Source organism: Homo sapiens, chromosome 1, assembly GCF_000001405.40.
Source record: "Homo sapiens chromosome 1, GRCh38.p14 Primary Assembly".
In the NCBI taxonomy this organism is placed as follows: domain Eukaryota; kingdom Metazoa; phylum Chordata; class Mammalia; order Primates; family Hominidae; genus Homo; species Homo sapiens.
Window position 1 is genome coordinate 25,073,825 of NC_000001.11, and position 449,369 is coordinate 25,523,193.

Genomic DNA, 449,369 nt, shown 5'->3' on the forward strand with positions numbered 1-449,369 from the left:
CGCCGAAGCAGGGCTTTGGTCTCGAGGTGATCCAGCCAGAGACTCATCCCTGGGTCCTGGCTCTCCCCATCGCCCCACTAGGAGAGCTTGAGCAAGTCCCGTTCCCTCTCTGGGCCTCAGTTGCCCATCAGAATAATGAGGGTTGGGGTCAGGTATTTTCTGAGGACTCTTCTTATTCTGTTATTTGTCAAGTAAGGGATTCTGAGTTGGATCGGCAGGGCTGCAGCTCTGGCCACCTGGGTGACTTATCTAAGAAGTCAGCTGATGGCTCCCCTCGTCCCAGGCTGGGTCACACCTCCCTGCCTGTGACCGTGTGACTCTCTCCTCCTCCACTGGTGAGTCCCTTCGTTCACACCACAGGTATTGATCTCACGCCACTGTCACCTCTGATAGGAAGTGTTTTCTGACCTCTAGCCGCCAGGTAAAACAAACCTCTCTCTTCTTCATGCCTCCCAGGCCCCAAGCACACTCTCAGTGTCAAACACGGAGCACTCTATTGTCTTTGCGTGTTTGTTTGTGTGTCCTGGGAGCTTCTTGAGGACTGTGTCTGGGCCTGATCCAGGCCTGTATCCAGCATTGGGCCTGGGGCACAGTTGGCAGAGTAAGAATCTATTGAGGAAGAAAGGAGGAAAGGAGGGAAGGAGGGAAGGATAGAAGGAAGGAAGGAAGGAAGGAAGGAAGGAAGGAAGGAAGGAAGGAAGGAAGGAAGGAAGTCAGGCAGGCTAAGCTCCAGTCCAAGGCAAATGGCAGCCAACAGGCCTCGCCCTTGTCTCTTGCTGAGAGCCTGTCCCTTGCCCAGCAAGCAGCCCAGGCCCACCTGGCCACTGGAGTCACTAATGAGCATTGATTCCAATCGGACACATCCATCGTGCCGCTCGAGCTCCTTTCCTTAAAGAACATTAGGGAGCAAATGTATCATCGGTGACTGGAGGCCCAATAAAGCAGGCACCTCGAGAAATTTAGTATTCAACTCATAAAGGCCTTAAAAGCATTTTTCAATTATGAATGGCCTGGGGGGAGTCATTCTTTCTTCGCCAGGGGATGAATAAAGATGGAAAATAATAGCATATCAATATTGTTGCAACTTAGAAGGATTAATCTGGAAGAGTTAAAGGCGTTGCGTCTCCCTGCTGCCTGCGTGCTCAGGTGCATGGAGAAGGACTTGGTCAAGGTGACCTTCACCAGGACCCCCGGAGAGAGGCGAACCTCCCAGTGGGTCAGCACCTCAGATGCCTTGACCCTCTCTTTACCTCCCCTGCAGTCTCACCCCAGAACATCCCCTGGCTCTGAGCCATATGAGGCCTCAGGGGCTGGCCTTGTCATGACAATCACTAAGATTTGTACCATGATTAGGGTCTGAAGGGGTCTTTATCCTGACTGTGGTGATAGTTACTGTAGTCTGCAGGTGATCAAATATCATAAAACTACACACTCTCCAAAAAAATAAAGTGCACGTAAAAGCCGGGTGAAGGGGACATTTCTGTACTATTTCTGCAACTTCATGTGAATCTTACTATCTCAAAATAAAGACATTATAATCAAAACTATTAGGCCGGGTGCGGTGGCTCACGCCTGTAATCCCAGCACTTTGGGAGGCTGAGGCGGGTGGATCACCTGAGGTTGGGAGTTCGAGACCAGACTGGCCAACATGGAGAAACCCTGTCTCTACTGAAAATACAAAAATTAGGACGTGGTGATGCACGCCTGTAGTCCCCGTCACTCAGGAGGCTGAGGGAGGAGAATCGCTTGAACCCAGGAAGTGGAGGTTGCAGTGAGCCAAGATTGTGCCACTGCACTCCAGCCTGGGCAACAGAGGGAGACTCTGTCTCAATAATAATAATAATAATAATAGTTAAAAGTATAAGTAAACTTAAAATTTGAAAAGCTGTTTTTGCAGGAGCAAAGTACTGGGCCTCCCCTGGCAGAAGCATAAAAAGGCTCAACAGCTTTAGGAAAAGATTTTGAACTGCCTGCTGTAGCAGGTAGAATAAAACTCCACCCCACCCCCAAATGTGCACATATTCGAATCCCCAGAACCTATGACTATCTTAGGTTACACGGCCAAAGGGAATCAATGTTGCACATGAAATTAAGGTTGCTTAACAGTTGACCTTGAGATGGGGAGATTGGATTATCTGGTGGGCCTAATGTATTCACGAGGGTTTTGTAAGGGGAAGAGAGAAAAAGAAGAGTCAGAGAGAGATTCGAAGATGCTACACTGATGGCTTTGAAGATGGAGGAAGGGGTTATAAGCCAAGGCGTGCAGGCAGCCTCTAGACATTTAAAAGGGCCGAGAAACATTCTCCTCCAGAGCCTCCAGAGGAACTCAGCCCTGCTGACTCCTGGATTGGCCCAGTGAGTTCCAATTAGGACTTCTGTCTCTGAAACTGTAAGATAATAAGTGTATTCTTTAAAAACCACTAAGTTTGTAGTAATTTATTACAGCAGGAATAGGAAACTAATGCACCTAGTAAATAATATTTTTGAGTTAAATATGTACCCACCCTAAGACTCAGCAATTTCACTCCTAAAGAAAATCTTTGGTCTGCATTAGGCTACAGCTGAGGTGTGGAGACACATACAAGAATATGTGTTGTAGCATTTTTTGAAGCAATTCAACTAGAAACAATCCAAAGGTCCATCAATAAGGATGATACTCCATCCTGTTATATTCCTACAACAGAATATTATACAGCAGTGAAAATGAATGAATTATAGCTATACACAAACACACGAATGGATTCTGAAACACAATGTCAAATGAAAGAAGCAAATCACACCAAAAGACATAGAGTGAGATTTACTTATATAAAGCTCAAAAATCGGCAAAACTTAAAAAGCAGATTGTTAAGGGCTTTTTAAGAAGTAAAACTATGAGGAGAAAAAAGAGATGATTAATACAAAATTGAATATGTCGGCCATCTCTCGGGAGAAACATAATAAGGGATGAAGATGCACGTGGAGCTTCTAGAGTACAGTGATTTCTTAAGCTGAGTGATGTGGGCGCAGGCATCTGTTTTATCATTATTATTATTATAGAGATTTCTTATATTAATAATTATGTACCATTATAATTATTGCTTAAACCACACATGTATATTTACACATCCTTTTGAGTGGTTTGTATAGTTCATAATAAAATAAACATTCTTTAAGCGTCCTTGCTTTTGAGCATTTATTTAATCCTCTGTCATTACACTGTGAGCAAGACAAGATAAAGTCCTTTACCTTCATTTTATAACTGGGGAAATTGAGGCTCTGAGGGGTTAAGTGATGGACTGAAGCCCACCTGCCTACTTCCCAAGCCTCATCTCTACCCACTCACCCCATTTCTCTGTGCTCTGACCTGACTCAGTTCAAGGAAGCAATGAGACAGCCAAGAGAGAAAATAGGAATTTCTTCCTGGTTTTCAATTTCAAAAAAGGTAGTCAAAACCTCAGGTCATGGAGAAATTTTGGCGATTGTATGAAGAGTGAGAGCAAACTCCCCCACCCCTCAGATTATGTACTGATCCCTGGACTGATGTAAGTAGAAATGTATGCAGTGGGCATACAGGGCTTGTGAGGAGTTGGAAGCAGTGGTGTGGTGTAGAGATTGTAGCTCCCTGGAAAGGTGGACCCTATGTTATATTTCCCCTAGACCAAGTACTGGGGAAGACAATAGAATGCAGATAGTCTCGTGGGATCTGAAAAAAATCTAGAATTCTCATTCCCAGGTAGAATCCAGGGAAGCTGCAAAATCCCAGAGCATAAATGGTGGATGGTTTATGGGCTGGTAATATGGATAGCTTCATCGAGGTTCCCAAAGCTGGTTTTGTGTGGAAGGTACAAATAACCAAAATCTGAAGTGAAAAGAAGGAGACATCACTACAGAGCTTACAGATATTAAAAATATTTTAGGCCAGGTATGGTGACTCACGCCTGTAATCCCAGCACTTCGGGAGGCTGAGGTGAGATTACTTGAGGTCAGGAGTTCAAGACAAGCCTGGCCAACATGGTGATACTCCGTCTCTATTGAAAATACAAAAATTAGCAGGACGTGGTGGTGGGCACATGTAATCCCAGCTACTCGGGAGGCTGAGGCATGAGAACTGCTTGAACCCAGGAGGCGGAGGTTGCAGTGAGTCAAGATCGCACCACTGCACTTCAGCTTGAGCAACAAAGCAAGACTCCATCTCAAAAAAAAAATAAAAATAAAAATAAAAATATAATATTTTAAAATTAATAAGTTATTGTGCAAAGTTTTACAATAATAAATTTGGTAATTTAGATGAACTGAAAAAATTCATATGTACAAAGATTGTTATAGTCACAACTATACTGGATATTTCCCCCAGTAATGAGAGGTTTGGTTTAACGTTTTAAGATCAATTATTGTAATTGATCATATTAATAGAATAAGAAAAATAAAAGATAAAATCATACAATCAGTAGATTTTTTTAAATCATCTGATGAGTCAACACCCATTCATGATTTTTAAACTTTTAAAAATGTAAAAAAGAAGGAAATTTTCTTAACCTGATAAACCTGATCTACGTGAAACCCCAGCATACATTATACCTAAAGGGTAAAATACTGAGAATCTTCACCTGAGAGTGCTAATGAGGCAGTTGTGTCTACTATCACTTCTATTCAACATAGTACTGAAAATTCTAGCCAGAACGCTAAGGTAAGGAAAAGAAGTAGGCTGGTTATGGTGGCTTGTGCCTGTAATCCCAACTACTACTTGGGAGGCTGGGACAGGAGAATCACTTGAGCCAAGGAGTTCAAGACTAGTCTTGGCAACATAGCAAGACCTCCATCTCTTAAAAAAAAAAATTAACAATTTTTTTAAATTAAAAAAGAAAAAGATATAAAGAGATCTAAGGATTATAAAGGAAGAAGGAGACATTGTGGTTGTGTCCATAAAAATTCTAAAGTAGGCCAGGCATGGTGGCTAATGCCTATAATGCACTTTGGGAGGCTGAGGCTGGTGGATCACATGAGTTTGGGAGCTCGAGACCAGCCTGACCAACATGGAGAAACCCTGTCTCTACTAAAAATACAAAATTAGCCAGACATGGTGGTGCATGTCTGTAATCCCAGCTACTCAGGAGGCTGAGGCAGGAGAATCACTTGAACCTGGGAGGCGGAGGTTGTGGTGAGCTGAGATCGCACCATTGCACTCTAGCCTGGGCAATAAGAGCGAAACTCTGTCTCAAAAAAAAAAATTCTAAAGTAATTTATAAGTAATTAAAATTAATTGGCAGATTTAGCAAACAATTGTATTTCTATATATCCAATAGAACATAAAATGTAAAATATATAATTTATAACAGAACCAAAAGTATCAAATAATTAAAAATAAATTTCAAAGGAGATTTATAAGATCTATAAACAGAAAACTATGAAACAGTATTCAAAGAAAGGACCTACATCAATGGAAGAGTATACCATATTCATGGATTAGGAGACTCAATATTGTAAAAACCATCCATTCTCCATAAATTAGTCTGCAATCTAAATCCAAATCTCAGCAGGCTTTTTTTGTTGTTGGAAATAGACAAGTTAATTTTAAAAGTTTTTATAAAAAAATGCAAGGTTCAAGAATAGACAAGATGATCTTGAAGAAGAGAAAAGTTAAAGAACTTAACACACAATAAATCAAGACTTATTATAAATTAATCAAGACAGTGTGGTATTAATGTAAGGAAAGAAAAATAGACCAATGGAATATATTCCACATATGGTACACCTGTTTGTGACTGAGGTTTTCATCCATTGCACAGCCATAAGTGACATAAGGGCATCTAATGAGTGGCCTTTGACTTTGTCATGGGATCAGTAATGCTTCCTTGATGAAATGATGATAGACCTGAGACCTGAATTTAAAACAGAGCATGTGCAAAGATCCTGTGGTTGTAGGAAACCACCTCCCAGGTTCAAATGATTCTCCTGCTTCAGCCTCCCGAGTAGCTGGGACTACAGGCACCCGCCACCATGCCTGGCTTATTTTTTGTATTTTTAGTAGAGATGGGGTTTCACCATGTTGGCCAGGATGGTCTCGATCTCCTGACCTTGTGATCCACCCGCCTCATCCTCCCAAAGTGCAGGGATTACAGGCGTGAGCCACTGCGCCCGACCCAGCAGGTGACTTTTTAGAGACATTCAGGGGTTCCCTGGCTAGTGCAAAAGGCACAGAGACCCTTCCACCACCATGTTCTGTGCTACCTTCTCCCCTCACTTTCTCAATGGAGCATTTCTTCCTGAAGTCCCCAGCCTGCCCCTCCAGGATACAAAGCTCACCAAAATTTGGTGGCTCTATCTAGGCTCTTGGCCATCAAGCCAAAAAAAAAAAAAAGTAGCTTCAGTCCTAATGCCACATACAAGCTGGCCTTAATATCAGAGGGAGATATCTTTCTCTTTAAGCAGAGCAGACTCTTTGGGAATGCATCTCTGGGTGGCAGAGAGAGCCCAGAGGAGCCAGAAAGGCCAAGGCCTATGAATCCCAGGAAATAAGCTCTGTTGTTCCTGCGGACTCACAGGGAGAGAGGAGAACACTCAGCCTCTTCCTCCCTGACAAGTGAACACACTTCACAAAGACTTAATCATGGGTGGAAAGTCCTCACTCCTCCACCTCTTCGGTCATAGGCCACTTTAACTCTCACCTCGACCAGAGAGACAGTCTTCCCACTGGTCTCTCCAGTTTCACTTTTAGCCCCTGTATTAGGCCAGGCTGGGCTGTGCTGACTCAGTGGCTGGCTTGAAGGAACAAAGATTTCTTTCTGTCCATTGCTGGTCAGGTGCAGCTCTGATCCGTGTCATCCTCACTCTGAAACCAGGGTGGATGGAGCCTCCTTCTAGAACACTACAAGTTGTTTTGGAAGAGGGGAAGGAGATGTTGCAAAATCATGCAATGCCCTAAAGCTTCTGCCCAAAAGTAGCACATGGCACTTCTACTCAAATTTCATTGGCCACAGCAAGTCATATGACTAAACCTGATGTCAATGAGGTAAGAAAGCAGGATCCTCCCACAGGGAAGAGAAGCAAATAGCTGAGAACAAACGAAATCATCATGTCCCCTGCTTCAAACCTCCACTTTTCACTCATGCTTAGGATAAAACCCCAGCTCCTGCCAGGCCTGGCCCTGCCTCCTGCACTCCTCATTCTCAGTTCCTCTCCTGCTTCCCGCTTGCTCCAGCAGCCTGCCAAATATGCAAGCTGGTTCCCGCCACAGGGCCTTTGTACAGGCTGCTCCTCAGGCCCAGGTCAATGCTTTAACCCAACTCTCCCCAGGCCTGCCTTTTCCCATAGTTTAGAGTTCAGCTTAAACGTCACAGAAGAGAGGCTTCCTTGACCATCCCATTATTCTCTCCCATATTACTCTGTTTATGCCCTTTCTAACACTAATCAAGCTGGAATTCACTTGTTTCTGTAACAGTTTTATTATGTATTGTGTGTTACACTCACACACCAGAACACAAGCTTCTTAGGAGTGCATGTATCTGTCCTGTTTGCCACGGTACAGCTCTCTCAGCAGGAGCTCAGCAAATGTTGGTGGCACAAATGAAAGAATTGGGTTGAGACAGGAGGAGCCAAGCCTGGTCCCGAGAGCCCAGTGCATTTCAGCATCATGAACCCTTCCCACACCCAGGTGGCATTGCAGGGTGTGCAGTGTGGAGCCCAAGCCTCCCTGTCCTTGCCCACCCACGTCACTTCACTCACAACCAGAAGGTACATTATGTGCTGGCAAAAAAACTACAAGCAGATGTGATCATTTTATCAGATGGCCACTCTGGACTGGGAGCTGTGGTCTGCATCCTAACCACAGTGCCTGGAAGCCTGTGAGGTGGGTGTCATGATCCTGATTTACAGGTAGGGGAACAGGTTCAGAGCAGTTGGCAGATTTGCCTACCCTGGCTGTGAGGCTCTCAGCCAGAAAAACTGGAATTTTTGAACCTGAGACTGGTTCTAAGCAATGCCTGGGTGGATCTTCTGTGCCACCTGACAGTTTTGGAAGCAGGGGCTGTCTGCATAGCTGTGGGACACAGAATAATGGCCTCCAAAGAGCCCCATGTCTTGATCCCCGAAACCTGTGAATACATTACTTCCATGGCAAAAGGACTTCACACATGTGAGTGAGTTGAGGCCCAAGATAGGCAGAGAATCCTGGGTTATTCCTTGAGATACATGGGGCCCGCCTGGATGAGGGAGGCAGGTGTACGGAGTCAGCGAGAACAGGAGACACTAGGCTGGTGGCCTTAGGTACAGAGGAATGAGGTCATGAGCCAAGAAAGATGGGTGGCCTCTGGAAGCTGGAGAAAGCAAGGACACAGATTCTCCTCCAGAGCCTGCAGAGGGAATATGGCCCTGCTGGTCCCTGGATTTTAGTTCAGTGACACTTCTGACCTACAGACCTAGACAATAAGAGATTCGCACCGTTCGAAGACAGTAAGCCAGTGGTGACTTGTTTTGTTACGGCAGCGGTAGGAGAGTATACAACCCCTCATTGTACTGGGGATGTATCCTGTCTCCCTAGTATCCGCAATTGAACCGCGGGTTCCCTGATCACAGGCACCCAGCAAACGGTGACGTGGCACACACAGGCATTTAATAATGACTCAGGGGCTGCGCTTCAACGGCAGGGGCGAGAGGGATTCAGTGAATCCAAGAGGAGGAAGCTTGAGAGGACATGTGGGTGAAACCAGACAAATAAGGTGGAGGGAGCAGGATGCTGGCTGGAGAGGCCCCCCAACACCCGCCCCTGCAGCACTGCAGAGAACCCAAACCCACTGCTGGAAGGAGCCCCCAGCTCGGCCAATGGCTCCCATTTTACACACGCAAATGCTGAGACCCAGCGTGAGCAAATGGCTCCACCAAGGTCACTCAGCAAGCCGGTGGCCAAGACGGGATTCGAAATTCCATCACGTGACTCCTGGCCCATCTTGTTCCCATGCCTGCAGCCAGCCCTGACCCACCTTAGGTGGTGAAGACCTCCCTCATCGAGGTACGCAGGGGCTGGGGGCCAGGAGCAGGTGGGGGTGGGGGCGTCGTTGAGAATCCAAGCAAGCTCCTCACCCCAGAGCACCCCTGGATCAGGGAATGTGATGTGACAGGGAATAGAGCCCCGGCTCTAGCGCCAGACCTGCTGAGGTGTGACTTACAGCAAGCTCCTCTCTCTGAGCCTCAGTTTCCCCATCAAGGGATTGGACTTGATCTGCAGGGCCTTTTCTGGCTCTCGTGTGGCATGCTCTGCCATCAGGCCGGCCGTGCTCTCAGCCCCTGTCCCTGACACCCCTCTGGGCCCCTGCAACTTCTCAGCCAGCTCAGCTCCTCTCCCAGCTCTGGCCTGCACCAGCGGGGCTACAGTGGCCCAATCCCCAACCCAGAGCTGACAGACTGGTGTTTCCCACCCTGTCCTGACTTTGCCCCACCCCTCCCTTTTACCTACCAGCACAGTCAACCTTCCAGCCTAGCTTCCCTGGGGCTTCAGCCCCAAAAATTGGGATTCTCAACCCAGAGGGTAGTGGGTGGGCTCAAATTACTCAATGTCAAGTAGAATCTGGCCACGATGCCTGAGTCTCTCCTGCCCCCAACTCCCCATCACTGGGCCATCCTTGCCCCCATCTCAGACCCTCTATGACCATCGCCCACCTGGGCCCCAGCATTTGGCTCTTGTTCCCTACAGCCTGGCCTAGGCTGTCTCCTAAGGCCTCAGAAGACTTCAAGTTCCTCCCAACCCCAACAGCTTGGTATCCTTCAACCACAGAGACTGTCCAGCTCCCTGAACCTCTCAACTCCCATCCCTGTAGAGAAGCCTACAAAGAAGTGAGTCCTACTTCAAAAATCAATGCACAGAGAGGGTTGGCAACTGCCTGGAGGTCACACAGCAAAGTCATGGAGCTCCAAAATTCAATGTCTTCACCTGAGACCATTCCTGAGCCCCGCTACCCCTGCCCAGGAACTTCCTCCAACAGCCTGAAGGACAGGGAGAGCAGCCAGCCCCGCTGACCGATGTCCAAGACCGCAGTGATGCTATTCCTTCCTCGAGTGAGCTCTGCCCACCCTGTGCCAGATTTAGCCATTTAATGCAACCAGACCTGCTCCGTCCCTGCCTCTGAGATTAGCTCTGGACCGGGGCTTTGAATGCCTGCCCAGAGACACTCAGCTTAAAACACCAGGAACCAAAAAAAAAAAAAAATCGACCACATTTAATGGAGCCGTCAGCGGGCGGGTCTGAATTGTCCATTATGTGACCCTACCCGCCTAGGGAGCCGAGCCATGTGGCCACCTGACCACAGCATTAAGGCGACATCAGCCCGCAGGCCAGGCGGGGGTGGAGCTACCAGAGTCTTTGGCCTGGGGCGCCTGCCTCTCCATCCTCAAGGCCCAGGGCCCCAGGGATTCTTGGTGCCACTCAACAGGCAGGAAGGCAGCAGCTCTCATTGGCTAAATCTACCCCTTCTGGTCTCAGGGCCCCACTCCTAGATACGCCCTGCGTATGTCTCTATGGCCTGAGACTCCCTCTGTTGCAGAAGTCGAGAGAGCATCAGTGTCTGTCCCTCAAATAGTGCCCTGGCTAATGCCTGATGTGCCACTATTGTTGCCATTTCCTTTTGCTATTTAAAAATTGCCATTGTTAACATCCAAGTTGCTCTAGACACTATCTCCCAAAATGTGTTCCAGGAAACATTAATCTCTCAAGATGCATAGAAAACAAAAAGAAGAGGGAGGGCTCCACAGTCAAGCAAGTTTAGGAAGCACTGCAAATGCTAGTCCTCTTTTGGAGAGTTACAAGTCTAGCAAAGGCTCTGAGGAATCCTGCAATCGAGTTGGAGTTTCTTTAATCCACTCCCCAGACTTACTTCATTACAGAACCCTCCCCTTATCTTGGCAGAGCATCCATTAATATGCTGAAAGCCTAGTATACCAGGGAAAACCCTTTGGGAAATGACATTTTAGGGGTTTGAGTCCCTCTCCTTCCCCCAAGCCTCAACTGTGGTCAGAAGCTCCAATTATGAGGCTGGTCAAAGCCAGTGAAGAGAGGAAGGGTGACTCCAGCCTTCAGTGACAGGTGAATGTAAGGGTCACAGTCACAGTCTCACCCAGAATTGAGGAAGGGAACATGGATCCATCCACGCCTAGATGCAAGGAGGGCGTCATGCCACATGGTGAGAAGAGCATGTGGGGTGCCCTCTAGCCCCCATCCCACCCAACTCTGGTAGAGCAGCAACTTAGCCATGGAAGAAAGTTCTAACACCCTTGTTAGAGCTGGCTCTCAGAAGCCCGAACACTGAAACCTCTGCTCCCTGAAGATTTCTTCTGCAAATTCACAGGCTGCCTAGTGTTCTGGCAGAAGCCCCAAGCAAGACAATGCAGGCCTGGATTCTGCTCCTGCTTTTCCTAGTGGCCTGCTATGTGACCCACGGAAGGCCTTCAATCTGTCTGTGCTGGTACCCACAGGTCCGAGCCCCAGGGACCTCACTGCATGGACACGCATCTTCTGCTGCTCTCCCAGGAATATTGGGCTGATTGTGTGAGGTGTCCTGAGCTCCCACCACCCAAGGTTTATGAAGCACCTTCTCTGTGTCAGCCCTGTGCAAGGTGCTAGATCCTCAGTTTACCCCCTTCTGCAAAGCCATGATTGTCTTACTGAAGGCCAGTCTGTAGCTCCAGTCGCTCCAGTCTTCAATGAAGATAAGCAATTTGGTAAACGTGGATCTCCTGTGAGAGAAGAAAGCAACTGGGGCATCAAAGCTCCTTTTAGGTAAATTTTCCAGGGCCACAGAACTCATGCAGAGTGACAGATTGTATTTCCAAAGATGGCCACCACAACAATTTCCAACCCATGTGCTCTTCTCACACTGTGACATGACCTCTGTTCCCTCCCTGGATCCTGAGACAACGGTGGAAGACACACTACTTGACTTTGGAGGCTAGGTCATAAAAAGCAACACAGCCTTCCCTTGGCCCTGTTGGGATGCTCCATTTTAGAACCCAGACACCATGGTATTAGGAAGCCCAGGCCACCTGGAGAGACTGCATGTAACAGGCTGAGCTGAGGTCCAGGAGATGCCAGCCTCAGACATGAATTTGAGAAAGGCTTCAAAATGACAATGACTCCAGCCCCAGCCGTAATCTGACCACAACTGCAGGAGAAACCTGAGCAAGAACTGACTGGCTGAGCCCCGCCAACACCCAGAAAAGAGAGATAATAATAAAATGATTGTCATTGCCTTAATTTGCCTGAATGGGGGAGTGATATTTTGTGAGCAGTAGACACTAGGAATATGTGGCAAGAAGCTTCTTGCAAATCACCTTTGCAGGATTGAGGAGGGCCTGTCACACCCTGGAGTGTCCCTCCCTCTATTCTATCCTTTGCTGAACCAAAGGATGCACACAGCTCTCTGTAACATGATAACAGTCCACACCAACTGGCTGAAACATTGGAAAGCCCGTGTCCCTATGAGGTCTGGGCTACGAGGAGTGCTGTTGGCCTCAGCCCCTACAACTCCTGTTAAAACTTATTTCCTGAAAACAGGAAATCTGAATCAAGTATGGACTTCAGTTAATACCAATACATCAATGCTGATTAAGTAATCATGACAAATGTACCATACCAAGAGATATTAATAATAAAGGAAACTAGGTGGGGGATATACAGGAACTCTGAACAATCTTCAGAATAATTCTGTAAATCTAAAACTCTTCTAAAACAAGAAGTTTAGAAAAATCATCGATTTCTGGCTGATTAGAATAATTCCCCATATTGAGGGCATGTCAGCCTCATGCCAGTGCTTGACATACATCCCTATGATGTCCAAAACATCTTGCCGGTTGGAGATCATGAGCCCTACTCCACAAATGAGGAAATGAAGACTCAGAGAGGTTGAGTGCCTTGCTCAAGGCTGCACAGCTGGCATGGGATGGGAAGGGCCATGATTGGAGGCAGATCTCACTGACTTCCCCTCCCCAGGCCACCTCTCTCTTCTGGGGAGGCTGAAGCAGGGAAGAGAGTAGCCCATGGAGAGCACCCAGGCCTAGACCCCATCTTGGTTCTGTCCTTCACTGGCTGTGTTTCTATGGGCAGCTTTCTTTACCTCTCTGAGCCTCAGTTTCCTCATCTGAGAAATGGGATGCAGATGCAGGGTTCCTATGGGGAGTAAAGAATGTACAGGTACTGTGTTTCCATCACAAAATGATCCGTGCCTGCATTTCCAGGAGGGTTTCCAGAGTGGATCAGTGACCAGTCTGACATCCTTCCAGCTTCACAGCCTGGGATGCTGTGAATCTGTCTCTGTAATTGTTCAATGCCTAGCCAGTGGTCTGGAGTCCAGACAAGGCCAAGGACCACAGAGTGGCCAAACTCAGCCTCTGGGTGCCCTGAGCAAACCATCCCCACTGCATCCGGATGGAGCCCTCTCCCCAGGCACACAAAGCCTTGGCTAAGCTGCCTCCACTGAAGGCACCTGATGGAGGATTCTAGAGGAAAACTCCTTCCCTTCCTCCTTTTCAATTCACTTCCAAATTTACCACCAGAATGCGCTGTCCCTCCCGCTTGCCCCTCAGGGTCCAGTTTCTACCTTTCTCCACCCCTCTCTGAGCCTGGGAGGCTGACCTACAAGGGCGACATCAATATACCCCACACCCTGAGGCTTCCCATTGGGTTCGGCTGCTGGAGTCACAGGCAGAGAGAGGAGCTCACAGAGACAGACTCGACATCCCAGACTGGGAAAGCTGGAAGGGCACTTGAGAGCTTGTGTCCACCCCACCAATGAGGCTTCTGGGGCCCAGAGAGGGAAGGGGGCCCTGCCCAGGGTCACACAGGGAGCAGGTGGCTGGCTAATTCTCAGTCGAGTCAACATTTGTGGGTGGGGAGGATGGAGAGGCAGCAAGAAATATGCCACCCTGGGCACCCAGGGAGCTGGAGCTCCAGGAGAGAGAAGCAGGCTGAAGGGCACTTATTCCAGCTCCCTCTGTATCTGAAGTCACCCTCCCCAGCCCCTCCATTTGGGATACTCCTCAACAAAGATTCAGACCAAACACTCACCCCTACCCCAACCCCAGGCTGATATCTGTAGACAAACCTCAGCTATCAGGCAGGACAATGGTGTTGGGTGTCTAACTCTAGAGCTAGTTCAATTCCTGACTCTACTGCAGACCCATTGTATGTGAGCTCCGGCAAGTGACTTAGCCTTTGGTGCCTCAGTTTCCTCTTCTGTAAAGTGGGGATAACAACAGTGCCTGCCTCATGGGGCTGTGAGGATGACATGAGTTGAGACTTATAAAATTCCAAAGCTGTGTCTGGTCCTCAGCAAACACCCATTACTCCCAGGACCCATCGTCACCCCTAGGTCACAGCCAAGCTGGAAGGGCTTTGGGGTGGGCCAGTCCAACCTGCCAGAGCACAGATGGGGAAACAGAGCCCCTCAGCTGGGCCCCTCCCAGCTCCCTGCCCAACCCTGTGCACTTGAGATGTGCTGGGGAGGGTGGGAAAAGGGGGGGCTCTACTTCCTGTTCCCTCCCCCTGCCTCTTCACTGGGGCCACCTCCAGAGCCAGCCTTAGCGGCTCCTAGAAGTCCCCACAGCCTAGAGTTTGGCGCTGGAGCCAGATCGCTCTCTGTTCCTGTCTACTTCCTGAGCCAAGAGGCCCACCATCATGCAACAAGTCCATGGCCCAGGACATGCGGGCATCTATCCAGCATTCATTTACTGAGCACCTACTGTATGCAGATCCTGCAGTGGGCATTGAGGAGACCTCAGAGACTAGAACATGGGTCAAGGAGACAGACAAGAAAATAGACAGATGTAACCCCCGTGATCAGTGCCAGGATATGGCCTGCGGGTGCTGAGGAAACACCTGGCTCAGCTTGGGGGGCAGGGGTGAGAGGGGGCTGGTCAGCCTTCCCTGGGCTGGGGGGTGGTATTTGGTGCAAAGACATAAAAGATGTCTTTGAGCTAATCAGATTCCTTTATTCTTTTAGTCAACAAATATTAATTGAGCACATGCTATGAGCCTAGCGCTGGAGATGATGTCAAAATGGCAGTGAACAAAATGGATGAGGTTCCTGGAGACAGTCAATAAACCCACAAGTAGATGAAACGGCAAGTGTTGATGGGCTCAAGAAGGAAGATGATGCAGGAACAGATGGATGGGAGGGAGAAGGGAGGACAGGCAGGGGCTGTTTGGGATCAAGTGGTCAGGGTAAGCCTCTGTGGGAAAGAGCACTGGGCGGAGGCCTGAGGGAGTGAGGGAGCGCCATGTGGCATCTGAGGGCAGGGTGTCCTAGGCAGCGGGAACAGCCAGGCCACAGGCCTGGGAGTGTGCAAGCATGGCCCACAGGAGGCAGTGCAGGGCGTGTGGCACAGCTGGGGTCGACGTGTGTGTCAGAGCAAGTGGGGAGGGGAAAACGGGAGGAAGGGCTGAGTGGGAGCAGGATGGGGAGGGGCTTTGGAAGGTAAGAAGACTGGGTTTTCTCCTGGGGCCAGTGGGAGCTTTGGAAGGGTTTAGTGAGCACTTGTGCTTCTCTTGCTCATGCCAAACAGCGACCCAGATCTCCTGTCCCACATGGCAGGGGGGCGTGGGGTAAGGGTGGTCGTCCCTGCCTACCCATCCCCCAATACCACCACACGCTGGTTGTATTCAAACCTCCACCTGGGAAGACCAAGTCTCCCTACCCCAACCCCCAGCCATGGCCGAATGGTTCCCAGATCCACACAGGACAGAGGCAGGTGCCAGACCACACCAGGGCCAGTGTGTTTGAGGGACACACTCCGAGGTCTGGGCTGATGATGCCCCCACTCACAGGCCAGAGCACACCTGACAAAGGGAAGGAACCGGGAACCTTGGGTCCTATTCTGACCCTGCCCCCGAGTCCCCGTGAGCCTGGGGGAGCCCTGTCCCCTCCCTGGATATCAGTTTCCCCATGAGGACACCGCCAGGTCTTCAATGCCACAACCCCACCTTGTCCTTCTGTCTCCACAGCAGACTTGCTTCTGGGTTTGACCTTCCCAAGCTCCAGGGCTGCCCTCCCAGAGCATCCAGAAGCATCCACTCCATTTGGGCCACTCACTCCAGGGAGGCTTGAGGCCTCTGTTAAAGAGCCACACTCCGGAGACCTGCATCTCCCTAAGGCTCCCGGAACCCAGTCTCCCCTCCTACCCCGCTGCCCAGTGCTCCTCCCCTGCCCTTCTATCATCAGCTCCAGCTGCAGGAGGGGCGCCTCTGCTCATTCCACTGGAGGCTCGACCCCATGCTCATTTATTTCAGACATGACCTTTGATTTCTCGGGTAGAGTGTAAATTACATGTCGCCAGCATAAAATATTAAATCCAATTTATACTTAATTATTGATGCTATTATGTATTCTATAGTAATGGCAACAGAAATCTCAGCCCCCGTCCATGCCCAGTAAATAGCTTTTTTGCATTAGAGGCTCCTTGAGGTAAGAAATCTTGCTCCATTCCTTCTTAACCGTATGATTGATGATTATGGGGAAGTTCGTAAATAGTCTTCCAGAAATATTTCTCTGGTCGTCCGTAGCTCCGAAGGAAGGGGGCGGCGGGGGGGGGGGGGCTGTGCTAATTATCGGGGCGGTCGGGCGGATGCAGCGCGCCCCACCGCCATTTAGATGGGTGGGTTGAGGGTTGGCGAGATGGGGATGGTTTAAGCGAAACCATGCTGAGTGGTTTAAGGCAGAGCGGAGGAGCACAGAGGTTTTCTGAAGGCTTTAAGTCACATGTAATCTTCGCATGGACATTGGGGTTTTGTTTTTTATTGAAACATTAATAATTCTGGTTTCTTGTAAAATATTCATGGTTCCTGTTGCTGCATTCAACCCCACTCTCGGCCGCTGCTTTTAATTTCCAACTCAGCCCGTGAAGGCCTCTGCCGTCGACCACCCATTGCTCCAGTGCAATTTATTAAGTGGAGGTAACGGTGGCCATTGGGTGGTCAGAAAAATCGAGCTCAGGGTTTCTCTGAAGCAACTAGTCGCAAGCCAGAAAGGCCCAGGAGCAGGCAAGGCTGCTGCTGGGCAGGCAGATTGAGCACTTCAGGGCTGAGCACTTCAGGACTGAGCTGGGGAAGGCAGAGGCAGGGTGGAGGAGGCAAAGGGGGATGACGAGGGAGGAAAAAAGCTGCCCAGATGGTGGGAGAGCATCGTGACAGCTCAGGGCAGGGAACAGCAGAGCAGAGCCACAAAGAGCGCAGGCTCTGAGGAGAAATGACCAGGCTCCACTCTACCTCCAACTCGCTGTGTGACCTTGGCAAGTGGCTTCACCTCTCTGAGCCTCAGATTCTCCTCTGGAAAACGGGCTCTGCTCGGCCGATGGCAGCCTCGACAGTTGCTGTCGTGTTGCATCAGTGTTGTATGTTTGGAGAGATCTTAAGAGACCTAGAAGTTTAGCCCCTTCTTTGAACAGCTGAGGAACAAAGCCCAGAGAGTGGAAGTGACTCACTCATGGTCCTGCCTTTATCACCTTGTGAATAAGATTCCATGCCCTTTTCAACCTGAGCTCTGCAATTCAGATTCTTTAAAACCAGTCAACATTCTGAGAACATTGCCTGAGTTCATCCATGGAGCCCTGCCCAACCACATCCCACGCCACCCCAAAAGAGCTATTAAAAGGCCTGGCTGCCATTGCAGCTGGGGTCCTGTCCCTCCCCCACCTCCCATCAGGGTCCGTCCACCAGGGTGGATGCAGTTCCCTGGGGCCCTGGCTACTGGTGCAGCGCAGCAGAGGCTTAATATTAATAGAATCCCAGAATGTCAGCCCTGGAAGTGACCTCAGCAGTCAGCTTCCTCTGCTCCATGGCTTTGTGGGTGAGGAAACTGAGGCCCAGAGGAGTTAAATGATTTGCCAAATATTGTGCAGACACAGACAGAACCACAGCCCCCAACCCCTTAACCTACGGATCTCTATGTTGACTCTGCCTGTGGTGTGGTGGGATGAGGAGAATTAGCCCCGAGACTTTCAGCAGGAGTGACCATAAGGCCACAGACGTCTGGGCTCCAGCCAGAGGTGGCCACCACTTGCATGTGTTTCCCAAGCCAGATCCAGCTCTCTGTGCATCTGTCTGTAATCAGAAATCTGTCTATCCACAGCCAGGCATGCTCGGATTCAAATGGCCAGATGGTCTGTGCATAGATCCTACAAGCCAAACCCCTGTAGCCCCAGTCCAGGTGTCAACACATTGAACTGAGGGGCCAGGAGGTACCAGTGTCCCCAGAGGAGTGGGAGTCCTTGTTGCCCCAGGAGACAGGTGGGGATGTGACTCTCTGGCCCACCTGCCCCAGAGGCAGAAAGGTAGCCCACAGAGCCAGCCACAAAGCCAGGAAAGGGGCACACAATCCCTGAAGCATGAGTTCCCCAAGTTCCCAGTTATCCCTGGCACTTACAGCTTTCCTCCCTTTGGTCCTAAATTCAAATATATCTTGTTATTAGTAATACAGACAACTTAGGGAAAAAAGTAAAAACTACTCCAACTCCACCAGCAGAGATAAGCCCTAACCATTTTGTTAGGTTCTTTTTTTTTTTTTTTTTTTTTTTTTTTTTTGAGAAGGAGTCTTGCTCTGTCGCCCAGGCTGGAGTGCAATGGCATGATTTTGTCCACTGCATCGTCCGCCTCCTGGGTTCAAGCGATTTCCTGCCTCAGCATCCTAAATAGCTGGGATTACAGGCATGTGCCAGCATGCCTGGCTAATTTTTTTGTACCTTTAGTAGAGACAGGATTTCACCATGTTGGCCTGGCTGGTCTCAAACTCCTGACCTTGTGATCTGCCCGCCTCGGCCTCCCAAAGTGCTGGGATTACAGGCGTGAGCCACCGCACCTGGCCCCAGTTTCCATTTTAAGTGCACTTCCATTATTTTCTTCTGTGCACTTAGCCTGAACTTTCCCTTTTTTTTTTTGTTTCCTCATGTGAACAGAAACAGTAACAGAACATACTCTCCCTCTGGTTTGCACAGCTTCTGGCAGCTGCAGCACTGCCTTTTCCATATGAAGCACACTGCCAAATAACAAAGCTTGTCTCTCTCTCTTTGGGCCTCAGTTTCCCCTCTGGGCCAAGGGTGATCTCCACACACCCTACATCTCCACAGGGCCTGTAGCAGGGAGGCTTCCAGAACTGTGAGGACATCCAGAGGGACTCCTGGGTTTCTCTTTGATGTTCCCAGCCTAAAGTTCAAAGGGATGTGTCCCTTCTGTGGGGACAAGCCAGCAAGCCTTGACTCTTGCAGAAGCAGATGAGGGAGCCTGGGATCTGGGTGGCTGACAGACCTATACTGGGATCTCACAGGGAAGACCCAGAGTCCAGACTGTGGCCTCGATTCGTTTAAGCGTGTTGGAAGAGGCATCAGTAGATCCAAGATCTGTTCCCCAAGGCCACCCCGGGCCTCACCTGGGAAACTCATTAACAAAAGAGATCACTGGACCTCACCTGGGGGATTCTGATTCTGTAGGTCTGAAAAGAGCCCCCAGCCCACCAGTCCCAGAGTTTGCTTTCGTCAGGGGGAATAGGCCCTACCCAAGAATTTGATCCAAGATAAATTAAAGAATAAGTATAATTTCATGTAATGCTATACATGAATGAAGACTGGGAGCGAGTGGCTCTGTACAAAGGAGGCCCAGGGCCCACCTGCTCTGCATAGGAAAGGAACTGGAATTGGGGGAACATTGGCTGCAGCAGAGTGAGAGAAACAGGAGAAACAGGGTCTTTGACAGAGTCAAAGAAGGGACAGTGCAAACAAGAAATCTCTGCTGCCAGCCCAGGCCACATGGGAAGACCCTCTTTTTACTAAAAATACAAAAATTAATTGGGTGTGCTGGCACATGTCTGTAGTCTCTGCCACTCGGGAGGCTGAGGTGGGAGAATCTCTTGAGCCCGGAAGGCAAAGGATGCAGTGGGCTGAGATCATGCCACTGCACTTCAGCCTGGGCAACAGAGCGAGACTCTGTCTCAAAAAAAAAAAAAAATGGATGGTGAATATAGAAACACTATCCAAATGTGTGGTTGTCTCATTTCAAAAAAAGAAAAGAAATCTCTGCTTGTGGGTCATGGCTGAGACATTTCCAGAAGCATGATGTCTAGCATCAACTTTGAAATTGGTCACTGCCCTGTACTGACATTACCCCCTGCTACTCTCCAATTTTCAGGAAATGCCTGCTGCATACAATATCTTGTGTTGGGGGAGCTTTGGGAGTATAGAGGCAGAGAGGGGGTGTCCAGTATGGAGCAAAGAGGGTGGCAAGAGAGGAAGCCATCTAGGAAATCTAAGGTGTGTCCAGAGTAAGTGGCAGTAGGAATGTCTAAGGCCACAGCACAGAAATCATTCTGCAGGATGAGTGAGGGCAAATGGCGTTTTCCCTAAATGCACCAGAGGATGGAGACCCTCAAAAAGGGAGGAGGAAATACTTGGTGTATCAGTTAAGAGTGTTTGATTGCATACTGAAAAAAACAGTAACAGTGACTTAAACAAGGTAAAGGTTTATTTTTCACATAAGTCAGGAAGTAGGAGTCCACGTATGGTGGTTCTGCAATGTCCTCAATATCCTCAGCCCCTTGTATCTTTCTCCCTCACCATCCTTTGCACACAGCTTCCATCCTCGTGGTTGCCTCATGTTCCAAAATGGTTGCTGATGCATCAGCCATCAGATATGCATTCCAGGTAGAAAGAAGCACAAAAGAGCAAAAATGTCAAGTGCCAGCTGTCTGAATCCCCTTTCAGAGCTTTCCAAATAGTCCCCCCAAACCCCCAACAACTTCCACTGGGCCACAAATCTAGTCATACGGTTACATCAAGCTACAAGATAAACTGGAAAATGTGTTCTTTTAACAGACACAGGGCTGCCCTGGGTAAAACTGAGGTTCTGGTACTAAGAAGGAGCAGGCAATCACCAGTCTCTGGCAGAGACAGGTTTCACTTAGAGTAAGCAAAAATCTGTTGCCCTCTGGCTTCTACCTGTGGGTCCTGGTTCTGCCCTTTGGAAAAGTCTTTATAATTTCTAGTCTGTCTTCTAAATGACAGCCTTCCTCTGAACATTATCTTTTCTGGTTATTTCAGGCCCTTAACCACTTTTTAGGACACAGGCTGAGATAAGATGTAAAGCTTTCCTTATATCATTTCACAGATACTCTCCTTATATCATTTCACAGATACTCTTCAGTGTGCCCCCCACCTGCCCTCAACACACAGACACACACAAAACAGACACTCGAGCTCACAGTTGGATGGCCATGGAACAAACCCTTGGCAGGGTGCTGAATCTGAACACGGGAGGAAGGAGGACGTGCAGGCAGTGGGAGCCTCCCTGGAGGAGTGAAGTTTCAGCTGAGTCTGGAGGCGCGAGGAGTCAGCTAGGAAATGAGTGTGGGGAAGAGCATTCCAGGCAGAAGGAACAACAGGAAGGAAGGCCCAGAGTCACCGGAAGTGAGAGGAATAAGAGAGTACTCAGGGAACTAAAACAAACGGGGGTATGGCAGCGCTTCAGGACCTAGGAAGAGAGGAGCTCGAGGCGAGGACCTACCCACTGGGCATAATCTTTAGGAAGGTTGTTCAATCAGCAATGCTCCACCTGTTCTTGCCAACACCTAGCCTGGGCATTGTATCAAAAAGACAATGGAGTTAGTTCGGCAAGACTTTATTCCCAGGAGTCATCACTTTCAGTTGTTTTTCACTCTTCTAGAATGTTCCAGTAGTGCAAGGCTATGCCTCGTGGTTGGTCAGTAATTGCTCAGAATCTGAATATTCCTCTTTTTTGAAAATGATACAAGGCCCAGCACCACCCCCCCACCACCTCCCCACTCTCGCCAGCCTTCTAATGCCACGCTGGTTTTCATTCCTTAGGGATGGACATTATGGGGTCACTTCAGAGGTTCTTGCAGGGCTTGAAGATCTGAAGTCATGTAAAGGACCCTAGTATTCTCCTGTGGTGTTCTCACCTATCTTGGGCTGCCATTTATTTTTAACCATATTTGGTCTGCAAGTTGCCAAGAAACCATGTAGAGAAAACCAGTGTGGTTTGGGTTAAGCCCCAACAGGGTGCAGACAGCAGCCAAACTATTTCCTTCTTCCTCTAAGATTTCTTCTGCCGTCTTAGCCCAGAGCAGACCTGAAGAAAGCTCTCTCTGCAACCCTCTACTGCACCAGCTCCCCCAAGCTCTCCAGAGAGCCCAGCCCCAGCCCTCACCTGGAACCACTCCCTGACACTGGGGCGTGGGTTCTTCCGGTGGGAAATTGGCCAAGCACTGACCATAGAGACTATAAGGACGAAGGGAGGAATAGAGAGGCCTCCTCAGAAAGGCAGCAAGAAACAGCTCCGTGGAACATGGGGGGAAATGGATCAGGGAGATCATGGAGAGCACACACACTGAGCCTCACAGAGGGCAAGTGGAGCCCCCATCTCTTCCATCTTGGAAGGCTGATCATATTAAAAAGTGGGAGGAAATACTGACACAAAGTGCAAATATCAAGATCTATTTCAAATATTCACATGTAGCTAATTTAACACCCTAAAGATTACAGGGCAATTTAGTTGTGATATTCTCAAGATTGCTCCAGGACTGATGCTAACGCATGTAAATTTGTAGTGTCCTCCACAGTGAGGGGAAGTAATGGAACAGATTCTTCTCTCAGCTGAGTGGAAGGCCCTGTGTGATGGGTGTGTAACCTCATTTCAGGAGATTATCAAAAGTTAATGAGAGGCTCTTCCCAAATATCTCCAAGGAAGGACCATACACTAGAGCAATGGTTCTTAATAAGGAATGATTCTGGCCCTCTGAAGACATTTGGCAAAGTCTGGAGACATTTTTGGTTGTCATAACTGTGAGGGTTGCTACTGGCATCTGTTAGGTAGAGGCCAGGGATGCGGCTAAACATTCTACAACGCACAGGACAGCCCCCACCACGGAGAACTGCCCTGGCCCAAATGCCAATCATTCCAAGGTTGAGAAACCCTGGCCTTGAATGAGGCTACTCTAGATCCTCTCTACCAAAGCTGAAAGCCAAGCCTTGGCGATGACCACAGGGAAGAAGGAATGCAGAGACTGAGTCCCGCCAAGTTAAAAGGGCTTGGAAGAAAGCTTGGGCTTCACACAGGTCTGCCCTAACAAAGTGTAAAACCAAACCCACACACACACACTTAAGGTGATCGGCCAGTGATTAATTATCTAACTGAACACAAATCAACAACCTTCAGAGAAAGATAAGAGAATCCAGAATCTTTACAATGAGTCATGCATGGTTTACAGGCAAAAAGTAACACATGCAAAAATAGGAAAATGCAACCCCATCTCAGCAGAGAAATGGAAACTATTTTTAACAGAACCACATGAGCGTCCTGGAACTGAAAAATACAATGAGTAAAATTTAAAAATTCACTAGGCTGGGCACAGAGCCTCATGCCTATAATCCCAGCACTTTGGGAGGCTGAGGCAGGCGGATCACTTGAGCTCAGGAGTTCAAGGCCAGCCTGGGCAACATGGTGAAACCTTATTTCTACAAAAAACACACACAAAAATTAGCTGGGCACAGTGATGTGCGCCTGTAGTCCCAGCTACTCGGGAGGCCAAGGCAGGAGAATAGCTTGAGCCCAGGAGGCGGAGGTTGCAGTAAGCGGAGATCGCACCACTGCGCTCCAGCCTGGGCAATGGTAGTGAAACGCTGTCTCAAAAAATAAATAAATAAATAATAAATAAATCACTAGATGGGCTTAACAAGCAGATTGGAGATGGAAGAAGAAAGGGTCAGTGAACCTGAAGGCAAATCAATGGAAATTACCCAATGTGAAGAACCAAGAGACAAACAAAAATTGAAGAAAGGTGAACAGAGCCTCAGGAACCTTTGGGACAAGATCACAATGTCTAACGTATGTGTGATTGGAGTCTCAGAAGGAGAGGTGAGCGAGAGTGGGACAGGAAAGAAATGTTAAGACATAATGGCTTGAGATTTTTCCCAAATTTAAGGAAATGTGTCCAAGGTTCTACAAAGAGAAGAGCTGGGCTTGGAATCTGGTTCCTGTGGTTCAACGATAGGCTATGTCCTCTGTCACATGCTCCACAGGGGACCATGAAGGTACCTGTCCAAACCCAAAAGCCAGTGATCCTGTGGGTCTCTTGGTGAAGGAGCAGCTCAGAGACACGTTTGGGCACAGCCCGATTTTCTGGTACCACCATCCTGGTTCCATTTCCTGCTCTTGTTCTTCTAGCCTTGAATCACTGTTTCTAGCATCAGCACATCATCATCCTTTCTGGAATCAGGGTGAGTAAAATTTGGTGATAAATGTGGACAACCCAACAAAGAACATTCTCTTCCCAACTCAAATGGGGAGGGATCTGGGACTTACAGACTGCTTCAGCCCTATCAGGAGTGGGCTGTGGCAGGACTGTCACTCTCCTGCTGCCTTGTCTGGACCTGGTTTGAGCCTGGCACAACTCTGGGCTCTGTAGGGAGTACAGAGAAACCCCAACTCCAACACACACACACACACACACACACACACACACACACACAGCTCAGGGCACAGGTAGACACGGAGCCACATAGCCACAGGAGGACATCAACACACATACACTGAGTACGTACTGTAGACCAGGCGCTGAGGCACTAGCAGAATTTGGATAAGTAGAGAAGAAGGTGGCAGAAACACATAACCTGCATTTCAAGGGTAATACAAGATCTAGCTGCCTAGCTGGAGGGGGACATCTTCATTCATTCATTCGTTGTACCAATATTTATCAGGCACTCTTCTAAGGGATACAGCTGAAGAGATCTGGGGCCATAGAAAGGTGGGCTTCCACCCCAGGTGAGCACTTTAATGGGCCTGTGGAGCCCCAGCAAGTTGCTGAGCCGTGGACTGGCAGGAGCAGTGCCCAAGTCTGGGCTGCACCTGAGCAGGGCCCCAGCCAGCTCTTCCCAGTCACAGGCAGGGGCTGGCTTCACCTTGGGCTTCAGGGCAGTTCCCACCCAAAAGTGCAGCCCCTCTGCAGTGCCCTGGGCTCAGCTAAGACTGGCTCCTGGCTGTAAGAACATCGGCCTCTTCCCCTCCATTGGGGTTGAGTGGGCAGAGCGGTTGGCCTCAGCACATGATCATTCCTTGCCTATTCACTCATCATCCCAATTAGTGAGCTGGTGGGAGCTGCCCCCTCATTTCCACAATGATCTATCTGCACGTGCCTAATCCCAGGAGCTGAGCCAAGAGAAAAAGTGATAGCAAGGTCTTGAGACTTCTCTGAAGGGGCTGGGCTGGGGTGTTTTGGGGTAGAGCCACTGAAATTGACGGGTCCAGGGAGGACCTATGGAGACCCAAATTTGAAATCTGGTGCCTATGTCAGGAAACAGGACAAAAGCTGGTGGATTAATGACAGCATTTCACATCAAGGCTCACAGAGTTGAGCATTCTCAGACCAAAGAGTCCATCTTTTCTCCATACACAAGGCGAGGGGAAGCAGGGAGAAATACAAGAAAACAATCACAAACCAAAGCTGAGGCCAGCAGGGACAAGGCACCGCAGCGTGTTTTTGGCTGCTTCTTTCTTCTCTGTCTTCTCCTGGCAGAGTGCAGCTTCCCCTTTGCTGACCAGACAGCACTGACCATCGGCCTCGAGAGATCTGGACTCCTTTAGCCCAAGTCGCTTCTAGTTGCTGTTGACACATTCACCACCTGCTTCCTGCTCTGCCAGAGCCACTCCAGGGAGGGCGTGATGGGGAAGAAGAGCTCTGGTCCCTCCTGTCTGCACGCAGTCCCAGGTCAGAGACAGCTGCGGTCACAGCCTCTTCCCCTCCTCTCTCTGCATGCAGCCACCCCCTGCCTCCTGTCACTAGCTCAGCTCAAAGGGCACCTCACAAAACAAGCCCCGGTGTGCACAGGGACATACGTGCACCCAAGATGTTCACCACAGCATTGCTTTAGCAGAATTCATCAGGTCAGTACAACAAAAGATCACACATTAAACATAAGACAGTCAGAGAGTGGGAAGTTGTTTATAATACACTAAGTCAGTGGTTCACGAATTTGCAGAGCAGCAGAACAATCTGGAGGGTTTGTTAAAACACAGACCACTGGACCCCACCCCCAGAGTCTCTGAGGTTTGGGGTTGAGAGGGAAAGCAAGAATTTGCACTTCTGACAAGCTCCCGGGTGATACGGATGTTGCTGTCAAGGGTCACACTTTGAGAGCCACTACATTAAGTAATAAAGAAAATTCAAAAATATATGCAACCTGATATCATTGTGGTTATGTGTAAATAAATGATTAAGATACTGGTGGGGCACAGTGACTCACACCTGTAATCCCAGTACTTTGGGAAACTGAGGCAGATGGATCACCTGAGATCAGGAATTAAAGACCAGCCTGGTCAACATGGTGAAACCCTGTCTCTACTAAAAATATAAAAATTAGCTGGGTGTGGTGGCACACGCCTGTAGTCCCAGCTACTCTGGAGGCTGAGGCAGGAGAATCGCTTTAACCAGGGAGGTGGAGGTGGCAGTGAGCTGAGGTCACACCACTGCACTCCAGCCTGGGCGACAGAGCAAGACAATGTCTCAAAAAAAGAAAAAAAAGATACTATCAGTCACTGTCTCTGTGTAATGACATCGATTCGAGGCTTTTTATCATTTTATTTTTTTTTCTGAAAAAAAGTTGTCTGCAGTAAACACAGTTATTTTTGTAATGAGAGAAAAATATTTAGGCACTTCCTTCATGACACCTCCCCAGGCATCCCCAGAGAGAAGTAACTGCCCCTCCCATCTCCCCCTTTCTGCTGGTGTCCTGCGGAGCTCTCCCTTCTGCCTTGTGTGGGTTAAGCTGTCCCCACACCTGTCCCCATCAATAGGCAGGAAATGCCTTACACAGGAACTCTAGCTCAGGCACCTCCCTGTCCCCACACAGGGCCTGGCATAGCGCATCTTTCTCCATCCAAAGCCAGTGGGAACTCACAAAGTGGGGTGGAGGTCATAAAACGAACGTGGACTCCCCAGTCCAGTGGCCTGGGACAAGCCTGAATTCTGCCACTGCTTGGCTTTGAGCTGTTTGGTCCCAACTATGGGTTCTGGGTTCTGGAATGGCCTAGCCTGCCCCCACTGGCCACCAGCTTGGCCTTCATAGCACCCAAAACCATAGCACCACCCCAGTTGGCTCCACATCAAAGGCCCTCCCCCACCAGGAAGCATTCTGGTTACCAAAATGGTCATTGGTGATGGCACCATTGTCCAGAGAGTCCCTGCAGGCCTGGAGATGCATTCCTTCAGGCCCAAAGACATGACTAGAAAACTGCACAATTGTCCTAACTCCAACACTTACCAGTAGCATGACCCTATATAAATAAACTTGCTATCTCTGCATCTTTATTTACCCACTTGTCCCATAATAAGGTTGCATTAGAGAAGTGACACTCACACTGCCCCCTCCTCAACCTCCCCCTGACAGACATGATTAATCAATCACATTATCCTATCTCCCTGAGCCAGGAAGCAGCCTCAGAATTTTCTTAACGCTAATTTCCAAGCATAGTTCTCCAATGCAAGCAAACCTTCAAGATAAAAGTTATTAAAATTAATTAATTGATTTTTTAAAAATATAAAAGCCATTTGCCATTGCTGACCTATATTATTCCCTGTTTCCCTGAAACCTAGAACAATGCTCAGCAGAGTAGCCATAGTCAATCTTCGTTCAATGAATCTACATGGATACACACCAGCTGTCACCGGTTATTATGAAAGGGAAATCTTTGGTAGCCACCAACCATCCTGTGCAAACTCCAGACCAACTACTTCCTCCTTCCAGGATCCCTGACCATTGAGTTGGCGCCCTCTGCTGTCCGTTGGCTGGTACTGCAAAGGACTGTCCATTCTCAGCCCTAAGGAACTGTGAAAATTGAGCAGAGAACGATGCCAGCCATTGACCTCGTAGTAAACAGACCCAAACTTCCTCATCATGATGACCTCCTGGGGTGGCTTTGGATGCAGTCGGCTGCAAGCCCCGCCAGACACCATGCACGTGAGTATCATTTAGTCTCTTTGAGCTTTGTTTTATCCTCCTCCCCTCTCCTTCCTGTGTCATCCGCAGAACTGAGGGCCCTCTGTTCCAATTCTCTCACTCCACAGCTGATAGGATTGAGGCCAAGTGAGGAGAGGGGATCAGTTCAAGGTCTCACACACCACTCAAACCAGAACTCGGGTCCCCATACTCCCAGCTCTGGGCTCATTGACACACCAGGTTGCCTTCCTCTTCTCTAACAGGTGGGACAGGACAGGCACAGTGGCTCACGCCTGTAATCCCAGCACTATGGGAGGCCGAGGTGGGTGGATCATGAGGTCAGGAGTTTGACACCAGCCTGGCCAACATGGTGAAACCCTGTCTCTACTAAAAATACAAAAATTAGCCAGGCATGGTGGCACACACCTGTAATTCCAGCTGCTCAGGAGGCTGAGGCAGGAGAATTGCTTGAACCTGGGAGGTGGAGATTGCAGCGAGCTGAGATCACGCTATTGCACTTCAGCCTGGGCGACAGAGCAAGACTCTGTCCCCCAAAAGAATCAGATAGGAAAGAAACTGCCCTGGGCTTGGAGTCCTTGCGTTCTCCAAGGGCTTCACCCACTTGCCGCGGGGTGGGGGACGGGGGGTGAGTTCTGCCTGGAGCTAAGGAGTTAGAGGGCCCCAGTTCAAACTCTCTGGCATCTTCTCGACATCTCTTTACCAAGATCTGCCTCATTTGGCCTCTACCCATCTCTCTGATGTCATCTCCCCACCCTTGCCCCCCATTCACTCTGCTCCAGCCATAACGGATGGCCTCGTTCCAACCTCAGGGCTCTTGCACTTGCTGTGGCCTTTTGTGGAACCTCCTGTCCCCAGATCTTCGCATGACTGAGTCCATCCTGTTTTTCCTCAAATGTCGTCTCTGCTGAGAAGCCTTCCTCCACCACCTGAAGGAAGTCCTCCCTCCCACCCCCACAGAGGTTTTGTCTGTGTCCTAGCCCCCAGCACTTGCATGGGCACTCAGCAGGCACTCAACTAACAGTTGTTGATTAGATGAGTAAATTAGGGGCTTGAAAGGGAGACACGAGGAGAGTCCTAGAAAGGGAGTCAGGGGTGAAAGACGTGAGTTGAAGGCCACCTCCACTGCTGGGTGACCCCAGGCAAGTCACAACCTCTCTGAGCCTCAAATTTTCCAATTCCATGGTCTGTTCATGCCTGGACAGCCTGAGACTCTCTGATCAGGGAGACTTCAGAGCCTACCCCAGAATGCAGGCCCCTCAGACCTAGTGAGGGGGGATGGTGGGCTTCTCCTTCCTCCCCTCTCTATGGTCCCCTCCACTAGTTTCAGGTCCAAACCCCTCAGGGAAGGGACAGAGGAAGCCAAGACGAATGGGCATCCCCACTCCCCAAGGGCAGGCAGCCCACATGAGGCCTCTAGGATAATTACAGCCAGCTGGGCTGCCTCTACCCCCTACCCCAGCTCCCTGCTCCCTGGAAGCTGGAGAAGCTCAGCAGCTGCCCACATGTGGTTATTTGAACAGGGAGTGGGAGAGGGAGCTGGCAGGTCCACTGCTGGGCCATGGTGCCAGCTGGGGCCAGCCCTGCCTGACAGCCTTGCTTGAGAACCCACGTGTACAGGCAGGGCCAGGAACGCTGAAGTGCTGGGGCTCAGCAACTTCCCTCCCAGGCTGAGGGGAGCAAGAGGCCACAGGCCTCAGGTCAGAGCCACATGTGGCTGTGGGCTGTTGTCAGCAGATCCCTGCACAGTGTAAAGCCACGCTGCAAGCTGGGAGTGAGCTGCTGACAGACGCAGGCCCACATGCCCTGAGGCTGAAAGGCAGGGATAGGAGCCAGGGCCAGACCCCCGAGGGGACTCTAGGGAGTTCAGATGGGGCTTCGCCATCAGGCCTGGGAGCCAGAGCCACGGCCAGCTGCTCTCTGCTCACGGGGAACGGGACGTCAAGATGAGCCAGGGTGGTCCCCCTCCCTGCATGAGGGGCTTCTCAATGATGGGGCATGTTGGATACCATGTTCCCAGCTTACCCCAGTAGAAACTGCCTTCAGGCAGGGAACCAACCTGGAAGGACTGAGTCACTGATTCATGCTGGGATGTCAATGACCAAGGGTAGATCTGAAGAGCTCTAGGTGTGAAGCTTCTGGGGTTCAGAGCCCTCCAACACATTATCCTAGGAAAACCTGGCAGAAAATGGAATGACTTGGTTTTGTGTTAAGTTCTGTGCGTGTGTGTGCGTGTGTGTGTGTGTGTCTGTGTCTGTGTAGATTAAGACAGAATTGTCTGACATCTTTTAAATGTCCCAAGAGATCCTCAGTCTCAACAAGTGCAAAACCAACTCAGAATCTACCCTTCATCCAAGCCAGTCTTCTCTACGGGGTCTCTCAGCACCCCCAGGTCAGCAGGCAGAAGCCCACGCCTCAGCCCCATCTCCATCTCCCATCCTTTGCTGATTCCCAGAGGTTTCCCCTCCTGAACACCTCTCGAGTTGACCACTTCTCTCCTAAATAGTGGCAACTGTGGGTTTCCCCATACAGACCTGCCCCCAGCATGCGTGTTGGGCCCCTAACTGAGCCACATGAGATGAAGACATTGACCAAGGTCACTTCTTTTTTTTTTTGAGATGGAGTTTTGCTCTGTCACCCTACCAAGGCAGCCCCTGCCCTCCTCTTTCTCTTGCTATTCCTGCTCCATCACTCTTAAGGGTAGGGTGTGGACACCACAGCCTGCACTTTCAAGCTCCAGCCGCATTCTTGCAAATGACAACTTCTTCACCACCCTCAGACCCAGGGGTCTATACCCCAGAAGCAGATCCTCCCCTAGGGGAATCGGAATGAGGAAGAGGCTCCTGAAGGAAGAGGGGTTGTGGGTAGAGGCCCCAAGAGGCAAATGCCCTTAGCCCATAGACTCTTCTTTCCATGGGGAGAGGCATGAGCCAAGGAGAGCCAGAGCAGGGCCCTCTAAAGTACAAAGCCCAGGGAAGGGTTCAAGGACAGGAATGTCCTCATCTCTGCTCGGACCTCCCCTGCCAATTTCGTCCCTATTAGAGGCAACCAAAGAGATCTTTTTAAAATCCAAGAGGATCATGTTACACTCCCCTGCTTTATTCCCTCAATGGCTCTCCATTGCTTTTAGGATAGCTGCAAAGTTTCTCAAGCAGCACCTATGAGACCCTCAGGGTCCAGCCCCTGCCAGCCTCTCCATTCTTATTTCTAGCCCTGCTTCCCCTCTCTCTCCACTCCAGTCACATAAGCCTTCCTTCAGATCCCTGTGCTGTCCATGGTGCCCACCCACAGACCTTTGCACATGCTGTTCCCTCTGCCTGGAATGCTCTTCCCTCTCCACCTGGCCTAGCACACTCCTCCACAACCTGCAAGTCTTGGTTCTAGTGTTACCTCCACAGGGAAGCCTTCCAGGATTTTTCTGCCTAGAGTGATGTCCCTCCCCAGTACAGATTCTCATAGCTCCATTGCCCTCACTCACCACTGTGGCACTTGGGAGACAACTTGACACTTGCTTGTGTGATTATTTGATTCGTGGCTTTCTCCCTCTGCCTAAGGGTTCCATGCAATCAGAGTCCAGTCTATTTTTGCATTGCATCCTGGCACAAATATTAACAGCTGACATTTGCTGAGTGCTAACCATGTCAGGCATTGTGCTAAATATTTTCCAAGCATTATTTTGTTGAATCTTCTTGACAACCCTATGAGGTAGACACTGCTATCATTCCATTTGGCAAATGGAGAAACTGAGCCACATGGGATGAAGACATTGACCAAGGTCACTTTTTCTTTTTTTTTTTTGAGATGGAGTTTTGCTCTGTCACCCAGGCTGGAGTACAGTGGCATGATCTCGGCTCACTGCAACCTCCACCTCCCGGGTTCAAGCAATCCTCCCACCTCAGCCTCCCAAACAGCTAGGATTACAGGCATGCACCACCATACCTAGCTAATTTTTTTTTTTTTTTTTTTTTGGTAGAGATGGGGTTTCACCATGTTAGCCAAGCTGGTCTCGAACTCCTGACCTTAAGTGATCCGCCCACCTTGGCCTCTCAAAGTGCTGGGATTACAGGCATGAGCCACGGTGCCCGGCCCAAGGTCACATTTAATAAGTGGCAGGGTGGGACCCAACCAAGGCAGTGTCAGTGTCAGATGAGAGTCCGCAGGCAGCACTGCACCTCTCTTGTTTCTCCCATAGCATTGCAGTCTCTCCATGGCACATGCTGCAAGAACGTTTTCAAATGGACAGAAAGAAACACACACACACACACACACACACACAATCTGGAAGAACATGCACCAGAATGAGAACAGATGTGGTTTCTGGTTGGTTTGTTTTCATCTTTCACTTATTGTGTGTTCCAATTTTTCTATACTAAACAAGTATTGTTGATGCCTTTAAATTGAGAAAGAAAAACTTAAAATCTCTTTAACTTTGAGAAAGAAGAAAGAATGGAACGAAATCAAGATGTCCAGAGAAATGGTACACCATTCCTTCCATTCCACCCAAAGCCCCACCTTGGTAGAAGATGCAAAGCACTTTCCAGATATAAAGTCCTGGTGAGGTGGCAGGAAGAATGTAGGCGCTGGCTTCAAACAGACCCAGATCTGACTCTCAGCTTCACTGTGTGGCTTTCAGCCAGTGACTTAACCCCTCCTCTGACCTCAGGGACCTCCTCTGTAAAGTAAGGTCCTACTGTCTCTCCTCCAGGACTGCCATGAAGACTAGAGAGAAAGTACATAAATGACTCAGCATGGGATGTGGCACATAATAGATGCTCAGTGAATGGTGGTCATCAGCTTCAGCCCGCCCTCGTGAACAGACAAGAGGCAGCGTGGGCACCTCACAGAACCCAGGTTCCCACACACCATCTGGCCCCTTGGCTGGGCCTCTTGTGAGCCACGTTCCTGCCCTCTGGCTCCAGCTGTCTTCTCTCTGGGTTTCACTGCTTGGCTGGCTGGCTTAGGACACTGGACAGCCTGAGATGACCCCAGGGCAAGCTAGGGGTGGCAACCCCAGGACACAGGCCACCCAGACAGCTGTTTTCATGCCTCCAGGCATCCCATGGTGGGTAGAGAATATGATCCCCCACTACCACATCCCCACCATCTCCCAAGGAGGACAGAAGGAGCATTTTTTTCACCCAGGTGGAAATGCCAAATCGGCTTCTGGGGGCTGTGGTTTGGAGATCCTCTAAGGGGACACTCTTCTGAGACCTCGGGGAGCAACACAGAGGGAGGCAGAGAGAAAGCGGGAGAGCGAGGTGGGGAACGGGCCACCTGGAGGCCCCGTGGCATGGCTCGCCTGGTATTTACTTTCTGCCACAGCCTTGAATACCATCGGGCTCAGAAGGAATTTCCAAGAAGATCGAAATTTGAGGAAATCAAAGTTTAATTAGTCACAGCTGCCGTAATGTATTCCAGGTGATGGCTGGCACGGCTGTCTCCCCTCCAGCCCCTGACGCCTTTCACCCTCTACAGGGGCAAGTAAACACTGGGGTGTTTGCGGTGGGAGCCCTTCTCCCGGGTCAGCTGAGCAGGAATGGGGGGGTGAGGAGAGGGCCACGTGCGGCCTCTGGCCACCTAGGCTGCGGTCTGAGAGAGAGGACTGAGGGAGCCCTCCACGCAGCCATCTTCGCTCCTCTCCACTCCCTGCTCCACTCCCATTTGGCATCTTTGCAAGTGAGAGCAAAGGCCACGTGGAACGCTAGGGATGGGCTCAGAGTCATGGGATTAGGTCTCAGCTCACTCCTCAGTGACAGTGTGAGCTTGGACAAGTCATTTAACTGGGAGACTGGCAAAACAGGCAGGAGTCAGAGGGCCTGGGTTTGAATCCAGCTCTGCCACTCAGCTGTGTGGCCTTGGGAGAGTTCGTGAAACTCTCTGAGCCTTCATTGCTCCATGTATAAAATGGAGTCAGGCAGAGACTCATGGGATTCCTGAAAGAGTCAAACAAAGTAATATGAGAATGACGTTAGTGCAGAGCTGAGACACCACAAGAATTCAATGAGTAACTGCAGTGGGCCTCAGTTTTCCTATCGTCAAACTAGAACGGGGATCCTATGCTACAACAGATGAATAAGTGCTTTCAGCTCCTAACAAAAGCCCACGCTACAGGCATGCATGGATTAGCCTATCCGAGCAGTGGTCCGCAGAGAGAAGTGTGCTGAGGCACCCGCGGTGTGGGAGGGTTGCACCAGGCATCCTGGTGTAGAGTCCAGCTGCAGGGCTATGATTGGGGCATGGACTGATAAGGTGTGAAACGGGTTCAGGTGATGGGACTTGTCTTTGGTTCACCCTACTCTGGGTCTATGCTAAACTGAACCACGTCAGACGTCACTTCAGCCAACTGAAGTGTATGACCCCCTTGCTAGAGCCATGCCAGTGGGTGCCACCAGCACTCCTCCCACTCTGTCATCAGATCAGAAGGAGTTTCCATGCTCCCAGCTTAGCAGCTCATCAGAAGCTGGTTCTGTTCAGTTCCAACCAAGTCTGGGGACAGGGACAGTGGCTGGGGCTTGCCTTTCACCTTGCTCCTGCCTCCACTAAGCCCTAGCTCTACCCCATGCCTGGGGATCTGAGTGTCCAGGGATATAAAAAGAGACTGTCTCCACCAGGCACAGTGGCTCACGCCTGTAATCCCAGCACTTTGAGAGGTCGAGGCAGGCAGATTACTTGAGCCCAGGAGTTCAAGACCAGCCTGGGCAAATGGTGAAACCCCACCTCTCCAAAAAATTAAAAAATTAGCCGGGCCTGGTGGCACATGCCTGTAGTCCCAGTTATTAGGGAGGCTGAGGTGGGAGGATTGCTTGGGCCTGGGAGGTGGAGGTTGCAGTGAGCAGAAATTGCACCACTGCACTGTAGCCTGGGCGACAGAGCGAGATGAAAAGAAAGAAGAAAGGAAGAGAGAAAGAGAGAAGGTAGGAAGGAAGGAAGGGAAGGGAAGGGAAGGGAGAGAGACAAAGAAAGAAAGAGAAGAAAGGAAAAGGAAGGACGGAAGGAAAGATGGAAGGAAGGAGGGAAGGGAAGGGAAGGGAGAGAGACAAAGAAAGAAAGAGAAGAAAGGAAAAGGAAGGACGGAAGGAAGGGAGAGAGGGAGGGAGGGAGGGAACTGTCCCCAAGGACACAGAAAGCACCATGCCAGGTGGCTGGTCAGTGGGCAATGCTTCTGCTGCCATGAATGGGAAGACCCACATGTGCGCTCACAGAGACTGGGTCATCGGTAGGCACGAGCTCAGCTCCACTCGGCTTTCTGAGGTCTGCTGCAGACAGTTCCTTTGGGATTGGAGTCTGCCATGAGGTGGACTTGACTCCTCTCACATCCACGTGATCTCTCCAGGGCCCACTCCTTGTCCTCTTCCCTGCCAGCCACTCTCCCTCTGTCTCTCTCCTTTTCCCCCATCACTGAGAGTCATTTCTAGTCTGTTTTTGAAACTCAAAGCCAAGAATTTTTTCCTTTTCTCTCTTCATTTCCCCTTCCCTGAGTCAATGAACTGAAAAGCCCAGCCAACTGAAGGGAAGGGTCAAGGAGAGGAAGAAAACACCAGAAACCAAAACCTCCCAGCCAACAGTTCAAAACCAGTATCTCACTACACAGTAGAGGCAGCCCATGTGTAGCCCCAAGTACACCACCACCAGGTATGCCTAGGCAACCATGTTAGGTGGAATATTTTCCTTGGATAAATGTGTTATTCATGAAGACTGTCATTTGGGCAGTATTTATCTTCCTCTTACTCTGCAGCGGTGATTGAGAAGTAACGGTGTGGCAGGCACCATTTGTTGCCTGTGTGCAGCCAACCTGCCTCTACCACAGAGGCTGAAAATGGCAGCTGGTCACTTTCCCAGCCTCTCTTGCAGCTATAGATGGTCACGTGACCCAATTCTGGCCAGTGGGAGCTGGGAGGAAGTTGGCTGAAATGACTTCTGGGAAAAGTTTTTCTCTCTGGTTTAAAAAAAAGAAAAGATAGGTGAGGAGGAGACACCCTTCCTGCTCATAGAGGATGTGTGAGGTGAGAAGAAGACATCCCTCCTGCTCACAGAGGGTGTGTGAGGACTGTTGCTGTGGCAGCCATCTTGTGACCACAAGAGAACAAGCCTGAGAACAAAAGCCCATAATTGGAAAGCCCCTGGTTCTCTGAGGATATAATTGTGTCTTGTATAATCAACCTGCAGACTTCCTGTTAAATGAGAGAAGGAGTGGGAAACCTCTTAAGTGAATTAAATTTTAATTCACTTACTTGCAGCCAAAAGCAGCCCAACTGACTCTTAGAAAGCGTTTCAGAATTCTTTCAGGTCTGTGCTACTTAGGGCTCTTTTTAGTTGCAAGCAGCCACAGCAAACCAAACCAATTTAAACTTGCTCAGCCAAAAAGGGCAATTTTAAACATTAATATATGTGAGTGTCTTACGAAACTCAGCGGAAATATGACTGGGCCTCAGAACACTTGGAACCAGGAACCAAACCAAAGACTGTCGAGATTTTCTCTCTGACTCTCATGTTGTGTCTCACTGTGTGAGGTAATAAATTCCTGATAGTCTTTTTATTGCAATAAGTCTGATTGTCCAGAATTGACTTTTTAAATTTAATTTTAATATGCCTTGAGAAGAAAAATGAACATATTTCTTAGCTTTAAAACCGTTAAAACTGCATTTATATTGCAGAAGTACTTTTAACCCATTTAGACTGCGAATGATTTTCCTTTAATGCACTAAGCGTGTGTCTAGAAGGATCTGGAAACACTGTTTCCTTTTCTGCAGACCCACCATGTCCCATTCTGGGTGCGCTGAGAGAGTCTAATGATGAGAAATCTTCAGATGACAATGTGGAAGAAGGCTCCCTCTCTGGTGTCTCAGTGAGGAAGCCAGCGCCCCAGCGGCCAGACTCGCTTCACTTGGGGGAACTCCATTTCTGCTATGCAGAGACCATCTCTCTCCAGAGAACCTGCTGCTTCACTTTCCTAACATGAGTTCAGCATTCGGTTTCAAATCCTCTGTCAGATGCCAACACAGGAAGAATTTTCAGTGTCACCATGACTCCATTAACCTATAAACGCAACATTTTGAGTATGTTGTGTCTGTAAGAAGTAAAGTTTGTGAGGTTTTTTTTTTAAGTCTACCTTTTACATTTTTTTTTTAAGATCAAGTTTTGAGGCCGGGTGCAGTGGCTCACGCCCGTAATCCCAGCACTTTGGGAGGCCGAGGCAGGAGGATCACCTGAGGTCAGGAGTTCAAGACCAGCCTGGCCAACATGGTGAAACCCCGTCTCTACCAAAAACACAAAAATTAGCCGGGCGTGGTGGTGCATGCCTGTAATCCCAGCTACTCTGGAGGCTGAGGCAGGAGAATCACTTGAACCCAAGATGCCGAGGTTGCAGTGAGCCGAGATCGCGCCACTGCACTCCAGCCTGGGCAACAGAGCGAGACTCCATCTCAAAAAAAAAAATCAGATTTTGAAATATAAAAATTTGATAATAACACAATCAAAGGTGAGTATGAGAGAAGGTGAATGGGCATGAGTGAACGTCCAATGTCACACGTGTGTGGATGGTTTGGGGATTTGTGTGTTTTCAAAGCTTCTCCAGTGATCCTGGGGCAGGAGGAACCACTGTACAGCGTGAGTCCCTTGAGGACAAGAGCCCAGGTCTTATGCATCATTGAGTCTCTGCCCTTAGGACATATGTGACTGGCACATAGTAGGTGTTTAATCAACGTCCTCTGAATCAATGAATGAGGAAGAGAAAAGGTAGCAGTGCAGAAGTCAAGAAAGGATTTTCTGTAGGCTCTTTTCCAATCATAAAATATCAGAGAAGCTGCTTCTACTTTGGGAACTAGCCTCTCAAGAAAAGGGCTGGGGACCAGGAGGTAGGGGTGGGTCTGCCAGGAGTTCAAAGGGAGCCAGGGCCCTGCTGGGGATGCTGAACTGCAGCCAGGGCTGGGCTCAGACAAAGCGGCTTCTCAGAAGCCCCCTGCCCACGGGGAGGCTCACTGCCCTGCTCTAGGCCACAAGGAGAAAACGCGTTTGTTTACTTGACCTGAATGACATGTTTATTGAGCCCCCCTCCTGGGGATGCCAAGGGCCTTTTAACAAGCTCCCCAGAGGGTGAGTTCTGAAAATGAGTCGCTGATGAGCCAGAAATGGAATTTGCGAGTTTGCCTTCCCAGTCTGGTCCTACTGGCCCAAAGCTGCTGAGCAGCTGGGCAGAAGGTGCTGTCTTGTGAATCAGGGGCCTTGGCCTGTCCCAGCAGGCAGGGCACTGCGGGCAGGGCAGAACTGGGATGACCCAGCTGTGTCACACTCAACAGCATCTAGACAATCAAGGCAAAAGTGGTTTGTCACTCTAGTTGTCTGGATCAATCTTCCACTGCAGTTAGCTTGAGTAGATGGCAGCAAATGTGATGGGGAAAATGGACTGAGGGAGTTTTTTGTTTTTGAGATGGAGTCTTGCTCTGTCACCCAGGCTGGAGTGTAGTGGCACGATCTTGGCTCATTGCAACCCCCAACTCCCAGATTCAAGTGATTCTCCTGCCTCAGCCTCCAGAGTAGCTGGGATTACAGGCACGAACCACCACACCCAGCTAATTTTTGTATTTTTAGTAGAGACGGGATTTTGCCATGTTGGCCAGGCTGGTGTTGAACTCCTGACCTCAGGTGATCCGCCCACCTCGGGCTCCCAAAGTGCTGGAATTATAGGTGTGAGCCACCGCACCCGGCCAAGTTTCTTGAACAGAAACACAGTTTTCTTTCTCTTTGGTCCCACCAATTTCAGTTCTTGCCCAACACCAGCTACTCAAAGAACGCTGTTCCTCCTTTGATTCAACCCTCTCATTTTGCAGCTGAGGAAACAGAGGCCCAGAGAGGAGAAGTAACCTGCCTGAGTAGTAACCAGCTAGGTGCCTTCCATCAGGATTTATAGTTTACAAACTGGCATATCTACATACTTACTCTTGCTCAGTCCTTACAATAAACATGAGCTAGGTATTAGTACCCCATCGTTGTATTTTATCATAAAATTACTTTCCATTATTTTTAAACTTGCCTCTTGTTTTCCTCAGCATTCTATTTTAGGAAATACGTTCTTTTCTTGGATCTTACCGGATGCTGCTGCTGTTGCTGGTCCTCAGATGGCATTTGGGATCCACCGCTCTAGAGAACGCTGGTTGAGGCCCTGCGCAGTGGCTCACGCCTGTAGTCCCAGCCCTTTGGGAGGTTGAGGCAGGAGGATCACTCGCGGTCAGGAGTTAGAGAATGCTTGCTGCCTTTACTCTGATTGTTCATTTTTTTCTCTCTGTCCTTTCTTTCTTCTCCCTTATCCTTTTCTTTCTCCTTCATGTCTACCTTTTTCTCCCCTTCCTTCTCTACTTTTATCCTTAAGGGGCAGCCCAGAGTCTGTCTTGAGAGTGAAGAAATATGAGTTCCAGTTCCTGTGTTGTCACCACCTTGCTGGGTGACCTCAGACAAATTACTTCTCTCTGGGCTTCAGTTTCCCCATCTGTAAATGAGAGGAGAGGCTGCGCCTTTGCTCTTTGAAATTGCTTCCAGCTTGGAAAGCCTGATATGGCTACAAGTCTCTGGAATTCTGCCGACTCACTACTGAGGCAAATGCATTTTCTGCGTTCTGATCTGTTGGCTGAAGTCTTTTTTTTTTTTTTTCTTTTTTAGATGGAGGTTTCCTCTGTTACCCAGGCTGGAGTACAGTGGTGTGATCTCGGCTCACTGCAACCTCTGCCTCCTGGGTTCAAGGGATTCTCCTGCCTCAGCCTCCCAAGTAGCTGGGATTACAGGTGCCCACCACTATGCCTAGCTAATTTTTGTGTTTTTAATAGAGACAGGGTTTCGCCATGTTGGCCAGGCTGGTCTCGAACTCCTGGCCTCAAGTGATCCACCCACCTCGGCCTCCCAAAGTGCTGGGATTACAGGTGTGAGCCACCATGCCCAGCTAAGCTGGCTGAAGTCTTAACCAGAGAAATTGGGGTACATCAGTAAGAAGTCAGACCAAAGGGGACAGGCTGGTATTCATTCCCGCTAGAGAGAGTCCCCCTCAATGTCTCACTGCTGAATTTACCAGTGCCTCCTCACTGGTGACAGGGGCGCTTCCATGCACTCTGCTCCAAGATTATGGGCCATCCTACTTTGTTCTCTGTTATTGAGTGTGACGTGGCTGTCACTATTGATTCAGCATTATTGAGAGAGAAGCTTCTTATTTCCTCTTAGGGATTTTGACGGCAATCAAGATATGCTGGCAGCAGGGGACCAATGGAAACTTGGTAATGGTCTGAACCTTTTATACTCCATTATATTCCTTTGAAAAAAATTAAAATTGCTCTTAAAATGGTTAAATAAATATTTAAAAGTTAAGTAGCCTTAAAAGATCAAGATCTTTAAGGAAAGCAGCTCATGAACATAACACGATACCTTTCTTACAACGTTCATTCAACTCTACTCATTCTAACCATGGTTTTGTCTGCAGTGTTGTCAAAATACTTCTTCCAATTTCCTCTCAAATTGATTTTAAGAAGACAGTATTCCCAGTGGGCCTTCCCACTGAGCGTTGATGTTCTAGGGTTTGAGGACTTTCAGGAGTGGGTACTTAAAAGCCCTTATCTTTGTTCCTTCTAATAAAAGAGATGTGATTGCCTGCTTTTGAGTAATCACAAAGCAGGTTATTACTGGTCTTGAGAAAAGGTCACATGGCTGAAGGTGTTGTATTTACATCCTATTGATGCTGTAGCAAATTACCACAAACATAGTGGCATAAACAACACCAATTTTTTACCTTACCATTCTGGAGGTCAGAAGTGTCACTGGACTAAAATCAAGGTGTGAGCAGGGCTGTGCTCCTTCTGGAGGCTCCAGGGAAGAACTTGTTCCTTGCTTCTTCCAGCTTCCAGAGGCTGCCTGCATTCCATGGCTCATGGCTGTCTTCTCTCTTCAAAGCCAGTAGTGGCATCACTTTGACCTCTGCTTCCATTGCCACCTCTCCCCGTTGATTGGGACTCTCCTGCTGCCTCTTTCCCTTTAACGACCCCTGCGATTACATTGAATACACCCAGATAGTCCAGGAGAATCTCCCCATCTAAAGATCCTTGACTTCATTACATCTGCAAAGTCCCTTTTGCTGTGTAAGGTAATGTGTTCACAGGTTACAGGATTAGAATGCTGACATCTTTGGGGTGCCATTATTCTGCTTGCCACAGGTGTCTTTTGACTTCAGGGAAATTAATGTGATAGAGTGCAGAAGTAAGCCAGATTCTTCCCATCCCTATACTCATGCCCCTTCTCAACATGACTTCGCAACCCCTTCCATCAAGAGGTTGAGTCTATCTCTTTACTTTTGGAAACTGGGCTTGACCACATGACTTTCTTTGGCCAATGGGACATAAGCAAATATGGCACAAGCAAAGGCATTGCCTCCTTTTGCTACTCCCGGGAGCCCTGTGACCATACCCATGCGGAAGAGCCCTTGGTAACCTACTGATAGTAAGAGACATAGCCCAGTCACCCCAGGAAACAGCCAACCACGTACTAAATGTGAGACCGTTGTCTGTCAGCTGACTGTGGACACATGAAAGAGCTCAGCCGAGACTAAGAGAAGAACAGCCCAGCTGATCCCATCCCAAATTGCCAAACCATAGAATCCTGAGTAAATACCTTCCTGTTTCAAGCCACTATATTTCTGTGTGGTTGATTATGCAGCAAATGCTAACTGACACAACTAGGGACCCTCTTTTGTGCAATTAGATAGAGATTTTTCCATTCTGATCTCATGTCAAACATTTCCTCTTGATTCTGATGGGTAATTCAGGAGAAATTCAAATGAAATGAAATGAATTTCTGGTGAAATGAAATTTACACCTTACCATTATTACAGAGAGGTAGATAACTTTCCACTGACCATTTAAAAATAACAGAATTGCTTCCTAAACAAATGTCTAAGACTCTTAGACAAGAGTCTTATTTTCTTTACTAGACTCAATTTCCTGGAAGGCAGAAACAATGTCTTTTGGCTCAGGTCCCTCACAGAGCAGGGACTCAGGGTGGCGAGGGGTAAAGAACATGGGCTCTGGAGTCAGAAATACCTGAGTTCAAATCCTCAGGTATTTGAACTTTGTTTGCTAATTACATGAACTTAAGCAATCAGATAGAGGAGCTTAGGCAAGTTACTTTTTTTTTTTTTTGGCTTGTTTTCAGATTTATTTTCTTTCTTTTTTTTATTATACTTTAAGTTTTAGGGTACATGTGCATAACGTGCAGGTTAGTTACATATGTATACATGTGCCATGTTGGTGTGCTGCACCCATTAACTCATCATTTAACATTAGGTATATCTCCTAATGCTATCCCTCCCCGCTCCCCCCACCCCACAACAGGCCCCGGTATGTGATGTTCCCCTTCCTGTGTCCGTGTGTTCTCATTGTTCAGTTCCCACCTATGAGTGAGAACATGCGGTATTTGGTTTTTTGTCCTTATGATAGTTTTATGAGAATGATGGTTTCCAGCTTCATCCATGTCCCTACAAAGGACATGAACTCATCATTTTTTATGGCTGCATAGTATTCCATGGTATATCTTTGATGAGTTGAGAGAAGAAGGCTTCAGACGATCAAACTACTCTGAGCTAAAGGAGGAAGTTCGAACCCATGGCAAAGAAGTTAAAAACCTTGAAAAAAAATTAGACGAATGGCTAACTAGAATAACCAATGCAGAGAAGTCCTTAAAGGACCTGATGGAGCTGAAAACCAAGGCACGAAAACTACGTGACGAATGCACAAGCTTCGGTAGCCGATTCGATCAATAGGCAAGTTACTTAACCTCTCCCGAAGGCTTGAGTGGGAGGTGGGAAATGGTGATCCAATCAGGATCACCCACCTTCTCTGTTTTAGCCAACAGAAGCCGTCCAAGGAGGATTTGGGGGGATTGAGAGTTGATGGCCAGATTTTAAAAGTGGATCTATAAGGAGAGAAGTGGCAGGTGCTGAGGAAGGGGTTGGTTGGCATGCAAACCCAGGCCCTCCAGGAGCCCACGTGCAGACTGGCTTAGGTGGAGCTTAGGCAAGTTACTTAACATCCCTGTGACTTGTTTTTCTGACCCGTAAAATGGGAATAACGAAAGTACCTAACAAATAGAATGGTTCTGAGAATTACATACAATATGGGTAAGCACTTAGAAGAATGTCAGGCACAAACACTCAAAAGCATTAGGGATTATTTAAAAATAATAATCCCAGGGGAGGGCACATAGTAGGTGCTCAAGAAAGGCTTTTCCATTTGACTTGGATTTAGAGGATTTGGGTCTGGAAGGAATAGGAAGCAAAATTTCCAGCGCCCCAATTTAGGCAAACTTCTGTTCTTTGGGAGAGGCTGAGACATTATGGGTGTCAGCTCTCCTCATTTAGAAGTTTACCCTCACATCAACACTCGACCCTCAGTTCCTGATTAGATCCTGATTCGCAGTCACGCCAGAGTAACAGAAACCTTGGGACCTTCACGATTCAGTGCTACTCCCATAGTAACTAGTCTCTAAATATGTCCTCTCCCCAAACCAATGAACCATGCCTCCCAGTACTCAATGCAACAAAAGGATGGCATGTGACTTGAGAGACTAGGTCATATGACTTCCAAGGTTTTGGCCAGGGCCTCTTGGAATGCCTGCCTTGGGTAAAACCAGACACCATGGAAGAATTCCAACTAGCTTGAGTCCACCATGCTGTAAGGAACCTCAACTAGCCACACGGAGAGTCCATGTGGCAAGAGAGATGCCAACCAGCTTCCAGCTGTTCTAGCCACCCAGCTGAGGTGCCAGACACAGGAGGGAAGAAACCGTCTTGGACGTCATGTCCAGGTGAGCCACCAGGTGGCTCCAGCTCTAGTTGCCACCTGACTGTAACCCCAGGAGAGGCCTCAGGCCAGAACCACTCGGCCGAGCCATGTCAATCTACAGAACCAATCTCATTATCATGAGATAATACAGTTATTTGAAGCCACTTGGTTTGAGTGGTTTGTTATGCAGCAGTAAATAACTAGAAAAACTTGCAAAACTTAACCATGTGTTCGTTCCGTTAGCCATTTTTTTCATTGATTCAACCAACAAATTTTGGAAACAAGCAAATACAAAGTCCAATATGGGGCCCTGTGAGGAGTTTGCATTCAAGCAACATTAAGAATCTGTTTCTAGTCTGGCGTGGTGGCTCACGCCTTTAATCCCAGCACTCTGGGAGGCTGAGGTGGGCAGATCACTTGAAGTCAGGAGTTCGAGACCAGCCTAGCCAACATGGTGAAACCCCGTCTCTACTAAAAATACAAAATTTAGCCAGACATAGTAGTACCTGCCTGTAATCCCAGCTACTCGGGAGGCTGAGACTGGAGAATCGCTTGAACTCAAGAGGTGGAGGTTGCAGTAAGCCAAGATTGTGCCACTGCACTCCAGCCTGGGCAACAGAGCAAGACTCCATCTCAAAAAAAATAATAAATAAATAAATCTGTTTCTACTGGCCAGGCACTATGCAGGCACTTCCACAAGTTCTACAGACATTAAACTAGCTGTTACAAGTTTAGACTCTGGTATCAGACTGACTGGATTGAGTTCTGGCTTTACCACTTACTAGACTTTGGACAATTTGCTTAACCTCTTTTGCCTCAGTTCCTTCATCAATAAAATATGGAGGATGAACATGAACCTTATAGGGTTTTGTGAAGATTAAAAGATCCACATAAAATGCTTACATGCTGGTAACAGAGTCATCACTAAACAAAGGGAAATATTGTTCATAACTGCAACCAGCTTCTGCTTTCGAGGAACTTAGAGGTATGTCACAGACAAAATAATATGCCAGAAATGAAGCAAGCACCCATGAGTGTTTCAAATGAATGAGTGACTCCGTGCAAGATGAAAAGTACCCTGGTCATGAGAAAGGGGGAGATGGGTGCTCAAAGGCAGAAGGATGTTGTGGGTGTTCAAACGTAGGAGAATTACTTCTGGCTGAGATGCTCGTGGGAGGCCTCCTGGAGGAGGTAGCTTTTGGGCCAGCCAGTGAGGGGTGGAGAGGACTTTAGCGTCTGTGATAGGGAAACCACCCTTCTGGGAAGTGGGTGTGGAACAGCATGAGCACACAAACCCAGGCCCTCAGGAGCCCACGTGCACACCGGCTTAGTTGGAGCATTGAGTTTGGGAGGGGAGAGGAGAGACAGAGGTATGGGGCCAGATCATGATTTGACGACTTCCTATGTTTATGTACTTGGTGGAGCCTCCAACACAGAGCCAGGCATGTAGGCCAGGGAGGCTGTCCAAAAAGGGCCTTCCTGAGGGAGAGGGAATGGCAGAAATCAGGCCCTGGCCCCAACCCTGGCTCAGCACCCAGGGGACCAGAGGCCCAGCCAGCCAGGACTGTGGTTCCTTCTTTGTGCTCTTGGTTCGTGGTGCTGTGGAGACTGTGTATTGGAGGCAGCCTGGGTATCCATTCCGTCTAGCCCCTAGGAGGGCTGGGAACTTGCTGGAGAACCAACCTGGGCTCCACACACTCATTCCTCCACCTTCCTCAGCACCTACCACTTCTCTCCTTTTGAGGCCACTTTTTAAATATGGCCATCGCCTCTCAACCCCCAAATCCTCCTTGGAAGACTTCTTTTTTTTTTTTTTTTTTATACAGAGCCTTGCTCTGTAGCTCAGACTGGAGTGCAGTGGTGCAATCTCAGCTCACTGCAACCTCCACCTCCTGGGTTCTAAGGGATTCTCCTGCCTCAGCCTCCCCAGTAGCTAGGATTATAGGCGCCCACCATCACACCCAGCTAATTTTTGTATTTTTAGTAGATGCAGGGTTTCACCATGTTGGCCATACTGGTCTTGAACTCCTGACCTCAAGTGATCTACCCGCCTCAGCCTCCCAAAGTGCTGGGATTACAGGCGTGAGCCACCACACCCAGCCCCTCCTTGGAAGACTTCTGTCAGCTAAAACAGAGACAGTGGGTGATCCTGATTGAGAGGGACGCCCTCCCTACCTCCCACCCAGGCCATGGGGAGACATGGAAGGCACCAGTCCTCCATCCTTCAGTGAGCTGGTTCACCATCCTCTGCCTCTCTCGACTCACAGAGCCTAGGTTCAGATCCCAGCTCCACCACCTTCTAGCTGTGTGATTCTGGGCAAATCACACCATTTCTCTGGGTCTGTTTCCTGATCTGGAAAATGAGGAGTACAACTCCAATTCTTCTGTAGGGATTGAATGGAAAAATAAAGGTGAAAGCTCAGGACATAATAAATGCACAATAAACACAAGGGATTAGGACCTTCCATAGAGGCTTCCCTCTTCCCTCCTTCTTCCCTCCTGAGCCCCCTGCCTCACACCTGGAGCCCATCTCGCGGTTCTGTCCAGGATCCCTGAGCACACCCTCCCTGATCTCCTGGCCCTGCCTGGCCAGCCCATTGCCCTGGGGGCTGCCTGGCCAGGGGGCCCACTTCTTGCTGGGCTGCCAGAGGGGCCTTGAGTGTTGAAATCCTTCCATTCCACAAGGCCAGAAACTTGATTATGGTATTAATTAAAGCAAGATGCCAAGTCTGGGAGATTTATTTTCTTTTCCATATCTGTGGCTGTAAATGCCACTCAGGGAGCTCAAAGGCCCGTGTCAGCCTGCATCAGGCTCCTGAACAGACGTTCTGTTCCCAGTTTGGTCTCCTCAGCCCCTCCTTCTCAGCACCAGGAAGGAAGTGTGTGTCGTGATACCCACGCCTCACCCCAATTTCCCCTCCTCCTTCTGCACAAGGCGAAAAGGGGGAAATACCTGGGCAATGTGGGGTGGGGATGAAATTTTCCAAGAAATTTGTTTTAAGTTTCTGCCTCATCATTATAGGACTTTCACGTTTCTATTTTTAGCTGCGCAAACGAGCCAGGCCCACATTCCCCTCATCTCCCCCTGCCCCAACCTTTATTTATACAAAGCACATGCTGGAATCATTATTTAAAAACCTCCAAACCCATAATTGCTCAGGTAGGTGAAGAATGCAGCCTTTATGGCTGTCGCTTGCGGAGAGGGCTGCAGTGTTAGTGGGGAACTATGGCTTATTCATATGTGTACCACCCTGTACCTCACCCACCCTGAACCCCTGGAATGCCCAGAAGAATCAAGTAACTTAGAAGCATTTGTGATAATAGAGTTTGAGCATTTTATAAGAGGAAACGGCCCTACAGTACAGACGAAACTTGTCCCAAGACCCCTCCAAGATATTGTTGTCGTCACTGGGATTCGAACCCAGAGATGTCTCAACTTCCAGCATGGTACTAGTCATTCTACCCTACCATGAAAATTAGTGGAAAGCTGGACTGCCTGAGTTTGAACCTCAGAGTGCCACTTTATTTTTATTTATTTATTTATTTATTTTGAGGAGTCTTGCTGTTTCCCAGGCTGGAGTGCAGTGGTGTGATCTCGGCTCACTGCAACCTCCGCCTCCCAGGTTCTAGCAATTCTCCTGCCTCAGTCTCCCAAGCAGCTGGGATTACAGGCATGCCACCACACCCAGCAATTTTTTTTTTTTTTTTGAGACGGAGTCTCACACTGTCACCCAGGCTGGAGTGGTACAATGGCGTGATCTCAGCTCACTGCAACCTCTGCCTCCCGGGTTCAAGCGATTCTCCTGCCTCAGCCTCCCGACTAGCTGGGATCACAGGTGCCTGCCACCACGCCTGGCTAATTGTTTGTACTTTTAGTAGAGACAGGGTTTCACTATGTTGGCCAGGCTGGTCTCGAACTCCTGACCTCGTGATCCGCCCACCTCGGCCTCCCAAAGTGCTGGGATTACAGGCGTGAGCCACCACACCCGGCCAGAGTGCCACTTATTAACTGTGAGACTTTGAGCAACTTTTATCAAACCCTTCTGTATCTCAGTTTCCTTATCTATCAAGTGTGGATTACAAAAATACCCACCTGATAAAATTGCGTAAGGATTTAATGAGTGCCTGAAAGAGAGTAAGCCTGAGGTCCTAGCTCGGATTTCCCCAGAAAGCAGAGCCAAGCCATTAGCCACGCCGAGGAGTCATGCGTTCCCACGTAGGGAGTCGCTTTTCTCTCTGTGCAGTGGGGACCGTGGAGTATAGTTACCACTGCTGTGTTCTTCTAGGAGGATTTCTCTTCACCATTGTCTTCCAGGGTCACCCCAGGGGGTGGTAACTGTCCATGTTTTGCCAGTGCTATATATGGCTCCAACCTACCTGTGAACCAGCCGAGTTCTTTTCTTCAGTTGATCCTAAAGAACCCTCTGAGGCCATACTTGTGAGCTGAGTCAGAGCTATCAGTTTGGCCAGGTGCAGTGGCTCATGTCCGTAATCCCAGCACTTTGGGAGGCCAAGGCAGGAGGATTGCTTGAGCCAGAAGTTCAAGACCAGCCTGGGCAACATAACAATACCTGGTCTCTACAAAAAATAATAATAATAAAAATTAGCTGGGCGTGGTGGCAAACACCTGTGGTCCCAGCTACTCAGGAGACTGAGGTGGGAGGATCTCTTGAGCCCGGGAGTTTGAGCCCAGGAGTTTGAACATAGACCCTGGCCGGGCGCAGTGGCTCACACCTGTAATCCCAGCACTTTGGGAGGCTTAGGCAGGCGGATCACCTGAGGTCAGGAGTTTGAGACCAGCCTGGCCAACATGGCAAAACCCTGTCTCAACTAAAAATACAAAAATTAGCATGGTAGTGCATGCCTGTAATCCCAGCTACTCGGGAGGCTGAGGCAGGATAATTGCTTGAACCCGGGAGATGGAGGTTGCGGTGACCCGAGATCATGCCACTGCACTCCAGCCTGGGTGAAGAGCAAGACTCTGTCTCAGAAAAACAAAACAAACAACAACAACAACAACAAAAAAAAAAAACCATAGTGAGACCCATCTCTATTGAAAAAAAAATAGAGAAGTGTCAGTTTGGAAAAGGTAGTTATATGGGTTCTGCCCTGCTATCTGTTCATATAATTTATTTGTGCCTGCTGAACCTGCTTGGACCCAACCCCAAATAAACCATTTCCATCATATAACTCGAAGCATTATAACTAGCATTTTTATTTGGAAGCTCTGACAATACACAGCTCACAACAGACAGGCAGCTCTGCCACATGGTCACCTGCATTCCACAGTGAAGTACTCCATATCTACCATTGTTCGGTGTCATGCCAGGAGCTGCTTTTGCAATGGAGAGTCCTCTCTGCCAGAGAGGCCTGGCCTTGATACAGAACTCCAGGGATCTGTGCTCTGACCCTCCCCGTGGATCTCACAAGATGCTCTGCATGGTGTGCCGATCTAGCAGCGACACCTCTGACACTTTCAGATCAGCTGGATCAGATGGTCTAAGGGGCACAGCAGCTTGTACCTAGGGCTGCATTATGACTTTCATGGACACTAGGCATTCCTGCCTTAGCGGACCTCGTCTTTCATCTAAAAAAAAAAAAATGTAAGGCCAGGTGCAGTAGCACGCCTGTAATCCCAGCACTTTGGGAGGCCAAAGTGTGGATCACCTGAGGTCAGGAGTTCAAGACCAGCTTGGCCAACATGGTGAAACCCCATCTCTACTAAAAATACAAAAATTAGCCGGGCGTGGTGGCGCACACCTGTAATCCCAGCTACTCGTAAGGCTGAGCAGGAGAATGGCTTGAACCCAGGAGTCAGAGGTTGCAGTAAGCCAAGATGGCACCACTGCACTCCAGCCTGAATGACTCAGTGAGACTCCATCTCAAAAAAAAAAAAAATTAAAATTCTCTTTTGTGACTCCATTGGTGGTATAAAAATGAACATAATCTAGAATGGATCATTATTATTATATTCATTTTTCTTTTGATTTTAAAATAAATTAAAATCTTTTTGTGGGCTCATGAAAATATTAGGAGCCCTCCTCCCTGTGGATAAGCAGGCCCCACTCGCACTGCAGTCTGGACACACTGCAGAACCCTCTCTTGCTGTCTGCCTACTCAAAACTGGCAGCTTTCTAAGTCATCTAAGGAATGAGTCAGAGCAGTATTAGCAAGTATGCTAAAAGCTGCCTCCAAACTCCAAAGGGACCCACCAGGCATTGTGTCTATTTCTTAGCAGTAAGATGTGTAAGGTACAACAACTTGTCCTTTACTTTAGAGGAAATGTACTAGCACGCCCCAGACCACTATATCCCCGCAAACTTCACCAATGTGGCAGGTCTGCAAATCTTTGTAGGGCTTATATGTCTTTCCAGGGTATTTAAGGTACTCACTGCAGCCTCTGACTCCTGGGTTCAAGCAATTCTCCTGCCTCAGCCTCCCAAGTAGCTGGGACTACAGGTGCATGCCACCACGCCTGGCTAATTTTTGTACTTTTAGTACAGACAGAGTTTCACCATGTTGGCCAGGCTGGTCTCTAACTCTTGAGCTCAGGTGATCCACCTGCCTTGGCCTCCAAAAGTGCTGGGATTACAGGCATGAGCCACTGCACCTGGCGAGATTGTTTTAATCTTCAGTATATGAGGGAAAAGACCCACTATCATTTACCATCTAGGACTAATGGAACACTCTTTTTTTTTTTTTTTTTTTTTTTGAGATGGAGTCTCGCTCTGTCGCCCTGGCTGTAGTGCAGTGGCACGATCTCTGCTCACTGCAAGCTCTGCCTCCCAGGTTCACACCATTCTCCTGCCTCAGCCTCCCAAGTAGCTGGGACTACGGGTATCTGCCACCACGCCTGGCTAATTTTTGTATTTTTAGTAGAGGCAGGGTTTCACCTTGTTAGCCAAGATGGTCTTGATCTCCTGACCTCGTGATATGGAACACTCTTAAATATTTTAAATCTTTTTTTAAAAAAAACTTACAAAAATAAAAACAAAGGGAGAGTGAAGAACAACTTTATTATATATTCTAAAAAGAATTTAAACATAACAAACCTAAATTTTTATTTCTTATTTTCCTGGTTTGGAAGGTACATACTTTAAATGGACAACAGTCTCTGAATACACCTAAATTCTCATCAACTGCTATGCACGGACCAGGAACACATGCATCTTATAAATACAGATTTCAGATTCAAAATGCATCTCTATTGGATTCTAGCTTCTCATCATTTCTGATTTTCCTTCTTGCACTTGCAAACTCAAAGTGCAATACTTTAAGAATTTTTTTAAGCAGGAACACGTGTACTTTATTGAATGCCATTGTAGAAAAGTGTGTGAGGTTAAAGGGCTGATACAGGACTCGGCTCCAGGGGCAGGTCGAGGAATGGAAGGTGGAGTGTGTGTGCGACAGGTCGTGGGCAGAGCTCCTGGCCTGGATGCTGCCTCCTGTTCTATTGATAGACTTGAAAGATCAACACTGGGATGAAGATGAGCAGAATGCTCATGAGGATGCCCAGAACCAGGGCCCAGACGTTCAGGCACTTGGCGGTGGAGGCACAGGCCTGGCCCCCGGTTAGGTCGCCAACCATCTTCCTGTCCCTAGACTTCATGGAGTAGGTGACTGCTATGAAGCCCAGGCAGCAGGAGTTCATGAAGAGGGTGTTGAACAGGGACCAGACAACATGGTTGGGCACAGAGGTCTCGCTGTGGATGTGGATCACGGTGGACCTCGGGGGAGCAGAGTTGTGGGGTGCCCCCAGCACAGCCACCTCATGCTCCTACTTGAGCATCTGATAGTCTAGGGGGCAGCCGGTGTTGGCGGGAGTGAAGAAGGTTTGGGCAGTGTGGTTCATGGTTACTCAAAGACATTTTTGAAATTGTTAATGGCTTATAATTTTGTTGAAGACAACACAATAAGAAAACTGTAGACTGGGTTGGGCATGGTGGCTCACACCTGTAATTCCAGAACTTTGGGAGGCCAAGGTGGACAGATTACTTGAGCCCAGGAGTTTGAGACTAGCCTGGACAACATAGTGAGACCCCATCTATGCAAATAATAAAAAAAATTAGCTGGCCATGGTGGTATGCGCCTGTAGTCCAAGCTACCCAAAAGGCTGAAGCAGGAGGATCACCTGAGCCCAGGAGGTTGAGGCTGCAGCAAGCTGTGATCACACCACCACACTCCAGCCTGGGTGACAGAGTGAGACCTTGTCTCAGAAAGAGAAAAAAAAGAAGAAGAAAGAAAACTATAGGGTGATACTACACTGATGATTTATAATATTTTTCCATCATCCTCCTAGGCAATTCCATCATCATTCCATTTTCTTATTATTTTAGTCTTTTCCGCATAGCTTAGAATAGTTAATAAGTGATGATGAAGTAATTTCTAGGCTGAGGAAATGGCAAAATTTTTCAAGAGATAGGAAAAATGAGATCATACAATTCCATAATATATCTTAGATTTAAGAAGGTGTCCAATGGGCCCGTGTGGTAATTGCAAGATAAAGCAATATTTTTCTATTTAAAAATAACATACAATTTCTCTTTTTTTCTTTGGAAGATCTCTAAGGAAGAATAAGAGCCATGAAATGTCAATCCTTACAACAGAACTGCTCAAAAAAGAAACTAACTAGAACCCTGATTCCATCCTAAGAATTAGGATACACTAAGCAAAAGCTCTACTCTCAAATAAGAGACTTAGTGCAGTGGCATAAAGCTAAGTCTTGAATTCTGAACCTTGAGGTAAAATGTATTAGGAGAAAGTGACTGGGACTGTTGGTACCATATTAGTTGGGGTAAGATAAGCTGCTATAATATGAGAAGACCCTAAAATGCAGTGTCTTTAAGAGCAAAAAAGGCAAACATATTCCTGCTCTCGTTCATATCCAAGGTGAAAGTTTACAATTGGCAGGTATCTCGACTCCATGTAGAGATTCAGGGATTCAGGTTTCTTCCATCTGGAGGCTCTGACATCCCTTGGGAACATGTTATCACTCTCATGGTTGAGGACTCAGCTGGAGGGAATGGGCAGAGCTCACAGAGAAGACCCAGCCACTTTCTCAAGGCTTGGCCTAGAGAGATATGCATCACATTCTATTAGTAAGAACAAGGTCACATGAACACTCTCAGCCCCAAGGGAGGCTGGGACTTGTGGTCGGGCTATATGCCCATGAAGGGGAGGAGAATGAACTTTGGTGCACAGCAAGCAGTCTCTGCCACAGGGAATGACACGATCCTTTGATCATAGCAAACAAGTCCATTTCATCTCCTAAAGGTAATAAATAATTGGACTACATTACAAAGCAGTAACTCTGGCTGGGCGCGTTAGCTCACGCATGTGGTCCCAGCATTTTGGGAGGCCGAGGCGGGCAGATCACTTGAGGCCAGGAGTTCAAGACCAGCCCAGCCAACGTGGTAAAACCCCATCTCTACTAAAAATACAAAAAAATTAGCCAGATGTGGTGGTTCATGCCTGTAATCCCAGCTATTTGGGAGGCTGAGACATGAGAATTGCTTGAAACCGGGAAGCAGAGGTTACAGTGAGCCGAGATCGTGCCATTGCACTCCAGCCTGGGCGACAGAGCAAGATTCTGTCTCAAAAAAGTAAAAAATAAGGCCAGGCGCAGTGGCTCACACCTGTAATCCCAGCAGTTTGGGAGGCTGAGGCGGGCGGATCACCTGAGGTCGGGAGTTCAAGACCAGCCTGAACAACATGGTGAAACCCATTCTCTACTAAAAATACAAAATTAGCCAGGCATGGTGGCACATGCCTATAATTCCAGCTACTTGGGAGGCTGAGGCAGGAGAATCGCTTGAACCCAGGAAGGAGACAGAGGTTGCAGTGAGCCGAGATCACACCATTGCACTCCAGCCTGGCGACAGAGCGAGACTCCATCTCAAAAAAAAAATTAATTAATTAATTTAATTTAATTACAAATCAGAAATAAATAGAAAGCAGTAATTCTTAGTGGGTCAAAGTTGAGAATCAAAATCACCATGGAAGCTCTTTCTCATTTAGTTTTACTGAATCAGATGCTCTGGGAGATGACCTAGGCAAATACATTTGGTTTTTTTTTAGACGGAGCCTTGCTCTGTTGCCCAGGTTGGAGTGCAGTGGCGAGATCTCGGCTCACTGCAACCTCTGCCTCCTGGGTTCAAGCAATTCTGCCTCAGCCTCCCAAATAGCTGGGATTACAGACACCTGCCACCACGCCTGGCTAATTTTTTTGTATTTTTAGTAGAGACAGGGTTTCACCATGTTGGCCAGGCTGGTTTCGAACTCTTGACCTCAAGTGATCCACCCGCCTCAGCCTCCCAAAGTGCTAGGATTACAAGGCATGAGCCACCATGCCTGGCTGGCAAATACATTTTGAATAAATTCTCTAGGCAATTCCTCTATGATTAAGATCTTCTGTTCATTAGAGTAAGAAAGGTAAATCCAGTGTCTAAGGAGTCCCTTTCTGTAGTTAGAGGCCTTGTGTGGGGATTTGCCTGGCTATGGTTTGTGTCCTCATGGGATTCCTGAGATTGTATCATATCCCAGCCTGCGATCCCCTCCCCAAGCCCAGATCTGGCCCTTAGCAGGCTCTGAGTAATTGTTTAACGTATTATTTTTACTCTCACAACCGTAAGAGTGGGGAAGTCCTCTGAAATGCCATTAAACTAACAGATAGAAACTCTGTATGTCCCTTGACTCAATCTGGTTTCAAAAATAAGCATAAATAAACCATCTCAGAGAAAAGGCATTTCAAAAGTGTCCCCTCCCATGAAGTGAAACCATCACTGTGAGGCCGGAGACTCCTGAATGAGCTGAATGATGCAAAACTGTAACACCACTCTCTGCAACAGCCCTGGGCACAGCAACTACTTCCACCCCGTCCCCAGTGGGTGGGACTCTCTGGAGCAGAGCTCCCCCAGCTTGAATGTGAAATTGCAGATCCTGCTTCAGTAGATGTGGGGGCGGGTGCTGAGATGCTGCACTTCTAACAGATTCCCAGACATGGCCAATGTCACTGGTCCACAGACCAGGCTTTGAGTACTGAAGTTCTAGAATGCAAATGAGCAGGCAAAGGTAAGCTGTCTTAGAGCAAATGCAGAGACTCCCACCTGGCAGCTGAATCCATAGTTTACTCCTTCCCATCGGGTCCTCTTTCCTCCCTATTTCCAGCCTCTTGTCTTTGGGGACTGGACAGATATCTGTTCCAAACTTGAGGGTCTTATAGCACCCAGAGATGTGACCTAAGGTGAAAGGTGAAATCCGGAGCTTGGAGTCCTTTTCTCTAAGGGAATTATCTTCAAGCATCCTCTGGATGGAACAGAGACCTAATGAAGTATTTTCTCAATGACCCCAAGGCCAAGAACCTCAGAACAGGCAGAAGGAGGTTGTTCTCTCCAGCATAAAGAAAGGAACTGTGGTAGATTTCCTGGGTCCTATTCATTTGCGACATTTAACAGACTTTATGTCTGGACCATATGTATTCCCAAGTTCAAGCCGAATGCACTGAATCTCTCAGCTGGGAAGAACCGTGGTGTCCTGGTTCAAGGATCTATTTTCCTGATTGAGACAGACAGGCAAAAAATAACCTAAGGCCACAAAGTTAATACTATTTCCATGTTTCTGGGCTTCTAGCCTAGGCCTAGAGGTTTTCCCAAGAAGTCACACTGCCTACCAGACTTGTAGGAATGGAGGACAAGCTGCATGCCCAGCCATCTCCCTGCCTGGCAGCTAGGCAGAAGGGACTATTGGCCACGGGCCATCCTGGGTCCCCTGACTTGACCCCCAAGCTGCTTGCCTTGCAGAACGCCCTGTTTAATGCTTTATTCCTCCCAGTGTTTCATTATTGATTCAGCCCCTCGCTGCCGGGTCTGACCAAGTAAGCTGTGAGCGTTTGTCTAATGTCAATTTCATCAAAAATGCAGGAGTTGGGGTTTTACTCGTCTGTGCGCTACCTAGACGGTTTAAGTCGATGATTAGTGGTTTCTGTGAGCCAAAGAGGGCGCTGGCAGCCCACAGGCTGGTTTCTGGCTTCTCTGAAGCGATGCTGGGTCCCCAAAGCTCTGGAGAACCCAACAGCCTCCATCTCGTTAAGGTGGGGATGAGGCTTGGGATGAGGGGATTGACTGACGTGGAGAGTTAGGAGGTTGGGAGTGGTTTTTTCAAACAATTACCAGCCAAGTTTAAAAACAAATTCAGCAATGCATTATTATGTTGTCATTAAATATTACAGATGCAAATCTAATGAGAAAGAAAAATGTTTATTCTTTCATCTATTTAAAAATGTTTATTGAGCACCTATTATGTGCTAAGCGCTAGACTAACAGAGGTTAATGAGGCTTACAAGGTTCTAATTCTCATGGAGCTGAAATTCCATTTAAGAGAGAAAAATCAGGCTATAAAATAGAAATAATAATAGTAACAGTAAAGGTTTACTGAGTACTCACTATGTGCTAGGTAATATGCTAAGCACTTCACATAGAGAATGCTTCTATTTTCAAGGTATATTTTTAAAGCCTGTATGTATATCTGCTCATAGAAAAAAGACAGGAAGGAAAAAGCATTAAAAGACATTATCCTCAGATTATAAGTTTATGGAAGACTTTTATTTTCTTCTTTTTACTAATCTGAATTCTCTAAATTTTCTTGGAGGAAAGGCATGTTCATGTGTTGCAACCTTAAGGAATCGGTCATGAGAACTTGAACCAGAGGTAAGAAAAATTTTTAAATTAAAAAATTAATGAACTAATTAATTAATTAAAAAAGAAAATAGTCAGAGAACCTTAAAATGCTTCTCATTTGCTGCCTGATGTCTCCAGGCTCCAAGTATATGAGGCGAGGTGCTGGCCTGCTCCAGCCACTCTGGGTTCTGTCCCAGCTCGGAAATTCACCACCTCTTCCTCCCTGGAGGATGGAGTCGCTGGAGAACCCTGATACTGTGGTCCAGCGCCATTTGGCTTGTGGTCAGGGCTCGGGGAGGGCTGAGGCATCTGAAGATTGAGCCTGTGGAAAGGAACCCTTTAATGCAATGTCCCCAGATGGGCATTGGGAGCCCCACTCCCTCCTGGAGGTGTGCAGGTGCCAGGATCCAGCCTTTCCTACTAATGAAACTCCAATCAGATCGTGACAGCAGGGGCTGCTGGCCAGCCCCACTGGACCCCTGCCCTGGTCAGGGAAATGGAGGATGACAGCTATGCCACTGTCTGAAAATCCTGGTGCCCCTGAAGGCCCTGCTGGGCTGCTCTCTGGCTCTGGTGTACCCGGAGGGGAGACAGGGGATGGCTGCCCCACAGTGATCACGGTAACCCTAACAACAATGTTACACTTGAGGAAATCCAGCTCTGAGTTCTTGACACACAGGGAGGCCTGACACCAAACACTTGACATTTCTTCATTCATTCATTCAATCTTCAGTATTATCATTATCATCCTCCTTTTACCTATATGGAAACAGAGACCCAGAGAGGTCAAGTCACTTGCCCAAAGTCACACAGCCAGGGAGCGTAAGGCTGGAAGGTGGACTCCAGATCCCACACCCTAACCATTCAGCAACACTGTCTCCCATTACCTGTCTGAGATCTCTGGGGACAGCGCCGTAGAAGGCTGTCCCACCAGGACTGGACACATGAGGAGGAGAGCAGCTCTGGTCCCCGAGGAGGCAGCAGAACACTTGAGTAAAGGGTAACAGGCAATGGGTGTCAGGCAGTCCTGGCTTTGAATCCTAGCCTAGACACCTACTCACTGTGTGACCTTAGACAAGTCATTTTACCTCTCTGGGGCTCTGTTCTCTCATCTCTGCAATGGAGATGTAATGCCTAACTTTTCAGATGGCAGGCAGGTTATTTTCAACACAGAAAATTACTAGTATTGATTGAACACCTGCTACATATGCCAGAAGCTGTGCAAAGCACATCACATGTGCTAGTTAACCTTTTTAATACCCTAGGACACTGTGATTATCTCCACTTTACAGATGAGAAATCTGAGGCTTAAATAGGTTAAGTACTTCAGAAGGTTACCAGAAAGAAGCGAAGCCAAGATGTGAACCCATGTCCTCTAAGGGCACAAGCCCTAGGCTCAGCCCATCTGCCATATGTGCCACCTGTGCATCAAATGAAATGATGCTTGCCAAGGACTCACGTCAAGTAACCAGAGCTGTCATTGCATGGCCACAATGTGGACAGAGAAAATGCATTTGCACCTAGCCCAGCGCCTGGCACTTTGGGAGCCCCAATAACTGTGTGTATTAATGGTTCCAGTTGTCTCAGGCATGGCAAGGCTACCTGTAGCAGCCAAGACCTCTTCGCCTCTTTGTTCAGCCCAGTGAGGGCTCCTGGGGAAGCAAGCAGGTCCCATCTCCCCAAAACTCTACAGTTGACTAGGGAAGTGAAGAAAGACACAGCTGCAGCAGTTACATAACTGCTTCCTCCTCCACAAACCAATGAGAGCAGATAGGAGCCCCTTGAACCCCTTCCAGCCCTAATGCACCTCTAATCCTGCACAGGATTGGCATGAGGTGAAACAAAAAGAATGTGGTTCAAGTGCTGTTTTATCAAAAATGTTCCTAGGCCCGGGCTGCCCACGGAACTTTTTCTGTACAAGCATCACCGGGGGGCCCAACATCCCTCTCAGGACAGCAGTAGATCTTTAGGAGGCTCTAGATCCTGGTGTCCCAGGGTGCAAGAAGTGCGTGTTTGTGTTCTCCATTCATCCTGCATTGACCCTACATTTAAAGGCCAGTTGCTTCCCTGTGTCCATCAGAGGCTTCCAGAGCTCCTACCTGATTCCAGGTGGACTAAATCCATTGTCAAGTTCTCCCGGCCCCCTAGACCTGCATAAAAGACAGATTTGTTACAATTGGAAGAGACCCTACCAACATCCCATTGTGATCTATTCACTTTACAGATGACCAAACCAAAGCCCAGGGAAGTTAAGTGACTTGGCCAAGGCCACACAGCTAGTGAATGATGTCACTGGAATTAGAACCCATATCTCTTGGCACCTAATTCAATACTGCTTCTGTCACTGACCTGTTTCCTGAGCACCCAGTAAATGGTAATTATGTATTGCCTGATAAATGATGACTCCAGACTTTGGGTCTTGGTGATGTTTCTTGACCCTGAATCCGAGAGGTCTTGCACAGGCCACAGAGGATTCTTGGGTGGTAGCACTGCACAAAGCAGAAGGGAAACTTCTGGAGGAAGGCCATACCTCTTACCTCCACCCTCAGGATAGAGCCACATGCTCAATGCATTCCAATCCAGGATCCAGTTCTTGCTCTGCCATCTTAGGCTAGTCATTTCCTATGTGAGCCCCCAGTTCATCTGCAAAATGAAGAGGAAAATTCTTTATGGGCTCATTGAGAGGTGATATAGTTTGGATGTTTGCCCTCCACATCTCATGTTGAAATTTGATCCCCCATGTTGGAGATGGGGCCTAGTGGGAAGGGTTTGGGTCATGGGGATGGATCCTTCATGAACGGCTTCATGCCATCCTGCAGAAATGAGTGAATTTTTGCTCTACTAGTTCACAGGAAAACTGATTGTTAAAAATAACCTGGCACCTTCCTCCCCTTTCTCTTTTGCTCCCTTCCTCACTCATTATGGGACACTCTATCTCCCCTTCCCCTTCTGCCATGATTAGAAGCTTCTGAGGTCCTCACCAGAAGCAAACATTGGTGCCATGCTTCTTGTACAGCCTGCAGAATTGTGAGCCAAATAAACCTCTTTTCTTGGCAAATTACCCAGTCTCAGGTATTCCTTTATAGCAATCCAAATGGACTAAGACAGGAGGAATAAGTGAAATACCACGTAAAATGTAGGGTGCAGTGCCAGGCTCAGGACATGCTCAGAACAGGCAGGGCCAACATCCTCTTGGTCCCAATGTAGACAGGTTTGTGTGAGAAGATGAAAAATAGGATCAAAAGTAAGTCATCAGATCTAAGACAACATTGATCATAAAACACACCATGAATGTATGCACCACTCAGAATGGAAAACACTGCAAAATAAACTATGACTCCATGCTTTCTCATCACTTAGAATTTTGATTACATGCTTAGAGAAAGCTTTTTCAACTTACACGCGGATTTTCATCTATCCCGCTTGCACATACATAAAATGAAATAAGGCACCTAAATTTGTTACCATCTCCCTAAAACCGCTTCACATTCAAAGCCAGGCTCTTCTGAATTCCTTTCAACTTAGAGTCATTGGAGTTCCTGTTTTCCCACACAATATTGTCCTCTTACCTTCAAGAGCACTGGTGATGTGGCATTTTCCAAATGATTCCATGAAAGAAGAAAAAGCGAGGAGTACTGGGTTCTTACCCCAGCTTTGTCATTGTGTGGCGCTGGCTCACTTTTGTGTTTTGTTGGTTTGGGGGGTAATTTTTTGTTTGTTTGTGGGGAGTTTTTTGTTTTATCTTTTTTTTTTTTTTAAATAATAGAGATGGGATCTTGCCAAGTTGCCCAGGCAGGCTGGTCTTGAACTCCGGGGCTTAAGCGATCCATTGGCTCACTTTTGACTCCTGTGTTGGGCAACGCTGCTAAACATGTCAGAGTCACCATTTTCCCACATCCCTCCCACAACCATTTTGTTACTAATTTCCCCTCGGATTTTCTACCAAGCCACTCCCTCCCATTCTGCAAGTGTTGATACGAAAGCTTTTCATGTTTGCCCAGGCAACTATAAGACACCACTAATCGTAAGACGCGTGAAACTCCAGAGGTGTAAATACATGGAAATATTTGTTTTATAGAATGACTGATTTTGAAAACAACATTTATTAAGGCTCCACTATGAGCCAGGCCCCATGCAACATTTCGTTTGTTTGAGTTTATTATCATTCCTTTATAGATGAAGACACAGAAGCTCAGAGAGGTAAAGCAATTTGTCCAACGTCACACAGCTAATAAGTGACAAGGCCAGGATTGGAGCTGAGGTCTCTTTGGCCTTGTCACCATAGAAGAGATGGATCCTTTCCCAGGTATTTCCTCCAACCTGACTTCTGAGTCCAAGGGGTTCCTGCAAAATTAAATCAGTCCTGACTTTGGGAAGCCCTTCCCATCTTTTGATTTCCTTGTTTTAGAGAGTAATAACAATAGTTCTCTGTGCCAGGTGTTATTCTAGCCACTTTATGTGCCCTAGCACACATAATGTTCCCAAGTCCCTAATGGAGTGGGTTCTATCCTTAGCCCCATTTCACAGATTAAGAAACTGAGGGGGTGCGGAGAGGTAATGCCAGGTACACAGCTAGGAAAGGGAAGGGCTGGGATTCAAACACAGGCAGTTTGGCTCCAGACCTCCCTCTCCTAGCCCACCCCACCCACCATGTCCCCAGACTAGCACAGGAAACCCTCTGCAACCCCAAGCCCCCTCCCCATCCCCATTGCCCTGAATCCTGTTGACTTTCGTGGTGGCCAGGCCCCACTCCCACTGTGCTGTCAGGCTCAAGGCAGATGGATGGCCTTCCCTGGCTAGGCTTGGCTTCCCAGTTTCTTCACACTGGACCCAAACACAACACAATCTAGCGGCCCTGGCTGCTCTTCAGAAAAATACGCAAGGCGGGTGTGGAAAGAAATCTAATTAGAATTCCTTAGAGCCCCAGCAATTCCTCTTATTAAATTAGTTCCCTTTGAAGTGGAACTCAGCTCATTATAATAATTTGAATGCTGAGGAATTGTCTTATATGTTCCTGTCTGAGAAAAATTGCTTTTACAATTGCATTTATGCATGTCCTGGTCTCTGTCCATTGGGACAAAGGACAGCTGTCGATGCTAAGTGGTTCCTGCTTTGGAGAAGAGCTGGGGGAGGGTCCGGGGGATCTGCTGCCCTGTGGGCTGGAGCTGCTGAGGTGCAAGTGGTAGGAGCTCCACATACATGAGGGGGACAGGCTGCGTAGGTTTCCTCCAACATCTCAGCCATGGCCCACATCAGAAAGCTATACCAGGACATGGAGGCTGGTGGGGAACTTTAGAAAGTCCAGGTCAACATTTTCGCATGGACTGAATGACCCAGAAAAAGAGATGTTCAAATACAGACCTCCTGGCCTGCATCAGCCTCTCCTAGCTACAGATACCAGTGCCCCACCCCCGGAGATTCTGATTCTTCAGGTCAGCAGAGGGGTACTAGAATCTGTGCTTTTTTAAGCTCCCCAGGGTAATTCTGAGATGCAGCCAGGTTTGGGCCCCACTAGCCTGGGGTGATTGGGGACCCTGCTGCAGTGCCTTAGCCCTGATGTTACAATTGGAAGGGACCCTACCAACATCCCATTGTGATCTATTCACTTTACAGATGACCAAACCAAGGCCCAGGGAAGTTAAGTGCCCCAAAGGGAGCCACTGGACAAAACAGCATTCTCTACTGTTATAGAAGGGGATTCAAGGACTCCCCGTGTTACAGAAGGGGATTGAAGGACCCCCCCCCCAACTCCGCCGGCCCCCGTTACAAACGGGGATTCAAGGACCCATGAGCCGGCAAAATGCTGCAGGGTCTGTTTGGCGGCTGATTGTCTTTGTTGCCCTGGAGTCTGGGAGAACCGTCCCTACAGAGTCCCTGGGGACTCCTGTCTCATACTGGCCTGCTTCCAGACACCTCTGGTTCAGTGATCACATTTTTGTGCCCTTTATTGAGGACATAAACAGCAGGTAATATTTGCCCTGAAAGTCCTAAAAGAAATGTGGTTTTTGGGATTCTGACATCTGCCCATCCTTTTTGACGTAGTTCAAGTCTCACCTCCTATTAAAAAAAAAAAAAAAAAAAAAAGGCCGGGTGTGATGGCTCATGCCTGTAATCCCAGCACTTTGGGAGGCCAAGACGGGTGGATCACTTGAGGTCAGGAGTTCAAGACCAGCCTGGCCACATGGTGAAACCCCATCTCTACTAAAAATACAAAAATTAGCCAGGCATGGTGGCGGATGCCTGTAGTCCCAGCTACTTGGGAGGCTGAGGCAGGAGAATCACTTGAACTTGGGAGGCAGAGGTGCAGTGAGCCAAGATTGCACCACTGCACTCCAGCCTGGGTGACAGAGGGGGATTCCGTCTCAAAAAAAATTTAAAAATCCTTTGCCAAATACCCCAGCCCCATACCTGCCCCACGCCTGCCCCATGGCTGCTATCCCTTTTCTGGCCCCTACAACCCCTATTCTCCATATTGACCCCCAGGCCACCACCTGACCATGTCCCTGGCTCCCTGTGGCTTCTCACTCTCCCTGACCTCTACACATTATTGGTGCTATGGGGATTCGAAGCCAGCAGTTCAATTTTATTGCGTGCTGTCTATAGTAAATGGAGCCCCAAAATGGATCTTCACAAAAGCCAGCCTGGACCAGGGTCTTCATCGGAGATCTGATCTGTTGTCCCTTAGGAGATCCCGGTGGGCCACTGGAAGCTCAAGGACCAGGGCCCATCATTCCCTCTGTATAGATGAGGAGCCTGAGCCCCAACCAAGGTCACACATGCCAGAGTCCCTACTCTTGTCCTCATCCTTCATCCACCCATGTGGCTTCTTGTTCCCTCTGAGTAAGCAGATTACTGCAGGGGTGTTCTTGCCTCCTGAGCAACTATTTCCCACCCAACAGATCTTCTGAGAAGATTCCACATGTGCCCCCCACCCCACCCTCTTCCTGCAGAGGAAGGAGCTGTGGAGTCAGAGGCAGCTCCAACCCCCTGGGCTGGTCCCAGAGAGTGTGGCCTGGACAAGGCTCTGTGCAGTGGCAGATCATAAGAAGAAGGGGACACGATGTTCTTGAAAAGAATCATGTCAGAAAAATGACTTAGTCTCAAGGGTCCTTTGTGCTCAATACAGCTTCTCTCCAAGTCACACCCACTTCCCTTCCTGACCCAGGCAGGGACTCCACAGCTTGGGGTGTAATGAGCTACCAACAACAGTGTTTTTCCAGTGACTCTTGTTCCTACATCCCCTTGAATATGAGACCCTAAAAAGAACAGATCCAAATATCCAATTTCTGAAGATGTTTTCACCAATGATCATTAGTCTAACCCTGACATGGAATAAATCCAACCCTTGCACTAGTTTGCAAAGAATACTCCTGCTGTGACATTCCAGATGATGTCAAAGGCTAGCAAACCCAACAGCTTGCAGCAGAACAACCACAGGGTGCAGCCTTTCAGACTACTCTGCTTCCTTCTTCTGGTCTCTCATCCAAACCCTTAATTACTGTCTATCCACACTGCACTCTACTGTGAGACACACATACTGCAAAACCAGAGACTCAAGACTCAGAAGGCATTTTCCAAAGCCTTCTGAATCCCTTCCATTACCTTTAACTGTGAGGTTGCCAAAGCACATTTGATCACTTGTGACCCCTTAATCCTTGCAACAACCCTAGGGCAGATTTCATGTGAGCTTGGCATCACATAGGCTTGGGTTCCGGTCTTGGCTCTGCTACTCTATGACTTTGGACAAGTCATATACTCTCTAAGCCTCAGTTTCTGTATCTGTAAAATGGGAATGATAATGCCAGCAGGTTTACTCTAAGGGTTTACTGAGATTGATATGTAAATGTCTTATCTCAGTGCCTGGTAGAGATTGACTACAATGAATGTTAAGCATTATTATTAACCATCATCATCATCATCATCAATCATCATCATCATCATCATTATCTTCCATTTTACAGATGAGAAAACTGAGGCTCAGAGGGAAAGTGGTTTCCCAAGAGACACACAAGTACATGAGGAGTCCCAGAGGCAAATATATCTCTCTGATTCTACCTTCTGAGCCCTTTTTATTCAATGATGCTGCGGAGTTCAGCCTTTAGGGTGAATTTAGGAACAAAGGCCCCTAACAAAACAAAGGCTCAGAAAAGATCAAGATCGAATAAGATAAAGTGACAAGGGGACACCACAAAGGATCCAGATGAAGAGGGAGATCTCCATGGATTCCTGCCATAGCTCCTTATTGACACAAAACACAAAGGAACATTAGGAAAAAAAAAAAAAAAAGATTGGACAGGAGTGGAGGTAGAAGAACAGGAACCTCAGAGACTGAGGAAGGGAGCTGGAACATTAAACACCAAACCCGTCCCAAATCCACGGTCCCGCTCAATGCTCCCTAAGTTAGGTAGACCCTCAGCGCCAGCCCCTTTGTGGATGGAGAAATAGCTGATGATCAACGCAAAGGACTAAGCACTGCTGCCAAAAGCCACCAGCCCCAGAGACAACAGAGGCTCCCAAATTTCTAGCCTCTGATCTCTGCCTCGGAACATTCTTGGGTCAAAATAAATGTGGGAACCCTATGGTGGAGTCTTGAAGCTGGAAAAAAAATCCAACATGTCGCCCAATGCAGCCCAGTCCTTCCAGGCAAAACCACACCAGAACTATTCCCGACAGATGCTAATTAGATGAATGGTTTTAAATTAAATAATAGGGAATGGGCAGAGCGAAGGGTGCCAAGGATCATTGAAACAGAAATGTTGTCCAGGGAAAATAGTGGTAAAGACCAGAATTCCTTATGCACACACAAAGGAAGCGCAACACAGGTCGGGACTTGTTTAGACCCCAAGGACTGATGATGGAGCAGAAGCTACTCGTCCCCAGGCAACCAGGGGAGAGCTTTGGCCTGGGCCCCTCCGATTTTCAGCCAAGCTGCTGGTGTCTTCCTCCCCTGAAGGTTCACCAACTACAGGAGAAGGAAGAGGCCTTAAAGCCCTGCAAAGGCCATCTCTCCAGCTTCATCTCCTCCCCTCCAGCCTCCCTCTCCTCTAAGGCCAACACATAGTACTGCTTTCCGTTCTTAGAATGCGTCACACTTTCCCTCCTTTGCAAGTGCAGTTCCCTTTGCCTGGAACATCATTCCCTCAGTCACCTCTCACTCCCGGTCCTCTTGCTAACTCCTACCCTTCCTGCACGCCTAGGCTTAATCCTGGGAAACCATTTGCCACCCCCTTCCGCAAAAAGGCACAGGCTCCTGCTGCCAGTGCCTGGAGAGCTCCTTGTGTCCCACCCCAGCCCAGAGCATGTCAAAAAGAAGAGATGAATGCCAATTTCCCATAGTGTGGTCCACTGCTTCCATTTTTGAGGCAGAAAGTAATGAGCAGTGGGTATCTAATGTGCCCTTAAATATCTTTTTTTGTTTTTTTTGTTTTTTTTGTTTGTTTGTTTGTTTGTTTTGAGACAGGATCTAGCTCCATTACCCAGCCCAGATCTAGCTCTGTCCGCCGAATGGTGTGATCACAGCTCACTGCAGCCTCAGCTTCAACTGCCTGGACTTAAGCGATCCTCCCACCTCAGCCTCCTGAGAAGCTAGGACCAGAGCCATCCACCCATGCCAAGCTAATTTTTAAATTTTTTTGCAGAAACGAGGTCTCACTATGTTGCCCAGGCTAGTCTTGAACTCCTGGGCTCAAGCGATCGTCCCACCTCAGCCTCCCAGAGTGTTGGGATTACAGGCATGAGCCACCGTGCCTGACCAAGATCTTTAAATAGTAATAAAACAGACATTTATTAAGTGCATCTCATGTGCTGTGCGCTGTTCCAAGTGCCTACACTCCCCATCTCAGTTAAGCACACACCACCCCACGGGCAGGCAGCTGCTATCATTATCCCTTTCTCATGGTGGGGAAGTGAAGATCAGAAAGGCTGAATAACTTGCTCAAGATCACAAGTCTGGACTTGACTGCAGGCCTGGCTGATCCCAGAGCCCAGATCAAGAGTCTCCCCTGGTGCCTCTCCCCTAAAACCACCTCAGAAACCCCCTGGTGTGTAACTCTAAACCATGCCTGCGGCAAACTCAGCCCATTTCCTCTTCTCGCATCTTAAGCCCAGATGGGGTCTGAGTGACACTTATCTCATACCCTGTCATAGAGCTGGAGCCCCACAGGAATGTGGAACTCCCCATGGACAGAGGGCAGGAGGAAGTGACCGCCGGCCCGAAGGGGGCTTGGTCCACTGGGTCCAAAGGTGCCGTCTGGCCCTGGCTGCCACATGCCTCGTGTCCACAAAGCAGAAGTCACAGGGACAGGGAAGGAAGCCCGGCAGGCAGACTGTCATCACAGGTGGTGTGTCCTCCTATCCAGGGACAAGCAGAACTAGCCAAGATTGCCTTCTCCACGCAGCCTCTCCTGATTCCACACTTGTGACTTCATGTTCCCAGAGCGCTGTGCTGGCACGTGTGCTATGATCTTGACTCTGTATGCACCCCGACGCCCAGCTACAAGCAGCTCTACCCTTACCTAACCTTTAAATTGCTCGATTGCCTCATCTGTAAAAACAGGGATGTTAATAGCACCTGTTTCACGGGGTTATTGGAAGGTGTGTGTACATACACACACACACACACACTCATCAATATAGATGAGTATAGATTGTGTGTATGTATACATGCTTAGAACAATTCCTGGCATATAGTAAGTGCTTAATGAACATTACCTATTCTTATTCATGTTAAGTGGCTATGACAATGTGCCAGGGAAGGACATCACTTGTAATGACGGGGGATAACACCTCTTACAAAATCAAGTTGAGGTTCCCCAAAACTGGTCTGTGAAACAGCCTCCAGGGGGCTGTTTGTTAAAGAGACAGATTCTGTGGTCCCACTCCTAGATCTAATGATTTTAAGTCTCTGAGATGGAGCCCAAGAATTAATATTCTTACAACCTGTCCAGGTGATTAGAACAATCAGCCAGGGGCTGGGCACGGTGGCTCACGCCTGTAATCCCAGCACTTTGGGAGGCCGAGGCGGGCGGATCACGAGGTCAGGAGATTGAGACCATCCTGGTTAACAAGGTGAAACCCCGTCTCTACTAAAAGTACAAAAAATTAGCCAGGCGCGGTGGCGGGCACCTGTAGTCCCAGCTACTCGGGAGGCTGAGGCAGGAGAATGGCGTGAACCCGGGAGGCAGAGCTTGCAGTGAGCGGAGATCACACCACTGCACTCCAGGCTGGGCAAGAGCCAGACTCCGCCTCAAAAAAAAAAAAAAAAAAAAAAAAAAAAAAAAAAAAAAGAACTATCAGCCAGGTTTGGGACCCCCTAGGCTAGACCAAGTGTTTCCCCAGCAAATGAGGGTGTGGACTCTGCTGCCATTCTAAAGCCAAGAGGGGTGCTTTCTTTCCTATCATCCATCTCTCCTTTCTTCCTCCCTTGCTTCCTTTTTTCATCAGCATCTTGAACTTCTCTCTGCGGCTGTTCTTTTGCTACAAGAACTCCAAGTGGACCCTGTCCTGACCACGTGCATCCTAAGTACACGGAGTCTTGTTTTCCATCCACTAAATGTCGTTGACCAGTTTACTTTTCATTCCCTGCACAAATAAACGTTTGCTACAAACGTGACTTGTGCATGGCCCCTTGACGGCAGGGGCCAAGTCTGTTCTACTAGAAAGATGCCTTGGAGACCATGTATTCCAACCTCTCTCTTTACCCCTGAAGAACCTAAGGTCCACAGAGGATAAGTGATTTTTACAAGGTCACACAGCAAGCAACCAGAGCGGAGATGACAGCTCAGGTCTCTGGCTTCTTAGCTGCTGCCCTTTCCATTGTCACAGGCTCCTGTTCAAAATACCCCAGAACCACTCATTTATATATCGATTGTGAGTATATGCATTACAAAGTTTTATTTATTGAATACTCTATGTACTAGGCATGGTGCCAACTGCTTTACCTGCATTCTGTCATTTCAGTTTCATAAACAGTTCAGAAATGAGAACATTATTATCCTCATTTCATCTCTGGGACAACTGAGCCTCCAGGAGGTGAAGTGACCTGCTCCAAACCACAGAGCTGGAAAGAGCCAGGATTGCAACCCAGGCCTGTCTGATTGCAGAGCCCGAACTCCTGGCTGTTATGCTGGTCCTTGAGCTCTTGCTTCTCACCTCAAAACCTGCCCTTCCATGTCTACTCTGTGATGCTGGGGCAGGGACCCCACAAACCAGTTTCCGTTAACCAGCTAGTTTGTTTCTGCCTACAGGGGACTAATGGGAGGCTGGAAAGGCTGGAGGAGGAAGGGACTCACTCCCTTCGCTTCCTGTTCCTGAAAGGGTCACCCTCGCAATGCTCCTTCACCCTGGCAGGAGCAAGTCCTTCCTAAGCAGCAGCTGAATCTGCTTACAGTTTTTCCAGCAATTGCAGAAGCAGCTTCATTGCCTGTCTTCCTTAAAAGTTTGGGTCCAGGGACCACGGGGCCTCTCCTGTGAGATTAGGAATACCAGCCCCAGCTGCGCAGTACCCTCTCCTCAGAAGGCCGAGTTTCTCTAATTCCCACTTCTTCCTTTTCTTCTCCCAGCTCTAGGGGCTATTACTTCTATAATACCTCAGCGTTCTATTTTGACCCTTTTGGTTACTTAATTAACAACATCAGAGGCCCGGCCTGGTGGCTCACGCCTGTAATCTCAGCACTTTGAGAGGCCGAGGCGGGCGGATCACGAGGTCAGGAGTTCGAGACCAGCCTGGCCAACATGATGAAACCCCGTCTCTACTAAAAATACAAAAATTAGTCGGGCATGGTGACACGCACCTGTAATCCCAGCTACTCAGGAGGCTGAGGCAGGAGAATCGCTTGAACCAGGGAGGCGGAGGTTGCAGTGAGCCAAGATCCCGCTACTGCACTCCAGCCTGAGCAACAGAGCGAGACTCCGTCTCAAAACAAAACAAACAAACAAACAAAAAACAACCTCATACCTAATTAACAATATATTAAATTCTGTCTCCTTCACCTTGGCAGCCACAGGTCTTTCTGGGAGTGGCAGCTGAATCCACTTTATAGTTTTTCCAACAATTGCAGAACAGCTTTATTGCCCCCACCCTCACTCACCCAGATCCCCACACTAGCCTGCCAGTGCCTCCTCCTCAGAGGTCTGGGTTCCAGTCCGATGGGCCTGTGGACCCAGAGATATGGGCACCAGCCAAGTGCACCTGATGGATGTGACCAATACATTACATGGCACAGTTTAAGTCACTAAAGATGTTTCAAATAACAAGAGGACCTGTGTTAATGGGCAGAGGGCTCAGCAGGAAGCACTTTTTTTTTTTTTTGAGGTGGAGTCTCACTCTGTCACTCAGGCTGGAGTGCAGTGGCACAATCTCGGCTCACTGCAATCTCTGACTCCCGGGTTCAAGCAATTCTCCCTGCCTCAGCCTCCTGAGTAGCTGGGATTACAAGTGCCTGCCACCATGCCTGGCTAATTTTTGTATTTTTTAGTAGAGACAGGGTTTCACCATGTTGGCCAGGCTGGTCTTGAACTCCTGACCTCAAGTGATCTGCCTGCCTCAGCCTCCCAAAGTGCTGGGATTACTGGTGTGAGCCACCATGCCCGGCCAAGAAGCATCTACTGACAAGCAGGACTGTCTAGAAGGAGAGAGTCTGCTCCTTGCTACAGAAAGGGCTTGGGCAGCAAACTAAGTCCAGTGGGGTAGACCAGACCTGGTGTGTGACCAACACTGCCTGTTAACACTGCCTGGGATTTCACCAAAGCGGACATACAAATGGCAAATCAGCACATGAAAAGGTGTCCAATGAAACTTCAATAAAATCACATGGTCCCAACACAAAGAAATAATCCGTGTTTGTGGTGATAGATATACTGATGACCCTGATTTTTTTCATTACACATTCTATGCATGTATCCAAAAAAATCACATGTACACCATCAATTAGTATAATTGTATGTATCAATTTTTTAAAAATTAAAAAAGCAATGAAATGTTACTACATACCTATCAGAATGGCTGAAATAAAAAATAGTGACAACATTAAATGCTGGTGAAGATGCAGAGAAACTGGATCGTTCAGATGTTGCTGGTGGAAATGTAAAATTGAACAGCCATTGGAGTTTGGCAGTTTCTTTGAGAACTAAACATGCAACTATCATATGACAATTGCAATCCTGGGCCTTTGTCCTAGAGAAATGAAAACTCATGTTCACCACACACAAAGCTGTAAAGAATGTTTATAGCAATTTTATTTCTAACAGCCAAAAACTGGAAACAATCCAGATGTCCTTCAACGGGTAAGTGGTGAACAAACTATGGTATGTCCACACCACAGAGCACAACTCAGCCATAGACAGCAACGAACCCTTGCTACGCACAACCTGGATTAATCTTCGGAGAATTATGCTGAATGAAACAACTGAATCCCAAACGGTTGGATACTGCACAATTCCATTTATACAAGCTTCTTGAAATGGCAAAACTAGACATAGAAATGGAAAACAGATTAGGGGTTGCCAGGAGTAAAGGAGGAGTGGGGGCAGAGGGAAGTCAGTGCATGAGGGATCTTTGTGGAGATGAGACTGTTCTGTATCTTGACTGTATCAACGGCAGCATCCTTGTTCTGATGCCTACGATCAAGAGGTAGATAGATAGATGATAGATGATAGATAGATAGATAGATAGATAGATAGATAGATAGATAGATAGATTTTTTTTTTTGAGACAGTCTCACTCTGTCACCCAAGGCTGGAGTGCAGTGGCGCGATATTGGCTCACTGCAACCTCTGCCTCCTGGGTTCAGGTGATTCTCCTGCCTCAGCCTCCCAAGTAGCTGGGATTACAGGTGTGTGCCACCACGCCCAGCTAATTTTTTGTATTTTTTTTTAAGTAGAGATGGGATTTCATCATGTTAGCCAGGATGGTCTCAATCTCCTGACCTTGTGATCCGCCCACCTCAGCCTCCCAAAGTGCTGGGATTGCAGGTGTGAGCTCTCTCTCTCTGTCTCTCTCTCTCTCTCTCTCTCTCTCTATATATATATATATATATCTGTCTCTCTCTATATATATATATATGTGTGTGTGTGTGTGTATATATATATATATACATATATATATGTGTGTGTATACATATATATATGGGATTCACCCACCTCAGCCTCTCAAAGTTCAGGGATTACGGGAGTAAGCCACACCGGCCAGCCAATACCCTACTATAGTTTTGCAAGATGTTACCATTGGTAGAAACGAGGCAAAGAGAACAAAGGATTTTTCTGTATTATTTCTTACAACTACATGTGAATTTACAATTGTTTCAAAATTAGAAGTTTAATTAAAAAGGAAAACCCACCTGAGAGCCCTTTCAAAATACCACTTGCGTTGGGAGACTGGGGTGGGGCCCAGATACGTGGTTTTTTTTTTTTAAGTCTCCCCAAGAGTTGAAAACCACACAATGAAATTATTTCTAAAGCTCCTTCCACTAAAAAGTTGACATTTTTATGTGAAAATATATCAAAATTCGAACGTCTTGTGGATTCAGGCTAGAACTGTTCCCTCCCAGGCTTCCCGGCAGAAGGAGAGAGAAAGGCCCGAGAGACAGAATCAGGATGTGACAGGGGTGGCGCGAGGCGGAGGTGCAGCTCTCTCCTTCACGGTCCAAGGACTTCCAACCGTAGGACTCTTAGTGAAGCATAGCTAATAGCCACAGTGGCCGAGGGTGGGATTAGAACCCACTTTCTGGCTCTGCCTTCCGCAGCTTGGTCAGGGCTCTGGGCAGGACCCCTACGAACACTCCCGCTGTAAGTGTCAGAACAGGTAGAAATGGTTCTAATTATAACCAGTTTTCAAGCATGTGGGTGGAAAGGAATGCCTATTCATGTAAGAGCCGTTCCTGCAGCACAATAACCCCTCACCAAGTGTTCCTGGGCCAGTTTTTGAGAGTGACAAATGGTGCACGCCCAGGCACAGATATCACAAGGGTGAGAAACCCCAAGTTTCTGGAGCGAGAACAATATGACAAAGGTCTTGAGGAGGCAGCGTTTTATGTTACAGGGTAGCTGGGGGTTTTGTTGTCTTTTTTCCTTCCCCCTTCATAATTAGCCAACTCAGCCTCTTCTCCATGCTAAGGAATCACTGAAGACTATGTAAGGGAGAGGAGTCATCAGAGAAGATGCTTTACTGCTCAGGGGCCCCACAGCCTCCCACTCTCTCCCTCCCTTGGCTCTGGCCACCAGACGAGGTTCCTTTTGCCACCCTGAACAGAGAGTGGTGAACTTGTGATCCGGAGCCAGTGAACTTGTGATCCGGAGCCAGTGAACTTGTGATCCGGAGCCAGTTAACTTCACAGCTAATGTGCTGAGCAGCATTCCAGCCAGCGTCTGAAGCCAGAGCAGGGAGGCGGACGGGCCCCAGGAGTTCGAGGTCCGGGAAGCCGAAGCACCACCAAACTGAGCGAGGTTCCAACTCTCCCTCCCAGGAGGTCCGGCTGCCTCCCACCAGCAGCCCAACCACAGGGTCCTGCTCCAGACGTTACTATTTTCTCTTTTTCAGTGTGTCCAGCAGCAACCTCGACTGCCAACAACAACGTGAAAAATAACTGCAGGGCCGGGCGCGGTGGCTCACGCCTGTAATCTCAGCACTTTTGGAGGCCGAGGCAGGCAGATCACCTGAGGTCAAGAGATCGAGACCAGCCTGGCCAATATGGTGAAACCCCGTCTCTACTAAAAATACAAAAATTAGCTGGGCGTGGTGGCACATGTCTGTAATCCCAGCTACTCAGGAGGCTGAGGCAGGGAGAATTGCTTGAACCCGGGAGGCGGAGGTTGCAGTGAGCCAATATCACGTCATTGCACTCCAGCCTGGCGACAGAGCAAGACTCCGTCTTAATAAATAAATAAATAAATAAATAAATAAATAAATAAATAAATAACTGCAGGAGGCTTGGGAATAGGCATCTTCCTCTACTGTGTGTGCTGGCCACTTCCAGTGAGTCACTTCGTCTCTCTGAGCCTTCCAGAGGCTCTGTCTCTGTAGAGCCTTCCTTGTCGTCGTTTAGGAGGGTTAGAGGAGATACCGCACAGTTCCTGAGAACAGAGTGGGAGTTCTGAGAGCAGAGGTGATGGAGATGGTCTATTTCCAGCCTCCAAGGACACCACAAGCCTCTCACTACTGAGCTCAGGTCCTCTGGGCAGCTGAGCTCTTCACAGCTCCGACCTTAATAGGTGTGAAACACCCGACAGCCATTAAATATCATGTTCTCAAAGAACATTTAAGGCTATGAGAAAAGGCTCCCAACTCCTGAGTAATAAGCACAGAGAAGCAAACTCTATATGTAGTAAGTGGCCAGGACTGTTATATGTAGAAAAAAGACTGGAATGAAATCCAACAAAACATTAGCAATGGCATTCCCTGGGTGATCAGAGGATGGGAGAGGGGGTGCATGGGGATGGTTATTTTCATCATTACATTTTTTTTAACATTTATTAAATTTCCACCATGAACATTTATAATCCATAGAAATACTATTTTATGTTTTTGTGCTATATAAAATGTGTTTAATATATATATATATATATATATATATATATATATATATATATATATAGAATATAGAAGAGCTACCTATTTTTAAATCTGGGCCTACCCATAGACTTGTTTGGGAAAAAAAAGCTGGATCTTCTTGCGTTCATGCACTTACCTGGCATTGCTCTGGATGCTGTGGGGGGTGTGGGGGTGCAAGAGACCCAGACCTGACCCTCAAGAAGCTCAACAGTCTAGCAAGAAAGGAAAGACAGGTGTTACGGAAGAAATCTGGCCAAAGTGTTCTAGGAATCCCAAAACGGGAGGATCAAGGAGGACCTCTAGAAGAGATGTCATTGAGGCTGGTTTGGGAAGGAGTTGTAGGAATTCCAGGAATTGCAAGATTGGGACATGTGGCACTATTTCACTTCACTGTAGCCAAACTGGGACAGTGCTTGGGGGCAGGAAAAGCTAGGGCTCCTGCTCCCTAACTTTCTACTCCCTGCTGTTCCCTGGACACAGAATAGAAAATGGTCCCTCTCTTGGCATCACACAAAATCACAGAAGCACAGAGTGTCAGAGGCGGAAGCGTCCTTTAGAGAACATAGAGTCCAATGTCCTTGTTATATATATGAGGAAACGGAGTTCTACTGAGGGGAAGGACCTTGCCACCAAGATCTCCTGATTTTTCATCCAGGAAACCAGCTAGCCTCATATTCAAGGACAGGGTTGGCTTCTGACACTTGCTCTGCAGGTTGCATATTCTAGAAGTAAGCAGCAACGACAGCACCATGACCCCACGGTACTGCTCTGGATGCTACTGAGTCCTCCTTCCTGGTTGTCTTCCATGAGCACAGGCAAGTATCTAGGAATGTTGTTATGGTGTCATGCAAATAGCTACTGACTTCTGGAAAATGAGCCGTCATCTGCCTCAGTCCTGTACCTTGGAGCTCTACACTCTGATGGTGTGTTGGCCTGACATGTCACTGAAATTTATCCTAAGAAAATTAACAATGGCTTCTACAGGCAAATTCCTTCACACATATAAAAAAGAAAGCACCCTCTCTTCCTGGCATACTCAACAGTGCCCTCTCTTGGCACAACCAAGAGCATAACTGTTAAGGACAAAGACTGTAGAGCAGAGCAATGTGAGTTTGAGTTCCTGATCTGCCTCTTGCAAGTTGTCTGATCGTGGGTAATTTACATAGTCTTTCTGTGCCTTCTCTTCCTAATCTATAAAGGATTGTACCTAACCCATAGGGCTGTAATGAGGATTAAATTAAACAAGGATGTAAAGTGCTTAGCACTGTACTGTAAATTCAAGTCATTAGACTGTGAGCCTCAGGAGGGCAGATAGGAGTTGAGTCTGCCTTGTCCATCCTGAATCCCCAGGACCCAACAAAAAGCCTGGCCTTTAACAGAGGCTTGATAAAATTTGATGAATGAATGAATTTGCTAGCCCAAATTAAAGATTCACTGCTGTGATTGACATATCTTACAGTGTCCTCTACTTGGATTCCAAAAACAAATTAAGAACACTCAGAAGCTGATCTTACAGGTTTTCACTAAAGAATTACTAGCAGGAGAAAAGGAGGTCTTATTTCCAGCAGGATGGTGTACTAGATATTCTTTAGACACTCCCACCAGAAACAACCAAATATGCCAGCTAGAAGGGAAAAAAAGCTTTAATTGCATCAATTAATTCTCAAAAACATAAGGCATATTCAGAACCAAAAACTAAGTGAAGACTGGAACTCAGAGATGTTAATGATGCCCTTAAGCTACGTGGAGTGGAGATCGGAGACAAAGCCCAGAGCCCACCCAAGGTGAGGACTGCAACAGAAAATCCCCTCTGCAGAAAACCAAGACCCCAAAAAGTTATACATTGGTGTCAAGGTGAACTAGAACGAAACCACCCTACTCTGTACTCCCTAGGGACTACAAGGCAAATTGCTTATACTGAGCCTTGGCAATGATCGTAGAGGGGAAACCTCTCCCTTAGAATTTGTAGCTACAAGCCAATCCCAATAAGAGGATTTACAGCCTGAATTCACTCTACTTGGGTGGTCCAAAAATACCAAACCAAGAATTAATTTAAAGTGGTCTCAAATTGGTAACGACCACAGGCTTCTGGCAGAAGTCAATGCAAATCCCCTGTAGGAATCCACCTTCAACACAGTCTCAAAGATTGCCCAGAGATAACATTCCGATAGATGAACCCACTGTCACAATTCCATAACACACAAGGTAACCAGGAATCAGCAGAAACAACAGGTAGTAGATTTAGACCCATGAAGACCTCAAACACTGGAATCATTAGACATAGGATTTTAAAAGATTTCAACATGTTTAATGATGTTTTCAAAGGGTATTCGCAATTATGAGTAAAGAGTGGGCATTGGCTGGGTGCAGTGGCTCACGCCTGTAATCCCAGCACTTTGGGAGGCTGAGACAGGCAGATCACTTGAAGTCAGGAGTTCGAGACCAGCCTGGCCAATGTGGTAAAACCCCGTCTCTACTAAAAAATACAAAAATTAGCTGGGCATGGTGGTAGGCACCTGTAATCCCAGCTACTTTGGAGGCTGAGGCAGGAGAATCGCTTGAACCCAAGAGGTTGAGGCTGCAGTGAGCCAAGTGCCACTGCACTCCAGCCTGGGCAACAGAGTATGACTCCATCTCAAAAACGCAAAATAAAAAAACAGTGAGCATCTAGAAAAGTGACTTCATAGATTTTTTAAAAAGAACTTCTAGAAATGAAAAAACAGAATGACTGAAATTTATAACTCGGTAGATTAGTTTAACAGTAAATTAGACACAGTTGAAGAAGAATGAAACACAGAAATCACAGAAGTAGAAAATAAAGAAGAGAGAGTAAGATACATGGAGAATAGTGTGAAAAGTTGTTACATATACCTAATCATGATTACAAAAGGAAAGGAGAAAAAGAATGGGGCGGAGGCAATATTTGAAGAGACAATGGTCACAAAATCACCCAGCATCTCTAGAAATGTTCATGAATTTCATAAATATTGCATAAATAATGAAAGTAAATAGCCACACATTTAAGAATCCAAAAAAAAGCCCAAGCAGATAAATAATCAGAAATCAATACCTAATAGGGTTATGATATTTAGCAAATAAAAATACAAAACTCCCAGTTAAATCTGAATTTCAGATAAGCAATGAAGAATGTTTCTTAGTATAAATATGCCTTATGCAATAACTAGAACATACTGATACTAAAAATGTATTTGTTGTTTGTCTGAAATTCAAAGTTAGCTGAGCATTCTGTATTTTTTCTGGTAACTCTAACACCTAGACATAGCACAGTAAAGCTGCAAAACACCAAAGAAAAAAGAGAAATTTATAAAAGCAGCCAAGGAGATGAGACAGATGGCCTCTAAGTCAATGACAATTAGATTAACAGCTGACTTCTCAACAGCAATAAGAGTTGCCAAAACACAGTGGAATAATGTCTTCAATATGTTGGAAAAAACATAACTAGTATTCTATAGCTAGAGAAAATAGATTTTTAAATGGGACTGAAACAAAGACATTTTCAAACAAATAAAAACTGAGCCAAGTCTGCCATAAACAGATCTCCCCCGCCATTTTTTTTTAATGCTGAAGTACTCCTTCAGCAGGAGAAAAGTGATCCCAGATGGAAGTCAAAGATGCAAAAAGAACAGACAGCAAGGAAGATGGTGACTATGTAAGTAGATCCAAGCAATAGATTGACCAAACCATTAATATTATAAGGATTAAAAACCCAAGGTGGTGGCCAGGCACAGCAGCTCACACCTATAATCCCAACACTTTAGGAGGCCAAGGCAGGAGAATCACTTGAGCCCAGGAGTTCATAACCAGAAGCAACACAGAGAGACCCCCGCCTCTGCAAAAAAAAACTTTTTAAAAAATTAGCCAGGCATAGTGGGGCATGCCTGTGATCCCAGCTACTCAGGAGGCTGAGGCAGGAGGATTGCTTGAGCCCAGGAGATAGAGGCCGCAGTGAACCATGATTACACCACTGCACTCTAGCCTGGGTGACAGAGTGAGACCCTGTCTATTAAAATAAAATTTTTAAAAAGTGGAATTTAAATACATGACAACAATAGAATGGAAGAGGGATGATGGAGTTTTAGAAGATGCTTGTATTTGTGGGGAGAGGATAATGGTGATTAATTTTAGAATCTGATTAAGTAAGTGAGTATAGAATAATGACTAAAAGAACTACAGTAAAGTATATAACTTTTAAGGCAATAATTATGATGGAATTAGAAAAATAATCACTCTCCCCAAAATGGCTAGAAAAGGCAGTAGGAAAAAAACAGAAGCAGCAAAATACAAAGAAAAAAATACAAATAAATTGTAGACTACCTAAAATCTCAGTTATCAGGGTAGGTTTTTTAAAAACGAGGTAAGTACCATTTATGAGAGTGACAATGAAAACATAAATACCCGGAAAGGCTAAAAGGGAAAGAATAGAAAAATATACTCTAGGCAAATACTAACAAGATGAGAAAAGATTGGGTAGTTATATTAACATCAATTAATTTAACACAAAAGGTGTCTTTAAGGATAGAGAAGGTCACTAACTAATAATAAAAGGTTCATTTTACCAGGAAGATATAATAATTCTAAACCTATATGCAAGTGATAATATAACCTAAAAACATTTAGGGGAAATTTGACAGAAATTGACAAATCCACCATCATAGTAGAGATTTTAACACATTTTTTTCAGTAATTGAAAAACTAAAAACACAAACCAAAAGTAATCAGTTAAGCATGTAAAAAATTTGACTGAAATAATTAAGAAGCTTGATGTGATGAATATGTATATAGACTATTGCACTCAGCATACTTTCAAGCATAAATGAAACAATTTTCATAAATATTTCAAAGATTTGGTGTCATGCAGATCAGATTCTCTAAGCACAGTACAAATGAATTAGAAAATCAATGACAAAAACCTAACTGAAGGCCGGGCGCAGTGGCTCACGCCTGTAATCCCAGCACTTTGGGAGGTGGGCAAATCACGGGGTCAGGAGATCGAGACCATCCCGGCTAACACAGTGAAACCCCGTCTCTACTAAAAATACAAAAAATTAGCTGGGTGTGGTGGGGGGTGCCTGTAGTCCCAGCTTCTCGGGATGCTGAGACAAGAGAATCGCTTGAACCCGGGAGGCGGAGGTTGCAGTGAGCCAAGGTCATGCCACTGCACTCCAGCCTGGGTGACAGAGAGAGACTCCGTCTTGAAAAAAAAAAAAAAAAAAACTAACTGGAGAAGCTCCATATGTTTCCTAATTTATAATAAAAAAAATTTCTAATTGACTCCTGGACCAAAAACAAAATCAGAGTAGAAATTAAAAGATATTTAGAATGAAAATATATAAAAAACTTGTAAGATGCAGGCCAGGCACAGTGGCTCACACCAGTAATCCCAGCTCTTAGGGAGATAGAGGCGAGGGCATAGCTTGAGCCCAGAAGTTCGAGTCCTGCCTGGGCAATATAGCGAGACCTGGTTCTCCACAAAAAGGGAAAAAAAGAAAAAAACAAAAACAAAAAAACTTGTAGGATGAGCTATAGCAACACTTAGAAGAAAATGTATAGCCTTACGTGGTTATATCACAAAGAATGAAGGATGAAAACTGAGTTAAATATCTACTTAAATAACTCCAAAGAAAGTGGAATGAAGGAAATGATAGAGTAGAAATTAATGAAATCGAGAACATACATTTTAGATGATTAATATATCTAAAAACGAATTAGTTGAAAAAAACCAATAAACCTGAATCTAAATCATGAAGAAGCAATCAGACAAATTCGAATTTAAGGATGCATTAATTTTCTATTGCTGCTTTAACAAATTACCGCAAATTTAGTGGATGAAAACAACATGAATGTATTATTTTACAGTTCTGTAGGTCAGTAGTCTGAGATGGATCTCACCAGGCTAAAGTCAAGGTGTCAGCAGGGCTGTATGCCTTTCTGTGGGCCCTAGGGGAGGATCCGTTTTCTTCCTCATTCTGGTTATTGGCGGAAATCAGCTCCTTGTGGTTGCAAGACTGAAATCCCCATTTCCTTACTGGCTGTCAGCTTAGGGCCATTTCCAGCTTCAAGGGGCCACCTCCATTTCTTGGCTCACATCCCCTCTTCCATCTTCAAAGCCAGCAACAGCAGGTTGAGTCCCTCTCACGCTTTGAATCTCTCCTCCTTCCACCTCATCTCTCTGACCCAGCCCATAAAGGTTCTCTACTTTGAAGGACCCATGTGATTAGATGGAGCCCACCTTGATAATCTAGAATTCTCTTACTATCTCAAGGGCCCTTAATCACATCTCCAAAGTCTCTTTTGCCATATAAGGTAACATAACCACAGGTTCCTGAGATTAGGGCATGGATATCTTTGCAAGTCCATTTTTCTGTCTATAGAGGGACATTCTGTTAACTGTTCTGAACCTTTCAAAAATGCCAATGTTATAAAAGACTTAAAAAAAAAAAAGGCTGGTAACCTGTTGTAGATTAAAGGAGAGCAAAGAAGCATGACAGTTGAATGCAATATGCAATACCTGATTAAATCCTGGATTAAAAGAGATAAAACAGCTATAAAGTTCATTATTTTGACACTGGAGAAATTTGATTTTGGACTATATATTAGATCATAGTATTTTACCAATGTTAAAGTTCCCACGTGTGATCATCGTATTGTGTTATGTAGGAGAATGTCTTTTCTTTTAGGAAATATATGATTAATTGTTTCTGGGTAGAGTGTCATGAGATCTCTAACTTACCCTAAAATAACTCTGAAATCAATGAGAGAAAGAGAGAGGGCAGAGGGAGAGAGAAGAGAGAAAGAGGAGAGAGAGAAAAAAAAGAGAAGAGAGAGAAAGTGGGCATAGATGTAGCAAAATGTTAACATTTGGTGAATCTACGTAAATAATGAATAAGTCTTGCAACTTTTGATAGGTTTCAAACTTTTCAAAATATGTTGTGTCAGAATTTATGCTGAAAGAGACAAGATTAACAAAACTGAAAGATGTTCTGACAAAACTGATTTTTAAAACTGAAAATTCAAATAATAATAGAAATGAAAAAGAGGTCATAACTGCAGATGCTATGGAGAATGAAAAGATAAGGAGCAGATATTACAAACAATTTGAATGCTTAGACAAATTAGACGAATTCCAAGGAAGAAGTATAAATTACCAAAACTGACTCAGGAAGAAATAGAAACTCTGAATAACCCTAAAACTATTTAAAATTTTTGCTTCCATATAAACCTCACAAAGAAAAGATCAACAAAGATGATTTTATCCAAAAAAACTGGGAGTAAATATTTCCAAATTCACACAAACTATTTCAGAATCATAGAAAAGACAGAACACTCCCCAGCTCATTTCATTATGCTTAACCTTGATTCTAAAACCTATTAAGGGCAGTATGATGAAGAAAAATTACATGCCAAGCTCACTCACGAACATAGATGTAAAAATCCTAAGTAAAATACTAGAAAACCAACCCCAATCTCACTCATGAACATAGATGCAAAAATTCTAAGTAAAATACTAGAAAACCAACCCTAGCAATAGGTAACAAAAAGGGTAATAAATACACCATAACCAAGTTGTGGTTATTATTTCAGAACCCAAGATTGGCTTATCATTACAAAACCACTTAATATACTTCACCACATTAACAAATTAAAGAAGAAAAATAGTCTGGGCGAAGTGGCTCACGCCTGTAATCCCAACACTTTGAGAGGTCGAGGTAGGCGGATCACGAAGTCAGGAGTTCGAGGCCAGCCTGGTCAACACAGTGAAACCCCATCTCTACTAAAAATACAAAAAAATTAGCCAGGCATGGTGATGGGTGCCTATAATCCCAGCTACTCAGGAAGCCGAGGCAGGAGAATCACTTCAACCCGGGAGGCGGAGGTTGCAGTGAGCCAAGATTGTGCCATTGCACTCCAGCCTGGGTAACAAGAGCAAAATTCCATCTCAAAAAAAAGAAAAATAGGCCAGGAATTGTGGCTCATGCCTATAATCTCAGCACTTTGGGAGGCTGAGGCGGGCGGATCCCTTGAGTCCAGGAGTTCCTGGGCAACATGGTGAAACACAGTCTCTACAAAAAATACAAAACTTAGCCAGGCCATGGTGGTGCGTGCTTGTGATCCCATTTACTTGGGAGTCTGAGGTAGGAGGATTTCTTGAGCCCAGGAGGAGGAAGTCAAGGCTCCAGTGAGCTGAGATTGCACCACTGCACTCCAGCCTGGGCGACAGAGTAAGACCCTGTTTCAAAAAAAAAAACAAAAGACGAAGAAGAAGAAAAATGATGTGATCATTTCAGTTACACAGAAAAATCATTTGGTATAATTCAATACCCATTCATGATAACAAAAATAAAAGTTTGCAAAGTAGAAGTAAAAGGGTGATTCTGCTGAAAGCATTTGAGAAAAAAAAGTAAAAAGGAAATCTCTTAACTTGTTGAAGGGTACCTGAGAGAAAGAGAAGAAATAAATCTACCTTAATCAAACATCATACTCAATTATGAACACTGAAAGCATTCTCTTTAAGATCATGAGCTGGTTAGGGGTCTCATTATGGAGACCCTATCAATGGCTCTACTTCTCACTATACTGAAGTTCCTAGCTAATGTAGCTACAGAATACTTACAAACAAGAGGTATATACATGAAAAACGAAGAAAAATAATGCCATTATTATGTATAGAAACAAAATTTACACACAAATTATTAGAATTAATAAAAATATGAAGAATGATTACAGAATACAGAATAAGTCTATAGGAATCCATTGCATTTCTTTTTTAAAATTTCTTGTTTTAACTTTTTTTGTTATTTGTTTCGTTTTTTTTGTTAGTTTTTTTTGAGACAGTCTCACTGTCGCCCAGGCTGGAGTGCAGTGGTGCGATCTCGGCCCACTGCAACCTCCGCCTCCCAGGTTCAGGCGATTCTCCTGCCTCAGCCGCCTGAGCAGCTGGAACTACAGGGGCCCACCACCAAGCCCAGCTAATTTTTATGTTTTTAGTAGAGACGGGGTTTCACCAGGTTGGCCAGGCTGGTCTCGAACTCCTGACCTCAAGTGATCCCCCTGCCTCCACCTCCCAAAGTGCTGGGATTACAGGTGTGAGCCACCGCCCCCAGCCTGTTTTAACTTTTGTATTTTAATCTTTAAAAAAAAAAAAATTGTAAATATTTTCTTGTCATTATTTTAATCTACAAACCCTTGTGTCGAAAGCTGACTTTCAATAGATTGCAGCGAGGGAGCTGCTCTGCTAAGTACAAAACCCCGACCCAGAAGCAGGTCGTCTCCAAGTAGTTTAGCTCCAGGAATCCATTGCATTTCTAAACACCAGCAATAAAATTTGAAAATGACAGTTTAAAAATACAATGTAGTATAAACAAAATTTGCAGTAACATCAAAAAAATATAAAGTACCCAGGATCAAATCAAACAAAAATTGTGCAAGGCCTTTGTAGCGAAAATAAACATCTCTCTTTAAATAAATGCAGAAAGATACCATCAATCAAAAGACACAACAAAATAAACACAACAGTTTTCCCTCCACTGCTCTATAAATTCAGTTTAATTCCATTCAATTCCAATAAAACCCCAAGCAGTATTTATTTTGTAGAACATTCAGCCTAATTGTACAATATATGCCACAGTACAAAACACAAAAATACTTCAAAAGAGAAACAAAATGGGATTTGTCTTTAAAAATATCAAAGATTATTTTAAAGCTGTTAATTATTAAGACAATGAAATACTGTCATGGGATAGAAAAATTGATCAATAGAAAGAATAGAGGCTAGAAAGAGAAATATATCAACATAAGAGTTATGACCTGGCTGGGCACGGTGGCTCACGCCTGTAATCCCAGCACTTGGGGAAGCCAAGGCGGGCAGATTACCTGAGGTCAGGAGTTCCAGACCACCCTGGCCAACATGGCAAAACCCTGTCTCTACTAAAAATACAAAAATTAGCCGGGCATGGTGGCAGGCACCTGTAATCCCAGCTACTCAGGAGGCTGAGGCAGGAGAATCATTTGAACCTGGGACGCAGAGGTTGCAGTGAGCCGAGATCACACCACTGCACTTCAGCCTGGGTGACAGAGCGAGACTCTGTCTCAAAAAACAAACAAACAAAAAAAGTTATGACCAACTTGGCATTAAAGATAAATGAGAAAAGGATGGGTTCCTCAAAGATGGCTGCAAGACAATTGGTTATATGTAGGGGAAAGAGGTGACATTAGATCCTTACCTCACACCATACACTGAAATGAGTCAAAGGTAGATTAAGGACTTAAAAAACTTTTTAGTAGACAAAAGAGAATAATTTTTTATGACTTTGGGGTAGGAGAAGGACTTCTTAAACAAGAGATAAAAGAACTTACCACAAATGAAAAGAATGATAAAATTGATTCATTAAAATGTGAACTCCTTTTTTAAAAAATTTTTATTTCCATAGGTTATTGGGGAACAGGTGGTGTTTGCTTACATGAGTAAGTTTTCAGTGGTGATTTGTGAGATTTTGGTGCACCTATCACGCAAGCAGTATACATTGCACCCAGTTTTTAGTCTTTTATCTCTCACCCCATTCCCACCCTTTCCCCCTAAGTCCCCAAAGTCCACTGTGTCATTCTTATGCCTTTGCATCCTCATAGCTTAGCTCTTACTTATGAGTGAGAACATGCAATGTTTGGTTTTCCATTCCTGAGTTACTTCACTTAAAATAATAGTCTCCAATCTCATCCAGGTTGCTGCAAATGCCATTAATTCATTCCTTTTTATGGCTGAGTAGTATTCCATCGTATATATATATACCGCATAAAATGTGAATTTCTTTTATCAAAATGCATTATAAACAAAATGAGCAAACAAGCCACAAACTGGGGAAAGACATTTACCACCCGTAATCAGATTAACATCTGATATAGAACTCTTATAAACCAAGAAGTAAAAAATAAAACAATCTAATAGAAGACTTAAAGCAAGCAGTTCACAGAAGAGAAAACCCAAATAACTAATAGACATGTAAAGACATCCAACCTCATTAGTATTCAGAAAATGCAAATTAAAACTGTAATGTGTTACCACATTTGCAGAATCACAAAGTCTAATCATATTGAGTATAATCAAGGATCGTGGAACAGTACATTGTTGAACAAAGTCGGTCATAGTGCTTGATTCTGATCTTACAGGGAATATATATACTGCTGGTGGGAGTGTAAATTGAATCAAGCCCCTTAGAAAACAATTTTATGTTATATGGAAAAGCTGACAATGTACCTTCTCTTCCCCTCCTAGGTACCTACTCTGGAGAAATTCTGTACACACGCACTAGAAAATGTAGACAAAATGCTCATAGTAGCACTGTTTGTAACAGCAAAAACTGGAAACAATCAGAAAGTCAACCAACTAGAGAATGCATAAAACAAATGGGGAGCATAAATAAATACATGTAGAATGTGAGATAATATGACAGAGAAAATAAATAATGAATTACAACTATGTACAGCAACATGGATGTATCTCAGAAACAAAATGCTGACTATTAAAAGCAAGTCGTGGAAGAATATAAGATTATATGCTTATGAACTTCAAAAATGCAAAAACTAGACAATATTTATTCTCAGAAATATAGTCATACAGTTAAAATACCTCTGAGGTGGGAAGGTTAGGGGATAAGATTGAAAAGGAGGCACACAAAGGACCTCAAATGTAATGGTAAAGTTGTTTTCTTACAAAAGGTGGTGAGTGATGGGGAGGAAGAGAGGAGTCAATGTTAATTCATTGAGGGAGGTTTTCCAAGTCAGTTTTCACTGAAAGGAGGGAAGATGGGCCCCGTGTACCCTTTACTGAGTGTGTTGGAAAGCAGAGATGAGGAAAATTGGGAGAGACAAGCAAGTAGGAGAGATCGGACAGTCTGGTGGGGACAATGGAAAGGGCAGACCACAAGTTGGGGGAGGATGGAAAGGTCCCCATTAAGGCCTTTACTATGTGTCAACTCATTAATCCTTACAATCCAATGAGAGAGGTATTATACTCATTTTACAGATGAGGAAACTGACATACTCAGGACACTTGGCTGACTCCTCTTCTAACTCTCAAGTACCCCAAGGTTCATCTCTTAGGCTTCTAGGAACTCACCCAATCCACAGCTTTAAATGTCACCTGTCCACCGAAGACCCTCACATTGATTATCTCTAACCGAACCTCCCCTGTTAGCTCTAGCAGCCTGCTCAACTTCCACACTTGGATGTCTAATCAGCATCCCAAATCTAACACATCGAATGGAAATGCTTGCTTTTTCTCAGGGGCAAAGCATCAGGACCCAAGCATAGTGAGGAAGACATGTGTACAGGAGGTCAGCCCTCAGTAGGGTGAAATAAATAGAAAAGTAATGAGATACCTGGGAGCAGCTGCCACCACCCCCACCCACAATAGCAACCAGCACACCTAGTGCCCAGATCTTGGTTTCTAAATACATTCTTTCCTGAAAAGAACCACACATCCTTAGAGAATTGGTTTGTTCCAGGGCTAGGGCATGGAAAGTACAAGATGGGCCTGGAACATCTTGTTGTACCAGAAAGAAAGGAAGCACTGTCCTTTCAAAATGACAGAAAGCAGCCTAAAAGGGCTCCCACTGGCTAAATCAGGGACGATTTGAGTCTTAAAAATAATATAATAATTTAAATGTAATCCATCACATCAACAGGCTAAAGAAGAAAAATCACATGATCATATCAATAGATGCAGAAAAAGCATTAGACAAAATCCAATACCAATTCATGATTTAAAAAAATAAGTAAAAACTCTCAGCAAACTAGGAATAGAGAGGAACTGCCTCAACTTCACAAAAAGCATCTACCAAATAAACCCACAGGTAACATCATACTTCACTTGATCTTAGCCAAAAGGCCGTGAGGCTATAGATAACATCATACTTAATGGTGAGAAACTAGAAGCTTTTCTAAGATCAGGAAAAAGGCAAGGATGTCCCTTCACACAACTCCTTTTCAACATACTGGAAGTCCTAGCTAATGCAATAAGAAAAGAAAAGACATACAGGTTGGGATGGAAGAAATAAAACTGTCTTTGTTCACAGATGACAGGAATATCTATGTAGAAAATCTGAAAGAATCAAGAAAAAAGAAACTTCTGGAATGAATAGCAATTACAGCAATGCCACAGAATACAAGGTTAATATACAAAAGTCAATCACTTTCCTACGTACCAGCAATGAACAAGTGGAATGTGACATTAGAAACACAATACCGGCCAGGCACAGTGGCCCACTCCTGTAATCCCAGCACTTTGGGATGCCAAGGTGGGTGGATCATTTGAGGTCAGAAGTTCAAAACCAGCCTGGCCGACATAGTGAAACCCCATCTCTACTAAAAATACAAAAATTAGCTGGGCGTGGTGGTGGGCACCTGTAATCCAAGTTACTTGAGAGTCTGAGGCAGGAGAATCACTTGAGCTCCGGAGGCAGAGGCTGCAGTGAGCCAAGATCATACCCCTGCACTCCAGCCTGGGAGACAGAGCGAGACTCCATCTCAAAAAACAAAACAACGAAACAAAAAAATGCCATTAGCACCCCAAAAATGAAATACCTAATTATAAATCTAACAAAATATAAGTACAAGATCTATATAAGGAAAACTACAAAACTCTGATGAATTAAATCAAAAACTAAATAAATGGAGAGATAGTCCATGTTCATGGAATATGAACTGGAGAGATGCCAGTTCTCAACTTGATCTATAGATTCAATACAATCTCAATCAAAATCCTGACAATTATTTTGTAGATAGTGACAAACTGATTTTATATGGAGTGGCATATAACCCAGAATACCCAACACAACAATGAAAGAGAGCAAAGTTAGAGGACTAACACTATTCAACTTCAATACTCACTATAGAGCTACAGTAATCAAGACAGTGTTGCACTGGCAAAAGGGGAAGCAAATAGATCAATAGAGCATAATAGATAATCCAGAAATAGACCCACATAAATATAGTCAACTGATCTTTGACAAAGGACCATGGGCAATACAGTGGACCAAAAATAGTTTTTTAATCAACAGAAACTATTTTGTTGATTAAAAATGGTGTAAGAATAGCTGGACATTCACATACGAAAAAAATGAATCTAGACACAGACTTTACACCTTTCACAAAAATTAACTCAAAATGAATCAGAGACCTAAATGTAAACCACAACATTATAAGATTCCTGGAAGATAATATAGGAGAAAAACTAGTTAGCCCTGTGTGAGGCAATGATATTTTAGATACAACATCAAAGGCAAAATCCATGAAAGAAATAATTCATAAGCTGGACTTCACTAAAATTAAAACCATCTGCTCTGGGAAAAACGTTGCCAAGAGAATGAGAAAACAAGCCACAGAATGGGAGAAAGTATTTGCAAAAGTCATATCCAATAAAATACTGTTATCCAAAATATACAGCCAGGCACCATGGCACACACCGGTGGTCCCAACTACTCAGGAGCCTGGGGCAGGAGAATTACTTGAGGCTAGGAGTTTAAGGCTGTAGTATGCTATGATCATTCCTGTGAATAGCCACTGCACTCCAGCCTGGGCAACATAGCAAGACTCCAACTCAGGAAGAAAAAAATACAAATAACTCATAAAATTCAACAATAAGAAAATGAACAACCTGATTAAAAAATGGGCAAAAGACCTGAACAGACCCTTCCTTCACTAAAGATGATATACAGATGGCAAATAAGTATATGAAAAGATGCTCAATATCATATATCATTATGGAATTGCAAATTAAAACAAAAATGAGATATCACTACATACCTGTTAGAATGTCCAAAATCCAACAGGAACTCTCATTCATTGCTGATGGGAGTGCCAAATGGTACAGCCACTTTGGAAAACAGTTTAACAGTTTCTTACTAAACATAATATACTAAAAACTAAACATATGATCAAGCAATCGTGTTCCTTGGTATTTATCCAAATCAGTTGAAAACATGTCCACAAAAAACCCTACACACAATGTTTATAACATTTTTGTTGCCAAAACTTGGAAGCAACCAAGTTGTCTTTCGGTAGGTGAATGAATAACTAAACTGTGGCACATCCAGACAATGGAATATTATTCAGCACTATAAACAAACTACCAAGCTATGAACATTTGAATGCACACTATTAAGTGAAAGAAGCCAATCTGAAAGGTCTACATACTTATAATTCCAATTCTATGACATTCCAGAAAAGGCAAAAATATGGATGGGGAGGGATGAATAGGAAGGGCGCAGAGGATTTTTAGGACAAGCGAAACTATCCTATATGATACTATAATGGTGGATACATGTCATCGTACATTTTTCAAAACCCATAGAACGTACAGCACCAAGAGTGAATCCTAATGTAAACTATAGACTTTGGGTGGTTCACTAATTATAAAAAATGGACCACTCTTTCATGGAACATTGATAGTGGAGAGGCTCTGTATATGTAGGGTGAGGTGGTAGATGGCAAATCTGTGTAACTCCCACTCAATTTTTCTGTGAACCAAAAACTGTCCTGAAAAATAAAGCCTATTAAAAAAAAAAACAGGCCAGGTGCGGTGGCTCACACCTGTAATCCCAGCACTTTGGGAGGCCAAGATAGGTGGATTGTTTGAGCTCAGGAGGCAAACTGCAAAAACACTAGCCTGTAATCTTCAAAAGCATCAAGCTCATGGAAATCAAAGAAAGGCTGAGGAGCTGTTCCAGAGTGAAGGGAAGTAAAGAGACATGACAGCTGTCTGATTCTGAATCATGTCTTTTGCTATAAAGCACATTATAGGGACAACTGGAGGACCTTGAATGGGGTCTGAAGATTAGACAGCAGTGACAAATCCATGCTCATGTCCTGATTTCGACGGTTCTGTAGACCTACCTTGATTGTGAGAAATGCACGTTCAAGTTTCAATGGTGCCTGATACTAAAGTATCAGATGGCTTCACTATTTTCATCCGAATGCCATCCTGGGTCAGAAACAGCCCAAGAGGGACAGACCAGAGCCCTGTCACAGCAAAGGTGTGGTAAGGACATCAATGGGCTTGGTGGCTGGAAAAAATTCATCCAGCCTACTGACCCAGCCATGATCCGCCCATTGCCCATTAAGTCCAAGGCCAAGGTTAAGCAGAGAGCAACCACATTCCTCTAACTTGTAGGCCAAGGGCTGGCTAGGCAGGGGGTTTTGAGGGGATAACCCCTCTTCTAGGACCACCTTGAGGAGTAAGGGCAGACAAGCAGGTGAGGGTAAGTGTGACACACAGAGACTGTGCTCTTCCTGCCCTCACCCTGCCCCACTCCCACAACATTGGGCCTACCCTTGGGAGCTGGCATTCACCGATCCTCTGTCGGCAGGGCCTGCTACCTGTGCTAGACTCCTATTTACAGCCATGATCAGATATGACCAGGCTCCTTCTGCTCCTGGAGACCAGAGTCATTTGTTGACTGTCTCTATGGACCAAAGTGTTTGAGGCATCTCAGGCAGACTAAACCTGAGTTTCTACCTGCCTCTGACTTGCTGTTAGGCATGTCCTGGGCCAAGCAGGGTGGGGAATGAGGGATGGAGGTGTGGAGAGGATGAAATATTTTCATGTAAAACTTTTTTAAAAAGAACTTCTTTAAAAAAAAATGGTAGGTTGCACCATGTTGACAACCTGCTGTCAAATGATATGAGAAAAAAAGATTTTTTGTACTATTCTTGCAACTTTGAGATTGCTTCAAATTTTTTTAATTTTTTAAAGTTTATTTTATGGGATATTCACATGCTAAAAAATGAATTTGGACCCCAACCTCACACCATATAAATAAATTAACTCAAAATGGATCAACAACTTAAATATAAGAGCTAAAACCATAAAACTCTTAAAAGAAAACATAAGGGTAAATCTCATGTCCTCGAATTTAGAAATGAAATCTTAAATATGACACCAAAAGTACAAGCAGCAAAAGAAAAAATGGATAAGTAGGACTTCATCAAATTAAAAACTTTTGTGCAGCAAAAAAGTGAAAAGACAACCTACAGAATATGATAAAATATTTGCAAATCACATATCTTATAAAGGTCTAGTAGCCAGGATACATAAGGAACTCTTGCATCCAACAACAGAAAGACAAATAGCTCAATTAAAAATGGGCAAAGGATTTGAATAAACATTTATCAAAAGAAGATACACAAATGGCCAACAAGCATAGGGAAATAAAAGTCAAATCCACAGGGAGGGGTGGAGAGGTGGCCGGTGTTGGTTAAAATATATAAAATTTCAGTTAGACGGGAGGAATAAGTTCAAGAGATCTATTGTACAATATGGCACTGTAATTAATAACAATGTATATGTACTTGAAAATGGTGAAAAGACTAGATTTTAAGTGTTCTTGCCAGAAAAAATAAGTATGCGAGATAACAATACATGCTAGTTAGCCCAACTGAGCTACAATGTATACATATTTCAAAACATCATATTGTACACATAAATATGTACAATTTTTATTTGTCAATTAAAGAATATTTTTTTAAATTCACAATGAGATACCACTTCACACCCCTGGCATGACTATAATTTAAAAAATAAATAAATAAGATAATAAGTGTTGACAAGGGTGAGGGAGATTGGAAACTTCATATGTTGCTGGTGGGGATGTAAAATGGTGCAGCCACTTTTTCTTCTTTTTTTGAGACAAAGTCTCGCTCTGTCACCCAGGCTCTCTCGGCTCACTGCAGCCTCTGCCTCTTGGCTTCAATTGATTCTCCTGCCTCAGCTTCCCAAGTAGCTGGGATTATAGGCATGTGCCACCACACCCAGCTAATTTTCTTTTTTTTTTTTTTTTTGTATTTTTTTTTAGTAGAGATAGGGCTTCACCATATTGGCCAGGCTGATCTCAAACTCCTGTCCCCAAGTGATCCGCCCACCTCTGTCTCCCAAAGTGCTGGGATTACAGGCGTGAGCCACCGTACCCAGCCAGTGCAGCCACTTTGGAAAGCGGTATGGCAGTTCTTCAAAATGATACCATATGGCCCAGCAATTCCACTCCTAGATATATACCCAAAAAAAATTGCAGCTACTCAAACAAATACATGTATGTTCATAGCAGCATTATACAAAACAGCCAAAAGACATTGGGAAACAATGGTCCAGCAATGGATGAATGGATAAACAAATTGTGATATATACCTACAACGGAACATTCTTCAACTATAAAAAGGAATAAAGTGCTTGAGACATGCTACAACATGGGTGAACCTCAAAAATATCATGCTAAGTGAAGAAAATAAGACACAAAATGTCACATATTGTATGGTTTCATTTACATGAAATATCTGGAATAGGCAAATTCACAGAGACAGAAAGCAGATTGTGGGGGAAAGGGGTGGTGGAGAGGAAGAATGAGTAGTAACTGCCTAATGGGATGATGAAAACGTCCTGGTACTAGGCGAAAGCAGTAGTTGCATAACACCATAAATGGACTAAATCCCACTGAATTGTCCACTTTAAATTGGTTAACTCTATATTCTGTGAATTTTACCTTAATTTTAAAAAAACAAACTACCAGTTCCTTCCCTGACTTAATCTACTCCCTATATTAAAAAGTCCCTATAGATCGAGACCATCCTGGCTAACACAGTGAAACCCTGTCTCTACTAAAAATACAAAAAAAAAAATTTTACTGGGCGTGGTGGTGGGCACCTGTAGTCCCAGCTACTCGGGAGGCTGAGGCTGGAGAATGGCATAAACCCGGGAGGCGGAGCTTGCAGTGAGAAGAGATCGCGCCACTGCACTCCAGCCTGGGCAACAGAGCAAGACTCCGTCTCAAAAAAAAAAAAAAAAAAGTCCCTATAAACTTTTAGATTACAACCCAAAGTACAAAATAAATACCACGTGTCCATACTGACACAAATAGATGATGGAAGGAAGACGGAAGGAAGGAAGGAAGGAAGGAAGGAAGGAAGGAAGGAAGGAAGGAGGGAGGGAGGGAGGGAGGGAGGGAGGGAGGGAGGAAGGAAGGAAGGAAGGAAGGAAGGAAGGAAGGAAGGAAGAAAGGAAGGAAGGAAGGAAGGAGGGAAGGGAGGGAGGGAGGGAGGGAGGAAGGAAGGACGGAAGGGAGGGAGGGAGGGAGGGAGGAAGGAAGGAGGGAAGGGAGGGAGGGAGGGAGGGAGGAAGTATGCACAGAATATCTCAGAAAGCGCACTCTAGAACGATGGCATCAGAGGCCTCTGAGAGGGACTAGGTGCTTGCAGGTCCATGGAGGGAGGACGTGGCATATCCTTTTCTACACTGTGAATTTTGAACAAAAATAATTTAAAAAGCAGTATTCTGAAGCAAAAGTGACAAAAGGTTCATATCTGCCCAGATATAGGCACCCAGATGTATATGGATAATTATGTTCTGTAATTTTCTGCATATTTGAAAGATTAAAATCTCAAGAAAAGGCCCTATAGGCACCAAGGCCCTGAGGCAGGATGAAGTGCCGCCACTGTGGGCTGGAGAGTGGGGCCAAGGGACAAGGTGGCACAGGATGAGAGAAGTAGGTGGGGACTCGATCCTGGAGCCACAGAAGACCACACCCTTCCCACACATTCCAGAGGCTCCCATCCCTGCCAGCCTAATGCCATGTCTTTCTGAAGTGCTAACAGGGCCCCAGAGTCTGCCTCCTAAATCACCCAGTACCAGCCCTGGCCCGGGCTCTGCTGGCTCCTCGACATGACAAGTTCATTGTTCCCCTTCTTCCGAAGGCTGCTTTTCCCCAAGAGGCAGCTCTGAGCGGGCAGGTTTCTGTGGGCAGATGCCCTGAGGCAGGGTTCACAAAGGCAGTATTGTGTGGCTCCACAGAGCAGGATCCTCGCCCCATCCTCCAGCCCCCACATCAAAGAGGAAAGAAATCAAAGCTGCAGCGGCAGGAGAACACAGCCCATCCCTGGTCCCAGAGGGAGCTCTCGTGTGGTACATTTCATCCCTGGCAGATGAGGAGGTAGATGGAGGCAGGATACTAGCAGTATGTGGCCAGCACCGGCTGAACAGAATGACCACCAGGACAAGAGCCAAGTCGAGGGACAGCATCATCTCCAGGGAGCACAGCACTTTACCATTTGCAGCACAGCACGTGAAGGCAGGGCTGGAACTGAGAGGCTCACGGCAGATGAGAAAATCAAATCAGAGCGTACCAAGGTCACAGAGCTAGCTAGAGAGCCGAGGCTCTCAGGTCCCCTGCCCAGTGTGTTTCCCGGGAGTACAAGGTGGTTTCCACACCAGCAGCTGCAGACGGACTAATGAAGACACAAGGGCTAGACCTCCCACCTGCACCACTTAGTAGCTGGGATCTCTGGGTAGTCAATGACCTCCCTGACCTTGACCCCTCAAGGGTGCCAAGTGCAGTGTGTGGTGCATGGTAAATATTCAACAAATGGTAGCTCTTCTTACCCTGATGCCCTAGAAAAAACCCACTGGAGAGGTGTCACCTAACAGCAAACTCACCTACGCCAGGTGGCCTGGACTGAAACACTAGGAGGTGAGGGCAGCAGCGGGCAGGGTGTTGGGGTTCAATCAGGCTGGTGGGAAAAATATTAAAGATAGTTACAGTAATAGCCAAAAACTATCTTGGAAGACCTGAGAGTTTGCATAGCTTCAGATTGCTTGGCTGAAGGCAGCCAGGGTCTCTTTGCAGGAGCCAGAAAGATTAAGGTGCAAGTACAAAGGAATGTGGGAAGTCTATCTTACTAACCTGTTTATTTATATGGGCTTTAGACTGACCTTTGTCCTACCGGGTACTTTACTGCCTCCTACTCAGGGAGGTCTGCAAAAGTGTATTACTCACAAACGGTGTTTGCTTTAGGCCTCAGAAACTGGCCTTTAATCTTTACCCTCTAGTGGTGTTTACTTGCAACTTTTGTTAATTAGTGTTGCTGAATAAATGCGAGCCTCACTAGCTGATCAGGGCCGAGTCTCAACTGTTTACAGAACTCAGCTTGGAGCCTGTAAGTGGACCCTCAGCTGGACCGGCAGAGCAGAATATCTGTGTGCCAGTGTACTTTATTCATCTGTCACCGAATCAGGGGTCTGCAGGAACAGACTCCCTGCAGCTAACGCCCCCCGCAAAAGGAGCGCTGCCTCAGCAGGGCCCCTTAGGGGTAGCCCCAGATATGGCAGGCTGCCCCAGGCCTCAGAGAGGATCCTTGCAGGGAGACCTCCAGCCTCACCCCAAGGCTTGCCAGCTGTGTGGTGACTGAATGCAATCAGAGCCGCAGGACGGGTGAGGGGATTCGGGAGACCTGGGGGCTAATCCCTACTCTGCCACAGGAGACATGTGTTACTCTGGGAAAGTCACTTTGCTCTCTGAGCAGTAAAATGAAGAGTCTGGATTCCATGAAATTGAAGGCCCCTTCAAAACGAAGTCCCCGTGAATGTATTTTATCCCCAAAATCCTCCTGAAAGGAATAGATAGGTAGATAGAGATGGTTGGATGGTTGGATGGATGGATGGATGGATGGATGGATGGATGGATGGATGATGGTGATATAGATAGAAAGATGATAGAGGCAGATATACATACACACATACATATACATAAAAATTGGTTAGTTATTATCTTCTTTTAAGGCTAACAGAAAAGAAGAGAAGGAGGAGAAAAGGAAGGAAGGAAGGAGAGAGGGAGGGAAGGAAGATTGTCCTTTGGGCATCCAGGGACCAGCTGTTGGAAAAGTAAGTCCAGCTCCCTATGGAGCTGGTGCTCCAGGAATCACAACAAGGCTCAGAGACTCAGACCTCCAAAAAGCATAGAATAGAGGCCCCAGAAGGAAGGCCTGTCTCTTGCCTCTCCCAACAAGGACAAGCCCCGCCCTGTGACTCCCTAAGAAGAGCGTTACTCCTGCCAGACCATGGGCAGCCTGTCCTCGAATCCTGGCCTTGTACTGTGTTTGCATTGGAATCTTCTAGAAGCCCCAGGCCTAAGGGAGAAAGCTAGGCCTAGAGAGTGAGGAGATTTCCTGCTAACTAAAGAGACTACTGTTTATGAGACCAAATACACGACAGGTGAAACACAATACAACTTAGTGAACTAAGGATTCTGCAGGTTCAAGTGAGCAAAGTAACATCTCCCTGTTGGTGTTCAGCCTCCGCCGTGAGCCGCTAACTGGTACACCGAACTCCTGAGCACCTCCACCTATGTGACAATAGGCATCTCAAACTCATCTAAAATTCACCTCCATGATTCCTCCAGATATTAGATCTAAAACTTTGAAACCATCTTTGACCCTCTTTCTCTATCCCATTTAACTGCTAGCAAGACTCGCTGGTTCCACGTCTGCATATTAGCTAGCACGTGTAAGACATGCTGCATGCCACGTGCTGTTCTAAACACTTTCTGTATTAAATTATTCATTCTTTGGCTGGGCGGGTGGCTCATACCTGTAATCCCAGCACTTTGGAAGCCTGAGGCTGGAGGATCGCTTGAGGCCAGGAGTTCGAAACCAGCCTGCGCAACAGAGCAAGATCCTGCCTCTATAAAAAATAAATTTAAAAATTAGCCAGGTGTAGTGGCATGCACCTATGGTCCCAGATACCTGGGAGGCTAAGATGGAGGATTGCTTGAGACTGAGAAGACTGCAGTGAGCCACAGTAGTCCCACTGCACTCCAGCCTGGGCAACAGAGAGAGACCCTGTCTCAGAAAAAAAAAAAAAAAAAAAAAGCCGTTCAGTCTTCATGGTGGCTCTATGGAGTAGGTACTCGCATCCCCATTTTACAGATAAGGAAGCTAAGTCACACAGAGGTTAAGTAGCTGTGAAGCGATGGGGCCGAGGTCGAAGGCAGGACAGGTGGCTCCAGTGCCTGTGTGCTTCACCACTCCACAAACTGCCCTCCAGGGATTTCCAATCACCCCCATCTCCATGGCTCCAGCCCCCGCACCTCCCTCTCTCACCAGCCTCCTCACTAGACACCCTGCTGCCCCCTCCCTGCACACCTTACAATATTTTCCTCAACAGAAAGCAGCAGAGAGAGCTTTAAAAGGAAAGGCAGCTCAAAAAAAAAAAAAAAAAAAGGCCAGGCGCAGTGGCTCATGCCTGTAATCCCAGCACTTTGGGAGGCCGAGGCGGGCGGATCACCTGAGGTTGGGAATTTGCAACCAGCCTGGCCAAAATGGCAAAACCTGTCTCTACTAAAAATACAAAAAAATTAGCTGGGCATGGTGGCAGTCACCTGTAGTCCCAGCTACTCAGGAGGCTGATTCAGGAGAATCGCTTGAATCCGGGAGGCAGAGATTGCAGTGAGCCAAGATCGTACCACTGCACTCCAGCCTGGGCAACAGTGCAAGACTCTGTCTCTAAAATAAAACAAAATAAAATAAAATAAGATAAAATAAAATAAAATAAAACAAAACAAAACAAAACAAAATAAAACAAAACAAAACAAAATAAAATAAAATAAAATGGAAGGCAGTTCAGATAACACCTTTGTTCAAAGACTCCTGTAGTTCCCATGTCACTCAGAGCCTACACCAAAATACTCACCTTGGCCTACAAGATCCTGCATGGTCCGACTTCATCTTCTCCCAGGGTCCCTTTGCTCACTCTGCATCAGACTCATTGTTCAATATTCCCAGAGGCCTCTGTGCTTGCCGTTCCGTCCCCACAGCCTGAAACACCCTTCCCCCCAGCTACCTACCAGGCTCATGCCACCGCTTATCATTGAAGTCTTCCTGAAAACCCTATTGAAAGTATTGACTGCCCATCCCTCACTCTTCCTATTCCCCATACGGGTGTCTCTCCACAGCATGGCCATCATCAGATATGTGACCTATCTACTCTACCTCCCTACCTGACAAAAACCTCCATGAGGGCAGGACCTGGGCGCGTTTTATTCCCTGCTATATCCCCTATGCTTAGAATAGTTACTTGGACCAGGCACTTAACAAATACTTGTTGAATAGATGAATGAAGGCATGACTAAATAAAGTTCTTCCAGGTACAACTGCAGTCTGGTGGGAGTTCAGAGGTAACAGATTAGTCACAGCTGAAAATGGGGGCATTGTGGGGTTAGAGGGGACATCTGGGAAGGCTTCTTGGGGAAGTTAGGGTGTGAACGGGGCCGGTTGGCTTTGCTGAGAGAGATGAGCACAGCCACGCAAAACGCCAGCACCACCATGAGTAAGGAGCAAAGTCACGATGGGCCCCAGGCCGGGCACAAGGGCTCACGCCTATAATCCCAGCACTTTGGGAGGCCCAGGCAGGAGGATCGTTTGAGCCCAGGGTTCAAGACCAGCCTGAGCAACAGAGCAAGACGCTGTCTCTACAAAATATTAAAAACTTAGCCAGGTATGGTAGCACGCACCTGTAGTCCCAGCTACTCAGGAAGCTGAGGCAGGAGGATCACTTGAGCTCAGGAGTTTGGGGCCGCAGTGAGCTAGAATGGCACCTCAGCAGTCCAGCCTGGGGGGCAGAGTAAGACCTTGTCTCTAAAAACTAAAAATAAACATATGAATAAATAAATAAAAATAAGAAACATGGATAAATAAATTGGGGTGTGTTTACAAAATGGAAAGCTCACAGCAATTTAAAAAAGAATGAAGCATTGCTACCATTAACAACATAAATGACTCTCACAGTCATAATGTTCAGCAAAAGAAGCACAAATGAAGACTATGAGTGATTTCATTTATATAAAGTTCAGGAGCAAACAAACTAATCTATGGTGATAAAAGGTTAGCGGCATTTAGAAGAATGATTACCTCTGGTAGGAGCTATTGACCAGGATGGGGCAGGAGGGAGCCTTCTGGGGTGCTGGAAATGACTTACACCTTGATCTGGGTAGCATATATGCATGGCCATAATGGTTACTTGGGTATACATACATGCAAAAACTCATTGAGATGTGTGCATTTCATCCAAATTTTATTTTAAATCAAAGATCCAGAAGAGAGAAACAGGAAGAACAGTGCATTTGCTACCTGAGCCTCTCCTATCAGGCCAAACATGTTCCCAAATGCCCCAGCAACTTTCCCCAAACATCTCTTGGGCCACAGCTGGATCACATACCCACCAGAGACCCATCACCAGCAAAGAGAGGTAGAAGTACTATGACTGGCCAAGACCAGTCATGACCCAGCCCCTGTAGCTGAGCACTCTATTGCTGGAACAAAACCAAGGTTCAACTTATTTATTTATAAGAAGAAAGGTGAAGGCTCAGTGGGGAGCCAACAGTGTCTACCACAACTGCAGAGAGCTCGAAAGAAACTGAAAGGTCATCCCAGGTAGGGAGCAATAAGAGTAGAACTGGCTAATGCTCACTGGGCACTCACCATGTGCCAGGCTGTGTGCAAGGTGCTGACATGGGGCTCTCCCATTCAAGATGGTGGCCAGTGAAAAAGGACGCTGAGAAATTATGAGGGAAAGAGGTCCAAAAATTATTGCCAGGAGCCAGCTGTATTAGTCAGCGTGCTCCGGAGAAACAGAACCAATAGGATGGATAGGTGGATGAATGAATGAATGGGTGGGTGGGTGGGTGGATGGATGGATGGATGGATGGATGGATGGATGGACAGGTAGATGCATGGATGAATAGATGGATGGATGAGTGGATAAATGGGTGGATGGGTGGGTGGATGGATGGTTGGATGGGCGGGCAAATGATTGGATGGGTGGATGGATTTTTAAGGAAGTGACTTAGGATTCTGGAGACCAGCAAGTCCAAAATCTGCAGAGCAGGCCAGCAGTCTGGAAATTCAGGCAGGGGTTGATGCTGAAGTCTTAAGCAGAATTTCTTCTACTCTAGGAAACTTGAGTTTCTGTTCTTAAGGCCTTCAACTGACTGGATGAAACCCACCCATATTATCTAGGATAATCTCCTTAAAATTAACTGATTGCAGATGTAAGCCACGTCAACAAAATACCTTCACAGCAACATCTAGGTCAGTGTTTGGTTGAATAACTGGGTCCTATGGCCTAGCCAAGTTGACACATAAAACAAACCATCAAACCAGCTGACCCAACCTTAATGTACTTCCATTACTATCTCTCTCATTTCCCTAATTAACCCTACCCCAACCAATTCCCCATCCCCAGCTCCCCAGGATTAACCTCCAGACATGGTCATTTCCACCGTCAAGTCTTCTAGGGCCCTCACCGGGTAGGGCTCCACATTGAAGTGGGAGCAAAAGGAACCAGAAAGGTGTTTCTAGCAGGAACCTGGAACAAGAGTCCTGGACTGGGCCAAGTAAGCCACAAAAACCTGAGAAAGAAAAACAAAAGCCTACTCCCCAGACCAGCTGAGCTTTCCCTGAGTTCTTGGCTTGTTCTGCTCCATGGATTCCTTGGTATTTGCTGTCTCTCAGAAACATATTTCTGTGATATATACTGTAAATCTGCTTCATTTGAAATTCATAGTTAATGACCTATTCCCTTGTATTCAGGAAACAGAGTAAGGTTCCGGCTTTTAAAGGCCAGGAGTTTACTAGCCAGAATATGACAAGTATTACAAAGTATAGGCCTACTCTAAAAGCACTTAAGAAACAGTCTCCATCAGAAATTTCAAGAATACCTTCAAATAACATCATTTATCTGCCAAGAGGCCAAGGGGATGGGGAGTGGTGGTGGGCAGAGAGTAAATGAGTATTTGATCAAATCCATACTTTCGACTCCCAGTGGGAGGGGAGGTAAATATTTACTAACCCTTCTCACCCTGGAAAGGTTTGTTTGCATGCTTATATGGACAAGGGGACGTGTGCATGGGTGCAAGCGTGTGCAAGCGTATGTGTGCACCAAAACCCCCTCTCCTCCATCCACCAGCCCCCAAGGCTAACATAAAAACAAACTCTGCCATACTCTGAACTCTGTAATCAAAGAGGTAATTTAATAAAACGAGTATCCCTGTTTTCGGGTGGACCCACTTAACTGAAACCCAAAGCCAGCCCTGGAGTAAATTGGGCTGTGGACGAATCGATTAGGCCCATCCACACTTTCTCATTTTCTATAGAGTCAGGGCTTAACCAGGTTAATTTTTGTTAAACACATTACCCAGGTACTCTCCTCTTACCAGCCCAGTGATTTTGTGTCGGGCCTGAAGGATTGTAATTGCAATCCAGCAAGACGCCAACTGAGTGCTGTGATTTACTGAGGGCCACAGAGCACAGGCCGCCTCCTACCTGCCAGCTGCTGGATGGTAACTTTCTTCCTTGAATCTTGGCATGGCTAATGGATGAGGGTCCAGAGCAAGGCGCCATGCGAGAGTTCTTCCCCAGGGAGAACAGGCTGCTGCCTCTTTTGGGCACCCAACTCTGTGGTTCTCTCTAGGCTTATGAGGGAGAACAAAGGCCTCTTTGTTCCATGGAACAGAAACTCAGGAGGGCCTGGGCTCCCGGGCACTGGCCTTGGGAATTGCTGGTCATTCCCAGTCATGCCCGTTCACTGGGAAGTATGACCTTCCTAACTGTTGTCCAGGGAACATTTCCTGGCCTCATTTTCCCATCTCCTCCAGGCCCCAGACCTCAGACTTCTCCGAGACAGGCCCAGTGCCTCTCTGCTCCACTTCAGATGCACCTTCTGCTGCACTCTGCTCTCGTTGGGCCTGATGCGCACACACTCAGCTTTTCATCCTGCTTTGCAGACACCTCACATCTCCACACCCCAGTCCCCTTGTCTGCTGAATGGGCGTATGAGGGCACCTTCTCATAGGACTGTGAGGACAAAGCCTGAGGAACAGCTACCTGTGCCTGACACACAGTAAGTCTTCAACAAGTGTCAACTGTATAGCCAACATGATGGCACATGTCTGTGGTCCCCACTACTTGGGAGGCTGAGGTAGGAGGATCGCTTGAGCTGGGGAGGTAGAGGCTGCAGTGAGCTGTGATCATGCCCACTGCACTCCAGCCTGGGTGACAAAGTGAGACCCCGTCTCAAAAAAAAAATAAAAATAAAAAATAAAACAAAATCACCTGTAGTCATTTACCTTAAGAAGAGAAACTGGCAAGGACAGAGAAGAACCAATGCTAGCGAGGATGGGGAGAAACGGAGACCCTTATATGATGCTGGCATGCTGGCAGGGATGTAAGGATGGGGCAGACACTTTGGAAACAGTTTGGCAGTTTCCTAAAAAGTTAAATATGCATCTGCCATACGACCCAGCAATTTCACTCCTATGTATTTACCCAAGAGAAATGAAAGCATGTGCCCACACAAAGACTTGTACACGAATGTTCCTAGCTGTTTTATCTTAATACTTGAAAACTAGAAACAACCCAGATGGCTGTGGGCAGGTGAATGGATAAAGTATGGCATGTCCATGCAATGGAATATTAGGTAGCAATAAAAAAAGAATGAAACACTGAGACCTGCTACAATGTGGATGAATCTCAAACCATTATGCTAAGTGAAAGAAGGCAGACACAAAAAGCCATGATTCCAAAACAAAAAATACATGATTCCATGTATATGAAATGTCCAGAACAGGCAAATCTATAGAGTTAGAATGTAGATCTGTGGTTACCTTGGGCTGAGAATTGAATCAAGGATGATAAATAGGCATAAGGGATCTTATTGGTGTGGTAAATATGTTCTAAACTGGATTGTGATGATGGTTGCACGATTCAGTAAATTTACTAAAAAGCATTGAAGTGTAATGAGTAAATTTTATGGAATATAAATTTTGCCTCAATAAAGTTGCTTAAAAAAAAGAAAAGAGAGGCTGGAACCTACCACTTACAGAGACGGTGACTACCTGACATGGTTTGGCTCTGTGTCCCCACCCAAATCTCATCTTGTAGCCCCATAATTCCCACATGTTGTGGGAGGGACCCAGTGGGAAATAATTGAATCATGGGGGTGGGTCTTTCCCATGCTATTCTCATAATAGTGAATAAGTCTCGCAAGATCTGATGGTTTTAAGAATGGGAGTTTCCCTGCACACGCTCTCTCTTTGCCTGCTGCCATCCACATAAGATGTGACTTGCGCCTCCTTACCTTCCACCATGATTGTGAGGCCTCCCCAGCCATGGGGAACTGTAAGCCCAATAAACCTCTTCCTTTTGTAAATTACCCAGTCTCAGGTATGTCTTTATCAGCAGCATGAAAATGGACTGATACACTACCTTAGTGGATTTGGGTTTGTTAGTTTTGCCAATGTAGGGTTACAAGTTGTATTAGTCCATTCTCAAATCACTATAAAGAACTACCTTAGACTGAGTAATTTATAAAGAAAAGAGGTTTAATTTGACTCCCAGTTCCACAGATGGTACAGGAAGCATGGCTGGGGAGGCCTCAGGAAACTTACAATCACGGCAGAAGACAAAGGGGAAGCAGGCACATCTTACATGGCCAGAGAAGGAGGAAGAGAGCAAAGTGGGAGGTGCTACACACTTTTCTTTCTTCTTTCTTTCTTTTTTTTTTTTTTTTAGAGATGGAGTCGCGCTCTGTTGCCAGGCTGGAGTGCAGTGGTGCCATCTTGGCTCACTGCAACCTCTGCCTCCCAGGTTCAAGCGATTCTCCTGCCTCAGCCTCCGGAGTAGCTAGGACTACAGGCATGTGCCACTATGCCCAGATAATTTTTGTATTTCTAGTAGTTGGAGTTTCACCATGTTGGCCAGGATGGTCTCAATCTCTTGACCTCATGATCTGCCCACCTCAGCTTCCCAATGTGCTGGGATTACAGGCATGAGCCACCACGCCTGGCCAGTGCTACACATTTTTAAACAACCAGATCTCATGAGAACTCTATCCTGAGACAGCAACAGGGGGATGGGGTTAAACTGTTAGAAACCACCTCCATGATCCAATCACCTTCCACCAGACCCCACCTCCAACACTGGGGATTAAATTTCAACACGAGATTTTGGGGGGGACCACAGAGCCAAACCATATCACAAGTTTTTGTTGAGACTGAAAATTCATGTAATACACATGTCTGTGTCATTGTATGAGATACTGGTATAAATTACCTAGTACAGGGCCCAGTATGAAGTTGGGAATGACAGCAGGCATAGTTTCATTCGTTTTCTTTCATTGGGAAAGTTCTCCTGGAAGAGGAAAGACATCAGAGGTGTGTTAGTCCATTTTGCATCACTATAAAGGAATACTCAGGGCTGGGTAATCTATGAAGAAAAGAGGTTCAATTGGCTCATGGTTCTGCAGGCTGTATAGAAAGCATGGTGATGGCTGGGCACGGTGGCTCATGTCTATAATCCCAGCACTTTGGGAGGCTGAGGCGGGCAGATCACCTTGAGGTCAGGAGTTCGAGACCAGCCTGGCCAACATGGTGAAACCTCGTCTCTACTAAAAATACAAAAATTAGCCGGGCATGGTGGTGTGCACCTGCAGTCCCAGCTACTCGGGATACTGAGGCAGGAGAATCACTTGAATCCAGGAGGCCAGAGGTTGCAGTGAGCTGAGATTGCGCCACTGCACTCCAGCGTGGATGACAGCACGAGACTCCATCTCAAAAAAATAATAATAAAATAAAAAGAAAGCATGGTGCTGGCATCTGCTTGGCTCCTGGTGAGGCTTCAGGGAGCTTTTACTCATGGTAGAAGGTGAAGCAGGAGCAGGCATGTGACCAGCAAGAAAGGGAGCAAGAGAGAGAGGAGGTTCCAAGCCCTTTTAATTAACAACCAGCTCTTACGTGAACTACCAGAGGGAGAACTCGTTCATTACCATGGAGACAGCACCAAGGCATTCCTGAGGGATCCACCCTCATGACCCAGCTACCTCCCACCAGGCCCCACCTGCAACACTGGGATCGTCTTTCAACATGAGATTTGGAGAGGACAAACATCCAAACTACATCATGGGGGTTACAATGGACCTTTTACAATCACCACCTGCTCTCAGGATGTTCAGCACATGAAATACCTATAAAATCCTATTGTCAGTGGGAACTGATTGGAAATTCAACTACACATCGTTTTTTGAGTATCTTCCATGTGAATGACATTTGCTAGGTGAGGAGGGAGAGAGAAAGGCCTAGAAAACACTGCCTCTGCCTTCAAGGCGCTTACAGGCTCCAACCCAGGAAGGAGTGAGGGTTCCACTCCAGGCCTTCCTGGAATTATACAATGTGCTCAGTATTCTCTCTGGCTGACAGCCACCCTCCCACTTCTGCCTGCATAGCTACACTTTATAGCATCCTCACTCTGGAATCTCACCTTTCTCCATCACCAACCCACCCCCAACTCTGGGTGTGAAATCTACAGGCAGGAGGCAGCCTACGTAGTAGTCACAAGCACTGACCCTGGCACTCTCATAAGTGTGTTTGCCTCTGAGCTCTGCTATTGGCTGGCTGTGAGAATAAGTTGCTGAATGTGGGCCTCAGTTTCTTCACCTGTAAAATGGGCATGATAATCTCAAGAATCTCATAAGCTTGATATAAGGACTACATAAGTTAATATACAGAAACTGCTTAGTTAATATACAGAGCTGGGAACATGGCCAAGGGCCAGCTCTGATCATTGCTCTGTAAGCCAGGCCTTCTCCCCAGCATAGCCTCCAGCATGGCCTGGCTGTTGCTGCCAGCTTCCAAGCTGTACGCCTCACCCCTTTGGTAAGCAGAGAACTGGCGGGGAGGGAACTCTCACCATCCCCCACGTGTGTCATTGACGGCAGCCCTGCATCTGTGATGTCACTACTGTTGTGTGATTGTTAAAACAATGTCACTGCCGTTGTGTGATTGTTAAAACAATCCTGGCTGGGAGCAGTGGCTCACACCTATAATCCCAGCACTTTGGGAGGCTGAGGCACGAGGTCAGGAGTTCAAGACCAGCTTGGCCAAGATGGTGAAACCCCGTCTCTACTAAAAATACAAAAATTAGCTGGGCGTGGTGGCAGGCACCTGTAATCCCAGCTACTTGGGAGACTGAGGCAGGAGAATTGCTTGAACCCGGGAGGTGGAGGTTGCAGTGAGCCAAGATCGCACCACTGCACTCCAGCCTGGGTGACAGAGTGAGACTCCATCTCAGAAAAAAAAAGTCTCTCCCTCCTGCAGGAATGCAAGCTCCTTCAGCCAGGCTTCACTGCTGCGTACCCAGCTCCTTACGCAGGGCCTAACAAGCACTCACTAAATTTTTATGGCAAGAAGAAAAAGAGGAATAGCTGGGTGCAGTGGCTCAGGCCTGTAATCCCAGCACTTTGGGAGGCTGAGGTGGGCAGATCACCTGAGGTCAGGAATTCGAGACCAGTCTGGCCAACATGGTGAAACCTTGTCTCTATTAAAAATACAAAAATTAGCCGGGCGTGGTGTCACACGTCTGTAATCCCAGCTACTCGAGAGGATGAGGCAGGAGAGTTGCTTGAACCCAGGAGGCAGAGGTTGCAGTGAGCTGAGATCACACCATTGCACTCCAGCCTGGATGACAGAGCGAGACTTTGTCTCAAAAAAAAAAAAAAAAGGGAAAAGAGAAAGATGAAGATGGGAGGATGGGAAGGGAGAGGGAGGCACTGGCAAGAAGCACCCTCCCAAGATAAATGTTACTGCGACCAAGCAGACCTCTAATCCTGAGACCAGAGCTCAAGTCTGAAAGCGTTGGGATAAAAATAGGAATTTTAATTATGATAGGGCAAATGACCCGCAAACTGGCACCATATTTCTCTGTGTTTCAGCTTATGCAGAGAGTGTAATTATAAGCCACCATGTATTACTCTGAATACTGCGAGGTCTTTCTCTAAGCACTTTATACATATTTTTAAATCTTCACAGCAACCCTCAAAGGAAGGTACTATTATTATCCCCATTTTACAGATAAGAAAACTGGGGCACAGAGGGTTTTAATAACTTGTCTGAAGCCACACAGCTAGTAAATGGCAGAGCCAGGTTTGGACCCACATACTTTGATTCTATTTTTTTTATTTTATTTTTTTATTTTTTATTTTTTTTGAGACAGAGTCTCGGTCTGTCACCCAGGCTGGAGTGCAGTGGTGAGATCTCGGCTCACTGCAAGCTCTGCCTCCCGGGTTCATGCCATTCTCCTGCCTCAGCCTCCGGAGTAACTGGAACTACAGGCGCCCGCCACCACACCCGGCTAATTTTTTCTATTTTTAGTGGAGACAGGGTTTCATTGTGTTAGCCAGGATGGTCTCTATCTCCCGACCTCGTGATCCGCCCGCCTCGGCCTCCCAAAGTGCTGGGATTACAAGCATGAGCCACCGCGCCCGGCCATACTTTGATTCTAGAAACTGTGCCCTTAACTCTTACATGATGCTTCCAGAAGAGAGGGAACTGTTTAAGGAATCAATAAGCAGCATTTCTTTTCTGACATTACGGAGCTTGGAAACTCATGCTAGGGAAAAGGGTCATCTCAAACAATTGCCACTAGTACTATAAGGCTAGCAGATCCCTCCGAGACTCTGTCATTCACTCAACAAACGTTTATTGAGCACCTAACCTCTCTGCACCTTAGTTTTCTCATCTGTACAGTGGGAATAATAATAACGGAACATGCCTTTTAGGATAAAGCACTTGGACTACAGCCTGGCACACAGCAGGGGCTCAGTAGGTGTTTTTGTTTTGTTTTGTTTTTGAGATGGAGGTTCGCTCTTGTCACCCAGTCTGGAGTGCAATGGCGAGGTCTTGGCTCCCTGCAACCTCCGCCTCCCAAGTTCAAGTGGTTCTCCTGCCTCAGCCTCCCGAGTAGCTGGGATTACAGGCACCTGCCATCATGCCTGGCTAATTTAGGTATTTTTAGTAGAGACAGGGTTTCACCATGTTGGCCAGGATGGCCTCCAACTCCTGACCTCAGGTGATTCATCCACCTTGGCCTCCCAAAGTGCTGGGATTACAGGCGTGAGCCACCGTGCCTGGCCAATAGGTGTTTTTCGTATTATCGTGGATTTGCGGTAGGCCCTAGCTAACTTGTGGGAATGAAAGGAGGCAGAAGACAGAAACTTTCCCCGAAGGAGCTGGCCGGCTAGTAGGAAAAATGGACAAATAAACCATCACAACCTAGTAATTCTTTAAAAAATTAAAAAGTGCCAACTTGACCAAAATGTAAGATTTAAGCACCATTATTTACAATACAAAATACTGTTGAAATTAAATACATTTGCTAAAAGGCAGCAATGTTCTGTGGACTAAAACACAGTCCTTCCCTCCACTTGCATGAGAGCAAGGTTCTCATTACTTGCTTTGTAAAAGCAACTTCCAGGGTAAAGCACTGGTACAATATACCAAACCTCCCAGCTGCTCACCACCTTCCATCCAAATCAAGATTCAGGGTGACACTTAAATGCTATCAAGGAGAGAATCGGTCCTTTTCCATCAAGGATATCCATACTGAGCCTGGAAAGGAAATCTGCATCTCTTAGAAATATTTAGGAATATTAGAAACAAATTTTTGAAATATCTGGAAACTACACTTTTCTAAATTATATTTGAATTAGAATTATACCAGCCTTTTGGGAAGCAGAGGCAGGCAGATCATTTGACCCCAGGAGTTTGAGACCAGCCTGAGCAACATGGTGAAACCCCATCTCCACCAAAAAAATATATATATACACAAAAATTAGCCTGATGTGGTGGTGCATGCCTGTAGTCCCAGCTACCCCGGAGGCTGAGGTGGGAGGATCACTTGAGCCCAGGAGGTCAAGGCTGCAGTGAGCTGTGATTGTGCCACTGCCCACTGCACTCCAGCCTGTCCAGCCTGGGTGACAGAGTAAGACTCTGTCTCAAAAATAATAATAATTATTATTATATTAGAATGTATAATTCTAAATTATAATTTAGAATGTAATACTATTAGGGTATTCCATTCATGGCCTAAAACATCATTTCAGAAAAGAGAGACTTCACTACATCACTGCTGTCCTTTGGTAACTGTGCAGGAGAAAGGCCGGTAACTCTCACTGATATCTGCAGGAGAGGCTCCGAGGCGAGGTGCGAGTCATCTATAGGAACTCGAATCCTCCACCACTCAGGGCTGGACCCACTGCAGCATTCCAGCTAGGGCTGCTTCTTTACTGGTCTTGGGAATTCTAGGGAAGATTTTTTCCCCGCCTGTGGCATGAAAGCATGAGTCATTTTTGCGAACCACACTAGTGCGGTGTCTAGTGAAGGAATGTGCCATTGGTGGAAAGATCTGGATGGGAACGTTATAAATTTTTAAGCACAAGTGAGGTCAACCCACTATCACCTGGTGTAAAATACGGTCGTCTGCCAACCCTTCCCGCTGAGGGCCGAGCTCACTGGCAGAAGGAAACAGGACCTCAGGCCCTCACCGCATTTCCGGAAGGCGGTAGAATACGCCATCTAATGAGAATGTGACATGAGGAAAATATATGGACACCTACTGAAGCCAGAGAACAGATTCCAGCTGATCCTCCATCTCTCGCCTTTGCAAAAACAACAATAGTTTCATCCTTCAACCACTTACCAGGGAGGCAGAGCAGCAGGGGACAATGGTCAGGAGCCCATCTCTGGCCTCACGTGACCCTGAGCCAGTAACCTGTGCCTCAGTTTCCTTATGTATAAAACATAGTCGGTGATAATTCCACGTTCCTCCCTGGGCGGCTGTGAGGATTTAATGCGACTACACAGGTTTCGGTTCTTAGCGGAGGACTTGGCACATGCAAAGTCTCCACATGCAGAGCTGATTTAGTATGGCGTTCCCTCCCTCCAGGCACCATGCTAAGTCTTGGCCTGCACCATTTCGTGAACCCTCACAACACCTCATGAGGTGGATATTTTATTTCTTGTTTTACAGAAGAGGAAACTGAGGCCCAGCAAGGTGAAGTGCCTTTGGCCATTGGCATGTAGTCTCAAAGCCTGGCAGGACCCTAAGGGCCACCCCAGCTGCCTGCACAATGCCCTCCCACGGTCCTCACCGTCCTCACCACCCTCACCGCCCTGCCTCACATGCAAAGGCCTTCCCGAGCCTTGCTGCACCCGTCCTTCATCTCTCCACCCTTTCTTGCCGCAGAGTCAGCTTGCTCTCCTGAGACCGGGTTCCAGTTATCTTAACACAAAAGCAGCCCTATTGGAGGCAGCTTCTGGGCCAGGGCTCTCCACGAGGGGTCTTCACGTGGTCAGGGCTGCCCTCACCCAAGGTGCAGCCTCCTCACAGGCAGTCCAGCCCCGCGGACCTGCCCATGGGCCTCCTGCTCCAGCCCAGGCCTGTCCTGCCTCTCTGCCCAGATCCAGGCTCTGCTGTGCCTTTTCTCATCCATAGCCCAGCTACTAATTACTGCCCAGCAAGCATGCTGCCCTCACTCCAGAACCAGCCAGCAGAGGAAAAGCTTTAGGCTCTCAAGCAGCCTCCTCAAGCCTCCTAGCCATGAGGGTGAGCCATGTCCCTTTCCCTGGCAGGTTCCCTTAGGGAGGCAGACCCAGGGATGGAGCCACACACCCTCGGCCGACCGTGCCATTAGAGATGTGTTTCATGGGAACCAGAAAGGGGGAAGTGTGTGCGTGCATGCGCGTGTGTTTCCCAAGGCCTCCTGGTGCTGTGCCCAGAGCAATTCAAGAAGAGGGATATGATAGGGGTAGGCTCCTGTACTGCTGCTTCTGGAAGGGTCCAGGGCCACCTGGAGGGCCCCTAAACATGAAAACATCTGCTTTCCCACCTGAGCAGGCAACAGTGTTTGCCCCAGGGTCAGGGGTGGTCATGGACCATTGTCTTCATGTGGTAAATGGAGAAACTGAAGAAAGGTGTGTGCGCTACATCCTGGCCTCTCCCACATCCACCCTCTCGAGCACATGGTGCACAGCCCCAGGCCTCCAGTGCCTGGGCGCCATGGACTGGCTGCCCTAGGCTCATGACGTAGCAGCTTTGCTGTGTGACCTGGAGCAAGGCCTCAGCCTCTCTGGGACTCAGTTTGTCCTTAGTCTTAGTATCAATGATGACTAAAAGGTGACAGAGGCCAGACGCGGTGGTTTACACCTGTAATTCCAGCACTTTGGGAGGCTGAGGCAGGCAGATCACGAGGTCAGGGGTTAGAGACCAGTCTGGCCAACATGGTGAAACCCCATCTCTACTAAAAATACAAAAATTAGCTGGGCATGGTGGTGCGCGCCTGTAGTCCCAGCTACTCGGGAGGCTGAGGCAGGAGAATCACTTGAACCCGAGAGGCGGAGATTGCAGTGAGCCATGATCGCGCCACTGCACTCCAGCCTGGTGACAGAGCGAGACTCCATCTCAAAAAAAAAAAAAAAAAAAGGTGACAGAGTGCTGACTGGGTGCCAAGTACTGTTACCCTCATGTCAACCTTTTGCCGAAGGGAACTGAGAAATGATGCCGTGCACAGTGGCTCACGCCTGTAATCCCAGCACTTTGGGAGGCAAAGGCAGATGAATCACCTGAGGTCAGGAGTTCGAGACCAGCCTGGCCAACATGGCAAAACCCCGTCTCTATTAAAAATACAAAAATTAGCCAGGCGTGGTGGTGGGCGCCTGTAATCCCAGCTACTCAGGAGGCAGAGGCAGGAGAATCACTTGAACCTGGGAGGCGGAGGTTGCAATGAGCCAAGATCGCACCACTGCACTCCAGCCTGGGTGACAGAGTGAGACTGTCTCAAAAAAAAAAAAGAAAGAAAGAAAGCTGGACTGAAATCCAAATACATAGGTCAGTACTGATAGACACCAAACATCTTTGAGATCATAGAGGGGAGGGGAAGGGCCCCCTGAAGGATGGAATGGGTGGGGTTTTAATCAGGTAAGAGAAGGGGGGCAGAGGCTGCTAGTTCCTTCCAATTCAACTTTATAAAATAACTCATCCAATTGAAAGCTAGAGAGCCCCCACCTCTCGCTCCACAGAAGCAAGATGCTGTCCAGTTCCCATCTCAGCACCTCCCAGACAGCCTTTCCAGCTGGAGCAGCTCCGCGAAACATTTTCCAAACTCATTAAGCCCTGCAACAATCTAATTTTGCTTGCAAAATTTCCCCTGGCCCTACCAACACTCTCTAAAATTGCTCCCCCTTTCATTCCATCCATCCCCCAGGTTTCACCAACCTCTTCCCACATCACCTGGCAAAGAGAAGGCTCAAGCATTTACTGCCTACAGCAAAGAACTTGAACTTGAGTTTGGATTTGGTGTGAGAGGGAACTACCCTAGTTTTAGCAAACAGCTTTGCCCTGCACCGCAACCCCCACCCCACCCACCCACCTCCGGCCTGATTTTCTTTAGCCAGTTTCTGTTTTCTTTCAAGGCTTGTACGTGGGACAGTTTTCACATCTACAGCTCAGTGCCAGGGCAGACCCTGCGTGGCTCTGAATCCCACCTAAGTCCCAGCCCCCCAGAGCAAACACAGAGCCGACAGCAGCCTGGAACAGACACCTTGATTTACAGTCAAGCGTAAGCTCTGCGAATTCTATTTCCCCAGAAACACATGAAAAACTTGGCTCTGTCATTTTGCTGACACAAATCTTTTTCTTTTTTTTTTTTCTGTTATTCCTCCCTCCATGGTCCCTTCCTTCCCCACCCCTCCTTCCACCCCAATCACCAGTACAAACTGAAAAGTTGCAGTTGTACAGGCAAAGAGATTGGACAAACTGACTCAACTTGAACATAATCTTCTTTCTGAAGCTGCAGCTCCGGTGGTGGGTACATTGCTTATCATACGTCAAGGGCAGGAGGAGGCATTTCCTAGCTCCCCGGCTTGCCTTTGCCCGGCACACAGCAAGACCACTCACTCCAAGAGGCTCAGCAGAGTGGAACAAAATCTGCAGGCTCTGTGCCCTTCTTAAGGAGTGAAAGCCTGCTATGAAATCCCCTACAACCCGCGGGGCCATGGAGCCTCCCCACTCCTTCCCTGACGCATTCTCCCCAAATCCCACTAAGGCCCGAGTCAGATGCATTTGCTGCACATCAAATGGGAAGGCTCCCCCTTCTCCTTCCGCCCACACAGACTCACTGAGGACAGTCCCACCATCATCCAGGGCACAGAAACGTCAGAAGCAGCAAAACCTCAGAGCAAAGCCATGGGGCCACAGAGTCCTCCCCAAGCAAGAAAGTCCCCATCCCATGTCTCAAGTCCTCTGCAAAATGCTCACTCTAGGGGCCGGGCATGGTGGCTCACCCCTGTAATCCCAGCACTTTGGGAGGCCAAGGCGGGTAGACCACTTCAGGTCAGGAATTCAAGACCAGCCTGGCAACATGGCGAAACCCATTCTCTACTAAAAAGAGACAAAAATTAGCCGGGCACAGTGGCACACACCTGTAATCCCAGCTACTAGGGAGGCTGAGACAGGAGAATCACTTGAACCCAGGAGGCAGAGGTTGCAGTGAGCCAAGATCGTGCCACTGCATTCTAGCCTGGGTGACAGAGCAAGACTCCATCTCAAAAAAAAAAAAAAAAAAAAAAAAAAACTCACATCTAAGCAAGTTGTTTAGATGTTGGAGGGTTTTGCTGTGTTGAAGGGGGGTGCTGGGTGGTTTTTGCCATTTCACATTGCCTGTTGCTTTTGGGTCAGGGACAGGGGTCACCAGCTGACTTGGGGGTATAGAAACCTGATTCGGACATTTCACACACCACAGGAGGAAAGCATCCACTTAGCAAGGGCTGCGCCAACTGGCAGGTGTTCACATCTGTCTTCAAAGGCCTTATGACCTATGACAGCATCAGCACCATTCAGAGGCCAGGGAGGGTTGGGCAGCACAAAATCTGGAGGGAATCTACAGTAGCCCCCGCCCCGCTCCCCCCCCAGCACCCTCAGGTCCACAGGGGAGATGAGCGATCTAATTAAAAGGGTGTGAGGGTGCGATGACGGCGGCAATAAGAACCTCCTGGCTCTCTGGAGGTCTCTGTCCTTCCTGAGAGCCCTAAGCGTCTTCTCAAAGACAAGGCTTATTTGTCCTGCAACAGTTCTGTGAAGGTAGAATCCCACAGAAGCTGTATCATTGAGTTCTAAGCAAAGTTGAGGCCCAGAGAGGTTAAAGGTCATGCTCGGTGGCTTTTGTCCAAGGTCATACTGTATGATAAAAAAATAAACTGAAATTGGCAGTTTCTTAAAAGTTAAACACACATCTAACATGCAACCCAGGCAGCCCACTCCTAGATACCAACCCAAGAAAAATGAAAGCATATGTGCACATGAAGACTTGTACCCAAATATTTACAGTTTTATTCATAACAGCCAAAAACTAAAAACAGCTGAACTATCCATCAAAAGGTGAATGGATAAGCAAATTGGGATATACCCTTATGCTGGAATGCTATTCAGCTATAAAAAGAAATAAATTAGGTCAGATGTGGTGGCTCGCACCAGTAATCCCAGCATTTTGGGAGGCTGAGGTGGGGGATTGCTTGAGCCTAGGAGTTCAAGAGCAGCCTGGGCAACATAGTGAGACCCCATCTCTCAAAAAATAAAAATAAAAATAAGGGCCGGGCGCAGTGGTTCACACTTGTAGTCCCAGCACTTTGGGAGGCTGTGGCAGGAGGATCACTTGAGCCCAGGAGTTTGAGACCAGCCTGGGCAACATAGTGAGACCCCATCTCTCAAAAAAAATAATAATAAAAATGAAGAGCTGGGTGCAGTGGCCACACTGGTAATCCTAGCACTTTGGGAGGCCAAGGCAGGCGGATCGCCTGAGCTCAGGAGTTTGACACCAGCCCGGGCAACATGTTGAAACCTCGTCACCACTAAAAATACAAAATATTAGTCGGGCATGGCGACGTGCACCTGTAGTCCCAGCTACTCGGGAGGCTGAGGCAGGAGAATGGCGTGAACCCGGGAGGCGGAGCTTGCAGTGAGCCAAGATAGCTCCACTGCACTCCAGCCTGGGCGACAGAGCGAGACTCCATCTCAAAAAACAAAAAAGAAATCAGACTGAAAAAGAAAAAAAACAAAGAGTACATACTATAGACTCTATTCATACAAAATTCCAGAAGATGCAAACTAATGTATCTTAGTAGAAAGCAAATCAAGATCACCTGGGGACAGGAGGAATGGATTACTAAGCACGTGAGGAAACCTTTAGGGGTGATGGAGCCGTTCACTATCTTGATTGTGGTGATAGTTTAACAGGTACATACATATGTTAAAATTTATCAAATGGAGCACTTTAAATATGTGCAGTTTATTATCTGTCAATTATACCTCAACAAAGCTGTAATAAAAGTTGTTGTAATTTTTTTGTATCTTCCTATATAAAAGCAATTTTTTTTACTTTTTTAATATAAAAAGGGAAGCCAAGCATGGCAGCATGTGCCTGTAGTCCCAGCTACTTGGGAGACTAAGGTGGGAGGATTGCTTGAGCCCAGGAGTTTGAGAACAGCATAGGCAACATCCCAAGACCCCATCTCTTAAAATAATGTTAATAATAGGCTGGGCATGGTGGCTCACACCTGTAACCTCAGCACTTTGGGAGGCCGAGGTGGGCGGATTGCTTGAGGTCAGTAGTTCAAGACCAGCCTGACCAACATGGCGAAACCCCACCTCTACTAAAAATACAAAAATTAGCCAGACATGGTGGCATGCGCCTGTAATCCCAGCTACTCAGGAGGCTGAGGAAGGAAAATCACTTACCAGGGAGGCAGAGGTTGCAGGAAGCAGAGACTGCACCACTGCACTCCAGCCTGGGCGACAGAGTGAGACTCCATCTCAAAAATAAATAAATAAATAAATAAATAAATAAATAATATGGCGTGGGGTTTTTGTTTGTTTGTTTGTTTTGAGACGGAGTTTTGCTCTCGTTGCCCAGGCTGGAGTGCAATGGCACAATCTCGGCTCACCACAACCTCCGCCTCCCAGATTCAAGTGATTCTCCTGCCTCAGCCTCCCGAGTAGCTGAGATTACAGGCATGCGCCACCACGCCCGGCTAATTTTTGTACTATTAGTAGAGACGGGGTTTCACCATGTTGGCCAGGCTGGTCTCAAACTCCTGACCTCATGATCTGCCCACCGTGGCCTCCCAAAGTGCTGGAATCACAGGCATGAGCCACCGCGCCCGGCCATAAATAAATAAATAACATGTTTTAAATGTTCTCTTAGCCTTAGTGCCACCTTCTTAGAAACCTACTTGCCATGAGAGCCAAACACAGGCTAAAACGCAAAAGAAGAAAGATGGGGCAGAGGTGGAAGCCTGTGTACCCATGGAGGCAGAGGGAGTGCCAGAGGCTGAGGACACTGGTACAACCGTTGGACTGCATGCTACTGTCTACAACTTGTCTTTCAATGGATCCAGAACATCCATCGCCATCTGATCACCAAGAGCACCTCTAAGAGATCCCCCTTGGTCACCAAAGCAGTCCCTTTTGTCCTCTGCCCTGGACCTGGGACAGCCTGGACTAGTTCTGTTCTCAGTGGTGGCTGAGTGTAACACATATACACTAAATCATCTCTTCCGTTGTCGCAGCCAAAGAATCGAAAAAAATTTAAAAAGGGGAGGGGATGACAAGTAAAAGAAGAAACACAAGGAGGAAAATAAGGTACTAGAAATGGTGTCAGGATGCAGAATATAAGCCATGCTACCTGCTAGAGGTGGGACTCAAATTTGTTTCTAAGTTTTCTAGCAGTGAAGGCAAAGAAGAGGAGGGATATTAACATGATTCCAAGTCCAGGAGCTAGAAATGAAATCAGTTGTTTAGGAAGACCCACTCCTGAGCACATGAGGCTGTTGGTCTCATAATTTCTCTGAAATAGTACATACCCATTGTCAACGAGATTCTTAATAGTGCAGGCAGAAGCTGTGGTGTGCTAGTAAATGTCTAACAACAAGCTCATGGGGTGGATTGGGTGATGTGTAGTGTTTGCCAGTTTCTGTGGTGTAAATACTCCCACCACAGCCAATTTCAAGCTACTTAAGTGAAGTCACTGAACACCAGGTAAAATAACCTCAAGAGTATAATAATAGCAAAATGTAGAAAAATCATTAGGCCGTGGGGAGTTTTGAATACTTATTGTCTTTTTAAATATAATCCAATTGTAAGCTCATATAATTTGATTTTGTTTTGTTTTGTTTTGTTTTAGACAGGGTCTCACTCTGTCACCCAGGCTGGAGCACAATGTTGCTGTCACAGCTCACTGCATCCTCAACCTCCTGGGTTCAAGCGATCCTCCCACCTCAGCCTCCTGAGTAGCTGGGACCCCAGGCCTGTGCCACCACGACTGGCTAATTTTTGTATTTTTTTGTAGACACAGGGTTTTGCCATGTTGCCCAAGCTGGTCCCAAACTCCTGGACTCAAGCCATCTGCCCACTTCAGCCTCCCAAAGTGCTGGGATGACAGGTGTGAGCCACCGCACCTGGCCTATAATTTGATTTTTAATGCTGCTGGCTCATGAAATGCCTGAAGATTGAATGAAGTTGAGCACACCAACTTAGACGCTGTGGCCAAATCCGAAGTTCCCACGTGTCCCAAGTCCCGTGGTTGGATGTGGCGATCCCAGCTGGGTGGCAAGGGAGGTGACAGAAGCCACCTGTCAGACACAGATGGAGATGGTGCTGTACGTGGTACTAAGGCTGTGCATAACAAGGAACTAGTTGGCTGCCCCGTGGGCCCTCAGGGAGCGACAGACCAGCAACCTCTGAGGATTAAGTCAGGGGCTCCCAGCTGAACACATGCTTCAGAAATGCCCTCAGCCACGGGAAGTTTCTCTGTGTGTCTGGATACAGACTCACAGGATCCAGGGCAGACAGGGCCTTCCGAGGGTAGCCCAGTGAGTCCCTAATGCATGTGTGCCGTCTATGGTAGCTCTTTGCTTGAAAACTTCCACTGCCAGGGACCTCACTGCTTCCCATCATTCATTCTCCGAGCGCATTTCTCGAGTGCCCTCTTGCGCCAAGCACTGTGTTGGCACTGACTGGACAGTGGTGATCCTCCATACAGGGAAACTTAAAGTCTCATCCAGCTGTTACAGAATGCCACTGGGGGCTGTAGAGTCCGACCCCCCACCAGGTTTTCTCTCAGCTCCACCTCCTCCCAGCTATGCAACCCTGGGAAATTGCTCACCTTCTGAGTCTGTTTCTTCCCTTGTGGAAGGAGGCTGATAGACCTTGCTGCAAAGTAATGTTTGAAATATCTGGTACAGGACAGGTGCGGTGGCTCACACCTGCAATCCCAGCACTTTGGGAGGCCAAGGCAGGCCGATCACCTGAGATCAGGAGTTCGAGACCAGCCTGGCCAACACGGTGAATCCCCGTCTCTACTAAAGAGACAAAAAATTAGCCGGGCTTGGTGGCGCCTATAGTTCCAGCTATTCGGGAAGCTGAGGCAGGAGAATCACTTGAACCCAGGAGGTGGAGGTTGCGGTGAGCCGAGATGGCACCATCAACTCCAGCCTGGGCAACACAGCAAGACTCCGTCTAAAAAAAAAAATGAAATGTCTGGTACAGGGCCTGGCTCACAGTGAATGTTTGCAGGGGCCTTGCTCTGCCCTTCAAAGCCACACAAAGTGTGATTCCTTCTGTACATGAGATCCCTCCAAAAAGTGGAAGCAGCCCTCTTAATAATAATAGTAAAAATAATAACACAGAGAGATCGAATTCTGTGTGCCAGGGGCTGTTCTTGAGGCTCTGTGTTAAAACACTGAATGATTTCATCGACCATGGAAGATGGCTACTATCATTACGCAAATGAAAAAATGAAGGGCCAGAGAGGTTGAGTAACTTCTCAAAGTCACACAGCAAGGAATTAAGTGGTGGCCTCAGGACTTATATGCAGGGGAAGCAGCAGACTCCAGCCAGACATCCCCTCCTCCTGAAGCAGGGTCAGGTACCGCACCCACCCAGTTTCTCTCCCCTTCCCACTGCCCCAGAACAGGACTCACTGCTCCACACAGGGTTCCACCACCCCAGTGTGGAAGGCGCAGGGCTGGTGGTCCCTGCCCATTGCTGGGCTCACCCCACCGTGGCTCCCAACCCCTAGGTCCTGGAAAGATGTCTCCCCTCTCTCCGCCTTGAGGACATTTTCACTGGCTGAAGGCATAAAATGTTCTAGTAAAGTTATCGACTTTTCTTTGTTGGAAAATACTGCTTTTTAACCTGGCATATGTTGCTTGCTTTTTTTTTTTAAGGTCCTTTCTTTTATGACATGATGCCTCAACTGGCAAAATAAAAAAGCTGTCACCTCAAGTTGTCCTGAGATTGGAGAAAGGTGGATTTTTACAAATCCGTGAAAGCCCAAAGCCAGGGACTCGGCTGTCCCCCTTGGGCTGGGACTCTCCTCGAAAGGCCACTAGGGTCCCGGCGCCACGCCAGTGGGATGGTCTCGTGGAGGACCCCTGCCTCTTCAGTGTCTACTTCGGGGTGGCTCAGCCTCACCTCCCTCCCAAGAATTCCAGAGAAAATTACTCCCATCCACCACTACTGGCCCATTTGCAAAAAGGCTCTGGTAGCTCCACTGACCCACTGAGGACAGAACCCTTGCTCCCCAGGTTGCGCCCTGAGGGTCTAGTTGACAGGTTGGCTCAGAGGAGCCCTACTGTCCCTGGCAGGGGGAGCAGAAGTAGGGCTTCACCCTGGAAGGAGGGTAGCGTGAGGGTGGTCCTGAGAGCTTGGCCTAAAAACCTGTATGCCCAGAGCTGGGGGCAAGGGAGGGAGGAGGAGACTGAAGGAGGTGCTGCTGCCAGGACCCAGGCAGCGGGGCCGGGGGATGGGCATGAGGACAGCTCCGGGGCTCTCAGGAGTCGGGGATAAAGTCCACAGAGGAGCTTTCCTTCCGCCCCAACTGGGGGATCCAACAGAATTCCTCTCTCTCCCTCTCATACCAGCCCCCCAGACACCCTCAGACGTGTGCACACACACTGCTTCTCACACACACACATTCTTACTCATATTCACTCTCACACTCACACAGACACACACCCACTCTCATCCACGCACTCTCATAACACACCCTCACGCATATAGTCACACACTCACACTGACATGCTCGTACACCCACAGAACACACACGTTCATGCTCACACGGTCACTGACACACTCACACTGACACACAGTCTCACATTCTGACACTCAGTTACTTTTTTTCTTTTCTTTTTTAAATGATCTTTGGGAAATCTTTTTTTTTTTTTTTTAGATGGAGTCTCACTCTGTCACCCAGGCTGGAGTGTAGTGACGCCGTCTCGGCTCACTGCAACCTCTTTTTCCCAGGCTCAAGTGATTCTCCTCCCTCAGCCTCCCGGGTAGCTGGGATTACAGGCACCCACCGCCATGCCAGGGTAATTTTTGTATTTTTTAGTAGAGATGGGGTTTCAGCATGTTGGCCAGGCTGGTCTCGAACTCCTGACCTCAAGTCATCCGCCCACCTTGGCCTCCCAAAGTGCTGGAATCACAGGTGTGAGCCACAGCACCAGGCCAACACTGTCATTTAGTCACACACACTGACACATTCTTACACTCATATAATCACACATTCTCACTCATATGCACACTCTCGTGCTAACACACAGCCATATTCATTCACCCACTCTCATAACATTCTCACGCATATATTCACACACTCTCCACACTCATACTGACACACACTGACACCCACGGCACACACCTCCATGCTCACACACACTCCCACCCACACCCTCACACCCACAATCATGTACGCACTCTCCACACTCACACTGACACACTCACACTCACCCACAGCACACACACCCATGCTCACACACACTCCCACCCACATCCTCGCACCCACAATCATGTATACACTCTCCACACTCACATTCACACGCACACACACACACTCTACTCCAAAATCTTTCCACCAAGACGTCCCGGGCACATCCCCACAGCTATGCCAGCCACGCCCCAAAGTCCCCCCACCCAGGTCTAATCTGGCTCAGGGAGCTGGCTTTCCTGTGGCTCAGACTCAGCCCTGCTGGGGTAACACTGAACCCTGATTTGACATTTCAGTCACTGCCTGCGTCAGGTCTGGCGGGGGAACAAAGGGACGTCAACAGGGAATGGAGCTGCACCGTCAGCCAGGGCCCTGTCCCTGCATGTCCATAGATGCCTTCCCCCAGGGCTGCGGCAGCCGCGTGACAGCTCAAGCTGCTGCAGTCAGTGAGAAACGCAGGAGCGACAGGCCGGCTCCTTCTTGCACAGGGGGAAACGCCAAGGCCACTTGGCAAATGCCACGTCAGCTCTACACAAATGCCAGTGTCATGAGATGGTGGAAGGTCATGCCTACTCAGGCCTCTAGAGAAACAGCACCAGCAAAACTTCCGTTCCACAGAAGGAGACACCGAGGCTGGGCTGTGACCTGGTACCCTGCCAGCTACCTGTCCTCGCTCAGCTCCAGAGCAGGTGCTGCTGCAGCCTCTGCACCTGGCCGAGGAGCCGAGGGAAGAACCAAGTCTCAGAGCTCAGCTGCATCCTCCCATCCCATCCTGGCAACACCCCCTCCCATCCCATTCCGGCAGCACCCCCCAGAATAGGGATTGGGAACGCTCCCATTTTGCAGATAAGGAAACTGAGACTCAGCGAGGTGGGGTCAGTTGTCAGTAATCAGCCTGCAGGTGGTAGAGCCCGGAGCTGAGCGTGGGCCAGGCCAGCCCAGCCCAGTGCCTGAGCAGCTCAACACCATGCCTATGGATGAGAGAGTAGACACTCAATTAATATTTGGGGGATGAATTTTTTGAAGTTCCCTGGGTGATTCAGAAGAAATTTCCATCACAGATGGCGAATGGTCCCACCCAAGCTCCCAGTGGACACTGGACTTTCCCACAAAAATGGGGCCCATCCACCCCGCCCCTGTCCTGATTCCTAATAAAACAACAAACATTCAGTACTGGCTTCCTCCACGCCAGGCACGGTCCTGGATGCTTTCTGTGACAGAACTCGCTGAATCCTCCATTACAGCCCTGTAGTGCAGGAATTGTTATTATCCCCATTTGACAGATGAGGAAACTGAGGCACGGCATGATTAGGTAGTACAGCCAATAGGAGGCAGGGCTGGGCTTTAGAGCCAGGCAGAGCAGCTCCGCCCTCCACCCTGGGTGGTGACCCTTGGCACTGCCCCCCGGCACATCCCTGAGGCTGTCAGCAGCCAGGGCAGCAGCATTGTTGAGCAGTGTGATTTTTATCTTGACAAGTGGCCCTCTCACAATTGCTATTTCCCCTCCACAGCCCAGGGCGGAAATGAGAAGGGGAGAAAAAGAAAGAGGGGGCAGCGGAGCCTGATGGATGTGCCGGGCAGGATCACACCTTGAAACCAAAAATCCATTCTCTTTTGTCTACATGAACAATGCGTGCAAGCAGTGGGCCGGAAGCAAAGGCACACCCCAGCCACCCCCAACCAGAGAGCTTGGCACACCTCTGGTGCCCACGCAGCCACCCTCCTTCCTAGGGACAGTGGGGGCAGGGGAGGGGCAGGTGCACACAGGTTCTAAGCAGATGGTAATGTCAGGGAGGAGTGGAGCAGGTAGCGTGACAGCCCAGAGGACAGGCCTCAGGGAAGATGCCCAAGTGCCCCAGAAGGACAAGCTGGAGAGACACCTTTCAAACCACCAGGCCACAGCCCTCCCACCTGCAAACAACCAGGAAAGAGTATCAGGAAAAACCTTTCCTATGTGGCCTCAAGTCCCCAAGAAACCCAGCCTGCCCCTCCCAGGCTACAAGACTCAGGGAACCTGGGGACCTGGGAGTGTGGGGACCAACACCCGGGTCAATTTGACACTGAAGCCTTGTCTGTGCTCCTTCTACATGCAATGCCTAAGGAACACAGAGGTCTTTAAGGGCTCCCAGAAATGAGCTAGATGGCTGGGCATGGTGGCTCACGCCTGCAATCCCAGCACTTTGGGAAGCTGAGGCGGGTGGATCACTTGAGGCCAGGAGTTCGAGACCAACCTGGCCAACCTGACAAAGCCCCATCTCTATAGATATTACAAAAATTAACTAGGCATAGTGGGGGGGGCGCTTATAATCCCAGCTTACTCAGGAGGCTGAGGCAGGAGAATTGCTTGAACCCGGAGGTGGAGGTTGCAGTGAGCCGAGATCACATCACTGCACTCAAGCCTGGGCAACAGAGCGAGACTCCATCTCAAAAAAAAAAAAAAGAGCTAGACACACACATTAAGTGTGACACCAGGCAGGCCGTCTCACCGAAAGGACTGGCAGGTAGTGTCTGACGAGCTGGCACAATGATGATAATAACATAAATAAAAAGTTCACATTTATCAACCATTTGCTACGGGCCAGGCACTTACATGGGTTATCGCATGCAATCCTACAACAACCCTACAACCACGTAGGCACTTCTGTAAAAACCTGCCTCTTACAGATGAGAGAATGAGGCCCAGCGTGGTTAAGTGATGTGTCCAAGAGCACACAGCAGTGAGTGACAGAGCAGGAAGCTGAATGGGCAGCCTGGCTCCAGAGGATGAATGAATACCAGCAGGGACGGGGATTTGGAGGGCTGGTGGTGGGGACGAGCCAGGGCATGGAGCAGGTGGAATCTGGGTGGAGAGGCAGTGTCCCTGCCCCGGCCCTGAGACCTGCCATTTAGGAACACTAAGGATCCATGTCTCTGCTAATACAACCAAGCCAGAGGTTGTTCTAAGTGTGCAAAGCCACCCCGGGCCAGGGTGGGTTGGAGGGGTGGGAGGTGGAGGCAGCCTGGGAATGGAATAGCTGGGAAGAGCTGTGGGGCAGTGAGGACTCGCTCCACCCCACTGGCCAGCCTGGGAGTCAGGATCCCGGCTCAGCCCCCTGCCTGAGTGTTGAGGGCAGGAAAACAGTGCATAGAGCGCTCCTAGCCCCACGGCTGGGTAAACAGCAGCGGCCACCAGTCCCATTAAGGGACCACACGCCCTCTCTCATGCTGACTAAGCCTTGCTGTCTTTGAGCCACCCGTGTGGCCATCATTTGCTGTGTTGGGCAACTCCGTATCTTTTAATGCCTGCGCTGGTAACCTGTGGCTCCCCCAAAACTATGGCTGGGCCCATAAATCCTCACCCGGCACCTCCAAGATGTCAGCCAGCCCCTGGGACACCCCGCTGAATTTACGAGCTCTAAAGTCCAGATTTGCTCTGATGAGGGAAGCAAAGGATCATGTTGCCCATCTGGGACCTGGTGCTCAGAAGCCATAAACCACGCTGGTGACAGCGCCATGACAGGTCGAGGGCCCTCGGCGGGTCATTTGCACGCTGGTTAATGGCCATGATGATGAGGCAGTAGCTGCTTGAGAACCCCTTGTGGGCCACTAATGAAGCTTTAAATCTGTCACGGGAGGTTAAGGGAGGAGGTGCCTATTTTATCTTCTTTTTGGGGTGTTTAATCCCAGCTTTTGTCTTTTTTCTCTCTTACTCCTTTTTGTTTGTTCTACCTTGGCAGGCGCAATCTCACCACGGCCCTCTGAACACACACGTCGAATTCTAACTTGAAGGCACTGGGGAGTGACAGCCACTACATTTCCCAATCTTTTTTTATTGTCTTTGGAACAATAGTCTGCTGTGTTCCAAAGCACACAGGCTCATCTCAGATGGGGCAAAACAGAAGGAATGAGGAAGTCTGCGGGGAGCAGCAGCTGAGCGGGCAGAGGAGAGAAAGCTGCCTGGGGGCAGTGCCCACCTGGAAACAACGATGGGGAAGTCAGGGGCACTAACGTCCCCACCGGTCCAGCCAGCCTTAGCATGGCCTCAGCCACCACTCCCTTGACTCCTCTCTCCCTGGACCCAAACCTCAAGCCCACAGGACTAAATAGCCATTGGAGAAAAGAGCCGGGACTAACTCTCTTGCCTTGTCCTGGGGCAAAAACTATCAAGAGTCTTAACCAAGGAAATTACTAACAACTAGTACTCTTATTTGATCTAAGACTCTGTGGGCGTGGGTGTGGATGTGGGTCTGTGAGAGAGGAAGAGAGAAACAGACAGAGACACAGATAGACAAAAAGAGAGAGGCAGAATTGAGGGCAAAAGAGGGGTATAAGAGGAACTATTTGTTGGCACAGGAAAGAAAGATCTAGCATCTCTTGGCAGGCTGTGAATACCCTTTAATTAAGTAATAAATTTGGAACCAGGGAAATAAGTATCAGTAGGGAAACACTCGGTTTAATTACCCATTCATCTGCTTGGCTCTGCCAGGGCGCTGCTGGGCCACTGTTGCCAAGACACACCAGCTCGTGGGCACTCGGGACTGAGGCTGCCCAAGCACACATTCCAGTTTGGTTCCAGCTCCTTCCGTGTTGACAGAGAGAAAGAGAAACAGAGGTTGAGCGAGACAGAGGCAGAGAGACAGCGACGGCACAGAGGAGCAGCTGTAATTCCATCAAAGGGCTCTGGGGACCCTGTAAGCCACCAGACACAACCAGAGTGGTTTGTCACCAGAGCCCCAGTGGAATTGACTCAGAAGGCATTGTTGCAGATTTTTCCAACGTGAAGCCAAAATACAGAGGCCGAGTGTGTTCTCGGAGCCGTGCGTCACTGCGAAGGAGCAAACCCGGCAGGGTTGATCCCGTGTTCACCTCCTATAGCCATTGCAGTGAGCAGTGTAGCCAGCCACACACTGTGGGCGCCTCCACCAGGAACTCAGAGCCCCGCAGAGGGCGAGGCAGTGTCCGGGGAGACAGCCTAGAAACCAGAAGCAAAAAGCCTTCAGGATTCTATTTCCACGTCCAGGGTAGAGCTGAAAGACCTGAGGCTCTGGGCCTAATTACAGAGCTTGGGGTCCTGGGTCAGTGCCACAGAAGCCACTCACAAGGCCCTCCCAAGGTGTCGTGCAGAAGGAGAAGGTGGGAGGAGCCGAGAGGAAGGGAAGACCCCCCTGAGCAACGTGAGACCAAGGCTCGTGAGACCTACACTGCCTTGTAGGTCTCTGGGGTCTGTGGCTTTGAGTTCGGCAGCATTTCTAGAATCCAAGAGAAGAGAAAAGTGAGGAGGCTTTGGGAGACAACTCTAAGGTGCCCAGGGGTGACGGAGGAGGTACTTCCTGACCTCCACCAGGGATCCCAAGCCTCAGTCCCTTGTTTCCAGGGCTTTCTCCCCACGTGGAGGATGGGGGGAGGTGTGCTTAATGGGATGGACCAAACCTTTCTTGCTTTAGCCTCTGATTCCTAAAATCTGCTCCTATAAACAGCTCTCGCCCAGCAGGCCCCTTGTGATGTGTCAAGAGTAAACGAATCTGAAACAGCAAAGGAGATCGCCTTCCAAATAGTCTTGACTTTAAGAATTAAGGCAAAGAAAGCATTTGCCGAAGGACGTTTCCAATTTGGCCAAATCCAGGGCTTTGGAAAAATATCTTAAGACATTTCACCAAACCCAGAGCAAAGCCGGCAGGGCCCCACTCTGGTCATTATGAGTTATTTGCAGCTTGTTTCTTGCTGAAATCATTTTCTTCTCTCTGCAGGCTGAGCTCTTCTGAGCCAGCTTGATTTCTGCAGCTGTTATGCACAACTCTTCGCCTTTACAACCTGACAGGCATTTGGAGACAGTGCTGGCAGGCAGCAGGAATGTGAGGGCCCCCGCTCCAGCCCGAGCCCTCAAGGACCCTGGCCCAGTCTCTTTGTGCTACAGAGGCATCCACCATAGTGCCCTGGGATGGCGTGCTCACAGGACGACACGAGTCGACATTCGCCCAAGCCAGGCATGGCCAGGCTGGCAAAGGCCTGCCTATCTGGGCCAGGTCTGTAGGGGAGAAGCATCTACGGGAGAAGGCCAAGTACCACGTGGTATCCAAGCTCTGACAGGCAGGGAGTCAGGACAGATGGCAGGGGCACTGGGAGAGGGTATGCGGGCACCTGGAGCTTCCGAGAAGAGCCTTAATGAACAGGCAGGGCTGAGAGGAAGTGTGGCTTGGTGGATGAGCAATGCGGCTTTGGCAGCCGATAGGGCTGGATTCGAAGCCCCACCTTGCCACTCACAGCAGTGTGGTCTGGAACCGGTAGCGTAAACCTCTGAGCCTTTGCTCCCTTGTCTGGAGGGCAAGGACCACCACAGTGCCCAGCCATAGGGCTCTCACGCTCCGAAAATCAGCTCCTGTGTGTGAAGTTTTCTCTACGTGAGTGGAGTGGCTCTTTAGGCTCCTGCTTGGTGTGTGTTTGTTTGTCTGTTTGCTTTTTGAGACAGGGTCTCTCTCTATCATCCAGGCCAAGGCTGGAGTGCAGTGACGTGATCATGGCTCACTGCAGCCTCAACCTCCCAGGCTCAAGTGTTCCTCCCACCTCAGCCTCCCAAGTAGCTAGAACTACAGGCAGGCGCCACCACACCTGGCTAATTTTTTTTACTTTTTATAGAGATGAGGTCTCACTATGTTGCCCAGGCTGGTCTCAAAATCCCAGCCTCAAGCCATCCTCCTGCCTTATCCTCCCAAAGCACGAGGATTACAGGTATGAGCCACCATATCTGACCCCTCTGCATCTTTTCTGCATTTCTTGATCCTCCCACCTCATCATATTTAGTCCCTCCTCTGTTACAGTTGTTTCTGGACTTGCCACTCCCCTGAGCCTCATTCCATCCCACACGGGCCTGCCCATCCAGTAGACCCCACTGCAGCTCCTCTGACAGTCATGGCCATCAGCTTCCATGTTCACCCTTCACCCACAGCGCTGGAGGTCGCCTGTCGGGAACAGGCTCTCTGGAGCCCTCCACAAGATCCGGTCAACAGGTAAACAAATCCCCGGGAATGTGTCCTCTGAAACTGCCTCCTCTCCCTCAGTAATGTGATCCTAAAGGCCTGTCCCACACCTTTTTCTCCAACAGCGTGGCCAATTGAGAAATAGGGAGGACTTGAGGCCAAGGAAGGATCTAATTACCAACAGCTTATGCTCATAAGCCACCTACCCATTTCACCTTCCGCACCTCCTGCAAAAAATGAGAGTGGGGGCTGTTGAGAACCAGGGGATGTCTTTCTATATGGTTTGGATGTTTGTTTGTTCCCCCCAAATCTCACACTGAAATATGATTCCTAATGTCGGGGGTGGGGCCTGGTGGGAGATGACTGGACCACCAGGGCAGATCCTTCATGAATGGGTTAACGACATCCCCTTGGTGATAAGTGAGTTCTTGCTCCGTGAGTTCACATGAGTTCCGGTTCTTTAAAAGTCTGGAACCGCCCCCCAACCCCACTCTTTTGCTCCCACTCTCGTGCCTGCTCCCCCTTTACCTTCCACCATGATTGTAAGCTTCCTGAGGTCCTCACCAGAAGCCGAGCAGATGTTGGCACCATGCTTCTCATACAGCCTGCAGAACCGTGAGCCAATTAAACCTCTTTTTATAAATGACCCAGCCTCAGGTATTCATTTACAGCAATGCAAAAACAGCTGGCCGGATGCGGTGGATCACACCTGTAATCCTGGCACTTTGGAGGGCCAAGGCAGACAGATTGCCTGAGCCACAGGAGTTCGAGACCAGCTTGGGTAACATGGCAAAACCCCGTCTCTACTAAAAATACAAAAAAAAAAAATTAGCTGGGCATGGTGGCGGGCACCTGTAATCTCAGTTACTCAGGAGGCTGAGGCAGGAGAATCACTTGAACCTGGGAGGCAGAGGTTGCAGTGAGCTAAGATCGCACCACGACACTCCAGCCCGAGCGACAGATCAAGAGTCTGTCTCAAAAAAAAAAAAAAAAAAAACAGCCTAGCACACCTTTTCTCAAGAGCACCCACAAACACTTTTGTTATTACTTCTGCCTTGTGCACCTGTCAACACTTCCCAAGACAACAAACATAGAACGCTGGGGAATAAAACACCAACATGCCCCAGCACATTTATTTCCAGATGCCCTAGTGTGACTCTGCTTACAAAAGGGACCTTTTTCCAGCAGTCAAAGTCAGTCTCTGGGTGGGATCATGAGCCCACTCCTAGGCAGGGTAATGTGTTTACAGGCCAACACTGAGAGTTAAAAACTAGCCCTGGATCTAACAAATTGTCCTGACCATGCATTTGTTTTTTGCCTCGTTTCCTTCCCATGGCCCGACGATGGCAAGCTGCAGGTACATCTGTTCTGAAGAGCAGCCTCCCGCCCTTGGTCACTCTGTCCCGTGTCTCTCAGATGTTTAGTCCCGCGGACTGGGACCTGCTACACTTGGGCCAAGGCTTCTGGCTCCTCTCACTAAAGGCCTCAATTTAACTTAACGGACTAAATAAGGAACCATTTCTATATGATTAATTAATTAGGGTTCTGCTAGGAAGGATAATAATATAATAATGTAAGTAAGACTGCAAGGCCTAGCTACCAGCCTATAAAAAGAACACCAAGCACAGCACAATTAGGAAGACATTCAAGACGGAGGAAGCTCGGAGCCGTGGACTCAGCTCTGACTAATGCCAAGATTGGTTCATGGGGTTCAAATTCAGGGTCCAGCTGGCCTGCCTTAGAGAGTTACCTGACTTTTTTTTTTTTTTTGACAGAATTTTGCTCTTACTGCCCAGGCTGGAGTGTAATGGCATGATCTCGGCTCACTGCAACCTCCGCCTCCCAGGTTCAAGTGATTCTCCTGCCTCAGCCTCCCAAGTAGCTGGGATTACAGACATGAGCCACCACACCCAGCTAATTTTGTATTCTTAATAGAGATGGGTTTCCTCCATGTTGGTCAAGCTGGTCTTGAACTCCCGACCTCAGGCAATCCACCTGCCTCAGCCTCCCAAAGTGCTGGGATTACAGGTGTGAGCCACCGCGCCCAGCTGAGAATTACGTGACTTCTCTGAGCTGTTGCCTTCTTCTGAAAGATAGAAGAATTGATGTGTATTTGTCAGAGTATTGTGGAAATTCAATAAATGCAATATATGAAAATTACCCAGCACAAAATAGGCTCAAAACACCTGGAAAATATTGCTTAAGAAATTCCAGACCGGGCGCAGTAGCTCACACCTGTAATCCCAGCACTTTGGGAGGCTAAGGCACGCAGATCATCTGATGTCAGAAGTTCGAGACCAGCCTTACTAACAAGGCAAAACCCTGTCTCTACTAAAAATACAGAAATGGTGATGCATGCCTGTAGTCCTAGCTACTGAGGAGACTGAGGCAGGAGAATCACTTGAAGCCAGGAGGCAGAGGTTGCAGTGAGCCGAGATCACATCACTGCACTCCAGCCTGGGCAACAGAGTGAGACTCTGTCTTAAAAAAAAAAAAAAGAAAGGAAAGAAAGAAAAAGAAAAAAAAAAGAAAGAAATTCCAGTGCAGTAGCTGGTACTAAAGATGGAAATAAATGCAAAGAGTTTTGTGTAATGTGGTCCATTCTGTTTTATTGGCAAATGTCTTCTTTTTCTCTGCACTTTAATATGCACATTCACAAGTCCTTTGAAAGAAAGTGCATGAAAATTTAAAACAGATGTAAATTAAAATCCCAACAGGAATCATCTTCATTGATTACAGATGGATAAATAGTTGTTATTTACAGATGAGTCAAGGTGATCCTAATTGGTAGGTTTTCTGGTTGGTATTTGTATTTGAGGGCATTAGCATAGCAATTGAAAGCCTCTCGATGTCCCCTCTCCACGCCTCACCCAAGCCTCTTATCTCCTCCATGCTGCTCCTACTCTCTCCCCACCCCCCAAAAACATTCTTGGCCACTTCAGTACTCAAGGTCTCCCACCTTGGGTCCCTCAACTCTCCTGGAGCTAATGACCCAATTCCTCAAGGCCTTGCTAAATAACCTCTGCATCTATCTAACCCTTTTTCTGTAAAGAGCCAGATAGTAAATATTTTAGGCCATCTGTCAACTCTGCCACTGTAAGCTGAAAGTAGCCACAGACAATATGCAAATAAGTGAGGCTGTATTCCAATAAAATGTTATTTACAGGCCGGGCTTGGTGGCTCACGCCTGTAATCCCAGCACTTTGGGAGGCCGAGGCAGGCAGATCACGAGGTCAAAAGATCGAAACCATCCTGACCAACATGGTGAAACCCCGTCTCTACTAAAAATACAAAAATTATCTGGGTGTGGTGGCGTGAACCTGGCTGAGACAGGAGAATCACTTGAACCTGGGAGGTGGAGGTTGCAGTGAGCCAAGATCGTGCCACTGCACTCCAGCCTGGGCGACAGAGCAAGACTCCGTAAAAAAAAAAAAAATAATAAATAAAAAATAAAAAATTAACCGGGCGTGGTGGTGCACACCTGTAATCCCAGCTACTCGGGAGGCTGAGGCAGGAGAATCACTCGAACCAGGGAGGCAGATGTTGAAAGTGAGCCGAGATCGCGCCACTGCACTCCTGCCTGGGCGGCAGAGTGAGACCTTGTCTCAAAAAAATAAAAATAAAAATAAAAAGCAGATTGCTGGGCCCCACTGCCAGAGCTTCTGATTCAGTAGGTCTGGGTGGAGGCCAGAGAATTCACATTTTTAACAAATTCCTGGGTGCTGCTGTTCCAGGGACGACACTATGGGAACCACTGGCTGCATGTTAAAAAAAAACCTGAAAGTACACTGCCCCCTAGTGGGAAGTTCCTAGAAGTACCCCATACCAAATATTGCTTTGATTTTAGAATATACAAAAAATTGCGTTATCTTTTGCCATGGAGAAGAATCAAATTCACAAAGCCAATTTGTCATTCATATACTTGGGATTCCATAACCACATTCCAAGCTTCTCTCAAGAAATGAGGTGTCACATTATTTACAATAACATGGCAGTGATTTAAAATCAAGTTAAACCAGAAACATATTATTTTCCACCAGGGGAAAAACACTTTAAATAATCTAAATAGAATAAAACTGCTGCTGGCTCTGTTCTCTGGCCACTCTCCCATTGCCAGACGCACAGACCTCTCCTGAGAAGCAAAATCTACACCCGATCCAAGCTGAGGCAGCTGATGAAATTCAGCAGGAGATGGGTCAAAATCAGCTCGTGTCAGACCCCAGAGTCTGTGATCTTTGGACACACAGAACTGTATCAGTGGTGAAGGACCCCATTAATAGGCAACTGTTAAATATTTGCTACACATGGTAGAAAACAATGAAAGCCTCTTGTTAAAGCTGAGAGCTCCTGCTCACCTCTGGTTTTCATTTCTCACATCATATTTACATTAACCCAAATTTGTCACTGGTTTCCACCGTGCATTCAAAATTTCCACAAAAGCACTTCTGTTTTCCCCATGAAAACTGCATTCCGACATGCCGGAAGTGAAATTACCCACTCCTACCTATCTGTCCCAGCAAAAGACCTGGGTCTCTAACTCTACCTCTCACAAAGTAAAAGGGTGTTACAGTCACCAATGGCAGATGACTTGGGAGTCCATGCTTAGCAAGCTGCAGGGTTTTGGCAGCATAGAGAAACATATTAGAGCCATGCTACAAAAGATGGCCTGGTACCAGGAGAACGGAAATGACAGGGACCGGAATGGTTTTTGAGGCCAAAAATTTATATTTGATCTCCAGATGTGATGCAGCTGACAGCTAATTAGTTTGACTTAGATCTACACAAATCCAACCCCCCTTTCTTCCACACATGCTGTGGGGATGCTGGTGTGAAAATGTGTCTGCCTGGGGTCGCGCTTTGATTGAGAATTCTCTGGAATGAACACACTTGGAATCCCTGAGAACACTGAAGCCCCGGCACATGGGACATCTGGTGAGATGCTCTTTCTCCTTTCAGCTTGACCCAAGAGCAGGTAATGAAGTGGTGTTCTTTATTCAAGTGGCTGATTCCAACCTAACAAGGCTGGAGTAAACTGTTCAGCTTCATGTTTCAGTGTGCGAGGCCACCATTAACTGCAAACCTCAGTGGTCAAGAGCTACCGGATGTGAATGCTGCGGCTACTAATGAAAAAGCAATTGTGGTACATTCGCTGCAGAGCTGTTTGTGAGCAATGAGAAAGACACACAGAGCAAGATGGGGGCCCTCCCTGGCAGGACACACTGAGGCAGACACAGGTCCTGCTTGTCCAGCTGCCATTCCTCCCTGCTTCCTTGCTGGTTAGGATGTTATAGCTATCGAGGACAGCAGAAGTACCAAGACCTTAGCTACCCCAGAGGATCAGAGCTAACACTTATGGCACCTTACTATGTGCAAGGCAATTTTAGAAGCACATTTTTTTTTTTTTTTTTTGAGACGGAGTCTCGCTCTGTGGCCCAGGCTGGAGTGCAGTGGTACAGTCTCGGCTCACTGCAACCTCTGCCCCCTGGGTTCAAGCGATTCTCTTGCTTCAGCCTCTCAAGTAGCTGGGATTGCAGGCGCCCGCCATCACGCCCACTAATTTTTGTATTTTTAGTAGACACGGGGTTTCACCACGTTGGTCAGGCTGGTCTCAAACCCCTGACCTCAGGTGATCCACCCACCTTGGCCTCCCAAAATGCTGGGATTACAGGCATGAGCCACCGCGCTGGGCCTAGAAGCACATATTAATATAATCATCGCAACAACCCTAAGAGGTAGTACCGTAACTACCCTCATTTTACAGATGAGGAACCCGAGGCTCAGAGACATAAACAAATTGCTCGAGGACAAATAGCTAGCAGGAGGAGAAGCTGGGATTTGATCCTGGAAGTTCAACTCTACAGCCCATGCTCTTAACCACTACACCATATAACTTCATAAGTTGTGCTTGGACTAAGCTGTTCATGGCAATCCCAAATCCTGTTGACTGGTCTCGGGAAAGGCAGGATGTTTGGCCTTGAGTCCCCAGTAGGGGAATTATACCTGTACCCCTTATCATGTCTTCATGGAAGACTAAGTGGATTTCCTGCCCCTTTGAGTTTGGTCTTGGCCATATGACTTGCTCCAGCCAATGGGACATTTCATAATATCAAGCAGGGGTTTGAAATGTGCTTGTGGCTGGGCGCGGTAGCTCATGCCTGTAATCCCAGCACTTCTGGAGGCTGAGGTTGGTGGATCACTTGAGGTCAGGAGTTCAAGGCCAGCCTGGTCAACATGGTGAAACCCCGTCTCTGCCAAAAAAATATAAAAAATTAGCCAGGTGTGCTGGTGCGTGCCTGTAATCCCAGCCACTTGGAAGCCTGAGGCAGGAGAATCGCTTGAACCCAGGAGGTGGAGGTTGCAGCGAGCCAAGATCGTGCCGCTGTACTCCAGCCTGGGCCACAGAGCGAGACTCCATCGCAAAAAAAAAAAAAAAGAAAGAAATGGCTTGTGCCATTGGTGTGTCCTCCTTGCGCTAATGGGCCCCAGAACGAGACCCATGGAGCCCACCCAAACCAGACCTGAAGCCTAGAGCCACACGCAACTGAGCCCAGCCTGAATCAGCAAACCCCAACCAACCCAATGAGTGTTCACTGCACACCAGCATGGGGCTGATACACCTCATGATCCTGTTCTAGTCAATGACACCAGGAAAGATTTCCAGAATAAGCAGAGCCTCCAGAGGAGAAACATTTTTGCCCCTGCCCCTCTGCTCCCTACTGGGCACTGCTATGAGGACATAATGGTTAGTGCCTGGTGACCACAGGCAACCAGGACAAAGGCAACAGGCCAATACGCTGAGGATCCCCAAGCAGAAAAGACTGAGCCTAGGGCCGTGATGATCTTGTCCAGCCACTGAGCAATCACTCATCTCTATATTTTTGTGAAAAAAACAATCTCCTCTGTTTCCAAGCCTTTGTTAGTTGAGATTTCTGCTGCTAACGGCCAAAGCCATTCCTCACTGCTATTGACTTTCCCAGGTATGGCAAAATCTTTTACAGATGCTAGATCTTTATATATCCTGCTTTTTTCTTTGGATTGGCTTGTTCCCCCACACCTTAGAATAGCAGGAAGGAAGTCACAAATTCTTTTTTTTTTTTTTCAGACTATTAGACTTTATAGGAGTTACCTGCTTTTGTTCTTTGAGAGGGTAATAATGTAGAAAAGATAATAAAACACCAGCCTGAATTATTACAAGTACATTAAATGGACTCTGAACTTAAAGGTACAGTTGGGAGCCAGGAAAACTGTAAAAACTGTTATAATTTTCTTTTTTTTTTTTTTTTTTTAGTATTTATTGATCATTCTTGGGTGTTTCTCAGAGAAGTCACAAATTCTTGCTAATATCATTCAATCAATACCTGCTACTACTTGCCCCGGAGGGAGCAATTTACAGTTGACCATGTGAGAAGCTGCATCTCCACCAACCTAAAAACATCACCCCTTGAATTCAGAGCTGCTGCATTTCTACTTGAAGCTCAAGCTCAAGTTCTGTTTTCTCTGTTCATCTGGATCCACTCCAGCCACACTGGCCTCCTTGCTGCTTCTCAAAACACACCAGCCTCATTCCTGTATCTAGTTCTATGTTTTTGTTTTGCCATAGCACTTAAAACCTTTGGACATAGTATATCATTTACTTATTCATTATGTTTCTTTTTAATTTGTTTGTCTTCCCCTGCTAGAAAGTAAGCCAAAGACAGGAATCTTTGTTCTGTTCATTGATATAGCCAAGGTTCTAAAGTACTTCCTAGCATATAATGGGTGCTCAAAATGAATGATTTAATTGATTTATTGATCTTTCTCTGCATGGGCAATCACATGTGTCTCTTGGGAATCTGTTTTGGCTGCTTTGTCTTTGTCTTCTCAAGGCGCCCCCTAGAAATCATAGCCAAGTGAATTCTGCAGAGACCACACAGCCTACATATCAAGCAGACCTTCCAAACTCAGTGGAAGTCTTTTCACAGTATGGTTACAAACAGAAACCATAGCAGCTTTATTGAGATATAATTCACTTACCTTAAAACTTACCCTTCTAGGGGCCGGGCACAGTGGCTCACGCCTGTAATCCCAGCACTTTGGGAGGCCAAGGCGGGCAGATCACGAGGTCAGGAGATCGAGACTATCCTGGCTAACACAGTGAAACCCCATCTCTACTAAAAATACAAAAAAATTAGCCGGGCGTGGTGGTGGGCGCCTGTAGTTCCAGCTACTCGGGAGGCTGAGGCAGGGGAATGGCGTGAACCCGGGAGGTGGAGCTTGCAGTGAGCCGAGATCGCGTCACTGTACTCCAGCCTGGGTGACAGAGCAAGACTCCATCTCAAAAAAAAAAAAAAAAAAGCTTACCCTTCTAGAATGCACAGTTCCGTGATTTTTACATATTCACAGGGTTACACAACCATCACCACAATATAATTCTAGAACATTTTCATTACCCCAAAAGGAAACCCCATATCCATAAGCAGTCACTACCCTACCTCATCCAACCCCTGGCAACCACTAATGGACTTTTTGTCTTTTATGGATTTGCCTATTCTGGACATTTCATACAAATTGAATCATACAGTATGTAGTCTTTTGTGTCTGACTTCTTTCACTTATCAAAATGTTTTAAAAGTTCATGCGTATTGTATCATGAGTCAGTACTTCATTCTGTTTCTTTGTTTGTTTGTTTGTTTGTCTGTTTTGAGATGGAGTTTCTCTCTTGTTGCCCAGGCTGGAGTGCAATGGCGCAATCTCAGCTCACCGCAACCTCCACCTCCCGGGTTCAAGCGATTCTCCTGCCTCAGCCTCCCGAGTAGCTGGGATTACAGGCATGCACCACCATGCCTGGCTAATTTTGTATTTTTAGTAGAGACAGGGTTTCTTCATGTTGGTCAGGCTGGTCTCTAACTGCTGACCTCAGGTGATCCGCCCGCCGCAGCCTCCCAAAGTGCTAGGATTACAGGTGTCAGCCACCGTGCCCGGCCAGTACCTCATTCTTTTTTATGGCTAAATAATATTCTGTGACCCTGGTCACCAAAATCTGTGGAGATTTCTCCCCACCAACCACCAATCAATTCTGTGGCCACGCCAGCTGGATGTCCTAGAATGTAACCCAGTTCTGACAGTATCTACCTGGAGACAGCATCAGATCCCATAGGTAAGGGCTCAGTCCCACAAGACTGCCCCCACTCCACATACCAATTGCAAGTAATAGATTGTCACCTACACTTCTGACCAACTGGCTGTAAATTGGAGTTCCTACTACCCCCTCCCTGGGTTCAATTTCATTTGCCAGGACAAGTCACAGAACTCAGGGGAACACATTTGCCAGTTTATTATAACCGATGTGACAAAGGATAGAGATTAATGGCCAAATGGGCAAGGTAATGGAAGGGGCACAGAGTTGCCATGCCCTCTCTCGGGCGCCACCCTCCAGGAGCCTCCATGTGTTCAGCTGTTGGGAAGCTCTCTGAACCCTGTCCTTCTGGGATTTTATGAAAGCTTCACTATGTAGGCATGACTGATTAAATCATTGGCCTCTGATGATCAGCTCAATCTCAGCCCTTCGCCCCCCTCCCCTCCCTGAGGTCTGGGGGTGGGAGGAAGGAGAGACTGTGGGGAGGAGTTGAAAGTTCTAACCTTCTAATCAATCACTTGTTTAGTTCCCCTGGGAACCAGCCCCCATCTGAGGCTCTCCAGGAGCCCAGCAAGTCACCTCACTAAAACAAAAGATACTCCTATCACCCAGGAAATTCCAAAGGATTTAGGAGCTTTGTGTCAGATGCTCGTATCACTCAGAAAATTACAAAGGCGTTAGCAACTCTGTGGCAGGAACTGGGGTCAAAGACCAAATATTAAAACAAAAGATTCTCCTAGTGCCTCTTCTACATGGGTGTTAGTACCTCTGTCTCAGGAACCAGGGGCAGACACCAAATATATATTTTACAATATCAGCCAGGCACAGTGGCTCACACCTGTAACCCCAGCACTTTGGGAGGCCAAAGAAGGAGGATTGCTTGAGGCCAGGAGTTCAAGACCAGCCTGGGCAACATGGTGAGACCCAGTCTCCAGCAAAAAATACAAAAATTAGCCGGGTATGATGGTGTGCACCTGTAGTCTCAGCTACTCGGGAGGCTGAGGTGGGAGGATCACCTGAGCCCCAGAGGTTGAGGCTACAGTGAGCTGTGATCATGCCACTGCACTCCAGCCTGAGTAACAGAGCAAGATTCTGTCAAGCAAGCAAGCAAGAAAGAGAGAGAGAAAGAAAAAAGAAAAGAAAAGAAAAGAAAAAGGGAAGAAAGAAAAGGAAAGAGAAGAAAGAAAAGGAAAGAAAAGAAAAGAAAAATCAACCCTACCAGCATCTTGGTTTAGGGCTTTTGCCCTCCAGAACAGTGAGACAATAAGTTTGTTATTTGGTCCACTAGTTTATTGTACTTTTTTTTCACATCTTAAGACCCCTTTTTTTTTTTAAGACAAGGTCTCACTCCAGTGCCCAGGCTGGAGTGCAGTAGTGTGATTAGGGCTCACTGCAGCCTCAACCTCCCGGGCTCAAGTCATCTTCCCACCTCAACCTCCTGAGTAGCTGGAACTACAGGTGCATGCCACCATGCCCAGCTAATTTTTGTATTTTTGTAGAGATAGGGTTTTGCTTTGTTGCCCAGGCTGGTCTCGAACTCCTGAACTCAAGCGATCCTCCCACATCAGCCTCCCAAATTGCTGGGATTACAGGCATGAGCCACTGTGCCCAGCCTTGGTACCTTTTTACAGCAGTCCCAGGAAACTCGTATGTCACTTCCTGATGGAGGACCATCAGCGCCATATTGCAAGAAGGGCACAGATGTTGGTGTGGCCATCCTCAGAAACTACAATCCTCCGCAGCCTGTCCTCTGGCCACAAACATTTATAGTCCTCCTACACGCAAAATACATTCGCCCCCCTCATTCAAAATCACCAGTCTCATCCCTTTCAGCATCAGCTCAAAGTCCGGAATCTTTTTTTCTTTTTTTTTTTTGAGACAGAGTTTCACTCTTGTCAGCCAGGCTGGAGTGCAATGGTGTGATCTCAGCTCACTACAACTTCTGCCTCCCAGGTTCAAGCGATTCTCCTGCCTCAGCCTCCCGAGTAACTGGGATTACAGACGCCCACCACTGTGCCCAGCTAATTTTTGCATTTTTAGTAGAGACAGGGTTTCGCCATGTTGGCCAGGCTGGTCTGGAACTCCTGACCTCAGGTGATCCATCCGCCTCGGCCTCCCAAAGTGCTGGGATTACAGGCGTGAGCCACCACGCCCAGCCCGGAACGTTGTCCTCTAAATCGAGTCCACCTGAAGTTGCGGCTTCAAAGAACAGTTAAAGAAGACGGCTCCTCTCAATCTGAAGAGTTGTCAGTTAAAGAGACAAGTTATCTGAACCGCCCCCCACCTCCCGACAAGCCACACACAATCGTGGGACAAGTCATTGAAGACTTCGCCTTTCAAAGTAATCATTATTCTCCTGAAGAGCTTGAAGCCATCTACTCTAAAACGACATCAAGGACCTCTCTCCAATTTTATTCTTCCCTCATTTCCTCCCTTCTTACAGAATCAGACAGTCTCAAAGTTGGAAAGCAATTTAAAGTTGAAGCTAGTCCTACACACAGCCTGGACAAACTTCACAAAATGCTGAGCAAAGAAAGTCAGACTCGAAAGAGTAAATACTGTAGGATTCCATTCGTAGGAAGTTCAAAAACTGGCCAACAAATCCAAGGTGATAGAAGTCAGAACATACTTCTGGAATTTTCCACTTAAAAAAACGCCTGTAGTCTCAGCTACTCAGGAGGCTGAGGTGGGTGGATCACTTGAGCCCAGGAATTCAAGGCGTTTGGCAACATATTGAGACCCCATCTCTATGAAAAATAAGAATTTAAAAAATGCTTATAAAAGAAGTCAGGGCCAGGTGCAGTAGCACACGCCCATAATCCCAGCACTTTGGGAGGCCAAGGTGAGTGGATCACCTGAGGTCAGGAGTTTGAGACCAGCCTGGCCAAGATGGCAAAACCTCATCTCTACTAAAAATACAAAAAATTAGCCAAGCGTGGTGGTGTGCACCTATAGAGGCAGGAGAATCACTTGAACCCGGGAGATGGAAGTTGCAGTGAGCCCAGATTGCACCACTACACTCCAGCCCAGGCAACAGAGCAAGACTCTGTTTCAAAAAAAAAAAAAAAGTCAGAATAATGGTTACCTTTGAGGGATGGTTTGACTGGGAGATGTTATGAGGGATCCCTCTACAGTTTGAGCTAGTTGATGGTTGCACAGATTCACAAGTATGTAAAATTGTATCCAAATATACACTCAAGAGTGTGTAGTTTATGGTTTGTAAATTTTATCTTAGTATTTTTCAAAGAGGTATAAGTAGTCCTGTGGTTCCCATACTTCAGTATTTCATAAACCAATAAGACTTCACGCTTCCCTCAATCCCTCTCTTCAAAATCAGAGGAAGTAACTGTATACAATGACTATGGATTAATATTATAACTCAAAAAAATGCCTTTTTTTTTAAGGCTCTCCCATAACAACGCCTCTAGTGGAATGCTTGCTGCTTGGGTTTTAAAAATACAGAACTGGGGCCAGGCGCAGTGGCTCATGCCTGTAGTCCTAGCACTTTGGGAGGCTGAGGGAGGCGGATCACCTGAAGTCAGGGATTCGAGACCACCTTGGCCAACATGAAGAAACCCCGTCTCTACTAAAATTACAAAAATTAGCCAGGCATGGTAGCACATGCCTGTAATCCCAGCTACTCGGGAGGCTGAGGCAGGAGAATTGCTTGAACTAAGGAGGCAGAGGTTGCAGTGAGCTGAGATCGTGTCACTGCACTCCAGCCTGAGTGACAGACTGAGACTCCATCTCAAAAAAAGAAAAAAGCAGAACTGGGCCAGGCAAGGTGGCTCAAGCTTGTAATCCCAGCACTTTGGGAGGCCAAGGTGGGAGGATGGCCTGAGACCAGGAGTTCAAGACCAGCAAGACCGCATCTCTAAGAAAAAAAAAAAAAAACTTTGCTGGGCATGATGGTGCGTGCGTGCCTGCAGTCCAATCTGCTCGGGAGGATGAAGTGGAAGGGTCACTTGCGCCCAGAAGTTCAAGGTTATGGTGAGCCATGATTGTGCCAATGAACTCCAGCCTGAGTGACAGAGTGAGATCCTGTCTCTAAAAAAAAAAAGAAAAAAAAATTTGGGCCGGGCGCGGTGGCTCACGCCTGTAATCCCAGCACTTTGGGAGGCCGAGGCAGGCGGATCACGAGGTCAGGAGATCGAGACCATCCCGGCTAAAACCGGTGAAACCCCGTCTCTACTAAAAATACAAAAAATTAGCCGGGCGTAGTGGCGGGCGCCTGTAGTCCCAGCTACTTGGGAGGCTGAGGCAGGAGAATGGCGTGAACCCGGGAGGCGGAGCTTGCAGTGAGCCGAGATCCCGCCACTGCACTCCAGCCTGGGCGACAGAGCGAGACTCCATCTCAAAAAAAAAAAAAAAAAAAAAAAAATTGATTTTGAAACTATGCTTCTCCAATCATCCCATAAAAGGGCGATAAACCGTTGCTGTGCTCACTTGGAGGAGCTGTTTAATTTTTCCCAGATTCCCAAAGGGGAATGCTCCGTCACTAAACACACGGGCCTCTGAGCAACAGGAAAGGACTAAGCTCGTCTTTATTCAAAGGCTCCTATTATAGTAATAAGAATGAGAAATGGCTCATGCCTGTAATCGCAGCAATTTGGGAGGCTGAGGCAGGCGGATCACCTGAAGTCACGAGTTCGAGACCAGCCTGGCCGTCAAGGTGAAATATTGGCTGTCTCCCGTCTCTACTAAAAGTACAAAAAATTAGCCAGGCATGGTGGGGCATGCCTGTAGTCCCAGCTACTCAGGAGGCTGAGGCAGGAGAATGCTTGAGCCCAGGAGGTGGAGGATACAGTGAGCCAAGATCGGGCCACTGCACTCCAGCCTGGGCCACAGAGCAAGACTCCATCTCAAAAAAAAAAAAAAAAAAAAAAAAAAAAGAATGAGAAATGCCAAGACAGGATTTTCTAAAAATTGTGGTATATTTTAAATGTTTTACTTTAACCTTTACATATATGTGGTGAATACCTTCCACACATTCTAGGGTGTATTTCTGCAATTACTGGGTATTTTCTGCATCTCTCCCCAGTGGACCATTTCCAGCTGAAGAAACACGCACATCTGCCCTCTGACTCTCACATACACTCGTGCACCAGACAGGCGAGACGTCAGTATCTCCCAATTTCTTGTGGTCCCTCCAGCCTGTAGAGCTCCCAACAACCTGTAGGTTTCCAAACAAAAACCCAACAACCCCATCCACAGGGACAAGACTGAATCCAAAGCTAGATGATTCATCCAAAATGGGACTTTTTTTTTTTTGAGACAGTCTCACTCTGTCGCCCAGGCTAGAGTGCAGAGGCACAGTATCAGCTCACTGCAACCCCCGCCTCCTGGGTTTAAGTGATCCTCCCACCTCAGCCTCCTGAGTAGCTGAGACTACAGCCATGCACCAATAGGCCCAACTAATTTTTATATTTTTAGTAGAGACGGGGTTTCACCATGTTGGCCAGGCTGGTCTCAAACTCCCGACCTCTAGTGATCCACCCACCTCGCCTCCCAAAGAGCCAGGATTACAGGCATGAGCCACCATGCCCGGCCTTAAAATGTGAACATTTTTAAAAGATATTTTGGATTGTTGTTTTTAACAAATTTACCTGAAGTGCTGCTTCTGTTCCAGCAAAAAGCCAAGGAGAACCTCCGGCCCTCAGATCCCTGGGTTCTGCAAAGAGTCGCCATTTCTCAGAAACTAGATTTTGACTCTAACTGCTTTGGATTGGAGAAGCTGACCAGCGAGCGTGTAAAATTAATCTTGCATAAGTGATGAGCTTATAAAGAGAGCCCCAGGGGAATGAGGCTAGCACACTGCAAAGCATCACTTACCTATTGCTACCTGGCCGAGTGTTGCAGGAGAAGAGATTCTGGGGAAGGGAGGCTTCAAAGCTCCCGGATGTCCTATCGTTTCAAACCATCAGATTGGCAGAAAGAGGAAGTCTCTGCTAGTTCTTCTTGAGAAAACGGCCAACACCTTCATGAGCAGGGAGCAAGTCACATGGGAATTCTACCCCCCTTGATGATTTCTGAAAGTTCAGTTTGGCATTATCTTGATTTGGAGGTGAGGAAAGAAGAGCAGATGGAATGCAGGAAATGTCCATGAGGATGATACTACTTATTGATTATATTATTACTATAAATGGCTTCTTAGCCATTTGGCTAAGATCAGGCGATGTATTATTACTATAATGACTCAAACTGCCGGGCCCAGTGGCTCACACCTGTAATCCTAGAACTTTGGGAGGCCAAAGCGAGCAGATCACAAGGTCAGGAATTCAAGACCAGCCTGGCCAACATGGTGAAAACCCCGTCTCTACTAAAAATACAAAAAAAAATTAGCCAGGCATGGTGGCAGGCACCTGTAGTCCCAGCTACTTGGGAGGCTGAGGCAGGAGAATCACTTGAACCCAGGAGGCAGAGGCTGCAGTGAGCAGAGATCGCACCACTGCACTCCAGCCTGGATGACAGAGTGAGACTCTGTCTCAAAAAAATAATAATTAAAAAAAAAATAAACAACTCATACCATGCCCACTTTGAAGCAGGCACTGCTCTGTACATGTCACACTCATCTGATGCTCACAATAACCCTCTGAGGTAGGTATTAATAACACTTTTTAAATCCGGGGAAAATGAGGCACAAAGTGGTTGGGTGATGATATGCACTGAATTGTGTCCCCTTAATGTATTTGTTGAAGCTTTAACCCCCAATGCGACTGTATTTGGAAACAGGGACTTTCAGGAGGTAATAATTAAGGTCAAATGAGGTCATGAGGGTGGAGCCCTAATCTAATAGGACTGATGTCCTTATAAGAGGAGGAAGAGACACCAGGAGTGTGAAGGCAGAGGACAGGTCATGTGAGGACACAGGGAGGAGGCAGCCATCTGCAAAACAGGGAGAGGGACCTCACCAGAAGCCAACCCTGCCGGCACCTTGGTCTTGAACTTCCTGTTTTCCAGAACCATGAAAACATGAATTTCTGTTGTTTGAGCCACTCAGTCTGTGGTATTCTGTTATGGCAGCCCAAGTGGACTAACAGAGTGAGTTGCCGGAGATCTTTCACCCGGCAAATGGAAGAGCTGGCATTTGAATCCAGGCCGTTTGGCACCTGAGTCTGTGCTTTTTATCAGCTACTGGAGTGCTCTGGAGAAAGGAGAGAGTAAGAGCGAGAACTATTGGAGAACATGACAATGATCATAGGAGCCGCCAACACTCGTGGGCATTGACTCTGCACCAGCCCACCTCGAGAAGCACTTCCCATGGATTAGCCACTTAATCCCAACAACAATCCCATGAGGTTAGTATTATCATCGCCCCCACGTCATCAAGGCCTAAAGAGAATTCCAGTGGGGCACACCCCCTCCAGAGCCATCCCAGAATACGATGCTCTACTGTAAGCCATTCTAAGGATGAGACCATTTTGTTGTGCTCAGCTCCACCACCTGGCCAAAAGCTGTGCAACTGTGCCTCCGACGGAGAGAACAGTGTTGAGTCAAGTCATAATGAAGCCCACATCTCTGAGGAGGTCTTTGAAATAAATGGGCTAATGAGGAAGGCATCTTCACCAAGATGTCACACCCTTGGAGAAAAAGGGCCCATGGGGAGGCAACCCTTCCCTGATGGGCAGGAGCAGGGCAGAGGGGAGCACCATGAGAGGAGCAGAATTAGCCAGGACTGTTGCAGCTGGGGGTGAACACAGCCGCCCTTCTTCCCTTGAAATAAGCAATGGCTGACAAGGATTCAGCAGCAGTCAGGTGAGAGTCAAGGGTGGCTTAACATCATCCCTGTCCCCAGCCACATCCACCTAGAGAGAGAGAACACCCCATTTCCATTTCCACCACTCTCCTGTATCTCCCCGCAAATAGGCCTTGTTTCCTTGTTTAGGTGCCCAATTTTGTCAGTCCCATGGATAGGTTAGGAAGGACTGAAATGAAAGCTCTCCATTCTGTGGGCACAGCATTTTCCAAAGGGTTAGATGTGTCTCACAGGTAGGCACACCTGAGACAGGCCCTTTGCAATTCTTCCTCACTCTTGCCTAGTCAGTGCCCAGGAGAAAGCCTCAACTTGGTGCTAACATATCTTTCGTACACCTCTCATATTTGCTCATATTTGAACAGAGAACAGATTTGAGATCCAGAGCCTTCCACGGGGGGCAGCGTCTGCCCTTCTACCTTTGAGGAACTCCAGATCACACGTACAGGGTCCCACAATTCACGGAGGCTTTGTTCCTATTTCTTCATTCTTTTTACTCTCTGTGCTTCACGTTGGATGGTTTCTGTTGCTATATCTTCAAGTTCACTAATCTCTTCTGTGATATGTCAACTGCAGTCAAATCCATGCTATACATTTCCCATCTCAGAAATTGTTGTGTGCATGTCAAGAATCTCAGTGTGAGTCTTTTTATATCCCGTGTCTCTTTTTAACTTTTCCATGATATAGAGTACAGTGATAACTTTTAATTTCCTTGCCTCTAACATTTGTGTCAGTTCTTGGTTAGATGGATTGATTTTTCTTCTCCTTATGGGTCCTATTTTCCTGTTTCTCTTTTGAGACACTGGGCATTGTGAATGTGATGTTCTTGGGTACTGAAGGTTTCTGTGTTTCTTTATAATTATTCTTGGTCTTTGTTCTGGAATGCAGCTAAATTATTTGCGAACAGTTGGATTATTTCAGGTCTTTGAAGACTTGTTGGGCAAGACTCAAGCAGTGTTTAGCCTAGGGCTAATTATTTTCCACTGCTGAGGCAAGAACCTTCTAAGTATTCTACCCAATGCCTCGTGAATTATGATGATCATAGGAGCCGCCAACACTCGTGGGTATTGACTGCACCAGCCCACCTCAAGAAGCACTTCCCATGGATTAGCCACTTACTCCCAACAACAATCCCATGAGGTTAGTATTATCATCACCGTATTTTCCATTCTGGCTGGTGGGAAAAGCACTATTCCTGGCCGTGAGTGCCAAGTACTGTCTGTCCCCTCTAATCTTTCCAGGTGGTTCTTTCCCTCACCTCTAGGAGTTCCTTGCATACACATGCTGATCAGTACTCTGCCTGGTATTTGAGGGGACCCTCTACAGACATTGTAGCTCTCTTCTCCCCAGTGCTCTGTACTACAAGCTCTTGCCTTGGTCCCTCTAGACTTTCAGCTCTAGCTCCTAAACTAAGGGAGTCTTCTGGGCTCCTCTGGGTTCTCTCTCCACACACCACAGCCTACACAGCCTGAAAGTTCTCCAAAGACAGTAAGCTGGGGCGAACATAGCTGGCTTTCCCTTGGGCATCACTCTTCTATGTCTCATTTCCAGTATCTTGAAAACTGCTGTTTTATATATGCCATCCTTTTTTCTTTTTTTTTGGTTGTTCCACTGGGAAGGTAAACCCATTCTTTGTTAGTCCATCTTGGTTTGATGCAGAAGTCTCCTATTTACTCTGTTTTTGTTTTTGTTCTTGAGCCGAGTCTCACTGTCACCCAGGCTAGAGCGCAGTGGCGCAATCTCAACTCACTGCAATCTCTGCCTCCCGGCAGAGTTCAAGCGATTCTCCTGCCTCAGCCTCTCGAGTAGCTGGGATTACAGGTGTGTGTCACCACACCTGGCTAATTTTTGTATTTTTAGTAGATACAGGGTTTCGCCATGTTGGCCAGGCTGGTCTTGAACTCCTGACCTCAGGTGATCCGCCCACATCAGCCTCCCAGTGTGCTGGGATTACAGGTGTGAGTCACTGCGCCCAGCCCTGTTTACTCTCTCAATCAGATTTTATAATCTTCTTCACATAGATCCTGTGGTTTCTCACTAAATTTGTGCCTAAATATCATTTTTGTTGCTATTATAACTGGACTATTTATTTCCTCCCCTTCTCCATTTCTAGGTACTTACTTCTAGAGTGGAGAAAAACTATTGATGTTTGCTTTCATTTACATTTAATTTGTTGACATTTGCCCTGAAATTGAACCACCCATGGGTAGGCTACCACAAAAGTAACTGCTGTTTTTGCTATTGAAAGTAATGGCAAACGCCGGGCACGGTGGCTCACACCTGTAATCCCAGCACTTTGGGAGGCTGAGCTGGTGGATAACATGAGGTCAGGAGTTTGAGACCAGCCTGGTCAACACGGGGAAACCCCATCCCTACTAAAAATACAAAAATTAGCCAGGTATGGTGGCAGGTGCCTGCAATCCCAGCTACTTGGGAGGCTGAAACGGGAGAACTGCCAGAACCCGGGAGGCGGAGGTTGCAGTGAGCCGAGATCGTGCCACTGCACTCCAGCCTAGGTGACACAGCAAGACTCCACCTCAAAAAAAAAAAAAAAAAAATAGTAATGGCAAAAACTGCAATTACTTTTGCACCAACCTAATAAATTTATTCAACAGCAAGTAAGGGTAAAAGAGGTGAGCATCTAGGTGCAGATGCTCAGCACTGCAACACAAGCTTTACTCCACTCTCCTCTTCATGCTGACTTTCGCCCTCATGCTTGCTACTTCATGACACAAAAGGGCTTCTGCAACTCCAGGCCTCCTGGATGTGATCCAACAAGGAAGGCAGGAGAAAGGGAGGAGCAGCACCTCCTCCCATATCAGGAAAGAAAAGGTTTCTCAAGATAAATTTAGCGTGTGTCCTATTAGCCAGAATTATAACATCTGACCACCTATAATAGTAAGTCAGCCTGGGGAACTAAGCGTTTACCTGGAAATATTACAACAAATTCACAAAAAAAATCTGCGTGCTGGTTGGTAATAAAGAATTAAATTAGGCCGAGGCAGGTAGATGACAAGGTCAGGAGTTCAAGACCAGCCTGACCAACATGGTGAAACCCCGTCTCTACTAAAAATAGAAAAATTAGCCAGGCGTGGTGGTGCAAGCCTGTAGTCCCAGCTACTCAGGAGGCTGAGGCAGGAGAATCACTTGAATCTGGGAGGCGGAGGTTGCAGTGAGCTGAGATCCTGCCACTGCATTGCAGCCTGGGCAACAGTGCGAGACTCTCTCAAAAAAAATTAAATTAAACCAGGCAATTCATAGTCTAAAACACTATTCTTGCATTCTTAGAACAAACCCTGCTGAGTCACAGTGAATTGTTCCTTTAAATACATTGCCATATTCTATTCAACAATATTTTTAAGGTGTTTTTTAAGGCTATTGCGATATTCAGGATCAAAGACCTAAGGTAATGGAAATGGGAATAAAAAGATTGAAACATAGTCAAAGTATTTTCAGAGGCATCAGTGCTTTGTGATAGATCTGTGATTAAATGCACATAGAAATGCCAGGAGAGGAGCTGGGCTCAGTGGCTCATACCTGTAATCCCAGCACTTTGGGGAGGCCAAGGCAGGAAGACAGCTCGAGCCCAAGTTTGAGACCAGCCTGGGCAACATGGTGAGACCCCGTCTCTACAGAAAAATAAATTACCTTCTGTTATGTCCTTTTTCACGTTGCAGGTGGGTATGAAAAAAAAAAAAAGAAAAGAAATGCCAGGAGAGGAAACAAAAGGAGAACAGAAATTTTTTCTGAAGTGCTACTAATTTAAAAAGAGAATAATTAATCACCAGTGGCATCATACTAAAGTTGAAGTATTTGAATTTTTTTTCGAGACAGAGTCTTGCTCTGTTACCCAGTCTGGAGTATAGTGGCGTGATCTCGGCTTAGTGCAACCTCTGCCTCCCAGGTTCAAGCAATTCTCCTGCCTCAGCCTCCCAAAGTGCAGGGATTACAGGCACCCACCACCATGCCCAGCTAATTTTTGTATTTTTAGTAGAGATGGGACTTCACCATGTTGATCAGACTGGTCTCAAACTCCTGATCTTAAGTGATCCACCTGACTCAGCCTCGCAAAGTGCTGGGATTACAGGCGTTGAGCCACCACACCCGGCCAATATTTGAAATTTTCTGAGCTTCAGATTTCTTTGAATTTAAAATATCCCAATTAGATATTTAGCATTTAATTCAACATAGAGAAAAAATAACAACCTTTCCCTCTGGAGTTTTATAAAAATAAATCTATTGCAGTGATAATAGTATTGTGGTCATTTAAGTCTTTATCTTTCAGAGATACATACTAAAATAATTATAGATGAAATTATATATCTAGTATATGCGTCAAAATAAGAGTCATGAAGAAAGTAAATGGAAATAAAGATGAAGCAGGACTGGCCATGAGTTAATGATTGTTGAACAGGGTACTGGGTATATGGGACTCACCAGGGGTATTGGGTGTATGGAATTTCCCATAATAAAATATTCTTTCAGTGTTTGTAGAATGGAAGCATGTATGTATATAAACAAATGTATATATACAAATGTTTGTTTTAAATGATAGACTAAAAATGTTAGAAATTCTAATCCCAAGCATTTATTGCTTTTTAAAAAGGGAACTGTACATGATCAGATCATGGAAGGATAGCTCCACTCCTCCCCGACCTTGGTCACAGGCCGCCATGAGGAGGGACTGCTCCAGTCCTCCGGTGGCCACTGCCATCTTCCTCATCACTGTCCTTAGCTTTGGAGTACACAACTCCAAGTGGCCCGAGTCTAGACTCTATCAAATTCCACACTGATAGCAACAATGACTGCATCTGATGTGTGCTGCTGGCAATCTTAAGCCCAAAATGCTTCAAAGATTAAACAGCCATATACATTTAAAATACATAGAAAAATAATATAATTAGAATGTATACAAAGTAGATTACAAAACAACTTCACTACAAGAAATACATCTTATATCCAAGCACAAAAATGTGGAAATATACATGAAAGGATATACGTTTAAGAAACCACATTTTTATTTCTAAATGCTGAGTGAGAAGGCATGGACTACTAAATTCTGGATTACTGATAAAATTTCAAAAAGAACTTGATTTTGCTAGCAGAAATTTTTACCCCATTCTCAAGCTTCTATAAACAGTTCTTGAAGGGATTAGACAGCTGTTCCTCTTTCCAAATTCTGTTTAATTTCAGCTGTGTATTTCCCATAGAATCTTTCAGCTTTCTTGTTGAATTTGGCATTCCTTTCATTAATGTAGTCGATATCTGCATCATCATTATAAGGACGTCTCCGGCTATATTTGTCTCGTTTTTCAATCCTGGGGAAAGAAGAAAATTTACAAAATTCAAAATTGCCTTCTCTTTTGATCTTAATAAAACACAACCAAACAGGAATATAATCACGTTTAGAATAGCACATGTTGTGAGGGCTAGAGGAAGCCAGGAGAGTTTTCATCAAGTTAAAGTTGAAACTGAATTAATGGCACAACTCAGAATATGAACTGTGAAATCCAGTAAATACAAATTCATCTTCAGAATGCTAGAGCGATGACTCATTGTTGGGAACTTGACTGTACTGAAGAAGATAACTATTGGCTGGGCATGGCGGCTGTAATCCCATGCCTGTAATCCCACTACTTTTGGAGGACAAGGCCTCCCAAAAGGTCCTCTGGGAGGATCACTTGAGCCCAGGAGTTCCAGACCAGGGCCTGGACAACATAGGAAGACTCCATCACTATAAAAAAAATTTTTTTGAATACATTTTCTAAAAAAGAAGATAACTATAACAATATTAAATAGGCCAGGCGCAGTGGCTCATGCCTGTAACCCCAGCACTTTGGGAGGCCAAGGCAGGTAGATCACCTGAGGCCAGGAGTTTGAGACCAGCCTGGTCAACATGACGAAACCCCGTCTCTACTAAAAATACAAAAATTAGCCAGGAGTGGTGGTACACGCCTGTGGTCCCATTTACTCAGGAGGCTGAGGCAAGAGAATCGCTTGAAACTGGCAGGTGGAGGTTGTGGTGAGCCAAGATCGTGACACTGCGCTCCAGCCTGGGCAATAGAGTGAGACTCCGTCTCAAAAAAAAAAAATTATATTAAATAATAACCACAGCTAATACTGAGCACATAATATGTGCCAGACACTTTTTTTTTTTCCTGAGACAGGGTCTCGCTCTGTCGCCCAAGCTGGAGTGCAGTGATGCAATCACAGTTCACTGCACCCTCCACTTCTTGGACTCAAGTGATCCTCCTGACTGAGTCTCCCAAGTAGCTAGGACTACAGGCACGTACCACCATGCCCAGCTAATTCCTGTATATTTTTTGTAGAGAAAGGGTTTTGCCATGTTGCCCAGGCTGTTCTCAAAGTCCTGGGCTCAAGCAATCCTTCTGCCTCAGCCTCCCAAAGTGCTAGGATTATAGGCAGGAGCCACCACGCCCAGCCCAGACACTATTCTTAATACTTTTCATGTATTAACTCCTAAAATATATTTTCATTCTGCTCTACCTAATAGTCGCCTCTATCAGTATTAAGAAACACAAACCTAAGCGAGGAACATTTACTACAACATTCTTGCTTCTTCAAATCAAACAGGGGAGTGGTTAAAGTAAAATCCTTAAAGAAGGATCATTTTTTTTAGACCTTTCCCCTTCAATATTAACAATTCAGTTTCATCAACATTCTTCATCTCCATTCCAAATCAGATATATTCAACCCACACTTGCTATCCATCCCCAAGCCACTATAGACAGGTCAAAAATTAGCAAGTATAACTGTACAATTTCTATCTTTTGAATTCATTCTAAGCACGTCAGATATAGGTGCATATTCTAAGTGCATTTTGTCATGAAGTATTTACAACGTCAAGCTGCTCTACTGAATACTTACTGTTTTTCCAGATCTATGACCATCCTGTCAATTTCCTCTGTGGAAGGCACATGTGTTCCATGAAGAAGACTATTGGATGTTGGGAAAAACTCTTCTCCACTGAAAAGGCAGCAAAATGAACTTACAGTAACACTATAAATGCTCCATTTTCAAATTTCAAACTAAAGTACCATACATGATAAGAAAGTATACACATACATTTACTGTGAGATCCTACTTTAATTTTTTTTTAAAAAAACATACAGGCTGGGTGCAGTGGCTCACATCTGTAATCCCAGCACTTTGGGAGGCCAAGGCAGGCGGATCGTTTGAGGTCAGGAGTTCAAGACCAGCCTGGCCAACATGGCAAAACCCAGTAGAGACTGAAAATATAAAAATTAGCCGGGCGTGGTGACACACACCTGTAGTCCCAGCTACTTGGGAGGCTGAGGCAGGAGAAGCACTTGAACCCGGGAGGTGGAGGCTGCAGCGAGCCAAGATCGCCCCACTGTGCTCCAGCTTGGGCGACAAAGTAAGACTCCGTCTCAAAAAAAAAAATTTTTTTTAATTAAAAGAATTAAAATAGGACCATGTGGAGGCCAGGCGCAGTGGCTCACGCCTGTAATCCCAGCACTTTGGGAGGCTGAGGTGGGCGGATCACAAGGTCAGGAGTTTGAGACCAGCCTGGCCAACATGGTGATACCCCATCTCTACTAAAAATACAAAAATTAGCTGGGCGTGGTGGCAGATGCCTGTAATCCCAGCTACTTGGGAGGCTGAGGCAGGAGAATTGCTTGAACCCGGGAGGCGGAGGTTGCAGTGAGCCGAGATCACGCCACTGCACTCTAGCCCAGGCGACAGTGCAAGACTCTGTCTCAAAAAAAAAAAAATAGGGCCATGTGCAGTGGCTCACACCAATAATCCCAGCACTTTGGGAGGCCAAGGTGGGCACATCACCTGAGGTCAGGAGTTCAAGACCAGCCTGGCCAACATGGTGAAACCCCATCTCTACTAAAAATACAAAAAAATTAGCCAGGCGTGGTGGCGGGCACCTGTAGTCCCAGCTACTTGGCAGAAGAATCACTTGAACCCAGGAGGCGGAGGCTGCAGTGAGTCAAGATTGCACCACTGCACTCCAGCCTGGGCGACAGAGCGAGATTCTATCTCAAAAAAAAAATAAAAATAAAAATAAAAAATAAAAAATTACAGAATTGAAAGGAACCTAAGACATCATCTACGCCAACACCTTCACTGTACAGATCAAAGAGCCAACAGGCAGAGAGGCTCCAGGACTTATCAGAGGTCACAAAGTGCTAGGAACAGAGCTGGGATTAGAGCTCCATCCTGAGGTTATTTCCTTTTCCACTAAAACAAGCTGCCAAACTACAGCAGCCCACCACCTGTTTATGAAAAGAGGCTTCATTTATGAATTCTCTGCAGCTGCTTTTGCACTGCAGCAGCACAGCTGAATAGCTGTGACAGAGACTATATGGCCCACAAAGCTAAAATATTTACTATCTGGTCCTTCACAGAAAAAGTTCACCAACCCCAGCACTAAAGCATTCTGCCTCCTAAAATAATATCTAAGTAACTACGACAATCAGGGTGTTAACCAATCAACAACCAGTCTTAGAATGCCCAGTTAAGAACAAAACAAAAAACATGTGATTAATTTAATAGCTGTGAAGTAAGCAATAAACAGTGCTGTCAAAACAGAGACTAGGCCTGGCACAGTGGCTCACACCTGTAATCTCAACCATGTGGGAGGCCAAGGATGGAGGATCACTTGAGGCCAGGAGTTTGAGACAGCCTGAGCAACACAGTGAGACCCCGTCTCCACAAAAAAATTAATTAGCCAGGAATCGTGGCACATGTCTGTAATCCTAGCTACTGGGGAGGCTGATGTGGGAGGATCCCTTGAGGCCACAAGTTTGAGGTTACAGTGAGTTATGACAGTGTCAATGCACTCCAGCTTAAGCAACAGAGCGAGACACCGTCTCTTAAAAAAAAAAAAAGGAAGGGCCGGGCGCAGTAGCTCACGCCTGTAATCCCAGCACTTTGGGAGGCTGAGGTGGACGGATCACTTGAGGTCAGGAGTTCAAGACCAGCCTGGCCAACGTGGTGAAACCCCATCTCAGCTAAAACTACAAAAATTAGTTGGGCGTGGTGGCGGGCGCCTGTAATCCCAGCTACTCAGGAGGCTGAGGCAGAAGAATTGCTTGAACCCAGGTGGCGGAGGTTGCAGTGAGCTGAGACCGCACCATTCACTGCACTCCAGCCTGGGTGAGAAAGCAAGACTCCATCTCAAAGGAAAAAAATATCCAGAAAAAACAGAGACCATCCTTAGACAACTATTAATAACCCATACCTTAGCATTAAAGCATGTTTCTATTTATGTACATGTATACACACACACACACACAAATACATCCACATCACCTCAGGTTGAAAAAGGACTTACTGTTTTTCTCTCAGTCTCTCATATGTTTCCATGTCAGGTTTGATCTGCTTGGTCAACCGATGATACTGGCGTAACTGGGCAGCAGCATAATCTAAAAATATAAAATGAGAATCAGCGATAATATATTTCCTTGTTTGGACCTTCCTATTGAGAGAAAAATCTAAATTATCACAGGTGAGTATCTTTTATCCAAAACGCTTGGAATCGGAAGTGTTTCTGATTTTTTTCAGATTTTGGAATATCTTTATTATACTTAAATTCAAAATCTGAAATGCTCCAATCAGCATTTCCTTTGAGCATCATAGCACCATGTTGGCATTCAAACAGTTTTGGATTTTGCAACATTTGGGATTTCAGATTTTCATACTAGGGATACTCAATCTGTGTGAAGTAATATATGCCCATAACACTATTCTAAGCATAGCTTCTATCCTGAAGATGCTGACAAACAGACTTTGATAAATTTTATCATCAAGTATTTAAAAACCTGGCTAACTGAAGTACAGCCTTTTTTTTTAACTTCTCTCCTAAGAGACATATTTGTACTTTTCTTGGTCTTAAGCCTCATCAAGAATATCCCACGAAGCACAAGAGGCACATCCTTTCTTGAAACCAGAAACAATGAAGGAAATGACTAACAGCCCAGTCAATAAGGTTCAATAAAGGTCAATCTGACCTGAAAATCCCAGATCAGGGTTTTTCCTCTTCTTTTTCCTCTCCCATCTTTCTGCATCTTCTGCACTGATCTCCAGCAACTTCACTTTCTCATAGTCTTCTCCTCTTGCCGCACATTCCTAAAAAGAAGAAAAAAGCTGACACCTACAATTATGATACATGCAATAATTTGATCTACTTTACATCAAGAAAGATCCAATAAATATCAACCAATACTTTAATAGTATTTTTTTAGTTGGAGTTTCACTCACTCTGTCACGCAGGCTGGAGTGCAGTGGCGCGATCTCAGCTCACTGCAACCTCCACCTCCCAGGTTCAAGGGATTCTCATCTCTTAGCCTCCCAAGTAGCTGGGACTACAGGCACATGCCACCATGCCCGGCTAATTTTTGTATTTTTAGTAGAGATGGGGTTTCACCATGTTGGCCATGCTGGTCTCAAATTCCTGACCTCAAATGATCTGCCAGCCTCGGCCTCCCAAAAGTGCTGGGATTACAGGCATGAGCCACTGCACCCGGCCACTTTAATAGCATTTAAAGGAAATTTGGGAATATACTATGGTATATAAGTGAGCACATGATACTTATTGAGTGTTTATCAGGTGTCAGACCTTGTTTTAAATGTTTTACATGCATTAACTCACTTAATTCATAATGAACTCAAATAATTATTGTTACAGTCCCTGTTTTATTGATGAGAAAACAGAGGTACAGAGAAGTTAAATAAACTCACCCAACGTGTTGCAGTTGGTACTGAGCAGAGCCAGAATTTCAATTCTGGCAGCTTGGCCTAAGAGCCAGTGTATACAACCACCATGTTGTAGTGTCTTGATACAACAGAATGATTGACTAAATCACTTATGAAGATAGAATAGTTCCTAACCTTTTTCTTTTCCTCTTCCTTTAGTTCCCACTCCAAACGAGCTTTTTTGGCTTCCCAATTTGCAGGTAATTTTAGTCTTTTATCTTCTTCCACAACTTCCTGGTGATTTAATTTACGAGCTTCATTCTAAAACCGTAACACAAGAAGTCTGTCAGCTAAAACATGAAAATAAATCCAGATACACCTTGCCTTCTTTGAGGAGGGTCAGGCAGGACATATTAATAAGCTGACCCCATTTTATCCTAAAAGCAATAGAGAGCCATCACAGGATTTTAAGCCAGGGAATAGCCTAATAGGGTCTACGTTTTTATGCAGTCAAGAAAAATGTGTTGAGTTGCACTGGTTTGCTGTTCCAGAGCCCTGGAGGTTAAAATCAGCTTTGCCTCTATTGAGTTGTGTGGTCCCTTTTTATTGGATCAGAACAAGGTTTTGCAGTATTGGAGACCATACTATAGTGGCACTTAAGTAGACTTTATTTGGCATTACTATTAAATTGGCCAGGTGCAGTGGATCACGCTTGTAATCCTAGCACTTTGGGAGGCTGAGGCAGGTGGATCACCTGAGGTCAGAAGTTCAAGACCAGGCTGGCCAACATGGTGAAACCCCGTCTCTACTAAAAATACAAAAATTAGCGAGGCATGGTGGTGCACACCTGTAATCCTAGCTACTCGGGAGGCTGAGGCAGGAGATTCACTTGAACCCAGGAGGCAGAGGTTGCAGTCAGCTGAGATTGCACTACTGCACTACAGCCTGGGTGACAGAGCGAGACTCCATCTCAAAAAAAAAAAAAAAAATTACGTCACATGATGTGAAAGACACTCTTTCTTTTTTTTTTTTGAGACAGAGTCTCACTCTGTCACCCAAGCTGGAGTACAGTGGAGCCATCTCAGCTCATTTCAACTTTCGCCTCTGGGGTTCAAACAATTCTCATGCCTCAGCCTCCCGAGTAGCTGGGGTTACAAGCGTGTGCCACAATGCCTGGCTTATTTTTTTGTATTTTTGGTAGAAACGTGGTTTTGCAGTTTGGCCAGGCTGGTCTCAAACTCCTGGCCTCAAGTGATCTGCCCGCCTGGACCTCCCAAAGTGCTGGGATTACAGGCATGTGCCACCACACCAGGCCTCAATTATCTTTTAATCCTAATTCAAGAAAAAAGCCTCAATTTGGGTTAGAGGATTTAAAACCTATCTTAATGCCTCTAATGCTTTCCAAGTTCCCCTCCTTTTAAATATTTTCACAGTTTGCATTGACAAATGAAAAATGAAAGGAATTTTCCATTTGAAGTATCATTGAAGAGTCTTTTTTTTTTTTTGGAGCTGGGGTAGCAGGGAGAAGAGTCTATTTTTAAATAAACTTAATTGCATAAAGCAAAATGAGTGTATCGTCTTAAGGAAAACTTGAGTTAGACATTCCTTAGGTCATAAGCTGGTGGCAGTTTGTCCAGGAAGCCCCGCCTCCTAATTTCCAGACATGTGTTCCTTACACAATCACTCTAAATATTTAAGCATGTCTTTTTAATTGTTTATTAGATTAACTTTCCCTCGGCAAAGAGAGATACTCCTCCCAACTACCATCCCTAGTATATTCTTGGCCCTGGAAAAGCCCTGCAATTAAAGACGCCAAGAACATACCTACGGTCAACAAAGTTGAGTCTGTTGCACAGAAGAGAGCAAACCACGGGGAACCGTGGGCATTTGAGTGACAGGGTGTTAGGAAGGGCTTGTTCCAGGATTTGGGTTTGTATCAGGTGACTGAGGGGAGGGTTAAGGATGTGGATTGGGTACTGTCAGAAAGCAGGGGCTTTCTACAATTAGGTATCTTAGATTTTTTTTTTTTTTTTTTTTGAGATGGAGTCTCGCTCTGTCGCCCAGGCTGGAGTGCAGTGGTGTGATCTCGACTCACTGTAAGCTCCGACTCTCGGGCTCATGCCATTCTCCTGCCTCAGCCTCCCGTGTAGCCCGCCAGCACGCCCGGCTAATTTTTTCTATTTTTAGTAGAGACGGGGTTTCACCGTGTTAGCCAGGATGGTCTTGATCTCCTGACCTTGTGATCCGCCCTCCTCGGCCTCCCAAAGTGCTGGGATTACAGGCGTGAGCCACCGCACCCGGCCCAGTATCTTACATTTTTATATAGGAGGCAGAAGTAACGGAGTGAGACTAATGCTGTATTTGTTAATAACAGTCACTGGTGTTAGTCAGAAGAAAGAAATATGTGGTCATTCTTGTAATTTGAAAAGTCTTCTTTGTTTTGTCTCACTACAACAGTCAGAGTGATTTTGGGATTTTGTGAAACCATGGCCTAGCTGTCAGGTCACTCCATGGTGAAACAGGGGCTGCTTTTCTCTTTCTCTGCTCCAACTGCAGCAAGCTATTTGCTGGACTCTTATCCCTAATACAAATTCTCTTTCTTTGAATTTGTTCCCTTTGCTTGGATATCTCTTTCTCTAACTCCTTTAGTTGTCTGGCTTTCAAACAGTAGTTTAGGTGTCACCTACTACATGAGGCACCCCCTGGAGACCCACAAACTGCATTCCTCTCTCCTCCTCTGCACCTCCAGGGCACTTAAACATCAGATTCCCTATCAACTGGCTGAACTACCACACTGTAGACTTTCAAAAGTTTGCCATTTTTTTTATTTTCTTTTTATTCTTTTCCCCCAGAAGTCCCAAAAACAGATGATTATTTTCTTTTCACTCAAACAGATTCTGACAGAAGATTATTATTTTTTAAAGTGAACCAGGTCTCTTACTGACACTAGACAAGTTTCTTCCTGTCTCTAGCTCTACATATTTCCCTAGGTAAAATGAAGAATTTGTTGGAATCACGGAGCAGGGAGGTTGTTAGTAATGGAGACTCCCAAACCTAACCCAGATACATTAAATTGGATGTGGGTGGGAGAGGGGCTGGAGTGAACAGTTATATTTTCAAATGTTCTCAGAATGATCCCAATGTGCTGCCAGGGTTGAGTACCACCGAACAGAGCTTTCCTCTCAGATGATCCTGCTCTGTTGGTCTGTCAGACGCAGTGGTGTGGCTTCCTCGTCCCCTCTACAAAAGCGCACAGGCTTGGCCAGATGACGGATCTAAGCCGGCCTCCAAGACTACTCACCCGCATCAGGTGCAGCTCCCGGAATTTGCGCAGTCTCTGTTCGCGCTTCTGAGCGGCCAGCTCCGCCGCCGCAGCGAGGGACCCCTCCTCCGCGCTGTCCACCAGCACCTGCGACAAGGAGAACTGGCTTCAGGCAGAGCCGGCTCAGCTTCTCCCAGGACTGCCCAGGCCGAGTCCCCGCCGGTCCCCACAGGCTGGGCCTAGGGCCTCCACCGCCGACTTGACCCCACAGTGTCTGAGCCTCCCTGAAGCGAAACTAGACTTCGCCTCCACCTCTCTCCAGGCCGCTCCCCGGAACCCTCACCAACAAAACCCCCGGTGTACGGTGGGTGGAACTCACCTCGGATGCAGCTATAGCCGCCATCACAACCTTTCTCTCTTCCCACTTCCGGCAACAAGATAGAGCACTTCCGTCAACCTTCAGACAAACGGGCCGATACGTACGAATGGGCTACCATAAGCCCCGCCCCTTCCGGGAGGTCTCCGGAAGTTGGGACCCTTTTAGCTATGAAATATTTTGGATTGCGTAGGGTCTTGCGCAGCCGCGAAAAGTAGCGTGGGCCAGGACAGCGGGAGGTAAGTCGCCAAGAAAAGGGTTGGGAAGAGCTCAGAATCGGACGGCTAGGAAGAAATGACCAAAAGGAGCCTGATAGCCCCCTATTCTGCACGCTGTTCCTGGAAACCGCCTTTGCAAAGACAGTGAGAGAAATCTAACATGGCTCACTCCATCTTGCTTCTAGCCTCGCAGGCCGGCTGTCTTCGCTCATTCCTGGGCATAAACCAAGCTAACCATGGGAGAATTTATAGTTTAACTTTTAAGCAAGGATGATCATAGTCCCTTCCTTAAACAGGGCCCCTCCTTGTTTGGGGGCTGAAACTGCCTTTATAAAACTAATGAAAGACCGGGAGGTTAGGATTATGAGGGGAGAATTCTGCTAAAATGTAGTAAACGATAACCAGCCATTGTTTCGGAGGACATCGGATGTGTAACTTCCCCAATTATTCCTGTAGATAACGTTATCGTAGCACCTAAGATTGGTCTTTTGAGGCATTTTTCAGACTTTCGCATTCTGGCAACTAACTGACCCCACCCAGACTCGTGACCCATGACCCAACCGCTTCTTCTGTCCCACTCCTCCCCCAAGAGGCGGACTCAGCTGTTGAGGAGTGTAGTCCACACCCCTGTGATTGCATCTCCAACCAATCAGCAGCATCCATTCCCTAGTGCCCTGCCCACACCAAACTATGAAATACCCTAACCTCTGAGCTGACCCTTCAGGAAAACTTACTTGAGTGGTAACCCTTCTTCCCTGAGGCCAGCCTCAGGTTAATACAACTGTATACTGCAGTAGCACTTTTCAGTGAATTGGTTTTGTCTGCAGTAAGCAGGAAAAACCTGCAGTGCCATTCATTCCCATGAGTGGAAAGTTCTTTCCATTTAGAGCTTAAGGTGTTGTCACTTTCTCCAAGAAGCAGGTCTTGCCCTTGGCCTGGTGTGGTGGTTCATGGCTGCAATCCCAGCACATTGCGGGGCGGAGGCGGGAGGATTGCTTGAGCCCAGGAGTTCAAGACCAGCCTGGACAACAAAGTAAGAATCAGTCTCTAAATTAAAAAATAAAAGTAATTTTTTTTTGTTTTTTTGTTTTGAGACAGAGTCTTGCACTATCACCCAGGCTGGAGTGCAGTGGCACCGATCTCGGCTTACTGCAACGTCCGGCTCCCGGGTTCAGACGATTCTCCTGCCTCAGCTTCCCGAGTAGCTGGGATTACGGGTGCCTGCCACCATGCCCAGCTAATTTTTGTATTTTTAGTAGAGATAGGGTTTCACCATGTTGGCCAGGCTGGTCTCGAACTCCTGACCTCATGATCTGCCCACCTCAGCCTCCCAAAGTGCCGGGATTACAGGCATGAGCCACTGTGCCTGGCCATAAAAATAAATTTTTAAAAATAGAAGCAGGTCTTCCCTGACTACCCTGTCTCACTTTTAGTACTGTCATTTGACACTATTTTAATTCTCTCCAATTGCATAAGTTTTATTTTTGTCTGTTGATTTTCTATTTTTCTCATCAGCGTTATTACTGGAGAACAGCAGAGTCCACCCATCTTGTTTACTCTTACATGCTCAGCAGAGAGGCAATGCCAGAATTACTAACAGTGCTAAAGTTACTAAGATAAGTAAGGTGCTGGATATAAGAGGAATATATGAAAATTATTTTTTTCTGCACTAACAACTACTAGTTAGATACAGAAATGAAAAAGTAGGCCAGGTGCAGTGGCTCATGCCTGTAATCTCAGTACTTTGGGAGGCCGAGGCGGGCAGATCACGAGGTCAGGAGATCAAGACCATCCTGGCTAACACGGTGAAACCCCATCTCTACTAAAAATACAAAAAATTAGCCGGGCGTGGTGGCGAGCGCCTGTAGTCCCAGCTACTCAGGAGGCTGAGGCAGGAGAATGGCGGGAATCCGGCAGGCAGAGCTTGCAGTGAGCCGAGATTGCGCCACTGCACTCCAGCCTGGGCAACAGAGCGAGACTCTGTCTCAAAAAACCAAAAAAAAAAAGAAAAGTAATCCCTAAAATGAAAAGATACCTAGGTACAAAATTTAAATGGTAACATAAAAATAAAAGATAATTTGAAGTAAATTAAATCTGAATAAATGGTGGATAACCTATTTTCTGGTTGGAAGACTTAATATTATAAAAACAATATCACAAAGGAGTATCGCAAATGAGTTTATAAATGTCATGTTATTCCCATCAGAACCTCAGTGGGTCATTGTTTTTGTTTTTTGGAACTGGAAAATAATGTGGCAAAAATCTTAGAAGTTCAATAACACATTGTGTTGATGAGACCGAAGAAAAATGAATCCTACACATATTGCTGGTAGGACTAAAAATTGATTGAACCCCTAGGGAAGACAATTTGGCAATATCTGTAAAAATTAAGGCATTTACTCTTTGACTCAGCTATCATAATTCTGGGAATTTATGTTACAGATACAATTACACATTGAAAGGAAAATAAATCTTGGGGCCCCAAAATCACTAAGCCAAAGGGAAAAGTCAAGCTGGGAACTGCTTAGGGCAAACCTATCTCCCATTCTATACCTGAAAAAGCCACTAAGATAAAAAAGCTACCTACCTTCCTCACAGGGAATGTCCTTGTGGACAAAGGACAGAGAGAGGCAGGCGGATCACCTGAGGTCAGGAATTCAAGACCAGCCTGGCCTACACGGTGAAACCCCGTCTCTACTAAAAATACAAAAATTAGCCGGGCATGGTGGTGCGCAGCTGTATTCCCAGCTACTAAGGAGGCTGAGGTGGGAGAACTGCTAGAACCTGGGAGGCAGAGGTTGCAGTGAGCCAAGATCGCTCCACTGCACTCCAGCCTGGGCAACAAAGGGAGACTCCATCTCAAAAAAAAAAAGCCATCATCTGTTTTGGGGGTGTAATAAGATATATGTACTTCTGAACCATGTAAGTATTTCGGCCGGGCGCCTTGGCTCACACATGTAATCCCAGCACTTTGTAAGGCCGAGGCAGGCAGATCACCTGAGGTCAGGAGTTCGAGGCCAGCCTGGTCAACATGGCAAAACCCCGTCTCTACAAAAAATAAAAAAATAAAAAAATTTAGCCTGGCGTGGTGGCGGGCACCTGTAATTCCAGCTACTCTGGAGGCTGAGGCAGGAGAATTGCTTGAACCGGGGAGGTGGAGGTTGCAGTAAGCCGAGATCACGCCATTGCACTCCAGCCTGGGCAACAAGAGTGAAACTCCGTCTCAAAAAATAAATAAAAAATAAGTGTGTCAATTCTAAAATTAAAAAAAATTTAAAAGTTTGCATGGAAAAACTAAGAATAGTCAACAGTATTTCTGAATAAAAAATAGAATCGCGGCTGGGCGCGGTGGTTCACACCTGTAATCCCAGCACTTTGGGAGGCCAAGGCGGGTGGATCACGAGGTCAGGAGATCAAGACTATCCTGGCTAACATGGTGAAACCTCGTCTCTACTAAAAAATTAGCTGGGCATGGTGGCGGGCGCCTGTAGTCCCAGCTACTCAGGAGGCTGAGGCAGGAGAATGGCGTGAACCCGGGAGGCGGAGCTTGCAGTGAGCCCAGATTGTGCCACTGCACTCCTGGGAGACACAGATTCCGTCTCAAAAAAAAAAAAAAAAAAACCACACAATTACATGTGGTTTTGTGCCTCTTGGATTTCAGTTATTGGGGAAGAGTAGTGCTTACATCCTTCTTATTTTACTGTTATTAAGAATCCTGGCTGGCACGGTGGCTCAAGCCTGTAATCCCAGCACTTTGGGAGGCCAAGGCAGGAGAATCCTTTGAGCGCAGGAGTCCAAGACCAGCCCTGGCAACATAGCGAGACCTCATCTCTACGCATGGTAGCCTGCCCCCGTAGTCCCAGCTACTCGAGAGGCTGAGGTGAGAGGATTGCTTGAGCCTGGGAGGTCAAGGCTGCAGTGAGCCCTGATCACACCACTGCACTTCAGCCTGGGTGACAGAGCGAGACCCTGTCTTGAAAAAAAAAAAAAAAAATCCTATTCCTGCCAGTAAAATTGGGCTCTATATTACCAATTTGTTTATATTGCAAATTAAAATCTGCAAGTCTGGACTTAAAAAAATGGAAATGTTTGTAATTAACTAAAGTTTCTGGAAGTGATAAGCAGTATAGAAAGGAAAGATGTGTGGTAAAAATTGCTCAACTGATTTTGTAAGGATTTATTAAGAGTATTCACAGGATTTTCAACATTGCTTTTCTGTGCAATATGATAATTTGTGTGATTTTTAAAAACTGGGCTGGCTACAGTGGCTCACGCCTGTAATCCCAGCACTTTGGGAGGCCGAGGTGGGTGATTTGCCTGAGCTCAGGAGTTTCACACCAGCCTGGTCAACACAGTGAAACCCCGTCTCTACTAAAAATACAAAAAATTAGCCAGGCGTGACTGCGTGCGCCTGTAGTCCCAGCTACTCGGGAGGGTGAGGCAGGAGAATCACTTGAATCCAGAAGGCGGAGGTTGCAGTGAGCTCAGATGGCGCCACTGCACTCCAGCCTGGGCGACACAGCAAGAGTCCGGCTCAAAATAAAACAAACAAACAAAAAAAAAACTGTTATGAACTGTATCATTTCTCTATTGTGGCATAACAAATCATCCCAAAACTTGGTACCTTAGCACAAATATTATTTTATTATTATCTCTCATAGGTCTGAGAATTGGTGTGGTTCTCACACAGGGTCTCTCATGCAGTTGCAGTCAGATTAGGGGCTGGGGCTGGAATCATTGTAAAGGTTTCCTCACTCAGAAGTCTTGTGGTTGATGTTGGCTGTAGGCCTGAACGCCCACACCTGGCCTCTCCATTGGCCTGGACTTCCTCAAAGCATGGGGGCTGGGTTTTAAGAACAAGTATCCCAAGAGAACTAGGTGGAATCTGTTTCACTTTTTATGACTTAGTCTCAGAATTCACAGTGTCACTCCCTCCATAGTCACAGATTCAAGGATTAGGGATACAGACTCTACTTCTAGATAGAAGGAGTGCCAATGTTACATTGTAAGACTAGCACATAGAATGGAAGATCTTCCAGCATCTAGAAAAATTCAATTAGACACATCACTTGTTCTGTTCTTTGTTAATAAATATGTATAAATATAATTTGAACAGACTTCTTATAAGACTCCAATTTTTTAAATTGTTGCCATGTCCTGTTGAAAAAGAATTTGTGCTACATATTTTCTGTCTGCCCTGTTAGAACTACTCTCCATTGGTCTCCATGTTCTGTGTCCCTGAGTGCTAGCCTGAATGAACTGCATCAGTAAACTCTCTTGCCCTCTACCTTCTTGGGTCCTGCCAATGCACAGTACCTACATAAGATCAGAGGTTTGGAAGAAATGAGGTCAAGGTATTTATTCCCTGGCTGGATTACGGATTTGGTATATTTCCGTAGTCACCGCTTATGTCTGAAGACTATCTTCTATCCCTCCTGTCTCAGCCTCCCGAGTAGCTGGGACTACAGGCACCTGCCAACATGCCCGGCTCATTTTTGTATTTTTAGTAGAGACAGTTTCACCTTGTTGATCAGGCTGGTCTCAAACACCTGACCTCAGGTGATCCACCCGCCTCGGTCTCCTAAAGTGTTGAGATTACAGGCGTGAGCCACCGCGCCCGGCCTAACCCTATACTTTCTGGATTCCCATTGCTGCTCCCTTCTTTTGCCTCTTTTGGGGTAGTAGTAGTGAGGGATCCCCCTGTTGATAGCGCTGGTATGCTTCACTCTGGTTGGTTTTTCTTACCCAGTCTACAACTTTGTAAACAGTCCCTTTATTAAGCTCTCCTTAATTACTTAGCATATGTAAGCCTAGTAACATAACTTTCAAAACCTGTAATTCTGATAAGTGATCTTACTGAAAATAATTTTATAATTGACTTTATTTTTAAAAGACAGGGTCTCATTATGTTATTTAGGCTGGTTTTGAAATCCCAGCCTCAAGTGATCCTCCATCCTCAGACTCTTCCTCTGAGTAGTTGGGATTACAGGCATGAGCCACCATGCCTGGTTTATAATTGACATTTTTGTATTCTTAAAGAATGTAAATACCTGTAATATTGCTCTATCAAATCATCTATAACATAGAGAAAATTCCTGTTACTCTGCTATATTTGCTTTTTTTTTTTTTTTTTTTTTTTTTTTTGAGACAAGGTCTTGCTCTGTTGGCTAGGCTGGAGGGCAGTGGCACAATCTTGGCTCACTGCAACCTCTGCCTCCTAGAGGATACTCCCATCTCAGCCTCCCGAGTAGCTGCGACTACAGGCACCTGCAACTATGTCCGGCTAATACTTCAATTTTGAGGGGCTGGCAGGGTCAGAGGTAGGGGACGGGGTCTTGCTCTGTTGCCCAGGCTGGTCTTGAACTCCTGGGCTCAGGTAATCCTCCCACCTCAGCCTCCCAAAGTGCTGGGATTACAGGAGTAAGCCACAGTGCCTGGCCAAATATTTGCTATTTTAATAGAGGTTAAGAAATGTCTCATTTAAATTAACTACATTAGGCCGGGCTCAGTGGCTTATGCCTGTAATCCCAGCACTTTGTAAGGCCTAGGTGGGCGGATCACTTGAGGTCAGGAATTCCAGGCCAGCCTGACCAACATGGTGAAACCCCGTCTCTACTAAAAATACAAAATTTAGCCGGGCGTGGTGGCGGGCGCCTGTAATTCTAGCTGCTCGGGAGGCTGAGACAGGAGAATCACTTGAACCCAAGCGGCAGAGGTTGCCGTGAGCTGAGATCGCGCCACTGCACTCCAACCTGGGCGATAGAGCGAGATCCGTTCAAAATTTGGGGTTCAAAAAAACCCCAAATTAACTACATTAAACAAGCAACTCCACACTTATGTAATTACATGTATGTAAGTGCTGCAAAGAAGAAAATGTAAAAATGTATGAAGAGCTGTAACAGAGGAAACTGACTTTTAAAGTGGTGAGCTGGCTTCCCTAAAGAAAGGCATTTAAGGAAATCTGAGGAAGGAGAGGGATAGTCTGCCTTCAGAGTTTTGTTTTTGAGATAGGTCTCACTGTCACCCAGGCTGAGAGGCTGAGATCATAGCTCACTTCGTCCTCGCGTCTCCAGCACAGGTCCGGGTTTCTCCACCCAATGCGCCTGCGCACAGGCCTAGCCCAGTCGGACGCAGCCCAGGACTGCCAGGGGTGGGGATTGCCTGGGTCCCCCAGGAAGGGCCGGGTTACGTCCGGAAAAGTGAGGCCCGGGGTTCCAGTTAATTGTTACCGGAAGTGGAGGGAAGCGTTGCCAGGGGAGGGCGGAGACTGTGGCTGACAAGATGGGTGGCAGGCCCTTCCCTGGGGGTATCGAGGTAGGGACGTTTGTGGCTACGTCTGTCCTAGAGGAGGAGACGATGCCAGGGGAGAGGGAGACGCAGACACTGGGACTGGGTCGCCAGCAGAGGGCCTCGGAAGCCAAGCCACCCCGTCTGAAGACGCTTCTCCTTACGGAGCCCAGAAGCGCGAACGGAGACTGCGCAGATCCCGTGCGCTGCGCCGGAAACGGATGCATAGTCTCGGACACCAGCTCAGACCTGCCGCCTGGCCAGGTCCGTGCGCGTTTGTAGTTTGTAAAGAAATGTTCTAATGTGTATATTTCCACGTTTATCTGTATATTATTCACTTGGGTTGTCTTCTGTTTGTGTTTAATGTGAAGCCTAGAGTTGACCTTGGGAGCTTCAGAGGTAGGGTGCTAATTTTTCTTGCAAGCTATGTAGGTAGTGAAAGGAAGGTGACAATGACTACAGGAAATTCACCCTAGTCCCTCTTCTTCCCCAGAAGTGGTCACAATTACAGGTGCTTTCCTGTTCCACGCTCTATTGCATAGCCCAGGTGCATTTATGGGAACAAAACCATGGAGATAGACACTGATCTTTAATAACATTCTGTAAAATGCCATCCTTCAAAAACCAAATATCCTTGTAAGAAAGTTAAAACATTTGGTGAAACTATTATTTTAGGCCAGGCACAGTGGCTCACGCCTGTAATGCCTACACTTTGGGGGCGCCGAAGCAGGAGGACTGCTTGAAGACCAGCCTAGGGTAACAGAAATCCCACTCATCTTTACCCCCAAAAAATTAGCCAGGTGCGATGGCATAAGCCTGTATGGTAGAGGCTGTGGCAGGATTCCCTGAGCCCTGGAGTTCAAGGTTGCAGCAAGCTGTGACTGTGCACTACAGCCTGGGTGATGGAGCAAGAAACCCCTTCTCTAAAAAATAAAGTGTCTATAAAAATCAGTCTTACTTAGACCAGCTGTCAAGATTCTCCAGTTCATAAAGTGTAATACCCACTTAAAATTTTATGTGCTTAACGGTCAGGCGCAGTGGCTCACGCCTGTAATCCCAGCACTTTCGGAGGCCGAGGCTGGTGAATCCCCTGAAGTCAGGAGTTCCAGACCAGCCTGACCAACATGGACAAACCCCATCTCTACTAAAAATACAAGCCTGTAATCCCAGCTACTTGGGAGGCTGAGGCAGGATAATCGCTTGAACCCAGGAGGTGGAGGTTGCGATGAGCCAGGATTGTGCCATTGCACTGCAGCCTGGGCAACAAGAGCAAAACTCCGTCTCAAAAAAAAAAAAAAAAAAAAAAACGTGCTTCATATTCTTCCCAGCCGGGTGCAGTGGCTCACACCTGTAATCCCAGCACTTCGGGAGGCTGAGCAGGGTGGATCACCCGAGGTCAGGAGTTCTAGACCAGCCAGGCCAAGATGGCAAAACCCCGTCTCTACTAAAAATACAAAAACTAGCTGGGTATGGGGGCACATGCCTGTAGTCCCAGCTACTCAGGAGGCTGAGGCAGGAGAATCGCTTGAACCCGGGAGGTGGAAGTTGCAGTGAGTGGAGACTGTGCCACTGCACTCCAGCCTGGGTGACAGAGAGAGACTCGGTCTCCAAAAAAAAATCATTCCCAGTTACAGTAGCACCAATACATTTCAAATTAAGAGTTTATTTAGAATACTTTGGCCGGGTGCAGTGGCTCACACGTGTAATCCCAGCTCTTTGGGAGGCCAAGGCGGGTGGATCACAAGGTCAGGAGATCGAGACCATCCTAACACGGTGAAACCCCATCTCTACTAAAAATACAAAAAAATTAGCCAGGCATGGTGGCAGGCGCCTGTAGTCCCAGCTACTCGGGAGGCTGAGGCAGGAGAATGGCGTGAACCCAGGAGGTGGAGCTTGCAGTGAGCCCAGATCGCACCACTGCACTCCATCTCAAAAAAAAAGTTTACTTAGAATGCTTTTTTAAAAGCATAATAATTTTAACTATACCTCAGATTTTACAGCTTAATGAGGCATTCTATTCCTCCTCTTTCTGGCTTAGTTTCTTGCCTTGAAGCCCAGTATTCCATAAATTTTTTAGGGCAATTTTTCAAGTTGAAGTATTGACCTCAGTTGGGAATATTGTTAAAATTCAGTTTCTAATTCAGCAGGTCTAGGGTAGGGACTTGAGATTCAGCATTTCTCAAAATCTCAGGTAGGGCCAGTCAGCCTTGGACTTGGGATTAACAGGGCTTTAATCAACACACACCACCTTATATCTCTACATTAAATAAAGATCCATTAGGTTATATATATACAATAAAGACTAAGAATGAAAACAAGAAATTTATTAAATATACAAAACAGGAATACAGTTCAATTACTGTGTCTAAAAAATTTCATTTTTACATAACCAAGACAATATTTACAACTATATACAAAAGACTCCCACCTGTGCATAACCTTTGGTCCATCTGTGCTATCTCTCATATCTGCAAGAGAAACCTAAAATGTTAATATTTGAGTGTTAAGTATTTACATCTTTTTGTGTTGGTTTTTAAATGCACAAGTACCCCTGAATGGCTCAAAGGGATGGGATAATGCTAGAAACACTAACTTGCAATAAAGTGCAGTTTTCATGCAAACTTAGCCATCAGTTTTCTTCTTTTAGATAGGTATCCACAGTCCATATGGACTTTTTTTCTGATCTATTTTTGGTGATCTTGAAGATGCCTCTTCTGTGGCAGCTTTAGCTGATTTTTGTATTGGCTTTGCTACAGAATTCTGTAAAAGAACAAATTCAGTCAGCTTCCCAAACATACATTGTACACTTTTTTCACAAAAAAAAGTACATTAAATAATCCCATGTATGAGCCTTAGAGATATTATCAATTGCTGGGCGCGGTGGCTCACGCCTGTAATCCCAGCACTTTGGAAGGCTGACACGGGCGGATCACGAGGTCAGATGTAGACCATCCTGGCCAACATGGTGAAACCCTGTCTCCTAAAAATACAAAAATTAGCCGGGCGTGGTGGCATGCGCCAGTAGTCTCAGCTACTCGGGAGGCTGAGGCAGGAGAATCGCTTGAACCCAGGAGGCAGGCAGAAGCTGCAGTGAGCCAAGATTGCACCACTACACTCCAGCCTGGGCAACAGAGCAAGACTCTGTCTCAAAACAAAAAAAAAAGGATTATCAACCAAACACATAGTGTGAACCTTAATTGTAGCTTGATTCAAAAAGTGAAGTGAAGATACTGGGGCAGCAGGGAGACACTGGACATACACAAGATACACAAGGTATAATGATTTTGAGGCTTCGTTTTTGAAACTCTTATTTTAAAACATTGTGATTAAGGAGTATTCTAAAGATTTCCCTTTAAAATATTTCAATAAAAAAGGGGGGACACTTAAAAGAATGGCAAAATATCGGAACTAACGTGAATGTTATATATATTACAAACCCATTATAATGGCCACTTATAAAAGTGGCTCAAAAACAAATGATTTTAATTCTATTTAAAAAGTGTGTCAGTAGGCCCCCAACTATCACCACAAAGATAAAAACACAAAGATGCAAAAATACATCCTAAATCCAATTTTTGAGTGTTCAATGCCTGGATATACTTACATTAGAGCTAAAAGCTATGCTTCTTTGCTGGGTAGGTTTTTCATTGGGATTTCGAGTTCCATCTTCTGTTACCTTTTCCGACAGCTAGACAGGTTAAGAAAAAGTGTAATTTTAAAACACATACCCTTGGTTTCTAAATCCTATATTAAAAAATAGCCTAATTGTAAACAAAATTTAGCTGTAGACACAAAAATCAACTTGGATCTAACAGCCTAAGTAACAGAACTATTGAGTTTTCCCCTTAACAAAACTGATTTAATATTAGGCTTAAGACACTCTTCCCATAATTATTTTACTTCCCTGCTGGCAAATTTAAACTAATTTTTTAATCAGTTTTCTCAGGTTGAATCAAGTTCACTTTTGAAATGTAAAGCCACATCAGAAAATACGTTTTAAGAAACTAAGGCATTTGCCAGTTAGGCACCTAATCGTCTGAACAAAGACCTTGTCTACTAATACTGAGCAAACCCACATCTGGGCCCAATTACACAGATTCATTTAGATACAGCATTTTTTTTTTTTAAGCCCCCGAGACGGGAGTCTTGCTCTGTCACCCAGGCTGGAGTGAAAAGTACAGTGCAATTTGCTAATGCACATCCTGCACATTTCTGGAGAATTATAATAAACTTATCTGCAAGTGAAGCAGGCCTCCTCTTCTGTAATCTCTCAAAACATCTGGAATATATTGCATATATTATGAAAGGGACATCTTTTTCACAGATGCCCCACCGTTACAACGTGTACCTTTGCTTAGTTTAAAAATTGACTTTAATACTTTATGCAAATAGTGCCTGTCCCAAATTCTAGCATGCACATGGATCTACCAACAAAAAAACTAAGTTTTCAGTGTGTGAACATAAACTTCAAATTAAACCTCTGATGCTTTAGCCCATGTATCAATTACCAACAGATTTTCTTCATCAATGTCTGCAGACCACATTCATGATTTCTATAAGACAGAAATAGAGCAGATAAACTATACTGTATATGCTGAGTACAGAATTTGTGGGAACATAATGCTGCAAATGAAAGCTACAAACACTCTGTAAATAGCTTAGAAAAACTAGTAATAGAAATCACCAAAGTACCAGCTAATAACGGTGTTATAAGAGTACACTGTTAACTGAAAATGAAAAAAATAAATGTATTTTTTGAGACAGGGTCTCGCTCTGCTGCCCAGGCTAGAGTGCAATGGTGCCATCTTGGCTCACTGCAACCTTAGCATCCTAGGCTCAAAGATCCTCCTGCCTCAGCCTCCCAAACAGCTGGGACTACAGGCATGCACCACCATGCCTGGCTAATTTTTGTATTTTTTGTAAACACGCGGTTTTGCCACATTGCCCAGGCTAGTCTTGAACTCCTGGACTCAAGCCATCTGCCTCATTACAGGCATGAGGCACCATGCACGGCCAAATAAAGCTCATTAATCTCCCATTTTCATGGGTTTGACATTGCCTATCTTCAGATTTGCTACTTTGAATTTAGCACATTATATACATCTCTAGACTTCCCAAAAAGTATAGTCTAAGATATAAGTGGCTAATCAGATTTGACAGTTGGCTTTCTGAAAGTTTTGTTCCGACAAACCTAGAATACTTACTTCAGGCTTTGCACCATTACTTGATACACCTATTCCACGGCTTGTTTCTTTGGCTGAAGGAACAGTTCTGAGACTAGCTGGCAAGTCAATGTTGGTTGTTCCTAGAGCTTTCGCTGCATTGGTTTTTGCTATTTCTAACAGCTCCATTCGATCTAAAAAAAAAAGAGAGAGATTTTAAAATACTCATTAATCTGGTAGTTATTTCCCAAGAGAACTCAGAATTACACAATAAATATGTTATTTTGTGGTATTAAATATATTAAGTCACTTGTTTTATAATAGGTAAACTAAGGTTGCCCTTGAACACTAGTAGCTGCGCTGGTCCACTTTATACTTGTTTTTTCTCCCCCTTACTAAATGCAGATAGAAAGTACCACAGTGTTTGAGAGACTGTAAACCCCAAGTGTGCGCGAGGGTTCCATATGCATCCTGGCACCAATCCCCCGAGTGAACAGAGGGACAACTGTGTAACTTTATTCACTGAAAATTCTATTCTCCAGCTCATTTCTTGCTGAAAAGAATAAAATTCTTAAATTATCTCAACAATTAGTTTTGTTTTCTTGACTAAAGGCCTGAGCGTCCTATTATTTTGTCTTTTTGTTGTACTTAATTTTCTCTAGCTAATAGTGATATTATTTTGCTTTCTCTTCAAAGATGTATTTCTGAAAACCAGGTTTTTCTGCTGTAGATTCTTTATATAATTATCACAACCACTGAACCAATACTGATACACTACTAAAGTGTATTTCTACCACCACCCCCGGCTAATTTTTGTACTTTTACTAGATAGTGAGCTATGTTGGCCAGGCTGGTATGGAACGCCTGGCCTCAAGTGACCCACCCGCCTCCGCCTCCGCCTCCCCAAGTGCTGGGATTACAGAGGTGAGCCGCCGCGCCCGGCCTCCTAGGTCACTTAGGATACTCGACAATCCAATTTTATTCAGTAATAATGTCAACTAAAAGAAGGCGTGTTTTGATATTGTTCTTCCCAATCACGTTAACTTAGAACCTTTAACTTAATCATAACATTTAAAAGGCTCCACCCACTAAGAACAGTCAGCCAATAGGAAAAAAAGTTCCCTACATCCTGAGCCATTTAACATCCAGTTGACCTTTAACCCTAAAGAGAATGCTGTCCACTTAAATACAGGTAATGTCCTCCCTCTTTCCTCCAAAAAGATTTCGGGCACTAAAGGAACTAATATTGAAACTACACAGCAACGTTGGTTCCCTAGCCTACTCATATACTGCCACCATACATTACCACAAATGGAAAGGTAAATGACCCACCCACCTTTTTCACTTAAGCGAAAGGGGGTTCTGCTCCGCGACCTCGTCCTGGATCTGTCCCTCCATCTGCTGTGCTCCTCCGGGTACACTGTGCGACCAAAGCCGTAGTAGCGCTGTCCCCGCGCGATCGCGTACGCCCTTCCGCAGTACGACCTTCCCCGAGAGCGCGACCTGCTACGGGACCGGGACCGGTACCGCGAAGGAGACCGGTAGTATCTCCTGGTGAACCCGTAGCGCCTCTCTCGGTAACGGCGGCTGCGGGATCGCGACCGGCTCCGCGAGTATGACCGCGAGTAGCGCCTGTACTTCCGCTGGTGGCGCCTTCGGGAACGGGACCTGGACTTGCTCCTCCGACTCCTGGACGAAAACCGGCTCGAGACGCGGGAATGGGACCGAGAGCTTCTGGAAAAAGAGCGGCTCCTAGACCGCGACGACAGCCGGCTGGACCCGCCCGACCGCGAGGTCGAGGGCGAATCCTTCTCCTGCGGCGAGCCCGGCCACATGTCGTTCACGTAGTTGGACATCTTCACCTGCGGCTTTAGCCTGCGCTTTCTCCGGAAAGGATCCCGCAAGCCTCAACTCAGGACTTCCTAAAAAACCAAGAGAGAAAAAACAAGTCGAGTCGCGGAAGCCGGCGCCTGGCCACCCGGAAGCCACAGTCGGGGAACCTCCGGGAGGCGGAGCCACGGCGCGGGCGGCGACCGCCGCGACAGGAACCGAGCCCTAGAAACCCCGCTCGGCGCCCTGAGGCCGCGGCCTTGAAGCGAAACGCTGCGTTCCCCAAACGCGGGGCCCGGCACGTTTCCCGTCCCTCACTCCTGAGAGACCACTGCGGTGGTCCTGAGAGACCCCGTCAGCAGAAAACTTACCGCACGCCGTCGACGCCTCCCTCACGACTGAGAGAAAGGCTCAACAGACGCCTTCCTTTCGGAACGTAAGACGAAGTGGGGCTTTTAGTCCCTGCTTTCGAACGGCGAATTCCACAACCTCCACCTCCTACGTCCGGATGCGCACTGAGGGACTACGTTAGCAGACGCGTCAAAAGTACCAGAAGCTGGCCCCCGGCGCATGCGCAGAGATGTTCCGTGGTGGGCGCGGCTCTTCTCTTGCCCAACCACCGCCCTGCCTCCTCCCTCCCCAAGCCGCGCCCTGTGCCTCGAGCGCTTGCCTCCAGGGTGCGCATGCGCGATGGGGCTCCAGGGGGAGGTGTTTGATACATCAGGGTGTCCCGTTGCCCTTGGCTTCCCCCCTGATCTGAGATAATTGCGGGACCGACCCAGTCACCAGAAAACTTCGAAGATGGAACGGCCCCGCGTGGGGCTACACCAGGCTCTGGCCTCACTGCACGGGCGGGGCTGGACGTCAGTGCCGGGCGGGGAGTAGGGCCGGGAGAGGAGCGGCTGCAGGCTGGAGAGGGCTCGCAGCCGGGCTCGGAGCTGGGGCCGTCTGACGGGCTGGTGCCCACAGGGTCGTTGCCGCCACCCACCGGCAAGTCGCAGACCCGGCCTGAGCCTCCCTGGACCCTTCCTGGCCTCTTCCTCCTGTCCTAGGTACCGCGGCGCCAGGAGAAGGCGACCGCGTCCACACCCCGCCATGACAGAGAGGGGACCTCACCCTCCCCCGGAACACCCCAAGACCCCTGGAAATGCAGTATTAACGTAGAAAAGATGTTTTACTTCCATGTTTTGGCTAGGAAGGTAATAAGGTCGAGACAAAATAAAAAGACTCAAAACTGACCTTTAATCTGGGGATAATAATGAAGTCTGCGATATCTCTTCCAAAAACTGTGTTTGGTGTGAGTGTAAACAAAGGTGACTATTTTACTTCTAGGGATCTACAAATGGGATGCATTTCAAACACTTCTTGTAATAAAGCATAACAATTGCCTTGAAAATTGTGGGTTAATTGCCTTTTTTTTTTTTTTTTTTTTTGAGACAGGGTCTCACTCGCCCAGGCTGGAGTGTGGTGGGGCCATCACGGCTCACTGCAGCCCAGGCTCCCGAAGAGCTGGAACTACAGGCATGCACCACCATGCTAATTTTTGCACTTTTTTACCCACGGGATCTAACTGTGTTGCCCAGGCTGGTCTCCAACTCCTGGGCTCAAGCGATTCTTCCGCCTCAGCCTCCTGAAGTTTTGGGATTACAGGCGTGAGCCACTTTGCCCAGCCTATACACTTCTTTACAAGTACATTTTGACAAAAGCCACTTTCTTTAGAGGGAGACACAAACTCACTCATCTCTTGTTCATCTTCACCCCACATCTCCGCAGTTCATCCACATCTCCTGAGGATGCATCATGATGGAAGTAGTTCTTAAACAGTTTCTTCTCTAAATCTCAAGACAGTGAAGATACAATGCCCATCCATCAGAAACCTTTGCCGAAAGTTCTCATAAAGCTGTGTGAGTGGACAGAAAAATAACACGAGGCCAGTCGCGGTGGCTCACGCTTGTAATTCCAGCACTTTGGGAGGCCGAAGCGGGAAGATCACCTAAGATCAGGAGTTCGAGATCAGCCTGGCCAACATGGCAAAACCCCATCTCTACTAAAAATGCAAAAATTAGCTTGACATGGTGGCGGGCGCCTGTAATCCCAGCTACTCGGGAGGCTGAGGCAGGAGAATTGCTTGAACCTGAGAGGCGGAGGTTGCAGTGAGCTGAGATTGCAACACTGCAACCCAACCTGGGCAACAGGAGCAAAACTCCGTCTGGAAACAAATAATAATAATAACAACACGAGTTTCACATTTGACAAGTATAAAAATGATGTGTTGGGGAACTAAAGTATACTTACGATACAGTTTTGAGCTCTTGGTTATGAATAGGAAAGGATGGAACAAGTCTCCGTAGACAGTTCAAAGTATCAGTCAATGTGTGCCTAAAAAATGGTGACCAGAAAAATCCTAATTTTTTTTTTTTAAGACAGTCTCGCTTTGGCGCCCAGGCTGGAATGCAGTGGTGTGATCTTGGGCTCACTGCAACCTCTGCGTACTGGGTTCACACAATTCTTGTGCCTCAGTCTCCCGAGCATCTGGGTTTACAGACGTGCACCATCATGCCCAGCTAATTTTTTTTGTATTTTTAGTAGAGATGGGTTTTCACCATGTTGGCCAGGCTGGTCTTGAACTCCTGACCTCAAGTGATCTGCCTGCCTCGGCCTCCCAAAGTGCTGGGATTACAGGCGTGAGCCACTGTGCCCAGCAAATCCTGGATATTAACAGGATTTTGGAAACAGTGGGAAACATTACTTTGCCCTCGTGCAGAATGCTGGTGTATTTGTCTCAAAAACATACGCGGTCTACCTGAGTTAAAGTCTGCAAAGTCACCTTCCTTTATTTCTCTAAACAGTATATATTCTCTGAGCATCTATCCACTCACCTAATGAAAAAAATTCAACTTTAGTTATTAGAACATCTAGCACCGAATTTGTAGGCTAATGTAGGCAGAAATAACATCTTTACAATAGCAAATCTTCCCATCTAAGAATGTGACAATGTTGTAACCAAGCGAGATAGAGAAACGCCACACTTGGAGACAAATTGTGGAGTCCTTTATTAGCCGGCAACCGGGAGACAGCTAGCGCTCAAAATTCTCTCGGCCCTGAAGAAGGGGCTAGATTTTCTTTTATACTAAGGTCTAAATAGGGGAGGGGGGTTTAACTGAAGCAGTTTTACAGAAGCAGAATAGGCAAAAAGTTAAAAAAGTTAATTGGTTATAGAAGCAGTTACAAAAAATAAACAGTTCCAGGTACAGGGGCTTAAACTATCACTAAGAGATAAATGCGGGGGCTTTAGGTACCTTCCACCGAGCACATTCCCAGGAGCTGCTGGTACAGCTTGCCTCAATATCTTATCAGCAGGTGAATTCCTGGATGTGCTTGGAGTCAGCTTGCACTAGTTACTCCCTTAGGGGGATAAAGAGGGCTGCAAGCAAAGAAACTAAAATGGAGTCTGTCCGGCTCTGTCTGCTAGGAGAGAGTCACTCAGGTTTAAACAAGGTAGGGTATCACAACAAGTTTTAAATGTGCCATTTAAGTTGGTTTTTTGTTTATGTCCTTCATTATGGTTGGCAAACCAATCGCCTCCCAAACATGTCCATTCCCTAATTTCCTGGAACCTGTGAATATGTTACCTTAAGGTGACAAAAGGAATTATGCAGATGTAATTAAGGTTAAGGATCTGGAGATGAGATTATTCTGAAGTATCTGGGTAGGCCCAATCTAATCTCAGGAGAGAGTCAAAGCATGAGAAGAATTCCATGCCCTGTTGCTGCTTCTGAAATGTAGGGGCGGGCCAGGCGCGGTGGCTCACGCCTGTAATCCCAGCACTTTGGGAGGCCAAGGCAGGCGGATCACCAGGTCAGGCATTTGAGACCAGCCTGGTCAACTTGGTGAAACCCCATCTCTACTAAAAACACAAAAATTAGCCGGGCGAGGTGGCGTCCGCCTGTAATCCCAGCTACTCAGGAGGCTGAGGCAAGAGAATCACTTGAATCCAGGAGGCGGAGGTTGCAGTGAGCTGAGATCACACCACTGCACTTCAGCCTGGGCAACACAGCGAGACTCCAACTCAAAGAAAAAAATAATTAAAAAAAAAAAAGAAAGAAAGAAATGTAGGGGCTTATGTGCAAGGGCAGGGAAAGAACTCTAGGGGCTAATGGTGGCTTCCAGCTGACAGCCAGGAAACAGACCTCAATCCCACATCATAGAACTGAATTCGGCCAACACATGGATGAGCTAGTGTTGGGGATCTTCCCCTAGAGCCTCCAAAAAGAAACAAAATGTGACTGACACCTTGACTTTAATCTGGTGAGACTCCTCACCTATAGAACTATGAGATATTAAATTTAGGTTGTTTTAAGCCACTAACATTATGGTTATTTATTACCACAGCAATAGGAAAATAAAACATTCAGTATAATTTATAGTTTTCCTTTTTTTTTTCTTTTTTGAGACGGAGTTTCACTCTGTTGCCCAGGCTGCAGTGCAATGGCTTGATCTTGGCTTACTGCAACCTCTGCCTCCCGGATTCAAGCAATTCTCCTGCCTCAGCCTCCTGAGTAGCTGGGATTACAGGCTTGTGCCATCATGCCTGGCTTATTTTGTATTTTTAGTAGAGACGGGGTTTCTCCATGTTGGTCAGGCTGATCTCCAACTCCCAACCTCAGGTGATCCGCCCACCTCAACCTCCCAAAGTGCTGGGATTACAGGCGTGAGCCACTGCGCCCGGCTCAAAGTTAATATTTTTGTTAATTTTAATGACAAAACTAATTTTTTATCAGGTAAAGGAATCCAAAGATGTATACAAGCTAACGATCATTCCCTAGAGGTATAGAATCCTCTAAAAGAGGTCTCCATCCTTCTTCCTCATATCTTAGAGATAACCAATGTTAACAGTTTAACGAGTGCCCTTCCACAGTTTTCTTCAAGACATGTCAAATATACCCACATATAGATTTTTTTTTTTTTTTTGAGACAGAGTCTCGCTCTCTTGCCCAGACTGAAGTGCAGTGGTGCAATCTCGACTTACTGCCACCTCTGCCTCCCTGGTTCAAGTGATTCCCATGCCCCAGCCTCCCAAGCAGCTGGGAGTACAGGTGCACGCCACCACGCCTGGCTAATTTTTGTTGCTGTTGTTGTTTTGTGAGACAGAGTCTCACTCTCTCACTCAGGCTGGAGTGCAGTGGCATGATCTCGGTTCACTGCAACCTCCCTCTCCCAGGTTCAAGTGATTCTCGTGCCTCAGCCTCCCAAGTAGCAGGGATTACAGGCACATGCACCACAGCTGGCTAATTTTTTTTTTTTTAGTAGAGACATGTTCTGTGTGGGGAGTGCACAGGTACAAGCAAACACACAGCACTCACACATAAGTGCAGATTGTAAACTACTTTAGGTTCATTTAAGTATAAAATAGAAGGTGCATTGAGCAAATAGCAGTGAGGAAAAAAAAACAATCAGCATATATACACTCACCAGACAATGGAGGATTCATCACCAGACCGGGAAGCAACAGCCTAGGCTCCAGAGTCAGCCACTGGTCCATGCACAGAGAAGGAGAGGTCTCGTGGAGCTTCAGCGTAGTCTGGGACCCTGACCTTTTTTTTTTTTTTTTTTGAGACGGAGTTTCACTCTTGTTGCCCAGGCTGGAGTGCAATGGCACGATCTCGGCTCACTGCAACCTCCGCCTCCTGGGTTCAAGGGATTCTCCTGTCTGAGTCTCCTGAGTAGCTGGGATTACAGGCGCCAGCAACTACGCCCAGCTAATTTTTGGTATTTTTAGTAGGATGGGGGTTTCACCATGTTGGCCAGGCTGGTCTCGAACCTCTGACCTCAGGTGATCCGCCCACCTTGGCCTCCCAAAGTGCTGGGATTACAGGCATGAGCCATCGCACCTGGCCTGACCTTTTTATAGTATTCTTTTTGGCATGAGGCCTAGGCACAAGGGCCTTTTGTCATTGGACTCAAGGAACACGGAAAGGTCAGCCTATTTTCAAGGTTTTGTTTATTGCCTCGAGGCAGATGATGTATTTATCAAGAACAATCAGTATGTCCATCCGTTCCTGAGCAAGTGCCCAGGGACAGATTTCTGGCACGTAACCATTCCTTGTGTTCAAGTCCAATTGAGTTCAAATTTAATATTTAACTTTTACTCCACAAGAAGGGGTTTCACCATGTTGGCCAGGCTGGTCTCGACCTCTTGACTTCAGGGGATCTGTCCACTTTGGCTTCCCAAACTGCTGGGATTACAGGCATGAGCCACCACATCGGTGCATACAGAATTTTTGATGAATATGGGCTCGTTCTAAACAAGTTGAAACTTATAATCAACATCCTTTAAGAGAAATCACATAGATCTAATGTGTTTTGGTTTATCAGCTGTATCGTATTCCATAGTTTAGAAGTACTAGAAATTGGTCTATCCCATTGTTTTGTTTTTTTGTTTGTTTGTTTTTGAGATGGAGTTTCGCTCTTATTGCCCAGGCTGCACGGTCTCGGCTCACTGCAACCTCCGCCTCCCGGGTTCAAGCGATTTTCCTGACTCAGCCTCCCGAGTAGCTGGGATTACTGACATGCGCGACCACGTCCAGCTAATTTTGTATTTTTAGTAGAGATGGGGTTTCTCCATGTTGGTCAGGCTGGTCTCGAACTCCCGACCTCAGGTGATCCGCCCACCTCGCCTCCCAAAGTGCTGGGATTACAGGTGTGAGCCACGGCGCCCGGCCTATGCCCCATTTTTTATTCATGGACATGCATATGGTTTCCAGTTTTTTCACTAAATACAATGCCTCAGAACCATCCACAGATATCAGAGCAGTCACAGAGCTCCTCCACAGGCCCCTAATCCACAAGCCCAAGGTCAAAGAGCCATGTACAAGACAAAGTTGGAGCAGCTGATTGCAGTGAAAACCCCAGCACTGCTCCAGGAGTTTCCTCCAACGGTGGTGGGGGTCAGCTTAGCTCTTTCAGACAGGATTAGAGGAGCGTATCCAAAGTGTGAGAGCTACAAAGAGGAAAAAGGAGCTCTGAGTGATTTTGACACAGATGATACATTTGTTGATCTTAGATCAGAGATTAGTTGAGATTAGACATCTCCGTTGTTAGGGCTGCTATAGAATCATAGCTACAGTCACCAGTAAAGCATTCAAGGCAATTAACACATCAACAAACATGGCCTTTTTTAGGATGTCCCAAGGAATTCCTGCTGCTGGGTGAACCATCACCCCATAGGAGCTCACTCCACTGTTTGCAATTACTGAGCCTTGGTGTAAGTCAGCTGATCTTCCTACTGCTCCTCTTAGTGATGGTTTCCTGGGTTGATAGCTGTAGTGTGGAAATATCAGGCTTGCAGTGCTATACAGGAGGCACCCTTGATAAATTTAACACATCTGTTCCCTGCCATGAATACCTAGTATGTGAAGATGCTATCTGTAATATTCACCAGGGAAGCCGATGACTCTGTCCAATTACAGCCACCATATAGAGATGTTATGAATAGGTTTTTGTTTTGTTTTGTTTTGAGACAGAGTCTCACTCTGTCGCCCCGGCTGGAGTGCGGTGGTGTGGTCTCAGCTCACTGCAACTTCCACCTCCCCAGTTCAAGCGATTCTCCTGCCTCAGCCTCCTGAGTAGCTGGGATTATAGGCGCCTGCCACCATGCCAAGTAATTTTTTGTATTTTTAGTAGGGACGGGGTTTCACCATGTTGACCAGGCTGGTCTCGAACTCCTGATCTCGTGATCTGCCCACCTCAGCCTCCCAGAGCACTGGGATTACAGGCGTGAGCCACCAGGCCCAGCCGAATAGTTCTGTATCACATCATTCAGCTTTGGGGGGTGTCTACTGAAACCAGGGCAAGCAAAAGGACAACACACAAATCCAGATATGTATTTGTCAATATTATTCTTGATAAGTCATACAGGTGCAATTACTGGTAGTGTCACTACAACGGAAGAACCGATTGGTGCCTCTGTGTAACTGAGAATGAGACAGTCACGTCCGTGCCTAATGGCCATCTGTATTGCTTGAGGACTGGTCTGCTTTGCACAAAATATAACTCTTCCACGCACACTTTTGCTCACTACGGTGTTGCTACTCAGTCAGAAGAGCCATCTCAACCATACCCACCTTAACATCAGAGAAACCATTATTAACCATATATGGATTATGTTACACAAACTTCACAGGGAATTTAACTTCGGTGATGGCACAGTCATGGGCAATGGAATAACTGGAGAATGTCAACTGGGTCCAGAACAGAAAAACGAGAAATACTATAGAAGGCTAAGTTACTGATGCTATAAGAGGCTTCCTTTTTGAAGGTTATATGCAGTCTACTTTGTGTCCTGCTCCCCCCAAATCCTTTCACGGCCTCTACTTGATCATACTTAATTTTTGCAACTTTGACTCAACAACCAAATGATCACAGGTAATGTCTTAGGAGATTTAGCACTTGTCTGGCCCTGTGTAAAGATGAACTGTTCGATCCTCATGCTGACAACAAATAACCTTTACTTCAAGGTACAATGCAATGAAGCCATTATTTTTACAACCAGTGAAATGGGATCTTATAGAGCAGCAGTCCCCAACCCTTTCGGCAACAGGGACCAGTTTCGTAGAAGACCATTTTTCCACAGCTGGGGGTGGGGGGTTGTTCTGGGATGATTCAAGTGCATTACATTTATTGTGCACTTTATATTATTATTACATTGTAATATATAATAAAATAGTTATACAACTTGCCATAATGTAGAATCAGTGGGAGCCCTGAGCTTGTTTTCCTGCAACTAGACAGTCCCATCTGAGGGGATGGGAGACAGTGACAGATCATTAAGCACTAGATTGTCATAAGGAGTGGCAATCTAGATTCCTCGCATGCACAGAGTTCGCTCCTGTGGGAATCTAATGCTGCGGCTGATCTGACGAGAGGTGGAGCTCAGGCAGTAATGCAAGTGATAGGGAGTGGCTGTGAATACAGATGAAGCTTCACTCGCCCACCGCCTGCCTCCTGCTGTGCGGCCTGGTTCCTAACAGGCCACAAATGGGGGGTTGGAGACCACCTTCCATTGGCAAAGGGTGATACATATCAACCATTCGGGCCAATAAAACAAATGTGCTCAGAGAACCAGCTCTGAACGTTGTTCCCATGTTCAGCAACTGTTTCGTTAAACGCTATTAATGGATAAGTTTTTCCTGGAAGTCTTCTATCCGGATCTTTTTTTTTTTTTTTTTTTAAGAGACAGAGTCTCACTAGCTCTGTTGTCCAGGCCGGAGTGCAGTGGCGCCATCCTAGCTCACTGCAGCCTCAACTTCCTGGGCTCAAACGATCCTCCCGCCTCAGCCTACTGAGTAGCTAGGACTACAGGCATGCGCCACTACACCTGACTAATTTTTAAAAAGAGTGTTTGGTAAAGTCCATGTAGCCCAGGCTGTTCTCACACTCCTGGCCTCAGGCAAGATCTTCCATCCCAGTCAGCTAAAGCACTGCGATTACAGGCATGAGCCACCATGCTGGGTCCCATTGAGATTTTGTTGCTGTTATTAGACAGAGTCTCACTCAGTCACCCAGGATGGAGTGCAGTGGTGTGATCATGGCTCACTACAGCCTCAACCTTCCAGGCTCAGGTGATCCTCCTACCTCAGCTCCCACCAGTAGCTGGTACTACAGGCACACACCACCACCATACCCAGCTAATTTTTTTTGTATTTTTTTGTAGAAATGGGGTTTCACCATATTGCCCAGGCTAATCTTGAACTCCTGGGCTCAAATGATCCTCCAGCCTTGGCCTCCCAGAATGCTGAGATTACAGGCGTGAGTCACCGTGCCTGGCTGCCCCATCGAGATCTCACAGGAGGCCCTCACGTGCTTGACTTCTTGTATTATGCTATTGGACCTAAATCTGATTTCTCTGGAGTGCATCAGGCATCTCACAATGAGTCCACTCACTTGAACAGTTCTTTATGGCGTGTCAAGTTACCTTCACTTGCTTTCCTCAGTCTATTAGACTGGTTTCTGGATTTGACCTTTTGGGCAGCCTGGCTTGGAGGCATATTATGCTTTGTAACACCTGCAACTTCACTGGGAGCCAAAGCCACATGCTGCTTTAAGTAGTATTACTTTTATTGCTATATTACTTTTATTCCTAAAGTGGAACAGCTAGGTCGAAGGAGCTGTGTCATTTAATACACTTCAGTATTGCCTTCCAAAAAAGGTTGTCACGACAATGTATGGGAATGCCTTCTTGATCTCCCAGACAGGTTTTCCTCCAATTATAGGTTATCCTGCTTTCCTGTGCCTCCTATTTTTAGCATTTATCACGCTTGTAATTAAATAATTAAGGTTTTAATTTATTTTTAATGTGTGTTTCCTCCCAGAATATAAATTACATAAGGAGAGAAACTTGTTCTTACTCTACCCCAGCATTCCAGACAGTGTATTTCATTTGGCATTCAATTGGTGTTTACTGAATGAACAAATGAAAAAGAATCTCAAATAGGTCTGAAGGGAACAGGCAGAGGGAAAATAATATTTTAGAAACAAAAGTCTTAGCAAACTTGGAGTTAGAAATGCCCATTTTAGAATTTGGGGATAGAAGAAAAACTAGCTTGACTAGAGCAAAGGGTTTATTGTGGGGAATTTTGGAAAATAAGGCTGGAGATGCAGATTTTTTTTTTTTTTTTTTTTTGAGTCAGAGTCTCGCCCTGTTGCCCAGGTTGAGTGCACTGGTGCAGTCATGGCTCACTGCAGCCTCAACCTCCCAGTCTCAAGTGATCCTCCCACCTCAGCCTCCCAAGTAGCTGGGGCTACAGGCACACGTCTCCATGCCCAGCTAATTTTTTGTTGGTGATGGTATTTTTTGTAGACATAGGGTTTCTCCACATTGCCCAGGCTGGTCTCAAACTCCTAGGTTCAAGTGATCTGCCCACCTCAGTCTCCCAAAGTACTGGGATTACAGGCGTGAGCCACCATACCTGGCCCACAGAAATAGATTTGAGGCAGACTTTGGGGAGCCATGAGTGTCAACATCTACTTGTGAAGCAGCAGGATCCTCATTCATCAGAAATAATCTATTTCCTAAAAGCTGACTGAATACACTGAGATGGCAAGTAGCTTTACCTAACTGGATGGGAGGAAAGAAAACGCTTCCAGGATGTGGGGGCAGAGTGTTCCAAAGGCTTTTAACCTTAACATATGCTTTGCTTAAACAAATACCTGAAACACCTACACTACAAAAATGCATAATCTCATTATTTATTTATTTATTTGAGACAGAGTCTCGATCTGTTGCCCAAGCTGGAGTGCAGTGGCACAATCTCGGCTCGCTGCAACATCCGCCTCCCAGGTTCTAGTGATTCTCCTGCCTCAGTCTCCTGAGTAGCTGGGATTACAGATGTGCACCACCATGCCGGCTAATTTTTGTATTTTTTGTAGAGATTGGGTTTCATCATGTTGGCCAGGCTGGTCTTGAACTCCTGACGCTGTGATCCACCTGCCTGGGTCTCCCAAAGTGCTAGGATTACAGGTGTGAGCTACCGTGCCCAGCCGGCAACTGGTGTTCTCATGGGAGAAGAAGACTTTTTGGAAGACCCTGTCATTGCGTTTGTGAGACTGGCTCCTGCTGTCCTCCTCTCAAAGCTATCTGAGGTTTCTGTTGCTATGACATAAATAATTAGTTCCAATTATTCTCTCAGTAGGTTCAAAACCAAAAATTTTTATCTACTGAATGAACAAGAATACTGCTTTATGTAATAAAAACTCATTTAAATTTTTAATATTCAGTCATTATACCAAATACTTTGAGTATTAAAGCATAAAGAATTATCTTTCTTTCTGGAACCAAACAATGAAATAAATATCTCTTAAAAAAAAACTGCATTTGTACTCTTATAAGAAGTTTGGCATCATAGGAGATTTGGCCTAGAAAACACTTTGTCATTTTAGAGGTGTTATCCAATGTTCGCGCAGGCACTGGAGTCAGAGAAAATGGAGTTGAATCCTTTCTCTGCCACTCTTTGAGGAGAATCTCACCATTTATTATGCACTGTAGAATACAACAATAAAATACAGCCATGTACCACATAACAACATCTTGGTAAACAACAGACTGCATATATGATGGTGGTCATCCAGTAAGCTAAGGTTAATTTATTATTATTCCCTTTTTTTTTTCTTTTTTTTGAGATGTAGTCTTACTCTGTCACCCAGGCTAGAGTGCAATGGCACCATCTTGGCTCACTGCAACCTCTGCCTCCTGGGTTCAAGCGAATCTCCTGCCTCAGCCTCCGAAGTAGCTGGGAATTACAGGCACCCACCACATCTGGCTAATTTTTTGTATTTTTAGTAAAGATGGGGTTTCACCATGTTGGCCAGGCTGATCTCAAACTCCTGACCTCAAGTGATCTGCCTGCCTCGGCCTCCCAAAGTGCTGGGACCATAGGCCTGAGCCACTGTGCCCGGCCTTGTTTGCTTTTTTAACAGTTAACAGTGTGCTCATAGAAACTGCTTTGACATGACTGCAATCATGTGCTTCATAGAAACTTAATTAGATTATACCACTAGAGTCTTCAGATTTTTATACTTTTTTTTTTGAAACGGAGTCTCACTCTGTCACCAGGCTGGAGTGCAGTGCCGCAATCTCAGCTCGCCGCAACCTCCGCCTCCCAGGTTCAAGTGATTCTCCTGCCTCAGCCTCCCGAGTAGCTGGGATTACAAGTGCACACTACCACGCCCAGCTAATTTTTGCATTTTTACTAGACAGGGTTTCACCATGTTGGCTAGGATAGTTTCACCAGGATCTCTTGGCCTCATGATCAGCCTGCCTCGGCCTCCCAAAGTGCTGGGATTACAGGTGTGAGCCACCGTGCCCAGCCTATACTTCCCTTTTTGAATACCATTTGGCGTTTTGAAGAATTAACAGCTTTGTGAACGTGGCAGTGCTTGTGATTCAGGCTTCCACTGAGACCAAGGGGAGAACCTGGTTGCAGGACAAACAGACGGACAGCGTGTGGCAGTGTTTAAATGCTCTTCTGAAGGCTGATACGACAGCTCTCTGTGCACTGATTGTATACGCATCCCAAGATTATATTATTGTTTTCTATTGCTATGTGTCACACTTTGCCAAACAGGATGTGGAAAATGAATAAGCGGTTTTCTTAGGCACTTCTTAACAGACAATTGGTCAAAATGAACTCCATTGCTTAAGAAACACATAAACACCATTTAGTCACTGAATATAGCTATATGTATGGTTGCTACTATGGGGAATCTTGTTTTGCCAATTTTCTTTGAAAATTCTGGCAGACCAAGGTTCTTTTTGTTTACACAATACTTGAAAAATAAAAATGAACAAGCCAACAAACTACCAAGTTTTCACTTACATAAATGTAGTTACATACAGAAAATGTGACTGTGAATTTTTTCTAGGACTTTTAAACTATAAGCACTATTTGCACGAAAGAGAACCAATCTATCAATTACAAACTCACATAATTTTACAGATTTTTTTTTCCCTACACAGCACATAAAACAGAAGGAATTTGAAGCCACCCTCCAAACACAGGGGAAGGAGGCTGTGTGTATATCCTCATTGTCTTTCACATTCTAAGGTGGTTCCACTCAGTGACTGAAATCCTTAAGTGTTGTATTAGTCGGCTTGGGCTACCATAACAGCAGCTTAAACTGTTGTTAAGCCACTCAGACTTAAACAACAGAAATTTATTTCCTTATAGTTCTGGAGGCTGGAAGTTCAAGGTGCCGGCAAGGCTGGTTTCTGGTGAGACCTCTCTCCCTGTCTTGCAGATGGCTGCCTCCTCCCTGTGTCCTCATAGAGCCTGTCCTCTGCTTTTACACTTCTGGTGTCATCTTCCTTTTTTTTTTTTTTTTGAGACAGAGTCTCGCTCTATCGCCCAGGCTGGAGTGCAGTGGCCCGATCGATCTCGGCTCACTGCAACCTCTGCCTCCCAGGTTCAAGCAATTCTCCTGCCTCAGCCTCCCGAGTAGCTGGGACTACAGGTGCCCGCCATCATGTCTGGCTAATTTTTGTATTTTTAGTAGAGACAGGGTTTCACCATATTGGCCAGGCTGGTCTCCAACTCCTGACCTTGTCATCTGCCTGCCTCGGCCTCCCAAAGTGCTAGGATTACAGGCGTGAGCCACCGCACCCGGCCTCTTTCTCTTCTTATAAGGACACCAGTCCTATTAGATTAGGGCTCCACCCTCATGACCTCATTTGACCTTAACTATTATTTCTTTAAAGCACCTATTTCCAAATATAGTCACTTTAGGGGTTAGGGCTTCAAAATATGAATCTGAGGGAGATCAATTCAGTAAATAGCAGTAGTCATTAACGGACAATATATACAAAGATAATTTCGTGATTACTGTCCTTATGCATAAATGTCCTCAGTGTTCCACTGCCTTTATCCAGATTTACTATCACAAAGACTTTGCTCTGAGAAAAATGTGATTTCTTTCTTTTTTTTTTTTTTTTGAGACAGAGTCTCACTCTGTCACCCAGGCTGGAGTGCAGTGGTGCAATCTCGGCTCACTGCAATCTCCGCCTCCCAGGTTCACGCCATTCTCTTGCCTCAGTCTCCCGAGTAGCTGGGCCTACAGGCGCCCGCCACCCTGCCCAGCTAATTTTTTGTATTTTTAGTAGAGACGGGGTTTCACCATGTTAGCCAGGATGGTCTCAATCTCCTGACCTCGTGATCCACCTGCCTCAGCCTCCCAAAGTGCTGGGATTACAGGCATGAGCCACCGCGCCCAGCAGATTTTTTTTTTTTTTTTTTTTTTTTGAGATGGAGTCTTGCTGTGTTGCCCAGCCTGGAGTGCAGTGTTATGATTTTGGCTCACTGCAACCTCTGTCTACCATGTTCAAGCGATTCTCCCACCTCTGCCTCCCGTGTAGCTGGGATCACAGGCACACGCCACCACACCTAGCTACTTTTTGTATTTTTAGTAGAAATGGGGTTTCACCATGTTGGCCAGGATGGTCCCGAACTCCTGACCTCAAGTGATCCTCCTGCCTCGGCCTCCCAAAGTGCTGGGATTACAGGTGTGAGCCACTGTGCCTGGCCAAAAATGTGATTTCTTATTTCCCACATTGCCAATTCCATTTCAATTAACTATAATAGCTATGTCTATTGAGCACTCAAGTGTATTCTAGAAACTGTTCCTGATTCTGGGGATATATCCATGAATCAACTATAGTCCCTGTTATTAAGTAATCTGTAGTCTGACTAAACCATTAGAAATTTAAAAAATGGCTACTTTCAAAGACATCTTGGAGTTCAGGAGTCCCACACTGCGAACCATATTACCTAATAATCCAACCTGCTTGTAATTCACTTATTTAACCAATATTTATTGAGTGCCAACTTTGAGCCTAAGATACAGCAGTAAACAAATGGATAAAGTCCCTGTCCTCATGAAACTTGTATTCTAATGGAAGAAACAGAAAACAAACAGATATAGGATGTAATATCAGGTAGGGATAAATACTTTGAATTCAAACAAAAGTATACGTAGTCAGGGTTCGCCAAAGAGACACAGCCAATCGGATACATAGATATATAAAAGAGGGTTTATGAGTTAGAAAGGGCTCACATGATTACAGAGGCTGAGAAGTCCCACAGCAGATTGTCTGCAAGCTGGAGACCCAGGGATACTGGTAGCATGGCTCAGTCCAAGTCCCAAAGCCTCAGAATCAGGAAAGCTGATGATATAATTCTTAGCCCAAAGGCCTTAGAACCCCAGCGGTGACGGAAAGGCTGATGTAGGTCCTGGAGTCCTGAGACCCAACAGCCTGGGATCCTGAAATCCAAGGGCAGGAATGGAAGCGTGTATTCCAGCTCCAAGAGAGTAAGACCAATTTGCCTTTCTTCCGTTTTTGTTTCAAGCCACCTGCACATTGAGGGCGGATGGTTCCCTCTTAGTCCATTCAGTCATATATCAATCTCTTCTGGAAATACCCTCACAGACACACTAACAAATAATGCCTTTCCAGTTCTCTAGGTATTCTTTAATCCAGTCAAGCTGACACCTAAAATTAACCATCACAAAAGTTAAGGAGAAAGAAGACAACTTGTAGGGGAGGCTGCTATGCAAGACAGTGTGTGAAGGAAGGGCTCTCTGAAGAGGTTAATATCTGAGCAGAGACTTGAATGAAGTGAAGAAGTGAGCCATGTGGGTATGGGGAATACAACTTCCAGGTAGAGAAGACAAGTGTGGTGTGTATCAGGGTCAGCAAAGAAGCCATGTGACAGAGAAGGGTGGGCCAGGGAGAGACGGATAAGTGATCTAACTCCTGAGGAGGTGGCCTGGCCAGGAGCTAGAGCATGAAGATCTCGTAGGACTTTATTCTGCAAGGTGAAAAGCCATTGTATTAGTCTGTTCACAAACCCGAGACTAGGCAATTTACAAAAGAAAGAGAGGTTTAATGGACTTACAGTTCCACATGGCTGGGGAGGCCTCACAATCATGGCGAAAGGCAATGAGGAGCAAGTCACGTCTTACGTGGATGGCAGGCAAAGACAAAGACAGCTTGTGCAGAGAAACTCCCCCTTATAGAGCCATCAGATCCTGTTAGACTTATTCACTATCACAAGAACAGCACGGGTAAGACCTGTCCCCATGATTCAGTTACCTCCCACTGGGTCCCTCCCACAACGCATGGGAATTCAGGATGAGATTTGGGTGGGGACACAACCAAACCCTATCATTCCACCCATGGCCCCTCCCAAATTTCATGTCCTCACATTTCAAAACCAATCACACCATCCCAACAGTCCCTCAAAGTCTTAAATGATTTCAGCATTAACTCAAAAGTCCACAGTCTAATGTCTCATCTGAGACAAGGCAAGTCCTTTCCATTTATGAGCCTATAAAATCCAAAGCAAGTTAGTTACTTCCTAGATACAATGGGGGTACAGGCATTGGGTAAATACAGCCATTCCAAATGGGATAAATTGGTCAAAACAAAGAGGCTACAGGCCCATGAGAGTCCAAAATCCAGTGGGGCAGTCAAATCTTAAAGCTCCAAAATGATCTCCTTTGACTCCACATCTCACATCCAGGTCACGCAGATGGAAGGGGTGGGTTCCCATGGTCTTGGGCAGCTCTGCCCCTGTACCTTTGCAGGGTACAGCCTCCCTCTCAGCTGCTTTCATGGGCTGGCATTGAGTGTCTGCAGCTTTTCCAGGTACACGGTGCAAGCTGTCGGTGGATCTACCATTCTGGGGTCTGGAGGACCTCTTCTCACAGCTCCACTAGGTGGTGCCCCAGTAGGGACTGTGTGTGGGGTCTCTGACCCCACATTTCCCTTCTGCACTGCCCTGGCAGAGGATCTCCATGAGGGCCCTGCTCCTGCAGCAAACTTCTGACTGGGCATCCAGGCATTTCCGCACATCCTCTTTAATCTAGGCGAAGGTTTCCAAACCCCAATTCTTGACTTCTGTGCACTCGCAGTCTCAACACCACATGGAAGCTGTCAAGGCTTGGGGCTTGCACTCCCCGAAGCTACAGCCCAAGCTCTACCTTGCCTCCCGTCAGTCATGGTTGGGAGTGGCTGGGATGCAGGGCACCAAGTCCCTAGGCTGCACACAGCATGAGGACCCCGGGCCTGGCCAACAAAACCATTTTTTCCTGATACCTCTGGACCTGTGATGGGAGGGGTTGCCATAAAGACCTCTGACATGCCCTGGAGACATTTTCCCCATTGTCTTGGGAATTAGCATTTGGCTCCTGTTACTCATGCAAATTTCTGCAGCCAGCTTGAATTTCTCCTCAGAAAATGGGAATTTTTCTTTTCTATCACATTGTCAGGCTGCAAATTTTCCGAACTTTTATGCTCTGCTTCCCTTATAAAACTGAATGTCTTTAACAGCACCCAAGTCACCTCTTGAATGCTTTGCTGCTTAGAAATTTCTCCTGCCAGATACTCTAAATCATCTCTCTGAAGTTCAAAGTTCTACAAATATCTCGTGCAGGGGCAAAATGCCGCCAGTATCTTTGCTAAAACATAACAAGAGTCCCCTTTGCTCCAGTTCCCAACAAGTTCCTCATTTCCGTCTGAGACCACCTCAGCCTATGGACTTTATTGTCCACAGTGCTATCAGCATTTTGGGCAAAGCCATTCAACAAGTCTCTAGGAAGTTCCAAACTTTCCCACATTTGCCTGTCTTCTTCTGAGCCCTCCAAACTGTTCCAAACCCTGCCTGTTACCCAGTTCCAAAGTCACATACCCATTTTTGAGTATCTACGGCAGCACCCCACTCTACTGGTACCAATTTAGCCACTGAAGTAGTTGGAGAACAGAAGTAATAGACTCTGGTTTACATTGTAAAAGCTTCTCTGTGGCTGCTGTGTGAAGAAAATATATGAGAATGAAGCCCCAAGATGAAGCAGGGACACAGTTGCAGTGGTTAGAGTAAGAAATGCTGCTGGCTGGCACTGAAGTGATAGCCTGGAGGTTTGTGTGTGCACATGCATGTGTATGTGTTTTACGATAGTAGGCCCAACAGATACTGTAATCCACACTTGTTTTTTTTTTTTGAGACAGAGTCTCACCTGTTGCCTAGACTAGAATGCAGTGGCACAATCTTGGCTCACTACAACCTCCACCTCCCAGGTTCAAACAATCCTTGTGCTTCAGCCTCCCGAGTAGTTGGGATTACAGGTGTGTGCCACCGTGCCCAGCTATATTTTTTGTATTTTTAGCAGAGATGGGATTTTGCCACATTGGCCAGGCTGGTCTTGAACTCCTGGCCTCAAGCAATCCTCCCACCTTAGCCTCCCAAAGTGCTGAGCCACCACACCTGGCCGCAACTGATTTTTAATCATGAAATGACACATACATTTAAAAAACCCAATACCTATAATATTCCTGGCTAGTACTCTTCACATCTATATCATCAAAAACAAAGAAAGTATGTGAAACTGACACAGCCAAGGGGAGACTAAGGAGACATAACAATTAACTGTAATGTGGTATTCTGGAGGGGATCCTGGAACAGAAAAAGACATTAGGCAAAAAACTAAAGAAATCTGAATAAAATGTGGATGTCAGTTAATAATAATGTATCATATTAGTCCAGTAATTGTAACAAATATACCACAATAATGAAAGCCATTAATTATAGGGAAAATGGAGGGGTTAATATGGGTGGCTGGCTTTTGCTATTTCTAGCAGCTCCATTTTATCTGCAAAAGACAAACATTCATTAAGTCCCAAAAAGGTAAAGAATGACAAATTAAGCATGTATCTTATTAGTAAGAGTAATATAAAGATGCTCACTCCTATTTATAAATATTTGACAATCATGTTAAGGCCACAAAAGAGAAAAAAGGGTAGGGGCAAAAAACGCAAAGAGAAAGGAGTTAGTATCTTTTCTCCCGCACTCATTAGCTATTAAAAGAGGATGTTTGTTTAAAGCTGCTCAGAGCTGGTAAACTAATGTTAAGTCACTAACGGGAATTTAAAAGGTTTCATTAAGAACTGCCTGCACTAGATTCCTCCACCCTGAGACATTAAACAATCACGATAAACCTCCTGAGTGGTAAGAACTTGTCCATTTAAAAACAGGCTATAGATTGTATCATGCAGTTTTATCTACTAATCGGCTAATATCCCGCCAAAAACAAAAAACCCCAAAGGGATGAAAGTTTCATCCATCAAAGGAAACAACAGTCACCTTGGTTCCCATCTCACTCATATACTGCCGCCGTACATGTCAATCAGATGAACCTGTGCGTATCTCTTAATGACAATTGACCCACATTTTTGACTGAAGTGAAAGGGGGTTCTGCTCCGCGACCACTTCCTGGATCTCCCCCTCCACCCTCTGTGTTCTTTCGGGTGCACCATCGGGTCAAAGCCGCAGCAACGCCGTCTCTGTGTGATCGCATGTGCCCTTCTGCACACGACCTTCCCCCGAGAGTGACCAGCTACCGGACAGGCACCAAGGAGGGCTACCGAGCACCTCCCGGACCGGCGGCTGCAGGATCGCGAGCGCCTCCGCTAGGGAGACTGCACGTTGCGCCTGTGCTTCCTGCGGTGGCGCCTTCTGCAAGGAGACCTCGACCCTGCTCCCTCTCCGGGGCTGGATCTGACTCCTTGACGGTGATTCCAGACGCGAGACCCAAACTGACGGCTTCTAGAAGAGGGGCGAGCCCGGCCGCAAGTCTTTCACGTAGCTAAGTCATCGTTGCTTCCGGCTTCTTACCGTTCTCCCCTTTGTAAACGGTTACCTCCCGAAAACCCAGGCTCTCCTCCAACAGTGGTTCTCAAGCGAGGCGATCTTCCCCGGGAGGGGATATTTGGCAAAGTCTGGGGGCATTTTTGGTTCACTGGGGCTGCTACTTGCATCCACTGGGTAGAGGCGGGGGATGCAGCTACACAACCTGCGAAGCACGGGACAGCACCCTCCCCAACCCAGACAGAATTAGCCGGCCCAAAACCTCAGTAGTGCCCAGGCTGAGAAACCCTGCCTTAAACAAACAACAAAGAAAAGCCAAGTCCCATAAGTGGGTCACCGCGCCGAGACTGGGGTCCACGGGACACCCCAGCCACGCCAAGCCGGGAAGTCCCCGCCTCCTGGAGCTGAACCCGCCCCTCTCCCAGAGGTGGAGCTGCGGGGGGCGGGAACAGGCACGGAGAAAATAAACAAGACTAAAAAGTCCTGAGTAGCGCTGTGTGGCCGCAAACCTGAACCCACCTTTTGCACCACGCGGGACCCGGCACGCTTCCTGCCACCCACCCCTGAGAGGGCTGCGCGGCCGACCCCAGTACTAGAAAACACTCGTCACCTCAATCAAGACGGGTACGAAGGCCAACGGACGCCTTCCTTTAGAACGCTCAGCACACAGAGCAACTTCTCACGCCTACTCTCAAATGGCGTACTCCAAACTAGCACTCCCGACGTCCAGCTGTGAACCCAGAGCGGCGGAAAGCCCCTGAACCCAGCGCCCGGGCATGCGCAGACGCGTTGTTGTGGTGGGCGTGGCTCCCTCCGGACCCGGCGCCCCGCCCTCCGCCCCGTGTCCGCATGCGCGACTGAGCCGCGGGGGTGGTACTGCTGCATCCGGGTGTCTGAAGATCCGATGAAATAACATATGCAAAATGATTGGGTCCGTGATTGGCATTCCAGAAATGGTAGCTGTTATTCAGCCAACAAATATTTATTGAGCACCTACTATGGACTTCCCTGGTGCTGAGGATACAACAGCAACCACAGCAGTCAAAAGTCCCTGTCTTCATGTTGCTCAGATTCTCATAGGGGAAAGCAAATAATGAACAAATACACGGCCGGGCGCAGTGGCTCACGCCTGTAATCCCAGTACTTTGCGAGGCCAAGGTGGGCAAGTCACCTGAGGTCAGGAGTTCGAGACCAGACTAGCCAACGTGGTGAAACCCTGTCACTACTAAAAATACAAAAATTAGCGCGGTGTGGTGGCTCATGCCTGTAGTCCCAGCTACTTGGGAGGCTGAGGAAGGAGAATCGCTTGAACCTAAAAGGCAGAAGTTGCAATGAGCCAAGATCGTGCCACTGCATTCCAGCCTGGGTGACAGAGTACTCCGTCTAAAAAAAAAACCTAAATACACAAGTAAAAATATAGACCTCGTCAGATGCTAGTAAGTGCTGTGAAGGAAACTAAAAGGGGAACACAAGGAACCCTTGTCAAGGGGAGAAGAAAGGGGAGTTGATGCTGTCCTTTTAAATAGGGCAGTCAGAGGCCGGGCACAGTGGTTCACACCTATAATCCCAGCACTTTGGGAGGTTGAGGTGGGTGGATCACTTGAGGTCAGGAGTTCAAGACCAGCCTGGCCAACCTGGTGAAATCCTGTCTCTACTAAAAAAACAAAAACTAGCCGGGTGTGGTATCACGCGCCTATAATCCCAGCTACTCGGGAGGCTGAGGCGGGAGAATCACTTGAACCTGGGAGGTGGAGGTTGCAGTGAGCCGAGATTGTGCCATTGCAGTCCAGCCTAGGCAACAAGAGCAAAACTTCATCTCAAAAAAAAAAAAAAAAATAGGGCAGTCAGGGAAAACTTTCCTGAGAAGGGGATGGTGGAGGATCCAGGGAGGTGAGGTGGGGAGCAAGCCAGTACAGTTGTTCCTTGACTTTCGATGGGGTTATGTCCTGATAAAGCCATGGTAAGTAGGAAATATTGTAAGTCAAAAATGCATTTAATACATCTAACCTACGGAACATCATAGCTTAGTCTCACCTACCTTAAACATGCTTAGAACACTTACATTAGCCTACAGTTGGGCAAAATCCTCTAACACAAAGCCTATTTTATGATAAAGTATTGAATATCTCATGTAATGTACTGAGTACTGTACGGAAAGTGAAAGACGGAGTGGTGGGATGGGAACTCTAAGCGCGGCTTCCACTGCATGTGTGTTGCTTTCGCGCCATCATAAAGTTGAAAAGCGTTAAGTCAAACCATCGTACGTCGGAGGCCATCTGTATCTGGTAGGAGGAGTGTTTCAGACAGAGAGAACAGCAGGTGCACAGAGTGCTTTTTTCCCAGCATTTTATTATGAAAAATTTCAAACATCTACCAAAAAAAGTTGAAAGACTTGTACAGTGAAAAGCCATACATCTCACAGCTAGAATCAACAATTAACATTTTACTGTATTTGGTTTTTGACTTATCTATCCTAGATCCCTTGTGCTTTCTGTAGCAGGTGACCTGCCTTGAAGATTTAAAGACAGAATATCAGGAAATGTAGTCAGAAAATGGGGCCTTTTATAAGAGTCAGAGGGGAAGAGCAAAACCTCTGCTTTTGACAAATCTGTTGGGAGAGGCCAACTGCAGGGATACCTCCCTTTTTTAATGAAAGCATTTCTGTTCTGCGAGGAGCGGGATCCTCTTGTCAAGCAGTCAGTCCCTGCTGCTTCCTTACTGGGGCAGGATCAGGACGCACAGGGATTTGGAGTGCCTTGGAACCAACCACCACCCACGCCGTTTGCCAGCTGGTAAACATGCCCATCAGGTCCGGGGGTTGGCATTGCCTGGACATCTTTAGTGTTCATCTTGCTGACATCTGGTGCCCTCGGGCAGGTAGGTGCAGTTGGCTGCCTGGTTTACAGAGCTTGTACTGGGCCCAGGTTAGCAGAGGTCACATCCATTTATCCCACTGCGCAGAGGAGTTCCTTCTCAGGAAACCCAGTTTATAAGAAGTACTGACTGCCAGAAATAGAGCAGAAATGAGAACCAGGAGGCAATTGTGAGAGGAATGGAGACTTCTGACCTCTGGGGATTGGGGTACCCTCCCCCTTAATTGCTGTTGGGGTAGCAGAGGGCTTAGAAGCCCATGTTCCTAGACTTTTAGAATTGGAAGAAGACTTAGAAGTAATCTAGGCTGGGGGTCCCCAACCCCCAGGCTGTGGCCCGTTAGGAACCTGACCGCACAGCATGAGGGATAGGCCAGCGAGCACTACCGCCTGAGCTCCGCCTCCTGTCAGATCAGCAGCGGCATTAGATTCTCATAGGGGCACAAACCCTATTGGGAACCGCGCATGAGAGGGATCTAGGTTGCGTGCTCCTTAGGAGAATCTAACTAATGCCTGATGATCTGAGGTGGAACAGTTTCATCCCCAAACCATCCCTCCAACCTCACCCCGGTCCATGGAAAAATTGTCTTTTACAAAACCCGTCCCTGGTGCCAAAAAGCTTGGGGACCCCTGATCTAGGCTACAGTTAAGTGGTCAAACACCCAGGTCCTGAAGTTAGGCTGCCTGGGTTTAAATCCCAGCTCTACTGCTTACTAGCCCTGTGACCTTGAGCAAGTCACTTAGTTTTTCTGTGCCTCAGTTCACTCATTTGTAATAAATCCTAATAGTACCCATCCCAGTGTCATGAACTAAGTTCATATATGTAAAGTACTTAGAATGGTGCCTAGCAAGTACTTAATAACAGTTAGCTCTGAAAATGTATAAAGCAAAATTAACCAATGTTTTAGTGGTTTGCAGCCAACTTTTTTCTATGCGTGTGCTAACATATTATTTTATAAGAGTGGGAATATATTGTACATGCTGTTATATAACTTGCTTTTTCACTAAACAGTCTATCCTCTGTGTCAGTTTTGATAAAAGCGTTTTCCTCTTGCTTTTCCTGCATATGTTCAGAACCATCATATTGGTAGCAAGTTTCATGTCCTGTAGTTTTCTTAACCAACCCCCTGCTAGTGGACATTTAGGTTAGTCTCAGTTTTTTCCTTCTGTAAATAAAGCTGCACTGAGCAAGAAGTGACTGATGCCAAGTGACTAGATGACCTTAGGTATGACCTCTCTGGGTCTTGGTTTCTTGGTCTAAAAACAAAATGACAGGATTCGACTGGGTGATTAAAATCTCCTCTGATCTACATAGGAATTGTTTTCAAGACATTTCTGCATTCCTCTAGTGACAGGGTGCTCACTACCTCATGAGTATTTCAGTGGACAACTGTAATGGTCAATAAAGTATCCACTTTCCACCTCCCTGCAGCTCCTGGCCCTGGCTTTATTCTCTGGGGCTCCACACATTCAGTTTACACTCAGTGGCCAGTGGCTGGGACCATTGTAGAAAATAAGGAAACTCCAATTCCTTCCTTCTTTTCTTCCTCTTTCATCTCTTCCTCCCTCTCTACATCCCTCTCTCTCTTCCTTCCTTCCTCGACACTTACCATGTACCAGACCTTCTGCCAGGCACATGGATGGGAGCACAGGGGAAGTTGGCTGCAGGGTTAGAACTAAGTCCCAAGCCCCCTAAAGCTCATGCCAGGGGACTGGACTGTCCAGTACTGAGGGATGGGGATGCTGAGGCTGGTGGCCTTCCTCAAATGCACTGTAGTGCCCCAGGCAGAGTCCTGGGCTGCCCTGTGAGGAGGTGACCAGAGGTAGAGCAACTTCACCCTAAGGCTGGATCAGGATCCCCTCCAGGTTTTTACTAGAGCCAAACCCACATCTCCTTTCTCTTCTGCCACCCCCCCTTAAAATGCTTAGAAACACATAGATTTAAATACAAATTCAAATGTAAGTAATTTCAACTGTGTAACTATGAGGAGTCAGTTCTACGTGGGTCCTATCTGTATCCTCCCCAGGGCTCAGCTCCATTCTTTGCTTTCATTCATTCTCATTCAATACATTGTTGTTAAGAGCTCACTGGGTGCCCTCTCTGTCATGTAGTAAGGTTTTAAAAAGAAAGCCTCTTCTGAGCTTCAGTTTCCTTATTCATAAAATAGGAGTATTGATCCATTCCTTGCTTTTCTTACAAGGATATGCTGAAGATGACTGAAGTACAGAGTAAAGAAGGATTATGTTTGGGTGTCAAAGGAATAGAATGCCCTCTTTCAAACTGAGCACAGCAGGAACCTGTAACAGGAACACAGCAACTTGTTGAATGAATGACAATATTGGAAAACATACATTTCCTCCCCTCCCCATCATAGTCCCTCTGCTTCCGTGTTAACTCCATAGAGAGGCCAGCACAACCAGCCTTGCAGCCTGAGATAAGGCCTTTGGCGGGTGTCTCCCCTATCGCTCCCTCAAGCCCTCAAGTAGGTGTTGGAGAGAGGGGTGATGCCTGGTGCTGGTGGAACCCCTGCACAGAGACGGACACAGGATGAGCTCTAAGTACCCGCGGTCTGTCCGGCGCTGCCTGCCCCTCTGGGCCCTAACACTGGAAGCAGCTCTCATTCTCCTCTTCTATTTTTTTACCCACTATGACGCTTCCTTAGAGGATCAAAAGGGGCTCGTGGCATCCTATCAAGGTGAGAGTTCATTGGAAAAGTGGTCACAGGAGCAAATAGCAGGGGCAGGGGCGGGGGAGGCCTGTGGTTCTCCAGGGGCACAGATGTTCCTTTCTACAAAATCCCAAGGAAAAAGATTCCCCCATCTTCTTCCGTAGATTGCACCGAAATTCAGCCAACAATGTAAGCTTTCCTTTAGAAGCAGCCTGGGCATGCCCTCTTCTGTGAAGCCTGCCTTGATTTTTCAGCACAGTGAGAGGCATCCTCTTTGGTGTTCCTCAAATTCCCTCTACCAAATGGTCTTCATAATTCTCTGCTTCTCTGCTTCCCCTTCTCTCTCCTCAGTGGCAAGGAATTTTTTTATTTTTATAGATTTAGGGGATACAAGTGCAGCTATCTTATGCAAGCAATTTCATGTTGTTGGGTTTTTGGTTTTTGTTTCCTTTTTGTGGCCTCTCGCTCATTTCTTATTTCTTTTTGAGGCAGGGTCTCACTCTGTTGCCCAGGCTGAAGTGCAGTGGCATGATCATGGTTCACTGCAGCCTTGACCTCCTAGTCTCAAGCAATCTTCCCACCTCAGCCTCCCAAGAAGCTGGGACCACAGGAGGGCACCACCATGCCTGGCTAATTTTTTTTTTTTTTTTTTTTGGTAGAGATGTGGGTCTCCCTGTGTTTCCCAGACTGGTCTCAAACTCCTGGACACAAGCGATCCTCCAGCCTCAGTCTCCCAAAGTGCTGGAATTACAGGCGTGAAGCACTGTGCCCAGCTCTCTTGCTCATATCTATACTAGTTTTCTTTTGGAAGCTTCAGCCTGTTGCTACCCCCCACCCCCACCCCCACCGACCCCAGCTTTCTTCTCACTTAGGGGCTGGGAAGTCTGCATGCTGTCTATAAATCCAGAACCAGAAGGTATGGCTGAAGGGGAGGGTAGGATGATGGTTATTTTATATTCAGCTAAAAATATTCCCAGACTGTGATGAGACAACTGTAAATAAGACAGATGTCCACAATGGTGTGACTTTGCTTTTTTAAAAATATTGAAATGAGTTTCAGGCATCTCAGTGGGCTGATAGGTTGTTGATAATAGACAGGGCCTCCTTGAAGAATGTCCCTGAGACAAAGTTGAAGCTTGAGCCTGGTTGAGTCCTTGCTTGTTCCTAGGTTGATATGAACGGCTAGTTAACTGGAAGCAAAGAGAAGTCATCCTGGGGGCCATGGCAGTGACAAGTAGGACTTAGGGAGGGAAGCCCTTATACCATTTAAGGTGCTGGCCCAGAGAGGAGCCTTCAGTGACAGACAAACAAGAGCTGGCACAATTTTAATTCACTTCAATTTACTCTAATTCATTTCAATCCAATACAATTCAATGCATTCCATTCATTCAACCATGTATGACATCCAATGTGGGATCCAGACTCATGATGATTAGAGCTGATATTTATGAGCACTTACTATGTACCAGGCACTATTCTACATGCTTTACATTGAACCCTCACAATAACCCAATGAGGTGGGTACTATTATGATCTTCGTTTTTCATATGAGGAAACTAGGCATATGGATGTTGAGTAATTTGCCCACGGTCGCTCAGCTAGCAATAGCACAGCGTATTTAAATTTAGCCACCCTGGATTTAGTTTCCTTACACTTAACCATTATGCATCATGGCCCCATTTTACAGTGGGCTTGAGTCTTTGTCATATAACCCAGTAGGTTAGCAGCCACTATTCCAACCCTGTAGATTGACTCTAGGGTCCATGTTCTTTACCCCTGCACCGTGCTACTAACGTAGGTACAAAATGTCCTCAGAAACTCACTTTATACGGAAGCTCAGAGGAGGGTCCACAACCCAGGCAGGGGAGACGATGGTGTCAGGGGAGGGAGGTGACTGCCCAGCCAGGTCTTGAAGGCTCAGTAGGAATTACCTGTGGGACAAAGGAGGGTCATCCAAGTGAGGGCACAGTGGGTGCCATGGCGTGCACACACAATAGAGCAGACTGAGCCTGGGCTTAACATTGCATTGCCCTGGAGCCTAAAAGGGGAAACAAAGGGCCGGGCGACGTGGCTCACGCCTGTAATCCCGGCACATTGGGAGGCCAAGGCTGGAGAATCACCTGAGGTTAGGAGTTCGAGACCAGCCTGGCCAACATGGCAAAACCGCATCTCTACTAAAATTATAAAAACTGGCTGGGTGTGGTGGCACACGTCTATAATCCGAGCTACTTGGGAGGCCATTACACTCCAGCCTGGGCGCCAGAGTGAGACTTCATCTCAAAAAACCAAACAACAAAAACAACAACAAGAACAACAAAAAAACAAAGAGGAGAGCAGGGACTGGGTGTGGTGACTCATGCCTGTAATCCCAAACACTTTGGGAGACCAAGGCAGGCAGATCACCTGAGGTCAGGAGTTCGAGACCAGCCTGGCCAACATGGTAAAACCCTGTCTCTACTAAAAATACAAAAATTAGCCGGATGTGGTGGCACGTGCCTGTAGTCCCAGCTGCTTGGGAAGCTGAGGGAGGAGAATTGCTTGAACCCAGGAGGCAGAGGTTGCTGAGCTGAGAACATGCCACTGCACTCCACCCTGGGTGACAGAGTGGGACTCTGTCTGAAAAAAATAATAGTAATAAATAAAAATAAAGAGGGAAGCAGCGGGTGGCAGACTCACTGGGCTGCATACGAAGTTTGGCTTCAGTCTGAGGTCCGAATAGTAAACAGCAGCGAGACAAGTTTGGGTTTGGGTCATGGAGGAAGCCATGCCAGGGCTGGTGTTGGGCACAGGGAAAGGGGCATGGCTTGAGACACCAGACCAGCGTGGAGGCTGTAGTGTAGTATTGACCTGAGGACTTCAACATTCTGATGGTGTACACACGATTTTTTGAGCATGTACCATGGTTATATATTACACTTTAAGTATTACTTTAAGTATTACTACATTAATATATTTTGTATGTTACAATAAATACATACAAATTAGGAAAATTGAAAGAGATCAAAATGAAATATATAATATTTTCAAATTACTAATCATAATGGTGTCAATCTCCAGGCAGGGTCCATTGCTACAGTTGACGATAGTGGATGAAAATTCACTCCTCAGAGTCTTCTTGATAATTTGAAATTGTCTTGATTGACTTGTCAGATCTGATTAGATCAACATGTTTTAAATCTCGAATGTGACTGACAGCTTGTACGAGGAGAAGTTTCACTCTGCCTTTTCCCTTTTGTTCACTTGACTGCCATTATTTCTATGCTTCCAATCTGTGTTTTTCTGCACGAGTTGGTTAAGCCATTACTTCATTTTGTGAAAGTTTGTTGAGTTAAACTTAGGTAACTTAATCTGTCAATCCACTTAATTGAATTCAGTCCTGGTAAACTATAATAGATTATTCAAACCTGCCAATTCTAAAAAGACATTTTGAGACAATCAGGAAATCTGAATATAGCATGAATATCTTACGATATACAAGGATTATTGTTAATTTTGTTAGGTATGATAAAAGCATGGTGGGTTGTTTTTGTTTTTGTTTTTTAAGTCTCCATCTGTTAGAGAGGCACATTGAAATGGCATGATATCTGGGGTTTGCTTTTATGCCAGAAAAAAGAAAAAGTACAGAAGGATTATAGAAACAAGATTGGTCTCATGTGACAATCATCAGAGTTTGGAGATGGGCACGTAGGGTCATCGTGCTGTTCTCTCTGTTTTCGTATATGCTTTAAAAGTTCTGTAATAGTTAATTAAAAAAAAAAAAAAACACCCTGGCTGAGCATTTAGGGAGGCCAAGTGGGGAGGATCGCTTAAACCAAGGAGTTCAAGACGAGCCTAGGAAACATAGGGAGACCCCCCCCCATCTCTAAAAAAAAAAAAAAAAAAAAAAACTTTAAAATTTAACCCAGTGTGGTGGCACATGCCTATAGTCCCAGCTACTCAGTAGGCTGAGGTGAGAGGCTTGCTTGAGCCTGGGAGCTTGAGGCTGCAGTGGGACGGGATTGTACCACTTCACTCCAGCATGGGCGACAGAGCAAGACCCTGTCTCAAAAAAAATAAAAATATTTGAGGTGAAGCGAGGCTGTAATAACAAATTTAAAAATATAAATAAAACATAAAGGCTGGGTGTAGTGGCTCACGCCTGTAATCCCAGCACTTTGGGAGGCCAAAGCAGGCAGATCACGAGGTCTGGAGATGGAGACCATCCTGGCTAACACGATGAAACCCCATCTCTACCAAAAATACAAAAAAATTAGCCGGGTGTGGTGGCGGGTGCCTGTAGTCCCAGCTACTTGGGAGGCTGAGGCAGGAGAATGGCGTGAACCCAGGAGGCGGAGCTTTCAGTGAGCTGAGATTACGCCACTGCACTCCAGCCTGGGCAACAGAGCGAGACTCCGTCTAAAAAAAAATGAAAATAAAAATAAATGAAACATAAAACCCTGCCATTAGTTGCAATATGAAGAATATAGAGAAATGCATATCAAATCCTTCTCATTGGACCAATATTCCCTTAGGGCACCTTCCAAAGCTAGGAGACTCAAGGCTGTATGACATCCTGAGCAAGTGAGGGGTGGCTTCTGGGTGAATCTGAATATTAAATATTTGCAGAATTGAAAACTTCACAAAGTACCTTTAGAGATAGAATAGCCTAGATCCATGTTTCTCAAAGTGTGGTCCCCAGACCTGCTGCCTCAGCATCTCCTGGAAATTTAGTAGAAATGCAGATTCTCAGGCCCTAGGCCAGACCTACTGATCAGAAGCTCTGGGCCTGGGGCCCAGCAGTCTGTGTTTTCACAAGCCCTCTTGGTGATTCTTCTGTGCATGAAAGTTCGAGAATTCCTGGAGCTAGACTGATTCAAATCTTGCCTCTGTATCTTAGAGACCTTGGGCAGATTAGTCAACCTCTTTCTGCCTCTGTTTCTACTTCTGTCAGAGGATGATAGTACTTGTTTCATTAAGTTGTTGAAAGGATAAATGAATTGACACACATAAAGAGTATTAGCTTTTATTATCAAAAGCTTTTTTTTTGAGACAGAGTTTTGCTCTTATTGCCCAGGGGAGTGCAGTGGTGCGATCTTGGCTCACCGCAACCTCCACCTCCCAGGTTCAAGTAATTCTCCTGCCTCAGCCTCCCGAGTAGCTGGGATTACAGGCATGCGCCACCACGCCCGGCTAATTTTGTATTTTTAGTAGAGATGGGGTTTCTCCATGTTGGTGAGGCTGGTCTCGAACTCCCAACCTCAGGTGATGCACCCGCCTTGGCCTCCCAAAGTGCTGGGATTACAGGCGTGAGCCACCGCGCCTGGCCCAAAAGCTTTAATTTCTTAATTTTTTAAATAAAATAAATAAAACTAGAATTGCTTGTTTTCTTCCAGCTACCCTGGTGATTGTATTGAGCATTTTCTGGGGTGTGTGTTCTTTGCTGTAATGACTACTGGTCTGGATGACCTGTGATGAGACCAGATGGGCAGGGGCAGTGGAGGAGATTCTAGAGATATTTAGGAGATAAGTCAGCTGTACTTGATGAAAAGAGTGGGGAGTTAAGGCTGGCTGCAGATGTATGATTTGGCATAGAGAGGTGCCAGTTCCTGAGATGAGAGACAGAAGGGGAGGGACAGGTTGTGAGGATGAATGAACAATGATATGTTCATTCTGGGCTTGGAGTTAAGGGGCCTATGATATGCTTAGGGGAAGCAGAGAGTATCAATTACCTATTGCTGCATAACAGCCACCCCAAACTTAGTGGCTTAAAATAGTAACCTTTTAATTTACTCATGATCATGATTCTGTGGTGCAACAACTGGGCTGGGTTCAGCTGGGCAGTTCTTCTGTTAGTTTCACCCAGGGTCATTCATGCATCTGCAGTTTGGGGTGGGATGGCCTCAGATGACCTCATTCACGTGTTTGGCAGTTGGTGATTCACTGGGGGCCATTACTGTAACAATCGCCTACCAGGCAGAGCTTCCCTAAGGCTTCCAAACTAGGAGACTATCCTGGGTCCTGTGCTGTGGATACCACTCAGTCCCCCATCCCCACCCCATATTCCTCAAAGGCAGAGAGAGGGGCTACTAGAAGACAGAGGAGTTTTCCCAGTGACATGTAAACACTCCAAACCCTGGCACCTTCCACACTGCAGCTTTGGTCTGCCCCTTTGGGAAATCTCTGTTTTTCTTCCCAGGCTGCTGGAGGGGTGAGAGTCGCCGGTAGAGTAGAGGCTGTGGGCGAGGAGGTGGCGGCCTCCTGAGGCTGCAGTGGTCTTTCCAGGCAGCAGTGGGAGCACAGGGTGGAGGTCAACCCTAGAGCCTGGGAGAGTGAAGCTGGGTGTGACTTCAGAGCTGTTGGTGCTGAAGTTTCTGCAGGCCAGAAGGAGGGGCAAGAGTGGGAGGGGGCGCAGATCCAGAATCACGGAGGCAGCTGACCGGAGGAGGCAGCTGCCCAAGGGGATGGACTCAGAAGGCCAAAGTGCTGTTATCCAAACGAACTCTTTGCAAGTGGTCTCTTTGCAACAGGCCTGGGGGAGAGCAGTCTTGCCTAAAGTCACACCGCTAATCAGCGGCCGGCACGGGGTAACAGTTACTAACACTCACTACGTACCCAATGCTGGGCGAAGTGACTTGCATGAGCCAGCGAGCTCAATGCTCATGGCAATCCTCTGAGCAGCTGGCATTGTTTCATCTCAATTTTACAGCTCAGGAAGCTGGGACACAGAGGAAGAGCCAGGCTCTGAACACTGACAACCTGATTGAGAGACCCACACTGTTCATCACCGTTACGCTATATATGCTGTATAGAAAGGCAGGATGGCATAATGGTTAAACCTAGGTAGGTAGGGTTTGAATCCTCCTGCTACCATTTACTAGCTCTGTGACTTGGACTAGTTATAGCACCTCTCTGTGCCTCCCTTTCCCCATCTCTAAAATGGGGATAATAAATCGTACCTCCTACCTGAGGCTGTTGTGGGCTAAGTCTGTAAGGCACGTAGAACAGTGCCTGGAACGTGGGGTACTGTCTATCTGTGTGCCTGCTGTTACAACAATGGTGAGTATTGCCTTATCTCTCGCTGCTGAACTACCAGGTTAGACTTCTTTCTGCAAGTCATGAGGCTTTCATAAACTTTTCCTGAAGGCTTTCCGTAGAATGTACAATTCCCCTCTGGGTCCAGGCATGGGCGCCCGGGTAGCACATCCACTTCTTATCACCCCTGAACACCTTAGAGCCCATCAGCTTATCAAACCAGCAGCTGATGTGAGTGCAGAGCAGACTGTGAGAGGTGGAGGCTGATACCAGTGAGGATGCTCCAAGCTGGGACCCAGCCCTGAAGCGGGAGCCCAGATAATGGATGGGTGGAAATGGGCCTGGAGCCCAGGAGAAGTGGGAGGATGAGGGGGCAGGGGGAGGAGAAGCCTGAAATCAAATGTTATTTCCTGACCAGTTTGGGGTGCATGAGCTCTGTCAACAGCTCATGGAAACTGCTGCCCTAATTTCATCTTGTTGGCTGAGGCACAATTCCTCTCTCAGGGACAGTGTAGAGCCTTGGGGAGGAAGGCCCTGAGCGCGTATACCTGGAATCAGGGAATCGGGATCAGGGGCAGCAGCTGTGCCCAATAAAGCCCCCACCCAGGATCCTCTGACTTCCTCATCTCTTTTTTTTTTTTTTTGAGCTGCAGTCTCACTCTGTCATCCAGGCTGGAGTACAGTGGTGCGATCTCGGCTCACTGCAACCTCAGCCTTCTGGGTTCAAGCGATTCTCCTGCCTCAGCCTCCTGAGTAGCTGGGATTACAGGCATGCGCCACCATGCCAGGCTAATTTTTGTATTTTTAGTAGAGACGGGGTTTCACCATGTTGGCCAGGCTGGTCTCAAACTCCTGACTTCAAGTGATCTGCCCACCTCAGCCTCCCAAAGTGCTAGGATTACAGACATAAGCCACTGTGCCTGGCCTTTTTTTTTTTTTTTTTTTTGTAAACAGGGTCTCCCTCTGTCACCCAGGCTGCTGGAGTGTAGTGGTGTGACCGCAGCTCACTGCAGCCTTAACCTTCTAGGCACAAGCCATCCTCCTACCTCACCCTCCTGAGTAGCTGGGACTACAGGCACTCGCCACCACGCCCAAGTAATTTTGTATTTTTTGTAGAGACAAGGTCTTGCTATGTTGCCTAGGCTGGTCTTGAACTCCTCAGCTCAAGCAATCCTCCCTCCTTGGCCTCCCAAAGTGCTGGGATTGTGCTGGGATTACAGGTGTGAGCCACCATACCTGGTCTGACTTCCTAATCTTTAGGGCCCCAACTCTGCCCTTATCCAGGCAACTCTCCTCTCCCCATCTTCCACTAACTTCTTTGGAATATTCCAGAGCTGTAAAAGCCTTAGAGAGTATCAAGTCCAACTCCTATGTGTTACAGACAGGGAAACTGAGGCCTAAAGAGGGTAATGGACTTGCCTAAGATCACTTAGTGAGGTGAGAGAAGAAAGAGCTAGAGACAGCCTAGCCTGTGCAAGGACATAGTTCCAGGCATTCAGAGCTGGGCTCTGCTGCCGGCATGTTTGGGGCCTGGTAGTTAGTTCACTGCTGAACTACCAGGTTAGATTTTCTTTCTCCAAGTTGTGGAGCTTTCATAAACTTTTCCTGAAGGTCTTCCTTACAATGTACAATTCTCCTCTGGGCCCGGTCATGAGCGCCCCTCACAGGCTCTCTCTGGTCCCCTTCTGTAAAATGAGAGGAAAATGGAAGAATTGCTCTACTCATGGAATCTTCAATAAGTCTGGGCCCTATGCATATAGCATTGCTACAAAATGGCAGATGCACTTTAACAATCGTGTTTAATAAAAGGTTGGATTTGCATATCTGAAGTGGGGCATGCAGTCTCCAACTGAACACAAGCCTCACTGCTCCCGCATGTGCACTGCACCTTCATATACATATTTCCTGCTTGGCTCCTGAGGGAATTTGAGTAATCCCAAGAGGAACCCCTGTAGAAAATGTCCCCTGGCCACACACCCCCATTCCTAAGGATGCAAGCAGGAGATAGAAACATTCCCTGCACCTCCCTCCTTGTTGTCAGAAGAAGTGCAAAGAGTTGAATCCTTCCTAATGCCCACTTCTCACCCACGCCCCAAATCCCCAGGTCCCATGGAGGTCCTTGGGGGCCTCCTATATCCTGGTGGTGTCAGGTTGATTTGGAAATGTCAGTGTCCTCCCTTGTCCTCTCTGGCAGACCCTGGGTATGTGTATGTTTCAATGGAAGTGAATTTAAATGTACTTTATAAATCAAAGACTTTTTCTGAGACTTTGGAGAGTTCCAGTAATGAGAGCTTCTCATTGTTATCAAGGCCAGGGCTGGAGACCAGTGGCAGGTGAGTTCCTATTGCTGTGATTGTCATGATGATGTTGATGAACAGTCACTATTTATTGAGCGTTCTCCATGTGCCAGTCACTGTACTAAACATTATTTCCTTTGGATTTCCCAGAAACCTCTCAGGTGGGTCTAATTACCCTTATTCAGCTGATAAGGAAAGTAAGCAACTTACAAGACCACAGGGCTATGAAGTGGAAACACATAAATTGATATTTCATTTTATTTATTTATTTATTTTGAGACAGAGTCTCACTGTGTCGCCCAGGCTGGAGTGCAGTGGTGCGGTCTCAGCTCACTGCAACCTCTGCCTCCCGGGTTCAAGCGATTCTCCTGCCTGCCTCCCGAGTAGCTGGGATTACAGGTGCCCACCACCACATCCAGCTAATTTTTTTGTAATTTTAGTAGAGACGGGGTTTCACCATGTTGGCCAGGCTAGTCTCGAACTGCTGACTTCATGATCTGCCCACCTCATCCTCCTAAATTGGTATCTTTATATGTCCAAAAGAGTCAACTGGTGGCAATTTAGTGAGGTTTAATCTAATAGGAAATGATAGAGCTGGGATCGAACAGAGCCATGTGAACTCAAAACCTATGCTTCCCCTTCCACCTTTTTGAAAAACATTGTCTAGGCTGGGCACGATGGCTCATGCCTGTAATCCCAGCACTTTGGGAGACGGAGGTGGGTGGATTACATGAGGTCAGGAGTTCGAGACCAGCTTGGCCAAAAATTAGCCAGGCGTGGTGGCGCGCGCCTGTGGTTCCCACTGAAGCACAGGAGGCTGAAGCACAAGAATCACTTGAACCCGGGAGGTGGAGGTTGCAGCGAGCCGAGATCGCACCACTGCACTCCAACCTGGGCAACAGAGAGACTCTGTCTCGAAAAAAAAAAATTGTCTACATGCTGGTTGCAGAAAATTTAAACACTAAAACTAAAAAAGTAAAACACCTCCCAAACTTAGAGACAATATTAATGACGGAAAAAAAATTCTTCAAGATCTCTCTCTCTCCAGTCATTTATTCATGTGCGAAAACAGTTGGTGATTATTGATAAAATAGCTTTTAGAGTTTGGAGCAATTATGTGCATTACATATACCATTTGATTCTGGCAACCTAATGAAGGAGTATGATCATTTCCCCTATTTAACAGACAAGAACAAGAAGAGGGAGGGCAGATGGTGTGGTAGTCTAAGGCACAGGCTCCAGCAGATTATCTAGGTGTAAATCTTGGCTGTAGGCCAGGCCCTGTGGCTCATGTCTGTAATCCCATCACTTTGGGAAACCGAGGTGGGCAGATCACTTGAGGTCAGGAGTTCGAGACCAGCTTGGCCAACATAGCGAAACCCCTTCTCTATTAAAAATACAAAAATTAGCCGGGCACGGTGGCAGGCACCTGTAATCCCAGCTACTTGGGAGGCTGAGGCAGGAGAATCACTTGAACCCAGGAGGCAGAGGTTGCAGTGAGCCAAGATCTTGCCACTGTACTCCAGCCTGGGTGACGAGTGAAACTCTATCTCGATATTAAAAAAAAAAATCTTAGCTCTACCCACCGGGGCAAGTTACGTAACGCCTCTGTGCCTTGGTTTTCATATCTGTAAAATGGTGACAGTAACAGCACCCACGTCAAAGTGTGGTTGTGAGAACGAAACAAGATAGTCTATGTAAAGTGATTAAAACAGCGTAGGCACATGGTAAACGCTTAGGAAATGTAGGCTGTTATAAAGCTCAGAGATGTTAAGTAACTAGATCAAGATCACACAGTTAGAGGGTGCCAGAGTCCTGATTTGAACCCAAGTTTGTCTCGTTCTGGAGCTCAAGCTGCTAACCCTTTTTCAAAACTGGAATTAAACCAAAGTGCTCACCCTCCGCTTTGCTGGGCCCCTCCCTGCCCTCAGGTGCGTCTCTTCCACTCACCTGCCACAGCAGCCTCTGCTCAGGGTCTGAGACCGGGAAAGGTGAGGGCTACCCAGGTGGCCCTGATGTTTTCTGCCAGCCAGCTCACCAGGTCCCTCGCAGCAGGCGGCAAAGGGAGGGAGGTTTGCTGTGAAGATTATGTGGTTCCCAACAACAAGAGCGCTGGGCCTATCTCTGCCCTCTCTTTTCTGTGTGTCCTGGGACAAGTCACTTGGCTTCTGTGGCTTCATTTTCTCATGTGCCCAGCCAGGGGGTTGGCCCTCATATGCAATAACAGCAGCAATGACCTTTACTGAGTGTCCATGTGCGTCAAGCACGTGTGCTTTACACTTGTTCTTATTATTAGGTTTAATAATAGAATAATTGCCACATTTACTGAGCACTCATTATGGGCCAGGCCCTGCCCTAAGTGCTTAATTAGCTTTAGCTCCTCTAATCCTTATCTTATCCCCACACGGCATGTTATGTTATCCCCATTATTCAGTTGAGAACATTGAGGCTCAAAGAGGCAAAGTAACTTGACCAAATACTTGTAAACGATCTTGCATGCCCCTTCCAGCTGCCATTTAGTAAGACTCTAATTTCATACCACCCTAAATCTCGTCTGCTTCCCCCTCGTCCTTCTCGCCATCTCCCCACCGAGCAGTTGGCCAAGATCTGACCGTGATGGCGGCCATTGGCTTGGGCTTCCTCACCTCGAGTTTCCGGAGACACAGCTGGAGCAGTGTGGCCTTCAACCTCTTCATGCTGGCGCTTGGTGTGCAGTGGGCAATCCTGCTGGACGGCTTCCTGAGCCAGTTCCCTTCTGGGAAGGTGGTCATCACACTGTTCAGGTATTGGGATGGTGGCTGGATCACTTCTGGGTCATAGAGGGAATGGACCCCGAAAGGACAGGTTCCAGAAGATCTGGGATATTGCCCCCTCTCTGTCTAGCACCAGTGCTGTGCAATATTTAGGACATCCTTATACTAAAAGATTATTCATTGTTTAAAATTCAAATTAACTGGGCATCCTGTATTTTACTGGACAGCCCTACTCCGTGTATCACAAGGAATCCAGGCCTACATTCCTCCTGCATCCTTTCTTTCCTGTTATTGTCGATTATGATTTTGTAAAGTTACATAATCAATATAAGTTTATGGAAAACGTAAGAAGGAAACACGTTAGACAGAGAGAAATAGACATGCCACACCTAGAGAGACATTCTATTTTTTTTTTTTTTTTTGAGACGGAGTTTCACTTTTGTTGCCCAGGCTGGAGTGCAATGGCGCTATCTCGGCACACCACAACCTCAGCCTTCTGGGTTCAAGCGATTCTCCTGCCTCAGCCGCCTGAGTAGCTGGGATTACAGGCATGTGCCACCGCGCCTGGCTGATTTTGTATTTTTAGTAGAGATAGGGTTTCTCCGTGTTGGTCAGGCTAGTCTCAAACTCCTGACCTCAGGTGATCCGCCCGCCTCGGCCTCCCAAAGTGCTGGGATTACAGACATGAGCCACCGCGTCCAGCCTGAGAGACATTCTCTTGAAAAGAAAGGACTTTCAGCCCCCTAATGCTGCTAGACAATAAATAGCCATGCCTTTATTTTCATTAAATTACCTGTGCTTTGTTTACATGCATTTGTGTGAAATGCTAAGAACCATCACAACTAATGTATGGTGCCAGAAGTCAGAATAGTTGTTACCTGGGCAGGAGGTGGATATTGATTAGGAAGGAACACAAAATAACCGCATGGGGTGCAGAAAATGTTCTCTATGTTCACCTGGGTGATGATTACACATCAAGCTATACACGTTTTAAAAGGGCATTGGCACTTAATAGGAGGAAGTAGGCTAAATTTTTTCCTGAAACATTGTTTTGTTTTGTTCAAACCTCTGAATCCCTGTGCTGCCCAGATGATGGTAAACGTCATCCTAGGCATCTTAGGGACCTCTCAAGGCCATTCCAGCCTCCCCTTCTAAGACCCTGCTAAACCTCTGGGCACTGCTGTTAAACATTTCTCTATGAGCCAGGAACTGTGCTGAGCACTCCACAAATATTATTTTGTTTAACTCTTCCGGGTAGGGATCTAACCTGGTATACAGGTAAGGAAGTGGAAGCTCAGAGAGGGCAAGGCACTTGCCTAGGGCCACACAGCTAAGTGGTGGAGATGGCTCCAACTTTTTATTATAACCTTTTCCACATGCTCCAGAGTGCTCAGAACATGAAACACAGTCTAGCCAGCTCCCGATTGGCCCTGGAGGGAAAAAACTTTATATATTTTTCTTTTTTAAAAGGTTTAGAGGCTGGGCATGGTGGTTCACACCTGTAATCCCAGTACTTTTGGGAACCGAGGTGGGCAGATCACTTGAGCCCAGAAGTTTAAGACCAGCCTGACTAACACAGTGAGATCCTGTCTCTGCAGAAAATAGAAAAATCAGCTAGGCGTGGTGGTGTGCACCCACAGTCCCAGCTACTTGGGAGGCTGAGGCAGGAGGATCACCTGAACCCAGTGAGGTTGAGGCTGAGTGAGCCATGATCGTGCCACTTCACTCCAGCCTGGACAACAGAGTGAGACCCTGTCTCAAAAAACAGTTTTAGGGGCCGGGCGCAGTGGTTCATGCCTGTAATCCCAGCACTTTGGGAGGCCAAGGCGGGGGGATCATGAGGTCAGGAGATCGAGACCATCCTGGCTAACTCGGAGAAACCCTGTCTCTACTAAAAATACAAAAAATTAGCCGGGCGTGGTGGTGGGCGCCTGTAGTCCCAGCCACTCGGGAGGCTGAGGCAGGAGAATGGCGTGAACCCGGGAGGCGGAGTTTGCAGTGAACCGAGATGGTGCCACTGCACTCCAGCCTGGGTGACAGAGCGAGACTCCGTCTCAAAAAAAAAAAACAAAAACAGTTTTAGGCCAGGCGCGGTGGTTCATGCCTGTAATCCTAGTACTTTAGGAGGCCTAGCAGGTGGATTACCTGAGGTCAGGAGTCCGAGACCAACCTGAGCAACATGGTGAAATCCTGTCTCTACTAAAAACACAAAAATTAGCTGGGTGTGGCGGCAGGCACCTGTAATCCCAGCTACTTGGGAGGCTGAGGCAGGCGAATCACTTGAACCCGGGAGGCGGAGGCTATAGTGAGCCGAGATCGCACCATTGCACTGTAGCCTGGGCGACAGAGTGAGGCTCTGTCTCAAAAACAAAACAAAACAAAAACAGTCTATGAGTTAATTCCCACCAGAATTCAATACACACACGCACACATGCACGCATACACACACTGTGTCCACCTGGGAAGTGACAAAGGGCACCCTGGGGGATTTCAAATGGTGGTGGCCCTGGTTTGGTGTTGCTGCCTTAGCTTAAGGTCACACCAGCCTTCAGCCTCCTGCCCCACAGTCTAGGGCTGCTCCCCTCATCTGATGTCCACAGGGACCTGTTTGTTCTTGACTCAATCTAGAAAGACGAGAAGGGAGAGAAGTCACTCGCAGCCTGAGTGAACTCCCCTGCCCCACCCCTGACTGCTTGGATCCCCCTAGGGGTGACCCCTGCTGAAACTGGCTCCTTCCTGACCGGTTCCCGTCAGGGCTGTGCTGATGGGTGGTGCCCAGGCCTGCCCCTGGGGACGGGGTACTCTCCCTTGGCAACACTCCAGCTTGTGCCACTTGACTTGGGACTGATTTGGTTCTGTTTTGAGTCCCTTCAGGGGAGGGGCCTATCTTATTCAACGTTGTTGTTTGTTTTCCTCACATACTGATAACTTAGCAAATGGCTATTGGAGCAAAAATGAAAATAAACGGAACTCTGAAGTGGGATGTTTTAAAATTTTATTTATTTTTTTAGAGACAGGGTCTTGCTCTGTTGCCCAGTCTGGAGTGCAGTGGTACAATCATAGCTCATTGCAGCCTGTGCCTCCTGGGCTCAAGTGATCCTCCCACCTCAGCCTCCTGAGTTAAATTTTTTTACAGGCGCCTGCTACCATGCCCTGCTAATTTTTGTATTTTTAGTAGACAAGGGGTTTCACCAGGTGGGTCAGGTTGGTCTGGAACTCCCGACCTCAAGTGATCCACCTGCCTAGGCCTCCCAAAGTACTGGGATTACAGGCGTGAGCCACTGTGTCCAGCCTAAAACTGTTTTTGAGACAGGGTCTCACTCTGTTGTCCAGGCTGGAGTGAAGTGGCATGTTCATGGCTCACTCAGCCTCAACCTCACTGGGTTCAGGTGATCCTCCTGCCTCAGCCTCCCAAGTAGCTGGGACTGTGGGTGCACACCACCACGCCTAGCTGATTTTTCTATTTTCTGCAGAGACAGGACCTCACTGTGTTGCTCAGGCTGGTCTCAAACTCCTGGGCTCAAGTGATCTGCCCACCTCGGCTCTGAAAAGTACTGGAATTACAGCCTCCTGAGTAGCTGAGACCACAGGCACACACCACCACACCTAGCTTTTTTTTTTTTTGCTTTTTGTAGAGATGGAGTCTCACTATGTTGCCCAGGCTGGTCTCAAACTCCAGGCCTTAAGCAATCCTCCCACCTCAGCCTCCCAAAGTGCGAAGATTACAGGTGTGAGCCACCATTCCTGGCCTTAAAAGTGTGATATTTTTAATGTATTTTGAAATCTGCAGGACTCTCCCTAGAAGATAATAGCAATAACCAACTCCTTTATTGTGCTTGACGTATATCAACTCACTTTGCCCTTACCGTGGCTCCAGAGGCATTGGGTCCACCTTATAAATGGAGGCACCAAGGCACAGAGTGATTAAATAAATTGCCCAGGATCACACAGCCAGAAAGTGTCTGAGTCAAGATTCCAGCCCAGGCAGCCTAGACCTGAGAGCACGCTCCTAACCACTGCACATCACTGTCTTAGCACCTCCTCAGCACAAACTGGCCCTTGAGGAATGAAATACCGCCGCCGGCACACACGCTCCTGAGTTAAGCCTTTGTCAATGAAATGAACACCCACTTAAAAGGAATAACCTGTCCAGGCACGATGGAACATTGAGTAACCCCTTATTCTAAATTCCTGGTCCCTGTAAGACTCCTTCCCCATGCCCTTGCCCTTTTCTGACCTTCCCCTAAAGTCCTTGAGGCTTAAGCGGGCATAGTCTGCAGCAAACACTGGGGAAGCTGAGTCCAGACTTCAGAGCACAGGCTTTGGATCTAGGCCAGCTGGATTTGAACCTCACATTTGTGATCAGCTGGCATGACTGTTTCCAAAAAGTCCATTTTAATCCTCTACGTGACCCTCTGTAAAATGGGATACTGAATGGTGAGCTAGCACGATTTTACAGAGAGTGAATTTTTTTTGTGTGTGTGTGAGGCAGTCTTACTCTGTTGCCCAGGCTGGAGTGCAGTGGTGCAGTCTCGGCCCACTGAAACCTCTGCCTCCCGGGTTCAAGCGACTGCCATGCCTCAGCCTCGAGAGTGGCTGGGATTACAAGCATGCACCACCATGCCCGGGTAATTTTTGTATTTTTAGTTGAGACAGAGTTTCACCATGTTGGCCAGGCCACTCTTGAACCCCTGGCCTCAAGTGATCCACCTGCCTTGGCCTCCCAAAGTGCTGGGAGTACAGGCATGAGCCACTGCACCCAGCCTTATAGGGTTAAAATTTAAAAGAGGTGATGCTGTTACAAGCCTGTTTTACAAAATGCTCTTATAATAAATCATTATCATCACTGTTGCTGTGGTTGTAGCATCATCATCATTAACTCCCAGAGGGAGGAGGGAGTCTCAGAGCAAGCTGCTCAGGGGAGACTGGATGTCCATGGATTGTCCAGCTCAGTACCACTTCCTCCAGGAAGTCCTCCCTGATAAGTCCAGTCAGCATCACCCTCTCCTTCCAATGAACCCCACTAGCCTTGTGATATCACAGATATTCTTAGTTGACAGGCTCATGGTGTAGCCTGTCTAGATCATAAGTACATTTTTTTTTTTTTTGGATCATAAGTATCTTCAAGACCAAAATAATTTTCTACTCCTGAGCATGCTCATTGGTCAAAGGAAGGAAGGAATCATAATAGCGTTAATAAGGCTAGCGTCTTTTCAGAAGTTGGTTCTTTGTGCCAGTCTTGGTGCTAGACACACCGATAGGAAGAATACTCCTTCACATCCCCAGGACACCAACATGGGATACGTTTGATCATCATTCTTAATTTGCAGAAGGAGAAATAGGCTCAGTGAGATGAAATAGCCACTCCAGTGGCAAGGCTGGGACTGGAAGCCGGGCTTGTCCTGATTCCAAATCCAGTTTCTTTCCACTGCCACGGAGACGGAGAGAAGGGACAGTGGCCCCAGATGGGGATGGGGTGACTGGATGTGGGCAGGCCTGCGGGGGAAGAGTGCCCTCTGTTGAGCATCCGAATGATGGCAGCAGAAAAGAAGACTGGGCAGAATCCCAGTTATCAGATCCCCTGAGGGAACAGTCACCCCGATCACCCTCAGTCAGATGAGTGTGTGTAGATCAATGCCTCATAGATGAAGGCACTGAGGCACAGAGTGGTTAAGTCATCTGCCAGACCACATGGCTCAGGGTGCAGAGGCCACCTTAACGGGAGAAGAGATGGTCACTCCACTCTGCAGCATCAGCGCCCAGGTGGGTAGAAATCTTGTCTTCTATTCCCACAGAAAGTAGGTGCCCAACAGTGTTTGTTGAAAGAATGAATGAATGAATGAATGAATGAATGAATGAGTGAGAGGCATCCTTCCTTCTCAGTCGTCCTGGCTCTCCCTCTCTCCCCCAGTATTCGGCTGGCCACCATGAGTGCTTTGTCGGTGCTGATCTCAGTGGATGCTGTCTTGGGGAAGGTCAACTTGGCGCAGTTGGTGGTGATGGTGCTGGTGGAGGTGACAGCTTTAGGCAACCTGAGGATGGTCATCAGTAATATCTTCAACGTGAGTCATGGTGCTGGGAGGAGGGACCTGGGAGAAAAGGGCCAAAAGCTCCATTTGGTGGGGTTTCCAGGGTTTTGAAAAATAAAGACAACCTGTAATCCCAGCTACTTGGGAGGTTGAGGAGGGAAGATCACTTGAGGCCAGGAGTTTGAGACCAGCCTGGGCATCATAGCAAGATCCTCATCTCTAAAAAGTAATTTTTTCTAAATTATCCAGTTGTGGTGGCATGCACCTGTAGTCTCAGTTACTCAGGAGGCTGAGGTGTGAGTTGGAAGGATTGTTTGAGCCCAGGAGTTAGGGACCGAGCTGGGCAACATAGCAAGACCTCATCTCTAAATAAATAGGTAGGTGGATAGACAGATAGATAGATAGACAGACAGACAGACAGACAGACAGGCTGGGTACAGTGGCTCACACCTGTAATCCCAGCACTTTGGGAGGCCAAGGAGGGCAGATCACCTGAGGTCAGGAGTTCAAGACCAGCCTGGTCAACATGGGGGAACCTCATCTCTACTAAAAATACAAAATTTAGCTGGGCATGGTGGCAGGCGCCTGTAATCCCAGCTACTCAGGAGGCTGAGGCAAGAGAATCGCTTGAACCCGAGAGGTGGAGGTTGCAGTGAACCGAGATCGCGCCATTGCACTGCAGCCTGGGGGACAAGAGCAAGACTTCATCTCAAATTTAAAATAAAGAAAAAAGAAAAGAAAAGATTGATAGATAGATAGATATCCAAATGAGTTTACAAAAATGTGGTCTGTGCAAATGTTTAAACACAACAAACCAATGCCTTTAACTACTACAGTATAATCCTGTAGGATTGTGCTATTCATGATATAATTATGGTTATATAAAAGTAATTAATTCTCAGAGCCTCACCAGCAGTGGGTCCAGCAAGTTTGTACAGCCAGCATCTTCTTTCAGTCAGTGCGTGTCAGTAACTGCATATGTCCTCTCATTGGGAGAGCCTGTCGAAAGTCTAAATTTGAAGGCAGCTGTGAAGGTAAGGCCAATCCAAATGGCTCTCCCAGATCCTCTGCTGTAACCCTGACCCTGAGTGAGGACATAGCCAACCTTCCCATCTCATAGGTGAGAAAGCTGATGCCTGGAGAGGGGAAGGGACTGCCCAAGATCACATAGCAAGATAGTGGCAGAACCCAAGCGAGAACCCACAGTTCCAGCCTGGCTTAGAAGAAAGTGCACTGGACTTGGAGTCAAAGGCTGGGGTTTGCATCCCAGCTCTGCCATAAATCCCTGTGTGACTCTGGGCAATTTAACCTCTTAGAGCTTTAGTTTCTTCATCTGTAATATGAGGGTAGCAGTACTACCACATAGGGTTTTGAGGGAGTAATTGAATTAATCACATGAGATGATGCATGTTTACAAAAAAAAGCATGAAGCCCCTTTACTGTGCCTCAGTGTCCCAAAGGACTTTGGATTTTACTCTGAGAAATACAGGGAGAACTAGGGAGTGTTGGGCAGAGGAGAGCCATGATCTGACTTATGTTTTAAGATACTCTGGCTTCTGGGTTCAGAAAAGACTGAAGGGGCAAGAGAGGAAGCAGGTGGAGACCAGAGCGGCAGTGATTGCCATCATCCAGACTCAGACTAGGACAATAGCTGTGAGAGTGATGGGAAGTGGTTGGATCCTGACTGTATTTTAATAGCAGAATTGACAGGATTTGCTGATAGACTGCACGTGGGGTGGGAGAGGGTCAAGATGACTTCAAGGTTCTCATCTGGCACAACTCAGCGGCTGCTGGTGCCATTTACTGAGATGGGGAATGTTGGGGTGGGATAGATCTGGGAGGGAAAACCCAGAGTTCAGTGTCGAATGTGGTAGCGTTAGGGTTAAGGTTGGGGGAGGGGGGGTAGAGATGTGTATGAAACATCCCAGTGGAGACACTGAATGGAGATGTACAAGTCTGAAGCTTAGTGGAAAGGTTAGGGCTAGGGATATAAATTTGGGAGTTGTTACAATACAGATGGTGTTTAAAGCCATGAGACCCAAGGAGATCACTCAGGAGTGAGGATAAAGAGAGATGGGAAGAAGTCTGAGGACTGAGTCCTAGAACACCCTGCATTTTAGAGGGGGGACATGTGTAAGAGCCAGCAAAGGAGACAGAATTGTGCTTGGAGAGGCAGGAGGAAGCCCAGGAGAGCGTGAGGTCCTGGAAGGCAAGGAAAGAGAGGGCCCCAGGTGGGCTGAATGCTGCTGAGAGGTCAAGTCGGATGAGGGCTGGGAAGTAGCCATTGGATTTGGCCAGGAGACCTTGGCATGCATGGTTGTAGAGGAGGATGAAGGCAACAGCCTGGCTTGACTGATTCAAGAGCAGGAGATGAGAAAGTGGAGACAGCATGCAGGGGCAGCTCTGCCAAGGACTTTGCTATAAAGGGGAACAGAGAAATGGAGGAGAAGCAGGAGGGCAATAATCCGATAGAGAGGAAAAATCTGATGATACAGAAGAGAGATGAACTGCAAGAGTCAAGCCTTTGAGTTGGAAAGCAGGAGTGGGATTTTGAGCACTGATACCTTTAGGCCGATGCAGGGACAGTTCATCTTTTTTTTTTTTTTATACAACATTTTATTTAAAAAAATTATTTTCATAGAATACATTTTCACATTAGAGATTCCCATTGTGCGGAAATAACAATTTATTACTTATAGTTTTATATTTGTGGACAGATTGTTTTAGAACAAGTAGAATACATTTGAGAATTAAATCTCAGTTTACAATGGATAATATTTTGATATGTCTCTGGGGAAACTTGCCCTTAAATGGAACTTCTGTATCTTCAGAAGCACTCCAAGCGTTTCTTCCTAGGATTTAGAAATTTATAATATGAGATAGCAGCATTTCCTAATTTTAAAATTTCCCTAGTATATGTAACCATCAGTAGGTGGTATCTACTGACTAGAGAGGGAAGTTTTTGAAAATTAAACACTGTCTAATTTTCTGCAAAGTTTTTATTCATGAATTAAGAGTATTTCCCTTTGTCCATTATTCCCAAGGCAAATATGGAAATTTGATCATGTACTAATCATAATAAAGCTGGATTCTCTTTAAGAGATTGAGAAATTAAAAGGCAAAAGCTGATATATCATGTTTAGTTATATTGTGAGTCTTATAAGAAGCTGGGAGGCAACCCCATTAACTCACCAGAATACAGAACTCAGTCTCACAACTTAGATATAATTCCTCTCAAACCTTTTCCTCAAAGATTAAATTCTGAAAATAATCTTGTGATTAAGAGAAGAAGGCTGTCCACCAATGGGCTTATCTGTTATTTCTTCCTTATTGTGAGCTTAATGGCATGACAAAGCAGAGGCAAAGAGGCATACATCAATTCTTCAAAGTAGGAAGTCAAAAAGGTCAGAGCTTCCACAGCATGGCAACAGCTTTGCAGATGCCCACATCGTGATAGTTGAAATAGCAAAGCCCAGCAAAGGTTAAAGCTGAAAATGCCAAAAGCCCTGCCTTGGCAGCTTTCTGCGAGGCATCCCCATGAACATAATCAGTAACAACTTGTCCAAGGCCCCAGTGACCATGAAGAGTGAGGGCTGCAGCCAGGGAATAGTCCGTCGCAGAGCAAGGATTCAAATAAGCAGCCGGAAGCAGACCCGGGAGCAAAACACTGACAACCCTCTCGCTAGTCCAGTGGAGAGATGCAGCCTTGGAGCCAGAATGGTGGCTCGGTGACAAGTGTATGTGCTGCACTCCACACCATTCTGGGATAGGTCGGTCCTGAAGAAATGCTGAGATATGAGCAGGTCTGACCACTGGAGTTCGCAGCAACAGAGCTCGGCCTCCTTGGGCACCGCAAACGGCACTCAGCCTCCAGGGAACCGCCATCTCGTTCCTGAGGCGGAGAGTTCATCTTAACGAGAGAAATGGCAGGGACTGTGAATAGGCCGGCAGATTTGGTGGCGGGTGCCACAGGTTCAGTCTCCTGCAGGGAGAGGAGAAAATGCCTTACTAATTCCTTGTATTTTCTCAGAGAAACAAGAGGCACCGTCATCAGCCTCATGTGAGGGTGGGAAGGAGGGATGGGGTTTGCGGAGAGGGAAAGTGTGGTATGGTCATCTGTGGGAGTGGAAGAGAGTGAGAGGGCTGCAGGGGTGCAGCGGGACTGCAGGCTGGCACCAGGGTCCCTAGGGCTTGTAGTTGGTGGAAAGTGCATCAGTGACCAGGGCTGTGTGCAGCTGCTCCAGGCAGGTGTGGAAGAAGCAGAGTTGAACTTGCCCAGCCTGGAGTGCTGCCCAGAGTGAGCCCAAAGCCCAGGGGAGACCAGAGATGGGGCTGTTTGCAAAGGAGGAAGTATAACAGTAGCCCACAAAATCTGAGCTGGTTAAGAAAGGAGAGAGAGTGAAAATGGGGAGCCCAGCCTGGCAGCCTGGGTACACATCTCAGCTCAACCCACACTAGCTGAATCCATTTGGGCCCCTTCGTTGACCTCTCTGTGCCTCAGTTTCCCTATCTATAGAATGGGGATAAGAATAAGGCTACTTCCTAGGGCTGTTGTGAGGATTGAACAAGTGACCGAACACTTGTTCAATTTTGAACACTGTTCTAAAGCATTTAGGACAGTGCCTGGCATGGGGTAAGTGTTGCGGCAGTGCTGTTATTTTCATCATCACCATTGTTCTCAGGCTGCGTTGATTGGAGCTGCTGAAGGGAGGCAATTTAAGGAAGTGAGCCGGACAGATAGGAGGTGGTGGTGGTTATCAGGTGCGATGCTTGAAACTGAGGCTTCGGAGGCAACAGTTACTGGTAATGACAAGGTCTAAGGCTTGACAGTGGGTGGCAGAAGTGTAACGCAGGGAAAGAGACGAGCGGTCAAGGAGCCGAGAGGGAAGGAGTTGGGTGGACTAAGATCATTTGTGGAAGAATGATGGAGAGAAAGGCTGAAGGGCAGGGGCTGACATCATCAGTGACCAAGAGGCGGCCGGGAGGCTGAGACCACAGCAAGAAAGGGAGAGTGTGATGGCATCTTCTTCAAGGGAGCTGGGGATGTTTGGGGTGGAAAAAAGAACAATGGTCTGGGAGGGAATATGGGAAATTTTTTTTTTTTTTTTTTTTTTTTTTTTTGAGATGGAGTTTCGCTGTTGTCATCCAGGCTGGATTGCAATGTTGCAATCTTGGCTCACTGCAACTTCTGCCTTCCAGGTTCAAGTGATTCTCCTGTCTCAGCTTCCCGAGTAGCTGAGATTACAGGCACACACCACCACGCCTGGCTTACTTTTGTATTTTTAGTAGAGACGGAGTTTTGCCATGTTGGCCAGGCTGGTCTCAAACTCCTGACCTCAGGTGATCCACCCGCCTTGGCCTCCCAAAGTGCTGGGATTAGAGGTGTGAGCCACCGCGCCCAGCCTGGAAGTTTGTATTTATTAATTTTTGGTTGTCTTCATCTGTGTATGTGACTTTAACCCCTAAATACTTCAGTGTACATTTCTTTTTTTTTTTTTCTTTGAGACAGAGTCTTGCTCCATCAATCACCCAGGCTGGAGTGCGGTGGTGTGATCTCGGCTCACTGCAACCTCCGCCTCCTGGATTCAAGCAATTCTTGTGCCTCACCCTCCCGAGTAGCTGGGATTAGGGGCATGCCACCATGCCCAGTTAATTTTTGTATTTTTAGTAGAGATGGAGTTTCACCATATTGGCCAGGCTGGTCTTGAGCTCCTGGCCTCAGTTGATCCACCTGTCTCAGCCTCCCAAATTGCTGAGATTACAGGCGTGGGCCACCATAACCGGCCTCAGTGTATATTTCTGATGCAGTTGGGTTCTGTATCCCCCTCCAATCTCATCTCGAATTGTAATCCCCACGTGTTGAGGGCATGACCTCGTGGGAGGTGATTGGATCACAGGGGTGGTTTCCCCCATGCTGTTCTTGTGACAGTGAGTGGGTTTTCAGGAGAGCTGATGGTTTGAAAGTGTGGCACTTCCTCTCTCTCTTTCTCTCTCTCTCTCACCTGACACCACGTAAGATGTGCCTTGCTTCCCTTTCACCTTCCACCATGATTGTAAGTTTCCTGAGGCCTCCCCGGCCATGCCAAACTGTGAGTCAATTCAGCCTCTTTTGTTTATAAATTACGCAGTCTCAGGAAGTATCTTTATAGCAGTGTGAAAACAGACTAACACAATTTCCTAAAACAAGGGGACATTCTCTTACATAACCTTTTTTCAGTTAACAAAAATGAGAAATTGACATTGATATATTATGATTACCTTATTCTCATTTCACCAATTTTCTCAATAATATCTTTTCTAGAAAAAAATATATATTTTTTGTGGTCGAGGATTACATCTTGCATTTAGTTCTCATGTCTTATTAAATTCCATCAATCTGGAGCAGTTTCTTCATCTTTCTTTATCTTTCATGACCTTGACATGTTTTGAAGTTTCGAGCCAGTTCTTTTGTAGAATGTGGGTTTGTCTGCTGTTCCTCATGATTAGATTGTGGGTATGCATTTTTGGTAGGAATTCTCCAAGAGCCGTGTGTGCCCTTCTTAGTATATCATATCAGAAGACATGCTATCAATTTGCCCCATTACTGGGTGTGTTAACTGTGATCATTGGGTTAAGATGGTACCTGCCAGGATCTTCCACTGCAAAGTTACTATTTTCCCCTTTGTAATTAATAAACATCTTGTGAGGAGATAATTTCCTATAGAAATCCTGTTGATCATCCAACTTTCACCCACTGATTTTAGTGTTCATTGATTCTTCCCTGAATAAATTAGTACTATAATAATTGCCAATGGTGGTTTTCTAATTCCATCTTTCCTTCAGTAGTTGGCATTCTTCTGTAAGGAAAAGCTTTCGCTTCTCTGTTCATCCACTCATCTATGTACTTATTTATATCACCATGGGCTCCTGGATTCCGGTTTACACACTTCCATTTTCTGCCTTTTCTCTCTGCTTAATATAAGGATTAATGAGAACTCCCTGATTCCCAGGAAGAAAATGTCAGCAGAGCTTTCTTAGGCGGAATGAAGAGAATTCAGTGTAAGAACCATAAAGGTGTATCTGTGTAGTATGGACAGTTTTAAAAAACAAACAAACACAAAGAACCTCCAAGGGCAGGAGGTGCTGCCAGACTCAGGAGGGCACTAGAACTGGCTATGAGAAGCCACTGAGATCCCAGGTAGTCTGTGCTCTCCATCTTTTGGCTCTTATTCTCTCCGTACATCTAACATCTCTGTACACCAGCTTTCTCTTTAGCGAAAAACGTGTCCCCTCCACCCACCCATCCACCTCCACTTGTTCCTGCATTTCTATGTCCCAGATCCTGCAGAAAACAACTCTTTTCTCTCAGTTAGTCTCAATTCTGTAGTCCAGGGAGAGAGAATCTGATCAGTCCCCTGGGTCATTTTTCCACTCTGGTCCAAGCAGCTACAGCTGGCATGGGAAATAGTTCACACAGTAAAAACATGGCTGTCAAGAAGAGGAGTAAATTTCAGAGGCAGAACACTCCCTGTGAGCCCGAACCTCTTCCTGCTTTGTTGCAGTCTTCATAACGATTGCTTTAAAAGACTGCATTGATATAACATCATCTCTCTTCTCTGCATCTTTGACTTGCTAGCTTAACTGGTCTAGAGGAGGGCTTAGCACTGATTTTGAGTATTCATTTTCCTCAAAACTTCAATTCAGCCTGGGTTTCTTCAGCAGGAGGGCCCGGGGGAACCAGAGCCAGGGACCAGAGTCATTTCAGTGCACCAGCTCAAGAAATGAATATTCCAGGCCAAGAATCCCCAAGTGTTCTTCCTGAACTCCTTCCTGGTGGAGTTCAAAGAGATGAAAAACACAAGCCCGCTTTTCAGTTCTTATCAGGAAACTGCATAGACTTTCCTCTTTATGTATGACTGAGGGCTTTTTACCATCATTTGTTCCCTTCACAAATATTTATTTGGTATTTACTATATACCAGGGACTCTTGTGGCAGTGGAAAATACAACTCTCATGGAACGTCTGTTCCAGAAGGAAAGACTGCCAATAAACAATAAAATAGGCAAAAGATATAGCATGTTAGAGAGTGGTAAGTACCACAGATAAAAATGAAATGGAGAAAAGAAACACGAAAAGTTGGGGAGAGAGGATAACTGTTTGAGAGGGTGGCCAGGGGCAGCTTCATCTTATCAAGAGGGTGATTTTTTGAGTACAGACCTGAAGGTAACGAGTGCACAAGCCATATGGGTACCTGAGAACAGCGGCAGAACAATGGCAGGGTGCTGGGAGGGCTGTTTACCAGCCACGCTGTTTAGAATTGTCAGCACATGGTGATAAAAAAAAAAAAAAAAAAAAAAAAACAGGCTGGGAGCAGTGGCTCATGCCTGTAATCCCAGCGCTTTGGGAGGCCAAGGCGGATGGATCACTTGAGGTCAGGAGTTCGAGACCAGGCTGGGGAACATGGTGAAACCCCGTCTCTACTAAAAATACAAAAATTAGCCGGGCACGGTGGTGGGTGCCTGTAATCCCAGCTACTTGGGAGGCTGAAGCAGGAGAATCGCTTGAACCCAACGGGTGGAGGTTGCAGTGAGCCAAGATGGCACCAGTGCACTCTAGCCTGGCGACAGAGTGAGACTCCGTCTCAAAAATAAATAAATAAATAAATACAAATAAAAAGCAGACAGACTTTTTAGTTGGCTTTAGAATTCTTAGACACCCTCTACAGACAAGGCACCCCGATTGCTTGCACCCAGGGTGGACTACTCCCTCCACCCTGCCCTTGTTACACCCTGGCTGGGGGTCAGCATTTCAGGCAGCTGAATGACCCAAAGTGGGAACACGCTAGTGGGTTTGAGGATGAGCAAGTGGAGGAGGGCAATAGGAGGTGACGCCCGAGAGGTCAGGTGAGAGTGGATCCTGCAGGGTCGTGGCAAGAACCTGGACCTTGACTTTGAGTGACATGGGAGCCGCTGGAGGCTTCTGAGCAGAGGAGTAACATGATCTGACTTGCATTTTATTTTATTTATTTATTTGACGCAGTGTCACTCTGTCGCTGAAGCTGGAGTGCAGTGGCGACATCTCAGCTCACTATAGCCTCCGCCTCCCAGGTTCCAGTGAATCTCCTGCATCAGCCTCCCAGGTAGATAGGATTACAAGCAAGCATCACCACGCCTGGCTAATTTTTGTATTTTTAGTAGAGACAGGGTTTTGCCATGTTGGCCAGGCTGGTATCGAACTCCTGACCTCAGGTGATCCACCCACCTCAGCCTCCCAAAGTGCTGGGATTACAGGCAAAATTAGAATATATCTAGAATTTCCTGAAGACCTTAGTTTGGTATTATAAGAAGTCTGGTTGCTTCATGTTGCAAAATTTATATCACTCATCACTCCCGCAGAGTTAAAATTCCGCTGAGAAGTAGGAATCAGTGAGGTGCGTGTCCATGTGGGTTTTTGCCACACCTAAGTGAACCTTGGTCAAAAGCATATAAGAGCTACTGATAGGCCGGGTGTGGTGGCTCATGCCTGTAATCTCAGCACTTTGGGAGGGAAGGATCTCTTGAGCCCAGGAGTTCAAGACCAGCCTGAGCAACATAGCAAGATTCCATCTTTACACAAAATTTAAAAATTGGCCAGGCATGGTTGTACATTCCTGTAATCCCAGCTACTCAGGAGGCTGAGGTGGGAGGATTGCTTGAGCCTGGGAGTTGGAGACTACAGTGAGCTGTGGCCACACCACTGCACTCCAGCTTGAGCAATGGAGCAAGACTCTGTCTCAAAAAAAAAAAAAAAAGGCCAGGCGCAGTGGCTCATGCCTGTAATCCCAGCACTTTGGGAGGCCGAGGCGGGTGGATCGCCTGAGGTCAGGAGTTTGAGACCAGCCTGGCAAACACGGTGAAACCCCATCTCTACTAAAAATACAAAATTAGCCCAGCGTAGTGGCGCATGCCTGTAATCCCAGCTACTAGGGAAGCTGAGGCAGGAGAATCGCGTGAACCTGGGAGGCAAATGTTCCAGTGAGCCGAGATCGTGCCATTGCACTCCAGCCTGGGCAGAGCCTGCTGGGTTGGGCTGGGTAAGCTCTGAACACCAGTCTCATGGCTTCAAGTCACACCTCCTAAGTGAAGCTCTGAACTTTCTCCAAGGACTATCAGGGCTTGCCCCGGGCAGAGGATGCCGACACTCACTGCTCTTACTGGGTTTTATTGCAGACAGACTACCACATGAACATGATGCACATCTACGTGTTCGCAGCCTATTTTGGGCTGTCTGTGGCCTGGTGCCTGCCAAAGCCTCTACCCGAGGGAACGGAGGATAAAGATCAGACAGCAACGATACCCAGTTTGTCTGCCATGCTGGGTAAGGACAAGGTGGGGTGAGTGGTCTCCTACTTGGGCTGAGCAGAATGGCTCAGAAAAGGCTCTGGCTGAAAAAATCTCCCTCCTTTACCAAGTTCCCCTGGGTGTCTGAAGCCCTTCCATCATGATTCATTTCTTTGAGTAGTGTTTGCTAAATTCATACCTTTGAATTAAGCACTTCACAGAGCAGGTTCAGGAGGCCTGGGGTATGCAGATTTCAACCCTCTTGGCCTTTGTTTCCTTGTCTGTAAAATGTGGTTAGCTGGTATCAGCTTGAGAGCTCGGAGGGGAGACGTGACTTCCCCATCTAACTCTAAGTGACAAGGCTGAGACTCTCCAGCCCTAGGATTCTCATCCAAAACCCCTCGAGGCTCAGACCTTTGGAGCAGGAGTGTGATTCTGGCCAACCACCCTCTCTGGCCCCCAGGCGCCCTCTTCTTGTGGATGTTCTGGCCAAGTTTCAACTCTGCTCTGCTGAGAAGTCCAATCGAAAGGAAGAATGCCGTGTTCAACACCTACTATGCTGTAGCAGTCAGCGTGGTGACAGCCATCTCAGGGTCATCCTTGGCTCACCCCCAAGGGAAGATCAGCAAGGTGAGCAGGGCGCTGCCCTTGGGCAGCACTTGGGTCTAACAGGACTAGCACACATATTTATGCCCCTCCCCACCCCAGGGCCAGCGTGGGTTGGGAGAGGGCATGCCGGGTGGTGGAGCTGTGCCTGCCTCTACAGTGGAGCTCTAGGTAGAATGCTGGGTGGTCACAGTGGGCCTGGGACTCAGGAGACTGTCCAGTGATCAAAGGCTTTCTGGGGGTAGTGATTAAATCCATCCATGCTAACATGAAACAGACCTCAGTTTGAACCCCATTTCTGCTAGTTGCTAAAGTCAGTCACCATGAGCGAGAGTCAGCAGCAACAGACTAGACTAGAATTAGCCAGCCTCTCTCTTCCCCCCAACAAATTTCAAGAATGGAACCATCAGAATCAGAAGTAGAGAAGTATGTGACACTAGCCATGTGGCTCTGGTCAAGCCACTTCAACGTTTTGAGTCTCAGTGGCCTCATCTGTAAAGTGGGAATTAAGAGATGGTGCATGTAAAGTGCTTAACGGGGAGTAAATGGTAGGCAAACATTAGCTGCTGCTATTAGTAAAGAGAGACGATGGTGTGTGTGAGTCTTGTGGGCAGAGATGGGTGAGAGGGGAGACAAAACAAGTTCTCATGATGATGGGGGAAGGGGCTCCAGCTGGTGGTGTCGGAGGGAAGTCTGGACAGACCAGTGGTGGGGCTCGGGTGGGAGGCACTGGGGGGGCTGGAGTGGAAAGAATGTGGCCACAGATGACAGCTTCACAGCAGAATTCAGTGCTAAGAGGAAGTGAGTGGCCATGAGTTCCATGGTGACAGAAAGTCTAAGACACCCAGCAAGGCAGGAGTGGGTGTCAACTCAGGGAAGCCCAGAGGCTAATCCTAGGTGAGAGCTGAGGGTGTCAGATAAGAGCAAGGCAAGGCTCCGGTTCTGGAGCAGTGAAGGACATAGCAGAGCTATGACCCAGGAACAAGGCCCAGCTTATTGAAACTGGGCCCAGTCACACAGGGTGGCACAGGCACCAAGTAGCCAATAATAATAATAAAAACAATAACAATGATTTGTGTCTACTGGGCATTTATTCATGTTCTATGCCAGACACTGGGCTAAGAGCTTTATATGTGGAAACTCATTTAATCCTTACAATAACCTTATGAAGAAGGTACATCCAAAACCCCATTCTTCTAGGCCAGGTGCAGTGGCTCACACCTGTAATCCCAATATTTTGGGAGGCTGAGGCAAGAGGATTGGTTGAGGCCAGGAGTTCAAGACCAGCCCAGGCAACATAGCAAGACCCTGTCTCTAAAAAATAAAACAAAAACCCATTCTTCCCGCTGCCCAGGGACACACCACTAATGAGTGTGATGGGTGCCTAGGATGCTGAGCACCTGGACTTCCCAGCTCATTCCCTAAATGCTGCACAATCAGGGTAACTGTGCCCTGAGCCTAAGAGGCAGTAGTGAGCTGGCCCATCATGTCCACTGATGAAGGACACGTAGCCCCAACACAGGGGAGAAGTGGTTTCAGGATCAGCAAAGCAGGGAGGATGTTACAGGGTTGCCTTGTTCCCAGCGTGCTGGTCACTTGCAGCAAGATGGTGTTCTCTCTCTACCTTGCTTCCTTTACCCACACGCTATTTCTTTGCAGACTTATGTGCACAGTGCGGTGTTGGCAGGAGGCGTGGCTGTGGGTACCTCGTGTCACCTGATCCCTTCTCCGTGGCTTGCCATGGTGCTGGGTCTTGTGGCTGGGCTGATCTCCGTCGGGGGAGCCAAGTACCTGCCGGTAAGAAACTAGACAACTAACCTCCTCTGCTTTGGCTGAAGGCCAGCAGGACGCTGGGACCTGATGGGCCACTGTGCAGTGCACAGCTGCATTAGGCAGGTGTCGGCGCATTCTCTTATTGGCTTCAACGCCTAGTGAGGGATCCATCCTGGCTCGGTGGCGCATTTGTTAAGATGCTCGGGAGCAGGTGGCAGAACCCATTTGAGCTTGCTTGGGCATTGGGGAGAATTTGTTATCAGGCTACTGGGGTGTCACAGAACTCAAGGACAGGGACTGGAGTGTTGTGGGGAGCCCCGAAGCCCCTGTTTTACTTCTTTCTTTGCTTTTCCTGAATATCTGCTTTATTCTTACTCTATAGACATGCTTCCTCCTCTTTCACCCCACATTGTGGGGTGTAGTCTTTTGCTTCAAGAAAGCAGCCTGGTGGATGGAATCTCTTGGCCCCAATCCCAAATTCTCTGGAGAAGGGGCTCTTTGGTTTAACTTGGATAATGTTGTCTTCAGCTGGGGGTGGGCACATCGTGCATATGTGGCTGCTGCCGGGGAACCACGTGGATGATGTGAGAGGAGCAGCACCCAGAAGAGGGAGTGCTGGGCTGATGGTCCAGGTCGTGTCCACTTCTGATTGTTTAATTCTTCTTCTAAGTGGATGGATCTTTCTCCAATACTCAGCAAATCCTGATCGTTCCAGAATACTTCATTATAGCCAATTGGTTATAATGTGCTTCTCTAAGAGAAATATTTAGGGACAACAAATCTTCATGGGTTTGAAGACTTGATGGAGGAAAAAGGAGTAGATTTTCGAAGGCTGGATTTGGATGAACAGGGGCTATTCAGGGAGTGCATTCCAACCTAAAATTAGGAAAAACTGGCTGGGCGCAGTGGCTCACGCGCTTTGGGAGGCCGAGGCGGGCAGATGGCCTGAGGTCAGGAGTTCAAGACCAGCCTGGCCAACATGGTGAAACCCATCTCTACTAAAAGTACAAAAATTAGCCAGGCATGGTGGCGGGCACCTGTCATCTTAGCGACTCAGGAGGCTGAGACACGAGAATCACTTGAACCTGGGAGACAGAGCTTGCAGTGAGCTGAAATCGTGCCATGGCACTCCAGCCTGGGCGACAGAACAAGACTCTGTCTTAAAAAAAAAAAAAGTGGTTTATATACAGAGTGGAATATTATTTAGCCATAAAAAGAATGAAATCCTGTCATTTGCAGCAACATGGATGGAACTGGAGGTAATTAAAAAATAAAATTAAATAAGGAAAAACGTATCAATACTTCGATTAACCAAAACCAGGGCAAATCTGATTTTCATCTTTGCAAGGGGAACAAATTTCTTTTATCTCCTCTGGCTTTGAAACCCTGAAATGAAAGGAGGAAGGGCAGAAAAAAGAACACATAGCAAGTTATCATCAGTCTCAGCGCCCATCGCATTCCCTGAGCTTGTTTCCTTGACTTCATCACTGGCAGGACTATTCAAAAATGATTCGCTCATTCATTCATATATTCATTCATTCATCATTCCTTCATTCAACACATACGTTTTAACACTCATCTTGCTTTTCAAGCTATAGTTTAGTGAGCGAAATGGATACACACAATACAGTGTGAGAACAGCAAGAGGGCACATCTGAGCTAGCCTGGGATGGGTCTGGAAATGCTTCCTGGAGCAGAGGAAACGGTTGACAGCCAAGTGTTGACAGAGAAGTAGTATTAGCCAGGCAGAGACATGGGGAATGTATTCCAGGCAGAAGGCACAGTGTGTATGAAAGCTTATTGTTAAGAAGAGTGTGTGGCCCAACCAGGAAACAGACATTCTAAAGGCATAGGGTCCACCCAGGAGCATGGTGGACCCAGATCCCTGAAAGATGGGAGGTGCTCAGGCACACTTCCTGGGCTAGTTGAGGAGTCTGGATATTTATTTATTTATTTATTTATTTATTTATTTATTTATTGAGACAGAGTCTCATTCTGTCACCCAGGCTGGAGTGCAGTGGTGCAATCTCAGCTCACTGCAACCTCCACCTCCTGGGTTCAAGTGATTCTCCTACCTCAGCCTCCTGAGTAGCTGGGATTACAGGTGCCCACCACCATGCCTGGCTAATTTTCGTGTGTGTATGTATTTTGTTGTTGTTGTTGTTGTTGTTGTTGTTGTTGTTGAGACGGTGTCTCGCTCTTTTGCCCAGGCTGGAGTGCAGTGGCGCCATCTCAGCTTACTGCAAGCTCCGCCTCCCGGGTTCACACCATTCTCCTGCCTCAGCCTCCTGAGTAGCTGGGTCTACAGGCGCCCACCACCACGCCCAGCTAATTTTTTGTGTTTTTAGTAGAGACGGGGTTTCACCATGTTGGCCCTGCTGGTCTTGAACTCCCGACTTCAGGTGATCCACCCATGTCGGCCTCCCAAAGTGCTGGGATTACAGGCATGAGCCACCGTGCCCAACCTGGATTTTTATTCTGAAGACTAATAGGGATTCTAAGGAAGGAACCAGCCTGATTGAATTTGCATATGTGTCCACATCTGCTGGCTCACGGCTGTGTGGGAGGCTGAGTGATGGGGAGGAAGGATTACTGAGTAGGGATCTGAAGGTGTGGCCTCATGCTTTCTTTCTAACCAGCTGTGTTGTCTTTGGGATGGTGCTTAAATTTGGGCTAGACCAGTGGGTCTTGGTCACCCCCCAGGGGACATCTTACAATGTCTGGAGGCGTTCTTGGTTGACACAGTGGGGTGAGGGCTGCTACTGGCAGCTCGTGGGGAGAGACCAGGGATGCTGCTTAACATCCTACAGTACACAGGGCAGCCCCCACCACAAGGAATTATCAGCTGAAATTGTGAACAGTGTCTACACTAGACCCTTGCTACTCATAGTGTGGTCCGTAGACCAGCAGCATTGGCATCACCTGGGACCTTGTTAGAAATGCTGTTAGACCCCACCCCACATCCACTAAAGCCAGCTCTTCATTTCAACAAACTCCCCGATGATGTGAGTGCACATTCAAGTCTGAGAAGGGCTTCTTTGAGGTGAGCCTTAGTGCCCATCCCCCTTTGGTGGCCCCGGATACCAAGGGTGTGTGAAAGGGGTGGGTAGGGAATATGGGTCTCACCTGCCAATCTGCTTATAATAACACTTGTCCACAGGGGTGTTGTAACCGAGTGCTGGGGATTCCCCACAGCTCCATCATGGGCTACAACTTCAGCTTGCTGGGTCTGCTTGGAGAGATCATCTACATTGTGCTGCTGGTGCTTGATACCGTCGGAGCCGGCAATGGCATGTGGGTCACTGGGCTTACCCCCCATCCCCTTAACACTCCCCTCCAACTCAGGAAGAAATGTGTGCAGAGTCCTTAGCTGGGGCGTGTGCACTCGGGGCCAGGTGCTCAGTAGGCTTCGGTGAATATTTGTTGGCTGATTTATTCAGAAATTCTGTCCAGCCCCTACCTTGGATGGATTTATCACCTCTCCAGGCCACCTCTTCTTTCCAAATAGGGCCACCTAGGTATAGACCAAAGACACGAAATCTTTTGTGATCCCACAAACACAGAGCAGGTCAAATAGGCCCAAGCCAATTGAGACTGTGGTTCAGGTCGTGATGCAGAGCTTTGCTGTGGACGTGCTCCCACTGCGTACTAGCTGGGCATGTGGCTTAACCTTTCTCAGCCTCAGTCGCCCCATTGTAAATGGAGATAATGATACTATCTCCCCTCACAGGACTGTTGGGATGCTACTGGATTTAATAAGCTAATGCAGGGACATGCTAAGCACAACCCATCCCTGAGGCCCAGAGAGGGGTGGGCCTTGGCTGAGGTCTCACTGCGAGGTGGGAATGTGGGCCTCCAGACCAGAGGTAGGTCCTGTGGCCCCTAGACAGTGGACAGCAATGGTCAGTTTGACACACCAGAGCCCTAGCCATTACTTCCTGGATGTTGTGTGAATATTTTCTGGACATGGCTTATATAAAATGAAAAAGTGAATTGGGCACGATACAGGGATAGATTTTTAGAGATGAACTGGTAGCATGATGATAATCATATTCACTGATAACATTTACTACTGTTATTGACTGCTTTAAAAGTGTTGGGCATTGTGCTAGAAACCATTATATGCATTATCTCCTTGAATTCTCACAACCGCCTACTGAGGTATTCTCAGACTCTAAGAAATGAGATTTAAGAGAAGTTATCTGCCCAAGGTCACTCGGCTGGAACCTGGCTGTAAAAATGGCTGAAGCAGGTGATGAGGAGCTGATGCGTTTGGACGTGTCTCAGAGAAATCATGGAGGCGCTGCGGTTCCTACCGGTTCTTGGATGCCTTCTACAGAGACAACCATAGCCCCAAATTATAGGGATCACATATCAGTGGGTGAGACATCCTTGCTTGGGATGAGGAGGGGATGAGCTGTGTGAAGCAAGGCGCCTCTGTGATGGGTTCCAGTGATGTGTCTGCCACTGTCTTAATAACTGTGCAATTCTAAGCAGAACCTTTCCTGTCTCTGGGCCTGAGAGTTCCCCTCTGAAAGATGAGGACTTGACCTAGCAAGGTCCTACTCACATGCCTGTAGAGAACAGGCAGGGGAAGTTAGAAAAAAAAAAAAGCCAGTGAAGGAAGGGAGCTCTTCAGCTTGCACCCATCATCACAGTGCAGGGACCCAGGCTCAGTGTTGCCAGATCCAATGACTTCTCAAGAGCTCAAAATCTAGAGTTTTGCATGTGCTCTCCCAAGTACTGGCAGAAAATTCAAGATTGTTAGTAACACTGTGTGGCTAAATTCTGCTTGTGGGCTGCCTAGATTCCCAATTCTGTGATTCTGTGGTTCTCTGGAAGCATTGGTTCTCCACAGCACCTGCATCACTTGGAAACTTGTTAGAAATGCAAGCCCTACCTACGGCCCCACCCCAGACCTACCCAGTTAGAAATCTGGGGGTGGGACCTATCAGTCCATGTTTGAACAAGCCCCACAAGTGTTCTCTTGCAAGCTCAAGTTTTAGAACCACTGACCTATAGCCAAAAAAGAAAAAGCCAATCAGTGGTTTTCTGGTAAAGGATTAACTTAACAAACTGGCTTTCCAAGAAAATAAAGCCTTGATTGGTAGCACTTGCAATTTCTATGGTACAAACGCTTCCCGCATGACTGAGTTCAAGCTGTCAAGGAGACATCACTATACATGGACTTGGGAAGAGATGAGAACAATCAGCCCACTGAGCCTATGGGAACTGGCTCCAGCACATCCCTGCAAGTCAACTCTCATCAGGGTGAGTGAGTTGAGGACCAAGAAGCAGTTATCCTCTTGCCTTTGCAGGACCCAGGCAAAGGGAAGGGCATAGTGACAGTGATGATCTCTCTTCCGGAAGTCTTTGGTTTGCTGAGAGTAAAAGGCGTGGGCTTCACCAGTGGTGAAGCCAGTCATGCAGCCTTAGTCCTGGTACTGAAACTCTCTAAATCTCAGTTTTCTATCTGTAAAATGGGAAAATAAGACCTATGTCACAGGGTTGCTGTGCAGATTTAGCAACAGAACATAGCCCCGTTCTTTATGATGACTGATGCTGCATCCGTATGAGGACATCTCTATGTAATGGAAAGATGGAGAGAGGATTAAGCGCAAAGTCACAACACTTAATGGGAACTGTGGATTAGCTACTTGGTGGCATTGGGCAAGTCAGTTGACTTTGCATTAATTCCACAAACAATATTTCCCAATTTCCTATTCAGATGAGCATATGTGATTGAGTCAGATGCTGTGATCAGAACCAGGATGGAGCATTTCCCACAAACTGTGGGATTTTTAAGTAATGGGAAGGCACACTGAAATGGCACTGAATCATGCAGTTGCAGATACTCTTTTTCAATTCTCAGTCCTTTGATTACGTCAGGGAGAAAAGAAAGTCCCCACTTGGCCTGAGAATCTCTGCACCCTTCTAGCTCTTGTTAACCACTCTTTTGAATAGCAGAGAAAACCTCAGACTGCCATATCTGGGAGAGATTTTAGCAACATTTTGTTTTCATTGTATCTCTTTTTACAGCTACCTCCCATTTCCCTTCTATTTCAAGCTAGTAACTCAGTTTTCTTTTAAATTCAATTATTTAAATGTAAAAATAAGTCTATTTGGAGAAAAAAAATTTTAATAGCATCTCTGGAATGCCAGTATGGCTAAATTCATGAATGTTGTCCTCAAATGCTGAAATCTGGGAAGCATCTGGCCAAGCTTTGTGGACAGGCCTGCCTAGTTTGAATCCCAAGAGCCACCCAGTCCAAGCCACAAAACATTGGAATTCTTGGTTCACTTCCCTAACCTGAACTTGCCCTCTGTGAAATAGGGACACTAATAGCTCACTCACAGGGCTGCTGTGAGGACATGTGTTGAGCTGAGGGTCTCGCCAGGGGAGACCCTGTGCAGGGAGACTGTTATCATGGTGATGGATTTCTGCTTCATTCATTTCTTTTTCCAGACAGCATCATATAGAATGAGTTGTGGGGTGGCAGTCAGCAGGTTTGGGTTTATCCTCTATTCTGCCACTTATTACTTAAAAAAACCCCAAAAAACCCAACTTATATAGTATAAGCTATATCCAGAAAAGTGCAAATATCATACAAGTACCATTTGATGAATCTTCTGATATCCCCACATAACCAACACCCAGAACCTCTTCTTGTCTCATTCCAGGATAACCACTAACCTGACTTCTAACAGCATCAGTCAGTTTTGTCTGTTTTTGTACATTATATATGTGATGGTTTGAATGTGTCCCCCAAATTTCATGTGCTGGAAACTTAATCCTTCAATTCATATGTTGATGGTTTTTGGAGGAAGGGCCTTTGGGAAGTAATTAGGATTAGATAAGGTCATGGGGTGAGGTATGATGGCACTGGTGACTTATAAGAAGAGAAAGAGAAATCTGAGCTGGCATGCTCTTGCCCTCTCACTGTGTGATGACTTCTCCATGTCATGATGCAGCAAGAAGGCCCTCACCAGATGGTGGCACCATGCTTTTGGACTTCCCAGCCTCTAGAACTGTGAGCTAAATCAATTTATTTTCTTTATAATCACCCAGTTTGATATTTTGTCATAGCAACAGAATATGGACAAAGAAAGAAAATTAATGCAAGAAGTAGAGTTTTTACTGTAACAGATTCCTGAAAATGTGGAAGTGGCTTTGGAACTGGGTGATGGGAATAGGTTGGAAGAGTTTTGAGGAGCAGGCTAGAAAAAGCCTGTATTGTCAAGAATGGAGCATTATGCCAGGCACGGTGTCTCAGGCTTATAATCCCAGCACTTTGGGAGGCCAAAGCAGGTGGATCACCTGAGGTCAGGAGTTCGAGACCAGCCTAGCTAACATGGTGAAACGCTGTTTCTACCAAAAATACAAAAAATTAGCTGGGCGTGGTGGCGCACACCTGTAATCTCAGCTACTCAGGAGGCTGAAGCAGGAGAATCACTTGAACCCAGGAGGCAGAGGTTGCAGTGAGCTGAGATCGTGCTATTGCACTCCAGCTTGGGCAACAAGAGCAAAACTCCATCTCAAAAAAAAAAAAAAAGAAAGAAAAAGAATGGAGCATTAAAGACAGTTCTGCAGTTCTGGTGAGGGCTTAAAGGAAGACCCCAGAACTAGGGAAAGTCTGGAACTTCTTAATGGTTACTGAAGTCGTTGAGATCAGAGTGCTGATAGAAATATGGCTGGTAAAGGCCATTCTGATGAGGTCTCAGATAGAACTGAAGAACCACGTGTTGGAAACTGGAGCAAAGGTCATCCTTTTTATAAAGAAGCAAAGATCTTAGCTGAACTTTTTCTGTGCCAGAGTCATTTATGGAAGGCAGAAAATCTGTAGGTCAGCCATGTTGTAGGGAATGAAAGAACATTTTCAGCTGAGAACACTGAGAGTGTGACACAACTACCGACTGATAAGAAAACTAGTACACATAAATTAGCCAGGCGTGGTGGTGGGCGCCTGTATTCCCAGCTACCTGGGAGGCTGAGGCAGGAGAATGGCATGAACCCGGGAGGCAGAGCTTGCAGTGAGCCAAGATCGCGCCACTGCACTCCAGCCTGGGCGACAGAGCAAAACTCCGTCTCAAAAAGAAAAAAAAAAGGAAGAAAGAAAATTAGTACACATAGAACAAAGCCAGAGGCTGTTCATCAGGACAAGGGAGAAAAACTCCAAAGCCATTTCAGAGATCTTCAAGACTGCCCCTCCCATTACTGGCCCAGAGCTCTAAGAGGGCAGAATGGTTTGGAATGACCAGCTGCTGCCCAGGGCTGCCTTGGGTCTCTGCTCCCCACATTTCTGGTGCAGCATTCCTCAGCCATCCCAGCTGTGGTTCAGGTGGCCACAGGTGTGATGTGGAAGGTAAAAGTCATAAACCTTGGCAGCATACACATGGCACTAATTTTGCAGGTGTGCAGAATGCAAAAGCTGAGGGGGCATGCCTTCTTCCACCTACATTTCAAAGGGTGCTGTGAACAGCCACCCCAGAGAGCCCCTAGTAGAGCAGGGTCTAGTGGAGCTACAAGGGTGGGGCCACCGCCAAGACCCCAGAATGGTAGAGCTATCATAGTGCAATGCCAGCTTGGGAGAACTGCAGGCATGAGACTCCAACCTGTGCGAAGTGCAACATGGGCAGAACCCAGCAAAACCACAGGGGCAGAGCTCCCCGAAGCTTCGGGGGTCCAAATTCCATAGTGTGTCCAGGAGGTGGCACACAGAGTAAAAGATCATTCTGAAGGTTTAAGGTTTAATGTTGTTTTCTATGTTGGGTTTTGTACTTTCCTGGAACCAGTTACCCTTTTTCCCTTGCCTCTTTTTCCTTTTAGAATGGGAATGTCTGTCCTATGCCTGTTCCACTGTTGTATTTTGGAAGTCAATAACTTGTTTTGACTTTACAGGCTTACAGCCAGAGGGAATCTCCCATAGAATGAATTGTACCTTAAGTCTCACCCACATCTGATTTAGATGAGACCATGGACTTTGGAATTTTGAGTTGGTGCTGGAACAAGTTAAGACTTTGGGGGTTGTCTAAGTGTGGTGTTTCATGCCTGTAATCCCAGTGATTTGGGAGGTTGAGGTGGGAGGATTGCTTGAGCCCAGGAGCTCAAGACCAGCCTGGGCAACATAGTGAGACCTGTCTCTACAAAAAATAAAAATAAAAAAATTAGCCAGGTATTGTGGCATATACCTGTAATTCTAGCTACTCAGGAGGCTGAGGTGAGAGGATCACTTGAGCCCAGGAGTTTGAGGCTGCAGTGAGCTATGGTCGTGCCACTGCATTCCAGCCAGGGCAACAGAGTGAGACTCTGTCTCTACAAATAAAATTAAATAAACTTAGCTGGATATGGTGGCACACATCTGTAGTCCTAGCTACTCAGGAGGCTGAGACAGGAGGATTACTTGAGCCAAGGAGTTTGAGGCTGCAGTGAGCTATGATCATGCCACTGCATTCCAGCCTGGATGATAGAGCAAAATCCCATCTCTAAAAAAAAAAAAAAAAAAAAAAAAAAAAAAAAAAACTTTAGTGCTATTGGAATGAATTTTGCATGTAAGAAGGACATGCATTTTGGGGGCTGGGGCAGGATGCTGTGGTTTGAATGCATCCCTCAAATTTCATGTGTTGGAAACTTAATCTCCAAATTCATATGTTGATGAAATTGGAGGTGAAGCCTTTGGGAGGTAACTAGGATTAGATAAAGTCATCAGGGTGGGGCCCCTATGATGAGACTGGTGGCTTACAAGAGGAAGAGAGAACTGAGCTGACATGCTCTTGCCCTCTTGCCATGTGATACCCTCTGCCATGTAATGGCAGGCACAGCAAGAAGGTCCTCAACAGATGCCAGCAGCATGTTCTTGGACTTCCCAGCCTCCAGAACCATGAGCTATATATACTTATTTTACAAATTACCCATTCTGTGGTATTCTGTTATAGCAATAGAAAATGAACTGAGATAATATACATGGAATCATACAGTAAGTCTGTGCTTTTGTATGCTTCTTTTACTCAACATTGTAGTTGTGAGATTCATCCAGGTTGTTAAGCATTGCTGTACCCTTTTTCCACTGGGATATAGTGTTCTGTCATGCTTGGGTCTTAATTTATAAAGGTGACTGAGTGGCATTTTCTTCCAGTATTATTGGAAGGAAAGTTTTGTTGTTCACAGTTCCCCTGTAAACAAGAGGCAGAACACGTCATGCAGGGCCACACAAAACTGTATCATCCAGGGACCAGGCAGCAGAAAGAGAGGGGGAACTGGGACTATGCCTTTATGAAAAAGAGTGGTGGGAGAGTAACTGGGTGAGGGCATCCACTAATGGGCAGGAAGTGAAAACACATATGTTAGAATTTGTAGCTGAGGGGTTTATAATATGAGTTTCCTATGCCTGAGAAAGCTGACTTGCAAGAAAATGAGATAAACAACTTTGGCCATTAGTGTGGCCCTGTCATAAATGAATGCCAGATAGGCAAATAGAGAATCTAAGAAAAGATAGTTGGAACAAGTGTTCCATTGTGTGAATGCAGCAGAATTTATTTATCCATTATTGAGGAGGATTTGGGTAGTTTCCAGTTTGGAGCTATTATGAATATTCTAGTATTGCTCCTATGAACATTCTAGCACTTTTATTTTTGGAGCACACGAATGCACTTCTGTTGATTATATGCCTAGAAGTGAAATTGTTGAATTATACAGTATTCACACAGTCAGCTTTAGTGGCTACTGCTAAACAATTTTCTCTAGTAGTTTGCGCCAATCTAATCACCAGTAGTGTATAGAAGCTCCTTTTACTCCACATTTTGCCAACACTTGGTGTTTTCCTTCTTTTTGATTAGTCATTTAGCAATCAAACCTATTGTTTACATTTTGATATCTCCAATAACTAACTAAATGGAGCACTTTTAATATGCTTTTTGGACAGTTGAATATCTTTTCTTGTGAAATGTCTATTCAAGTTAGTTTGCCCATTTTCTATTGTGGTGTTCTGTCTTTTTCTTATTGATTTGTAGGAATTCCTTACGTATCCTGGATATGAATCCCACTTTGTGCGTTACCTTTTTCCTTCTTTCTTTCTTTTTGAAACAGAGTCTCCTTCTGTCACCCAGGCTGGAATGCAGTGGCGCTATCTCAGCCCACTACAACCTCTGCCTCCCAGCTTCAAGCAATTCTCATACTTCATCCTCCTGAGTAGCTTAGATTACAGGCGCATGCCACCATGCCCAGCTAACTTCTGTATAGACAAAATAATTTTTGGTAGAGACAGGGTTTTGCCATGTTGGACAGGCTGATCTTGGACTCCTGGCCTCAACTTTGGCCCACCTTGGCCTCCCAAAGTGCCAGGATTACAGGTGTGAGCCACCATGCCCAGCCCACCTTTTACTTTCTTAATGGTGTCTTTTGAACAAGAGAGGTTCTTAATTTTAATATAGCCCAATTTATCATTGTTCCCTTTATGTTTAGTTCTTTTATGTCCTTTTTAAGAATTTTTGCAGCCAGCGCGGTGGCTCACACCTGTAATCCCAGCACTTTGGGAGGCTGAGGCTGGCGGATCACAAGGTCAAGAGATCGAGATCATCCTGGCCAACATGGTGAAGCCCTGTGCCTACTAAAAATACAAAAAATTAGCTGGGCGTTGTGGCTCTTGCCTGTAGTCTCAGCTACTCGGGAGGCTGAGATCACGCCACTGCACTCCAGCCTGGTGACACAGCAAGACTCCATCTCAAAAAAAAATTTTTTTTGCAAGGTCATGCATATGTCCCCCTGATTTTTTTCCTAAAAATCACTTATTATTAGATCAATGAATTGAGTAATTGACTACATTTTTCAGTCATTCAACAAATATTTCCCTGAGGTTTTGATAACCTGAACTGTGTTTGGAGCTGGGGAGGAAGCAAACTATTGAAGATATACAAAGATGGCAAAGATGAGGGCCTGGAGCTTGCCACACGGAAGGGGGGATGGCTGCCTGAATGGTTGGGCAGGTAGTTGTTGACATCTGCACTCCCTACATGAGCAGCAGGGTGGCAACTCTTTTTATCTTTTTAATTTATTTTTCTTTTCTTTCTTTCTTTTTTTTTTTTTGAGATGGAGTCTCGCTGTGTTGCCCAGGCTGGAGTGCAGTGGCGTGATCTCAGCTCACTGCAAACTCCACCTCCCAGGTTCACGCCGTTCTCCTGCCTCAGCCTCCTGAGTAGCTGGGACTACAGGCGCCTGCCACCACTCCCGGCTAATGTTTTGTATTTTTAGTAGAGAAGGGGTTTCACTGTGTTAGCCAGGATGGTCTCCATCTCCTGACCTCATGATCTGCCCGCCTCGGCCTCCCAAAGTGTGGGGATTACAGGTGTGAGCCACCACACCCGGCCTTAATTTATTTTTCTAGTCTGCAGGTAATTCTTTTTAATTCTCTCCACTCTCCTATGATCTTATGAGGTAGGGACTGTCATTATTTCTCCCACTTTATAATGAACAATCAGTAAAGACAGGGAAGATAACCAAATGACATACAAGGTGGGGTCCACCCCATGAGGCTGCAGGCTTGGAGCTTTGCTTTGTCTTAAAAATGAGAACATGAGCTGCCCACCTGTTGAGACAAGAAACAGGAAAGGCTTAAAAAACTGGCTTGTTATGTACAACTATCCGTGGGGCTGCAGTGAACGGGCTGGCAGTGCCCAGGTGCAGGCTGAACCCTGGGACAATCACATTCAGCATCCAAGGGCCCCCGTAATAGCTTAATGTTTGAATTGAACCCCTGGGGTTGCCTTGAAGGAGAGAGGTCGTGGAAGTATGTTCAAGGGGTAGGGATGGGCAGGGGAGATGGGTCTGAAAGCCAAGCTCTACCCCACCCACCTTGCCCCAAGAGAAATAGAACCTTCATCTTTAATTGCCTAACGAGAAAACTGGGGCTGGCCAGATGTGGTGGCTCATGTCTGTAATCCCAGCACTTTGGGAGGCCGAGGCGGGCAGATCACTTGAGGTCAGGAGTTCGAGATCACCCTGGTCAACATGGTGAAACCCCGTCTCTATTAATAATACAAAAATTATCCAGGTATGGTGGCGCATGCCTGTAGTCCCAGCTACTTGAGGCACAAGAATCGCTTGAACCTGGGGGACAGAGGTTGCAGTGAGCCGACCACTGCACTCCAGTCTGGACGACAGAGTGAGACTCCATCTCACAAACAAAAACAGAAAAAAAAAAAAAAAAAAGAGAGAGAGAGAAAACTGGAGGCTCTGAGAGGTTGAGGGACTTGCCCAGGGTCTTGCAGCTAGTAAGTGACAGAGCTGGGACTTGAGCTTGGGTTTTCTGACTCCTGGTCTGGTTCATTATCCATGAGGTGCTGGGAACTAAAATAAGCCACAATCTTGGAATCTCCGTCGCCTCCCTCCCTCCCACATGTCTGCGTGGCTTTTTGGGAAAATGCCAGGGGAATGTACCAGCCAGGGAGAGGACCCTTGTTTTCCTCATGGCCCTTCCTGGCAATGGCACTACTGACACCGACAGTCCTTTTTGTCCCTGATGACCTCTGCTGCCTGATGCCCAAGTGACCACCTCTGCTTTGTCATTTCTAGGATTGGCTTCCAGGTCCTCCTCAGCATTGGGGAACTCAGCTTGGCCATCGTGATAGCTCTCATGTCTGGTCTCCTGACAGGTCAGTGTGAGGCCACCTTTCTTCCACCATTGCCAGGACACAGCACCCACGTCCAGAGCGCACCCTGCCGTGTGGCTGGATGTCTATGTGCCCCATCTCCTTCCCTGAGGATCACATAATTTCAGAATTGGAAAGGTTCTTAGAGGTCACCTGCTGCTAATGTGGACTGTGAGGCCAGGGCAGGGAAGGGACATCCCTGAGGTTATAAGTAGGGTGAGTGGCAACGTTGCAGACTTTTGAACCCAGGGCTGGTGATCACACTCAGTTTTGCACAGAAGCCCGAGAAAATCCTTACACCCAAAAGCCTACCTTTTATTTCTGAGGACACCCATAATACTATTTTATTCAACAGATATTTATTCAATATCCACTATGAGCCAGGCACTGGGGACACAGCAGTGAGCAAAACAAATTCCCTGACCCCATGGAATTGACCTTCTAGTGGGGGAAGGTATTAGCAATAAATAGACAAATAAGTGTCTACTACGCCAGATGGGAAGAAGTGGCTGTGAAGACAGAGCAAACTAGAGAAACATAGAGTCAATGTGGGATGGGGTGTTCTTTTAGGGGGGTGGTCAGGGAAAGCTTATCTGAGTAGTTAGCTTTTAAGCAGAGACCCCAATGAAGAGGAGGGAGATATGCGATGCATTTAGTTAGGGGAAGAACATTCCATGAAAATAGGATAGCAAGTGCAAAGGCCCTGAGACAGCAGCATGCTTTGTGTGTTGAGGGAACAGTAAGGAGACCAGTGTGGTTGGTGTGAATGGAGTGAGAAGGAGCAGCAGGGGTTGAGGGCAGAATGGTAGTGAGGAGCAGGCCCTTATAAAAGATGGGAAGCCACTGGAGATCTTTCAACAAAGGGGAAAAGTATGTTTCTGTTCTTGCAATAAAATAGAACAGCAAAAAATCTAGGGGAGTTGCTAATTAGCCAGTTTTACTTATATGCCAGGTGAAAATATGTGGCTAGGTGCAGTGGCTCATACCTGTAATTGCAGCAGTTTGGGAGACCGAAGTGGGCAGATCATCTGAGATCAGGATTCAAGACCAGCATGGCCAACATGGTGAAACCCCATCTCTACTAAAAATTAAAAAATAAGCCAGGCGTGGTGTTGGATCCCAGCTACTTGGGAGGCTGAGGCAGTAGAATTGCTTGAACCCGGGAGGCAGAGGTTGCAGTGAGCCGAGACTCTGTCTAAAAAAAAAGAAAAAAAGAAAATACACATTCAGGCCAGGTGCAGTGGCTCACGCCTGTAATCCCAGCACTTTGGGAGGCTGAGACAGGTAGATCACTTGAGGTCAGGAGTTCGAGACCAGCCTGACCAACATGGCAAAACCCTGTCTCTACCAGAAATACAAAAATTAGCCAGGCGTGGTGGCGTGTGCCTGTAGTCCCAGCTACTGGGGAGGCTGAAGTAGGGGAATGGCTTGACCCCAGGAGGTGGAGGTTATAGTGAGTCGAGGTTGCACCACTGCCCTCCAGCCTAGGTGACAGAGTGAGACTGTCTCAAAAAAAAAAGAAAGAAAATATACATTCCATCCAGAACTGTTCACCTTTATTCTACAAGCAAACATCTTTTATTGGTTAGACACCCATATATGTGTCCCTAAGCAGGAGGTGAATGCCAAATAAGAGACAAATGGCGTAAGACACTATGAGTTGTGTGACGTTGGGCATGTCACTTTACTCCCTCTGAGCCTTGGTTAGCTTCTCTGTAAAATGAAAGGATTATGGTAACTAAGCTGGCTTCCTTCCAGCTTTAACAAACTGTATGGAGGTACTTTTTGGAGTTACCTGGGTAATTTTTGAGTGTGAGATTGGCTAGAATTGCTTTAATATACCATGTCTGGCCTTAGCTTTTTGCAGAGTCTTTGTGAAGAAGCAGAGGCGGAGTAGCGTTAATTCCGTAAGTTAACGTTCAGTTCGTGGCAGCTGGCAATCCAACCCTGGGAAAGGCTGCCGGATTTAGCAAAAATGCAAGGTGTCTGTTTTTAAATTTGAAATGAATTGGGTATCCTGCATTTTATTTGGCAACCCTGTCCTGGGACTCACACTATTCACTGTTATCACTGGTATGTTCAAAGTGGTGCTGACTTGCCCTCTGTCTTGCAAAGTACCAGGAGGTCTTTTCTTATTCTTCACTGGAGTCAAAAAAGAGAATAGAGGAAAAGACAATCATATTGTTCCTTTAAGAGTTAAGACCAACAAGTTTTCTTCTTTACATGTTGTTTTTGACATGAGCAAACTGGTGATTAAAAACAACTTGGGTGGCTCATACTTGTAATCCCAGCACCTTGGGAAGCTGAGGTGGGAGAATAGCTTGAGGCCAGGAGTTCAAGCCAGGGCAACATAGTGAGACCCCATCTCTACAAAAGATACAAAAATTAGCCAGGCGTGGTGGTACACCTGTAGTCCCAGCTGCTCTGGAGGCTGAGATGGGAGGATCAGTTGAGCTTGGGAGGCAGAAGTTGCAGTGAGCTGAGATCATGCCACTGCACTCCAGCCTGGACAACAGAGCAAGACCCTGTCTCAAAAAAGGAAACAAAACAACTTGGACAATGGAAGGGGGAAAAAGTTCCTCAAGCAGCCAAAATTGCACCAAATGGACTCCCAGAAGACAAGCATTTAATTTGTTAATTGAGCCCTCTATGGGCCTGTCTGTATTTATTTAAGAAACAATCCTATCAAGCATAGTTATTGGGTTTCTCAGCCCAGGTAGATTAGAAATAGCAGATTAGAGGTGGGCTAGGTTTCTAGAGGTAAAGTACACCAGCAGAAGTTAGAAGTGAAAGCAAAGAGCCTAACAGAGGAAGAGAAATTCTTTTTTTTTTCTTTTTTTAGACGCAGTTTTGCTCTTGTTGCCCAGGCTGGAGTGCAATGGCGCTATCTCGGCTCACTACAACCTCAGCCTCCTGGGTTCAAGTGATTCTCCTGCCTCAGCCTCCCGAGTAGCTGGGATTACAGGCATGCACCACCACACCCGGCTAATTTTGTATTTTTAGTAGAGACAGGGTTTCTCCATGTTGGTCATGCTGGTCTCGAACTCCTGACCTCAGGTGATCCGCCCACCTTGGCCTCCCAAAGTGCTGGGATTACAGGGATAAGCCACTGCGACCGGCCGACAAATTCTTAAAACTGGACACAAGAACACAAAACGCTTGGGCTGCTGAGAGATTAGAACAACAACCCTCCACAGCTACACACCTTTTCCACGTTATATGGCACGTTATAAGTGGGTGTTCCTAGTGATGGTTCTGATTTTTTTTAAAAAAAGTCTAAATATGTTTAATGTTGTCTCAGAAGACAAAATATATTTTAGACAGATATTCCTCAGTGATGAGTAAGCCTCAGCTATCTGGAAAATTCATGCAGGCGCCAGAGATCGTTACTGAGTAATTCAAGCTAACTGCGTCATGCTGGTTGTACCCTGCATGCCAATATCAGCTAAAAGCAGCACCACGAAAGGGAAATACGAATCTCACTAAGCACTCGCCCATTCTTGTTAACGACACTGGAACTGATCATCCTTAATAATACACAGATAAATCTATCAGGAGCATTTCCTTGCTTCCTGTGAAAGGAAGCACTCATTCCATGTGTCCTGTGAAATTCATCCAACTTCAGGAAGCTGGAGGAATACATATGGCCAAGCTATCTGGGCAGAGAGTAGACAGGGAATGGAGGTTGGGCACAGTGGCTCACACCTGTAATCGCAGCCATTTAGAAGGCAAAGGCGGGCAGATCACTTGAGCTCAGGTGTTCAAGACCAGCCTGGGCAACATGGCTAAGTCCTGTCTCTGCAAAAAATACCAAAAACTGAGCTGGATATGGTAGCACACACCTGTGGTCCCAGCTACTTGGGAGGCTGAGGTGGGAGGGTTGCTTGACCCCGGGAGTTTGAGGCTGCAATGAGCTGTGATTGTGCCACTGCACTCCAGCCTGGATAACAGAATGAGACTCTGTCCCAAAAATAAAAAATAAAATCAAAGACACTTAAAAAGATGGGGAAAAGGAAGGACAGGCACTTAAGCAAGTTATAAGCTACTTTCCTAACTACACAAGTGGAATCTTAAGCTGAGGTTCCCAGGAGTTGACTGGAGCCAGAGAAGACAGACCTATAGGAGCACCCAATTGGAGTCACCCTCCATAGTAGCCCATATGTCTTACATGGATCAGCTTTCGTGGGGCCCTTTTACTCCATCTGGGGAAGGGCGTCAGATCTGTGGCTCTCATGTACTGCTCAGTACACTGCCATTCCCAGTTCTTTTTTTCAAAAAAAAAAAAAAAATGTCTACAGAATCGGCCAGGTGTGGTGGCTCATGCCTGTAATACTAGCACTTTGGAAGGCTGAGGTGGGTGGATCACCTGAGGTCGGGAGTTCGAGACCAGCCTGGCCAACATGGTGAAACTCCATCTCTACTAAAAAAAAAAAAAAAAAAAAAATTAGCTGGATGTGGTGGCAGGCGCCTATAATCTCAGCTACTTGGGAGGCTGAGGCAGGATAATCGCTTGAACCTGGGAGGCAGAGGCTGCAGTGAGCCGAGATCACGCCATTGTACTCCAGCCTGGGCGATAGAGTGAGACTCTGTCTCAAAATAAATAAAATAAAATAAAATAAAATAAAATAAAATAGGCTACAGAATTAAGCTGGTCCAGGAATGACAGGGCTTCCATTTATTTGTCTTTCAATTGTGGGAGAAAAAGGATTTCTGTTGAGATACTGTCGTTTTGACACACAATATTTCGATTAATCTTGAGATTAAAAATCCTGTGCTCCAAATCTTTTAACATTAAATTATGCATTTAAACAGGTTTGCTCCTAAATCTTAAAATATGGAAAGCACCTCATGAGGCTAAATATTTTGATGACCAAGTTTTCTGGAAGGTAAGATTTTTCACCTATTAACGTGATAGATTTTGAGTGCATGAACTTAAAAACATACCTGAGTATATATGTTGACTTGCTGTTTATGAGTAAAACAAAAACAAAAATGGAGTAAGGAGCATTGCAGGAGGAACTAGAGGAGAAACAAATCCATGATATGCATGTGTGTGGGGGAGGGTGGCGGGGAGGTGGTAAAGGTCACCATTTCCCTGATACCTCAAATTCATTCAGAGTCAGGGATGAGACAGCTTTCACTGGCCACACTTCCCCTCCCCCTATCTGCAGTCCTCAGCGTAGCCAAATAGTCTGACATGCGGGTGACAGAACCCCACAATGCAAAAGCTGGAAGAAACCTCAAGCCTTGGAGTCCAACCCCTTTTTTGACAGATGCTAAGAGTGGAGACATGACTTATCAAGATCTTACAACTGGCTGGGCACGGTGGCTCACGCCTGTGATCCCAGCACTTTGGGAGGCTGAGGTGGGGCGATCACCTGAGGCCAGGAGTTCGAGACCAGCCTGGCCAACGTGTCGAAACCCCATCTCTACTAAAAATACAAAAGTTAGCTGGGTGTGGTGGCACATGCCTGTAATCCCAGTTACTCAGGAGGCTGAGGCAGGAGAATCACTTGAACCTGGGAAGCGAAGTTTGCAGTGATCTGAGATCATGCCACTGCACTCCAGCCTGGGTGACAGAGCGAGACTTTGCCTCAAAAACAAAACAAAACAATTGTACATATTTAAAGTGTTGTAACCAAGTGAGTTACAGAGAAACACCACACTTTGAGCCTAATTCAGGAGTCCTTTATTAGCCGGCGACCTAGAGACGACTAGTGCTCAAAATTCTCTCGGCCCCAAAGAAGGGGCTAGATTTTCTTTTATACCTTGGTTTAGAAAGGGGAGCGGGAATTGAGCTGAAGCAATCTTACAGAAGTAAAACAGGCAAAAAAGTTAAAAAGACAAATGGTTACAGGAAAACAAACAGTTCCAGGTGCAGGAGCTTTAAAGCCATCACAAGGTGACAGGTGCGGGGGCTCTGGGTGCTATCTGCCGGACACAAACGCAGGGGCACTAGAGTACTATCACCCGGGCAAATTCCTGGGAACTGCGGACACAGCTTGCCACAGTACCTTATCAGCTAATTGCACTCTTTGATGTGCTGGGAGTCAGCTTGCACAAGTTAAGTCCTTGAGGAAGGGGGTGGGTAAGGAGCCCTTAACGTCTTGCAAATGAAGGAGCCGAATGGAATCCCTCCGGCTTTCTTAGCTAAGAGAGAGTCAATCAAGTTAATACAAGTTAGGGTATCACAAAAGTATATAATTTGATACATTTTAACGTATTTATACACTGAAGAGACCATCACCACCATCAAGACAAGGAGCACACCCATCACTTCCACACACTTCCTCCTGCTCCTTTGAAATTCCTCCCTCCCTACCCACCTGGTCCCACCCAAAGGCAACCACTGAACTACTTTCTGTCACTAAGGTTTGCATTTTCTGTAATTTTTTTGTTTGAGACAGGGTCTCACTCCGCCACCCACACCGTAATGCAGTGGCACCATCATGGCTCACTGTAGCCTCAACCTCCCCAGGCTCAGGAGATCCTCCCCCCTCAGCCTCCTGAGTAGCTAGGACCACAGGTGTAGGCCACCATGGCAGGCTAATTTTTGTATTTTTTTGTAGAGATGGGGTTTCACCGTATTACCTAGGCTGGTCTCGAACTCATGGGTTCAAGCAATCCTCCTGCCTTGGCCTCTCAAAGTGCTGGGATTATAGGCATGAGCCACTGTGCCCAGCCCTCTGTAATGTTACACAAAGGGAATCATGCAGCACGTACTGCCCTTGGTCTGGCTTCTTTTGCTCAGCATGATTATTCTGAGAATCATCCGTGTTGTTGCGTGTAACTGACTTCATCAGCTTCTCTCTGCAGCTGTCAGCTCTTGGCTTCTCCCAACAGCCAATCTCTCTTTATCCCCTGCAAGTGTTCTTGCCTATTTAGCAGAATCAAGGTACTCTATCGAAAAGACTCGGAAAATTGGTTTAATCTATTCATTCATTCCTCAGGTATTTATCGAATAACTATTCTATACCAAGTACTATGCTAATCAACCAAGGACAGCACAAACAGGAGAAATCTCCAGCTCAGTCACTTGAGTTGCAATAAATATTTGCTGGATAGGTCAGGTGCAGTGGCTCACACTTGTAATCCCAGCACTTTGGGGATTACTGAGACGGGAGGATCTCTTGAGCCCAGGAGGCCAAGGCTGCAGAGAACCATGATCATGCCACTGCACTCCAGCCTGGGTGACAGAGTGAGATCCTGTCTCTGAAAAAAAATATTTGCTGGATAAATTAAGGAAATCTGACGAACCCCATCAGTAGCCATTGCAGCAACAGGTAAACTAGAACGAGTGTGAATTTGGAATGAGGAAACCCGATGTTGGCCATCATTCTGTAATGTCATGTATTATGTAATGTATTATATATTAATGTATGTATTATGTAGGCAAGTTCCTTGACCTCTCTCACTGGTAACATAAGAGTAGTAATCTTTGTGCTACTTCACTGGGTTATTTTAAAGATCAAGTGAGGTAATAATGTCTGTAACAACATTCTGTAAAATGCAAACCGCCACATGAATGTGAAAGTTTATTACTAGGGATTTAGCCAACCACAAGGGAATGTGTGAGCATAAGAGCTATCATATTGCAAGCCTACAGTTTCTGATTTTGTGCTAGGTGCTTTTCCACATTACCTGATTTTATCCTCACAACAGCCCTGCATAAAAGTAAGTATGTCGCCCAGGTGCGGTGGCTCATGCCTATAATCCCAGCACTTTGGGAGCCCGAGGTGGGCAAATCACTTGAGATCAGGAGTTTGAAACCAGCCTGGTCAACGTGGTGCAACCCTGTCTCTACTAAAAATACAAAAAAAAATTAGACAGGCGTGGTGGTGGATGCCTGTAATCCCAGCTACTTGGGAAGCTGAGGCAGGAGAATGGCTTGAGCCCGGGAGATGGAGATTGCAGTGAGATGAGATTGCGCCACTGCACTCCAGCCTGGGTGACAGAGCAAGGCTATGTCTCAAAAGAGAAAAAAAAAGTAAGTATCTCAGTCTTGAAGATGATGAAATGGAGGCCTAGAGAGATTAAGTAACTTGCCCAAAATGACAGAACTAATGCATAGAAAAGAAGAAATGTGATGTCTTTTGGCTCCAAAGACACCCCACATATGCGTTGGTTACAGTTACTAGAGAAAAGTTATTCCACCCCCACCCCACCCCCAGAAATCTTCTGACTTGTTTTCTCGCAGTTGAGTAGGACCATTTATTCGGCAGTGTACCATTCTCAGCTTGCAGTTGAAAGCCAAATATCCATTAAAGAGGCAAGGATGCAAACTTGCTAAGCTGATAAATCCAGGGGTGATTTTTTTTTTTTTTGCAAACCATCCAACAAGACATTTTAAATACTCATTGAATTTCATAGAACTGACTGCCAGGATTGGAAAGACATTAAAGCCAGCTCAGCCACTGCCTCGCTGGTTGGCCAGACCACGCCTGGCACTTCTGGGAGGGAGCACTCACCACCCCCCAAGGGCACCCATCTCATCCTCCGAAGGTTTATGAAAATGCACTCATCATTTGCTAATTCATTCCACTACGTGTATTACCTAATTTGTGACACGATGTGAAGTACCAGAGAGATAATTCTAAATAAAATATAGTTATGGGTCTCAAGGAGCCAGATATGCTAATCTCCTATCCTCCTGCAGTTTACAGTGGTCCTCACCAGATACTTATTTACAAAAATTCAGTTTATTATTTATTTTTTTGAGACAGAGTCTTGCTCTATAGCTCAGGCTAGAGTGTAATGGTGTGATCTCGGCTCACTTCAACCTCTGCCTCCCAGGTTCAAGTGATTCTCCTGCCTCAACCTCCCAAGTAGCTGGGACTACAGGCACCTGCCACCACGGCTAATTTTTGGAGTTTTAGTAGAGACAGGGTTTCACCACGTTGGCCAGGCTGGCCTCGAACTCCTGACCTCAGGTGATCTGCCCACATCAGCCTCCCAAAATGTTGGGATTACAGGCGTGAGCCACCATGCCCGGCCAAAACTTCAGTTTATAACACAATCTTTCACGTGTCTTCTGCTTTCATTAAAAGAATAGACAGTTCCCTTCTTTATTTCAGTTTAATAAACCATGGATTTTATTTCATGCTTTGCAAAACACAAGGGCTCACTGACATGCACTTCTTAAACTAATTCTGGCTGGTCGCCTGTAATTCCAGCACTTTGGGAGGCTGAGGCCGACAGATCACTTCAAGTCAGGAGTTCAAGACCAGCCTGGCCAATATGGTGAAACCACGTCTCTACCAAAAATATAAAAAATTAGCCAGGTGTGGTGGTGCGTGACTATAATCCCAGCTACTCAGGGGCCTGAGGCAGAAAAATCACTTGAACCCGGGAGGCGGAGGTTACAGTGAGCTGAGATCGCGCCACTGCACTCCAGCCTGGGCGACAGAGTGAGACTCTGTCTCAAAAAATAAATAAATACAAATAATGTAAAATACGAAACAAGCAATCCTGGCAGTAGCTGCTGGAATGAGAGGAGGGAGAGGTCATAGGGAGGTCGGGGACAATGGAGCATGGAGTTGTGTTGGATTTGGCTAAGCAGCAGGAAGTGCAAGGCATTCCAAGCAAGAGGAGGGGGGCAGGTGGGGAGCATCTGCAAGAACAGAAGCAGCATGAGCAACCTGGCTCGGCAGTGTGTGAAAAGGCTGAAAGGTGGCTAGAGCCACTTCAATTTCATCCTTCAGGCAAATGGGAAATTCCCAAAGGTTTGAGTGGGGAAGCAATGCCTACAATGAAAGTTTGAGAGTGAAGCAGAGTGATCGAATTAAGCATGTAGGCCGAGTTCTGAAATAACTGCAATGTGCTGAAGATCATCCATTGGCTTCTGAATGAGTATTTGCAGTTTATTTTTTAAAATGATTTTATTGCCAAGAAAGATAAACACTACTGTTTTGGTACAAAAACATAACAAAATGTGTTGAGTCCCTCTTGCTGTTTTACGCGAAGTTTTAAAAATCTACTCTTGTCACAGTGGTATCACCCCTACTTCTGATTTCAAATAAATGTTCTAGAGACACAGTAAGGGCCCAACAAACGCTTGTTCAACAACACAAGGAGAGCCAGCTTTTAAAGTAGGAAAACAGGCCGGGCGCCGTGGCTCACACCTGTAATCCCAACACTTTGGGAGGCTGAGGTGGGCAGATCACTTGAGGTCAGGAGTTCAAGAACAGCTTGGCCAACATGGTGAAACCCTGTCTCTACTAAAAACACAAACATTAGCCAGGCGTGGTGGTGCACACCAGTAGTCCCAGCTATTCAGGAGGCTGAGGCAGGAAAATGGCTTGAACTGGGGAGGCAGTGGTTGCAGTGAGCCGAGATCGTGCCACTGCACTCCAGCCTGGGGGACAGAGGGAGACTCCATCTCAAAATAAAACAAAACAAAACCAAATCATACAAAAACATTAGCTGGGTGTGGTGGTGCATACCTGTAATCCCAGCTACTTGGGAAGCTGAGGCAGAATTACTTGAACCCCTGGGGGGAGGTTGCAGTGAGCTGAGATCTTGCCACTACACTCCAGCCTGGGCAACAGAGTGAGGAGACTCTGTCTCAAAAAATATATATATTAAAAAAAAGAAAAAAAAAAGTAAACTAGGAAAACACATCAGCAGCCTGCCAACAGACTCCCCTAGCCTCGGTGAGGGCCAGTGTTCTGGGAGGCAGATCTGAATTCTAGTCCTAGTTCACCCACTGGCAGGCTGGTGCCCTTGGGCAGGTCGCTTCTCTGGGGCTCAGTTTCTTCCTCTATAAAATGAGATCAAATCCCATGTTCTAAGAGTTTGTGCTCTGGAGTCAGACAGATCTGGGTTCTACCACTGCCAGCTCTGTGATCTTGTAGCTTCAGTCTCGTCATCTGACATGGAGATAACAGTAACTGTCTCACTGTGTTGTTAGGGTTTAAAGGAGATAATGTATGTGAAATGTTAGCAAACAAGTGTTAGCTACCCTGATTTCCGGTTTCAGAGTTCTGTGGTCCCAGTTTATGCCACATGCAGTGACGTTGTATGGTAGGCTGTGGTGTGGCACCACTTCAGAACTCAGCGCATGCACAGCTTGCAGAAGAGAAGGCCAGAGGAGACCTAAGAAGGCTCTTCGAACACTTGAAAGACCGGCATGTAGGCCGGGCGCAGTGACTCACGCCTGTAATCCCAGCAGTTTTGGAGGTCGAGGCGGGTGGATCACCTGAGTTTGGGAGTTTGATACCAGCCTGACCAACAAGGTGAAACCCCGTCTCTACTAAAAAATACAAACATTAGCTGGGCATGGTGGCGGGTGCCTGTAATCCCAGCTACTCCGGTGGTTGAGGCAGAATTGCTTGAACCCGGGAGGCAGAGGTTGCAGTGAGCTGAGATTGCATCACTGCACTCCAGCCTGAGACAAGAGCGAAACTCCATCTCAAACAAAACAAACAACCAACCAAACAAAACCAAAAAAAAAACTGGCATGTAGAAGAAAAATACTTTTTCTCTACACTTCTCCAAAGAATTTAACTAGGCCCAGGGGAGGTGCAGTATAAATTTCTAACAATCTCAACTGTCTGCCAAATGGAATGAGCTACTTCATATGGCAGTAGTGAGTCCTCTGTCTTTGGAGGCATTCAAATAAAAGCCAGATGGCCATTTATCAACAATCCATGTAAAACGTTAGATGAAATAAAACCTATATATCCAAGATCTCTTCCAATTCAGATTTTATGAAAGAATTTCTAAGGTCTTTGTAATGAGACATTTAGGCTGTTTCAAGAGATCAAGCCAAAATCAGTATGTGGGTTCATCTGCAATAAAAATGTTTGTTTTGCTTTTACAGTTTCCTCATTTGGCTGTTGGATTTTAAGCAAAAGCATCCAAGAAAAACAAGGCCTGTTCAAAAACAAGACAACTTCCTCTCACTGTTGCCTGCATTTGTACGTGAGAAACGCTCATGACAGCAAAGTCTCCAATGTTCGCGCAGGCACTGGAGTCAGAGAAAATGGAGTTGAATCCTTTCTCTGCCACTCTTTGAGGAGAATCTCACCATTTATTATGCACTGTAGAATACAACAATAAAATACAGCCATGTACCACATAACAACATCTTGGTAAACAACAGACTGCATATATGATGGTGGTCATCCAGTAAGCTAAGGTTAATTTATTATTATTCCTTGTTTTTTTTTTTTTTTTTTTTTTTTTGAGATGTAGTCTTACTCTGTCACCCAGGCTAGAGTGCAATGGCACCATCTTGGCTCACTGCAACCTCTACCTCCTGGGTTCAAGCAAATCTCCTGCCTCAGCCTCCAAAGTAGCTGGGATTACAGGCACCCACCACATCTGGCTAATTTTTTGTATTTTTAGTAAAGATGGGGTTTCACCATGTTGGCCAGGCTGATCTCAAACTCCTGACCTCAAGTGATCTGCCCGCCTCGGCCTCCCAAAGTGCTGGAACCACAGGCCTGAGCCACTGTGCCCAGCCTTGTTTGCTTTTTTAACAGATAACAGTGTGCTCATAGAAACTGCTTTGACATGACTGCAATCATGTGCTTCATAGAAACTTAATTAGATTATACCACTAGAGTCTTCAGATTTTTATACTTTTTTTTTTTGAAACGGAGTCTCACTCTGTCACCAGGCTGGAGTGCAGTGCCGCAATCTCGGCTCACTGCAACCTCCGCCTCCCAGGTTCAAGCAATTCTCCTGCCTCAGCCTCCCGAGTAGCTGGAATTACAAGTGCGCACTACCACACCCAGCTAATTTTTGCATTTTTACTTGACAGGGTTTCACCATGTTGGCTAGGATAGTTTCACCAGGATCTCTTGGCCTCATGATCAGCCTGCCTCGGCCTCCCAAAGTGCTGGGATTACAGGTGTGAGCCACCGTGCCCAGCCTATACTTCCCTTTTTGAATACCATTTGGTGTTTTGAAGAATTAACAGCTTTGTGAACGTGGCAGTGCTTGTGATTCAGGCTTCCATTGAGACCAAGGGGAGAACCTGGTTGCAGGACAAACAGACGGACAGCGTGTGGCAGTGTTTAAATGCTCTTCTGAAGGCTGATACGACAGCTCTCTGTGCACTGATTGCATATGCATCCCAAGATTATATTATTGTTTTCTACTGCTATGTGTCACACTTTGCCAAACAGGATGTGGAAAATGAATAAGCGGTTTTCTTAGGCACTTCTTAACAGACAATTGGTCAAAATGAACTCCATTGCTTAAGAAACACATAAACACCATTTAGTCACTGAACATAGCTATATGTATGGTTGTTACTATGGGAAATCTTGTTTTGCCAATTTTCTTTGAAAATTCTGGCAGACCAAGGTTCTTTTTGTTTACATAATACTTGAAAAATAAAAATGAACAAGCTAACAAACTACCAAGTTTTCACTTACATAAATGTAGTTGCATACAGAAAATGTGACTGTGAATTAATTTTTCTAGGACTTTTAAACTATAAGCACTATTTGCACAAAAGAGAACCAATCTATCAATTACAAACTCACATAATTTTACAGATTTTTTTTTTCCTACACAGCACATAAAACAGAAGGAATTTGAAGCCACCCTCCAAACACAGGGGAAGGAGGCTGTGTGTATATCCTCATTGTCTTTCACATTCTAAGGTGGTTCCACTCAGTGACTGAAATCCTTAAGCGTTGTATTAGTCTGCTTGGGCTACCATAACAGCAGCTTAAACTGTTGTTTAGCCACTCAGACTTAAACAACAGAAATTTATTTCCTTATAGTTCTGGAGGCTGGAAGTTCAAGGTGCCGGCAAGGTTGGTTTCTGGTGAGACCTCTCTCCCTGTCTTGCAGATGGCTGCCTCCTCCCTGTGTCCTCATAGAGCCTGTCTTCTGCTTTTACACTTCTGGTGTCATCTTCCTTTTTTTTTTTTTTTTTTTTTTTTTTTTGAGACAGAGTCTCGCTCTATCGCCCAGGCTGGAGTGCAGTGGCCCGATGGATCTCGGCTCACTGCAACCTCTGCCTCCCAGGTTCAAGCAATTCTCCTGCCTCAGCCTCCCAAGTAGCTGGGACTACAGGTGCCCACCATCATGCCTGGCTAATTTTTGTATTTTTAGTAGAGACAGGGTTTCACCATATTGGCCAGGCTGGTCTCGAACTCCTGACCTTGTCATCTGCCTGCCTCGGCCTCCCAAAGTGCTAGGATTACAGGCGTGAGCCACCGCACCCGGCCTCTTCCTCTTCTTATAAGGACACCAGTCCTATTAGATTAGGGCTCCACCCTCATAACCTCATTTGACCTTAACTATTATTTCTTTAAAGCACCTATTTCCAAATATAGTCACTTTAGGGGTTAGGGCTTCAAAAGATGAATCTGAGGGAGCTCAATTCAGTAAATAGCAGTAGTCATTAATGGACAATGTATACAAAGATAATTTCGTGATTACTGTCCTTATGCATAAACGTCCTCAGTGTTCCACTGCGTTTATCCAGATTTAGTATCACAAAGACTTTGCTCTGAGAAAAATGTGATTTTTTTTTTTTTTTTTTTTTGAGACAGAGTCTTGCTCTGTCACCCAGGATGGAGTGCAGTGGTGCAATCTCGGCTCACTGAAACCTCCGCCTCCCAGGTTCACGCCATTCTCCTGCCTCAATCTCCCGAGTAGCTGGGACTACAGGCGTCCGCCAAGATGCCCAGCTAATTTTTTTTTTTTTTTTTTTTTTTGAGACGGAGTCTCGCTCTGTTACCCAGGCTGGAGTGCAGTGGCGCGATCTCGGCTCACTGCAAGCTCCGCCTCCCGGGTTCACGCCATTCTCCTGCCTCAGCCTCCGGAGTAGCTGGGACTACAGGCGCCCGCCACTACGCCCGGCTAACTTTTTTGTATTTTTAGTAGAGACGGGGTTTCACCATGTTAGCCAGGATGGTCTCAATCTCCTGACCTCGTGATCCACCTGCCTCAGCCTCCCAAAGTGCTGGGATTACAGGCATGAGCCACCGCGCCCAGCAGATTTTTTTTTTTTTTTTTGAGATGGAGTCTTGCTCTGTTGCCCAACCTGGAGTGCAGTGTTATGATTTTGGCTCACTGCAACCTCTACCATGTTCAAGCGATTCTCCCACCTCTGCCTCCCGTGTAGCTGGGATCACAGGCACACGCCACCACACCTAGCTACTTTTTGTATTTTTAGTAGAAATGGGGTTTCACCATGTTGGCCAGGATGGTCCCGAACTCCTGACCTCAAGTGATCCTCCTGCCTCGGCCTTCCAAAGTGCTGGGATTACAGGTGTGAGCCACTGTGCCTGGCCAAAAATGTGATTTCTTATTTCCCACATTGCCAATTCCATTTCAATTAACTATAATAGCTATGTCTATTGAGCACTCAAGCGTATTCTAGAAACTGTTCCTGATTCTGGGGATATATCCATGAATGAACTATAGTCCCTGTTATTAAGTAATCCGTAGTCTGACTAAACCATTAGAAATTAAAAAAAAATGGCTACTTTCAAAGACATCTTGGAGTTCAGGAGTCCCACACTGCGAACCATATTACCTAATAATCCAACCTGCTTGTAATTCACTTATTTAACCAATATTTATTGAGTGCCAACTTTGAGCCTAAGATACAGCAGTAAACAAATGCATAAAGTCCCTGTCCCCATGAAACTTGTATTCTAATGGAAAAAACAGAAAACAAACAGATATAGGATGTAATATCAGGTAGGGATAAATACTTTGAATTCAAACAAAAGTATACGTAGTCAGGGTTCCCCAGAGAGACACAGCCAATCGATACATAGATATATAAGAGAGGGTTTATGAGTTAGAAAGGGCTCACATGATTACAGAGGCTGAGAAGTCCCACAACAGATTGTCTGCAAGCTGGAGACCCAGGGATACTGGTAGCATGGCTCAGTCCAAGTCCCAAAGTCTCAGAATCAGGAAAGCTGATGATATAATTCTTAGCCCAAAGGCCTTAGAACCCCAGCGGTGACGGAAAGGCTGGTGTAGGTCCTGGCGTCCTGAGACCCAACAGCCTGGGATCCTGAAATCCAAGGGCAGGAATGGAAGCGTGTATTCCAGCTCCAAGAGAGTAAGACCAATTTGCCTTTCTTCCGTTTTTGTTCCAAGCCAACTGCACGTTGAGGGCGGATGGTTCCCTCTTAGCCCATTCAGTCATATATCAATCTCTTCTGGAAATACCCTCACAGACACACTAACAAATAATGCCTTTCCAGTTCTCTAGGTATTCTTTAATCCAGTCAAGCTGACACCTAAAATTAACCATCACAAAAGTTAAGGAGAAAGAAGACAACTTGTAGGAGAGGCTGCTATGCAAGACAGTGTGTGAAGGAAGGGCTCTCTGAAGAGGTTAATATCTGAGCAGAGACTTGAATGAAGTGAAGAAGTGAGCCATGTGGGTATGGGGAATACAACTTCCAGGTAGAGAAGACAAGTGTGGTGTGTATCACGGTCAGCAAAGAAGCCATGTGACAGAGAAGGGTGGGCCAGGGAGAGACGGATAAGTGATCTAACTCCTGAGGAGGTGGCCTGGCCAGGAGCTAGAGCATGAGGATCTCGTAGGATTTTATTCTGCAAGGTGAAAAGCCATTGTATTAGTCTGTTCACAAACCCCAGACTAGGCAATTTACAAAAGAAAGAGAGGTTTAATGGACTTACAGTTCCACATGGCTGGGGAGGCCTCACAATCATGGCGAAAGGCAATGAGGAGCAAGTCACGTCTTACGTGGATGGCAGGCAAAGACAAAGACAGCTTGTGCAGAGAAACTCCCCCTTATAGAGCCATCAGATCCTGTTAGACTTATCACTATCACGAGAACAGCACGGGTAAGACCTGTCCCCATGATTCAGTTACCTCCCACTGGGTCCCTCCCACAACGCATGGGAATTCAGGATGAGATTTGGGTGGGGACACAACCAAACCCTATCATTCCACCCATGGCCCCTCCCAAATTTCATGTCCTCACATTTCAAAACCAATCACACCATCCCAACAGTCCCTCAAAGTCTTAAATGATTTCAGCATTAACTCAAAAGTCCACAGTCTAATGTCTCATCTGAGACAAGGCAAGTCCTTTCCATCTATGAGCCTATAAAATCCAAAGCAAGTTAATTACTTCCTAGATACAATGGGGGTACAGGCATTGGGTAAATACAGCCATTCCAAATGGGATAAATTGGTCAAAACAAAGAGGCTACAGGCCCATGAGAGTCCAAAATCCAGTGGGGCAGTCAAATCTTAAAGCTCCAAAATGATCTCCTCTTGACTCCACATCTCACATCCAGGTCACGCAGATGGAAGGGGTGGGTTCCCATGGTCTTGGGCAGCTCTGCCCCTGTACCTTTGCAGGGTACAGCCTCCCTCTCAGCTGCTTTCATGGGCTGGCATTGAGTGTCTGCAACTTTTCCAGGTACACGGTGCAAGCTGTCGGTGGATCTACCATTCTGGGGTCTGGAGGACCTCTTCTCACAGCTCCACTAGGTGGTGCCCCAGTAGGGACTGTGTGTGGGGTCTCTGACCCCACATTTCCCTTCTGCACTGCCCTGGCAGAGGATCTCCATGAGGGCCCTGCCCCTGCAGCAAACTTCTGCCTGGGCATCCAGGCATTTCCGCACATCCTCTTTAATCTAGGCGAAGGTTTCCAAACCCCAGTTCTTGACTTCTGTGCACTCGCAGTCTCAACACCACATGGAAGCTGTCAAGGCTTGGGGCTTGCACTCCCCGAAGCTACAGCCCAAGCTCTACCTTGCCTCCTGTCAGTCATGGTTGGGAGTGGCTGGGATGCAGGGCACCAAGTCCCTAGGCTGCACACAGCATGAGGACCCCGGGCCTGGCCAACAAAACCATTTTTTCCTGATATCTCTGGACCTGTGATGGGAGGGGTTGCCATAAAGACCTCTGACATGCCCTGGAGACATTTTCCCCATTGTCTTGGGAATTAGCATTTGGCTCCTGTTACTCATGCAAATTTCTGCAGCCAGCTTGAATTTCTCCTCAGAAAATGGGAATTTTTCTTTTCTATCACATTGTCAGGCTGCAAATTTTCCGAACTTTTATGCTCTGCTTCCCTTATAAAACTGAATGTCTTTAACAGCACCCAAGTCACCTCTTGAATGCTTTGCTGCTTAGAAATTTCTCCTGCCAGATACTCTAAATCATCTCTCTGAAGTTCAAAGTTCTACAAATATCTCGTGCAGGGGCAAAATGCCGCCAGTATCTTTGCTAAAACATAACAAGAGTCCCCTTTGCTCCAGTTCCCAACAAGTTCCTCATTTCCGTCTGAGACCACCTCAGCCTATGGACTTTATTGTCCACAGTGCTATCAGCATTTTGGGCAAAGCCATTCAACAAGTCTCTAGGAAGTTCCAAACTTTCCCACATTTGCCTGTCTTCTTCTGAGCCCTCCAAACTGTTCCAAACCCTGCCTGTTACCCAGTTCCAAAGTCACATACCCATTTTTGAGTATCTACGGCAGCACCCCACTCTACTGGTACCAATTTAGCCACTGAAGTAGTTGGAGAACAGAAGTAATAGACTCTGGTTTACATTGTAAAAGCTTCTCTGTGGCTGCTGTGTGAAGAAAATATATGAGAATGAAGCCCCAAGATGAAGCAGGGACACAGTTGCAGTGGTTAGAGTAAGAAATGCTGCTGGCTGGCACTGAAGTGATAGCCTGGAGGTTTGTGTGTGCACATGCATGTGTATGTGTTTTACGATAGTAGGCCCAACAGATACTGTAATCCACACTTGTTTTTTTTTTTTTGAGACAGAGTCTCACCTGTTGCCTAGACTAGAATGCAGTGGCACAATCTTGGCTCACTACAACCTCCACCTCCCAGGTTCAAACAATCCTTGTGCTTCAGCCTCCCGAGTAGTTGGGATTACAGGTGTGTGCCACCGTGCCCAGCTATATTTTTTGTATTTTTAGCAGAGATGGGATTTTGCCACATTGGCCAGGCTGGTCTTGAACTCCTGGCCTCAAGCAATCCTCCCACCTTAGCCTCCCAAAGTGCTGAGCCACCACACCTGGCCGCAACTGATTTTTAATCATGAAATGACACATACATTTAAAAAACCCAATACCTATAATATTCCTGGCTAGTACTCTTCACATCTATATCATCAAAAACAAAGAAAGTATGTGAAACTGACACAGCCAAGGGGAGACTAAGGAGACATAACAATTAACTGTAATGTGGTATTCTGGAGGGGATCCTGGAACAGAAAAAGACATTAGGCAAAAAACTAAAGAAATCTGAATAAAATGTGGATGTCAGTTAATAATAATGTATCATATTAGTCCAGTAATTGTAACAAATATACCACAATAATGAAAGCCATTAATTATAGGGAAAATGGAGGGGTTAATATGGGTGGCTGGCTTTTGCTATTTCTAGCAGCTCCATTTTATCTACAAAAGACAAACATTCATTAAGTCCCAAAAAGGTAAAGAATGACAAATTAAGCATGTATCTTATTAGTAAGAGTAATATAAAGATGCTCACTCATATTTATAAATATTTGACAATCATGTTAAGGCCAGAAAAGAGAAAAAAGGGTAGGGGCAAAAAACGCAAAGAGAAAGGAGTTAGTATCTTTTCTCCCGCACTCATTAGCTATTAAAAGAGGATGTTTGTTTAAAGCTGCTCAGAGCTGGTAAACTAATGTTAAGTCACTAACGGGAATTTAAAAGGTTTCATTAAGAACTGCCTGCACTAGATTCCTCCACCCTGAGACATTAAACAATCACGATAAACCTCCTGAGTGGTAAGAACGTGTCCATTTAAAAACAGGCTATAGATTGTCATGCAGTTTTATCTACTAATCGGCTAATGCACCGCCAAAAACAAACAAAAAAACCCAAAGGGATGAAAGTTTCATCCATCAAAGGAAACAACAGTCACCTTGGTTCCCATCCCACTCATATACTGCCGCCGTACATGTCAATCAGATGAACCTGTGCGTATCTCTTAACGACAATTGACCCACCTTTTTAACTGAAGTGAAGGGGGGTTCTGCTCCGCGACCACTTCCTGGATCTCTCCCTTCACCCTCTGTGTTCTTTCGGGTGCACCATCGGGTCAAAGCCGCAGCAACGCCGTCTCTGTGTGATCGCATGTGCCCTTCTGCACACGACCTTCCCCCGAGAGTGACCAGCTACCGGACAGGCACCAAGGAGGGCTACCGAGCACCTCCCGGACCGGCGGCTGCAGGATCGCGAGCGCCTCCGCTAGGGAGACCGCACGTTGCGCCTGTGCTTCCTGCGGTGGCGCCTTCTGCAAGGAGACCTCGACCCTGCTCCCTCTCCGGGGCTGGATCTGACTCCTTGACGGTGATTCCAGACGCGAGACCCAAACTGACGGCTTCTAGAAGAGGGGCGAGCCCGGCCGCAAGTCTTTCACGTAGCTAAGTCATCGTTGCTTCCGGCTTCTTACCGTTCTCCCCTTTGTAAACGGTTACCTCCCGAAAACCCAGGCTCTCCTCCAACAGTGGTTCTCAAGCGAGGCGATCTTCCCCGGGAGGGGATATTTGGCAAAGTCTGGGGGCATTTTTGGTTCACTGGGGCTGCTACTTGCATCCACTGGGTAGAGGCGGGGGATGCAGCTACACAACCTGCGAAGCACGGGACAGCACCCTCCCCAACCCAGACAGAATTAGCCGGCCCAAAACCTCAGTAGTGCCCAGGCTGAGAAACCCTGCCTTAAACAAACAACAAAGAAAGGCCAAGTCCCATAAGTGGGTCACCGCGCCGAGACTGGGGTCCACGGGACACCCCAGCCACGCCAAGCCGGGAAGTCCCCGCCTCCTGGAGCTGAACCCGCCCCTCTCCCAGAGGTGGAGCTGCGGGGGGCGGGAACAGGCACGGAGAAAATAAACAAGACTAAAAAGTCCTGAGTAGCGCTGTGTGGCCGCAAACCTGAACCCACCTTTTGCACCACGCGGGACCCGGCACTCTTCCTGCCACCCACCCCTGAGAGGGCTGCGCGGCCGACCCCAGTACTAGAAAACACTCGTCACCTCACTCAAGACGGGTACGAAGGCCAACGGACGCCTTCCTTTAGAACGCTCAGCACACAGAGCAACTTCTCACGCCTACTCTCAAATGGCGTACTCCAAACTAGCACTCCCGACGTCCAGCTGTGAACCCAGAGCGGCGGAAAGCCCCTGAACCCAGCGCCCGGGCATGCGCAGACGCGTTGTTGTGGTGGGCGTGGCTCCCTCCGGACCCGGCGCCCCGCCCTCCGCCCCGTGTCCGCATGCGCGACTGAGCCGGGTGGATGGTACTGCTGCATCCGGGTGTCTGGAGGCTGTGGCCGTTTTGTTTTCTTGGCTAAAATCGGGGGAGTGAGGCGGGCCGGCGCGGCGCGACACCGGGCTCCGGAACCACTGCACGACGGGGCTGGACGTAAGTGTCGGGCGGGGAGTGGGGGTAAGAGAGTAGCGGCCGCAGGCTGGAGAGGCCTCGGAGCCGGGGCCGTCTGACGGGCTGGTGCCCACAGCACAGGCTCGTTGCCGCCACCCTCCCGGAAGCCGCAGACCCGGGCTGAGCCGCCGCGGACCTCTCCTCTCCTGGGTCCGGCGGCGCCAGGAGAAGGCGACGGCGTCCAGACCCCGCCAAGACGGAGAGGGGACCGCGCCCTCCCCCGGGACACCCCAGGATCCCTGGAAAATCCCCCGATCCCCCACTTCACAGCTGGACAAGCCGAAGCCCCGAGAAAGGAGCGTGACCCGGCCAGCTCCCTCAGCGAGGGGTGCCCCGGCTAAAGGTGGCTCCCCCATCTTCCAGCGGCGTCCCTCGAGACCTAAAAGTCCCAGAGTTTGGAGGGCGGGGTCTGGCTTGAGCGTACCAGTCGTCGTGCAAAGAAAAATGGATTCGGGGTGGGGCCATTGGGATGAACCGAAAATAACACTTATTGAATTGCAGTTCTTCCCGGGGAAGAATCAAATGAGTGAATTTCCTAAATTGAACTTGTCCCAAAGGCATCTTAGCATTGGCTGTAATCATATATTTTAATATTTAATTTTTAAAAGAGAAGTTAAAAATGGGAGACGTTGCTCTATTGTAGGGTGTCATATTTTTGGACAACCATAATTGCTGGCTACAAAGTATCTTAAGGAAGTCAAGTTCGCTGTAGGAGTTTGGGTGTTGTTATTCGCAAGTTATATGTATTTCAGGCTTTTTCATACTCTGAAATAGAGATAACATGGCTGTATCTCAGGTCTCTACTGCTCGGCTTACAGGAATGTTTTATATAATTTGTAAAGACAGCTTGGGTCGGCTATATTTAAATAGCAGTTGGATTTTTGTAATCTGAATTACTATTAACCACGATTCTGTGCTTGCTTTTGGCTGGAAACACCCGTTAGGATCAGAGATAGGGATATTAAAGTGGATGTTCTTTATATAGAAATGACACCAAAAGGCAGGCTTGCAGAAAGAAAAATAATGAATGAAGTGAAAGGAAATGATGTGGGTAGAGGTAAGAACTGCAGTGCAGTGTTTAATTTCTTGATTTAGGTGTGAAGAAACACACGTTCTGTGATAAAATATGTAAATTAGAGAAATATTTTTCATTTGAATCTGTAATTCCACTCAGAGCCAAAGTTTATCACTTGTCTCTCTACTAATGTTAGTGCTCCTGGACTGTAAATATCAAATTCATTTAATAAGTTTGGAATCAAAATGATACAAAAGAGCTCCTGTGGATTAGTAATCATATACTTGGTATTAAAAGTACCACCTAAACTAATTTAATACCTACTTAGAAATAATAGGATGTGACAGATTTTCAGGAGGAGGTCAACCAGTAGTTAAAATTTTTTCAATATTTGGAGACCCACCTTTGTTAATACTGCTTAAATATATCCAAACCATTTATTTCTATTTATTTATTATTATTTTTGAGACAGAGTCTTGCTCTGTCGCCCAGGCTGGAGTGCAGTGGCACGATCTCGGCTCACTGCAACTTTCGACTCCCAGGTTCAAGCGATTCTCCTGCCTCAGCCTCCCAAGTAGCTGCGATTACAGACATGCGCCACCACCCCCGGCTAATTTTTGTATTTTTAGTAGAGATGGGGTTTGCCATGTTGGCCAGGCTGGTCTCAAACTCCTGACCTCAGGTGACCCACCCACCTCAGCCTCCCAAATTGGTAGGATTACGGGCATGAACCACCACGCCCGGCCCCCAAACCATTTTTTACATTAAAAAAGATACTAAATGAATCCAGATATTACTTTCCAAAGTTATAATGTGGAAATTCATCAAAAACTAAATCAAATATTCTGAAGAAGTATGTGGAACCAAAATAAAGCATTTGTAATTTCACTTTTATCTAATTATTCCTGAGCTATTAATTATTTTTCGGGCTTGAAGCAAGTAAATGGAAGTACTTATTTAATTGTTTGTTTGTTTGTTTTTAAGTGACCTGAAAAAAATGTCTGGATTTCTAGAGGGCTTGAGATGCTCAGAATGCATTGACTGGGGGGAAAAGCGCAATACTATTGCTTCCATTGCTGCTGGTGTACTAGTAAGTGTCATTGATTATTTGGGCCTTATTTTTTGGTGCGTTTGTGTTTATGGGTTTTGAATTCTGCAGGATGTTTTAAAATATGTACTATTTATTTTATCTTTGACCACTTTGACCATGTTGATATTTTGTTGTTTGTGGAGAGTTATTAGTTCCACTTTAAGAGTTTATGGTTTAAAATTTGATTAACAAGTGGTTGGGTTGTTTTAACTGCATGGTAAAAATGGCATAATAAAACATTTGTTCATTATATGGATTATATCTCCTTTTAATGAGTATATTAAGGTACAAGGAAGTGTTTAAGACGCAGTCAGGTCAAAACCAGTCAATAGATGTGATTGCATTTCTCCATAATCCAGTTAACTTTCTTCTCAGTCTCAGGGAAAAAAAAGTGCTCGCTTTGGCAACACATACACTAAGATTGGAATAATACAGAGAAGATTAGCATGGCCCCTTAAAATTTTTTTTTAAAAAGCAAAAACAAAAAGGAAACTCATTAAAATACATTGTGTGGAAGTAATTTACAGAATAAAATTCTTATTTACACTTCAGATCCCTCAAGGGATCTGCTATTAGTTTTTTATGATCATATGGTGTCGTAGGCTCTAAAGAGTAATTTTTTATTTTTATTTTTTGAGATAGAGTTTTGCTCTTGTTTTTTTGTTGTTGTTGTTTTTGTTTTTTTTGGTTTTTTTTGAGACGGAGTCTCAGTCTGTCGCCCAGGCTGGCGTGCAGTGGCGCAATCTCAGCTCACTGCAAGCTCCGCTTCCCGGGGTTCACGCCATTCTCCTGCTTCAGCCTCCCGAGTAGCTGGGACTACAGGCGCCCGCCACTGCGCCCGGCTAATTTTTTTGTATTTTAGTAGAGACGGGGTTTCGCCGTGGTCTCGATCTCCTGACCTCGTGATCCGCCTGCCTCGGCCTTGCAAAGTGCTGGAATTACAGGTGTGAGCCACCGCGCCTGGCCTTGCTCTTGTTTTAGTAGAGACGGGGTTTCTCCATGTTGGTCAAGCTGGTCTTGAACTCCCGACCTCAGATGATCTGTCTGCCTCGGCCTCCCAAAGTGTTGGGATTACAGGCATGAGCCACCGCACCAAGCCATTTTTTCTTAAGCTTTAAGATTTATTTATTTTCGAGACAGGGTCTCACTCTGTCTCCCAGGCTGGAGTACAGTGGTGAAATCACTGCTCATTGCAACCTCGACCTCCCGGGCTCAGGTGATCCTCCCACCTCAGCCTCCGGAGTAGCCTGGACCACGGATGAAGGCCACCACACCGGGCTAATTTTTGTTTTTTTTTTTGTTTGTTTTTTTTGTAGAGATGAGGTCTCTCCATGTTGCCCAGGCTGGTCTCCTACTCCTGGGCTCAAGTGATTCACTGGCCTTGGCCTCCCAAGGTCCTGAGATTACAGGCTATTGCACCTGGCCAAAAAGCTTTGAGTTTTTAGTCTATGAAGAAAATATCTTAAATACATTGAGCTGAGGGTAAAAAGAAAGGCATATGTACTCATGCTAGCCATTAAAAATGTTATTAATCGAGTATGGATCTGTCTGTAACCTGATAAAAGTAATTTGACTAGCCTAAAATTGTTACTTTAAAATAATTGCCAGAAGATGTCAGTTGCCAGAGCTAACTGAGTCAGGGTTTGGTGTGGGGATAGGAAAGGAAAGGGGGTTACTTTTAAAATCTTCTAGGCTACTTGTCAGAATTTGGTTAATATAATTTTATTGTAAATATCTGCTCAGATGATAAAAACTGTTTTTGAAGTTTTGGCGTTATTTTGTTATACCTTTGCCCTTGATAATATCTAGAGCCAAATTCAATTAGATAAATTGTAATCTGGTGTTTAAATTAAATTTAAAATCACACCTGAAACCATATTTAGACTGCACTGGAATTCATCAAAAGCAGAACCTCAGAGCTGTTATTTCACACCAAGAAGATAGCTAAAATTCTGTGAACAATAGTTGTTCTCCATATTAATTTGAATGCTTTTTTCTTGATTTTGGGGAATATTTCTCTGGAAGTTTATCATATATCAACAGGACACTTCTGTCAGTTGGAATTGGAGTCACTTTTTTCCTTTCCCCCTCCATGAGATAACTGGTTTCTAGTTCACCAAATTAGATTACAAGGCTTTATTATGATAAAAATTAAATAATGATTGAAGTAGGCTTAGAGAAAAGTTATGTTAATAAATATAAATTGCTCTCAGATTTAAGGGTACCTAATCAGTTATTAGGCCATGTGCAAATTACATGTGGGAAAAAGCTAGAACATTTTTGAAATGTATTAAAAGGGATCTCCTCACTTAAATACCTTGCTTTTAGCCAGTGAGATACAGAATTGCTATGATTTCTCATTGGTATCACCTTTGTTTTAGTTTTTTACAGGCTGGTGGATTATCATAGATGCAGCTGTTATTTATCCCACCATGAAAGATTTCAACCACTCATACCATGCCTGTGGTGTTATAGCAACCATAGCCTTCCTAATGTAAGTGTCATCGTAATTGGCATTACTTACATAGCTTGCCACAAAATAAAAATGTTTCAAATATAGTTGCATAGATTTAAAATTCTAAATATTATCAGATTAACACACTGGACATGATTTAAAAGTCACACAGTAGAGATGGACTTATACAGAAAAGCAGCAGTCCTCTTTATTCTTTTTGTGTACCTCTCCACTCCCTCCCAGCTTCTCTCAGCTATTCTTTTATTTTATACCCCCAGGGTTTATAGCTTTATATTTAAGTCCGAAACTGTGTATTTTGTCTAAGGGATAATTCTTTCAACAATATTTATTAAGCTTTTATATTCCAGACTCTGCTCTAGGTACAGGACATATAGTAGTTAGTAAAACAGGAAAAATCCATGTCTTTTTGTCATTTAAAATAAGTGCAAAGGAGAAAAAATAGAGAAAGGAGATATGTGCAAATAAGTGCAAAGGAGAAAGGGATGTCAATAGGAGGGATAGAAATTAAAAAATTTTTTTTTTTATAGAGAGGGTGTCTCATTATGTTGCTCAGGTTGGTCTCCTGGGCTCAAGTGATCCTCCCACCTCGACCTCCCAAAGTGCCAGGATTACAGGTGTGAGCCACCACACGTGGCCAGAAATTTTCAGCAGAGTCAGAGAAGGTCTCACTAAGAAGGTGACTTTGAGTAAAGACTTGAAGAAAGTGAAGGAGCTGACCAGGGGATGGGGATATATAAGAGAGGTTCATTCCAGGCAGGTGAAACAGCAAGTACAAAGGCTTTACGGCAAGGAGACCAGTATAACTGCAGTAGCAAGATCAAGGGAAAGAGAAATTGATGAGGTCAAAGAAGTGGTGGAGAGGGACAGATGGTATAGGGCCTTGAGAAGCATTATAAGAACTTTACTTTCAGCTGGATGCAGTGACTCATGCCTGTAATTCCAGCACTTTGGGATACCGAGGTGGGTGGATCACTTGAGCTCAGGAATTTGAGACCAGCCTGGGCAACATGGTGAAACCTCATCTCTACCAAAATACAAAAATTGGTAGGGCATGCCTGTGGTCCCAGCTGCTCCGGAGGCTGAGGCGGGAGGATTGCCAGAGCCTGGGAAGTCAAGTCGATGTTACAGTGAGTCATGATTGTGCCACTGCACTTCAGTCTGGGTAACAGAGCAAGACCCCATCACAAAAATAAGAACTTTACTTTCATTGTAAGTGTAATGGAAGCCATTGGAAGGTTTCGAGCAGAGGAATGAAATGACCTTATATTTTAATAGGAGCATTCCTGTTGAAAAATTTTTAAAACCGGTAAACAAAATTTATTGCAGTGCCAAATAGTATAAGCACCATGACTCTGTGCTTCTCAAATTTATCAATGTATTTTGAAAATATTCTTGTATTCTTACCAGTTTCTCAAATTCATAAAATCGTTTAGTTTGCTTCATACTTGGGCTGTGACTTTGTTATTTAGTATTGTTTTTTCCTATAGTTTTTTTTTTCTTCTTTAATTAAGACGAGGTCTCACCTTGTTTGCCAGGCTGGTCTTGAACTCCTGGGCTCAAGCGATCCACCTGCCTTGGCCTCTCAAAGTGCTAGGATTATAGGTGTGAGCCACTGTGCCCGACCTTTCCTAGAGTTTCTGATTGTTTTTTTTTGTTTTTTGTTTTTTGTTTTTTTTTGGTGGTTGTTGGTAGAAAGAATGTATATTTTCTTTAGGATTCATTTTATTCTTCTTGAATGCTGCAGTTCTAATTTGGACAGTTACTATGTGGAATGTAGTAGCCTTGTTCAGTTTTTTGTTTTTCCTAGAGTTTCTAGCTGCCTTTTCTTTGTTTTCTTGCATTTTCTACTATTATCACATCTTTATTTTTTTCCCAAATTCTCAATTATATTCTTTAATGTATTATAACTTCTTTTGTTTTAGAAATCAACATCCCAGAAGCCCGTATCTGTCTGTTTCATTATGAATTAATGACTGTGTAAGCCTGCTGCAGCACTGTCACCATGGGACTTCCCTCCCCTGTTGATCAGGGTTGAATCCACTGTTTTTCCAGTTACCACATCTTCTTTTTTTTTTTTTTTTTTTTGGATACAAGAAGTATTTACTTTGGCCGGGCATGGTGGCTCACGCCTGTAATCCCAACACTTTGGGAGGCCAAGGCGGGCAGACCACCTGAGGTGAGGAATTTGAGACCAGCCTGGCCAACGTGGTGAAACCCCATCTCTACTAAAAATAATTTAAAAAGGCTGGGCGCAATGGCTCACGCCTGTAATCCCAGCACTTTGGGAGGCCGAGGCAGGCAGATCACGAAGTCAGGAGATCGAGACCATCCTGGCTAACACAGTGAAACCCTGTCTCTACTAAAAATACAAAACATTAGCCGGCTATAGTGGCACGTGACTGTGGTCCCAGCTACTCGGGAGGCTGAGGCAGGAGAATCGCTTGAACCCAGGAGGCGGAGGTTGCAGTGAGCAGAGATCATGCCACTACACTCCAGCCTGGGCGACAGAGTGAGACTCTGTCTCAAAAACTAAAAAATAAATTAGCCAGGCACGGTGTTGCGTGCCTGTAGTCCCAGCTACTCGGGAGCCTGAGGCACAAGAATCACTTGAACCTGGGCAGCAGAGGTTGCTGTGAGCCGAGATCACACCACTGCACTCCAGCCTGGGCGACAGAGGGAGACTCCGTCTCAATAAATTTAAAAGAAAAAAGTATTTATTTTAGTTTGTTTATTTATTTATTTTTTTTTTTGAGATGGAGTTTTGCTCTGTCGCCCAGGCTGGAGTGCAATGGCATGATCTCTGCTCACTGCAACCTCCACCTCCCAGGCTCAATTGATTCTCCTGCATCAGCCTCCCCAAGTAGCTGGGATTACAGGCACACACCACCATGCCTGGCTGGTGTTTGTATTTTCTGTAGAGACGGGTTTCACCATGTTGGCCAGGCTGGTCTTGAACTCCTGACCTCAAGTGATCCACCTGTCTCGGCCTCCCAAAGTGCTGGGATTACAGGCGTGAGCCACCACACCCGGCCGATATGTTTTCTTAGAATTCTCATCTCTTTATCTTTTTATTTTATGTTCCAATCTGTTAAACATTTTTGCATTTCAGTTCTCATGTTTTAATTTCTAAGGGCCTTTGTTTCCTTAATTATGAATGCTTCCTTTAGGGATCAACTCTCTCTGTGGGCCTTTCTTTTTTTTCTTTTCTTTTCTTTTCATGTTAGACGTGTAAGGTGCTGATGTAAGAACAAGGTTTGAGGGAGGCACATCTCAAACATGCACATGAACACCCAATCATCGTGCCTAAGAACTACAAAAGAATCAGGTTTTCCTTTTAAATTAAAAAAAAAATGTTTTAGAAGTAGGGCCTCGCTTGTCACCCAGGCTGGAGTGCAAATGGTGTGATCATAACACACTACTGTCTCAAAATCCTGGGCTTAAGCAGTCCTCTGGCCTCAGCCTCCCCAGTAGCTAGGACTACTTGCACATACCACCACACCCAGCTATTTTTTAAACAGTTTTTTTGTAAAGACAGGATCTCACTATGTTGCCCAGGCTGTTCTTGAACTCCTGGTCTCAAGTGATTCTCCTGCCTTGGCCTCCGAGAGTGCTGCATGATAGGTGTGAGTCACTGTGCTCTCTGCCTTTATTATTTTAAAAATGTAATATAAAATGCATTCTGGCCAGGCATGGTGGCTCACACTTGTAATCCCAGCACTTTGGGAGGCCAAAGTGGGCGGATCACTTGAGGTCAGGAGTTCAAGACCAGCCTGGCCAACATGGTGAAACCCTGTCTCTACAAAAAAATACAAAAATCAGCCGGGCATGGTGGTGCATGCCTGTGGTCCCAGCTACTGAGGAGGCTGAGGTGGGGAATCACTTGAATCTGAGAGGCAGAGATTACAGTGAGCCAAGATCACGGCACTGGATTCCAGCCCAGGAGACAGAGTGAGACTCTGTCTCAAAACAAACAAACAAACAAAAAACGCATTTAGTGAGATACATAAAGTGCACAAGTCATATATACATCTCAACAAATTTTTCTTATATATACACCCATGTAAACAGCATCTAGATCAAGATTTAAAACATCACCCCAGAACATTCTCAATCAGCACTTCCATCACACCTGTATAGCCCCCATCCTGACCTCTACCATTGTCCATCAGCTTTCTGTAGACCTTTTTTTTTTTCTTTTGAGATAGGCTCTTGCTCTGTTGCCCAGGCTGGAGTGCAGTGGCATGATCTCGGTTCACTGCAACCTCTGCCTCCTGAATTCAAGCAATTTTCCTGCCTCAGCCTCCTGAGTAACTGGGATTACAGACGCCCACCACTGTGCCCAGCTAATTTTTGTATTTTTAGTAGAGGAAGGGTTTCACCATGTTGGCCAGGCTGGTCTCGAACTCCTGACCTCTCAGGTGATCCACCTGCCTTGGCCTCCCAAAGTGCTGGGATGACAAGCGTGAGCCACCATGCCCGGCCTTCTGTAGACTTTTAATTTAGGTTGTAGAGTCATCTCATACAGGCTTCCAGGTAATCCAAGTTGAAAATTACACACATTTTTAAATTTTGCTACAGTTACTTAAGTGTAAACACAGTAACTTGTATTTTCAGAGTAAAGCAAGTGGCTAAGGGCAGCCAGTTTGACTGTGCCTGGCATGGAGTCAGTGCCAGAGTAGTTATTCATTCGCAGAAGTAAAGGTCTGACTTCAGAAGCCACTGATAGCAAAGGGCTGTGGTCTTTTTCTTTGAAGTTCAGCCAGTATGCAGCTATTTCTAGTTCTTTCCATCTTGTTGCAATTTATTTTACCGTAATAATGATGCTGTTAGAATTCTTTTAGAAAGCTGACACCTAAATTTCAACATTGGTTTAGATTTAAAAGTTTTATTTTTGTGATTGTATTTTTGTCCTGCTTTTGTTCTCAGATCTTTAAAAAATTATTTTGTTCCATTTTGAAGCAGTAGCAAGTCTGACTATGGAGGGGAATTATAGCTGTATATGAGCTTGAATGTACTATTCAAACGTGTTTCCTGCTAAACTTACATTCTGTTGCATTAACATAATTATAGCAGAGCTGACTTCATGTCTTTATAAATGTTTATCATCTATTTGGCTTCAGTTTACATCTTTTTATTATAGTGTCAGATAGTGTCAGGCCATAATTTTAAACAAAAACTGTTAGTTAATTATAATTCAAATGGATAGGAGTCAAAAAGCAGCTATTCTTTCATTAATGACTTTATTATTTTTTCTCTTATTACAAAAGTTCTCTGATTTTGTGGCTTTAAAAATATTAATAAATGTTCTGTGTATTACTCTGTATTTTTTAATTTTAAAAATGTAGGGTAGGCCGGGCACGGTGGCTCACGCCTGTAATCCCAGCACTTTGGGAGGCCGAGGTGGAAGGATCTCGAGGTCAGGAGATCGAGACCATCCTGGCCAACATGATGAAGCCCCGTCTCTACTAAAATACAAAAAATTAGCTGGGTGTGGTGACACGCGCCTGTGGTCCTAGCTACTCAGGAGGCTGAGGCAGGGGAATCGCTTGAACCCGGGAGGTGGAGGTTGCAGTGAGCTGAGATTGTGCCACTGCACTCCAGCCTGGCGATAGAGCAAGACTCCATCTCAAAAAAAAAAAAAAGTAGGATATGCCAATAAGCAAAAACGAAGTTGCCTATAATCTCACCAAACTATAACATTTTGACAGATATTCTACCAGTGTTCTCTTCTGTTTTCTCTTTCTCTAACACACATCTATATGTTTTAAAAGTAATATTTAACTCTTCTCCACTTCCTTTCCTCTTCCTGGAAAAATTCAGTCCAAAAACTATTAGGTGAGGTCAAGCATGAGAGGCATCCTCTATAGAAAGACAAGTTGTGGTGGCCCAGAGCAGGCTGCTGGGCTCAGGCAGGGTGGGAAGGGGCAGCTCAGCATGGGCTCAGATCCTGAGCAGGGTGAGGAGGGGATCCATGCAGCGGAGCGTGGGATGGAAGAAGGCAGCCCTACATGGGATGCTGGAGTCTGAGCAGGGTGAAGAGGCTGTCCAGATGGGGCAGGAGAAGCAGTGTGGCAGCTCTGTCCGCTAAGAGTGCCCAGAACAGCTACACCCCAACACCAGGAGCACACCTATAGCCCCCAGTTATGGAGCATCATGTTGACAAATACCAGACGTTTCAGTAAAAAGATTATTTAACTAGTAACTTTTCTATAAATTGGAGAACATACATAAAAATAATCATAGCAGAGAACAAATAGAGATTGTTCATTCCAAAGTGTCCCTAATAGTGAAGACAGGATTGTGGTGGCTCACAGAGGGCTCTGAAGTTTATTCAGATGGCTCAGCAAGGAAAACGAGCTGAGAACCAGTAACCCAAGAACATTTATTTGTGTTTTACTTTTATATATGAAACCTGTTTTTAATGTATCTATTTTATATACAAAATAATTTAGTACTGTACAGAGATCACTGAAAATAATTGAGTATTTTGATCATTCTGAAACTTAGATTTGTATGAATAAATTAAGACATCATATTACTGTGAAAAAAACTAGGATTCCTATATTCACTTTTTTTTTTCATAGATACAAGGTCTTACTATGTTGCCCAGGCTGGTCTCAAAGTCCCGGGCTTAAGCAATCCTCCTACCTTGGCCTTCCAAAGTGCTGAGATTACTGGCACAAGCTACCAGGCCTGACCTAAACACATTTATTGAGCACCTACTATGTGCGAAGCCCCTAGCCTTGTGCTAGGCATTGAGAATGAAAATGAGAAACAAGACAGACAATGGCTCCTGTCCTCATGAAGCTTATATTCTAGTGTTAGACACACACAACTAAATGGGTATATATATCATAGGTATAATGTTTTGTAACTTTAACTTGATGTATTGTGAACGTTTTCCCATGACATTTGGAATGTTTCAAAGGATACTTCTAAAGAAAGCAAGCCTATCTCAATTTAGAGTGGTATGCTATGAAGAGTTAGTAAAACACCTTATGTTTAGAGCCTGTATCAAGGATTTAAAAAACAAGATTTTACCACTTGAATCTCTATTCGATAATATCTTCAGAGCAAAAAGTTATTGTATTGTTTGAAATATAATTATTTCTCCAAACATTTGATATCAGTACAAAATTACTACAAAAAAATTTATTCCAAAGCCAATTTTAAGAAATATTTGGATTATCCAGGGCCCATTTTCTCCCTCTGCCATTGCCATACATGAGTACATGTTATGTCTGATACATACAAATGGAATATCAGATAGAACCAAGCAAAATTATCTTTTTACCTGTTCCAATCTTAGCAAAAGAAAATTTTGAGAATTTTGTTCCCGATTTTTTTTTTAAGAGACGGAGTTTCACTCTTGTCGCCCAGGCTGAATCGCAGTGGCACGATCTGAGCTCACCACAACCTGTTTCCCGGGTTCAAGCAATTCTCCTGCCTCAGCCTCCCAAGTAGCTAGGATTACAGGCATGTGCCACCATGCCCAGCTAATTTTGTATTTTTAGTAGAGACGGGGTTTCTCTGTGTTGGTCAGGCTGGTCTTGAACTCCTCACCTCAGGTGATCCGCCCACCTTGGCCTCCCAAAGTGCTGGGATTATAGGCATGAACCACCACGCCCAGCCTCGTTCCCAAATTTTAACAATCGAGACTCACCTGAAAGACTTGTTAAAACTCAGATTTCTGGGCCCCATGCCCAGAGTGTCTGCTTTGCTAGGTTTGGGTTAGGGCCAAGAGAATTTTCTTGTCAAATAGGTTGCCAAGTAATGCTGATTCCGCTAGCCTGGGGCCCATGACCACTGCTCTAGAGAGTATCTGGCTGGGCGCAGTGGCTCACACCTGTAATCCCAGCACTTTGGGAGGCCGAGGCGGGCGGATCACAAGGTCAGGAGTTCGAGACCATCCTGGCTAACACGGTGAAACCCCATCTCTACTAAAAATACAAAAAAAATTAGCCGGGCATAGGTGGTGCATGCCTGTAGTCCCAACTACTCGGGAGGCTGAGGCAGGAGAATGGCGTAAAACCTGGGAGGCAGAGGTTGCAGTGAGCCGAGATCGTGCCACTACACTATAGCCTGGGAGACAGAGCGAGACTCCGTCTCAAAAAAAAAAAAAAAAAAGGAGTATCTGGTTGAAGAGACCAGTCATATGAACTCTTTACTCAAGAACTGAAGGCTTATGAGCCAGGTGTAGTGGCACTTTGGGAGGTCAAGGCAAGGAGGATCTCTTGAGGCCAGGAGTTTGAGACCAGCCTGAGCAACATAGCAAGACTTTGTCTCTACAAAAATTTTTAAAAATTAGCTGGGTGTGGTGGTGCACACCTGTAATCCCAGCTACTCAGGAGGCTGAAGTGGGAGGATCACTTGAGCCTGGGATTTCAAGGCTGCAGTAAGCCATGGTTGTGCCACTGCATTCTAGCTTGAGCAACAGAGTGAGACCCTGTATCTTTAAAAAAAAAAAAAAGACTTTCAGGCCTAACCTTACATTTGAGAAACTGTAGATTATTGTTTCTGGTAATTGGTGTCATGGACCCTGATTTCTTGGTTTTATTTTATTCATACAGGATTAATGCAGTATCGAATGGACAAGTCCGAGGTGATAGTTACAGTGAAGGTTGTCTGGGTCAAACAGGTAAATAGGTGCAAACAGCATCTTATTATACATGCTTAAATCCTTAAGATGAGTATTTCACATGGAAATACCACTTTTCTATTTGTTTTAATATATCTGTGAGTAACAGCTTATTATTTTGAATCTATTGTTTTATGTTTTGGGCTTGAAATTGGGAATTAATATATAACATTCTATTTGCCGTGCTTTATTGAGTGTAGGCAGTGTTTTTATTAAAATGTATTTATGCAAATTAAAGAGGCCCTATCAGAATTCATTTTAGGCAGTCATGACTCCATTTATTTATAGCAAATCTTCATAAACATGTTAATGTGATTTGAAAGTTGCCTGTCCTCCTCTGTTAACATAATTTTAATGCAACCTTCCTAAGTTCTAGTCACAGTAAATTTGAATTTATTTTGCTGCCTAACTTCCCTGAAAGTGAAATATGGTAGCTTGGAGATTCGTATGTCACTGAATATGAATTTTTTACTGTATGTCTGTGTTACTGTTTGAAAGTACTCTTGGAAGATCTGGGAGCGGCCGGGCACAGTGGCTCACGGCTGTAATCCCAGCACTTTGAGAGGCCAAGGCAGGCAGATCACAAGGTCAGGAGATCGAGATCATCCTGGCTAACACAGTGAAACCCCGTCTCTACTAAAAATACAAAAAATCAGCTGGGCGTGGTGGCGGGTGCCTGTAGTCCCAGCTACTCTGGAGGCTGAGGCAGGGGAATGGCATGAACCTGGGCGGGTGGAGCTTGCAGTGAGCCGAGATTGCGCCACTGCACTCCAGCCTAGGAGACAGAGCAAGACTCTGCCTCAAAAAAAAAAAAAAAAAAAATGTGGGATCATTGTCTATATAAAAGCATAAGGAGAATGAGCCTCTAAATATGGTGAAACAGATTTTATGAGATGTTTTATAGGAAGGTTGAGTATAGGTTTTCTCAGTGTAGGCAGTTGGGGAAAGTAAGTATATGCACTTATACAGACTCATAAATAATTTTTAAAAATCTATACAGACCAACCAAGAAGAAAAAGGCCAACAGGTACACTGATGAAGATGTTTAACACATCCTTTACTGTTCTCACGTTAGACTTTAATGGCAGTTGCACTTTTTTTTTTTCTGTTTGGGTTTTATTTTCTTTTTGAAAGTTAATTGTACTGCCCTATAAGAAAGAATTCTGGTAAAATATTATTTCTTTGAAGGTGCTCGCATTTGGCTTTTCGTTGGTTTCATGTTGGCCTTTGGATCTCTGATTGCATCTATGTGGATTCTTTTTGGAGGTTATGTTGCTAAAGGTAAGAGAAAACATAGGTTACAATTTACTTCAGTGGAATACTGGAATTTTGCATTAAAGTTGGTTATTTTAGAATAAAATTTTTTTCCTATAGTTGGGCCAACTACTAGCGATGCATTTATATCCGGGACCCCCCACCCTCCACCGACAGTGTTTGGTTTTCTTTGTCTTATATATTTTTAGTATTCCTTTCTTCAGTCATTTTTCTTCTTATCCAGAGCCTGGAAGGGATGAGACAGCTCTAAACACTGCTTTTCTTTGGCTTCCAAAAATCTCAAAAGCAGAACATATGTTATCTAGCTAGTTAGCAAGCTTTGTTTCTTTTTTAGAGACAAGAGTCTCACTATCACCCAGGCTGGAGTGCAATGGCATGATCATGGCCCACTGCAGCCTCAACCTCCTGGGCTCAAGCCATCCTCACACCTCAGCTTCCCAGGTAGCTAGGGCCACAAGCACACACAACCACACCCAGCTAATTTTTAAATTTTTTATAGAGATGGATCTTGCTATGTTGCTAAGGCTGGCCTTGAACTCCTGGCCTCAAGCCTGGCCTAACAAGTTCTGACTTTCAGAATATCTGTGCAAAGCTCTAACATCCCAGAATTGAGATTTATTCAGTTAAGCCTCCCTGGTAATATGATGTCACCTCCTTTCAGACAGAAAAGTAAACTAACATTTAATATACATCTGCTATATAAGGCCACTTTAAGGCAAGCTCAGGAAAAGGTATACTGTTAGACCCTGGGAGAAATTTCACCTTGAGGGACCCTAGAAAAACAGAAAACCCATTTAATGGTCCAGGTAAAATTGCTATGGGTGTCATAGTAAAAATACAGTATTAATGATTTATAAAAACTGGACCAGGTTATATATATTCTGCTCATATTTTAACACTTATTTGAATAAAATGTAACTTGTAGATTAAAATAATGTTTCCTAAATTTTTATTAAAATCATTTAATCTCATAGATGGGAGTAATAGATATTTCCAAATATTTGTATTTTTAATTTTATTTTAATTATTTTTTTTATTTTTTGAGACAGGGTCTGCTCTGTCACCCAGGCTGGAATGCAGTGGCACAATCTCAGCTTACTGCAACCTCCACCTCCCAGGCTCAAGCAATCCTCCCACTCAGCCTCCTGAGTAGCTGAGATGACGGGCGCATGCCACCACGCCCTGCTAGTTTTGTATTTTTTGTAGAGATGGGGCTTCACCATGTTGCCCAGGCTGGTCTCAAACTCCTGGGCTCAAGTGATCTGCCTGCCTCAGCTTCCCAAAGTGCTGGGATTACAGGTGTGAACCACTAGGCCTAGCCATGTGTAATTTATTATTAAAATCATGTTACCAAAATTGTAGAAAATAAAAAAGGGTGGGTGCAGTGTAATCCCAGCACTTCAGGAGGCCAAGGAGGGAGTACTGCATGAGGCCAGGATTTTGAGACCAGCTTGGACAACATAGGGAGACACCATCTCTACAAATAATAAATATTTAGCCGACTATGGTGACGTGCATGTGTGGTCCCAGCTACTCGGGAGACTGACGTGAGAGGATCACCTGAGCCCGGGAGGCAGAGATTGCAGTGAGCTGTGATTGTGCCACTGTACTCCAGCCTGGGTGACAAAGTGAGACGCTGTCTCAAAAAAAGAGAAAAGAAAAGAAAAAAAGAAAAAGAAGTAATAATAATTTCACCACTCTTCAATATTTTGGTTTATTTCCTTTTTTCTTATGTTTTTAGTTATTATCATAATTTTTATCCCCCGTTTGCATTTCACATGATATTATAAGTTAGTTGTTCTTTTGCTGCTATAAAATCTGTTTTTTATATGTATATTTGTTGCCCAGGCTGGAGTGCAGTGATGCGATCTCAGCTCACTGCAACCTCCGTCTCCCAGGTTCAAGCAATTCTTCTGCCTCAGCCTCCCAAGTAGCTGGGATTACAGGCGCCTGCCGCCATGTCCAGCTAATTTTTGTATTTTTAGTAGAGACAGGGTTCTGCCATGTTGGCCAGGCTGGTCTTGAACTCCTGACTTCAGGTGATCCACCTGCCTTGGCTTCCCAAAGTGCTGGGATTACAGGAGTGAGCCACCACGCCCAGCCATCTATATATTTTAAAATGTATATATTTTGAGTTTGAGACCAGTCTGGCTAACATGGCAAAACCCCATCTCTACTAGAAATACAAAAATTAGCCAGGCATGGTGGCACACACCTCCAATCCCAGCTACTTGGGAGGCTGAGGCACGAGATCTCTTGAACCTGGGAGGTGGAGGTTGCAGTGAGCTGCGATCACGCCACTGCACTGCAGCCTGGGTAACAGTGGGAGACCCTCTCAAAAATCAAAACAAAAAAAAAGGAAAAAAATTACCTTGTTATCATGGGAATTGCATAATGCTTATTCATTATAGAAAACTAAGAATATAAAAGAACTCAAAAGAAGAAAATGAAATTACTGATAATTCTTTCCCAGATACAACTATTAATACAGGGTCCCTTTTTATAGGAATGTCTTTATCTCATAATTTTAGGCTATTTTCCTGAAAGCTTCTGGAGCAAGGTTATGTTTTGAGAATTATTAGCAGCAGATCTGTAATTTTATAAAGTTGGCTTTATAACATTTTTAGAAGCCATTCTAGTGGTAATGGTTATTTAACGTGAAATAGTGGTGAAGACCTATGCAAACCATCTGTTATGTTAATCAGATTAACCAAAGCTGTTCTGAAATGAGAAAAATTTGACAGTTCACCTATTTATTGTGCCTCTGTCAATGAGCAGTCATTAACAATTCCAGTAGTAGAAATTTATGAGAATTTCAACTTCACTTCTAGATACAATCAGAAAAAAATGTTGCTCCAGCAGTCCTTCCAATCTTAGTTAATGGCTGGCTACTCTATCTTTCCAGGTGTTTAGGCCAAAAGCCCTAGATGGTGAAGGCCTGTCAAAGATGACATTTGTCTTCCTCCCACGCCCCATATCCAATCTATCTGCAGATCATGTTGACTGTGCTGTAAAATATATCCTGAGTCTAACCACCATTTACCATCTCTCCATTGCTACCACCCTGGTTCAATCCATCATAATCTCTCACCTGATTTCCTGGAAGAGCCTCCTAACTGGTTTCTGTTTCCTCTCTTGCCTCCTTTAATCTACCCTCAGCACAGCAGCCAGAGGGATCCTCTTAAAATATGTCATCTCAGATCACTTTTCTGCTCACAACCCAGTGGCTTCTCGTCTCACTCAGAGTAAAAATCAGAGTCCTCACTGTGACTGCCAGGTCTCTGCTGCCCAGTTGCCCTCTTTCTTTACCCTGTCCCTGCTCTTCCCTCTTGTGCCTACGTGGCTGTTCCTGTAATTCACTGGCGTGCTCCCTCAGGGCGTGTGCATGGCTTCTTCCCCACTTCCTGCGTGTCCTTACTCCAGTGTCACCTTCTCATGGGGTCTTCCTGGCCATCTGTGTCCAATGTCACACTACACTTCTCCACCTTTCCTGCATTATTTTATCTTCTTTTTATTCAGTATATTCTCTAGTTCCATGAGGGCAAAAAAAATTTTACCTGTTTTGTTTATTGCAGTATCCTCAGTATTAAATAGGGCCAGCATACAGTATGCCCCCAGTAAATATTTGTTAAGTGAACTAAGGGAGCTATCATTTACTAAAGCCATGCTAGACTCTGTTACACATTATGTCTTTTAATACTCAAGCCAACCCTAATTCTAAGAAAAATCAATTCTTCTAGGCAGGAAAACTGGTATTTGCCAATATATCTGAAACTAAATGTTTTGAGATCATAACCCTCTAAACACTGCAATTATTTTTACAGAAAAAGACATAGTATACCCTGGAATTGCTGTATTTTTCCAGAATGCCTTCATCTTTTTTGGGTAAGTTTGTTTTGCATTCTTTATGTTTGTTTGTTTTTTTTTAAAATAGCTTCTTTTATATCATTTTCTATATTTAGTTGCCTAATTACTCATCCAATGCCCCTCCCCCATGATATTTTCATAAAACATGGAGAGTAAGGTTGAGAAGGATATTTTAAATAGATGAGTTGGTTTGCTGCCAACCTTAGGAGCATATATTAATTTTTAAGATTGCTACCACGCCCCCTTTTAATGAGTGAGTAACTATGATTCATGAAAATTTAGTTACATAACACTGGTGATGTTCATTTTAAACTTAGATCTCTAACAGTTGCTTTAAGTGAAAGCCTGCCTAAAACCATTTATCCTTAAATTTTGGTTTCTGATATATTTTATAATTCTTCTGTCCTTGATATCGTAGAGTTTGTGAGTGAGATTTGAGGTGTGGAGGAAAAGCCCAAACATTTTTTTATCCTTCCCTTTCAATTACAAATGAAAAGATGACGAAAACCTCTAAAAACCTCAAGGCTTTTATCAGTAATCTTCTCTGATGTTCATCTTTCCTAGAAATTTAGGGCCTGCCCTTTTCTCTACCCATGCTGTTCCTCCAACCAGCCCCCACAACCTACCCCCATCACTGGCCGAAAAACCCCACAAACAAAACAGCTCAACAGCTCTTAATCCTCTGCATCAGGAGTGTGTGTGTGTGTGTGTGTGTGTGTGTGTGTGTTGTGTGTGTGTGTGTTGTTTTGAGACAGAGTCTCAGTCTCTCACCCAGTGTGTGTGTGTGTGTGTGTGTGTGTGTGTGTGTGTGTGTTGTTTTGAGACAGAGTCTCAGTCTCTCACCCAGGCTGGAGTGCAGTGGCACGATCTCAGCTCACTGCAACCTCCGCCTCCCGGGTTCAAGTGATTCTCCTGCCTCAGCCTCCCGTGTAGCTGGGACTACAGGCACACGCCACCACGCCTGGCTATTTTTTTTGTATTTTTAGTAGAGACGGGGTTTCACCATGTTGTCCAGGATGGTCTTGATTCCTGATCTCGTGATCTGCCTGCCTCAGCCTCCCAAAGTGCTGGGATTACAGGCATGAGCCACCACACCCAGCCTGCATCAGGAGTTCTTTTTTTTTTTTTTTTAGAGGGAGTCTCACTCTGTCGCCCAGGCTGGAATGCAGTGGCGTGATCTTGGCTCCCTGCAAACTCTGCCTCCCAGGTTCAAGTGATTCTCCTGCCTCAGCCTCCCGAGTAGCTGGGATTACAGGCACCTGCCAGCACGCCCAGCTAATTTTTTGTATTTTTAGTAGAGACAGGGTTTCACCATGTTAGCCAGGATGGTCTTGATCTCCTGACCTCGTGACCCACCCGCCTCGGCCTCCCAAAGTGCTGGGATTACGGGCATGAGCCACCGTGCCTGGCCAAGAGTTCTTAACCTTTATTCTTTCAGTAGTCTTCTGAAGGTGAGGTATCACCAGACATTTCCATATGCAGGAAATTGGTGTTTTGTGTATTTCTGGAAAGAGATAGTCTGTGGCTTTCATCAGATTTTCAAAGAAGCCCCTAATCCAAAAAAGGCTAGGAATCTGATGTATATTACAGGACCTTTCCTTCCCCTTCCCTTCCCACCCACCTCCAAAAAAGAAACAAAAATCCCATGTTTACTGAAGCCCTCTTGAAATAGTAATAGTTGCCCTTCAGAAAGAGCCACCAGTTGGTATTCACACCTATTCTATTCCATCACCAGGCATTTTTGCCATTTTGTAAAATCAGTTTGGAAATAAAAATGTAAACTTAGATGTGACAAGATGCACAGCCTCTTTGGGTTATACCTTGTATCCTGTAAGCAGATTGAACCCCAGGTAATTTTGACAGTGTAGGAGGGACTGGTCCCTGGCTCTTGCCCAGGAAACTCTTCCGATTAGAGTTCATATCTTGTGACGAGTATTCTGAAGTTACAGCATCTCTTTTAAGCTATTTGGACAGTAGAGGCCTCTAATAACCAACTTCAGTTTTTCTTTGTTACAGCAGTAGATCCTATATTAACTAGAAGAGCAGAGATCTGGGATTACAGGCGCATGCCACCATGCCTGACTAATTTTTGTATTTTTTGTAGAGACGGGGTTTTGCCATGTTGCCCAGGCTGGTCTCAAACTCCTGGGCTCAAGCGATCTGCCCGCCTTGGCCTCCCAAAGTGCTGGGATTACAGGCATGAGCCACTGTGTCTGGCTCATAGCCCCCATTTCATTTGGTGCCTGGGACTGCGCACCAGCTGCCCCATAGAGCATGCAGGCAGGCATCCCCATAGAGCATGCAGGCAGGCAGCCCCATAGAGCATGCAGGCAGGCGTCTGCACTCTGGCTCATCTAAGGCACCTGTGGGTAATTTGCCACCCTTGGCAATTGGCTTTCCAAAGCCTGGCTGTGTCCATTCCCTGCCTCCTCATGGCCAACCATAATCTGGCCATGGTGGATTCTTCCTTGTTCTGTTAACACCTCAGGTATCATTTTATGCATACAGTTGCGCTCTTGCCTCTTTTAAATTGAAGCCTTAAGGACAACTGTAGACGTTCCCTCACCGAAACCCTAGACCAGGGGTGTCCAATTTTTTGGCTTCCCTGGGCCATATTGGAAGAATTGTCTTGAGGCACTCATAGAATACACCAACAATAGCTGATGAGCTTTAAAAAAAAAAAAAATCACAAAATAAATCTCATAATGTTTTAAGAAAGTTTACGAATTTGTGTTGGGCCTCATTCAAAGCTGTCCTGGGCCACATGTGGCCCATGCTTTGTGGGTTGGACAAGCTTGCCCTGGACTGTAAGCTCTGTGAGGGCAAATTCCTGTCATACTAGTCTCCTGGGCTTTTCCAGAAGCCCCATGCTTTTTTATGCCTCTTTCCCCTTTGATGTACTGTTTCCTGTCCCCGAAACACCTGCCTTCATCATCCCGCTAGGTCTTGTTCCTACCAATCTCCCATTCAAACCCCTGTTTTTCCACAAAAGCCCATCTCACATATTACCACCTCTGTAAATCCTTTTCTAACTTATTCAGGGTGACCGAATTCTGTGTTTCTGTGCCCCCTTAATACTTGTTATATAAGTCTCCTTCCCCAACCACCCCCACACTTACCACATCACGTTAGCAAGAATGAGAGCAATTTGAGGGCAGTGGCTTTGTATCTTATTTATAGCCCTGGCACCAAAACAGTTTGTTGAATGAATTTGATAAAATCAGACGTATAGGGCTGGGCACAGTGGCTCACGCCTGTAATCCCAGCACTTTGGGAGGCCGAGGTAGGCGGATCACGAGGTCAGGAGATCGAGACCATCTTGGCTACCATGGTGAAACCCCATCTCTACTAAAAATACAAAAAATTAGCCGGGTATGGTGGCGGGTGCCTGTAGTCCCAGCTACTCAGGAGGCAGAGGCAGGAGAATGGCATGAACCCGGGAGGCAGAGCTTGCAGTGAGCCGAGATCACGCCACTGCACTCCAGCCTGGGCGACAGAGCAAGACTCTGTCTCAAAAAAAAAAAAAAAAATCAGACATATAATGGTTACATAGTAAACACTGGTAACTTTTTAAAAGTCACATGTGTATTCAGTACTTGAAAGTTAAGGTTGTTGGGAATATGGTGGTTAATAGCACAGTTGAACATAATGGAAGAATTCACTACCTTAGAATGATCAGTTTCTGTTTTGATACATTTCGTACCAAAATTTCTTCTACAACTCATCAATTATTCTTCGTTGTTTGTTTCACACCATTCTCGAAATCTCACATACTCTTTTCTCAAATTCAGGGAGTCATGTGATATTTCTTGTTTTATTCACAGAGGGCTGGTTTTTAAGTTTGGCCGCACTGAAGACTTATGGCAGTGAACACATCTGATTTCCCACAGCACAACAGCCCTGCATGGGTTTGTTTGTTTTTTTACTGCTCACTCCCAACCTTTTGTAATGCCATTTTCTAAACTTATTTCTGAGTGTAGTCTCAGCTTAAAGTTGTGTAATACTAAAATCACGAGAACACCTAAACAACAACCAAAAATCTATTGTGGTATGCACTTGATTAACTTATAAAATGTTAGAGGAAACTTTCACATGAATAATTTTTGTCAAATTTTATCATGGTATAATTTGTAAAAATAAAAAGAAATTACAAAAGAAATTATGGATTTGTCAATGTAAGTATTTGTCATATCTGAGGTCCAAAACCACAATGAAAGTGCTCTGAAGATTTAATGTGTTTATTCAAATGTGGTCTCTTCTGTGTCAAATGTTAAATGAAATATAAACATTTTTTAGTTTTTAAAATATTCCGTGGTCAAAATTCTTCCTCACTATAATTGGTATTTACTTTTACCAAAAATTCTGTGAACATGTAATGTAACTGGCTTTTGAGGGTCTCCCAAGGGGTGAGTGGACGTGTTGGAAGAGAGAAGCACCATGGTCCAGCCACCAGGCTCCCTGTGTCCCTTCCATGGGAAGGTCTTCCGCTGTGCCTCTCATTCCAAGGGCAGGAAGATGTGACTCAGCCATGACACGTGGTTCTGGTGGGATGCACAGTCACTCCACATCCACCATTGAAGGAAAGGAAAAAAGGGCAGAGACTTGACACTCCAGTCTTAGACAGGGGACAATTTCTTTGTAGTTGTTCTGATAATAAACTGGGTTCCATGTTGCATTTCATCTGTGTACTGAACCACTAGCCTAATAGACCAGCACGGTCAACTAGAATGACAAACATTAGCTACTGGGAACTCTTGTTGTCTCTTCCTCTTCAGAACTCTTGTCCCCCCAGGCTCCCCACCTCTGCAAGATGGGATACACTCTTCAGGACCACAGTTTGAAATGTCTTTCATAAAATGTGCTACAATTAGCCTTCGGAATATTTGCTGGGTGATTTAAATGTGTGGGTCTCATTTCCATGCTAGCCATGGTCATCTGACAGTCTCTACACTGTGAATATTGCCTGGTGATCAAGACTCTCCTCAAAGAAATGACTTGCTGTCATCCCACATGAACTCCTGATGTTTTTTCTACAAAAGTCCATAAAATGTGAAAACTGGAGAAGATCTTAGAGGTTGAAGCCCACCTTCTCTTTTCACATAGGAGGGAACAGACCATGGAAATTTAAACGACTTCCTCACGGTCACAGAACTAGTTTTTTAATCCTCAGGCAGTGCATCCCCCCACCCTACAACTGAGCACAACCTCTTTCCCCACAGTGCAATTCAGAATATGCTCAGGGAATGCCAGCCACCTTGTAAAACTGCTGGGAGAAAAGCATGATTCCCACAAGGACTAAGTATCAGTGATTTGTAATTTTCCTGTTTTGTATTATCTGCTTTGCTGATGTAGACAAGAGTTAACTGAGTAGCATGCTTTATTAAGCATGAGAAAGAATCTTAAGAATTGTCAATAAAATTAACCCAAAACTTTAATAATGTGTCTGTAACCAAGAAAATATTGATAGCATCATCCTAATGAAACTAAACATTTATTTTAAACTTATTAAATTGACTCTTAAACTAAGTTTTTAGTCTTTAATTTTTTAATATCAAATCTGTCTCTGACCTTGTTTCATTATACATAAGGAGACTTTGCTGTCATGAGCGTTTCTCACGTACAAATGCAGGCAACAGTGAGAGGAAGTTGTCTTGTTTTTGAACAGGCCTTGTTTTTCTTGGATGCTTTTGCTTAAAATCCAACAGCCAAATGAGGAAACTGTAAAAGCAAAACAAACATTTTTATTGCAGATGAACCCACATACTGATTTTGGCTTGATCTCTTGAAACAGCCTAAATGTCTCATTACAAAGACCTTAGAAATTCTTTCATAAAATCTGAATTGGAAGAGATCTTGGATATATAGGTTTTATTTCATCTAACGTTTTACATGGATTGTTGATAAATGGCCATCTGGCTTTTATTTGAATGCCTCCAAAGACAGAGGACTCACTACTGCCATATGAAGTAGCTCATTCCATTTGGCAGACAGTTGAGATTGTTAGAAATTTATACTGCACCTCCCCTGGGCCTAGTTAAATTCTTTGGAGAAGTGTAGAGAAAAAGTATTTTTCTTCTACATGCCAGTTTTTTTTTTGGTTTTGTTTGGTTGGTTGTTTGTTTTGTTTGAGATGGAGTTTCGCTCTTGTCTCAGGCTGGAGTGCAGTGATGCAATCTCAGCTCACTGCAACCTCTGCCTCCCGGGTTCAAGCAATTCTGCCTCAACCACCGGAGTAGCTGGGATTACAGGCACCCGCCACCATGCCCAGCTAATGTTTGTATTTTTTAGTAGAGACGGGGTTTCACCTTGTTGGTCAGGCTGGTATCAAACTCCCAAACTCAGGTGATCCACCCGCCTCGACCTCCAAAACTGCTGGGATTACAGGCGTGAGTCACTGCGCCCGGCCTACATGCCGGTCTTTCAAGTGTTCGAAGAGCCTTCTTAGGTCTCCTCTGGCCTTCTCTTCTGCAAGCTGTGCATGCGCTGAGTTCTGAAGTGGTGCCACACCACAGCCTACCATACAACGTCACTGCATGTGGCATAAACTGGGACCACAGAACTCTGAAACCGGAAATCAGGGTAGCTAACACTTGTTTGCTAACATTTCACATACATTATCTCCTTTAAACCCTAACAACACAGTGAGACAGTTACTGTTATCTCCATGTCAGATGACGAGACTGAAGCTACAAGATCACAGAGCTGGCAGTGGTAGAACCCAGATCTGTCTGACTCCAGAGCACAAACTCTTAGAACATGGGATTTGATCTCATTTTATAGAGGAAGAAACTGAGCCCCAGAGAAGCGACCTGCCCAAGGGCACCAGCCTGCCAGTGGGTGAACTAGGACTAGAATTCAGATCTGCCTCCCAGAACACTGGCCCTCACCGAGGCTAGGGGAGTCTGTTGGCAGGCTGCTGATGTGTTTTCCTAGTTTACTTTTTTTTTTCTTTTTTTTAATATATATATTTTTTGAGACAGAGTCTCCTCACTCTGTTGCCCAGGCTGGAGTGTAGTGGCAAGATCTCAGCTCACTGCAACCTCCCCCCAGGGGTTCAAGTAATTCTGCCTCAGCTTCCCAAGTAGCTGGGATTACAGGTATGCACCACCACACCCAGCTAATGTTTTTGTATGATTTGGTTTTGTTTTGTTTTATTTTGAGATGGAGTCTCCCTCTGTCCCCCAGGCTGGAGTGCAGTGGCACGATCTCGGCTCACTGCAACCACTGCCTCCCCAGTTCAAGCCATTTTCCTGCCTCAGCCTCCTGAATAGCTGGGACTACTGGTGTGCACCACCACGCCTGGCTAATGTTTGTGTTTTTAGTAGAGACAGGGTTTCACCATGTTGGCCAAGCTGTTCTTGAACTCCTGACCTCAAGTGATCTGCCCACCTCAGCCTCCCAAAGTGTTGGGATTACAGGTGTGAGCCACGGCGCCCGGCCTGTTTTCCTACTTTAAAAGCTGGCTCTCCTTGTGTTGTTGAACAAGCGTTTGTTGGGCCCTTACTGTGTCTCTAGAACATTTATTTGAAATCAGAAGTAGGGGTGATACCACTGTGACAAGAGTAGATTTTTAAAACTTCGCGTAAAACAGCAAGAGGGACTCAACACATTTTGTTATGTTTTTGTACCAAAACAGTAGTGTTTATCTTTCTTGGCAATAAAATCATTTTAAAAAATAAACTGCAAATACTCATTCAGAAGCCAATGGATGATCTTCAGCACATTGCAGTTATTTCAGAACTCGGCCTACATGCTTAATTCGATCACTCTGCTTCACTCTCAAACTTTCATTGTAGGCATTGCTTCCCCACTCAAACCTTTGGGAATTTCCCATTTGCCTGAAGGATGAAATTGAAGTGGCTCTAGCCACCTTTCAGCCTTTTCACACACTGCCGAGCCAGGTTGCTCATGCTGCTTCTGTTCTTGCAGATGCTCCCCACCTGCCCCCCTCCTCTTGCTTGGAATGCCTTGCACTTCCTGCTGCTTAGCCAAATCCAACACAACTCCATGCTCCATTGTCCCCGACCTCCCTATGACCTCTCCCTCCTCTCATTCCAGCAGCTACTGCCAGGATTGCTTGTTTCGTATTTTACATTATTTGTATTTATTTATTTTTTGAGACAGAGTCTCACTCTGTCGCCCAGGCTGGAGTGCAGTGGCGCGATCTCAGCTCACTGTAACCTCCGCCTCCCGGGTTCAAGTGATTTTTCTGCCTCAGGCCCCTGAGTAGCTGGGATTATAGTCACGCACCACCACACCTGGCTAATTTTTTATATTTTTGGTAGAGACGTGGTTTCACCATATTGGCCAGGCTGGTCTTGAACTCCTGACTTGAAGTGATCTGTCGGCCTCAGCCTCCCAAAGTGCTGGAATTACAGGCGACCAGCCAGAATTAGTTTAAGAAGTGCATGTCAGTGAGCCCTTGTGTTTTGCAAAGCATGAAATAAAATCCATGGTTTATTAAACTGAAATAAAGAAGGGAACTGTCTATTCTTTTAATGAAAGCAGAAGACACGTGAAAGATTGTGTTATAAACTGAAGTTTTGGCCGGGCATGGTGGCTCACGCCTGTAATCCCAACATTTTGGGAGGCTGATGTGGGCAGATCACCTGAGGTCAGGAGTTCGAGGCCAGCCTGGCCAACGTGGTGAAACCCTGTCTCTACTAAAACTCCAAAAATTAGCCGTGGTGGCAGGTGCCTGTAGTCCCAGCTACTTGGGAGGTTGAGGCAGGAGAATCACTTGAACCTGGGAGGCAGAGGTTGAAGTGAGCCGAGATCACACCATTACACTCTAGCCTGAGCTATAGAGCAAGACTCTGTCTCAAAAAAATAAATAATAAACTGAATTTTTGTAAATAAGTATCTGGTGAGGACCACTGTAAACTGCAGGAGGATAGGAGATTAGCATATCTGGCTCCTTGAGACCCATAACTATATTTTATTTAGAATTATCTCTCTGGTACTTCACATCGTGTCACAAATTAGGTAATACACGTAGTGGAATGAATTAGCAAATGATGAGTGCATTTTCATAAACCTTCGGAGGATGAGATGGGTGCCCTTGGGGGGTGGTGAGTGCTCCCTCCCAGAAGTGCCAGGCGTGGTCTGGCCAACCAGCGAGGCAGTGGCTGAGCTGGCTTTAATGTCTTTCCAATCCTGGCAGTCAGTTCTATGAAATTCAATGAGTATTTAAAATGTCTTGTTGGATGGTTTGCAAAAAAAAAAAAAATCACCCCTGGATTTATCAGCTTAGCAAGTTTGCATCCTTGCCTCTTTAATGGATATTTGGCTTTCAACTGCAAGCTGAGAATGGTACACTGCCGAATAAATGGTCCTACTCAACTGCGAGAAAACAAGTCAGAAGATTTCTGGGGGTGGGGTGGGGGTGGAATAACTTTTCTCTAGTAACTGTAACCAACGCATATGTGGGGTGTCTTTGGAGCCAAAAGACATCACATTTCTTCTTTTCTATGCATTAGTTCTGTCATTTTGGGCAAGTTACTTAATCTCTCTAGGCCTCCATTTCATCATCTTCAAGACTGAGATACTTACTTTTTTTTTCTCTTTTGAGACATAGCCTTGCTCTGTCACCCAGGCTGGAGTGCAGTGGCGCAATCTCATCTCACTGCAATCTCCATCTCCCGGGCTCAAGCCATTCTCCTGCCTCAGCTTCCCAAGTAGCTGGGATTACAGGCATCCACCACCACGCCTGTCTAATTTTTTTTTGTATTTTTAGTAGAGACAGGGTTGCACCACGTTGACCAGGCTGGTTTCAAACTCCTGATCTCAAGTGATTTGCCCACCTCGGGCTCCCAAAGTGCTGGGATTATAGGCATGAGCCACCGCACCTGGGCGACATACTTACTTTTATGCAGGACTGTTGTGAGGATAAAATCAGGTAATGTGGAAAAGCACCTAGCACAAAATCAGAAACTGTAGGCTTGCAATATGATAGCTCTTATGCTCACACATTCCCTTGTGGTTGGCTAAATCCCTAGTAATAAACTTTCACATTCATGTGGCGGTTTGCATTTTACAGAATGTTGTTACAGACATTATTACCTCACTTGATCTTTGAAATAACCCAGTGAAGTAGCACAAAGATTACTACTCTTATGTTACCAGTGAGAGAGGTCAAGGAACTTGCCTACATAATACATACATTAATATATAATACATTACATAATACATGACATTACAGAATGATGGCCAACATCGGGTTTCCTCATTCCAAATTCACACTCGTTCTAGTTTACCTGTTGCTGCAATGGCTACTGATGGGGTTCGTCAGATTTCCTTAATTTATCCAGCAAATATTTTTTTTCAGAGACAGGATCTCACTCTGTCACCCAGGCTGGAGTGCAGTGGCATGATCATGGTTCTCTGCAGCCTTGGCCTCCTGGGCTCAAGAGATCCTCCCGTCTCAGTAATCCCCAAAGTGCTGGGATTACAAGTGTGAGCCACTGCACCTGACCTATCCAGCAAATATTTATTGCAACTCAAGTGACTGAGCTGGAGATTTCTCCTGTTTGTGCTGTCCTTGGTTGATTAGCATAGTACTTGGTATAGAATAGTTATTCGATAAATACCTGAGGAATGAATGAATAGATTAAACCAATTTTCCGAGTCTTTTCGATAGAGTACCTTGATTCTGCTAAATAGGCAAGAACACTTGCAGGGGATAAAGAGAGATTGGCTGTTGGGAGAAGCCAAGAGCTGACAGCTGCAGAGAGAAGCTGATGAAGTCAGTTACACGCAACAACACGGATGATTCTCAGAATAATCATGCTGAGCAAAAGAGGCCAGACCAAGGGCAGTACGTGCTGCATGATTCCCTTTGTGTAACATTACAGAGGGCTGGGCACAGTGGCTCATGCCTATAATCCCAGCACTTTGAGAGGCCAAGGCAGGAGGATTGCTTGAACCCATGAGTTCGAGACCAGCCTAGGTAATACGGTGAAACCCCATCTCTACAAAAAAATACAAAAATTAGCCTGCCATGGTGGCCTACACCTGTGGTCCTAGCTACTCAGGAGGCTGAGGGGGGAGGATCTCCTGAGCCTGGGGAGGTTGAGGCTACAGTGAGTCATGATGGTGCCACTGCATTACGGTGTGGGTGGCGGAGTGAGACCCTGTCTCAAACAAAAAAATTACAGAAAACGCAAACCTTAGTGACAGAAAGTAGTTCAGTGGTTGCCTTTGGGTGGGACCAGGTGGGTAGGAAGGGAGGAATTTCAAAGGAGCAGGAGGAAGTGTGTGGAAGTGATGGGTGTGCTCCTTGTCTTGATGGTGGTGATGGTCTCTTCAGTGTATAAATACGTTAAAATGTATCAAATTATATACTTTTGTGATACCCTAACTTGTATTAACTTGATTGACTCTCTCTTAGCTAAGAAAGCCGGAGGGATTCCATTCGGCTCCTTCATTTGCAAGACGTTAAGGGCTCCTTACCCACCCCCTTCCTCAAGGACTTAACTTGTGCAAGCTGACTCCCAGCACATCAAAGAGTGCAATTAGCTGATAAGGTACTGTGGCAAGCTGTGTCCGCAGTTCCCAGGAATTTGCCCGGGTGATAGTACTCTAGTGCCCCTGCGTTTGTGTCCGGCAGATAGCACCCAGAGCCCCCGCACCTGTCACCTTGTGATGGCTTTAAAGCTCCTGCACCTGGAACTGTTTGTTTTCCTGTAACCATTTGTCTTTTTAACTTTTTTGCCTGTTTTACTTCTGTAAGATTGCTTCAGCTCAATTCCCCCTCCCCTTTCTAAACCAAGGTATAAAAGAAAATCTAGCCCCTTCTTTGGGGCCGAGAGAATTTTGAGCACTAGTCGTCTCTAGGTCGCCGGCTAATAAAGGACTCCTGAATTAGGCTCAAAGTGTGGTGTTTCTCTGTAACTCACTTGGTTACAACACTTTAAATATGTACAATTGTTTTGTTTTGTTTTTGAGGCAAAGTCTCGCTCTGTCACCCAGGCTGGAGTGCAGTGGCATGATCTCAGATCACTGCAAACTTCGCTTCCCAGGTTCAAGTGATTCTCCTGCCTCAGCCTCCCGAGTAGCCGGGATTACAGGCAGCTGCCACCACGCCTGGCTAATTTTTGTAGTTTTAGTGGAGACGGGGTTTCACCGGGTTGCCCAGGCTGGTCTCAAACTCCTGACCTCAAGTGATCCACCCGCCTTGGCCTCCCAAAGTGCTGGGATTACAGGCGTGAGCCACCATACCCAGCCTAAATATGTACAATTGATTGTATGCCAGTTACACCTCAAAAAGCTATTTGAAGAGGAAGAAGAAGAGAAAGGAGAGGAAGGAGAAGGAAAAGAAGGGGCAGGGTCTCTCCCCAGGTCCTCTCTGCTTGACCCCTCATGCACAGGTGTCCAGGCCCATAATAAGGCTGCTTCTCTGTCTCTTTAGTGAGCAACATCTTGGATGCTGGGTGGGGCAAGCATTGGCCTGGGACTCAGAAGGCCTGGGTTCCGGTCTTGGATCTGCCACTCACAAAGGCACAACACCGGGCAGCAGCCTGACCACTGTTGGCCTGGACTTGCTGTGACAATACTGGTCCCTGCTGGTCCAGCCTACCCACAGCATTGACTAGAGGATGGCCTAAGGGGACACATCAGAGTGCTGCGTGAACTATGAGTGTAGGTCAAAGGGAGGAGAGTGGGAGGGGAGGCAGGGAGTGAGCTCCAACCTTCTTCACCTTCTTTCTAGCCCAGTCACAACAACAAATGCTACAATGTAACACGGGACCCTCAGCAGCTGCTGAGCTGTTTGAACTTTATGTCCCTTTGCTAAGTGACCTCAGACTCCTGTACTACAATTTTTTTGTGCCTGCTTGTTATCATTTATCAAGAGCTGTGTTCAGGACTCAGCCTGGATACTCACACACTGTAAGAATTTTTTTTTTTTTTTTTTTTTTTTGAGACAGAGTGTCAGCTCTTGTCACCCAGGCTGGAGTGCAGTGGCGCAATCTCAGCTCACTGCAACCTCTGCCTCCTGATTTCAAGCGATTCTCTTGCCTCAGCCTCCTGAGTAACTGGGATTACAGGCATGTGCTACCACGCCCAGCTAACTTTTGTATTTTTAGTAGAGATGGGGTTTTGACACGTTGGCCAGGCTGGTCTCGAACTCCTGGCCTCAGGTGATCGCCCCACCTCAGCCTCCCAAAGTGCTGGGATTACAGGCGTCAGCCACCGTGCCCAGCCAGTTGTAAGATCTTGATAAGTCATGTCTCCACTCTTAGCATCTGTCAAAAAAGGGGTTGGACTCCAAGGCTTGAGGTTTCTTCCAGCTTTTGCATTGCGGGGTTCTGTCACCCGCATGTCAAACTATTTGGCTACGCTGAGGACTGCAGATAGCGGGAGGGGAAGTGTGGCCAGTGAAAGCTGTCTCATCCCTGACTCTGAATGAATTTGAGGTATCAGGGAAATGGTGACCTTTACCACCTCCCCGCCACCCTCCCCCACACACATGCATATCATGGATTTGTTTCTCCTCTAGTTCCTCCTGCAATGCTCCTTACTCCATTTTTGTTTTTGTTTTACTCATAAACAGCAAGTCAACATATATACCCAGGTATGTTTTTAAGTTCATGCACTCAAAATCTATCACGTTAATAGGTGAAAAATCTTACCTTCCAGAAAACTTGGTCATCAAAATATTTAGCCACATGAGGTGCTTTCCATATTTTGAGATTTAGGAGCAAACCTGTTTAAATGCATAATTTAATGTTAAAAGATTTGGAGCACAGGATTTTTAATCTCAAGATTAATCAAAATATTGTGTGTGTCAAAACGACAGTGTCTCAACAGAAATCCTTTTTCTCCCACAATTGAAAGACAAATAAATGGACGCCCTGTCATTCCTGGACCAGCTTAATTCTGTAGACTATTTTATTTTATTTTATTTTATTTTATTTTATTTTATTTATTTTGAGACAGAGTCTCACTCTATCACCCAGGCTGGAGTACCGTGGCATGATCTCGGCTCACTGCAGCCTCTGCCTCCCAGGTTCAAGCGATTCTCCTGCCTCAGCCTCCCAAGTAGCTAAGATTATAGGCGCCTGCCACCACATCCAGCTAATTTTTTTTTTTTTTTTTTTTTAGTAGGATGGGGTTTCACCATGTTGGCCAGGCTGGTCTCGAACTCCTGACCTCAGGTGATCCACCCACCTCAGCCTTCCAAATTGCTAGTATTATAGGCATAAGCCACCACACCCGGCCGATTCTGTAAACAATTTTTTTTTTTTTGAAAAAAAGAACTGGGAATGGCAGTGTACTGAGCAGTACATGAGAGCCACAGATCTGACGCCCTTCCCCAGACGGAGTAGAAGGGCCCCACGAAAGCTGATCCATGTAAGACATATGGGCTACTATGGAGGGCGACTCCAGTTGGGTGCTCCTATAGGTCTGTCTTCTCTGGCTCCAGTCAACTCCTGGGAACCTCAGCTTAAGATTCCACTTGTGTAGTTAGGAAAGTAGCTTATAACTTGCTTAAGTGCCTGTCCTTCCTTTTCCCCATCTTTTTAAGTGTCTTTGATTTTATTTTTTATTTTTGGAACAGGGTCTCATTCTGTTATCCAGGCTGGAGTGCAGTGGCACAATCACAGCTCATTGCAGCCTCAAACTCCCAGGCACAAGCAACCCCCCCACCTCAGCCTCCCAAGTAGCTGGGACCACAAGTGTGTGCTACCATACCCAGCTCATTTTTTTGTATTTTTTGCAGAGACGGGGTTTAGCCATGTTGCCCAGGCTGGTCTTGAACACCTGAGCTCAAGTGATCTGCCCGCCTTTGCCTTCTAAAGGGCTGCAATTACAGGTGTGAGCCACTGTGCCCAACCTCCATTCCCTGTCTACTCTCTGCCCAGGTAGCTTGGCCATATGTATTCCTCCAGCTTCCCGAAGCTGGCTGAATTTCACAGGACACATGGAATGAGTACTTCCTTTCACAGGAAGCAAGGAAATGCTCCTGATAGATTTATCTGTGTATTATTAAGGATGATCAGTTCCAGTGTCGTTAACAAGAATGGGTGAGTGCTTAGTGAGATTCGTATTTCCCTTTCGTGGTGCTGCTTTTAGCAGATATTGGCATGCAGGGTACAACCAGCATGACGCAGTTATTAGCTTGAATTACTCAGTAATGATCTCTGGCGCCTGCATGAATTTTCCAGATAGCTGAGGCTTACTCATCACTGAGGAATATCTGTCTAAAATATATTTTGTCTTCTGAGACAACATTAAACATATTTAGACTTTTTAAAAAAAAAATCAGAACCATCACTAGGAACACCCACTTATAACGTGCCATATAACGTGGAAAAGGTTTGTAGCCGTGGAGGGTTGTTGGTCTAATCTCTCAGCAGCCCAAGCGTTTTGTGTTCTTGTGTCCAGTTTTAAGAATTTGTTGGCCGGGCACAGTGGCTTATGCCTGTAATCCCAGCACTTTGGGAGGCCAAGGTGGGCGGATCACCTGAGGTCAGGAGTTCGAGACCAGCATGACCAACATGGAGAAACCCTGTCTCTACTAAAAATACAAAATTAGCCGGGCGTGGTGGTGCATGCCTGTAATCCCAGCTACTCAGGAGGCTGAGGCAGGAGAATCACTTGAACCCAGGAGGCGGAGGTTGCGTTGAGCCGAGATAGCGCCATTGCACTCCAGCCTGGGCAACAAGAGCAAAACTCCGTCTAAAAAAAAAAAAAAGAATTTCTCTTCCTCTGTTAGGCTCTTTGCTTTCACTTCTAACTTCTGCTGGTGTACTTTACCTCTAGAAACCTAGCCCACCTCTAATCTGCTATTTCTAATCTACCTGGGCTGAGAAACCCAATAACTATGCTTGATAGGATTGTTCCTTAAATAAGTATAGACAGGCCCACAGAGGGCTCAATTAACAAGTTAAATGCTTGGCTTCTGGGAGTCCATTTGGTGCAATTTTGGCTTCTTGAGGAACTTTCTCCCCCTTCCATTGTCCAAGTTGTTTTGTTTCCTTTTTTGAGACAGGGTCTTGCTCTGTTGTCCAGGCTGGAGTGCAGTGGCACGATCTCAGCTCACTGCAACTTCTGCCTCCCAAGCTCAACTGATCCTCCCATCTCAGCCTCCGGAGCAGCTGGGACTACAGGTGTACCACCACACCTGGCTAATTTTTGTATCTTTTGTAGAGATGGGGTCTCACTATAGGATTGCCCTGGCTTGAACTCCTGGCCTCAAGCTATTCTCCCACCTCAGCTTTCCAAAGTGCTGGGATTACAAGTATGAGCCACCCAAGTTGTTTTTAATCACCAGTTTGCTCATGTCAAAAACAACATGTAAAGAAGAAAGCTTGTTGGTCTTAACTCTTAAAGGAACAATATGATTGTCTTTTCCTCTATTCTCTTTTTTGACTCCAGTGAAGCATAAGAAAAGACCCCCGGGTACTTTGCAAGACAGAGGGCAAGTCAGCACCACTTCGAATATACCAGTGATAACAGTGAATAGTGTGAGTCCCAGGACAGGGTTGCCAAATAAAATGCAGGATACCCAATTCATTGCGAATTTAAAAACAGACACCTTGCATTTTTGCTAAATCCGGCAGCCTTTCCCAGGGTTGGATTGCCAGCTGCCACGAACTGAACGTTAACTTACGGAATTAACTCTACTCCGCCTCTGCTTCTTCACACAGACTCTGCCAAAAGCTAAGGCCAGACATTGGTATATTAAAGCAATTCTAGCCAATCTCACACTCAAAAATTACCCAAGTAACTCCAAAATGTACCTCCATACAGTTTGTTAAAGCTGGAAGGAAGCCAGCTTAGTTACCATAATCCTTTCATTTTACAGAGAAGCTAACCAAGGCTCAGAGGGAGTGAAGTGACATGCCCAATGTCACCACACAACTCATAGTGTCTTACGCCATTTGTCTCTTATTTGGCATCCACCTCCTGCTTAGGGACACATATATGGGTGTCTAACCAATAAAAGATGTTTGCTTGTAGAATAACAAGTTCTGGATGGAATGTATATTTTCTTTCTTTTTTTTTTTTTTGAGACAGTCTCACTCTGTCACCTAGGCTGGTGCAACCTTGGCTCACTATAACCTCCACCTCCTGGGGTCAAGCCATTCCCCTACTTCAGCCTCCCGAGTAGCTGGGACTACAGGCACACACCACCACGCCTGGCTAATTTTTGTATTTCTGGCAGAGACAGGGTTTTCCCATGTTGGTCAGGCTGGTCTCGAACTCCTGACCTCAGGTGATCTACCTGCCTCAGCCTCCCAAAGTGCTGGGATTACAGGCGTGAGCCACTGTGCCTGGCCTGAATGTGTATTTTCTTTTTTTTTTAGACAGAGTCTCGGCCCACTGCAACCTCTGCCTCCCGGGTTTAAGCAATTCTCCTGCCTCAGCCTCCCAAGTAGCTGGGATTACAGGTGCCCACCACCACGCCTGGCTAATTTTTTAATTTTTAGTAGAGACAGGGTTTCACCATGTTGGCCAGGCTGGTCTTGAATCCTGACCTCAGATGATCTGCCCACTTCGGTCTCCCAAACTGCTGCAATTACAGGTATGAGCCACTGCACCTAGCCACATATTTTCACCTGGCATATAAGTAAAACTGGCTAATTAGCAACTCCCCTAGATTTTTTGCTTTTCTATTGTATTGCAAGAACAGAAACATACTTTTCCCCTTTGTTGAAAGATCTCCAGTGGCTTCCCATCTTTTATAAGGGCCTGCTCCTCACTACCATTCTGCCCTCAACCCCTGCTGCTCCTTCTCACTCCATTCACACCAACCACACTGGTCTCCTTACTGTTCCCTCAACACACAAAGCATGCTGCTGTCTCAGGGCCTTTGCACTTGCTATCCTATTTTCATGGAATGTTCTTCCCCTAACTAAATGCATCGCATATCTCCCTCCTCTTCATTGGGGTCTCTGCTTAAAAGCTAACTACTCAGATAAGCTTTCCCTGACCACCCCCCTAAAAGAACACCCCATCCCACATTGACTCTATGTTTCTCTAGTTTGCTCTGTCTTCACAGCCACTTCTTCCCATCTGGCGTAGTAGACACTTATTTGTCTATTTATTGCTAATACCTTCCCCCACTAGAAGGTCAATTCCATGGGGTCAGGGAATTTGTTTTGCTCACTGCTGTGTCCCCAGTGCCTGGCTCATAGTGGATATTGAATAAATATCTGTTGAATAAAATAGTATTATGGGTGTCCTCAGAAATAAAAGGTAGGCTTTTGGGTGTAAGGATTTTCTCGGGCTTCTGTGCAAAACTGAGTGTGATCACCAGCCCTGGGTTCAAAAGTCTGCAACGTTGCCACTCACCCTACTTATAACCTCAGGGATGTCCCTTCCCTGCCCTGGCCTCACAGTCCACATTAGCAGCAGGTGACCTCTAAGAACCTTTCCAATTCTGAAATTATGTGATCCTCAGGGAAGGAGATGGGGCACATAGACATCCAGCCACACGGCAGGGTGCGCTCTGGACGTGGGTGCTGTGTCCTGGCAATGGTGGAAGAAAGGTGGCCTCACACTGACCTGTCAGGAGACCAGACGTGAGAGCTATCACGATGGCCAAGCTGAGTTCCCCAATGCTGAGGAGGACCTGGAAGCCAATCCTAGAAATGACAAAGCAGAGGTGGTCACTTGGGCATCAGGCAGCAGAGGTCATCAGGGACAAAAAGGACTGTCGGTGTCAGTAGTGCCATTGCCAGGAAGGGCCATGAGGAAAACAAGGGTCCTCTCCCTGGCTGGTACATTCCCCTGGCATTTTCCCAAAAAGCCACGCAGACATGTGGGAGGGAGGGAGGCGACGGAGATTCCAAGATTGTGGCTTATTTTAGTTCCCAGCACCTCATGGATAATGAACCAGACCAGGAGTCAGAAAACCCAAGCTCAAGTCCCAGCTCTGTCACTTACTAGCTGCAAGACCCTGGGCAAGTCCTTTAACCTCTCAGAGCCTCCAGTTTTCTCTCTCTCTCTTTTTTTTTTTTTTTTTTCTGTTTTTGTTTGTGAGATGGAGTCTCACTCTGTCGTCCAGACTGGAGTGCAGTGGTCGGCTCACTGCAACCTCTGTCCCCCAGGTTCAAGCGATTCTTGTGCCTCAAGTAGCTGGGACTACAGGCATGCGCCACCATACCTGGATAATTTTTGTATTATTAATAGAGACGGGGTTTCACCATGTTGACCAGGCTGAACTCGAACTCCTGACCTCAAGTGATCTGCCCGCCTTGGCCTCCCAAATTGCTGGGATTACAGACATGAGCCACCACATCTGGCCAGCCCCAGTTTTCTCGTTAGGCAATTAAAGATGAAGGTTCTATTTCTCTTGGGGCAAGGTGGGTGGGGTAGAGCTTGGCTTTCAGACCCATCTCCCCTGCCCATCCCTACCCCTTGAACATACTTCCAGGATCTCTCTCCTTCAAGGCAACCCCAGGGGTTCAATTCAAACATTAAGCTATTACGGGGGCCCCTGGATGCTGAATGTGATTGTCCCAGGGTTCAGCATGCACCTGGGCACTGCCAGCCCGTTCACTGCAGCCCCACGGATAGTTGTACACAACAAGCCAGTTTTTTAAGCCTTTCCTATTTCTTGTCTCAACAGGTGGGCAGCTCATGTTCTCATTTTTAAGACAAAGGAAAGCTCCAAGCCTGCAGCCTCATGGGGTGGACCCCACCTTGTATGTCATTTGGTTATCTTCCCTGTCTTTACTGATTGTTCATTATAAAGTGGGAGAAATAATCACAGTCCCTACCTCATAAGATCATAGGAGAGTGGAGAGAATTAAAAAGAATTACCTGCAGACTAGAAAAATAAATTAAGGCCGGGTGTGGTGGCTCACACCTGTAATCCCCGCACTTTGGGAGGCCGAGGCGGGTGGATCATGAGGTCAGGAGATGGAGACCATCCTGGCTAACACAGTGAAACCCCTTCTCTACTAAAAATACAAAACATTAGCCGGGAGTGGTGGCAGGTGCCTGCAGTCCCAGCTACTCAGGAGGCTGAGGCAGGAGAACGGTGTGAACCCAGGAGGTGGAGTTTGCAGTGAGCTGAGATCACGCCACTGCACTCCAGCCTGGGCAACAGAGCAAGACTCCATCTCAAAAAAAAAAGAGAAAAGAAAAATAAATTAAAAAGATAAAAAGAGTTGCCACCCTGCTGCTCTTGTAGGGAGTGCAGATGTCAACAACTACCTGCCCAACCATTCAGGCAGCCATCCCCCCTTCCGTGTGGCAAGCTCCAGGCCCTCATCTTTGCCATCTTTGTATATATTCAATAGTTTGCTTCCTCCCCAGCTCCAAACACAGTTCAGGTTATCAAAACCTCAGGGAAATGTTTGTTGAATGACTGAAAAATGGAGTCAATTACTCAATTCATTGATCTAAAATTAAGTGATTTTTAGAAAAAAATTCAGGGGGACATATGCATGACCTTGCAAATTTCTTTTTTTTTTAGATGGAGTCTTGCTGTGTCACCAGGCTGGAGTGCAGTGGCGTGATCTCAGCCTCCCGAGTAGCTGAGACTACAGGCAAGAGCCACAACGCCCAGCTAATTTTTTGTATTTTTAGTAAGGACAGGGTTTCACCATGTTGGCCAGGATGATCTCGATCTCTTGACCTTGTGATCTGCCAGCCTCAGCCTCCCAAAGTGCTGGGATTACAGGTGTGAGCCACCGAGCTGGCTGCAAAAATTCTTAAACAGGACATAAAAGAACTAAGCATAAAGGGAACAATGATAAATTGGGCTATATTAAAATTAAGAACCTCCTTGTTCAAAAGACACCATTAAGAAAGTAAAAGGTGGGCTGGGCATGGTGGCTCACACCTGTAATCCTGGCACTTTGGGAGGCCAAGGTGGGCCAAAGTTGAGGCTAGGATTCAAGATCAGCCTGGCCAACATGGCAAAACCCTGTCTCTACCAAAAATTATTTTGTCTATACAAAAATTCGGTGGGCATGGTGGCATGCACCTGTAATCTAAGCTACTCAGGAGGCTGAAGTATGAGAATTGCTTGAACCTGGGAGGCAGAGGTTGTAGTGAGCTGAGATAGCGCCACTGCATTCCAGCCTGGGTGACAGAAGGAGACTCTGTTTCAAAAAGAAAGAAGGAAAAAGGTAAGCCACATAGTGGGATTCATATCCAGGATATGTAAGGAATTCCTAAAATCAATAAGAAAAAGACAGAACACCACAATAGAAAATGGGCAAACTAACTTGAATAGACATTTCACAAGAAAAGATATTCAACTGTCCAAAAAGCATATTAAAAGTGCTCCATTTAGTTAGTTATTGGAGATATCAAAATGTAAAAAATAGGTTTCACTGCTAAATGACTAATCAAAAAGAAGGAAAACACCAAGTGTTAACAAAATGTGGAGTAAAAGGAGCTTCTATACACTACTGGTGATTAGATTGGCGCAAACTACTAGAGAAAACTGTTTAGCAGTAGCCACTAAGGCTGACTGTGTGAATACTGTATAACTCAACAATTTCACTTCTAGGCATATAATCAACAGAAGTGCATTCGTGTGCTCCAAAAACAAAAGTGCTAGAATGTTCAGAGGAGCAATACTAGAATATTCATAATAGCTCCAAACTGGAAACTACCCAAATCCTCCTCAATAATGGATAAATAAATTCTGCTGCATTCACACAATGGAACACTTGTTCCAACTATCTTTTCTTAGATTCTCGATTTGTCTATCCGGCATTCATTTATGACAGGGCCACACTAATGGCCAAAGTTGTTTATCTCGTTTTCTTGCAAGTCAGCTTTCTCAGGCATGGGAAACTCATATTATAAACCCCTCAGCTACAAATTCCAACATATGTGTTTTCACTTCCTGCCCATTAGTGGATGCCCTCACCCAGTTACTCTCCCACCACTCTTTTTCATAAAGGCATAGGCCCAGTTCCCCCTCTCTTTCTGCTGCCTGGTCCCTGGATGACACAGTTTTGTGTGGCCCTGCAAGACGTGTTCTGCCTCTTTTTTACAGGGGAACTGTGAACAACAAAACTTTCCTTCCAATAATACTGGAAGAAAATGCCACTCAGTCACCTTTATAAATTAAGACCCAAGCATGACAGAACACTATATCCCAGTGGAAAAAAAGTACAGCAATGCTTAACAACCTGGATGAATCTCACAACTACAATGTTGAGTAAAAGAAGCATACAAAAGCACAGACTTACTGTATGATTCCATGTATATTATCTCAGTTCACTTTCTGTTGCTATAACAGAATACCACAGAATGGGTAATTTATAAAATAATTATATATAGCTCATGGTTCTGGAGGCTGGGAAGTCTAAGAGCATGCTGCTGGCATCTGTTGAGGACCTTCTTGCTGTGCCATAACATGGCAGAGGGTATCACATGGCAAGAGGGCAAGAGCATGTCAGCTCAGGTCTCTCTTCCTCTTGTAAGCCACCAGTCTCATCATAGGGGCCCCACCCTGATGACTTTATCTAATCCTAGTTACCTCCCAAAGGCTTCACCTCCAATTTCATCAACATATGAATTTGGAGATTAAGTCTCCAACACATGAAATTTGAGGGATGCATTCAAACCATAGCATTCTGCCCCAGCCCCCAAAATGCATGTCCTTCGTACATGCAAAATTCATCCCAATAGCACCAAAGTATATATATATATATATATATATATATATATATATATATATATATTTTTTTTTTTTTTTTTTTTTTTTTTAAAGATGGGATTTTGCTCTATCATCCAGGCTGGAATGCAGTGGCATGATCATAGCTCACTGCAGCCTCAAACTCCTTGGCTCAAGTAATCCTCCTGTCTCAGCCTCCTGAGTAGCTAGGACTACAGACGTGTGCCACCATCTCCAGCTACGTTTATTTAATCTTATTTGTAGAGACAGAGTCTCACTCTGTTGCCCTGGCTGGAATGCAGTGGCACGACCATAGCTCACTGCAGCCTCAAACTCCTGGGCTCAAGTGATCCTCTCACCTCAGCCTCCTGAGTAGCTAGAATTACAGGCACATGCCACAATACCTGGCTAACTTTTTATTTTTATTTTTGTAGAGACAGGTCTCACTATGTTGCCTAGGCTGGTCTTGAACTCCTGGGCTCAAGCAATCCTCCCACCTCAGCCTCCCAAATCACTGGGATTACAGGCATGAAACACCACACTTAGACAACCCCCAAAGTCTTAACTTGTTCCAGCACCAACTCAAAATTCCAAAGTCCATGGTCTCATCTAAATCAGATGTGGGTGAGACTTAAGGTACAATTCATTCTATGGGAGATTCCCTCTGGCTGTAAGCCTGTAAAGTCAAAACAAGTTATTGACTTCCAAAATACAACAGTGGAACAGGCATAGGACAGACATTCCCATTCTAAAAGGAAAAAGAGGCAAGGGAAAAAGGGTAACTGGTTCCAGGAAAGTACAAAACCCAACATAGAAAACAACATTAAACCTTAAACCTTCAGAATGATCTTTTACTCTGTGTGCCACCTCCTGGACACACTATGGAATTTGGACCCCCGAAGCTTCGGGGAGCTCTGCCCCTGTGGTTTTGCTGGGTTCTGCCCATGTTGCACTTCGCACAGGTTGGAGTCTCATGCCTGCAGTTCTCCCAAGCTGGCATTGCACTATGATAGCTCTACCATTCTGGGGTCTTGGCGGTGGCCCCACCCTTGTAGCTCCACTAGACCTTGCTCTACTAGGGGCTCTCTGGGGTGGCCGTTCACAGCACCCTTTGAAATGTAGGTGGGAGAAGGCATGCCCCCTCAGCTTTTGCATTCTGCACACCTGCAAAATTAGTGCCATGTGTATGCTGCCAAGGTTTATGACTTTTACCTTCCACATCACACCTGTGGCCACTTGAACCACAGCTGGGATGGCTGAGGAATGCTGCACCAGAAATGTGGGGAGCAGAGACCCAAGGCAGCCCTGGGCAGCAGCTGGTCATTCCAAACCATTCTGCCCTCTTAGAGCTCTGGGCCAGTAATGGGAGGGGCAGTCTTGAAGATCTCTGAAATGGCTTTGGAGTTTTTCTCCCTTGTCCTGATGAACAGCCTCTGGCTTTGTTCTATGTGTACTAATTTTCTTTCTTCCTTTTTTTTTTTTTTTTTTTTGAGATGGAGTCTCGCTTTGTCGCCCAGGCTGGAGTGCAGTGGCGCGATCTCGGCTCACTGCAAGCTCTGCCTCCCGGGTTCATGCCATTCTCCTGCCTCAGCCTCCCATGTAGCTGGGACTACAGGCGCCCACCACCACGCCTGGCTAATTTATGTGTACTAGTTTTCTTATCAATCGGTAGCTTGGTCACACTCTCAGTTTTCTCAGCTGAAAATGTTCTTTCATTCTCTACAACATGGGTGACCTACGGATTTTCTGCTTTCCATAAATGACTCTGGCACAGACAAAGTTCAGCTAAGATCTTTGCTTCTTTATAAAAAGGATGACCTTTGCTCCAGTTTCCAACACGTGGTTCTTCAGTTCCATCTGAGACCTCATCAGAATGGCCTTCACCAGCCACATTTCTATCAGCATTCTGATCTCAACGACTTCAGTAACCATTAAGAAGTTCCAGACTTTCCCTAGTTCTGGGGTCTTCTTTTAAGCCCTCACCAGAACTGTAGAACTGTCTTTAATGCTCCATTCTTTTTCTTTTTCTTTTTTTTTTTTTTTTGAGTTGGAGTTTTGCTCTTGTTGCCCAAGCTGGAGTGCAATAGCACGATCTCAGCTCACTGCAACCTCTGCCTCCTGGGTTCAAGTGATTCTCCTGCTTCAGCCTCCTGAGTAGCTGGGATTACAGGTGTGCGCCAGAGTGCCCAGCTAATTTTTTGTATTTTTGGTAGAAACAGCGTTTCACCATGTTAGCCAGGCTGGTCTCGAACTCCTGACCTCAGGTGATCCACCTGCTTTGGCCTCCCAAAGTGCTGGGATTATAAGTCTGAGCCACCGTGCCTGGCCTAATGCTCCATTCTTGACAATACAGGCTTTTTCTAGCCTGCTCCTCAAAACTCTTCCAACCTATTCCCATCACCCAGTTCCAAAGCCACTTCCACATTTTCAGGAATCTGTTACAGTAAAAACTCTACTTCTTGCATTAATTTTCTTTCTTTGTCCATATTCTGTTGCTATGACAAAATATCAAACTGGGTGATTATAAAGAAAATAAATTGATTTAGCTCACAGTTCTAGAGGCTGGGAAGTCCAAAAGCATGGTGCCACCATCTGGTGAGGGCCTTCTTGCTGCATCATGACATGGAGAAGTCATCACACGGTGAGAGGGCAAGAGCATGCCAGCTCAGATTTCTCTTTCTCTTCTTATAAGTCACCAGTGCCATCATACCTCACCCCATGACCTTATCTAATCCTAATTACTTCCCAAAGGCCCTTCCTCCAAATAGCATCAACATATGAATTGAAGGATTAAGTTTCTAGCACATGAAATTTGGGGGACACATTCAAACCATCACATATATAATGTACAAAAACAGACAAAACTGACTGATGCTGTTAGAAGTCAGGTTAGTGGTTATCCTGGAATGAGACAAGAAGAGGTTCTGGGTGTTGGTTATGTGGGGATATCAGAAGATTCATCAAATGGTACTTGTATGATATTTGCACTTTTCTGGATATAGCTTATACTATATAAGTTGGGTTTTTTTTTTTAAGTAATAAGTGGCAGAATAGAGGATAAACCCAAACCTGCTGACTGCCACCCCACAACTCATTCTATATGATGCTGTCTGGAAAAAGAAATGAATGAAGCAGAAATCCATCACCATGATAACAGTCTCCCTGCACAGGGTCTCCCCTGGCCAGACCCTCAGCTCAACACATGTCCTCACAGCAGCCCTGTGAGTGAGCTATTAATGTCCCTATTTCACAGAGGACAAGTTCAGGTTAGGGAAGTGAACCAAGAATTCCAATGTTTTGTGGCTCGGAATGAGTGGCTCTTGGGATTCAAACTAGGAAGGCCTGTCCACAAAGCTTGGCCAGATGCTTCCCAGATTTCAGCATTTGAGGACAACATTCATGAATTTAGCCATACTGGCATTCCAGAGATGCTATTAAAAATTTTTTTTCTCCAAATAGACTTATTTTTACATTTAAATAAATGAATTTAAAAGAAAACTGTGTTACTAGCTTGAAATAGAAGGGAAATGGGAGGTAGCTGTAAAAAGAGATACAATGAAAACAAAATGTTGCTAAAATCTCTCCCAGATATGGCAGTCTGAGGTTTTCTCTGCTATTCAAAAGAGTGGTTAACAAGAGCTAGAAGGGTGCAGAGATTCTCAGCCCAAGTGGGGACTTTCTTTTCTCCCTGATGTAATCAAAGGACTGAGAATTGAAAAAGAGTATCTGCAACTGCATGATTCAATGCCATTTCAGTGTGCCTTCCCATCACTTAAAAATCCCACAGTTTGTGGGAAATGCTCCATCCTGGCTCTGATCACAGCATCTGACTCAGTCACATATGCTCATCTGAATAGGAAATTGGGAAATATTGTTTGTGGAATTAATGCAAAGTCAACTGACTTGCCCAATGCCACCAAGTAGCTAATCCACAGTTCCCATTAAGTGCTGTGACTTTGCACTTAATCCTCTCTCCATCTTTCCATTACATAGAGATGTCCCCATACTGATGCAGCATCAGTCATCATAAAGAACGGGGCTATGTTCTATTGCTAAATCTGCACAGCAACCCTGTGACATAGGACTTATTTTCCCATTTTACAGATAGAAAACTGAGATTTAGGGAGTTTGAGTACCAGGACTAAGGCTGCATGACTGGCTTCACCACTGGTGAAGCCCACGCCTTTTACTCTCAGCAAACCAAAGACTTCCGGAAGAGAGATCATCACTGTCACTATGCCCTTCCCTTTGCCTGGGTCCTGCAAAGGCAAGAGGATAACTGCTTCTTGGTCCTCAACTCACTCACCCTGATGAGAGTTGACTTGCAGGGATGTGCTGGAGCCAGTTCCCATAGGCTCAGTGGGCTGATTGTTCTCATCTCTTCCCAAGTCCATGTGCAGTGACGTCTCCTTGATAGCTTGAACTCAGTCATGTGGGAAGCGTTTGTACCATAGAAATTGCAAGTGCTACCAATCAAGGCTTTATTTTCATGGAAAGCCAGTTGTTAAGTTAATCCTCTACCAGCAAACCACTGATTGGCTTTTTCTTTTTTGGCTATAGGTCAGTGGTTCTAAAACTTGAGCTTGCAAGAGAACACTTGTGGGGCTTGTTCAAACATGGACTGATAGGTCCCACCCCCAGATTTCTAACTGGGTAGGTCTGGGGTGGGGCCGTAGGTAGGGCTTGCATTTCTAACAAGTTTCCAAGTGATGCAGGTGCTGTGGAGAACCAATGCTTCCAGAGAACCACAGAATCACAGAATTGGGAATCTAGGCAGCCCACAAGCAGAATTTAGCCACACAGTGTTACTAACAATCTTGAATTTTCTGCCAGTACTTGGGAGAGCACATGCAAAACTCTAGATTTTGAGCTCTTGAGAAGTCATTGGATCTGGCAACACTGAGCCTGGGTCCCTGCACTGTGATGGTGGGTGCAAGCTGAAGAGCTCCCTTCCTTCACTGGCTTTTTTTTTTTCTAACTTCCCCTGCCTGTTCTCTACAGGCATCTGAGTAGGACCTTGCTAGGTCAAGTCCTCATCTTACAGAGGGGAACTCTCAGGCCCAGAGACAGGAAAGGTTCTGCTTAGAATTGCACAGTTATTAAGACAGTGGCAGACACATCACTGGAACCCATTACAGAGGCACCTTGCTTCACACAGCTCATCCCCTCCTCATCCCAAGCAAGGATGTCTCACCCACTGATATGTGATCCCTATAATTTGGGGCTATGGTTGTCTCTGTAGAAGGCATCCAAGAACCGGAAGGAACCCCAGCGCCTCCATGATTTCTCTGAGACACGTCCAAACACATCAGCTCCTCATCACCTGCTTCAGCCATTTTTACAGCCAGGTTCCAGCCGGGTGACCTTGGGCAGATAACTTCTCTTAAATCTCATTTCTTAGAGTCTGAGAATACCTCAGTAGGCGGTTGTGAGAATTCAAGGAGATAATGCATATAATGGTTTCTAGCACAATGCCCAACACTTTTAAAGCAGTCAATAACAGTAGTAAATGTTATCAGTGAATATGATTATCATCATGCTATCAGTTCATCTCTAAAAATCTATCCCTATATCGTGCCCAATTCACTTTTTCATTTTATATAAGCCATGTCCAGAAAATATTCACACAACATCCAGGAAGTAATGGCTAGGGCTCTGGTGTGTCAAACTGACCATTGCTGTCCACTGTCTAGGGGCCACAGGACCTACCTCTGGTCTGGAGGCCCACATTCCCACCTCACAGTGAGACCTCAGCCGAGGCCCACCCTTCTCTGGGCCTCAGGGATGGGTTGTGCTTAGCATGTCCCTGCATTAGCTTATTAAATCCAGTAGCATCCCAACAGCCCTGTGAGGGGAGATAGTATCCTTATCTCCATTTACAAGGGGGCGACTGAGGCTGAGAAAGGTTAAGCCGCATGCCCAGCTAGTACGCAGTGGGAGCACGTCCACAGCAAAGCTCTGCATCACGACCTGAACCACAGTCTCAATTGGCTTGGGCCTATTTGACCTGCTCTGTGTTTGTGGGGTCACAGAAGATTTCGTGTCTTTGGTCTATACCTAGGTGGTCCTATTTGGAAAGAAGAGGTGGCCTGGAGAGGTGATAAATCCATCCAAGGTAGGGGCTGGACATAATTTCTGAATAAATCAGCCAACAAATATTCACCGAAGCCTACTGAGCACCTGGCCCCGAGTGCACACGCCCCAGCTAAGGACTCTGCACACATTTCTTCCTGAGTTGGAGGGGAGTGTTAAGGGGATGGGGGGTAAGCCCAGTGACCCACATGCCATTGCCGTTCCAGACAGTATGAAGCACCAGCAGCACAATGTAGGTGATCTCTCCAAGCAGACCCAGCAAGCTGAAGATGGAGTGCATGACGGAGATGTGGTGAATCCCCAGCACTCGGTTACAACACACCTGTGGACAAGTGTTATTATAAGCAGATTGGCAGGTGAGACCCATATTCCCTACCCACCCCTTTCACACACCCTTGGTATCCGGCGCCACCAAATGGGGATGGGCACTAAGGCTCACCTCAAAGAAGCCCTTCTCAGACTTGAATGTGTACTCACATCAATGGGGAGTTTGTTGAAATGAAGAGCTGGCTTTAGTGGATGTGGGGTGGGGTCTAAGAGCATTTCTAACAAGGTCCCAGGTGATGCCAATGCTGCTCATCTACGGACCACACTATGAGTAGCAAGGGTCTAGTGTAGGCACTATTCACAATTTCAGCTGATAATTCCTTGTGATGGGGGCTGCCCTGTGCACTGTAGGATGTTAAGCATCATTCCTGGTCTCTCCCCACGAGCTGCCAGTAGCAGCCCTCACCCCACTGTGTCAACCAAGAACGCCTCCAGACATTGTCAGATGTCCCCTGGGGGGTGACCAAGACCCACTGGTCTAGCCCAAATTTAAGCACCATCCCAAAGACAACACAGCTGGTTAGAAAGAAAGCATGAGGCCACACCTCTAGATCCCTACTCAGTAATCCTTCCTCCCCATCACTCAGCCTCCCACACAGCCATGAGCCAGCAGATGTGGACACATATGCAAATTCAGTCAGGCTGGTTCCTTCCTTAGGATCCCCATTAGTCTTCAGAATAAAAATCCAGGTCGGGCACGGTGGCTCATGCCTGTAATCCCAGCACTTTGGGAGGCCAACGTGGGTGGATCACCTGAAGTCAAGAGTTCAAGACCAGCATGGCCAACATGGCGAAACCCCGTCTCTACTAAAAACACAAAAAATTAGCTGGGCGTGGTGGAGGGCGCCTGTAGTCCCAGCTACTCAGGAGGCTGAGGCAGGAGAATGGTGTGAACCCGGGAGGCAGAGCTTGCAGTAAGCCAAGATGGCGCCACTGCACTCCAGCCTGGGCAAAAGAGCGAGACACCGTCTCAACAACAACAACAACAACAAAACACACACACACACACACACACACACACACACACACAAATTAGCCAGGCATGGTGGTGGGCACCTGTAATCCCAGCTACTCAGGAGGCTGAGGTAGGAGAATCACTTGAACCCAGGAGGTGGAGGTTGCAGTGAGCTGAGATTGCACCACTGCACTCCAGCCTGGGTGACAGAACGAGACTCTGTCTCAATAAATAAAAAAATAAGTAAATAAAAATCCAGACCCCTCAACTAGCCCAGGAAGTGTGCCTGAGCACCTCCCATCTTTCAGGGATCTGGGTTCACCATGCTCCTGGGTGGACCCTATGCCTTCAGAATGTCTGTTTCCTGGTTGGGCCACACACTCTTCTTACCAATAAGCTTTCATACACACTGTGCCTTCTGCCTGGAATACATTCCCCATGTCTCTGCCTGGCTAATACTACTTCTCTGTCAACACTTGGCTGTCAACCGTTTCCTCTGCTCCAGGAAGCATTTCCGGACCCATCCCAGGCTAGCTCAGATGTGCCCTGTAGCTGTTCTCACACTGTATTCTGTGTATCCATTTCGCTCACTAAACTATAGCTTGAAAAGCAAGATGAGTGTTAAAACGTATGTGTTGAATGAAGGAATGATGAATGAATGAATATATGAATGAATGAGGGAATCATTTTTGAATAGTCCTGCCAGTGATGAAGTCAAGGAAACAAGCTCAGGGAATGCGATGGGCGCTGAGCCTGATGGTAACTTGCTATGTGTTCTTTTTTCTGCCCTTCCTCCTTTCATTTCAGGGTTTCAAAGCCAGAGGAGATAAAAGAAATTTGTTCCCCTTGCAAAGATGAAAATCAGATTTGCCCTGGTTTTGGTCAATCGAAGTATTGATACGTTTTTCCTTATTTATTTTATTTTATTTTTTAATGACCTCCAGTTCCATCCATGTTGCTGCAAATGACAGGATTTCATTCTTTTTATGGCTAAATAATATTCCACTCTGTATATAAAACACTTTTTTTTTTTTAAGACAGAGTCTTGTTCTGTCGCCCAGGCTGGAGTGCAGTGGCGCAATTTCGGCTCACTGCAAGCTCTGTCTCCCAGGTTCAAGTGATTCTCGCATCTCAGCCTCCTGAGTAGCTAAGATGACAGGTGCCCGCCACCACGCCTGGCTAATTTTTGTACTTTTAGTAGAGATGGTTTCACCATGTTGGCCAGGCTGGTCTTGAACTCCTGACCTCAGGCCATCTGCCCGCCTCGGCCTCCCAAAGCGCGTGAGCCACTGCGCCCAGCCAGTTTTTCCTAATTTTAGGTTGGAATGCACTCCCTGAATAGCCCCTGTTCATCCAAATCCAGCCTTCGAAAATCTACTCCTTTTTCCTCCATCAAGTCTTCAAACCCATGAAGATTTGTTGTCCCTAAATATTTCTCTTAGAGAAGCACATTATAACCAATTGGCTATAATGAAGTATTCTGGAACGATCAGGATTTGCTGAGTATTGGAGAAAGATCCATCCACTTAGAAGAAGAATTAAACAATCAGAAGTGGACACGACCTGGACCATCAGCCCAGCACTCCCTCTTCTGGGTGCTGCTCCTCTCACATCATCCACGTGGTTCCCCGGCAGCAGCCACATATGCACGATGTGCCCACCCCCAGCTGAAGACAACATTATCCAAGTTAAACCAAAGAGCCCCTTCTCCAGAGAATTTGGGATTGGGGCCAAGAGATTCCATCCACCAGGCTGCTTTCTTGAAGCAAAAGACTACACCCCACAATGTGGGGTGAAAGAGGAGGAAGCAGGTCTATAGAGTAAGAATAAAGCAGATATTCAGGAAAAGCAAAGAAAGAAGTAAAACAGGGGCTTCTGGGCTCCCCACAACACTCCAGTCCCTGTCCTTGAGTTCTGTGACACCCCTGTAGCCTGGTAACAAATTCTCCCCAGTGCCCAAGCAAGCTCAAATGGGTTCTGCCACCTGCTCCCCAGCATCTTAACAAATGTGCCACCGAGCCAGGATGGATCCCTCGCTAGGCGTTGAAGCCAATAAGAGAATGCACCAACACCTGCCTAATGCAGCTGTGCACTGCACAGTGGCCCATCAGGTCCCAGCGTCCTGCTGGCCTTCAGCCAAAGCAGAGAGCATTAGTTGTCTAGTTTCTTACCGGCAGGCACTTGGCTCCCCCGATGGAGATCAGCCCAGCCACAAGACCCAGCACCATGGCAAGCCACGGAGAAGGGATCAGGTGACACGAGGTACCCACAGCCACGCCTCCTGCCAACACCGCACTGTGCACATAAGTCTGCAAAGAAATAGCGTGTGGGTAAAGGAAGCAAGGTAGAGAGAGAACACCATCTTGCTGCAAGTGACCAGCACGCTGGGAACAAGGCAACCCTGTAACATCCTCCCTGCTTTGCTGATCCTGAAACCACCTCTCCCCTGTGTTGGGGCTACGTGTCCTTCATCAGTGGACACGGTGGGCCAGCTCACTACTGCCTCTTAGGCTCAGGGCACAGTTACCCTGATTGTGCAGCATTTAGGGAATGAGCTGGGAAGTCCAGGTGCTCAGCATCCTAGGCACCCATCACACTCATTAGTGGTGTGTCCCTGGACAGCGGGAAGAATGGGTTTTTGTTTTATTTTTTAGAGACAGGGTCTTGCTATGTTGCCTGGGCTGGTCTTGAACTCCTGGCCTCAACCAATCCTCTTGCCTCAGCTTTCCAAAATATTGGGATTACAGGTGTGAGCCACTGCACCTGGCCTAGAAGAATGGGGTTTTGGATGTACCTTCTTCATAAGGTTATTGTAAGGATTAAATGAGTTTCCACATATAAAGCTCTTAGTCCAGTGTCTGGCATAGAACATGAATAAATGCCCAATAGACATAAATCATTGTTATTGTTTTTATTATTATTATTGGCTACTTGGTGCCTGTGCCACCCTGTGTGACTGGTCCCAGTTCCAATAAGCTGGGCCTTGTTCCTGGGTTATAGCTCTGCTATGTCCTTCACTACTCCAGAACCGGAGCCTTGCCTTGCTCTTATCTGACACCCTCAGCTCTCACCTAGGTTTAGCCTCTGAGCTTCCCTGAGCTGACACCCACTCCTGCCTTGCTAGGTGTCTTAGACTTTCTGTCACCATGGAACTCATGGCCACTCACTTCCTCTTAGCACTGAATTCTGCTGTGAAGCTGTCATCTGTGGCCACATTCTTTCCACTCCAGCCCCCCCAGTGCCTCCCACCCGAGCCCCACCACTGGTCTGTCCAGACTTCCCTCCGACACCACCAGCTGGACCCCCTGCCCCCATCATCATGAGAACTTGTTTTGTCTCCCCTCTCACCCATCTCTGCCCACAAGACTCACACACACCATTGTCTCTCTGTACTAATAGCAGCAGCTAATGTTTGCCTACCATTTACTCCCCGTTAAGCACTTTACATGCACCATCTCTTAATTCTCACTTTACAGATGAGGCCACTGAGACTCAAAACGTTGAAGTGGCTTGACCAGAGCCACATGGCTAGTGTCACATACTTCTCTACTTCTGATTCTGATGGTTCCATTCTTGAAATTTGTTGGGGGGAAGAGAGAGGCTGGCTAATTCTAGTCTAGTCTGTTGCTGCTGACTCTCGCTCATGGTGACTGACTTGAGCAACTAGCAGAAACGGGGTTCAAACTCAGGTCTGTTTCATGTTAGCATGGATGGATTTAATCACTCCCCCCAGAAAGCCTTTGATCACTGGACAGTCTCCTGAGTCCCAGGCCCCCTGTGACCACCCAGCATTCTTCCTAGAGCTCCACTGTAGAGGCAGGCACAGCTCCACCACCCGGCATGCCCTCTCCCAACCCACGCTGGCCCTGGGGTGGGGAGGGGCATAAATATGTGTGCTAGTCCTGTTAGACCCAAGTGCTGCCCAAGGGCAGCGCCCTGCTCACCATGCTGATCTTCCTTTGGGGGTGAGCCAAGGATGACCCTGAGATGGCTGTCACCACACTGACTGCTAGAGCATAGTAGGTGTTGAACATGGCATTCTTCCTTTGGATTGGACTTCTCAGCAGAGCAGAGTTGACACTTGGCCAGAACATCCACAAGAAGAGGGCGCCTGGGGGCCAGAGAGGGTGGTTGGCCAGAATCACACTCCTGCTCCAAAGGTCTGAGCCTCGAGGGGTTTTGGATGAGAATCCTAGGGCTGGAGAGTCTCAGCCTTGTCACTTAGAGTTAGATGGGGAAGTCACGTCTCCCCTCCGAGCTCTCAAGCTGATACCAGCTAACCACATTTTACAGACAAGGAAACAAAGGCCAAGAGGGTTGAAATCTGCATACCCCAGGCCTCCTGAACCTGCTCTGTGATGGTCAAATGCTTATTTTAATTTTTTTTTCTTTTTAATTGAGATGGACTCTTGCTCTGTTGCCCAGGCTGGAGTGCAGTGGCGCGATCTTGGCTCACTGCAACCTCCACCACCTGGATTCAAAAGATTCTCCTGCCTCAGCCTCCCAAGTAGCTGGGATTACAGGCGTGCACCACCATGCCCAGCTGATTTGTTTGTATTTTTAGTAGAGATGGGGTTTCGCCCTGTTGGCCAGGCTGGTCTCGAACTCCTGACCTCAGGTGATCCACCCACCTTGGCCTCCCAAAGTGCTGGGATTACAGGCTTGAGCCACCACGCCTGGCCCAAACGCTTATTTTTTTTTTTTTAATGAATGTGCTGCTTTAACTTGACCCCGTGGCCTGATAGTCCTTTGCCTACTATCAAGCTCACTGCCCGATTTTCTATTAGCCTCTCCCAGCAGTCTAAGTTCATCATTTTCCCAGTAGATTTTCAAAGTACAACATTATTACTATTCCCACCCTTGTTCCTTCACTCCTGGGCCCTACCTTCTTCACTTGTCCGTTTCCCTCCTTTCAGTTGAAAACAAAGGGATTGGATAAACTTATTGAAACTCACACATAATGAGTCTCTCCTTTCTAGTGGATATTAATGAAGAGAGGTCCCTAAAAGGAAGTGCTTAATTCAAAGGTATGAATTTAGCAAACACTACTCAAAGAAGTGAATCATGATGGAAGGGCTTCAGACACCCAGGGGAAGTTGGTAAAGGAGGGAGATTTTTTCAGCCAGAGCCTTTTCTGAGCCATTCTGCTCAGCCCAAGTATGAGACCACTCACCCCACCTTGTCCTTACCCAGCATGGCAGACAAACTGGGTATCGTTGCTCTCTGATCATTATCCTCCGTTCCCTTGGGTAGAGGCTTTGGCAGGCACCAGGCCACAGTCAGCCCAAAATAGGCTGCGAACACGTAGAAGTGCCTCAGGTTCATGTGGTAGTCTGTCTGCAATAAAACCCAGTAAGAGCAGTGAGTGTCGGCATCCTCTGCCCAGGGGAAAGCCCTGATGGTCCTTGGAGAAAGTTCAGAGCTTCACTTAGGAGGTGTGACTTGAAGCCACGAGACTGGTGTTCAGAGCTTACCCAGCCCAACCCAGCAGGCTTTGCCCAGGCTGGAGTGCAATGGCACGATCTCGGCTCACTGGAACATTTGCCTCCCAGGTTCACGCGATTCTCCTGCCTCAGCTTCCCTAGTAGCTGGGATTACAGGCATGCGCCACTACGCTGGGCTAATTTTGTATTTTTAGTAGAGATGGGGTTTCACCGTGTTTGCCAGGCTGGTCTCAAACTCCTGACCTCAGGCGATCCACCCGCCTCGGCCTCCCAAAGTGCTGGGATTACAGGCATGAGCCACTGTGCCCGGCCTCTTTTTTTTTTTTTTTTTTTTTTTTTTGAGACAGAGTCTTGCTCCATTGCTCAAGCTGGAGTGCAGTGGTGTGGCCACAGCTCACTGTAGTCTCCAACTCCCAGGCTCAAGCAATCCTCCCACCTCAGCCTCCTAAGTAGCTGGGATTACAGGAGTGCACAACCATGCCTGGCCAATTTTTAAATTTTGTGTAAAGATGGAATCTCACTATGTTGCTCAGGCTGGTCTCGAACTCCTGGGCTCAAGAGATCCTTCCCTCCCAAAGTGCTGAGATTACAGGCATGAGCCACCACGCCCGGCCTATCAGTAGCTCTTATATGCTTTTGACCAAGGTTCACTTAGGTGTGGCAAAAACCCACATGGACACGCACTTCACTGATTCCTACTTCTCAGCGGAATTTTAACTCTGCAGGAGTGATGAGTGATATAAATTTTGCAACATGAAGCAACCAGACTTCTTGTAATACCAAACTAAGGTCTTCGGGAGATTCTAGATATATTCTAATTTTGCATCATGACTATCACATTTTAGTAATGCTTCATAACTTATTTAGTGGGCTACTGGAGAAAGCTGTCAGCTGTGCTTTCTAAAAATACCCAGAATTGGCAGGATTTTTAGCACCATTTCCCACTGACCCCATCTTGGTTTAAGCCACCATCACCGCTACCCCAAATTGTTACAGTAACCTCCTAACTGGTCTCCCCATTTCCACCCTTGTCTTCCTGCGGACTGTTCTCCACACAGCAGACAGAGTGACCCTGTTAAAATGCAAGTCAGGCCGGGCGTGGTGGCTCAAGCCTGTAATCTCAGCACTTTGGGAGGCTGAGGTGGGTGGATCACCTGAGGTCAGGAGTTCGATACCAGCCTGGCCAACATGGCAAAACCCTGTCTCTACTAAAAATACAAAAATTAGCCAGGCGTGGTGATGCTTGCTTGTAATCCCATCTACCTGGGAGGCTGAGGCAGGAGATTCACTGGAACCTGGGAGGCAGAGGCTGTAGTGAGCTGAGATGGCGCCACTGCACTCCAGCTTCGGCGACAGAGTGAGACTGCGTCAAATAAATAAATAAAATAAAATGCAAGTCAGATCATGTTACTCCTCTGCTCAGAAGCCTCCAGCGGCTCCCATGTCACTCAAAGTCAAGGTCCAGGTTCTTGCCACGACCCTGCAGGATCCACTCTCACCTGACCTCTCGGGCGTCACCTCCTATTGCACTCCTCCACTTGCTCATCCTCAAACCCACTAGCGTGTTCCCACTTTGGGTCATTCAGCTGCCTGAAATGCTGACCCCCAGCCAGGGTGTAACAAGGGCAGGATGGAGGGAGTAGTCCACCCTGGGTGCAAGCAATCGGGGTGCCTTGTCTGCAGAGGGTGTCTAACAATTCTAAAGCCAACTAAAAAGTCTGTCTGCTTTTTATTTTTATTTATTTATTTATTTATTTTTGAGACGGAGTCTCGCTCTGTCGCCAGGCTGGAGTGCAGTGGTGCCATCTTGGCTCACTGCAAACTTCACCCACTGGGTTCAAGCGATTCTCCTGCTTCAGCCTCCCATGTAGCTGGGATTACAGGCGCCCACCACTGTGCCCGGCTAATTTTTGTATTTTTAGTAGAGACGGGGTTTCACCATGTTCCCCAGCCTGGTCTCGAACTCCTGACCTCAAGTGATCCATCCGCCTTGGCCTCCCAAAGCGCTGGGATTACAGGCATGAGCCACCGCACCCAGCCTATTTTTTTTTTTATCACCATGTGCTGACAATTCTAAACAGCATGGGTGGTAAATAGCCCTCCCAGCACCCTGCCATTGTTCTGCCGCTGTTCTCAGGTACCCATGTGGCTTGTGCACTCGTTACCTTCAGGTCTGTACTCAAAAAAAATCACCCCCTTGATGAGATGAAGCTGCCCCTGGCCACCCCCTCAAACAGTTGTCCTCTCTCCCCAACTTTTCGTGTTTCTTTTCTCCATTTTATTTTTCTCTGTGGTACTTACCACTCTCTAACATGCTATATCTTTTGCCTATTTTATTGCTTATTGGCAGTCTTTCCTTCTGGAACAGATGTTCCACGAGAGTTGTATTTTCCACTGCCACAAGAGTGCCTGGTATATAGTAAATACCAAATAAATATCTGTGAAGTGAACAAATGATGGTAAAAAGCCCTCAGTCATACATAAAGAGGAAAGTCTATGCAGTTTCCTGATAAGAACTGAAAAGCGGGCTTGCGTTTTTCATCTCTTTGAGCTCCACCAGGAAGGACTTCAGAAAGAACACTTGGGGATTCTTGGCCTGGAATATTCATTTCTTGAGCTGGTGCACTGAAATGACTCTGGTCCCTGGCTCTGGTTCCCCCGAGCCCTCCTGCTGAAGAAACCCAGGCTGAATTGAAGTTTTGAGGAAAATGAATACTGAAAATCAGTGCTAAGCCCTCCTCTAGACCAGTTAAGCTAGCAAGTCAAAGATGCAGAGAAGAGAGATGATGTTATATCAATGCAGTCTTTTAAAGCAATCGTTATGAAGACTGCAACAAAGCAGGAAGAGGTTCGGGCTCACAGGGAGTGTTCTGCCTCTGAAATTTACTCCTCTTCTTGACAGCCATGTTTTTACTGTGTGAACTATTTCCCATGCCAGCTGTAGCTGCTTGGACCAGAGTGGAAAAATGACCCAGGGGACTGATCAGATTCTCTCTCCCTGGACTACAGAATTGAGACTAACTGAGAGAAAAGAGTTGTTTTCTGCAGGATCTGGGACATAGAAATGCAGGAACAAGTGGAGGTGGATGGGTGGGTGGAGGGGACACGTTTTTCGCTAAAGAGAAAGCTGGTGTACAGAGATGTTAGATGTACAGAGAGAATCAGAGCCAAAAGATGGAGAGCACAGACTACCTGGGATCTCAGTGGCTTCTCATAGTCAGTTCTAGTGCCCTCCTGAGTCTGGCAGCACTTCCTGCCCTTGGAGGTTCTTTTTGTTTGTTTGTTTTTTAAAACTGTCCATACTACACAGATACACCTTTATGGTTCTTACACTGAATTCTCTTCATTCCACCTAAGAAAGCTCTGGTGACATTTTCTTCCTGGGAATCAGGGAGTTCTCATTAATCCTTATATTAAGCAGAGAGAAAAGGCAGAAAATGGAAGTGTGTAAACCGGAATCCAGGAGTCCATGGTAATATAAACAAATACATAGATGAGTGGATGAACAGAGAAGCGAAAGCTTTTCCTTACAGGAGAATGCCAACTATTGAAGGAAAGATGGAATTAGAAAACCACCATTGGCAATTATTATAGTACTAATTTATTCAGGGAAGAATCAATGAACACTAAAATCAGTGGGTGAAAGTTGGATGATCAACAGGATTTCTATAGGAAATTATCTCCTCACAAGATGTTTATTAATTACAAAGGGGAAAATAGTAACTTTGCAGTGGAAGATCCTGGCAGGTACCATCTTAACCCAATGATCACAGTTAACACACCCAGTAATGGGGCAAATTGATAGCATGTCTTCTGATATGATATACTAAGAAGGGCACACACGGCTCTTGGAGAATTCCTACCAAAAATGCATACCCACAATCTAATCATGAGGAACAGCAGACAAACCCACATTCTACAAAAGAACTGGCTCGAAACTTCAAAACATGTCAAGGTCATGAAAGATAAAGAAAGATGAAGAAACTGTTCCAGATTGATGGAATTTAATAAGACATGAGAACTAAATGCAAGATGTAATCCTCGACCACAAAAAATATGTATTTTTTTCTAGAAAGGATATTATTGAAAAAATTGGTGAAATGAGAATAAGGTAATCATAATATATCAATGTCAATTTCTCATTTTTGTTAACTGAACAATGGTTATGTAAGAGAATGTCCCCTTGTTTTAGGAAATTGTGTTAGTCTGTTTTCACACTGCTATAAAGATACTTCCTGAGACTGCGTAATTTATAAACAAAAGAGGCTGAATTGACTCACAGTTTGGCATGGCCGGAGAGGCCTCAGGAAACTTACAATCATGGTGGAAGGTGAAAGGGAAGCAAGGCACATCTTACGTGGTGGCAGGTGAGAGAGAGAGAGAAAGAGAGAGAGGAAGTGCCACACTTTCAAACCATCAGCTCTCCTGAAAACCCACTCACTGTCACAAGAACAGCATGGGGGAAACCACCCCTGTGATCCCATCACCTCCCACAAGGTCCTGCCCTCAACACGTGGAGATTACAATTCGAGATGAGATTGGAGGGGGATACAGAACCCAACTGCATCAGAAATATACACTGAGGCCGGTTATGGTGGCCCACGCCTGTAATCTCAGCAATTTGGGAGGCTGAGACAGGTGGATCAACTGAGGCCAGGAGCTCAAGACCAGCCTGGCCAATATGGTGAAACTCCATCTCTACTAAAAATACAAAAATTAACTGGGCATGGTGGCATGCCCCTAATCCCAGCTACTCGGGAGGGTGAGGCACAAGAATTGCTTGAATCCAGGAGGCGGAGGTTGCAGTGAGCCGAGATCACACCACTGCACTCCAGCCTGGGTGATGGAGCAAGACTCTGTCTCAAAAAAAAAAAAAAAAAAAAAAGAAATGTACACTGAAGTATTTAGGGGTTAAAGTCACATACACAGATGAAGACAACCAAAAATTAATAAATACAAACTTCCAGGCTGGGCGCGGTGGCTCACACCTCTAATCCCAGCACTTTGGGAGGCCAAGGCGGGTGGATCACCTGAGGTCAGGAGTTTGAGACCAGCCTGGCCAACATGGCAAAACTCCGTCTCTACTAAAAATACAAAAGTAAGCCAGGCGTGGTGGTGTGTGCCTGTAATCTCAGCTACTCGGGAAGCTGAGACAGGAGAATCACTTGAACCTGGAAGGCAGAGGTTGCAGTGAGCCGAGATTGCAACATTGCCATCCAGCCTGGGTGACAACAGCGAAACTCCATCTGAAAAAAAAAAAAAAAACTTCCCATATTCCCTCCCAGACCATTGTTCTTTTTTCCACCCCAAACATCCCCAGCTCCCTTGAAGAAGATGCCATCACACTCTCCCTTTCTTGCTGCGGTCTCAGCCTCCTGGCCGCCCCTTGGTCACTGATGATGTCAGTTCCTGCCCTTCAGCCTTTCTCTCCATCATTCTTCCACAAATGATCTTAGTCCACCCAACTCCTTCCCTCTCGGCTCCTTGACCGCTCGTCTCTTTCCCTGCGTTACACTTCTGCCACCCACTGTCAAGCCTTAGACCTTGTCATTACCAGTAACTGTTGCCTCCGAAGCCTCAGTTTCAAGCATCGCACCTGATAACCACCACCACCTCCTATCTGTCCGGCTCACTTCCTTAAATTGCCTCCCTTCAGCAGCTCCAATCAACGCAGCCTGAGAACAATGGTGATGATGAAAATAACAGCACTGCCGCAACACTTACCCCATGCCAGGCACTGTCCTAAATGCTTTAGAACAGTATTCAAAATTGAACAAGTGTTCGGTCACTTGTTCAATCCTCACAACAGCCCTAGGAAGTAGCCTTATTCTTATCCCCATTCTATAGATAGGGAAACTGAGGCACAGAGAGGTCAACGAAGGGGCCCAAATGGATTCAGCTAGTGTGGGTTGAGCTGAGATGTGTACCCAGGCTGCCAGGCTGGGCTCCCCATTTTCACTCTCTCTCCTTTCTTAACCAGCTCAGATTTTGTGGGCTACTGTTATACTTCCTCCTTTGCAAACAGCCCCATCTCTGGTCTCCCTTGGGCTTTGGGCTCACTCTGGGCAGCACTCCAGGCTGGGCAAGTTCAACTCTGCTTCTTCCACACCTGCCTGGAGCAGCTGCACACAGCCCTGGTCACTGATGCACTTTCCACCAACTACAAGCCCTAGGGACCCTGGTGCCAGCCTGCAGTCCCGCTGCACCCCTGCAGCCCTCTCACTCTCTTCCACTCCCACAGATGACCATACCACACTTTCCCTCTCCGCAAACCCCATCCCTCCTTCCCACCCTCACATGAGGCTGATGACGGTGCCTCTTGTTTCTCTGAGAAAATACAAGGAATTAGTAAGGCATTTTCTCCTCTCCCTGCAGGAGACTGAACCTGTGGCACCCGCCACCAAATCTGCCGGCCTATTCACAGTCCCTGCCATTTCTCTCGTTAAGATGAACTCTCCGCCTCAGGAACGAGATGGCGGTTCTCTGGAGGCTGAGTGCCGTTTGCGGTGCCCAAGGAGGCCGAGCTCTGTTGCTGCGAACTCCAGTGGTCAGACCTGCTCATATCTCAGCATTTCTTCAGGACCGACCTATCCCAGAATGGTGTGGAGTGCAGCACATACACTTGTCACCGAGCCACCATTCTGGCTCCAAGGCTGCATCTCTCCACTGGACTAGCGAGAGGGTTGTCAGTGTTTTGCTCCCGGGTCTGCTTCCGGCTGCTTATTTGAATCCTTGCTCTGCGACGGACTATTCCCTGGCTGCAGCCCTCACTCTTCATGGTCACTGGGGCCTTGGACAAGTTGTTACTGACTATGTTCATGGGGATGCCTCGCAGAAAGCTGCCAAGGCAGGGCTTTTGGCATTTTCAGCTTTAACCTTTGCTGGGCTTTGCTATTTCAACTATCACGATGTGGGCATCTGCAAAGCTGTTGCCATGCTGTGGAAGCTCTGACCTTTTTGACTTCCTACTTTGAAGAATTGATGTATGCCTCTTTGCCTCTGCTTTGTCATGCCATTAAGCTCACAATAAGGAAGAAATAACAGATAAGTCCATTGGTGGACAGCCTTCTTCTCTTAATCACAAGATTATTTTCAGAATTTAACTTTGAGGAAAAGGTTTGAGAGGAATTATATTTAAGTTGTGAGACTGAGTTCTGTATTCTGGTGAGTTAATGGGGTTGCCTCCCAGCTTCTTATAAGACTCACAGTATAACTAAACATGATATATCAGCTTTTGCCTTTTAATTTCTCAATCTCTTAAAGAGAATCCAGCTTTAGTATGATTAGCATATGATCAAACTTCCATATTTGCCTTGGGAATAATGGACTAAGGGAAATACTCTTAATTCATGAATAAAAACTTTGCAGAAAATTAGACAGTGTTTAATTTTCAAAAACTTCCCTCTCTAGTCGGTAGATACCACCTACCGATGGTTACATATACTAGGGAAATTTTAAAATTAGGAAATGCTGATATCTCATATTATAAATTTCTAAATCCTAGGAAGAAACGCTTGGAGTGCTTCTGAAGATACAGAAGTTCCATTTAAGGGCAAGTTTCCCCATAGACGTATCAAAATATTACCCATTGTAAACTGAGATTTAATTCTCAAATGTATTCTACTTGTTCTAAAACAATCTGTCCACAAATATAAAACTATAAGTAATAAATTGTTATTTTCGCACAATGGGAATCTCTAATGTGAAAATGTATTCTGTGAAAATAAATTTTTAAATAAAATGTTGTATAATAATAATAATTTTAAAAAAGATGAACTGTCCCTGCATCGGCCTAAAGGTATCAGTGCTCAAAATCCCACTCCTGCTTTCCAACTCAAAGGCTTGACTCTTGCAGTTCATCTCTCTTCTGTATCATCAGATTTTTCCTCTCTATCGGATTATTGCCCTCCTGCTTCTCCTCCATTTCTCTGTTCCCCTTTAGAGCAAAGTCCTTGGCAGGGCTGCCCCTGCATGCTGTCTCCACTTTCTCATCTCCTGCTCTTGAATCAGTCAAGCCAGGCTTTTGCCTTCATCCTCCTCTACAACCATGCATGCCAAGGTCTCCTTGTCAAATCCAATGGCTACTTCCCAGCCCTCATCCGACTTGACCTCTCAGCAGCATTCAGCCCACCTGGGGCCCTCTCTTTCCTTGCCTTCCAGGACCTCACGCTCTCCTGGGCTTCCTCCTGCCTCTCCAAGCACAATTCTGTCTCCTTTGCTGGCTCTTACACATGTCCCCCCTCTAAAATGCAGGGTGTTCTAGGACTCAGTCCTCAGACTTCTTCCCATCTCTCTTTATCCTCACTCCTGAGTGATCTCCTTGGGTCTCATGGCTTTAAACACCATCTGTATTGTAACAACTCCCAAATTTATATCCCTAGCCCTAACCTTTCCACTAAGCTTCAGACTTGTACATCTCCATTCAGTGTCTCCACTGGGATGTTTCATACACATCTCTACCCGCCCCAACCTTAACCCTAACGCTACCACATTCGACACTGAACTCTGGGTTTTCCCTCCCAGATCTATCCCACCCCAATGTTCCCCATCTCAGTAAATGGCACCAGCAGCTGCTGAGTTGTGCCAGATGAGAACCTTGAAGTCATCTTGACCCTCTCCCACCCCACGTGCAGTCTATCAGCAAATCCTGTCAATTCTGCTATTAAAATATAGTCAGGATCCAATCACTTCCCACCACCCTCACAGCTATTGTCCTAGTCTGAGTCTGGATGATGGCCATCACTGCTGCTCTGGTCTCCACCTGCTTCCTCTCTTGCCCCTTCAGTCTTTTCTGAACCCAGAAGCCAGAGTATCTTAAAACATAAGTCAGATCATAGCTCTCCTCTGCCCAACACTCCCTAGTTCTCCCTGTATTTCTCAGAGTAAATCCAAAGTCCTTTGGGATACTGAGGCACAGTAAAGGGGCTTCATGCTTTTTTTTGTAAACGTGCATCATTTCATGTGATTAATTCAATTACTCCCTCAAAACCCTATGTGGTAGTACTGCTACCCTCATATTACAGACGAAGAAACTAAAGCTCTAAGAGGTTAAATTGCCCAGAGTCACACAGGGATTTATGGCAGAGCTGGGATGCACACCCCAGCCTTTGACTCCAAGTCCAGTGCACTTTCTTCTAAGCCAGGCTGGAACTGTGGGTTCTCGCTTGGGTTCTGCCACTATCTTGCTATGTGATCTTGGGCAGTCCCTTCCCCTCTCCAGGCATCAGCCTTCTCACCTATGAGATGGGAAGGTTGGCTATGTCCTCACTCAGGGTCAGGGTTACAGCAGAGGAGCTGGGAGAGCCATTTGGATTGGCCTTACCTTCACAGCTGCCTTCAAACTTAGACTTTCGACAGGCTCTCCCAATGAGAGGACATGTGCAGTTACTGACACGCACTGACTGAAAGAAGATGCTGGCTGTACAAACTTGCTGGACCCACTGCTGGTGAGGCTCTGAGAATTAATTACTTTTATACAACCATAATTACATCATGAATAGCACAATCCTACAGGATTATACTGTAGTAGTTAAAGGCACTGGTTTGTTGTGTTTAAACATTTGCACAGACCACACTTTTGTAACCTCATTTGGGTATCTATCTATCTATCAATCTTTTCTTTTCTTTTTTCTTTTTTTTTTATTGGAGATGAAGTCTTGCTCTTGTCCCCCAGGCTGCAGTGCAATGGCGCGATCTCAGTTCACTGCAACCTCCACCCTCCGGGTTCAAGCGATTCTCTTGCCTCAGCCTCCTGAGTAGCTGGGATTACAGGCACCTGCCACCATGCGCAGCTAAATTTTGTATTTTTAGTAGAGATGAGGTTCCCCCATGTTGACCAGGCTGGTCTTGAACTCCTGACCTCAGGTGATCTGCCCTCCTTGGCCTCCCAAAGTGCTGGGATTACAGGTGTGAGCCACTGTACCCAGCCTGTCTGTCTGTCTGTCTGTCTGTCTGTCTGTCTATCTATCTATCTATCTATCTATCTATCTATCTATCCACCTACCTATTTATTTAGAGATGAGGTCTTGCTATATTGCCCAGGTTCATCTCTAACTCCTGGGCTCAAGCAATCCTTCCAACTCACACCTCAGCCTCCTGAGTAACTGACACTACAGGTGCATGCCACCACAACTGGATAATTTAGAAAAAATTACTTTTTAGAGATGAGGATCTTGCTATGATGCCCAGGCGGGTCTCAAACTCCTGGCCTCAAGTGATCTTCCCTCCTCAACCTCCCAAGTAGCTGGGATTACAGGTTGTCTTTATTTTTCAAAACCCCGGAAGCCCCACCAAATGGAGCTTTTGGCCCTTTTCTCCCAGGTCCCTCCTCCCAGCACCATGACTCACGTTGAAGATATTACTGATGACCATCCTCAGGGTGCCTAAAGCTGTCACCTCCACCAGCACCATCACCACCAACTGCGCCAAGTTGACCTTCCCCAAGACAGCACCCGCTGAGATCAGCACCGACATAGCACTCATGGTGGCCAGCCGAATACTGGGGGTGAGAAGGAGAGCCAGGATGACTGAGAAGGAAGGATGCCTCTCACTCATTCATTCATTCATTCATTCATTCAACAAACACTGTTGGGCACCTTACTTTCTGTGGAAATAGAAGACAAGATTTCTACCCACCTGGGCGCTGATGCTGCAGAGTGGAGTGACCATCTCTTCTCCCGTTAAGGTGGCCTCTGCACCCTGAGCCATGTGGTCTGGCAGATGACTTAACCACTCTGTGCCTCAGTGCCTTCATCTATGAGGCATTGATCTACACACACTCATCTGACTGAGGGTGATCGGGGTGACTGTTCCCTCAGGGGATCTGATAACTGGGATTCTGCCCAGTCTTCTTTTCTGCTGCCATCATTCGGATGCTCAACAGAGGGCACTCTTCCCCCGCAGGCCTGCCCACATCCAGTCACCCCATCCTCATCTGGGGCCACTGTCCCTTCTCTCCCTCTCCGTGGCAGTGGAAAGAAACTGGATTTGGAATCAGGACAAGCCCGGCTTCCAGTCCCAGCCTTGCCACTGGAGTGGCTATTTCATCTCACTGAGCCTATTTCTCCTTCTGCAAATTAAGAATGATGATCAAACGTATCCCATGTTGGTGTCCTGGGGATGTGAAGGAGTATTCTTCCTATCGGTGTGTCTAGCACCAAGACTGGCACAAAGAACCAACTCCTGAAAAGACACTAGCCTTATTAACACTATTACGATTCCTTCCTTCCCTTGACCAATGAGCATGCTCAGGAGGAGAAAATTATTTTGGTCTTGAAGGTTCTTATGATCCAAAAAAAAAAAAAATGTACTTATGATCTAGACAGGCTACATACACCATGAGCCTGTCAACTAAGAATATCTGTGATATCACAAGGCTAGTGGGGTTCATTGGAAGGAGAGGGTGATGCTGACTGGACTTATCAGGGAGGACTTCCTGGAGGAAGTGGTACTGAGCTGGACAATCCATGGACATCCAGTCTCCCCTGAGCAGCTTGCTCTGAGACTCCCTCCTCCCTCTGGGAGTTAATGATGATGATGCTACAACCACAGCAACAGTGATGATAATGATTTATTATAAGAGCATTTTGTAAAACAGGCTTGTAACAGCATCACCTCTTTTAAATTTTAACCCTATAAGGCTGGGCGCAGTGGCTCATGCCTGTACTCCCAGCACTTTGGGAGGCCAAGGCAGGTGGATCACTTGAGGCCAGGGGTTCAAGAGTGGCCTGGCCAACATGGTGAAACTCTGTCTCAACTAAAAATACAAAAATTACCCGGGCATGGTGGTGCATGCTTGTAATCCCAGCCACTCTCGAGGCTGAGGCATGGCAGTCGCTTGAACCCGGGAGGCAGAGGTTGCAGTCAGCCGAGATTGCACCACTGCACTCCAGCCTGGGCGACAGAGTAAGACTCTGTCTCACAAAAAAAAAAAAAAAAAAAAATTCACTCTCTGTAAAATCGTGCTAGCTCACCGTTCAGTATCCCCATTTTACAGAGGGTCACGTAGAGGATTAAAATGGACTTTTTGGAAACAGTCATGCCAGCTGATCACAAATGTGAGGTTCAAATCCAGCTGGCCTAGATCCAAAGCCTGTGCTCTGAAGTCTGGACTCAGCTTCCCCAGTGTTTGCTGCAGACTATGCCCGCTTAAGCCTCAAGGACTTTAGGGGAAGGTCATAAAAGGGCAAGGGCATGGGGAAGGAGTCTTACAGGGACCAGGAATTTAGAATAAGGGGTTATTCAATGTTCCATCGTGCCTGGACAGGTTATTCCTTTTAAGTGGGTGTTCATTTCATTGACAAAGGCTTAACTCAGGAGCGTGTGTGCCGGCGGCGGTATTTCATTCCTCAAGGGCCAGTTTGTGCTGAGGAGGTGCTAAGACAGTGATGTGCAGTGGTTAGGAGCGTGCTCTCAGGTCTAGGCTGCCTGGGCTGGAATCTTGACTCAGACACTTTCTGGCTGTGTGATCCTGGGCAACTTATTTAATCACTCTGTGCCTTGGTGCCTCCATTTATAAGGTGGACCCAATGCCTCTGGAGCCACGGTAAGGGCAAAGTGAGTTGATATACGTCAAGCACAATAAAGGAGTTGGTTATTGCTATTATCTTCTAGGGAGAGTCCTGCAGATTTCAAAATACATTAAAAATATCACACTTTTAAGGCCAGGAATGGTGGCTCACACCTGTAATCTTAGCACTTTGGGAGGCTGAGGTGGGAGGATTGCTTAAGGCCTGGAGTTTGAGACCAGCCTGGGCAACATAGTGAGACTCCATCTCTACAAAAAGCAAAAAAAAAAAAAAAAAAGCTAGGCGTGGTGGTGTGTGCCTGTGGTCTCAGCTACTCAGGAGGCTGTAATTCCAGTACTTTTCGGAGCCGAGGTGGGCAGATCACTTGAGCCCAGGAGTTTGAGACCAGCCTGAGCAACACAGTGAGGTCCTGTCTCTGCAGAAGACAGAAAAATCAGCTAGGCGTGGTGGTGTGCACCCATAGTCCCAGCTACTTAGGAGGCTGAGGCAGGAGGATCACCTGAACCCAGTGAGGCTGAGGCTGAGTGAGCCATGAACATGCCACTTCACTCCAGCCTGGACAACAGAGTGAGACCCTGTCTCAAACACAGTTTTAGGCCGGGCACAGTGGCTCACGCCTGTAATCCCAGTACTTTGGGAGGCCTAGGCGGGTGGATCACTTGAGGTCAGGAGTTCGAGACCAACCTGACCCACCTGGTGAAACCCCGTCTCTACTAAAAACACAAAAATTAGCCGGGCATGGTAGCAGGCGTCTGTAAAAAAATTTAACTCAGGAGGCTGAGGTGGGAGGATCACTTGAGCCCAGGAGGCAGAGGCTGCAGTGAGCTATGATTGTACCACTGCACTCCAGACTGGGCAACAGAGCAAGACCCTGTCTCTAAAAAAATAATAAATAAAAATTTAAAACATCCCACTTCAGGGTTCCATTTATTTTCATTTTTGTTCCAATAGCCATTTGCTAAGTTATCAGTATGTGAGGAAAACAAACAACAACGTTGAATAAGATAGGCCCCTCCCCTGAAGGGACTCAAAACAGAACCAAATCAGTCCCAAGTCAAGTGGCACAAGCTGGAGTGTTGCCAAGGGAGAGTACCCCGTCCCCAGGGGCAGGCCTGGGCACCACCCATCAGCACAGCCCTGACGGGAACCGGTCAGGAAGGAGCCAGTTTCAGCAGGGGTCACCCCTAGGGGGATCCAAGCAGTCAGGGGTGGAGCAAGGGAGTTCACTCAGGCTGCGAGTGACTTCTCTCCCTTCTCATCTTCCTGGATTGAGTCAAGAATGAACAGGTCCCTGTGGACATCAGATGAAGGGAGCAGCCCTAGACTGTGGGGCAGGAGGCTGAAGGCTGGTGTGACCTTAAGCTAAGGCAGCAACACCAAACCAGGGCCACCACCATTTGAATTCCCCCCAGGGTGCCCTTTGTCACTTTCCAGGTGGATGCAGTGTGTGTATGCGGGCGTGCGTGCGTGCGTGCGTGTGTGTGTGTGTGTGTGTGTGTGTATTGAATCCCGGTGGGAATTAACTCTAAGATGGTTTTTGTTTTGTTTTGTTTTTGAGACGGAGCCTCACTCTGTCGCCCAGGCTACAGTGCAATGGCGCGATCTCGGCTCACTATAGCCTCCGCCTCCCGGGTTCAAGTGATTCGCCTGCCTCAGCCTCCCAAGTAGCTGGGATTACAGGTGCCTGCCACAATGCCCAGCTAATTTTTGTGTTTTTAGTAGAGACAGGATTTCACCATGTTGCTCAGGTCGGTCTCGAACTCCTGACCTCAGGTAATCCATCTGTCTAGGCCTCCTAAAGTACTAGGATTACAGGCATGAACCACCGCGCCTGGCCTAAAACTGTTGTTTTTGGTTTTTTTTTTTTTGAGACAGAGTCTCGCTCTGTCGCCCAGGCTAGAGTGCAGTGGCACGATCTCGGCTCACTGCAAACTCCGCCTCCAAGGTTCACGCCATTCTCCTGCCTCAGCCTCCCGAGTGGCTGGGACTACAGGCGCCCGCCACCACGCCCAGCTAATTTTTTGTATGTTTAGTCGAGACAGGGTTTCTCCGAGTTAGCCAGGATGGTCTCCATCTCCTGACCTCATGATCTGCCCACCCCCACCTCCCAAAGTGCTGGGATTACAGGCATGAGCCACCGCGCCCGGCCCCTAAAACTGTTTTTTGAGACAGGGTCTCACTCTGTTGTCCAGGCTGGAGTAAAGTGGCACGATCATGGCTCACTCAGCCTCAGCCTCACTGGGTTCAGGTGATCCTCCTGCCTCAGCCTCCCAAGTAGCTGGGACTGTGGGTGCACACCACCACGCCTAGCTGATTTTTCTATTTTCTGCAGAGACAGGGTCTCACTGCGTTGCTCAGGCTGGTCTCAAACTCCTGGGCTCAAGTGATCTGCCCACCTCAGCTCCCAAAAGTACTGGGATTACAGGCGTGAACCACCATGCCCAGCCTCTAAACCTTTTAAAAAAGAAAAATACATACAGTTTTTTTCCTCTAGGGCCAGTCAGGAGCTGGCTAGACTGTGTTTCATGTTCTGACCACTCTGGAGCATGTGGAAAAGGTTATAAAAAAAAGTTAGAGCCATCTCCACCACTTAGCTGTGTGGCCCTAGGCAAGTGCCTTGCCCTCTCTGAGCTTCCACTTCCTTACCTGTATACCAGGTTAGATCCCTACCTGGAAGAGTTAAACAAAATAATATTTGTGGAGTGCTCAGCACAGTTCCTGGCTCATAGAGAAATGTTTAACAGCAGTGCCCAGAGGTTTAGCAGGGTCTTAGAAGGGGAGGCTGGAATGGCCTTGAGAGGCCTTGAGAGGTCCCTAAGATGCCTAGGATGACGTTTACCATCATCTGGGGAGCTGAGAGATTCAGAGGTTTGAACAAAACAAAACAATGTTTCAGGAAAAAATTTAGCCTAGTTCCTTCTATTAAGTGCCAATGCCCTTTTAAAATGTGTATAGCTTGATGTGTAATCATCACCCAGGTGAACACAGAGAACATTTTCTGCACCCCATGGGGCTATTTTGTGTTCCTTCCTAATCAATATCCACCTCCTGCCCAGGTAACCACTATTCTGACTTCTGGCACCATACATTAGTTGTGATGGTTCTTAGCATTTCACACAAAGGCATCTAAACAAAGCACAGGTAATTTAATGAAAATAAAGGCATGGCTATTTCTTGTCTAGTAGCTTTAGGGGGCTGAAAGTCCTTTCTTTTCAAGAGAATGTCTCTCAGGCTGGACGCGGTGGCTCATGCCTGTAATCCCAGCACTTTGGGAGGCCGAGGCAGGCCGGTCACCTGAGGTCAGGAGTTTGAGACTAGCCTGACCAACACAGAGAAACCCTATCTCTACTAAAAATACAAAATCAGCCAGGTGTGGTGGCACATGCCTATAATCCCAGCTACTCAGGAGGCTGAGGCAGGAGAATCGCTTGAACCCAGAAGGCTGAGGTTGTGGTGTGCCGAGATAGCGCCATTGCACTCCAGCCTGGGCAACAAAAGCGAAACTCCGTCTCAAAAAAGAAAAAAAAAAAATAGAATGTCTCTCTAGGTGTGGCATGTCTATTTCTCTCTGTCTAACGTGTTTCCTTCTTACGTTTTCCATAAACTTATACTGATTATGTAACTTTACAAAATCATAATCGACAATAACAGGAAAGAAAGGATGCAGGAGGAATGTAGGCCTGGATTCCTTGTGATACACAGAGTAGGGCTGTCCAGTAAAATACAGGATGCCCAGTTAAATTTGAATTTTAAACAATGAATAATCTTTTAGCATAAGGATGTCCTAAATATTGCACAGCACTGGTGCTAGACAGAGAGGGGGCAATATCCCAGATCTTCTGGAACCTGTCCTTTCGGGGTCCATTCCCTCTATGACCCAGAAGTGATCCAGCCACCATCCCAATACCTGAACAGTGTGATGACCACCTTCCCAGGAGGGAACTGGCTCAGGAAGCCGTCCAGCAGGATTGCCCACTGCACACCAAGCGCCAGCATGAAGAGGTTGAAGGCCACACTGCTCCAGCTGTGTCTCCGGAAATTTGAGGTGAGGAAGCCCAAGCCAAGGGCCGCCATCACGGTCAGATCTTGGCCGACTGCTCGGTGGGGAGATGGTGAGAAGGAGGAGGGGGAAGCAGACGAGATTTAGGGTGGTATGAAATTAGAGTCTTACTAAATGGCAGCTGGAAGGGGCATGCAAGATCGTTTACAAGTATTTGGTCAAGTTACTTTGCCTCTTTGAGCCTCAATGTTCTCAACTGAATAATGGGGATAACATAACATGCCGTGTGGGGATAAGGTAAGGATTAGAGGAGCTAAAGCTAATTAAGCACTTAGGGCAGGGCCTGGCCCATAATGAGTGCTCAGTAAATGTGGCAATTATTCTATTATTAAACCTAATAATAAGAACAAGTGTAAAGTACACGTGCTTGATGCACATGGACACTCAGTAAAGGTCATTGCTGCTGTTATTGCATATGAGGGCCAACCCCCTGGCTGGGCACATGAGAAAATAAAGCCACAGAAGCCAAGTGACTTGTCCCAGGACACACAGAAAAGAGAGGGCAGAGATAGGCCCAGTGCTCTTGTTGTTGGGAACCACATAATCTTCACAGCAAACCTCCCTCCCTTTGCCGCCTGCTGCGAGGGACCTGGTGAGCTGGCTGGCAGAAAACATCAGGGCCACCTGGGTAGCCCTCACCTTTCCCAGTCTCAGACCCTGAGCAGAGGCTGCTGTGGCAGGTGAGTGGAAGAGATGCACCTGAGGGCAGGGAGGGGCCCAGCAAAGCGGAGGGTGAGCACTTTGGTTTAATTCCAGTTTTGAAAAAGGGTTAGCAGCTTGAGCTCCAGAACGAGACAAATTTGGGTTCAAATCAAGACTGTGGCACTCTCTAACTGTGTGGTCTTGATCTAGTTACTTAACATCTCTGAGCTTTATAACAGCCTACATTTCCTAAGCGTTTACCATGTGCCTACGCTGTTTTAATCACTTTACATAGACTATCTTGTTTCGTTCTCACAACCACACTTTGACATGGGTGCTGTTACTGTCACCATTTTACAGATATGAAAACCAAGGCACAGAGGCGTTATGTAACTTGCCCCGGTGGGTAGAGCTAAGATTTTTTTTTTTTAATTTTGAGATAGAGTTTCACTCTTGTCACCCAGGCTGGAGTACAGTGGCGAGATCTTGGCTCACTGCAACCTCTGCCTCCTGGGTTCAAGTGATTCTCCTGCATCAGCCTCCCAAGTAGCTGGGATTACAGGTGCCCACCACCGTGCCCGGCTAATTTTTGTATTTTTAATAGAGAAGGGGTTTCACTATGTTGGCCAAGCTGGTCTCAAACTCCTGACCTCAAGTGATCTGCCCACCTCGGTTTCCCAAAGTGATGGGATTACAGACATGAGCCACAGGGCCTGGCCTACAGCCAAGATTTAAACCTAGATAATCTGCTGGAGCCTGTGCCTTGGACTACCACACCATCTGCCCTCCCTCTTCTTATCAATAATCACCAACTGTTTTCGCACATGAATAAATGACTGGAGAGAGAGAAATCTTGAAGAATTTTTTTTTTCCCATCATGAATATTGTCTCTAACTTTGGGAGATGTTTTACTTTTTTAGTTTTAGTGTTTAAATTTTCTGCAACCAGCATGTAGACAATTTTTTTTTTTTCGAGACAGAGTCTCTCTGTTACCCAGGTTGGAGTGCAGTGGTGCGATCTCGGTTTGCTGCAACCTCTGCCTCCCGGGTTCAAGTGATTCTTGTGCTTCAGCCTCCTGTGCTTCAGTGGGAACCACAGGCGCGCACCACCACGCCTGGCTAATTTTTGGCCAAGCTGGTCTCGAACTCCTGACCTCATGTAATCCACCCACCTCCGTCTCCCAAAGTGCTGGGATTACAGGCATGAGCCACCGTGCCCAGCCTAGACAATGTTTTTCGAAAAGGTGGAAGGGGAAGCATAGGTTTTGAGTTCACATAGCTCTGTTCGATCCCAGCTCTATCATTTCCTATTAGATTAAACCTCACTAAATTGCCACCAGTTGACTCTTTTGGACATATAAAAATACCAATTTAGGAGGATGAGGTGGGCAGATCATGAGGTCAGCAGTTCGAGACTAGCCTGGCCAACATGGTGAAACCCCGTCTCTACTAAAATTACAAAAAAATTAGCTGGATGTGGTGGCGGGCACCTGTAATCCCAGCTACTCGGGAGGCTGAGGCAGGAGAATCGCTTGAACCCAGGAGGCGGAGGTTGCAGTGAGCTGAGACCGCACCACTGCACTCCAGCCTGGGCGACACAGTGAGACTCTGTCTCAAAATAAATAAATAAATAAATAAATAAAATAAAATATCAATTTACGTGTTTCAACTTCATAGCCCTGTGGTCTTCTAAGTTGCTTACTTTCCTTATCAACAGAATAAGGGTAATTAGAGCCACCTGAGAGGTTTCTGGGACATCCGAAGGAAATAATGTTTAGTACAGTGCCTAGCACATGGAGAACACTCAATAAATAGTGGCTGTTCATCAACATCATCATGACAATCACAGCAATAGGAACTCACCTGCCACTGGTCTCCAGCCCTGGCTTTGATAACAATGAGAAGCTCTCATTACTGGAACTCTCCAAAGTCTCAGAAAAAGTCTTTGATTTATAAAGTACATTTAAATTCACTTCCATTGAAACGTACACACACCCAGGGTCTGCCAGAGAGGACAAGGGAGGACACTGACATTTCCAAATCAACCTGACACCACCAGGATATAGGAGACCCCCAAGGACCTCCACGGGACCTGGGGATTTGGGGCGTGGGTGAGAAGTGGGCATTAGGAAGGATTCAACTCTTTGCACTTCTTCTGACAGCAAGGAGGGAGGTGCAGGGAATGTTTCTATCTCCTGCTTGCATCCTTAGGAATGGGGGTGTGTGACCAGGGGACATTTTCTACAGGGGTTCCTCTTGGGATTACTCAAATTCCCTCAGGAGCCAAGCAGGAAATATGTATATGAAGGTGCAGTGCACATGTGGGAGCAGTGAGGCTTGTGTTCAGTTGGAGACTGCATGCCCCACTTCAGATATGCAAATCCAACCTTTTATTAAACACGATTGTTAAAGTGCATCTGCCATTTTGTAGCAATGCTATATGCATAGGGTCCAGACTTATTGAAGATTCCATGAGTAGAGCAATTCTTCCATTTTCCTCTCATTTTACAGAAGGGGACCAGAGAGAGCCTGTGAGGGGCGCTCATGACCGGGCCCAGAGGAGAATTGTACATTGTAAGGAAGACCTTCAGGAAAAGTTTATGAAAGCCCCACAACTTGGAGAAAGAAAATCTAACCTGGTAGTTCAGCAGTGAACTAACTACCAGGCCCCAAACATGCCGGCAGCAGAGCGCAGCTCTGAATGCCTGGAACTATGTCCTTGCACAGGCTAGGCTGTCTCTAGCTCTTTCTTCTCTCACCTCACTAAGCGATCTTAGGCAAGTCCATTACCCTCTTTAGGCCTCAGTTTCCCTGTCTGTAACACATAGGAGTTGGACTTGATACTCTCTAAGGCTTTTACAGCTCTGGAATATTCCAAAGAAGTTAGTGGAAGATGGGGAGAGGAGAGTTGCCTGGATAAGGGCAGAGTTGGGGCCCTAAAGATTAGGAAGTCAGACCAGGTGTGGTGGCTCACACCTGTAATCCCAGCACTTTGGGAGGCCAAGGAAGGAGGATTGCTTGAGCTGAGGAGTTCAAGACCAGCCTAGGCAACATAGCAAGACCTTGTCTCTACAAAAAATACAAAATTACTTGGGCGTGGTGGCAAGTGCCTGTAGTCCCAGCTACTCAGGAGGGTGAGGTGGGAGGATGGCTTGTGCCTAGAAGGTTAAGGCTGCAGTGAGCCACGATCACATCACTATACTCCAGCAGCCTAGGCGACAGAGGGAGACCCTTTTTTTAAAAAAAAAAAAAAAAAAAAAAAAAAAGGCCGGGCACAGTGGCTTATGCCTGTAATCCTAGCACTTTGGGAGGCTGAGGTGGGCAGATCACTTGAAGTCAGGAGTTTGAGACCAGCCTGGCCAACATGGTGAAATCCCGTCTCTACTAAAAATACAAAATTAGCCTGGCATGGTGGCGCATGCCTGTAATCCCAGCTACTCAGGAGGCTGAGGCAGGAGAATCGCTTGAACCCAGAAGGCTGAGGTTGCAGTGAGCCGAGATCGCACCACTGTACTCCAGCCTGGATGACAGAGTGAGACTCCGGCTCAAAAAAAAAGAGAGATGAGGAAGTCAGAGGATCCTGGGTGGGGGCTTTATCGGGCACAGCTGCTGCCCCTGATCCCGATTCCCTGATTCCAGGTATATGCGCTCAGGGCCTTCCTCCCCAAGGCTCTACACTGTCCCTGAGAGAGGAATTGTGCCTCAGCCAACAAGATGAAATTAGGGCAGCAGTTTCCATGAGCTGTTGACAGAGCTCATGCACCCCAAACTGGTCAGGAAATAACATTTGATTTCAGGCTTCTCCTCCCCCTGCCCCCTCATCCTCCCACCTCTCTTGGGCTCCAGGCCCATTTCCACCCGTCCATTATCTGGGCTCCCGCTTCAGGGCTGGGTCCCAGCTTGGAGCATCCTCACTGGTATCAGCCTCCACCTCTCACAGTCTGCTCTGCACTCACATCAGCTGCTGGTTTGATAAGCTGATGGGCTCTAAGGTGTTCAGGGGTGATAAGAAGTGGATGTCCTACCCGGGCGCCCATGCCTGGGCCCAGAGGGGAATTGTACATTCTACGGAAAGCCTTCAGGAAAAGTTTATGAAAGCCTCATGACTTGCAGAAAGAAGTCTAACCTGGTAGTTCAGCAGCGAGAGATAAGGCAATACTCACCATTGTTGTAACAGCAGGCACACAGATAGACAGTACCCCACGTTCCAGGCACTGTTCTACGTGCCTTACAGACTTAGCCCACAACAGCCTCAGGTAGGAGGTACGATTTATTATCCCCATTTTAGAGAGGGGGAAAGGGAGGCACAGAGAGGTGCTATAACTAGTCCAAGTCACAGAGCTAGTAAATGGTAGCAGGAGGATTCAAACCCTACCTACCTAGGTTTAACCATTATGCCATCCTGCCTTTCTATACAGCATATATAGCGTAACGGTGATGAACAGTGTGGGTCTCTCAATCAGGTTGTCAGTGTTCAGAGCCTGGCTCTTCCTCTGTGTCCCAGCTTCCTGAGCTGTAAAATTGAGATGAAACAATGCCAGCTGCTCAGAGGATTGCCATGAGCATTGAGCTCGCTGGCTCATGCAAGTCACTTTGCCCAGCATTGGGTACGTAGTGAGTGTTAGTAACTGTTACCCCGTGCCGGCCGCTGATTAGCGGTGTGACTTTAGGCAAGACTGCTCTCCCCCAGGCCTGTTGCAAAGAGACCACTTGCAAAGAGTTCGTTTGGATAACAGCACTTTGGCCTTCTGAGTCCATCCCCTTGGGCAGCTGCCTCCTCCGGTCAGCTGCCTCTGTGATTCTGGATCTGCACCCCCTCCCACTCTTGCCCCTCCCTCTGGCCTGCAGAAACTTCAGCACCAAGAGCTCTGAAGGCAGAACCAGCTTCACTCCCCCAGGCTCTAGGGTTGACCTCCACCCTGTGCTCCCACTGCTGCCTGGAAAGACCACTGCAGCCTCAGGAGGCCGCCACCTCCTCGCCCACAGCCTCTACTCTACCGGCGACTCTCACCCCTCCAGCAGCCTGGGAAGAAAAACAGAGATTTCCCAAAGGGGCAGACCAAAGCTGCAGTGTGGAAGGTGCCAGGGTTTGGAGTGTTTACATGTCACTGGGAAAACTCCTCTGTCTTCTAGTAGCCCCTCTCTCTGCCTTTGAGGAGTATGGGGTGGGGATGGGGGACTGAGTGGTATCCACAGCACAGGACCCAGGATAGTCTCCCAGTTTGGTAGCCTTAGGGAAGCTCTGCCTGGTAGGCGATTGTTACAGTAATGGCCCCCAGTGAATCACCAATTGCCAAACATGTGAATGAGGTCATCTGAGGCCATCCCACCCCAAACTGCAGATGCATGAATGACCCTGGGTGAAACTAACAGAAGAACTGCCCAGCTGAACCCAGCCCAGTTGTTGCACCACAGAATCATGATCATGAGTAAATTAAAAGGTTGCTATTTTAAGCCACTAAGTTTGGGGTGGCTGTTATGCAGCAATAGGTAATTGATACTCTCTGCTTCCCCTAAGCATATCATAGGCCCCTTAACTCCAAGCCCAGAATGAACATATCATTGTTCATTCATCCTCACAACCTGTCCCTCCCCTTCTGTCTCTCACCTCAGGAACTGGCACCTCTCTATGCCAAATCATACATCTGCAGCCAGTCTTAACTCCCCACTCTTTTCATCAAGTACAGCTGACTTTATCTCCTAAATATCTCTAGAATCTCCTCCACTGCCCCTGCCCATCTGGTCTCATCACAGGTCATCCAGACCAGTAGTCATTACAGCAAAGAACACACACCCCAGAAAATGCTCAATACAATCACCAGGGTAGCTGGAAGAAAACAAGCAATTCTAGTTTTATTTATTTTATTTAAAAAATTAAGAAATTAAAGCTTTTGGGCCAGGCATGGTGGCTCACGCCTGTAATCCCAGCACTTTGGGAGGCCGAGGCGGGTGGATCACCTGAGGTTGGGAGTTCGAGACCAGCCTGACCAACATGGAGAAACCCCGTCTCTACTAAAAATACAAAATTAGCCGGGCGTGGTGGCGCATGCCTGTAATCCCAGCTACTCGGGAGGCTGAGGCAGGAGAATTACTTGAACCTGGGAGGCGGAGGTTGCGGTGAGCCAAGATCGCACCACTGCACTCCCCTGGGCAATAAGAGCAAAACTCTGTCTCAAAAAAAAAAAGCTTTTGATAATAAAAGCTAATACTCTTTATGTGTGTCAATTCATTTATCCTTTCAACAACTTAATGAAACAAGTACTATCATCCTCTGACAGAAGTAGAAACAGAGGCAGAAAGAGGTTGACTAATCTGCCCAAGGTCTCTAAGATACAGAGGCAAGATTTGAATCAGTCTAGCTCCAGGAATTCTCGAACTTTCACGCACAGAAGAATCACCCAGAGGGCTTGTGAAAACACAGATTGCTGGGCCCCAGGCCCAGAGCTTCTGATCAGTAGGTCTGGCCTAGGGCCTGAGAATCTGCATTTCTACTAAATTTCCAGGAGATGCTGAGGCAGCAGGTCTGGGGACCACACTTTGAGAAACATGGATCTAGGCTATTCTATCTCTAAAGGTACTTTGTGAAGTTTTCAATTCTGCAAATATTTAATATTCAGATTCACCCAGAAGCCACCCCTCACTTGCTCAGGATGTCATACAGCCTTGAGTCTCCTAGCTTTGGAAGGTGCCCTAAGGGAATATTGGTCCAATGAGAAGGATTTGATACGCATTTCTCTATATTCTTCATGTTGCAACTAATGGCAGGGTTTTATGTTTTATTTATTTTTATTTTCATTTTTTTTTTGAGATGGAGTCTCGCCCTGTTGCCCAGGCTGGAGTGCAGTGGTGTAATCTCAGCTCACTGAAAGCTCCGCCTCCTGGGTTCACGCCATTCTCCTGCCTCAGCCTCCCAAGTAGCTGGGACTACAGGCACCCGCCACCATACCCAGCTAATTTTTTGTATTTTTAGTAGAGATGGGGTTTCATCATGTTAGCCAGGATGGTCTCCATCTCCAGACCTCGTGATCTGCCTGCCTTGGCCTCCCAAAGTGCTGGGATTACAGGCGTGAGCCACCGCACCCAGCCTTTATGTTTTATTTATATTTTTAAATTTGTTATTACAGTCTCGCTTCACCTCAAATATTTTCATTTTTTTTTGAGACAGGGTCTTGCTCTGTCGCCCATGCTGGAGTGAAGTGGTACAATCCCGTCCCACTGCAGCCTCAAGCTCCCAGGCTCAAGCAAGCCTCTCACCTCAGCCTACTGAGTAGCTGGGACTACAGGCATGTGCCACCACACTGGGTTAAATTTTACAGTTTTTTTTTTTTTTTTTTAGAGATGGCGGGGGGGGGTCTCCCTATGTTTCCTAGGCTGGTCTTGAACTTCTTGGTTTAAGCAATCCTCCCCACTTGGCCTCCCTAAGTGCTCAGCCAGGGTGTTTTTTTTTTTTTTAATTAACTATTACAGAACTTTCAAAGCATATATGAAAACAGAGAGAACAGCACGATGACCCTACGTGCCCATCTCCAAACTCTGATGATTGTCACATGAGACCAATCTTGTTTCTATAATCCTTCTCTACTTTTTCTTTTTTCTGGTATGAAAGCAAACCCCAGATATCATGCCATTTCAATGTGCCTCTCTAACAGATAGAGCCTTAAAAAACAAAAACAAAAAAAAAACCCACCATGCTTTTATCATACCTAACAAAATTAACAATAATCCTTGTATATCGTAAGATATTCATGCTATATTCAGATTTCCTGATTGTCTCAAAATGTCTTTTTAGAATTGGCAGGTTTGAATAATCTATTATAGTTTACCAGGACTGAATTCAATTAAGTGGATTGACAGATTAAGTTACCTAAGTTTAACTCAACAAACTTTCACAAAATGAAGTAATGGCTTAACCAACTCGTGCAGAAAAACACAGATTGGAAGCAGAGAAATAATGGCAGTCAAGTGAACAAAAAGGAAAGGCAGAGTGAAACTTCTCCTTGTACAAGCTGTCAGTCACATTCGAGATTTAAAAAATGTCGATCTAATCAGATCTGACAAGTCAATCAAGACAATTTCAAATTATCAAGAAGACTCTGAGGAGTGAATTTTCATCCACTATCGTCAACTGTAGCAATGGACCCTGCCTGGAGATTGACACCATTATGATTAGTAATTTGAAAATATTATATATTTCATTCTGATCTCTTTCAATTTTCCTAATTTGTATGTATTTATTATAACATACAAAATATATTAATGTAGTAATACTTAAAGTGTAACATATAACCATGGTACATGCTCAAAAAATGGTGTGTACACCATCAGAAGGTTGAAGCCCTCGGGTCAATACTACACTACAGCCTCCACGCTGGTCTTGTGTCTCAAGCCATGCCCCTTCCCCTGTGCCCAACACCAGCCCTGGCATGGCATCCGCCATGACCCAAACCCAAACTTGTCGCGCTCCTGTTTACTATTCGGACCTCAGACTGAAGCCAAACTCCGTATGCAGCCCAGTGAGTCTACCACCCACTGCTTCCCTGTTTATTTTTATTTATTACTATTATTTTTTTCAGACAGAGTCCCACTCTGTCACCCAGGCTGGAGTGCAGTGGCGTATTCTCAGCTCAGCTACCTCTACCTCCTGGGTTCAAGCAATTCTCCTCCCTCAGCTTCCCAAGCAGCTGGGACTACAGGCACGTGCCACCACATCCGGCTAATTTTTGTATTTTTAGTAGAGACAGGGTTTCACCATATGGGCCAGGCTGGTCTCGAACTCCTGACCTCAGGTGATCTGCCCGCCTTGGCCTCCCAAAGTGTTTGGGATTACAGGCATGAGCCACCACACCCAGTCCCTGCTCTCCTCTTTGTTTTTTGTTGTTGTTGTTGTTTTTGTTTGGTTTTTTGAGATGAAGTCTTGCTCTGTCGCCCAGGCTGGAGTGTAATGGCCTCCCAAGTAGCTGGGATTACAGACGTGTGCCACCACACCCGGCTAGTTTTTATAATTTTAGTAGAGATGGGGTTTTGCCATGTTGGCCAGGCTGGTCTTGAACTCCTAACCTCAGGTGATTCTCCAGCCTTGGCCTCCCAAAGTGCTGGGATTACAGGTGTCAGCTACCTCGCCCAGCCCCTTGCTTCTCTTTTTAGGCTACAGGGCAATGCAATGTTAAGCCCAAGCTCAGTCTGCTCTAGTGTGTGCACACGCAATGGCACCCACTGTGCCCTCACTTGGATGACCCGCCTTTGTCCCACAGGTAATTCCTACTGAGCCTTCAAGAGCTGGCTGGGCAGGCACCTCCCTCCAGAAGCCTCCCCTGACACCATCGTCTCCCCTGCCTGGGTTGTGGACCCTCCTCTGAGCTTCCATATAAAGTGAGTTTCTGAGGACATTTTGTACCTACGTTAGTAGCACGGTGCAGGGGTAAAGAACATGGACCCTAGAGTCAATCTACAGGGTTGGAATAGTGGCTGCTACACCTACTGGGTTATATGACAAATGACTCAACGCCACTGTAAAATGGGGCCATGATGCATAATGGTTAAGTGTAAGGAAACTAAATCCAGGGTGGCTAAATTTAAATACGCTGTGCTATTGCTAGCTGAGCGACCTTGGGCAAATTACTCAACATCCATATGCCTAGTTTCCTCATATGAAAAACGAAGATCATAATAGTACCCACCTCATTGGGTTATTGTGAGGGTTCAATGTAAAGCATGTAGAATAGTGCCTGGTACATAGTAAGTGCTCATAAATATCAGTTCTAATCATCATGTGTCTGGATCCCACATTGGATGTCATACATGGTTGAATGAATGGAATGCATTGAATTGTATTGGATTGAAATGAATTAAAGTAAATTGAAATGAATTAAAATTGTGCCAGCTCTTGTTTGTCTGTCACTGAAGGCTCCTCTCTGGGCCAGCACCTTAAATGGTATAAGGGCTTCCCTCCCTAAGTCCTACTTGTCACTGCCATGGCCCCCAGGATGACTTCTCTTTGCTTCCAGTTAACTAGCCGTTCATATCAACCTAGGAACAAGCAAGCACTCAACCAGGCTCAAGCTTCAACTTTGTCTCAGGGACATTCTTCAAGGAGGCCCTGTCCATTATCAACAACCTATCAGCCCACTGAGATGCCTGAAACTCATTTCAATATTTTTAAAAAAGCAAAGTCACACCATTGTGGACATCTGTCTTATTTACAGTTGTCTCATCACAGTCTGGGAATATTTTTAGCTGAATATAAAATAACCATCATCCTACCCTCCCCTTCAGCCATACCTTCTGGTTCTGGATTTATAGACAGCATGCAGACTTCCCAGCCCCTAAGTGAGAAGAAAGCTGGGGTCGGTGGGGGTGGGGGTGGGGGGTAGCAACAGGCTGAAGCTTCCAAAAGAAAACTAGTATAGATATGAGCAAGAGAGCTGGGCACAGTGCTTCACGCCTGTAATTCCAGCACTTTGGGAGACTGAGGCTGGAGGATCGCTTGTGTCCAGGAGTTTGAGACCAGTCTGGGAAACACAGGGAGACCCACATCTCTACCAAAAAAAAAAAAAAATTTAGCCAGGCATGGTGGTGCCCTCCTGTGGTCCCAGCTTCTTGGGAGGCTGAGGTGGGAAGATTGCTTGAGACTAGGAGGTCAAGGCTGCAGTGAACCATGATCATGCCACTGCACTTCAGCCTGGGCAACAGAGTGAGACCCTGTCTCAAAAAGAAATAAGAAATGAGCGAGAGGCCACAAAAAGGAAACAAAACCCGAAAACCCAACAACATGAAATTGCTTGCATAAGCTAGCTGCACTTGTATCCCCTAAATCTATAAAAATAAAAAAAATCCTTGCCACTAAGGAGAGAGAAGGGGAAGCAGAGAAGCAGAGAATTATGAAGACCATTTGGTAGAGGGAATTTGAGGAACACCAAAGAGGATGCCTCTCACTGTGCTGAAAAATCAAGGCAGGCTTCACAGAAGAGGGCATGCCCAGGCTGCTTCTAAAGGAAAGCTTACATTGTTGACTGAATTTCGGTGCAATCTACGGAAGAAGATGGGGGAATCTTTTCCTCGGGATTTTGTAGAAAGGAACATCTGTGCCCCTGGAGAACCATAGGCCTCCCCCGCCCCTGCCCCTGCTATTTGCTCCTGTGACCACTGTTCCAATGAACTCTCACCTTGATAGGATGCCACGAGCCCCTTTTGATCCTCTAAGGAAGCGTCATAGTGGGTAAAAAAATAGAAGAGGAGAATGAGAGCTGCTTCCAGTGTTAGGGCGCAGAGGGGCAGGCAGCGCCGGACAGACCGCGGGTACTTAGAGCTCATCCTGTGTCCGTCTCTGTGCAGGGGTTCCACCAGCACCAGGCATCACCCCTCTCTCCAACACCTACTTGAGGGCTTGAGGGAGCGATAGGGGAGACACCCGCCAAAGGCCTTATCTCAGGCTGCAAGGCTGGCTGTGCTGGCCTGTCTATGGAGTTAACACGGAAGCAGAGGGACTATGATGGGGAGGGGAGGAAATGTATGTTTTCCAATATTGTCATTCATTCAACAAGTTGCTGTGTTCCTGTTACAGGTTCCTGCTGTGCTCAGTTTGAAAGAGGGCATTCTATTCCTTTGACACCCAAACATAATCCTTCTTTACTCTGTACTTCAGTCATCTTCAGCATATCCTTGTAAGAAAAGCAAGGAACGGATCAATACTCCTATTTTATAAATAAGGAAACTGAAGCTCAGAAGAGGCTTTCTTTTTAAAACCTTACTACATGACAGAGAGGGCACCCAGTGAGCTCTTAACAACAATGTATTGAATGAGAATGAATGAAAGCAAAGAATGGAGCTGAGCCCTGGGGAGGATACAGATAGGACCCACGTAGAATTGACTCCTCATAGTTACACAGTTGAAATTACTTACATTTGAACTTGTATTTAAATCTATGTGTTTCTAAGCATTTTAAGGGGGGGTGGCAGAAGAGAAAGGAGATGTGGGTTTGGCTCTAGTAAAAACCTGGAGGGGATCCTGATCCAGCCTTAGGGTGAAGTTGCTCTACCTCTGGTCACCTCCTCACAGGGCAGCCCAGGACTCTGCCTGGGGCACTACAGTGCATCTGAGGAAGGCCACCAGCCTCAGCATCCCCATCCCTCAGTACTGGACAGTCCAGTCCCCTGGCATGAGCTTTACGGGGCTTGGGACTTAGTTCTAACCCTGCAGCCAACTTCCCGGAACTGTGCTCCCATCCATGTGCCTGGCAGAAGGTCTGGTACATGGTAAGTGTCAAGGAAGGAAGGAAGAGAGAGAGGGATGTAGGGAGGGAGGAAGGGATGAAAGAGGAAGAAAAGAAGGAAGGAATTGGAGTTTCCTCATTTTCTACAATGGCCCCAGCCACTGGCCACTGAGTGTAAACTGAATGTGTGGAGCCCCAGAGAATAAAGCCAGGGCCAGGAGCTACAGGGAAGTGGAAGGTGGAAAGTGGATACTTTATTGACCATTACAGTTGTCCACTGAAATACTCATGAGGTAGTGAGCACCCTGTCACTAGAGGAATGCAGAAATGTCTTGAAAACAATTCCTATGTAGATCAGAGGAGATTTTAATCACCCAGTCGAATCCTGTCATTTTGTTTTTAGACCAAGAAACCAAGACCCAGAGAGGTCATACCTAAGGTCATCTAGTCACTTGGCATCGGTCACTTCTTGCTCAGTGCAGCTTTATTTACAGAAGGAAAAAACTGAGACTAACCTAAATGTCCGCTAGCAGGGGGTTGGTTAAGAAAACTGCAGGACATGAAACTTGCTACCAATATGATGGTTCTGAACATATGCAGGAAAAGCAAGAGGAAAACGCTTTTATCAAAACTGACACAGAGGATAGACTGTTTAGTGAAAAAGCAAGTTATATAACAGCATGTACAATATATTCCCACTCTTATAAAATAATATGTTAGCACACGCATAGAAAAAAGTTGGCTGCAAACCACTAAAACATTGGTTAATTTTGCTTTATACATTTTCAGAGCTAACTGTTACTAAGTACTTGCTAGGCACCATTCTAAGCACTTTACATATATGAACTTAGTTCATGACACTGGGATGGGTACTATTAAGCTTTTATTACAAATGAGTAAACTGAGGCACAGAAAAACTAAGTGACTTGCTCAAGGTCACAGGGCTAGTAAGCAGTAGAGCTGGGATTTAAACCCAGGCAGCCTAACTTCAGGACCTGGGTGTTTGACCACTTAACTGTAGCCTAGATCAGGGGTCCCCAACCTATTTGGCACCAGGGACGGGTTTTGTAGAAGACAATTTTTCCATGGACCGGGGTGAGGTTGGAGGGATGGTGTGGGGATGAAACTGTTCCACCTCAGATCATCAGGCATTAGTTAGATTCTCCTAAGGAGCACGCAACCTAGATCCCTCTCATGCGCGGTTCCCAATAGGGTTTGTGCCCCTGTGAGAATCTAATGCCGCTGCTGATCTGACAGGAGGCGGAGCTCAGGCGGTAGTGCTCGCTGGCCTACCCCTCATGCTGTGCGGTCAGGTTCCTAACGGGCCACAGCCTGGGGGTTGGGGACCCCCAGCCTAGATTACTTCTAAGTCTTCTTCCAATTCTAAAAGTCTAGGAACATGGGCTTCTAAGCCCTCTGCTACCCCAACAGCAATTAAGGGGGAGGGTACCCCAATCCCCAGAGGTCAGAAGTCTCCATTCCTCTCACAATTGCCTCCTGGTTCTGATCTCTGCTCTATTTCTGGCAGTCAGTACTTCTTATAAACTGGGTTTCCTGAGAAGGAACTCCCCTGCACAGTGGGATAAAGGGATGTGACCCCTGCTAACCTGGGCCCAGTACAAGCTCTGTAAACCAGGCAGCCAACTGCACCTACCTACCCGAGGGCACCAGATGTCAGCAAGATGAACACTAAAGATTTCCAGGCAATGCCAACCCCTAGACCTGACAGGCATGTTTACCAGCTGGCAAACAGCGTGGGTGGTGGTTGGTTCCAAGGCACTCCAAATCCCTGTGCGTCCTGATCCTGCCCCAGTAAGGAAGCAGCAGGGACTGACTGCTTGACAAGAGGATCCCGCTCCTCGCAGAACAGAAATGCTTTCATTAAAAAAGGGAGGTATCCCTGCAGTTGGCCTCTCCCGACAGATTTCTCGAAAGCAGAGTTTTTGCTCTTCCCCTCTGACTCTTATAAAAGGCCCCATTTTCTGACTACATTTCCCGATATTCTGTCTTTAAATCTTCAAGGCAGGTCACCTGCTACAGAAAGCACAAGGGATCTAGGATAGATAAGTCAAAAACCAAATACAGTAAAATGTTAATTGTTGATTCTAGCTGTGAGATGTATGGCTTTTCACCGTACAAGTCTTTCAACTTTTTTTGGTAGATGTTTGAAATTTTTCATAATAAAATGCTGGGAAAAAAGCACTCTATTGCACCTGCTGTTCTCTCTGTCTGAAACACTCCTCCTACCAGATACAGATGGCCTCCGACGTACGGTGGTTTGACTTAACGCTTTTCAACTTTATGATGGCGCGAAAGCAACACACATGCAGTGGAAGCCGTGCTTAGAGTTCCCATCCCACCACTCCGTCTTTCACTTTCCGTACAGTACTCAGTACATTACATGAGATATTCAATACTTTATCATAAAATAGGCTTTGTGTTAGATGATTTTGCCCAACCGTAGGCTAATGTAAGCGTTCTAAGCATGTTTAAGGTAGGTGACACTAAGCTATGATGTTCCGTAGGTTAGGTGTATTAAATGCATTTTTGACTTACAATATTTCCTACTTACCATGGCTTTATCAGGACATAACCTCATCGAAAGTCAAGGAACAACTGTACTGGCTTGCTCCCCACCTCACCTCCCTGGATCTGTACTCCACCATCCCCTTCTCAGGGAAGTTTTCCCTGACTGCCCTTTTTTGCTGTGTTTTTTTTTTAGATGAAGTTTTGCTCTTGTTGCCCAGGCTGGACTGCAATGGCACAATCTCGGCTCACTGCAACCTCCGCCTCCCAGGTTCAAGCGATTCTCCCGCCTCAGCCTCCCGAGTAGCTGGGATTATAGGCACGCGATACCACACCTGGCTAGTTTTTGTAGTTTTAGTAGAGACAGGGTTTCACCACATTGGCCTGGCTGGTCTTGAACTCCTGACCTCAAGTGATCCACCTGCCTCGAACTCCCAAAGTGCTGGGATTATAAGTGTGAGCCACTGTGCCTGGCCTCTGATTGCCCTATTTAAAAGGACAGCATCAACTCCCCTTTCTGCTCCCCTTGACAAGGGTTCCTTGTGTTCCCCTTTTAGTTTCCTTCACAGCACTTACTAGCATCTGACGAAGTCTATATTTTTACTTGTGTATTTAGGTTTTTTTTTTAGATGGAGTACTCTGTCACCCAGGCTGGAATGCAGTGGCACGATCTTGGCTCATTGCAACTTCTGCCTTTTAGGTTCAAGCGATTCTCCTTCCTCAGCCTCCCAAGTAGCTGGGACTACAGGCATGAGCCACCACACTGCGCTAATTTTTGTATTTTTAGTAGTGACAGGGTTTCACCATGTTGGCTAGGCTGGTCTCGAACTCCTGACCTCAGGTGACTTGCCCACCTTGGCCTCGCAAAGTACTGGGATTACAGGCGTGAGCCACTGCGTCTGGCCGTGTATTTGTTCATTATCTGCTTTCCCCTATGAGAATCTGAGCAACATAAAGACAGGGACTTTTGACTGCTGTGGTTGCTGTTGTATCCTCAGCACCAGGGAAGTCCATAGTAGGTGCTCAATAAATATTTGTTGGCTGAATAACAGCTACCATTTCTGGAATGCCAAGCACGGAACCAATCATTTTGCATATGCTATTTCATCGGATCTTCCTCTCAAGCCTGTGAGTGTAGGCATCATTACGCTTACAAAAGAGGAAACTGCTGCTCAGAGAGGTGGCGTGAGTACCCAAAGCCACACAGCTAATAAACGGCAGAGGTGGGACCTAACCCAGATCCATCTGACACCATGGCTTGTGTTGCTAATCACTTTGCAATTCTGCCTCCCAAGTTACTAAATCACCCAGTCTCAATTTCCTTATGAGTCAAGTAAGATGTACTCTGGTCTCCTCACAGGGTTATTACAAACGTGAAAATTTGTCAGCAGGCCTGGCAGCCTGAGTTACGGAAATGAAGCTGAGCAAGTGGTGCTATGTCCACGGCGTGCTGGTCTGAGCAGCCAGGCTTCCTGCAGGTGTGGTGAATCAAGCCAGGGAGCCCACAGCTTTCACGTGTAATCATGACTTTTCTGTAAACACCAGACTCCCTGAGAATACCTGCCATGCCCTCCTACCTGAGTCAAGCTCAGTCACTGGCAGTGACCAATGAGGTAGGAGGTCCTCCGGTCCCTCCCTGGAAATGTGTCCACGCCAAGGGTGTGACCTTGCTCTGGGCACGTTTGGCTAAAGTGCAGCTAAGTCAGTCGTTCATTGATTTAACACACATGAGCTTTGGAGTTAGGCAACCTGGTTCAAATTCTGGCTTTGGAATGAGCTGTGTGACCTTGGGTAAAACAGTCAGTGTCTCTGTGCCTGTTTCCTCATCTGGAAAGGCAGAAAATCAGTGTCAATCTCACTGGGTTGTTGTGAAGATTCAACGAGGCAGTGCATAAAGTGTCAGATGTGTAGAAAACACTCCATAAATGTTAGCAATTATGATTATCACACAAGCTTGGCAAGTTTACTGTAGAAACTTTGAAAATACAGATGCATAAAGCTAACATAAAATGTCCATTTCAGTCTCTCCAAAAACCAGCACTATGTTTTGAGTGTATATCCTTTCAGATGTTTTTCTATTCCTGTCGATTTAGGCCTTGTTTTTCTCCCTACAAAAATGGGATTACACAGCACATACTGTTTGGTAACTTGCTATTTTCATGAACTCTATATCATAAGCAGTTTCCAAGCCAGGAAAATCTTTCTACAACAATATAACATGGTGGTTAAAGAGCCCAGGCACTGAAAGCAGACTGCCTGGATTTGAATTCCCAACTCTGTTACTATGTGACCTTAGGCAAGTGCCTTAACTCCTCTGTGCCACAGTGTCCTCATCTGTAATATGGTGCTAGTAATCTCTATCTCATAGGATTGTTGTGAGGATTAAAACAAAATGTATCTGATACTTGGAGTGGCGGCTGCCATAGTTAGTGCTGTGTATAATCATCCTCCATGCCACACTGACTTCCATGGTAAGGATATGTGATAAAGTGTTTGGTCAGTCCTCTCCCAAACTAGCCCTGTTCTAAACACTACAGTGAACATCTTCCATTAACATGGTTCTGGCCTGGTGTGGTGTCTCACGCCTGTAACCCCAGCACTTTGGGAGGCCAAGGCAGGTGGATCACCTAAGGTCAGGAGTTTGAGACCAGCCTGGCTAACATGGCAAAACCCCATTTCTACTAAAAACACAAAAATTATCCAGGCGTGGTGGCGTGTGCCTATAGTCTCAGCTACTCTGGAGGCTGAGGCAGGAGAATCACTTGAACCCAGGAGGCAGAGATTGCAGTGAGCTGAGAATGCACCACTGCACTCCAGCCTGGGTGACAGAGCAAGACTCCATCTCAAAAAAAAAAAAAATAGGTTTCTCTAGGGGATACAGGTACATGTGTTAAGAGGTGGCCATCGAAATGTTTGGACTTTTCTGTGATTCTTACAGGGCAGGAACAAAGCTCAAGACAGCTAGTGGGCTTGCGGGGATTGAACGGGCTGACAGAGGTGGGAATACCATTTCCTTATATGTGAAACAGGGTTTAATGATCTGGCCTCTAGAGCTGTTCTGGGCTCAGCTGAAGCCCAAGTGCAAATCCCTTCATCAGAAAGTCCCAGAAGGAGGGACAAGCCTAAATTCCTCTGTAGGCCTTGGTCTTTTGAATGAGGGCAAATTACTTCCCTTCCTTGTTTCACTCATTTGTAAAATGGCCACTGCTGATCTCTGCTTCCTGACTGGTGAAGGTGTGGGGAGCTGGGGCCTTCTGGCAGGAGGCCCACTTCTGTGCCCTTAGAATCCCAAAGGGCCATTTCAGGACTCAGAGGAAAAAGGCTGGCACTTGGCTGGAGCCAAAAGGGCTTGTGCTAGAGTGGGTCATGGAAAAAAGAGCTGGGTCTGGAGGAGTGAAAGAGGAAGAGTATGGAGATGGGCAGTCCTGCTCTGGCCTCTCCTTGGGTCTTGGCAAGAAGGCCATTCCCATCATCTCACCCCAACTCTACCCATCAATAGCTATATACAGGCACCACAGCTTGCTCAGCTTGTGCTTTGAGCTAGATTGCTCTACCACACCTATTATGTGACCTTGTTTCCTCTCAGCCTCAGTTTTCTCATTTGTAAAATGGAGCTAGCACAATCTGCTTCTAAACATAGAACTAGAAGCACCACCTCCAGAGGAGATCTTGGCACAGGGTGGGCTGGTGACTCAACCAAGGACACTAGTGAGTTGCCATGTGAATTGGGATTGGAACTTAGACCTCCAGACCTTCAGATTGTTTGTCAGCCATCACCCTCAGATTTTCTCTGCCCTTTCTCTGCTTCCACATAGTCCTAGAGCTCAACAGTAACTCTCAGCCACAACCTCCATTGCTCCCAGCCACTCCGCACTTTTGCCACAGCATGAGATGCCCTGTCAGGGTCTATTTAATAGTAGGCTAGACAGTGAGCCTCAGAAAGCTGGCATGTGTCCCCAGTGCCTCTCATCTTTTCTTTGGCTTACTCATCTAACCATCCCACTTAGTCTCTGGCCCAGGTAATCTGGAACACTGCAGTCATGGGGATGAGGGATATTCAAGTCTGGGGTTCCCATGGAGGCTGGAGCCCGGACTTTACCATGTACCTGTTCCTGCGCTCCCCAACGCCTTTAAGCTTCCATTTTGATTTGGTTCCCACCTGTATCTTCCTCAGTGAACCAATCTGCCTTGGCAGCTGAAGGCTTTTTTCTACTGCTCCACACATAGCATTCTGTTCATATCCTTTCTCAATGATGGGCAGGCCTTGGTGAAACTTTGAGCTCACAGAGTTTGTTTTCTTGGCCACCCGGTGCCACTTGATCAATATACTGAAGTAGAATTAAGGCATGAGAAACAAGTATACTGCTAACAGCAGTTACTTTCTGTTACCTACTGCTTGTCTGGCTCTGAAGGCTCATTGTCCTCCAAGCCTTAAAACAAACCTGAGTGGAAACAGACTGTGAGAGATTTAGTAACTTGTCCAAGCTAGTAAGTGGCCAAGCTAGAATTTCAGCCCTACTCTGAAAAAGCAAGTACTTTGGCCATTTTTCTTAACTGTATCTCTGCAGGGTATAGATTTGATCTCCAAGAAGCTTTTTGCCTAAGTGGATGGATAAGCCTTGCCTAAGAAACCACACACCAGAAGCGGCACTGACAGAGATACTGTGTTGGGGCAGAGGCAGGAAGGGGGAAAGATCGGTTGCAGTGGATTTAAGGATAGTGAGAAAAACGGTTTGCTTGCCTGGCGTAGCCTGGAAAAGGAGGGTGGGTCCCCACTGTGACCAGCTCTGGATGCCCTTCGAAACAGAATGGGTTTTCTCTTCCAGGCACTGGGAGATCTTTGAAGGTTTGTGAGCAGAAGAAAGTAACACAGAGTCATGATTGAGGACAACGCATTTGGTGTAAAGTTTCTCCCTGGGGTAGATGTTGATTAAGGGAGGGGTGATTACAGGCCAGAGAGAGTTCTGTGAAACCCAGGACAAAACAAAATGGCATCTACTTCCTGGGAAGTTTTTTTTTTTTTTTTTTTTTTGAGACAAAGTCTCGCTCTCCTGCCTCAGCCTCTCGAGTAGCTGGGACTACAGGTGCCCGCCACCATGCCCAGCTAATTTTTTGTATTTTTAGTAGAGATGGGGTTTCACCATGTTATCCAGGATGGTCTCCGATCTCCTGACCTCGTGATCTACCCGCCTCGGCCTCCCAAAGTGCTGGGATTACAGGCGTGAGCCACCGCGCCCAGCCCTTCCTGGGAAGTTTTAAAAATGCACTGGAAGACTAACTGCCCCATTGTCGTTGAGGGATTACACTGATAAAGCTACTGGATAGGACATTCTGCAATATTTTCAGAAATATTTATAAAAGCTGCATTAAAACATGTAAAAATGCTTATGTTAAAAACAGTATGACTACTATTCTAGTATGACTACTATTCTAGTATGACCACTATTCTATTTAATAGCAATAGTAACATTATCATCCATAGGGGAAAATTGGAAAACAAGCAAATACAATAAAATGTCAACTGTATTTGTGTTAATGTGATGAGACTCATTGGTGTTTTTTCCTTTTCGGCCACTTTCCTACATTTTCCCCAGTTTTCTCTAATGATAAACATTCTTTTTATTTCTCTTAAAAAAAAACACCATGCGGACTTTTCTAAGTGTTACTTTGCCATACGTACGTGGCAGGGGAGTTATAAGGAGTAAATGAGCAAATACACGCAAATTACCCAGCACGGTGCCTGGCATAAAATCGGCGCTCAATGAGTACGAAGCGTGAAGGGTCGCCGGCCCCGCGTCCCCGCCTTGCAGGAGCCCGGACCCGCCGAGCAGGCTCCCGGTCCGGCCCGGCCCGGCCCGGAGGCCGATGCTTCGCGGTAGTGCCCTCGCGGGTCCTGCGGACTCGGCGCCCGCGGGGCCCACAGCGCTGCCCAGCCTGTGGACGTGGAGCCCGGGCCGCACCGCCGCACACGCCCCGGGCATCTCTGCGCTACGTCGCGCGCCCCCACGGCTCCGCCCCGTGGCGTAACCCGGGGCGGGGCCGCCACCTCCGATTGGCCGGCGCGCTGTCACCACGTCGCGGGAAGCTGGCAGGGTGTGTGTCTGTGTGCGTGTGGGGTTTGCTTTGTCATTCGTACCCCCGGTGCGCGCTGACGCGGTCGGCCTGGCCGAGCTCTCCAGCATCCGCAGAAGGGTCCCCGGCGCTGTTCCTGGGATGCTCCCTTACATAATGACGCGACTGGCTGAAGCGCACGTCAGCGCAGACACCGCACATGCCGCAAACCCGGGCCTTCCGATTTCATACATTGCTAGACGAGAGCCTACAATGCCATGCCGTACGGTATGCTCTAGTAGGGATTACAATACAATGAAACGCAACCCAATAATAATAAAGCATACCTTCGCAACAAGGCGTAATATAGGATGTTATATTTATAGGGCCTATTTATAAGCCTCTATTTAAATCTTTTCTGATAGGCTCAGCCGGGGACCCAGACACTATAATGATTGGCGCATTCTTCCGTCCTTCAAAGGGGCGGGTTCTAGAGTCAGTTTTGCCTCAGCGGGCCCTGGGATTGGCCGACAGCGGTTTACCGGTGGCTTCTATTGGCCTCCCGGGCCGTCCGTCGGAGCCGAGGAGGCGGGGCAGGCGGCTGGCTGGTGCTGGGCGGGCGGGCCCCGGAATTGTCATTTCTTTGTTTCCGAAGGCGGAGGAGGCTCCGAGCCCCCCCTCCCCGTGCTACCCCCTCCCCCCGGGTGCTGGCTCCATGTCTGTGTGACCGGCCTCAGGGGTAGAGTCCAGGCCCGACGCGGGGCGGGCCAGCGGCGGCGGCAGCTGAGGTGAGAGACGGCGGCGGCGGCGCGGGCACCCGGCCCCCCAGCGGGAGGATGAAGCGGCGGAACGCCGACTGCAGTAAGCTCCGCCGCCCCCTAAAGCGGAACCGGATCACCGAGGGCATTTACGGCAGGTGAGCGGCTGCACCCCCACTCCGCGGGCGCGGGCCCTGCGGTCCCCCTCCAGCTCCGAGGGGCCTGGCCCCGTTATGTAACCCCGAGTAGGCCGCACGCCCGCGCCGGGGGCTCTCCTAAGGAGCGCTGGCCCCGGAGCCGCTGGCCCGCCCGCCGGGGTCCGCCCCGGGTGCGCGGGGCGTGGCGAGGGTCGGCCCGGCCGGGCGGGCAGGGCGCGGCGGGCGCTGGCTGAGGGAGCCGCCGCGCCGCCGTTGGAAGCGCCGGGCCCGCCGGGGGGAGGGGCGGAGAGCCCCCAACCAGCCCGGCGTTCCTCAGCATCCCGGCCATGCCGCTGGGCCGGGAGGGCCGCTTCCGGGACCTCTGACTGGCCGCCGCTGGCCCCCGAGCCCCCCGGTGGCCTGGGGGCTTGCCGGCCGGAGCCAGGAGGCGCGTGGACCACAGCGCGGGGGGGTGGGGGAGGCTGACAAAGTTGAGAGCCCACTGTGGCCCCTCGTTCCCCCAAGCTGCCAGCATACTGGCCTGGGGCCATGCTGTCACTTCTTTCACCTTCTGCTTCCCATATGGGATCTCAAACTTGGCACCCAGGGCTGAAGCTGATACCCCCAAATCATGCCCTGTGGCCCTGCTCCAGATTCGGAAGGGTCTGATGACCAGTTTTTCAGCAAATATTGTTTTGACAATTCCAAGCAGATAGCTTGCTTTGAACGTTTTTAAAAAGGGATTTTCTCCAAACTCTTTTTTTTTTTTTTCATCCGCAAGAAAAGCAGTGTCCCTTTAAATAGAAATTGAATTCAGTCCACCGGTAGAGAAAGACAACAGGTTCATGGGGCAACTTACTATCATAGCTTCCCCAAGTCGATTTGTGTACGACTGTTATTTTCTGGTTCTTCTCAGAATGTTACTTGTAAATGGTATTTGCCTTGATACAGATTTCGGTGGAGAAGTAATTAGTTTACAAAGAAGAATTCTCAGCATGTGGATGTAGGCTTAATTGAGTCCTCATGGTGTTTTACAATTAGCTTCTCTAGCTGTGGGATTTCAAGAAATATGTGAGGTAGCTGATGACACCCAAGTTGTCTTAACATAACTGTACACCTTGCACATGCTCTTGTTTACAGATGTGGAATGATTGCTTTCCACAAGCAGCTGACTGATGTAAACACTGGGGATTTTCTTCAAGTTTAAAAGCATTAAGGAATCAAAGTAAAAATTTCTTGGGTATATTCTTATAAAATGAGCCATAGAGCATAGGAGTAATTCATTCATTCATCAGTTATATATACTATGTGCCAGGAACATTTCTAATCAGTGAAGATAGAGCAGTGAGTAAAACAGACTCTAATCTATGCTGGATGAATCGAACTTGACCATTTTAACTTGAACTGTGAAAGCAAACAATTTTTTCTACACATAGATGGAGGAAAGGTCTCTTCAATTCACGTTACATACACTATACATTCTTGAATTAAAGAAAGTTTTTCCCCTTTGGCTATTGAAAAATATTTGACCAACTTAACATTAATGGTAACATAAAAATAGGAAAGGGATATTAAACCGAGTTGGTAGACTTAGCACAACTGTGGCATTTGAATAGCTGCTATTTACAGTAACATAAGATGATGTACCTCCATTTATAGCAAGAAGATTGAGAGTCCCATATTGTTTACGTGTTTTCTGCTGTATTTCCATTTCTCTGTACTTGAACAAATAGACCCAGTTTACAACCTGCGCCATAATAGCTACTCAGTGTGAATCGATGTGAAGAAGTGAATTCATCGTTTAATGAAGATTTATCATCTTACTGATGGCTTTTGAAATTTGAATTTTCTTACCCTAAAGGTTAATTGTAAATACTCTTTGCAAGTTATTCAGAGGTTCATCTGCAAAATTTTAAAAACCGACAGTGCATTAGCCTTAAATCTTCTTATGCTTCTCTGTTTTGCATTCTTTAAGTTAAATGTTAATAAAAGACCTAAATGTATTTCTAACTGTCTTTCCTGGTTGGAGTATCATATATCAAATGAGCGTTTCAACTCACTTATCTGTTTCTTGGTTTATATTATGGAGTATTGGACTGAAGAACAAGATTTTTTTTTTTTTGCCCAATTCTGTTTTTAAAGAGATTTAGAAAAATTTCCTGTTATTTCTAAAGCAAACAGGATGAGTGGACTGGTTATAAACTAGAATGCTTGAGGATTCATGAATATCAAATTTCTGGTGATCATCAAATTTAAGTCTATGCTAAGTTGTTTTTCACACCATCTATTGCCCATTTTGTTTCTCAACAACATGTGGCCAATTTTGGATTCATTAAACAGAGAGCCTTGTTTTTTTTCTGGGGCCGTGTTGACAGTTTTGATAACCACTGTCTACTGTTTCATAGCCAAACCTTTCATGGACTTACTATTTTCATGTTCTCAGTCTGTACAACTTTCTGAGCCTTGGCATAGGAAGGAGGCAGCTGTGGTGAAAAGCGCACTGGACTGCAGGAATCAGGAGACCCAGGATCAGACTCAAAATCCCAGCTCTGCTGCTTTAGGCAGACAGGGCATCCACAGCTTTGAGCCCCAGTTCTCCCACCTTCAAATGAGTTTTGAGGACTAAAGGAGATATGTACAGTTTGTGAAATGCTTTATAAATCCTAGTGTAGTTTACAGATACTATTTACCATGTTGTTGCTATCACAGTTTAACGTGTGGTTAATTTTTTAAGGAGGCAGGAAATACTGTAAGATTTGGTGCAACTGTAAACAAAAGTTGAGTAGCCAAAACAAAGGGTCAGTTGCTGTTTGGTCTTGCTTTAAAAAATCCTGTTGTGGACTCACTTTTAAATCATGGGCTGCAGTCCAACAACTGTTACTGAGGTGACTGTCAAATGATATCATTTATTGTGAGTATCATGGCTGTCTTGGAATTCTGTTTCGGGGTGAGATGCAAGGAAAATTAATTTTAGACATTATGTTAATGTAATCTGCATTTATACATATAAAACATCATTTGAAAAGTGAAACATGCTATAGAAATATTTTAGTCCAGTTAATAATTAAAAATAGGAGAAAGGAAATAGGAATAGTGATCTTTTCATCTTACTAGGGGCTAAAGTTCGATGTAGTTTTAAAAAAATCTGACCCAGCCCAGAGCCTGACAGAGTCGACATTCAGTGTTCAATAAATGTTGAGTGAGTAAATTAATAAATGAATATAAGCTAGTCCATTTCATTCATGAAGTGCCTACGTTGTTCAGGGAATTGCGGAGGATACAGGATAACACATGGCTCATTGTCTTCAAGGAGTTTACAGTCTAGTAGGCCGTAGTAATACCATCTTAAATTTGTACAGTGGTTTAGAGTTTCCAAAGAACTTTAAGTTCTGTTCAAGTAAAAATATTTCTGTTGTGCTAAATTTTAGCTTACTGTTTTAGTGGTTCATCTGACACATTAACAGCTGTATTTTGCTCTGTGCTATTTTATGATAAAGTAGACAGTTGCCACTATATGAGGGAGTCTTTTCTATCTCAAATGAGATAGATATGAAAGTACTTTAAAAATTATGAACATAAGTTATTAAGTACCTAACTCTTATATTTCTAAGGTCCTTTGGTTTTCTGGGCTGGGTTCTCTCCTTGTGTCTGCCTAGACACATGTGCACCAGACACTCCCGATAGTAATATCTCATTGCAGGCAGTGATTTTCCAGGTGAGGTGAGGTTAGGGTACTATGTAGTTTTTAAAAGCCTTAAGGGGATTCTGTATGGTTTACCCCTACCTCTCACCCTGCCATACTTTCCACTCCCTTCCCTCAGAGAATTACTGACTTTATAATATAAAAATGAGGAGATAAGATGTGGTAAGTAGAAGAAGGAGGCAGAAACATTTATGTTTAAAGTATACATATATTCCAAATCGCTACAGTTAAATGGTTATTTATGCAAGTAAATATAATACGAATTTTAAGTAAGGTATATGTTTTAAGCTTCTGGGAATGATTTTATATCTGTGTTACTGGTGGCTGAAGGAAGTACCCTTTCACTGTGTATTTAAGACTGCTTCCTGTCTTCATGTACTGGATTCTGCTTGTAGTGCTGTGTGAAGCTTAGGCAGTGCAGTATTGTACCTGACTGTCATATTTTTGCAGCTTAATGCCTTAAAACTAGGACTAAGAACTCAGCACTGGTGTATATGTTATTATTTCCCATTTTTATTTCAGAGAAAAATTCTCTGGTCCTTGGGGCTCCTCAAAAGTGACTTTTTAAAGTGATTAAATTTTGCATTCTTCTCAACTTCCCAATTTCCTTTTTCAGACCCTTGTCTACATCTGATCTCCAGAGGTTTCATTTGACTGCTTTTTCTGCCTCCTTAATGATGTTTTCTAAGCCTAGTTTTAGACTCCTTTGGGCTATGCTTATTAAAGTCACTGCAGGCTGTCATGACCCTTGGCTGCCTTGATTGTACATGTGTTCTGCAACTGAAACCCCAGATACCTGTGTTGCAATCTCATAGCCTAAAAGCATTTTGGTAATCTTGGTAGGCTTTAACTTTAACAATCCTGGACCTGGCACGAAAGTGATAGATTCTGTATTGTTTTAGAGGAGTGTTGGGGAAGGAGAAATTGAAATGTTTTCACTAACCTGTGCAGTGAAGTGTTTATTAGCTAAACTCTTCTATTTGTGGTTTTCACAAAATACACTTTAAAAATCGGCCACACTGGGATGAAAAAGCACTTTCCTCCAACTTTCATTATGATTCTTCCTGTCTGAGCAGTCTTGGCAGTTTAGTTTCATTAGGTGTTTTGAAAATCCCTTTAAATTGCTGCTGGGTTGAGGAGGGGAACAGGAGAGAACGTGATTCACTTCACATTATTTGCTTAAAAGCTTCCTGTTTTATCATTGATAGTCTCCTTTTTCTTCACATCGATTCCTCATGGCCTCTCTTGAACCTCACTAGATTTAGAGATTGATCTTAATGGTAGGTTTAACAAATAATTATTTACATTTTCTTACTAGTTATATGCTTGTATATATCTCATGGACCCAGTCCATGTTCTGTAAGCATTTATGTTCCTAGAATCTTTTTCTTTGGCCATTTCTCCCAGATCTCCCCACTGATACTGTTAACCCTTTGGGGTTTTATGTATATAAAGTGCACTTTGTTTTATCTGTTTCTAGGCTACCATCTTGTGGAGTTTGGAGGGCAAGTAGAAATTTCACAAACATAGTTAAGTGAAATACTGTAATTAGGTTACTTTTCTTCATAAAATTTAGTGTGCTCTTCAGATATACTGATTAGTTTATCCCCAGGCTTACTAGATTTGGGCATAATTATTTTACTTGGCTCTTGCTCAAGAATTAAGTCCAGAAGAAAAAGAAGTTGGCTGTCCAGCAAGCTGCATAAGTAGGATGGTACATACAACAGTAGATACACATATCCTTGTTAGACTTTTTCCACTGTGGATTTCTTCAGATGCTTAAGTAGTGACTTTTCAAAGCCTCTCACCTTGCATCCTGGCAATGGAAGCTTGAAAAAAGTTAATCAACTTTTAGAGAATATTGAGGCTCTGTATCTTTAATTTGACATTTAACCGACATCAAATTGTCTCAGCTGATGAGCCTTCCAAGGCACTTGTCTTCCCTGGCCTTTGAAGACAGTCATAGTACTGACCTTGATTGCTTTATATTTTTTTCTCTGCTGCCTTTAAGGATGATATGCCCACTTTGAGTCATGGGATTGTGGCACCAAAAATAATGTATCCCTCACCCCATCTCCTCTGTTGCCTTCTCTTTTTCAGAGCTTTTGCATTTAGTGATTAAAATGGTGTGACTACTCCACTTTCATATATCTGTTCATATCACTGATGAGTTTGAGCTGTTTAGGACCGATCTCCCACTCAGCACAGAGGAGTGGCTAGAAATAATCTCATTCTGTTTTTGAATCATATTGTTACGTTGTTCATCTTCAAAACACTTTTTTTTTTTTTTTTGAGACAGGGTCTCATTCTGTCGCCCAGGCTGGAGTCCAGCAGCGAGATCACAGCTCACTGTATCCTTCATCTCCTGGGTTCAAGAGATCCTTACACTTCAGCTGACCGAGTAGCTGGGACCAAAGGCATATACTACCATGCCTGGCTTTTTTTTTTTTTTTTTTTTTTTGCGTTTTTGCGTTTTTATAAAGATGGAGTCTCGCCGTGTTGTATAGGCTGGTCTTGAACTCCTGGGCTCAAGTGAGCCACTCACCTTGACCTCTCAAAGTACTGGGATTATAGGCATGAGCCACCGCACCCACCCAACACTTTTAAAAACCAAATAAATAGCTGAGTACTAAAATCAGTACTTTGCCTATCTTGTAGCAAGAATAGTTGAACATTAAAGAGAATGAATACTATGTTCATGTCCAAAGTAAGGATTCCTGTCTCAGAAAAGAGAGATACTGTCTGAGGCTTGAGTCGTCTTGCTCAGATGTAATAAGAATTTTTGGCCGGGTGTGATGGCTGTAACCCCAGCACTTTGGGAGGCTAAGGCAAGAGGATTGCTTGAGTCCAGGAGTTCAAGACTAGCCTAGGTAACATAGCGAGACCTCATCTCTACTAAAATTCAAAAAAATTAGCTGGGTGTGGTGTCACATTCCTGTAGTCCCAGCTACTTGGGAGGCTGAGGCGGGAGGATCACGTGAGCCCAGGAGTTTGAGGCTGCAGTGTGCCATGATCGTGTCACTACACTCCAGCCTGGGCAATAGAGCAAGACCCTGTGTCAAAAAAAGAGAATTGGCTGGGCGTGGTGGTTAATATAATCCCAAAGTGCTGATATTATAGGCGTGAGCCACCATAATCAGCCCCCAATTTAAAGGAAAAAAAAAATCTAGAATGGAAATCGCTAAAAAAGGTTTTCACGGTTTTGTAGTATAACATTTTTATAAAGGTCTGTATAGACCACAGAGATATCAAGGACAGGTATTGTAACCTAATGCAGGTGGTGAGTTTTAGAATTTCTGTTTCAAGAATACTTTTAACAGTGTGGAGTCTATGGGGTTGAGGAAGGGGAGGGGTGAAGAAGCATAGGCGGAGAGAGAAAACAACTCACAGGCTCTAAAAAAACCTGTTAACATTATATAAACATTAGAAATTCATTTCATAAGGGAATCAAAATTATGCTTCATATAATTGATAGTAATAATCTGCTTAATCACACCTTACATTTCTGTCTTACTTGTAACTTTTCCAAATGTTTTCATATTATCTCATTTTATCCTCACAAGTGTGAAATAGGCAGAGTAGGTATTGCCATTTTATAGGAAACAAACCTGAGGAATAGAGAACTAAAAAGCTGCAAGGCACTATTGAAAGAGTACAGAAACAGAAGTTAGGAGACTGCAGAGAACAGTGTAAATTCTATGTGGAACTCTATGTTGCTGCTAAAATGGATAAGGGAAATTCTATATAAAGAAGTGGACATGACTGGGCCCCGTGGCTCACGCCTGTAATCCCAGCACTTTGGGAGGTCGAGGCGGGTGGATCACCTGAGGTCAGGAGTTCAAGACCAGCCTGGCCAACGTGGCGAAACCCCGTCTCTACTAAAAATATAAAAATTAGCTGGGCGTGGTAGCATGCGCCTGTAATCCCAGCTACTTGGGAGACTTGGGAGAACTGCTTGAACCCAGGAGGCAGAGGTTGCAGTGAGTCGAGATTGTGCCACTGCACTCCAGCCTAGGCAACAGAGTGAGACTGTCTCAAGAAAAATAAAATAAAATAAAAAACTAAAAAAAAAAGAAGTGGACATGTCAAACAGAAACCTGTTTTTGTTAAGAAAGAAACACATTTGTTTATATAGAAAAAGCAAATTATATTTATGAATTATATAACAGCAATCATCTTGGGGCAGGACTACTAAGGGCTTTTATATTATACATTATATTACCTTTTTAATAACAAGTATGTGTTGCTTCTTTTTAACTTCTCATTTTGAAATAATTTTAGATTTAATTAAACAGAAAAGTCACAAAAATAGTACAAAGTACTTACACCTTAGTGAAAGGCATAAGATACCCTATTTATTTATTTATTTATTTTTAAAGAAAAAAAATAGCCAGGCATGGTGGCTCTTGCCTGTCACCCTTGCTACTTGGGAGGCTGAGGTGGGAGGATCGCTTGAGCTCAGGAGTTGGAGGTTGCAGTGAGTTATGATCACACCACTGCGCTACAGCCTAGGAGACAGAGTAAGACTCTGTCTCTGAAAAAAATAAACAAACAAAAAAGGGCATATTTCACACTGTTAGATTTGTCATTGCAGTGGCTGCACATGTACGCGCGCGTGTGTGTGTGTGTAATTGACACTAGAAAGGTTCCCTTTGCAGTATGCAGGAGGCCTAGAATAGAAAAAAGAAATATAGAACAGCTTGGTCTTCTCAGCCTGCTCCCCTTTTTTGGATTTTATACAAGGAGGTGCCTGCAGAATGCAGCAGTGGTTCCAGTTTATTTTATGTTAAGGCTCACACACAAATTTCTGTTTTTTTTTTTTTTGTCAAAAAATTTTTTTGTCTCTGGATCTCTTTACACTCTTAAAAATGATTGAGGCTGGACACTGTGGCTCACACCTGTAATCCCAGCACTTTGGGAGGCTGAGACAGGTGGATCACTTGAGGTCAGGAGTTTGAGACCAGCCTGACCAACTTGGAGAAACCCCGTCTCTACTAAAAATGAAAAATTAGCTGGGCATGGTGGCGCATGCCTGTAATCCCAGCTACTTGGGAGGCTGAGGCAGGAGAATCACTTGAACCCAGGAGGCAGAGATTGCGGTGAGCCGAGATCGTACCATTGCATTCTAGCCTGGGCAACAAGCGAAACTCTGTCTCAAAAAAAAAAAAAAAGATTGAGAATATCACAGAGATTTGGTTTATATGGATTATATCTATCAATATTTACTGTATTAGAAATTAAAACTGGCTGGATGTGGTGGCTCATGCCTGTAGTCCCAACACTTTGGGAGGTCAAGGTAGGAGGATCACTTGAGCCCAGGATCTTGCTATGTTGACCAATCTGGGCAACATAGCAACATCCCATCTCTACAAAAAAAAAAAAAAAAAAATTAGCCAAGCATGGTGGTATGTGCCCGTAGTCCTAATTACTCTGGAGGCTGAGATAGGAGGATCACTTGAGCCCAGGTTGAGGTTGAGGCTGCAGTGAACTATGATTGTACCACTGCACTTCAGCCTGGGCAACAAAGGAAGACCCCAGTTCTGGGAAAAAAAAAAAAAAAAGAAGAAAGAAAAAAGTTAAAATAGAAAAATTTAAAACATTAGTTCACTTAAAAGTACCAATAAATTGCTGAGCACAGTGGCTCACGCCTGTAATCCCAGCACTTTGTGAGGCCAAGGCAGGCGGATCACCTGAGGTCAGGAGTTCGAGACCAGCCTGGTCAACATGGTGAAACCCCATCTCTACTAAAAATACAAAAATTAGCCAGGCATGGTGGTAGGCACCTGTAATCCCAGCTACTTGAGAGGCTGAGGTGGGAGAATCACTTGAACTGGGAGGTAGAGGTTGCAGTGAGCCAAGATTGCGCCATTGCACTCCAGCCTGGGCGACAGAGTGAGACTCCATCTCAAAAAAAAAAAAAAAAAAGAAAAGTAACAATAAATTAATAAATTCATGAGAAGACTGGTGTGGTTTTACATTTTTGCATAGCTCTTTAGTGTCTGGCTTACTAGAAGATACTTTGAGAACCACCGCTGTCGTCAGAGCCAGTGGCAGGTAGGCCAAATGGAGTGATAGTCTGGCACCCAGAACAAGGCTTATTAAATTAGTTTCTTCATAGTGAAGAACATTCAGAACAGATGGGAGCAGGTTCATGGTAATCGTTCAGGCAGAAGCTGCATTGGTTATCTTGGTTGTTGTTGCTTTGTCCAGACACCTTCCCAGTCAGTCACCTGTGTGTCATCTCTCCCTCTATATTCGTTGTAAGTATGTGCTTTGGTAAAAGTCCTACTGTCAGTCCTAAACACTTTTCTACATTACAGATCATTCATTCAACATTTTTTTTTTTTGAGACGGAGTTTTGCTCTTGTTGCCCAGACTGGAGCTCAGTGGTATGATCTCGGCTCACTGTAACCTCCACCTCCTGGGTTCAAGCGATTCTCCTGCTTCAGCCTCCAGAGTAGCTGGGATTACAGGCATCTGCCTGGCTAATTTTTTTGTATTTTTAGTAGAGACGGGGTTTCACCATGTTGGCCAGGCTGGTCTCGAACTCCTGACTTCAGGTCATCCACCCGCCTCAGCCTCCCAAAGTGCTGGGATTATAGGCGTGAGCCACTGCTCCCGGCCTCAACAAATATTTTTTGAGAAAAAAAATAGTTAAGATCCTGTAGTCAGAGTACTGTGCTGGGCACTAAGGAGATAAAACAGGGAACAAAATGGGCAGCTCCTTTTTTCTTGTGGACTTTACATCCGAACAGTTAATTACACAAAATATTATTTAATTATCATTGTGATTCAGTGTTCTTATAGTACAGGATGCTACGTGAATATGTAATGGGGTCCTAGTCTTTACTTTGGGGTTAGGGCGGCTTATTGTGAGGAAGTGATATTTGTGCTGTGTGCCGAAGGATGAGTAGCTATGGAAGTGCTTCATTTAGTTTTAATTGTACTTAGGTAGGGATCTTGGCTTTGACTCAGAAAGAAATGTAGAAAAATGGAAGAACTAACCCTGAACAGTTTGAATGTTCCCAGTTATGAGAAGGACAGTCAACCATTTGGTGATAAGTACGGATTATCTGATTAGGGCATTGTCTTTTTTCTGAGACATCCTGTAATTGAGTGGAAATTCCATGACAATGAGAAATTTATGTTATATACCAGTGCTTCTAAAATTTGATTGTATGCGCAAGTAGCCTAGGGATCTGGTTAAAATGCAGGCTTAGATTAAATAGGTCCTGAAATTCTGCTTTTCTAAAAAGCTAATATGTGATGGTGATTCTGCTAGTCCAGAGACCAATACTTTGATTAGCAAGGCTGTAATTAACAAATGGCCAGTGTGAGACTTCAGGTAGAGTACAAGCCAGATAAGGGGCTGAACGAATGTTCTAGAGGTGATGTCCAGTAGGGAGAGGTATTGGATAACAGAAAAGATAAAGCAGTTTGGTCTAGGAAGTATGGCAGATACTGAATGCAAAAGGTGACTCACAGTTGCCATTACTGAGAGGACAGGAAAGCTGGGATTGAGATGGATGGCTACTAGCAGAGCCAGTAAAATATTCCACAGACTCATTTCTGTAGTGAGGACCAAATGAACTAAATGGCCATTAGTCTGCCTAGGGAAAAGGTCAGGTACTAAGGATTGATGGCCAGCTGGTGGTAATTGTGTGGGCTCCAGAAAATGATCTAGATGATAAGCAGCTAGAGATACTGGAGAAAAGGTGCACTTTACTTGGAATAAGAAGAATGTTGAATACTGCTTCTCATTAATCATAGATGATTAATCTATGGATGGAGAGTACTGCTAAATGGATTGAGGTAAAAAAATGGTTGTAAATGGCAAAGGTAGGAATAGAATGGGGGGAAACCTTATAGATAATATTCACTTTGATAGAGTCACCACCATTAAGCCTAACAATTGCATAAGACTGCTTAATTTCATTGGCACTCGGAAGCTTACAAGACCATCAGAAGATGTTATTCATTTGCCCTTGTTTCAATATATTATTTTGGAAAATATCTTTTTGTTGCAGTTATGCTTTAAAATTTTGTTTAAGATACAGTATAGTTATTAGCAAATTTATTTGGATCAGAGAATCAAGGTAACATCAAATTAGCCATGAGTCATATAATGAACTGTGTATAAAAGTATTTTATATTTAATCATATTTTCTTCATGGTTTAAAAGAAATATTTTAGAATGCCATGATGGCTTAAATCCCTGTCTAATTTTCTCATCCCTTGGAATGTCATCTCTTTAGATTTGGCAAAAATCTTATGACCTTCAGAATATGAAAGGAGAGGAATTAGGGCTTTTACTGTGATGAGCAATTAATTTAGGTTACTTGTCTTTAACTTCTGTACATGTACCTACAGAAGGATAAGAGGCATGATTTACTGATGGAGAGGGCTAAGTGAATACTGAATCAGGCAGCTGTCTTAAACTTCTAAAACCTCTAAGACTAAAATGACTTAATAGAATTCAAGATTAGTCTTAGAGAAAGGTTTGTTAATTAGGTTGTCTCTTGATTTTGGAGGCAGGCCTGCCTGAAAGGAGAGCCAGAGGAAAGTTGAGGGTATGGCATACGTTTGTAAAAGATCAAGTTTTCTTAGATACCTGTACTTCTAAACTGTGACTCAGTAAGAACTGGGTGTCAAGGAACATCAAAGGTATGAAAGCAGTTGTTTGAAAAGAAATGTATCAAAAGGAACCCCGCCTTAAAGTTATGCAATTGAAAAAGAATAGTCACTAACAAAGATGGTAATTTTTGAACTACGTTAGTTTTAAATGATTGAATTATTAAAAAGTACGTATTCAACAGGCTACCATTCTTTGGATAATCCTATCTAAATAGTGAAGCGGAGTGTTGCCATGGCAGGATCTGACTGGGGTCTGACTGGGATCCTGCCATGCCTTGGGGGCATTTTGGGCAGAAAGCAATTGGTGGTACTCTTTCTTCTCCACTTTGGGAATGGTAAGGACTAGACCTGATGGGGTACCCTTCATGTCTCATTCAGCTACATTCCAGAGATAGCTCCATGGGGAAAAGGATTAATCAGGAAAAATAATATATTTCCATGCCCTTTTTTTTTTTTTTTTAAGAGATGGTGTCTTGGCCAGACACAGTGGCTCACGCCTGTAATCCCAGCACTTTGGGAGGCCAAGGCGGGCAGATCACTTGAGGTCAGGAGTTTGAGACCAGCCTGGCCAACATGGTGAAAACACGTCTCTACTAAAAAAATACAAAAATTAGCTGAGTGTGGTGTGGTGGTGTGCACCTGTAGTCTCAGCTACTTGGGAGGCCAAGGCAGGAGGATCACTTGAACCCGGGAAGTGGAGGTTGCAGTGAGCTGAAATCATGCCACCACACTCCAGCCTGGGTGATAGAGTGAAACTCAGTCTTTAAATAAATAAATAAATAAATAAAGAGATGGGGGTCTCACTTTGTTGACCAGGCTGGACTTGAACCCCTGGGCTCAAATGATCTTCCTACCTCAGCCTCCCAAATAGCTGGGACTACAGGTGCACACCACTGCTTCTAGCTATGCCATTTTTTAAAAAGTGCTCTGAAACCATGGTGGAGAGGCTGTTATTCCTTTTTCAAAACGTAGAAAGGGTTCTAGACACAAGGAAAAAAACTCTTAGTTTTAAAGTCAAGCACCTTGGAAATCTAGTTTCAAACTAGATTTGTGCTCCCGAATACCTGCATGAGTCAGTTGTGTTTTTTTGTTTGTTTTTGTTTTTGTTTTGAGACAGGGTCTTGCTCTGTCACCCAGGCTGGAGTGCAGTGGCACAGTCGTGGCTCACTGCAGCGTGGACCTCCCAGGTTCAAACAATTCTTTTACCTCAGCCTTCTGAGTAGCTGGGACTACAAGTGTGTGCCACTACACCTGGCTAATTTTTAAATTTTTTGTACAGATGGGGTCTCACTATGTTGCCCAGGCTGGTCTCGAACTCCTGGACACCTTGGCCACCCAAAGTGTTGGGATTACAGATATAAGCCACTGTGCCTGGCCCTCGTTTGTTCTTTGTAATAAAATGTGCATTGCTCTCCACTAGGTCAGTTATGGATTTAATGAGTGAGAATTACGAGGGCTCTATCTTCATCTGGCCAGCAGAACTCTAGTGAAATGAAACTAAAAGGTGGGACTTAGGATTCAAGACTGTGTTCTGGCCAGGCACATACCTGAAATCCCAACACTTTGGGAGGGTGAGACAGGAGGAGCCCAGGAGTTTGAGACCAGCCTGGGTAACATGGTGAGACTCCCATCTCTATTAAAAAAAAAAAAAAAAAAAAGCCAAACATGGTGGCGCATGCCTATATTACCACCTACTTGGGAAGCTGAGGTAGAAGGATCACTTGAGCCCAGTAGATTGAGGCTGCTGTGAGCTATGATCGTGCCATTGCACTCCATCCTGGGAGACAGCTCAAGACCCTGTCTCAAAAAAAAAAAAAAAAGATTGCGTTCTTTTGTGATTTGCTTTGGATTCCTTTATGGCATACCTCTTAGTAGAAACTTATTATCAAACCTAAAGAAGTTCTAAGGATAAATATTAGAAATCGACCCTAGATGACAAATTATGTATCACTGTGAATACTGTATCATTGAGGGTCAAATGTTTCTGTTCTTGACATCTCTTGCCTGAATGGCTTCAAAGGGCACAAAATAAATCCTCAATGCTGGATCCTACTTTTTTTTTCTTTTTTCTTTTTTTCTCTTTTCTTTTTATTATTTTACTTTAAGTTCTTGCTTTTGTTTTTGTTTTTTTCCTCCAAGTATGTAAGTCTTTTGTATCTTATTGGAATATATTTCAAAATTATTTATTAAAAATCTCAATTTTGTTGTTTTTTTAAATGACTAATTTGATCACATCAGTATTGGAATATTTGTATTACAAAATACCGTGCAAGGCTTTATCCCAAATGAAAGTGAATTTTAGGTATTTCCATTTTGTATATTGTGGAAAATATTTTTTAATACCTAAATTTGACCTCCAGAATTGGCAGGATTAGGAGCACAGAAATAGAGGCTTGTTAACAAGTAGAATCTAAAGGATTCTATTGTCCATTATGCAACTAATGAACTGGAAAATTGACCTATAGAGTATATGAAAAATAATATTTTTTTTCTGTGTCCTTGTTTGACCTACTGCAGTGGTTACATATGTGTCCTAACTGGCTTGTCTGAGTGTTTCTGTTTAACACAAGTCCAGAGGGAACTGGGAACACACATTTATATCTCAGCTGGAGCATGGCTTAGATGTTTAAGGAGTTTTTTCTTTAATGTACATTTTTATGCCTTCACAGCCCTTGGTAGTGATTAGCATCTGCTCCCTAAGTTTGTTTCTGTCTATTTGGGGAAGTCATTTGGTTTTTGTTTGGTTAATGCAGATGAATACTATATACAGAGGCAAGAGGAAAAAAGGGGGAAAAAAAGACAGAATTCTTTAAGCATGTAAGGATGTGCGTCAAGAATTTCAAAGACTCTTCAAACAGATGTATAGGGGTGGGGAAACAGCAAATTTGAAGCCTTTCAACTGTGACATTTTCTTCTAATGAAAAACAGCTTGAAAGCTGTAATTTTGAGAGTGTTGCAGTATTTTGAAGTCAGACACTTAGCACATTTTTAAAATAGTGGTGGGATTTAAATGGTTTTTTTCCATCTTAAGTAGAATTAAGCGTTTTTGGTATCATCTTATCTTGATAGTTTTGGGTCTGAGAATGAACACCAGAGCATTTAAAATGCAGATGGGCCACGGCAGCATCTCTTTTTTGTGCTTTATCTCCATTGTTTTCATGATATATGGAGGTATTTTTTTGTCGTTTTAAACAGAAACAGTGAATTTTCTATTTCTAGTTATTCACAAATGACCTTAAATTAATTCTTTATTTTTATATTTTGCAGTACATTTTTATACCTGAAATTCCTGGTGGTGTGGGCACTTGTCCTCCTAGCAGATTTTGTCCTGGAGTTCAGATTTGAATACCTGTGGCCATTCTGGCTTTTCATCAGAAGCGTCTATGATTCCTTCAGATACCAGGGACTGGTATGTCTGGTAATACATGTTTTCCATGTGTGGGGACCATTCAGCTGTTTAGAGTAGATGTTATTAGCAATACTCAGGTAACTATGTTAGGATTAGCTAATAGGGTCTGTTAACTGAAATTGACCTCTAAACTATTTTGTCTAAACCCATTGATCAAATAGTTACATTTTCTCCTCCTCTCCCATTCCAGTGAAACAGAACAGTGGAGGAAGCAATAATTACTCAGGCTTTTGGAGGGCGGCAACCTAGTCTGGGGATGGCATATTCCCTCCTCTTCCATTTCCCATTGCAACCATAAAGGCCGTTCCTACCTTAAAAAAAAAATTGCTCAGTCCTGCTTTGAAGTGTTTCTGGGTTCCCTGTTGCTAGGTTAGTGATTGGATTGGAGTTAGAGTAGTGTTTCAAACGTTTTGGTCTCAGGGCCCCTTTTCACTCGTAAAAACTATTGAGGACTCCAGAGAGCCTTTGTTAATGTGGCTTATATCTATCCAGATTTACTGTATTAGAAATTAAAACTGAGAAAAATTTAAAATACACACTTATTAATGCACTTAAACATCATAATAAGCCCATTACACGTTAATAGAAATTACATTTTTAAGTGAAAAATAGTTATATTTTCTAAAACAAACAGAATATAGAAGAGTGGCTCCATTTTTGTAAATCTCTTTAATATTTGGCTCAATGGAAGACACCTACATTCTCATATCTGCTTCTGAAGTCAGTCTGTTACTGTATCACATGTCATGTAACTTACAGAAAATTCCACCATATGCATGAGTGAGTGTAAAAAAGGCAGATAACATCTTAGTATTGTTATGAAAATAGTTTTAACCTCAAAGAGCCCTTGGAGGGATCTCAAAGACACCCCAGAAATCCCCAAACCACATTTAGACAGCTGCTGGATTGGAGCAAGCATAGGCCTGGGCTTGTTCCCTTGATTAATGTGTTAATTCTGTTGTGTTCTACAGCCACATCTTAAAACTATAACTCCCACCCAGGCCTGGTGCTTTGGTCAGAGCAAATCTATGCTTTAAAAAGATAGTTTCGGCTTATGTTCTATTGGCGGTAGTGGTGTCCAGAGGAAAGCTGCATTATTAAAATTATTATTAGTTTGGTGCAATTACTTTTGCACCAACCTAATAGCATCAGTATATTTCTTACTAATATTATGGTTCATCTGTGCTCCAGACAGCCTGTCTTTTAAGAATGAAGCTCTTTAGGAATGGTTTGTGAGGAGAGAGAAGACTTTTCTGTATTAAAATTCTAGTTTTTTCAGGGCCAGACGTGGTGGTTCACACCTGTAATCCCAGCACTTTGGGAGGCCAAGGCGGGCGGATCACAAGGTCAGGGGATTGAGACCACCCTAGCTAACATGGTGAAACCCTGTCTCTACTAAAGTTACAAAAAATTAGTTGGGTGTAGTGGCAAGTGCCTACAGTTGCAGCTACTCAAGAGGCCGAGGCAGAAGAATCGCTTGAACCCGGGAGGTGGAGGTTGCAGTGAGCCAAGATCGCACCACTGCACTCCAGCCTGGGTGACAGAGCGAGACTCCATCTCAAAAAAGAAAAAAGAAAAAAAAAATTCTAGTTCTTTCAGGTAACCCACATTTATTTGGAATCCAAATGAATTCACTGTGTTCCCACCTCAGCTCATTCTGATCCAGTTCTTTTTCATGATTTGAGGACCATAAAGTACTAGTATTCTTTAATGTTAAAGTAACCGCTACTTTTTATATGGTTGATTTTAAATGTTTAAAATTTCCTTTTGTGAATTTGCTTTACAGTTACCAAGTTATCTCTTAGCAGTTTCAATAATTTTGTCCAACATGTGTTTAACAATGTGTGGTTGAAAATAACAGGTTCTAAGATGTATCTTTTATTTTGTTTTATTTTTCCCTTTAGGCCTTCTCAGTATTTTTTGTTTGTGTAGCATTCACGTCAAATATAATATGCCTGCTGTTCATCCCCATACAGTGGCTTTTTTTTGCTGCTAGCACATATGTATGGGTTCAGTACGTATGGCACACAGGTAAGTCTTAATGATTTCTTAGATGGATAGAAATCTTAGATTCAAATTTTTAAATGTGGTTATTTCTTTGAATACATTATTTAGAGTTGAGTTTAATGTGGACATTTTAAAGTTTTCTTTTCTTAATAGGTTATAATATACCTTCAAAAATATATATCTTTTTTCGTTATTTGAATACAAACTTTAAGCTGTTATGATTTGATATTTTAATTACAGGCATTGCAGGTACCAGCTCTCACTCTGAATATATCTTTTTAAAAAAAAAATAGTTGGACTGATTTCTATGTAGGTATACTTGAAGACAGCCATGTGCCAAAAAAGAAAAAAAAATGTTCATGGAATTTCATCATTGAAAGGAATGTCATTTAGATGAACCCTTAATTTGGCAAAAGAATCCTCACAGCATCCCTGACACGTGGTGGTTTTACCTCTGATGGAAAACCTACAGTGACAAGGAACTTACCTACTGTTCCTGGTACCCTACTCTGTTTTTGGGCAGCTATAAAATAAAGTTATTCCTCATATTAAGCCAGAATTTTCTTCCTTAAATTTTGACCCAGTATGTCTTCACTGTTTTTGGGCTCGTTGATTTCTTTTTTAAAAATTTCTATTTTTTTTTAAGATGGGGTCTCACTATGTTGCCCAGGCTGGACTTGAACTCCTGGGCTCAAATGATCCTCCCACCTCAGCCTCCTAAGTATCTGGACTAAGCCACAGCTTGCTGATTTCTTAGAGGATCTAAAGAGGCTTTCCCAGAAAAATATAAGGGAATGTATAAAACTTTTCCTTAAAATGTCAAGGGGGCCAGGCGCAGTGGCTCACGCCTGTAATCCCAGCACTTTGGGAGGCTGAGGCAGGCAGATCACCTGAGGTCAGGAGTTTGAAACCAACCTGGTCAACATGGTGAAACCCCACCTCTACTAAAAATACAAAAATTAGCTGGGTGTGGTGGCACATGCCTGTAATCCCAGCTACTCGGGTGGCCAAGGCAAGAGAATCGCTTGAACCCGGGAGACAGAGGTGGCAGTGAGCTGAGACTGCGCCACTGCACTCCAGCCTGGGTGACAGAGCGAGACTCCATCTCAAAAAACACACAACAAAACAACACAAAATAAAAAAAATATTAAGGGCCCTACCAGACCATCGCCTCAATCCCAAACATTGAACCTCTGCATTAGAGCCACACTGAATGAATGTAATCTCCCTTCCACGTTAACATTTCTTTAGAGATTTAAAGACACTGTCATAACCTCTTAAGTCTTTTCTGTAGGCAAGAACACCTCTGGTTTCATCATCTTTTCCTTATATATTTTAAGCACTTTCACCCTCCTCGTCTGCCTGCCTCAGTGGTTCTCTACACTGTGGCAGGTATGTTCTGACTAGAGTAGAGCTCCCTACTTCTTAGAGCTATACTTCTGTCACTTCAGACTAAGATCAGATGAGATATTTTGACAGCCTCAGCCCACCGTGAAAGCCAGAGCTTGGTATGCACTAGGATTTGAGGATTGGCTGTCAGAGTCAAATTTGTCTGCAAAGCTGCATGAAACTTGATTCTTGGGCCTAGCTACAACCTGTAGGATTTTGACCAGAGAGGGAGCACCAAATAATAATAAAAGCTGTCTGGACCAATATTCATCCTCTTCTCAGAACTGCTAAGATAATGATGTTGGCCCATGTAGAAGACACAGTTGAGCTGTATTTTTTAAAGTATCTGCTATGAGCATGATTTTCTCCATGTTTCACACTCTTTCATATCTGACTTGATTTATAAGCTACTATGAAGGTTCTTTAGTCTGCTTTCCTCTAATTAAAGTGATTTTTCTTCCCACCAGTTTTTAATTTGTATTTTCTTATCCTGGGCCTCAGTTTCTAGTGAGCTGCCTTTTACACTCGTCACTCTCCCTAGGTCTCAGCTTCTCTGTTATATAAAGGTGTAGTAATCTAAATAATGGCTAAAGAACCTTCCACCTCAAATATTCTGTGACTTTGATGAGCTGTGGCGATTTCTTAAATTTCTTTAGTAATATCTTAGTAGTGGAGAAGAAACTAACCATATAACTATTAATAGAACCTATTGGAAACTAGTTCAGTGGTTGACCCACAGGGCAGCAGTGTAGCTAATGTCATAAAATGCTACTGGCCCATCTTTAGCCCTAGGCTCAGAAATGCATATTGGAATAGCTAAGTTATGAAATATGTTTTAATTTGGGATGACTAGTGCTTAAACAAACGAAACAAAAAACTACTCTTATTGGGCTGACAAATATGAGTGCAATTCCTATAACTTGGGGTAGTTGTTAAAATTTAAAATTATTTCCTGACAATATTAGGAATGGTTGATGAAATTACATATGATTACAAAGAATAATATTGTAGCATAAGCTTTTTTCCTGGTGGTTAAGAGGGGAAAAAAACAGGATATAAAACTGTACGTACAATATGATTATTATACTTGCTCAAAAATGCTTTCAATGTGATTTTGTTTATTTCATAGATGTAGAATACAGGTATTTTGTCTAATTTTTCTATTTTTTTCTGTAATGTGCTTATTATGTTTATAATAACCTTATAAATTAATATAGAGAATAGGGCAGATAAATATTTGAAAATGCATTTTGAAATGATTTTGAAAATGCATTGTTCTGTGGGTTGCTGTTCTTCCTCCTACATTGTGAAAATACCTATTTTTGGGCTGGGCACAGTGGCTCACACCTGCAATCCCAGCACTTTGGGAGGCCAAGGCGGGTGGATCATTTGAATTCAGGAGTTCAAAACCAACCTGGCCAAAATGGCGAAACTTGTCTCTACTAAAAATACAAAAATTAGCCAGGCATGGTGGTGTGTGCCTGTAATCCCAGCTGCTCAGGAGGCTGAGGCAGGAAAATCGCTTGAACCCAGGAGGCAGAGGTTGCAGTGAGCTGAGATTGCACCTGTACTTCACTGCACTCCAGCACTCCACTGCACTCCAGCCTGGGCGACAGAGCGAGACTCTGTCTCCAAAAAAAAAAGAAAAAAGAAAAAAAAAAGAAAAGGAAAAAAAGTACCTATTTTTGATATGTTAAATTCATAAGAGTGGTTGAGACCATTAGCTGGCTTCACAGAGCATCCAGTGACAACTTCACTCAGGTACTAGGACTAAGGGAGGTTCTCCTTAGAAGCAGATTTAGTACTGTCTCTGTGAACTTGGGCCCAGTTTATTTAAACTCTGGGGTTTACTCTTCAACAAAATGAGGAAGTTAGACAAAATGATCTTCCTAGTTTGAAGATACTATGATTTTTCTTTAGTTTCATCCCAAAGATCCTTAGCAAAAAGCCTTCAGGTCACTGATTTTTTCCCCCTCGTGCCCATGTAGTCCACATTCATAAATATCCCGTTATTAGTCATGTCCTGATATAGATGGACCTAGCCTGCAGATTTTGATTCGAAAAGCCAGTGGACATTTGCCTTTATTTGCATCTTATTTTGTTGCAAGTTGCTTTTTCCTCCCTTGAAAATTGTTTTTAATTACAAAGGGAATATGAGTTTGTGCTTCAGAAAAAATTTTTTTGAACAGTACTTAAGTGTCAGAAACATTTCTTTGTCCTACAACTTGTTCTTACTTAAGGATTATTTTTTTTATGTCATTCCATGACAATGCAGATCTTCCTCATTCTTTAGGAACCTTCAACATATTTCATTATATAGATTTATCATAAACAGTTTCCTGTTGATGAACATTTAAATTCTAAATTTTTGCTATTGCAAATAATATTACGGTGAATTGTTTTTTTTTTTTTTTTGAGGCAGAGTCTCGCTCTGTTGCCCAGGCTTGAGTGCAGTGGCGCAATCTCGGCTCACTGCAACCTCCGCCTCCTGGGTTCAAGCAATTCCCTTGCCTCAGCCTCCCGAGTAACTGGAATTACAGGTGTGCACCACCATGCCCAGCTAATTTTTGTGTTTTTAGTAGAGATGGGGTTTCACCATGTTAGTCAGGCTGGTCTTGAACTCCTGACCTCGTGATCCACCCACCTTGGCCTCCCAAAGTGCTGGGATTACAAGCATGAGCCACCACGCCTGGCCCTACAGTGAATTTTTTTTTTTTTTTTTTGAGATGGAGTTTCGCTCTTGTTGCCCAGGCTGAAGTGCAATGATGCAATCTCGGCTCACCGCAACCTCTGCCTCCCGGGTTCAAGCGATTCTCCTGCCTTAGCCTCCCAAGTAGCTGAGATTACAGGCGCCTGCCACCACGCCCGGCTAATGTTTGTATTTTTAGTAGAAACAGGGTTTTGCCATGTTGGCCAGGCTGGTCTTGACTCCCGACCTCAGGTGATCCGCCCTCCTCGGCCTCCCAAAGTGCTGGGATTACAGGTGTGAGCCACTGCGCCCAGCCCAGTGAATATTTTTATGTATTTATCTCAAGACTCTTTTATGTTTCTATGGGGTAGATTCTTAGAAGTGGAATTTCTGGGCCGGGCACGGTGGCTCACGCCTGTAATCCCAGCACTTTGGGAGGCTGAGGTGGGCGGATCACGAGGTCAGCAGATGGAGACCATCCTGGCTAACACGGTGAAACCCTGTCTCTACTAAAAATACAAAAAATTAGCCGGTCGTGGTGGTGGGCGCCTATAGTCCCAGCTATTTGAGAGGTTGAGGCAGGAGAATTGCTTGAACCTGAGAGGCGGAGCTTGCAGTGAGCCGAGATCACGCCACTGCACTCCAGCCTGGGCGACAGAGTGAGACTCCCTCAAAAAAAAAAAAAAAAAAAAAGAAGTGGAATTTCTGGGTAAAAGAAAGGTACAAGTATTTAAATTTAAATATACTGCCAAATTGCTATCTAAAATGGTTGTCCCAATTTATATTATTGCCGAGTATGAAAATGAACCTTTGCCCATACCCTCCCTATGCTATTATCTGTCTTTAAAAATTTTATCTAATAGTTAAGAAAATGGAATCTGATTGGTTTAATTTGTATTTCTCTAATCAGTAGTTAACATCTTTTTCTATGTTTTTTAGCCATCTGTATTCTTTTGTGACTCGTAAATTATTTTCTTTAGTTAGCTTTTTATTGATTTGTAGGAGCTCTTTGTATGTCAGGGCTATGAATCCTTTGTTTTACATACATTGTAAATATTTTTTGCCAGGATGTTTGTCTTTTATTTTTGTCAGCGATTCTGTGGAATCATTTGTCATATAAAAGCTTTCAGTTTGGATCAGTTTGCCTTTTAATTTAGTTTAGGTGAAGGTCTTAATGAAAGTTACTGTCGTCAAATTAGTCTCCCAAACAATCCATCTGTTAGTTACTATATCGTTTATTAATGCTTGCCTCTCTGCTGCTTTCTCACAGAAAGGGGAGTGTGTTTGCCTACAGTGTCTCTCTGGATCCTCTTTGTTTATATTGAAGCAGCCATTAGATTTAAAGATCTCAAAAACTTTCATGTAGACCTTTGTCGTCCATTTGCTGCTCACTGGTAAGTATTACATAAATGTATGTGTGTGTGTGTGTATATGTGTGTATGTATATATATGTGTGTGTGTGTGTGTGTGTGTGTGTGTGTGTATATATATATATATATATTTTTTTTTTTTTTAGACGGAGTCTTGCTCTGTCACCCAGGCTGGAATGCAGTGGCACGATCTTGGTTATGCAACCTCTGCCTCCCGGCTTCAAGCGATTTTCCTGCCTCAGCCTCCCAAGTAGCTGGGATTACAGGCGCGTGCCACCACACCTGGCTAATTTTTGTATTTTTAGTAGAGACAGGGTTTCATCATATTGGCCAGACTGGTCTCGAACTCCTGACCTCAAGTGATCCACCTGCCTCAGCCTCCCAAAGTGCTGGGATTATAGGTGTGAGCCAGTGCACCCAGCCAGTATTATATATATTCTTTGTCTATAATTCATTTCACTGTAGAATGTTAAGTTCAACTGTAAATTTATTCTTAGAAATTTTACATGGATCCAGAAAGCAGTACAGCATGGTTGGAAAGACCATGAGCCCCCCCTTTTCAGGCAGATGAGTGAATCCCAGCTCTGTCCTCTGACAGCTTGTGTTGCCTTGTCACTGCCTCTAAGCCATGGTTTTCTTACCTGCCTCACTGGGTCATGGGAAAAAGGAACTGAAGTGATACATGTATTCAACTTAATGCCAAGCACATAGGTGTCTGATGAATGTTAGCTATGTTTATTATAATCAGGTAATGATTCCAGAAGGTCTTGATGAAATATATGGCTAATTCATGAAACTTAAAATAATTTAGAATTTCCTTAGCCTATTTATAAAAGTAAGAGAATATTATTAATAATTTTTGAATGAATATTATTTCTCTTTATGTTAATGAATATTAAGATATTATTCATTTAATCTTAACCATGAAACATTTTTGAAAAATGAGCTTGGTTCTTATTTAGATCTATTGTGGAACTTACCACCTAATGTATGTTTCTCCTAAACACACCAATTTTTACTAATATTTATGGCAGAAACCAAAATAAACAGTAATCAACTAAAAAAATACTGTTTCCAGTATTTTTAGTCTTTTTACAAACAAGTAAATTAAATGAACTTGGTCAGTAAAACATGTCACCGTAAGTTTGTAGTGAGACCACATTTAGACTAATTATAAATTGATACATTTTCATGTTAGTGAAACTTATATGGGCTTGACAGTGTTTGCAGAGGCTTTGAAATGATGTTAGGCAGGCTGGTAAGTTCAATGAAAATATTTAACTTTCTATCCCAGAGATTAGAGTTCTAAGTACAGCTGGTTTAATTTGGTGATACAAACCAAATCTTGGCACTGATCATATCGGATACTTATTTAAATGATTCTTGAATTTATGTATGACAGAATTTATATATGACAGAGTGTTTGTGAACCAATCTTCAAGGAATAGCTGGTGACAGTACCCCTCAGGCAGCAAGAAGATTAAATTAGTCACCTGAATTTGACCCTGCCTTCTAGTATTGAAAATCAAATGATGTCCTTGTGATTTTTTTTTTTAACACTTATGTTTACTTTTGGCTACCTGTAAAGTCTCTACCCTTTTAGTTTTTAAAAGCATACAGGCCAGGCGTGGTGGCTCACACCTGTAATCCCAGCACTTTGGGAGGCCAAGGCGAGTGGATCACGAGGTCGAGAGATCGAGACCATCCTGGCCAACATGGTGAAACCCTGTCTCTACTAAAATTACAAAAATTAGCTGGGCATGGTGATGCAGGCCTGTAGTCCCAGCTACTCAGGAGGCTGAGGCAGGAGAATCACTTGAACCCGAGAGGCGGAGGTTGCAGTGAGCCGAGATCACACCACTGCACTCCAGCCTGGGCAACAGAGCGAGACTCCATTTCAAAAAAAAAAAAAAAAGGGTACAGGTATCTGCCTAAGTTCTAATGCATAAGGCAGTTTCTTCAATATTTCTTCAAAGGCATTATTAGCCACTGTATCTGACAGTCACTGTGGTGACTCCTTGAATTAATTTGAAGAATGCCAACGTCTAATGGGAAGTGTCGTCTTACGGTCTAGCAGTCCTGTTGTTCCTGGGGGTTTTGTTCTGTGTGCCAGTTGCTTCTGATTTCCACAGTAGACATTACATTTATTTGTGTGTCTAGTGAATGCTCTTCTCAACTACCATCATCAATTAGAATTTATTTTTAATTTTTAAGCCATAGGTATTCTCATGTGCTTGAGGCACATGTGGTTCATTTTAAACCTACAATTACTGGCTGGATTGTCTTCTTTCTAGTATTGGGTACCCTGTGGTAACTTTGGGGTTTGGCTTCAAAAGTTACGTAAGCTACAAAATGCGGTTAAGGAAGCAAAAAGAAGTACAAAAAGAGAACGAGTTTTACATGCAACTTCTTCAACAAGCTCTCCCTCCAGAGCAACAGATGCTACAGAAGCAAGAAAAAGAGGCCGAGGAAGGTAGGTCTTTACCCTAAAGCTGTTGGCTCAATAGGCTAGTCATTATTTTGTCTCTTGGTAGAATTTTCTTTTCTGGAAAAGTAGCTAGGATTTTGTTTTTTTCTGTCTAATGGTGTTCCTCCTCAGGGTCATTGTTTTATTTGGTCAATGAAATACAGATGGTGAATGAAGTTTTTTACATACTGTCTGAAGACTATGTGTTTAAATATGTTTATTTTATTATTTTAAAATATATTTATATCTTTTTTATATTTTAATTCTGATTTTTTTTTAAATTTAGTTTTTTGAGACAGGGAGGGTCTCACTCTGTTGCCTAAGCTGGAGTGCAGTGATAACAGTTAGGGACCACTGCAGCCTCAAACTCCTGGGAGCAAAGTAATCCTCCCTCCTCAGCCTCCTGAGCAGCTGCTACCATGGGCACGTGCCACCATGCCTGGCTAATTTTTTTTAATTATTTTTTTGTAGAGATGAGGTCTCACTGTGTTGTTCAGGCTAGTCTCAAACTCCTGATCTCAAGCAATCCTCCCACCTCCACCTTCTGAAGTGTAGGGATTACAGGCATGAGCCACTATGCCCAGCCTGTTTTACGTATTTTAAAATATATATTCTCAGCAACAAAATACTATGGAACTATGTGAACTGGTAATTGAAGCAAGCCAAGAACCAAAGTATAAGCACAATGGAGATGTAGACATGTAGAATTGAACTTCAGAAGCCAGATGTCTTCTGAATAGAGCCAAGATGGATAGGTCGTGTTCTAAATGCTTCATATAATGTAATGCAGATTTTAAATTGAACCATTTCTAATGGAATCTCTCTCATGGGCATTTGACCAATAGAAATAGATAATTGGCAGTAGCTAGTTTCCATTGGTTTGAAAGTTGAAAGTTTGAGGTCATGTTTTTATTTAATATATTTCAAAATTTTCTTTTTGTGTGATGTGGTGCAAAAATATCTCTTCAAGTAGACCTTAATAAATTGGAATGTGTAGACCCAATACACAAAATTCTTTCTGAGTGGTCTGGTAAATGATACAGACTTCCTTATTACCTCAACACTAGAGTCCAGAAAAAGGATAGATGTCCTGTATCCTAAAATTATTCCTCTTCTTTTGTTTCATTTAACCTCTTTCTTTTCAGTAAAGTTATTAACAGTTCGTTTACTCCAGGCACTTAAAAAAATATGACTTCTTAGGATCTGCCTTTGTCCTCTCACCTCAGTGATAGGCGAGTTTGATTTGACTAATACACAAAGTGTGACCTAATTATAAAACCCTGATCTTGTTTTCAAGACTAGACCTTTAGTGGCCATCATTTTCATAAATGATGATGATTTTCTAAATGTAGAGTTTCTCAAATGTATTTGGATTTTCTTCTATTTTTTCCTACATCTTCTAGTAAACTATGAGGATTTGCTTCTTGATTAGCGTATAATGAGTGTGCAAACTAATGTGAATTTCTTAAGTGTAGATAATAGTTTGTTGAATTAATCTGTGTTGTTAAACAACTAAATATTCCGGTGGGGGCTTTTTGTTTGTTGGTTTGTTTTTGGTATTGTAGCAGCCAAAGGATTACCTGATATGGATTCTTCGATCCTTATACACCACAATGGAGGTATCCCAGCCAACAAAAAACTCTCCACAACTTTGCCAGAGATAGAATACCGAGAAAAAGGGAAAGAAAAGGACAAGGATGCCAAAAAACACAACCTTGGAATAAATAACAACAATATTCTACAACCTGTAGACTCTAAAATACAAGAGATTGAGTATATGGAAAACCATATCAATAGTAAAAGATTAAATAATGATCTTGTGGGAAGTACAGAAAATCTCTTGAAAGAGGACTCATGCACTGCTTCCTCAAAAAATTACAAAAATGCCAGTGGAGTTGTGAACTCTTCACCTCGAAGTCATAGCGCCACAAATGGGAGCATTCCTTCCTCATCTAGTAAAAATGAGAAGAAGCAGAAATGCACTAGCAAGAGCCCAAGTACACACAAGGACTTAATGGAAAACTGTATTCCTAATAACCAGCTAAGCAAACCAGACGCACTGGTCAGGTAAGTGCACATGCTGCATCCTTACTAACACTTTCCAGTAAACTTGACATACTCTTGACATACTCCCATATGGGCCTGTAGGGATTGTTTGTAATCAGATATTGTGACTAGTGACGTGTGGTGTTTTACATGAGTTTGTTGGCCACCTTGTGTTATTGTGTTGAAGCATTGATTTCAGCTCTTTGCAGTGTTCTGAATAATGAGTGACACTGATTACTTCCCACATGTGACAAATTGACCTGTAACTTGATTCTTCTAGTCGTGTTGTAAGGCACTTCTTTGGTCCTTGTCCTTTTCTGTTTGCATGTCCAGAGTTCTCTTGGCGTAAACACAAAAAGAAGAGTTTGTGCTTGTTCACGCAAATCTCTGTCAAACAGATATACATTGCAGGAGAGGGGTGAGAAAGTTGTCCTTACTACTTTGTGCTTGTTTTGTTTTTCTGTTTGTTTTTCTGCACTTAGAATATGAATTATCCTAGATAACTCTGGGAAAGTTAGATTTGAAAAGCAATCTCTTTCACAAAAATCCATGGAGAAACAGTGTTAGACACAAAGTTTAATTAGGAATGTTGCTTTTCTCATTTTAATTAAAAGAATTTTTTTTTTTTTTTGAGACGGAGTCTTGCTCTATTGCCCAGGCTGGCACGATCTCGGCTCACTGCAACCTCCGCCTCCTGGCTCCAAGTGATTCTCCTGCCTCAGCCTCCCAACTAACTGGGATTATAGGTGCTTGCCGCCACGCCAGGCTAATTTTTTTGTATTTTTAATAGTGACAGGATTTCACCATGTTGCCCAGGCTGGTCTCAAACTCCTGACCTCAGGTGATCCACCTGCTTCGGCCTCCCAAAGTCCTGGGATTACAGATGTGAGCCACCGTGCCCGGCCATAAAAGAATAACATTGTTTTATTACATTGACTGGCTCAGACTTAATTTTACTATATTTTATATGGCTTATGTTAGGCAAACACAAATATGTTCCTTTCACCTCAGATCTTTAATTTGGAAACTGAGATCTAAACTGGAGCTTTTTTGTGTGTATGTAACTCAAGAGGGCAATTGAAACTCTCCCCTTCCAGTAAGTTATATTCTTCTTTCTCTGGCTTGCTTTAGGCAGCCCTTTAGGCAGTCCGTTTATTCTAGGAGGGAGGCTTTCCAGCATTATAAATGGTATGAACTAGATTATTAATTTGTTTTAATTTTCTGATTGGCAGTTAAACTAAGCGAGGTATATTTGGGTTCTACTAATACAGGCTCTAGAGGTTTCACAGCCCCCAGGCTACTTTTGGAAGTGTGCTATTTGCTGTTGCCTGGCTGGCATCCATATCCATTTGTTAGGACATTCTGGCCATTGTGCCCAGCAGAAAAAACACGTGGAAGAGAACTCTCCTCCAGATGCCCATGGGAGAAAGACCAATTAGTTTACCTTCTATTTCAGAGGAATATCCCACAAATTCACTAAATGCTATACACAAAACATCTGTCACAGCTATTTACCATCCTTTCTCCTACACATGTTTTTTTTTTTTTTTGAGATAGGATCTCACTGTTTTGCCCAGGCTTGAGTGTAGTGGCGTGATCACAGCTAACTGTAGACTCTACCTCCCCAGGCTCAGGTTTTCCTCCCACCTCATCCTCCTGTGTAGCTGGGACTACAGGCGCATGCCACTATGCCTGGCTAATTTTTTAATTTTTTTGTAGAGAGGAGATCTCGCCATGTTGCCCAGGCTGACACAAGTTTAGTAATAGCGGTCAAGCTATTACTAAATGATGGTTTGTGATATTGATTGACTCTACTATCTGATCTGCTTTTAGTAGAGAAGTTCAAGGACCCAGATGGCTAATTGTCCAGTAAGCTGGAGATGATGACATGGGTCCAGTGCCCCCGTGCCTACACCTAAGGAGTATGCTGCTTCTTGTGGTCACTAATGCGTACTCTGCCTTGACCTACAGTGTCCCAGGTATTACTCTGTTTTGGAGAACTACTTACTATCAAATGACTAATAGACAACATTATATTTAAGTAGGTTTATAAGCTCCCATGGTATTATTTTCAACTTTTAATGTTATAAAAAATAAGGGGATCGATAGACTGGATTAAGAAAATGTGGCACATATACACCATGGAATACTATGCAGCCATAAAAAATGAAGAGTTCATGTCCTTTGTAGGGACATGGATGAAACTGGAAACCATCATTCTCAGCAAACTATCGCAAGGACAAAAAACCAAACACCACATGTTTTCACTCATAGGTGGGAATTGAACAAGGAGAACACATGGACACAGGAAGGGGAACATCACACTCCGGGGACTGTTGTGGGGTGGGGGGAGGGGGGAGGGATAGCATTAGGAGATACACCTAATACTACATGACGAGTTAATGGGTGCAGCACACCAACATGGCACGTGTATACATATGTAACAAACCTGCACATTGTGCACATGTACCCTAAAACTTAAAGTATAATAATAATAAAATAAAATAAAGAATACTATGCAAAGAATATAGGTTTTTAAATCACACCTTGGTTGGATCCTGGACCTTCTATTTACTGTCTGAGTGGCCTTGGGCATATTATTTGACCCCTCTGATTTCCATTTCTTGGAAAGTTGAGATAAAACTAATAGAATAGTGCTGTTGTTAAGGTACAGGCATTCAATAAATGTTGGTTCTCTTCCTTCCCCCCCCTCAAAAAAAAGGGTGATGTAAATATCCAATAATGGGAGAAATTTAAAATAAATTATGGTCCATCCATTTGATAAACTTTTCATATAGATACTATAAAATCATACTTTCAAGCCATATTAAAGAATATGGGGAAGTATGTCAAAGCATTTCATGAATAAAGGAGAAAGCAATTTAATGAAAAACAATTTTTTCTAATATACATAGAAAAATGATTTAAAGGGAAAATAACCAAATTGTTAACAATAGTTGTTATCCCTTGATAGTATTGGGCATTTATTTTTTCTTTTTATTTTCATACATTTTCACATTTTTCTATGATGAACAGCAATGAAAGAGTTTAAAAGGAAAAGCCTCTATCTGAGCAGATTATCCAGCTTGGTTGGAGGAGGTCTTATCTTACTTCCTCCCACCCTTCCTTAGCCGTCGCCTCTGTTTCCTCATTTGACTTCATGTATGTTTTGATCCATGTCAATAAGATTGTGACTGATTCAAACCTGACATGTTTGAGTTGTTAGCTAGAGAGTGGGTTTGTTATCCAGATGGAGCAGCCTGGACTCAGCAGTCTCTAAGACCCCTTCTGATGCAAACATACAGGGCTGACAGTATGTACATGCACTGTTTGCTTCTGCAGGCATACTTGGGGTGGTGCACAGTTTCAGGCCAACAAACTTCCCCAGGGATGCTTTAGCGATAAAACTGATCTCTCCTTTTTTTTTTAATTTTAGATTTAGGAGGTACACGTGCATTCATATGCAGGTTTGTTGCAAGGGCATATTGCATGATGCTGAGCTTTGGGCTTCTATTGATCCCATCACCTAGACAGTGAACATAGTACCCAATAGGAAGGTTTTTCAGCCCTTGACTGCCTCCCTCTCTTCCTCCTTTTCAAGTCCCTAGTGTCTGTTGTTCCAGTCTTTCTGTCCGTGTGTCCCTAAGTTGATCTACCCTTTTCTAAGTGTTGAAGACAAAATTTGAAAACCAGTACTATATTAACTAACCAGTAACTCTACTGTAATAATATAGATTAATTGCAACACATTCTACAGCTATGTCTGTCTGAAAACTGTGGGTGAGAACTGCTATTTTTGAGAAACCAATTCAGTGACTTTTGGGGGGAAAATTCATTACTGCTCCACCAGTTTCAAGGAGAATTCTTATAGCTCGGTTTGGCTGTCCAATTAAGGTTTGATGGCTATTCCCTGTAAAAGGGCGGGCAGTCTGGCAGGTCTTTCTCAAGCTCTCTCAGCTCCAGGGATATTCTTTAGTATGCTGTATACCATGGGTTAGCAAACAACAGCACACAGGCCAAATCTGGCCCACTGCCTGTTTTTGTAAAAATAAATTTTACTGGAACACAGCCACTCTCATTCATTTACATCATATCAATGGCTGCTTTCGTGCTACAGTGGCAGGGCTGAATAGCTGCCACAGAGACTATGGCCTGCAAAGCCAAAAGTATATACTGTCTGGCCCTTTACAGAAAAAGTGTGCTGACGTCCATCATATAGTAGTCACTTGTTTTGACGATCTTTCCCCCTTATTAGATTGTGAGTTCCAGGGGGCAGAAGCTGGTTCTCTTCATTTTTAATATCTCTCTACAAAAATAGAGTGCTTAGTGAATGTTGAATCAATGAATGATATATGGTGACAAGGAACTGGGTGAATGGAAGAAGCTCTGCTTTACAAGGAAATACAGGAGAAAGTGGAGCAGAAGATGCTGGGTAGATTGCTAAGGTAAAGAAATGTGGAGGAAGGTGAGGAACCTGGGAATAAATAGGTGTTGCCTATAGGGTCCTTTCCTAGAAAGTTTGGGAACTTGCCAAAGGCAGTCTGGAGTACTCTGTTGGTTTTAGAAACATATACCTTACAAAATGACCCTGTTTTCTACCAGCTTGATTTCTGAATTGTTTACCTAAGATATTTAAAAACAGACTTAATGTTGGAAGCCAAAAATGGTTTTGATTCCAACATGAGAAAAATTCTAGTCAAAAACAGAAAAAGCAATGAGGAAGATCAGTTGTTTTAACTAAGTACTAAGTTGCAAAGGAATAATATAAATTAGAATAAGGTTGGTTTAAAATTTTTCCTCAGTGGTCAATTAAAAATATTTTAAGTGTGAAAAAAATCATTACAATTTTAGATAAAGGAAGAGAAAATAGTCCCACAATCATGATACAAATTGCTGTTAAAATTTTGTTGTCTTCTCTTAGGCTAATTATATATAGTTGTCATCATAGCATTTTATAGTGTTTTTTAAAATAGATTTTAATTTTTAGAACAGTTTTAGGTTCACAGAAAAATTGAGTGGAAGATACAGATTTCTCATATACCTGCTGTCCCCACACATGCCTAGCCTTCCCATTGTCAGCATCCCCCACCAGAGTGGTACATTTGTTACACAGACGAACCTCCATTGACACATCATTATCAGTTAGTCCACAGTTTACATTAGAATTCATTCTTAGTGTTAAACAGTCTTATGGGTTTGAATACATTTATAATGGCATGTATCTACCTAATGTATAATATACAGAGTAGTTTTACTGCCCTAGAAATCCTCTGTGCTCCGTCCATCCATCCCTACCCTCCCCTGACCCCTGAGAAGTGCTGATCTTTTCACTATCTCTTTAGTTTTGCCTTTTCCAGAGTGTCGTATGGTTGGAATGATATTACATAGCCTTTTCAGATTGACTTCTTTCACTTAGTAATGTGCATTTAAGATTCCTCCATGTCTTCTATAATTTCTTTTTCTTCTCTTTTTTTTTTTTTTTTTTTTTTTTGAGATGGGTTCTCACTCTGTCACCCAGGCTGGAGTGCAGTGGTGTGATCTCGGCTCACTGCAACCTCCACCTCCCAGGTTCAAGCGATTCTCCTGCCTCAGCCTCCTGAATAGTTGGGATTACAGGCAGCTGCCATCACACTCGGCTAATTTTTGTATTTTTGGTAGAGATGGGGTTTCGCTATGTTGGCCAGGCTGGTCTTGAACTCCTGACCTCAGGTGATCTGCCTGCCTGGGCCTCCCAAAGTTCTGGGATTACAGGCGTGAGTCACCGCACCCGTCTATAATTTCTTCCCCCACCCCCCCCCTCCGCGAAATGGAATCTTGCTCTTGTTGCCCAGGCTGGAGTGCAAGATGCTATCTCAGTTCACTGCAACCTTCACCTCCCGGGTTCAAGTGATTCTCCTGTCTTAGCCTCCCAAGTAGCTTGGATTACAGGCACCCACCACCATGCCCAGCTAATTTTTTGTATTTTTAGTAGAGACGGTTTTTTAGTAGAGATGGGGTTTCACCATGTTAACCAGCTGGTCTTGAACTCCTGACCTCAGGTGATCCACCCACCTCGGCCTCCCAAAGTGCTGGAATTACAGGCATGAGCCACTGCGCCCAGGCAATTTTTTTTTTTTTTTAATATAGAGACAGGAACTTACTATATTGCCCAAGCTGGTCTTGAACTCCTGTGCTCAAGTGATCAACCTGCCTCGGCCTCCCAAAGTGCTGGGATTACAGGCATGAGCCATCATGCCCAGCCTGCTCCGTGTCTTTTCCTGGCCTAATAGCTCATTTCTTTTTAGTACTGAATAATATTCCATTGTCTGGATATACCGCAAGTTTATCCATTCACCTGCTGTAGGACATCTTGGTTTTTTCCAAGTTTTGGCAATTATAAATAAAGCTATAAACATCTATGTGCCGGTTTTGGGGTGGACATAAGTTTTCAGCTTCTTTGGATAAATTCCAAGGAGCACAGTTGCTGGATCATAGAGTATGTTTAGTTATAAGAAACTGCCACAATGTCTTTGACAGTGGCTATACCATTTTGCATTCCCACCAGCAATGAATGGGAGTTCCTGTAAATCCTGGCCAGCACTTGGTATTGTCAGTGTTATGGATTTCGGCCACCCTAATAGGTGGATAGTGGTATCTCGTTGTTTTAATTTGCATTTCCCTGGTGACATATGATATGATGTTACATCTTTTTATATGCTTGTTTACCATCTGTGCATCTTTTTTTGGTGAGGTGTCTGTTAAAGTCTTAGCCCACTTTTAAAATTTGTATAAATTCATGGTGTACAAGTGCAATTTTGTTACATGCATAGATTGTGTATTGGTCAAGTCAGGGCTTTCACCCAAATAATATACATTTTACCTGTTAACCAACTTCTCATTATCGACCCTCCTTCTACCCCCTCGTCTTTCCGAGTCTGCATTGTCTATCATTCAACTCTGTGTCCATGTGTACACATTTTTTAGCACCCACTTATGAGTACAAACATGTAATATCAGGCTTTTCGCATCTGGCTTGTTTCACTTAAGATAATGACCTCCATTTCTACCCATGTTGCTGCAAAAGACATAATTTCATTCTTTATATGGCTGAACAATATTCCATTGTGTATGTATACCACATTTTCTTTATCCAGTCATCCATTGATGGACACTTAGGTTGATTCCATATCTTTGCTATTGTGACTAGTGTGGCAGTAAACATACAAGTGCAGGTATATTTTTGATACATTGATTTCTTTTTCTTTGGGTAGCTAACCAGTAGTGGGATTGCTGGATCAAGTGGCAGTTTTACTTACAATTCTTTGAGGAATCTCCATACTGTTTGCCATAGAAGTTGAATTGATTTACATTCTCACCAGCAGTGTTTAAGGGTTTCCTTCTCTCCACATCCTTGCCAACGTGTGTTATTTTTTGTCTTTTTGATATTAGTTCTGCCCATTTTATTTATTTATTTATTTTTGAGACGGAGTTTCACTCTTGTTGCCCAGGCTGGAGTGCAATGGTGCCATCTTGGCTCACTGCAACCTCCACCTCCTGGGTTCAAGTGATTCTCGTGCCTCAGCCTCTCGAGTAGCTGGGATTACAGACATGCACCACCATGCCCGGCTAATTTTGTATTTTTAGTAGAGATGGGGTTTCTCCATGTTGGTCAGGCTGGTCTCAAACTCCTGACCTCAGGTGATCCACCTGCCTCGGCCTCCCAAAGTGCTGGGATTACAGGCGTGAGCCACCTCACCCGGCCAGTTCAGCCCATTTTAAAATCAGTGTGTTTGTTTTCTTATTGTTGAGTTCTAAGAGTTCTTCGTATATTTTCGATAATAGTCCTTTATCAAATGCCTTTTGCAAATGTTATACTTTCAGTCTGAGGCTTTTTACTCTCTTCACAGTGTCTTTTATAGAGCAGAAATTTTTATTTTAATGAGGTCTAGCTTGTCAATTTTTTCTTTCATAGATCATGCCTTTAGAGTTGTTTGTGCAGTTTTTGTGTCCTGCTTTTTTCACTTAAATTATATAAAAATCATTTTCTCAACTTAGTCTAACACTCATTTTTACATAGGATGGAATATTCCATGGCAGGCCAGTGCGATCATTCAGAAATCATGCTCGGCCGGGCACGGTGGTTCACGTCCATAATCCTAGCACTTTGGGAGGCCAAGGCGGGTGGATCACTTGAGGTCAGGAGTTTGAGACCAGCCTGACCAACATGGTGAAACCTTGTCTCTGCTAAAAATACAAAATTAGCTGGGCATGGTGGCGCACACCTTTAACCCCAGCTACTTGGGAAGCTGACGCAGGAGAATCGCTTGAACCCAAGCAGCAGAGGTTGCAGTAAGCCAAGATCATGCCACAGCACTCTAGCCTGGGCAACAAAGCGAGGCTCTTTCTCAAAAAAAAATAAAAAAGAAATCACTCTCTAAGATCAGGCAGAGCAGGGTGCGACACCTGAACTGCTGTCCTGAAGTTTCAAGGCCTGCAGAGGAATCAACAATTTTGTTTGTACTTGCCACAAGGTTCCCTCTCAAAACAGCCCAAGACCATGTGGTTTCTTGTCGGCAATTGTTACTTCTTTCAGTTTCCTTGTTAAGGGAGAGAATTTAACACTTTGAGTTAACAAAATACTAAGTGATCCATAATCTGCAGAAATGTTAAAGCAAACGTCTCTTCTCTGTTTATTTCCATTCCACTGCCTTTTTTGTTAAGACAGATTCATCTTTTTTATTATAGTGTTTATTTTTAATATGGTATCAACCCTTTAAAGTAGTTGAATTGTATCTGGTATAAAGAGTCATAAAGGAAATGTATCCAGAGTTTGCTTGGTAGAGTACCATTTAATAAAACTGAGTAGAAATTAGAATGATGATTTTTTTTTTTTTTTTTTGCAAGTAGAAGAGATCTAAGAGCTATCTAGACCAGCTTCCTTGAACTCTGTTGTTTTTCATTTTTATCAATGAAGTAAATGAACCCTAGAAGATTACATGGCTGGTGTGGGTGACCAAGCTAGGGTGACGGTGCCAGGACCAGAACTGAAGTTTTTTGACTTCTGGAACCCTTTCTGTTACACCATAGTACTTTAAAAAATTTTTATCAACTTGCTTGCTTTTTCTGCTTTATATTTTTTTGGCTTTTTGTTTTGAATGCAAATACAACTAACATTGGCCCAAGGATTGGCACTAGAATGAGATTCTAGGATCTCATGGCTAAAATCTGTAGAAAAATTGGTTAGAATTTCAGATTTTTTTTTTCTACTAGAGAGGTGCTGTTGTGTGTTAAAAATTCTTGCTCTTGCCAAAGACACATGAGTGTACTTACTTATCTCTAAATAGAAGGGAGCCAGCTGCTTGTGTCCTTGAAAGCTTACAGGATCTCTGAGACTTCAACTCTGGTTAGGGCTAGCTTGGGAATTGGTCTGGTCCAGACAGCCTAGAGCCCCACAGCATGGGAATTGTTCTTTATGTCTGGAGTAGGCTTAGCTTGGCAGCAGCAGATTTAAGAGCCCTGAACTAGAAGACTTGAGACCAGAGATGTAACCATCAACTTACCCTGCAGAGAGGCCACCATTAACCTGGTTCCTCATTCTTGCTTCGAAGGCCTAGAGTCCTGGGGTGTGCACATTGCCATGATGGTGAGCTCCTAGAAATTTTGAAGCCATGGAAAAGAAAGTGCCTTTTCTTAAGGAGAATATGGAAATCTGGGTAAAGTGTAATATATTGAATACTCACTCTTTTATTCCGCTCCAAATTCATTTGGTTATTTTAGGCACATCAAAATGATATTACTTATAACTTGGTTTGCTCCCATAATTAGTTCTGTTTAGAGACTTGAGAGCCTGAAAGGAAATGGGGAAAACATTGCTCAGGATTTTTTCAGGAATCTCTAAGCAACTGGTAGACCTGCCTCAGAGAAGAGGGAGGCATAGAGAGGCACTTTGGGAGATTTTAACTCATTTGTTTACACTGAGGAGTGTTTTTTGGTTTTTTTGTTTTGTTTTGTTTTTGGAGACGGAGTCTCACTCTGTCGCCCAGGCTGAAGTGCAGTGGCGCCATCTGGGAAACTTCACCTCCCAGGTTCAAGTAATTCTCCTGCCTCAGCCTCCCAAGTAGCTGGGATTACAGGCAGTGCCACCACATCTGGCTAATTTTTTTATTTTTTTTAGTAGAGACGGGGTTTCACCATGTTGCCCAGGCTGGTCTCGAGCTCCTGACCTCAAGTGATCTGCCTGCCTTGGCCTCCCAAAGTGCTAGGATTACAGGCGTGAGCCACCACACCTGGCTGAGAAGTGTTTAACTTATACTCATATTCAAGTACTAATTTAAATTAACAAATCTGAATCTAGAGAAATATTTTTAGAGCATATATATTGATAACAACATAATCTATAAATAAGCTATGTAATGTTCTAGTCATCAGTGAGTATGTTGATTAGTATTGTGTTGTCTGTGATACGAGTTTTTGTGACTCATTCCTTTCTGGTTTAAGTTGGTGAGTGAGCAAAGTGTCATTGCCCTTCATTGTACTTTCTAGCCCACTTAAACCTTGTATTTATGTTTTATGATTTTAAAACATGAATCTGCCCTTTTTTCCTTAAAAGGGCAGATGAAGATAGCAAATGTTAAAAACGATCAGCTTTCCTCTGTGACTAGACTTTCCTGATGGCACACATTGCTCAAATGTGGCTTGACTAGGAATTCACAGACTTTCATACTTCTGAATTTAACCTTGTCTTCCAGCTACCAGCATTTAATACTGCTGTGTAACCTCTGACTTTTTTTTTTTTTTTTTTTTTGAGACAGAGTCCTGCTCTGTCACCCAGGCCGTAGTGCAGTGGTCCGATCTCGGCTCACTGCAACCTCTGTCTTCTGGGTTCAAGTGATTCTCCTGCCTCAGCCTCCCGAGTAGCTGGGACTACAGGCGTGCGCCACCATGCCTGGCTAATTTTTGTAGAGACGGGGTTTCACCGTATTGGCCAGGCTGGTCTCGAACTCCTGACTTTGTGATCCACCCGCCTCAGCTTCCCAAAGTGCTGGGATTACAGGCATGAGCCACCGCGCCCGGCCAACCTCTGACTTTTATAAGACTCCTTGGTGTATTTGGTCTTGCAGTTTAGGAAAAAACTAAAGTAGATGTTTTAGGGTACTTATTTTTTGTTTCTCCACATTATAAGATGTCTACACCCAATTTAAAATTACACATTTGTTGAATAGAAAGGACTATATTTTTAGATACTGATTTTTCATAATCAGTGGATTCAATATGATTTGGTGTGAATAACTATAAAACAGAGCAAAGTGAAGAGAGAATCCAAGATGTCCCTATTTTGTGATCTTAGAGAAACATTTCAAAGCCACTAGCAAATTTGGGGGCTAATGCTATTTACTATCTATCTTTCTATCATTCTTTATCTCTTGTAGGGAACTGGCCTGGGTCAGGGTTAGGAGTGGTTGAGGCTGGCTCCTAGCTCCAGGGCAAGAGAGAAAGTTGCAACAGAAGGTGGAGAAGAAGATTCAGAGCATGTAGCCCAAGGTTGTTAATAGGCATGAAGCAAGAATAGAATCCAAAGCTGGGACCTGACCATTGGGTTGAAGCAAGACAGAGCGGTCAGTTTAGGAGACAGAGCCTGTGAGCATTCCCTGGACTGGTAACCCAGGGGCAGGTGGCCTTTCATGGAGGATTCCATCCTTCTCCCAAGGCCCTGATGAGTCCTTAGTGGGGAACCACAGTAGTTAAGTGGGAAAGATAACAAACAATTATCTTGAAAGGTGCAAGCCCATCTTAAGGTAATTAAAGGAACCCAAGATTGTCTGCTAAAGTGGGGTGGGGAGGGGGCAGGTAGCAAAACAGATTGTATAGTATGAATCCATGGAAAAATATGGGTAGGGGCCGGGCTCAGTGGTTCACACCTGTAATCCCACACTTTGGGAGGCTGAGGCAGGTGGATCAGTTGAGGTCAGGAGTTTGAGACCAGCCTGGCCAACATGGCGAAACCCCATCTCTACTAAAAATATAAAAATTAGCTGGGCGTGGTGGCATGTGCCTGTAGTCCCAGCTACTCAGGAGGCTGAGGCACGAGAATCACTTGAACCTGGGAGTCAGAGGTTGCAGTGAGCCAGGGTCGCACCTCTGCACTCCAGCCTGGGCCACAGAGTGAGAACCTGTCTTTAAAAAAAATTAAAAATATATATGGGTAGGGCCGGGTACGGTGGCTCACACCTGTAATCCCAGCACTTTGGGAGGTCAAAGCAGGTGGATCACATAAGGCCAGGAGTTCGAGACCAGCCTTGCCAACATGGCAAAACTCTGTCTCTACTAAAAATACAAAAATTAGCTGAGTGCAGTGGCGGGTGCCTGTAATCCCAGCTACTCAAGAGGCTGAGGCATGCAACTCACTTGAACCTGAGAGGCAGAGATTGCAGTGAGCAGAGATCGTGCCACTGCACTCCAGCCTGGGCGACAGAGCAAGACTCTGTCTCAACAAAAAAAAAAAAAAGAAAGAAAGAAAAATATGGGTAGATATATTTCTCATGTGCACAGAAAATTACTTGAAATATATACCAGATGGTCAATTGTAGTTGGCTGCCAGAGACATTTACTTTCTGCATTGTTTATTTCTGCATAGTTTAAGTTTTTATAACATGCTTATTATACCATAATAGAATGTAAGCTCAGTAAGGACAGGGAACTTATTTTCACTGGTTTGTCACAGTACACAGTGCTTGGCTAGCACAGAGTAGATACTCAGTAAATACTTGTTGAATTAATAAATGCTACCTTTGTGCAGGGAAAATACTAGGAAGCAGGGAGGGTGGCACCCAGTAATTTTATCACAGTGCAACTCAAAGGCTTTTGAAGTTAGAAAACCTGAATATCACATTAGACCCAATCGAGGACTGCACATCCAGTGTCAAACTCTTTGTTATTTTTGAGGTTATTAATAATTTTATTTCTAAATAGAAAGTCTCTTTGCTCCAAACCCCTTTTCTTGGTATTTCACAGAAAGTTTTAAAATCCAGCACTCCGTCAGTAGTTTTTCCCAAGGCTTTGAAAGAGGTGTAAGAATTTCTGGAAGTTACAAGGGAAAAGAGGAGAAAAGTCCTCTGAGACACTGTTGTCAAAAAAGGCATTTGCTCTGGCAGTGGGGTTGGTTGTGCTTCAGGGCCAAGGAATCTAGACAGAAGCCTCATCTCAGCCAGGAACAGGGAAGATAATCTCAGTTTGCCTTGTCTTATTCATCTTTTCTGGTGGGTCTAGCCCTCTCTCTCCTCGCCAGTCCCAGATCATTCTTTGTCTTTGTGGTAGCTGGAAATACAGCTCAGATCCCACATTAAAAAAATATATATATTATACTTTGAGTTCTGGGATACATGTGCATGAGTTCTGGGATACATGTGCAGAATGTGCAGGTTTGTTACACAGGTACATACATGCCATAGTGGTTTGCTGCACCCATCAACCCGTCATCTACATTAGGTATTTCTCCTAATGCTATCCCGCCCCTAGCCCCCCACCCCTCAACAGGCCCCGGTGTGTGATGTTCCCCTCCCTGTGTTCATGCGTTCTCATTGTTCATCTCCCACTTATGAGTGAGAACATGCGGTGTTTGGTTTTCTCTTCCTGTGTTAGTTTGCTGAGAATGATGGTTTCCAGCTTCATCCATGTTTCTGTTCCAACCTTCTCTCCAAGGAGATCCTCCAGGTTAGAATATGTGTTTGGCTGCTTTCTCTCTAATGCTACAGAGAGAATGTTAAATTTGTTTGTTCTCTTCTGCTTTGAATGCATTTTGCTTGTGTCAGGAGTAGTTTGCGGAAGAAAATCTGATCTTGGTAGACAGTGATTCAGGCTTTGGGGGTTCCCCTAGCTGCTTTCCCTACAGGTGGCTACACAACAGGGTGCTGACAGATTGCTGCAGAGTCACCTGCTTGACCCCTCCCTGAGTGATGGCGACCACAGCCGGCCTTTCTACTTCTGTGAGGCATAAAATAATTTTTCGGAACAGCATTATTCTAGCTGAGATATAAAATTATAATAAAAATGTATGAAATTTTAGAATGGGAACTGTGAAAACTAGACACTTAGATGTTCTAGCTAGACTAAATTGAATATGTTGGCTATAGCTGCTGCTGAATTATTTGGAAATTATCAAGTGGGAAAAAATAAGTAGTAGAGACATCTGTCTAGTAAGTTTAGTGTGTTTTCTGTCTCTGTGGAAACATGTTTTTGATTTATGTTTTTCTAGCACTATGTCTGAGCAGATATACTTTGTCGGACCTGATTAATTTTCATTTTCTGCTATAACCATAATATTTTCTATACCTATAGTTTGACTCTGTTTATATTAATATACAATATAGTTTGAGTTTATTTTAACCATTGCAGGAATTTAAAACTATCGTATTCTGGGATATAAATGTGGTAATAGAGGCATGATTTTATACTTAAACAGGGTTTTTTGTGGCTTGAAAAACGTGGCATTTTAGAAACTAGGCATAAGTGAATTTAAGCAAACAGTTTACCGAATGTCTCCATATCTAAGAGGCCAAACAGGAAGGTGATTATGGTGTATGGATAAATTATGAAGTAACATGTAGGTTATTGGGGAGGGGGCTTCTACATAAACATGAAAAAAAAAATTTTTATGTTGAGTCCCGAGAGTTCATTCTATCAAAACTGATTTCTAGATAGGCTGTTTGAAAGTTTACTCCCTAGAATTGAGAAGGAACTATTACAAAACTTTGAAAGGCTTTGTGTTAAATTCTGAGTCAGTACCTCTGTTGGCATATAATGAATTTAGTTTTTCATCTAAGGGGGTTAGGGGTGGATTCCCTGAAGGGAAGGTAACCCCAAGGAAAAGGAACCATATTCTTTAAATATTATTCATGCTATCATTTAGAAACTGGCTATTTGGATACTTTGCCAGCCAATGTGGGTATATTTCATCTTTGCAAATCTCTTGGGTACCTCTTAGATCTTTAAAACCAACTTTCAGTTTCTTTTTTATAGGTAGAATGACAACTCTCCTCTATCACAAGGTACATTTCACTTTTCTTGTTAGAGTGTTCCAATAGATTCAAAACAGAAACACAAATTAATGAATTAGAAAGGACCATTACTCCCCCCACACTCTGCTCCAGAGCAAGTATTGCAGACTCAGACTCCTACAGGAGTGAGTGAGGCAGGCTAGGGTGAGCACTCTGGAGTCTGGCATTGTCATCATTCTCATTCAGTACTGAACCTGACACCTAGCATTTGGGGAGCATAAACCCTTCCAAAGGGGACAGCCAGTTGTTGCCATGGGGGATTGTAGGCCCAATGTTGCCAAGTCTTCTGATACTTTGGGGAGATGCTGAAAATATCTTTACGTGAAACCTCTCAGTTAAAAAACTTTTTTTTTAACATCATGTAGGAGGAGGGTCAAACAAAACATGTTTATGGGCTATATTGGCTCACCAGTTTGCAACCTCTGTGCCTCACTTTTTCTGTTATACTTGTGTTTTGCTCCCTCTAGCCCTCTGGCCCCACCAGTGAAAACTTGACTTTCCTTTAGCAAGGACTTTTCTATTAGGGAATACCTGGTAAATCCTATGAACTAATCTGCCATATATTAATGGGACCTTTTTGCTTTTTCTTCTTCAGTCTTCTGTGCTCCTAGAAAATAGGCCATGTTGATGGTACCTCTCTAGAGTGAAACACCACTCCCTTTACTGTTAAATTCCCACACCTGACTGTGAGGCTTTCATACCGCTTAGAAGGAGAGGGGACAGCCTTGTGATAAGGGTGGTTTGGGGCCTTCTGGCATTCCTCAAACTATACTGTGCAGAGAGCTGCTTACTCCATCTGTGTCTAGGACTGGTAACTTCTTCTACATCAAGATATTTTTCTACTGTGTTCTCAGAGCACAAAATACACCAAAACTCAGGATGTGGGTCCTGCTTCTTCACAGACGACACAGGGTTGGCTTAGAATTTGAACTTCGCAGCACCATTTCTTGTAGCGTGTGGTACAGTGAAGTCTCAAGTCAGAGCAGTGCCTCCTCTCCTGCAGTCAGTGTTGTACGTAACCAAGAGATCTTTCCAAAGAGAGCAGGACAAACAGGACAATAAACTGCAGCTAGAGAATCTAAATTTAGAAAAACTATTATTTTGATAGGAGCAGATGAATAGGAAGTAGTTGAGGTAGATTTAAAAACTGAGGCATTCTCGGCCGGGCACTTGGCTCACGCCTGTAATCCCAGCACTTTGGGAGGCCGAGGCGGGCGGATCACGAGGTCAGGAGATCGAGACCATCCTGGCTAACACGGTGAAACCCCATCTCTACTAAAAATACAAAAAAATTAGCCGGGCAAGGTGGCGGGTGCCTGTAGTCCCAGCTACTCGGGAGGCTGAGGCAGGAGAATGGCATGAACCCGGGAGGCAGAGCTTGCAGTGAGCCAAGATCGTGCCACTGTACTCCAGCCTGGGCAACAGAGCGAGACTCGGTCTCAAAAACAAACAAACAAAAAACAGGCATTCTCTGTATCAGAAAGTTAAAGTTCCCCTTTTTTGGAGTGACCTAAAAAGTTTATGTTGGCTGAGCATGGTGGCTCACGCCTGTAATCTGAACACTTTGAGAGGCCGAGGTGGGAGGATCACTTGAGTCCAGGAGTTAGCTTGACCAGTCTGGTCAACATAGCAAGACCCAGGCTCTACAAAAAAAAAAAAAAAAAAAGGAAAAAAAGTAAGAGACTTGGATTTTCCCTAAGGTTTTGGGTTGTTCTGAAACTGCCCTGTTACATGGGCAAATCTGAGAGTGTCAGTGAATGCGGAACAGAATGGGGAGCAGGTTAGTAGTATCCTCTTTTAAAATTATCGAATAATAATTAAAATGTTAAAAATAAGTTATGCATATTATATCTGATTTTGAAAAGGAAGAGATAACCACTATTTTATATCCTCCCAGCATTTTTCTCTTGCATATATATTCTTTTTACAAAATTAAGCTCATACTATGTATGTTTTGTAGCTTTTATTTTTCACAGACTCTATCATGAGCATTCTTCCATGTCATTGAATATTCTTCATTGGTGATTTTTTAATGATTTAATTTTTTAATGACAATCAAATATGAATGTACTGTAATTTAGCCACCCTTCTGTTGACTATCTAAGTGCTTCTGATTTTTTCTTATTACAACAGACAAGCTTTTACATAAGATATGAATATTAATGACTGCTGATACACACTTGTCAAATCTGACTAGATTCCTTTATGGACCTTACTAAAATGACTAGTTCTTGGCACTCACAGCTTTATTCTTGAAGAACTTTAAGAAGTCAGTAAGTACCCTATTTCCCTAAATGACCAGTTGTGTGAAAGTCTCTAGAATTCTTTTCTGTCTCTCTTTGCATTCCTTTAGGAAAATTAATGTGTTTGCCTTTTGTGTTTGACAGATTATGGAGCAGAGACATAAAGTACTTTGTAACATGGCTTCACCTAGTAATCAGGTCATCAAGCTCTTGCTTGTTTTTGTACACTTATGCCTTGTAGTCACTACAGTGACACCAGAGGCAGCTTCATGTCAGTATTTCCAAATCTGTGGTTTATACCTGCTACACTGAAGCAGGGTCATGTTAGTGTAGGCCTCACTTAAGATGGGATATATCTACCATATTCTTAAAATACATTTTTCTGTGAATGACCCAAGCTACCTGTCCTGTCAGTGTGAGTGACCTGGAAAGGAGAGAGGGAGGAGTTGGTATAGAGGGTAATCAGTATTTCTTCTGAGGACAGAGCTTTGATTTATGAGCTCAACTTTCTGCACAGACAGCTGTGTGGTCCTTAAACAAGTCTTGTCTTGTATGATTAATGTGTACCAGGGGAACTCCTAATGGAACTAGGTACTAATCGAGATGAAGCAGTTGCTCTTCATTAATTCTTTTCATGTGCACCTGCCTTCCTTAAAAGCAAATGCCCACTTACCCCTGTTCCCTTCAGCCACTATTTAAATTAAAAATCAGATGGTCTGCTGTAGATAGGTTTCCAGAGCCTCTTATGTCGTAACACTGACCCTGTTCCATTGTGAGCACTGAGGAGATAGACACAGAGTGAAGATTAGTGACATGATCTATAAGGATTGGAAGAAACTTTAGAAATACAGTCCCAGCTTCTAATTTTGTAGCACAGTCCCTGGCTTCAAAGAACTTATAGTCTTGTTAGAAATACAATACAGTCACAGGAAAAGATTAAACATCAGAACAGCAGCAACAAAAAGAAGCCCAGCACAGGGCGATGGTTTGATGCCAAATGTGAAACACTAACATGGAGAGCTTTAGGGTTTTAGAAGGAGAAGAGATATTGGGCACCGTGTGCTGGAGAGTTTAATTTTTGTTGTTTTTTAACTGAGCCTTGAAGAATGGGTAAGATTGAAAAATGGAGGCCATTCCTCCCAAAGAGGTAACATAGTAAAAGGCAGAAAATGTCTGGAAAACAAGGAGTGGGTCATTTTGGCTGATGTGAAGGGTTTGTTAGAAAACCTACCTTTCAATTAGTTGGCTGTATAATTTGGAGATGACTTTTTGAAGCCCCTTCTCCTACAGAGCAAGCAGCAGGGTAAATTCTGTATTGCAGAGCCTAGAGCCTCTCTGTCACTTGCTCTTTAGAGTTCATAGATAACCAGCAAAGCTGAGGCTCCTTATCATCCCCAGGGGTTCATGGGGTCCAACCTGCAGCCCACAGACATATATCTTTAGGTGGTTTTCTGGAATGGGTATGGGCTGTGACTCATAGTCACCCCTAGGTGAAGTCTTGGCTGAGAAAAAGGTCTGCTTCTTTTTTATAAGACTTGATTCCTGGGGAAATTTACTGCCCTGATGCCTTAAACTTCCCCTATGCTTTCAGTCAGGCCTCATAAAGCTGAAGTCAGGCTTAAAACCATGAAGTTATTGGCAGTAGCCACTGAAGACTTTTAAACTTTCAGTGAAGGCATAGTGGTGTGGGCTGTAATTCAGGTAATTCACAAGAGATAAGAATTACAAACATTTAGACATAGTATCTCCCTACCTTTTCAGATACTTAAAAACAATACCCATTTCAACTAAAAGCTAATACTTAAATACTGTGTTTCAGCTGGGCGTGGTGGCTCAGGCCTGTAATCCCAGCACTTTGGGAGGCCAAGGCAGGCAGATCACTTGAGTTCAGGAGTTCAAGACCACCTGGTCAACATGGTAAAACCCCATCTCTACAAAAAATACAAACATTAGCCAGGCATGGTGGTACAGGCCTATAATCCCAGCTACTCAGGAGGCTGAGGCACAGGAATCACTTGAGCCCAGGAGGCAGAGGTTGCAGTGAGCCGAGATCATGCCACTGCACTCTAGCCTGGGCGACAGAGCGAGACTCTGTCTCAAAAAAATTTTTTCAATAAATAAATACTGTATTTATTTTACCACCAGGTGTTCTTCCAGATACTCAAAGATATTTTTCCTCTTTAGCCTGTCTGAAAGGCTAACATTTGAACTTCATTCCTTTGGTCAATTAGCAGATTGCCCTTTATTAAAATGTAAATCTCTTCCTCTTAAAATTAAATTTAAATAATTATTAATCATTTACATTACAGTTTATCTTAATTGGGTAGGATTAGGGAGAAGGTGAGATATAGTTAAGGTTTGGAGTAAGAGTGATCCTTAAACTTGACACTTTTGCTTTGAAGTCAGCCTGGCATCTGACACAGGGACCTGAGAAAGTGCTGCTGTATGGGTCCCAACTCTTGCTGTGAGTTAGATAATAGGATTCAGAGGTAGCTTCACAACTCCCTTAGAAGTTGAGTGCTATCTTTTGAAATTATCAGTAAAGTGAGTAGGAAAAGTTGCCTGGACCTGATGTGTAATAATTTAGAACCCTGGCTTGTTCAGTTGGACAAAAATGGACATATTTATTGTACATATAAACTCCAGCTTTGCCATGGGCCCTGTCTGTGTCCAAAGTGGTGATGCCACAGGGCAGGCCTTTGTAAGGGTGAAAACTGGTTCCACAAGAATTAGGCAAGAAGGAAGTGCATTTATTTCCTGACTAAGCCTTATTAAAGCTTGGTCCAGATGTATCTGGCCCATTATTTTTTTTTTAAATGAGATTGTAGCTCTTCTGGAGAAAACTACTCTTTTATCCCTTAAAATTCTATAGTCTAGGGAAGAGTGTGGCCCTTAACTCAGATAAAAGGGGTTTGATGTTTTCCTCCATTCTCTCTATCCCTGTCTGCTGAGATTAGTTTCAAGGCTTATAATCTATTACTTCTGCCTCGTTTTCTTCCTGATCATTGCTTTTAATTTAGGTTTCAGCTAATGACATTTTAATAAAATCATATTAATACATTTGGCGATTTTGCATTAACCTTTTAACACCACTTAATAAAAACTTCTTTGTACTTCACACTAATAAATTATATATCTGTATTTTACCTATAAAGTATTGAACTTCAGCACCAAAGGGTTAAGTATGCCATTAAGACAAATAGTAGTTATCTGTTTAATAAATGCTTCTAGCACTCAACTATCTTGATTCAGTTCAATTTGCTAACACATACTTCTTTTTTTTTTGAAATGGAGTCTCTCTCTGTCGCCCAGACTGGAGTGCAGTGGTGTGATCTTGGCTCACTGCAACCTCTGCCTCCTGACTTCAAGCGATTCTCCTGCCTCAGCCTCCCCTGGTAGCTGGAACTACAGGCACAAGCCCAGCTGCTTTTTTTGTATTTTTAGTAGAGACAAGGTTTCACCATGTTGGCAGGGTTGGTCTCGAACTCTTGACCTCAGATGATCTGCCCGCCTCAGCTTCCCAAAGTGCTGGGATTACAGGCCTGAGCCACTGCACCTGGCCACACATAATTCTTTCAAAACTCATGACATACATTTTTCTATTGGGCAAATGCAAAAATTGAGATATATCTTAGAAAATAGGATTGTATAGTACGTCCATACAATGGAATATTAGTCAGCAATTAATTATTTATGGAAAATGTCTAATAGTGTGAGAAGGTACTTGTGATTTATAAGCTGTATATGTGGTACTCTCTCACCAATATTAAATATATTTACATGTACGAAGAAATAGAAAAAAACATACAGAAAAGAGGTACACCAAATAGTGAGCAGTTCGTCTGGATAAGAGGATTATGAGTTATTTATATTTTTATTTATACTTTTCCATTGTTTATTCAGTTTTTGATACTGTGACTGGGTATCAAAAATAAACTCAATGCAGGTGGTAAATCATTTTGCTGCCTACCTTAGTAAAGATTTAAAATATATAATGGACATTCAAGGCAAATTAATGCTTTCTGTAGACAGCTAATGAAAAATTGTCCATCATAAATTTTTTAAAATTGCTGAGAATTTTGCCATTTACTGTTTTATGTTATCCTGCATGCCATTAGCCATTGGGCAGTGTTCTTGTAGAGCAGTGTTTCTTAAACTGGGAATGCTGGTGTTAACTCTCAGGCTTGCTGCAGCAGTTTGGAAAATAATTCACAATTTGGAAAATAATTCAGTTTTACAAAATTCATGGTAGCAGTTATGAAAATCCTGAAGTATTTTAGTTCTGTGTCTTATGAGATTATTTTATTTTTTAAATAAACCTTTTCTTATTGAAGTATAACATATATACACACCAGTGCACAAATCAAGTGTTCCATTTATGAATTTTCACAAAGTGAACACATTCCTGTAACCACTTCATTTTATTTTTGTTGTATTGTGCCACTGTTAGTCTTTGATAAAATTTTTATATAAGCTTCACATTAAAAAATATATTGTTGGCTGGGCACGGTGGCTCACACCTGTAATACCAGCACTTTAGGAGGCCAAGGTGGGTGGATCACCTGAAGGAAGTCAGGAGTTCGAGACCAGCCTGGCCAACATGGCGAAACCTCGTCTCTACTAAAAATATAAAAATTAGCTGGGCGTGGTGGTGGGCACCTGTAATCCCGGCTACTCGGGAGGCTGAGGCAGGAGAATTGCTTGAACCCAGGAGGGGGAGATTGCAGTGAGCTGAGATCAGCCTGGGCAACAGAGTGAGACTTGGTTAAAAAAAAAAAAAAAAATATATATATATATATATATATATATATATATATATATATATATATTTCATGTTCTTTGGTCTTCAGAAGTTATAATCTAGATATTTTATGCTTTTTGGTCTCATAACTGCATTAGCTCATTGGATTTTTACATTTTTCAAGGAACTCTAAAATTTCGCTCAGAATAAATATTGTTATTTTTAGTTTGTGGTGGGAAAAGATTAAAAAATGAAAGAAAGTAACAACTACAAAATTCTCACAATCTAGCCTCTACAGATTTAATTTTTCTTTCATTCCCAACTGTGGCATATGTTTTTCCCCAGCGACTGGTTGTGTGGAACTTGATTCCTGTGCATCTGCATATGATGCAGCTTAGTTTGCTAATCTAAAGAGGCAAATCAGCAGCCATCTGTAAGTGTGTCAGGCCTAGAAATCCTAGCCCAAACTGGGAGGAACTTTAGAGTTATCAGCCGTAGATGAGGAAACTGAGGCCTGGAAGATTACACACCTTGTGCAGGGTCAGAGAGTTGGCGCCAGAGCTGAATGTAGAACCCTGATCCTAAACTCTGTTACTAAACCAGGCTTAGCCCCTATTTTCACCTAAAAACTCACCCTTTCTACTGAAAATGCAATCCTCAGACTGTGAAATCAGCTTCTGAAGAAAGACAAATTACCTAACACATTTTCAGCCAAATTTCTCAAAGAGGATAGCCTGACAGCATTGACCTCTTTCGGAATATATTCTTTGGGCTACTTAGGAGTGAATGAGAGACAGTATGGTGATGGTATAAATGCCGATCTGTAATTGTTTAGAGCAGTTCTGAGAGTACATTCAACTGGAATAACTCTGGCAATAGGGAAAGTGTGGTGTGATGTCGACTTGTGACCCTTCCCTGGGGAGCAAGCTGTCAGGACACCCAGCGGTGCTTTTGGAACAAAAGGTTTCTAGGCCATGCTCCCAGGCACTGGACAGGAGGACTGGCTACTTGCACCTGCAGGGTGACTGTCAGTGTTTTATGATTTGGGGTTTTGGGGGTTTTTTAAAGTTGCCTAAAGGTAGATATGTAAATAAAGCTGCCCTATGTCAGGCAACATTTATTGAGTAAGCGTTGATCACTGTGGAGGGCTCTGGGGATTTAGTGCTTAATAAAACATGTCTCTAAGACTTAGTCTTTGGAGCTGACAGTTCCAAAGAGATCACCATTGCCCTTCAGAAATCTTGGTTCTGTTGGTATGTTGAATTAGTGACATGAACAAGAATCTCATCAGAGCAAACTGACTTTACCTACTTGTGAGTTTGTATCCTGATGGAAAAAGCCTCTTCTAAATAAATATTGTTATTCCTAGTTTGTGGTAGGAAGAGATTTAAAAAATGAAAGTAATAACTACAAAATTATTGAGATCCAGCCTCTGTAGATCTAATTTTTCTTTCATTCTCAACTGCAGCTCACATGGCAGCCATCCTTGACCTGACCTTCAGCACCACTCTCCACAGTCCTATCTACCAGATCTGTTCTATCCTTTCCTACTCTCTCCCCAGTACAAGCTTTTCTCAGAAGCCAGACTAATGGCTTGCCCGCACATGTCTATGGCTGTTCCTGCCTTTGAGTTTTTTAATACATTTCTCCCCTCATTTAGAATGTCCCCTCCTCTTCTACTTCTCCAAATCCTATCCAAACATCAGGGCCCAAGTCAATCTCTACCTGCTCTGCAAAGCCTTTCCCAGTCTTCTCTCCTCAGACTCACATAGCACTTCTTCCTCTACCATGCTGTGGATGACATGGCTATAGTTTGGCCTAATGGTGAAGAGAATGGACTCTGGAGCTAGACTGCCTGGATGACCTTGGGCTGCATCCTTTCCTAGCCTAGAGTTCTTCATCTGTAAAAATGGGAATAGGAATTGCATTTGGCCCATAGTTGTACAGATTATAGGATTAAACCCTATAGAACAGTGCCTGGCCCATAAGTTCTCATTAAATAGTAGCTGTTGTTATTATTCCTTCTGGCATATATTTAATCATGGCCTTCCTTGTCTTATTGTTTAATCATTTAAATTATGTATTTCTTGGTTCCTATTTCTTTGTTCCTAATTGTGAAGTTTTCCCATGAAGAAAGAGACTTGATTTTATAGTTTTCGTTTGTTTGTTTTTTGTTTTTTGAGACAGAGTCTCACTCTTGTCACCCAGGCTGGAGTGCAGTGGCATGATCTCAGCTCACTGCAACCTCCACCTCCTGGGTTCAAGTGATTCTCCTGCCTCAGCCTCCTGAGTAGCTGGGATTACAGGCACGCGCCACCATGCCCAGCTAATTTTTGTACTTTTAGTAGAGATGGGGTTTCACCACGTTGGCCAGGCCGGTCTTGAACTCCTGACCTCAGGTGATCCGCCTGCCTCGGGCTCCCAAAGTGCTGGGATTACAGGCATGAGCCACTGCGCCTGGCCGATAGTTTTTGTTGACCATTTTCAGCACTACATATGCATAGTAGGTCTCCAATACCTGTCACTTAAAGTGAAACTATTACTGCAGTAAAGAAAATAGATGGAACAAGAGTAAGGAATTGACGAGAAAAGATAGGCTTCATTTTACAGATGGAGTTCTCTTATGATTCTTAGAGCATGTAATTTGTTCCTTTTTTCATTGTTATTGAGTCTCGTGAGCTCTTCTGCCGCAATCACCAGAGTTGTGAACGTCATTCAGCAAGGATGCTGCAATTTCTGGAGGTCGTCGCAGACCGTTTTCTTCTAGGCCCATGGTGGGACGCAGTCTCAGACAGTAGATTCTGATTTATCAAAATATCACAAAGCATTAAGTGGTAGGTCATGTGCTAGTTGTTTGAACATATTTCCCTTGCTGAGGGCATGAAAAGCCACCAGAAGGGAGCCTTTAGTCTTCAGCCACCCTCTCTGCTGTCCCTTTCTCCTTTATCAGCAGCTCGGATGGATATTCACAAGCACCATACTCACCTGTCACTATTCATAAACAGGGGGAAGTTGAAAGTTACACCCCAGTAGGAAGAGGTAGGGACCCAGGTGGAATCATTCAACAAAATTAACCCAGTTGCAGACAGGAGTCCTCATCATGGCAGGAACTGCCAGCGGGGTCCTTTTTCTGCCATTCACCCAGCAGTCCAGGACCCCCACCAGGTCCCTCCCAGCTCTGTGGGTGCCCTCACCTAGATGAAAATGCTGCATTTCTCATTCTCCTAGGCTGGAACAAGACATTAAAAAGTTAAAGGCTGACCTGCAAGCCAGCAGACAAGTGGAACAAGAGCTCCGCAGTCAGATCAGCTCCCTTTCGAGCACCGAGCGAGGGATCCGCTCAGAAATGGGCCAGCTTCGGCAGGAGAACGAGCTGCTGCAGAACAAGTACGTGCACCTTTCAGGCCTTTGGCCGTAAGCCCGGCAGCTTCACTGCTTCTCCTGTTGCCAGGGGTTGGAGCACAAGATTTATGGTGACAGAGACCTGCTGAGAGGTTTTTAAATAAAATGTTTAAAATACTTTATTTAGTACCAGATATTCAACATGTTTATAAAATCTATAAAAACTTATTTCATTGCCACAAAACAGTTTATTAATATTACTGTTTTTGTCTTCTCTCATTTAATAACTTCTTAGTTTAAAATAGTTATTGAGTTTTTGGATAGTAAAATTGACAAGAAGTAGTTCTGTCACATTTTGAAAATTTTGCTCCTTTGAGTGAAAATTTCTAGAGGATTTGACTATATTTACTTTTATTTCCAGAACTAAAAGATGACATTGAACTTTGATTTTATTTGAAAAGGCAGGCAGAAAGCCAGGTCTTCTGTGTGAATTCATTTAGGCTTTTGATTAGTTCATTCTGGAATTACTTCTTAACTCAGTGTAGGTCTGTCCTTTTTTCTTTTTTTAAATCTCCCAGCAATGTGTGCCCGTGGTAGTGATGATCATTACAGGCTGTTGGCTTTCTGGGCTTTCCCTGTTGAAAGAGGAGTTCAACATTTTTAAGGAATGTAACTCAAAAGCTAGGGCATTACAGGCAAATAACCTCTCCATTGCCTCTGACCAGCATTTGTGGTGGTTCTAGCATTGATATGTAGAGAACATCCCAGTGATAAACTCACCTCATGCTGATAGGTAAAGCTGGGGGTGGTAGTAAGCAGGAAATATGGCTGAAATTTCTATCTGAAATTAAGCATCCTGTGACTCTAAAAGAGGATTTGGGGACACTGTGAGCAAACATCCTGAGCTGGAAAGGAAAAGCTGTAGTAGGCTACAGCAAAATTGTATTCAGGAAAAATAAAAACCTTCCCCTTTCCACCCCTTACCTTAGTTTCACTGGGGCTGGTCCCATCAGTGGTTCTTTGGTGGGACTGAAGTTCTTTCAGGGTGCTCTGGAACATTAGAATTAGTTCTACAATTATCTTCCCCTCTGTTCAAAATTTGTTTTACCCTGTTTTCTGGATGACCTTTTGTAGATCACTTACTTGAACAGAGCAGAGGCTAGGTCTTAATCTCTGTTTTGTAAGGCAGCTTGTTTATTGGTGTTTAGGAATTATTAAAGAATAACAGTGTGTTTTCCTCAGGCATTCTGGGCATTGACATTTTTGATTTGCTGTTCAAACCTCCTGTTTAATTGGCCTTAAGGTGATAAAGAGATGTTTCTCAAGGGTTTATAGTGGGCATTTGTAATTTTAAGACTTTATATGACAATCATTTCCATATAGGTTACATAATGCTGTGCAAATGAAGCAAAAAGACAAGCAGAATATCAGCCAGTTGGAGAAAAAGCTAAAAGCTGAGCAGGAAGCCCGAAGTTTTGTAGAGAAACAGTTAATGGAAGAGAAAAAGAGGAAGAAGTTAGAAGAAGCCACTGCTGCCCGGGCTGTTGCGTTTGCTGCTGCATCTAGGTATGTCCATGTCACCTGAGTGTTTAATCCAAGGTTGGCTTTCCTTTACCAACAAAGACATGGGAATTTGGTGCCTTGGGCAGGATTGGACGTACAGCAATCATGCACGGATGGATTGCTTTTAAGTACTGTTTTATTAACTGGTTTAAACTCCATGTGTGCAAGCTTGCACTATCTTATAACAGCTTTATCCCTCAGTGACCTCATCTATAAAGTGGGATGAGGGAATCACCATGTTTCCCATACCTGGGAGGCAAAGTACTGCTCATAAAAAGGTTTCCAGTCACTTTTTGTCAGACTGATGATTACTAAATGCATTGAGAGATTCTATCTGGAAGTTCGTTCCCTTTAGAGAGCTATCATTACTCTCCACTCTTAGGTATATGTGTTTCTGAAGTTTTTATCTTAAAATGGAAGAAAGATAAAATCTTGGTTGCCCAAGCACTGTGTACTGGCTGCTCAAATGGATATCAGCAAACTGTCAAATGAAATGGAAAAAAAAAGTGAAACATAAGTCTCTACTAGATGGAATTACATTTATGGCATAATGAAAATTGGGGACTACCTCCTATACCACTGGAAAGTACCCCTGTGTGCAAGTATTCCAAAAACTATTAGATAGTTAAGAGCTTTTTTTTTCTTTTTGCTTCTACTTCACTTATCACTTTTTCCTTTGTTTTCTTGACTAGTGAAGTCCCTCTGCATGTGGGAATCAGTTAGGTGTTTGCAGATATAGAGCGAGGGTAAATTATTATTTATTTCACTTTTAAATTCCATCCTAATTTGTATCTACGTGGTATAATTCAACTGTAATTTTTCCTTGAATTTTGCTTTGTCGTAATTAAAGTTAAGTAATTTAACTTTTGGCATGTTGATAGCCTTCTTTGTGGGTTCTGGCATTTGCAGAATAATTGGTGAATCATTTCACCTTTTAGGAAATAACAGCAAGTGAGAACTCTCTCCTGTGTGATCCTGCCTCCCCCCAGCAGATGGCTGAGCTGGCTTGGCCCATCAGCATCTATACAGACTTACAAGGCCCTTGACTAGCCTGCCTACAATGTGGGATTGTTTGTTTGTTTGAAGATGTATTTGCATTCTGAAGCACTTAAACTTGCAGGAGATGTTCTTGAACAGTCATCTAGTGATGACTGCTCTCCTCTCTCCTCAATTCATACAGCACCTGCCCTTTCTGAAAAATTCCACTCAGGAGGACATAGCAGTTCCTTAACGATATTGCTTAGTGTCTCCCATGCCTGAGAATCAGTAAGTTGATTTCAGTGTCTACCCCAAATCCCTTTTGCTTCCAGTTAAGCTTATTTATCTTATCCCTGGATAGTCCTTGTTTTTCATAACTTATTCTTTTTTTCCTTCTTTTTGAGACGGAGTCTAACTCTGTCACCCAGGCTGGAGTGCAGTGGCGCGATCTCAGCTCACTGCAGCCTTTGCCACCCAGGTTCAAGCGATTCTCCTGCCTCAGCCTCCCAAGTAGCTGGGATTACAGGCTCCTGCCACCGTGCCCAGCAACTTTTTGTATTTTTAGTAGAGACGAGGTTTCACCATCTTGGCAGGCTGGTCTCGAACTCCTGACCTCAGGTGATCTGCCCACCTTGACCTCCCAAAGTGCTGGGATTACAGGCGTGAGCCACCACACCAGGCCTGCCATAATTTATTCAGTAAATCTCAGGGCATAAATCTCTGACTGGACCTTCCGTTTTGGTAGGCAGAGAACACCTACTTTCTTCATTGGGCTGTTTCTGGAACCTAGACAGTACCAGCTTTGGACTGGCCATTGCCATCATCTCTTTTAGCTCAACCTTATGATAGCCCTGAGAAGCAGCTCAACAGTGTGCCCTTATTTTTCTGTTTACTCCAGTCTTGTGGCAACTTTATGACAAGAAAGACAAAAGTCCCAATGCGTAGCCCCTCAAAAGTGGGGGGAAAATTTTTTTCTAGTTCACCGCCCCCTGCTGGACATAGTACATGTTCAGTTCTATCTGGCTTTGTGTGTATTGTCTCAAGTCTCATGGCCTGGTGGGAAGTTTGCTGGATTGGGAAGCCAGAAAATCTCAGTTCTTATCCCTATTCTAAGACCTAAAAGCTAGGTAACCTTGAACTAGTATTTTATCTATGTAGCCTCAGTTTTCTTATCTGGAAAATGGGATAAATATACCCTAGGTTGTTATAAGGATTGAAGAAGGTAGTATGGGTAAAGTACCTTAGTGTCTGGCTCATCTAGACACTCAGTAATAATTATTGTATATATGTATGTATTTTGAGACAGGATATCATTCTGTCACCCAGACTGGAGTGCAATGGTGCAGTCATAGCTTACTATAACCTGAAACTCCTGGGCTCAAGTTGTCCTCTTGCCTCAGCCTCCTGAGTAGCTGGGACTACAGGCATGTGCTACTATGCCCAGCTATTTTTTAAATTTTTTGTAGAGACAGGGTCTCTCTGTGTTGCCCAGGCTGATCTCAGACTCTGGGCTCAAGCAGTCCTCCCACCTTGGCCTTGGGAGTGCTGGGATTACGGGCATGAGCCACCATGCCCAGCCCAGTTATTTTAGAGTATTATTGAAATTATCAAAGGACACAGAGAACTGAGCAGACTGAGCCAAAAGCTAAAACCTGACAGACCCTGGAGTATAAAAGAAATTAAAAGAAATATAAATCCCACAATACAAGTAAACCTATAGTCTTTTTTTTTTCTTTTTTTTGAGACAGAGTCTCACTTTGTCACCCAGGCTAACGTGCTGTGACACCATCTCAGCTCAGTGCAGCCTCTGCCTCCCAGGTACAAGCAATTCTCCTGCCTCGGCCTCCCGAGTAGCTGGGATTACAGATGTGTGCCACTACACCCAGCTAATTTTTGTAGAGAGAGGGTTTCACTGTGTTGGCCAGGCTGGTCTTGAACTCCTGACCTCAAGTGATCCACCTGCCTTGGCCTCCCAAATTGCTGTGATTACAGGCGTGAGCCACTGCACTCGGCCAACCTATAGTCTTTTTTAAAATTTTATTTATTTATTTATTTATTTGTTTTTGAGATGGAGTCTCACTCGGACGCCCAAGCTGGAGTGCAGTGGCACGATCTGGACTCGCTGCAACCTCCACCTCCTGGGTTCAAGCAATTCTTCTGCCTCAGCCTCCCCAGTAGCTGGGACTACAGGCATGTACCACCATGCCCAGCCAATTTTTTTTGTATTTTTAGTAGAGACGGGGTTTCACCATGCTGGTCAGGTTGGTCTCGAACCCCTGACCTCAAATAATCTGCCTGCCTCGGCCTCCCAAAGTGCTGGGATTACAGGCCTGAGTCACAGGGCCCAGCCCCAACCTATAGTCTTTTAAATCACTTTATTTCCTTCTCTTCTTTTTCAAAAGGGGAGAATGCACCGAAACCTTACGGAATCGGATCAGAGAACTAGAAGCAGAGGGCAAGAAGCTCACGATGGACATGAAGGTGAAAGAAGACCAAATCAGAGAACTAGAACTAAAAGTCCAGGTAAGGGGGGAACAAAAGACTTCCCTTGTATTTGAATTCCACTTTTATGCTAAACTTGTGCTCTGTGTTGCAGTGTAGAGATGATGCCTTTTAATATAGATCAAATCTCATTGCATCTGAAAAATCTCTATGTGACAAAAAGATTTGAAGTTCTAATCTTGTCCAGCTCATTTCAAGTCATATTAATGTAGCCAGATTCTAATACAAACCAGAAATGTTGACAATCCCTTGGTATGTTTTATACCAGGATTTAACTTGCTGTAGATTCATTTAACTTTTTCAGGTTATAGGCCAGATTAGTGTCCTTTGAAACTTACACACCTCCTTTTAGCCCCAACCCTCTTTCTATTGCCAGGGGACTGACCCTCCTGCATGGCTCTGAGCCTTGCAGATTGTTGTTCATAGCAGTGAATGATAGGAAAGGTGCTAGTGCTATGGACGTAGCCTGTTTTATGGGCTGTGTATACTTTAGCCAAATATTTGTCATTTAAACTAATGTCATATATTGTAAAGTTACAGTAATTTGAGCCAGGTGGGACAAGTGAAAAATTACTGTCAAGTCAGTGGACTAGAATGATGGCCTGGAGTACAGTACCGAAAAAAATACGAAAAAAAGTAAAGGTGGCATCAGAGATAGATGGGAAAGGTAACGATTAGTCAGTAAAAGGCTTTGGAATAGCTAAATAACTGGAGAAAAAAAATTAGAAACTCATCTCATGCCACATATAAAGAAATTCCAGATGAAGAGTTGAAGGCAGAAAAAACAAAGAATAAATGAGTTTTTAAAAACTAGGTGGAAATATACTTGACCTTGAAACAAGGGAAAGATTTTCTAAACATACAAGCAATGGGAAAAAATCACAAAGCAAAAATCATAATAATAAATGAAAAAATTGATTGGGGAAGGTATGAATATTGCAACAAATATTATAAATAAGGAATTAATATTCTCAACATATCCGTAGCTCATAAAAGTTGCTAAGGAAAGCTCATATATATAGCAAAATAGGCTGAGGATGTGAACAAATAATTCAGAGGAAATACAGGTGACTGATAAGATCATAAAAATATAAACTCACCAATCATCAAAGACATGCAGATTAAAAGTAGATATCATTTTTCTCCTATGAAATTAGCAGATGATTTTTAAATGAGAATATCAATCATGGTGAGGATGCAACAAAATAGGCCTCATACATTGCTGGTAGAAATGTAACTTTCTGGAAAAGGTCTTGCACTTTTTAAGTATTTACCTTTTTTAGGAATCCAGCCTAAGGTAAACAATTTTAAAATCTCACCAATGAGTGATGTACAGAGATGTTCATCGTAGTGGTATAAAAATGCAAAAAAATTGAAAACAGTCTTAACAATGGGAGAGTCATTTAAATTTTGGTATGTAAACATTCAGGAATATTGTACAGCCAATAAAAATTTTATTTTCAAACAATAGTTAAAATCATTTAGTTTTTAAAAGACTATGTACAAAACTGTACATTTAATATTTCACTTCTGCTAAAAGATACACATATGCATAAAAGATTAAAAGAAATATTAAATTTTTTAGTGTTGGTATTATGAGTAATTTTCATTTTCTTCTTTGAATTTTTCTATATTCCTAAATTCTCTGTAATAAGTTTGGATTTTTCTGTTAAAAAGAAAAATTCAAATATCTGTATATATTAATTGTTTACATTAAAGTGGGCTTATTCTGCAGTATGCCCTGTCAAAATAATTAACATTTTTACAATTATTAATGCAGGTTGAGTTTTGGCAAGTTCGATTACAGCATTATGATAATTTGCACGTGGCCAGCAAGGAAAAATGTTTTCTGTGGTTCTGAATTAAGCTTATAAGAAAAGTGTTTTATTTGGAAGCAGATTCCATTGTTTTCTAGACACATGCCCAGCACAGTCAAATGATCATCTTCTAAATATTTTTGTATGTGCTTATTGCCATATAAACACATTTAGCACTTGCCTAAACCCATGAAACACCAGATTTTGTGTTCTAGTGGCCAGACCAAGAATAGTGGGATTTAATTTGTGATTTCAGGCTAATTTATAGACATCGATGCCAAAACTACCTTGTAGCATTGCTGTTTTGATGATATTGATAGGAGCTTCGGAAATATAAGGAAAATGAGAAGGACACTGAGGTGTTAATGTCAGCCCTCTCAGCCATGCAAGACAAAACACAGCACCTGGAGAACAGCTTAAGTGCAGAGACGAGAATCAAGCTGGACCTGTTCTCCGCACTGGGCGATGCAAAGCGGCAGCTCGAGATTGCCCAAGGTAGGAGAACGTGGGCCCCTGGTGAGGTGGTGTGACTGATAATGCACAGGGATGCACAGGCCAGACCTCTCCTGAGAGCTCTCAACCAAGGGGCATTTCAGTTTTCTCTTCAAGAGTCTTGGTAAGTGCCCAACATTGAAATATAGGAACCATCACATTAATTCATTTGCAGACATATTTTGAGATGAGAACATGTCAAGTGCAGGGCATACAGAGAATAGTATGATTTCTACATTCAAGGAGCTCACAGTGTTGTTGAAGAAGTAGAGAACTGCAGAGGCATCAAAAGGTGCTTAGGTATAAGTATATACGGGGCCTGAGGGAACATAGAAAGAGTCAGGGACGAAACTAGTCTGGGGAATTGGAGAGGGCCTCTCCCCAGGGGAGCTGATGTCTGAGGTGGGCCTGAATGATGAGGAGTTGGCCCAGTGAAGCAGCAGTGTGGTGGAGGGTGAGGGGTAGAGGGGTCCACACAGAAGAAACAGCTTAGGCAAGGGCTGGGAGCTAGTGGGACTTGATGTGTTCCAAGCTGCAGCCAGCCTGCTTGGCTGAAGCAGAGGATACAAATGAGGGAGCTGCAGGTGAGAGTCTGGAGAGTAGGCCATGGTCATCTACTTGGCCGATATTTACTGAGACCTACTTTGTGCCAAGCACCATAAGATGACTTGAAAATACAGCCCTGGCGATGACAGGTGATGAACAAGCCAGCAGGGAGTATGTCAGGTGGCAGTTGGTGCAATGATAGAAATAAAGCCATGGCGAGACAGAACGTATGTGGCAGGGGTCTCCCTTTTTAACAGGGCAATCATGGAAAATCCCTTGAGTAGGTAGTATTTGAGCAGAGACCCAAAGGAAGAGAGCAGGAGTGAGCCGTGTAAAGAGCTGGAGGAAAGCACTTCCGGGGAGGGGGCAGCAAGTGAAAAGCCCGGCAGGGGGAGCGTGGGTACTCTGCAGGCAGAGGGTGGGGGTTGTAGCCTGTGTGATAACGGGGAGAGTTGTCAGAGCAGACAGGAGTAACAGCAGTCAGACTGTATGGGACTTGAGGCCCATGGAAAGAACTTAGGGTTTTACCGTGAGTGCCATAGGGGAGCACTGGAAGGCTTCTGAACAGAGGCATGGCATGACCTGAGAAAAATAAATTTGGATTTTTGTCCAAGAAATTGATTAGCTATCCAACCAGAGTACTAAATTGAGTATAGTACTGAAAAAATAGAGTACTCTATAGAGTACTAAATAGAGTACTGCATAAAATAGAGTACTGAAAAGAATTTTCAAATGGTTGACTTAGTGGAAAGAGAAGAATATTTCAAGCAAGGCATGGTGGTTTGTGTCAGTGCCTGCCCATAGTCCCAGCTGCTCAGGAGGCTAGGGCAGGAGGATCACTTGAGCCCAGAAATTTGAGACTAGCCTGGGGAACATAGCGAGACCTTGTGTCTAAAATAAAGAATATTTCAACAGGGACTGACAGAGTAGTCACACTCTGTGCAAAGCATTGTCCTAGAAGCTCTGGGGGAGACAAACATGAATACAACATGGTGTGTGAACTTTTGTCTTAGGGACCCCTTTACACTCTTAAAATTATTACCCCAAAGAGGTTTATTTCAAGTGGATTATATCTATCAATATTTACCTACTAGAAATTAAAACTTAAAACATTTATTTATTTATTTTCAAGACAGGGTCTTGCTCTGTCACCCAGGCTGGAGTGCAGTGGCACAGTCTCAACTCACTGCAGCCTCGACCTTCTGGGTTCAAGTGATCCTCCCACCTCAGCCTCTCCCTAGTAGCTATGACTATAGGCATGTGCCACCATGCCCAGCTAATTTTTTTTTTTTCTGTTTTTTTTCTAGAGACGAGGTCTCACTTTGTTGCCCAGGCTGACCTCGAACTCCTGGGCTCAAGAGATCCTCCCATCTCAGCCTCCCAAAGTGTTGGGATTGCAGGCATGAGCCACTGTGCTCAGCCAAATTAATTTATTATTCATTTAAAAATAACATACAAACATATTACATGTTAATATAAATAACTTTTTAATTTGAAACTCTTATTTTCCAAAACAAAAAAAAATTCCTGAAAAAAGTGGCATTATTTTACATTTAGCAGATCTCTTTAATGTCTGACTTAACAGAAGATAGTTTGATTCTTTTTTTTTTTTTTTTTTTTTTTGAGATGGAGTCTTGCTCTGTCACCCAGGCTGGAGTGCAGTGGCACGATCTCGGTGCACTGCAAGCTCCAGCTCCCGGGTTCACGCCATTCTCCTGCCTCAGCCTCCCGAGTAGCTGGGACTACGGCGCCCGCCACCACACCCGGCTAATTTTTTGTATTTTTAGTAGAGATGGGGTTTCACCGTGTTAGCCAGGATGGTCTCGATCTCCTGACCTCGTGATCCACCCGCCTCGGCCTCCCAAAGTACTGGGATTACAGGCGTGAGCCACCGTGCCCGGCCAGATAGTTTCTTATCTCTGTTTCTACATTCATTCTGTTGTGATTTCACACTCCACCTAATTTCTAGAAGACTCCACTTACACTTTTGACAGAATGAGCATGAAGAAGGGAAGTAATGTCTCAGTACTATTATGAAGGTAGTTTTGAGCCTGTGGACCCTGACTGTACTTTGAGAATTGCTGACCTAGGGTGAGCCCAGCAAAAAAGTAGAGGCATGAGGTAGAGGCAGGGGGCTAGAAAGGCCAGAGGAAGATCAGGGAAGGCCTCGTGAAGGAGGGGGCATTGAGTGGGCTTTGATGATGAATTTCAAGAGCAGAGAATGCCAGGGAAAAACATGTTGCCTGAGGAAGTAGTATAAGCAAAGGAAAGAAGGTGCCGGGATGTTCAGGTGAGCAGTCCGGCAGCCTTAAGCTGGGGGCAGGGAAGGAAAGAGTGGGAGGGTAGGGGACCATGAACGAAGCCATACTAGAGAGGGTATTCCCTAGATCTTCCTGAAGGAAGAAAGAGGGGACGTGTTCAGACTGTTAAGCGGGAAATCTCCCTCCTATAGCATGTGAAAGACCGATGGAAGGGGTGAGACTGAGTGGAGACAGACTGTGAGGAAGCTACCACTGTCCTCTATCTAAGAGATGATAAGTATGGGGAGGGCGGACGGGCCAGACAGGTGAGTGGAGAGTGGAGGTTCCTGAGAGTTCTGGAAGGACAAAGTTGTTGGAACCAAGGAAGGGAGAGCAGAACAGATACAAGGAGTGAAGGAAGAATAAGTTTGGTTTTGGATGTTTTGATTTGAAGGTACTCCCCAGAAACCCAAGTAGGAAATATTCCTCAGTCAGTGGGAACTTTGGGCCTAAACCAAAGACGGAGGCCCAAACCCCTGGGAGTAAGGGGTTGGATTTAGAAGTTGTGAGAAGTTAGTGAAGCGCAGGAGTGGCTTGGGATGGCACAGGTGATTGAGCAAGAGAAGGAGTTTGAGAATCACACTGCTTTAATCTGTGGACTCGAGGAAAGGCATTTAAGAAGGTTCCCAGGAATCCTGCTTTGAAGCCGAGCTTCTGACCTTACACTGACTTTTTTTGCCTGCCTGGCTTAGTTCCCTGAGGAGTGGCCACCCCTCAGTGCTTCAACCCTGTTTACTTGGTTTTGCAAACTTGGAAAAGATTCCCCCTGGCGTGAAGCAGCACCTGGCCTCAGAGTAGCCAGAGGAGCTTGGCTTCCCAGCTCAGACTGTGTGCTCTGCTGTCAGCCCAGAAATCCTCCTGAAGTGACAAAGAAGCCAAAAGAACTTTTTCCAAAGCACTGGGTATGTTTTCCTGTTACTGATTAAAGAAATCAAACTTAAATCGGCAGGGAAAAAGATACAGTGGCTTATATATCAGATGCTTTTAGGTATTTTATTCATCTGAGGCTTATCTTGTTCAAAGAGAAGGTGGATATTTGATGCTTCCTTGAAGCTTAGGGGACATGAAGGAAGTGAGGGGGGCAGTTCCTTTCTACTGCTCTCACTGCTGCCTTCCCCACTCCCTCCCTACAGGGTTGTGCTCAGGATATTCTAATAAGAACCCAACTTTGTAATTTAAATCAAACCTCTTGTTGCTTTTCTCCTTCCTACTCTCTATATCATTTGATACATCCTGGTTCCAAAATGACTTTCAGGCCAGGCGCGGTGGCTCACACCTGTAATACCAGCACTTTGGGAGGCCAAGGTGGGCGGATCACAAGGTCAAGAGATCGAGACCATCCTGGCCAACATAGTGAAACCCCGTCTCTACTAAAAATACAAAAATTTGCTAGGTGTGATGGCACACGCCTGTAACCCCAGCTACTCGGGAGGCTGAGGCAGGAGAATTGCTTGAACCCCGAAAGTGGAGGTTGCAGTGAGTAGCAATCACGCCACTGCACTCCAGCCTGGCGACAGAGCAAGACTCCATCTCAAAAAAAATGAACAAAACAAAACCAAAATGGCTTTCATCTCTACTACATCCTTTTAAAAAATATACCGCCAAGCTTTCTTATATTCCAAATAGATTATTGTCTTCTATAGGACCCATGAGCAATCTCAAAATAAATGCAACTCAAATGCAACCTTTTTCTTTTTTAAGCATTTTTGTGGGCTTTTTTTTTTCTTTTTCTTTTTTTTTTTGAGACAGGGTCTCTGTCGCCCAGGCTGGAGTAGAGTGGCACAATCTTGCCTCACTACAACCTCCGCCTTCTGGGCTCACGTGACCCTCCTGCGTCAGCCTTCTGAATAGCTAGGATTACAGGTGTGAACCACCAAGTCTGGCTAATTTTTGTATTTTTTGTAGAGACAGGGTTTTGTCATGTTGCCCGGGCTGGTCTCGAACTCCTGGGCTCAAGCAGTCCACCCACCGCGGTCTCCCAAAGTGTTGGGATTACAGGCATTAGCCACCACACCTGGCCAGCATTTAAGTTTCTGAAAGACTACTCCTAAGTGTTCTAAGTGCTTTTACATATACCAATCATGTCTTTCTTCTGGTCTCCCTAGAAGACCAGGAAGCTACATAGAATGATGAAAGTCATGTGAGGCTTTGGAACAAAGTGGTCCTGGGTTTAAATCCTGCCCTACCTTTTGATAACTAAATGACTTTGAGCAAGATACACAACTTGTAGAACTCCACTTTTTACTGGACTGGGCAATAGGGAGCTAACAATGGAAAAAAAAAAAGGGTAGACACAGTGTCTGCCCTCATGGAACTCATGGTCCAGCAGAGAGACGATGGACACAGATCATCACCAAATGAATAGTTGCCAGAGATTGAAGAATGCTGTAGGTAGGAGTGTACATTTGAAACAGACTGCAGGGAATTGAATCCTGGCTCTGTCACTAGCTGTATACCTTGAGCAAGTCACTCAACTTCTCTATGCCTCAGTTTCCTCATCTATAAAATGGATAATAATAATTCCCCCATCATGGGGTTGTCGTAAGAAAGAAATGAGTTAGTATACATAAGCATTTAGCATGCCTGGCATATATGAAGCCCTATGTGTTAGTTTTTGTCATTATAAGTGACAGAAAGGGAAGTGGAGGGTGTGTTAAGAATCTAGGAGTTAGACCGGGCGCGGTGGCTCACACCTGTAATCCCAGCACTTTGGGAGGCCGAGTTGGGCAGATCACCTGAGGTTGGGAGTTCGAGACCAGCCTGACCAACATGGAGAAACCCCGTCTCTACTAAAAATACAAAATTAGCCAGGCGTGGTGGCACATGCTTGTAATCCCAGCTACTCAGGAGGCTGAGGCGGGAGAATCGCTTGAACCCGGGAGGCAGAGGTTGCAGTGAGCCGAGATCTCGCCACTGCACTTCAGCCTGGGCAACAAGAGCAAAACTCCATCTCAAAAAAAAAAAAAAAGAATTTAGGAGTTGTAGGAAGCTAATTTAGACAGGAGGCTCAGGGAAAGTTTTGCTGAGGAAGTAGAAACAGAATCCTCAAGATTTAGCTAGCTTCACAAAGAAAGCAGGAGATACACAGGACAGGAAGTGGCCCGAGGTAGGCAGGAGCTGACTGGATCAAGAAACTGAAGCGTAGTGAGGGCAAGTGTGCTGGAAGGCTAAATAGGGTGATGTTGCTAAAGCAAGGGCAAGTGATGTGGGTCACACTAGCGTTCCTCCCAGTACAGCAGCCACAGAGCTTCCTCTGTTTTGTCAGAGAACCTGGTGGCAGAAGCGTATTACTGTGACTGAGTCTGAGGCCTTGGTTATGCTGTATTCCTTGGTCTGACACTCAGAGATAGTCTGTCCTCTCAAAAAAATTCCAGCTCAAGAGGTGGAGCCAGAGTTCAAAATCGCCAGCCCTCTTACGCTGTCATAGCTGACTGCCATGTTCAAAACGTGGTTCCTGGAAACTGACTTCTTTACATCAACCACACCTATATGAACAGAATCCCTTCTTAGCTCTAAGCCAAGAATCAGTAAACTGTGGCCCATGGGCCAAATCTGGCCTGCCACCTATGCCTGTACTGCCTGCCGATGAAGAATGGTTTTTACATTTTTCCATGGCTGGGAAGAAAAGATGACAAAGATAGTAAGTACACTGTATATGGCCCACGACACCTAAAATATTTACTGTGTCCCATTACAGGACAAGTTTGCCTGCTCTTATAAATCACTGAACCTGGAGCTGTTCACACTGAACCGAATCTACTTAGGGATTGGCCCCTGGGGACATTGTGTTGGGTGAGGCCTCCCTTTTCACTAATGGTGGGTCTTTGATCTTACAGGACAAATCCTTCAGAAAGATCAGGAAATCAAGGACCTAAAACAGAAGATAGCCGAAGTCATGGCCGTCATGCCCAGCATAACATACAGTGCCGCCACCAGCCCCCTGAGCCCTGTTTCCCCCCACTACTCTTCCAAATTTGTGGAGACCAGCCCCTCTGGACTTGACCCCAATGCCTCTGTTTACCAGCCCCTGAAGAAATGAAGGCCAGCTGTGTGTTGTGCCCAAAAATTTGGTTACCGGAAGGCATTGCAAAGGAGCGTCTCTGGCAGTCAAGATAAAAAAACAGTTTCTATTGTATTTTGTGGAACTGTATCTGTTGTCATTTTTAAAAAGGGGGGAAAAGATAACATCCAAGTCTGATTAGAACTGCCCATCAGTTTTTCTTGTAAATTTTTAGAAGACCTCACAGAACTTTACAGTTTATTTTTCTCGGCCAACACATTAAAACCATTCTTGGATTTCAAGTAGCCAACTTTGCCTTTTATGTATTCTTACATAGTTTCCTCTTGAAGAAAAAAAAAGCAGAGTTTTTGTTTTTCAACCCTTTATGTTTGTTTTGTTTTATTCTTAAATAAGCAAGCAAAACCTGCACATTGGATTCACGTGAGATGATAATGAAAACTTTTAGTTTAAGAGTGAAGGGTTAAGTAACCTAACAGAGCTTTGATGTTATAGCTGCATTAAAGAAGGTGATTGTCAATATTACAGAAAACAAAAATGGATTGCCCCTCCAAGGACCAAACAGATTCAAGGAGCATCATTTAAGCTAAGAAGAGACCTAAGTGATGAAACTAGCTGTAAGAATGTAACAGGGGTTGTGTTTGAAATATTTATATTCCCATCGGTGTGTTTAGTCCTAGAAAATTGCTAGCAGCAGTCTTCTTCACAGTGCCTTGGGAAAAGACATTTCAAGAGGAAACTTGATAATTTTAAACTCTTTTCCCCCTTTACCGTCATCTATCCTCTATCTGTATCAAGCTCACTGCGGATCCTGCTGTAAAACTGGTGGGTAGCTGGGCTGTCCGTTACCACCACAGCTACATCTTCTGTTTCTTTGAATAGAAAGCACCACAGTGTTTTGCACTTGCCTCCAGTAAAGTGCCCTGGGAAGGGAGCTGGGCAGTGTTTGTGGACGAGAGACTGTAACGATGGCTAATAAAAGCTGCGGGTCTAGGTTTTTTTTTTTTTGTTTTGTTTTTTCATTTCATTTAACTGTGCTTTCTCCACTTTTCATCATTTTGTGTTTGATGATTTAAAAGAAGCTTGACTATTCCTCAGCTCTTGTGCCAAGGAGGGTTTTTTTTTTTTAAGACTCTTAAACTCAAAACTCTGCACAAAGATTTCAGTTTCAAATGTGTATTATACATGGGTAGAAAAGTGTTTGCACAGGCAACTTTTGGAAGTGTTTAAGAATCAGGGTGGGGGTGGCGGGAGGGACCGGGTGGGGGCAATGCAAAATTGTATTTGGAAACTAGGAAAAATTAAGAAACCAAATAAATTGGTTTTGCTTCCTTGCCATGGATTCTGGAAGGACATAGTTCTTCTAAAATTTCCTGTTAATTGGCATGTACGTCTCATTTAAAGCAAATTAAGTAGGACAAGCAAGTCAGTAAAATAGAAGTATTAAAAAGAATCATCCTTTAAATCACAGATCTTATTTTGAGATTAAAAAAAATACTTCTAGCTTTAGCCAGGTGTGCATGTTGCTGCCATTTTGCATTTTTGAATCATCTTGTGTAATTGTCACCATGAAAGTGTTACTCAGAATTGTCATAGATTTTCTCTTCTTTGTGCAAAAACATGGAAAATTGTCACTGACTTTGTTTTGAGGTTTCCCCCATTTTGCTGCCTTTTGGGACACTTCGTTAAATACTGGTCTTGGCTGCATTCTTTTTTTTTTTTCCTGTGGGGTTCAAAAGAATAAACATTTTCTTACAGATAAAACTAGTTTTCTGCCTTTTTAACTTTCAGGAGAGCACAGCAAGGTAGATTGTTCTGAGTGGGGCTTAGCCGGTTGCTATCTTGTTCTCATCTCGGCCTGCATCAGGTGGGGGTCCCCCCACACAGCCGATCCCTGGGTAGGGGGCAGACCCAGGATTTGGGGGAGACCCATCAGGATCTCAAGTTGGTTTGGTTTCTGTGCATAAGACATGTCCATTCTCATTTGTTTTCTCCCTTCTCTGGCATCTGATTAGAGCCAAGGCTGACTTGTTTTCTGGTACAACCCTCCTTTCCTAAGAAAGCAAGTTAGGGGTGGAGTTGGGGGGTAGTTGGTGAGAAAATCTTGAGAGCAAATTTCCTTCATCAATGCCTTGCCTTCTATTTTCTAGAATCTTGCTTGGCCACTTAGTGACCAATACTCTATTGGGTTTCCTATCTGCTATAGATCCTGAACTAACCTACACTTTTATCATCCTCCCTTGTTTTTAGAGGCTTTGTCTGTTTTCATCTTCTGAGAAGCCAACTGCCTCCCTTGGCCATTGTTACAATTGATCTTGGCTCTAGTTTTGGAAAATTCTGCTCTTGGCACCTCACCCTCTGTCCTTATTGCTAGATAGCCTTTCTGAGTCTTGGCCATCAAGTCTGTTGCAGACACTCCACACTTAATATCATGAGCAGAATTCCCCAGGGGGAACATGTTGGCTTGCCTTGGCTTTCGCCTTTGCCTTCCCTGAAGGAATGTGTCTGCCTACAGAACTCTCATTGGCACTTTCTTTTCCACCAAGGAAATCTCCAGTTGTTGTCTTTGTTATTTTAGGCCCATGATAAAGCAGCAATTAACTATGAAAATCAAAAGGCTATAATCATGATGCACTAATGGGGACAGACTAGGAGAGAGAGAAAACTCAGATCTTCAAGTTTCATTGCTTCTTTTTCTTTTTTTTTTTTTTGAGATGGAGTCTCACACCATCATAAAGCAGCTCCACATCTCAGTACATAATTTATTACATGCTATAAAGCAGTGTTTGCCATTCTAGATGGTTAAATATTTAGAGGACGAGTGGGCTGAGTGTGTTTTGACTGGCCGAATAACCTCTCTCTATTGACACATCTCCCAACTTTACATAAGGAAATAGCTGTCTATGTGGCAATCTTTCCAAGAGATCCTATGGAATGAGAATGAACAACTCCTCATGACTCCCAGCCTGCAGGAAGGGCATAATCCTTTTTCCTGCCATCCCTCTCCCCTGCCTGTGTTAATCTGGGCTGTGAAGAGCCACCTGGGAGGGCTGAACATTTCTGACAGCTGCCCTCACTGCTGCTTTTGAAATTCACACCACAGCAGAGAACTAAAGAGGTAAACCAGAAGCCTACCCCCAAGCCACTGGCCAGAGTAGCTAGGCCTGTTTAGATTAAAGGGCCTCTGAGCCCCATAAATGCCTGGCTATATATGACTCTCAAAGACACTTACTGCTGAGCTGGCCTCTTCCCAGGCCTCACAGGACTTGCCCAAAGGCATCCCCCTCATCCTTCATGCAGAGCCCTAGGGCCCAGCCAAGCCCTCCAGACAGGGATGGGAGTCAACTCCCAGCTTTGCCTCCACAGGCTCTGTGATTGCCCTTAACCTCTCTAGGGTGCCGTTTCCTCACCTGACAGAGTTGCTATGGAGACTGGGTGACATGATGCAAAAGGGTACCCTGAAAACCATCTACAGCGCCCCCAGGTGGAAGCGCAGACCTGCCGCAAGGAATCATGAGGAGGGCAGGACCTGGCTAAGAATTCCTGCTCTTGGGGCTGCTGCATCCTTAACAGCCTGACTCCTAAACTCGTGACACTCAAAAACATGGTCTGCAACTGCAGCCCAGCAGCACCGGTGTCCTATGTGAGCTTGCATCGGGCTCTTGCCCAGACCCATCTGAATCTGCATTTTACAAGATGTGAATGGGTAATTCAGTTGCATATTATTTTAGAAGCCCCATCCTGAGCTGACTTTCCTAACATGAAGACTCTAAACATTGTCACCCTCTCTCTTCTAGTCCAGAAAAAAGCTGATACACAGGTTTTGAAAATTTAGAATTAAAAATTTGGGCTGGGCGTGGTGGCTCACGCCTGTAATCCCAGCACTTTGAGAGGCCAAGGTGGGCAGATCACGAGGTCAGGAGTTCGAGACCAGCCTAGCCAACATGGTGAAACCCTGTCTCCACTAAAAATATAAAAATTAGCTGGGCATGGTGGTGGGTGCCTGTAATCCCAGATACTCGGGAGGCTGAGGCAGGAGAATCGCTTGAAACCAGAAGGCAGGTTGCAGTGAGCCAAGATCACGCCACTGCACTCCAGCCTGGGCAACAAGAGGAAGACTCTGTCTCAAAAAAAAAAAAAAAGAGTTTAATGATGAGAGGCCATGCAGAAGATGAACTCTAAGCCTTACTCCTTTTTACTTATTTTGTTTATTACGTTTCCTCACCATTAGAATGTAAGCTCTATGAGGGCAAAGATTTTTGTTTATTTACTGCTGTAACCCAAAACCTAGAACAATGACTGCCACATAGTAGGTATTCAGTAAATACTTATTGAGTGATTAAGGTTTTAGATTAGACATGTAATCTGAAATACCGTGTCTTGACTGAATCAGAGCATCTCTGTAATAGTATTATTAGAATGACAAGTATAAACAGAATTGTTTCTAGAAGGAGAGGGATAAATTTGAAGTAACATATTTACTATGACATCTCCCATCTGCCTGTCTGAAACCTTGCTTTTTTGTCAGATTTTCTCTACAAACTCCTGCTTGATTTAGCCAGGTGCAAAAAGATGTCTTTACCAGCTAGATGTGCTGCGAACAATCACTTGTCTTGGAAGCCTCGCAGCAGGGGCCTGCTGGGGGCCTGTCCATGCTTCATCCCTCTGGAGCCTTAGACCAACTTCCACAAGAGCCAGTACTGCTGCGTTGTGAGTCAGTGTGGGGATTTTTTCTGTTGACAGTAATTGAATTATAAAGCATTTCCTCCTGGAAGGTATCTGGGTGATTGAATGTCTCAGAGAATTCCTTTCCATCTGACCAAGGGGGCCACACTTCTTTTCTCTCCTCCCTCCTTGAGCATATTTTAAGTGTTTCTGTTTGTTCCATCTCAACGTTTGCTTTTGGTTCCTGTCTTTGCTTGAGGTTCAAGTCTTATTTCCCCTCAGGATGGGCTTTCTAGGGTTCTGGGACCACTCTGTTGTGATACCCTGATTTTTCTCCTAAGAATCCCAGATTTAGCTTCACACACGTGGCAGGGCCTTTTAAACCCCGTCCGAAGGAGCCTGGACCGGTTGCTCTGAGAGAGGTCCATTCTGCCCGCTTCCCAGCTCTGCAGCCTTCGGGTTGAGAGGGAGGTGCAGGTGAGTGTGGGCAGGGACCTCCATGAGCCACGTTTGGCCTGGCACCAGCATATCCTGGATCCTGTTCTTCGCCGTTCCCTTCCCTGTCCTCCTCTGCACGGAGGACAGGGTTTTGCTCCTGGAGCCCTAGGCCGTGTTGGCACATTTCTCCAGTACCAGGCCCATACTTCCTTAGAACAATCATTCTCAAACTTGTTCACCAGAACAGCCTGAAGTCACCTGCGAAAACACAGATTACTGGGTCCCACCCCAGAGTTTCTCATTCATGAGGTCTGGGGGTGGGCCTGAAAAACTGCATTTCTAACACATTCCCAAGTGAGGCTGGGCCCCACCTTGAGAACCACTGGCTTGAGCGTGAGGGCTGACACAGCCCTGCCCAAAGCCACCCCCCAGCTGCCACCAGAGGGCACATGCAACCTGAGCCAGAGGTCTTGTTTCACCTCCAGCTGCCAGCTCCCCGCCTGCCACCCAGCAGAGGTTCTTTCCAAAAGATTTCTTTCTAGTTGTAATTTTTGTTATTATGTATTAGGAAGAAATGCAGATCTAAAAAATAAGGTGGGTTCTCAGAGTCTGTCTCTGACAAATATTAAAGGTCAGATGGATCAGCCTTTTGAAAGTGTTGAATGTCCTGACTTTTAAGAAATGGAACAGGCTGGGTAGGGTGGCTCACGCCTGTAATCCCAGCACTCTGGGAGGCTGAGGTGGACCAATCGCTTGAGCTCAGGAGTTCAAGACCAGCCTGGGCAACATGGGGAAACCCATCTCTACTAAAAATACAAAAATTAGCTGGGTGTGGTAGTGTGCCTATAGTCGCACCTATCTGGGGGACTGAGGTGGGAGGATCATTTGAACCTGGGAGGTCAAGGCTGCAGTGAGCTGAGACCACACCACTGCATTCCAGACTGGGTGACAAAGTGAGACTCTGTCTCAAAAAAAAAAAAAAAAAAAAAAAAGGAAAAAAGCAATGGAACAAATGGTTCCCACTGGAGGCTTCCAGGGCTTCCATCACACTGAAGTGGGGACTTCCTTTCAGAACATCGTAGAATCTTTGTGTATTCAGAACCCAAAAGGCAGTTAAGATGATAGGTGATTTTCATTTTCTTCTTTATACTTTACTGTATATTCCAAATTATCTAAAATTCATATAACAAAAAAATGATTTTTAAAACACATTTTAAATGTGACTAAAAGCCAAAACAACAACTCCAAAATAATAAAAACCAACCCAAAGAGGAACTTGGAGTGAGCAGCGTGGGGTGAGGAGAAAGCCCCCAGCTGGCACTTGGCCCCTCAGTTGGTCCTGCTGAGGTATCTGCCTAGGCGTAGGGGTCTAGTGGGATCACAGTTGGCCGAGTGCTCAAGAAAGGGATTTAGGACCGAGGAATAGATGGTTACCTGTGAGGACTCGGCCTGTCATCTGTGTAAGTCATGTGTTGCAGAAGCCCTGAGATGCCAGAACTTGAGATTTTTCAACCAAAAACAAAAGGAATCTGGATAATGTGAAATCTCCCAATTTTTAAATGTTAGCTCAAATGTATTATCTGCAGATCAAACAAAATATGTCTGGAAGCTGCTAAATAGGAACCTAAGGCTGTAAAGTGCCTACGTTTTCCTGTTTCTGGCTTTGCTCCCAGTCCCTTGGCCTCTCCACGCACTGCAGAGTTCAGGAGAAGTGGGGCAGTGGGTCTCAACCCTGGCTGCTCATTAGAGTCACCTGGGGAGCTCTTAAAAATGCCCATGGCCAGGGCCCACCCTGAGAGCGCCTGATTTAACTGGGCTGGGGAGGAACCCGGGCTTTGTTTGTTTGAATTCCCCAGAGGTTTCTAATATGCAGTCAGGGTTGAGAAACTGGGAACTAGAGGGGAGTAAGAGGAAGCCTCCATCCTGCTGGGGCCTGGGACCTCAGAGGATGCATGCAGGTGTCTGGGGGCTGGGGCTGGGGCTAGGACTTCAAATGTTTTTAGCTGGCCAAGTGGAGATATGAGCAAAGTTGGTCTCTGCTGTCTTCCCACCTCCCCTGTGGAGACCCTCGTGTCTCTTCTTCTGGCCCCTGGGCTTCCTTCCAGGCCCTTGTCCTGGATTCCCCTTGTCAACCACATTTATCGCACTGTCTGCAAATATAAATTGTTAGCCCTCTCGTTTCCAAAAAGGAATTCTGCTAGCATCACCCCAATTTGTGGTTACTATGTGTCAGCTTATGAGGGTTTTTTAAATTATTATTATTGCAAGCCACAGAAGCTGACTGCGGCCAGTATAAGCCCAAAGAGGAACTGAATGAAAAGAGACGGGGCATGCACATATGGGGCTGTCGAGAGGGCTGAAGAGGCCATATGGGAAAGACAGGAGCCAGCCAGCATGGGCAGTTTGGAGGCAGGAGCTGCTCAGCAGGGCCCGTGGCTGAGTGAGTCCATGTCCCAGCTTCTCAAGTCAAAGTCGGGGGATGGTGGTAGATGTGTGCTACTGCTCCCAATTATCCACTCCATCCCTGCAGCGAGGTTGATCCATCCCACTCTACTCAGCGTCCAAGTTGGCCATATAACTTGCATTGGTCAATGGAATGTGAGTGGGCATCACGTGTGCCAGGTGTGGGCAGCCTGAAATGCACCTGAGTGCTTTACATCAGCCTCTTGCTCCTCTCTGCGGGAGAACAGCATCTCCCAGAGAGGGGCCACAGCTGGGTGAGAGGTGAGCCATGTCAAAGCCCGCCCTCAGACGTGGGAGCAAAAAATATGTGTTACTGGTCTTAAGTCACTGAGATTCGGGGGCTGTTTGTTACCAGAGCAAAAACTGATATAGACAAAGAGTCCAAACTTGAGTCATATGTCCTCCCCTTGGCTGAATCTTGGGCTGGAGAACACTAGCTGAGGGAAGGAGATTCAGGGCCCTTTTGCGGTCTGAATGTTTGTGTACCCTTAAAATCCTTATGTTGAAATCCTCACCTGCAAGGCCTTTTGGGGGGTGATTAGGTCATGAGGGTGGCTCTATGAAAGAGGCCCAGGAGGAAAAAGGAAAGATGGCCGAATAGGAACAGCTCCGGTCTACAGCTCCCAGCGTGAGCGACGCAGAAGACGGGTGATTTCTGCATTTCCATCTGAGGTACCGGGTTCATCTCACTAGGGAGTGCCAGGCAGTGGGCGCGGGTCAGTGGGTGCGTGCACCGTGCGCAAGCCGAAGCAGGGCGAGGCATTGCCTCACTTGGGAAGCGCAAGGGGTCAGGGAGTTCCCTTTCTGAGTCAAAGAAAGGGCTGACGGACACACCTGGAAAATCGGGTCACTCCCACCTGAATATTGCGCTTTTCGGACCGGCTTAAAAAACTGCGCACCACGAGATTATATCCCGCACCTGGCTCGGAGGGTCCTACGCCCACGGAGTCTCGCTGATTGCTAGCACAGCAGTCTGAGATCAAACTGCAAGGCGGCAGCGAGGCTGGGGGAGGGGCGCCCACCATTGCCCAGGCTCACTTAGGTAAACAAAGCAGCCGGGAAGCTCGAACTGGGTGGAGCTCACCACAGCTCAAGGAGGCCTGCCTGCCTCTGTAGGCTCCACCTCTGGGGGCAGGGCACAAACAAAAAGACAGCAGTAACCTCTGCAGACTTACATGTCCCTGTCTGACAGCTTTGAAGAGAGCAGTGGTTCTCCCAGCACGCAGCGGGAGATCTGAGAACGGGCAGACTGCCTCTTCAAGTGGGTCCCTGACCCCTGATCCCCGAGCAGCCTAACTGGGAGGCAACCCCCAGCAGGGGCACACTGACACCTCACACGGCAGGGTATTCCAACAGACCTGCAGCTAAGGGTCCTGTCTGTTAGAAGGAAAACTAACAAACAGAAAGGACATCCACACCAAAAACCCATCTGTACATCACCATCATCAAAGACCAAAAGTAGATAAAACCACAAAGATGGGGAAAAAGAGAACAGAAAAACTGGAAACTCTAAAACGCAGAGCGCCTCTCCTCCTCCAAAGGAACGCAGTTCCTCACCAGCAACGGAACAAAGCTGGATGGAGAATGACTTTGACGAGCTGAGAGAAGAAGGCTTCAGACGATCAAATTACTCTGAGCTACGGGAGGACATTCAAACCAAAGGCAAAGAAGTTGAAAACTTTGAAAAAAATTTAGATGAATGTATAACTAGAATAACCAATACAGAGAAGTGCTTAAAGGAGCTGATGGAGCTGAAAACCAAGGCTCGAGAACTACGTGAAGAATGCACAAGCCTCAGGAGCCGATGCAATCAACTGGAAGAAAGGGTATCAGCAACGGAAGATGAAATAAATGAAATGAAGCGAGAAGGGAAGTTTAGAGAAAAAAGAATAAAAAGAAATGAGCAAAGCCTCCAAGAAATATGGGACTATGTGAAAAGACCAAATCTACGTCTGATTGGTGTACCTGAAAGTGATGGGGAGAATGGAACCAAGTTGGAAAACACTCTGCAGGATATTATCCAGGAGAACTTCCCCAATCTAGCAAGGCAGGCCAACGTTCAGATTCAGGAAATACAGAGAACGCCACAGAGATACTCCTCGAGAAGAGCAACTCCAAGACACATAATTGTCAGATTCACCAAATTGAAATGAAGGAAAAAATGTTAAGGGCAGCCAGAGAGAAAGGTCGGGTTACCCTCAAAGGGAAGCCCATCAGACTAACAGCGGATCTCTCGGCAGAAACACTACAAGCCAGAAGAGAGTGGGGGCCAATATTCAACATTCTTAAAGAAAAGAATTTTCAACCCAGAATTTCATATCCAGCCAAACTAGGCTTCATAAGTGAAGGAGAAATAAAATACTTTACAGACAAGCAAATGCTGTGAGATTTTGTCACCACCAGGCCTGCCCTAAAAGAGCTCCTGAAGGAAGCGCTAAACATGGAAAGGAACAACCAGTACCAGCCGTTGCAAAATCATGCCAAAATATAAAGACCATCGAGACTAGGAAGAAACTGCATCAACTAATGAGCAAAATCACCAGCTAACATCATAATGACAGGATCAAATTCACACATAACAATATTAACTTTAAATGTAAATGGACTAAATGCTCCAATTAAAAGACACAGACTGGCAAATTGGATAAAGAGTCAAGACCCATCAGTGTGCTGTATTCAGGAAACCCATCTCACGTGCAGAGACACACATAGGCTCAAAATAAAGGGATGGAGGAAGATCTACCAAGCAAATGGAAAACAAAAAAAGGCAGGGGTTGCAATCCTAGTCTCTGATAAAACAGACTTTAAACCAACAAAGATCAAAAGAGACAAAGAAGGCCATTACATAATGGTAAAGGGATCAATTCAACAAGAAGAGCTAACTATCCTAAATATATATGCACCCAATACAGGAGCACCCAGATTCATAAAGCAAGTCCTGAGTGACCATTACATAATGGTAAAGGGATCAATTCAACAAGAAGAGCTAACTATCCTAAATATATATGCACCCAATACAGGAGCACCCAGATTCATAAAGCAAGTCCTGAGTGACCTACAAAGAGACTTAGACTCCCACACATTAATAATGGGAGACTTTAACACCCCACTGTCAACATTAGACAGATCAACGAGACAGAAAGTCAACAAGGATACCCAGGAATTGAACTCAGCTCTGCACCAAGCGGACCTAATAGACATCTACAGAACTCTCCACCCCAAATCAACAGAATATACATTTTTTTCAGCACCACACCACACCTATTCCAAAATTGACCACATACTTGGAAGTAAAGCTCTCCTCAGCAAATGTAAAAGAACAGAGATTATAACAAACTATCTCTCAGACCACAGTGCAATCAAACTAGAACTCAGGATTAAGAATCTCACTCAAAACTGCTCAACTACATGGAAACTGAACAACCTGCTCCTGAATGACTACTGGATACATAATGAAATGAAGGCAGAAATAAAGATGTTCTTTGAAACCAACGAGAACAAAGACACAACATACCAGAATCTCTGGGACACACTCAAAGCAGTGTGTAGAGGGAAATTTATAGCACTAAATGCCCACAAGAGAAAGCAGGAAAGATCCAAAATTGACACCCTAACATCACAATTAAAAGAACTAGAAAAGCAAGAGCAAACACATTCAAAAGCTAGCAGAAGGCAAGAAATAACTAAAATCAGAGCAGAACTGAAGGAAATAGAGACACAAAAAACCCTTCAAAAAATTAATGAATCCAGGAGCTGGTTTTTTGAAAGGATCAACAAAATTGATAGACCACTAGCAAGACTAATAAAGAAAAAAAGGGAGAAGAATCAAATAGACACAATAAAAAATGATAAAGGGGATATCACCACTGATCCCACAGAAATACAAACTACCATCAGAGAATACTACAAACGCCTCTACGCAAATAAACTAGAAAATCTAGAAGAAATGGATAAATTCCTCGACACATACAGTCTCCCAAGACTAAACCAGGAAGAAGTTGAATCTCTGAATAGACCAATAACAGGAGCTGAAATTGTGGCAATAATCAATAGTTTACCAACCAAAAAGAGTCCAGGACCAGATGGATTCACAGCCGAATTCTACCAGAGGTACAAGGAGGAACTGGTACCATTCCTTCTGAAACTATTCCAATCAATAGAAAAAGAGGGAATCCTCCCTAACTCATTTTATGAGGCCAGCATCATTCTGATACCAAAGCCGGGCAGAGACACAACCAAAAAAGAGAATTTTAGACCAATATCCTTGATGAACATTGATGCAAAAATCCTCAATAAAATTCTGGCAAACCGAATCCAGCAGCACATCAAAAAGCTTATCCACCATGATCAAGTGGGCTTCATCCCTGGGATGCAAGGCTGGTTCAATATACGCAAATCAATAAATGTAATCCAGCATATAAACAGAGCCAAAGACAAAAACCACATGATTATCTCAATAGATGCAGAAAAAGCCTTTGACAAAATTCAACAACCCTTCATCCTAAAAACTCTCAATAAATTAGGTATTGATGGGACGTATTTCAAAATAATAAGAGCTATCTATGACAAACCCACAGCCAATATCATACTGAATGGGCAAAAACTGGAAGCATTCCCTTTGAAAACCAGCACAAGACAGGGATGCCCTCTCTCACCACTCCTATTCAACATAGTGTTGGAAGTTCTGGCCAGGGCAATTAGGCAGGAGAAGGAAATAAAGGGTATTCAATTAGGAAAAGAGGAAGTCAAATTGTCCCTGTTTGCAGACGACATGATTGTATATCTGGAAAACCCCACTGTCTCAGCCCAAAATCTCCTTAAGCTGATAAGCAACTTCAGCAAAGTCTCAGGATACAAAATCAATGTACAAAAGTCACAAGCATTCTTATACACCAACAACAGACAAACAGAGAGCCAAATCATGAGTGAACTCCCATTCACAATTGCTTCAAAGAGAATAAAATACCTAGGAATCCAACTTACAAGGGATGTGAAGGACCTCTTCAAGGAGAACTACAAACCACTGCTCAAGGAAATAAAAGAGGATACAAACAAATGGAAGAACATTCCATGCTCATGGGTAGGAAGAATCAATATCGTGAAAATGGCCATACTGCCCAAGGTAATTTACAGATTCAATGCCATCCCCATAAAGCTACCAATGACTTTCTTCACAGAATTGGAAAAAACTACTTTAAAGTTCATATGGAACCAAAAAAGAGCCCGCATCGCCAAGTCAATCCTAAGCCAAAAGAACAAAGCTGGAGGCATCATACTACCTGACTTCAAACTATACTACAAGGCTACAGTAACCAAAACAGCATGGTACTGGTACCAAAACAGAGATATAGATCAATGGAACAGAACAGAGCCCTCAGAAATGACGCCGCATATCTACAACTATCTGATCTTTGACAAACCTGAGAAAAACAAGCAATGGGGAAAGGATTCCCTATTTAATAAATGGTGCTGGGAAAACTGGCTAGCCGTATGTAGAAAGCTGAAACTGGATCCCTTCCTTACACCTTATACAAAAATCAATTCAAGATGGATTAAAGACTTAAACGTTAGACGTAAAACCATAAAAACCCTAGAAGAAAACCTAGGCATTACCATTCAGGACATAGGCATGGGCAAGGACTTCATGTCCAAAACACCAAAAGCAATGGCAACAAAAGACAAAATTGACAAATGGGATCTAATTAAACTAAAGAGCTTCTGCACAGCAAAAGAAACTACCATCAGAGTGAACAGGCAACCTACAAAATGGGAGAAAATTTTCGCAACCTACTCATCTGACAAAGGGCTAATATCCAGAATCTACAATGAACTCAAACAAATTTACAAGAAAAAAACAAACAACCCCATCAAAAAGTGGGCGAAGGACATGAACAGACACTTCTCAAAAGAAGACATTTATGCAGCCAAAAAACAAATGAAAAAATGCTCATCATCACTGGCCATCAGAGAAATGCAAATCAAAACCACAATGAGATACCATCTCACACCAGTTAGAATGGCAATCATTAAAAAGTCAGGAAACAACAGGTGCTGGAGAGGATGTGGAGAAATAGGAACACTTTTACACTGTTGGTGGGACTGTAAACTAGTTCAACCATTATGGAAGTCAGTGTGGCGATTCTTCAGGGATCTAGAACTAGAAATACCATTTGACCCAGCCATCCCATTACTGGGTATATACCCAAAGGACTATAAATCATGCTGCTATAAAGACACATGCACACATATGTTTATTGCGGCATTATTCACAATAGCAAAGACTTGGAACCAACCCAAATGTCCAACAATGATAGACTGGATTAAGAAAATGTGGCACATATACACAATGGAATACTATGCAGCCATAAAAAATGATGAGTTCATGGCCTTTGTAGGGACATGGATGAAATTGGAAATCATCATTCTCAGTAAACTATCACAAGAACAAAAAACCAAACACCGCACATTCTCACTCATAGGTGGGAATTGAACAATGAGATCACATGGACACAGGAGGGGGAATATCACACTCTGGGGACTGTGGTGGGGTGGGGGGAGGGGGGAGGGATAGCATTGGGAGATATACCTAATGCTAGATGACGAGTTAGTGGGTGCAGCGCACCAGCATGGCACATGTATACATATGTAACTAACCTGCACAATGTGCACATGTACCCTAAAACTTAAAGTATAATAAAAATAAAATAAAATAAAATAAAATAAAAAAAAAAGAAAGAGGCCCAGGATAGCTGCCTTGCCCCTTCCACCATGTGAACAGTGAGGAGGCACCCTCACCAGACCCCAGATCTACCAATGCCTTGATCTTGGACTTCCCAGCCCCCAGAACTGTGAGAAATACATTTTAGTTGTTTAAAAGCCACTCAGTTTATGGTATCTGTTGTAGCAGCCTGAACAGACCAAGACAGGCCCCCTTGGCTTCATGGCAGGAGACAGAGCTGTGGCCCCTCCAAGGCTGCACACAGAAACTGGTAGCTTTTTAAAACATTTAATTTAACTTTTTTTGAAACAGAGTCTTGCTCTGTCACCCAGGCTGGAGTGTAGTGGTGCGATCTCAGCTCGCTGCAATATCCGCCTCCTGGTTTCAAGCGATTCTTATGCCTCAGCCTCCCAAGTAGCTGGAACTACAAGCACCCGCCAGCACACGCAGCTAATTTTTGTATTTTTAGTAGAGACGGAGTTTCACCATGTTGGCCAGGCTGGTCTTGAACTCCTGGCCTCAGGTGATCCACCCGCCTCGGCCTCCCAAAGTGCTGGGATTACAGGCGTGAGCCACCACACCTGGCCAGAAACTGGTAGCTTTTACAAAAAAGAAACCAAAGTACCACTGGGCTGGAGGGGCCAAGAACTCCACAAATGTTCACCACATCAACAGTTCCAGTGGCCAAAGCTCAAAGCAAAGAGTTTTAGCCTTTCTGCCACGAAGGCCCTTTTTATTATCTTCATCTTCCAGAAGCTCAATTTCTTAAGGATTTTGCCAACAAATAAACTAACTGTATGCATTAATTCATTACAAATATTGTATTAGTCCAGGGCGTAATTGCTCATAGAACTTCTGATTGACCAACATGGCCAGTGGAGCTGCAAAGAGAGTCAATCTTTCAAGTCACCTGTGCAGCCTTATCATGCTTTTTGAAATACCAAAAATAGCCCTAGGAGTATACACTACCACCTTCCCAGGCATCTGGGCCCCCAGGTGGGAAGCGACAACTTAATATGTTTCCTCTCCTGAGAGTGCATCATTCTAGCAGCCCACTAGAAGCCAGAAATGTCCTCAAGAGCCAAAGGAATTGGCCCAGCGGGGCGCTTCAGGCATAGCGGCAGGCCTTGCTGCAAATCCTGTGGTTAAGGCTGCTGTGCAGACTGACTGGCCCTGACTTCAGTAAACTGAGTTCCTTGTGAGAGCAGAGCAGGTGTGATGTGAACCCCCCAGGATGCTTTGTCAGGTGGACAGAGCTTGGGCCAAATGCCTCCCTTTCCTCATCTGCCAAGTGGAGATGATGACATCCCAAAGGTCACAGGCTTTACTGTAAGAACTCAGTGAATTGGTACCTGCCAGGCACTGGGCTGGTTAGTACTTCACCTACCACTTCATTCATCCTGCCTGAGTCTTTTAGGAGGAACAGACAAGGAGTGGGCTGGGGAGCTTCTTGAAAGGATGAAATGAGCAAATGCATGCAAATCTCTATGTGTATAAAATGGTGTTTTGTGCACGTGTCTGTCTGCATTCACCCCTCCCCCAGCTGACTTCACCCCTCATCCCAGGTGGCATGGCGTACACTGTTTCTTTCCTGATGACTCCACATTCATAATCTCCAGCTTTGATCTCTCACCTCCTGACGTTTCCACTCACAGCTCATGGGCGTCTCAGGTGCAGTATGTTTTTTGTTTGTTTGTTTGTTTTTGAGACGGAGTCTTGCTCTGTTGCCCAGGCTGGAGTGCAGTGGCGCGATCTCAGCTCACTGCAAGCTCCGCCTCCCGGGTTCACACCATTCTCCTGCCTCAGCCTCCTGAGTAGCTGGGACTACAGGTGCCCACCACCACGCCCAGCTAATTCTTTGTATTTTTTAGTAGAGACGGGGTTTCACCGTGTTAGCCAGGATGGTCTCAATCTCCTGACCTTGTGATCCGTCCGCCTCAGCCTCCCAAAGTGCTGGGATTACAGGTGTGAGCCACCGCACCAGGCCAGGTGCAGTATGTTTAAACCCATTCCTCATTTCCCCTCATCCTCCTCGTCTCATTTCATGTCAACTCCATCCTTCCAGTTGCTCAGACTGTCCTTGGGTTGTCTTTTACTCTTCTCTTTCTCTCACACCCCACATCTGACCTGTCAGCACATGGTCAGCTCCACCTACAAAATGTTTCCAGAACTTGCCCGGTTCTCACCTCCTCCATGGCTTCCGTCCTGGTCTTGTGCACCATCCTCTTGCCTGGACTTCCGCAGGAGCCTCCTCACTGTCCCGCTTCAGTCCTGGCCCCACACAGCTTCAACAAAGCCACCAGAGGAAGCTGTTGGAATACAAGTCAGATCGTGTCACTCCTGTGCTTAAAGGCCTCCAGTGGTTCCACACCCAAAGGACAGGGTCCTGAGAATGTCCCAGCAGCCTGAACGCAGTCCATTCTCCACCTGCCTCTCCAACCTCCTTCCTCCCACTCTCCCTCGTGCCTCTTGCTGATTCCGTCAGGCACGCTTCTGCCCCAGGGACTTTGCACTTGCTGCCTCCCCACTTTGGATAAACATTTTATTTTAGAATAATTGTAGATTTACGGAAAATTTGAGAAGATAGTACAAAGAGTTCTTATAAACCCCACACCTGGTTTCTCCTATTCCTGACATCTTACATTAAAGGTACATTTGGTACAATTCATGAACCAATATTGATATATTGTTGGGAACTAGAGTCCATACTTAATTCAGATTTCCTTAGTTTGTATCTAATAGCCTTCTGCTCCAGGATCCCATCCAGGATGCCACATTCCATTTAGTTGTCATGTTTCCTTAGGTTCCCTTTAGCTGTGACAGTTCTGTTCCCTCTTTTTAGAATGCCTCACTCATTCATTCACCCCTTATGATCGGCACTCGAATGTTACCATCTCAGCTAATCAGACAGTCTCTATCCCTCTTCTCTGCTTTAGTCTTCTCAGTATTTGGCACTATCATATTTTTATTCTATTTAATTTATATTATTTGTTATCACCATCTATCGTATTTTTAATTTTTACTTTCTTCTTTTTTTTTTTTCCTCAGGCTGGAGTGCAGTGGCACGATCTTGGCCCACTGCAGCCTCTGCCTCCTGGGTTCAAGCAATTCTCCTGCCTCAGCCTCCTGAGTAGCTGGGATTACAGGTGCGCACCACCACGCCTGGCTAATTTTTTTCTTCTTCTTCTTTTTTTTTTTTTTTATTAGAGATGGGGTTTCGCCATGTGTGCCAGGCTGATCTGGAACTCCTGACCTCAGGTGATCCACCTGCTTCGGCCTCCCAAAGTGCTGGGATTACAGGCGTGAGCCACCACTCCCTGCTATTTTTACTTTCTTACTTTGTGGTTTGTCTCCCCTGACAGAAATGTCAGCTTCATGAGGGCAGGGGTTTTTATCTCTTTTCACTGCTGTATCCCTGGCACTTGGAATCATGCCTGGCACATAGTAGGTGCTCAATAAATGTTTGCTGAATGAGGGAAAGAGCACTAGAATCTGACTGGCAGCCTCCGGATCCTCTTTCCATCCGTAGTCTGCACTCCTGCCTCTCTTCCTCCTCAGAGCCTGCCCAGTCCTGAAGACACCAATAAGAGAAAAGCTTTCAAAGCTCCTCCCTCATGCCAGACCCCACGTGCCCTTCTCATTACTCTTACAGCAATCCTGGGGGGTTGGGAGAGTTACCTTGACCTCACAGATGAGGAAACTGAGGCTCAGAGAGGCAGGGAACATTTCCCAGGGTCACATAGGCAGGAAGTGGAGAAGCTGGGATTTAAACTCAGGCTGGTGTGCTCCAGGGCCTGGGTGCTTCAATCACAAGATTGTCCTACAAGTCCCCAAGACTGGGTGAGGGTGTCTAGGAAGTCAGGACCCCCTGGATGTCACCCCCTCCCAATGTGCTGTATTATCTTGTGGGCAGGAAACACTGAGGCTCTGAGGTAGGGGCTGAAGGAGCTATGACAAAGAGGTCACTCTGGGGAGTCCCTAATGCTACCCTTGAATAGCCTCTTCCCCCCACTGCACCCCAGTTTTTGCTCCTGATGTTGGCCACGCAGCTGCCCCATTCCGTTAGAGTGCTGTCTCCACAGCTGCTGACACCTGTCTTCCCCAGCTGTCCAGGAAGGCATCTGAACCTGAGTGACCACTTGCAGCTGCCATGACCAACACCCAACACCCAACACCCACTCTGGGAGGCCTCACCCTCCAAGGCTTGTACCAGGGCCTTATGTGGCTGACACTCAGCCTGGCTGTAAGGAAGGGGTCTCTGTCCAGCTCTGTCCCCGTGGCCTGGAAGCTCTCTGGAGGAGACCCTGAATCCCAATCTTTCCCTGCCACCTCCACCTTCTCTTCTGTACCCCAAGCTGAGATGGTATCACCAAGGGTTAGGGTTAGGGTTAGGATCTTTTGGTTGCAAGCAACAGAAAACCAAATCAAATGGGATTTAAGCAAAGGAAGTTAATTGGCTCATATCACTGAAAACTCCAGAGGGTACAGCTGGCTTCAGGAAGGGTGGACAAAGGGGCTCAGGTGTCACCATCAGACCTGTTTTCTCCCCGGTCTTGCCTCAGCTATGTCTCCTTTGAGTGTTGGCTTCATTGTCACTCTCTACCTGGTGGCAAGAAGGTACTGGCAGCCTCTAGTTCTACAGCCAGGTTCCCTCCAATGGTAAACAAGCAAAAGTCCTAAGAGCCACTCAGACTGACTCTGCCTGGCTCTGGCCACCCCTGAACCAGTCACTGTGGAACATGACACAGACTATGGCTGGGACTGGACTTGGGCACCCTATACCCAAGAAAAAACTGGGACACTCTTACCGCAATGGTAAGCAGGTGCTGGACACGAAAAACAGGAGATGCTGCTGACACCTGGGGGAGGCCTGTCCCCACCCACTCAGAGACACGCCCCCTGCCACCGATCCAGGGAAGTGCGCAGCAGGTCAGCCTTTGGCTGCCGTCAGTCGGCCAGTCTCCCACATCTCTGGGACTCCTCTTGCCACGTCGCAGCTGGGAGAGGCCTAGGGAGAGGGGCTGTGTGCACGGATTGGCAGTGGGAGAGAGATGTAGGCCAATCAGAATATCACGCGGGTTGGAAAGGGGGCTACTGTGCGCGAGGTGCCTTCTCGTGCCCTGCCTCAGTGGGACCCTCACCTTAGCTCCGTGCAGGTGAGGAGGCTGGGCCTGGGCCAAGCTCTCACAGCTACAGGGTGCTGGGTGGAAGGGGGCCTCCTGCACTCGGAGCTCTTGGCTTGTCTCCACCCAGCAGCTCCCTTGAGGAAGGTGGGGAAGGTCGCAGCTTTGTGCAAAGGGAGCGAGTACACAATGTGGCCGCCTCCTCTTTTCCATCCCATCACCTCTCATTTCACCAACCTGCCTGAGGCTGCAATCAACACTCCCCGCGTGTGGGGGCGGAGCCAACCCACGAGGCCATGCTTCAGGCCCCTGATTGGTTCAGGAGTAGCGCTTGACCTAATGAGGCGCTACCAATGGGATGCAAAGAGACGTTCCCTGGCCTTCTGCCAGAGCGGTTTCCCTGTTCTCCCAACAAACAAACATACCTGGACCACGTGGCGCGAGGATATTAAGTTTAAGATGGTGGCAGCAGTTTTTGAGACCTTGCAGAGAGAGCTGCTGAAAGCTGCTGGGGGCGCAGCCTCTCAGGTTGTACACGAGGTGCTGAGGTTTTTTGTTTTTAATTTATGTATTTATATGTATTTATTGAGACGGAGTCTTCCTCTGTCGCCCAGGCTGGAATGCAATGGCGCCATCTCGGCTCACTGCAACCTCCGCCTCCAGGGTTCAAGTGATTCTCCTGCCTCAGCCTCCTGAGTAGCTGGGATTACAGGCTCCCACCACCACGCCTGGCTAATTTTTGTATTTTTAGTAGAGACGTGGTTTCACCATGTCAGCCAGGCTGGTCTCAAACTCCTGACCTCACACGATTCACCTGCCTCAGCCTCCCAAAGTGCTGGGATTACAGTGTTTTTTTATTTTTATTTTGTTTATTTTTATTTTTTTAAGACAGAGTCTCAGTCTGTCTCCCAGGCTGGAGTGCAGTGGCGCGATCTCGGCTCACTGCAACCTCTGCTGCCTGGGTTCAAGCAATTCTCCTGCCTTAGCCTCCCGAGTAGCTGGGATTACAGGCACCTGCCAGCACACCCAGCTAATTTTTGTATTTTTAGTAGAGACGGGGTTTCACCATCTTGGCCAGGCTGGTCTTGAACTCCTGACCTCGTGATCCACCTGCCTCGGCCTCCCAAAGTGCTGGGATTACAGTCGTGAGCCACCGCGCCTGGCCCGTTTTTTATTTTTTTAGGGTCAGAGTCTCGCTCTGTCACCTTTCAGGCTGGAGGGTGGTGGCATGATCATAGCTCACTGTAGTCTTCAACTCCAGGGCTCAAGCCATCCACTCATCTCAGCTTCCTGAGTAGTTAGGACTACAGGCATGGACCACCACGACTGGCTAATTTTTAACTTTTTTATTTTTGGAGAGCCAGAGTTTCGCTATGTTATCCAGGCTGGTCTCATAACTCCTGAGCTCAAGTGATCCCCTTGCCTCGGCCTCCCAAAGCACTGCTAGGCGTGAGCTACCAGGCCTGGCCCAAGGCACTGAGGTTTGGACTCAGGCTGCCTCCTGCCTCAGCCAGAGTGATGAGCACTCATCCCTTCTGTGTGCTCACCCACCACAGGCCTAGCAGGGACATCTAACTGCAGTAAACTTGTCCTGAATAAATGAACAGCAGGATGAGTGATGCCTGCCCTCAACTTCCTCTCCCAAATGAGCTACTGAACTGGACTTGGGTCCCCTTCAGTTGCTCCCTCCCCCATCTCAAATGTCTCTCAGCCTCAGTCCCCTCATCTGCATAATGTGCATAATAATGGTATCCTAGAATTGTTGTGGAAACTAGAGTTAATATATGTCTGGGACATAGTAGGTACATAGCAAATGCCAATTATTATTATTATTATTATTATTGGTATTATTTCTCTCCAGGAACTTTAGTTTCCTCAGCTGTGAAATAGCAATTCATTTATTCATTCAACCAACTGCTGATCATCGCCCATGTGCCGGCCATTGTGGTTAAGACCTAGAACAGTAGCAGATGAATGAGTCATGGTCTCTGCTTGGAGGGACTAACCTTCTGGTGTGGCGGACAGTCATGTTAAAACCCAGGCCTGGCACAGTGGCTCATGCCTGTATTCCCAGCACTTTGGGAGGCTGAGGCAGGCAGATCTCTTGAGATCAGGAGTTCGAGACCAGCCTGGCCAAGATGGTGAAACCCCGTCTCTACTAAAAATACAAAAATTAGCCGGGCATGGTGGTGTGCGCCAGTAGTCTTAGCTACTTGGGAGGCTGAGGCACGAGAATCACTTGAACACGGAGGTGGAGGTTGCAATGAGCCGAGAGCCGAGATAACCCACTGCACTCCAGCCTGGGCAACAGAGCAAGACTCCGTCTCAAAAAAAAAAAAAAAAACGGAATTAAAACCCAGTGGGAGGAGAGCCACAATATATGTAAAGTCTATGTAGAAGTTAGGCAGCCTAGGGGTGGTGGGCAGCTATCTCCAGAATTGGGCTAATTGAGGGGAAGGATGAGAGCTGACTGTGTCCCTTGCTCTTTCTGGCTTCTCGAGTTGGCATGAAAACTTTTGGGGTGGGCTTCACTGGCTGTTGACTAGGACCATACAGACAGATCACCAGAAAGCCCAGGCTTAGGGTAGGTAGATGAAAGTTAAGGATCAGGGAAGAATGAACCAAACTATATCTCAGGCATTTTCCCCTAAAATGTTACCTTAGTTTTTAAGAATCAAGTGAAATAATATATAAATCTAATTCTTTAAAGACTTTTATCCTTTTGAAAAATGAGTGCAATTTATTTTAATAGAGGTGAATCTGTGATATGAGTAGCCACATTACACCGCCACCTGGTGGCAGCATACTAAAGTCACAGGTTTGTTTTCCTTTGAGACCAAGGGTACACCACAAACTCAGTTGTTTTTGGACGTGAGCAAAGATACCAAAGCCATTTTCCCCTTTCCCCTTCTCCCCAACCCTCTACTAAAACCCACTTCCATGGTTGGAGCTCCCAAGCTTCCAGCATTTTTGATTCAGCCACACCTGCTCCAGTTTCCAGCAGAGAAGCCAGCCTAGTTTTCCTCCCCATCTCCTGCCTCAGGCCCATCCTGCCCTCCAACTCTACATCAGAGCTAAACTCCCCAAGCCCTCGGCTCAGGCCCCAAGGGGAATGTGGATCAGGGAGAGAACCCTGCCCGAGGGTAAAGGTTAAGAGTGCAGATGCTACATGCACTGATGTGGGTTTGAATCTCCAGCTGACCACTTATTGGCTGTGGTCTCTCTACATCTCTAAGGCCTCTCTGAGCTTCACTTTCCCCATCTGGAAAAAGTGGGATGCAGTCTGGATTTCTTTTTCTTTTCTTTTTTTGAGATGGAATTTCACTCTTGTCACCCAGGCTAGAGTACAATCTTGGCTCACTGCAACCTCCACCACCCAGGTTCAAGCGATTCTCCTGCCTCAGCCCCCCGAGTAGCTGGAACTATAGTCATGTGCCACCACACCTGGCTAATTTTTGTGTTTTTAGTAGCGACAGGGTTTCACCACGTTGGCCAGGCTGGTCTCGAACTCCTGACCTCAGGTGTTCCACCTGCCTCGGCCTCCCAAAGTGCTGGGATTACAGCGTGAGCTACCATCCCCAGCCTGGATTTTTTTTTTTTTTTTTTTGAGACATTTTCACTCTGTCACCCAGCCTCTTTCTCCTCTGCTCAAGCAATCCTCCTGCCTCAGCCTCCCAAGTAGCTGAGACTACAGGCACATACCACCATGCCTGGCTAATTTGTTTTTTGTTTTAGAGATGGGGTCTCACTATGTTGCCCAGGCAGCTCTCCAACTCCTGGGCTCAAGAGATGCTCCTGCCTCAGCCTCCCAAAATGCTGGGATTATAGGCATGAGCCACTGCACTCAGCCCTAACAGAGATTTCTTCTTCTTTCTGTTACACGTCCTTCTACTCTTCTTTCTACAAGAACTGGCGTGGGTGGAGACCAAGAAATGCTGGGGAGGAGAGGAATGGAGAAGATCATGAGAAGCAGAATGCCCCTTCACTGCTCTTCCACCCTTTGCCGGAAATGTCTAAGGCCTGTCCTGTAGGACCTCCCTCTCAGGCTCCTCTCCCCATCCCAACCTCTCCAGTTCCCTCCGCCAAAGTTCCTCTGAGCCTGGTCCCCAACACCCTGGGTCATCTGAGAACCCACTTCGCATTGAATGGGCCATGACTGCCTCCCACCCACCCTGACCTCCCCACTCCACCCCCAGCTTGGGGCATTTGCACTGTGTTCCAGGCATTCTGGAAGGGGAGAAGTTTTGGAGCTGGGCTTCCTCAAACTTGGCAATCACTGGAGCTCTGTCCTAAAGCTTAGGAAATCAGCTTTCCACCCAATGGTGATGCTGTCTGGATCTTGTGTGGCCTTGGTCAAGTCACACACTCTCCCTTGAGCCCTGAATTCCCCATCCCGATATAGACCAGCTCTGACAGCATGGCTGCTGGGCCTGCCGAAGGGGTGGGCAGGGTGGGCAGGTCCTCTCCCCCCACCCACTTTCTCCTTGGAGAACCCCAGGATCCTGCTCAGAGGAGGAAGCAGTGCTCCCCCTAGGGAAGCGGATCCCAGGGGACTCCAGAATCCTCCCCCACACTCTGCGGGCAGCCAGCACTAAGTGCTGTATTAATTATTACCAGCCTCCCCTGGGAAGCAAATTCAAAGTGAGGTCACCATGGTAACCCAGACACTGCAATGTGACCAAATTTTTAAAGTGCTCAACATGTTCCAGGCAAATTACCTATCGATGGAAGAGAAAAGAATGAGGCTTCAATCCCACAGTTCAGTGGCCTTAGGAAGAAAAGCCCAGAAGCTCCCATGGGGCCTGGAACCTTTCTACAAAGGAGTGAGGCGGGGACAGGGATGGGAGATCAGAGCCCCACCTCGAGAGAGCAGAGCAGAGATGGAAATGACATCCAGGGTCCTGAATGATCTCTTATGGGTGGGCATGAGGCCTGGCCAGAGAGCCAGAGGGCCTGGGTCCTAGGACCAGCTCTGCCACCATTTAGCTCTGCAGCCCCAGGCCAGTCCCTTGCCCTCTCTGAGCCTCCAGTAAAGCCTCACCCAGAAGTATTTCTTAAAGGACCAGAGAGATGAACCATAGTGAGTTATTAACCTCATATATGAGGGTACGGGGTGGTAAGAAGAAGGGTGAGGGGTTTTTGCGAATCAGGCTTCTAAGGCAGAGACCTAGATTCAAATCCCACTTCTGCCATCCAGCAGCTGTGTGACCTTGGGTCAGAGACTTCACCCCTCTGAGTTGGCTTCCTTACCTGTAAGAGGGGGGCCAATCACAGTCCCACCGCCTCTGGGTGGTTATGAAGTTTAAATCAGATAATCCATGAAAAGCACTCGGCACAGCAC

At 45.6% G+C, this 449,369-nt stretch overlaps 6 protein-coding genes, 3 long non-coding RNA genes, 1 other non-coding gene and 4 pseudogenes across 54 annotated transcripts, besides 58 other annotated features; 6 read left to right on the plus strand and 8 right to left on the minus strand.

Annotated features, from left to right (window-relative positions):
* Positions 16,537 to 17,219: an enhancer, noted in NCBI's record as "H3K4me1 hESC enhancer chr1:25416852-25417534 (GRCh37/hg19 assembly coordinates)". NCBI's record gives its function as "activates a minimal SCP1, AML or CMV promoter by ChIP-STARR-seq in naive H9 embryonic stem cells {active_cell/tissue: H9 hESC(naive)}" and the evidence as "EXISTENCE:reporter gene assay evidence [ECO:0000049][PMID:30033119]".
* Positions 16,537 to 17,981: a biological region, named in NCBI's record as "P300/CBP strongly-dependent group 1 enhancer GRCh37_chr1:25417097-25418296".
* Positions 16,782 to 17,981: an enhancer, noted in NCBI's record as "P300/CBP strongly-dependent group 1 enhancer chr1:25417097-25418296 (GRCh37/hg19 assembly coordinates)". NCBI's record gives its function as "activates an origin of replication core promoter dependent on BRD2, BRD4, P300/CBP, MED14 and CDK7 cofactors, with strong dependence on P300/CBP, by STARR-seq in HCT116 cells {active_cell/tissue: HCT116}" and the evidence as "EXISTENCE:reporter gene assay evidence [ECO:0000049][PMID:35650434]".
* Positions 22,233 to 22,282: an enhancer, noted in NCBI's record as "active region_443". NCBI's record gives its function as "activates an Ori minimal core promoter by ATAC-STARR-seq in GM12878 lymphoblastoid cells {active_cell/tissue: GM12878}" and the evidence as "EXISTENCE:reporter gene assay evidence [ECO:0000049][PMID:35858748]".
* Positions 29,571 to 29,640: a silencer, noted in NCBI's record as "silent region_451". NCBI's record gives its function as "represses an Ori minimal core promoter by ATAC-STARR-seq in GM12878 lymphoblastoid cells {active_cell/tissue: GM12878}" and the evidence as "EXISTENCE:reporter gene assay evidence [ECO:0000049][PMID:35858748]".
* Positions 35,741 to 35,941: a silencer, noted in NCBI's record as "peak123 fragment used in MPRA reporter construct". NCBI's record gives its function as "represses an SCP1 promoter by STARR-seq MPRAs in K562 erythroleukemia cells {active_cell/tissue: K562}" and the evidence as "EXISTENCE:reporter gene assay evidence [ECO:0000049][PMID:32103011]".
* Positions 35,997 to 36,176: an enhancer, noted in NCBI's record as "active region_444". NCBI's record gives its function as "activates an Ori minimal core promoter by ATAC-STARR-seq in GM12878 lymphoblastoid cells {active_cell/tissue: GM12878}" and the evidence as "EXISTENCE:reporter gene assay evidence [ECO:0000049][PMID:35858748]".
* Positions 44,760 to 44,819: an enhancer, noted in NCBI's record as "active region_445". NCBI's record gives its function as "activates an Ori minimal core promoter by ATAC-STARR-seq in GM12878 lymphoblastoid cells {active_cell/tissue: GM12878}" and the evidence as "EXISTENCE:reporter gene assay evidence [ECO:0000049][PMID:35858748]".
* Positions 44,870 to 44,979: an enhancer, noted in NCBI's record as "active region_446". NCBI's record gives its function as "activates an Ori minimal core promoter by ATAC-STARR-seq in GM12878 lymphoblastoid cells {active_cell/tissue: GM12878}" and the evidence as "EXISTENCE:reporter gene assay evidence [ECO:0000049][PMID:35858748]".
* IFITM3P7 (IFITM3 pseudogene 7) lies at positions 51,069 to 51,633 on the minus strand (annotated as a pseudogene).
* Positions 54,281 to 54,600: an enhancer, noted in NCBI's record as "active region_447". NCBI's record gives its function as "activates an Ori minimal core promoter by ATAC-STARR-seq in GM12878 lymphoblastoid cells {active_cell/tissue: GM12878}" and the evidence as "EXISTENCE:reporter gene assay evidence [ECO:0000049][PMID:35858748]".
* On the minus strand, positions 57,340 to 59,095 carry LOC124903880 (uncharacterized). Its single transcript, XR_007065551.1, has 3 exons — positions 58,990 to 59,095; positions 58,552 to 58,602; positions 57,340 to 57,440 (listed from the first exon to the last, which is right to left on the minus strand). It is a non-coding gene; the product is annotated as an uncharacterized LOC124903880 (long non-coding RNA).
* Positions 65,325 to 65,525: a silencer, noted in NCBI's record as "peak125 fragment used in MPRA reporter construct". NCBI's record gives its function as "represses an SCP1 promoter by STARR-seq MPRAs in K562 erythroleukemia cells {active_cell/tissue: K562}" and the evidence as "EXISTENCE:reporter gene assay evidence [ECO:0000049][PMID:32103011]".
* Positions 66,351 to 66,470: an enhancer, noted in NCBI's record as "active region_448". NCBI's record gives its function as "activates an Ori minimal core promoter by ATAC-STARR-seq in GM12878 lymphoblastoid cells {active_cell/tissue: GM12878}" and the evidence as "EXISTENCE:reporter gene assay evidence [ECO:0000049][PMID:35858748]".
* Positions 66,771 to 66,850: an enhancer, noted in NCBI's record as "active region_449". NCBI's record gives its function as "activates an Ori minimal core promoter by ATAC-STARR-seq in GM12878 lymphoblastoid cells {active_cell/tissue: GM12878}" and the evidence as "EXISTENCE:reporter gene assay evidence [ECO:0000049][PMID:35858748]".
* Positions 72,422 to 72,581: an enhancer, noted in NCBI's record as "active region_450". NCBI's record gives its function as "activates an Ori minimal core promoter by ATAC-STARR-seq in GM12878 lymphoblastoid cells {active_cell/tissue: GM12878}" and the evidence as "EXISTENCE:reporter gene assay evidence [ECO:0000049][PMID:35858748]".
* Positions 72,592 to 72,681: an enhancer, noted in NCBI's record as "active region_451". NCBI's record gives its function as "activates an Ori minimal core promoter by ATAC-STARR-seq in GM12878 lymphoblastoid cells {active_cell/tissue: GM12878}" and the evidence as "EXISTENCE:reporter gene assay evidence [ECO:0000049][PMID:35858748]".
* Positions 94,647 to 95,147: an enhancer, noted in NCBI's record as "H3K4me1 hESC enhancer chr1:25494962-25495462 (GRCh37/hg19 assembly coordinates)". NCBI's record gives its function as "activates a minimal SCP1, AML or CMV promoter by ChIP-STARR-seq in primed H9 embryonic stem cells {active_cell/tissue: H9 hESC(primed)}" and the evidence as "EXISTENCE:reporter gene assay evidence [ECO:0000049][PMID:30033119]".
* Positions 110,400 to 110,900: an enhancer, noted in NCBI's record as "H3K4me1 hESC enhancer chr1:25510715-25511215 (GRCh37/hg19 assembly coordinates)". NCBI's record gives its function as "activates a minimal SCP1, AML or CMV promoter by ChIP-STARR-seq in naive H9 embryonic stem cells {active_cell/tissue: H9 hESC(naive)}" and the evidence as "EXISTENCE:reporter gene assay evidence [ECO:0000049][PMID:30033119]".
* Positions 125,226 to 125,725: an enhancer, noted in NCBI's record as "H3K4me1 hESC enhancer chr1:25525541-25526040 (GRCh37/hg19 assembly coordinates)". NCBI's record gives its function as "activates a minimal SCP1, AML or CMV promoter by ChIP-STARR-seq in naive H9 embryonic stem cells {active_cell/tissue: H9 hESC(naive)}" and the evidence as "EXISTENCE:reporter gene assay evidence [ECO:0000049][PMID:30033119]".
* Positions 127,791 to 127,965: a silencer, noted in NCBI's record as "fragment chr1:25528106-25528280 (GRCh37/hg19 assembly coordinates)". NCBI's record gives its function as "represses an EF-1alpha promoter that drives an FKBP-Casp9 reporter gene in an ReSE screen in K562 erythroleukemia cells {active_cell/tissue: K562}" and the evidence as "EXISTENCE:reporter gene assay evidence [ECO:0000049][PMID:32094911]".
* On the minus strand, positions 148,452 to 158,678 carry SYF2 (SYF2 pre-mRNA splicing factor). 2 transcript variants are annotated; one of them, NM_015484.5, is made up of 7 exons: positions 158,620 to 158,678; positions 158,280 to 158,387; positions 155,174 to 155,299; positions 154,294 to 154,411; positions 153,618 to 153,708; positions 151,178 to 151,276; positions 148,452 to 149,607 (listed from the first exon to the last, which is right to left on the minus strand). In NM_015484.5, the coding sequence occupies exons 1-7, from the start codon at positions 158,641 to 158,643 to the stop codon at positions 149,442 to 149,444; spliced, it is 732 nt and encodes a 243-aa protein (NP_056299.1). In that variant the 5' UTR covers positions 158,644 to 158,678; the 3' UTR covers positions 148,452 to 149,441. The 2 variants fall into 2 exon arrangements, with proteins under 2 accessions (NP_056299.1, NP_997053.1); NM_207170.4 differs by lacking the exon at positions 155,174 to 155,299.
* Positions 153,705 to 154,904: an enhancer, noted in NCBI's record as "CDK7 strongly-dependent group 2 enhancer chr1:25554020-25555219 (GRCh37/hg19 assembly coordinates)". NCBI's record gives its function as "activates an origin of replication core promoter dependent on BRD2, BRD4, P300/CBP, MED14 and CDK7 cofactors, with strong dependence on CDK7, by STARR-seq in HCT116 cells {active_cell/tissue: HCT116}" and the evidence as "EXISTENCE:reporter gene assay evidence [ECO:0000049][PMID:35650434]".
* Positions 158,496 to 158,645: an enhancer, noted in NCBI's record as "active region_452". NCBI's record gives its function as "activates an Ori minimal core promoter by ATAC-STARR-seq in GM12878 lymphoblastoid cells {active_cell/tissue: GM12878}" and the evidence as "EXISTENCE:reporter gene assay evidence [ECO:0000049][PMID:35858748]".
* LOC124903881 (uncharacterized) lies at positions 158,765 to 166,449 on the plus strand. Of its 2 annotated transcripts, none has more exons than XR_007065555.1 (2): positions 158,765 to 158,855; positions 166,180 to 166,449. It is a non-coding gene; the product is annotated as an uncharacterized LOC124903881 (long non-coding RNA). The 2 variants fall into 2 exon arrangements; XR_007065554.1 differs by lacking the exon at positions 166,180 to 166,449 and adding an exon at positions 159,753 to 160,951.
* Positions 158,788 to 159,701: an enhancer, noted in NCBI's record as "NANOG-H3K27ac-H3K4me1 hESC enhancer chr1:25559103-25560016 (GRCh37/hg19 assembly coordinates)". NCBI's record gives its function as "activates a minimal SCP1, AML or CMV promoter by ChIP-STARR-seq in primed H9 embryonic stem cells {active_cell/tissue: H9 hESC(primed)}" and the evidence as "EXISTENCE:reporter gene assay evidence [ECO:0000049][PMID:30033119]".
* Positions 158,886 to 159,135: an enhancer, noted in NCBI's record as "active region_453". NCBI's record gives its function as "activates an Ori minimal core promoter by ATAC-STARR-seq in GM12878 lymphoblastoid cells {active_cell/tissue: GM12878}" and the evidence as "EXISTENCE:reporter gene assay evidence [ECO:0000049][PMID:35858748]".
* Positions 164,969 to 165,755: an enhancer, noted in NCBI's record as "H3K27ac-H3K4me1 hESC enhancer chr1:25565284-25566070 (GRCh37/hg19 assembly coordinates)". NCBI's record gives its function as "activates a minimal SCP1, AML or CMV promoter by ChIP-STARR-seq in primed H9 embryonic stem cells {active_cell/tissue: H9 hESC(primed)}" and the evidence as "EXISTENCE:reporter gene assay evidence [ECO:0000049][PMID:30033119]".
* Positions 165,756 to 166,541: an enhancer, noted in NCBI's record as "H3K27ac-H3K4me1 hESC enhancer chr1:25566071-25566856 (GRCh37/hg19 assembly coordinates)". NCBI's record gives its function as "activates a minimal SCP1, AML or CMV promoter by ChIP-STARR-seq in primed H9 embryonic stem cells {active_cell/tissue: H9 hESC(primed)}" and the evidence as "EXISTENCE:reporter gene assay evidence [ECO:0000049][PMID:30033119]".
* Positions 165,756 to 166,552: a biological region, named in NCBI's record as "H3K27ac-H3K4me1 hESC enhancer GRCh37_chr1:25566071-25566856".
* Positions 165,813 to 165,862: a silencer, noted in NCBI's record as "silent region_452". NCBI's record gives its function as "represses an Ori minimal core promoter by ATAC-STARR-seq in GM12878 lymphoblastoid cells {active_cell/tissue: GM12878}" and the evidence as "EXISTENCE:reporter gene assay evidence [ECO:0000049][PMID:35858748]".
* Positions 166,083 to 166,212: an enhancer, noted in NCBI's record as "active region_454". NCBI's record gives its function as "activates an Ori minimal core promoter by ATAC-STARR-seq in GM12878 lymphoblastoid cells {active_cell/tissue: GM12878}" and the evidence as "EXISTENCE:reporter gene assay evidence [ECO:0000049][PMID:35858748]".
* Positions 166,233 to 166,282: an enhancer, noted in NCBI's record as "active region_455". NCBI's record gives its function as "activates an Ori minimal core promoter by ATAC-STARR-seq in GM12878 lymphoblastoid cells {active_cell/tissue: GM12878}" and the evidence as "EXISTENCE:reporter gene assay evidence [ECO:0000049][PMID:35858748]".
* Positions 166,353 to 166,552: an enhancer, noted in NCBI's record as "active region_456". NCBI's record gives its function as "activates an Ori minimal core promoter by ATAC-STARR-seq in GM12878 lymphoblastoid cells {active_cell/tissue: GM12878}" and the evidence as "EXISTENCE:reporter gene assay evidence [ECO:0000049][PMID:35858748]".
* RSRP1 (arginine and serine rich protein 1) lies at positions 168,425 to 264,430 on the minus strand. 20 transcript variants are annotated; one of them, NR_135787.2, is made up of 6 exons: positions 263,216 to 264,430; positions 172,620 to 173,205; positions 171,326 to 171,477; positions 170,630 to 170,674; positions 169,726 to 170,400; positions 168,425 to 168,881 (listed from the first exon to the last, which is right to left on the minus strand). NR_135787.2 is itself a non-coding variant. In NM_001321772.2 (5 exons), the coding sequence occupies exons 2-5, from the start codon at positions 173,137 to 173,139 to the stop codon at positions 168,765 to 168,767; spliced, it is 873 nt and encodes a 290-aa protein (NP_001308701.1). In that variant the 5' UTR covers positions 173,140 to 173,205; positions 263,216 to 264,430; the 3' UTR covers positions 168,425 to 168,764. The 20 variants fall into 20 exon arrangements, 2 of the variants coding, with proteins under 2 accessions (NP_001308701.1, NP_064713.3); NR_135785.2 differs by lacking the exons at positions 170,630 to 170,674; positions 263,216 to 264,430 and adding an exon at positions 173,485 to 173,630 and having other exon boundaries at positions 169,726 to 169,809; positions 170,357 to 170,400; NR_135783.2 differs by lacking the exon at positions 263,216 to 264,430 and adding an exon at positions 173,485 to 173,630 and having other exon boundaries at positions 169,726 to 169,809.
* Positions 172,421 to 173,145: an enhancer, noted in NCBI's record as "H3K27ac-H3K4me1 hESC enhancer chr1:25572736-25573460 (GRCh37/hg19 assembly coordinates)". NCBI's record gives its function as "activates a minimal SCP1, AML or CMV promoter by ChIP-STARR-seq in naive H9 embryonic stem cells {active_cell/tissue: H9 hESC(naive)}" and the evidence as "EXISTENCE:reporter gene assay evidence [ECO:0000049][PMID:30033119]".
* Positions 173,146 to 173,870: an enhancer, noted in NCBI's record as "H3K27ac hESC enhancer chr1:25573461-25574185 (GRCh37/hg19 assembly coordinates)". NCBI's record gives its function as "activates a minimal SCP1, AML or CMV promoter by ChIP-STARR-seq in naive H9 embryonic stem cells {active_cell/tissue: H9 hESC(naive)}" and the evidence as "EXISTENCE:reporter gene assay evidence [ECO:0000049][PMID:30033119]".
* Positions 179,756 to 180,272: an enhancer, noted in NCBI's record as "NANOG-H3K27ac-H3K4me1 hESC enhancer chr1:25580071-25580587 (GRCh37/hg19 assembly coordinates)". NCBI's record gives its function as "activates a minimal SCP1, AML or CMV promoter by ChIP-STARR-seq in primed H9 embryonic stem cells {active_cell/tissue: H9 hESC(primed)}" and the evidence as "EXISTENCE:reporter gene assay evidence [ECO:0000049][PMID:30033119]".
* Positions 180,273 to 180,790: an enhancer, noted in NCBI's record as "NANOG-H3K27ac hESC enhancer chr1:25580588-25581105 (GRCh37/hg19 assembly coordinates)". NCBI's record gives its function as "activates a minimal SCP1, AML or CMV promoter by ChIP-STARR-seq in primed H9 embryonic stem cells {active_cell/tissue: H9 hESC(primed)}" and the evidence as "EXISTENCE:reporter gene assay evidence [ECO:0000049][PMID:30033119]".
* Positions 185,060 to 194,201: a meiotic recombination region, noted in NCBI's record as "upstream Rhesus box that can recombine with the homologous downstream Rhesus box". NCBI's record gives the evidence for it as "EXISTENCE:nucleotide sequencing assay evidence [ECO:0000219][PMID:10845894, PMID:15752150]".
* Positions 190,761 to 191,662: a chromosome breakpoint, noted in NCBI's record as "breakpoint region for unequal crossing-over between the upstream and downstream Rhesus boxes to result in a single-hybrid Rhesus box with a deletion of the RHD gene". NCBI's record gives the evidence for it as "EXISTENCE:nucleotide sequencing assay evidence [ECO:0000219][PMID:10845894, PMID:15752150]".
* Positions 190,761 to 192,223: a sequence comparison, noted in NCBI's record as "sequence_comparison; region almost identical to the corresponding region of the downstream Rhesus box". NCBI's record gives the evidence for it as "EXISTENCE:sequence similarity evidence [ECO:0000044][PMID:10845894, PMID:15752150]".
* Positions 192,910 to 193,427: an enhancer, noted in NCBI's record as "H3K27ac hESC enhancer chr1:25593225-25593742 (GRCh37/hg19 assembly coordinates)". NCBI's record gives its function as "activates a minimal SCP1, AML or CMV promoter by ChIP-STARR-seq in naive H9 embryonic stem cells {active_cell/tissue: H9 hESC(naive)}" and the evidence as "EXISTENCE:reporter gene assay evidence [ECO:0000049][PMID:30033119]".
* On the minus strand, positions 195,635 to 200,800 carry LOC105376882 (uncharacterized). Its single transcript, XR_947099.3, has 2 exons — positions 200,668 to 200,800; positions 195,635 to 196,308 (listed from the first exon to the last, which is right to left on the minus strand). It is a non-coding gene; the product is annotated as an uncharacterized LOC105376882 (long non-coding RNA).
* Positions 198,662 to 256,621, plus strand: RHD (Rh blood group D antigen). 9 transcript variants are annotated; one of them, NM_001282872.1, is given in 10 exon segments: positions 198,662 to 198,871; positions 210,749 to 210,935; positions 216,817 to 216,967; positions 227,122 to 227,269; positions 227,696 to 227,862; positions 229,498 to 229,635; positions 232,772 to 232,905; positions 233,823 to 233,992; positions 243,176 to 243,255; positions 255,074 to 256,621. In NM_001282872.1, coding segments are annotated over 9 exon segments (1,296 nt in total). In that variant the 5' UTR covers positions 198,662 to 198,723; the 3' UTR covers positions 243,229 to 243,255; positions 255,074 to 256,621.
* SDHDP6 (succinate dehydrogenase complex subunit D pseudogene 6) lies at positions 219,534 to 220,845 on the minus strand (annotated as a pseudogene).
* Positions 248,831 to 249,559: an enhancer, noted in NCBI's record as "NANOG-H3K4me1 hESC enhancer chr1:25649146-25649874 (GRCh37/hg19 assembly coordinates)". NCBI's record gives its function as "activates a minimal SCP1, AML or CMV promoter by ChIP-STARR-seq in naive H9 embryonic stem cells {active_cell/tissue: H9 hESC(naive)}" and the evidence as "EXISTENCE:reporter gene assay evidence [ECO:0000049][PMID:30033119]".
* Positions 255,202 to 264,530: a meiotic recombination region, noted in NCBI's record as "downstream Rhesus box that can recombine with the homologous upstream Rhesus box". NCBI's record gives the evidence for it as "EXISTENCE:nucleotide sequencing assay evidence [ECO:0000219][PMID:10845894, PMID:15752150]".
* Positions 260,934 to 261,464: an enhancer, noted in NCBI's record as "H3K4me1 hESC enhancer chr1:25661249-25661779 (GRCh37/hg19 assembly coordinates)". NCBI's record gives its function as "activates a minimal SCP1, AML or CMV promoter by ChIP-STARR-seq in naive H9 embryonic stem cells {active_cell/tissue: H9 hESC(naive)}" and the evidence as "EXISTENCE:reporter gene assay evidence [ECO:0000049][PMID:30033119]".
* Positions 261,087 to 261,988: a chromosome breakpoint, noted in NCBI's record as "breakpoint region for unequal crossing-over between the upstream and downstream Rhesus boxes to result in a single-hybrid Rhesus box with a deletion of the RHD gene". NCBI's record gives the evidence for it as "EXISTENCE:nucleotide sequencing assay evidence [ECO:0000219][PMID:10845894, PMID:15752150]".
* Positions 261,087 to 262,550: a sequence comparison, noted in NCBI's record as "sequence_comparison; region almost identical to the corresponding region of the upstream Rhesus box". NCBI's record gives the evidence for it as "EXISTENCE:sequence similarity evidence [ECO:0000044][PMID:10845894, PMID:15752150]".
* Positions 263,054 to 263,348: a silencer, noted in NCBI's record as "tiled region #4019; K562 Repressive DNase matched - State 1:Tss". NCBI's record gives its function as "represses a minimal TATA promoter and a strong SV40 promoter by Sharpr-MPRA in K562 cells {active_cell/tissue: K562}" and the evidence as "EXISTENCE:reporter gene assay evidence [ECO:0000049][PMID:27701403]".
* Positions 264,340 to 264,459: a silencer, noted in NCBI's record as "silent region_453". NCBI's record gives its function as "represses an Ori minimal core promoter by ATAC-STARR-seq in GM12878 lymphoblastoid cells {active_cell/tissue: GM12878}" and the evidence as "EXISTENCE:reporter gene assay evidence [ECO:0000049][PMID:35858748]".
* On the plus strand, positions 264,510 to 288,537 carry TMEM50A (transmembrane protein 50A). 4 transcript variants are annotated; one of them, XM_011541159.3, is made up of 7 exons: positions 264,510 to 264,993; positions 266,650 to 266,755; positions 269,137 to 269,249; positions 277,802 to 277,869; positions 279,058 to 279,150; positions 282,969 to 283,029; positions 286,836 to 288,537. In XM_011541159.3, the coding sequence occupies exons 2-7, from the start codon at positions 266,663 to 266,665 to the stop codon at positions 286,879 to 286,881; spliced, it is 474 nt and encodes a 157-aa protein (XP_011539461.1). In that variant the 5' UTR covers positions 264,510 to 264,993; positions 266,650 to 266,662; the 3' UTR covers positions 286,882 to 288,537. The 4 variants fall into 4 exon arrangements, with proteins under 4 accessions (XP_011539461.1, NP_055128.1, XP_047272588.1 ...); NM_014313.4 differs by having other exon boundaries at positions 264,510 to 264,632; XM_047416632.1 differs by lacking the exon at positions 279,058 to 279,150.
* On the plus strand, positions 267,147 to 267,210 carry LOC124904723 (uncharacterized; annotated as a pseudogene).
* Positions 270,060 to 270,260: a silencer, noted in NCBI's record as "peak126 fragment used in MPRA reporter construct". NCBI's record gives its function as "represses an SCP1 promoter by STARR-seq MPRAs in K562 erythroleukemia cells {active_cell/tissue: K562}" and the evidence as "EXISTENCE:reporter gene assay evidence [ECO:0000049][PMID:32103011]".
* LOC124904823 (small nucleolar RNA U13) lies at positions 272,450 to 272,553 on the minus strand. Its single transcript, XR_007067419.1, has one exon. It is a non-coding gene; the product is annotated as a small nucleolar RNA U13 (small nucleolar RNA).
* On the minus strand, positions 288,425 to 356,379 carry RHCE (Rh blood group CcEe antigens). Of its 11 annotated transcripts, XM_011541888.4 has the most exons (11): positions 346,815 to 347,111; positions 345,931 to 345,974; positions 334,859 to 335,045; positions 328,772 to 328,922; positions 318,170 to 318,317; positions 316,925 to 317,091; positions 315,152 to 315,289; positions 311,887 to 312,020; positions 301,525 to 301,604; positions 296,643 to 296,716; positions 288,425 to 288,729 (listed from the first exon to the last, which is right to left on the minus strand). In XM_011541888.4, exons 2-11 carry the CDS (start codon positions 345,956 to 345,958, stop codon positions 288,703 to 288,705), a joined length of 1,134 nt encoding a protein of 377 aa, XP_011540190.1. In that variant the 5' UTR covers positions 345,959 to 345,974; positions 346,815 to 347,111; the 3' UTR covers positions 288,425 to 288,702.
* Positions 307,420 to 307,620: a silencer, noted in NCBI's record as "peak127 fragment used in MPRA reporter construct". NCBI's record gives its function as "represses an SCP1 promoter by STARR-seq MPRAs in K562 erythroleukemia cells {active_cell/tissue: K562}" and the evidence as "EXISTENCE:reporter gene assay evidence [ECO:0000049][PMID:32103011]".
* On the plus strand, positions 324,871 to 326,180 carry SDHDP7 (succinate dehydrogenase complex subunit D pseudogene 7; annotated as a pseudogene).
* Positions 340,018 to 340,519: an enhancer, noted in NCBI's record as "H3K4me1 hESC enhancer chr1:25740333-25740834 (GRCh37/hg19 assembly coordinates)". NCBI's record gives its function as "activates a minimal SCP1, AML or CMV promoter by ChIP-STARR-seq in naive H9 embryonic stem cells {active_cell/tissue: H9 hESC(naive)}" and the evidence as "EXISTENCE:reporter gene assay evidence [ECO:0000049][PMID:30033119]".
* Positions 356,099 to 356,538: a silencer, noted in NCBI's record as "silent region_454". NCBI's record gives its function as "represses an Ori minimal core promoter by ATAC-STARR-seq in GM12878 lymphoblastoid cells {active_cell/tissue: GM12878}" and the evidence as "EXISTENCE:reporter gene assay evidence [ECO:0000049][PMID:35858748]".
* Positions 356,929 to 357,588: a silencer, noted in NCBI's record as "silent region_455". NCBI's record gives its function as "represses an Ori minimal core promoter by ATAC-STARR-seq in GM12878 lymphoblastoid cells {active_cell/tissue: GM12878}" and the evidence as "EXISTENCE:reporter gene assay evidence [ECO:0000049][PMID:35858748]".
* Positions 357,073 to 426,385, plus strand: MACO1 (macoilin 1). 3 transcript variants are annotated; one of them, NM_018202.6, is made up of 11 exons: positions 357,073 to 357,354; positions 372,938 to 373,079; positions 374,984 to 375,110; positions 380,435 to 380,558; positions 382,829 to 383,007; positions 384,567 to 385,068; positions 410,292 to 410,450; positions 411,789 to 411,971; positions 415,349 to 415,469; positions 417,586 to 417,760; positions 424,440 to 426,385. In NM_018202.6, the coding sequence occupies exons 1-11, from the start codon at positions 357,275 to 357,277 to the stop codon at positions 424,640 to 424,642; spliced, it is 1,995 nt and encodes a 664-aa protein (NP_060672.2). In that variant the 5' UTR covers positions 357,073 to 357,274; the 3' UTR covers positions 424,643 to 426,385. The 3 variants fall into 3 exon arrangements, with proteins under 3 accessions (NP_060672.2, XP_005245988.1, NP_001269493.1); XM_005245931.3 differs by lacking the exon at positions 424,440 to 426,385 and having other exon boundaries at positions 417,522 to 417,656; NM_001282564.2 differs by lacking the exons at positions 382,829 to 383,007; positions 384,567 to 385,068.
* Positions 362,005 to 362,094: an enhancer, noted in NCBI's record as "active region_457". NCBI's record gives its function as "activates an Ori minimal core promoter by ATAC-STARR-seq in GM12878 lymphoblastoid cells {active_cell/tissue: GM12878}" and the evidence as "EXISTENCE:reporter gene assay evidence [ECO:0000049][PMID:35858748]".
* Positions 373,814 to 374,053: an enhancer, noted in NCBI's record as "active region_458". NCBI's record gives its function as "activates an Ori minimal core promoter by ATAC-STARR-seq in GM12878 lymphoblastoid cells {active_cell/tissue: GM12878}" and the evidence as "EXISTENCE:reporter gene assay evidence [ECO:0000049][PMID:35858748]".
* Positions 429,238 to 429,805: an enhancer, noted in NCBI's record as "H3K27ac-H3K4me1 hESC enhancer chr1:25829553-25830120 (GRCh37/hg19 assembly coordinates)". NCBI's record gives its function as "activates a minimal SCP1, AML or CMV promoter by ChIP-STARR-seq in naive H9 embryonic stem cells {active_cell/tissue: H9 hESC(naive)}" and the evidence as "EXISTENCE:reporter gene assay evidence [ECO:0000049][PMID:30033119]".
* Positions 429,806 to 430,371: an enhancer, noted in NCBI's record as "H3K27ac-H3K4me1 hESC enhancer chr1:25830121-25830686 (GRCh37/hg19 assembly coordinates)". NCBI's record gives its function as "activates a minimal SCP1, AML or CMV promoter by ChIP-STARR-seq in naive H9 embryonic stem cells {active_cell/tissue: H9 hESC(naive)}" and the evidence as "EXISTENCE:reporter gene assay evidence [ECO:0000049][PMID:30033119]".
* Positions 432,677 to 433,586: an enhancer, noted in NCBI's record as "NANOG-H3K27ac-H3K4me1 hESC enhancer chr1:25832992-25833901 (GRCh37/hg19 assembly coordinates)". NCBI's record gives its function as "activates a minimal SCP1, AML or CMV promoter by ChIP-STARR-seq in naive H9 embryonic stem cells {active_cell/tissue: H9 hESC(naive)}" and the evidence as "EXISTENCE:reporter gene assay evidence [ECO:0000049][PMID:30033119]".
* Positions 440,000 to 440,200: a silencer, noted in NCBI's record as "peak128 fragment used in MPRA reporter construct". NCBI's record gives its function as "represses an SCP1 promoter by STARR-seq MPRAs in K562 erythroleukemia cells {active_cell/tissue: K562}" and the evidence as "EXISTENCE:reporter gene assay evidence [ECO:0000049][PMID:32103011]".
* Positions 444,029 to 444,676: an enhancer, noted in NCBI's record as "H3K27ac-H3K4me1 hESC enhancer chr1:25844344-25844991 (GRCh37/hg19 assembly coordinates)". NCBI's record gives its function as "activates a minimal SCP1, AML or CMV promoter by ChIP-STARR-seq in naive H9 embryonic stem cells {active_cell/tissue: H9 hESC(naive)}" and the evidence as "EXISTENCE:reporter gene assay evidence [ECO:0000049][PMID:30033119]".
* Positions 444,845 to 445,439: an enhancer, noted in NCBI's record as "H3K4me1 hESC enhancer chr1:25845160-25845754 (GRCh37/hg19 assembly coordinates)". NCBI's record gives its function as "activates a minimal SCP1, AML or CMV promoter by ChIP-STARR-seq in naive H9 embryonic stem cells {active_cell/tissue: H9 hESC(naive)}" and the evidence as "EXISTENCE:reporter gene assay evidence [ECO:0000049][PMID:30033119]".

Coding starts and splice junctions, on each gene's coding strand:
- RHCE (XM_011541889.4), bottom strand. CDS start 356,368: ATGCCCGGGGCGTGTGCGGCGGTGCGGCCCGGGCTCCACGTCCACAGG. Junction 317,092..318,169: donor CAGTTTGTCTGCCATGCTGG/GTAAGGACAAGG, acceptor TCTGGCCCCCAG/GCGCCCTCTTCTTGTGGATG. Junction 301,605..311,886: donor GTCTGGAACGGCAATGGCAT/GTGGGTCACTGG, acceptor TGTCATTTCTAG/GATTGGCTTCCAGGTCCTCC.
- SYF2 (NM_015484.5), bottom strand. CDS start 158,643: ATGGCGGCTATAGCTGCATCCGAG. Junction 158,388..158,619: donor CGGCTATAGCTGCATCCGAG/GTGAGTTCCACC, acceptor TCCTTGTCGCAG/GTGCTGGTGGACAGCGCGGA. Junction 154,412..155,173: donor AGGAAGAGGAAAAGAAAAAG/GTTAGGAACTAT, acceptor TCTTCTTTTTAG/GAATGTGCGGCAAGAGGAGA.
- MACO1 (NM_018202.6), top strand. CDS start 357,275: ATGAAGCGGCGGAACGCCGACTGCAGTAAGCTCCGCCGCCCCCTAAAG. Junction 380,559..382,828: donor CGTCCATTTGCTGCTCACTG/GTAAGTATTACA, acceptor TCTTCTTTCTAG/TATTGGGTACCCTGTGGTAA. Junction 415,470..417,585: donor AACTAGAACTAAAAGTCCAG/GTAAGGGGGGAA, acceptor TGATATTGATAG/GAGCTTCGGAAATATAAGGA.
- RHD (NM_001282871.2), top strand. CDS start 198,724: ATGAGCTCTAAGTACCCGCGGTCTGTCCGGCGCTGCCTGCCCCTCTGG. Junction 210,936..216,816: donor GTGGTCATCACACTGTTCAG/GTATTGGGATGG, acceptor TCTCTCCCCCAG/TATTCGGCTGGCCACCATGA. Junction 233,993..255,073: donor TAGGGATCACATATCAGTGG/GTGAGACATCCT, acceptor TTGCTTTTACAG/TTTCCTCATTTGGCTGTTGG.
- RSRP1 (NM_001321772.2), bottom strand. CDS start 173,139: ATGTCCAACTACGTGAACGACATGTGGCCGGGCTCGCCGCAGGAGAAG. Junction 171,478..172,619: donor CTTTCGCTTAAGTGAAAAAG/GTGGGTGGGTCA, acceptor TTTTTTTTTTAG/ATCGAATGGAGCTGTTAGAA. Junction 169,810..171,325: donor GTAATGGTGCAAAGCCTGAA/GTAAGTATTCTA, acceptor TAACCTGTCTAG/CTGTCGGAAAAGGTAACAGA.
- TMEM50A (XM_011541159.3), top strand. CDS start 266,663: ATGTCTGGATTTCTAGAGGGCTTGAGATGCTCAGAATGCATTGACTGG. Junction 269,250..277,801: donor GCAACCATAGCCTTCCTAAT/GTAAGTGTCATC, acceptor TTATTCATACAG/GATTAATGCAGTATCGAATG. Junction 277,870..279,057: donor AGGTTGTCTGGGTCAAACAG/GTAAATAGGTGC, acceptor ATTTCTTTGAAG/GTGCTCGCATTTGGCTTTTC.